The 576,716-nt window shown below is 43.4% G+C and overlaps 1 protein-coding gene, 2 non-coding genes and 1 pseudogene across 3 annotated transcripts; 2 read left to right on the forward strand and 2 right to left on the reverse strand.

Moving 5' to 3' along the window:
- Positions 1-129,193: 129,193 nt before the first annotated feature.
- Positions 129,194-430,476, reverse strand: LOC124545907 (somatomedin-B and thrombospondin type-1 domain-containing protein-like). Its single transcript, XM_047124868.1, has 4 exons — positions 430,254-430,476; positions 308,624-308,738; positions 157,134-157,210; positions 129,194-133,367 (listed from the first exon to the last, which is right to left on the reverse strand). The coding sequence occupies exons 1-4, from the start codon at positions 430,474-430,476 to the stop codon at positions 133,159-133,161; spliced, it is 624 nt and encodes a 207-aa protein (XP_046980824.1). The 3' UTR covers positions 129,194-133,158.
- Trnas-cga lies at positions 245,248-245,322 on the reverse strand. The gene has a single exon. It is a non-coding gene; the product is annotated as a tRNA-Ser (tRNA).
- Trnap-cgg lies at positions 322,284-322,358 on the forward strand. The gene has a single exon. It is a non-coding gene; the product is annotated as a tRNA-Pro (tRNA).
- Positions 430,477-438,776: 8,300 nt separating the features above from the next.
- Positions 438,777-438,894, forward strand: LOC124546411 (annotated as a pseudogene).
- Positions 438,895-576,716: the final 137,822 nt, after the last annotated feature.

The raw sequence follows: 576,716 nt of genomic DNA on the forward strand, positions 1-576,716 counted from the left end.
CTCCAGTAGTGCCAAGGGTACAGATCATTTTTAACCCTTGTTACCGAAAGTTTCACTGGATACGAGTTTCTTGAGATTTACGCCAAACCGAGCGAGATAGCGCAGTGGTTAGCACATGGTATACGCATTCGGAAGGATGACTGTTCAATCCCGCGTCACGCCATCCTGATGTAGGTCTTCTGTGATTGCCCTAAATCGTTTCAGGCAACCGCCGATATGGTTCCTTCCCTCCCCGTCCTTCCCTACTCCAATGAGACCGATGACCGCGCTGTTTGGTTCCCTCCCCCAAATAAACTAACAGATTTATTCTGTTCGTGAGCCGTGCGCTACTCGTGTTCGAGTCGTTTATTACTTGACATCTTGTCTTTGCAGTACCACCGTCCCGTTTCTTATTCGATTTACTAGCGTCACTAAATTGCTAGCCTGTCTGCCCGTGAGTGGCAGCAGCAGCAGCGCTATCGATAAGACCACTGTCGTACTATCTCTGGAGCGACCGCTAGAATTTCCGGGTCGTGGTGCGCGGTGAGTTCTGTCGGGACGCAGCGCCAGTGAGGTGCGGACAGCCAGTCCTCGCCGACCGCTGGCGACACACAGGCACAGTCCGACGGAAGGAGACTGGAGAGGGAACGACCGTTGGTTGGTCGATCGGTCGGTCGTCTCATCCGGCGACGTGTATTTCGTCTTTTGACCGTTTCTGGGCCTCGTCAGTTGGTCATCTTGCCGGACGCGTGTCGGTTCCTTCCTTTTGCATGCCAATGGGTAAGTGTTACCTCTGCATGGTTGGATCCCAGCCAGTGCGCCGGGGTCGCCGTGTCGCCGTGTCTTCGGGTTACGGACGTGGAGTTGAGTCGGGATGGAGCTGCAGTGAGGTCCGGACAGCCAAGACTCGCCCGACTGTTGCTGACACACATGACTTGGATGGGGACGACCTTGGTTGGTCGTTCGGTCGGTCGTCTCATGGGACGCCGACCGGTTCGGGTTCTCTGTGCGGTGACTTGTCATTCGTCCGAGTTGTTCCACAGTGATTGGTTTTACGATTGTTCGAGTTCTTGCGGAAGTGTTTTCGTGGAACCGTACGTAGCTTGTATAATTTCGATTGAGCAGTTATGTTAATGCTGTCTGCGTACTGGAGTAGGCAGTCGGTCGGTTGGGACAGAGCAGCGAGGAAGTCTCCGTGGCGAGGGGACATTAACGTGGTGTTCCGCAGTGTGCTTTTCCTCGCCAGTTTTTCCTATTCATTATTTCACCGGCGCTACTGTACTGTCTTTTAGGACCGTGTGTTTTTTACTCAGTTTTCAACCGTTGATGATAATTCACGTACTTGCTACGTTTGTTAAATCACTTGTCCACGTGAACCCTTTGTTTCGTCCTAGCGTATTAATATCTTCCGATCATTTCAATTGAATCAACTGAGGGTCCTTGGTGAAACACAGTAAATTAACTAAACCAATACTGTTTCTTGCCATGGTTCACAAATTTTATTATGGTTAGTTCAAAACGTAGGTTCCGGTTAAAAGCCCGTTTTTAAGTACATTAATGATTCAAAAGATCATATAGCAAAAATAAACGTGATTAGGCAAAGGCAAACATCTCAACTTCTTAATGTGTCGATCCTTGCCTTAATGTAAAATTACATGAGTGGCCATTTTTTGACAAATTACGTATGGACTTACACTATTCAGCAATTACACTAACGTTACTAAGCATACTAAGCAATGAAGTTGTGCATTAGCATAGAGCTTTTATCTACTCGTTGATTGAGGCCCAAACTTTTACTGCTATCTAGGAGTTGTATCATCTACAAGAGGTGAATCACTGGATTGGGTTTGCTCATTTAATAATAGGGGTGGGGATACAAACATCCGTTTTTTAATGTTTTAGGGTTTCTAACTCTGAGAGTTTTGTCCCCTTTTCCTCTGTTCAAATGGCTCGGAGCACTATGCGACTTAACTTCTGAGGTCATCAGTCGCATAGAACTTAGAACTAATTAAACCTAACTAACCTAAGGACATCACACACATCCATGCCCGAGGCAGGATTCGAACCTGCGACCGTAGCGGTCGCTCGGTTCCAGACTGTAGCGCCTAGAACCGCACGGCCACTCCGGCCGTCCCTTTTCCTCTGTGTGTAAGACGTCTACATCTACTATGTATCTGTGGTTTCTGTTAAGGCAATGGTCCGCAAAGGCTGAATTAGGATTCTTCTACCTCCAGCTTGTATGATGATCTTTAAACCTGGTGCAGTTTTACCTTCCAATCTCTCCAGCGTAGCAAGATTAACATTTCCGGCATATGTTCTTATAACCCCGCTTTTGTGATGGCTGGTTGTTTGTCTTCTGGATTGAACAAGCAACTACCTATTGTCTGAGGGACATAGAAAAGCACGAAGAAACTCTTTGCCTTCAAAATGCATAATTTATTTTCCAGTTTGTCTGTGTTGTTCCTTGGGGACACTAGGGACTTGTGTTTGCTTTTTTTTGGTTTAGATTTTGTCTATGATGTTCGGGTCAAATTCATTATTTGTGGCTACTGAAGACGCTATTTGTGGCTATACAGAAGCAAACAGTAATATTTCATTAAGTTTTTGCTACAGCCAGCCACACCAATCACAGTCCACGTCACAGCAGCTACGAGCCACATTACCAATCAGTTTCAACAGATTTTGTGAACTGATGACATGTTTCCGCTGACGCTGTACCTACATGTAATACCTTTATTTGCTACTGATCAGTTTCAAACTCATGGTCTTTTGTCAAACTGCTACACGTAAGTGATCATATGTGTACTCTCTCTAGACCATACACGAAGCCAAAAGATAAAATATTCGAAAGAATGGCGAAGCATATGCCAACCAGCGTCGTCGAAGCGTAGCATATTGGCAGCTATTATTGAACCTTTACAGAGTGCGTGTCGCTGTCAGCTTCCACGAGGGTTCTCAGAGAGTGAACCGGCCATAGTAAATAAAACTATTACATAAAGTTACGGTTTAAGCGGAAACGTGTCTTCATTTAACGAGTATTTGATGACTGTTGCCCAGTTACTGGGAGGAATACTATTTCACATATTGTTAGTACCGTCTCGATGTACCTCTACAGCCCGTCCTGTGCAAGCCATTACATCACTGCAAAACTGCTACAACCTATATCCATTTACATTTGATTCACGAAATGAAACCAACCAACGTCGTCGTAGTCCCGCTGTCAGTTGATAATGTAAATATAATGTGTATAGCGTGCAAGGACTGGGGATGAGAAAGGAATGAAGATTGTAGCAACAGCCTTTTGCATTATGAAATAACTTTTTTTGGAAGGAGGTTTAACCAAAGCACTCGAAAAAAAGCGAACGAAGTTCTACCACTTCAAACGGAGAGGCCTTGTATTCAGGAGCCTCAAACCTCCATCAGGCTTAGGTTTTCCCTCGTCTCCCCAAATGTTTTTTTCAGGAGAACGCCCGGATAATATCTGCTACAAAGCCATTCGAGACAAACTAGACCTGTAAGCATGCAAACGCCTGTACGTATGAATTACGTTTTTTTGTACTTGTACTGTGTAATGGTTCTTTATTTACGTGTCCATTACGGCACTCCAACCCCAGTTCTCGATACCAGTAATATCGTACTACTTTTCTGCGAAGTAACAGACATATTTTGGTGACAATATTCACATTTAGTTTTATTAATGTATAGGTACTCCGATGTATCGATATATTACAGTGATATGGTTCTTGTGTGTATTCATTTCTGTGAGACTGTCATAATCTTTGACTTACTTGTAACCGTTTTGGCGCGAATGCGCACAGAGTAGTCTTTGTTTCACTTTGCAGAAGTTAAGTTGTTATGTCGCTTTGTAAAAGAACAGTGAAGTCTTGTGTTTGGTTAAAGTGGAAATTAAATATATGAAGATTGACACAAAACTGTTTTCTTGATGATGGGACAATTAAGAAGAAGTATATGTGAATTTACAACAAGTTTAATATCAATGTGGATCGTGAACACCAAGTCAAAAATTATTTCTACCATACCACTGTTCTGATCTGGGATTGTTTGATCATTAATAATTACCTGAAAACGCATTTGTTAGGTCTTCAAATATTTCTAAAATACAGATCTGGACCATCTAGCAGTCAAAGTGGAATCACCCTAGAATCAACAAAATGATCCATAACAACTTCGACGAAATCTACGAGGGAATCCATTCAAGATAAATTCCAAAATTAATGACTTTTTTTACAGTGACCTCCGTATTTCCACAGTCAATAACTTTGTTGTTGTCCGATAAAGCAAACATATGCTGCGTGAGCAACATTATTAATTTGATTTCTAACCTACTTTGCAAGTGGTGGTATTGTTAGAACTGTAATACCACGACATGTTCAGCATCCGTCCAAAAATTATGCATGGGTGAATAAAACTGTTAGTTACACTGTAATCATTTAACTAACTTAATTTCTCCATTTTCTTGTTTAATTATTTGTATGAGATGTATCTCAGACATCTGTCGCCCCATAATGTTTCACACGTCTTTTTTCAGTTTTTTTGTTGTTGTTGTTGTAACAGTCACAGCTGCAAGACATTATTTGATCATGACATGTTATCGTCTTCAGAGGCCAACATCATACCACTATTGGTCTGTCACAATTGAACATCCCGCTGTTAGCCGGTTGAATAACTCCGTCCACGTTCAGGTGCTGTTTTTTGTTTTCATAGATTGACGGCATCTATTGTCGGCGAAAATGTGCCGGTTTACATAGCCTAAATCAGCCATGATCACTTTGTGCCTTTTGCAGCTGTGACGGAAATAAGTAAAAAAGTCATTCGTTTGGAACTTGTTGCATCTTTCGAAGGCCAAACGTTTTTCCTTACAGGAATGTGTTAGAAAAAGTTGGAACTCAGAAAAGGCGCTCTTACTTTCAAGCGTGCTACCAAACGTGTTTTGTATGTATGCGCGCGCGTTTGTGTGTGTGTGTGTGTGTGTGTGTGTGTTTGTGTGTGTGTGTGTGTGTGTGTGTGTGTGAGAGAGAGAGAGAGAGAGAGAGAGAGAGAGACGGTATGATAAGAAGGGGATGTCCGAGTAGGGTGGTGCTCCAGGTAAAGGATAGAGGAGGTTTAATTTAATGTGTGTTCTCGAGAAGTTTGGAAGCGAAATACGTGCCGCTGCATAAACTCTTACCTGTCTGATTTACCGCTGCAAAACACGCACATAATCGCTCTGCTCCTTTCTACAGATTGCAGTGCATCGATATATCGCTGCAAATATTATATTCCTTTATAATTAACAGACGTCCTAGTTTATCGATGCCTCCCTCAAATCATTTGACGCTATTTGACTCTGTTTCGACGTCATGCTAGATAGCGGTTCCCTTCTTTCTCTACCAGGTGCACTCCTTTATTACCCAAGAATATCTCGTGTGCCTTATGCTTATTTATTTATTAATTTTTTGCTTCTTACGAAAAACTTTAATCCACAATAATCTGCAATCTATACTTCAGTATAAGAGGGTTATCAAATATAGAGTAATAAAAACTTTGGTGTTTTAAAAGACTTGGTACCCGAAATAGAAATGTTATGTCTTAAGTACGTAATGGTATTGTTTCGACTTGAACTTTTCACAGCTATTTTTTTTAATGTGCTGGAAGTCACGAGAACAATTCAAAACACCAATGAAACGTTTCACATTGCTTTTCTTTAAGCAACTCCTTAATGCTTTCAAAGTAATTAAAGCTCATCATAGGTACCTCTCCACGTCCATGTGACTGCAGAGGCTAGCGTCTAGTATCCTGTCTCATATAGATGAGTAGATAAGAACTGTACGAGAACTTTCCAGGCTCTCTATGCCACTCCTCGATATACAGGAAGGAAACTGGCTCAAAATTCTTGCAACCTCATTTGTTGAAACTGTTCAAAACTCGAATCACTTTTTAATTCATTTGCGTCATTTTGCATTTCATCAGATAGTGCATACACATCAGCACTGCCAGTCTTCTGAAGACAAATGAGGAAAACAGTCTCAAGCCTCTTGAAGCCGTCCCAGATATTCTCTGATGACTTTCGCTTAATTGGCATTGCGCTGTTCCCTACGTAGAGGTTCATTGAATCAGGAGAATGACGAAAACGTAGTTGGAGCATGCAGGCGACGCTACCATAGTTGTGTCTTTCGTAACAAAGCTCTTATGGCACCATTGACATCCATTAGTGTGGTGTTTGGATATTGTAATTTCCAATTCAGATTTTCCATCTGCATGGATACTCTGCAAACCACACGTTAATGCCTGGCAGAGAGTGTCTAGGAGGTCTGAAAGGTATACTAGAGAAAATATAACGCTGTCATCAATGAATAAATGACGCTTAGCATTCCCGTGATTCAAAAGAAATAGCTCTCCCCCTGATTTTAATTTGTGCAGCCCGCTAAGCATGTTGCCCTCCGAAAACTACTGGACTTGGTTATGAGAGATTCAGCATTCGTGTTCAGCAGTGATGTCATTACATAAGGCTCGAAAAAAAAAAAACGAGTGTTCACGGCGCTTGATTTAATTTTACTAACTACACTGCTAGCCATTTTCAATGCAGTGTTCAGTTTTTCGGATAAAGTGTCAGAAATTAGGGCTTGACTGTGGATCATACAGTGAGAAACAATAAGATTAGGATTTTTTCTTCGTAAATACTTACAAATGTGAACATAACAGAACTTGTGACCCATCAGCACTTACTTCCATAAATCTGTCCGAAGACAAATAATTTTTAACAAAAAAATTCGGTTACGACAAAAATTAGGTCAGAACATTTCTGTCTTCTTTCCAAGTTTTTGAAAACATTATTTATTTTCTTCCCTACCACAAATCGGCAATATACTATTGCGTGTTTTATCAGCAGAATCGTTAGACTGCAAGGCCAAAAATGGAGACAATTTCAGACTTTTAAGTAGCTAATCTTTCACTTATTTCACATTCAGCGCTCTTTCTTCGATGCTACGTTGCACACTATTGTTTGAAAGAGGTATCTTGCCCATTCTTTGCTGACATTTTCTCCAAAAAACCATTCGGTTGGTTTAAGAATGGAAAGTATGGTTAAATTTTCACCATCGGTATAAGATTTCAGGTTTTTTTCTATTAAGAAACAAATTTCACGTGATACTTCAATAGCTCTCTCATTTCCCTGCTAAAAGATCCCGAGAGATCAGTTTCATGCGGGTTAAAAAATTTCTTTTTCTGACAAAAAAATCTTTTGGTTTATTTTTCAACGCCGCGTGAACCGTTGATAGATGACTTTCCAAACGCATAGGACGCAATGAGTCGTTACTGAGGACATATGACACACGACACACTGTGGCAGTTGGACATTGTCTTTTCCAATAAACGTCAATCACACTCAATATATTCTTCATTATACAATCTGCTTTTAGCAGACGTTCTCACTCATCGTACAAAACAAACGAAAGTATTATTTACATGAAAATACTATGTACCTCTACAGAGCACAAATGAGGTATTACTGAGTTAAAAATTCGGCGCAGACTGAAGAACGTGTTGTCAGTAATAATTTCGCTGATTCTGACAGCTCTCATTGTCATAAGAGTATAAAACATTTGAAAAGTCTGAATGCACGTTTCTGCTTTCTTCTGAACTACTGTACATGCACGCCCTTCCCCACTTAAATCTCTCACGCCCATTCCCAGGGACGGGGCGCGCCCTCTAGATTGGAAACCACTGTGCTACAGGGTAGCTCTTCCCCTGTAGTGCAGGTTTACGTGGATATTACTTGTTGTTGCTCATTCATCTGTACAATAGAGGTCTACATCCTAACGTTTTACTTTTCCAAAATCACGTTCAATAATCTCAGGTCCCTTCTAGTTTCATTGTAATGTTCACTTGATGTGATCATCTCTTTCTTTTCTGTCTGCAGCCTAGTAGCAAGCTGTCGACACCAAACAGTTTAACTTCAAAATTGTGTGGCCTCAGAGTGCACAGTTAATCATGTCATTTCTCCGGGGACCTAGTAAGAGAAGAGACGTTACATCCAAATCCTTCTCACTTCGATCGGTAAATCTTGCAATCTGTCGAGAAGCTAGAAATATACTAATAAGAAATTCATTTAGTATAGACGATATTCTAACTGAATAATTGTTTTCAGTGTTTGAAATAAAGCACTGAGAATGAGTTTTCGTATAGATAACAACACCAGTGTTGTTTCTGTGTGTAATGAAGGCCATGGAAGAACAGTGCTTGTTGGACACCGGTCTTCACAGAGATTGGACGCGCTCGAAGACTTGTGCGTCTGGTGATTGGACTCATTGGCCTGGAAATATGCAGTGTCCAGTCTGATTTGCCTGCAACAGTGTAACTGGTGATGTTCGCGAGGTTTGTTATTAGGGTATAACAATATACTTACGTGTCCCTCGGTTCACGACAGACGTCATACAATGAGAGGGAGCTGGCTGAAAATGGGTAAATTATATTAATATAAGGTAAACGGGTCTGCTGACGAGTGGACGCTTCAGTAAACATATCGGAGATTATTAAACGCAATTTTAGTGATGTAAAATGTAAAACCATACAGATAAATAAGCAACATCAAGTTAGTTGTAGCTACGTAAAAGTGCACCTTGGGAAGGGAGAACCCTCTAGAATAGCAAAACACCAGAAGAGTACCAACACTACCACTGTTGTCTATGAAGTCTCGAGGAGAGATGAACTCCATGGGGGGTGAGTACTAAGAAGCCTCCAAGGTAAGTAAGTAGAAGAAAGACCTGCTAGGTGACCAGTCTGCAAAAAGCAAAAGTCAGCGCTCCCAAGCTGTTTACGTTTGGTACTGCATTTCAACATTTACTGACGTTACCTTTCTATTTCCTTACATCAGTCACCCTTCCTTCCATCTTAAGCTTTTACTTAATGTGTGTATATATCTAAATACAGTAGCTTCCTTTTTTCTCCTTGATTTTTAATTCGAAGCGGAAGAATCTGCCTCTGGGATATAGCCGAAGGGAAAAAGCGCTGTGGTAAAAGAATGTGTCTGGCGTTCCTAGCTGGTAAAGAACATCTGAGCCGTCACCCAACAATGATTACCGAAGGCTGAGTACCCGGAAAACTTGTGGATGTGCTGATGGTAATGTTGGTTTTGCGTATGTTCATGGAGGCCATATTGAACAGCATTCCTTGCCCGCTGACTGCAGTGTATTCTCTGCAGAGCTTATGGCCATATCTCGTACGCTTCAGTACATCCGTTCCTGTTCTGGTGAGTCGTTTCTTCTCTGTTCTGACTCCATGAGCAGCTTACAAGCTATCAACCAGAGCTACCTTCGCCATCCCTGGAACGGTCCAGTCGTGGTATTTGTGTGGACCCTAGGATACGTCAGAATTTCAGGAAACGAACTTGCTGACAGGCTGGCCAAAGAGAGTATTCGGAAACCGCTCCTGGAGACGGGCACCTCTGAAACTGACCTGCGTTCTGTCTTACGCCGCAAGGTTTTTTGGCTTTGTTAGGCGGAGTGGCATAACAGTATGCACAACAAACTGCGTCTCATTAAGGAGACTACTTATGTGTGTGGAATCAGTTGTCCTTTGTCGGCTCCGTATTGGCCATACGTGGTTCTGTCGCGAGGACCCACCTCCGTGTCGCTGTGGCTCCTAAATTAGTCGTCCACCTCTTGCTGGACTGCCCACTTTTAGCCGCTCTGCGGCGGACTTTTAACTTTCCCATCTCCCTACCTCCGGTGTTGGGCGACAATGCCTCAACAGCAGCTTTAGTTTCACGTTTCATTCTTGAGGGTGGGTTTTATCATTTGACCTGAGTTTTAGCGTATGTCCTTTGTCCCTCTGTGTCCTCCACCCTAGGGCTTTTAGCGTGGAGATTTTAATGTGTTACAGAGTGGCTGGCTTCTCCTTTTTTATTCTCATGGTCAGCCAGCCATGGTAATCAGCTTTCTTATTTTTAATCTCCTCTGCCTGTTTCTTGCCTCTCTGTGTGGTTTTCTTGTCCTGTTCTGTCCATTGTAGTGTTGTCCTTATCTCCTGTTATTGTGCGCCGGCCGAGGTGGCCGAGCGGTTCTAGGCGCTACAGTCTGGAACCGAGCGACCGCTACGGTCGCAGGTTCGAATCCTGCCTCGGGCATAGATGTGTGTGATGTCCTTAGGTTAGTTAGGTTTAAGGGGACTGATGACCTCAGAAGTTCTCATAGTGCTCAGAGCCATTTGAGCCATTTTTGTTATTGTGCCGTACGTCTTCTTTGTTTTCTTCTTTCCCTTGGGTAACTGTTCTGCTGGGAAGAAGGGACCGATGTCCTAGCAGTTTGATCACTCCCCCCACCCCCTTTTAAAGCAACCAACCAACCAACCAACTTGTGGATGCGACGGAGGTGCTAAGTTACTTCTAGTATGCTTAACTGCCTATCATAAATTACAGATTCTCGAAATGCTCGGGCATTACAAGAGATAGGTAATTACTTTGTCACACATACGGTGTGTTCATGAAAATGTGTCATATATTCCTACAGGAGGGAGTATCGTTTTCAAAGGAAAGCTCTTGTATTGATGTGTACGGAAACCAGTACCTGTTGATAAAATGTTAGCCAATGTGGCGGTCTGTCACATAGAGGCAGACACTGTAGGCAGTGCCGTATGTGATTACCACTCATCCTGACACATTGCTCAGCCCTTCTTTTTGGGGAATCGTGGACTCTCTCAAATATTCCTTACTTCATTCGTGTTAGGTCATACCCATTGGTCACATGCCCCTTCAGCATGTGCATATTATCGATGGGGTGGACAGACACTAATGCCTTTAAATGACCCTGAAAGCCAAACATCCAGTTTATTCAGGTCTGGTGAAGTTGGAGGCCATGCTACCGGACCTCCTCGTCTAATCTGTAGTCCACGAAACGTTGCCGTTAGATACTCTCACACAAGCCGTAGAAAATACGATGGTGGCCAACTGTGCGTAAACGACAGTCGTTGCCTTTCTACAAAGTAACATTCTCCAATAGCGTTGTTACTTCATCGCGCGAAAACTGGTGATACATAGCATCTGTTAATCAAAATGTATTACCCTATAAGTTTGTCATCGGCAGTTCCTGCCCAATCGATGATACTGAAGCGATCGTGTAGCTATCTGTGCACACTTGCTTACTGTGGTGACTTTCCATCCCATCTCTTGTGAATTCTGGCTCACCTGTAAATAAAATTCAGTCCATATTATAACACCCTGCTTCCCGGGATTTTCGAAATTACAAGTTGACAATGACCGTGCATTATGAATTTTGATCCGCGTCGGGATAAGGCATCCGAATCCGAAGTAAATAATGATTATTCCGCGGGAAACAAGAGACGTTATAACTTGATCGTTATTGAATGAGTAATTTCATTCAATAACGATCGCTAAATTAAATAATGGAAATAATTTGGAAATAAATTTTGCCAGTGGAAATTTTGCCGAAAGAAATGATTAAGTTGTAAAAGCAATTAAAAAATCGGTCGCCAGCTCAACTGATGAGGGACAGTACTGTTAAGTACGTGAATAATTGTGTCAGAAATAAAGTTTACTTGTTTGTAGCGCAGCAGGTAGAACGGGAACTTTTACGTAAGTGCTGTATTAGGCTCAGTAGTCATATAAAACAATGTCATTACAATCTAACTACACTTATTTTGTTCATAATTTGTCAGCTAAGTGCAATGCTGACAACACAGATACTTATGTATCGATATTTTGAATAATGGACTGTCATTCTGTCTTTAAAATTAGGTACTTTGCACAGTTCAATCTACTGATAATGAAATATATTGCCAATAATTGATTAACTATGTTTTGAATGATAATTCATTAATTGGGCGATTGTCAGGTGGAATAAGCTTTATACACTCCTGGAAATGGAAAGAAGAACACATTGACACCGGTGTGTCAGACCCACCATACTTGCTCCGGACACTGCGAGAGGGCTGTACAAGCAATGATCACACGCACGGCACAGCGGACACACCAGGAACCGCGGTGTTGGCCGTCGAATGGCGCTAGCTGCGCAGCATTTGTGCACCGCCACCGTCAGTGTCAGCCAGTTTGCCGTGGCATACGGAGCTCCATCGCAGTCTTTAACACTGGTAGCATGCCGCGACAGCGTGGACGTGAACCGTATGTGCAGTTGACGGACTTTGAGCGAGGGCTTATAGTGGGCATGCGGGAGGCCGGGTGGACGTACCGCCGAATTGCTCAACACGTGGGGCGTGAGGTCTCCACAGTACATCGATGTTGTCGCCAGTGGTCGGCGGAAGGTGCACGTGCCCGTCGACCTGGGACCGGACCGCAGCGACGCATGGATGCACGCCAAGACCGTAGGATCCTACGCAGTGCCGTAGGGGACCGCACCGCCACTTCCCAGCAAATTAGGGACACTGTTGCTCCTGGGGTATCGGCGAGGACCATTCGCAACCGTCTCCATGAAGCTGGGCTACGGTCCCGCACACCGTTAGGCCGTCTTCCGCTCACGCCCCAACATCGTGCAGCCCGCCTCCAGTGGTGTCGCGACAGGCGTGAATGGAGGGACGAATGGAGACGTGTCGTCTTCAGCGACGAGAGTCGCTTCTGCCTTGGTGCCAATGATGGTCGTATGCGTGTTTGGCTCCGTGCAGGTGTGCGCCACAATCAGGACTGCATACGACCGAGGCACACAGGGCCAACACCCGGCATCATGGTGTGGGGAGCGATCTCCTACACTGGCCGTACACCACTGGTGATCGTCGAGGGGACACTGAATAGTGCACAGTACATCCAAACCGTCATCGAACCCATCGTTCTACCATTCCTAGACCGGCAAGGGAACTTGCTGTTCCAACAGGACAATGCACGTCCGCATGTATCCCGTGCCACCCAACGTGCTCGAGACGGTGTAAGTCAACTACCCTGGCCAGCAAGATCTCCGGATCTGTCCCCCATTGAGCATGTTTGGGACTGGATGAAGCGTCGTCTCACGCGGTCTGCACGTCCAGCACGAACGCTGGTCCAACTGAGGCGCCAGGTGGAAATGGCATGGCAAGCCGTTCCACAGGACTACATCCAGCATCTCTACGATCGTCTCCATGGGAGAATAGCAGCCTGCAATGCTGCGAAAGGTGGATATACACTGTACTAGTGCCGACATTGTGCATGCTCTGTTGCCTGTGTCTATGTGCCTGTGGTTCTGTCAGTGCGATCATGTGATGTATCTGACCCCAGGAATGTGTCAATAAAGTTTCCCCTTCCTGGGACATTGAATTCACGGTGTTCTTATTTCAATTTCCAGGAGTGTAGTTTCATGAAATATCTTTGAACTAACTTCAGCTGAATATGCATTGAAATAAATGTTAATAATCAAATATATTACTTCAGTCTATTATTAAGTTACTACAGTTGGCGTAAGATTATTAAGAGTAACAATTAACTACGATAACCAGTCTGAAAATTACTCTTCACCGTTTATGCAAATAATTTGATAATTAACATATTTTCTCTTGATAATGGCGTGACACACTCGGTTCAATAAGGTAAGGATTGGAAGGAACCTACTTGGTGTTATTGTCAGGTAGAATGTAACTGTAACACTTCGATTATAAAGTGCTTGTTATTAATTGTTCAACCGCGCGACTACTACGGTGGCAGGTTCGAATCCTGCCTCGGGCATGGATGTGTGTGATGTCCTTAGGTTAGTTAGGTTTAAGTAGTTCTAAGTTCTAGGGGACTGATGACCACAGCTGTTAAGTCTCATAGTGCTCAGAGCCATTAATTGTTCAACTTCAGAGAAAAGCACAGTCACTGGCAAGCCTTCTACAATTTTATCCTACGAAAATTACGTAGGTCTTACTTCCCTCGTTGTCGGTGGATCGACGGAAGTCCACGGCAGCGACACAGTGTGGCATCGGGCTTTTACTGTTGCGACTTGGGCCCACAGTGCGCTTCACATTTAAGTCCTCGTTTCTTCAGCACTATGCCCGTTAAAACATAATAACTTGCCCGGCCATGCTTCCAGATATGTCGACCATTACTTTCCCGTCGTACTTAGATCCACGCACTAGCCGTTAGATGTAACACAGCTAGGACTAGCAGCACTCGACTGTACTTCTTACTCCGAGCACGGCGTCACTGCTACTACTACCCGCTGGCGCGCTCCTGCGCCCAGAGGCGCGACAAAACAATCTCTCTGACTTCAACGTTAACTAAATATGCCCTGACTTGCCAGTGTTAAATACAACATAATTTAAACATAGTATTTACAATACATATCTACACTAGACGATACGTCGTATACAAACAGTTTCATGTGTTAAGTAAGCGAAAAAACTCATAGCAAGGACAGCGTTGTAGCGTCACAATATCTCAACAGTTACTTGTTACTGGACGTATCATTGTAAGGACTTTTCCTCTATTTTGACCTATACTATCGCCTGCCGGGATGTGAGACAGTTTTTCTTAAACACCTTGCATTTGAGTTCATCACAGTCGCCAGCTGTTTCGCCTACATCACCTCGGCTGCTTCCCGCCTCGCTGCGCGGTGTTTCGGTCTTGATGCACGGCGTGTGAGCTCTGCTAACAGTCGCCCCAGCCGCAGCCGCACACTTTGACCTACTTGAGGGACCACCCCACCCCCACCCCACCCCGGTACACTCGGGGCGACTCGCATGGCCCACTCCCTCATTCTCTCCACCGCAAATGCACCGTCGACGACGGCACTACAAGTTTGGTGTTTGCAGATTGCGCTACTCCTCATTTGTGCAACTACTGTTTAAATCAAATAGACAACTACATTAATTCTTCTCTGCCTGTTGTTTCAGCCTTAATAATTGTTTATGCGCATTTTAACAACCCTAAACTTCTTTAATTGATCGGCGTTGTATTTTTATGACTCGATGGCTCACCTAAAGAGACTCGTTAATTTGAAATCGATAATCAATCCTCGCTATCAGAGCTTGCTACTGTTGGCACAAGACTTATCTATGCTGATGCATATTTCGTAGAGATTAGCTACATAGGAGAAGATATACTGAAAAATTGACGTCCTACATTCATCATATAGTAGAGGAACATACCCAGCTTCTCAGTGTAGGCGCCTTACATATCCACCCAAGAGCTGCATGAAAATTTGGGATAAAGTTGTGCCTCCTCTACCGCTAACAAATTACATCTCATTGGTACAACGTTCCCAAGGACGTGGTAACAACGACAGAACATCGATACAAAATTTAAACTCACTTTGCTCGTACTCGGAACAATTGCTTCCTCCATAACTCACTGGCTTAACTCGTTTTGTCTGTTTTAAATAAGGCCAAATTTTGAACTGGCTAATGAGAATGTTGGCCCTACTGTCAAATGTATGCACCGCCCATATGGTGGACTTGCTCCAGCCAGATTGACGACTGTTTCTACCATCCAGGCTCATGTTTGGATCGCTGGACACTTTATACACTGGTGCCTTGTTAACTCAAGGATTTCGTTTAGCCATACGGTCAACATTGGGAAACAAAAACCAAACCTGAAACCTTCCCGTCTCCTCTATACCTCTTTTGTTAATGATAACCTTCCCTTTTACAATATGGGCGCTGACGACCACGCTGTTTAGCGCCCGTAAACCTCAAACACACACACCTTTTACAATAACCTATGTAACCTTCCCTTAGGATTTCTATCTTTTGCTTAATAATAACAAATTAAATCTTTCCTTTCAAATTTATTCTCCTTCTCAATCTTCGCATACAAATTTAATTGCTGCTTATTAAAAGTGATTTTATGATTATGTCGACGAAACATATAATGTGTCGTCGTCGTGGCCCTCAGTCGTTATCCGCAATAACCCAAAGCTGTTCCTTACCTTTTTTACTGTTACTGGATCGCCATCTGACTGCTACATCGAACTGCGACATGAATATACTTACTCTGGTTTACTATACTCTATTAAATGCTGGTGGGCTGTCATAAGTGGCTGTATCTATTACCAAAGCTGACGTTATTCTTTATTAGCAAAGCTGACGTTATTCTTTAATTAATTTGACTGAAGTTACGTTATTCATAGTTACACTTTTTCTTGACAACAATAACATTTTTGCAAAGTTTTATGTCGATGGTTTTTGGGATGGATTATAATTAGTAATGCAACATTGCTGGCAAAAATTAATTATATTCGGAAAACGCTTCAAATATTTACTGTTGTTAATGAAATGATTTTACAAACGTTCAAATGGGACTCACTTTTTACAATAATCTTACAACCAGCATTGCGCAAACATACCTTCAGCAGTTTTGAGTTTCTCAAAAAATTAATTCACTACTATTAGTTCCTCTTATTATAATACTATAGTTAGCTGATGTCTCTGTACATCCGTTTATAATTTCCTGTAAATCATAGGTAGTGGCTGGCATGCACACCGCTCCTCTCAACCTCTCGCTTCCGACCTGCTACCGACTCGCTTCACTTCTCGCTTACTACTGACTTCCTACGAACGCTAAAGTGCGGTCTCTCTTGCCAACAATGCTTTCTGGTGCAGACAATCCCTGCTACCATTACAAAATGTATCAATGCGCGGTCTTTCCCGCTCTTTTTCTTAAAATGTATCCATACGCGGTCTCTCCCGCCCTTTTTAAAATTATATCAATTTGCGGTCTCTCATCAACAATACTTTTGTGCAGACATTCCCTGCTACCACAATTATTTCCAATATGACAAATATTAATTATTCCTACTTAATCCTATTAATAAAATATAAACATCTTTCATAAATTGCGATTTGACAATAAACAATAGAAATATACACGTCTTACACAACCCTCCACTCGGTATCTTTAAAATTTTCCTACGTCGTTAAGTCATTTGGACTTGACGTAAGGAGAAAATTTGATTATAGAAATATGTGTAGTAATAAATAAGTTAATGATAGAATATTTCTTTCAACAAAGCACATACATATACTGTCATAAGAATTTGTTTTCCTAAGTCTAACAAAGAGAATATTCAAAATAGTATACATCAAAATATACAAATAATTTGAGTCAGTAAGTTGGAAGTGTTCATGAGGTAGTAAAAGTTATTTCTAATAGTGATGGATAACAAAAATTAGAACATAGTTTGTTTCATTATAAATTGACATCTATCAGTACCATATTCAAGGAAGGGAAAAAAAAGGAATTGGATAGCATGGTCAAAGCACTGGCAACTGTCTGTGAATGCACTCAAAAGTCCGTTTCTTTCCCTCACATAGCACAACACCAGGATTCGCCATGTGATTCCGTCGTCTCTTCGATCCATAATTTTAGTGTAACCATACACTAAGTTAACCAACGAATTGCCTGAGTTGCCGCAGCTACATCAGGTACAAGTTCCAACTCCACTTGTCCATTAGTAGTGATCGTGTGCATCTTGGTATGCAAGCGCCTATTGACGTACATCATGACTGGTGTGCATCTTGGTATGCCGACACCTCATAGAAAACATCGTAGATTGAAGTAACGTGGTTCACTATTCACTTTGTTTGTGCTCCGTAACCATGGGGATGCACAAGAATTAAGGTACAGGTATAATCATTTTGTCAAAAGGTTCACGGATGTGGTTGATACCGTTATTACCAAATTTTACATCATCTCTTTCCTCTGCGCTCATAAAATTATTTATTTTACGTTTAAAAGGACCAAATATTTCACCTTGTGTGACTGTAGATAAAATTTATAGTTTTAGACAATTACATAAAAAAACACATTTCCCATCTGTAGTGAATTCAGCCCGCAATACATAGTACATTACGTGACAGTCAATAACATAAACAAATATTTCTGTAAGTAGAATTTAGTAGTACATTTAGGCATCAACATTTTAAATAAAATAGACAAGTACCTTTATACAAACTATGTCACTTTCTGTGACTCTAAATAAATCATACTCTGGTGCTCTTATAAATAATTACGTAAAGACACTGTTATATTGCTTCACAGGTTGTGAATTCACAACTTTTGAAATATGAAAGTACATTTTGACAAAACATGTCACTTTCTGTGACTTCAGTATGTTCGGTATTGTGTTCGTCAGTTACGAGTCATATTGTCAATCTACTATATATTATGTTTGAGTTGTGTAACACACATCGTCATTGTTATTTAAGAGAAAACATATGTATTTTATGTAGAGTGCGAATCGGTATGCTGACATTTGGTGTGATCTGTTTTTCCTATGTATGTATCTGATGTAAAAGATATCATGTTCAATGCAGAAAAAAATTTTCGAATAACAATGTACATATAGTAAGCAATTTAATGTGGTTTCTCCATCCGTAGTGCTGCGCTGTGCTGTGTCACCTGTTATCAAAATAAACCATTACTAAATTATATTCCTTACATACTAACATCTTCATTCTTCTCTCTCCTTTTCACCTCGTGTCATCTCTCTGGATAGCCTGTAATAAAATATTCATTGTTAATAATCATCAGCGCACGGCATGACTTCAATATCTCTCTGCATCTGGAAAATCGCGTCAGCTCTCGGCATGACCCGTAAAGCATTTATCCACAATTCTCCGTATTCAATACTTACATCATAATTAAAACTAAGTTTATTTTGGTGAACTATGACAACAATGCTGCCTGCGCGAGTTAAAGAATAATCTAATTGCTACTACTGTATGAAAATTATTTGTACGTGTTATGCATTTACTTTTAAAGTAGCTCTGTTAATTGCTTCACCTACCTTACATAATGTGAAATAAATGTCCTGCGAGAACGCTTCTAAGACTGCTATTAATATTCAGTGTATTTATCTGCGGTCGAATCGAGGTGACCCGTTGTGCACGTAAATAACCCATTAGTAGCTCACTGTATTCGGGCTTGCTGGAAGTGTCAAAAAGCTCGTTGTTATACTCTTTCTATATGTATCCCTGTAAGAATTTCTTTATGTATGACATATGATGGTTTCCTCTCAATTTTTTTGTTCTGAGTGTCTCAATGTGTACTACATTAGCGTGCGGAATATTTCTAATTCTGTACGGTCCTGCGTATAGAAGTTCAAATTTTTTGCATCATTTCTTCACTTTGTGTGACAGATAATGGGTACGAACTAGTCGGCAATCTCGTACTTGCGTAATCTACTTACCTGCTTCTGCTGTCTCTTCCGACGATCAGCAGCTCGTTTAATGTTCGCTAGTGCCATGTCTATTATCTCACAATGACGAAGTCCACGCTTCTTTGGAAAAGTAATCATTTCAGTAAATTTATTCGGTGGGTCTTTATTCGTCAGTATTACAGTTGGTGAGGGCATCGTTGACTCATTAGATATTGCATTTACTACTTCCTGAAACTGTGAAATGTATTCGTCCCATGTTGTATGCTTTCTGTGGCAATAAATTCTACAAAGTTTCCCGATCTCTTTCATTATTCTTTCTGATAGGTTAGAAGAATCGTGATATCTTGATATGTAAATTGGTGCTATGTTCTTACTCTCTAACATTTGTTTCCATATGTCTGACCTAAACTGCGGTCCGTTATCTGAAATAACCTTCAGTACATGTCCTACTATTGATAGAAAATCTCTTACAAATGCTCTTGATACTGGTCTAGCTGTTGCTTTCCTTAGTGGAGAAAATGTTACAAATTTGGATGTCAGTTCTACGGCCATACTAGAATGTAACTATAACCTTTACTTGTTCTGGGGATTTGACCGAAAAGATCTACTGCTGCCATGTGTCTTAACTTACCCGGTATAATGGGATACAGTGGTGGAATATGTGATACTGTAGATGATTTAGCTTTCTGACATATCTTGCAGGATGCTATAAATTTGCGAATGTGTTTTTCTATATTGTTGAAGTGACAATTTTGTCGAAGAATTAGAAAGCATTTCCTAGCTCCGTAATGTACACAGCTTAGGTGCGTATACCATATCAATTGGTTTCTGATCCCTTCTGGAATTCATAAAAGCCAGTTGTTGCCGTCTGGGTACGAGCGAATAAACAGAATATTTTGATGTATAGTGTAATTATGTCTGATTTTTGCGTTTCTCTTGTCTCGACAAAGCGTTAAAATCTCTTTTAGTGTTTCATTTTTCTGCTGTTCTCTCTCTCTCTATGTTATGATGATATAAAGTTTTCGAAAGCTACTTGTTTGATATACAATATACTATGATTGTTGTGGCAGAAGGTAATTTCTTTCTCTAGTCGTTTATACTGAATAGATCACGATAGTGCGTCGGCAACAATATTCTGCGTGCCAGGAATGTGTACAATAGTAAAGTCGAACTCTTGTAGATATAATTTCCAACGGCTTAATCTATCATGCGTAAGTTTTGCTGATAATAAAAACTGGATAGCTCGGTGATCGGTATATACTGTGTTGTCTTCCATATAGATAATGACGGAATCTCTTAAATGCCCATACTACACATAGCGTCTCTAATTCTGTTACAGAGTAATTGCGCTCTGCTGGAGAAAGTATCCTGCTTGCAAACGCAATATGTTTAACGATTGTCTTACCGTCCTCCTCTACTTCCTGGAAAATATGTACTCCTAGTACTGTAGTTGAACTATCTGTTGCAATGGAAAAGTTTTGTGTTGGGTCAGGATGCGATAACAAAGGTGCCCTTAGTAACGCTTCTTTCAAATTCTCGAATTCAGCTTCAACGTGTTCATTCCATGACCAAATTATGTTTTTACTTGTGAGCTGGTATACCAAGGGTGTGTCTAATGCTTTATAATGAATGAATTTTCTAAAATAGTTAATATGGCCTGAAAAGCTCCGAAGTTCCTTCTTATTTGTTGACATCTTTCAGTGCTTGCAATTTGTCGGAGTCTGGTGTAGTACCTGTTTGTGAAATGATATGACCTAGAACTTTTATTGAGGTTTTTCCAAATTCAGATTTACGGAGGGTTATAGTTACACCGTTCTGCTCGAATGTATTCAGTAATTGTTGAAGGGTGTGGTTGTGCTGTTTCCAGTTTTCTGCTGCGATTAGAATGTCATCTATATATGTAGTAATTTTGTTTTTAAGATCCTGTGGGAAAATTGCATTCATGCCTCGTATAAAAGCTGCAGACGAAATCGTTAGTACAAACGGAAGTTTACAAAATTGGTAACATTCACCAAAGCAAAGGAAAGCCATATACTTTCGGCAATTTGGATTCCACTGGATTTTCCAAAATCCTGATATGAGATCGAGGGTGGTATATATAGAGGTGACATGAAACTTTTGCACTAACTCTTCTAACGTCTGTGGTCGGTCAGTTTCTGTAGTGATTATTTTATTAACCTCACGTGAATCCAAAACTAAACGGGGTGATCCATTCTTCTTTTCCACGATGTGTAATGGATTTATATATTGGCTTGCTGCTGGTTCAATTATACCCCGATCAGTCATTGCTCGTAACTCTTTCTTAACTGCTTCTGTGTATATATGCGGGATTGGATAGTGTTTTGCTTTGAGAGACTCGAGTGGTTTCACCTGAAATTCGTACATAAATCATGTCATCGTTCCTGGAGCATTGTTAAAAACTGTTTTATGTTGCACAAGAATATTTTCTAATTCTGTGCGTTCTGTGTCGACTTCTGCTATACTGCCTCCAGCCTTGCGTGTAATTGTCTCTAATACATTACACTCCTGTTCCTCTGCCATGTCATTATTATGTGTATTCGTGTATAGTGTGAGATAACAATCGTTACCTTTGGAATCTGCAATAATCTCGATCCAGTGCGCATTTTGTTCTTCTGAGGATACTGTGTTTTAAAATCTCACTACCACCTCACTGTCTTCCTTCTGTAATGTTAGGTGTGACGATTTAAAGTCAATCTTTCCGTCGTACTGTGCAAGAAAATTCATTCCTAATATTGTATCAGTTGTTAAATGTGGAACTATCCAACAATTGCTGTGGAAAATTTGTCCTGCAAAAACAAACGTTAATTGTGTATGGCTTTTGACTTCAATGATTTTTCCTGGAAATGCTCCCTTAACTTTAGTTTTGTGTAACGGGAATGCTGGATAATCATTATCGCTATTGCATCTGTTAAATGTGTCTTCGTTAATTACGCACGTTGGTGAGCCTGAATCAATTATTGCTAAAATATTTTGTGACTTTAAATTTATCTGGATTATTGGGTGGCATATAGTTTTTTGCATGATCGGTTTTTCTTGTAACAATGTGTCTCGCACGTCGTCGAATGTAATGGCATTCTCTATCGTTATCTTTTCTCTGTCCTTATCCATAGTGTCGTCATTTAGAGATTCATCACAGGCTATCTCTAGTCATAAATGTTCTGACATTTCATTTTCTGTTGGGGAGTGTTGTGTGTTTTCTACGAGCTGTACTGTTATACCGTTTTGATTATTAGCGGTAGGTGGCGGATGAAATCTTGTGTCTGGTACATTCATACGATAACTTGGTTGTGCACTGTTTGAATTTCTATGAAAATTATCATTGTAGAATGTCCTTTGCGGTCGGTGTTCGTTTTCTCTCCTTCTGTCGCCATAACTGTGGTTATACGGCGAGGCACGCGTGTTTCTCTGAAAAGGCTGTCTTTGTTCGTTTTGTGTATTTTGCAGCTGACCCATGTAATTGTTTGCACCTGTCGCCTTTTCTTGGCGATGAGTCATGTGAAAGTTTGACCGGATCGGCATTTCCTGTCGTATATGTGTCATGTTATTTGGATGGCTTTGCTGTTGTCTTGAATTGTAATGTACATTGTTATTATACTGCTGTTCATTGAATCCCTGTGTGTATTCTCAATTAAAGTTTTCATTTTCGCTGCGAAAGCGGTTATTATGATTGTTACTGCCAAATCGTGTTTGCTCAAAATTATTATTGTTTGTCTGGTTTGCGTTATGTTGTGAAAAGTCCTTATTAACAAACGCATAATCTGCCTGGTGTACCTCTAGCAATTGCAGGATGTCTCTAAATGCGTACACGCTGTCCTTTTGCTGGCCTGTTAATAATGACACTTTCAATGCTCTGGGGAGTTTTGAAATACACAGCTGTATTAATGCAGATTGACTGTATGGCTCATTGAGGTATCGGTTTTGTTCAACCATATACTCGAAAAATTGTGTGATTGTTGGGAAAGTAGAATTCTGGAAATTTGGTAAACTAATTAGCAAATCTTTAATGCTACTCTGTGTGGTATCTGACCAATATGCTGCTAGAAATGCTTCCTGGAATGCTTCTACTGAAAAACACTGTCTAGTAATTGGTCGCATTCTTCTCACTGGTTCCCTTTCAAGAAAACTAATAACAAATTCTAGCTTATGTTGAACTGGCCATGATGGTGGGAGTGCCGCATTGAATTGTTGGATCCAGTCCAGTGGATGTATTTGCGTCCTGACGTTTTTAAATGTTTTAAACTTTCTCACTGAAAGGAAATGCTTGTGGTCGAAACCGTCATGTCTTTGTGTAGTGTTGTGAATATGAATTTGTGTTTCTTTCTGCCTGGTTAAGATCCCTTACTCTCAGAAGTCTACCGACATTATATGTATTGTGCATCTGAGGCATGTCGTAATGGTGTGTGTTCTATTGGAATTGATTGTTTGCAGTTGTTTCTTGTGTGTCAGCTATCCTTTCCTGCAAAGAATTGATTTTCGGATGTAACTAATTATTACGTGATTCTAGGTCTGCGATTGTTTGTTGCACATTTGTAATTTGCGTATCTTTACTATTAGAAATCTGTTGAACTGAGACTGGTGTAGTGTCATCTGATTTACTCTCATTGGTAGTATCTAACAGGTCTATTCTTGTAATAAGTTCGTTGATCTTTTCTGTCAATTCGTTTCGTAATTTACGATTACTTTTGGTTACTTTCTTAAAATCTGCTTTCAAATTTTCTGAGGCTTGATTGATTTCTGTGTGTTCCATTTTGTCAGTTAGTGTCAGAACATCTTCTGTTAATTTATCCCTAATATTCTGGATTTCAGTGTGTGTAGAAATTTTCGCCTCAATTGCATGTGACTGGATTTCCGTGAGCCTCTCTTGTATTTGAATATTTGTCTCCTTAACCGTTTCGATTTCTTCCGAAATTTTTGATTGTCCACATAAGTTTTTCCCTGAGCAATCACTTTCTTTTCGTCGTCCTGTCGCTGTTTATTAATTGTTTGTGATAGTTCTTTTCGTTCTTTATTCTGCGATCGCACCAGTTTGCAGTGACGTATCAAACAGTTTTCTGTGTGATTCTTAAAACGTTCATCAATGTGAGCGTTTTGTTTACAAAAGTTCTCTGTCATTGTTTCTCGTATGCTTACCGCGAATTCGTGAAATTCTTCGTTTGATTTTTCAGCGACTGCTTGAATTTCTACTTTGATTCCGTGTTTTAGATTTTGGTACATTTTGTCTAATTTCTGATCTGTCTGTGTGCGTTCTGCCTTGATTTCGTTTTTTAGGTCTGCTGATTCTTTTGCCCCTCTGTTAAAGTTTTGATTCATGGCTTGTCTCATTTGTAGCAAAAATGCCAATATTGGATCCGTTTCGGATTGAATTCTGTGTGTATTTGTATTCGTTGTTAAAGCTTGTACATCTGTGTTCATTTGTACATCCTCAGACGATTGTGATCGTGTCACCTCTTGCGTGGTTTCGGAATTTTTGACAATAAAACTGTGGTACCTGTTATGCAGACTGTGTAGCTGTGTACCGTTTGAATCTGTTTCGGAACGTAATGGAGTCACACTGTTTGACTGCATTGTAGTGGTTTCGTTACTGAAAGTATTATGTCTGCTACGCGTAATTTGTGACTGTGTACCGTCTGTTGTATTTAAAAACAAATTATTTTGCGCTATTGTCTCATTATCAGTTGGCATTTCTGAAGTTGATTGTTCATCAAAAGAATCCATATTATTACTGCTCTCGAATGTCTGTTCACCTAACGTTTCACTACCGCTTTTTTCAAACGTATTATTTCTGTCTATTCCTGAAAAGAATTTCTCGTCACTATTTTCTACACTTTTATCGCTTTGAGAACGAGTAATTATTTTGCGGGAAATTGTCTGTAATTAACACACGCAACAAATTATATCACTGTTCAAAGTGGATTTAACACTGAACAAGCACTTTTCAACGCAGAATCAATAGAGCAAACAGAATTGCCGATTGGCTGTGAATTAAAGGTATACAGTTTAGTATAAGCGTTGCACCACTTAACACTAGCTTATTCATAGTTGTCAGAGTCAGTATATTCATTTTCACGGTAGGTTAACTAAATAGTCTTACCGATTGGATGTCTCCAAATGAAACATTCCCGTCTCCTCTATACCTCTCTTGTTAATGCAACCTTCCCTTTTACAATAACCTATGTAACTTTCCATTAGGATTTCTATCTCTTGCTTAATAATAACAAATGAAATCTTTCCTTTCAAATATATTCTCTTTCTCAATCTTCGCATACAAATTTAGTTGCTGCTTATTAAAAGTGATTTTCTGATTATTTCGACGAAACATATAATGTGTCGTCGTCGTGGCCCTCAGTCGTTATCTGCAATAACCCAAAACTGTTCCTTACCTTTTTTACTGTTACTGGATCGCCATCTGACTGCTACATCGAACTGCGACATGAATATACTTACTCTGGTTTACTATACGCTATTAACTGCTGGTGGGCTGTCATAATAAGTGGCTGTATCTATTACCAAAGCTGACGTTATTCTTTATTAGCAAAGCTGACATTCTTTAATTAATTTGACTGAAGTTACGTTATTCATAGTTACACTTTTTCTTGACAACAATAACATATTTGCAAAGTTTTATGTTGATGGTTTTTGGGATGGATTATAATCAGTAATGCAACATTGCTGGCAAAAATTAATTATATTCGGAAAACGCTTCAAATATTTACTGTTGTTAATGAAATGATTTTACAAACGTTCAAATGGGCTTTACTTTTTACAATAATCTTACAACCAGCATTGCGCAAACATACCTTCAGTAGTTTTGAGTTTCTCAAAAAATTAATTTAATAATATTAGTTCCTCTTATTATAATAGTATAGTTAGCTGATGTACATCCGTTTAAAATCTCTTGTAAATCATAGCTGGTGGCTGGCAGACACACCGCTCCTCTCAACCTCTCGCTTCAGACCTGCTACCGACTCGCTTCACTTCTCGCTTACTAATGACTTCCTACGAACGCTGAAGTGCGGTCTCTCCTGCCAACAATGCTTTCTGCTGCAGACAATCCCTGCTACCATTACAAAATTTATCAATGCGTGGTCTTTCCCGCTCCTTCTCTTAAAATGTATCCATGCGTGGTCTCTCCCGCCCTTTTTAAAATTATATCAATTAGCCCCCCCATGAACCATGGACCTTGCCGTTGGTGGGCAGGCTTGCGTGCCTCAGCGATACAGATAGCCGTACCGTAGGTACAACCACAACGGAGGGGTATCTGTTGAGAGGCCAGACAGACGTGTGGTTCCTGAAGAGGGGCAGCAGCCTTTTCAGTAGTTGCAAGGGCAACAGTCTGGATGATTGACTGATCTGGCCTTGTAACAATAACCAAAACAACCTTGCTGTGCTGGTACTGCGAACGGCTGAAAGCAAGGGGAAACTACGGCCGTAATTTTTCCCGAGGGCATGCAGCTTTACTGTATGATTAAATGATGATGGCGTCCTCTTGGGTAAAATATTCCGGAGGTAAAATAGTCCCCCATTCGGATCTCCGTGCGGGGACTAATCAAGAGGATGTCGTTATCAGGAGAAAGAAAACTGGCGTTCTACGGATCGGAGCGTGGAATGTCAGATCCCTTAATCGGGCAGGTAGGTTAGAAAATTTAAAAAGGGAAATGGATAGGTTGAAGTTACATATAGTGGGAATTAGTGAAGTTCGGTGGCAGGAGGAACAAGACTTCTGGTCAGGTGACTACAGGGTTATAAACACAAAATCAAATAGGGGTAATGCAGGAGTAGGTTTAATAATGAATAGGAAAATAGGAATGCGGGTAAGCTACTACAAACAGCATAGTGAACGCATTATTGTGGCCAAGATAGATACGAAGCCCACACCTACTACAGTGGTACAAGTTTATATGCCAACTAGCTCTGCAGATGACGAAGAAATTGAAGAAATGGATGATGAAATAAAAGAAATTATTCAGATTGTGAAGGGAGACGAAAATTTAATAGTCATGGGTGACTGGAATTCGAGTGTAGGAAAAGGGAGAGAAGGAAACGTAGTAGGTGAATATGGACTGGGGCTAAGAAATGAAAGAGGAAGCCGACTGGTAGAATTTTGCACAGAGCACAACTTAATCATAGCTAACACTTGGTTTAAGAATCATGATAGAAGGTTGTATACATGGGAGAACCCTGGAGATACTAAAAGGTATTAGATAGATTATATAATGGTAAGACAGAGATTTAGGAACCAGGTTTTAAATTGTAAGACATTTCCAGGGGCAGATGTGGACTCTGACCACAATCTATTGGTTATGACCTGTAGATTAAAAATGAAGAAACTGCAAAAAGGTGGGAATTTAAGGAGATGGGACCTGGATAAACTGAAAGAACCAGAGGTTGTTCAGAGTTTCAGGGAGAGCATAAGGGAACTATTGACAGGAATGGGGGAAAGAAACACAGTAGAAGAAGAATGGGTAGCTCTGAGGGATGAAGTAGTGAAGGCAGCAGAGGATCAAGTAGGTAAAAAGACAAGGGCTAGTAGAAATCCTTGGGTAACAGAAGAAATATTGAATTTAATTGATGAAAGGAGAAAATATAAAAATGCAGTAAATTAAGCAGGCAAAAAGAGATACAAACGTCTCAAAAATGAGATCGACAGGAAGTGCAAAATGGCTAAGCAGGGATGGATAGAGGACAAATGTAAGTATGTCGAGGCTTATCTCACTAGGGGTAAGATAGATACTGCCTACAGGAAAATTAAAGAGACCTTTGGAGATAAGAGAACCACTTGTATGAACATCAAGAGCTCAGATGGCAACCCAGTTCTAAGCAAAGAAGGGAAGGCAGAAAGGTGGAAGGAGTATATAGAGGGTCTATACAAGGGCGATGTACTTGAGGACAAAATTATGGAAATGGAAGAGGATGTAGATGAAGATGAAATGGGAGATACGATACTGCGTGAAGAGTTTGACAGAGCACTGAAAGACCTGAGTCGAAACAAGGCCCCCGGAGTAGACAACATTCCATTGGAACTACTGACGGCCTTGGGAGAGCCAGTCCTGACAAAACTCTACCATCTGGTGAGCAAGATGTATGAAACAGGCGAAATAACCTCAGACTTCAGGAAGCATATAATAATTCCAATTCCAAAGAAAGCAGGTGTTGACAGATGTGAGAATTACCGAACAATCAGTTTAATAAGCCACAGCTGCAAAATACTAACACGAATTCTTTACAGACGAATGGAAAAACTAGTAGAAGCCGACCTCGGGGAAGATCAGTTTGGATTCCGTAGAAACACTGGAACACGTGAGGCAATACTGACCTTACGACTTATCTTAGAAGAAAGATTAAGGAAAGGCAAACCTACGTTTCTAGCATTTGTAGACTTAGAGAAAGCTTTTGACAATGTTGACTGGAATACTCTCTTTCAAATTCTAAAGGTGGCAGGGGTAAAATACAGGGAGCGAAAGGCTATTTACAATTTGTACAGAAACCAGATGGTAGTTATAAGAGTCGAGGGACATGAAAGGGAAGCAGTGGTTGGAAAGGGAGTAAGACAGGGTTGTAGCCTCTCCCGTATGTTATTCAATCTGTATATTGAGCAAGCAGTAAAGGAAACAAAAGGAAAATTCGGAGTAGGTATTAAAATCCATGGAGAAGAAATAAAAACTTTGAGGTTCGCCGATGACATTGTAATTCTGTCAGAGACAGCAAAGGACTTGGAAGAGCAGTTGAACGGAATGGATTATGTCTTGAAGGGAGGATATAAGATGAACATCAACAAAAGCAAAACGAGGATAATGGAATGTAGTGGAATTAAGTCGGGTGATGTTGAGGGTATTAGATTAGGAAATGAGACACTTAAAGTAGTAAAGGAGTTTTGCTATTTGGGGAGCAAAATAACTGATGATGGTCGAAGTGCAGAGGATATAAAATGTAGACTGGCAATGGCAAGGAAAGCGTTTCTGAAGAAGAGAAATTTTTTAACATCGAGTATTGATTTAAGTGTCAGGAAGTCATTTCTGAAAGTATTCGTATGGAGTGTAGCCATGTATGGAAGTGAAACACGGACGATAAATAGTTTGGACAAGAAGAGAATAGAAGCTTTCGAAATGTGGTGCTACAGAAGAATGCAGAAGATTAGATGGGTAGATCACATAACTAATGAGGAGGTACTGAATAGGATTGGGGAGAAGAGGAGTTTGTGGCACAACTTGACCAGAAGAAGGGATCGGTTGGTAGGACATGATCTGAGGCATCAAGGGATCACCAATTTAGTATTGCAGGGCAGCGTGGAGGGTAAAAATCGTAGGGGCAGACCAAGAGATGAATACACTAAGCAGATTCAGAAGGATGTAGGTTGCAGTAGGTACTGGGAGATGAAGAAGCTTGCACATGATAGAGTAGCATGGAGAGCTGCATCAAACCAGTCTCAGTACTGAAGACCACAACAACAACAATATCAATTTGCGGCCTTTCTTGTCAACAATACTTTTGGTGCAGACATTCCGTGCTACCACAGTTATTTCCAACATGACAAATATTAATTATTCCTACTTAATCCTATTAATAAAATATAAACATCTTTCATAAATTGTGATTTGACAATAAACAAAAGAAATATACACGTCTTACAAACCCAATAATAAACATCAATGAAGTCTTCGAAAAGACGTATCCATAACTCACATTACTTGACGAGTACCATGTACAGGAAAATGATGTCCACTTAATATCAGCGATCAACGTAGTACCTTTCATCAAGTGTTCAGCAAGCCAAAATCAGTCAGAGAGTACTGCGTCTTGAAGCCATAAAAAACTTACACGCGACAAAGGAAAAACGACAAAGTTGGCAATAATAAAACCGCTCCCAATGGGAAACTTAAGCAAGCCTGTAACCTGTCACTAGCCTTATTTAATGTGTACATAATGATTTGATTAAGGATTGGAGCCAGGAAGTAAATCCAGCACACTGATTAATAGAAATATACGGGGCGACTCAGCTGCTCCAACTTTTTTTATGCATCCTGCAACATCTCCAACAAGCACTCACAAGATTTTCGTATTCTCTCGTTCGCTACGTGCAATCTATTAGCTCTACAGAAAAAAATTAACAAAAATTATTTTGAAAGAAATGTAACGCAGTTAAATTTTGTAATGGGATGCGTTTTCGCTGCAGGCCACAGTTCTCGAGTTTTTCAAGAAAACCCCATTTTAAGATCACTTTTGTAAATTTTTCTTGAATAATTCGAAAACAACGGTCTCTAGCAAAAAAATACGAAAATCCAGAAATTACCTAGATTAAATTTCCTGCAAGAAGGTCCTACTCATTTATGTGTAGGAATAGTAGTTTGCGAGCGAGAGAATATGAAAATTTGAGCGTGGTATTTGAAGGCGTTGCATAAAACCCATAGGCAAGGCCACCTGAATCAGCCTGTAGATGTCAAATATATGTTAGAGAGACAACTACACAATAAAAATCCGTGTAGTAAGGGCTATGGTCTATCCAGTTGTGATTTATGTATGTAAAATCTGGACTATAAGAAATGTTCGACGGCATAGAATAGACACCTTGGAGGGGGAACACCCTTTCCACTCAAAAACGGAAACAGATATCATTTTTGGCTATAATTTTATTCGTCATTTCTGTGTATTTCGAGGGAAAAAGGTACATGCCAAATAGACAGCAATGACGTTACACTGTAGAGGCATTGTACATAACTTTTGCTGGTCGCATGGCAGTGAATTCACAAAATGGTAACTTTCGCCAAGACGGCGTTCCAGTTGCAAGCGAGACCACTGTGCCAGGTTTGACGATCCTTCGCTCATTAATACACCAGAGTGCCACCAGAAAAGTGGTTCCGGTTAGGAGAAGTTAGTGTCTGCTTACCTAACAAGCAAGAAACTTCCCCAATACTGTGCATATGAGCACAGTCAGTTTGGTTATGAAAAACAGTGCGCTCTGAACACTCGGTTGTTTTCTCTGAAACCCAAGGTGTTAAATAACCCCCACAGCAAGAGCTTTGCTTCACTGGGGTCTGGTTTCATCTCCCGTCAAGATGTGTTTACTTGGATGGTACAGCCTGCAAGCCACAGGCTCTTACAGTTTGAGATCTATATGCACCAGAAGGGCCGATAACAGACTGCCAGTTTGTCGGAGAGACGTTTAACGACCCTGTTAGTTACTAGTGGTAACTTTCACATCAACCAGGTCTACGATAGCAACTCTTTATTACGATCGTACCCACACAACCGAAACTTTAATGTCACTTTTGAGTTGATCTGCCACGTAATACTGCTATTGGCACCATTAGATGGTATCACTGTCTTTCGTCCTCGCTAACGTGTTTTATTTCTTTAGCTGATGCCCTATGAATACCTGTGCGAGTAGTCTCTCTGTTGACCAAGAGCGAAGTATTGGTCCTGATATTAAGGCACTTTTGGCAGCAATTTCATTGATTTTTCACACTGCTGAATTTGTGAGCTTCTTGTTAATATGAAACTTGTTGCAAGATTAAAACTGTGTGCCGAACTGAGACACGAACTCGAAACCTTTGCCTTTCACTGGCAATTGCTCTATCGACTGACGCTGGTAACATGTTTGCACGTCTTTAAAGGAATACGTATATTCTAATGAGTCTGTCACGGACTCTTACTTAAGTAGAGTTTACCTACCCTTTTTGATCTTAATCTGTCCTTTGTAATTATGAAGATAAGTGGAATAATGCCTGTAGTAGAAGACGAATTCAATGCTTTAGGCGACGGTGTGCTAAATTTCCAATTTATTGGTGATGCCACCTCTGTATGAAAATCACTGGCTGTGCTGTGTGCAGTCTGTGGCTGCTTTGCATTGTTCTAATACTGCCATTGTAGTGTTGGGCAGCGGCAGCTGTATGTGAACAGCGCGTAGCGTTGCGCAGTTGGAGGTGAGCCGCCAGCAGTGATGGATGTGGGGAGAGAGATGGCGGAGTTTTGTAATTTGTCATGAACTGCTATATATATTATGACTATTAAGGTAAATACATTGTTTGTTCTCTATTAATATCTTTCATTTGCTAACTATCCCTATCAGTAGTTAGTGCCTTCCGTAGTTTGAATCTTTTATTTAGCTGGCAGTAGTGGCGCTCGCTGTATTGCAGTAGTTCGAGTAATGAAGATTTTTGTGAGGTAAGCGATTTGTGAAATGCATAGTTTAATGTTAGTCAGGGCTATTCTTTTGTAGGGATTTTTGAAAGTCAGATTGCGTTGCGCTAAAAATATTGTGTGTCAGTTTAAGCAAAGTCTTGTATAATTCTTCAAGGGGACGTTTCAGTGTGTGATGTCCTTAGGTTAGTTAGGTATAAGTAGTTCTAAGTTCTAGGGGACTGATGACCTCTGATGTTAAGTCCCATAGTGCTCAGAGCCATTTGAACCATTTGAACTACGGAAGAAGGCTGCGGGTTCTAGGTAACCACGCACACCACTAGTTATGACAAGCGTCAACTGCTGAGGAAACAACAACCCACAAATAACGAACAAATCGTAACAGTGGAGTTTTAAGAACAGGCAACTAATTACTCAGCCTTAGGATCCTGCTTCAGAGGAAATCGAGAAGTCACTCACATATCTAGCGCCTCCAAATGCAACAGCGCGTGCACGCCGCCAGAATCCCCGGCCTGACTTCGAGCTGTGGAGACTGCGTCGCTGCTCAGTTCCAACGAACCAACAAGGTCCAACCACATCACATCTCGGAAAATGGTGTTCGTCCTGAAGATCCAAGACGTCGTCGAGTGAGACGATCGGCCCAGCGAACGACCAACGATAGCGCACTTTCGACAACAGCGGTCCCGGTAAATACTAACACCATACCGACCCGACTGTTGCTGGCTGCCAACTCTTCCCGACTGATACTGGTCTCAGTGCTCAGCAGACCACATGTCGCCATCCGACGACCAGCCGACCGACCGACCAACGGCCTTCCGTCTGCGTCGACCACTATCACGGCGCGTACTTGCACCGTGCGCACCTGCCTGCTACTGACTGCCAACTCGTCCAACAGCCGAGTAACGACGAACCTGACTCAGTCCACGACCCAAAAGTGACTGAGACTCAGAGTCGACTGACTGACTAACATGGGACTGTCTGCCTTCCGAGTGACTCTGCCGACTCGCTGCACCGACTCACTCCACCGATACACTGCAGCGGCTCCCCCTTTTCTGTCAGAGCAGAGCCAGAAGACATTAACACAAAACTAAAAAGAAACAATATTCTCACCTCTTTAGAATTGTAGGAAGGACAGGTCAAAAACGTGAGCCACGTGCGGCTCAGATATAACGTTGAAAATTTTTGTGCGCGATCTACGTTGCTTGAAATATAAAATCAAGTTGTAGGCAGTGCGACTGCTCTCGCATTTCAATGCTGCATGTTTGCAGTTTCCCCCTCCTCGCGTTCAGCGTGCCGTGGTGATGGGGGCAATGTGGCGCGAAGCTGAGTGCTGTGGTACTTGTGCCAGGGCACCGCCTACAACAAGCCGATTTTTTTTTCTTCCCCCTCATTAGACACTGTCATGGCAGCGAATAGAGCAGTGAGTGTTCGTTTCCAAACCACATAGCTGGCAACGTAGTTTTACCTTGCTCGTCTCCCAGCATACTGCTATTTTACTCAGTTGCCACATGCCTACAGACAGCAACATCGTCCACTAATTGTCTGAGTCCCCTACGTTGTCCATTAGATCCTCTTCACTTCACGGATCAGGAATCGTTCTGGCTTCATAGTTGTCTTCAGCGTGTCCTGGGCCAACCTCGGGATCCCGAGCTCTTCTCCCCCTGGGGTACTTGAAATACTTCTGCAAGTGAAGAGCTGGGAATGGTAAGGTGGCGGGTCATCAAACAACATATTTTTACCAGAAAAAAATAAATTTATTTTAAAAGGTACGCCAAATTCTTATTATGTATTTCTTTAACATAAAAAGTCTGGTAAACTAAATTAATGCAAGCAAACAAACAATACAAATTTAGAGTTAGAAACTGAACAATTTCAGCTGATATTTCAAATTATAAAGTAGAGTTTTACCACCTTACAGTGGTTCTCGTTACCTGGCATTTTCAGTGAATGCTGATTTTTTGTGTAATCTTTATTACCTCAAATCATTTAGGCGAAAATGAATATTATCGACAGTGTCCTGTCATCTACAGATCAAAATATAAATAGCAGTGCATAAGGTAAGAGGACACATTGTTAATCAGCTGTTAACGAGCTCGAAACTGACATTCCCTTGCATCTCTAACAGCCAACTAACAAAGTATCGCCGGCCGCGGTGGTCTAGCGGTTCTAGGCGCTCAGTCCGGAACCGCGGGACTGCTACGGTCGCAGGTTTGAATCCTGCCTCGGGCATGGATGTGTATGATGTCCTTAGGTTAGTTAGGTTTAAGTAGTTCCAAGTTCTAGGGGACTGATGACCACAGATGTTAAGTCCCATAGTGCTCAGAGCCATTTGAACCATTTTCTTGAACAAAAAAAATGGCTCTGAGCACTATGGGATTTAACATCTATGGTCATCAGTCCCCTAGAACTTAGAACTACTTAAACCTAACTAACCTAAGGACAGCACACAACACCCAGCTATCACGAGGCAGAGAGAATCCCCGACGCCGCCGGGAATCGAACCCGGAAACCCGGGCGTGGGAAGCGAGAACGCTACCGCACGACCACGAGATGCGGGCTTTCTTGAACAAAATTATCATCTTACTCTATGTAATCGAAAGTACCCGGACACCCCCAAAAACATACGTTTTTCATATTAGGTGCATTGTGCTGCCACCTACTGCTAGATACTCGACATCAGCGACCTCAGTTACCATTAGGCATTGTAAGAGAGCAGAATGGGGCGCTCTGCGGAACTCACGCACTTCGAATGTGCTCAGGTGGCTGGGTGTCACTTGTGTCACACGTCTGTACGCGAGATTTCTACATTCCTAAAGATCGCTAGGCCCACTGTTTCCTATGTTATAGTGAAGTCGTAACGTGAAGGGACACGTACAGCACAGAAGCGTACAGCCCGAACTCGTCTGTTGACTGACAGGGACCGCCGACAGTTGAAGACGGTCGTAATGTGTAATACGCTGACATCTATCCAGACCATCATACGTGAATTCCAAACTGCATCAGGATCCACTGCAAGTAGTATGACAGTTAGGCGAGAGGTGAGAAAAGTTTGATTTCATGGTCGAGCAGCTACTAATAAGCCACACATCACGCCGATAAATGCTAAACGACGCCTCGCTTGGTGTAAGGAGCGTAAACAGTGGACGACTGAACAGTGGAAAAACGTTGTGTGCAGTGATGAATCACAGTACACAATGTGGCGATTCGATGGCAGGATGTGGGTATGGCGAATGCCAAGCGAACATCTGCTAGCGTGTGTAGTGCCACCAGTAAAATTCGGAGGGGTGGTGTTAAGGTATGTTCGTGTTCTTCATGTAGGGAGCTTGTACCCCTTCCTGTTATGCGTGGCACTATCACAGCACAGGCCTACACTGATGTTTTAAGCAGCTTCTTGCTTCCCACTGTTGAAGAGCAATTCGGGGAGATTGCGATTGCATCTTTCAACACGTTCATAATAACACCTTTGGGATGTTTTGGAACGCCGTCTTCGTGCCAGGCCTCACCGACCGACATCGATACCCCTCCTCAGTGCAGCACTCCGTGAAGAACGGGCTGACATTCCTCAAGAAACCTTCCAGCACCTGACTGAAGGTATGCCTGCGAGAGTGGAAGCTGTCATCAAGGATAAGGGTGGGCCAACACCGTACTGAATTCCACCATTACCGATGGAGGGCGGCACAAACTTGTAAGTCATTTTCAGCCAGATGTCCGGTTACTTTTGATCACATAGTGTATCTTACACTGATTTAATATTCTGATCTTAAAATGACCGGAATCGAGCGAAACTAGTTATGTTTTCCTATATGCGATGTTGGCCAGTAAAGGTTTTACAATAAACAAACATTCATTCAATTGTTTCTGTTTCAGCATAAACTGAATGAAGCATAGCATGAAATCAGATGTTAACACAATAGAGAGAAAATCGTTGCAATCAACAAATGCTCATTAATCATAAATCGCCTCATGACATGCAATGAGCCACCGTTAACACACTGTAAAATAAATGGAAAGGGTAAAACGTGCATAGACAAAATTTAAAGAACAACGTCTACCTAGCTTCAACAACAAACAATAAAATTAGCCCTGAGTACCAAAATAAAGTATCAAAGCCAGCACAAATAATACTGAAAAATAACAAACCAGGCTCAAACCTGATATACAGGAAAAACTGTAAAAGAGAGAGAGACAGAAACCTTTAGCGATATATACAGCTGCCGGCCGCGGTGGTCTCGCGGTTCTAGGCGCTCAGTCCGGATCCGCGCGATCGCTACGTTCGCAGGTTCGAATCCTGCCTCGGGCATGGATGTGTGTGAAGTCCTTAGGTTGGTTAGATTTAAGTAGTTCTAAGTTCTAGGGGACTGATGACACGGATGTTAAGTCCCATAGTGCTCAGAGCCATTTGATATATATAGCTTGATTTTGAGATGTATAACTAAAATTTGGACAGGAACATGCCCACGGCTTCATTTATAACAGGAGACAGTAAAACTGAACTTGGATTTATCTTGAGTCCACAGTAAATTACGGCAAGTATAAGGAATATGCAAATGTAAAGGAGACTACATTAATATGTAAAGACATTTTAATAACAATATGATGCTTACAGTTCACGTGGAACAGTACAGCTATACGTATTTTCCATTGATACACCGATCCCAGTACGTTGGAAGGGCATGGATAGCTTCAGCGTAGAAGCTCCTAGGTTGCTGCCGGACCACACTTTCCACAGTGTCCTGCCCTTCTGTGTGATCCTCTGACTTTTCAGAGATTGTTTTGAAAGGCCGAAGATAAGTGAGTCACCTGGAGAGACGTGGTATTCACTCCACGCCATTGTTGGCTAATTGATACAGTGACTGTTTTTCATGGTGGTTTAAAAATGGTTCAAATGGCTCTGAACGGTGGGGACTTAAGTTCTGAGGTCATCAGACCCCTAGAACTTAGAACTACTTAAACCTAACTAACCTACGGACATCACACACATCCATGCCCGAGGCTGGATTCGAATCTGCGACCGTAGCGGTTATGCGGTTCCAGACTGTAGCGCCTAGAACAGCTCGGCCTCCCCGGCCGGCTTTCATGGTGGTACTGAGAATAAAAGTTACGGTTGAAAAGTTATTTTTATTTAATAATAACGCATTTCGCCGTAGTTAGTGTTGCGTTGGCAGAAGAGCCAACACCGTGTTACTAGAGGAGGCCGAAATGCACGCGTTTAGCTCACGCAGCCTGGCGTGAAGAGGGAAGAACTACAGGGTGTTTCAAAAATGACCGGTATATTTGAAACGGCAATACAAACTAAACGAGCAGCGATAGAAATACACCGTTTGTTGCAATATGCTTGGGACAACAGTACATTTTCAGGCAGACAAACTTTCGAAATTACAGTAGTTACAATTTTCAACAACAGATGGCGCTGCGGTCTGGGAAACTCTATAGTACGATATTTTCCACATATCCACCATGCGTAGCAATAATATGGCGTAGTCTCTGAATGAAATTACCCGAAACCTTTGACAACGTGTCTGGCGGAATGGCTTCACATGCAGATGAGATGTACTGCTTCACCTGTTCAATTGTTTCTGGATTCTGGCGGTACACCTGGTCTTTCACGTGTCCCCACAGAAAGAAGTCACAGGGGTTCATGTCTGGCGAATAGGGAGGCCAATCCACGCCGCCTCCTGTATGTTTCGGATAGCCCAAAGCAATCACACGATCTTCGAAATATTCATTCAGGAAATTAAAGACGTCGGCCGTGCGATGTGGCCGGGCACCATCTTGCATAAACCACGAGGTGTTCGCAGTGTCGTCTACGGCAGTTTGTACCGCCACAAATTCACGAAGAATATCCAGATAGCGAGATGCAGTAATCGTTTCGGATCTGAAAAATGGGCGAATGATTCCTTTGGAAGAAATGGCGGCCCAGACCAGTACTTTTTGAGGATGCAGGGACGATGGGACTGCAACATGCGGCTTTTCGGTTCCCCATATGCGCCAGTTCTGTTTATTGACGAAGCCGTCCAGGTAAAAATAAGCTTCGTCAGTAAACCAAATGCTGCCCACATGCATATCGCCGTCATCAATCCTGTGCACTATATCGTTAGCGAATGTCTCTCGTGCAGCAATGGTAGCGGCGCTGAGGGGTTGCCGCGTTTGAATTTTGTATGGATAGAGGTGTAAACTCTGGCGCATGAGACGATACGTGGACGTTAGCGTCATTTGGACCACAGCTGCAACACGGCGAACGGAAACCCGAGGCCGCTGTTGGATCACCAGCTGCACTAGCTGCCCGTTGCCCTCTGTGGTTGCCGTACGCGGTCGCCCTACCTTTCCAGCACGTTCATCCGTCACGTTCCCAGTCCGTTGAAATTTTTCAAACAGATCCTTTATTGTATCGCTTTCCGGTCCTTTGGTTACATTAAACCTCCGTTGAAAACTTCGTCTTGTTGCAACAACACTGTGTTCTAGGCGGTGGAATTCCAACACCAGAAAAATCCTCTGTTCTAAGGAATAAACCATGTTGTCCACAGCACACTTGCACGTTGTGAACAGCACATGCTTACAGCAGAAAGACGACGTACAGAATGGCGCACCCACATACTGTGTTGTCTTCTATATCTTTCACATCGCTTGCAGCGCCATCTGTTGTTGAAAATTGTAACTACTGTAATTTCGAAAGTTTGTCCGCCTGAAAATGTACTGTTGTCCCAAGCATATTGCAACAAACGGTGTATTTCTATCGCTGCTCGTTTAGTTTTTATTGCCGTTTCAAATAGACCGGTCATTTTTGAAACACCCTGTATACTGACGTGAGGTCTGGAACATGACAAGGAATGAGGATTCAGAAAGCGGACGTAATTAGTTTCAGCCTTAACTTTAATCCATTAATGATGAACGTAGCTCTTGACGGTATATGATTCACAATATTAATCTCAATAGTAACAGAATATGGCGCCTTGCTAGGTCGTAGCAAATGACGTAGCTGAAGGCTATGCTATACTGTCGTCTCGGCAAATCAGAGCGTATTTAGTCAGTGAACCATCGCTAGCAAAGTCGGCTGTACAACTGGGGCGAGTGCTAAGGAGTCTCTCTAGACTAGACCTGCCGTGTGGCGGCGCTCGGTCTACAATCACTGATTGTGGCGACACGCGAGTCCGACGTATACTAACGGACCGCGGCCGATTTAAAGGCAACCACCTAGCAAGTGTGGTGTCTGGCGGTGACACCACAGTTAGGCATCGTCAGATTATGTAAAACTGTCAAATGAAGGTCACTGCGCCGGCTACCAAAGCTCTATGTTAATCACAGTTCCTTTTATCCGTTAACTCCGCTTGTACAGCTGGAAATTTCACCACACCATCTCGCGGTAAAAGTATTCACCCACTAGGATTATAAACACTACAGTGAAGGTCTCCTTTCCAACTGGGCGTACATTACAATTGAGCCGTGCGTGGCTCGTGTTCCCGCCAATTACGTATTTTACACCATGTTTTTAACGTACTTCCACGTCACTGCGTTAATTTAAATTGCTACTGTCAGCCGGCCGATGTGGCCGAGTGATTCTAGGCGCTTCAGTATGGAACCGCTACGGTCGCAGGTTTGAATCCTGCCTCGGGCATGGATGTGTGTGATGTCCTTAGGTTAGTTAGGTTTAAGTAGTTCTAAGTTGTAGGGGACTGATGACCTCAGATGTTAAGTCCCATAGTGCTCAGAGCCATTTGAACCGTCTACTACTGTCACTGAGTTGCTGCTTTGCCTGACCGTGAGCGGCGTTAGCAGCGCATATCGATATATCCCCTCTCGTAGTATCTTTGCTTCACTGCTGTTACTTCCCGGTCGTTGTCTGTCGTAAGAGAGTTAACGTCACGGGTTCGTGTTGCGAGTTCGGCCTGCCAGTCGGTTGGGGACACGTCAGGAGCGCAGTCCGGACCAGGGAGTTGCAATGCGGCACTGGTGCAGTAGGGTTAAAGCAGTGAGGTCTGCATCGATATGGCTCGCCCGACCATTGTCACCACCCATCACTTGATCCGGGCCACGGTCTTGCTGGATCGTCGTTCGGTCGTCCAACAGGACGACGTATTTAGGCTCGCCGATCATTCATGAGTCGGCTGTATGTGTGTGCATCGACTCCCGATTTGTCTTCGTGCATGCTTGTATACCTGGAAGAATCCTGGAGATACTAAAAGGTATCAGATAAATTATATAATGGTAAGACAGAGATTTAGGAACCAGGTTTTAAATTGTAAGACATTTCCAGGGGCAGATTTGGATTCTGACCACAATCTATTGGTTATGAACTGCACATTGAAACTGAAGGAACTTCAAAAAGGTGGGAATTCAAGGAGATGGGACCTGGATAAACTGAAAGAACCAGAGGTTGTAGAGAGTTTGAGGGAGAGCATAAGGGAACAATTGACAGGAATGGGAGAAAGAAATACAGTAGAAGAAGAATGGGTAGCTCTGAGGGATGAAGTAGTGAAGGCAGCAGACGATCAAGTAGGTAAAAAGACGAGGGCTAATAGAAATCCTAGGGTAACAGAAGAAATATTGAATTTAATTGATGAAAGGAGAAAATATAAAAATGCAGTAAATGAAGCAGGCAAAAAGAGATACAAACGTCTCAAAAATGAGATCGACAGGAAGTGCAAAATGGCTAAGCAGGGATGGCTAGAGGACAAATGTAAGGATGTAGAGGCTTGTCTCACTAGGGGTAAGATAGATACTGCCAACAGGAAAATTAAAGAGACCTTTGGAAAGAAGAGAACCACTTGTATGAATATCAAGAGCTCAGATGACAACCCAGTTCTAAGCAAAGAGCGGAAAGTAGAAAGGTGGAAGGAGTATATAGAGGGTTTATACAAGGGCGATGTACTTGAGGACAATATTATGGAAATGGAAGAGGATGTAGATGAAGACGAAATGGGAGATACGATACTGCGTGAAGAGTTTGACAGAGCACTGAAAGACCAGAGTCGAAACAAGGCCCCGGGAGTAGACAACATTCCATTAGAACTACTGATGGCCTTGGGAGAGCCAGTCATGACAAAACTCTACCACCTGGTGAGCAAGATGTATGAGACAGGCGAAATACCCTCAGACTTCAAGAAGAATATAATAATTCCAATCCCAAAGAAAGCAAGTGTTGACAGATGTGAAAATTACCGAACTATCAGTTTAATAAGTCACAGCTGCAAAATACTAACGCGAATTCTTTACAGACGAATGGAAAAACTTGTAGAAGCGGACCTCGGGGAAGATCAGTTTGGATTCCGTAGAAATGTTGGGACACCTGAGGCAATACTAACCTTACGACTTATCTTCGAAGAAAGATAAGAAAAGGCAAACCTACGTTTCTGGCATTTGTAGACTTAGAGAAAGCTTTTGACAATGTTAACTGGAATACTCTCTTTCAAATTCTGAAGGTGGCAGGGGTAAAATACAGGGAGCAGAAGGCTATTTACAATTTGTACAGAAACCAGAGGGCAGTTACAAGAGTCGAGGGGCATGAAAGGGAAGCAGCGGTTGGGAAAGGAGTGAGACAGGGTTGTAGCCTCTCCCCGATGTTATTCAATCTGTATATTGAGCAAGCAGTAAAGGAAACAAAAGAAAAATTCGGAGTATGTATTAAAATTCGTGGAGAAGAAGTAAAAACTTTGAGGTTCGCCGATGACATTGTAATTCTGTCAGAGACAGCAAAGGACTTGGAAGAGCAGTTGAACGGAATGAACAGTGTCTTGAAAGGAGGATATAAGATGAACATCAACAAAAGCAAAACAAGGATAATGGAATGTAGTCAAATTAAATCGGATGATGCTGAGGGAACTAGATTAGGAAATGAGACACTTAAAGTAGTAAAGGAGTTTTGCTATTTAGGGAGTAAAATAACTGATGATGGTCGAAGTAGAGAGGATATAAAATGTAGACTGGCAATGGAATGGAAATCGTTTCTGAAGAAGAGAAATTTGTTAACATCGAGTATAGATTTAAGTGTCAGGAAGTCGTTTCTGAAAGTATTTGTATGGAGTAGCCATGGATGGAAGTGAAACGTGGACGATAACTAGTTTGGACAAGAAGAGAATAGAAGCTTTCGAAATGTGGTGCTACAGAAGAATGCTGAAGATAAGGTGGGTAGATCACGTAACTAATGAGGAAGTATTGAATAGGATTGGTGAGAAGAGAAGTTTGTGGCACAACTTGACTAGAAGAAGGGATCGGTTGGTAGGACATGTTTTGAGGCATCAAGGGATCACAAATTTAGCATTGGAGGGCAGCGTGGAGGGTAAAAATCGTAGAGGGAGACCAAGAGACGAATACACCAAGCAGATTCAGAAGGATGTAGGTTGCAGTAGGTACTGGGAGATGAAGAAGCTTGCACAGGATAGAGTAGCATGGAGAGCTGCATCAAACCAGTCTCAGGACTGAAGACCACAACAACAACAACATGCTTAGTTACTGTTCTGTATCGTTCAGCTCTTCGTGCAAGTGTTTGTCAGGATGTGTGTGTAGTTGGCGTTATGTCTACTGGCGACGATGTTAGATGTTGTCGGCATTCTGATGCCAGTCGGTCGGTCGATGCGACGAGGTAGTTCTCCGCGCGGCGCAGTCGGATGGGGCCGCTGACAGCCCCTGCACAGTGTCGGAGCATGTGTTCAGCTGTCCGATCGCACGCCGGCACGGTAGCTCAGCGTGTTCGGTCAGAGGGTAGCTGCCTTCTGTAATAAAAAAACTGAGTTAATGGATGTACCACGAATTGAAACGGATGTCTTGCGACATCCGCCCCGAGCAGATGCAACGAAAGAAAACGAACATAATGAGATTTAAATATATATATATATCGCTACGAGCTTCGTGGTTCGACGACTCAGGATGTCAAAGTTGAGTAGTGGTTCCAACGACCCAAGCCACGTCTATTCATGTTGTGGTGGTTCGCTTCGGTGATTTGCTGTTGAGGAGGTTTTCCGATGAGCAACACCGAGTGGTTGTACTGCTGAGATTTAGCCGCCATGTGGTGCAATTAACTATTTTGGTTGACTACGATTTGAGTGCACCAGTGGAATTTTCTGTCTTGTGGCCGTTAGTGTTCTGCTTACCTGCCCTGGGAACTGACGTAAATTCGGGCAGTGTTCTTTTAAGCGAGTTAACTATCACTGTCTTTCAAATTCAAGTGTAGCAGCGAAATTTCTGCCTACTGGTGTAGTGTAACGACGTAAGTTTTGTATAAATGATTTTCATTTGACATATGACCACGAGCAGACTTCTCCACCTACGTCAGTTACAACACACTTCAAAATTATTTAAATTCTTTTTAAAGTGGTCGCTGAATGGTTCTTGAACGAAACTGTAATTAAAACATCATCATTTGAGTCGTATGCGCAGAATTACGTCACTCAGTCCTATTGGTTTGCGCAAACTTTTCCCAATTTAGATGTCGTTTGTTTCTTCTCAGAAATTATATTAATGCAATTTATCTGCTTTAATAAATATTATAACCACATTGAATAAACTTTCAAGACTCAAACTCGCGACGAACGTTGTCAAAATTAATAATTTTGTCAAATAAATTCGTAATTCATTAAGATAATTTTTCATAAATAAATTCTCGGAACACGTATTTAAACTTCAGTAGCATCCACTAGTTTATTATCTTCCTACATATAGACGTGAACCTGAGCCTTGACAAGATATGACTGAACATTTACAACATGATTAAACTTTCTATGACGTCATTGTTGTACAAACATTACAAATTCTTATTTTTTCAGTTTTTAGAAGCACGACGCAACAACTCGGTTTCAGCATCTTCTGTTGCTCTCTGGCTGTCGACCTGTGACGTATAGTGGCCAGCAATTTTCTCTCTGGCCCCGGCAGTGAAGATGCTGTCTCCGTTCGTTGCGCCGCCCTCTCCGTACATGAAACATAAAAAATAAATACTAAACTTTAGATAATTCACAACAATTACAAAGATTACAAAAATACATAAGCCAACCACTAAATTAAACTTATATTCACCTGCAAACTGGGCTGACACTAGTGGATGTGTGACGCTTCAATTTCGCGTCCCACTACAGTGGCCGTTAGTGTTCCGGTTAACTGCCCTGGGCACTAACTAATTTCAGGCAGCGCCCTTCCCTCAACTGTTGTCGCTGTTCAACATGGTGTGTAATTTTGACAGCTAATACGTACACCGTTGTGGATTATCACATTTGTAACATTACCGGTTGGGGTTCTCATGTACTGATTGACGGGAAGCAAGCAGTTGTGTTGGTCGGTCCCTGATTGGGTTCCGACCGATCAAGTATATTTGGGCTCACCACCTGTCTCACCTAAGTGAACGAGGGCAGACCGACCTCCCTGGAGGCCTTCTGAGTGCCACCGGTGTTTAATTATGTATTGTCAGCTATTTTAAATTTTAGGCTTATGGTTATTGTTGGTTTCCTAAAATTTTGCAAAATTAAATTTTAAATTTACCTTTCAAGCTTAAACACTGCGGCCTTCTGCCTTTAAAGATTATGGTAATATATTTTGAAGTTTTGAAATTTAATTGTGGCCCTCAGCCATTTCTGTTGCACATTGCATATGTTGCCTTTTGAGTTTTAAATTATTTTTTGCTATCTTAATTGAAATTTTGATTTTTTTTTTTAGATTTCTTGTTGGCCTTCTGCCTTTAAAGGTCTATGGAAATATATTCTAAAATTTTGGAAGTTAATTGTGGCCCTCAGCCATTTGTATTGCACCTTGCGTATGTTGTTTTTTGAATTATTTTATTGCCATCTCAATTGGATTTTTATCTTGTTAAGATTTCTTGTTGGAGGCCTTCAGCCGCGAAAGAATTGCTAAATTACAATAAATGACAATTAGAAGCAGAAACTGATCTCAACCCTTGGCCCTTTCCACAATCCTATTACCTGTTATGCCCAGCGGGTTCAGCGGGCGTATTAACAATACTCATGAATTATCGACATGACGCAAAGCTGACAGGGAGGGATAAGTTTGTCATTAAGAACTTTACCAATGTAAGTTAGATCAACCGGTAAACTGTTTAGATAATGTGCCCAACTTTGTTTGCTTGACTTGTATTTCTCCAAGCGAACGAACACTCGTTACAAATAATGCAGCTTGAAACAGAGACCAGCTCATCAATAGCAACTAGGAAAAGTCTTGCTGTACCAAGCATGAGCCACGACTAAGCGGCGTCTGCGTAGCGCCACGTGGCTAAGTGGCTTCAAGTGCAAGTGGAGCTTAGTAGCTGTTGGCGGCCGTCCTATGTCGCGGCGGCAGACTGCGCTCGCGGAATAGAGCCACTACAGGTGTAGAGCAATTGGCGCGCACCATTGGTCCGCCAGACGTCGCGTGACCGCTATCGAGTCTAACACACTTGTGGTTCCGTTGCTATGATTCCTGTAGGCTAGTATAAATTTGTGATACCAAGGGGTTCAGCCTAAAGCAGATAGTACGGTATAAATAACTCTGCAGCGCAGAAAATAGCTCCAAATAGCAGTTCATACAGTCTATACATTAAGACACTTATCAAAGAAGTGTATAAAATGCTGAGAAATTCCATTTTATCTTTCAGACGTGTAGGTACGAAATAACAGAGGAAATACTAGGGCCATCTTCCACCAAATCCAAATGATATGCTTCTCCGGCATGCAAATTGGCAGAATCCAGAAATCACAGGTCTCCTCAAACCTGTACTGAACCTAGGCAAAATCACAAGGTGTCCCTGTCCCATGTGACTCACAGCGCTTGTGCTTCATCGCGCTTTCGATTTCACATCGAAACAGTGCACAGTTTAGTACTCCGGAAGTTTCCTATATATTTATCAATTTTGTTCCACTATGAATAACATGTTGAGTTCTATCTCCCAAGCAGTTCTGTATCACACGCAGTTCTGATCCGGTACACGGTAACTTCATTTCTTTTTTCCTTTCACTAATCGACAGTGCAAAACAGTACCGAATACTTGTCAAATTAGGAAAACCCAATCAACCTGAACGCCCTTGTCTACTGAGTTCTGTAACTCGTGGATGAAGAGAGACAGAATGTTTCCGAAGATCTTTGATCACATTTTGATTGAGAAGATATTCGTGAGCGTAAAACATATTCTACTACTCCTACATCACTTGATGTCAGCGACATAGGCCTATATTTACCCCCCTTTGTCCGAGGACTCTTCTTGAAAACGGCAATGACCTCCGCGTGTTTCCAGTCGCTAGATGCTCTTCATTTCTCGAGCGACTTATGATTAACTACTGATAAAATGGGAGAAAGTTCTTCAGCACGTTGTCTCTAGACTTCCCACGTATCGTATTTAGTCCAGCTGCGTTTCCCCAATGCTGACAAATTTTAGTTGACTTCTTATTCCACTATAGTTTACCTCAACATCTGTCATTTCGAGATACATGCAACGGTTGCAAGGAGGAAGAGTATTAAGATACTATATTCATTACTTCGGCCTTCTCTGACTCATGTAACGTTTCGGTGACGTTACGATCACTGGACGACGTAATAAATGATTGAGATCCTCTTACTGATCTTACGTCAAACCATAATGACAGGACTTTCAGTCCGATCGTTTGGCAACGTTTTACCTGCAAAAATCGTTGAATGCTTCTCGCCTAGCTCTCTTCACGTTCGTTTTTGATGCTGTGTAGAGCTGCACTCTACCAAAACTAGATTCGCTAGTTGTGATACACTACACAAATGACGTAACAAATAGTAGAATTGTAGGTAGTACTGGCAGCATTGGTAGGGAAAGAAGCATAAACGAATGTGTAAGAGAAATTGGGACCCGACGATTTTTTTTTTTTTTTTTTTTTTTGTTTGCTCATAATTAGAACTCCACATCACCGAGTGTTAGTCCAGTGTGTATATAAATTACATATTATAAGTCATAAAAATTACATTGTGGAGTATTTTCTGCTCTTTATGTAACCAAACCAGTTGCTTTTGATGCATACACAGATCACATTTACAAATTATGTGCAACTGTTGTTATTTGAAATAAACCTGACTTAAACATCGACAAGTTGAGTTTTGCTACAAATGCGCTATGCCGCCCTTTGTGCATCTTCAAATGGTTCAAATGGCTCTGAGCACTATGCGACTTAACTTCTGAGGTCATCAGTCGCCTAGAGCTTAGTTCTAATTAAACCTAACTAACCTAAGGGCATCACAGACATCCATGCCCGAGGCAGGATTCGAACCTGCGACCGTAGCGGTCACGCGGTTCCAGACTGAAGCGCCTAGAACCGCACGGCCACACCGGCCGGCGCTGTGCATCTTCATTCAGTTTCTACACGGCATACCACTTCCGGTTTTTAGGAGACTCCAATAAGACCCCGAACGCATACGTAAAGCAAGCGGTTGTTATGTACCGACGCCCGAGAGGTATGCAACACACCTAACGTGAAGATAATGCAGGTACTCCATAACTGACCAAAACTACTAAGAAAACTACTGTAGTGTACGCTTGCTTACAGTAGCTACGGTATTTTCACAACTCTGAGTTTTCTTTCTCGTATATTGGGCCATGGCTTCACTGAAATCGGATGTTAAGCGTTCATAGTAAACTCATTCTTCTTCTTCCTGTTTCTACCAAATTGACCTTACCACGGTAGTAGAGATTGGGCAGAATAAAGACCAGGCAAATTCTTCAGCTGCTTTTGTCATTTCATTACTCAAGAGCAGTAGTTTCTATCATGAGGTAATTACCCTATGACGGGTAAAATTAAATGTTCTGAGGAAATTAGATTATTTTTAAACGATCATTATTGTTATCACTATTTGAAACCAATGTAATACTGTTTAAATATGTTACCAATTATTGAATCTTTTTTCTCAAATACTAGCTTTAACACATAACACTATGAGCGGATGTTACAGCTCCTGAAATAAATGTATAATCATCATCTTCCAAAATAGTCCACCACTATACGTATACTTTGTAATTTGTACCATGCATCTAAGACACCAAAACTGAGACATACAAATCGTAATAAAAAAACGCAGTAAATAATTTCATTAGAAACAAAGTAATAAACTTACGTGGTACTTGATTTAATCTTCTTCAAAGTACTGTCCGTGGTTATCACAACGCTGAATCCATGACTGGAAGGATTTCTGGAAGGCATATTTTGGAAGGGCGTTCAGCTGCTGTGTAGTGGCCCTCTCAGTGTCAGGAACGGTGGCAAAATGTTTTCCTTTAAGCACGGTTTCAATTTTTGGGAAAAACCAGAAGCCGCATGGTGCTAAATCTGGTAAGGCGGACGTTCACAGACAGGAATACGTATTCCGGCCAAAAACTCTTGATTCAAAAGCGAAGTGTGGCACGGCAAATTACCAAGGTGAAGAACGCATCCATTGCCCCATTATTCTGTTCTCTTTCTTCGTATGTCCTTCGCAATCGCTGCAGCACCCCCTTGCAAAAGCTGGCATTTACAGTTGTTCCTTTTGCAACGAACTCTGGTGCACTATCCCCTCGACATAAAAAGAAACTATGAACATGACTCTGATATTCGATTTTGACTGACATGCCTTTTTGGGCGAAGAGATTCACTGGTTTCCTAATGGGTACTCTGAATTTTCGTCACTGGTTCATACCCGTAGACTCGATCCCATCTTCAGTTACTATTTTGGACATGAAGTCCAGATCTGAATTAATTTGATCCCTCAAAGCTCCGTGCAAATTGACACGATTTTCCTTCTGATCATCACTCAAAAGGCTGGGAACAAATTGTGCACTCACTCGTTTCACTTTCAAATTATTGGTTGAAATACTTTACTCGGGGCGGTACGAGATGCTAAGTTTTGGAATAGCTCTTCTATTTGAATTAACAATGTTTGCAGCGTTTTTGCACGTTTCCTTGTGTTTTTGACATTAATTGATGTCCCGAACATATCACTTGTAAACAACCTTTAGTGTTACAGCATTATCGTTATAAACCAGTTTCAACATTTCTTAAGTTTCTTTAGCACTCTTTTGCAAAGTGAAACAGATATTAATGTTCACGCGTCGATCGAAAACCCCGTTGCGGAACAGGTAAGGTAAATACAATTCCACTCTGGAGTCTGTGGACGCTGACTGACGGTTCAGAACCTGTTCCAGCTTAACGCTGCCTGTCTTAAGATATCAAGTTATCGGAGAAATTATATGAAATGGTTGTATCGTTAGTAGCTGCTGCTAAAAAAATTCATTCACCGTATTTTTTGATCACACCTGGTATGCATCGCATAGGCTTAAATATCTCATGAAAATCCCTCCTCTGAGTTGTAGACAGTTTCCGCGGTTAACCAGAAATTGCCACGTTATTCCCTTCGCAAGAGATAAACAAACCAACTTCCAGCAGAATATAACAATAAATATGTAATGGCCACCGCATTGCTATTGCATCTACACGGTATAGCGATTATTATTATTCTTTCTTTCATTTCTCAGACGTTATGTCGGGTCAAAAATGAAAAGTGACGCGGACCTTGATCAAGCGTGACTTCCTTTTAACTGCATTTAGGAACTTTCGGGTAATTGAACATGTATCAATAATTACGGATTTCTGTAGTTGTATATATAAGTTTGGATGTAGCTGTATTGCGTTGATGTACTGGTGGATATTGTGTGGTATGACTCCTGTAGTTGATAGTATAATTGGTATAATGTCAACTTTATCCTGATGCCACATGTCCTTGACTTCCTCAGCCAGCTGGATGTATTTTTCAATTTTTTCTCCTGCTTTCTTTTGTATATTTGTTGTATTGGGTATGGATATTTCGATTAGTTATGTTAATTTCTTCTTTTTATTTGTGAGTATGATGTCAGGTTTGTTATGTGGTGTTGTTTTATCTGTTATAATGGTTCTGTTCCAGTATAATTTGTATTCATCATTCTCCAGCACATTTTGTGGTGCATACTTGTATGTAGGAACGTGTTGTTTTATAAGTTTATGTTGTAAGGCAAGCTGTTGATGTATTATTTTTGCTACATTGTCATGTCTTCTGGGGTATTCTGTATTTGCTAGTATTGTACATCCGCTTGTGATGTGATCTACTGTTTCTATTTGTTGTTTGCAAAGTCTGCATTTATCTGTTGTGGTATTGGGATCTTTAATAATATGCTTACTGTAATATCTGGTGTTTATTGTTTGATCCTGTATTGCAATCATGAATCATTCCGTCTCACTGTATATATTGCCTTTTCTTAGCCATGTGTTGGATGCGTCTTGATCGATGTGTGGCTGTGTTAGATGATACAGGTGCTTGCCATGTAGTGTTTTCTTTTTCCAATTTACTTTCTTCGTATCTGTTGATGTCATGTGATCTAAAGGGTTGTAGAAGTGGTTATGAAATTGCAGTGGTGTAGCCGATGTATTTATATGAGTGAGTGCTTTGTGAATTTTGCTAGTTTCTGCTCGTTCTATAAAGAATTTTCTTAAATTGTCTACCTGTCCGTAATGTAGGATTTTTATGTCGATAAATCCCCTTCCTCCTTCCTTTCTGCTTAATGTGAATCTTTCTGTTGCTGAATGTATGTGATGTATTCTATATTTGTGGCATTGTGATCGTGTAAGTGCATTGAGTGCTTCTAGGTCTGTGTTACTCCATTTCACTGATCAAAATGAGTAGGTCAATATTGGTATAGCATAAGTATTTATAGCTTTTGTCTAGTTTCTTGCTGTCAATTCTGTTTTCAGTATTTTTGTTAGTCTTTGTCTATATTTTTTTTTTAGTTCTTCTTTAATATTTGTATTATATATTCCTATTTTTTGTCTGTATCCTAGATATTTATAGGCATCTGTTTTTTCCATCGCTTCTATGCAGTCATCATGGAATGGAAACACACAGCAACAGAACGTACAAGCGTGACCTCAAACACTTTGTTACAGGAAATGTTCAAAATGTCCTCCGTTAGCGAGGATACATGCATCCACCCTCCGTCGCATGGAATCCCTGATGCGCTGATGCAGCCCTGGAGATTGGCGTATTGTATCACAGCCGTCCACAATACGAGCACGAAGAGTCTCTACATTTGGTACCGGGAATGCGTAGACAAGAGCTTTCAAATGCCCCCATAAATGAAAGTCAAGAGGGTTGAGGTCAAGAGAGCGTGGAGGCCATGGAATTGGTCCGCCTCTACCAATCCATCGTTCACCGAATCTGTTGTTGAGAAGCGTACAAACACTCTGACTGAAATGTGCAGGAGCTCCATCGTGCATGAACCACATGTTGTGTCGTACTTGTAAAGGCACAGGTTCTAGCAGCACAGGTAGAGTATCCCGTATGAAATCATGATAACGTGCTCCATTGAGCGTAGGTGGACGAAACTAAAATGAGCTCTAACATGGAAATTAAGCGTTTCCGGACACATGTCCACATAACATCTTTTCTTTATTTGTGTGTTAGGAATGTTTCGTGAAAGTTTGGCCGTACGTTTTTGTAACACCCTGTAGATCAGTTGGGCTACCCCCACTAATCTATCCTTCAGCCCCCCTTCAGGCCCCTCCCCATAAAATGATAGGAAGTTCCAATTCCAGCAGGACAGGCCTCATGGGGTAGCCGCATGGTCTGAGGCGTCTTGTCACGGTCCATGCGGCTCCCCCCCTTCGAAGGTTCGAGTCCTCTTTGGGCATGGGTGTGTGTATTGTCCGTAGCATCAGTTAGTTTAAGTTAGATTAAGTAGTGAGTAGGCTTCCAGCAGGACAATGCAAAACACCACAGCTTCCTCCACTAACCAAAGAAAATGGCTTGAAAATAGGTCACTTGGGCCACCTCCACTAAACTAAGTCATCCGACCGCCAACTCTTCTTAGGAATTGGAGGGAAAAGGACTCAGCCTCTGCTGGATAGGATGGACTTAAGTCTTTATTTAAATAGTCTTATTTAAACAATTTGAGGCAGTAGGTCCGTCCAGTGTGTCGACCATGAGGTACAGAGTCCAACTGACTTATCACACAGTAATGCCAGCAGTAAATATACAATTCGTTTCCTGCACGATACAGAATCGCCCCTTTTGCATAATGCTTACAGCTATCGACCACCAGACACTCGTACATATTCCATGAAGACTGTTGTACAAAGGCTGGGTCGCTTCTCCTCATCACAAAGGTGTCACCATTTCTGGTGCCAACCTGCTTGCTTGCTTGCAGAACCACTATTGAATGAAAAGGCACTCTGGTGGTAGTACTGTGTACTAGATCAGTTGGACTCTGGACTACATGGTGGACCCACTGGATGAAGCTACTACCTCAAATTGTTTAAATAAAGACTGCCTGCAAAATATAGGCTTACTTCCATCTTATCCAGCACAGGCCGAGTCCTTTTCCCACCAGTTCCTAGGAAGTGGTGGCAGTCAGATGACATAGGTTAGTGGAGGTAGTTCAAGTGACCTATTTTCCCGCTATTTTCTAAGGTTAGGGGTGGTAGATGTGGTATGAAGTAGCATTGCCCTGATGGAATTTTAATTTCCCGCCGTTTTCCGCCATCTTGAATAAATTTGGCAACAATGGAGAATTGGGTGACAGTTGGACGTCGTGGCTTTAAACAAATAGGTACATTAGCCTCAGCAGAAAGAGGAACATTGACGACCGCAGCATTTGCTGTAAACGCTGCAGGAAACGCCATCCCACTATTTCTGATTTTCCCCAGGGTGAAATTTTCATCAACACTTTCTACGTGATGGCCCTTCTGGATATGACGGTGATGCGAAGCCATCTGGTTGGATGATGGAACAGAATTATGTTAAGTTCGCCAAGCACTTTGTAAATTATGCACGTTGCTCTGTAAGACGATCAAATCTGCTTCTTCTGGATAATCATTATTCCCATCTGTCAGCAGAAGCACTGGACTATTTCAAAGATAACGGTGTCATATTGTTGTCTTTCCCACCTCACTGCAGCCATAAGCTGCAGCCCTTGGATCTCAGTGTGTTTGGGCCTCTCAAAAAGCAAATTAACACAGCTTGTGATGCACGGGTGTGCGCAAACAAAAGACCTATGACAGTTTATGATACCCCATCTATTTTGGCAACAGCTGCGCCGCAGGCGTTAAGACCAGTCAATATTACGGCAGGTTTTAAAGTTTCAGGAATTTTTCCACTTAATCCTGAAATTTTTAGACTCAGATTTTATGCCATCATACTTTACAGACAGACCAGCTGCTACTTTATCAAATTCTGAGTGTCCTTTCAGTCTTGGACTGGCTTCAGACTTGCCAGAAAAAACGACTGATCACGGCCTCCATTCGAACCTACTACACCAACACATACTAGCATTTCCGAAGAAGCTGTTCCCTTGAGTTCTACGAAGACCTTTCATCTTGCTTGTGAAGAAGGCGTTTCTTCTCCACACAAACTTGGCCAACACCAGAAGAAATTAGGCCTTTTGAGAAGACGGCACCTAGGAAGCAAACACGACCTGGAAGGTAAAAAAGGAAGTCAGCTATATTGACTGATACTCCAGTTAAAAATCAGCTGAAAATCGAAAACGATTTATCTAAAAAAAGGAAACTGCAAAAGGAAGCAAATAACAGACGAGAAAAAGCAAAAGCGAATCCCAGCCAGGAAACAGTTTGTATCATCCTCTTCAAACGTAAAAGGCAGTAAAACAAAATCTCACAAACGTATTGAAGGTCTAAATTCCACTGATGATGAAGATGAAGATTGCTTATGCATTTATTGCCTTGAGTCTTATGCCAAGTCTAGAGCAAATGAAAAGTGGGTACAGTGCACGAAATGCAAGAAATGGGCGCAAGAAGGCTGTACGAAAGGGAATATGGCACTTTTTGTTTGCTTACATTGTGATTCAGACAATGAGTATGAGTATTGTTAAAAAGATGTCTGTATCTGTAAAATATTTGACATATTATGTAAAACCTTTAAGTAGAATATGTTTTTATTTAATGTGGCTGCCTTTGCTATCCTTCTATTGTCATGTATTGTAAATTCATAATAAAATTACATATTCAGTGGAATCAAGATAATTATCTGTTTTAACATTTAAAGTATAGTTGGAAAATTTGCCCCTGTACATTTTAAGTTAGCTGGAAAACTTGCCCCGCATACTGGGCAAATTTTCCAAGGCAACATCAGACAAAATCATTTGCTGCCAAAAGAGATATTTACTATTTTCAACAATATTTGTACAAGACTGTAGACAAAGGTATAGGAAATACAATTATCCGCTGTTTACCTCAAAACTGATAAAAATAAAAAGTACAAAAGTAATAATGTAAAAAGGAGGAAGACGTGCCGCGATCTCCCTTATGCACGTGCGTGGTTTGATTTAGCAACGAAGCTCACGTTCATTTGGATTCGTCAACAAGCAAAACTCGAGCATTTGGTGGACTGAGAACCTACATTTCGCAGTCGAGAAATCTCTTCACACTCAACGGCTGACTGTGTCATGTGCAATGTCCAGTCACAGAATAATCAGTGCGATATTCTTCGATGGCACGGTCCCTGCCAAATGGGAAGTTAAGATTTTGGAAGACGATTGTCCAAAGTGACCCTGATTTCGACAAGATGTGGTTAATGCAAGACGGAGTTCGAGCCCATCGAGGCAGGAGCGTGTCTGATGTGCTGGAGGAGCACTTTGGGGACTGTATTCTGACTGTGGGGGTACCCAGAGGCCACTGGCGTGGGTGTCGATTGGCCACCGTATTCTCCGGATCTCAACTCAAGTAACTCCCTTTTTGTGGGGATTAATTAAAGATAAGGTGAAGAGAAGTAGCCTCAAAACCATTGCCAAGCTGAAAACAGCCATTCAGGAGGTCATCAAGAGCATCATTGTTCGGACACTTCAGCGGGTCATGAAGAATTTCGTTATTCGTCAGCCGCACATCATCGCAAATGAAGTCAGGCTTGTCCAACATGTACTAACCTAAATCCGAATATCTTTAGTTACGTTTACATGTTTAATAAAATGTGTGCTTCACATATTTTGCCAATAATAACTTTTTTTCATATATGTCAATAACTGTCAACCTGTAGGTAAATAATTTCATTTCATTTATGATTTTTTGTGTTGTTACCCATCTAAACTTCAGCATTCTTCTGTAGCACGACATTTCGAAAGCTTCTATTCCCTTCTTGTCCAAACTATTTGTCGTCCATGTTTCACTTCCATACGTGGCGACCTCCATACAAATACTTTCAGAAACGACTTCCTGACACTTAGATCTAAACTCGATGTCAACAAATTTCTCTTCTTCAGAAATGCTTTCCTTGCCATTGCCTGTCTACATTTTGTGTCCTCTCTACTTCGACCATCATCAGTTATTTTGCTCCTCAAATAGCAAAACTCCTTTACTACTTTAAGTGCCTCATTTCCTAATCTAATTCCCTCAGCATCACACGAATTAATTCGACTACATTCCATTATCCTCGTTTTGCTTTTGTTCTTGTTCATCTTATATCCTCCTTTCAGGACACTGTCCATTCCGTTCAACTGCTCTTCCAAGTCCTTTGCTGTCTCTGACAGAATTACAATGTCATCGGCGAACCTCAATGTTTTTATTTCTTCTCCATGGATTTTAATACATACTCCGAACTTTTCATTTGTTTCCTTTACTGCTTGCTCAATATACAGATTGAACAACATCGGGGAGAGGCTACAACCCTGTCTCACTCCTTTCCCAACCACTGCTTCCCTTTCATCCCTCTCGACTCTTATAACTGCCATCTGGTTTCTGTACAAATTGTAAATAGCCTTTCGCTCCCTGTATTTTACCCCTGCCACCTTTAGAATTTGAAAGAGAGTATTCCAGTCAACATTGTCAAAAGCTTTCTCTAAGTCTACAAATGCTAGAAACGTAGGTGTGCCTTTCCTTAATCTTTCTTCTAAGATAAGTCGTAGGGTCAGTATTGCCTCATATGTTCCAACATTTCTATGGACTCCAAACTGATCTTCCCCGAGGTCAGGTTCTACTAGTTTTTCCATTCGTCTGTAAAGAATTCGCGTTAGTATTTTACAGCTGTGACTTATTAAACTGATAGTTCGGTAATTTTCACATCTGACAACACCTGCTTTCTTCTTCTTCTTGACGTCTAAGGGTATTTCGCCTGTCTCATTCATCTAGCTCACCAGATGGTAGAGTTTTGTCAGGACTGGCTCTCCCGGGGTAATGGTCACAAAATCTTTGGGGCCTACTGCTCTAGAGATTGTAGGACTAGGGTTTATCCGAGTAAGAACAGAGTAGTATAATTTTCCCGTAAAAAGATTCCATCTGAGATTTCGAGCACCGCTGCCTCCAGTTTGTACCTCAGATCTGCCTAGATTTCACTTTAGAACGTCTCCGCTCGCTAAGGTCGGGGAGACACCCGAGTTGAAACAATACTCGCTGTTGGGGGGGAGTGATGCCGCGTGCCCGGCGTCCGTCTGGAGTTCATCAGGCCGGTGTGGGGAAAGCAGAAGGGCAAGGGCTTAGAGGGGAGGGGTCTAGGGTACTGTAGGGCCTCCCTCCCCCGAACATTCATAAATCTGGGACGGCTGAGGTGGCGCATTGTACGGCGGGCGACCGCGCCGCCTCCAGCTCATTCGGAGCCGGCGGACAAGTTTTAACCAAGTTGAGCCCAGCGGGGAGCCAAGTTAGGCGACCTCGCAGTTCCACCGTCGCGGGGGGGGGGGGGGGAGGGATGGGGGAGGGGGGGAGGGGAGATGGGGTCGGCGGCTGCAGACGCCGACAGGTTTAGGTGCGGCGAGAGCCCTGCCGTCCACGACCTGTCCCCCCTGAGTACTCCCTGCCCACTGTCACTGCGATTGTTCTTTACTGAGACCAGCGTGCAGATCTTAAGTCACTCCCTCAATGCTCTTGTGCCAATATAAAGGCACATTTGCATGCCGAGCGTGAGTTTCCTCGGAAACGCGAGATATTAATTAAATAAATAATCAGTGACAAATAAATAAAGCCTATGGCACACAACTGCAGCGCTGTGTCGCTGATAAAACAAAAGTACATTTACGTTACTCGTATGTTTGATTAAGAAGGGAGAGCCCTGGTTGAAGTGGTGCGAGAAGCACGTATTTTAGTTTATTGTCTGGCACACCGCCATATTTCATGATATAGAAAATTACTGCGAGTTGCAACCATACTAGGCACTCGATTCTGTAAAGAATTTATATTTATAAAAGTAAGTAGGATTATGAACTGTAGGCTTATTCATTGAATATATCTGATTTAACTAACTGTGTAATTTTTTGTTTAGTAGACAATCACCTCTGTACGACGTTTTGGCATGGCTGGCAAATTATTGTAATATTGAGATTTAGTTTATGAGTCCGCACCTACCGCAGCAGTCTTTGGAAACGATTTAATTACGAAGTCCGATTATTTCAGTTTTATTTCACGGTCAACTACGAGTAACATTGCCTTTACGAAAAAGCCATTGTCAAGCGTCTGATACCGAATAATCAAAACCTGACGACTCATAGGAGAGCCAATCATACAGATAAAAATAATTAATATTCTATTTTATTTTATTTTATTTTATTTATTTTATATTGGCGACTGCGTGTCGGACTTGTTATTTTGTCATTTGTTACATTGTTCTCTTTGTTTCATGTGAAAAATCAACCTTCTGGTCCTGGACTTGACTATATGAGAAATAAAAAAATCAGAAGATATTTGCCAATTATAAAATTTTGCGGGAAGACGCAAAGAAGCTTCCAGCAAAATAAGGTAAGACGCAGCATCTTTGCATTAGCAGGCTTGACCAGACGTATAATTCAGTGTATTAGCTTTTCAGTAAAATTCTGTAGTGTTTCTTTTCCGCATAACAGTTTCAGTGATAAATTCCATTCTCAGTATTTTTCCTTAAACAATAACGTATGCAACAATACCAATACACGAGTGTACAATATGGCCGACTTCTGTACGATATCATGTAACATGGCCAGCAGCCATTACCAATAATCTCAAATTCAGTTTATATTTTTAAATTAACAGACAGCCATTGTTGCTACGACCGATTCATACTCAACTGTATTTTATTTTAAAATCAGTGTCAAATATTTTCTTGAAACATATATCACGTGTGGCATGGTAATAACTAGAAAACAATACGCAAAAATGGAACAGCAAAGACGTACTATTCAGACGCAATCCGACTCGGACGAGAGACAAATGTTAGAAAATGACTTTACGACAGCAACCGGTAGTGACGATTCATCAAACATTGACGCGAGTGTTGACGAAAATTTTGACAATAGGCCTTCCACCACAAAAATTTCAAAGTCTCAATCAGAGCCCATGTTAATGCATGACGTCACGTCTAATGACGCGGCGGGGGCAGAGACCTTGCAAACGGTAAACATTGCCGACATGTTACAAATGCTAATGAAGCAAAACGCCGAAAACATGGCAACCTTACAGATGCAAAATGAACAGTTAAAGACACAAAATGACGGAATCAAATCTGATCTCATAGCACTCAAGACAGCTAATGACACTTTATGTAAGCGTGTGGAACTTATAGACGCCACACTGACCAAACAGATGACTGAACTCAGTACGAAATTTTCCAAGCTTAATACGAGACAAGAAAAGACTACAAATGACGTAGCACTTTTACAGACACAATTAAAAAACCTTAATGTCACGTGTGAAGCTCTTACTGAACAAATTCAAACATATCCTTCAGTACACGACAACCTTGAAAAACGAATTACTGACGTGCAGAATAAATTTGACGATGTTGAACAACACCTGACTGACATCTTACAATCTGATGCCACAGCTCATTTTCAAAATATTAATAAAGAATTTCATGATTGGGTAGAGAACAAAGACAAACATTTTGATAGATGCATACGTGAAAATTTACCAACAATTGTGCACGACTCCGTAGCGGAATACATCACTAATAACAAACAGCTGATTAGTGACGCAGTACAATCCGTCACTGCACCCATGAGACAATTCACCGATCAACCACAGTCTGAATGTAACGAAAATATCAGTCAAAATGTACAGTTCAGAAATCAATATACATTCAAGTATGACGCACACATACCGCACACAACATACACACAAGAACAAAACACACCACGACAACAACACATACCACAACGTGCAAACACAAACACAAGGTATTATCATGGTAAACCACAGCAACATTATCGTAATTACTCGCCAGCTGAGCATTGCAGTAATTACAGTGGTACAAATCCATATCATAATGCAAAGGAAGAAGAAAGCTTAATGAAACACAGGCAATTTCAGATTTTTATCCCAGAAAAACGAACCATTCATCCGGTGATTTTTCTCAAATCTTTTAGTAACGCATTTCCACGCACTTGGAGTGACCGGAAAAAGATTTCATATATTGTCGGTTACATCCAAGGCGATGCAGCTGTCTGGGCATACAGTCAAGCTGACGTATGTACCACGTACAGTGAGTTTGAGCGTGCTTTTCTGAACAAATTCTGGTCGCAATCCGTCCAGGAGCGACTCAGAAGACAAATCTTAGAACCTGAAACTTTTAACAGTAAAAATGGTAACTTACGCAGATATTTTGAAAAATACTTGAACGTGGGACATTTTTTAGACGAACCAGTCGCAACACGTGATATACTCCGAGCGTTGAAGGCCAAATTGCCTTTCAACATTAAGGAAAAACTTCTACATATCCCAGATGACGATTCAGATTATTTTTTAACAGCTTTAGATTCGGTTGACATGTTACTTGAAGATCAGCGCTTCGCGCGGCAAAACAGCAGCCACAATGTTTACACTAGTGGTATGCAAAACATGCAGGCTTGCCAACACAATTCTGGCGCGCCCACAGTTGGATACGCGGTACAACAAAAACAGCAAACTCACATGCCGTCTCAGTACGGAAATCAAAATCAACACGCGTATTCCAATACGAACAATAGTTACAACAGTAATAACATTTCATGCGGCAATCCATACAAAAGGCACCGCGGTAATAACTACAACGGTAACAACGGATACAAAGGTAATAACAAAAACACAAACAGAAATAGAAATAATAATAACTACGAGCCAAGACAGCATCAAGGTTGGACTCGTAACGATCAGTACTTTCATTCAAACTCTGCTTTACCACAGCAGCCACCAGGTCAAAATTGGAGCATACCTTACGACCGACAGGTAAGTTATAATGCGCAACAGCAACAACAACCGCAAAAGTTTGGAGATCATAATAGGCAATATCCGAATGTGAATATAATAGAAATGACACCTGATGCACAACCTCAATCTGTGTCAGTACCTAGTACAAATGCTAATCCAACAAACTAGAAACAGTCACTACTTTGCCCCAGGTCGTGGCTGAAGAATCCTTGGGGGGCGGCTTCAACGTTAATCAGTTATTTGACACCACACTTGAACAACAGAATAATGATATGCCGAGTAATTCTAAACAAAAACTACCTGTTTTATTTATAAGATACAACCACAATAACAATATATCAGATGAACTTTTACAAGACAGTACACAATGTCGTTTAAACACAAATGAAATTGTTTTAGCATCCACTACTGGTGTAGTAGGTGGGATTCCAACTACTATTATCCTAGATACAGGTGCAGCTGTGAGCGTTTTATCTTTTAATTTTTATAAAAAGATGTGTGAATTGGAACCTGTGCCTGAGTTTCCTGCCCAAAACTGTAAAATAACTACTGCACTAGGTAATAAGTCATGTAGGGTTACGAAGCAAGTTTTTGTAAACGTTAAAATAGGTAATGGAACCGTACAATGGCCATTCCTGGTTGTACAAAACCTTGTGACTAATTGCATATTAGGAATAGATATTATGAGCGAGAAGGACTGCATTATAGACTTCTCCAAAGGTAAATGTATTTTAAATGATAAAAGCAGGGTAATTATTATTGATTTGGACAGGAGAACTCTAAAGCATGACAAACACTGTACAGGGTACAAGGTTCAGTTAGTACTTGACAAAGACATTCAAGACATGCAAACACACTCATCTGACACAGAGCTAATGGACTTGAAAACATTGCTTGATCATAAGATAAGTGAAGCTACAGCTCTCAGTGTACATGAACGTATAAAACTACAGGAAGTGTTATCCAAATATTTACAAGTTTTTTACCAAACGATTAGGTGTTATCAACACGTATGTGTACAAGATTGAAGTTAAGCCTCACAAGATCTTCTACCATAAGACATATAACGTACCGTTATCTCAACGACCTGCTGTGTGGCAAGAACTAAAACAAATTACAACACAGATAATAAGTAGTATAGAAATTTTCATTTCAGCGGTTCCAGTGACGCAGTTGAAGACAGAAGAACTTTTCTTTCAACGCCGCGGCTCCACCGAGAAGACTGAATATTAAAGTAAAATTTATGATTACGTAGCAGTGAATGATATATAAATTTTTCACGGAACATTTGTGACTGTAGGTACCACTGACCTGGTATGACACCTGACGAACTGACAGACGTCATCTGTGAAGCGATCTTTTACTTTGAGAAATAGATTAGACGCACATCTCTCAACACGAAAAGCATCTATCAGTAGTCAAGGCCACACAGACACTCTACACACACGCACAAAACGCGAGGAATCGAAAATTTTCTCTCTCTTACTATTTTGAATATTTATTGAGTAGTGAAAACGCCTGGTCTTGCCTACTGATGTAATGAATGTTGTGTCTAACCTATCTTAATTTCAGATGACATCACAAAAAACATCGATAATATCCCAGCAAAACCGCTAAAGAGGATGCAATTCATGTAATCAAATGTGACACAATGTAATAACCTATAGCTATGTAATGATGATGTAAACATGTTTATGTGCAACTGTATTATGTTTATGCTAAGAAAATATGTGACGTGTGTATGTATAATTACTTATTTTTTTAACTGATGTATCATGTAAAAATTTGAACAAAACGAGTGCCAAAAAGACATTGCATAGTGAACCTCTGTTCACGGACATTAACGAACATTTAGGTGAGCTATATTCAGCAAAAAACTGAAAATGTGAAGTGAATAATTCGTGCATCGTCTAGTGACATTACTACAGTACCCAACTTCAAGATGTTAACTGGATTAAATGGACACAAAGTGCCTGTCCAGAAAACAACACGACGGGTGGAAGAGTTTTGGTTGGAACTTCAGGGAATGAAATGTTCTCGAAATGTGACGGACACTCTTACCTGGACTGTCCAAGGATCGACGCCAGCTATGTGCCGTCCGAGGTTCTGGAACCAAGCTTCCACGGAATGTAAAAAAAAAAAAAAAACGAACTGCACGTGGACCAATTACTCGACGGGTCACGTCTGATCTGTAATAAACAATGCTTTTTGTCACAACGAACTGCATCACAACGACTATAATGGAAATAGGAAATGGATACGCTTATGTATTAATCACGTTGTTATACAACGATGTTACTGTGATCAAAAAACTTTACCACGACGATACTAACCTGTAAAAAATTATTGTGCAGCAGATGAATATGAACTGTGATAACGACACCATGTGTATAGGTCAACGCACCTGAAACAACAGAACATTTTTCGTTGAAGCATTTCATTGCAATGCTATGTAACTAAGAACATTCAACAATCTAAAGTTGTATTGTATTATAACGAATATTGTAAATTTTAAAACTAAGTTACCTGTCATAGAATGTAGTCTTCATATGTAATCTTGGTGGAATATTTTCTTTGTGCAACGACTAAGAAATGCGCGCGCACACGAACAATATGAACTGCAATACTGTGCCGCGTGATCTAAATTTACGAAATAACGGCAGTGCCGTAGTTACACAGACGCTTCTGCGCATGCGCGCACTCTGTTTTGCCAACATAAGAACTTTTTCGGCGCACGCGCGTCATTCAAATTTTGTATATAATATACAGTATAATGTAAGTCATGTAAATAGTTGTAGATAACTTAGATTTTCTTGTGCCTTTAGGTGAATTGCTCGCCTGCAGGTGTGTCCTTTCGCCTCGCAATTCAGGGGGCAATATAAAGGCACATTTGCATGCCGAGCGTGAGTTTCCTCGGAAACGCGAGATATTAATTAAATAAATAATCAGTGACAAATAAATAAAGCCTATGGCACACAACTGCAGCGCTGTGTCGCTGATAAAACAAAAGTACATTTACGTTACTCGTATGTTTGATTAAGAAGGGAGAGCCCTGGTTGAAGTGGTGCGAGAAGCACGTATTTTAGTTTATTGTCTGGCACACCGCCATATTTCATGATATAGAAAATTACTGCGAGTTGCAACCATACTAGGCACTCGATTCTGTAAAGAATTTATATTTATAAAAGTAAGTAGGATTATGAACTGTAGGCTTATTCATTGAATATATCTGATTTAACTAACTGTGTAATTTTTTGTTTAGTAGACAATCACCTCTGTACGACGTTTTGGCATGGCTGGCAAATTATTGTAATATTGAGATTTAGTTTATGAGTCCGCACCTACCGCAGCAGTCTTTGGAAACGATTTAATTACGAAGTCCGATTATTTCAGTTTTATTTCACGGTCAACTACGAGTAACATTGCCTTTACGAAAAAGCCATTGTCAAGCGTCTGATACCGAATAATCAAAACCTGACGACTCATAGGAGAGCCAATCATACAGATAAAAATAATTAATATTTTATTTTATTTTATTTTATTTATTTTATACCCCTAGCAGCATTAAGAACTAATATTACAAAAGGACTGGCCCTTATTAATTTTTTTTTTTTTTTTTTGTACTTATAGCATTTCAGTGCCATTGCCTGGGCACGAGTTTCCCAAAGTAGTGAGATGTAGCAACTCAGAAAAAAACTCAAAAAAATCGATTTTGAATATAACAAACTAAAGGAACAAAAAAAATCATTTATGAAGATACCAGTAGCTGAGAGCGTAACGTGAAAGCGTGGAAACTGTAAAGACTATGTTTCACATATCGCAAGCAGCAGAACTTTTCAGCTCGTGTGTTCCGTCTTTGTAGCTAACTGAAAGGCAGTTTCTTTTTTACCATAATCGTTTCGCTTCCTTTATGTACGAAGCATGTTCTGTGTCCTGCAATACATCGCTGTACGTCGGAAAACGGAAAAATCGACAAGCAAAATTTTTGTTTTATTTAAGTTTCGTATTTATAAACAAATAGAAACGTTGATTAACAAAATACGAATAATGGTTTTTTAAATAGAAACAACACATTTTTATTTTTAGTTACGGGTATTATGAATGTGTATTAAAATTTGGTGTCCTTTCTATATGAAAAAACTTACATAAATCAATAACACTGTTCAACCTCTGCAGTCTCAAAAGAAAAGTCTAATTTTCTGCTTGATGTTTTACATTTTCGCACCAGATTTTTCATATTCGTAGATACTGCCATTTTCATGTACTCTATTAGTAGGTAAAAAAGATTTTAAAAATGTTTAAATTGGATAGATAGAAAAAAATCAACTAACGAGCTGCAAACAAAAATTAATTGGAGCTCGTGGCTCAGGTTTCGACAGTTTTAAAATTGTCTTCTTCAGAAGGTGTAATGAATTCCAAAATTACAGAAATGTTCACAAATCTATCTTAAACAAAACAAGGTAACTACCATAGCGAAAAGATGGTATGATAAGGGTATTTACTTGTCACATCAGATGCCGCCTAAGTACACTGAATAAAGTCAAACAGTTCTCGTCATACTAGAAATCCATCTTAAAAACACGAACAATCACATGCCATGGCAAAGGATTGGAGCACTATAGTATTACAGTTGTGATGATAAAATGTCAAGTGGGGCCTCACCGAAAACTTTGGAGTGGCCAGATGAACAAGTTTCTTGTCCTCTGGGTTTGATGCTCAAAAGAGTTTTCTCACACCGACCACCCACCTTTCCATAAAAAACTCATGAAGGAAAGTTTTGCATCACCCTGGTTCCCAGAACTCCTGAAAACAGACGTTGACTGTAGATATTGTATAACAGTCACAGTCTCTTCGACTGTTCATAGATGCCACTAAAAACACCCAAAGACGAGCGGTTCTAGGCGCTACAGTCTGGAACCGCGCGACCGCTACGGTCGCAGGTTCGAATCCTGCCTCGGGCATGGATGTGTGTGATGTCCTTAGGTTAGTTATATTTAAGTAGTTCTAAGTTCTAGGGGACTGATGACCTCAGACGTTAAGTCCCATAGTGCTCAGAGCCATTTTTTGAACGCCCAAAGATGTAAACAACCATGCCTGAGCAGCGCCTATTAGACGGAGGGGGTCATACAGTTCCAGTCATTCCACCTGGAAGGAGGTACACGGCTCGTGCTGTCTGTAGTTCAACCATGCCTAGACGATCAATACCGTGGTTCGATCGCGTCCGCATTGTTACTTTGCGCCAGGAAGCGCTCTCAACAAGGGAACTGTCCAGGCGTCTCGGAGTGAACGAAAGCGTTGTTGTTCGGACATAGAGGAGATACAGAGAGACAGGAACTGTCGATGACATGCCTCGCTCAGGCCGCCCAAGGGCTATTACTGCGGTGGATGACCGCTACCTACGGATTATGGCTCGGAGGAACCCTGACAGCAACGCCACCCTGTTGAATAATGCTTTCCGTGCAAGCACAGGACGTCGTGTTACTACCCAAACTCTGCGCAATAGGCTGCATGATGCGCAACTTCACTCCCGACATCCATCGCGAGGTCCGTCTGTGCAACCACGACACCACGCAGTGCGTTACAGATAGGCTCAACAACAAGCCGAATTGACCACTCATAATTGGTATCACGTTCTCTTCACCGATGAGTGTCACATATGCCTTCAACCAGACAGTCGTCGGAGACGTTTTTGGAGGCAACCTGGTCAGGCTGAACGCCTTAGACACACTGTCCAGCGAGTGCAGCAAGGTTTTGGAGTGGCATTATGTGGGACCGACGTACGCCGCTGGTAGTCATGGAAGACACCGTAACGGCTATACGATACGTGAATGCTATCCTCCGACCGATGGTGCAACCATATCGACATATTGTCGAGGCATCCGTCTTCATGGGAGACAATTCGCGTCCCCATCGTGCACATCTTGTGAATGACTTCCTTCAGGATAACGACATCGCTCGACTAGATTGGCCAGAAAGTTCCTCAGACATGAATCCTATCGAAAATGCCTGGAATAGATTGAAAAGGGCTGTTTATGGACGACTTGACCCACCAACCAATCTCAGAGATCTACGCCGAATTGCCGTTGAGGAGTGGGACAATTTGGACCCACGGTGACTTGATGAACTAGTGGATAGTATACCACGACGAATACAGGCATGCATCAATGTAAGAGGACGTGCTACTGAATATTAGCCACTTTATAAAAAGGGAGACAGGGATAATGTTGACAATTTTAGACCTATTTCTATGCCATCGGTGTTTGCTGAAGTTATCGAGAAGGTTGTATATACAAGGTTATTGGAGCATTTAAATTCACATAATATGCTGTCAAATGTACAGTTTGGTTTTAGAAACGGTTTAACAACTGAAAGTGCTATATTCTCTTTTCTCTGTGAGGTTTAGGATGGGTTAAATAAAAGGTTGCGAACGCTAGGTGTTTTCTTTGATTTAACGAAGGCTTTTGACTGTATTGACCACAAAATATTACTGCAGAAGTTGGGCCATTACGGAGTAAGGGGAGTAGCTTATAATTGGTTCGCCTCTTACTTTAAGAACAGAAAGCAGAAGGTAATTCTCCGTAATATTGAGAGTGGTAGTAATGTTCAGTCCCAATGGGGCACTGTTAAGTGGGGCGTTCCCCAAGGGTCGGTGCTGGGTCCACTGCTGTTTCTTATTTATATAAATGATACGCCTTCTAGTATCACAGGTGATTCAAAAATATTTCTGCCTGCTGATGACACCAGCTTGGTAGTGAAAGATCTTGTGTGTAACATTGAAACAGTATCAAACAATGTAGTGCATGAAATAAGCTCGTGGACTGTGGAAAATAATTTGATGCTAAATCACAGTAAGACTCAGTTTTTACAGTTTCTAACTCACAATTCAACAAGAAACGATATTTTGATCAGACAGAATTTGCATATCATAAGCGAGACGGAACAGTTCAAGTTCCTAGGCGTTCGGATAGATAGTAAGCTGTTGTGGAAAGCCCACGTCCAGGATCTTGTTCAGAAACTAAATGCTGCTTTATTTACCATTAGAACAGTATCTGAAATAAGTGACAGTTCAACACGAAATGTAGTCTACTTCGCATATTTTCATTCACTTATATCGTATGGTATTATTTTTTGGGGTAATTCTTCTGATTCAAAAATGGTATTTTTGGCTCAAAAACGGGCTGTTCGAGCTATATGTGGTGTAAGTTCGAGAACCTCTTGTCGGCCTTTATTCAATAGTCTGGGAATTTTGACATTGCCCTCAAAGTATATATTTTCTTTAATGTCGTTTGCTGTTAGCAATATTAGCCTATTCCCAAGAGTTAGCAGCTTTCACTCAGTTAATACCAGGCAGAAATCAAATCTGCATGTGGAATGCACTTCCTTGTCTCTTGTGCAGAAAGGAGTGCAGTATTCTGCTGCATACATTTTCAATAAGCTACCACAAGAACTCAAAAATCATAGCAGTAGCCCAAATTCTTTTAAGTCTAAACTGAAGAATTTCCTCATGGCTCACTCCTATTCTGTCGAGGAGCTCCTGGAAGAGCTAAAAAATTAAGCGGGTTCCAGTATTACATTGTTGATTTTCTTTATTTAAACTTAAGACTTATCGCCTGAATATGTTTCTCATATTTCATTTCATCTGTTTCTACTATCGTGTTATAATTACATGTATTGACTCGTTCCATGACCATGGAGACTTCTCCTTAATTTGGTCCCACGGAACAATAAATAAATTAGAGGTACCGATGTGTACAGCAGCCTTGACCACATCTGAAGGTCTCGCTGTATGGTGGTATGACATGCAATGTGTGGTTTTCATGTGAAATAAAGAGGGCGGAAATGATGTCTATGTTGATCCCTTTTCCAATTTTCTGTACAGGTTCCGGAACTCTCGGAACCAAGCTGATGCAAAACTTTTTTTGCTGTGTGTATTAAGACAGTAATGTTGAGCTTGGACTGAGAGTACGAGAATCTCATTTTGAAACAACAAAAGTCCTCAAGACAGTATCGATATCTGGTAAACAAACATGTGACCGGATCAACAGATATTGTAAAGTTTTCTTTCCCAGCGATGGAGAAAGATCGGCATTGTTGTTAGATTCTTGGGATAGTCAATACGAAGGAACTATTTAGAGAATCCAACCTGAGGACTAAGAACCTTTTCATCTGATGGTGTGAAAAAGTTTGATGGGACAGGTACATCCATTGCCCATATATGGCGTTTGATGTTGAAAGAACTTTGTGAAAGGATTTTCAACTTTGTGAAAAGATTTTCAGAGCAAGTTCTGCTGTAAGATTACGTTGTCAATCTCCACTTGGAAAACGATCTAATGAAGCTGCAGTCACTAGCACATAATCAATTCTCTTTGTCAAGGTTTTCCAATGTATTGAATATGACGGACAGGGATCAGGATATTTGGAGGACTACGTCACAAACTGAGAATACTGCTGAATTTTGTTTCTTTTTTTTTTCACTCGTCTTTGTTATGTGAAGAAATTTCATTTATTTTATGTACATGGTGTAAGAAAAAGTTATGCTTCAACAATTTCTTAACGGATAATCTTTATTGTAATGATTTTGTATCCTAGTGAAGACTTATTTATTATTTTCAAGTGACAAAATACACGTAAGGGGATTACTAAACTAAAAAACACAAAAAATCAATGTAAAATGTAAAATAATTTTAAACGTGGAACCAATACAAATAAAGTAAATAATTACAATAATAAGTAATGTTTAGATATTTATATAATTATGTTGTAAATAGGCAGCACATGCCATACAACTTCATTTCCAAACACTGTATTTCGTAAATCAACTTCATTACATGTGCATGTATGTAGTGCCATAGTTTATTTAATTTACGTTGTAACAAATGTTTCATTTTTTTAATTAACTAACAGTGATGGATTATTTTGCACAATTTCAACTTGTTACAAACGTTGATTATACAGTTTTCAAGAATATTATTTACGTATCAACTTTTATATGCAAATTATTTTCATATATCACAGTTTTGAATATATTCTCTATGAACCTTGTATGCCAAATTACTTTTTGGTTTGTATTTTATTCTTTAAATGCGAAATCGGGGCAAGTACGTATTTCATTAACTTACCCCCTCTACATAACTGCCAAGTTCCATTAAGCTCTTTTATCTACACTTGGTAATGTTCACTGCAGTCGAGCAAAAAAGTAAAGTGAACTAGGGAATGCTAGATAACGAATTCTTACAGTAAATGAGATCTCGTTGTAGAATATCGTTCCTGCCATATGCAAGTCTGTACAGTACATAATTTGAAAAAACTACAAACAGTACTTAAGTTCGCCCTTTATGAATGCAGCCTACTACTCTTTCAGTGCCTTCCTTAAGCCAAAAGCGTGTTACAGAAATGTTTACCAGGGATGTTCTTTTTGTAAACTGTCTTCCACGTTTTCGGCTGTCTTTATTTAAGACCTTACATCCCTGGAAAGCACTTTTTGTTTTGGATTGTTTCTAGGAAACAGAAAAAAAGCTTTAGGAGAGGGGATCAGTAGGATAGGACAGACCTAGGGAACCTGGTCGCTGTAGCAACGACATTATTTTATTTTTGGACGCAACGGACTGATATTCAGTGCTTCGTGTTTATAAGCGTCGTCGTGATAGGAGAGGTAATAGAGTACTTCGATAGACACAACGCAGACCCACAGTGTCTCTAGCAATAGGTTTAAGAGCTGAATGCAGTTGTACTACTTAACTGCGCTTTCCTGGAGACGAGTGCATCAAATGGTTCAAGTGGCTCTGAGCACTATGGGACTTAACTTCTGTGGTCATCAGTCCCCTAGAACTTAGAACTACTTAAACCTAACTAACCTAAGGACATCACACACATCCATGCCCGAAGCAGGATTCGAACCTGCGACTGTATCGGTCACGCGGTTCCAGACTGAAGCACCTTTAGCCGGCCGCGGTGGTCTAGCGGTTCAGGCGCTCAGTCCGGAACCGCGCGACTACTACGGTCGCAGGTTCGAATCCTGCGTCGGGCATGGTTGTGTGTGATGTCCTTAGGTTAGTTAGGTTTAAGTAGTTCTAAGTTCTAGGGGACTGATGACCACAGATGTTAAGTCCCATAGTGCTCAGAGCCATTTGAACCATTTTTGAAGCGCCTTTAACCGCACGGCCACACCGGCCGGCACGAGTGCATCTCCATGTGAAAGACTCAGAGAACTGTAGTCACCACGTTGGTTCCTATATATCTCACTTGAAGCAGTTGTGACGATGCAGAAGCCTTCCACTCGCTTGGTTTTTGTCAGATCTGTGGATTACACGGATACCACGTCGCCGATACAACAACAGCAGCGTATAACAGATCTCAAGATTTGTACAGGGAGATTTTTCCCACCGCGTACAAACTCTAGGGATTGATCGATGAGAGGGTACGGCACAAAAATGGTCTAATGAACTTATATCCGGAAATACATGGTTTCTATCCTAGAGACGATTATTCGGTCATACATGGTGACAGGGACTACTGTCTAATACGCGTTGTGCCATGCTACCACAGTTGAACTATGCGTTGAAAACGGTTTCCATGTGCCTCAACGCATGCATGTAAATTGCCGTAGGACGTTCTGTTTCGCACGTTCACCTTGGCCAGGTTGCATCCGAATGGTGTAAAAGGCAGCGTGAACACGCTGCTCCAGTGTCTCCACATCTGGAATGGATTGAGCATACACGGTACTTTTGAGGTGGCCCCATAACCAGAAGCAGCATGGGTTCAGATCCGGTGAACGAGCAAGCCATGCAACTGGAGCCCTGGTCGGATCCGTCAACCAGGGAAGACACGATTGAGATGCGTCCGGATACTAACGGCGAAGTGGGTTGGAGCACCATCATGTAGCAGCCACATAACCCTTCAAACATCAATGGTTCTTCTTCCAGCAGGGGAAGCAACGTCACCTTCAGGGAACGCCGACAGTTCTGGCCTGTTAGGCGACGAGGAAAGCAGACTGGTCCCAAAATACTGTGGCCAATTATCCCGACCCACACATCCCGGCTGCACCTATGCTGATGATTCTTTGTCACCATACCATGGGGGTTCTGTATACTGTCCCGCAGATGATTGTTATAAAAGCTGAAGATGCCACTCTGGGTAAAGGCGGCCTCATCTGTGAATAGGATGGATGACACACATCCCAGAATCGTGGACCCCGGTGAAGAAACCAGTGACAAAACTGCTCCCAATGTGGAATGTCTGTCATTAATAAGCCCCGCACAAGCTGTAAGTGATAAGGGTAGTAACAATTGTCGTAGAGAATAACCGCGCCTCTACTTTTGTAATTTAGTTTGCTTTTGCCTAAATAACAGATAAACCCTTGTCTATGCAGTCACGTATACTGTAGCCCAACAGAACAAATAGTCCTATTACGGGAAAAGCCACGTATAGCCCTCTTACTAAAATTGAGTTTAGTTCCCATACAAAGTACACTACGGAAGGATGGTCCTGTTAATAGGAAAAGCTAATCAATAGAGTTACCCTTTCTAAAGGATCTGACCATGCGTTGCGTCTAATGGATAAGTAAATCAGACTATTCAAGTCTTTTCCTAAGATTTTAACCAGCGGTTAAATAGAAACTCACTATAAATAATATTATAGTGAGGCTAAGACAACTCAGTTCCAAGTTCATTTAGTCGTTCAAAACACGTACTAATGGTCGCCAGCGTATCCAGGCAATGAGTGATGTAGTGGAAAAGCAGAAGTATGAATTTGGCTTACTGTCTTGCTACTGTTTAATTTGGTTCTTCAAATTAATATTACTCCACGTAAACAATGTTAGTGCAGAAACTAGACTTGGCTCTTGACTACTACACCTTCATACAATACGTTTTAATAGGAATAAAAGCCCAGTAGATAACTTCAAGGAAGCTAAAAAATTTGGCCAAGGAGTACCTTAAGAAAAGCATTTTCTATAATAAACAAACTTAAATACTAAAATACTTAGATACTAAAGCACACACTTTTTATACTGATCATTTCACTTCAAGAAAACCTTCAAGGAACGCCGACAGTTCTGGCCTGTTAGGCGACGAGGAAAGCAGACTGGTCCCAAGGGAATTTACTTTCAAAAGCTAGTATTCTTTGAACTAACTCTGTATAGTCATTTACGAGATACTAGGAACTTGGCTACACTATGACTAAATTTTACGTAAGCTAACTCTTTCTATAACACTTTGCAGTTATTAAGAAACAACAAAAACAATTTAAATGGTGCCTCTGTATATTAACTTGCCACTTCATAATCTGTAAAATAGGATACTCGGATTCATCAAACACCAGGACCTTATATAGGTCTATGTATAGCACGTAATAACAGGTTGAACCATTTTCTTTAAAGTTCAACAATGATTATTAAAATTAATGATTCACGCTCTAAAAAAAGTAAATTTGCTTTAAAAGTTTTATCTCGTGGCTGTAGACTTGGGTGTGGCGAATAATTATGGATGCTACAGTACCCACAGTAAGGCTCGCAAGTTTCTTGATGTATGTGCGCCGTTTCTCTACTTGGCGTCGGTAATTCTACACACAGTAGCCCAAAAACTCGCAGGTATGCCGTAAGCCATTTGCAGTCTCCATCCGAGGCATTTTGTGCGAATTTTCAGGTAAAGCTTCTCCTGCTCCACAAAGGTGTAGCCTCCATCGCTGCTGCCTGTAGACTGTGTATCTTACCTCCGCGTTTGCTCTAGGTAGCGCGCCAATTCGCCCTTACCAACTTTTCCACTCCCCAGAGACACTTTTACAGAAAAGCACACTGGTTTTTACATAACACCTATTTCTTATGTTGTTGCTAAGCGTGACCGATTCTTAAATTGTCAAATTTACATCAACATGAACAATTTATGCACACAAACATTTTTAAGTACGAAAGGTCTTCAGAAAATTATTTAACGTAATAAACAATTTACATAGCATTTTACATACATTATTCAGATACATTACTCAGATACACCTCCTCATGAACCATGGATCTGGCCGTTGGTGGGGAGGCTTGCTTGCCTCAGCGGTACAGATAGCCGTACCCTAGGTGCAACCCTAACGGAGGGGTATCTGTTGAGAGGCCAGACAAACGTGTGGTTCCTGAAGAGGGGCAGCAGCCTTTTCAGTAGATGCAGGGGCAACAGTCGGGATGGTTGTCTGTTCTGGCGTTGAATACTAACCAAAACGGCCTTGCTGTGCGGGTACTGCGAACGGCTGAAAGCAAGGGTAAACTACAGCCGTAATTTTTCCCGAGGGCATGCAGCTTTTCTGTATAATTAAATGATGATGGCGTCCTCTTGGATGAAATATTCCGGACGTAAAATTGTCCCCCATTCGGATTACCGGGCGGGGAATACTCAGGAGGACGTCGTTATCAGGAGAAAGAAAACTGGCGTTCTACGGATCGGAGCGTGGAATGTCAGATCCATTAAATGGGCAGCTAGGTTATAAAATTTAGAAAGGGAAATGGATAGGCTAAGGTTAGGTACTGAGGGAAGTAGTGAAGTTCGGTGGCAGGAGGAACAAGACTTATGGTTAGGTGAATACAGGGTTATAAATACAAAATCAAACAGGCGTAATGCAGGAGTAGGTTTAATAATGAATATAAAAATAGGAGTGTGGGTAAGCTACTACAGACAGTATAGTGAATGCATTATTGTGACTAAGATAGACACGAAGCCCACGCCTACCACGGTAGTACAAGTTTATATGCCAACTAGCTCCGCAGATGACGAAGAGATTAATGAAATGTACGATGAGATAAAAGAAATTATTCAGATAGTGAAGTGAGACGAAAATTTAATAGTCATGGGTGATAGGAGCTCGATAGTAGGAAAAGGAAGAGAAGGAAACGTAATACGTGAATATGGAATGGGGGTAAGAAATGAAAGAGGAAGTCGCCTGGTAGAATTTTGCACAGAGCATAACTTAATCATAGCTAAAACTTGGTTCAAGAATCATGAAAGAAGGTTGTATACATGGAAGAGGACTGGAGATACTGGAAGGTTTCAGATGGATTATGTAATGGTTGGACATTTAGGAACCAGGTTTCAAACAGTAAGACATTTCCATGGGCAGATGTGGATTCTGATCAGTCTGTTGGTAATGAACTGTAGACTAAAACTGAAGAAACTGCAAAAAGGTAAGAACTGAAGGAAATGCGATCTGGATAAACTGAAAGAACATGAGGTTGTAGAAGGTTTCAGGTAGAGCATTAGGGACCGATTGACAGGAATGGGGAAAAGAAATACAGTAGAAGAAGAATGGATAGCTTTGAGGGATGAAATAGTGAAGGCAGCAGACAATCAAGTAGATACAAAGACGAAGGTTAGTAGAAGTCCTTGGGTAACAAAAGAGATATTGAATTTAATTGATGAAATGAGAAAATATAAAAATGCAGTAAATGAAGCAGACAGAATGGAGTACAAACGTCTCAAAAATAAGATCGACAGGAAGTGCAAAATTGCTAAGCAGGGATGGCTAGAGGACAAATGTAAGGATGTAGAGGCATATCTCACTAGGGGTAAGACAGATACTGCCTACAGCAAGATTAAAGAGACCTCTGGAGAAAAGAGTACCACATGTATGAATATGGAGAGCTCAGAAGGAAACCTAGTTCTAAGCAAAGAAGGGAAAGCAAAAAGGTGGAAGGATTATATAGAGGGTCTATACAAGGGCGATGTATTTGACGACAATATTATGGAAATGGAAGAGGATGTAGATGAAGAAGAAATGGGAGATACGATACTGCGTGAAGAGTTTGACAGAGCACTTAAAGACCTAAGTCGAAACAAGACCCTGGGACTAGACATCATTCCATTAGAACTGCTGATAATTACTATCCCAAAGAAGGCAGGTGTTCACAGATGTGAAAATTACCGAACTATTACTTTAATAAGTCACGGCTGCAAAATACTAACGCGAATTCTTTACAAACGATTGGAAAAACTGGTAGAAGCCGACCTCGAGGAAGATCAGTTTGGATTTCGTAGAAATGTTGGACCACACGAGGCAGTACTGACCCTGTGACTTGTGAAGATAGATGAAGGAAAGGCAAACCTACGTTTCTAGCATTTGTATACTTAGAGAAAGCTTTTGACAATTTTGACTGTAATACCCACATTCAAATGCTGAAAGTGGCAGGGGTAAAATACAGGGAGCGAAAGGCTATTTACAATTTGTACAGGAACCAGATGGCAGTTATAAGTGTCGAGGGGCGTGAAAGGGAAGCAGTGGTTGGGAAGGGAGTGAGACGGGGTTGTTGCCTATCCTCAATGTTATTCAATCTGTATATTCAGCAAGCAGTAAATGAAACAAAAGAAAAATTTGGAGTAGGAATTAAAATCCATGGAGAAGAATGGAAACTTTGAGGTTCGCCGATGGCACTGTAATTCTGTCAGGAGCAGTTGAACGGAATGGATAGTGTCTTGAAAGGAGGGTATAAGATGAACATCAACAAATGCAAAACGAGGATAATGGAATGTAGTCGAATTACGTCGGGTGATGCAGAGGGGTTGGATTAGGAAATGAGACTCTTAAAGTCGTAGACGAGTTCTGCTATTTGGGGAGCAAAATAACTAATGATGGTCGAAGGAGAGATGATATAAAATGTAGACTGGCAATGGTAAGGAAAGCGTTTCTGAAGAAGAGAAATTTGTTATCATCGAGTATAGATTTAAGTGTCAGGAAGTCGTTTCTGAAAGTATTTGTATGGAGTGTACCCATGTATGGAAGTGAAACATGGACGATAAATAGTTTAGACAAGAAGAGAATAGAAGCTTTCGAAATGTGGTGCTATAGAAGAATGCAGAAGATTAGATGGGTAGATCGCGTAACTAATGAGGAGGTATTGAATAGAATTGGGGAGAAGAGGAGTTTGTGGCACAACTTGACTAGAAGAAGGGATCGGTTGGTAGGAGATGTTCTGAGGCATCAAGGGATCACCAATTTAGTAATGGAGGGCAGCGTGGAGGGTAAAAATCGTAGAGGGAGAATTGAATACCCTAAACAGATTCAGAAGGATGTAGCTTGCAGTAGGTACTGGAAGATGAAGAAACCTGCACAGGATAGAGTAGTATGGAGAGCTGCAACACACTAGTCTCTGGACTGAAGACCACAACAACAACAACAACAACAACAACAACAACTCAGATACAATTCAAAGAACTTCAATCCCCAGTTTAACATACTTTACTTCACATATACAGAAAATATAGTAGCAATATGCGAGAATTTTAAAGTAAAAAAGTATGAAAATTTAAATGAACCATAAACAAATACTGTTATACACGCGGTCGTCTTGCTTACCCTGTACGACTGTACCCTGGTACTGACATGGCGGTTACCTTCCACAGTATGAATCAATTTTTGCTCCAAGTCTGGTGTCCGAACATTTCTGGTACGTCATTCATGATTTCCTGTTTCCTGAGAAGACCCTGTCTCAGACAAACGGCAAAACGCCATGTCGGCAAGCTCTCGACTCAAATACGGGACCATTGTGTCCAACGCTGTGTCATATTCAGGAATCAGCGAGAGAAGTAAATCGGACACATTGCTAATAATGCTTCCGTTTCACTTATCTTGCTGACTCCTGGATATCATACAGCGTTGTACACAATGGTCCCGTATTCGAATCGAGAGCTTGCCGACATGGTGTTTACTTACAGAAAGGCAAATGGCAAATATCAATAGTCAGCAAACAACAAGCTTCTGTAAGGAGGCCTACCCCGCCGACAATAACCAAGCCTTCGATCTCAGCAACAGTGTCATTATTACGAATGACTAAGGCAGGAGAGATCGCTAGGGGATGACGTATGAGGAACAGTTCCACCCTCTAGGAGTAAGCCTTGCATACTGTAACTATGGCTACATCGTGCAACGCGTAGTAAAACAAGTATCTGTAACAAAGTATGATTACCTAAATGGTCTCTAACATGGAAACCATGCGTTTCCGGATATAAGTTCACTATATCCTTTCTTTTCAGTGTCCCCTCATCGATCAATCGATAAATCCCTAGAGTTCGTATATAGTGGAAGAAGATCACCCTGTATTTTCAGGCTGCAGCAAAACCATAAGAAGGCAATAGCAAGGCAAGAGAAACAGAATAACACATACGGAGACATCACATTCGATACTAATTTAAATAGTTGACAAAGCCGATGCATTCTTGAAATGCGTCTCGATACCCATGAAAAATCGTAACTGGTGTGAAACGCCTGGTTAAATCCGCAAGACCAGGTAGTTGGATTTGTGGAAAGGGGCTAAAAATGAGCGGCTGTCAGTTACACTCGAACACTTATAACTTTATTTACTTGCCCAAACATTACAGAGCAAATTTCCGAGCTCAACTATAGACTGAATATGTCACACAGCCTTATGGCTTAGGGGCAGAACCTCTTTAATTTTTAAAACGGTTGAATGCCCATGATTTAAAACACAACTACAATAAACTTTCAAAAGGCAGAAAGCGCAAGGTTTTTCAAATGAGGCTGAAGACCCAAACAACCTAAGACTTGACAAGTAAGGAATTTTAATTTTAAAACAGCTGAAGGCCAATGATTTAAAGAAACAACTACAACAAATTTTCAAAGGCAGAAGGCCCAAAGCTTATTCCTTAAATAATTTTAAAAAAGGAGACTGAAGGCCCAAACAACCTTAAACATAACAATAAGGAATTCCGCTGGTATAAAGTGGAAGCTGTGTGAAGGAAATGAAAAGTAAAATGTCAAGTGGGTACGGGAGATTTCGAAAAGAAGGAAGGGCAACGAATTCAGATATAACTACGAAACTGATTCATAAAGCGTCAGAGGATCATTGACAGCATTGAGTGAAAAACGGTTGGGTAGTTCAGAAATGTGGTTGAGGAAGAAAATGCTTAAAGCGAAACGTGCCGGCGGAATGAAGTATCAAGGAGTACTTCTACGAATAGGAAGGGAAGTAATAGAACACAAAATAATGAGGAACACTTCTCGACAGAGCCATACAGGACCTTTTCTAATTTTGGCCAGTATTCTGTCCTGTAAGAATAAGGTATACTTTTCTTAAATAGCCTCTATAATAAGCTAGATAGTAATGGTGCTTTCTGCCGTTTTTCTGTTACACGGCACACTTGTACCATCGGTTTTAGTAATTTGTCTGCCTGTTAATCGCGTACTCCATTTGACAGGAGATTTTTTTTTCCTTTTTACTGTAGAGGAAACTGAGCAAAAAAGTGTCCTGACGCACAGGTGATGTTAACTGTGTAAACGTCCGAAAACACGTCTCACACCGGTTACCCAATTACTCCCGAAGCGGGTCCTAGCCAGTCGTTGTCGGTCCCAAACAATAAAATGAATGAACCACGCAAATTCATTTATTTCAGAGGAGACATTACCGTTTGAAGTATTCTCTTATTTGGATAATCATGATCTAGCCCGGGAACAAATTTGTTTTATGGGCCGGCATTTAATAACTTCGTAATTAACTCGAACTGGGAGGGTGGGGGGGAATATTAGTGGCGGCCATAATAATAGAGTATTTAACTGGCGTGGCTGAAAGTTGAAAACGAGTGCGGCTGGAATAACTATGTCGTAAAATATTTACACTCCGCGGTAAACTGCCTGGAACAAGCCTTCGCTTGCATACAATGTGTCTGCATCGAACGACGATGCCGTGTTTGAATTTCCTTTGTTTCTAGTCTACCTTGTAGCAAGCTAAATGGTGCGAAGTCAATGTATTTTAACACTGAACCTCAATTAAGCGTGCTTAAGTGAAGGAAACAACACGATTCAATTGTGTGCATGCCACAGCCACGTCATTCAAATGTATAAAATTGATCTATGGACAACTGTTGTGAGGTTATGCATATTATTTTGATCGCTCTGTACACTCCGTTTCTTACGTAAATATCCGTATTCATAGCTCACACAGGGCAAAACTATGTAGCTGACTAATCTTTGACTGTTGCTACAGTATCTTTGTGTTCGTATTTTCAAGAATGATCAAGAAATTTTCTTTATATTTTATATAAGATTGATGGAATTGATGTATGAATATTTTTGACGCAATTACGGAGAGATAAGCGAATGAGATTATTTGTCAGTTTTTATGAAACGCTGAGAGATTGAGATAAGTACGCAAGCACGTAACATTGTTTTGTGTTACTGACATTATAGTAACGAAGCTCAGATGGTAGGAGTGTTACATGGATTGCTCTGAAAGGCAGATCAGATTCCCGTTCGTTAAAGTAAATTCTTAATGTCATGTTACGGATATACTATTTTGAACATTCAGTTGATTTTTAAGGCATTACGTTTGAATACACAGTTTCATTTGAATTTTGTCAGACGCTAAAATTCGAACCTTCATTAAGTTTATTATGTATGTACTCACACCGCACTTTGTGACACCGAATTTTCAATCGTAGTTTTTAAGGATGCTTTGCTGCTGTACGAAGTGCGGTGTTTTTCGAGAAATCTGCAAAAATGTTCATGAAGACACGAGGTGAGTGAAAATACAGTTTAGGTTCAGGAATTTCTTCGTAACTTCAGCTGCGCATTTATTTAAGAAGTCAGGTTACATTGAGGGTAGCACTGCATTCTTATACGAACAGTTAGCTTCAATTTGTAGACTGCTGAGCAAATCGTATTACATCTTTGCGTAGTTCAGTACAGTCAGACTTTTGCACAGTACTCGAGTCTAAGTTAGTAATCAAAGTTTTGGTAGACGTTTTAGGAAGACGTATTGGGATAGAGAGAACCAGACAAGCGATTAAGTTATACTTTTCCTCAATAAAAATCAAATGGATTCTCTTAAGGGGATTCATGGTCCGCAGAACAGCCTGAAAACAACCGAAGACAGCAGCGCTCCTGGGTTCCGTTAAAGGTGATTTGGTGCTTCGGGAGCCTGGGGTTTACAAGATCCTCTGTGAGTGCGGCCATTCATACATCGGACAGACGAGACGTACTATCCAGGAGAGATGCACAGAGCACCGCTGATATACTCGGCTCTTACAACCTAATAAATCTGCGGTGGCCGAGCACTGTATTGACACTGGGCACTCTATGGTGTACAATAACGCCGAAATTTTAGCCTCGACTTCAACCTACTGGGACTCAGTAATGAAGGAACCCACCAAAATTCACTTGGCGGCGAATTTAATTAATATAGATAGCGTCTTCAGCTTGGACAGACTTGGAATCCGACCATTTCTATAATAAAATCTCAAGGCGTCGCGACGATGCAGCTCGCAGTGATACATCGATATCACCGTGTGGATCGACTGCGCGGCCATAGATCTATTTCCATGCATATGCCATACGTATTTACCGCCGATTAACGTCTCTGGCGCCTTGTGTATCTATGCCACGGCTTTAAAAGGACGGAGCAAGTGCTTGGTTCAAATGGTTCAAATGGCTCTGAGCACTATGGGACTTAACATCTGAGGTCATCAGTCCCCTAGAACTTAGAACTACTTAAACCTAACTAACCTAAGTACATCACACACATCCTGTCCGAGGCAGGATTCGAACCTGCGACCGTAGCGGTCACGCGGTTCCAGAATGAAGTGCCTAGAACCGCACGGCCACACCGGCCGGCGGAGCAAGTGCTGGAGCGTCAGTCACCTCGGCTCACTCTGAAGATGGTGGACGGTATTCAGCCGAAATATTAGAAGAAGAAGTCAAATTTATGAGGCTGCACGCCCGAAATTTTATGGATCAAGATAATTACATGTTTGAGATATGGTATTATAAGGAGTTGGAAAACTCCTTGTGTTGTTAAGATAAGAAATAGGGATTTCCGCAGATTCTGTGTGCAGATACACATGTGAAAAACACTGACAAGAATAAACGGCAGCTTGTCTCCATCCCGCAGTACAGGTGTCAAGGCCAAGTTGCTCTAGAAGACGACGGATTCACGCTCTCCGATTGGCATTATGAAGAAGGAAGAAGGCATCGGGATTCATCAGACCATGCAACGCTCTGCCACTGCGCCAACGTCCAGTGCTGATGCTCACCTGTCCCTTGCAGTCGCATATGCCGATGTCATGGTGTTAACATTGGCACATGGATGGGTTGTCGGCCGTGGAGGTCCATCGTTAGGAGTGTTCGCACACTTGTGTATTGTGTGTATTGAAACAGGGACCTAGAAACGACGGAGAGGCTTCGTCCGCCATGGCCCCCAGTGGTTCACAACCCCACAACAGGCCACAGCTGTCCACCCACCCCACCGCCGCCCCACACCGAACCCAGGATTATTGTGCGGTTCTGCCCCCAGTGGACCGCACCCCGGGAACGTCTCATACCAGACGAGTGTAACCCCAAATGTTTTCATGGTAGAGTAACGATGGTGTACACGTATGTGGAGACAGCATTTGTGCAGCAATCGCTAACATAGTGTAACTGTGGTGGAATAAGGGGAACCAGCCTGCATTCGCCGAGGCAGATGGAAAACTGCCTTAAAAACCATCCACAGGCTGGCCGGTACACCGGACTTCGACACTAATCCGCCGGGCGGATTTGTGCCGGGGACCAGAACGCCTTTCTGCTCGGGAAGCAGTGCGTTAGACCACCCGGCTATCCGGGCAAACAAAAACCCACTTCTACTCTGCCCAGAATTAAAGTCTGGCATTTGTTCCATCACAGTTCGCCACCTGTCTTGTTTTCTAAGTGTGCCAGCCTATGAAGTCCGACATAGGTAATTAGGAGTGGCCACACAAACACATGGCGTCTGGCCGTGATTACACCATGTGTTCAAGACATGCGTCACTGTACTCTTCGAACACCCGACAAGTCGTACAGTTTCCCAAATGTTCATGCCACGTCTTTGGGGCATCACAATCTGCCCTCAGTGAAACTCAGATATATAGCACCTTTCCCATTTTAGACATAAACAGCATGCTCACTGATACGACATGCAGCGTGCGTGTGTCTGACTAGCAGTCATTCCTTACCAGTTGATATTGCTATCGCCCATAACCATTTATATCCATAGTAGGTCGACGGTCATAATGTTCTGGCTGATCAGTATGTAACAGTACCAACTTCCGCTACGATACTGTAATTTAGGAAAAAGGTACAGAAATCAGTAAGAAACGGTTCAGGGGCCACTATCCCCCCTCAGTTCCATTGAAACATTCGTCACGTTAAACTTTAAAAGTTATCAGGCTGAGAGTTTTGTACAACATAGACAAAGCGTAGATTTACTTAGAGAAAATTTATAATCGTTGTAGGCGTTCAAATAACAACGATATAAAAGATTTTGTGGTCGAGGGTGCTGGGTGAGCACTGCTGCTGGCATTGGAAGCAGTTGTCGAACGAGTGGTTCCTTCGCTGTCCACACCGAGAGTATACAGGGTATTACAAAAAGGTACGGCCAAACTTTCAGGAAACATTCCTCACACACAAATAAAGAAAAGATGTTATGTGGACATGTGTCCGGAAACACTTAATTTCCATGTTAGAGCTCATATTAGTTTCGTCAGTATGTACTGTACTTCCTCGATTCACCGCCAGTTGGCCCAATTGAATGAAGGTAATGTTGACTTCGGTGCTTGTGTTGACATGCGACTCATTGCTCTACAGTACTAGCATCAAGCACATCAGTACGTAGCATCAACAGGTTAGTGTTCATCACGAACGTGGTTTTGCAGTCAGTGCAATGTTTACAAATGCGGAGTTGGCAGATGCCCATTTGATGTACGGATTAGCACGGGGCAATAGCCGTGGCGCGGTACGTTTGTATCGAGACAGATTTCCAGAACGAAGGGGTCTCGACAGGGAGACGTTCGAATCAATTGAATGGCGTCTTAGAGAGCACGGAACATTCCAGCCTATGACTCGCGACTGGGGAAGACCTAGAACGACGAGGACACCTGCAATGGACGAGGCAATTCTTCGTGCAGTTGACGATAACCCTAATGTCAGCGTCAGAGAAGTTACTGCTGTACAAGGTAACGTTGACCACGTCACTGTATGGAGAGTGCTACGGGAGAACCAGTTGTTACTGTACCATGTACAGCGTGTGTAGGCACTATCAGCAGCCGATTAGCCTCCACAGGTACACTTCAGCGAATGTTTCATCCAACAATGTGTCAATCCTCATTTCAGTGCAAATGTTCTCTTTACGGATGAGGCTTCATTCCAACGTGATCAAATTGTAAATTTTCACAATCAACATCAGGGATTCCATGCGACGGAGGGTGGATGCATGTATCCTAGCTAACAGAGGACGTTTTGAACATTTCCTGTAGCAAAGTGTTTGAAGTCACGCTGGTACGTTCTGTTGCTGTGTGTTTCCATTCCATGATTAATGTGATTTGAAGAGAAGTAATAAAATGAGCTCTAACATGGAAAGGAAGCGTTTCCGGACACATGTCCACATAACATATTTTCTTTCTTTGTGTGTGAGGAATGTTTCCTGAAAGTTTGGCCGTACCTATTTGTAACACCCTGTATGAAGATGGAAGCGACTGCACTGAAGAAGTTATTCGATTGTCATCAGTCAAACGAAACGAGTTACTATAGAATGTTCTGTGATACCTTCCTCATTCGTGTGCACTAGCCTCAGAGGCGTTAATGGCGACTTATATAATTTTATTTGCGGATTCTTCCGTTACTTCTTGGTAGAAAAATTTCGTATTTAACTTAGAACAACAAGTAAACTGTTTCTGTTCTACTGTATACAGAATATACTGCTGAGTTACACAATGTAAGGTGGTGTGGTCTCCTGACCTCCATTTCTTACATATTCCGTCCTCACAATCGTATTCTGCCTATCAAGACGCTTCATTCGAACCCAAACTCGATAAGGTAGAGTCAATTTTGTATGAATTTATGTAAGCGATATGCCAATCTAATAAGTAAATCGCAAGTGCGCACCGAGGTTGAAAACGTCGAGGCTGGCGTACACAACATGACGGCCATAGTAATTTTCGTTCTGAAGAGGCAGCCAGCCCACTGGGAGGCCCGTCCCTTCAGAGGGCTGAGTCAACACACACCTACTTCGGCCAGAGCGGCCACCCAAAGCGAGGACAGATTTTGCCAGGGCGAAGGGATAACGACCCCCGTGTTCGATTTAAAAGCAAATTCCACTACATTGTGTGGGAGCACCCAGAAGACGCATTTTTGATGGACCGACTGCGTAGTTACGGAGTTCTCACATGAGGACAGTATACGCTTAATGGACATGCTACACGTTTCTTCAGTGGTCGCCTTAAACGAAACGTCATTCTCCTGTTTAAAAGAGCAACGCTGATTGGTGGAATATTTCTGACACAAACAGCCGGAGGAATGAGGGAAGACAGCGAATGATATACCCTTGCAATTTTTCCAGAAAAGGGAGCTGTTCCGTTGTCGCTCTTGGAGCAGTAACATGTAATGAGAGCGAGTGCGCTCGTACGTGTACGCAAAGAGCGAGGAACAAAGTGTCTCCTCAGTACTTCACTGGGAGAGCACCTCTGTCGTTAGCAAATCGGAGTGATACTCTATATCGAGTCACTTGCGATTAACCATTGTTCACTGTGTTGGCCGCCACACTTATTGTGCAGTGTGAACACGGACAGAGTACTAGTTAAACGCCTGTGAGCAAACTTTCAGTGGCATCGCGATGGACTGGTTATCTGACCAGTGTACCATGCCAATTGTTACACTGGGGCACACAGGAGTCCTTGACTTCATCAAGGCGTAGTGAGAGTTTGATTGGCAGAGGTCAATCCAGATAGAAAGAGATAGTTGTGTTATTTGTCAGCACTGAGCGACGCAGGCAGCAGTCGTCGCAGCTCACGGTATAGTGCGCTACAGCGTATGCAAGCTCCATCTGTCCTCCGTAATAGAACACTCCATTACGTTTTTCACTCGACAGCCTTGAGCGTACCTAGAAAAGTTATTCAAGTTGTGTAGGTGCGGCTCGCATCCATTCTGCTGAGTAAATGACATTCTTAAAGAAAAGGGAGAAAAGAACCTTTCCATACTTTGTAAATTAACAGCATTCCTATCCATAAGGGGCAATCTACTGTTTCGAAAAGAACCTGGAGATTTATTATTTTATAAGAAAAAGTTTCACTAGATTTCTCAGAATTTTTTGCAGTAAATAATGTTTTTTGTTCCTTTAATGTTTTTCTTACACTAACTAGCAATACTCCAGTACCCAAGTATTCCAATAGTTATGTAAGAATATAGAATATCTTTGTGTCTTTTCCTTACAGCGGACGACTCCAGACGACATTTGTTGCTGAATGTTTTTCAAGCAGTTCTTGTTGGTACATTAGTAGTGTCTGTCTGACTTCTGTAGTGGTGTGAGGTGGAAATTGTTTCTTGCAAGAGCCAAAGGGTACTTGTTGGATCAATCCATTGTGCAACTTGACAAAATAAAACCCACACATTCTCAATGACAGCAGATATTTATTTATCGTTATGGTACCTGACTCCTATGCCATATTCTTAGAAAGGTGGAACATTTTATTTCAGTTTCGGTGAACTGAATGGTGGACCTGTGGACTGCCACACGGCCAGCTTCCACATTGACCCTCCGCCTCGTGCGGCGCGAACGCCGCTGAACCCACCACTCCCCTTGGGGAGAGGGTGGCCCAACTGCGCCCGGTACCCGCGAAGACGTCTCGACAGCAGGGACAGTACATGCTTCACCCACTGTCCCTGCTGTCGAGACATCTTCGCGAGTACCGGGAGCGGTTGGGCCACCCTCTTCCCAAGGGGAGGCCGGCCGAAGTGGCCGTGCGGTTCTAGGCGCTGCAGTCTGGAACCGCGAGACCGTTACGGTCGCAGGTTCGAATCCTGCCTCGGGCATGGATGTGTGTGATGTCCTTAGGTTAGTTAGGTTTAACTAGTTCTAAGTTCTAGGGGACTAATGACCTCAGCAGTTGAGTCCCTTAGTGCTCAGAGCCATTTTGAACCCAAGGGGAGTGGCGGGTTCAGCGGAGTTCGCGCCGCACGAGGCGGAGGGTCAATGTGGAAGCTGGCCGTGTGGCATCGCCCGCTCTGCCTGTCGGAGGGCATGTGGCCGCTCCTTCAGCAAGGTCCGAGCAGGCACACAGGGGGAGGGGTTTATTAGTTATTGGTAGCTCCAACGTTAGGCGGGTGATGGAGCCCCTTGGGGATATAGCGGAAAGGTCGGGGAAGAAGGCCAGTGTTCACTCTGTCTGCTTGCCGGGGGGGTCTCATCCGGGATGTGGAAGAAGCCCTGCCGGTGGCGATAGAGAGCACTGGGTGCACCCGACTGCAAATTGTTTCTCATGTCGGCACCAATGGCTCCTGCCGTCCTCAGTTCGTACAGGCGGTTGGCGGAATTGGTGAAGGCGGAAAGCCTCGCTCGCGGGGTGGAATCTGAGCTAACTATTTGTAGTATCGTTCCCAGAACCGATCGCGGTCGTCTGGTTTGGAGCCGAGTAGAAGGCTTAAACAAGAGGCTCAGACGATTCTGTGGAGATCTGGGGTGCAAATTTCTCGACCTCCGCTATCGGGTGGAGAAATGTAGAGTCCTCCTGTATAGGTCAGGCGTGCACTACACACCGGAAGCGGCTACAAGGGTAGTGGAGTACGTGTGGAGTGCACATGTGGGTTTTTTAGGTTAGAGAATTCCCTCCCTAGGCCCGACAAGACGCCTCCTGAGACGCGGCAAGGTAGAAGCAGGCAAAATGCAACAGGGAATAACAATATTAATGTGCTATGAGTAAACTGCAGGAGCGTCTATAGAAAGGTCCCAGAACTGCTCTCATTAATAAACGGTCACAATGCCCATGTAGTACAAGGGACAGAAAGTTGGCTGAAATCAGACGTAAACAGTAATGAAATCCTAAACTCAGATTGGAATGTACACCGCAGAGACAGGCTGGGCAGTGAAGAGGGAGGCGTGTTTATAGCGATAAGAAGTGCTATAGTATCGAAGGAAATTGATGGAGATTCGAAATGTGAAATAATTTGGGTGAAGGTCACGGTTAAAGCAGGCTCAGACATGGTAATTGGATGTCTCTATAGGCCCCCTGGCTCAGCAGCTGTTGTGGCTGAGCACCTGAAGGATAATTTGGAAAATATTTCGAGTAGATTTCCCCACCATGTTATAGTTATTGGTGGAGATTTTAATTTGCCGGCTATAGACTGGGCGACTCAAACGTTCATAACGGGTGGCAGGGACAAAGAATCCAGTGAAATTTTTTTAAGTGCTTTATCTGAAAACTACCTTGAGCAGTTAAACAGAGAACCGACTCGTGGCGATAATATATTAGACCTTCTGGTGACAAACATACCCGAACTATTTGAAACAGTTAACGCAGAACAGGGAATCAGCGATCATAAAGCGGTTACTGCATCGATGGTCTTAGCCGTAAATAGAAATATTAAAAAAGGTAGGAAGATTTTTCTGTTTAGCAAAAGTGACAAAAAGCAGATTACAGAGTACCTGACGGCTCAACACAAAAGTTTTGTCTCAAGTACAGATAGTGTTGAAGATCAGTGGACAAAGTTCAGAACCATCGTACAATATGCGTTAGATGAGTATGTTCCAAGCAAGCTCGTAAGACATGGAAAAGAGCCACCGTGGTACAACAACAGAGTTAGAAAACTGCTGCGGAAGCAAAGGGAACTTCACAGCAAACATAAACATAGCCAAAGCCTTGCATACAAACAAAAATTACGCAAAGCGAAATGCAGTGTGAGGAGGGCTATGCGAGAGGCGTTCAATGAATTCGAAAGTAAAGTTCTATGTACTGACTTGGCAGAAAATCCTAAGAAATTTTGGTCTTATGTCAAAGCGGTAGGTGGATCGAAACAAAATGTCCAGACACTCTGTGACCAAAATGGTACTGAAACAGAGGATGACAGACTAAAGGCCGAAATACAAAATGTCTTTTTCCAAAGCTGTTTCACAGAGGAAGACTGCACTGTAGTTCCTTCTCTAGATTGTCGCACAAATGACAAAATGGTAGATATCGAAATAGACGACAGAGGGATAGAGAAACAATTAAAATCGCTCAAAAGAGGAAAGGCCGCTGGACCTGATGGGATACCAGTTCGATTTTACACAGAGTACGCGAAGGAACTTGCCCCACTTCTTGCAGCGGTGTACCGTAGGTCTCTAGAAGAGCGCAGCGTTCCAAAGGATTGGAAAAGGGCACAGGTCATCCCCGTTTTCAAGAAGGGACGTTGAACATATGTGCAGAACTATAGACCTATATCTCTAACGTCGATCAGTTGTAGAAGTTTGGATCACGTATTATGTTCGAGTTTAATGACTTTTCTGGAGACTAGAAATCTTCTCTGTAGGAATCAGCATAGGTTTCGAAAAAGACGATCGTGTGAAACCCAGCTCGCGCTATTCGTCCACGAGACTCAGAGAGCCATAGACACGGGTTCACAGGTAGGTGCCGTGTTCCTTGACTTCCGCAAGGCGTTCGTTACAGTTCCCCACAGTCGTTTAATGAACAAAGTAAGAGCATATGGACTATCAGACCAATTGTATGATTGGATTGAAGAGTTCCTAGATAACGGAACGCAGCATGTCATTCTCAATGGAGAGAAGTCTTCCGAAGTAAGAGTGATTTCAGGTCTGCCCCAGGGGAGTGTCGCAATATACATAAATGACCTTGTGGATGACATCGGAAGTTCACTGAGGCTTTTTGAGGATGATGCTGTGGTATATCGAGAGGTTGTAACAATGGAAAATTGTACTGAAATGCAGGAGGATCTGCAGCGAATTGACGCATGGTGCAGAGAATGGCAATTGAAATCTCAATGTAAACAAGTGTAATGTGCTACGAATACATAGAAAGATAGATCCCTTATCATTTAGCTACAAAATAGCAGGTCAGCAACTGGAAGCAATTAATTCCATAAATTATCTGGGAGTTCCCATTAGGAGTGATTTAAAATGGAATGATCACATAAAGTTGATCGTTGGTAAAGCAGATGCCAGACTGAGATTCATTGGAAGAATCCTAAGGAAATGCAATCCGAAAACAAAGGAAGTAGGTTACAGTACGCTTGTTCGCCCACTGCTTCAATACTGCTCAGCAGTGTGGGATCCGTACCAGATAGGGTTGATAGAAGAGATAGAGAAGATTCAACGGAAAGCTGCGCGCTTCGTTACAGGATCATTTAGTAATCGCGAAAGCGTCACGGAGATGATAGATAAACTGCAGTGGAAGAATCCGCAGGAGAGACGCTCAGTAGCTCGGTACAGGGTTTTGTTGAAGTTTTGAGAACATACGTTCACCGAGGAGTCAAGCAGTATATTGCTCCCTCCTACGTATATCTCGCGAAGAGACCATGAGGATAAAATCAGAGAGATTAGAGCCCACACAGAAGCATACCGACAATCCTTCTTTCCACGAACAATACGAGACTGGAATAGAAGGGAGAACCGATAGAGGTACTAAAGGTACCCTCCGCCACACACTGTCAGGTGGCTTGCGGAGTATGGATGTAAATGTAGATGTAGATGAAGCTGTGGTGGACCTGTGGACTGAAGATGATGAACAGTACGTTCACCATCGCTTTCTGGAGGACTGCCCAAATAGTTTTCAGGAAGTTGTAAAAGGCTGTGGTGTCCAAAAAATGCTAGATAACAGGGGTTTTCCACAGTTGGTCTTCACATCAGTTTGAGGTTCACTCTACTAGTCTAAACGTTCTAACCCCCCCCCCCCCCCCCCTCCATTTTATGTGAGAATTTCCCTGAAATTTACTCGTGTTCAGCTATGTATTTCATGGGCTCTCTTAAAGCTAATATATTGTTCCCGTGCCCTCTCTCCATGCATTAAAGCTTCTGTTTTCACTTTTAGTTACTGTGTATTCTTTTACCTATAGAATACAAACTTAGATGTTTCATTTCTTTCAGACCCTTGTCCCTTTCATTTGGTACTTCGCATCCATGTACTCGGGTACACTGAACATTAGTAAGCACTGGCGGCTAGCTAAGCCGTACAATTCATGGAATGAGTTAGCTTTATCTGTTGTGAATATCAGAATACCAGGCAGTGCACTTGCTCAGTGGGCGTGGCTAAGCTTAATGAAAAAGATAATAAAGGAAAATTTGATCTATACACTTCTCTTTAACTTGATGACCCTACCAGGATTTGAGTTTTGGGTTTACTTTGAAAACAGTCTATATAATTCATCAGCACGTGCAACTTAGCAGACTGCCATTTTAGTTCCTTTTGGAAACTGGCCATGGTGGCATGCAAGAAAGAGACTCAGTGACTCTTTGTTTTACCACATGCTTTGTCTAGAAATTGACATAACCAAGAAGTTTGCAATAATTTTGTGTGTTCAGTTTCTTGCATGTGTTCTTTTTGGGGATATACCTTATGTTGTGTGAGATTTAAATTCGTGGTTTTTTGTCCTTGCAATTTTTCTGTTTAAGATATTATTTACTGTGTTTTTTTTTTTTTTTTTTTTTTTTTTTTTTTTTTTTTTTTTTTTTGTGGAATTATCTGTTTGGTGTTTCTCTGAATTGTGGTTCAGGTGTTGCAGTACATTTACCTGGAATACTTACCAGTTATCTGTTATGGAATACATTATTCGCAATTATGATCTTGATGAGTTTGCAGGCTACGCGGGATTTCTTATTGGGGAATAGCAGCGAAACCTTGCAAATAGTAGGTAATCACAGTTTAGTATCACATTTTAGCATCAATAATCTTCCACTTAAAATTTTACAAACTTATAATGAAATCCCCACACTCACTAATGTCGAGGAAGAAGCAGGTAATAATGTGAAAGTGTCGTTCGAACTAATGTTCAGTGAGACAAGCCAACCGAAATGCGCTTTGCACTCAACCGTGGCCAGAGGTTTATTTTTAGATGGAGAAGAGAAACTGCCAGCTTGGGAGAATAGTTCGGATCTCATGCAGGCAGTTTAGAAACGTTTAGCGGCTTAAAGCGTCACAATGAAGAAATGTTCATTAGTTCAAGACAACACAATGAAAATGCACAGCATCAAAACGAGGAACTGAGTAGATCAGCACAAGAAACAGGGGAGAGTGTGAAAGGAATACGGAAACGGGAAGTACAAGTCACGGCTGTTCCAACAATTCTTAACGAGAGACAGGAGAACTAAACCAAGGAGTTAAACAAAAAGAGTTAGTCAGATTGAGAAAAATCAGCCACGGCAAAGTCGTGTACATGAAAAATTGCACCACAAACTGCAGGGATGGGTAGAGAATCTAAAGAAAAGATAAGATTGAACTGTTGCAAGAAGTCTAATCTGAAGCGCCAGACAGTGATTTGCGGAAAATTAAGGAACAGTTAGCCAATCTAGTTGTTTTTATAATAAACAACGGGAAGACCGGCTTTGTGAAGTACAAGAACGAGTACTGCAAAATCAGGAAGAGATTAATAAAACAGTAGATAAGTTTGAAGAGATCAAGAATATGGTAAACCGTATTGCACTCAATAAGGAGCGTACACAACCCGATGGGAATATCGGAGCCAGAAGAAAAGCATTTACGTTGACGTTTCAGGAATGGACAATCTGAAGTCAGTCACCATCATGAACAGGTGATAAGTGACTGGCAGGAGAAAATTAACCATCTCAGAAACATTGTGTGTAGCGTAAGTCTAGTTTCTTTTTCATTGGGGTACATGGAGGCGACCACTGTACCCAGTTCGTCTCTGACACATCGTCCTTTCAGGAAGATGTAAAGATGACATCGACGCATTCCAAGGTCTTTTACAAAATCTTAAATGTGATGAGGCAGAGAAACCTATACCCCCCCCCCCCCCTCCCTCACTAAAATGGTCCAAGTGACGCTGCAAGGGCAGAAGACCTTTGGCAGCTGTATAATCGCAATCGTTTCCGGCATCACAAAAATTGTCCCTGAGCAATCAAAGGATCTGATAATAGGGCCTGAAACCATGAAACATGGAACGCAAGTGATTCGAAGACCAAAATAAGTGTGCTCAAAACTGGCAGTGTGCTGAGTGATCGCCAGCATAAATTGTAGAAATCATATCAGTTGATCCAAGAACAAATGATATGGGTGAAGGACCTTCTCAACAATGACAGGTACTGACGTGGGAAGTGAAATGGTAGTGACGGCGACAGGTAACGTTTATTTTCTGCATTTTGAAGATATGAGGGAGGCACTACTACATGAAGAAGATAACGCCAACGCCTTAGTTGTTCCATCCGGTAAGAAATGTCAATATTGGCAGGTTTAAAATTTCTAGCAGCCTGGAAACTGAATGTCCAGTTTCGGTTTTGAGCGACGAACAGGAGGCAGCTTGGCCTGTGTTGCTGCTACAAGAATGAAAGTGAAGGGATGAGTTCGTGTGAAGAGTGCAGAAATCAAGAGGCAGTGTAGAACTGATTTTGTAAGAGCGTGTTCAACATGACTTTATTAATGGTAATGTTGTAAGCTACTTATGTAAACCGCTAGTTCGCTGGTCTACAGTGGGAACTTTTTCTATTTGTAGGTGTAAGCTACATGTCGTAACCTTATCGACGATAATATGAATCGAACAATATTAAGTACCGAATTGTATCCACAATTGACAAATATCTGCGGTCAAGCTACCATCAAAAGACAATTTTTTTTACAATAAAATTTACAGGGTCGCCACCAGCCCAAGCCCTTCCTAATATACAAGAATAACTGAACCGGAGTTAATTCAAATTTGGGATTCAATGGAAACAAATGAAGTAGCAGCACAACAGAATTATCCTTTACGGCATATTTATTCGTTAATAAAGGTTTTGAAATAGCGTGCACATCCTATGGGTATACTTAGCTGGTGCCTGAACATGAACTACATTAATCTACTTTCGATAAGTGAAATTATATTGTACAATTTAACTGTTGTGATTAATGGAAAAGGTGAGGAAGGGGAAACTGGAAACATCCTCTCAATCATTTAATCTAGATTCGCACGACAGAGAAAGATCACAGCAATAACCGACCACCTTTGGAAACATGCACTAATTTGCAAAGAGGTTTATTTCCGTTGCAAGATTCGGTCAGCGTGAGTACATGAAATGAGAAGCAGTGCGCCCACGTGCAAAGAACGCAGTTCACCACATGGTGCATCGGGTCACACATTTATGGTTTCAAAGCAGAATTTAAGTGGAAAGCACAAATATAAGAAGCGTTTCTTTCCTTAGGGAACGACTATAACATGAATTTGTCACTACAACGGAAAATTAAATCACCATGGCAGAAACCTTCCGATGATTCAAGGTACACGTGGTCAATTAAGAATTAAACCATTACAAAAGTTCGCCTTAATTCACGAAAATCCGATGTTTCAACGAATTTATCCCGCACAAAACAGATTAAATTAGCACTGGAAAAACCTATCGGTATGCAGTAGGAAGCGGAAACGTACATGGTTTTCCAAACCCTAGTACAATACGAACACAAGCATATACTACCACCAAGAAGCCAAAAAAAATTGAAAAAGAATAAAACCACTCACGCAAAACACACAATTAATCTCACATTGGCACGAGATATAAGTTCACTAGCTGTTCCTAGTCATGTTCAATAGTGGATGCTCCACTCGACGATGTCCCACAGGAACAAAGCCAATTTCCTTCACAACTATTTTTAAACACGATCATGACGTATTGTTAACCAATTGTACCACAGGCCGAGCGGAAATTCGTAAGGTTTCAGTTAGGCTGAACGACTTAAATATTCCATCGAATTTAACATAGGAAAATCGCGATTAACACTACCTCCTACTGTGTCATTAGTACTAGAAGCCTTACTTAGGAGCTGCGAACCGTACTCACCAACAGCCTGGAGAAGAGTGCCTGCTCTGCACAACGCTCCTAGCAACCCCCTGGCTGAGACGGAAGCGACCAGAGGGATCCTTTCCGCCACCAACCTGACAAACAAACAAATCTGAACCTCGGATGAACCTCTTTGCTCAGGTAAGCATTTCTAAGTTGGTGGGCCTGTGAACGCTGCCAAACGACAGGCACTCATCTTCTGCTCCCAGCAGACGACAACCAACTAGCTTCCACCACAAAATAAGCCCGAAAAGATACGTAAAACACCCATTCACTCACATTCAACCACACATAAGGTGACATAACGGAGGGGCATGATAATTATGTCTCATGATTTCACATAGAACATAAAATTAGAATACAATACATTGAAATATTAGTGCAAGGCACCATTTTCTTGCATCTTACGTTGGATATATAGTGAATTACTTTCAGTTTCACTGCTCAGTCTTTCTGGGAGACTTAATAAGCAAAATCGCAATTACGCAGTGGATCAAATGAGACGTAACTGAATCATATGAGGCAAACATGTATGAAAAGACTCGACAGAGACGTTTCAATGTTACTGAATACAGAAGCAGTTTTGGGTATAGATTTTATGAATACCTCTCATTGTGTACTAACTGTGAGTTGTGGCAAAGTGGATTTAATAGTACAAGGCAGTCTCCAGTTAGACTCGGTTCTTAAGCTGACACAGAAACTAGATTCCCATAGTCACCCGACGAAGAATTGGTACAGAGACCCCATTACCCACCCACTAGCGTCAGGACAGACATTGTTGCTAACTCAGATCACGAAGGGAAGGTACTTTTCGTTAAGTAATTCTACTAAATTCTTACCGATTATAGGTCAGGCTACTTGTGCATCCGTTTGCGGTAGGGCTCGAAACTCTGTGGGCCAGGATATTATGTGGAGTGCACCACGTCTCTAGTATTCAGAAGTTCTGGAATAGGACAGTCAGAATTCATATGTAGTAATGTAAAGTATGTTTTTGTTTTGTTTGCCACTTTCTGAAGAAGGGCTTGTTTATTTTGTTTCTTGTTTATTTTGTTCCTTGAAAATCATGGTAAGCTCTTGCGAAATGTTGGATTGTTTCTTATGAAATACCGTATTTCTTTGCTATTTGCGCTTTTTTGTGTGTTTCGGTTTGTTCATTCTAAAGAGATGTGCAAATGAATGCACGGACAGGATCTTGAGATAAGAATACTAGTTAAAGTCTTCTTTGATGTCATCTATAGAGAGGGAGCCTCCGTCCGCGGCTCGTGGTCTTGCGGTAGCGTTCTCGCTTCCCGCGCACGGGGTCCCGGGTTCGATTCCCGGTGGGGTCAGGGATTTTCTCTGCCTCGAGATGACTGGGCGTCTTTTACCATCATTTCATCCTCATTCACTCGCAAGTCGCCGTAGTGGCGTTAAAGAACTTGCGGAGCGGCGGCCGAACCGCCCCGCGAAGGGTCTCCCGGCCACCAGCCATACAGTGTCCAGTGCCCAATAGCCAAATAAAGCAGGCAAAAAGGAAATGATCAGCCATTAATTTAGTGCAAAGGATACAAAGAAGTGTTCCAAGATAACAACGAAATGTCAAACAGTGTATCTCATTTAATTAATGTGCTCTCTCACGTTCTCTCTCTCTCTCTCGCTCTCTCCATTCAAGGTACGTTTTTTTCCCTTCTTTTTGTTTCTTTTTTGTTGTGTGTTCTGTCGTGTATAGTCTTGTGATTATATATTCTTTGCCTCAAAATTCCGTAAAAACTGCTGCGTACACCCTTACGCAGTACATTAATAACCTTCTGTATTCATTAATTTATTCACATAGATGTTCTGGTCTATATTCCCCTTTCACCTTTGGCAAACATATAGGGAACATGCCAAAACAGGTGCATTTCTAATACCATACAGAAGAAAAATTCTTTTTTTAAAAATGAAAATACAAAAAAATCGACGTAACGCAAGTTCGAAATTTAAAAAAAAAAGACATAAACAAATGACAGGAAAAATTATCTAAAGGACACTCAGAGAACAAAAGTGTTGTAACTCAGCGAAAGACTACTAAAAGAATAATCAGAAGAGAAACGAGAAAATGCACACCACCGTTCAATAATCAAGCACACCATTTCATGTAAAAAATCTGCAATTGTTAAAATTTGCAAATAAAAGTTTATATACGTTACAAAAAAAATGCCATACGCTCATTATTAGTATTATTATTATTATTATTATTATTATAGGGACCCTCTTATTTTTATTGTATTAGGGAAAGTGTGCCTCTCTTTGTCAAATGGTGCTAATTTATTCTTGATAAATATCTATGATAGGGAATGAAATGGTTATGTAAGAGTACAATGACGAGCATTCGATTTAATAAAGCTTGGTTCCATGATAAAGCAGGCGTCCTGAGGGTATAAGAAGTACACACGAGTCGCTTATGTTTCGAGTAATAAAGTGATTTAGCCAAGTAACGAGACTACAGGAGTTAGTATAATTACATTTTAGAGACAAAAAAATCTCTTTAGAAAAGAGTAAAGAACTTCCAAGTGTTAGAGTGTTGCGATGCATCTGGTTTTTATGAGATATTTGTTTTTTGCTACTTAATGTAGCGTATAGGTAGTGTCGACTTTGTGAGTCGATGATTGTCACGGAGAGAACACTGTGCAAGGAATTCTGCACTGTTTCATAGTAACGGCTGTGGGACTAGGGGCGACAAAATAGAGATTGAGTGATTTTGTCAGTGGCCCACGGCGGCGCCGTATCCCATAATTAGGAAGACTAGAGTAAAACAATAAGTTTATTCTCCTCAGTTTCACTCACGCAACTATGAAATAAACTTAGGCTCTGATTAAAAATCCCGAATTTGCGGATTACACCTGAGTAAGCCACATACATCGGAGAAGGAAGACACCTGACATTGTGACGGGTATGGTGAAAGAGTGTTTGGTAACCACGCACTGTACCTTTGGTGACTAGACCATGGGTGCTGCTTGATTTCACGAAACAATGTACGGTCCCTCCGAGTAAGTTTACTGCAACCGTCTGATGTTCTACACAGAACTCTAATGAGGAATTCCACAGCCAAAGCCAAGAGTATGTTGAAGCACATCCATCGGGTGGGAGCAACTTAGTAGGTGTGCTGGATAAGTGTGTGTGTGTGTGTGTGTGTGTGTGTGTGTGTGTGTGTGTGTGTAGCAGGAAGTTACAAACATCCGGCAGTTCTCCCGAAATTTTGTGGAACATTAATTATCTCTTTTTTTAATTTTTTTATTTTGCATGGTCATTAACACAAGATTCATTTTATTTAAAATTGTCTGTTTATATAGTTTTTGGATGTTTAAAAGTGTTCACGTTTATGGTATTGTTTATTTAGTGAATGTTCAGTTTTATACACCTCAAACTCATTTTGTAGCTGTGTTTAGCTGATCAAGAAATTAACTTTTTTGTATGTTTCACTGCATTGTGTGTTCTTTAAATTGGTTGTTTTTTATCACAGCGCTTGAATATATGTTTGATTTTGAAGATATGACAAATATGTGCTGTACAATCATGTAATGGTTTTAATTGGCTTTTAATTCATTCATGCTGTATTTTGATTCAGTATAGGGTACACAAATCTGTTTAGTTTTCATTTCTCTGTGTTTGCATTACTTATTTATCTTATTTGTTTTATTTCCATTTGAATTTTTTACTTGCTTTTTCCTAAGAATTAACTCTGTTTATTAACTTCTGCATAACGATGCGTACAAAACGATGCTAAAAGTTGAATGATTACCACCTGTCTATGGAATTTTCTTGCTTTTGCGAATACATACAACGCAGCAAACTATGGATATATGTGTGACTGAATTGCGCAATTGCTGAATTACTCATTGTAGGGTATGAGTAATACCTTCACTGAATCTTTTCTTACATGTGTTTCCTGTTCTATCATTTCCTCTTTCCATCAAATGGTTTATTATGAAGAAAAATTCTTGGGGATGCGTTCCTATCGTTATAAGAAGACAACCTCTGCTCATATTAATTTTCAGAGGCTTAGGGTAATGAAAAGTACTCATGGAATATTCTGTAAATCATATGAATTTAGGTTCCCAGCAGCATTCATCTCGTGTAATTTGATGTGTGTGTGTGGTGGTATTCCGAGCATTTCATAACCTGGTGCACCCAGCCCATGACGTACACTGACAGAAAAGAAAATGACTGCACCAAGAAGGAGTTGTTCGACATGAACGACTGTTGGTAGGCGTATTTCTACATCTGAAAGATCAGGTCAATTCAAATTTTTGTCAGTCACATAAGTAGCGCCACTATGAGGATGTAAATCAGGTTTTCTTTAAATACACGCTGTAACCACCATGATCGTTAACTACTTGTGAGATTGAACATGGTGAGCTGAAGTTAGGCAAGAATGCCTCTAAGGCAACAAAGACGCCGTTATCAACAACTCATTGACTCTGAACGAGGTCGTGTAATAGGACTTGGAGAAGCTGGATATTAGTTCTGTGATACTGCAGAAAGACTGGGCAGGAATGTAGCCACTGTACATGATGGTTGCCTGCGGTGCTCACGAGATGGTGCGGTCGCAAGAAGACCTCGCTCTGGACGGCCACGAGGCACTACTGAGAGGAAAGACCATCATATTTGGCATGTAACATCCACGAGATAAATTTTAGCTACAGTGCGACGAGAGGAAATTATGCCTCTAACAATTATAAACATTATCTATTCAACATATGAAAAAAAACAGTGAAAACGATGATAAATATTAATTATTTACGTAATATTTTATGATGTAATTGGACATATTGATGTGTATCATGCAAAGACAATGATAATTGTAAATTCCTTTTATGATCTGCGTTTGTCTTCCTTTGTTTTTACCTTTTGTTGGTTGGCTTTTGTAGGGTACGGACGCGTATCAAACTGAGGTCTGTTAAGAAATTGTAATTATTTGTTAATTATTACTCGAGAATAGAGTTCATTATTATTATAAATATGAGTGAATAATTATTTGTAACTTTAATTCCTCTCTCAGTGAGCATTATCTGTGTTAATTGTTTCTTTCCGCTGCAAGGAGCGCTGCCATTGATGATAGCGATTTGTATCGCGTTTTTGTCTGTGTTTTCCTTACAAAAAAATCAAACGTTTGCTTGATGAAGTCTAAATAGTGCACAATACGAAAGTAAAGTTTAATAAGCGTTTCAAATAGTTACCTTATTTGCTCTAACAATAGAAAGTCTCTATCAATTGTCTGCCGCCATTTTAACAATTATCTCAGCGGCAAATTCAAATTACGCAACTCTGCAGGCATAAATGCAGAACGTAATAAAAATGTGTAAAAATAAATGTGCACCGGTGGTCCCGAACTCATTTTCATGAAAATAATTCCAATCAGATTCGTTCTTTAAAAACAGTGCTCATAGCACGATAGTTACAACAAACTTTTCTAGCTGATGTATGGAGCCGAAATTAATTAAGCACGAGTTACGAAGAATATTGTTTCAGGTAAGATACGTCAGTGTTGTACGCGGCTGATATTCGGTGGTTTTAATGATCATTTTGCTGAAAATAACTGTTTCATAATCAATAGTTGTATAGAATCTGTTGTATGAACTGTGATTTAATGACACTTACACAACTAACAGACAACACTTTAACACGACGTTAACTTGGAGTTCTTTAGCAACTTGACCAAATCTTTAGCCGGGAGAAAAATTATTTAGTGATTACTCAATGTAATAAAATTAGATAAATACCAAACAACTGAATAACACAGCGAACGCCACAGGCATATGGCTGTCACGCATCGTACTGCATCTGCAGCAGCAATTTGAGTAGCAGTTGGCATCACAGTGACACAACGTCTGTTACAAATCGATTAACTACGAACCAGACGGCCTATAGCGTGCTTTCCACTGACTGGTGCAACCAGCACCGGATGCGACTTCAGTGTTGTCAAGCGAGAGCTCATTGGAGAAGAGCGTTTTCAAATGAACTCTGGCTCTGCATCAGTGCCAGTGATGGATGTGTCTTGGTTATAAGGAGGCCAGGTTGAGGACCTGCAACAGATGTGTCTGGGTGCCAGACACACTGGACCCACACCTTGAGTTCTGGTCTGAGGTGCGATTTCGTATGACAGCAGGAACACTCTCCTGGTTATCCCACGCCCCTGCCTGGAAATTTGTACGTCTTGTTTCCTCGATTGTCTCACGAAATAGAGAAACAGCTTGCGAAATCCGTAGCAGACATAAAGATTGCCGACAATCCGCCGGTACAATCTGTGACAATGAGTGGTCCCACGGCTTCAGTAAAACTTCCGCTGATCAAGCTTGAGCCTTTTTCAGGCGATCTCGAGACATGGGCGCGATTCTGGGAGCAGTTTGAGCAGTCGGTTGACAACGATCCGACGGTATCTGCAATTAATAAACACATTTTTCTTCGCAGCTATCTCTCGGGAGAACCAAAGCATTTAGTGGACGGTATTGCGGTGACGGCCGAGACGTACGCAGAAACGAAGAGGATTCTTAAAGCGCGTTATGGCAACAAGGGTCGAATAATTCTAGCCCACTTACATTACCTCGAAGCCATGAACTCAATTAAGCTGTCCACCTCAGAGGAACTTAATTCAACATTCATTGAATGCCAGCGACGTATTCAAGCTCTCCGGGCACTTGGGGAAGACGTGAACGGATACGGCCGAGTCCTCGCGCCGAAAATTTTACGCGCTTTTCCGGATGACATATGCCGCCGCTGGATAATTCACGCCAAGCGTACAGGAATATCCGAAGGGGACATTTTGCAACTGATGGAGTTTCTGAACAAGGAAGTCGACGGGGCGCTTGCCATGCAGAAGTTACGCGATGAATTTTCCAGCACTTCTAGTAACCTTCCCCGGTTTCGGCACCAAAATTCTTATGTCGTGAAACACATTAGAGCAGCGATTAGCAGTCTAACAACACTTTATTACATAGTCACAGAACATACACTACAACATGTCAAAGATACACTGTCCTAAGAGTAAACAAACAGTCTCTCACTTGCCCGAAGTACATCACTCTGTGACACTTGTCATCTGACCTGTTCTGCTGCCATTCATGAAGAGCATTCCAAGTGGTGTTTTCAAACACATTAACGCTCGCCCACATACCGCTTTTGTAAACGTCGTCCTCGCCCGTTCGATCACCATATCTGTCTCCAACCGAACGCATATAGGACCTCATTGGACGACAGCTTCAGCATCGCCCACAAACAGCATTTACAGTCGCCCTGTTGATCTGCCAAGTGTAACAGGCACGGGACTCCATTCCGCAAACTTACCCCGCTCGGCACCTGTACAGCACAATGATGCACGTTTTCATGTTTGCACTCTACATATCTCTGACGTCGATCTGTTGTAGAATTTTAGAACATGTTTTTTGCTCGCATATCATGTCGTTTCTGGAAGCCCAGAATCTACTCTGTAGGAATCAACATGGATTCAGGAAACAGCGATCGTGTGACACCCACCTCGCTTTATTTGTTCATGAGACCCAGAAAATATTAGATGCAGGCTCCCAGGTAGACGCCGTTTTACTTGACTTCCGGGGGGCGTTCGACGCAGTTCCGCACTGTCGCCTGATAAACAAAGTAAGAGCCTACGGAATATCAGACCAGCTGTGTGGCTGGATTGAAGAGTTTTTAGCAAACAGAACGCAGCATGTTGTTCTCAATGGAAAGACGTCTACAGACGTTAAAGTAACCTCTGGCGTGCCACAGGGGAGTGTTATGGGACCATTGCTTTTCACAATATATATAAATGACCTAGTACATATTGTCGGAAGTTCCATCCGGCTTCTCGCGGATGATACTGTAGTATTCAGAGAAGTTGCAGCATTAGAAAATTGCAGCGAAATGCAGGAAGATCTGCAGCGGATAGACACTTGGTGCAGGGAGTGGCAACTGACCCTTAACATAGACAAATGTAATGTATTGCGAATACATAGAAAGAAGGATCCTTTATTTATAACTATATGATAGTGGAACAAACAGTGGTAGCAGTTGCTTCTGGAAAATATCTGGGAGTATGCGTGCGGAACGACTTGAAGTGGAATGATCATATACAGTTAATTGTTGGTAAGGCGGGTACCAGGTTGAGATTCACTGGGAGAGTCCTTAGAAAATGCAGTCTATCAACAAAGGAGGCGGCTTACAAAACAGTCGTTCGACCTATACTTGAGTATTGCTCATCAGTGTGGGATCCGTACCAGATCGGGTTGACGGATGAGATAGAGAAGATACAAAGAAGAGCGGCGCGTTTCGTCACAGGGTTATTTGGTAAGCGTGATAGCGTTACGGAGATGTTTAGCAAACTCAAGTGGTAGACTCTGCAAGAGAGGCGCTCTGCATCGCGGTGTAGCTTGCTGTCCAGGTTTCGAGCGGGTGCGTTTCTGGATGAGGTATCGAATATATTGCTTCCCCCTACTTATACCTTCCGAGGCGATCACGAATGTAAAATTAGAGAGATTCGAGCACGCACGGAGGCTTTCCGGTAGTCGTTCTTCCCGCGAACCATACGCGACTGCAACAGGAAAGGGAGGTAATGACAGTTGCACGAAAAGTGCCCTCCGCCACACACTGTTGGGTGGCTTGCGGAGTATAAATGTAGATGTAGATCCTGCGGTTAGAGTGGTTATTAATCTAGGAGCATTTCACATTCGCAGTGGCTTATCTCGCACATCACTTTAACGTGTCATCTTGCAATGTTAATCACCTAAGTATGTCACCTAGACAAATACGTCCTCGAAATTTCATTACTGAATGTTAATTATTATTGTGCTGCAGTTATTTTTCTTCAGCGAATTTTCACAAATGGGCAGCAAAACTGCTGTTTAGGGCTAGGTAGTGTGGACAAACAACTCTCGCCCCCATAACTTCTAAATTTCTGTTAGTGGCAATGGACGGGCTGTAGTGAGTGGAACACAAGCACTCTGCCACTGATTCTTAAAATGACCAGACGCCTTGAAGGAGCGTCACCTGTACAGTAAGACACTATGGACGCATTGCAATGTTTATTGTCGTTCTGGTGGTCTAGGGGAGCCGGCACGCTAACTCAGCGTGTTCGGTCAGAGGGTTAACTGTCCTCTGTAATAAAAAAAACTGAGTTAATCTATCAACAACGAACATAAATGGATGTCTTACGACGTTCGCCCCGAGAAGATGCAACGAATGAAAGCGAACAAAATGAGATTTTAAAAAAGGGTAGCGTCTTTAATTAATAATCAAAACGCTCTCTGTGCCGGATTAGAATCCCACACCTGATAAATTTTGATTAATAATCAGCGTTGGCAGCCGAAGACTTCCAGCAGAAAAAGTCACCCCTCCTTCTGCCAACGGCCTTGTCAAAGAGGGCGGAGGAGCAGACAGAGGTTCAGGACACTCTCTTGTCCGAGGGGTGGGAAATTGCCCCTAAAGGCGGAAGAATCAGCAATGATCGGCATGAGGATGCAAAGTGCAATGGAAATCACTACATTAAAGACACGTAACGTGTATCCACAGAACATGTGGCCTGTAAATGGAAAGTGTCATGATGACCTCTCCATTGGTGAAAGATTCCGGAATAGTTCCCCATTCGGATCTCTGGGAGGCTACTGCCAAGCGGGACGTGACCATGAGAAAAGGATTCAATAACCAACGAACGCATAACGTTCTACGAATCGGGGCGTGGAATGTCAGAAGCTTGAATGTCGTAGGGAAACTAGAAAATCTGAAAAGGGAAATGCAAAGGTTCAGTCTAGATATAGTAGAGGTCAGTGAAGTGAAATGCAAAGAAGACAAGGATTTCTGGTCAGATGAGTATAGGGTAATATCAACAGCAGCAGAAAATGGTAAAACGGGAAAAGGATTCGTTATGAATAGGAAGATATGGCAGACAGTGTGTTACTATGAACAGTTCAGTGATCGGGTTGTTCTTATCAGAATCGACAGCAAACCAACACCGACAACGATACTTCTGGTATATATGCCGACATCGCAAGCTGAAGATGAAGAGATAGAGAAAGTATATCAGGATAACGAAACGGTAAAAATGTGTGACTAGGGCCTCGCGTCGGGTAGACCGTTCGTCGGGTGCAAGTCTTTCGATTTGACGCCTCTTCGACGACTTGGGCGTTGATGCGGATGAAATGAGGATGATTAGGACAACACAACACCCAGTCCCTGAGCGGAGAAAATCTCCGACCCAGCCGGTAATCGAACCTAGGCCCTGAGAATTGACATTCTGTCGCGCTGACCAGCTATTGGGGGCGGACATTGAAACGGTAATACAGTACGTCAGGAGAGATGAAAATCTAGTAGTCATGGAAGACTGGAATGTAGTTGTAGGGGAAGGATTAGAAGAAAAGGTTACAGGAGAATATGGGTTTGGGACAAGGAATGAGAGAGAGGAGAAAGACTAATTGAGTTCTGTAACAAGTTTCAGCTAGCGAATACTCTGTTCAAGAATCACAATAGGAGGACGTATACTTGGAAAATGCCAACTAATACGGGAGATGTCACTTACATTACCTCATGGTCAGACAGAAATTCCGAAATCAGGTACTGGATAGTAGGGCGTATCCAGCAGCAGATATTCAGACCACAATGTAGTGGTGATGAAGAGTAGGCCGAAGTACAAGAGCCGGCCGCGGTGGCCGTGCGGTTCTAGGCGCTCCAGTCCGGAGCCGCGCTGCTGTTACGGTCGCAGGTTCGAATCCTGCCTCGGGCATGGGTGTGTGTGATGTCCTTAGGTTAGTTAAGTTTAAGTTGTTCTAAGTTCTAGGGGACTAATGACCACAGCAGTTGAGTCCCATAGTGCTCAGAGCCATTTGAACCATTTTTTCGAAGTACAAGACATTAATCAGTAAGAATCAATACGCAAAGAAGTGGGAAACAGAAGTACTAAGGAATGACGAGATACGCTTGAAGTTCTCTAAGGCTATAGATACAGAAATAAGGAATATCTCAGTAGGCAGTACAATTGAAGAGGAATTGACATCTCTAAAAAGGGTCATCACAGAAGTTGGAAAGAAAATCGTAGGTACAAAGAAGATAACCGCGAGGGAATCATGAGTAACAGAAGAAATACTTTAATTGATCGATGAAAGGAGGAAGTAAAAAAAAAATGTTCCGGGAAACGCAAGAATACGGAAATACAAGTCGCTGAGGAATGAAATAAATAGGAAATGCAGGGAAGCTAAGATGAAATGGCTGCATGAAAAATGTGAAGAAATCGAAAAAGAATTGATTGTCGGAAAGACAGACTCAGCATAGAGGAAAGTCAAAACAACCTTCGCTGGCATTAAGAGCAAGGCGCTACAGTCTAGAGCCGCGCAACCGCTACGGTCGCAGGTTCGAATCCTGCCTCGGGCATGGCTGTGTCTGGTGTCCTTAGGATAGTTAGGTTCAAGTAGTTCTAAGTTCTAGGGGACTGATATCCACAGCAGTTAAGTCTCATAGTGCTCAAAGCCATTTGAACATTCTACTGATAAATGCAGAGGAGAGAGCGGATAGGTGGAAAGAATACAAAAAATGTTCAAATGTGTGTGAAATCTTATGGGACTTAACTGCTAAGGTCATCAGTCCCTAAGCTTACACACTACTTAACCTAAATTATCCTAAGGACAAACACACAAACACCCATGCCCGAGGGAGGACTCGAACCTCCGCCGTGGCCAGCCGCACGGTCCATGACTGCAGCGCCCTAGACCGCTCGGCTAATCCCGCGCGGCGGAAAGAATACACTGAAAGCCTCTATCAGGGGGAAGATTTGTATGATGTGACAGAAGAGAAAACAGTAGTCGATTTAGAAGTGATAGGGGACCCAGTAGAAGAATGGGAGTTTAAAAGAGCTTTGGAGAACTTAAGATCAATTAAGTCATCATAACATTCCATCAGAATTTCTAAAATCATTGGAGGAAGTGGCAACAAAACGACTGTTCACGCTGGTGTATACAATGTATGAGTCTGGCGACATACCATCTGACTTTCAGAAAAAGCATCATCCACACATTTCTGTAGACGGCAAGAAATGCCAAGTGCGAGAATTGTCGCATGATCAGCTTAACAGCTCATGCATCCAAGTTGCTTACAAGAATGATAAACAGAAGAATGGAGAAGAAGACTGAGAAAGTGTTAGATGACGATCAGTTTGGCTTTAGGAAAAGTAAAGGCAGGAGAGAGGCAATTCTGACGTTGCGATTAATAAAGGAAGCAAAGCTAAAGAAAAATTAAGACACGTTCACACGATTTGTAAACCTGGAAAAAGCCTCCGACAATGTAAAATGGTGCAAGGTGTTCGAAATTCTGAGAAAAACAGAATTACCTCGAAGAAAACGGTCTATTGACACACAGTTAACAGGGGTTTAGAAAACATCGTTCCTGTGAAACACAACTAGCTCTTTATTCGCATGAAGTGTGGAGCGCTATTGAAAAGACATTTCAGATCGATTCCGTATTTCTGGATTTCCGGAAGGCTTTTGACACTATACCACACAAGTGGTTCGTAGTGAAATTGCGTGCTTATGTAATATCGTCTGAGTTATGTGACTGGATTTGTGATTTCCTGTCAGAGAGTTCACAGTTCGTAGCAACTGACGGAAAGTCATCGACTAAAACAGAAGTGATTTCTGGCGTTCCCCAAGGTAGTGTTATAGGCCCTTCGTTGTTCCTTATCTATATAAACTATTTGGGGACAATCTGAGCAGCGGTCTTAGGTTGTTTGCAGATGACGCTGTCGTTTACCGACTAATAAAGTCATCAGAAGTTCAAAACAAACTGCAAAACGATTTAGAGAATATATCTGAATGGTGCGAAAAGTGGTAGTTGACCCTAAATAACGAAAAGTGTAAGGTCATCCCCACGAGTGCTAAAAGGAACTCGTTAAACTTCGGTTACATGATAAATCAGTCTATTCTAAAAGCCGTAAATTCAACGAAATACCTAGGTATTACAATTACGAACAACTTAAATTGGAAGGAACACATGGAAATTGTTGCGGGGAAGGCTAACCAAATATTGCATTTTATTGGCAGGACACTTAGAAAATGTAACAGACCTGTTAAGGAGACTGCCTACACTACGCTTGTCCGTCCTCGTTTAGAATACTGCTGCGCGGTGTGGCATACTTACCAGATAGGACTGACGGAGTACATGGGAAAAATTCAAAGAAGGGCAGCACGTTTTGTATTATCGTGAAATGTGGGAAAGAGTGTCACTGAAATGATACAGGATTTGGGCTGGACATCATTAAAAGAAAGGCTACGGAATCTTCTCACGAAATCCCAATCACCAACTTTCTCCTTCGGATGCGAAAATATTTTGTTGACACCTACCTACATAGGGAGAAAAGATCACCACGATAAAATAAGGGAAATCAGAGCCCGTACGGAAAGATATAGGTGTTCGTTCTTTCCGCGCTCTATACGAGATTGGAATATTAGAGAATTGTTCGATGAACCCTCTACCAGGCACTTAAATGTGATTTGCAGAGTATCCATGTAGATGAGTGCTCGGCTTAAAGAGGGTGTAAATCACGTATATAGTCTTTCCCCACTACTGTTCAATCTGTACATCGAAGAGGCCATGATGGATATAAAAGAAAGTTTCAGGAGTGGAATCAAAAATGTGAAAGGGTATTGATACGATTCGCCAACGACAATGCTATCGTGAGTGAAATTGAAGAAGAATTACACGATCTGATGAACGGAATGAACAATCTAATGAGTACAGAATATGTACTGAGAGCAAATAGAAGAAAGACGAAAGTAATGAGAAGTAGCAGAAATGAGAACAGCGAGAAACTTATCAGGATTGATGGTCACGAAGTAGATGTAGTTAAAGAATTCTGCTACGTAGGCAGTAACATAACCAATGGCGGACGGAGCAAGGAGGACATGAAAAGGAGACCATCAACGGCGAAAAGGGCATTCCTGGCCATGAAAATTATTCTGGTATCAAACATAGGACTTAATATGAGAAAGAAATTTATACGAACATACGTCTGGAGTACAGCATTGTATAGTAGTGAAACATGGACTGTGGGAAAACCGGGACAGAAGAGAATCGAAGCATTTGAGATGTGGTGCTACCAGACGAATGTTCAAAGTTAGGTGGACTGGTAAGGTAAGGAATGAGGAGGTTCTGCGCAGAATCGGAGAAGAAAGGAATATGTGGAAAACACTAATAAGGAGAAGGGACTGGATGGTAGGACATCTGTTAAGATACGAAGGAATGACTTCCATGGTACTAGAGGGAACTGTAGAGGGTAAAAGGTGTAGTGGAAGACGGAGATTCGAATACATCGAGCAAATAATTCAGGACGTATGTTGCAAGCGCTACTCTGAGATGAAGAGATTGGCGCAGGAGAAGAATTCGTGGCGGGCCGCATCAAACCCGCCAGAGGAGTGATGACCCAAAAAAAAAGTGGTTTGCCTTGTGAATTGTGCCCCCACTCATGCTACCTCCCCCCCCCCCCCCAGTGATTGCTCATTTCTTGTTTTGTTCACTTTATGTATAACACGTTTTCCCCCAGAGTTAGTGCTCAGATTAGCCTGAGTTTAACTCTACTAGACGAAAAGCAAGGTTCTCCCCCCCCCCCCCCCCACAACTACCCCCCACACCCATTTTACTTGAGAATTTGTGCACGAATTTTATTCTGTCGAGAGGATAGAGCATATTCCAGGCTCCGAAAGACAGCTCTATGCTAGATGCATAGAGGGAGAAAGAGATGGAAAGAACCGCCTTCACACGGCTACCCTCGTTGGAGGTTTGAGTCCTCCCTCGGGCATGGGTGTGTGTGTTGTCCTTAGCGTAAGTTAGTTTAAGTTAGATTAAGTAGTGCGTAAGCCTAGGGACCGATGACCTCAGCAGTTTGGTCCCATAGTCCTTACCACAAATTTCCAAAGAAAGGCCAAGAAGGTTCAAATGGTTCAAATGGCTCTGAGCACTATGGGACTTAACTTCTCAGGTCATCAGTCCCCTAGAACTTAGAACTACTGAAACCTAACTAACCTAAGGACATCACACACAGCCAGTTTCGAGGCAGGATTCGAACCTGCGACCGCAGCGGTCCCGCGGTTCCAGGCTGTAGCGCCTAGAACCGCCAATATGGTGAAGCAGGCAGTGGCCTAAGAAGTGGAGGAGGAGGAGGAGGAGAAGGAAGAGGAAGAGGAAGAGGAGGAGAAGAAGAAAAGACGACTTAAGTACGAGTATAAGTCTAAGACTGTTTCAATAGCTATAAATATTTTCTTACGTTAACACGTCCCGAAGTAATTTTTACGTGAAATGATGTAAGCAACTAGCTGTTGTCTCTCATGGTGGTGTGTTGTGTGGACCGTCTCAAGGCTAATATGTCGTTCTCATGCCCTCCCTCCCTCCCTCCTCAATCCCCTCACCATACATAAAAGCTTCTGCTTCTACTTTAAGTTATTGCGTATTTATAAATGCTCTACGAAAATTTTTTAGCATCCCTTCCCCTTTTCATTTGCCACATCCCATCAGTGTGGTTGAGTACATTAGTAAATTGAAATATAGTAAGCATTGGTGGTTCACTAAGATGCACTCTTCGTGGAACATTAGCATTATCCGTTGCGATTATTTGGCAGTATGCTTGCCGAGTGAGAATGTTTAAGTTTCGTGAGAAGTACAATTGAACAAAATTTGTTATACACCCCTGTTTCTACTTTGTTACTTCCTTAGTATCAAATGAGCAAGTAAGGTAGTTCAATGGTCAGCTCATTAATCTCACATTTCGGAGGACGACAGTGAAAACCCTCGTCCAGCTACACAGATTTAGGTTTCCCATTGTTTCCCTAAATCGTTTAAAGCAAATGCCAGGATGGTTCCTTTTGAAGATCACGGCCGATTTCTTTCCCTAAACTGAGCTTGAGTTCGGTCTGAAATGACCTCATTGTCGACTGGATGTTAAACCCTAAGCACCCTTTTTCTTTTTGGTATCATGTAGGATCTTATTTTGAGATGATCTTCAGTATGTTTATTCTCTAATGGAATGTGTCAGAAGTATTGTATCTCTCTCCAACCAACAATTAGCGGAGGCAGTGAAAAGTATAAAACAATGTTCATTATGAGCTAAAGTCCGTTACTTTGCTAGATTAATGTTTCCAATATTCAGGAGAAACCATTTCCAATAACTTACCATTGACTCTGAAACATTTAGTGACTTAATAAGTACAGGTAAAGGCGCATACATAATTTATTGGAGGTCAACTCCATCTGATCCGTTGATGAATTTCTTAACAGAATGAACTGATGCATATTCTATTAACTATCACATAATAAAAACTCCGTGGTACCTGACATTGGCGCAGTTTCAGTGTGCTTCTGTGGGTGGTCTGCGTAATGTATGTCTCACACACGGCTTACGTTTTGATGATCCTTCACTTTAATACCTTACGCAATTTAAGTGCATAGTAGTAAGTTTTTTAAAGTGTGAAAGTTTTTTTTTTTTACTTTCTCCGCATCGTTAGTTAGCGTCTCACTTAGGGCTGTTGGAACGAACATAAGCTTATTACATTTTTCTTAGAAATAAGTATTACTTACCTTTTTTTCTGACGTGTTCCACATCATAGGGTATATGAGTATCCTCAGTGTATTTACATATCACAAAATAATGGTGTAGCACAGGGAACGAGTAAAAAGCAAAAGAAACTGTTCAACATAATTCGCTGGTCTCCTAGATAGCATCCTAGTTGTCACATGTGCCTTTAATGTAAGAAAATAGTGTCTCGTGGTCGATCCTTGACAATGACTGTCACGTAAAGAGTCAGTTACAAGTTTGGCCGATGAAGGATGCACTCTGTGGGAAACAGTGCATTAATGATGGGGAAGTTAATGATGCAGCAAGAGGCTGGCTGCGACGTTGACAGTGGAGTGGTACCACGTGGGCGTGTGATCTCTCGTGGAGTGCACGTCCTGATTGCAAACGCCATTCAGATGAATGATGGTGGTACTTTGTGCTCGGTTATAACAGGTAATTAGCTCTACATGGTTTGCGGATATGAACTATTGGCGATCCGTGCATGCGTTTTAACTGTGTTTATTCATTTCTCTTAGCATACCTTTAACACTCAATTAGAATCAGTAACTGAGCCGTGGTGCGGCTCGCGTTGGTGCTGTTTGTACTTTTCCACCCTCTGTAGGAGGCCAGACGCTATCGTTTAGTTGGCATGGTTGCGGTTGTTTGTCTACTTCTCGTGTTGACTGGCGCCACTCGGTTTTGCAAGCGTCGCCTGTCCGCTAGTGGCAGCAGCGGCGGTTATCGATATGTAGTAACTATTGCCCTTTCTTTGGAGCGACGTCGTTGTTTTTCCGAGTCGCGTGAGTGGGCCTTAAGATGAGTGCATTTCAATGCAAATAGAGAAACCTCCATCATTGTGATATGTCGCGATTCTCCAGTCACTAGGGTTCGTGTTGCTGCTCGTTGTGTCGCTGAAGCGAAGAGCAGCGAGTGGAGTGCTGTCTACTCTGGTGGTAATGGTTCCTTTCTTGTTCCGGGCGCTCTAAACACAGTGTTCTGGGGACGTAGTGCAGACCGCCGGTTCGGCTTTGGCGAATTGTTCCATCGTTGCATTTGGTTTATTGGACGTCAGGTAGCTTCAGCAAGATTATCATTAGTCATTCGTTTGACTGCCACTAGTATGAGTTACCATCTTGTGAAGTGAATGCAACTCTTGGGTGTCTATCTCATCACTCGCGAAGGTGGTTGTTACCGGACCTTCTCAGAGGTCGAGTCCCCCCGTGTTAAAAAGCTTACCATCATCTTATTTCACCCGTTTGGTGATCAGTTGCTTGTTTTTCTTTTTTTTTAAATTAAACTTTGCTACTGTATTTGCTATTTTACAGCAGGTTTTTAAATTAATTATGTATTTTGTACCTTTGTTATTGTATCCTCATGTTATAAAATTGTAATTGACACCAGTTCATCAAATTAAGTAACTTGTAAGCATTCATTTCACTGCACACATTTCTGTTGGTCATAGTATATGCACAATATGTGAAAAAAGAGGACTGTTAGTGCTCGCACGTGTGTTGATAATTCAGCAAGGGACTGGTTAACAGCACTGCTGGTTCTAAGGACAATTCGAAAAACTTTGTGAGTGCACAAGTGGTGGTTTATGGACTTGCTATATTGTCCGCAAGACTCTTCGATGGTGATTGTGCACCTGCACAGTCGCAACAGATGGCTGCTGGCCGTCTCTACAAGGACTACTGTGGGTCTGAATCTTTCATGGCCCACCAATACCATTATTTCTGCAAGGACTGCAGTGGGTCTGCACCTCTGATGGGCCACCAATACCATAATCTCTACCAGGACTACAGTGGGTCTGCTTTGTGATGACCTACCTACCAATATTCTTCAAAACTTCGACTCACTCTGCTGTGGGTTTGCTCTGTTGTGGCCCATTACCTGTCTGCATGTCAAGGGTCAGCACTGTCTTTCCGTTGGAAGGACAACACTACTTCTTCAAGACTGCCTGGAAATCCACTACTTTCGTGTGCATTTTCTTTTACTGCTCAGACTTTGTGCATAAAATTATAATTAATACTGTGATGAATGATTAGGACTGTCTTTATGGACTGTGATAAAATCTTTGCTTTTGACCAACATTGTATCAATAAGTGTGTGCATTTGATATCTTTGTTATTGTAATTATAAAAAAATTTGTAAAATTCTTCGTGGACAGCATGGGGGCTATGTAAGTAGGCTGTTTAGGTTTTTATACTGGTAACGCCACGTAGCGCTCTGTATGAAAATCACTGACTGTGCTGTGTGCAGTCTGTGGCTGGGTGGCATTGTTGTAATATTCGCTATTGTAGTGTTGGGCAGTTGGCTGTTAACAGTGCGTAGCGTTGCGCTGTTGGAGGTGAGCCGCCAGCAGTGGTGGATGTGGGGAGTGAGATGGCGGAGTTTTGAGAGCGGATGATCTGGACAGAGACAGTAAATTTTTAATATTGGATATCACGGACTGATATAGATATTATGACTTTTGAACACTATTAAGGTAAATACATTGTTTGTTCTCTATTAAAATCGTTCATTTGCTAACTATGCCTATCAGTAGTTAGTGCCTTCAGTAGTTTGAATCTTTTATTTAGCTGGCAGTATTGGCGCTCACAGTATTGCAGTAGTTAGAGTAACGAAGATTTTTGTGAGGTAAGTGATTTGTGAAAGGTATAGGTAATTGTTAATCAGGGCCATTCTTTTATAGGGATTATTAAAAGTCAGATTGCGTTGCGCTAAAAATATTGTGTGTCAGTTTAGTGTTGATCAGAATAGGGAAAGAGCGAAATGTCTGAATACGTTCAGTTCTGCTCAGCTGTTTGAAAATCAAATAATGTAAGAGGTTTATCAGCACAGTAATTCATTAATTTTTCTAAGGGGGCGTTTCAAAGGTAACCAATAGTAACTGATTACGGCCCCGTCCACAGTCGTAACCGAATCCTGCCTTCCCTTGACTACTAGGTTCCAACTGGTAGGAGAGCATGGTTAAGATTGTAATGTCGCCATTTCAGTTTTTGTTGGTTTGATTTGTGAAACTCTGTCAGTGTTGTACTACTTCAGCCTTTGGTATTGTGTTCTGTTTTAGATCATCAACTGTGTAATGGCGGTCAGGCAGTGACTCGGTATCGGCCTATTGAGGAGAGACCACCTCACTTACGAGCTGGCGATAAAACGCCAGCCTATTGAGGGCAGTGTTCCGGACTTAGCAGCCCACTTGCGTGCTACCGTTCTTCAGACGGTTGACGCCACGCCGGGCGTTGTGGGTGAGACAAAGGCTGCCATGAGTTTTTGTTTAAAGCTGTCAGGAGTCTAGAGGACCTCATCGGCTTTTTAGACAGCATTCAACCTTGTGGCAGTCAGTTAGACATGGTGCGGGCACAGTTGATACATTTAACCAACCAGATCTCTGGTTTAATGGCATTAAAGTTAGAAAATCGGGATAAGGAATCAACCCTTGAATTGGGGTTCTTGATTAATAAATTGCAGATTAAAGTCACATGTGTAGAGCTTGATGGGAAGAGTATGGGGGAGCTGGTTTTATTATCTTCCGGGTGATGTGCTATCGAGCCCTGGGATAACGCCCTTACGTCCTCCGAGGGGTTAGCCGGGGCGTTTGCTAAATTGCCTAATCCTTTGGTGCATGTGTTTCGAGACATAACCGACTCGAGCAGAATGAATGGTTGTTATGGTTGTTGGTTCGCTTTGAGCAAAATGCTGATGCGTTTGGTGCTTCGCATCAGATAATTTTGTCTCTATCGTATCCTTTAACTAGAGGCGAATTGATGACTCTGGTATCCAGGGCCATGGCAGAAGGGTTCTCATTGCAGCAGCTGAGCGTGCTTGTGGTCAGCGAAAGATTGACCACGGAAGTTCGTAAACAGCTCGAGTGTCGCTGTATTTGGCAGATGCAGCAACTTAAGGAGGAGTAGTATCAATACGTGGAAAGATTTAAGACGGCCTGTTTGGAATTGTTAGTCGACTTGCCAGAACAGGAGTTAGTTTCAGTTGTCCTGAGGGGAATGCGAGTGGCGGATAAGTCACATTTTGTTTTTCGTGGTCGTCCCTCCACTTGGGAAAAACTTCGTGCCGCCTTTGTAGCGATATCCGCGTTGACGCTCTCGGACGATAGACACCGTGAAGTTAAAATTCAGCCCGTGGCCGTCACCGAGGGGAACTCCGGCTTACCAACATCAGCTGAGTCTGCTAAAGGGGAATCGTGGAGTTTTTTCAGGTGTGGTCGAACAGGACATTTAGTCCGTACTTGTTTTCAGCCGTGGACACCCAGAGTCAATAAATGCCACCCGGCTGGGCAGCGACCCTGGGGTTGAGCCTTTAAACCCTGGAGTGTCTGTGTCGCTGCTCGATCATCGCCCCCACTGCCTTATATTTGTTCTCGAGTAGGTGGCCAACTATTTGTGCCATTTTGGATTCTGGTATCTCCTTTTCATTGTTGAGCTTGGAATGGTTTCTTGAATGTGGTCATCTTGCGAGACTTAGGCCAGTCCGTTCTTCGGTGCAGAGATGTCGGGTTGCCAACGGACAGGAGTTGCCTCTGCATGGCTGGGTCCGAGGGAGTACCTCGGTTGGGGATTTCTAGTGACCCATGTCTTTTGCCTCGGTTAAGGGGCTGCCGGTCGATTTCATTTTGGGATGTGATTTTATCGGTAAAACTGGTCTTGTCTTGGATTATACGGGGTACACCTTTTTCTTTAAGTTCGCTTCTGGTCAGAAAATTTGGTTCTGTGAGTGTACTAAACGTAAAGTGCATCTAGATGCGGGAATGCTGGCTGTTGATGCTAAGGTTAGTGAGTTTGGTCTCTCCCATCTATCTTCCCAGCAGGCCTCTGAACTAGGGGGTTTGTTGGTGAGGTTCCCAGAGTTTCTCTGTGTTAGACTGGGTGTTACTAATGTTACTACCATATTCGTCTGTCTGACCATATTCCCGTCAGGCAGTCCCCATATCGTATTTCACCGCCTAAGATGTAGATACTAAGGGGAAAGATATCCAAAATGCTTGAGCAGGTTGTTATTAGGCCATCTACTCCATAGAGGAACTTTTAGATATAAATTAAGAAAAAAAATATTAAAAAAATAGAAAAAGATAAAAAAACACAAAAAATAAAGTTGTTATATTAACTTAAGTATGTTGTTAAATTAACCTAATTATGTCATGTATTGGAAAATTTGACTCGTTCCACATCATTACGAAATATCGTATTCATGATCCATGGAACTAGTATTAATCTAATCTAATCTAATCTAATCTAATCTAATCTAATCTTACGCTTCCCCTATATTCCTCGCCCCTAAGGATCAGGGGCGGGCCTTTGGGCCTGTTGTTGGCTGCCGTCACCTAAATAAGAAGGTTGTCCTCGAATCGGTTCCTTTACCTGATCTTCATAACTCTTTTACTTGGTTTGCCGGGGCTAATTGGTTTACTCTACTCGACGTGAATCAAGCCTATTATCAGATTCCCTTAGCCGACGAATGTAAACACGTTACGATATTTTGTACTGATTGGAATCTGTTTGAGTTTAATAGGGTTTATCTACTGGCGCAGCCGTCCTTAATTGTTCGCCGGATAATATTCTTGGAGACTTGAAATTAGTCTGCGTTTACAGTTACCTGGACGATCTGGTAATTTATAGTCGTTCGTTTCAAGAGCATTTGGAACATATCCAGCAAGTTTTTGCTAGGTTGCAGGGGACCGGTTTGACTGATAAACCTAATAGGTGACATTAGCCAGGCAGCAGGTATCCTTCTTAGGCCACCTAGTATCAGGCGAGAGTATTCGCATCGATCAGGAGCGGACTAAGGCCTTGAGAGCCCTTCCACCGCCCACTGATAAGCGAGGGATTGCCAAGTTCGTAGGGATGGCGAATTATTTTAGGCGTTTTGTCCCTAATTTTGCTCAGTTTGCCGCTCCTTTACGTGAACTGCCCCGAAAAGGAGTGCGTTTTGATTGGGGTCTGGTCAAGAGGCCGCGTTTGAGCACATTAAGGCGGCTGTAGCCAGTCCTCCGGTTCTCGGAGTGCCTGACTTTAATAAGAAATTTATTGTACAAACCGACGCATCTAATGCGAGTATTTAGGCAGTCCTCCTCCAGGAGTTCGAGGGTCAAAGGCAGCCATTAGCATACACGTCTCGTCGGTCAACCAGCGCCGAACTTAAATATTCTGTTCACGAATGTAAGGCATTGGCAGTCTTGTTCGCGCTGGATAAGTACTCATTTTATCTCGAACATAGAGCATTTCAGTTAGAGACTGACAGTCAAGCCTTAAGCTGGGTGCTAGCCAGGCCGTGTAAAACGGGCCGTATCGCGAGATGGGCGGTACGCACTTCGGCGTTTCATTTCGAGGTTAAGCACATTAGAGGTACTGAGAATGTGCTGGCGGATGTCCTCAGCCATATTTGTACGTAACAACCATCTAGTGAGGGCACCCAAGAAGCTTCCGAAGGCAACCTTAGTTGTGTCGTGTTATGCGGTGTTACTCATTTGTTTAGTGACATTGCTGATCATCAGGATCAGGACCCCACTTGGGGACCCGTTAAGAAACGACTTTCGGCGGGGGAGCGTTTGGAGGAATACATGATCAGGAAAGGCATTTTGTGTAAAAGGGTGGGACGTACCAAGGAGATTAAGATCTGTCTACCAGGCACCCTAGTACACCGCGTTTTCCCTTATTTTCACAGCTCATTGATTGGTGGGCATTTAGGAACCTATAAGAAGATTAAGGAGCATCTACCTTGGCCCTCTACTGAGCGAGACATTAAAGAAATGGTTTCTCGGTGTCAGTTTTGTCGTGTGGCCAAACCGAATAACGCTCAACTTCTGAGCCTGAATCTTGCCCAATGGTCAAACTCTATATCGATTATGTCGGGCCTTACCTCGCACCAAAAGAGGCCATGGGTCTGCATTAGGTTTACCTGGCTTCTTCCGAGTCGTAATGTGACTGCTGCCATCACCATTGCGCATTTAACTAACGTATTTAGTGTTTTATGACCTCCTAAGCATATCGTTGGTGATAATCCGCCGGCCTTTCTTTCGGCTCCCTTCAAGGCCTTCTGTTTTCAAAGCGGTGTTAAGCATGTGACTAACACTACGTATTATCCGCAGGGGTCCTGTGCGGAAAGGGTCAGTCGTAACCTTAAATCCGCACTGATTATCTTTCATCAGAAGTCTCCCAGTAAGTGGGATTCTAGTCTGCCTTGGCTTAGCTTTCTCATCAATACCACCAGCCATGAGGCTTTGAGGGCTACTCGGGCTTCATTGATGTTTGCGTATCCTGTTAATTCCCCCCTTTCGAACTTAAGGGGAATTCAAGATCTAATTCCTGCGGAGATAACCCCTCAGGTCGTCAAAGAAAACAGTAATCTTGCGAGGCGCCATATTCTTAGGGCCCACAACAGACAAACTGGTCGTTATAACCGTAACCGACGAGCCTTCATGGCCGTAATTTTCCCAGGAGGGAAGTGCGTGTTGGCAACTTCGGTAAGTTTACTCCCCGTTTTCTGCGTCCGTGTACGATTATGCGGGTTTTAGGCCCAGTTAATCTTCTGGTTAAGAACAACCATACTGGTAAGCAATACCAGTTCCACCACAATCAAATTATGTTGGGTTTGGCCGCTACTTGGGTTTGTCCCCGGGATTGTCCTTGAGAGGGGGAGGTTGAGCTGTGCTGCGGCTCTCGTTGGTGCTGTTTGTAGATTTCCGCCCTCTGTTGGAGGCCAGACGGATTCGTTAAGTTGGCATGGTTGCGGTTGTTTGTCTTCTTCTCGTGTTGACTGGCGCCACTCGGTTTTGCACATTTTCTGTCCGCTAATGGCAGCAGCGGCGGTTATCGATACGTAGTAAATGTTGACCTATCTTTGGGGTGACGTCGTTGTTTTCTGGGTCGCGTGAGTGGATCTATTCGGTTGGGGACTCAGGAGGAGCCAGGTCCGCACAGTACCAGAACGCGCTGGGATCGCTGGCGGCACGCATGGACTCTCGGATGGAAGGACTATGGTCACGAAGGTCGTCGACAATCGGATCAAGAAAGCATTAAGATGAGCGCATTTCAATCCAAGTACAGAAACACCCACCATTGTGATATCTCGCGATTCTCCAGTCACTGGGGTTCGTGTTGCTGCTCGTAGTGTCGCCGAGGCGAAGAGCAGCGAGTGGAGTGCTTTCTACTCTGGTGGTAGTGGTTCCTTTCTCGTTACAGGCGCTGTAAACATAGTATTCTGGGAACGTAGTGCAGACCACCGGTTCCGGCTTTGGTGTATTGTTCCATCGTTCCATTTGGTTTATCAGACGTTAGGTAGCTTCACCAAGACTATCATTAGTCATTAGTTTGACTGCCACTAGTCTGAGTTACCATCATGTGAAGTGAATGCAACTCTTGGTTGCCTATCTCATAGCTCGCGAAAGTGTTTGTTGCCGGACCTTCTCAGAGGTCGATTCCTGGAGCACCGTTTGTTGCTCCTTGCGTTACAAAGTTTACTATCATCTTATTTCACCCATTTGGTGATCAGTTGCTTGTTGTTTTAATTACCCTTAGCTACTGTATTTGCTGTTTTACAGCAGGTTTCTAAATTTCTTTATATTATTGCCGTTCCTGGTGTGTAAGGCCTTCAGCCGTGATTGTGGTCATTTGCCTTAAAATTATAATTTGGTATTTGTATTTCAGCGGTAAGCTTTAAAACCTTATGTACTGCCATTCCTGGAGTCTGATGCCTTCTGCTGTGTTTGTGGTGACTTACCTTTAATATTTCAGTACTTGTAATTTGTAAGTTGCAGCGAGTTTCAAACAATTCTTCATTTATTACCATTCTTGGCGTGTAAGGCCTTCTGTCGAGATCACAGTTGCTTGTTTTCAAAACATTATGTGTTGCATCTGTATTTAATGGTGATTTGCTAAATTGTAGCTCACTGAAAACACTATTATTTCCACAGTTGTTTATTCCTTCACTAATAACGTCTGGTATTTTATTTATTGTTGAGTCTCGAATTACTAGTTTAAAATAAATTGTGTGTAACTGTAAAAGGTATCCAATAGTAACTTCTTACGGCCCCGTCCACAATCGTAACCGAATCCTGCCCTCCCTTGGCTACCAGGTTCCAGTAACGCCAGGGAACTGAAAACTGGTGTTAAGTGTAGAATGTCCTATAGAAACCCACCGAGCGAGGTGGCAGTGGTTAGCACACTGGACTCGCATTCGGGAGGACGACGGTTCAATCCCGTCTCCCGCCATCCTGATTTAGGTTTTCCGTGATTTCCCTAAATCGCTTCAAGCAAATGCCGGGATGGTTCCTTTGAAAGGTCACGGCCGATTTCCTTCCCCATCCTTCCCTCACCCGAGCTTGCGCTCCGTCTCTAATGACCTCGTTGTCGACGGGACGTTAAACACTAATCTCCTCCTCCTCCTATAGAAACCGAATGTATTGTATGTTGGGAGTAAACACTTACTACTTGACCTCGCTTAAATTTCTTAAATTTTTCAGTTCTCATTTAAATTCCTGTTTTGCACTGGTGATGATATATTGTTATATTTATTTGTGATACCGTCACTTTAACCTAATGAAAATGCACTGCAAAAAATTTCGAGTATCATGCTCTCATAATTTAGTAGTTTATTTTACCACCATTTAATAGATGCTCTGTAGCATGCAAAACAACAATCATTGAATAAAACTACATGGACGAGATGTTTTAATTGGTCAACTGAAAGGACAAGAAGTGGATGTACAAGGACGCATTCTTGAGGACTGGTGTGCACTCTGGAGGTCGAATGGCAGTGTGATGTACGTGAGAAGAAGCAGATTGATGAATGTAAATGTTAGGCGGGGACTTCTCATTTTAATTATTATCGTGACTACTGTGTGAAACGAGGACCATTATGTAATTGATTTTACTGAATGATTACTGTTTCGCATGTTTGGATGCATCTGATTGATTTAGAAATGGACAACCAGATTACGGAAGTGGAGCTCTTGAAACATATTGCTGTGTGTTTTCACTGTTTTAACGTGACGTATTCGAAGTCAGTGACTTAACAACCACTACTGCTGCTCCATGTGCTGGATGTTAAAAAGACGATATAGTGGTTTACATGTTCTCTAAAACCGTAATGCTCTATTATATATTGTTGTTATCAATTCAGAAGATAATTTGATAGAGCTACCCACGTTAGCCTCTGCTGTGAGAGCTTCTTCACTTCTGAATAATTACTGTCACGTAAATCCATCCAAACCTGCCTGTTGCCGTCATACCTCAGGCTCCCGCCACAATATTTTCCTTCTACACGTCTCTTTCATTAGAAAATTGACAATTCCTTGATACCTCAGGATGTGTTCTCTTAACCGATCCGTTTTTTTGTCAAGTTCTGTGTTAAGTGGCAGTTTATGCCCAAAAGTGTCACACAACCTATTCGATAATAATGTAATTCGCACATCCCAACAGTCAGTGTAGGCGACTCATTATCGCCGCCTGTAAACTGCAGACTACATCAATCACGAAAGGATAACGTTCTACGAGTCGGGGCGTGGAATGTCAGAAGCTTGAACGTGGTAGGGAAACTAGAAAATCTGAAAAGGGAAATGCAAAGGCTCAACCTAGATATAGTAGGGGTCAGTGAAGTGAAGTGGAAGGAAGACAAGGATTTCTGGTCAGATGAGTATCGGGTAATATCAACAGCAGCAGAAAATGGTATAACTGGTGTAGGATTCGTTATGCATAGGGAGGTAGGGCAGAGGGTGTGTTACTGTGAACATTTCACTGACCGGGTTGTTCTAATCAGAATCGACAGCCGACCAACACCGACAACGCTAGTTCAGGTATACATGCCGACGTCGCAAGCTGAAGAATAACAGATAAAGTGTATGAGGATATTGAAAGGGTAATGCAGTGTGTGAAGGGGGGCGAAAATCTAGTCATGGGCGACTGGAATGCAGTTGTAGGGGAAGGAGTAGAAGAAAAGGTTACAAGAGAATATGGGCTTGGGACAAGGAATGAAAGAGGAGAAAGACTAATTGAGTTCTGTAACAAGTTACAGCTAGTAATAGCGAATACCCTGTTCAAGAATCACAAGAGGAGGAGGTATACTTAGAAAAGGCCGGGAGATACGGGAAGATTTCAATTAGATTACATCATGGTTAGACAGAGATTCCGAAATCAGATACTCGATTGTAAGGCGTACCCAGGAGCAAATGTAGACTCAGATCACAATATAGTAGTGATGAAGAGTAGGCTGAAGTTCAAGACATTAGTCAGGAAGAATCAATATGCAAAGAAGTGTAATACGGAAGTACTAAGGAATGACGAGATACGTTTGAAGTTCTCTAACGCTATAGATACAGCAATAAGGAATAGCGCAGTAGGCAGTACAGTTGAAGAGGAATGGACATCTCTAAAAAGGGCCATCACAGAAGTTGGGAAGGAAAACATAGGTACAAGGAAGGTAGCTGCGAAGAAACCATGGGTAACAGAAGAAATATTTCAGTTGATTGATGAAAGGAGGAAATACAAACATGTTCCGGGAAAATCAGGAATACAGAAATACAAGTCGCTGAGGAATGACATAAATAGGAAGTGCAGGGAAGCTAAGACGAAATGGCTGCAGGAAAAATGTGAAGACATCGAAAAAGATATGATTGTCGGAAGGACAGACTCAGCATACAGGAAAGTCAAAAAAAACCTTTGGTGACATTAAAAGCAACGGTGGTAACATTAAGAGTGCAACGGGAATTCCACTGTTAAATGCAGAGGAGAGAGCAGATGGGTGGAAAGAATACATTGAAAGCCTCTATGAGGGTGAAGATTTGTCTGATGTGATACATGAAGAAACAAGAGTCGATTTAGAAGAGATAGGGGATCCAGTATTAGAATCGGAATTTAAAAGAGCTTTGGAGGACTTACCGTCAAATAAGGCAGAAGGGATAGATAACATTCCATTAGAATTTCTAAAATCATTGGGGGAAGTGGCAACAAATCGACTATTCACGTTGGTGTGTAGAACGTATGAGTCTGGCGATATACCATCTGACTTTCGGAAAAGCATCATCCACACAATTCCGAAGACGGCAAGAGCTGAAAAGTGCGAGAATTATCGCACAATCAGCTTAACAGCTCATGCATCGAAGCTGCTTACAAGAATAATATACACAAGAATGGAAAATAAAATTGAGAATGCGCTAGGTGAAGATCAGTTTGGCTTTAGGAAAAGTAAAGGGACGAGAGAAGCAATTCTAACGTTATGGCTAATAATGGAAGCAAGGCTAACGAAAAATCAAGACACATTCATAGGATTTGTCGACCTGGAAAAAGCGTTCGACAATATAAAATGGTGCAAGCTGTTCGAGATTCTGAAAAAAGTAGGGGTAAGCTATAGGGAGAGACGGGTCATATACAATATGTACAACAACCAAGAGGGAATAATAAGAGTGGACGATCAAGAACGAAGTGCTCGTATTAAGAAGGGTGTAAGACAAGGCTGTAGCCTTTCGCCCCTACTCTTCAATCTGTACATCGAGGAAGCAAAGATGCAAATAAAAGAAAGGTTCCGGAGTGGAATTAAAATACAAGGTGAAATGATATCAATGATACGATTCGCTGATGACATTGCTCTCCTGAGTGAAAGTGAAGAAGAATTAAATGATCTGCTGAACGGAATGAACAGTCTAATGAATACACAGTATGGTTTGAGAGTAAACCGGAGAAAGACGAAGGTAATGAGAAGTAGTAGAAATGAGAACAGCGAGAAACTTAACATCAGGATTGATGGTCACGAAGTCAATGAAGGCTCAAATGGCTCTGAGCACTATGGGACTCAACTGCTGTGGTCATAAGTCCCCTAGAACTTAAAACTACTTAAACCTAACTAACCTAAGGACAGCACACAACACCCAGCCATCACGAGGCAGAGAAAATCCCTGACCCTGCCGGGAGTCGAACCCGGGAACCCGGGCGTGGGAAGCGAGAACGCTACCGCACGACCACGAGATACGGGCGAAGTCAATGAAGTTAAGGAATTCTGCTACCTAGGCGGTAAAATAACCAATAACGGACGGAGCAAGGAGGACATCAAAGGCATACTCGCTATGGCAAAAAAGGCATTTCTGGCCAAGAGAAGTCTACTAATATCAAATACCGGCCTTAATTTGAGGAAGAAATTTCTGAGGATGTGCGTCTGGAGTACAGCATTGTATGGTAGTGAAACGGACTGTGGGGAAACCGGAACAGAAGAGAATCGAAGCATTTGAGATGTGGCGCTATAGACGAATGTTGAAAATTAGGTGGACTGATGAGGTAAGGAATGAGGAGGTTCTACGCAGAATCGGAGAGGAAAGGAATATGTGGAAAACACTGATAAGGAGAAGGGACAGGATGATAGGACATCTGCTAAGACATGAGGGAATGACTTCCATGGTACTAGAGGGAGCTGTAGAGGGCAAAAACTGTAGAGGAAGACAGAGATTGGAACACGTCAAGCAAATAATTGAGGACGTAGGTTGCAAGTGCTACTCTGAGATGAAGAGGTTAGCACAGGAAAGGAATTCGTGGCGGGCCGCATCAAACCAGTCAGTAGACTGACGAAAAAAAAAAAAAAAAAAAAAAAAAAAGGATGTAAAGATGTTATCCATTATGCGACGCTGTTTCTCTTAAACTAGCATGATCTGATAGGGAGCTTCCCTTACCTGTAGGTGACCAGTGATCAGACTTACTGCGTCTCAGGTGCTCCCTTAATAGCTCAACCAACACTTCACGTTAGCCATAAATTTCTTTTCCCCTGATTCAGCACCTCATTCGATCCACCCTTCTAATTTCAACATTCTTTGGTAGCGCATCATTACAAAAGCTTGTGTTCTCTTCATATTTGTGGTCTTTGTCCTCTGTTTCCTTATCCTCCCTGTTTCCCTTCTGTAAAAGGCTACACTCCCAATAATTATCTCCAAAAAAGTCTTACTAACACTTAAATTTATGTGAAGTGTGAACAAATTGAATTGCTCTTTCTCGTAAACGCTTTTCTTCCTACTTTCTAATTTCACCACTATCAGTATTTTTCCTCTCATAACAGTACAATTCTCAACTACCTTCAGTGTCTCAATTCCTCATCTAATTCCCTTAGGGTCACCCATTGCTCATTCTGTTCATCTGATCTTCCAAGCCCTTTGCCATGACTGACGGAACTACAGTGTCATTGGTAAATCTAACAGTTCTTATTTCTTCTCTCTAAACTATATCTCCATTTTCATATTTCACTTAGGTTTCCTACACTGCCTGCTCAATGTGCAGATTGAATAACAGTGGGATAAATACTAGGGCAGCCTCATGAGCAGCCTCATCATCTGCAAGCAATTCTGCACAGAAGGTGCTTCGCTGCTGTATGTTCTTCTGTTAGCCAGTGGGAAACCCAACGGGCACACTCTTTTGAGTACCCCAGATTGTGAAAAAGTGTGTCAGCAGTTGTGAAGCGAGGTGTTTGTTTGTGATCCATCGATCACCTCCAAGGAGAGTGTCCACACGTTCCAACACCGCAGGAGTCACTGTGTGCGGCGGCCGGCGCATGAGACATCGGACAGGTTTGTGCGATCTTGTTACGATGATGATGTACGCCTCGCCCAACGACTCATGGTGCTTTTGTTCACTGCCAGGTCTCCGTAGACATTCTACAAACGCCTACGAACATCTGTGAAGCTCTGGTTTTCCTTCTAAAGAATCTCAATAACGGCTCTGTGGTTGGAACGCACCCCCATTATAGACGCCATTTTGAAGGCTACGTATAGTGGCGCCATCTGTCAGGCCTTCATGAGACTACAGAAATAGATGCGGGAATATTTCACTATTCCCCAAAACAAATGCCACGTTTTTCAACCTAGGCTGTCTGAGAAAAAAATGTTTTGCATTTTTTATTGATTGGTCCTCGTAATTTGTGTCAGTATTTTGCCACATTCACACCTGTCAACAGTTTCCTTTTTAAGTCCGAGGGTATTTCGCCGGTCTCTTACATGCTGCGTACCAACTTAAATAGTATTGTAATGGGAAGTTATCCCAAGGATCTCAACAACTGAGGGGAATAGGATCCATTCTAGGTGTCTTGTTTCGAATACTGTCACATTTTTCTCGCAGTGTCGTTTGGCACACTCATCTGCATCTACTTGCTCCTCCCATTCAATAATACATTCAAGTCTATTTTCCTTCGTATAGTCGTATTTTTTCCTGCTATCTTCCAGCGTTCCCTTTTATGCTTGATCCTGACTTACCAATCGAGCTCGTGATATTAACACAACGTTCCGAAAATAACTTTATTCATATCTGTCAAAACCGTGACATGAAAGTATCTACTAGTAAAATGAAGGTAAAATAATATATGGGGAGAGTCAGCTAATGCGATCGTAGCCGTGAATAAAAAATTTTGAAGAAATACCCTCTTCCAAATATTTCGTGTGTGAATTACTATTGATGACGACAGAGGCAGTGATAAAATGCTGGTTATGCTCCAAGCAACATATGGAAAAATGGATAATGCGTTAAAAGAAAAAGTGAGACAGAAAAGAAAAATCACATTTTACAATACTGACGCAATCCTTACGTTATTCTTCGGATGCGAGAGATGGGTCAACACAGAAAAAGACTAATACGGAACTGTGAAATAAGCCAACTAAACAAAATGCAGTGTAAGATACGTTTAACAGTGAAAATATGCGATAGGAGTTAAAAGCAGAATGTAGGAATTCAACACGACGTATCGGGAGGATGGAGTACGGAGAAGAAGACTAACGTACGTGTATGTCTCTGTGATTGTTTCGGTAGCTATAAATATTTTTTATGTAATACTTTCCCAAAGTAAGTTTTACGTTAAATTATGTAAGTAGCTGTTGTCTTTCGTAGTTAATCATAGCAACACAATACTAGGCCCATGGGGCAGTGTCGTCGACTTTGAATAATGTCTGTCGTTGGTGTAGTTGTTAGCTACCATAAGCACCGCCATCCACTCAACCAAGGCCAGCGGAACACTTGCCAATAATTAGCAAACAGTCAAAATTTTTTATCTGTGATCTGTTCTCCAAGAGCTGATATCTCGGCAACTGCACTAAAACATAGTTCATTTTTCTATAAATCGGAGAGGTGTATGGCTGAAACTGGCTTCAGTGTGACTGACAAAGCAGAATTAAATAAAAAAGAACTCATACAGGGATAAGAGATATCACTGCCTCCAAACTTCCAAAACCCACAAAAGTCCTTTACAAACCTCATTTAACAGTTTCTTTTACGCAGAAAACGTTCAACAGAACCTTTCACCAGTATGAATTGAATAGGCTGTGATATTATCACAGAATTGAAAGTTATTGGCAGTTAAGTCCAGTAGAATTTTATTCTCTGTGAAGTGGAATATGCAAGGTTGAGGAAGGTTAGAGGCACCAGAGACCACATAGCAAGCATAAGATGGATCGTAGAAAATGGCAGACAGTATCAGTATGACTTCTTTGTGTGCTCTGTTTGCAGCAAAACATCTGACTATATAAGTGTAGCCACAGCTATGTGAGCCCAGCCAGGATTCTGTTTATCCATAGGATTAAGTTCAGTTTTCATTCTCACGTGATTCTACGAAGAAGTCAATTGTATCTGTGTATTTTACAGTATTGGCTAGTGTATACTAACTTATTCCTAGTTCTTGAATATATGATAGTGCAATTATATTTTGTAACCTTACTTTGAAGTGTAGTAAAAGTACGGAAGTAGTGTACCCTGCTTAGATTAGTGTTATATTCCTTTTGGTATAGATGAACATAGATTAAACATGAGTGGAGACATTAGGTCTTGTGTATGGATGCATGGAGAACTGAGCACTGTCCGTATGTCCGTAAGCAGCTGGAAGCTATGTTGGCCACAATGACAGGTTCCAGGTTGGGTCGTCAGAGAAGAGTGCTTTGGCACCTCTAGTGGGTGTGTTTCACGACAGCAGGGATTAGCTTCTATAGTATTAGTAGCTGCTCTGTTCCTTCTGCATTACAGAAGATAACTTCTGATGTCATACAGCAGTGTACAAAAACAGATGAGAAAGACTGAAAGAGGAATATATGCAAAAAATAATGAATACATTGAGTCCAGATATAACACTGAGGTGAAGACATTTCCATGAAGGCTGGAAACAGCCTTGTGCCCTGTAATGATGTAGAGGACTCATGCTGACAGAAAGGGTCAGTGGATATAGTTCGATGTCGACTTTGGTAGGTCAGGCTATCAAGTAATGGCTTAGTGATAGGCAAGTAGTTGCCATGTTCATGGTCTCGTTTCGTCCCAAATAATAAGAACTGTCTTCCTCTGAAGTTCATTGTATTAAGATAGTAATTACACCTTGCAGCTAACACGCATGTCCAACCTCTTTACAAACAAACTGCATTATCTGCAAATTATGTACGATTCATTGACAACGAGGCTTTTCACACCACTACTACCTTTGCTCTTCCAAGTCCATAATTTTAGGAATTAGAAGTTGCAGATTTCCCTGTATACTTTCAGTGTTTGTCCCTACGTTGAGACCCAACAAATTATAATCCACACCCGCAAATGTTCTACGCTGCGATGAGAAACACTGTAAACTGAATTTTATGCTCCTAAGTAACTTAGAGAGAAACTTAAATATCAAGTCTAGTTGTATTTTATGTAGTCAAATGTACATCACAGAGTGTCCTCACAGCATGTCTTTGTGCAGTTAATACATTGTTTCTAAGTATGGAATCACCTCAGGATATTATTGCGTGTCTAGAAGAAACACAAGAATGAATAATAATACTATAGAGTCTGTTAGCTGATTTGACGCAGGCTGAATAGAACAAAATTAAAAACTGAACAAACCCTATAGGGTAGAAGCTATGTCGTGTCATCCAGCTATGATTTTACTGACAAGTAACAATTTTATCTCAGTTCCAATGTCTATAGTTTTTATATGGTTTAGACATGATCTTATGAAGTTATTTGTTATGATGAGAGCACTTTGCTCGAAAATCTGTTCATCTATTACTACACGTAATTGTTTGGATTTTCTGATGAAGACACCCATAGCTGGCGTCAAAACCAGGTTAAAGTAAAGTCTTGTTACAACTGGTTGGCTGTATTGTACAAGTCATAAATGAAGACAGCTAAGTCTTGCAAAAGCTAGTAATTCTCATTTGCCATAAACACTTTCGTCTCCTGTCACTGCAAACACTTTCACATAATCTTTCTTAACGTTTCACAAATTAATGGTGACTACCTGTAAGAGACTGCTTCACATCATCACACACAAGTAATTTACCTTGTTCATTGAACTCAAAAAATTTGTTGCATTTTATGACAGAGAGCACCAAAAGAAATGCAAGGATATCTCGAGTGCAAAAGATATACAACCATATAAATTAAGTGCCATCTTACACTAAAATCTGCTTGCTGTTTTATGACATAAATTAACTTTTTGTCTTCACTCTCTAATGTATTCATTGTTGAAATTGTAAATGATACCTCATCCACTACGAGACTGGCTTTATAAAGCACTCTACTTCATCATCCACTTTTTTTATTATAAAATAATTATTCTTTGGTTCTGTTGTGCTCCAAAGCAGTGATGCTCCCAGAAATGATTATAGGAATTAATAAGTGAAATGTGCCGGTTCTGGGTAAGAAACAGAGTTATCTCAGTTTAATTGTATTTATTGCCTATTTCATTACATCGACCTTTGATTCATACGAAATAAAAAAGTTTTGTGATATGCTTTTAGGATGTGTTCTGGCTGATATTACTAAATGACATTCCTTATAAAATGATATGCTATACAAATATTTATCTTAAACAACAGCTCTAAAAACAAAGCAGTCATTGGCGCAAAAGTGCACTATGACTTCTTCTGAGATGCATTTAAAATTACTGTTTCACAAAAATTTTAATCAGCTCCTATCTGCAAAATGAAGATAAAGTACTATTCATAAAATATTGTGATTGTGAATTGTTTCCAGTTCACTGAAAATTATCAATGAAACAATTTCTAAAAATATATATATACCAAATATTAAACATTATTATCATTAACATTATTGTTATAGTATACTTATTAGTCGTTCTTAATTCAACCAAACAACAATGACAATGTCTCAGACACTCAAAAACGTTCACACTTCATTCAGTTCTCTATAGTAGTTTACCAACAGAACTAACATTCTGAAAAGAACATCTCTAATTGAATCTTACTTCAAGTTACTTTAAAGTCTTTACTTCTGTGAGTGTGAAGCCCTTATCCACTTCAAGTCACAATGAATGTACTGCTAAGAAAGACAGTAGTGTGTGTTTAATAATGAATACTTAATTAAAAGTTACTTAACAGCACCCAGCTAATAAACATGAATTACACAATAAACTGCAGATTACATGAATTAATCAATCAAGCAAAGAACTGTATAATCACACAAATTAAGATGTTTTTAAGTTATACAGGTGATACAACCAGTATTAAAGAAATATAAGTTATGTACCACACTAAAAGTAGGTCATTACGGGCTACAAAATTAGATGAAATTATGATTAATACTCTTTATGTTCATATATATTCATTCACCCAGCCATTTTCTGCATTAATGAATGATCTCCCACAATCCCATTCCTAAATAAATATATGAACATAGGACAGAAAAAACTGTTATTGTGGCTGATTGAGAATGTAGTTATGTAATTGTATTACTCTGGATTGCACCTGCAACACTTTTTCTGGATGAATGCCTCTACATGATGTTTGTTAAGAAAAAGATAAGAACAAGATGTCATTACATACTATACATCAGTACATATTACACAATCGTAATTCTCATTCAGGGGGTCCATTAATGGAGTGTCATAGTGTATCACCTAATGATGACATGATGGAGAACAATCTCGATTTCGCTCTAACATGTTTCTGTTACGAACACCTCATATTTTGTCAGACACAAGTAAAGATTAATAATCTCAGTTAAGGAAGCATTGTATGATTTGGAGATAGTGGTATCTGGAGAGTGCCATAAAATTTGGACTAGCTAAGAGATACAGAATCACATTTCAAAGAAACAGTGTGCTGAATGTGATATTGAATATGAGGCTATTAAGCAGCTGAAAAACTGAGAAATTAAACAGAATACTAACAAATTAAAATATGTTGTTCCTTGTACACCTCAAATTTCCTTCTGCATTTCGTAACTACCCAAATAATCTGGCCTATAGTAAACATTCTATTCAAATATTTCAATCTATTTCTTTTGTTTATCATCTAAAGTAAAAACGTAACAAAATAGCTGTGTTTGGATTACAAATTACATCATTCAAAAGTACAATCTTCATTATTCAACAAACTGTGATTGCATTAATAATTTTACAACATTAGTATTTCACTATTCAACATATTTCATATCACTGTTTGACTTATTCCATGTAAACCTTAATAAAGAAATATTTTAAGTATTATTATTGGATCTACATCTAAAGCATAGTTCTGTGTATTTCATAAATTATGAGTTCAGAAAACTGCACTTAATGCATATATATTCCATACTAACTTATTATAGTTACAGAAATTCAGTTACTAGAGACCCTGCACTGGAAAGGATGATTATACAATTGTTCTCGCTTTTTTTGCCTCATTATTTTCATGTTTAATTCACTAATAAAACCTGCTCTGTGAATGTCCTAAGGTCACACCAAAATTTCAGTATAAAGTGTTTCTAGACTTCATAACATACTAAAACTCTCCAGTTTGTTGAAGTTGGTAGCAGCACTTAAGTACGTTATAGACAACTAAAGATATGTCTTAAACAACAATGATTGGTGGCGCTGTCTAACTGAGTTCTTCAACTAGCCAAACTAAAATGTGTGTGCCTTTAGAATAAAACTGGAGCAGTACTTCTGTAATCATATCATGTACTGCAGCTATTCGTTACTGATAATTTACTGCTTGGTTTGTCTCAGAAAATCACTTTTGTACAAACTGTGAAGTAAACGCTGTTAGAACACTATGATTGTTCGTTCTTGGTAGTGTAACAGCAGCAATAAATATGATGCATTAAACAGACTTATCTTTGTGTGAGAAGTTAACAAATCGTGTAAATACTCTGACAAAACTTTCTAGAGAATTTCTCATATCTAAAAAACAAAATCTGAATCACTAGGCTAATTTATAAAAGAAATTTCATATACCAGAATCACTGGTGAAATACAGGATATTCTTAGTGATTTTGTATGATTCATTTATCATCATGTCCTGTTCAACACACATTTAAGACAGCGACAGAGTAACACATTCAGAATAAGTTTCCACCAACTGTAAAATCCAGCATTTTAAACACTTATTGGTTTGTAAATTACATTACGAAATTATTCAGCTCTATAAAGTCTCACCTTGAGCTGCGAAATTCGTCTATTCTTGTAAACATTATTGCTCTTTAAGAATGCGAGTTCTATAGCCTTTGCTGCTAATTTATAATGAGAAACAGCTCCCTGTACGAAAATGAGCAAATCCGTATACAGTCCTACAACTGCTTATTCTGTAACGTGTAACAGCAAAGGTAGAACTGTTCATCTCAACAATTGCAGCAGAATCACTTCACTGTAATCATCACAAATCCCCTGATTAAAAACCTTGTAAGAAAATTAATGCCCTTTATGAAGACTAGGCTGTTCCTGTTAACCCATAATCACATAGGTGCGTAAGGAAGGTGCTGCGTCGAGTAATACCGAGCATTTACACTTCCAAGTGTTGTGACAGGACTGTATAAATGAGACAGTGAATGACTCTGATTTCGAAAGTGTAGAAGTCAGTTCGATACATATATTTCTTTTTATTTGAGGCGCAGTCACAGAACAGGATTACAATCATTAAGCATTTGCAATGTGTGTTTGAGTTCGATCATGGATATAGCGTTTACTTTGCTCGCCAATACCGGCTGTGATACACAAAGTCTGTAGATGCCTGACCGAATCCGGTTAAGCGAAACAGTGACTTGGTTCAATTATCTCTGCACCACGGAAACGTCCCTTCCCGAAACATGGCATGTAACATTTATCTTTAACGTTTGCGGTGCTATGTCTAGAAGTATGTAATAGGTACTGTGGAACATCACATTCGCTATACATTTGGTCGTTTTATTTTTGTATCAACTGAACCACTGAAACAACAAGATTCTCGTACTGTCTACTATGATTCGTTGCTAATAGCACATCACATAATTCTGTGTGGCCGTCTCTACATGCCAGTCACGATTTACAGATTAAATTATAGTAACTGGCGTGCAGGGTCTCCTCTGTTTCCTTTCTTGTTTTTTTTTTCCTCCTTCCAAAATTGGTAAAGAACACAAAATAAAGAAAAGTGCAATATATGTATATTTGGCCATCTGCGAAATTTCGGCGCCGAATATTACATCAGGCCCTCATTTGTGGACACCCCTGAATGACGACACTGCAACCGAGCGCCGGAACTTCGCTGGCACGCAGCGCGCTGAAATCGTGTGTGACTCGCCGTCGCGCGTTGTTGGGAATGGGAATGTGTGTGCACGTGTGTGGGTGTGAGTGTCTGTCTGTGTTGTGTGTTTCTGTGTTTTTGTTTTGTGTGTTCGGGTGGCTAGCGGTCCGCAGCAGCGCCGCTCAGACGAAGATGAAGGAGGCGCCATTGGCGCACGCTGGGCAGCTTGGCTGGTCGTCGTGGTGCGAGAGGCGCAGCCACTTGCCGTGGCAGTGCGGTGCTGACAGGGCTGTCCAGCGCGTGCCGCGGTCCGCCACGCCTGGCCCCGCGCACCGGTAGCCCAGCGCCGGACGCAGCGCCTGCGACTCGCAACGCACGCACACGCGTTCTCCTGCAACCCGACACACGGCCACACTGTATTTCTATTTATTTACTTATTTATTCAACTTTACAAGATTAGCGTCATCAGGACACCTCTTAACATCTAACTAGGACAGTGGTTCCCAACCTGTCAGTAACTAGCCCCAAGGGGTAAAATGAAAAATTCTGAGGGGAAAAACAAAATGGGGCCAATGATGATATAGTGGCTACTAAATAGTAACTTCGTTAAAAATAACCGCCATTACCAAAATATCGGCAGACTATTATGTAGGATATAATGGGTATAAGTTAGGAATTTTTATACAGTATGTGCTACTTTAATATGTGCACACATCGGTATGTTGGTTAATTGTCTGCATAAACTGGTCTTCGCTCACGCATGTCACAGACTTTATGACGTGATGTTTTCTGCATGGCCGTAACTGCACCATTAAGGGGACTGCTCCTGTCAGTATAGACTAACCTCCACACTTCAACACTTGAGCTGCTGCCAAGGAGAAAATAAACATTAAGCACTAAACATTAAGTAGCTGGAGATCTAACAAACCTAAAAATATACAGCTTGTAACAGCCGTAATAATAATAATAATAATAATTATTATTATTATTATTATTATTGTTTTTGTGGGAATCCACAGCCTCCAATTGCTCTACAAAAGAAAATATGCTCTTTAATATAGATGACCTTCACTTAAACCTGCTATTAGCGAATTTCGACGAATTGTCATTTTGTAGCACACGTGTACTCTTACGTATTACATGTCGTAATTGTACACATGTAAAGTAGACGTCATATCCCATCCTTACGATGTGAATGAATCCACATTGATATGACAACTGTAAACATATTATTGTCAACTACCCTCTAAGTTGGTTCTCAAGCTGTATTACTTAGAGCAAAGTCCGCAATTAGATCTTCACAGTTGGCATATCAGTGTGGAACCATTCACAATTTAAGGATGGAACATAACTTCCACATTTTACGTGAAGTGAAAAATAATTTGACAATTAAGAAATTTAATACGTTACAGTACACATGTGCTTGAAAATGACAAGTCGAAATTATCTAACAACAAATAAAGATAATCTCCATTACAACCTAATACAGACTGTATTTTCTTTTATTATAATTATTAATCTGCTAATGAAGTAACCACTGATGTAACGTTGTTCAGTACGGCGTCCTCTGTGCCAAACAGAAATATCTGAACTCATACACAATGTTGTTGTTGTGGTCTTCAGTCCGGAGACTGGTTTGATGCAGCTGTCCATGCTATCCTGTACAAGCATCATCATCTCCGAATAATTACTACATCCTTCTCAAGCTCCTTAGTGTACTCATCTTTTGGTCTCTCTCTACGATTTTTACCCTGCATGCTCTCCCCAGCACTAAACTGGTGATCCCTTGATGCCTCAGAACTTGGCCTACCAACCGATCCCTTCTTCTACTCAAGTTGTGACAAATTTCTCTTCTCCCTAATTCTATTCGGTACCTCCTCATTAGTTACGTTATCTACCCATCTAATCTTTAGCATTCTTCTGTAGCACCACATTTCGAAAGCTTCTATCCTCTTCTTGTCTACACTGTATGTATGTATGTATGTATGTATGTATCACTTCCATACATGGCTACACTCTATACAAATACTTTCTCTATATTCGATGTTAACAAAATTCTCTTCTTCAGAAAAGCTTTCCTTGTCATTGCCAGTCTACATTTTATATCCTGTCTACTTCGACCATCATCAGTTATTTTGCTCCCCAAATAGCAAAACTCCATTACTACTTTAAGTGTCTCATTTCCTAATCTAATTTCCTCAGCTTCAGTTGATTTAATTAGACTACATTCCATTATCCTCGTTCTTCTTTTGTTGATGTTCATCTTACATCCTCCCTTCAAGACACTGTCCATTCCGTTCAACTGCTCTTCCAGGCCCTTTGCTGTCTCTGACAGAATTACAATGTCATCGGCAAACCTCAAAGTTTTTATTTCTTCTCCATGGATTTCAATTCCTACTTCGAATTTTTCTTTTGTTTCCTTTACTACTTGCTCAATATTCAGATTGAGTAACATCTGGGATAGGCTACAACCCTGTCTCACTCCCTTCCCAACCATTGCTTCCCTTTCATGTATCTGCACTCTTATAACTACCAATTGGTTTCTGTACAAATTGTAAATAGCCTTTCGCTCCCTGTATCTTACACCTGCCACCTTCAGAATTTCAAAGAGAGTATTCCAGTCAGCATTGTCAAAAGCTATTTGTATGTGTGCAAATGGTAGAAACGTAGGTTTGCTTTCCTTAACCTAAGATAAGTCGTAGGGTCGTTATTGCCATGCGTGTTCCAATATTTATACGGAATCCAAACTGGTTTTCCACGAGCTCGGCTTCTACTAGTTTTCCATGCGCTTGTAAAGAATTCGTATTAGTGTTTTGCAATCATGACTTATTAAACTGATAGTTCGGCAATTTTCACACCTGTCAATACCTTCTTTCTTTAGGATTATAAATATTATATTCTTCTTGAAGTCTGAAGTTATTTCACATGTCTCCTACATCTTGCTGACCAGATGGAAAAGTTTTGTCATGGCTGGGTCTCCCAAGGCTGTGAGTAGTTCTAATGGAATGTTATCTGCTCCCAGGCCCTTGTTTCGACTTAGATCTCTCAGAGCTCTGACAAATTCACGCAGTATCATATCTCCCATTTCATCTTCGTCAATGTCCTCTTTCATTCCAATAATATTGTTCTCAAGTACATCGCCCTTGTATAGAGCTTCTATAAACTCCTTCCATCTCTCTGCTTTCCCTCCCTTGCTTAGAACTGATTTTCCATCTGAGCTCTTGATATTCATACAAGTGACTCTCTTTTCTCCAAAAGTCTCTCTAATCTTGCTGTAGGCAGTAGTTATCTTACCTCTAATGATATGTTCTTCTACATCCTTACATTTGTCCTCTAGCCATCCCTGCTTAGCCATTTTGCGCTTCCTGTCGATCTCATTTTTGAGACGTTTGTATTCCTTTTCGCCTGCTTCACTTACTACTTTTTCATATTTCCTTCCTTCATCAATGAAATTCAATATTTATTCTGTTACCCAAGCATTTCTACTAGCCATCGTCATTTTACCTACCTGATCCTCTGTTGCCTTCACTATTTCGTCTCTCAAACCTACCCGTTCATCTTCTACTGTATTTCTTTCCCCCATTCCTGTCAATTGTTCCCTTATGCTCTCTCTGAAACTCTGTACAACCTCTGGTTCTTTCAGTTTATCCAGTTACCATCTCCTTATATTCCAACGTTTTAGCAGTTTCATAACCAATGAATTGTGGTCACAGTCCACATCTGTCCCTGGAAATGTCTTACAATTTAAAACCTGGTTCCTAAACCTCTGTCTTACCATTATATTATCTATCTGAAACCTTCCACTGTCTCCAGGCCTCTTCCACGAATACAACCTTCTGACATGATTCGTAAAACCAAGTGTTAGCTATGATTAAGTTACGCTCTGTGCAAAATTCTACCAGGCGGCTTCCTCTTTCATTCCTTGCCCCCAGTCCATATTGACCTACTACTTTTCCTTCTTTTCCTTTTCCTAGTATTGAATTCCAGTTCCCATGACTGTTAAATTTTCGTCTCCCTTAACTATCTGAGTACTTTCTCTTATTGCATCATACATTTCCTCAATCTCTTCATCATATGCGCAGCTTGTTGGCATACAAACTTGTACTAGTGTGGTAGGCGTTGGCTTCGTGCCTGTAGGCTACAATAAGGCGTTCACTATGCTGTTTGTAGTAGCTTACCCACATTCCTATTTTTTATTCATTATTGAACCCACTCCTGCATTTCCGTTATTTGATTTTGTATTTCTAACCCTGTATTCACCTGACCAGAAGTCTTGTTCCTCCTTCCATTAAACTTCAGTAAGTCTCCTTATATCTCACTCCACCCTACCCATTTTCCTTTTTAAATTTTCTAACCTACCTGCCCGATTAAGGCACCTGCCATTCCACGCACCGATCCACAGAAAGCCAATTTTGTTTCTCCTGATAACGACGTCCTCCTGAGTAGTCCCCGCCCGCACATCCGAAAGGGGACTGTTTTACCTGCGGAATATTTTGCCCAAGAGGACGCCATCATTATTTATCCATACAGTAAAGCTGCTTTCCCTCGGGAAAAGTAACTGCTGTAGTTTCCCCTTGCTTTCAGGTTGTATACGTCACACCCTGTATAATACATCATCAGCTATTTAACGTCTACTACTGGATAAAATACTCTTCTTAATATTTCCACCCACAGCTATCTTCATAAACATAAGTCAGTGTTGGTCCTGCATATCTTCTAAAGACATCTATCTACCTTTTACAAGTTTGTCTCCTTAGTCTTGTCTTATCTTCTTATTTCTTGGAATTCTGAGAAGAACTTTCTTTAGCCTCCTACCATCCATCTTATTGAGTACTGTCCAGCCCATTTCCCTTTCCTTTTGTTTTTCATCGCTGTCATTGTTACTTCTTCTATTCTAATCTGTTCCTTGATCCATTTATTTACTTTGCTGTCCCTCCCAGCAATTTTCTACATACATCTCTCCATTAGCCGATGAGCCAGCATAAGTTTTGGATGGTATTTCTGTTGAAATATCACTTTTCACTATAAATACGAACTGAATGTTAGAGTTCTCTTTCATACACATTGAAAACTTAATTTTGAAACTTTACTTAGTTTGCTAACAGTGCTCAATGTCAGCTTGACTCCTGCAATTATTGCTTTTCGTGCCCACCCCGTGGTAGTAATCACGTGCCACTGTAGTGAATTCTAAAAGTAACAGTTTTTCAGATTTGGTAAAATGACCTGAGCTGTAAGCCCGTTTTCAATGAATGAATATATCGAACTTCGATCCACAATACAATTTCATGGACTTGGCATAGGCAACAGATTAGAAACAGGTACTCGTATAACAGGGCAGGCATTGTTTTAGGTGTCGTTAGTAGCTGTTATTATTAGGAGAAATAAGATTACCGACTTAATTCGCCACAACTTAAAGCTGTTAAAGTAGTCTTTGGACTACAGTAGCAAGAAAGAAGTGAAGAAAAGTATGAACATGGTGCATATTTCGGATGTGTATGGGCGAACACCAAAACAAATGCAAAAATAAAATAAAATAAATGTTGTTAGAAATAAGCAGATACACACACCACTTTCGCTCATCAATTATACGTTTAGTGAAGACCATAGGATGCTTGAACATCAACTAAGTTTTATACAGAACTAGTCTCTATAAAAATAAGAGTAAAAATTTTGCAGTCTAGTGTTTAAATGGATCATAAACTTTATTTATCGTTTTACATGCTAGCTGATCTTGTGCAGGGGGTAGTGGTTTCCAAAAAGGGGGGGGGGGACCACTGAACTATGCTCTACACATGTTCTGCACTTATATTCATTGCTATAATCTGTACATACAGTACACTACAGCATAAAACAGTTAGATATTACTGTAGTGCACAGATAGAGAAAAATAAGCGCACTTTACATTCGTTCATGAGTACAACAACTGAGACAAGCCTCGGAAAAGCAGTTTCAAACTATGAATTCTAGCAACAATGGACATGAAAGAAAGGGACGGATGGGAGGTACAGTAGGGTTAAGAGAAGACAAATAAAATAGAAAGGAACGTGATAAAAGGAAATATTATGAAGCCAGGGGAAAAGAAAGTGACGTGACTGATTGAGAAACGTATCAGTGGACGAAGACTGATGCATTTTCTACATTTACTGTCTGACAAAGTGAAAACTGTCCATACGCATTAACTTGCGGAGAGCCGTTTCGACAGTGACAGGAAAAAAAAAATATTCAAGCTCCTCCTTAAAAGCAACAGAACATTGAACTGTACGCACAGGGCAATGTTTCGTGCACCAGAGACGGAGTTTTCTTTCTTTTTTTTTTTTAATGGGCACAGCTATTGTGCTATGTAAAAGGGACTCATGACGGACGGAGCAAGGAGGAGATAAAAAGCAGACTAGCACTGGAAGAAAGAGCATTCCTGGCCAAGAGAAGTCTACTAGTACCAAACACAGACCTTACTTTGAGAAGTTTGGCGCACAGCATTGTATGGTAGTGAAACATGCACTTTGGGAAAGCCGGAACAGAAGGGATTCGATGCATTTGAGATGAAGTGCTAACAGAAGATTGTTGAAAATTTGGTGGACTGATAAGGTAAGGAATAAGGAGGTCCTCTGCAGAATCGGTGAGGAAGGGGTTATGTGGAAAACACTGACAAGAAGAAGGGATAGAATGGTAGAACAGCAGTGATTTCCATGGTACCAGAGCGAGCTGTACGGGGTAAGAACTGTAGAGGAAGACAGAGATTGGAATACATCAAGCAAATAATTGAAGACGGAGGTTTCAAGTCCTATTCCGAGATTAAGAAGTTGGCACAGGAGAGGAATTCGTCGCGGGCCGCATCAAGCAAGTCAGAAGAATGATGATTTTAAAAAAAGGTACCCGGCGCACTGCACACGCTCTATCGTCTGGTCGCAACCAACCCAATTGAAAGCATTCGCGGTTAGCTCTAACCGTCTAGGGTTCTCCTCTGCTCATGCCGTATTACAATAATATGGAACAGACTACTGTGCACGAATTCAGCCATGTCAGCAGGAAAAAAAAGAAAAAAAATTGGCGTTGAAATTCTCGTTACCAACTAAAATGTTCCTTTATGGAAGTGATACGTTTAAGCTAGGTGAGCGAAAGCTAAATTTGTTCAGCTTAAGAAAACCAAACGAAGAACTCGTTTGGCGACACCACCCCTGGGAGGCTGCTTGAAATTGCTCGCACGACGACTTCCAGCGTTAATTAATTGGGAAACCGCTACCGTATAGAATTTTTCCTTTACGGTTATTTCTCAGCACAATCTCTCCTGGTCAAAATCCGCCTGAAAAGCTTGTAGGGGTGGACATGTGTCCGGAAACGCTTACTTTCCATGTTAGAGCTCATTTTATTACTTCTCTTCAAATCACATTAATCATGGAATGGAAACACACAGCACCAGAACGTACCAGCGTGACTTCAAACACTTTGTTACAGGAAATGTTCAAAACGTCCTCCGTTAGCGAGGATACATGCATCCATCCTCCGTCGCATGGAATCCCTGATGCGCTGATGCAGCCCTGGAGAATGGCGTAATGTATCACAGCAATCAACAATATGAGCACGAAGAGTCTCTACATTTGGTACCGGGGTTGCGTAGACAAGAGCTTTCAAATGCCCCCATAAATGAAAGTCAAGAGGGTTGAGGTCAGGAGAGCGTGGAGGCCATGAAATTGGTCCCCCTCTACCAATCCATTGGTCACCGAATCTGTTGTTGAGAAGCGTACGAGCGCTTCGACTGAAATGTGCAGGAGCTCCATCGTGCATGAACCACATGTCGTGTCGTACTTGTAAAGGCACATGTTCTAGCAGCACAGGTAGGGTATCCCGTATGAAATCATGATAACGTGTTCCATTGAGCGTAGGTGGAAGAACATGCTGACGAAAGTGAAATGAGCTCTAACATGGAAATTAAGCGTTTCCGGACACATGTCCACATATCATCTTTTCTTTATGTATGTGTGAGGAATGTTTCCTGCAAGTTTGGCCGTACCTTTTTGTAACACCCTGTATATGTGTGTGTGTATGGTGAACCTGAAATCGACCGACGAACTTGCAGAGGTGTTAGTGCGGACCTAAACAAGAAAAAAATTGCTCGCTATTATGGACTCTTAAATGTATATCTTAAGGGCTATGAGCACTTGTGCGTCTTCAGTGCTGTGAAAACATTTCGTCTGCTGCAAGCTCTTTGTTTTCCATATTTTGGGACGAGGTAGTATTAAAAAAATGTTCATTAAACGTGGGCTCTAAAATGTATTTTTTGAGAACTATGAGCCCTTGTACAGTAGAAAAGGCGTGTGTCGTACTTCTCAGTAGCGAAGATAAACAAGTGCTCATCAAAAATAGCAACGTCAACTTGACTGGAATCCCGAAAACACATCCACGAAACAGTCGACAGAAGTCAAGAGAATCCACATTAAGATAGTAAATCGGCATGTCAATTTTAGCTGTCTCGGGCGCGTTCTCCGGCATTTTTGCAGTTGCTACAGATCCTGACACAAAAACACAATCTTACAGCTATTTCTCATGATTTGCATCCTTACACAGAGAACAGCAGTTTTATCCTGCATTTGTTTAAGAAACGAGTTTTTGTGAGTCTTTATTACTCTGGAGCATGAAGTGCGATGCAACTTCAAAGGATGTGTTACGACTGGAATGTGCTTGCACCTGGCCAAGATCTTTCAGCGTTCAAAGTAACACGTTCGCAAGTCTTCTGATTTCTTTCTTTTTTTTTTGAGTTATTGAAAAGTCTCTATATGCAAAAAGCTTGTATGACAAGAACTTACCAATTCTCTTGTAACAAGTCGTATGACAGGTCACACCTATAATGGCTGTAGTTTCCTAGAAGCTTAAAAGTTTTGTTAAGTAATTTCGCATAAATGTGTACTCCGCGTTAGCTGCTATGTTCTTGCCCGATGTCACAAAGTAGGAATCACTAAATAATCCTTCATATGCTCGAAGAATTCCTTAACGAGTGCCTTTAGCGGTAATTATTCGAGCGAAAACTCGCGAGGAAGTTCTGCAACTGCTTTGGATTCATTTCTAAGGGATCAGCGCCTATTAGTTGGCTCTGTTCGGCTTAGATAAGTCTGCCCATTATAGCTAGGAGTTCGCAGAGTTCCAGAAACTCCCAAATTACGTCACACTTTTACGTTGAAGGACTTATTTCCCTTATATTTGCGTCATATTAGGCAAGGAACATCCGTGGTCCCAGTAGAGTGCTTACTGGGTCAGATAGCAAAAACAACTTCACATGCGTTTTCCCTTCGTGTCTCATTGAGCGAATCCTTTTGTATTAGTATTTCATACCAGCTGTTTAATTTAGCTTCATGGAGCAGACTGAAGGACCAGAATTGGCTCAGTGAAATATTACCAACACGGTCGTGTTAAACATGTTGCTGTAAGTAATTTCGTCTCTTTCCCCTTTCTGAATGTATTTTTAAAATGAAATCGGATTCCATATACATATAGCACGCATTTTAACCTTGTACTCTTTGTTTCTGTGACCGAAAGTTTACATATCTTCAGGTGTAAAATAACTACGAACAAAAATTTTTAGTGTTTGAGGAGACAAAAAGAAGCGCTTTCCTCGTGTGATAAAAATATCACAAGTACACCGTTTCCCCAATCGGGATCCATTACGATTTTTACGCTAGCTCAGAGACGGGGTTCAAACTGCCGTGCGATGAATACTTTTTTAGGAGTTGCGCTACAGCTATGGATTAATTTTTGGAGAGGTAGGTGAAACGTCTTTTTATTTCTTACTAGTACCAGACGGCTGGTAGTGCGCCAAAGAGTTTCCTCTTTGGAAACAGATGTTAGGGAGCTACCAGTTATGATATTTCCCTTAAAACGAAGGTAAACGTCTCAGAAACCTTGGTCGCAACTTTTATGGATTTAAAAATTGCAGTAGTTACGGAAAACCTCTTTTGTATCATGCACAATACTTTTTTTCAATTTTATTTATGCACCGAAGGACGCTTCATCTTTCTAGCAAGGCATCTTCATTGAACTCTTTTTTTTTTTTCGTTGTCAGATATTGGTTACAGATTTAAAAGCAGTCGATGGAAGCTTTTTATGCAAAATCGGGAAGGTACTTACACTGAAGCATCTAACTCATTATTTGAAGCCATGCAGTTTTCTCTCATGTGGAAAAGCACTTGGATGCTACACGTTTCCCGCAGACAGTGAGGTTATTGTAACACAACATTTCAGCTCTAATTTTCGGAGTTTTAAGTGTCACCAATGTTTTCTGAGTCTTGCCAACTTCCTGATTTTTTGCTTTCTCTTGTTTTGTGTCTGATTTTTTTGTGTGCTGATGTGTTAATATTCCTCTAAAACAACAGAGAAATTTACTTTCTTCCAAACTTCTAAACGCAGCTAATATCCCAGCCTCTGTCACAACAGCTATCTTGTCCACATCCCACTCTTGTCAACAGCCCCTCCGCCTCCATTTCTTCATCCCAATTCCCACACAATTCTCTATCGGAATTCAGATCTTTCTTAACAGTTATTGTTGCTGTCATTTGCAGCCCGCCAGAGTGGACGTGCGGTTCTAGGCGCTACAGTCTGGAACTGAGCGACCGCTACGGTCGCAGGTTCGAATGCTGCCTCGGGCATGGATGTGTGTGATGTCCATAGGTTAGTTAGGTTTAATTAGTTCTAAGTTCTAGGCAACTGATTACCACAGACATTAAGTCGCATAGTGCTCAGAGCCATTTGAACCTTTTTTTTTTTTTTTTTTTTGTCATTTGCAGTCCTTTTCTGTTTATTATCCCTTCTGCTTCTGATTGTACTAAACGTGGCTTCAAACGTACTAAACTAATAAGCCATTCTGTTATTCTTGATGCTCTTTATTATTCTTAATGTCTGTTATTATTATTATTATTATTATCTTACGAAATGTGTATTATTGTGTATTATTGTAACTTTTTGTGTAGGTAATGGTCCTGGTCCGATGTAACACAGGGTGTTAGGGCATGATCTTATCTCGCCAAAATAATAAATAAGACCCCCTCCTCGGCAAGAAATTAAACCTTAAACGTACAGGTACGTTACAAAATCTGTATCAGAAGAAATTTAAACAAGGTAATGGGTTGCGTTCACATCGGGTCTCTAGCCGTAACATCTCGTCATCTGGACACAATGTTTCGGCGGTCCACCTGGCCTCCATCCTCAGGTGAGTAGGTCGTCGCACTATCTCGGCGGAACTCTGCCGCACAAGAAGGATTTTTTAAAATGTTCTGTTAATCAATCCTTGAGACAGGTCAAGGAATATGGCACTAATTCCCACATACCATGTCATAATGATGATCTGGGCTTATTCTTCACGCATATCGTTGGTGAATGTGAGAGGACGGGAATCTTATGCTAATAGTATAGGAAATACACAGCGCCACAGACCGTGTAGTGGCTTACGGATGTAGATGTAGGTGTAGATGTGTGTGTGTGTGTATGTGTGTGATGTCTGAAGGGAAGCACAGGTAGCCTGTGCCGCAACTGTGCTGCGGTGTGCCGCCAACATGTGTCTGGGGATGGCCATTGTGTCGCCTCCAATGGCGTGGGTAATCGGTACAGGCACTCAGGTCTACACAGTATGGTCCAGCACGAGGAAGGGTCCATCCAGTCGATTTACTTCACAGCATCTGATTTCAAATCCCGAGTCAGAAGCAAAATGTGCGCAAATGCTTCAGCTGTCATAGTTAATGACTGTGACGAAACCGCGAAGCCGAAACAGAATGGGGCAGGAAAAACAGCGGTGTATCTAGAGCAAGGAGACGAAGATTAAAGTTCTTGGTTGAATATGATGAATAGAAAAGACGTCGAAACGGTGCTTTATAGCAGTGCTGCTAGTCAAATACATTGATGCGCCAAAGAAACATGTACAGGCATGTGTATTCAAATACAGAGATATGTAAACAGACAGAATACGGCGCTGCGGTCGGTAACGCCTATATGACACAACAAGTATCTGTCGCAGGTGTTAGATCGGTTACTGCTGCTATAATGACAGGTTGTAAAGATTTAAGTGAGTTTGAACGTGGTATTATAGTCGGCGCACGAGCGATGGGACACAGTATCACCGAGGTAGCGATGAAGTGGGGATTTTCCCGTATGACCAATTCAGGAGTGTACAGTGAATATCAGGAATCCGGTAAAACATCAAATCTCCGACATCGCTGCGGCCAGAAAAAACTCCTGCAACAACGGGACCAATGACGACTGAAGAGAACCGATCAACGTTACAGAATTGCAACCCTTCCGCAAATTGCTGCAGATTTCAATCCTGGACCATCAACAAGTTTCAGCGTACCACCCATTCAACGAAACATGATCGATATGGGCTTTCGGAGCCGCAGGCCCACTCGTGTACCCTTGATGAATGCACGACTCAAAGCTTTACCCCTTGTCTGGGCCCGTTAACGCATTGGACTGTTGATGACTGGAAACCTGTTGCCTAGTCGGACGAGTCTCGTTTCAAATTATACCGAGTGGATGGAAGTGTACGGGCATGGACCTCCATGTCACCTGGGGAGTGTTCAAGCTGGTGAAGGCTCTGTACTGTTGTGAGGCGCGGGCAGTTGGACAGATATGGGACCCCTGATATGTCTAGATACGACTGTGACAGGTGACACGTACGTAAGCATCCGGTCTGATCACCTGCATCCATTAGTGTCCATTGTGCATTCCGACGGACTTGGGAAATTCCAGCAGGACAATGCGATACCCCACATGTCCAGAATTGCTACAGAGTGGTTCCAGGAACGCTCTTCTGAGTTTAAACACTTCCACTGGCCACCAAACTTCCCAGATGTGAACATTATTGAGCATATGTGGGATGTCTTGCAACTTGCTCACCAGAAAAGATCTCCACCCCCTCGTACTGTTACGAATTTATGGACAGCGCGGTAGGATTCATGGTGTCAGTTCCCTCCAGCACTACTTCAGACATTAGTCGAGTCCACATCAGTAGAGTCCATGCCTCGTCGTGTTGCAGCACTTATGCGTGCTCGCGGGGGCCCTAAACGGTATTAGGCAGGTGCACCAGTTTCTTTGTCTCTTCAGTGTACTATTCTAGGCTTGTTTTTAAATAAAGAACCGTTTTGAAATTCAGCTGGTGCAGCGCTGTGGTCGGCATTTGGCGCATGCGCACTGTGCACCGAATTTGATTGTCAAGCCACAGACACCATTACAGAGTCATTCGGTGTGTTCTAGTTTGTTGATCAGTATTTGAAATGCCTCCTCTGACTGAGAATAAGCGTTGTGATTCGTTTTCTTGGTACTAAAAGTGTGAGAGCGGTGGAATTCATCGTCAGAACAATGAAGTGTATTGAGAAAACATTGTGACCAATAGGATGGTACGGAAATGGGTAAGCTTTTAAATATGACTGTACGAATGTGCACGATGAGCACCAAAGGGAGAGATCTTCAGTGATTGCTGACTATTTGGTGCAGAAAGTTGATGAAAAAGTGAGAGAGCACAGACAGTTTACGATTTCGACGTTACGTGATAAGTTTCCTCAAGTGTTAAGAAGTGTGCTTTATGCAGATGTTACAGAACGTTTAAATCATCGGATGTTATGCTAATCAAGCGGCATATTTGAATGAGGTAGTCTATGTATTGGAAAGCTGGTTCAAATGGCTCTAAGCACTGTGGGGCTTAACATCTTAGGTCATCAGTCCCCTATACTTCGAACTACTTTAACCTAACTAACCCAAGGACATCATACACATCCATGCCTGATGTAGGATTCGAACCTGCGACCGTAACAGCAGCGCGGTTCCGGACTGAAGCGCCTAGAACCGCTCGGCCACAGCGGCCGGACGGAAAGTTGGTTGTACGATACGATTAATATTGGTGGGAATTATGTAGAAAAATAGATTAAAGTACAGACTTTCATATAGAAATAAAACTGTTAAGAAAAGTGTACTTGTTCTATTTTATTTCAAAATGGTAAACGTAAAAAGACGCCTCGCTTCAGGTATAGTTCACTGTTTACGAAATTAAAATCCAATTTTCCTCTAAGGATGTTTTATTGCTCAAATATTGCAGAGCAACGAAATCAAGACTGCCTAGAATTTAGACAAAGGATTTTTTTACAATTCTCGTAGCAAAATTCAGAGTGAGAAAAGAAAGAGTGAAAAAATTAACGAAGAGAGGGAAAACATAGAGTGGGAAACAGACAAATGGGTTACCAAACTGTTGACCATAAGACCTAGTTTTGCAAAAATAAAGAAAAATTCACTTGCTTGAAAGTAATCATGGTGATGAACTTAATTTATGATTGGAGAGGATTTGAAATATTTCAGGAACAGCTGCTAATAGCTATGTAACAAAATTACCAAAAAGTTCATCTCCTCAAGGAATAGATGTTTTGTGTATGACCAGTTGTACTGACGCAGAAACTGTGGAATTTTTTCTTTCGTGATCAAAAAAAGGAAAATAAGTATCAAATAACAGCTCGAATTGAAACTTCTCTTCCTTCACCTTACCTATAAGCTATTAATAATAATAAAATATGGATCGATATTTTAATAGATTATGTATTCTGCATTCTGAACAAGACTAGATATTAAAAAATTTAAAAAAGCGAATGGTCGTATGTTTTGTGAAATTATTTGCCTAAAAGTAAGAAATAAAACATATTAGAGAAAGCTTTGACGTACCTCATTTTCTGTACGCGATTTAGAGTACAATTGCAAGGTGCATCAAAATTTTCTCTAATCTACTTTACCTCTTACTTTCACAGAAATCATTTCACAAAATTTTTGAACCTTTTTTTTTCATTTCATTTCTGTACATTCTTACACAGTAGCATTTCAGATGTTTCATTAAGTCTGTTCCGCAATGCATCTTCTCCATTCTACGTGAAACCGGGTAGTGAATGCCAACAAGCGGGAGCATCTAGTTCAACTCCATGTCAGAGTAGACCGCTACCAGAGTCTCCTTCGTGTGTCTTGGGTGTCTGTTTATACCAACGTTATAGAGTAGTTCCCGGCTAAACTGTTCAGAGTCCCCACAGCTCCTGTAGAATAACATAATTTTTGATGGCGGCGGAGGGGGGGAGAGAGAGAAAGGAAAGGAAGGAACTAATGATATCAGCTGCATCATTTCTGAATGTGGAACCAGCAGCTACGAGGGAAAATGTGTACCAGGCTGAGATCTCCTGCTCCGACAGCTGCGTTAACCACTGTGCCACCCGGGCACAGTATTTATCGCAAATGTGCGCACTATATCGGCACGCTCCCCAGCTGACCCACACTCCTAGCTAGTGCTGCCTATTTTAGATTCGCGCTGAAGGTCGAACGTAAATGTACAGTCGTGGACAAAACAAGCGAGACCCCTCGCCCTTGTCGTTATGCTGCTCCGCACAGCTTTAACGTCTGCTACACAGCGTAACAGGCAAGGCGACGAAGTGCTACCAACATACTATGTACAGGCGTGAAATTGAAAAACTATCCGAACTTTGTCAGACTGTTTTCAATCACGTGTAAGACTATATTAATGCTGATTAGTGTGTAAAACAACACACGTAAATACACTCCTGGAAATTGAAATAAGAACACCGTGAATTCATTGTCCCAGGAAGGGGAAACTTTATTGATACATTCCTGGGGTCAGATACATCACATGATCACACTGACAGAACCACAGGCACATAGACACAGGCAACAGAGCATGCACAATGTCGGCACTAGTACAGTGTATATCCACCTTTCGCAGCAATGCAGGCTGCTATTCTCCCATGGAGACGATCGTAGAGATGCTGGATGTAGTCCTGTGGAACGGCTTGCCATGCCATTTCCACCTGGCGCCTCAGTTGGACCAGCGTTCGTGCTGGACGTGAGACGACGATTCATCCAGTCCCAAACATGCTCAATGGGGGACAGATCCGGAGATCTTGCTGGCCAGGGTAGTTGACTTACACCTTCTAGAGCACGTTGGGTGGCACGGGATACATGCGGACGTGCATTGTCCTGTTGGAACAGCAAGTTCCCTTGCCGGTCTAGGAATGGTAGAAAAATGGGTTCGATGACGGTTTAGACGTACCGTGCACTATTCAGTGTCCTCTCGACGATCACCAGTGGTGTACGGCCAGTGTAGGAGATCGCTCCCCACACCATGATGCCGGGTGTTGGCCCTGTGTGCCTCGGTCGTATGCAGTCCTGATTGTGGCGCTCACCTGCACGACGCCAAACACGCATACGACCATCATTGGCACCAAGGCAGAAGCTGAAGACGACATGTCTCCATTAGTCCCTCCATTCACGCCTGTCGCGACACCACTGGAGGCGGGCTGCACGATGTTGGGGCGTGAGCGGAAGACGGCCTAACGGTGTGCGGGACCGTAGCCCAGCTTCATGGAGACGGTTGCGAATGGTCCTCGCCGATACCCCAGGAGCAACAGTGTCCCTAATTTGCTGGGAAGTGGCGGTGCGGTCCCCTACGGCACTGCGTAGGATCCTACGGTCTTGGCGTGCATCCGTGCGTCGCTGCGGTCCGGTCCCAGGTCGACGGGCACGTGCACCTTCCGCCGACCACTGGCGACAACATCGATGTACTGTGGAGACCTCACGCCCCACGTGTTGAGCAATTCGGCGGTACGTCCACCCGGCCTCCCGCATGCCCACTATACGCCCTCGCTCAAAGTCCGTCAACTGCACATACGGTTCACGTCCACGCTGTCGCGGCATGCTACCAGTGTTAAAGACTGCGATGGAGCTCCGTATGCCACGGCAAACTGGCTGACACTGACGGCGGCGGTGCACAAATGCTGCGCAGCTAGCGCCATTCGACGGCCAACATAGCGGTTCCTGGTGTGTCCGCTGTGCCGTGCGTGTGATCATTGCTTGTACAGCCTTCTCGCAGTGTCCGGAGCAAGTATGGTGGGTCTGACACACCGGTGTCAATGTGTTCTTTTTTCCATTTCCAGGAGTGTATAAGATATAAATGAAAGAAGAAACGTTAATTACTATGAACTGCACTAATAAAAATTAATTTCAGCTTATCGAGATAATATAAGTGTTTCAGTAAGACAAAGTACCCCAGATCGTTACGAATTAGCAAAATATTATGCGAATTTGGGTACCTTTATTCTGTACTGGCGCCCTGTGGATGTCAATATGAAACTCTTGTAGAATTTCATACTTGTTACTGCCTATTTTTTCCGCTTCAGTCAATAACTGAATTGACTTAACTGTGACACTGAATGATTTTTAGCTGAATTTCGTTATGAATCTTCACACATGGTAGTTCAGCAACGGTAATCCAGTATGACTGGTCTGAACGTTGACACAGACCGTTTCGCGGCCAAATTCGCATAATATTTTGCTAATTCGTAACGATATGGGGTATTTTGTCCTACTAAAACAGTTATGTTATCTCGATAAGCTGAAATTAATTTTTATTAGTACAGTTCACAGTAATTAGCGTTTCTTCTTTCATTTATATCTTATATTTACGTGTTGTGTTTTACACGCTAATCAGCGTTAATATGGTCTTACACGTGATTGAAAACAGTCTGACAAAGTTCGGATAGTTTTTCAATTTCACGCCTGTTACGCTGTGTAGCAGACTTTAAAGCTGTGCAGATCAGCATAACGAAAAGGCGAGGGGTCTCGCTCGTTTTGTCCACGACTGTACATCCGCACTGAAGGTTGTCGATTCATTGCCCATCAAGGTGAATCGGGTATACGATTTGTGACGTCTGTTGTTCCAGACATGTCCGAATGACATCATGTATTCACATAATCCTATACAACTGACGTATATGCAACAGAAAACTGTGGCGACCATATGGCGGCTGCCACTTTCCGGTATTCGGGTGTCCGCGAGCAGCTGGACGGGGCGTCTGGCGTGACCGGCCCTGGAGGTCGCAGCTTATTGGGCACGGCTTATTGGCCGCGCCGCGTCAATAGACTGCGTGACGGGACGCGATTATCGACTCGTGCGAGTCGACTAGAAGCGCGAGTCGACTGGGCCGTCGAGTGCGCTATCGGGTCCCGCGCGGGCACCTAATGGAGCGTGAGGGGAAAGATTGGCCGGGCCTGCAGAGGCGGTCGCGGACGGCGCCGAAAGAAAAAGTGGTCGCGACGGGGCGAAGGAACTCCGGCAAACTCGCAGTCCGACGCCGCCGGCGCTTTGATCAATGCCGCGGACGCGCCAGGGGAATCTCAATTATGGGCGGCAGCCCATTCCCCGAGCTCCGAAAGGCATTCACCCGCGCCAGCCAACGATAACTCTTACAACTGTCTGGCTTACTACCCAGTGGCAACATCTGAAACAATTGTCATACCGAGTTTGTGTGCAAAATGTTTGTAACCAGTTCTGACACTCAGATATAACAATAAAATAATGAAAAATCAGCAGTCCGGAAAAAGTTGTGGGTGAAACTTTGTAACTAGCAGGGTAATCTGCAGTGTACAGTCCTGATACTGGAAATGAGACATTTTATGTTTTCAAATGCATTTGTTACTGTGCTTTTACATCTGACTCATCACCTCTTGAGTAAAGAAGCCTCTTTGTGCCTTTAACGAGCCTGTCTGGTTCTTTAACGATCAGCAGTTTCCTTACTTCTAACGTAATCCCCATAACTGTTAATACATTAACACTGAGGTGACAAAAGTTATGGGATACCCCATAATAACCTGCCCTGTGTAGTTCAGCTGTTCGACTTGGGATGGAGTCAACAAGCCGTTGGAATTACCAGATACGCAGCAACCAGTCGAAAGATCATATTTTCTTAATTTAATTTTGAGTTTAGGGTCACTTCTGGTGGTGACTGCGGGAACTCTGACGGCTCAACGACATGTCAGGGACATCCTGCGTCTTCATGTGACAGACTTCCGGCGACTACTCAAAAAATTTAGAGAACCGTCATTTGAACATGACTGCCGAACGATTCTATGGCTGCCAACATACATTGCGCGTAAGTACCACGAAGATACGATACGAGAAATCAGGGCTCATATGGAAGTACACTACTGGCCATTAAAATTGCTACACCAAGAAGAAATGCAGATGATAAACGGGTATTCATTGGACAAATATATTATACTAGGACTGACATGTGATTACATTTTCACGCAATTTGGGTGCATAGATCCTGAGAAATCAGTAACCCGAACAAACACCTCTGGCCGTAATAACGGCCTTGATACGCCTGGGCATTGAGTCAAACAGAACTTGGATGGCGTGTACAGGTACAGCTGCACATGCAGCTTCAATACGATACCACAGTTCATCAAGAGTAGTGACTGGCGTATTGTGACGAGCCAGTTGCTCGGCCATCATTGACCAGACGTTTTCAATTGGTGACAGATCTGGAGAATATGCTTGCCAGGGCAGCAGTCGAACATTTTCTGTATCCAGAAAGGCCCGTACAGGACCTGCAACATGCGGTCGTGCATTATCCTGCTCAAATGTAGGGTTTCGCAGGGATCGAATGAAGGGTAGAGCCACGGGTCGTAACACATCTGAAATGTAACGTCCACTGTTCAAAGTGCCATCAATGCGAACAAGAGGTGACCGAGACGTGTGACCAATGGCACCCCATACCATCACGCCGGGTGATACGCCAGTATGGCGATGACGAATACACGCTTCCAATGTGCGTTCACCACGATGTCGTCAAACACGGATGCGACCATCATGATGCTGTAAACAGAACCTGGATTCATCCGAAAAAATGACGTTTTGCCATTCGTGCACCCAGGTTCGTCGTTGAGTACACCATCGCAGGCGCTCCTGTCTGTGATGCAGCGTCAGGGGTAGCCGCAGCCATGGTATCCTAGCTGATAGTCCATGCTGCTGCAAACGTCGTCGAACTGTTCGTGCAGTTGGTTGTTGTCTTGCAAACGTCCCCATCTGTTGACTCAGGGATCGAGACGTGGCTGCACGATCCGTAAGGTCTCCTAGCTGATAGTCCATGCTGCTGCAAACGTCGTCGAACTGTTCGTGAAGTTGGTTGTTGTCTTGCAAACGTCCCCATCTGTTGACTCAGGGATCGAGACGTGGCTGCACGATCCGTTACAGCCATGCGGATAAGATACCTGTCATCTCGACTGCTAGTGATACCTGGCCGTTGGGATCCAGCACAGCGTTCCGTATTACCCTCCTGAAACCTCCGATTCCATATTCTGCTAACAGTCATTGGATCTCGACCAACGCGAGCAGCAATGTCGCGATACGGTAACCCGCAATCGCGATAGGTTACAATCCGACCTTTATCAAAGTCGGAAACGTGATGGTACGCCTTACACGTGGCATCACAACAACGTTTCACCAGGCAACGTCGGTCAACTGCTGTTTGTGTATGGGAAATCGGTTGGAAACTTTCCTCATGTCAGTACGTTGTAGGTGTCGCCACCGGCGCCAACCTTGTGTGAATGGTCTGAAAAGCTAATCATTTGCATATCACAGCATCTTCTTCCTGTCGGTTAAATTTCGCGTCTATAGCACGTCATCTTCGTGGTGTAGCAATTGTAATGGCCAGTAGTGTATAGAGACAGTCGCTTTTCCCTCGCTGTATTTCCGAGTGGAACAGGAAAGGAAATGACTAGTAATGGAACATGGTACCCTCCGCTACGTATCATACAGTGGCTTGCGGAGTATCTACGATGCAATCATACAAAATGTCAATAGATGCCCATACAAACATTTTCTGCTCGGAAGATGGCATCCCTGTCAATGGACGACTACGCCAACGAAGACGCCAGAGCGCCTATCAAACGGAGCCGTCCCACATCCACCATCACTGTGTAGACAGCCACAGGCGGTGGAGCATGGCCTACCAGACATTTTGCAGTGGAGACCACAGGAAGAATGGAAGCAGGACATACATTATCCCTTGGCCCGTACTATCGGGTAGGAATCGTGAATCGACCAGCCGATCGTATATAGATGTAGACAGTATCGCGTTGCCATTTTTCAACAGGAAAATGCTCGTCCACGTCAGATACGCGTTTCAACAAAGCGTCTGCATACCGCTGAGTATTCCTGTGGCTTGCAACATCGACACATTTGTCCCCTACAGAACAAGTCTAGCGCTAGCTCAGACGTCACTTCGCCGGCCGACGTGGCCGTGCGGTTAAAGGCGCTGCAGTCTGGAACCGCAAGACCGCTACGGTCGCAGGTTCGAATCCTGCCTCGGGCATGGATGTTTGTGATGTCCTTAGGTTAGTTAGGTTTAACTAGTTCTAAGTTCTAGGGGACTAATGACCTCAGCAGTTGAGTCCCATAGTGCCCAGAGCCATTTGAACCATTTCAGACGTCACTTCGGTTTCGCTGCCACGGAGCAGGATATCAGCGAACTGATACAACAGTTGTAGGACTCAGTCAGTGCGTGCATCCGTACCGAGTACGATGTCGTGTCCTGCTGACAAGTGGGCTCATACTGCCAAGTTCTCTAAATCTGAATCAACGCTGTAATCATTGAAGTACCATCAAATGCCCTCTCAACCCGTGAAGTTTCGTTTCTTTTCCTCGTACTCTTCTGTGTGCTTCAAGTTTTTGCTTTACTGTGTTTGTCAGGCAGTGTAATTTAAGGATAAACAGAGAAACGACAATGGTGCCAGAGAATAGCACAACGACAAATAAAGACTTGCTCAACACCAAAGTTGGGAAAGACGCAATAATTCTATAATCGAGAGGATTTGCTTTATTTAATTCCGGTCTTGGTTCACAATTTTTATTTGTAATCAGATAATTAGTTTCGGTCGCTAATGACCATCTCCACTCTACATCTACATCACACTCTGCAAGCCACCTAATGATGTGTGGTGAAGGGTACTCTCCTTACCACTATAGTGGGTGGGAAGAATAGAGCGTGGGAAGAATGATTGTCGGTAAGCCTCTGTATTGGCTCTAATTTCTAGAATTTTCTCCTAGTGGTCAATACTCGAGATGTATGTGGGGGAAGCACTACGTTGTCCGACACCTCTAGAGAAATGCTGTCCCGAAATTTCAGTAGTAAATCTCTCCGTGATGCACAACGTCTCTCTTGTAACGTCTGCCAGTGGAGTTTGTTTAGCATCTCCGTAACGCTCTCTCGCCAGCTAAACGATATCGTGATGAAACGCACCGCTCTTCGTTGGATCTTCTGTATCTCCTCTATCTGTCCTACCTGCTAAGGATCCCAGACAGATGAAGCCACTTCTTTCATGGGTAAGTTACATTTCCTTAAGATTCTTCCGATAAATTCCCACTATCTGTTTTATATGGTCATTCCACTTAAGGTCTCTCTGGATAGTCACGCCTAGATATTTTACGGCAGACGCTGTCTCCAGCTGTTTGTCATCAATAGCGTAGCTGTACAGTAGTGGATTTCTTTTCCTATGTATGTGCAATACGTTACATTTATTTACGTTCAGGGTCAATTGCCAGAGGCTGCACCATTCATCAGTTCTCTTCAGGTCGTTCTGCAAATACTTACTGTCTCCTGGCGTCATCTGCGAATAGCCTTAACGAGCATCCGACGCTTTCTACTAGATCATTTATATATATCGTGAACAGCAACGTTCCTATCCACGTGGTGCATTTTGCGTATCAAGCCATTACACGTGATGGTGCAGCCATTTCGACTTCGTCAAACAAACAAAATTGTGGTATGCAACTTGAGGTGCAGTATGTACGCTTCAGTGGTGTTCTTTGCATGCTACAATTTTATTTGTCTGACGATGCCGAAATGGCTATTAATTGCACCATCTGATATGTATAATGAAACACGTTTCTACTCAGGTCTGAAGACGACCGCAATTAATCACCTGATGTCATAAACATTGTGATCCACGACTGCATTTATAATAAAGCAAATATTTTCCTGGATCGCTGAAAACCGTTTCGTGACGTCACAACTCGTACAATTGAGAGAAGTTTCCTGTCTAGCAAGTAGGATTAAGAAGCAAGAAACGTACCAAAATTAGACGAATACGTGAAGGAAATTTTCTTCAATTAAAGAGCTCCACTGACGTCGGATACTGATATGGAATTGAGGAAGGAGCTCCTGAACGTGCACACCGGGAACACACCGTCGTGTGGAAGTGAGTCTTGGATCATCGGAAATATTAAAATGAAGAAACTACAAACATGTGAAATGTGACACTGTCGAACAACATAAAAAATTAATTGCACCTACAAAATACGAAACGTTAAAGTGATACAAAGAATAGGTGACGAAAGAGTGTAGAAGAACCTTGTCATAAGGGGGAATTAGTGGCACACTGCCACGACATCAAGAAACAGTTAAGCTCGTTTACGGATTTCCAGCATACATAGTTAAGCTTGTTTCCGAAAGCAGCAGTAGAGAGGGGAAAATGATAGTGGCAGACAAGGAGAGACTGCAGTAAACAAAGTAGATCACAAAGGATGTTGGATGTAATAGTAACACTGAAGTGAAAAGATTGTCGCAAGATAGTAAAGTTGCCTGACAGAATCAAGCCAGGCTAAAGATAAATGACAAAGCAAAGAAAGAGAAAACACAACTGTAAACATTCACTTTTTTCGTATTAAAGACGTAGTATAGTTAAAGCTGTTTAGTGCGTCAACCATTATTTGTATTCTCACTACGCGTTTCGGTGGTTCACACTTTTTCCCACAGCAGCTCTTCGTTGTACATTATGTTTGGATTACTTCAGACAAAGATGTTTCACATCTCAGAGGCTACGTTTACACATGAGTGAGGAGTACATACAACAAATAGAAGTATGCATCATCTTTTCGATTCCACTCGTGTTGTAAATACACTTTACTCTTACAAATTCATTTTTTTAAACTTTAAATCAGTTTCATCATCAACAAAAACAGGAAACATAACCTGCTTAGCAGCATTTTGTGTGCTGCTGTGAAAAGGCGTCTGTGCTCTACACAAATACCAGGAATACAACAACGCAGTTCTCCACCTGAAGATGATAGTGTGAACCATCGAAACGCGTAGGCAAAAACAATCAGTAAGTAGCGCAGTAAACTGTTTTATTTATATTTAGGGACGAAATATTCAGAAAGACTTAAGCTATGGTCGGAGTTGGCGAACATCTAAATTACCTGAGGATGCGACATTGCCTCCCAAATGCATTGTAATTATTCAGAAAGAGTTAAAACCAATATAGTCACTGTTACTGTGTTCAGAGAACAACCGGAACTTACCTTCTCTCAGAGACGAGTAGCTGGTCTCCTTGCGGCATGCCTTGGAAGCCTTCAGAACTTCAAACTGCACACAGTACCTGCAACAAGACAACAGTGGCATCAAGGAACGACATCCTCGCGTACAAACAAACTTCTACTAATACGCATACTGTACGGAATTCTTAAACGTTCTTCAAAGTGGTGAGCGCTCATATTTACATTAGAGAGACTGGACTACGTAGCCATATAGTACATGTAGCTTGAAACAAAGGTATGCTATCCATTTCGTGTTAGGCTTCGTACTCCATCACATTCTCTGTGCTGGCCATATTTCAGATGCTTCAATGAATAGGCGAAAGCCTCCTCAACAGTTCAATATTCCGCAGAATATGTTTCAAAATTGTATATGTGTATGTCCTTTTCTTGTTTTGTATTTTCAGTGTGTCTTTATAGGTAGCCATGTGTACAGAAAAAAAAGATATTTGTGTAGTAATATTATTTTCAATTTATAAATGTAAGCTCTGTGTATTTCTAGACCCTTCTCCAACAGTGAATATTTTATCCGTGTAACAAAAATTTGTGAGCATAAGAGAAACAGTTGATGAGTAGAGTCAGTCTAACAACAGGAATCGAAAGTGTTAAGACGACTGGATGTGAACGATTAGTTGCCTTATGAAAAGTAATGTATTTGTGTAATGGGAAACTGTTTTAGTAGTGGCGGAAAGAGAAGTTTGGAAGATATCAGGGACAGCCATGAGACGGAGAACGTTGTCGTTTACAAGGAAGATGCGTGTAGATCTCGAAACATTTTGAATTATGTTTGCTATAATTTGCTAATACTTCAAGAAACAGATTTTATTTTCCAAGATCGACGCAGAAGAGGTAGTCACAAGTGTTGAAGGCATTGTACAAAAGGGAAGAAATCATAAGATGATTCATTTCTTGTTCAAAGGTTTGAAATGTGTGTGAATTCCTAGGGGACCAAACTGCTGAAGTCATAGGTCCCTAGACTTACACACTATTGAGACAAACTTAACCGACCTTACGGTAATAACAACACACACAGCCTTGCCCGAGGGAGGACTCGAACTTCCGGCGGGAGGGGCCACGCAATCCGTGACATGGCGCCTCAAACCACACAGCCACTCCGCGCTGCCTTCAAAGGTATTATTGACGTTAGCCATATCTGGGCACTGACATGTGTCATAGATAACGGGGAAAAATTTGCGCCAGGCCGGGAATCGAACCCGGATTTCCCGCTTAATGTAAGTAACCGTCACTCCTTCTGCCTTGAAACACTTCAAAATTTAGTACTTTACCATTTAAAAAAAAAAAAAAAAGTATTTCTGTTACGAGTCATGCATAGTACTAAATCGAATTTTACGCTTCGCTAACCCAACCTGGGACCCTCTTACGCTAGAGGGCTCCGAATTGTAGCGTGAAACATGGCGGTGCGTTACGTAGCTGCACCGGTGAGTGAGAAACAGCGGGTTGTAATCGAGTTTCTAACTACAGAAAAAGCGTCTCCAACTGATATCCGTAGAGGAATCAAAGCTATGTACGATGGTGATTGTATCGACATCAGTAATGTTCGAAGTTCGGTTGTCGTGCTCGTAATGAACGGGCGTTAAGCGTAACCAGTGTGACAGAGCACGGAGTAGACGATTACGAACGGCAACCGACTCATCGGAATCGGGCTCATGAACGCATCAGAGAAAATCGTCGGATAACACAGACACAGCTCTCAGGCAAGTGTAGCATATGACGAGAGCATTTACACGCCATCAATGCGGTACACAAAAATCTTTGCGCACGGTGGGTGCCTCGAATGCTCACTTCTGAAATGAAACAGGGGAGACTGGACATCCGTCACCCATTTCTCTTGCTTTTTGAGTGTGGAAGCGAGGTGATCCTTATCAACATGCGATGAAAGATGCGTTCACTATTTTGACCCCGAAAACAGGAGAGCATCAATCGATTTCCGTCAAAAAGGCTCACCGACGCCAATTAAGTGCAGGACCATGCCATCAGCAGGTAGTCATTCTCACAGTGTTCTGTGATGTTCAGGTTGTGGTGCATTTGGAATTCAAGTCAAAATGCAAGATACTGCGAGAGCCTCAGAAAACTAGAAGTACGAATTCGAAGAATTCGTCCACACATGGACAATTCCACAACACACACATATGCATCAATCCCACGCCTTGCGTTCACTGCCATCGATCGACCTTCGTACAGTCTCTACTTGGTGCCATCCGATTCTCATCTGTTTCCAAATCTTAAAGAACACTCTCGAGGACACCACTTTGATAATTATGCAGCTGGAGAAGCAGAGGTGAGGTTGTGGCTGAGTCAACAAAGTCAGACATTCTACAGTGACGGGATCAATAAACTGGTCTCTCGTTGGCAGAAATGTGTTCCTCACCAGGATGACGATGTCGAAATATACACTCCTGGAAATGGAAAAAAGAACACATTGACACCGGTGTGTCAGACCCACCATACTTTCTCCGGACACTGCGAGAGGGCTGTACAAGCAATGATCACACGCACGGCACAGCGGACACACCAGGAACCGCGGTGTTGGCCGTCGAATGGCGCTAGCTGCGCAGCATTTGTGCACCGCCGCCGTCAGTGTCAGCCAGTTTGCCGTGGCATACGGAGCTCCATCGCAGTCTTTAACACTGGTAGCATGCCGCGACAGCGTGGACGTGAACCGTATGTGCAGTTGACGGACTTTGAGCGAGGGCGTATAGTGGGCATGCGGGAGGCCGGGTGGACGTACCGCCGAATTGCTCAACACGTGGGGCGTGAGGTCTCCACAGTACATCGATGTTGTCGCCAGTGGTCGGCGGAAGGTGCACGTGCCCGTCGACCTGGGACCGGACCGCAGCGACGCACGGATGCACGCCAAGACCGTAGGATCCTACGCAGTGCCGTAGGGGACCGCACCGCCACTTCCCAGCAAATTAGGGACACTGTTGCTCCTGGGGTATCGGCGAGGACCATTCGCAACCGTCTCCATGAAGCTGGGCTACGGTCCCGCACACCGTTAGGCCGTCTTCCGCTCACGCCCCAACATCGTGCAGCCCGCCTCCAGTGGCGTCGCGACAGGCGTGAATGGAGGGACGAATGGAGACGTGTCGTCTTCAGCGATGAGAGTCGCTTCTGCCTTGGTGCCAATGATGGTCGTATGCGTGTTTGGCGCCGTGCAGGTGAGCGCCACAATCAGGACTGCATACGACCGAGGCACACAGGGCCAACACCCGGCATCATGGTGTAGGGAGCGATCTCCTACACTGGCCGTACACCACTGGTGATCGTCGAGGGGACACTGAATAGTGCACGGTACATCCAAACCGTCATCGAACCCATCGTTCTACCATTCCTAGACCGGCAAGGGAACTTGCTGTTCCAACAGGACAATGCACGTCCGCATGTATCCTGTGCCACCCAACGTGCTCTAGAAGGTGTAAGTCAACTACCCTGGCCAGCAAGATCTCCGGATCTGTCCCCCATTGAGCATGTTTGGGACTGGATGAAGCGTCGTCTCACGCGGTCTGCACGTCCAGCACGAACGCTGGTCCAACTGAGGCGCCAGGTGGAAATGGCATGGCAAGCCGTTCCACAGGACTACATCCAGCATCTCTACGATCGTCTCCATGGGAGAATAGCAGCCTGCATTGCTGCGAAAGGTGGATATACACTGTACTAGTGCCGACATTGTGCATGCTCTGTTGCCTGTGTCTATGTGCCTGTGGTTCTGTCAGTGTGATCATGTGATGTATCTGACCCCAGGAATGTGTCAATAAAGTTTCCCCTTCCTGGGACAATGAATTCACGGTGTTCTTATTTCAATTTCCAGGAGTGTAAGTATACTGACATGAAAAAGAAAGATGCAGAATGTTAAAAGTGTTTCTTTTATTTTAAAAAGTCTTAAGAGTTTTCACACACAAAAAATCGGAGGTGTTACTTTTCAGCACTTCCTTGTAGGCTATCATCGATTTATTTTTCTGAAATAAGAATATCTGCTTCGCTGGCCTGGTTTTTTACTCATTCGGTAGAGGCGTCCAATGACGATAAATCTACGCAGTGCTAGCGCTTCTAATGCTTTATATTTTCGTAGATCTCCTAGTTACTTCTGATTTTCCAAACATACGCAGTTTGTATTGCACCCAATACTTTTCTAGTAATCAATTTTTTCATTTGAATCCATCTAATGAAAATGTGAATAAAAATATCGGCTAAGGACTACAAAGGGCTAATACTATTGTTAGGGTTTGTAGTATTACTACTGCTGTTGCTACTGCTGCTAATTATTTAACAATAACCACAATAGTAATAACAATAATCACAATTAGTATTATTATTATTACCATCATCATTATTATTATTGGCGGTAGAAGCAGCAACACCAGCATTAGTAGCAAACCCTATTAACAATAGTATCTCTTATTAGTCGGTGTTGTTATTCACATTGTCGTGAGATTCATTCAGTTCCTGTTTCAAGTAATTTTTGATTCTATCACTATCATTTGATCACTGTTTATATTATTAGAATTACTGTCATTTTAAGTAACTCTGATGTAAAAACTACTAGTTCTATGATACAGTGATCCCAAGGCGCTAATCGGCTCAGGCTTATTTTAAGTTTTACGTTCAGTATTAAATTGTGAACATTTAAAAAAAAAAATAGATTTATATATAGAGGACCAATGTAAGGATGTAGAGGCTTATCTCACTAGGGGTAAGATAGATGGTTCAAATGGCTCTGAGCACTATGGGACTTAACATCTTAGGTCATCAGTCCCCTAGAACTTAGAACTACTTAAACCTAACTAACCTAAGGACATCACACACATCCATGCCCGAGCCAGGATACGAACCTGCGACCGTAGCGGTCGCGCGGTTCCAGACTGAAACGCCTAGAACCGCTCGGCCACTCCGGCCGGCCGGTAAGATAGATACTGCCTACAGGAAAATTAAAGAGACCTTTGGAGAAACGAGAACCACTTGCATGAATATCAAGAGCTCAGATGGAAACCCAGTTCTAAGCAAAGAAGGGAAAGCAGAAAGGTGGAAAGAGTATATAGAGTGTCTGTACAAGGGCGATTTACTTGAGGGCAGTATTATGGAAATTAAAGAGGATGTAGAGGAAGATGAAATGGGAGATATGATACTGCGTGAAGAGTTTGACAGAGCACTGAAAGACATAAGTCGAAATAAGGGCCCGGGTGTAGAAAACATTCCATTAGAACTACTGACAGCCTTGGGAGAGCCAATCCTGACAAAACTCTACCATCTGGTGAGCAAAATGTATGAGACAGGCGAAATAACCTCAGACTTCAAGAAGAATATAGTAATTCCAATCTCAAAGAAAACAGGTGTTGACAGGTGTGAAAATTACCGAACTATCAGTTTAATAAGTCACGGCTGCAAAATACTAACGCGAATTCTGTGCAGACGAATGGAAAAACTGGTAGAAGCCGACCTCGGGGAAGATCAGTTTGGATTTCGTAGAAATACTGGAACACGAGAGGTAATACTGACCCTACAACTTATCTTAGAAGCTAGAATGAGAAAAGGCAAACCTACGTTTATAGCATTTGTAGACTTAGAGAAAGCTTTTGACAATGTTTTCAAATTCTGAAGGTGGCAGGGGTAAAATACAGGGAGCGAAAGGCTATTTACAATTTGTACAGAAACCAGATTGCAGTTATAAGAGTCGAGGGGCACGAAAGGGAAGCAGTGGTTGGGAAGGGAGTGAGACAGGGTTGTAGCCTCTCCCCAATGTTTTCAATCTGTATATTGAGCAAGCGGTAAAGGAAACAAAAGAAAAATTCGGAGTAGGTACTAAAATCCATGGGGAAGAAATAAAAACTTTGAGGTTCGCCGATGACATTGTAATTCTGACAGAGACAGCAAAGGACTTGGAAGAGGAGTTGAGCGGAATGGACAGTGTCTTGAAAGGAGAGTATAAGATGAACGTCAACAAATGCAAAACGAGGATAAAGGAATGCAGTCGAATTGAGGATAATGGAATGTAGCCGAATTAAGTCGGGTGATGCTGAGGGAATTAGATCAGGAAATGAGACACTTAAAGTAGTAAAGGAGTTTTGCGATTTGGGGAGCAAAATAACTGATGATGGTCGAAGTAAAGCGGATATAAAATGTAGACTGGCAATGGGAAGGAAAGCGTTTCTGAAGAAGAGAAATTTGTTAACATCGAGTATAGATTTAAGGGTCACGAAGTCTTTTCTGAAAGTATTTGAATGGAGTGTAGCCATGTATGGAAGTGAAACGTGGACGATAAATAGTTTGGACAAGAAGAGAATAGAAGCTTTCGAAACATGGTGTTACAGAAGACTGCTGAAGATTAGATAAGTAGATCACATAACTAATGAGGAGGTATTGAATGGAATTGGGGATAATAGTAGTTTGTGGCACAACTTGACTAGAAGAAAGGATCGGTTGGTAGAGCATATTCTGAGGCATGAAGGGATCACCAGTTTAGTATTGGAGGGCAGCGTGGAGGGTAAAAATCGCAGAGGGAGACCAAGAGATGAATACACTGAGCAGATTCAGAAGGATGTAAGCTGCAGTACGTACTGGGAGATGAAGCAGCTTGCACAGGATAGAGTAGCATGGAGAGCTGCATCAAAGTAGTCTCAGGACTGATGACCACAACAACAACAGATTTATATCTCTAAATTTGAGTGAGTTACGAAAGGTTGCATATTTGTGTTGGAAAAGGGTTGTCCTGAGGTACCGAGTTTTAAATTTTCACTTTATTACCATTTTGCAATTGGACATATTTCACAAAAAAATTCTGCATATAAATTGCCCTTAAAATGTCCTTTCAAAAATGGTACAGAGATTTTTTTCAAATTAACATTACATATTTATTGGTTAACCCCTCCAGACCTATAGCACATTACAGTGCAGATAAATTTAAAACCAAGTAAACTGGCCCCAAACTGAGAGAAATTAGCGTCCCACGTGCTGCAGTTTTAGAAAGAATATTGACATTTTTATTGTATGTTATGGTCAACTGCAAATTGGCAATATGTGTAGGCACCACTGGTCTAGCATTATTCTAATCACAAATTGTTTTTCTTTCATGCAAAGCTACTGTGAGCCCCTCAAAACGCCTCTACAATATAGGTATTACTATTGTGTGATGCATTACATACACAGCTGCTATATTTTGAAAAGGGGCCTCTAGTCGGGCCAATGTTATTTCCCCTTAACGACAAGAGATCCGATTTCAGAAGACTGACATAGATTTCTTTTAAAGCTATTATGGACCCCTTTAGGATTCAGACAACTTTCAAATCGATAGGACCATGTACAGAATGAAGTAAATTATAATACGCAAAGAACTAAAATGGATACTTTAGACATTACCAACCATTTTTGTTTCTTTCTGAAAATATTACTTCTCTGACAAGAGGTCTCTTTTCATTGTCCTTTTTCACAAACACATAAAATATCTGTGGATTTTCAACTTTTCGCGGCGTAATGAATAGTCCATTAAATTTCGAGCATGCAGCCGCGCAATTAAAATTTCTTCCCCAGATATTTCGGCCGCGTATCGTCCGGCCATCCTCAGAGTAAGTCGCAAGACTCGCAATTAATCGAGTAACACAGCCCTGTCAAGAATGAAAGTAATTCTCCGACTAGCCCTTCAGAGGCCATGCGGACAGACTCCGTATTTACCGCCAATTAAGGCTATCACAGACGGGCAATAGAACCAGTGGTGAACGCGCTGGGAAACAATCGCCCTAATGCCTCGGCCGCAAATGGTCGCCCAGTGTTTACTGACAAAATGTTGCCTCGGAGGCGGCACAGTGATGCGTTTCCCGCATTGACAGTGCATTCAAAGCGGAAGCGAGTGGTGGCGGGCGTTAACTTGACTGACAGGCACGGTAAGCCCCTAAGCGGAGAGCTGTCTCCCGGAACTGCGACCGGCATTAGTTGCGCGGCTCCAGTAACATCGTTTAATGGTCTCTGCTAATCCGCACTCCCAGCAGAGGATGGGCAGTGTATCAAAATCGCCCCCACTGTCGACCAAACATTCATTAAAGCAGCTGCATGAAAACTTGAACACGCATCTGTGGGCACCGACCGGCGGGTTCTGAATAGAGGCAGTGTGCCGGCAGAGTTTCATTATGGGCAGCGCCGTCTCTCTGCCGGCGTGCACAACCCGCGGACATCGGATCGATCGATCGTTGTATGATAGGAAAAGTCACGCCACGTCCCACCGCTGGCCGCTGGAAACGGCGATAGCGCACGGACTGAATATAGCTGTGTCGACACTGTTTTCATGTTTCGCCATATTAAAAAACAAAGCAAGCCCCAGATAAAAGCGGCATCCACGTCTGTTGTACGCGCGCACATTCATTCACAGAAAAACATCATTTCACTTAAAAGCATAAAATACATTTGAAAATAACGACAGACATAGAAAGCGCTTGTCCTGCATCCCTATGCATTACTGTGTGTGAACGCTCATTCACACTTCACGCTATAGTGTTTTCACGTGAGTTTCCCACAGTTAGCGTAAACTTTTAGGCCTTTTTCCATCCACTTTTCTAACTAAATATCCTTACAAATGAAAATCACAAATAGACAAGTTCGGCGATCGAGGTGGCTACAAATCTTTGTTTATTGTCAATTCTTCTGCGAAGGCTTTCTTGAATCCGAAACAGTGACGTGTGGAACATAGCACCTTCCTTCCGGAAAAACCGGCACTGCGTTTCGAGTTTTTTACTATCTTTTGATTCAAAATATCGATTTTTATAAATTGCATTTTTGGATCCATAAAAGTGTTTACATTCCACTCCTGAAACGGTTTTTCCTAATACGGGACAGAAATGTTTGTTATTCGCGGTTAAACAAAAAAATGCAACTGCCTGAAATCGGCCTTTTTCACGCACCAATTTTTTTCTTTCGGAAGACGAGTTATTGTACCGCTGCTTGGGAGGAAACACAAAATTGAAATGAAGGTTTCAACTCGTGTGTTTGGAAGTTAGCCTCCAAGCATTTGCATTCTGGTGCGAAGACTGTGGAGATTGCGACTTTCTTAGCAGTGAGCAGCTTCAAGGAAGGGTATTCAGCATCTCTGAAGACCATGGCAACGATGGACGTCACCCTGGGACTCTATTCGACGCAGTTCGCCAAGCATTCGGACTACCACCGGATTCAAGCGGCCGAAAACCGCTTGTCACCGGCCGTACGAGCGGCTCTGGAGTAGCGCAAGATGGCCCAGATCGAGCAGAACGCCCTCTATGAGGAAGAGGAAGGAATAGTTTATGGACCCGGAATAGCAGATTGAACGTAAGTTGCGTAATATTGCACTTATATGTAGTCAAAACTTCAAACGCGTTTTTCTCGAAATGACTTTTTTTTATCGCGCGGTATGGTAACTTCAAATCTACTGAACGGATTGGCATGATTATTTGCTTCCGACGAAGCTAAGTTGTCTGGGAGTTGTACCACTTCTATTCCGGTTCATCAACTACAAATATTTTTACTTGGCCGACGAAGTAAAAAAATCGATGAAAAAAACCTATTTTTTTAAACGGCCGCTATTTTGTTTCCTATGGTCCAAATAACTTAAGCTAGGTACAACTCCTAAAGAATCATATACTTCGCTAACGTCAACTCAATTTTGATTTCAGGTGAGCCGGCTGACCTGTGACATACCGCGCGTGGAGGTCTACAGTGAAATTTTGTTTCGTTCCGACGGCCTTTCCGCCTTTGCTCTACGACATTTCCGGTCGAAAAAATTCCAGTTTGTACAGAAAATATCAATAAACACCTTGATCAAATTTGACATTGATATCTATAACATATTTCTTAACGAACATGCTTGTTTCTGGCCAAAGATAGTAAACTTCCCCTTAACTCTGTCCAAACAGAATGAGATTTTCACTCTGCAGCGGAGTGTGCGCTGATATGAAACTTCCTGGCAGATTAAAACTGTGTGCCCGACCGAGACTCGAACTCGGGACCTTTGCCTTTCGCGGGCAAGTGCTCTACCAACTGAGCTACCGAAGCACGACTCACGTCCGGTACTCACAGCTTTACTTCCGCCAGTACCTCGTCTCCTACCTTCCAAACTTTACAGAAGCTCTTCTGCGAACCTTGCAGAACTAGAACTCCTGAAAGAAAGGATATTGCGGAGACATGGCTTAGCCACAGCCTGGGGGATGTTTCCAGAATGAGATTTTCACTCTGCAGCGGAGTGTGCGCTGATATGAAACTTCCTGGCAGATTAAAACTGTGTGCCCGACCGAGACTCGAACTCGGGACCTTTGCCTTTCGCGGGCAAGTGCTCTACCAACTGAGCTACCGAAGCACGACTCACGTCCGGTACTCACAGCTTTACTTCCGCCAGTATTGTTACGCCGCATTGTTATCTGTAAAATTCCGACGTTTCGGCGACTGCTGCAAGGCGCCTTCATCAGGGTGTATTGCTGTTAGCAGTTAGCAATACACCCTGATGAAGGCACCTAGCAACAGTCGCCGAAACGTCGGAATTTCACAGATGATAATGCGGCCTCAAACCCAGAAGAATTTTATTGACTGTGACAACGGCCGCGGAAGCGTATTCTTACATCAATGCACCATTGTCTCACTTGGCTATCACTGATCATTCTTTTTCCATACACGTCATAACGGTCGCGATAAAATTCAACTGGCTTGCAGTTTCTTGCCAACAAAAACCACGAAGTGCACCTCACATGTGCCGGAATTTTCTAATGCAGAGCACATTTCAACACGTCACGAAAAACAATGTAGTAGAGAAACCGCTACCACGGCTGGATGCGTGCTAAGTTCAGGAACGTTATGGTACCAAGATGGAGGTTACAGCCCCACCCACCGCGGCGACCAAAACATCTGTTCCTTACTGGATAGCCTCTACAGAAACCTGAATCATGTAGTTATTGGCAGGAAGAACCTCCTAAGGTAACTACTGGCTTACTTTAAACGTATGGCAGTATTAAACAATAATACATTTTCTAAGAACAATTTTGGAAAGGGCAAAATTGAAAACATCGTTCGACTGAAAAATATACAGGGATACCCAACAACATGATATGCAAAAAGTTGTAGAAGCGATGTAAGGAACGATAAACGGCAGCAAGGAACCCATCGGGTATAGATCAGCCGCAAGCAAAGTATAAATGCATACCAACGTACTCAAATAGATGTTTGAGGTAGGTGAACTCTAAGGAACAAAAGCAACAACCTGACCTAAAGTGTTCGGTTAAAATAAAAGAGCGCGAACAACTATGAATGCGGGAACCCTAGCTGTCATGAGTACTATGTAATCTGTAAGTTATACACAATGGACTCGTAAATGGCAAGAAAAACTAAAAAATTATAAATGTCCAAAAGCCATGCTCTTTTATCTAATCCTCATTTAATAAAAATTATCCTACTTAAAACGTGCAGAAAGATGGCTGACAGGTTCAATGCATCATGTTGTGGGCCAATCAGAAATGGGAAGAAGTGATCGGTTAAAACCGATACCGGTATTTTAGATCTAAATAACCGGTATTTTTCGATAATTGTTTGGTTCCAGTTACAAAGGGCCTTTTTCCCAGTTTTGATAATAACCAGAAAAAAAACAGCATATCAAATTGCCATAGCACCAGTACTAAGATTCTTGATTTTTAAATAAAACTTTTTTTTAAAAAAACCAGTAATTTTTATTGGTAAAATTTCCATTGCTTTGAAATATTGGGCTGTTATAGAAATTGGGAAATGCGATAAGCAGTATTTTAACAACGATGCCTGCAGTTAGAATCTAGCAAAAACGCGTGACATAAGAATTAGTACAGCATTGCGGAGAGAATAATGTACCTGTTGTCCGGTAGCGTGGCCTAACAGACGGTACGTGCGTATGTGCAGCGTGCAACACTTGCCCCCACCTGATCAGTACGGTAGTTTCTCCCTGTCGTCTTTGGACATCAGTTGCATTGCAGAATGATAGCATCCTTCGTTTGGAAGAATTTTACGAAGAGCGGTAGCAATGACGTACAATTCTCCATTGTGCTAAAAGATTAAAAATTAAGGAAGGCACAACAAACCTGTCACATCACAGAAGGAGAAAATACGCTCAATTTTCCTTGGGAGAGAAGGTACATTTGACTGATGTAAAACTTTATTGACGCGCTATCAACTTGGGATATTAACTGAACACTTCATACTTTAGCCCTTGCCATCAGAATGTCTGTCTCCTTCACCATCGCAGTATCTGCTGGAGACGAAAAGGCCAATTTCTGCTGCAGCCTCTACCCCACATCGATCTCCTACTTCTTCATTTTCATTAGAATTTTCAATATCTGATTGAAGTCTACGTTTGTTACTGGAAGTAACAGCAATAAAAAACCGAAAATCAGTTATTTCGGCAACCGGTTATTTGATCGATTTTAACAGTCAGCTTAGAGACGAAAAAGAACCGGTGTAACTGAAAACCATTTTTTTCCCAGCTAATACTGGCATTATTGCCGCCAATTCCCCTCCCCCTGTCCCCCACCCAAAAAAAAAAAAAAACGCGTCGTGCCTCATGAAAACGATAAGCGCTACAAGCACGCGAAATGGTTAGTACGCTTGACTCGCATTCGCCAGGCAAATTCCGAGATGGTTCCTTTGAAAGGGTACGGTCGATTTCCTTCTCCATTCCATCTTTGACACAATCCAAGCTTGTGCTCCGCCTCTAACGACAGTTTATTATGAGAATCGAAGCTTTCGAAATGTGGTGCTACAGAAGAATGCTGAAGATTAGATGGGTAGATTACATAACTAATGAGGAGGTATTGAAAAGAATTGGGGAGAAGAGAAATCTGTGGCACAACTTGACCAGAAGAAGGGATCGCTTGGTAGGACATATTCTGGGGCATCAAGGGATCACCAATTTAGTACTGGAGGGCAGCGTGGAGGGTAAAAATCGTAGAGGGAGTCCAAGTCCCAGGTGCTGGGAGATGAAGTATGCTAAATGGTCTCTTTTGATTTTGTCTTATGACTATGTAGTAATTTTAATGAAATATTTTTAACTAATATCTTAAAGTCATTTTATTAATTTTTATGTGTATGAAAAATGAAATTTTAATTTCATTTTAAGACTGTGTAGTCATGTGGATGAAATATTTTTCCAACCAATGTGTTAAAGATGCATACCATGTTCCTCGACAAAAATTTTAGGCTCTATTTTGTCGTATGTATAAAATTAGGTTATATTTTGTCGCATGCATAAATTTTGCAGATGTTATGTATCCCCATGTTTTACATTCATTTGATATTTTCCTTCACCTCTAAAAATTGTGTCGTCTTCTTGTTATTTTTATTTACTGTGAATTTTCGTCCGATACGGCTTATTTTAATTTCATGAACCGCTCTGTAGCTTGTGTTTCACATACGTACGTCTTTTGAATGGACTGTAAATTATTTTACGCTCTAACATTCATCAGTCTTGCTTATCTGTTACTTTACATTTTATTTTATTGGTTTTTTATGTACTCTCAGTCAGGTGGAGAGCTGTTACTACCCCAGTTTAATAATTTGAATATCACATAATTATTAATCGCAACTTCTTTGGATTCAGAATAAGATTTTCACTCTCCAGTGGAGTGTGCGCTAATATGAAACTTCCTGGGTGATTAAAACTGTGTGCTGGCCCGAGACTCTAATTCGGGACCTTTGCCTTTCGCGAGCAAGTGCTCTACCAACTGAGCTACCCATGCACGACTCACGACCCGACCTCACAGCTTCAATTCTGCCAGTACCTCGTCTCCTACCTTCCAAACTTCACGGAAGCTCTTCTGCGAACATTGCCTTGGTAGAACAGTTGCCCGCGAAAGGCAAAGGTCCCGAGTACGAGCCTCGGTCCGGCACACAGTTTTAATCTGCCACTAAGTTTCTTTGGATTCGTTCACGACTGTCCTCTTTGACCTTGAAGTCCTTTGACTTATATTGCTGTACATCACTAGCTGAACCTGTGTCAATGTACCGTCATATTTTTATCTTGCTACAATTTTCGATTTATTATCTTGGCAATTATAGTTTTCTTCGATAATTTATTTTTAAAACATCTGTGGCATGTGATACATCTATGATAATTTTCGTGAGTATTATGATCGATTTTACATTTTTTCCTGTTTTCGCTATTTCGTTCGGCATTGTCACACTGCACACTTTCGTATGTTGTAAATCCGTCGTTGATGATGGTTCCGAAACGAAACCGGTAGCAAAATAAAGTAACACTATTACAGAGAGCACAGTGTTACGATTTTTTAAAGATTTTTACATGCTGTTGATCATCGCCTAAGCAAGGATTTCAGCAGTCTAGTGACCTCGAAATCGACGGGGCGTTAACCCGATCTTCCCCTGTTCCACGCGGCGTAGCGGAGCGGAACGTGTTCTAAGGGACTGCTAATTGTCGACGAACGTCCGACAGCTTACACAACCGTATATCTGTTTTAAGCTTTTCCTGCAACGGCCACTCACGCAAACCGGCGGCGTCGTCCATTATGCCAACTTTGTGGTCGCCGAGAAAAAGAAAAAGAGAGAAGGAAAAGGATAATTTCCGCGCCTCGCAATTAAGGTCCCTCCTGGCATTGCGCCCGCCTCCCGCTCGCGGGATATGAATGACCGCCGCACGCTCTTTTTGCTTTTGGCTTCCCTCCTCTCATTTCCGCCGCCTCAATGAAGCGTGTGCCGGCCATTTTCAAAGCTGACGTCGCCGCGTCCGCAATTCACGGATCGTGACCCAGCGTAACGAAGCTGCGCCTTATTCACGGGCTTTATGTTCCGCACGGCCAGACACACACACACACACACACACACACACACACACACCGTTGCACAGTTTATACCCAACAGTTCCATAACCGGTCGCCAGTGGCAGCACTGCAGCCACGGCTCCAGACGTTCCCCTGAAAATTAAGAGCCGCCCCATTCCGTTCCCCATTCTAATTTACACGCTGCACATATTTATCGTTCACCCAATCGCAGTCAAAGGTAATGCAAGACACTTCGCTTTTACTTACAACAGTCCACTTTTATACTCCGCTAGCTATCTTACGTTGTGAGTCAGGGGGTACTTCTGGTAGAGTCCGACAATCATACAGCGACCATTTTTTTTTTTTTCGTTCAGAGAGCTGGACGAGTTCTTTGATTTGTTCGGAAGGAAAGGCCAGCCTTGTTTGCCCACTTTCGGCAGGTCGGAGACACGCTGCGTTGGCAGAATCGAGGCGTGTCCTGCAATCCGCCTCAAACTATTTTAGAGAAACCATAAAGTAGAAAAAAATCATTTTTACGTTCGCTTCACGATGATGTGCCCAGTATCTAGTCAATAGTTGTAGTTGTTGTGGTACTTCCATTTAAGTAAGACACTGCGCGAAATTTGAAAAAGTTTGCAACAGAAAATAGGGATCACTATGATTTTCAGTTTGCTGCATATTACATAATATGTGCTACATACGAAACTTAGCTAACATATTGAATTTTTCAATATACTTGTGTGAAGGTGCCTGTCAGTCACCAATCACGAGAAAACTGAAATGAGGTAGCACACTCATTACGCGATTACGAACGCGAGCAATAAAGCCAGAATGAAATACCCACAACATTTCCCATATTTCATAAACAGTCTGAGATATCGAAATGAGATTTTCGCAAATGATAGCACCCAAATGCGTATTTTTCCATATGTTTATTATGCAAAACTTCATTATCCGCTGAGTTGTTTCACTAACTACAAACGTTTGATTAAATAATGGAATTTATATGGACCATCGATAGTTGATGAAACGGGAAATGCTCTGGGTTGTGGAACATAAATGAAGACATTACACTCTTATGTTTGTAGGGAGGATGTGCTTTTTCATAAGCTATTGATCATACTTTTCCTCAGTTCCTCACATAATAAACCACTCTTTCGGAGATCTGTAGCAGTTGCGTGTGCACAACATCTTATCGAGGTGACATAATGTAAACTCCGCTGTGTTTTGGCGAAAGAAGCACATTGGAACATGGCGACGATAGAAATGAAGGTTATACTCCAAACTCGACACTCGCGACACTTCTGGTATGGTTACAAATGTTTAAAAGCAAGGCTAATATAGACTGCTGCTTTTGTCACATTTACAACGGAATTTTTTGTACATACTAACAAAGTAGATGAGACAGTAGATCTTTTTAAATGGTCACCATGTAAGTATGGGCGTGGGTGGGGGGCGCTTAATATTTACAAACAATGTGAGCAGAGGATTCAGTTTAGAACGGCACTTCTCTTCCAACACTTGGCATTTCCCCCTCACCGCCTCTGAGGCAACAATAGCTCGTGGACACCAACTTCCCTGAAATGGACTGGCCCAGCCGCAGTCCAGACCTGAACGCTACGTAACACCTTTGGTATGTGTTAGAATGTCAAGCTTTGCTGCTCTCTCAGGTCGCTGCTGCTCTCTAGTGCTATGGTGGTAGAAAAGCTACGTGGCGTCGTTTTCACAATGGCGGGTTCAGATCATCATAATGTTTCAACGATATATATATATATGTTATCTGCTTTTACGGCTTCATTGGACCACTTTAGTCAATCATTTCCTGGCCCTCTTCTTCAGTAAGCGCATGTTTCGTTCTTTCTTAACTGCCCAGTACCTTTTCATTCGTTCTGATCTTTCCTGTCTTTCCCCATCTGTAAATATCCTTTTCATTGTGTGTCGTTCGTCTACTTTTGGTTTAAATCATAATTTCTGGTCTTTCGTTTTCTTGAAATTTTCTGTCTTGTTTTGCGGATCATCCAATGTTATATCTAGTTCTCCCAATCCTCTTTAATTTCCTTGATCCATCCTACTTGTTGCTTCAGATACCACAGTTTCTGCATAATTTTTATTGCTAATCTGGTTACTGGTGTTCTCATCATGTGGCCAAAGAAAGAAGTCCTCTTTTTACGTATAGCATCTTTGATGGGCTCAACGTCCCTGTACACTACTTCATTCGGCACTATACGCCATTCTCCTTCCTTCTGGTATTTTTTATTTATGCATGTTCTAGATATTCTTCTCTCTGCTTTCGTCGACTCTGTTTCTCTGAGTGACATTAAAAACAGTCTGGCTTGCATAAGATACCTCTGGCTGAACCTCCGTCTTGTTGTTGTTGTTGTTGTGGTCTTCAGTCCTGAGACTGGTTTGATGCAGCTCTCCATGCTACTCTATCCTGTGCAAGCTTTTTCATCTCCCAGTACCTACTGCAACCTACATCCTTCTGAATCTGCTTAGTGTAGTCATCTCTTGGTCTCCCCCTACGATTTTTACCCTCCACGCTGCCCTCCAATACTAAATTGGTGATCCCTTGATGCCTCAGAACATGTCCTACCAACCGATCCCTTCTTCTGGTCAAGTTGTGCCACAAACTTCTCTTCTCCCCAATCCTATTCAATACTTCCTCATTAGTTATGTGATCTACCCATCTAATCTTCAGCATTCTTCTGTAGCACCACATTTCGAAAGCTTCTATTCTCTTCTTGTCCAAACTATTTATCGTCCATGTTTCACTTCCATACATGGCTACACTCCATACAAATACTTTCAGAAATGACTTCCTGACACTTAAATCAATACTGGATGTTAACAAATTTCTCTTCTTCAGAAACGCTTTCCTTGCCATTGCCAGTCTACATTTTATATCCTCTCTACTTCGACCATCATCAGTTATTTTGCTCCCCAAATAGCAAAACTCCTTTACTACTTTAAGTGCCTCATTTCCTAATCTAATTCCCTCTGCATCACCCGACTTAATTAGACTACATTCCATTATCCTTGTTTTGCTTTTGTTGATGTTCATCTTATATCCTCCTTTCAAGACACTGTCCATTCCATTCAACTGCTCTTCCAAGTCCTTTGCTGTCTCTGACAGAATTACAATGTCATCGGCGAACCTCAAAGTTTTTATTTCTTCTCCATGAATTTTAATACCTACTCCGAATTTTTCTTTTGTTTCCTTTACTGCTTGCTCAATATACAGATTGAACAACATCGGGGACAGGCTACAACCCTGTCTTACTCCCTTCCCAACCACTGCTTCCCTTTCATGTCCCTCGACTCTTATAACTGCCATCTGGTTTCTGTACAAATTGTAAATAGCCTTTCGCTCCCTGTATTTTACCCCTGCCACCTTTAGAATTTGAAAGAGAGTATTCCAGTCAACATTGTCAAAAGCTTTCTCTAAGTCTACAAATGCTAGAAACGTAGGTTTGCCTTTCCTTAATCTTTCTTCTAAGATAAGTCGTAAGGTCAGTATTGCCTCACGTGTTCCAGTGTTTCTACGGAATCCAAACTGTCTTGTAGTGCTTCAATTTTGTTTGAATTGATAGACATTTCTTATTATTTGTAGACTACGTTAGTTTCTGAGCTCTTATCATTTTATTGGTTCTTTCTTGCCAAGCAGGTTTTTCATCCAAGGTGTGTGTTATAATCTCTCCAAGACTTTAATTTATCTGTTGTCTACTGTCACGTGGTCTATCACTACCGGGTCTGTTATCATCATCCCGATCTTTTCGAAAGATATAGGGAAGCCTACTTTTTGCGCTATATTTTACAGGACCGTTATTTGATTTCTAGCCTCTTGTACATTATTAGGTAGTAATGCCAAGTCATCAAAAGGTTCAAATGGCTCTGAGCACTATGGGACGTAACATCTGAGGTCGTCAGTCCCCTAGAACTTAGAACTACTTAAACCTAACTAACCTAAGGACATCACACACATCCATGCCCGAGGCAGGATTCGAACCTGCGACCGTAGCGGTCACGCGGTTCCAGACTGAAGCGCCAAGTCATCTGCGACTCTCAAACAATTACGGGTTATATCATCTTTCTTGGTTCCAATTGTTATGTTTTTAGGATTCTCTTTGTACCATCCTCTCATCAAGTATTCAAGAGCACAGTTGGAGAGCAGTGGTGATAGACCATCTCCTTAACATAACTCTGTTTTAATCGTAAATTGATCAGATAGTTCTCCTCTGAATTTTACTTTGGACTTCGTGTTTGTAAGAGTTTATTTCATCATTTGTATTTGGGATGAAGTCCAAAATTTCTTAATATGTTCAGCATGAAGATCTGTGGATGCAATCATAACCTATTTTGAAGTCTACAAAGGTTATGACTAGTTGCTTCTGTCTCCTTTTGTAGGCATCCATTATTAATTTTAATGCGATGATCTGTTCTGGGCAACTTCTCCAGGGTCTAAATCCTCCTTGATAATCTCTTAGCTCCTTTTCAAGTTGATCTTTACAGCGATTGTAAAGAATTCTTGACAATATTTTATATGTGCAATCCAATAATTGTCCGGATTTGATTTTTCTCCTTTTTGTGTAATGGCTGTACGATAGCTGTAGTCCAATGTTCTGGTAGCTCTTATTCGATCCAGATTTTAACTATACATCGATGTAATGATTTCTTGACGGGTTCTGCTGCGTATTTCCAGAGTTCTGCAGATGTTTGATCTTCTCCACTTGCTTTGTGGTTCTTGAGCTCGCTCGACGCTTCGTAGACTTCCTGAATTGTCGGTGGGCTCATATTTTTTGGTGGGGTTTTAATTGAAGTTTCTGTGTTTATTTCAAGAAGCTCAGGAGGATCCTCGCAATTTATTAGTTCGTTAAATGTTTCTGCTAAAATTTCTGAATTTCTTTTATCACTAGGGCCATCTTATTGCTTTTATCTTTTAGCATTAATGTTGGGGGATCATATCTTTGGAGCTGTCTGCTAAATGTTTTGTAGTAATCTCGTGAGTCTTTCTTACTATTTGTTTCTATCATAGGAAGTACATGTTTTTGATATTGACGTTTAACTCTCCTCAATGTTTTTTGAGTCATCTTCCTTTGTTTTGTGAGTTCCAACTAAGATTCTTTGGTTTTTTGACTCTGATACCTTAACCAGGCGTGGTGTTTTATCACATTCTTCATTCCACCACTGGTGTCCTTTTTCCTAGGATTTATTGGGGCTACTTGTTCAGCTATTTGTTTTAATTGGGGAATTATTTAATCCAGATAGTCTATTATTTTTATATTCCTAGTTTGTTCATCATATTCATTGTTATTTATCAATTTAAGAGGGTCATAGGTTCTCTTCTTTTTTGGGTGGGATTTTTTCTTTCTCAGTCAGATGAATTTAATTTTTATTTTTATCAAGTGATAATCTGATCCGGCGTCAGTTCCTCTCAGGCCTTTCACATTGCAGATTTCCTTGTGGTAGTTCTTATCCATGCAGACATGATCCAACGCCCTTCTCCTTTTGTCCAATCTGGGTATTTCTGGGTTTTAAGTTTATTTGTTCTTCTCTCGAATATCCTGGTTTTGAGATCATGTCATGGTTTCTACAGAATTCCACCAATCTCATGCAATTCTGGTTTGCTCTTCGTTGTTCTGGCCGTTTCCCTATTACATCTCTGAATCTCTTTTACCCTTCATAATTGGGCATTATAGTCTCCAATCAAAATTTTGGTGTGATTTCTGTTGATGTTTGTTTCTGTCTGAGCCAAAAGCTGCAGTATATATACTCAATCGCCAAAGAAACTGGTATAGGCAAGCGTATTCAAACACAGAGATATGTAAACAGGCAGGGTACGGCGCTGCGGTAGGTAATGCCCATATAAGACAACAAGTGTCTGGAGCAGTTTTGTTCGCTGCTGCTACAGTAACAGATCATCAAGATTTAAGTGAATTTGAACGTAGTGTTACAGTCGGCGCATGAGCGATGGGACACAGCATCTCCAAGGTAGCGATGAACTGGCGATTTGCCCATATGACCATTTCACGAGTGTACCGTTCATATGAGGAATCTGATAATACGTCAAATCTCTAACATCACTGACGTCGGAAAAAGGTACAGCAAGAACGGGACCAACGACGACTGAAGACAATCGTTCAACGCGACAGAAGTGCAACCATTCCGCACATTGCTGCAGATTTCAATCCTAGGCCATCGACAAGTGTCAGCGTACGAACCATTCAACGAAACATCATCGATATGGGCTTCCGAAGCAGAAGCCCACTCATGTACCCTTGATGACTGCACGACAAAAAGCTTTACGCCTTGCCTGAGTCGGTCAACACCGATACCGGACTGTTTATGACTGGAAATATGTTGCCTGGTCGGACGACTCTGGTTTCAAATTGTGTCGAGGGGATGGATGTGTACAGGTATGGACACAACCTCATGAATCCAAGGATCCTGCACCTCAGCAGGGGTCTGTTCAAGCTGGTGGAGGCTCTGTAATGATGTGGGGCGTGTGCAGTTGGAGTGATATGGGACCCCTGATACGTCTAGATACTACTCTGACAGGTGACCCGTACGTAAGCATCCTGTCTGATCACCTGCATGCATTGATGTCCACTGTGTATTCCGACGGACTTGAGCAATTCCAGCAGGACAAGACGCCACCGGACACGTCTAGAATTGCTACAGAGTGGTTTCAGGAACACTCATCTGAGTTTAAGTACTTCCACTGGCCACCAAAATCCCCAGAAATGAACATTATTGAGCATATCTGGGATGCCTTGCAACGTGCTGTTCATATACGAGGGGCGTTCAGAAAGTAAGCTCCGATCGGTCGCGAAATGGAAGCGACTATGAAAATCCGATAAAGCTTTGCACAGATGTGTTGGGTAGTGTCTCTAGTATAACTCCAGTTAGCATCACGTCGCTCTTCTCATTTCTGAGCTCGCAGTGAGTGCGTAAAGATGTCTAGAAAATAGTGTCTGCCGCCAAGTACGAGGGCCTGGTGAGAAATTTCGTCTGAAGCTATGCAGCTAACATTACATAACTGTCGTGCTGTTCCTTCTTCAAGACAATTCTCAGCCGCATTCTGCAGGGGCAATGAAGATGCTCCTGCATCGTTTTCAAATGGAAATGTGAGATTACCCACAATACAGTCCGCAATTGTCTCCCCCTGAGTTTCATCTCTGGTCACATGAACCGCTGTCTTTGAAGACAACATTTTGACACAGACAACGAGGTGTAGGCCAGCGTGGAGAATTGGCGGAAAGCACTGGCGGCTGCCTTCTATGATGAGGCTATTGAAAAGTTGGTACAACGCTATGACAAAAGTCTAAGTCAGAACGGCGACTACGTAGAGAAGTAGCTGAAAGGTGTAGCTAATTGTTAGAAGTAAAACATTTCTGATGTTTACTGTGGTTTCAATTTGGCAATCAATCGGAGCTTACTTTCTGAACAGGCCTCGTATATGTAAACAGCACGTTGCAAGGCATCCCAGTTATGTAGGTACGTAACAAGACGTAGAGAACGCTCCAGTGAGCAGTATGAGGTATGGAACCTGGGATCATCAAATGGGTCAAATGGCTCTAAGCACTATACGACTTAACATCTGAGGTCATCAGTCCCCTAGACTTAGAACTACTTAAACTTAACTAACCTAAGGACATCACACACATCCATGCCCGAGGCAGGATTCGAACCTGCGACCGTAGCAGCAGTGCGGTTCCAGACTGAAGCGCCTAGAACCGCTCGGCCACAACGGCCGCCCTGGGGTGAGAGAAGCCACCTTAAGAAGGTATGGAAGAAGTAAACCTGTCTACCACATTGACTGCCATTACTGTTTTCCAGCTTATTTACAGCTAACATACGTACAAGTTTACACGTACTGTGCTGTTTCTTTATATGTACATTCTTTATTTCCGGCAAGGAAGTGAGGAGAACGACCCTCATTACTAGGAAATGTTTCCTGGTCGCTACATTAGTAGGGTAGGTTCCCTGAATCCCCTTGATTATATGCCATGGGGATATCTAAAGTCACTTGTGCATGAGACCCTAGTGGATACAGAAGTGGAACTAGTTGTCAAAATTGTAGCTGGCTGTGACGTGATCCGAAACACACGAGGGATATGGAAACATGTCAGGGATATCGAAACATACCAGGGATATTTGTAAGGGCGCATCAGATTCTGGTTCGCCGATGTCATGCCTGCATTGAGGTTGATGGAGTACAGTTTCACCACACTTCTGTAGGATATAGTACAAATGGTACATTCATTGTGTCAGTGATGGCATTTGCAGTTAACTGTAACTACTGCAGATAAAAAAGTACACAGTACTGTGATTTTATTCCAGTTATGTCTTTAAGATGTCTTCTCCAGCCCCAGGTTCCCTACCTCAAATCGTTCAGTGTAGCACCTTCTACGTCCTGTTAAATTTTTGCAGGCTAAAAATCAGTTGGAACTTTGCACAGATGTGTACGTCAGAGTTTTTAGCGTGCTTATCGATCGCTTCACGTTGCTCTTTTCAGTTCACAGCGCAAAGTGGTCATGTATAAATGCCTAAAACGACACTGTCTCCATCCAAGTATGTTGATCTGGTGAGAGATTTCGCCTGATGTTATGCAGTCCAGCCGGCCGGGTTGGCCGAGCCGTTCTAGGCGCTACAGTCTGGAACCGCGCGACCGCTACGGTCGCAGGTTCGAATCCTGCCTCGGGCATAGATGTGTGTGATGTCCTTAGGTTAGTTAGGTTTAAGTAGTTCTAAGTTCTAGGGGACTGATGACCCAAGAAGTTAAGTCCCATAGTGCTCAGAGCCGTTTTATGCAGTCCTCATAAAATAAATGTCATGCGTTTCTTTCTTCGCCGCGCGTTCTCTGGCGTCTTGTCACGGTCCGCGAGGCTCCCCCCGTCGGGAATTCGAGTCCTCCCTCGGGCATGGGTGTGTGTGTTGTCCTTAGCGCAAGTTACATTAAGTAGGGCGTAAGCTTAGGGACCGATTGTAGTGTCACCGCCAGACACCACACTTGCTAGGTTAGTTAGGTTAGTATACGTCGGACCCGCGTGTCGCCACCATTAGTGATTGCAGACCGAGCGCCGCCACACGGCAGGTCTAGAGAGACTTCCTAGCAGTCGCCCCAGTTGTACAGCCGACTTTGCTAGCGATGGTTCACTGACAAAATACGCTCTCATTTGCCGAGACGATAGTTAGCATAGCCTTCAGCTACGTCATTTGCTACGACCTAGCAAGGCGCCATTACCAGTTACTATTGACGCTTTAAAACATGTACCGTCAAGAGCGATGTTCACCAATTATGGATTAAAGTTAAGTATTCCATCAGCTACGTACGTTTTTTGTTAGTCTCATTTCTTTGACCTGTTCCAGACCTCACGCCAGCCTGCGTGAGCTAAAACGCGTGCCTTTCGGCTTCCTCTCATAGTGGGTTGGCTGTCTTGCCAATCCACAACACCGATGACCTCCGCAGTTTGGTCCCATAAGCCCTTACCACCAAAATGTTTCTTTCTTCAAGACAATTTTCAGCCGGAGTCTGCAAGGACATGAAGACACTAAGACGTTCCTGCAGCGTTTTCGATGGAAAGTGTTTGATCACCCACAATACAGCCCTTATTTGGCTCCTTCCGTTGCTCATCTCTGCTCACATGAACCGCTGGCTACGAAGACGATGGCACAAACAACGGAAGGCAGACCAGCGTAGAGGATTGGCGAAAAGCAAAGGCGGCTGCTTACTGTGACGAGGGTACTGGAAATTTTGTACAGTGCCACAACAAATGTCTAAGTCGGAGCGGCGACTATTTAGAGAGGTAGCTGGAACGTGTGGCTAAACGTTGCGATTAACAATTTTTTTTATTTTTCACTGTTTTTTTCATTTCGCGACCGATCCGACCTTACTTTCCGAACAGCCCTTCCTCGTGAAGCAGTATATCGATCAGCTAAAACCTGATCAGAATCCTCATAGTAGTTCCTGGGATTAGCTCAAATATACAGACGGAAGTTTCAGTTTAACTACACGGAAAAGAGAAGAAAAGAGTTGTATAGCGTTAGTAAGAATTGTACTAATGATACACAATGAATTTATTCTACATGACTGTAGATACAAGGTGATTTCGTGATTGTCTAAAGTAAAAGAAGAAAAGTGGTTGTCTAAGTGAGGAAGTTACAACTAAGTAACAGCGATGCGACGAGTGATCCTGTTCGGTGAGAGAAGAGTGTGTGAAGGCTAGGCCGCCACCTTTCACGGAAGCCACATTTCCTTGTACGAGGCGTTAGTGGAGAGCACTCGAGACAGAAGAGAACCTGGCTTCGTTGGCGAGCCAAGTGGAGTGAAGCTGGATCGCGCGGCCCTGCGAGGTGCTGGATGTGGTGTGAGGCGTGGTGGACTGGGGAATCTGTGGACGCAGAGTGGCGCTTTGTTTGCCGAAACAATAGCGGCCGGCCGGTTGCCACGCAACGTCACACGCCGACAGCACGGCGACACTCCGGGCAGCGCGAGGGCGGAGCGTCAACACGGGGGCAGGTGGCTGTCGGGCGTGGGGAGGGTGAGGGGGGGGGGGGGGTTGTCTGCGCCAGGCCTGCCTATAGCGACGGGCGGGAACCTCTATGGACGAGGCGACAGATGTATCAGGTTACCCAATCAACATGGCGGCTGAAACGTTATATCCTTACGACGTTCTGAAACTCAAACGAAACAGGAAGTTTTCATTGTGCGAATTTTGTACATCGGAAAAAAGTAACACAAGTTACAACTATGATATCCAGTCATAGATCAGTAATGGAAACATTACTCGGAGGGAGAATGAATCGAGTACCGTAAAAAAACGTTCCGCTGATAAAGACCACGATACACAGTAAAGTTGTTTTTAAAAAAGTTCGCAAAGCTACATGGGAATGAATATACGTATATACCGGCTGATAAAAAAGTCAGTGGCCGTGCGGTTCTAGACGCGTCAGTTTGGAACCGCGTGACCGCTACGGTCGCAGGTTCGAATCCTGCCTCGGGCATGGATGTGTCTGATGACCTTAGGTTAGTTAGGTTTAAGTAGTTCTAAGTTCTAGGGGACTGATGACCTCAGTAGTTAAGTCCCATTGTGCTCAGAGCCAGCCAAAAAGTCAGTATAAATTTGAAAACTGAATAAACCACGGAATAATGTAGATAGAGAGGTACAAATTGACACACATGCTTGGAATGACATGGGCTTTTATTAGAACTAAAAAAATACAAAAGCTCAAAAAATGTCCGACAGATGGCGCTTCATCTGATCAAAATAGCAATAATTAGCATAACAAAGTAAGACAAAGCAAAGATGATGTTCTTTACAGGAAATGCTCAATATGTCCACCATCACTCCTCAACAATAGCTGTAGTCGAGGAATAATGTTGTGAACAGCACTGTAAAGCATGTCCGGAGTTATGGTGAGGCACTGGCATCGGATGTTGTCTTTCAGCATCCCTAGAGATGTCGGTCGATCACGAAACACTTGCGCCTTCAGGTAACCCCAAAGCCAATAATCGCACGGACTGAGGTCTGGGGACCTGGGTGGCCAAGCATCACGATTGTCATGCGCAGTCACTGACGTTTTGCTGTCCAGCGCCATCTGTCGGACATTTTGTGAACTTTGTTTTTTTTCGGTTCTAATAAAACCCCATGTCATTCCAAGCATGTGTGTCAATTTTTATCTCTCTATCTACATTATTCCGTGGTTTATTACGTTTTCAAATGTATACTGACTTTTTGATCACCAGGTATATCACCATAAAACAGAATCCTAAACAGACGACTGACTGGAAATGTTACATGACTGTAGATAAAAGGCGATTTCGTGATTATGTTACACGACTCGTACACGGTTAGTGAACATTCGCGCGCCGGAGATCTACGCCTCGTGTTCTGTGTGTGTCGTCGTTTTGTGCTTAAGTGGTTCAGTATTATTCGTTTTTGTGCACCTCTGTTCCCGTGTGACAATATTCGTCTCTGTCCAAGTGTCTGAACAAATTTTATCTTGGACTGTACGCCCGTGAACGGGTCCATGTATTTTAAAAAGTGATTGTCTCCGTTTCTATGTCCACCATGTTTTTTCTCTCGATGTCTTCATTTATCTCTTGCGTGTTTCTGTGAGGCCAAAGAGCGGCGTAGCATGCTGCTGCTGGCCTGCCTGTACCCAGGTTTGAAAATAACAATAAAGAAAAAAAATATGTTACACACATTCGTGGGTGATGGGATAAGGTAAAAGTATCAAGTTGAGGTAAGAGTCGAAAATTACAAGCGAAAGTCGTTCTGATACTTCTAACAGACGAATACATGTTGTTACTAGGACTTTAGGGTAGGAAACTTCCAACGGTGGTTCTATGAGCCAAAGTTAAAAGCGAATATAGTTCTGATACTACTAACAGTGGAATACGTGTACCGGTGCTGCTGTTGCTAGGATTCTAGGGCAGGCAACTTCCAGAGCTTGTAGCATGCGCCAAAAAAAGAAAAATGTGCCTAAAATGCATACCGTAAGGGTTATGACACTTGCTCATCCTCAATGCTACGAAACATTTCAAAGGCGAGCTGCTATTTTTGTTACCGGTAGGTTCGAACAACACGCAGGTATCGCGGAGATGGACTGGGAACTCAAATGGGAATCAGTGGAGGGAAGGGAAAGCGACGTTCTTTTCGAGGAGCAGTGTTGAGAAAATTTAGAGAAACGGCATCTGTGGCTGACTGCAGAACGATTCTACTGCCGCCACCGTACATTTCGAGTAAGAACCATGAAGATAACATTTGAGAGAATTGAGCTGGAGCCGGCCGGAGTGGCCGAGCGGTTCTAGGCGCTTTAGTCTGGAAGCGAGCGACCGCTACGGTCGCAGGTTCGAATCCTGTCTCGGGCATGGCTGTGTGTGATGTCCTTAGGTTAGATTGGTTTAAGTAGTTCTAAGTTCTAGGGGACTGATGAGCTCAGACGTTAAGTCACACAGCGCTCAAAGCCATTTGAACCATATTTGAGCTGGTACGGACGCATATTGATAGTCTTTTTCCCCTCGCTCAATTTTCGAGTGGAACAGTACAGAAAATGACTAGTAGTGGTAAAGGGTACCCTCCGTGACACACCATACGGTGGCTCGCAGAATATGTATGTAGATGTAGAAACACATCTCTTCTATTGCCAACTTCGGGTTCCATATTTTTGAAGAAGATGGTATTGGACAAAGCAAGAAAAAAGTCTGGTAATCGAACCTTGACAGCAATGGCCACTCGTTCAGCAGAAGAGATTTGTTTCACGGTAGCGAAGATGAACAAGCGCTCATAGCTCTTATTGTACACTCTTGAGGACTCATATGTCTATCAGATTTTTTCCTCGTTTTCGTCCATATACCAATTCTGAAAGTTGCCTGCTTCCGCTGCCAGAGATTTCTTTAACACCTTCACGGAGTCACCAACTGAAAAAAGCAGTTCTCGTCAGATGCATGAAATTTGAATTTTGCACTGGCCAACTTGTACGTAGTCAAAATTTTATCTGCTACGACTTTGTCTGTGCTCGTACTCTTAAGTAAGTCACTCTTAAGTAAATCATCATACAACAAAGTGTTGCCAATATACAACATCACTACCACATTGTCACCACTACAAACAATGTCAGCAATAAAAGTACCTTCATCTATAAAGCATATTCACCACAGCGTGGTCAGCTTGCTTACCACTGCGACTTGGTAGCTGGGCGGTCACCGCGGCGGATTACTAACCGAAGGGACCTTGTTTCGATTTCTGGTCAGGTCAGATATTTTCTCCACTCGAGGACTGCGTGTTTCGTATTCCTCACGTTTGTATCGTCGTAAGTGATATTAGGCTACTGAGGTGGCTGAGTGGGCACGTCCAGAAAGCCAGTAAAAAAAAAAAATTTTTTTTTTATTAGCACAATAAGCATGGCTACCACTGTACGCATCGTCATGACGATTACCAAACCGAGTAAGGCGACAGTTCAAATCCGCGTGAAGCAAACTGAAGAGTTAGGTTTTCTGTGATTTATCTAAATCACCCCAGGCAAATGCCAGAATATGTAAGTCTGCAGGCTTTCGTGGCCGTTGTCACAGAAGTTAAAATCTTCTGGGTTTATTAGGCCACGCCATGCTTCTTCTGAAATGTTCGACGTTTCGACCCCTCTGCTGGGATCTTCCTCGGGATCTTTTCGTGTCGACAACTGCTAGAACAGTAGTAGTGGACACCAAAAGATCCTGAGGAAGATCCCAGCAGAGGGGTCGAAACGTCGAACATTTCAGAAGAAACATGACGCGGCCTAATAACCCAGAAGATTTTAAATGCCAGAATAGTTCCTTTGCAAAGGGTTCAGCCTATTTTGTCCTCCACGGTTTCGTAATCCTTCGCTGCGCTCTAATGACATTGCTCTCAATTGGACAGTAAACCCTGCAGTCATTGATAGGCACTATAAGTACAACAACCACTACAAGAATTATCACAATGGTAAGCATTCTCGCCAGTTTGGGCTTTCGTACCACTACAGCTATGGTTACAACCTTAAAACTTGTCACACTGTAAGTATAATCAGTGTAATCATCATCAGCACTATAACCACCAGCGACACTATAATCACCAGCGGCACTGTAATCATCATCAGCCATCTAACCAACATTTGCACTGTAAAGAGTCATCATCACATTATACATCATCACCACTGTAAACATCATCACCATATTAAGTATCCTCACTGTGGTAACCATTGACACTACAGTAAATATTCACACCATGAAAACCCTTGTCACTACCATAGCCATCCTCCCCCCACTAAATATCCGCAGCAAGCATCGTCACCCTTCTGAACATCCACACTGTAGTAATCATCCACACCATGGTACACATCAGCACCACAGTAAGCATCTCCAGCATTCTAAACAGTCCCACAGTAGTAAATATCGACGCCATGGTAAGCTTCGTCAGTACTGTAAACATCCGTAACATGGTAACCATCCACACAGTGTTAAGCATTTCAACACTGCAACAATCACCACAACAATCGGTTATACGAGCACAATCATCTTCAGTGACATCAGTTTTCACTTCCTTTCACAGCGTTTGACAAATGCTGACAGTGTGATATAATTTCAGATTCCATCTGCATATCAAAGAGACCAGTAGCACACCTCAATTATTGGATAACGTTTCCCAACGATCGTGGCGAAATGGCTAGGAAAAAGTAAATGAATCTCGAAAGCAGGCAATACAACACTCGTGGAATGTGTGCTCATGGATTCTTTTAGAAATATGCACTAATCGCGAGCGAAAACGATTCAATATCTGTCCACAGAAGCACAGCCAAGCAACGACCTAATATTGGATGGAAATAGAAACGTTTAATTTATGGACGTTGTAATTTATCGATGTAGAAGTCGATGAGTACTGTCATTATTATGCAGCAGACACTTCTTTTAAAACTGGTGTGAGAGCCTCTAAGCGATCAACTCCCCCAGAAAGAGGGTCGTGTCTCACCAAACGCTTACATCTCACGCTCTAATGGAAAATTAAAAATGTACCCTCAGTCGGAAATTGAATCTGGAACTGTGGCTTTGGCCCGAGCACCGCGGCCGACACGAGGCGCAGAAAGCAGCCGGCTCCTGGCCCGGTCGCCAGTTTGCGCCGGCTGCCGCGTTCTCGGCTCACGCATTGATGAGAATGCCGGCGTCCGGCCGCGCGCTGTGATCCGGGTTTAATTCCCGGCTCGGCAGACAGTTTTAATCACAAGCCGCGTTCCGGGCTACAGTAGTGGCTGCCGCGGGCTGGACTGGCCCGCCTTTCCCAGCTGACTCTGTGCGCGCTTGCTGCGCCACGGTCGGAAGGCGTAGCTTTGCTGGATCATCGCTGAAATGTGCCTGGACGCCCCTGCAGGGTAGCTGTCTCCACCACAGAAGCAACTGATGCAGTCTTATCTCTGGGCATCCAGCGCTCGTGCAATGAGTAAACTCATTTCACTATATAACACTATACCACAACAGAGCAAAAAGTCCTGTCACAGGAAAAGCCATGTATGACACTATTATACGGGGAATTGCGCATAAAGCATACATCTGTCGTATAATGTTCACCCTTTTACAGGATTTGACGGTAATGTATGACTAATGCATAAGAGAATCAAATATTAATTCTTTTCCTACGAGTTTTCTAGCTGTTAGAAAGAAAAGCATTAAAATGGAGTAATACTGAATCTAGGACCTTTCTGTACCAATTTCATTAAGTGATTTGTCAAATGGATTTAACCGAGATATCGAGAGTTATCTGACGTTTCATGTTAAGTTTAATAAAGTGGATAAACGTTTGGTGAAAAACAACTGTGTGAAAGAAATCAGTACCTCATTCAGATATCTTTGCCATCGTATCGCATCGATGTCGTTTATTTTTAGACTAACTACAACGAACACGGAGCCATTCACGGAGACATTCTCCTAGTGGTCTATATTACAACGGAACTGGATGGTACCCTAAATGTGATCCAGTGGATAATAGCGTTTGCCGTGCATGTCACAGTCGTTGGAAGAGTATGGATGCTGATGTAGTTATGATACAATTCAGGGCAGGTTGTACACGGATTTAAGCGTCATTTACACTAGTGTTCATGTTACAATCTGATTATCGGATATGTTACTTCATGGCTGCGAAGATAGTGTATAGCTACAAATCCGGAAGTCCAGGTTTCGATCTCCGCATAGGCTCAGGCATTGTAGTGAATATTTGCGAGATTGGATTGATGGCCCTAAGCACTGTGGGACTTAACATCTGAGTTCATCAGTGCCCTAGACGTAGAACTACTTAAACCTAACTAATCTAAGGACATCACACACGTCCATGCCCGAAGCAGGATTTGAATCTGCGACCGTAGCAGCAGCGCGGTTCTGGACTGAAGCGCCCTGAACAGTTCGGCCACAGCGGCCGGCGAAAATGGGTTCATATTCCGCCTTTTGTGAGACAGATTTACTTTATCTGTGATTAATTTACACATCTGTGATGCATTTACACCTCCATCTACATGGATACTCCGCAAACACACATAAGTGCTGGCAGAGGATTCATGGAGTTATTCCACTCTCTAACAGCACGGAAAAAACGAACACCTACATGTTTCCATGCTAGCTCTGACTTCCCTTATTTTATTATGATGATCGTTTCTCCCTAAGTAGGTCGGCATCAACAAAATATTTTCGCATTCGGTTTGGTGTTTTTAATTTCGTGAGAAGATTCTGCCGCAACGATAAACGCCTTTGTTCTAATGATATCCAGTCCAAATCATGTATCTTGTCAGTGACTATTTCTCGATAACGCAAAACGTGCAGCTCTTCTTTGAACTTTCTCGATGTTCTCCGTTAATCCTACCTGGTAGTATCCCAGAGCGTGCAACAGTACTCAAAAAGAGGAAGGGCGAACGTAGTGCAGGCGATCCCTCTAGTAGATATGTGACATTTTCCAAATGATCTGCCAATGAATCGTGTTCCAAAATCCTGCTGCATATCGACATTGATGATATGGGCCTGTAATTTAGTGGATTATTCATACTACCTTCCTTGAATATCGGTGTGAGCCGTGCAACTTTCCAGTCTTTTGGTATGGGTCATTCGTGGTGCGAGCAATTGTATACGACTGTTAAGTATGGAGCTATTTTATCAGCATATTCTGAAAGGAACGTAATTGGTAAACAGTCTGACCTGGAAGACATGCTTTTATTTAGTGATTTAAGTTGCTTCACTACTTCGACGATTTGCACTTCTAAGTTACTCATGTTGGAAGCTGTTCTTGATTCGAATTCTAGTATATTTACGTCGTCTTCTTTGGTGAAGGAATTTCGGAAGACTGTGTTTAGTAACTCTGCTATGGCAGCACTGTCGTCGATCGTATTTCCAATGCTATCGCGCAGAGAAGGCACTGAGTGTGTATTACCGCTAGCGTACTTCACATACGAACAGAACCTGTCTGGATTTTCTGCCAGCTTTGGAGACAAAGTGGAAACTATTACAAGCATCTCGCGTTGAAGTCCGCGATAAATTTCGAGCTCCTGTCGAACATCGCCAATCCTGGGGATTTTGCGTTCTTTTAAATTTGGTACGCTTTTTTCGTTGTTTGTGCAACGATGTGATGACCCGTTTTGTGCACCAACGGGGATCAGCACCGTCATTTGTTAATTTATTTGGTGTAAATCTCTCAATTGCTGTCGATACTATTTCTTTGAATACAAGCCACTTCTGGTCTGCAGCTACATTGTTAATTTGGAAGGAGCGGAGATTGTCTCTCGTGAAGGCATCAAGTGAATTTCTCTTTGCTTTTTTTTTTGTTAATAGGTATATTTTTCGTTTATTTTTGGAGGATTTGAGGATCACAATATTCATTCTCGCTACTACAACCGTGTGTTCACTAACACCTGTATCCGTTTTGATGATCGTTAATAACTCAGGGTTATTTGTTGGTATCATCAGTGTGATTTTCATCTGTCTCTCTATCAGAAATGTGTTTCGAAAAGGTGAGCAGACTATGGATCGTAATCCCATATTTGAGTAAAGGTGGGACGAAGGACAAGGAAACCAGCTATCGCCTCATCTGCTTCGAGCAGTTAAAAAAAGGAAAAAAAAAACAAGTAAAACGCATATCTGGATTACCTGATGGTGATTTCAACTTCAGTCCTCCCAAATTAATACACTTGTGGCAACAGCTGTGCCACGTCGCTCGTCGATATTTTAAAGAAAGAAAATATCTTTTGGGAATAACATTTTACAAATTACTTCTTCGGTAGTTCGTATTTTAAGTTTTACCTAACGATATCCACGTTCAGTAGCGAAACACTTTTTGTAAATAGGAGATTTAAACATTTAAATTTACCTTACATAGAATTAATTATTGTCCAATGTCGACAGTGCTACAGAATTACATTTTGTCATCAGATAAAAGCAACAAAAATATGTTTCGTTGATACAGACGATGAGCCGTAAATTTGTATGGCAGTCTCCACAGTGCAGTAATACTATTGTATCTGGAATATCAAATAAACACTGATTCTCATTATTACCGCCATATCTAAGATTTATTCAGGTGTGGACAACTGAAGCGCAGAGGACCGGGAACACGAGTAATTGATGCATGAGAGGCGCCCCTGACTTAACCCACAGTTCATAATGCGGAGAGTTGAGCGAACAGCAAGCTCTCTCGCTGCGGACAATATATCGATGACCGCCACTCCGGGGGGCGTCGATAGCGTCGATATTTAATCACTAACCAACTAATAGCAGACGCATTACATCCGCTCCAGGTGTGCAGCCGGTCGTCATTATCTTGCATGATGATGGCTGCCCTTGTCGAACGCGGTAATAGGTCACAGGACTTTGACCACGCACTACCTCCTGTAATATCGTTGTCCTAGCTGTATAGTACAGAAGAAACCGCACTGCAGTTATAAGAGCTGCAAATGTTGTAACACCCCACCCGTCACTTATCTGGTTTTGGTGTGTGTTCACCCCAGTTAATTGACGAACAGATCAACAGAGAGAGCAACACTGCCGCAATATCGGATAACGCAAAGAAAGTAATAAGGCCCTGTGACTCCTGATTGAACTGCAGTGGCAGTGTTGACATTAATTGATTCAGAATTTATCACTTTTAATTAAAAAGGGGTGCACATTGATGTTATATTCAGCTATTGAACACCAGATGCAAATGTTGAATATAACATTAATTAAGAAAGTGACTTAGGATTTCAACTACTTGATTGAAAACAGATGCAGTCATTTGCATAAATTTATTTTAACTCCCGACCTTCAATCATCACATTACATGACTCTCCTATCAGTCAGTGGTAATAAATTGCGTTTACGTGGAGTAAACCGCGATAAATCAAAATTAATTCCTATCGACTGATCCAGGCGTAATGCGAAGTGCGAAAAGAATTCCCCAATATACGGCCCATGAAACCCTCGTGGAAACTTTACTGATGTGATCCAACAAATTAATCAGTGGCCTAATTCAAGCCGGAGCGGATGCAGTATCACCGAATTCAGCATGGCGGGTTGGCATCATGTTGAGGACGTCTGCCAGCCTTGTGGTGCTGCAAGGCTGCACTTGTCTATTCACTCCTAGCTATCTTGCTCAGTACATAGCTGAACCAAAACTTTCTATCTCCAAGCTCAATCGTTCCATTTGCTAAGTCCTAAATTGCAGAGATGCTCACTCTTTCTCAGGCAAGCTGAGTAAAGAAAGCCACGTCCACACTCTAGGCAAGCTGGGAACAGAAGACCACTATGGGGACTTCTCCCAGTCTGCTCTCCACCTCGGCTTCCCCTCCAGCAAAATCACTTACGCCAATGGCAGCGCAAGTCGCGTTAATTATGCACCGCTTCCCAGCGCTGACCAATGCCTGCTCTGGGAAGTGAACAAATTCCCACAAAATTTCCCTTCCTCTCAACTTCTGCTATTTAGCTCCTCCCAGGCCACCCATCAAGATTAGCGTCTGCACAAAACGCCAATATTTCGGAAATTCTGACTCCCAGGAGAGTACTTCAAATTCCTTGGTCCTACGTTCCCATCGGAGGCCAGCGTATTTCATTCTGTTGCTCTTCACCTGATTTACTTCAGACTCTGCGGACTGTGAATTCAGCGTGAAGTTGCTATAGTCACGAACACGCATATTTTGGCCTCTGTTGATGGCTCCACCATAGCTTTGCGTGGCTTTCTCGCATGTTTCACTGAAAACGAGACGACTGACATTTATCAACAGGCGAACAAGTTCTCCGTCTGCTTCCCGGTACACTAGCATGAGGTCAACCACCCACTCACTGTCCTTCATCTTAAGGCAGCTGGAGGCCGCACCCCGTTACCGCTTTCTCAGAGCTTCAGCTGCCCTAAGCTGCCTATTGTCGCTTCCTGTCGCCGCTCCCCAGCCAGCCATGGTTAACTCTGAATACCTCCCTGGGACAAAGTAGCCTCCAGTAAATTGATGCGTTTCCACAAACAATTTCATGTCGTGTGAATTACTTTAAAACCATCACCTGACATTAATTACTCCAATATGTCCATACTATACCCTCTACAAGATGCATTGTGCCTTGTCAGTCATTTTTGGTCAGCCCTACTGTTCGCTCAACGTGAGTTGATCTTTAATGACTTCATGTAAGGGGCATAGTTCTTGCCATCTTACAATGTAGACAGTAGGTTAGCAGCTAATGCATCGAAATTGCTGACGTGAATAATATGAACCAGAATGGAATAGAAAACTGAGACTCTTGTAGATGACGACCAGTTTGGCTTTAAGAAAGGTAACAGCACTACGAGGCTGTAGTGGCTTAGCTCTTGATACTGAAAGCAAGACAATATGAATCAAGGATGGTCACTGGATTTCTAGGCAATATACAGGACGTTCCCGTAAGAGTATGCAAAAATGTAGCGGGACATAAGAGAATTCTCCACTGAAAATTTAGAGGTAGGGAACCTGTTGTCGGAGAAGACAGCTTAAAGAGATGTGGAAGTACACTTGTCTACCGCTTTGTATAGTATTACTGTTTATTTACAACTAGTATGCGTACAAGTTTACATATGCTGTGCTGTTTGTTTACGTTCCTTATTTCTCAAAGGAAACAAGGAGGACGAGCCTAATTACTAGGAAGTCATGATTGTTTTGTTTACTTTACTTGTTCTAAATGTGGCTCTGTTGCATCGTATTTACATTGTTCCATGGCAGAACGTGCAATGAATCAACGACAGACCCATCCATTACTCAGTCCTATTCAGAGATGTACAGTACAACACGATGTGGCATTACTGGTACAGTATTTCCTGGTAGCCGGATTGGGAGAGAAGGTCCTATTCCATAGCCTGCGAGGTCACCTGACCTGAATGGCTGGCTCTGAACACTAAGACACTTAACTTCTGAGGTCATCAGTCCCCTAAAACTTAGAACTACTTAAACCTAACTAACCTAAGGACATCACACACATCCATGCCCGAGGCAGGATTCGAACCTGCGACCGTAGCAGTCGACCTGACCTGAATCCCCTTCATTATTTCTTATGGGGATATCTAAAGTCACTTGTGTATGAGACTCGAATGGATACGGAGATGGAATTAGTTGCCAAAATTGTAGCTGTCTATGATGTGGTTCGAAACACACCAGGGTATTTGTCATTGTGGTTCAGAAACTTGTTCCCTGATGTCATGCATGAATTGAGGTTGATGGCCGTCAATTTCAGCACTTTTTGTTCGATACAGTACAAATTGTACTCTTATTGTGTCAATGGTGGTATTTGCAGTTAACTAATGTAAATAAAAGAGTACAGAGTAATGTGATTTTATTCCTATTATTTATTAAGGTGCTTCTCCGACTCCAAGTTCCCTAACTCAAACTCTTCAGTGGAGGATCGTCTATGTCCTGCTAAATTTTTGCATGCTCTTACGGAAACACCCTGTATAACATGCATAAGAAGCAAGAAGAACAGTAAGGGTGCAATAAATGCTACCGAATTCTGGTAATATTGAAATAAGTGCTCGGATGGAAAAGGGTGTAATGGATGCACCATTTCTGCACTGCTGTTCATTCTGTACATTCAAGAAGCAATGACGGAACTAAAATTCAGGAGTGATAATTCCGTGTGATTGAGAGGAAGCGAGAAAGAATTACAGGACATACCGGACGAAATGAACAATCTACCGAGTACGAATACTGACTGACAGTAAATCGAAGGAACACCTAAGCGATGAGGAGTAGCGCAAACGGGATTACTGTAGTGATAAAATTGACATCAAGCTGAGAATCAGGATATAGACGAATGGAAAGAATTAGGAAGCAAAGTAAAGAATTACGGACGAACCAAGCGAACCAAGCACGACACAAAAAGCAGCGTAGCGCACGCAAAGAAAACATTCCTAGGCAAAAGAATTTCACTACTGTCACACATCGGCCGTAATTTGAGGAAGACTGCTTTTGAGAACGTACGAATGTTTGGAGCACAGCATTGTGTGACATGGAATCATATACCGTGGGCAAATTCGAAAAGTAGAGAATCGAAGCGTATGAGATGTGGCGTTAAAAAAATAATGTTGAAAAGTAGGTGGACCGATAAGGTAGGGAATGAGGCAGTTCTCCGCAGAATCGGCGAGGAAAGGAGTATGTAGAAAACACTGGCAAGAAGAAGAGAGAATGGAACATGGGAACCACCCCGGTTTACACGTCGTGGGAGCTGGGGAACCGCCTAAAAACCACATCCAGCCTGGTCGGTGTTAATCCGGAGCATGGAATCAATCCGGAGCGGGCGTGCGTCCCCGAACCAAAAACGGTCGCGCTAACCGGCTAACCAGGCGGGTGTATACTAAACCATCAGGGAATAACTTGCATGGTACTAGAGGGAGCTGTAGAGGATAAAAACTGTAGAGGGAGACAGTGATTGGAATACATCCATCAAATAATTGAGGGCATTGAGCGTAACTCCTACTCTGAGATGAAAAGGTTAACAGAGAAGAGGAATTCGTGGCGCACCGCATGTAACATGTCAGATGGCCGATGGTTCTCCCTCGCCTCCCCCCTCCCCACCATAAAAAAATCGAAGTTAATTCCCTGAATGCTAATACACTGGCATTAGCCACGTTAGGTGTAAATATACCACCTGTTAGTGAAATACCAAAATTTATGCCCGGTCAGGACTCGAGCCCGGATTTCCGCTCACCGCATTAACCACTTCTTTTGTGGACAAGTGATTCACCGACATTTTGTTTTTTCTCATAGACCCGCCTTGTGCTCGTTAAGTGTGCCATCTCAGCCCACTTCACCGCCTTTGAACACAACATTTTCCAAACACAAAACAAAAATACGTCTTCTGCATCAAATTATAAAATATCTCCCGACAGAAAACTAATACGGACGCACACCCCCTTACCACCCAAAGCAAAGGCCGAAACCGACTAAAACTACTAACAGGCTGCATCCTCGAATTTTCTGCTTTCCACTTCATCCACCTCGCTGACTTCTAGTCGCTACTTGCAGCTCTACAGGCCCGAATGGTCATACTTCTCATCGCACTTCCATTCTGACAATTTTTTCGTGCATCACCTAGCATCACCATTGCACCATGACATAATTCACGCATTCACGTTTAGGACTCACTGTATTTTAACTGTAATATAATATCGTCAAACGAGTTTTAAAAACCACCAGTAATTTCATCCATATGTACTTTCCAAATGCTCGTTTGCTGTCACTAGTTTTTATGTAAAAATTGTCACTATCGTCCACCAATGTATTTTTTTTAGAAAATCGTCTGTTATTTTCACCTTTTATATGTTTTTAACTATTTTTAAATACAGTTTTTGTAGCCTTTATCTTAAGAGTGGTTTTTGTCCGCTGCCAGAATTGAAATGATAATAAAAAAAAGAAGAACAAGTCACGACAGTCAGTTTTAGTCCCTGACGAAGATGATGGTGGATATCATCGGAAGTTCGGAATTTTATTCGAATTTGACGCGACAAGCGAACCGAGAAATTGTAATGCTACTTCGCAGTTTGCTAACATCGTATCACTATATATAACTGTGTAGGCTACATGTTTACAAACGTTTATCACAGTAACGTGTAAAAATTTTAAGTAAATCAGAAAGGTACATCTTGGAATTTTTACTAACGATTTTTTTACCTTTATATAAGCCTTAGAAACTTAAAATTCAGCGTTGTGTCAAAATTTCAAAGTAGTCGTTCAAGAACATCCGGAGATTAACGATTCTGAGCAAACCAACATTTACATTTTTATAACGTTTCCCCTTTTATTACATATACAGCGGATGGCGTTCCAGTACGTACATAAAACACTTGAGTATTCGAATGTGACGTGGTGTCACAATTCCAAAGCAATCCATGATGAGCTTTCCGAGATTTGATAGTTTGAAGAAACGAACATCTACATTTGCAGTTTCATATAAAACGAAGATATTCATAATCGCAAATCTCCGAAAGATTTTGAACGATTGCTCTGAAATTCTGACGCAGCGTTCCTCTGGTACACTCCCCTGTTTTTATTTAGCTGCTTTTAAATATATGTAATACATAAATTTATACAAATTTAGTAAATAGCGAAATGTTGTTACAAAAAGTTACACACATGTATAAGAAATATGTACCTGCATCCACTTCTGTATTATAACGTTGACAAAATTTCAAAGTACTTGGTCAAGAACTTTCCGAGGTAGGCGATTTTGAACAAACTAACGCTTACATTTTTATGTGTATAGATTAATAACAGACGGCTGTCAGTCGTCATTAATGTGTGTTCATCGAGACACAGTGTAACAATTAAAATGACGTGTGGTGACTCCAATGGAAGTATAATGCCGTAAACAACCGGCGCAGAGTGTTCAAAAAATGGCTCTGAGCACTACGGGACTTAACTTCTGAGGTCATCAGTCCTCTATAACTTAGAATTAGTTAAACCTAACTAACCTACGGACAACACACACATCCATGCCCGAGGCAGGATTCGAACCTGCAACCGTAGCGGTCTCGCGGTTCCAGACTGTAGCTCCTAGAACCGCTCGGCCACCCCGGCCGGCGGCACAGTGTTCATTGTTACCGAAATCACAGCCAGGAGCTGGTACCTCGTTATTACGAGAACTGTGAACTCTTGAACAACGCCGCTCACAGCTACCACAGACACCTTGGGCCAGGTTCGCTGAGCCAGCTTACGATACAGAAACAACACACAGACAGACGGACAAACCCGCCAGACGGCGGCCGTCTACTGTCGCGCGCTTCCTTTGTTGTCGAGGAGGCGGATGGAGCGCCTTTGTGGCGGCCGCCGCTCATAACCCAAACATTATTTCTTTCCTCTCCCCCCACGTTATTGTTTCGGGCCCGCGCCATTGTGCTCTGGCGGGCTCGCACTCACACGCGCTGTGGCGTCCCGTTTATCACGGCTCTGCCAGCCAGCCCCGCCACTGGCCCGTCGAGTTCTTCATTTTCGGCGCCATCCGCCCCCCGCCGCCCCCCGCAGGCCCCATAGCCGCCGCCCTCTCTCTGAGGATTGTTTGACGCGTGTGCCCGGCCTCGTTAGCCTACAAAGGAACGCTCCGGAGCGGCGGCGGCAGGAAGTCATCGGCAGCGACTTTTAATGAGGCCCCGACGCGCCGATGGCAACAGCCAGTGATTTACGAGCCCCGATCCGGATACTTGCTGCGCGCTCCCGAATGCCGGGCCCCGGGGTATCACCGAGAAAGATTCCTATCTGCCAGCGAAGGATATTGCCGGGGCGGCCGCCGCGCCCATTGTGCGTGCTTCGTAAGAAGGCCGCCATGTTGCTGCTGCTGGCTCTGTAACGGCACTGAAATACCTCCGTCGTTAAAAACATTTCTGTGTGCGCAGTTCCCGTCCTCGCAGCAGACATTTCTTGAAAATGTCGAGATGAAATCATAACAAGTGTTTCGTATTAAAATGTGATTTAACTGTCAATCTCTTTCATACACCTCAAAACAAAGAGCTCCAAAATCCGTTAAAACTTACTCCGTAATAATAATGTTACGATGTATTTTCTTCGTACTTCATGATAATGTTTCTCTTTTGCTACATGATCCTCGCATCTAATAGTTTCCAGACGACATCTTTGTTTACAAAATTTGACGGCATACATGTGATGTGTCACTACAGTCAAAGGAACCTGTGCCCAATGGAGGTATTGTGTTTTATTTCAAATGGTTCAAATGGCTATGAGCACTATGGGTCTTAACATCTCAGGTCATCAGTCCCCTAGAACTTAGAACTACTTAAACCTAACTAACCTAAGGACATCACACACATCCATGCCCGAAGCAGGATTCGAACCTGCGACTGCAGCGGTCGCGCGGTTCCAGACTGAAGCGCCTTGAACCGCTCGGCCACCAGAGGCCGGCTGTGTTTTATTTGTTTTATTTTTTCTGTTAGATACATATTAAGTTTTTGTCGAACAAATCGAACCATACTACGGTATACTGATAATTATATGATAACCTGCCACTGATGATGCCTTGCAGAAAATAAAGGCGAAACGCGTATGGCACTAAAATTGTGTTTTATTCAGTTGCTGTCAGACGGTCCATAAGTAAAAATTATCAATATACCGTAGTATTACGCGCAACTGAGGAGGACAGGACCACAAAAGTTGAAGAAATCAAACGATGATCTGAATTAGTGTTTTGATTCTACGCTAGACAGTGCCCCGAGTTCCTCCAAAAATCGTAACACAACACACACATGTATGTCATACCAACAAACGTAAATCCGCCCGATAGTGGAGGTTTAAACAGTTGAAACGCGTCCCGGAGATAAATAAACAGTTACTGGTAGCAGTTGCATTCGATATCAATAACAGTCACGAAAAGCATGATGTAAAATGATGGCATTTAAAACTCTTTCATACTACTGTTGCAGAGAGTAGTATAATGCTTACAGAATAGATAAAGCACAATTCTGAACTGTCACTGGCTGCTGGGCAAGCTAGTTAATCGCTTTGTGCCATTTATTCAGTTCCTTTTGGACTCCGACATAGCTCTCCTATTTCGCACGGCAAAGGATTTCGCCTTATTGAAATCGTTTTTACGCGAGCTTTCCTCCGACTCGCTTTTTCTGTAATTCTGAGCACATTTACGAGTGATATGAAACGACATCTTTCATTACTTCGTAATTTTCACTTTTATGCCTATTTTCTCTTATATTCCGGAGTACATTTTTATCGTCTCACTTTGCATCCGAATCAAGGTCCTACATAAACGCGTTCCCAGGCTACAGCAGGTTGTCTTTTATCATACACTCCTGGAAATGGAAAAAAGAACACATTGACACTGGTGTGTCAGACCCACCATACTTGCTCCGGACACTGCGAGAGGGCTGTACAAGCAATGATCACACGCACGGCACAGCGGACACACCAGGAACCGCGGTGTTGGCCGTCGAATGGCGCTAGCTGCGCAGCATTTGTGCACCGCCGCCGTCAGTGTCAGCCAGTTTGCCGTGGCATACGGAGCTCCATCGCAGTCTTTAACACTGGTAGCATGCCGCGACAGCATGGACGTGAACCGTATGTGCAGTTGACGGACTTTGAGCGAGGGCGTATAGTGGGCATGCGGGAGGCCGGGTGGACGTACCGCCGAATTGCTCAACACGTGGGGCGTGAGGTCTCCACAGTACATCGATGTTGTCGCCAGTGGTCGGCGGAAGGTGCACGTGCTCGTCGACCTGGGACCGGACCGCAGCGACGCACGGATGCACGCCAAGACCGTAGGATCCTACGCAGTGCCGTAGGGGACCGCACCGCCACTTCCCAGCAAATTAGGGACACTGTTGCTCCTGGGGTATCGGCGAGGACCATTCGCAACCGTCTCCATGAAGCTGGGCTACGGTCCCGCACACCGTTAGGCCGTCTTCCGCTCACGCCCCAACATCGTGCAGCCCGCCTCCAGTGGTGTCGCGACAGGCGTGAATGCAGGGACGAATGGAGACGTGTCGTCTTCAGCGATGAGAGTCGCTTCTGCCTTGGTGCCAATGATGGTCGCATGCGTGTTTGGCGCCGTGCAGGTGAGCGCCACAATCAGGACTGCATACGACCGAGGCACACAGGGCCAACACCCGGCATCATGGTGTGGGGAGCGATCTCCTACACTGGCCGTACACCACTGGTGATCGTCGAGGGGACACTGAATAGTGCACGGTACATCCAAACCGTCATCGAACCCATCGTTCTACCATTCCTAGACCGGCAAGGGAACTTGCTGTTCCAACAGGACAATGCACGTCCGCATGTATCCCGTGCCACCCAACGTGCTCTAGAAGGTGTAAGTCAACTACCCTGGCCAGCAAGATCTCCGGATCTGTCCCCCATTGAGCATGTTTGGGACTGGATGAAGCGTCGTCTCACGCGGTCTGCACGTCCAGCACGAACGCTGGTCCAACTGAGGCGCCAGGTGGAAATGGCATGGCAAGCCGTTCCACAGGACTACATCCAGCATCTCTACGATCGTCTCCATGGGAGAATAGCAGCCTGCATTGCTGCGAAAGGTGGATATAGACTGTACTAGTGCCGACATTGTGCATGCTCTGTTGCCTGTGTCTATGTGCCTGTGGTTCTGTCAGTGTGATCATGTGATGTATCTGACCCCAGGAATGTGTCAATAAAGTTTCCCCTTCCTGGGACAATGAATTCACGGTGTTCTTATTTCAATTTCCAGGAGTGTATTTTAACCTAAGTTACGCATCATTTCTAGGCTTATTTTAATATGCACCTGAACTTGGTACTCATGTCCTGAAACCGGCTAGTGCTTTTCTGTTTCGAAATTAATAAATTTGTACAACTGTAGCGGATTTTACAATTGACTACATCAATTTGTATCTTTGCGCAAAGCTAATTCATAACATTTACCCACATGTGCCTACACTACCATGACGTCACAGGCAAAACAAATACTGTACGAAAAACGCTTACAGACACAATCTATCCGTTGTGCTCTGAGTCATTGTTTACGCTTATTATTCTCGTAGTTATGAGCAAATTTGTGGTAAGGCCTTACCGGACCAGACCGCTGAGGTCATCGGTCCTTAAGCCTACACACTACTTAATGTAACTTTAACTAACTTGCTATTGACAACATACACACCCATGACCGAGGGAGGACTCGAACCTCCGACGTGAAGAGCTGCACGACCCGTGACAAGGCGCCTAAGACCGTGCGGCTACCCGTCACGGCTAGTTATTAGGAATCCAAACCTAACGGCATATTGTCACACAAGAAACTACGACGGACGAGCGAATGGACTTTACCACGTCGAAAGAGTAGTCGTAAATACAGAGGAGGCACGTCTAAGAGCTGTAGGACTGCAAGAGAAAATAACCAGAAGTATAAGAAACGATCAAAAAGTTTCCGTTCGAGCGCGTTGCTGTAGTGTATATGCCTTCGATGTGGCTATATAGGCACCGAGGTGTAGGAAAGGGATGAGTGTGGCGTTCGTGGCGTTGCGAAGTGCGTGCAGTAGATGCAGAAACGTGATGTAAGGCGACGTCATAACCAAATGCGTCCAAACATACACAAAGTGTAATTTTTTTCTCGGCTGCCGAAGCACAAATCGATCGGAGAATGAAGAACATGTATAAGACTGCATGTCTATCGAAAATCACCGTTGTGGAATGGTGAGCCAAAGAATTTTGCTGTTTCCTGATAATGCACGTCCCCACATCGCAGCTGCCGTCACGCAGAAGTTAGAAGTTGAAGCTTTTTTTTTATTTTTTTTTTTTCATCAGTCTACTGACTGGTTTGATGCGACCCGCCACGAATTCCCTTCCTGTGCTAACCTCTTCATCTCAGAGTAGCATTTGCAACCTACGTCATCACTTATTTGCTTGACGTATTCCAATCTCTGTCTTCCTCTACAGTTTTTGCCCTCTACAGCTCCCTCTAGTACCATGGAAGTCATTCCCTCATGTCTTAGCAGATGTCCTATCATCCTGTCCCTTCTCCTTATCAGTGTTTGCCACATATGCCTTTCCTCTCCGATTCTGCGTAGAACCTCCTCATTCCTTACCTTATCAGTCCACCTAATTTTCAACATTCGTCTATAGCACCACATCTCAAATGCTTCGATTCTCTTCTGTTCCGGTTTTCCCACAGCCCATGTTTCACTACCATACAATGCTGTACTCCAGACGTACATCCTCAGAAGTTTCTTCCTCAAATTAAGGCCGGTATTTGATATTAGTAGACTTCTCTTGGCCAGAAATGCCTTTTTTGCCATAGCGAGTCTGCTTTTGATGTCCTCCTTGCTCCGTCCGTCATTGGTTATTTTACTGCCTAGGTAGCAGAATTCCCTAACTTCATTGACTTCGTGACCATCAATCCCGATGTTAAGTTTCTCGCTGTTCTCATTTCTACTACTTCTCATTACCTTCGTCTTTCTCCGATTTACTCTCAAACCATACTGTGTACTCGTTAGACTGTTCATTCCGTTCAGCAGATCATTTAATTCTTCTTCACTTTCACTCAGGATAGCAATGTCATCAGCGAATCGTAACATTGATATCCTTTCACCTTGCATTTTAATTTCACTCCTGAACCTTTCTTTTATTTCCATCATTGCTGCTTCGATGTACAGATTGAAGAATAGGGGCGAAAGGCTACAGCCTTGTCTTACACCCTTCTTAATACGAGCACTTCGTTCTTGATCGTCCACTCTTATTATTCCCTCTTGGTTGTTGTACATATTGTATATGACCCGTCTCTCCCTATAGCTTACCCCTACTTTTTTCAGAATCTCGAACAACTTGCACCATTTTATATTGTCGAACGCTTTTTCCAGGTCGACAAATCCTATGAAAGTGTCTTGATTTTTCTTTAGCCTTGCTTCCATTATTAGCCGTAACGTCAGAATTGCCTCTCTCGTCACTTTACTTTTGCTAAAGCCAAACTGTTCGTCACCTAGCGCATTCTCAATTTCCTTTTCCATTCTTCTGTATATTATTCTTGTAAGCAGCTTCGATGCATGAGCTGTTAAGCTGATTGTGCGATAATTCTCGCACTTGTCAGCTCTTGCCGTCTTCGGAATTGTGTGGATGATGCTTTTCCGAAAGTCAGATGGTATATCGCCACACTCATATATTCTACACACCAACGTGAATAGTCGTTTTGTTGCCACTTCCCCCGATGATTTTAGAAGTTCTGATGGAATGTTATCTATCCCTTCTGCCTTATTTGACCTAAGACCTCCGAAGCTCTTTTAAATTCTGATTCTAATACTGGATCCCCTATCTCTTCTAAATCGACTCCTGTTTCTTCTTCTATCACATCAGACAAATCTTCACCCTCATAGAGGCTTTCAATGTATTCTTTCCACATATCTGCTCTCTCCTCTGCATTGAACAGTGAAATTCCCGTTGCACTCTTAATGTTACCACCGTTGCTTTTAATGTCACCAAAGGTTGTTTTGACTTTCCTGTATTCTGAGTCTGCGCTTCCGACAATCATATCTTTTTCGATGTCTTCACAATTTTCCTGCAGCCATTTCGTCTTAGCTTCCCTGCACTTTCTATTTATTTCATTCCTCAGTGACTTGTATTTCTGTATTCCTGATTTTCCCGGAAAATATTTGTACTTCCTCCTTTCATCAATCAACTGAAGTATTCCCAACTTCTGTGATGGCCCTTTTTAGAGATGTCCATTCCTCTTCAACTGTTCTGCCTACTGCGCTATTCCTTATTGCTGTATCTATAGCGTTAGAGAACTTCAAACGTATCTCGTCATTCCTTAGTACCTCCGTATCCCACTTCTTTGCGTATTGATTCTTTCTGACTAATGTCTTGAACTTCAGCCTACTCTTCATCACTACTATATTGTGATCTGAGTCTATATCTGCTCCTGGGTACGCCTTACAACCCATTATCTGATTTCGGAATCTCTGTCTGACCATGATGTAAACTAATTGAAATCTTCCCGTATCTCCCGGCCTTTTCCAAGTATACCTCCTCCTCTTGTGATTCTTGAACAGGGTATTCGCTATTACTAGCTGTAACTTGTTACAGAACTCAATTAGTCTTTCACCTCTTTCATTCCTTGTCCCAAGCCCATATTCTCCTGTAACCTTTTCTTCTACTCCTTCCCCTACAACTGCATTCCAGTCGCCCATGACTATTAGTTTTTCGTCCCCCTTTACATACTGCATTACCCTTTCAATATCCTCATCACTTTCTCTATCTGTTCATCTTCAGCTTGCGACGTCAGCATGTATACCTGAACTACCGTTGTCGGAGTTGGTCTGCTGTCGATTCTGTTTGGTACAACCCGGTCACTGAACTGTTCACAGTAACACACCCTCTGCCCTACCTTCCTAATCATAACGAATCCTACACCTGTTATACCATTTTCTGCTGCTGTTGATATTACCCGATACTCATCTGAACAGAAATCCTTGTCTTCCTTCCACTTCACTTCACTGACCCCCTACTATATCTAGATTGAGCCTTTTACATTTCCCTTTTCAGATTTTCTAGTTTCCCAACCACGTTCAAGCTTCTGACATTCCACGCCGCGACTCGTAGAACGTTATCCTTTCGTTGATTATTCAATCTTTTTCTCATGGTAACCTCCCCCTTGGCAGTCCCCTCCCGGAGATCCGAATGGGGGACTATTGCGGAATCTTTTGCCAACGGAGGGATCATAATGACACTTCTTCAATTACAGGCCACATGTCCTGTGGATACACTTTACGTGTTTTTAATGCAGGGGTTTCCATTGCCTTCTGCATCCTCATGTCGGTGATCATTGCTGATTCTTCCGCCTTTAGGGGCAATTTCCCACCCCTAGGACAAGAGAGTGCCCTGAATCTCTATCCGCTCCTCCGCCCTCTTTGACAAGGCCGTTGGCAGAATGAGGCTGACTTCTGATGCCGGAAGTCTTTGGCCGCCAATGCTGATTATTTATCAAAATTTAGGCAGTGGCGGGGATCGAACCCAGGACCGAAGACGTTTTGATTATGAATTAAAGACGCTACCCCTAGACCACGGGTACCCCCCTTACCCGAGGTTGAAGCTTAGATTATGGAATTGAACCTCTGCCTATTATGCAAACAAGTTCCACTTTTCTTATATGCTCATCATTGGGTATTATTACTACGATTTGTGAAATTAGAGCACGTTTTAAGTGATATACAACGTTATATTGCCGGCCGCTGTGACAGAGCGGTTCTAGGCGCTTCAGTCCGGAACCGCGCTGCTGCTACGGTCGCCGTTCCGAATCCTGCCTGGAGCATGGATGTGTGTGATGTCCTTAGGTTAGTTAGGTTTAAATAGTTCTAAGTTGACCTCAGCAGTTAAGTTCCTTAGTGCTCAGAGCCATTTGAACCATTTGGACGTGACATTAATTGGGTCTTGAAACGTTTTAGGAGGAGGAGGAGGAGATTAGTGTTTAACGTCCCGTCGACAACGAGGTCATTAGAGACGGAGCGCAAGCTCGGGTGAGGGAAGGATGGGGAAGGAAATCGGCCGTGCCCTTTCAAAGGAACCATCCCGGCATTTGCCTTAAGCGATTTAGGGAAATCGCGGAAAACCTAAATCAGGATGGCCAGACGGGATTGAACCGTCGTCCTCCCGAATGCGAGTCCAGTGTGCTAACCACTGCGCCACCTCAAACGTTTTAGGTTTATCTTACTTCCGTCTTACTCTTATATTGTTGGGTACTACAAGACCATCTTTTCAATATACTATAGCTTGCCACCTGGAAGGTAGCGTTAGTATTGACGGGTTATTATCTCTGTAAATATTCTACGACCTAGTTTTTTCGGCTGTTTACTTACTTTTTAAGTTACAGCATAAAACAGCAGCGATGTATTTCCGCGGAAAAAAATTACGTTTATACACTACTGGCCATTAAAATTGGACGTGCTACAGACGCGAAATTTAACCGACGGGAAGAAAATGCTGTGATATGCAAATGATTAGCTTTTCAGAGCATTCACTCAAGGTTGGCCCCGGTGGCGACACCTACAACATAATAATGCCCATCTTCAGATCTGTTTTATAAAAACATGCCACTACGGCTCCAGTATATTAGGACATGTTTTAAAGAAAGAAACAGGTCTGCAGACGGTCATTATAGACCGAAACCGATAATCTGATGACAAAAAATTTGTGACCATAGACGTAAAGTAAAGAAAATTTATTCTATATTCGGGTCACTGTTCAATTCGCCACTACGTAGGAGCTTGTGATACGGCTTTATGACGGATGGGTCTCACATCCAGCTACTTATCCCAGATGCCCAGAAAGAGTGATATGCTTCTTTGACATTAAATACACCACTGGCTATTAAAATTGCTACACCACGAAGAAGAAGTGCTACAGACGCGAAATTTAACCGACAGGAAGAAGGTGCTGTGATATGCAAATGATTAGCTTTTCAGAGCATTCACACAAGGTGCTGACATGAGGAAAGTTTCCAACCGATTTCTCATACACAAACAGCAGTTGACCGGCGTTGCCTGGTGAAACGTAGTTGTGATACCTCCTGTAAGGAGGAGAAATGCGTACTATGTTTCCGACTTTGATAAAGGTCGGATTGTAGCCTACCGCCGTGGTTTATCGCATCGCGACATTGCTGCTCGCGTTGGTCGAGATCAAATGACTGTTAGCAGAATATGGAATCGGTGGGTTCAGGAGGGTAATACGGAACGCCATGCTGGATCCCAGCGACCTCGTATCACTAGCAGTCGAGATGACAGGCATCTTATCCACATGGCTGTAACGGATCGTGCAGCTACGTCTCGATCCCTCAGTCAACAGATGGGGACGTTTGCAAGACAACAACCATCTGCACGAACAGTTCGACGACGTTTGCAGCAGCATGGACTATCAGCTAGGAGACCATGGCTGCGGTTACCCCTGACGCTGCATCATAGACAGGAGCGCCTGCGATGGTGAACTCAACGACGAACCTGGGTGCACGAATGGCAAAACGTCATTTTTTCGGATGAATCCAGGTTCTGTTTACAGCATCATGATGGTCGCATCCGTGTTTGGCGACATCGCCGTGAACGCACATTGGAAGCGTATATTCGTCATAGCCATACTGGCGTATCACCCGGCTTGATGGTATGGGGTGCCATTGGTTACACGTCTCGGTCACCTCTTGTTAGCATTGACGGCACTTTGAACAGTGGACGCTACATTTCAGATGTGTTACGACACGTGGCACTACCCTTCATTCGATCCCTGCGAAACCCTACATTTCAGCAGGATAATGCACGACTGCGCGTTGCAGGTCCTGTACGGGCTTTTCTGGATACAGAAAATGTTCGAGTGCTGCCCTGGCCAGCACATTCTCCAGATCTCCCACCAATTGAAAACGTCTGGTCAATGGTGGACGAGCAACTGGCTAGTCACAATACGTCAGTCACTGCTCTTGATGAACTGTGGCATCGTGTAGAAGCTGCATGGGCAGTTGTACCTGTACACGCCATCCAAGCTCTGTTTGACTCAATGCCCAGGAGTACCAAGGCCGTTATTTCGGCCAGAGGTGGTTGTTCCTGGTACTGATTTCTCAGGATCTATGCACCCAAATTGCGTGAAAATGTAATCACATGTCAGATCTAGTATAATATATTTGTTCAATGAACACCCGTTTATCATCTGCATTTCTTCTTGGTGTAGCAATTTTAATGGCGAGTAGTGTAAGTAAATTGATCATTATGCGTGATTAATCATTACGCAGGAAACACTAATATGTGTCGAATAAGTTATTTTAATTATATTTATCATGTAGATGAGAATAAGTATTATCTGACTGCAGCAACTGAATGTCCATTTTGTGGCCGTATGCTCTAGATAAACCTAATATCCGTTTCTAATCAACTGCATGGGAGAATTAGGCGTTTCATAGAACGTAACGCAGCTCGTTGCACTTCACCTTACTGCGTCGTTCGTGTCAAGTGTACAGGAAACTAGGTAATGTCCAGTGAAGTGCCCAATTGTAAGAAAATGTCTTTGAGCAATTGTCCGTGTTGAAAATGGTCTTTATGAATGTTCAGAACAGTTACAGGATAGCCGGCCGAAGTGGCCGTGCGGCTAAAGGCGCTGCAGTCTGGAACCGCAAGACCGCCACGGTCGCAGGTTCGAATCCTGCCTCGGGCATGGATGTTTGTGATGTCCTTAGGTTAGTTAGGTTTAACTAGTTCTGAGTTCTAGGGGACTAATGACCTCAGCTGTTGAGTCCCATAGTGCTCAGAGCCATTTGCACCATTTGAACTTACAGGATACTCCTCAGTCAGTTTTTCCAATAGTTTGTGTCTTGATTGTTTTCCGTCTAGCTAATTCTGAGGTACCTATGGGTTTCAAGAGGTTTGTATGTTTTTATCTTCAAATTCCAGATCCTTACAATTTTCTACGAAATTATTACAGTATTACACCACGCCGTTCACAACTTCAATCTCGCATCTTAAGTACAATAGTACCAATTGCAGCGAAAAATAAATGCACATTCAACTTCCCTCAATGACAGGATATTCTATTCCTCTCGCTCTAAGTTCAAATATTGCGAATTCTTACTCCGTGGCGGAACTCTAAATTGTGTCTCTGCATGCACTTGTAAGCGAACGACTCACGGTGAGGTGTGAATTAGCGAGCCGTTCAGACTATGTGTAGTACACACAAAGCCACTTTTCCATGTTCGCCTCATTTTGACAGCCCAACTTTCACATACTAGTGGCACGTGAGGTTGGAACACTAGGGACTTCTTGTACACCTGATAAATGAGCGCAATCGTATTTGATAATCTACAAGATGCAGTCTCCGGACACGCGTCCATATACATAAAAGCGAAGCACAAGCCATCTCGTTAGCATGTCCGTGATTGCACGAGTGTGTCTTCTCTGTGGAAGTAATTTCCATCCTACCCACTCACTGTTCGTGACATGGCTTGTGTGAAAAATGAACTCAGCATTTCTTGCTTCGAACTGCATAATGAATTTGGTGATGCACGACAGCAATAAGCTGATAGCGATTTCTCTGCCGGCGTCGGGGTAAACTCTCTATGTCCAGGTCTGTTTTCATTCCATATCTTGAATACCATCACATGACGGCAGAAGGCCACAAGAGGCATCTCACTTTCACTTCTGTTATTGGAAAAATAAGACTCTACGAATACCTCCTTCGACTGAACAACAGAAGTCAATGAGCGAAGTTAGGAATCTTACAGTTTGTGTTGTGAAATAAATTGCTACAATTAAGAACAAAATTAAATTTCTTTCAAATCCTTGTCAATAACGAAAGCACCATTTAACCACAACAGCTATCAGAAAAACGCATTTGTAGTAAAGAATTTGGTCTTTTATTCGCCTTTAACAAGATTATTTCTGGTTTGACGAAGCTCACCTATGCAGTTTTCTGCAGTGCTATCAGACCTTCAAAACATTAAAAAAGCGATTGCAACATTGCACCGAACATCATCCGTTCGACTTCTTTTTTAAAAAAACAGGGCAAACAATTTCTACTCTGAAAATCCCTTCGACATTCCTTTCAAAATATAGCTGATAATTTCTACAGCTGCTACGTACAAATAAAGCCTCCATCAATTTTACCTGTTTAAAGAGTTGAAGTATCCAATTTTACCTGCCACATGCGGCTAATTCACAGTGTAAGAGATTCCACAGTTGTTCAAATGGTTCAAATGGCTCTGAGCACTATGGGTTCAAATGGCTCTGAGCAATATGGGACTTAACATCTGTGGTCATCAGTCCCCTAGAACTTAGAACTACTTAAAACTAACTAACCTAAGGACGTCACACACATCCATGCCCGAGGCAGGATTCGAACCTGCGACCGTAGCGGCCGCGCGGTTCCAGACTGAAGCCCCTAGAACCGCTCGGCCACACCGGCCGGCTCCACAGTTGTTGAAACACTTCAGTGCCACTTGACAGGAGTGGAAATCAAATCTCCATCTACCCAACCAGGCTTAGGATTTCCGTTGCTTCCGTAAACAGCTTAAAGCGAATGCCGGAATGGTTCGTTTTAAAACATCTTCCTCTATCCTATCCAGTTCTCCGTCTCTAATGATATCGCCGCAGACGTAACAGTAGTTTCTAATTCATTCTTCCTTCCATAAATCTACAAACTTTAAGGAAATAGAAATTATATTTACGAATGGCTATAGTTCAGAAATCAAAGAGTGCTTTATTTTGTGGATAACTGTCATGAAATTTGTGCTGGTTCTAGTGATATAGGCATCAAGCTTCAGTGTTTTTAGGCACTTACACTACAGCTTCCAACATTTCTCCCTATTACTCATCATGTTTAGCCTAGCTCGTTATTTTATAATGACCTAGGAGCAGCATTGCCCTAAGGCTCGTTATGCTGTGTTTACGTTCCACTAGAGGTGAAACTACGGAACGAACGCACTGTACTGGGTACTTTCTTTCTTCCTTATCGTAGTGTAAGTGTGGTTAGGAACCAATTCAAAACGAAATTACAAATGAATGTGACATCTGATTACATCTTCAGTACTGAATTGACAAGAGTCTTACATTAGACTGCAGCTGTTCTTTATATACAAGTGTTTTTCATTGCTTTCAACGTTGTTAAACTCACAAGAAGTATAAATCCAAGCAATTTTGTTCGCTGGGCTGACAGTAAGTTCCAAGTCGAAGAAAACTGAAACCGTTGCTGAAGAAGAATCAGTGTCTCGTGACGGAGGTACTTAATGTTAGATTCAAGAACTGATAATGGAGGTTTGTCCTGACCGTCACATGAAGTCTTAAGTCAAAGAAGAGCGTTGCTTCTCGAATCCGAGTAGGAATTTCCGTTCGATGCCAATGGGCAGCTTCTGCCTCGAGTAAACAAAGCCGCCCATAGGGCCAGTGAGAGAAGCTGGAAAGAGGACTGCAGAATGTCAACAGAGAACACGACCGCGGGGAAGAGCGACCACCTGAAAAGCCTGACACTGCTGATAGAGAGAACAAGGGGCCTATAAGGATAGCAGGAGGCGCCGTTATATGATGCTGCTACGGAGCAAGCCAAATAGGCAAGTATATTTTGCAAATCCTGTAGGTTTTAGGTACTGGCTTTCGAGGATATATCTGCCAGTTTCCTTTCTGGGTAATGCAATAAAAACAAAACAAATGACGTATGGTTCCCAAAGCGGTGGAACATGTATCTGCACACACGTATATACTACAAGTCACCTTATGGTAAGTAGTGGAGGGTACTTCGTGTCACTTTTCCCTTTCCTTTTCTACTCAAGTATGGCGCGCGGGAAGAACGATAGCTTATAAGTCTCCATGTGCTGTTAGATCTCTTTCATTACACCTTCACGGTCTTTTAGAGAGATGTACTCAAAAGCACGATACAGGGTGGTCCACTGATCGTGACCGGGCAAAATATCTCACGAAATAAGCGTCAAACGAAAAAACTACAAAGAACGAGACTTGTCTAGCTTGAAGGGGGAAACGAGATGGCACTATGGTTGGCCCCCTAGATGGCGCTGCCATAGGTCAAACGGATATCAACGGTTTTTTTTTAAATAGGAACCCCGATTTTTTATTACATATTCGTGTAGTACGTAAAGAAATATGAATGTCTTAGTTGGACCTCTTTTTTCGCTTTTTGAGAGATGGCGCTGTAATACTCACTTCTTCTACTCCGACTGCCAGCGAATGTCCACTACCTATAGGTCTGATGGACACAGAAGAGATCAACTTGTGGGATAATGCGATGTCTGATAAATACTTCAGCAAAGATTCAGTAAGGGATGTTGGGTGATAGGGATTTCTGAAAGCTGCACGAAAAACACGGAGTAATTAAACGATCTCATTTATCATTTACTGTGGAAAAAATTATTTTCTGTAATTTGTCTACAGTCAGTCTCGCAGGCGTTTTTGGATCTCCTCCTTCCAGCGCCTCCCCCTCAAGGAACCGATGTGACGAACATTGAGGCGAGGCATGAGGCTCACAGAGAATTTCATCAAAGACGGAACAGAAGTTTTCTTTGGGAAAGGAAACCAGCCGCACCCTTTCAAAGGAACCATCCTGGCATTCGTCTTATGAGATTTAGGAAAATCGCAGAAGACACGGTTGGCCAGAAATGGATATGATCGATTTTTCTCGACGTTCCGAATCCCGTTGGATTGATATATTCCCTTAGACAGCATCGGCATTGAAGTTTTCCCCGAAACAGAGCGTTCTGCGGCATTCGAGAAGCGTTTCCCAGCGCAAAGTGTTCCACATGGCGTCAAAGAGACCTTCGTAGTTGTTGTTCGCCACATTCAGATGACCCTGCCAGGTTGAAACAAAAGCTGTAAGGGTACAGGGGACGAAATCAATGAGAATGGCTGAGGGCGAGAAACAGGCCAATTATTCTGCAGCCACGGTTCATTGGCTGAGAGGCCTAAATGTTTAACTAGTTCGGCGAGTTTCCCGGAACTCCTGCGGTGACTGGATCAGGACTGTTATCGGCAGTTCCGGCTTGTCTACTTCTGTAACAGCGGTGAAAGCTTTTAGCACGAACTGTTCGCTCCAGTAACAGCCGACCTGGAGCTGTGGCTGACAAATTCCATTGATGTGAAAAAATTCTTTGTTGGTTTTCGTTGGGAGCTACTTAGATCTTGAAAGAGGTCTACTGATGTGCAAGTAAACTATCGTTTCCGTAGAAGCTTAAGTGTTTGATTTTGATATAACCTTCCGGCCATCAAATCTTCCAGCTAATATTCGGAGACGACAACTTTTTTGATGTTATGAAGTATGTTACAAAGATCCAGCGGAGGTTAGTTGAAGTTTAATCACGTTGTGCGATTACAGAAAAACGGAATATACTCGTGTACATTAAAGAAAACTGCCAAATTCTTAAAAACTATTTTGATAAACTCCTCAACCGTGAGAACCCTACAGAAAAATTATACTACACGAAAACAGTACCAAACCCAAATTCGAAAGACCTACAGTAACAAAGCTAAAGAAGATTAAGAAACAGCTAAAAACAACAGAGCCCCAGGAGAAGACGGTGTTATATCCGACATCTGGAAATTCAAAGGCCAAAACATGACATAGAAAATTCATAAAATTCTCACAGGAAATAAGGAGTGCAGAGAAAATTCCACAGAAATGGAAATGTGCGTTGATTCACCAGTTCCACAAAAAAGGGCGACAAGACACACCGTAGTAACTACAGAGCTATCTCACTATTACCAGTCACCTACAAAATTCTCTACAAGGCGTTACTCAGCAGACTAGAACCACAAGCTGATACAAAGATGGGTGAATACCAAGCAGGTTTCATGAAAGATAGGTGGTGTACTGGAGAGATTTGGAACGTGCGAACCCTCCTGAAGGCCAAACAGACGATCAACACTGTGGTCACTTTAAGAAGGCCTACAACACCATAGACAAGCAGACTGTCTTTGAATCACTAGAAGAATATGCAATCGACAGGAAACCTAGGACACTCACACAACAGACGCTCCCAGACACGACATCTCCCCATGAATTTGCTGTGTCTTTTCTTAGGATCCTCTCCCCAATGTTTTCCAGTGATTTTTTAAACTCTCTCAGAAAATTAGCGATTTGCGACCATGAGTCCAAAGACTTTTCGTTCTCTAACGGTATCTTCTGTAACATTCATTTCTCCTAAGTTCTGATTAACCTCTTCTAACCAAGCGATTATTACCTTTTTTTGAACTTACTGTGTTAATTAGTATTTTTATTAATCTTATGTTGTTCATTCTCCAAAGTAATTTTTTTTTCTTCATCTTTTCGTTGGGCCTACTTACTACTATGTGGCTCATTTGTAATCAGTTACATCATCTGACAACTTCGACAGAAATGATAAAAACACAACCTATTATACCGGGTGTCATGGGTGTAAGTGCAGATATCAGCGTGTTTCTTGTCTTTTCTCTGTGTCAAACAGTCTTCCCAGAATCACGATCACGTCACGTAATTTACCCCTTGACGTTTCCTAAACGGCTGTAACTGCATCACTAACAAGGAAAAATTCTCACCGCACCCCCCCCCCCCCCCTCTGATTTAGGGGTGAGAGGGCCAAGTGGACAGCCCGGCAAAAACTGAACACAGATCAAGCACGAAAACAGGACAAAATTGAACTGAACTGTGAAAAAAACAGACACAATGAACGACCCAAGGACAAGATGAGCAATATAGATCAACCAAAAACAGCAACGGCATCGTGGCAAGGCGGTCCCGGTGTTGGATTGCCAAGCAGACGAGCTGTGTTCAACCCTCCATCGTGCCAATTGTTTTGTCTTTTTTTGTGGTTTTTTTCCCACTGTATTCAAATTTGTGGCTGTGTCGCGGTTTAACGTCCGTTTGCAACAGCGAGGTGCAAAGTACGGACCTATAATGACAGCAGCCGAAAGGTAGTGGCTTTGGAGTGGGTACCGCAAACGTTTGGTGACAAGGCGACAACTCAACCGAATCCTCCAGCGGAAAACACATCTGGTGTCTCACACAGGCCATTAGCGTCAGTACGTGTGTCATGTGATAGGAATCTCTTATAGACGCACCTATCTTGCACGCCTGGTGAGTGAATGAGATATGCCTCCTTGCTCGATATAGGTATTCGTATGAATGTGAATGTGACCACTCCCAAGGAAACGATGAAAACATAACAGTTTGTCACATATGCTGCAACATTTGGACGCAGCAGTTTCACAATCACACAATTTTCCCTGTGCTCTGTCAAAACATGTGGGTTTAACGTTTTTAAAGCTGTGTTCCGCTTTGCAAGTTTTGTCCCCTGAATTCCTTTGTTGTAGCGTAGTTCACACACGTATATTTGTTGTTTTTATTTCTGTGAGACGTCTATGTGGTATCTCGTCTCCTCTCACTATTAATCACCTTTACTTGCGACGGTAATGTACTCTTACCACATGACTCATTTTCTATAACCATTTTATACTGTGACAACAGCCAGGACTACAGAAAGAGAATAAACATCTCAATGACCGGAAGCACAGTTCATAATATTGTGAAAAAAAATTTTAAAAAGTGACTGTCACGAGGAAGCTTTGAATACAGCAGCTGAACACCTCGACCATCTACCCATGACGCCGTGGCTCTGCCACGTCACTCTATGTTGCACTTGTTAAGCTAGAACCGTTCAGTGCTTCTATTTCGCTTTTTTTCAGCAGTTCAGTACATCTTTCTCCTCTTTTCATGCTTGACCTGAGTTCTGTTTTCAACGTGCTCTCCACTGGGCCATACTACCACTAAATCTGAGGGGGCTATGATGGGGAGTAGAACTGAGCCGTAGCGAGCTGGCGCCAGTGTTATTTTGTTCATGTATCGTTGAGATCGATTGTGGTTGAGCTAAGCTATCGTTGCTTTTCGCATGTCTTATCTTCCGGGTTGGCGGGCGAAGCAAGTTGGTTGTTAGCCTTCGACGGGTAACCCTCGAGATCTCGTGGCATTCGCTGGTAGACGAGTGTCAATGGCTGCAGAAGGAGCGTGATGACCGTTATATGTTGTGGTCTGAAGTTGGCCGGGCGTTTTGGCGACGTGGGCAGCTTGGAGATACAAGTTCTGAGACTTCGCTGGGAACAAAATTTGAAGGGAAGCGGTGAAGCTGTGGAACCCGCTCCCTCGTATTGCGTACGTGATATGAGTAAGTGGTCGTAATTGTGTTTTGTTGACCGACGCACTCAGAGGCATTTAAATTTTATTATTATGGTGAGACTTTCATAGTCGAACTTTTTTAAGATAGTGTGGAAGAGTTCAGTAGGCCTAGTTAAATGGTGGCCGTTATTGGAATGCTTTCTCAGAAACTCTGTGTTTCTTGTAATCAAATGATTTTACATTGGGGCTTTCAAAGCCTGCACTCTATTAATACAGTTGCCCATGTGTAAAATGCTTAAGGTCACAGTTGCGAATTTGTCAGCAGTGTAACGGGTTCCTTTACACGCTTACCCATACAGCGAATCAAAGATTCTGCCGAGTGATTCTATGTTTCAGGATTATTGGAATGTGTTTGTGATTCGCGAAAAAACCTTTGATTGTGCCGACGCCTTGGCGGGTAGTGAAATGTCGTCCGAGGTCTAGGCCTGGCAGTGTTTAAGAACCTGGCCACTACCGGGAGTTGTTCACATACCGCCTTCCAAAGTTTAGTATTTATCTGCCTTCCGCCAAGCTGATATATATATATATATATATATATATATATATATATATATATATATATATATATATATATATATATTGTATGTAACCTGTTCTTATACGAACTTGTTTCCTTAAATATTAGCAACTGGCTAAACTTTAAATTGCATAGCGTCTGTTGAGTTCCTTGCGCAGCTCTTTCTAGTAGTCTTTTATTAACACGTATCAGCACGTGAACATTCATTTTTAAAGATCAGTGTTTCTGTTGCCGTTTTTTATGTAAGTGGTTCTATCATGTTACGTAATTGGATCTTAGCTTGGCACTAGAGTTGAAGTGCCATTAAGTCACGCTTTATTGGTAACTGTTTTCATTATATGCATTTTGAGGTAAATCCTACATAGGAGCTTGAATTTTTTAAGTTTGTCAGTAAGTTTTCCTAATAATGGAAAATAAAGTGAGGGGTATTAGTGCCCGGCAACGTTAAGTTTGTAACTGACCTTTTAACAAGTGCTTCTTTAACGGACTGAAATAGTAAGCTTATAACGGTATTTTAGTGAAGAATGTTTTAAGTGTAGCATCTTAATGTAATAACTGGTTTAACGAGTTTGATGAAGTGGCTATGTGAAGTAATTGATAACTGCTATGCTTAAGGTTTCTATTAATGCCTGGCACAATAAATTTTTTTACAACTTTCTCTTAAGGGACTGTTTATTTGAGTACTGAGTACGTTGGGTTTCTAATTGTATTTGCAAAGCTTTATCTAGTGGCTCGTCCACAATTTTTAATTGTCAAATTCCTTATAAGCCGTAATGTCACTAAACTGTCTTAATTATAAATTGTGACTACCAACCATGATTCCATCCAGCTTCCTCTTTTATGGTGTCTAAGATATGGTGGGCAAGTGTGGTACGAATAGGGGAACCCACGTACCAAGAACTATGCCTGTCAGTATAGGCTAACTAATTTGAGTCCATGCATCTACACTTCAACACCTGACCTGTTGCACAGGGTAAAATAGTCAGTGTTGGCTTGCTCTTACCACATGTTCTTGGGGCTACTAACAAACGTAACAATACAGGTGATTCGCGAAGATATGAAAATAATTTAGTATGTTATTCTACAAGTAAAACTAAAGAAAAAAAATCGTAGAAACATAGGTCCGCAAAAGTTTGGTTACAGAGTTACGGATAATAAAAGATTTTGCCAGAAATTTAGCAACATCTACATCTACATCTGCATGGATACTCTGCAAATCACATTTAAGTTCCTGGCAGAGGGTTCATCGAACCACCTTCACAATCCTCTTTTATTCCAATCTACTATAGCGCGTGCAAGGAACGAACACACATATCTTTCCGAACGAACTCTGATTCCCCTTATTTTATCATGGTGATAGTTTCTCCTTATGCAGGTCGGTGTCAACTAAATATTTTTGCATTCGAAGGGGAAAGTTGGTGATTGGAATTTCGTGAGAAGATTCCGTCGCAACGAAAAACGCCCTTGTTTTACTGATGCCCAGCCCAAATCCTGTATCATTTCAGTTTTTTACTGATGCCCAGCCCAAATCCTGTATCATTTCAGTGACACTCTCTCCCATATTTCGTGATAATACAAAACGTGCTGCCCTTCTTTGAGCTTTTTCGATGTACTCGGTCAGTCCTATCTGGTAAGCATCCCACACCGAGCAGCAGTATTTTAAAAGAGGACGGACAAGCGTAGTGTAGGCAGTTTCCTTAATAGATCTGTTACAATTTCTAAGTGCCCTGCCAATAAAGCGCACTCTTTGGTTAGCCTTACCCACAACATCTTCTACGTGCTCCTTCCAATTTAAGTTGTTCGTAATTGTAATTCCTACGTATTTAGTTGAATTTACGTCCTTTAGAATTGACTGATTTATCGTGCAACCGAAGTTTAGCGAAGTCATTTTAGCACTCATGTGGATGACCTAACACTTTTCTTTGTTTAGGGTGAAAACTGCCAATTATCGCAACATTTAGATCTCTTTTCTAAATCGTTCTGTAATTTGTTTTGATATTCTGATGACTTTATTAGTCGATAAACGACAGCGTCATCTGCAAACACCCTAAGAGTATGCTCAGATTGTTTCCCAAAAGTGATCAAAAGTATCCAGACACCCCCAAAACATACGTTTTTCATATTAGGTGCATTGTGCTGCCACCTACTGCCAGGAACTCCACATCAGCAACCGCATTAAGTCATTATACATCGTGAGAGAACAGAATGGGGCGCTCCGCGGAACTCACGGACTTCGAACGTGGTCAAGCGATTGGGTGTCACTTGTGTTAGACGTCTGTAAGCGAGATTTCCACACTCCTAAACATCCATAGGTACACTGCTTCCGATGTGATAGTGAAGTGGAAACGTGAAGGGACACGTACAGCACAAAGGCGTACAGGCCGACCTCGTCTGTTGCCTGACAGACCGCCGATAGTTGGAGAGCGTCGTAATGTGTAATAGGCAGACATTTATCCAGACCCTCACACAGGAATTCCAAACTGCATCACGTTGCACTGCAAGTACTACGACAGTTAGGCAGGAGGTGAGAGAACTTGGATTTCATGGTCGAGCGGCTGCCCATAAGCCACACATCACGCCGGTAAATGCCAAACGACGCCTCGCTTGGTGTAAGCAGCGTAAACGATTGAACAATGGCAAAACGTCGTGTAGAGTGACGAATCACGGTATACAATGCAGCGATCCGATGGCAGGGTATGGCGAATGCTCCGTGGATGTCAGTGTATGTTATGCCAACAGTAAAATTCTGAGGTGGTGATGTTACGCAATGATCGTGTTTTTCATGGAGCCTGCTTACCCGTTGTTGTTTTGCATGGCACTATCACAACACAGGCCTACATTGATATTTTAAGCACCTTCTTGCTTCCCGCTGTTGAAGAGAAATTCGAGGATGGCGATTGCATCTTTCAGCACGATCGAATACCTGTTCATGACGCACGGCCAGTGGCGGGGTTATTAAACGACAATAACAAACCCATAATGGACTGGACTGCACAGAGGTCCTGACCCGAATCCTGTAGAACACCTATGGGATGTTTTGGAACTCCGTGCCAGGCCTCACCGACCGACATTAATACCTCCGTGAAGAATGGGCTGCCATTCCCCAAGAAACCTTCCAGCACCTGGTTGATCGTATGCCTGCGAGAGGGGAAGCTGTCATCAAGGCTAAGGGTGGGCCAACACCATACTGAATTCCAGCACTACCAATGGAGGCGCCACGAACTTGTAATTCATTTTCAGCCAGGTGTCCGGATACTTTTGATCACATAGTGTAGATAAGGAACAGCAAAGGGCCTATAACACTATCTTGGGGAACGCCAGAAATCACTTCTGTTTTACTCGATGACTTTCCATCAGTTACTACGAACTGTGACCTCTCTGACAGGAAATCACAAATCCAGTCACATAAATGATACGATATTCCATAAGCACGTAATTTCACTGCAAGCCGCTTGTGTGGTGAAGTGTCGAAAGCCTTCCGTAAAGCCAGAAATACGGAATCGATCTGAAATCAGCTGTCAATAGCACTCAATACTTCATGTGAATAAAAAGCTAGTTGTGTTTCACAAGAACGATGATGTTTTCTAAACCCATTCTGACTGCGTGTTACACCGTTTACGTCGAGGTGATTCATAATGTTCGAGCACCATATATGTTACAAAACCCTGCTGCATATCGACTACCTTTTGTTGAGTATTGGTGTGACCTGTGCAACTTTCCAGTCTTTTGGTACGGATCTTTCGACGAGCGAACGGTTTTATGTGATTGTTAAGTATGGAACTAATGCATTAGCATCCTCTGAAAGGAATCTAACTGGTATACAGTCTGGACCAGAAGACTTGCTTTTATTAAGTGATTTAAGTTGCTTCACTACTGCGAGGGTATTTATTTCTATGTTACTCACGTTGGCATCTGTTCTTGAGTCAAGTGGTTCAAATGGCTCTGAGCACTATGGGACTTAACATCGGTCCCCTAGACTTATAACTACTTAAACCTAAGGACATTACACACATCCTTGCTCAAGGCAGGATTCGAACCTGCGACCCTAGCAGCAGCGCGGTTCCGCACTGAAGCGCCTAGAACCGCTCGGCCACAGCGAACGGCATTCTTACGTCGAATTCTGGAATATTTACTTCGCTTTCTTTAGTGAATGCACTTCGGGACGCAGTGTTAATAACTCTGCTTTGGTAGCACTGTCTTCGGTAGTATCTCCATTGCTATCACGCAGAGAAGGCATTGATTGTTTCTTGCCGCTAATATACTTAACATACGACCAGAATCTCTTTGAATTTTCTGTCAGGTTTCGAGACAAAGTTTCGTTGTGGAAACTGTTATAAGCATCCCGCATTGAAGTCGCGCTAAATTTCGAGCTTCTGTAAGAGATCGCCAGTCTTGGGGATTTTGCGTCTGTTTATATTTGGGATGTTTGTTTCGCTGTTTCTGCATCGGTGTTCTGAGCCGTTTTGTGTACTGGTATAAATTTCTCTATTGCTGCAGATAATATTTCTTTGAACTCAAGCCACATCTGGTCTTCACTTATATTATTAATTTAGAAGGAGTGGGGATTGTCTCTCAGGAAGGCGTAAAGTGAATTTCTATCTGCTTTTTTTGAATAGGTACGTTTTTCGTTTATTTTTGGAGAATTTGGGTGTTACAATATTCAGTCTCGCTACGACAACTCTGTAGTCACTAATCTCTTATCCGTTTTGATGCTCGTTATTAACTCAGGATTATATGTTGCTAAGAGGTCAAGCGTGTTTTCACAGCTGTTAACTATTGACATGGGCTCATGAACTAACTGCTCAAAATAATTTTCAGAGAATGCGTTTAGCACAATTTCGGAATTAAAAATGTATTTTCGCCAACATATCGATGGTAAATTAAAGTCACCTCCAGCTTCGCTAATATGAAGCCTTCTCAAAACTGTTCCAGGTTAAAGTAAAGCACGATTCCCATTTATTTCGTTATTATTGATCTGGTGAATCGGATAAAACATGTCCCAGAAGTGTATCTGTAGTAGTTTTCCAGAACATCCAGAGAAGCAAAGACGTAATTTTGGAAAATTTTTAATTTGTTTACTACTTGGCCCTATTTGGTTTTTAAATGCCAGATAATCGCACAAAGTTTTCATCAGAAGTTGTAGAAAATTTAATTTTGGAAAAATGATGGTAATAACGATAAGTGAAGCTACATGAATCTGTCAGGTAATCTGCTTTTATTAACACCATAGCACACGTGAATTCATGTTAAACCGGAAAAAATAGAGCTCAGTGTTAAGGAAGTTTTATAGTGTACATACAGTTTAACAATAATTTCACAACAAATGTTCAAAAATGTCTGCACCGAGTTCAATGGATTCAGCCGCACGTTTATGAACAAATTTTGTTGCTCGTTTCAGTTTCATAGGGTTCTTCTTAATTTCGTCTATTGCATTCGGAATCCTCCGAGTTGGATAACTTACAAGATATTCGTTAATTGCAGCCATAGATTACCACCTCATTTGCTATTAATAAACACCACATGGGCGTGTTCCTCTGCCGTAAATTTGAAAGGCATCTCCATTTCATAAATAATCTACAAACTACAACAGTTACTATGTGGTTTCATCTAAATACACTGCTGTTATTACGTTCTTTCACTGAACAATACAGATAACTAGCTCGTTTGAAGGTTAGGAAACGAGTGGAACAACACTAACGGTTGCCAACAACGACATAAACGTTTTTACATTCTTAATGGAAAGTTAAAAAATTTACTAGCATAATAATATTTGCTTCTCTGGATGTTCTGTGAAACTACTGCAGATACACGCCTGGGACATATTTTATTAGATTCAGCAGACCAGTATCAATAAAATAAATGGAAATCGTGCTTTAACATCGTACAGTTTTGCGATGCCTTCATATTAGCGAAGTTGCTAAATTTCAGGCAAAATCTTTTACTAGCCGTAACTGTGTAACTAAACATTTGCGAACCTGTGCTTATCTGAACTTTTTAATTTAGTTTTACTTGTAGGATAACACATTAAAATACTTGCATATCTTCGTGAATCAGCCTATATACTACTCCTAACAGCTGTAATCATTGGGTCCGCAGCTCGTGGTCTCGCGGTCGCGTTATCGCTTCCCGAGCACGGGGTCCCGGGTTCGATTCCCGGCGGGGTCAGGGATTTTCACCTGCCTCGAGATGACTGGGTGTTTGTGTTGTCCTCATCATTTCATCATCATTCATGCACGTGGCAAGACTGGACTGAGGAAAGGTTGGGAATTTGTACGGGCGCTGATAACCGCGCAGTTGAGGGCCCCACAAACCAAACATCATTATCATCATCACAACTGTCATCATTAGTCCGCAAATGAAGTACTGATGTAATGTTATTCAGTACTGTGTTCTAACTTGCCGATTAAAATCTGGGCACTTATACCCGATATGTTGTTGTTATGGTCTTCAGTCCTGAGACTGGTTTGATGCAGCTCTCCATGCTACCCTATCCTGTGCAAGTTTCTTCATCTCTCAGTACCTACTGCAACCTACATCCTTCTGAATCTGCTTAGTGTATTCATCTCTTCGTCTCCCTCTACGATTTTTACCCTCCACGCTGCCCTCCAATGCTAAATTTGTGATCCCTTGATACCTCAGAACATGTCCTACCAACCGGTCCCTTCTTCTGATCAAGTTGTGCCACAAACCCCTCTTCTCCCCAATTCTATTCAATACCTCCTCATTAGTTATGTGATCTACCCATCTAATCTTCAGCATTCTTCTGTAGCACCACATTTCGAAAGCTTCTATTCTCCTCTTGTCCGAACTATTTATCGTCCATGTTTCACTTCCATACATGGTTACACTCCCTACAAATACTTTCAGAAACGACTTCCTGACACTTAAATCTACACCCAATAACCCTGTATAAATATAGCTAGCAGGCCTAAAGTCATCAACAAATAAATAACATCTAATTCTTTCGTGCATGTCTTTCAGTGACAATAGCTTCAACGCTTTAGATACCATTGCACATGGTTTTTATGTTACATTTTTTCTTATGTTACTCTAGATTTATACATCCAGGGACTGATATGCTACGTCAGGTCGATGATAGAAGGGAACAACTTTTCTTTAGTTTCAAATTGGTGACATTTGTGCACCCATTTAGGCAGCAGTCCGTTACGACGACTTTTAAACTGACGTTTCAAAATAGTACTGGACTCATCTGTCTTGTGCATGACTTACTTCCTGTGTTCATGTGATGCTGACAGGATTTTGCAAGTGAAAGAACTTCCACTCGTTGTATGTCGTCTGTTATAAACAGATGAAAGCCCAGATTCAGTATATGTTTATACCCAGGCAGTAAGTGTTCCTGCCACGAATGTGAAGTTATAAGACACACTGACACCGTTAAAATGGCCACCATCGTGGCTGAGCGGACAGCGCCCCGGCTTGTCATGCCGGGGGACCCGGGTTTGATTCCCGGCTGGGTTGGAAATTTTCTTCGCTGAGGGACTGGGTGCTTGTGTCTTCTTCATTATCCTCATTTCTTCCTCATCGACGCGCAAGTCGCCGAAGTGGCGTCGCCTCAAAACACTTGCACCAAGCGACCAGGCCTTCGCCGCACGACATTTCATTTTCACCGTTAAAATCTTTGCTCAATCACTGTCACGAACAGAATGGTATTTGCCCCTTACGGACAAACACCCAAAGGATATTATAAACTGTGGTAGACAGGCTGCATAGCAAAGTGTCGTAATAACTCCTCGTAACTGCGCACTGAGGAACAAAATATTGTTTCTTAAGTACCTTAAGTTGCCATTGCTATAAGTCTACCTGCCGGTTCATTTTTCCATCAACGCTTGTGAGGCGTCTCAAGTGATCTCATTGTAGGAGATAAGATTTTTCCTTAAACTTGTTTGATATCAACCATTTACCTGTCAGGTGAAATGCCACCCATCTCCCTTCCCATTTTCTGAGGTAAGAGTATGGATTCAGTAACGATATTCACACAGCGCTCGCATGAAGAAATCCCCACCTAAGGGAGGTAGGGCGTCAAACGGGCCGACTTGGAGCAGGAGAGGCACCACAGAACATTTTAGTTTCCACTGTCTATACTTTTACAAATAAATTCATAAAATTTTGTCAGCATGGCCAGAAAGGATTCAGAATTCACCCCCATAGCAGTGGAAATTCTAAAACATAACGAAATAATTTTTTTACATGTGAAATTTCAAAATTTTTTTTTTCACTTACTAATGGCTGCATTAGTTGCTAGAGGTACACTTTTCTTCATAAGTAAGAGAGATTCATCGATGAATTTTGCACAGCATACAAACCATACTTAAAGGTGCATGAAACTCTAGAATTTTCCAAATCTATTAAAACCTGTGGTAAAAATTGAGGTAATTTTCTAAACAATTGTGTTTTTTTCTAAACATGAAATTTAAAATTTTTTCATAAATTAAATAAATTCTAGAGTTTCATACACCTGTGTGTATGGTATGTATGCTGTGCAACATTCATCGAAGAATCTCTTTAACTTATGAAGAAAAGTGTACCTATGGCAACAAATGCAGCCAGTAAGTGAAAAAAATGATGAAATTTCGCACGTAAAAAAAATTATTTTTTTATGTTTTCGAACTTCCACTGCAATGAGGGTGAATCCTGAATCCTTCCTGAAGATGCTGACAAAGTTTTATGAATTTATTAGTAAAAGTATAGACACTGGAAATTAAAATGTCCTGTGATGCCTCTCCTGCTCCAAGTCGACCCGTTTGACATCCTACCCCCCGTAACTTATCGGCGCAAGGCGTTGCAAAGTAGACAACAAAAACTTTTAGTTTTCTTTTCTGCGCTTCGCAATAAGAAAATTTTTGAGAAAGTATTTGTGTAATACCTCCATCAGTGCAGCAAGGCAGCTCGCTAATGGAGCTAATAGAAAGACGAGCAATATTACTCTCTGCGAAAACTTTCGACAAGACAGAGATTTCATGGCTAGTTTCCTTTCGAGCAACTTCATAACAGGACGCAAAGCACTGAAAAACAGAGGAAAGCCTGTAAAGTCTCTTTACTTGAGAAGTTAACATTACTTGGTGTACACCCATCTAACATTATTTCACGTCCATTCTCACTCCTCTGTTGGACACTGTTTCCAAAGCAAGTGCCAATTCGACGCTAAACAGTACTGTAACTGATACAGCATCGAGGCAACATTAGTTTGCGGAAGACCTTAGTATGTGACCTACAGCGGAAGTGGGTGGCAATAGGTAAAAAACTCTTGCTATACAGAGAGTAGCGCCAGTAATTTAATATGCACGGCCCAGTCACATCAACGTGACCACAGCCTATGTGCGGTGTCAAAGTGTAATAACCACTCACAGAGGGCAGGTGGCAGCACAAGCAGTGGAGTTTATACACTCCTGGAAATGGAAAAAAGAACACATTGACACCGGTGTGTCAGACCCACCATACTTGCTCCGGACACTGCGAGAGGGCTGTACAAGCAATGATCACACGCACGGCACACCAGGAACCGCGGTGTTGGCCGTCGAATGGCGCTAGCTGCGCAGCATTTGTGCACCGCCGCCGTCAGTGTCAGCCAGTTTGCCGTGGCATACGGAGCTCCATCGCAGTCTTTAACACTGGTAGCATGCCGCGACAGCGTGGACGTGAACCGTATGTGCAGTTGACGGACTTTGAGCGAGGGCGTATAGTGGGCATGCGGGAGGCCGGGTGGACGTACCGCCGAATTGCTCAACACGTGGGGCGTGAGGTCTCCACAGTACATCGATGTTGTCGCCAGTGGTCGGCGGAAGGTGCACGTGCCCGTCGACCTGGGACCGGACCGCAGCGACGCAAGGATGCACGCCAAGACCGTAGGATCCTACGCAGTACCGTAGGGGACCGCACCGTCACTTCCCAGCAAATTAGGGACACTGTTGCTCCTGGGGTATCGGCGAGGACCATTCGCAACCGTCTCCATGAAGCTGGGCTACGGTGCCGCACACCGTTATGCCGTCTTCCGCTCACGCCCCAACATCGTGCAGCCCGCCTCCAGTGGTGTTGCGACAGGCGTGAATGGAGGAACGAATGGAGACGTGTCGTCTTCAGCGATGAGAGTCGCTTCTGCCTTGGTGCCAATGACGGTCGTATGCGTGTTTGGCGCCGTGCAGGTGAGCGCCACAATCAGGACTGCATACGACCGAGGCACACAGGGCCAACACCCGGCATCATGGTGTGGGGAGCGATCTCCTACACTGGCCGTACACCACTGGTGATCGTCGCGGGGACACTGAACAGTGCACGGTACATCCAAACCGTCATCGAACCCATCGTTCTACCATTCCTAGACCGGCAAGGGAACTTGCTGTTCCAACAGGACAATGCGCGTCCGCATGTATCCCGTGCCACCCAACGTGCTCTAGAAGGTGTAAGTCAACTACCCCGGCCAGCAAGATCTCCGGATCTGTCCCCTATTGAGCATGTTTGGGACTGGATGAAGCGTCGTCTCACGCGGTCTGCACGTCCAGCACGAACGCTGGTCCAACTGAGGCGCCAGGTGGAAATGGCATGGCAAGCCGTTCCACAGGACTACATCCAGCATCTCTACGATCGTCTCCATGGGAGAATAGCAGCCTGCATTGCTGCGAAAGGTGGATATACACTGTACTAGTGCCGACATTGTGCATGCTCTGTTGCCTGTGTCTATGTGCCTGTGGTTCTGTCAGTGTGATCATGTGATGTATCTGACCCCAGGAATGTGTCAATAAAGTTTCCCCTTCCTGGGACAATGAATTCACGGTGTTCTTATTTCAATTTCCAGGAGTGTATAAGGCGTGTGCGGGGGACGCGAAAACAGTGCAGCTGCTGGCATAATGCGTAAGCAGAGCGATTTATCTGATGTCCAACAGGGCTGTTCATTGGCTTTCAGGTCAAGGGTGGAAGCATTTCCGAGACGGAGAAATTTCCACAACTATTCACGCGCCGCCGGCCGGAGTGGCCGAGAGGTTCTAGGCGCTTCAGTCTGGAACCGCGCGATCGCTACGGTCGCAGGTTCGAATCCTGTCTCGGGCATGGGTGTGTGTAATGTCCTTAGGTTGTTTAGGTTTAAGGGGCTCCGGAAAGGCTCAAAATCATGAAAAGTTCAATTTTTACTTTTTTGCGTTTTCTGAATCTGCAGACTATTACCTTTTAATAGATATATAATTTATTCAATTCCGAAGACTACAACTATTTTTAAATTTTTTTTTAAATGTGTTCTACATGGGCGTGACCCACTGTGGCGCTGTTAAACTGCTGTGAAATGGTGTTATTATTAACGTCCGTGTTCATCAGGTACATTTTAGTGATGTGAGATAAAGTATGTGTTGTGGCTAACCTGTGATGGTTCAATATATATCGCTGGTGTGATTGTCGATTGTTTCATGTTTATTTACTCTGTCGTTATCTCGAAAATATTCGTAATTAATTCTGTTTCTTGAGTCTCTGTTTTGTTGAAGTATAGTAATGAGTAAAAGTAAAGTTATTAGAAATCCTCTGAAGGCTTTTAAGAAAAGGAGAAATGTTGGAAAGCCAAAGGTATGTGCTATTACTGTAAACAATAAAGACGATAACCAAGTGAGTGAACCTAACCTCTCAAGTACACCTGCCCATAGCAGTCAAAGTGGGAAAGAAAATACTTCACAGAAGAAGCTTGGTTCAATGAGTGAAAACTATGAATGTTTTATGGGCGAATCGGATGTGAATGGAATATTTGATATGTCGGTTCTCAAAGGAATTTTTTCAAACTGTGTAAGATGTATTTACTGTAGTGAAGTTGGTCTGGAATTCTCCATAATAAAGCACGTAGGACTTGCTAGTGAAATACAACTGAAATGTGATAAGTGTTCATACATGACCACCTTTTGGAACAGTGTTGCAGTAACTGCAACTGAAGAAAATGGTAGCAAAATCTACGAACACAACAACGAGCGATGCTTGCTTTAGACAAGGAACGCCTTCGAGCTGCAGACAGGGCTGTAAAGAGTCTAGAAATACAAGCAAGAGTAAACAGGAGGAGGAACAAAAGGAAGCTGGAGGAGGAGTTTGCAGAGGATGAAGATAATCCATCCTATGGACCTGGAATGCACTAAAAAGTTAATCCAATCTTTGTCGCTCGATTCCCAAAACTTTTATTTTCTCATACTAATTACATGTTTTCTAAGGATCTTCCAAACATATTTGCTTCAAACTTTCAGTAAATGTTGCACAGTACCTTCTACATATTTTAACACAGCCTTTTTCCAAAAAACTGTATATTTTTGAATATATAAATAAAAAATTGCAAAAAAATGTTGTGAATTTTCATTACAATTGAAAAAAAATCATCTTTAATAACTGAACTAAAATTCTGTAAAATCCCTGTGTTAAGTTGAAGCCCATATTCCAATAAATAATCTGTAAAAAGTTCAACTTCCTACCTCAAATACTTTGTGAGGAAAGATGTAATTTATAAGCGCTATTTTAACATTGCAAGTATAGGGCGTTCCGGAGCCCCTTAAGTAGTTCTAAGTTCTAGGGGACTGATGAACTCAGCAGTTAAGTCCCATAGTGCTCAGAGCCATTTGAATTTATATTCACGCGCCGCGGTGGTTTAAATATACCGTACATGGCCAAATGGCGCTAACCGAAACCGGCGCCGAGGCAACCGTGGTGCACCAAGGGCAGTAGGTGGCTGAAAGACGTTTATGGGTGGATGGGCGGGGGTTGCAACACTTGTGAGGAGCGACATTTGTGAGGAGACCCGGCCGAAGAGGCAGCGGGCGGTCTACAGGGACACCAAACAGGTGGCACACCGCAGTGCAGTACTGCATCGTCACATCACTGCCGTCACACGGGAGTACGAAACGATCGCTGCAACGCATCAGGCAAAAAACATGGGATCTGCACAAGATCCGACCGATGCTGCCGGAATATTTCTGCAAGATCATCATATGCTAATGAATGATGGGAGCAGATGACGACAGAGGACCAAATGATGGGATACTGGTGTTCGCCAGCGAAAGGGGAAAATCCTGTTTAACAGACTGCAATTCGTTCTTTGTCGATGAAACTTTCGAAAGCTACAGCAAGCTGTTTGGACAGTTATTTATTGTTGATGCCGATATTTCAAGTTCTGAGGAGGAAACAAGCACAGTTCCAACCGTGTACGCCTTGCTACCCAATAAAAAGCGAGAAACATACGATCGATTTTTCACGGCTGTTAAGAGCAACGTACCTGGATGGAATCCTATAGCTATCATGATGGATTTTGAAGCTGCAATCTTCCAATCAGTAACACATTTGTTTCCTGATGCAAAGATTAATGGCTGCAACTACCATTTCAATCAGTGCTTGTAGAGGCAGAATTGTGGCCTTGTTGCTGCCTACAAGGAAAACGAAGAAATTCGTTTTCGGACATGTTAGATGATGGGTGGCTATGCGTTCAGGAGAGCAAGCCAGATAATGAAAAAGTGCAGGATTTTTACGACTACTTTGTTGAACAATGGCTGGATAATCAAGACATGCCAAGAGATATATGGAACTGTGCAGGAAGGCGTCACCGCACCGACAATGCATCAGAAGGATGGAATCGGAGGATAAATACATTCATTTAGAAGGTTCGTCCAAATTTTTACTCCTTAGTAAAAATTCTCAGAGAAGATGCAGAATATCGTGGGCACCAATTTGACCGACTAGTTTTAAATCTAGGTGGGAAAAGAAGAATGAAGTCCGCAATTAAGACAGATGAGATGGTTTCTAAGACTCTTACAACACTCCAAGTTGACGGCAATATAAAATCATTTCTTAATTGCGTGGCCTACGCACAGAAATTACAATGAAAAGGAAATGGCTGAAGCTACAGCAACACTTCTAGATATTGAAAAGGGGTTCAGTTCACGCCGATAGCCCTATTGTAAAAATTGTAAATAAATAATCATCCTGTAAATATTGTAAATAAATATAATACGGGACGAAGAGACACTATCTCCTCGTGGTGTTCCCTGGAAACGACACAAAGTCGGCTTAATGTCTCTTGCAAATTGTAAAAGATTCACTAATGAAGTCTGAAAAGTCATAGCTTTTCTAACAATCACAATCAGCATTTTCGTGTAGAGAATTTTAGAATCAATGTCTGTTTGAGTGGACGATGAATACATCTCGTTTCAATACATAAATTGCATTCCTTAACGCTAATTGCTAGCAGGACTCACATTAGACCTCAGTACACTTCTCTGCGTGGCACGGGAAAATTGAGGTTTATTTCGAAATAATTCAAGAAAAGGTTCCTGCCGAGAACCAAATTCTTTAGTTGGCTCCTCTTAATATATGGTAAAAGGTTGCCACTCCTATCTTATCAAATTTTGAGTGAGAGGTTGAAAGATGGAAAACATTTTCGGTTTCTATAGTTTATGTAAAATACATCGTTAAGTATGAGGTTGAGCGAAAATTGTGTCCTATGTAAGATTAGTCAGAACAAAAATTCCAATGAACAAGGCCTTACGCATAACTGTGCTGCGACTAATGGTTGACATGATATCGTGGGGGCAAAATCAGCTCCGATTTATAATTTGACTAAGGCTACTATTACTTGCCCAAAAAAAATCTGAAATAATGTAACCTGGCTGCACTGGAGGAGTGTGAATGTCCCTCGGCAGCTGCCCGGGCCGGCACAAGCCGAGTGCTCAGTCACCCAAGCGGGAGCAAGTGGTGGCGTAGCATTGGCAACACACCCTGTGCCGGCCCCTCAACATCCCGGATTTCTCACAAGTTTCGCCACGTTCCAGTTTCTCACTAGTATCGATTCTCACAAGTGTCTACAAGTCGGATGGGCGGATAGCCGAGCAACTGTTGAGCAGCTGACCGCTCGGATGCACCAAGTGGCTGCCATCAGTTTCTTCTCAAAAACCGCCCAGTGAGCGTTGCTGAGTACGGACCCTGTTCGTGCATCCATGCTGACTGCCGCAACTGACGTTCACTGACCGGCGACAAGTGCCCTTTTCAGATGAATCTCATTTTACGCTCCACAGGCGTGAAACGTCTGAAAGCATACACTCTGGAACAACTGTGGGAAGGGTCCAGGCCGGAAGAGGAGGGAGTGTTATGGTCTGGGTAATGTTTTCGTCATTCTCGAAGGCCATAATTTTTAACATTTTTATGCAGCGACAGCAACTGATGTTTTTTATATAAGAATATACAGCCTACACGGTCAAGACCTCCTTACACATGGCTCTAACAAAAATTTGGGTAACAGAACAATTTCCCGAACATTGGACCACACCTATCATCCACCCACTACACAAAAAGGGAGATAATAGCAACCCAGACAACTACAGAGGAATCTCTCTCCTAGACTGCACATATAAAATTCTATCCAAGATCCTATATGAAAGAATCAAGGAGCAATTAGAACAGGAGTTAGGGGAATATCAGGGAGGTTTCAGACCATTGAGAAGCTGTGCAGAGCAGATAATTAGTTTAAAATCGATTATGGCATACTACAAGAAACGGAACAAACCTCTGGCAATAACAGTTGTAGATTTTAAGAAGGCATATGACTGTTTCCACAGACCTTCAGTACTAAAAATTTTAAGAAATCTAGGACTCCATCCAAAACTAATAAAAGTAATACAACTCACTCTAACCAACACCAAATCAAAAGTGAAGTTTAGAGGAGAAATTTCGGAACCATTCTTCATAAAAACAGGCTTAAGACAAGGTGACTGCCTATCACCATCACTTTTCAACTGTGCACTGGAATACATAATGAGAGAATGGTACAAGGACAATCCAAAGAGGATAAGAATTGGAAGTGCAAAAGATATTAGCTTAAACTGCTTGGGATTCGCTGATGATCCTGCTCTCCTAGCCAACACCGTTCAAGAAGCCAGGCAACAAGTGAAATCACTACAAGAAATAGCAGAGAAAGTAGGCCTTAGAATATCACTTGAAAAAACGGAGATTATGCTAACTGATCCACCACTTGCAAACAAAATTACAATAGGAGAACAGTAAATCAAAATTGTTGATAAATTTAAATATTTAGGCGAAATAATAACATACAATCTAAATGAGAAGCCATCATGGCAAAATAGAATAAAAAAACTGAACTATGCAAATTACATTACCAAAACTACATACAACAAAGAAGCCTATCTATAGATGCAAAATTAAAACACTATAAAACAGTTACACAACCAGAAATAAGTATGCAGCTGAAACTATCTTCAAAACAACTAATACAGCAGAAATTGACAGAATACTAAAAATAGAAAGAAGAATAATTAGGACATGTATAAATAAACAGTATAAAATAAATGGACATTGGAGAATAGCATCAAATGAAACAGTATATAAGAAAATAGAACCAGTCATGAGCACAATCAGGAAGAAACGCATCTCATTCTTTGGACATCTGATGAGAACTCCAGAAAACAGAATTAGTAAAAAAATAATACAAAAATTGTGGAATGGCAAGAGCGACATTAAATGGATCACAGAAATTAAGGAAGATATAAAAGAACTTCAAATTACAGTAGATGACCTAAAAAACAAGACAGAGAAAACCAGAATACTGCAAGACCCGCAAACCAGACTACGAATGAAAATCAATAAAAGGAGTACAGGAAGCGTTGTTTCAGATGAAGAAAAAAAGAAAATATCTGAAAGAATGAAGAAATATTGGGCAGACAGAAGAGCAAAACACCTTTCATATAAGAATAGCCGCTAATAATTATATTATCTAAATATATTAAGTTATTGTCGAACCAAATTGTATCCATGTGTAACAACATGTTTAGAACTTTGTATTTTTGACTACAGTGGTCCAATGAAGGCCATAAAATAAATAATAATAAAAAACAGCCTACAGTTGCAGGTTAACTTTATCGTTTACCTAGGTTTAAAGCAAAATTTGGTTCATTCCCTTGAGAAAGACGGTGACAAGTCAGCGAAATCAGGCGTATATAAGATTATGTGTGATGATTGCCCATGTTATTACATAAGTCAAACAGGCAGAGCTATATCAGTAAGGTTTAAAGAACATCTTCCAATACAGGGCGTAGGAACACGGGGGTCAGCCTTTGCGGAACATCTGGTGGAAATGGCTCATACACCTAAACCTTTACGTGACATAGAGCTACTACATCATGAAGTCAAGGGATATAGACTCGACACGCTTGAGGAACTACAAGTTTATGTACACCTAATTATAGATAGAGGCATTTATTGAACGATCAACTGTATCTAAAAAATAGGGCATACCTCGAAGGCTTCCAGCCTATACTAGGTTTACAGTAATTCATAACGCACGTGACCTCACAGTTTCTGTAATAATAGATCCTTTCCTAGAGATGTTCATACGAGACTTCTTGGTCGGTTTATAAGGCTCCGTAGTAGAATGTAAAACGTAGTCATGCTGTATACTGTAATTAACGTACAATAGTAAAATATAAAATTAATTCATAGCAAGAAGTTTATCTGACGCGTGCGTAATGGGAGTTTGATTCTATACGTCTCGCGCATGCGCGCCGCTCTCTGTGAGGCAGACCGCGAAGCCCTCGGGTTCTGCAGTCTCTAGTCACACGACGAGGCCCATACGACGGGCTTAAAGTGAACTGTTACAGCGTGTTTAATACACTCGCACACGCTAAGTGGACATTCGCGCGCCGGAGATCATCGCCTTCAGTGTCTCGTGTGTGCCGTCGTGTTTAGCGTTCAGTGTTCACCGTCACACTCCATCGTTCACCAGTGCCATCGTCATCTTCAGTGTTTGTGCTTCGTGTCAACAGTTCGTAGTGTGGATTGTCATCGAGTGTGAACGGCTTCATGTTTTTTTTTATGTTCATGTGTCTACTGTTTTTTTCCCGCCGTTTTTCCAAGTCATGTATCTTCTCTGTTTATATCATTGTGCTATCTTTGGCTGACGAGCGGCGTATTGTGCTGCTGCCAGCCTACTTGTTCTACAGGTTTTAAAATCACAATAAAGAAAAAAAAACGTATTTAATAGAAGTGACAAAACCTTATGGTTATGCATAAATTTTTATAAAGTTGACTTAGGACATGGCCTGTTTTAGGCAAACATTTAAATAATATTTTATGTAAGTACTATACGTCGCATCCTGTAGGATGACCGTATCTAATATAATTTACTAGTTCATTATAATATTAACTTGTTCCAGGTTCTGAAGAAGACGTTATTACTAACGTTGAAACCTAGGTAAACGATAAAGTTAACCTGCAACTGTAGGCTGTATACTCTTATATATTCTCGAAGGCGCAATGGATGAACGCAAGAATGCTTTGTGGACGAATTACACCCCACACGCAGTTTGTTTTTGCCTGGCACGGCGACATCTACCAGCTGAACAATGCAATGTGTCTCACAGCTCGCAGTGTACGTGCGTATTTCGACAAGCATCGTAGTTTTCGGATTGAAACCCAATCTAAAATCTGTGGGACCATCTCGATTGGACTGTACGGGCCACGGACCCTCGACCGAGAAACTTAACGCCAACGGCTACGGCACTGGAGTCGGCATGGCGCCAAATTCCAGTCGGTACCTTCCAGAACTTTACTCTCTTCCAGCGCGTCTCGCAGCGCTCCTCGCTCCAAAGGGTGGTCATCCAGGCCTGTGACAGGTGGTCACATCAACGTGAGTGGACGGGTAGAGCAGTTTCAGCAGTTGAGGAGAGGCACTGTGCAGTTTCGTGGACGCCAGTTGTAAATTTTACCCTGTCTGGATGCGCTTACGGAATGCCTTTACAATCAGTAATGTCGCTCTTGATCAAACTTTTCAGGGCGAGCCAGCCGATTCTGCTGCACAAGTCAAAATGAAACCTATCGATACCAGAGTCGTTCCGATCAATCATGAGGCTGATAGTTGGAACAACGTTTTTCGACAAAGTTGCAAATCACATTAGGCAAACAAGTGCAACCTTTTGACAACTGTGGAGATGCTAGCTCTCCAAATGACTAGCAAGCACCAACAGAAGTATGGAACATGTCAACTGAGAAACTGCTATTTTAATGCTGTTACTTCGGTATTTTCCAGTCACTAAACGGAGTGGCGATTTTTCCATACGAATAGGAAAATGTAATTAAACAAATACCTCACCGCCTTCTAATATTAACATATAATAATACAATCTGATTACAAAGTAACGCAGTCATAGTGATATCACCGCCAATACTCCAACATCGAGAATAAATTGCGAGCTGATGTATTTAAGTTGAAAAGGAAATGACTGTGAGTATACAAGAGCGCTTGAAAAGTGCTTTGTGATGAAATGATGATTAAATCGACACCCTAGCTGCAAACGGGCGTTGATACACATCATTGGGGACATGTTGAAAATATGTGCCTTGACCGGGACTCGAACCCGGCATCTCCTGCTTACATGGCAGACGCTCTATCCATCCAGACTGATAGAGCTTCGACCATGTAAGCAGGAGATCCAGCGTTCGAGTCCCAGTCGAGGCACACATTTTAAACATGTCCCCAATGATGTATATCAACGCCCGTTTGCAGCTGGGCTGTCGATTTAATTACCATTTCATTCTAGAGAAGCTGGACGGTCATTAATGGTATCTGTTCTTTCGGGAACAGGTACTACTTTCATACATGCTTTGTGATGCTTTGCTCCGCCTGTAACTGGTTCCGACACTTTCCTCACCGATTTCAGATTCCTTTTAATACATTCACAACAAGCACGATTCCTACATTCTTGAAAATTAGCTGCTATTTATTTTTATAAAAGAGCTTTTGGCCTTGTCATTGCGTCTTTGCCTTGTGTGGACCTATCGGAAAGAAATCGACTGTCATTTTACGAATCTGAGGAACTTAGATAATAAACCATTCCTTCCTGGCATTCGTCATCATCTATTTACTGGAAATCTATGAGTGGCTGTAAGGGGAACCGGACCGCGATTCTCCGGAATAAGGGTCCAGTGAATAGGTCACAGCGTCATCTCTCGGTGTGCCCCTTTTTAATGAGTCATTTTCAGTAAACCGAATTCCGAGTCACATCTACATCACTTGGACCACATGCACGAGTGACTGCTTGCCTGTGTCGTATGTGTCTCTTTCATTTTATGTCATAATTTCATCGTCCTATTGTGATCAGTTAAATTTAACGACAGGAGAGGCAATTTCAGCCGTTCGTTATACCATCAAAACCACTATTAAACAATACGTCCCCACTGGTCCAGTAGATTACTGATCAGCTTTCATCGCTCGCTTAATGAAATTACAGTATAACTAGCAGTTTCAAATTTTCACCAGCATTCGTTTATCTATCGCCATTACATGATTCGACGCTCAATTTCGGTTAAAAACTTCTCATTCCATTTTAATTTTGCAGTCACACTGTAATTGTGACGCAACTCTTTCATTGCATGGACGTACGTTTTTGCAGTAGTAAGGTGATTCCGTTAACGGTGTAGCAATTTAAAACTGGGTCAACGCCACCCACTATTACCAACCAGTGTTGTTAAACTGCACGTTACAAAGTCGTTTTTCTCTCCATATTTAAACGGTGTGTGGAACACAATTATAGGGGTACCGACGATAAAATAATGTACTCATACTCCACAGATTCGATGTAAACAGCACGCTGGCGATAAAAAGAAAATATTTTTCTGGAAAATTAAAAAAAGTGTTAACATCTGGTACAAATTGAAAATCAGGCTGTCTTTTCGAATCATGTTTGCCAGGAATGCCGCCGTTCATGCAAGTGAAACTTGGACGTTAAACAACACAGAAAGAAGGAGATTTTGAGATGTGGTGCTACAGAACAACGCTGAATGTTACATACAGTGGTGCGCAGAACTTAAGTTTTCACAGGCTGTGTCTCTGTCAAGTAACATAGGCCGATGAAACTTGGGCCCTACATAGAAAGAGCTGCTGCATAGTACATAATATACCCGAAAGAAATATGCAATTAGACAAACAGAAGTGACACTTCGAATCAGTCGTTACACTTAAGTCACCGTGAGGCATAGCGCCTCTACATTGTCCCAATTGAGATGGGAGACCTGCGAACAGGCGCACAGTGTGTGTCGCGCCAAACAGGTAGCGTCAGGGATGCCTTGAGTGTATGTAGTTTCTATGCAATATGATGGAGCCCGCCAGCTGACGGACAATGTTGGAGGTGCAGTCAAAATAATGTTAATTTTATTTCCGATTTTGATTGTTTGATTTTCTAATTGTTTATTAATTATTACTCTTATTGTGTTCGCTTAAGGGAGTGAATGAAGATGTGAATGTGAAACACAGTTTTAAGTAAAGGTTTTGTACTATACATTGAAGTAACAGGTCACATGAGGAATGTTCGAGAATGACGTGTGTGTTACGCATGCACCCCAGGGAATTTATTACCAATTATTTCGACAGTTTATGGTACTGGGGAAATGAGACTATGATTTCGGAAAAATAGTTTTGTTAAAATGGAATTAATTTTATATTTGTGACTTTGCAAAATTTATTTTTGGTAATTTACTGTTCTGATTTCAGTGACAAATTTCGACTGGTTCTGTACATATGCGCGGAATTGAGCGGGTTGGATGCTGCTTTCAAATTGGCTGTGATGCATCTCTGCCAATCAGAAATTAGCATATTCGCGAGTTTTATGGGAACTAGAAGGCTCTATTGTGTAGAGAGATAGAAGTATAGTCGGGGCTTGGATCTGATAGTGATCAGACGTATTGATATGTGCTCCGCTGAAAATTATTAATGTGTGATATTTCGTTACTAAAATGTTTAAGAAGTGCCGTAGAGTGTAGAAGAGAGTTAGATTTAACGCACAGTGTGAAACTCCGAGTTTACATATAAATCATTAATTACTCCGTCATCGCTGTGGCCGGAAAAGATCCTGCAAGAACGGGACCAACGACAACTGAAGAGAATCCTTCAACGTAACGGAAGTGCTAACCTTCTGAAAATTGCTGCAGATTTCAATCCAGGGTCATCAAAAAGTGTCAGCGTGCGAACCATTCAACGAAGCGTCATCGATAGGGGCCTTCGGGTCCGAAGGCCCACTAGTAAACCCTTGACTATTGCACGACACAAAGCTTTACACTTCTCCTGGGCCCATCAACACCGACATTGGACTGTTGATGACTGGAAACATGTTGCCTGGTCGGACTAATCTCGTTTAAAATTGTATCGAGTGGATGGACGTGGACGTGTACGGGTGTGGAGACAACCTCATGAATCCATGAACTCTGCTTGTCAGCAAGGGACTGTTCAAGCTGGTGGAGGCTCCGTAATGGTGTGGGGCGTGTGCTGTTTGAGTGATATAGAACCGCTGATATCTCCAGATACGACTGACAGGTGGCACGTACATAAGCATCCTGTCGGATCACCTGCATCCATTCATGTCCATTGTGCATTTCGACGGACTTTGGCATTTCCAGCAGGACACGTTACCCCACACGTCCAGAATTGCTTTATAGTGGCTCCAGGAGCTCTCTTCTGAGTCTTACACTTTCGCTGGCCACCAAACGCCCCAGATATGAACATTATTGAGCATATCTGGGATGCCTTGCAACGTGCTGTTCATAAGAGATCTCCATGCCCTCGAACACTTGCGGATTTATGGACAGCCCTGCAGGATTCATAGAGTCAATTCCCTCCAAAGCTACTTTAGAAATTTGTCGAGTGCATGCCACGTCGTGTTGCGGCACTTCTGCGCGCTCGCATGGGCCCTACACGATATTAGGCAGGTGTACTACTTTCTTTGGCTCTTCAGCGTACAACGAGAGGATAATCGGCGAATGGACTCGCCACTCAAATGCCATGGAGCACATGTGGGATGGGTTGGGGAGACGTACCGAACGACCATCCAACAGTTGTCAACTACACTGATGGAGTAATGGAACATCCTTCCACAAGATCTTACTAAGCTTGTGGCCAGCACTGGAGAACCCTACAGAGTTTGCATTGCAGTACGTAATAACATACAGACTATTATTAACCCTCTGTTATAATTTATCCCAAGCCATTGTCCGTATCCGAAGTCCATCCCAAAATATAAGTTATGATTTTTACTAATTCAGATTTTTTATGAACTAAGTACGCTTTGTCCTTTTTATAGAAGAGAGCGCATTGTACCAGACTCATCTGAATAGTTAGTTGTTGTCCAGCAAATGCGACACGCTTTCAAAACAGCAGTGTCATCTGATGAATAATTGGTAAGACAAAATTAAATTAAAAAATGGCAGCATTGACTTTCCCCAGGGCCAGTTTATGAGATTAAATGTTTAATGATCCACGGTGTTGTATTCAGACAGTCTTCTTGCCTTTAAAAGGATTTGCAACACATTCTCACAATCGAATTCTTACGTGCAAAGTTTACGAATTCCAATGCTGAAAGTTTATGTAAGCTTACAGACAGCTTACATGGCCAACAAGGAGAACAGTTGAAACTTACTGGCAGATTACAACTGTTTGTCGGACCGAGACTCGAACTCGGGAACTTTGCCTTTCGTGGGCAAATGCTATACCATCTGAACTACCCAAGCACGACTCATGCCTCGTCCTCACAGCTTTACTTCTACCGGTACCTCGTCTCCTATCTTCCAAACTTTACAAAAGCTCTCCTGCGAACCTTGCAGAACTATCACTCCTGATAGAAAGGATAGTACGGAGACAAGGTTCGAAGGAGAGCTTCCGTAAAGTTTGGAAGGTAGGAGACGAGGTACTGGCAGAAATAATGCTGTGAGGATGGGGCGTGAGTCGTGCTTCGGTAGCTCAGGTGGTAGGGCACTTGCCCGCGAAAGGCAAAGGTACCGAGTTCGAGTCTCGGTCCTGCACACAGTTTTAATCTGCCAGGAAGTTTCATATCAGCGCACACTGCGCTGCAGAGTGAAAATCTCATTCTGGAAACATCCCCTAGGCTGTGGCTAAGCCACGTCTCTGCAATATCCTTTCTTTCAGGAGTACTAGTTCTGCAAGGAGAGCTTCTGTAAAGTTTGGAAGGTAGGAGACGAGGTACTGGCAGAAGTAAAGCTGTGAGGACGGGTAGCTCTGATGGTAGAGCACTTGCCCGCGAAAGGCAAAGGTCCCGAGTTCGAGTCTTGGTCCGGCACACAGTTTTAATCTGCCAGTAAGTTTCATATCAGCGCATACTGCACTGCAGAGTGAAAAATCTCATTGAAGGAGAACAGTTAATAAATAACAATAATCTAAATAATTTTTATTAAGATAACTTGCTTGCTAACTTTCTACATGTACATGGATACTCCGCAAATCACATTTAAGTTTCTGGCAGAGGATTCATCGAACCACCTTCGAAATCCTCAATTATTCCAATCTAGTATAGGGCGTGGAAAAAAACGAACACACACATCTTTCCGTACGAGCTCTGATTCACCTTATTTTATCATGGTGATCGCTTCTCCTTATGTAGGTCGGCGTCAACAAAATATTTTCGCATTCGGACGAGAAAGTTGGTGATTGGAATTTCGTGAGAAGATTCTTCCGTAATGAAAAAGCCTTTGTTTTAATGATATCTATCCCAATTCCTGTATCATTTCAGTGACACTCTCACCCCTATTTCGCGATAATACATAAAGTGCTGCGCTGTCCTTCTTTGAACTTTTTCGATGCACTCCGTCAATCCAATCTGGTACGGATCCCACACGGCGCAGCAGTATTCTAAACCAGGACGGACAAGCATAGTGCAGGCAGTCTCCTTTCAGATGTGTTACACTTTCTAAGTGTCCTGCCAGTAAAACACAGCAAATGGTTAGCCTTCCCCACAACATTTTCTATGTGTTCCTTCCAATTTGGTAAAAACAGTAAATTTCAAAGCCAGGAACAGAACCAATTCTTGTCAATCTGGGTTTAGTATGGGGAAGTGGAAGAAACGTGAGATTTGTGTATTTCGTAGGCGGCCGGTTGCTACACGTCGTCAGGTGGCTTTAAAAGTGAGAGAGGCTCCCAAGGGAACAGCGGGGTCGCTCCCAACACAGGCAAGCAAAAGCGGTCTGTTACTCTTACAAAACGGATCCAACCTTTTAACGGGCGGCCGCTGTGCACTTATCGGACGGATGCATGTGGTGGCGTGACAGGCACAGCTACACGAATAATGAGTGCATATGGGAAACACCAACGAAGAAGGGCAGAAACCTTTTTAGGGCAATACTGCCAGTAGTGGTGCGATCTAAAACAAAAAAAAAACTAAAAAAATACGAGGAAAACGCCACGTCCTACTGTGTTTTTTTAATCTAATGTGAACTTCAGTTGCACAGGGGGCGTGTGACCACGATGTGTAACTGACAGCACTATTTCAACCACTGCTAAATGGATCGCTTGCGGTGAACTAATAACTTGTTCTTCCCTAAATTATTCAATAAATATCAGACACTGCTCTCATACAAAGTATGGCGTCTTGTGAGTAAGTCCTCGCCATCAGCACACAACTGTTTAGCAGTGATGGTAAGGGCGCTACCTCCTCTTATTTCAGCTTTTTGAGACACAGCGAACTGTCACTGCACCACAGACATTCAGATATCTTATTGAAAGTGTCGTTCGCAGTGGTCAGACTGTAATAAAGGCGAAGTAGTGTGGACAAATCGTTTATTAACGTTCTCTAACAGGTGTCCTGTCAATTTTGATCAGATGGTGTATGCTAATAGTAATCTGTACTTGTAATGAAAAATAAAAAATTCACATAGATTACAAAAACTGTATACATCTATATGCCAAAGCTCCTAAATGACTGGACCAATTTCAACGAAACTTGGTACACATATTACTTGGTCTAGTGGCAATAACTGTGGGGTAAGAACCATGCAGCAATCAAAGGGACGGGAAGGTGGATGGAAAAGTAGCGTAGCTCAGTACGCAGACTTTATTCATCCAGTGTTTCAGAATAAAAGCACTTAGCGGCTTGCAACTATCTTAACATATAATTTCAAACCAATACAAAATTTTTTTCTCGCTGGTAACACCCACATAATGACGAAAGCGAATAAATTGTTGCTTAATATAGTTTCATTGTTCATGCAGCAAAACCGGCGCATCAGACCTGACGAATTAATTTATTACTTGTCTGCTACTAACTTCGTTCAATAATCTTCGTACACACGATCCACGTATGCTCCTGAATGTACTTACAAAATTGCGCCATTGTACGACGTACAGTCCAGGAGGTATAATGCCATAAACACAGAGATGCGTGAAAAACTGCCGCATCACACATGACGCTTTAATTTGTTACGAATTTACAACTAACTCTATTCGCAACACCTTTTGCAATGTAGCACTGAATGTACCTGCAAATTTATGTCACTATACGGCACAGGAGATGTCACAAACACTGAGCTGCGTGAAAACGGATCCACAGGGCGAAACTCGCTAGAGGCACTACATACAAATATGTGTGAAGTATATTAAACATTCTTGAAATGTAAGTAATATGTGTGCACTCTCACAAACCCGTAAGTAAAAAGCTCGTCCTCTAACCTCTGGATCCACTTCAGCCAAATCTGGAACTGGAAAGAAATACTATCAACCAGTATTGGGGTGGGTGTGATAACTTGGATTCGGAAGTGGGGAGAAAGAGATGGACAGACAGAGAGGGAGAAGGAAGACATTGATACAGACATAAGGGATCAGGACATGGGCACATTGAGGGGAAGGTGAAAATGGACTGAGAGGGGCCGGCCGAAGCGGCCGAGCGGTTCTAGGCGCTACAGTCTGGAACCGCGCGACCACTACGGTCGCAGGTTCGAATCATGCCTCGGACATGGATGTGTGTGATGTCTTTAGGTTAGTTAGGTTTAAGTAGTTCTACGTTCTACGGGACTGATGACCTCAGAAGTTAAGTCCCATCATGCTCAGAGCCATTTGACTGAAAGGGAAGGGGAGGAGATGGGCAGAGAGGGGAGGAGGAGCTGAAGAGAGGGGAAAGAGGAGGAAATGGACAGACAGTGGGAGGAGGAGGGGATGGTGGACAGAGAGGATGGAGCAGGCGAAGGACTGGTATATGAATAAAGAAGAGATGTGTAGGTTAATGGGGAGGAGTAGTCTGACAGAGAGAGTGGGAGAACAGACTGAGAGGGGAAAAGAAGATACATGAACTGATGAGGAGATAGAGGACAAAAGGACATGGAGTCAGAGGGGAGTGAAGGACATTGACAAAATTAGCAGATGGACAGAAGGAACAGGAGAAAATGGACGGAGACAGGAAGGGAGGAGCAGATGGAGAGAAAGAGAGGCTAAGGGGCCTAGGAGGTGGACAGAGAGGGAGGAAGAAGAACAGAAGCTGGAGGAGAAGGACAAAGAGGGAGGGCAGGAATAGATGGATAATGGAAAAGATGCATACCCGGGCAATGCCGGATACCAAGCAGCAAATAAATAAAAAGGCTAGGCGTGTTCAAATGCATCATCGAACCTGTATACGTTATGTGATCAAAAGAATCCGGATACCAGAATGAAAAGGACTTGTAAGTTCGTGGCGCCCTCCATCGGTAATGCTGGAATTCATTATGGTGTTGGCCCACCCTTAGTCTTGATGACAGCTTCCACTCTCGCAGGCACACGTTCAATCTGGTGCTGGAACGGTTCTTGGGGAATGGCAGCCCATTCTTCACGGAGTGGTGCATTGAGGAAAAGTATCGATGTCCGTCGGCGAGGCCTGGCACGAAGTTGGGAGTTCCAAAACATCACAAAAGTGTTCAATAGGATTCAGGTCAGAACTCTGTGCAGGCCAGTCCACTACAGGAATGTTATTGTCGTCCAGCCACTCGGCCACAGACCGTGCTTTATGAATAGGTGCTCGATCTTGTTGGAAGATGCAATCGCCATCCCCGAATTGCTCATCAGTGGGAAGCAAGGAGGTGCTGAAAACATCAGTGTAGGCCTGTGCTGTGCTAGTGCCACGCAAAACAACAAGGGGTGCAAGCCCCCTCCGTGAGAAACACGACCACACCTCCGCCTCCGAATTTTATTGTTGGCACTACACACGCTGGCAGATAACGTTCACCGGGTATTCGCCATATTCACTCCCTGCCATCGGGTCGACACATTGAGTACCATTATTCGTCACTCCACACGACTTTTTCCATTGTTAAATTGTTCAATGTTTACGCTCCTTGCCCCAAGCGGGACGTTGTTTGGTATTTACCGGCGTGATGTTTGGCTTATGAGCAGCCGCTCGTGCCTAACTGTCATGGTACTTGCAGTGGATCCTGATGCAGTTGGGCAGTTTGGAATTCCTGTGCGACGGTCTGGCTAGATGTCTGCCTATTACACATTACGACCCTCTTCAACTGTCGGCGGTCTCCGTCAGTCAACAGACGAGGTCGGCCTGTACGCTTTTGTGCTGCACGTGTCCCTTCACGTTTCCACTTCACTATCACATCGTAAGCAGTGGACCTAGAGATGTTTAGGAGTGCGGAAATCTCGCGTACAGGCGTATGACACAAGTGACACCCAATCACTTGACTACGTTCGAAGTCCGTGAGTTCCGCGGAGCGCCCCATTCTGCTCTCTCACAATGCGTAATAACTGCTGAGGTGGCTAATATGAAGTACCTGGCAGTAGGTGGCAGCACGATGCACCTACTAGGAGAAATGTATGTGTTTTGGGGTGTCCGGGTACTTTTTGATCACATAGTGTATAAACTACAGTTCTGTATGAACAAACCTTATCCACTGAGTTACCCATTACAATGAAACTTCCTGGCAGATTAACTGTGTGCCGGACCGAGACTCGAACTCGGGACCTTTGCCTTTCGCGGGCAATTGCTCTACCAACTGAGCTACCCCAGCACGACTCACGCCCCGCCCTCACAGCTTTACTTCGGCCAGTACCTCGTCTCCTACCTTTCAAACTTTACAGAAGCTCTACTGCGAACCATGCAGGACTAGCACTCCTGAAAGAAAGCATATTGCGGAGACATGGCTTAGCCACCGCGTATGGGATGTTTCCAAATGGTTCTGAGCACTATGGCACTCAACATCTGAGGTCATCAGTCCCCTAGAACTTAGAACTACTAAAACCTAAGAACATCACACACGTCCATGCACGAGGCAGGATTCGAACCTGCGACCGTAGTGGTCTCGCGGTTCCAAACTGAAACGCCTAGAACCGCTCGTCCACATTGGGCGGCGGATGTTTCGGGATGAGATTTTTGACTCTGCAGCTGAGTGTGCGCTGAAATGAAATTTCCTGGCAGATTAAAACTGTGTGCCGGACCGAGACTCGAACTCAGGACCTTCGCCTTTCGCGGGCAAGTGCTCTACCAGGAAGTTTCATATCAGCGCACACTCCGCTGCAGAGTGAAAATCTCATTCTGGTACCCATTACAATGTTTCGCAATGCGACCTGTATGAACCGATAATGTTCGATATTTTCGTACTGAACTGGAAACTTTCTGTCCCCCAGCGTTGGATCGATAACTACGTCAACATGCAACAGGGCCCTCGTCATTTTCCCTCGCCCAGATGTAACGTTGCGTTTGACAAGTAACACTCAGTCGAGATACTGAGACATTGCATGGAGACCACCCGATGCATCACCAGAGGTCCTCACTTTGCGGTGCACTGGTGGCGACACGCAGGTTCCCGCCGCGGCCGCTGGGGCAGCACCTGGCACCGGACGCTCAGTGGTCGGAAGTGACTGGCCCTAGAGCCTCGTTAGAGCTATCCGGCCTGGCGCGCCGCCTTGTTATGGTAATGCGCTTACCGCAGCGCAGCGCGATGTGGGGGCGACGGGAAGGGGAGGCCGAGGCGGCGCCGTAACGAGCGGCAGACGGCCTGCGACCTGTGGAGGGGCGTGGTCCGCCTGGCGCGCTCACACAAAGGACGGCCGGACCAGACGCGCCGAGCTGAGCCGCTTGGAATGCGACCCCGTCTGGTCTTCTCTGGCCGTGCACCGCGGCAGCCACAACAGGGCGCACCACCTGCACGGCCGCACTTCCAGACTCGGAGAACTACACTCAACCGCACACACGGAGTTTCACTGTTTCTCGCTGCAAACGGTCTACGAAGCAGACTGGATACAAAAGAGTGGGCGACCCAGTCTAGAACTTAGCTCAAGGCTGTAGCACCCTTGCAGATTTGATTGGATGCGGCTCGGTGTCTCATAGTCAAATGCCACATTGTAGCTCTAAATGTCTCGAGTTCGATGTTTCGTGAGGCCTAGGAGAATTTTGGTCTCTTGTCACTTATTTCATTTCTAGAAACTGTGACGATATAGAAACCGCAAGACCTATTCCCTGCGGCAGCAGTTCATGGGGAAAAGTATTAAGGTAGTGAATGACAAATACTGATGGTTTAATAAGATAGATGAAAGAGTTTGTTTTGTGATTTTTCTGTTTCATGCTGTTGTCGTTGTTGTGGTCTTCAGTCCTGAGACTGGTTTGATGCAGCTCTCCGTGCTACTCTATCCTGTGCAAGCTTCTTCTCCCAGTACGTACTGCAGCCTACATCCTTCTGAATCCGCTTAGTGTATTCATCTCTTGGTCTCCCTCTACGATTTTTACCCTCCACGCTGCCCTCCAATGCTAAATTTGTGATCCCTTGATGCCTCAGAACATGTCCTACCAACCGGTCTCTTCTTCTTGTCAAGTTGTGCCACAAACTCCTCTTCTCCCCAATTCTATTCAATACTTCCTCATTAGTTATGTGATCTACCCATTTAATCTTCAGCATTCTTCTGTAGCACCACATTTCGAAAGCTTCTATTCTATTCTTGTCCAAACTATTTATCGTTAATGTTTCACCTCCATACATGGCTACACTCCATACAAATACTTTCAGAAACGACTTCCTGACACTTAAATCTATACTCGATGTTAACAAATTTCTCTTCTTCAGAAACGCTTTCTTTGCCATTGCCAGTCTACATTATATGTCCTCTCTACTTCGACCATCATCAGTTATTTGGCTCCCAAATAGCAAAACTCCTTTACTGCATTAAGTGTCTCATTTCCTAATCTAATTCCCTCAGCATCACCCGATTTAATTCGACTACATTATATTATCCTAGTTTTGCTTTTGTTGATGTTCATCTTATATCCTCCTTTCAAGACAGTGTCCATTCCGTTCAATTGGCCTTCCAAGTCCTTTGCTGTCTGTGACAGAATTACAATGTCATCGGCGAACCTTAAAGTTTTTATTTCTTCTCCATGGATTTTAATACCTACTCAGAATTTTTCTTTTCTTTCCTTTACTGCTTGCTCAATATACAGATTGAACAAAATCGGGGAGAGGCTACAACCCTGTCCCACTCCCTTCCCAACCACTGCTTCCCTTTCATGTCCCGCGACTTATAACTGCCATCTGGTTTCTGTGCAAATTGTAAATAGCCTTTCTCTCCCTGTATTTTACCCCTGCCACCTTCAGAATTTGAAAGAGAGTATTCCAGTCAACTTGTCAAAAGCTTTGTCTAAGTCTACAAGTGCTAGAAACGTAGGTTTACCTTTTCTTAGTCTAGTCGTAGGGTCAGTATTGCCTCACGTGTTCCCATATTCCTACGGAATCCAAACTGATCTTCCCCGAAGTCGGCTTCTACCAGTTTTTCCAATCGTCTGTAAAGAATTCGCGTTAGTATTTTGCAGCCGTGACTTATTAAACCGATAGTTCGGTAATTTTCACATCTGTCAACATCTGCTTTCTTTGGGATTGGAATTATTATATTCTTCTTGAAGTCTGAGGGTATTTCGCCTGTCTCATACATCTTGCTCATCAGATGGTAGAGTTTTGTCAGGACTGGCTCTCCCAAGGCTGTCAGTAGTCCTAATGGAATGTAGTCTACTCCCGGGGCTTTGTTTCGACTTACGTCTTTCACTGCACTATCAATCTCTTCACGCAGTATCATATCTATTTCATGTATGGCGTGGCAACTAACGTACAGAGGACGTCAGTCTTCGCCCGTTGCGGCAGTAAAGCAAGTACAGTGCGTACGCAAGGACTCCCCGCTGCAGCGAGCTCCCCATGTCTCGCCCGGCGTGATGCGCAAGGCAGGCAGCAGGCAGCACGATCATGTCGCTCTATACCAGTGGTTCCCAACCTTTCTAAGATCATTACCCCTGAGTGCGTTCAGACATTAGCTAGTACCCCAGCCGCCCGCTCCCCCCACCCCCCCCCCCCCCCACACCCCACAATGCCCTGCCGTCTGTTGTCCCACTTCCTGACATTATTACTAACTTCAGCACCTAACTAAACTGTAAGATGAAAGACTTTACTTGGAACAGTTTTGTTTTTAAAAAGATGGAAGTTGAATGATATTTACTTTGTGTGTATGTGTGAGCGTGTGTGTGTGTGTGTGTGTGTGTGTGTGTGTGTGTGTAAGAACAAATAACGAAGGTGCAGGTTCGAATCCTGCCTCGGGCATGGTTGTGTGCGATGTCCTTATGTTAGTTGGGTTTAAATAGTTCTAAGTTCTAGGGGACCGATGACCTCAGATGTTAAGTCCCATAGTGCTCAGGGCACCATTTTTCTGCACCGACGAATAACGGAGCTCGGGGAACAGGGCGCATTATTGGCGTGAAAGAATGTGATGCATCTACCCGGGAAATTGCTGCTCGCGTGCGATGATGTGTTCCGGCAGTGCAGTAGATCTGTGCAGAATGGTTCACGGAAGGCCACTGAACAAGACGAGAGGGGTCTAGTCGCACCGCCCAGACCATCCCCCGAGAAGATCGACACCTCATGCGAAAGGCATTACACGACAGATCAGCGTCCTCCTGGGCTGTCGCGCAACAGTGGAACACATCGTACACTATTAGGGCTGACAGTCCGTCGCCCGTTTATTACAGCATGGATTAAGTGCACATCGTCCACTTCTCCGCCTACTTTTTACGAATGTGTGGAGACATGCATGTCGCATAGAACGACGTCATTGGTAACAGGAATGGCATCAGATAGTGTTTGACGAATCCAGGTTCTGTTTGTATGGAAATGATGGCCGCATTTTGGTTCGCCGCAGACAGGGTGAGCGGCATCACAGTGACTGCATTCGCACAAGACATACAGCCCCCACGCAAGGTTCAAATGGCTCTGAGCACTATGCGACTTAACTTCTAAGGTCATCAGTCGCCTAGAACTTAGAACTATTTAAACCTACCTAACCTAAGGACATCAAACACATCCATGCCCGAGGCAGGATTCGAACCTGCGACCGTAGCGGTCGCTCGGTTCCAGACTAGCGCCCACGCAAGGCTTTATGGTGTGGGGTGCTACTGGGTGCAACCACACTTCACAGTTGGCTCATGACCAGCGGACTGTGACCAGTGTGACCTACGTGAATGACATCCTACGACCCACAGTCGTATCCTTTCTGCACAACACACCACACGCAATTTTTCAGCAAGAAAGTGAACGACCACGTGTTGCTGCACGAACAGGGGCCTCCTTGGCATCACACGATCTCAGCCTATTGCTCTGGTGCGCCAAATCACCAGACTTGTGGCCAATCGAAAATGTGTGGGATTTTGTGAAACAACAGGTGCTGTGCTGTGAACCAATGCCAACCACCGCAGATAGACTTTAGAACGAAATGAATGCAGCGTGGATCGCTATAACACAGGATGCCATTCCCGCCTTATACGTGTCGATGGCATCACGCATGGAACAGGTTATCAGGGCCGATGGCGGACCCAGTGCCTGCTAGGCAACAGGGCAGATGCTGAACCGAGGTGACTGAAAGGCTACTCACTTCTGCAGAACATACTAATGTACATGTCCTGCGATACTGAACGTCCTATCTCTAGTCATTCAAGGTGGTTTTTGAACGTGATTACAGCTATTCACTGGGGCATCAGTCGCGAGACGAGCGCAAGACTAGCGTAAAGCAGGCTGCCTAACTGACAGGCAAGGACCTTATAAGCGGTGTGGCTGGTATGTCCCTCGGAATATACGAATTTTACATACAGACACTCATACAGATGCGTAGATCGTAATACTTAACGACCCTGTGCAGTGAGGACCTGTCTTTCCCTCGGCGTTTTTCATCTCCATTTCTTCCCCTTGTTTTATCGGCCTCAGTAATTGTTTAATTTATTGCAGGGTTGGGAAGCCCATAGGCAGAGATAGAAATTAAGTTGCGCGTCACGTCTTAGCACGCTAAACAAGGGCTCTTTGCAGAAGGGAGCACACGTTTTCTGCAGAAACAATTTTGCTCTGATATGGATAGCAGGTCCATCACAGTGTACGAATGAAATGGAGTAGCAACTTTAAACGTTCTTGAAATTTGAAGTAGGTGGTGCACTACGATTCTTGCGGGCAAAACGTCTAAACTGCACAGAGAGTCGTTGTGAAATTCCGGCTGTATAGAGACCTAAATGCAGTGTCGCGTCCAGCCAAAGTGAAATGGTGCCAACTATACGAACAACACCAAACAGACGTGAGTGATGATGATGGGGAAGTCCAGACCTGGCGCTAAGCGATGTCCATCTATTCGGCGAGCGAAGAGAAAGAGGTATTCCAGATATGAAAATGTTCACAGAGCGTTTCTCGAATGGCTCCATGACCGGGGAGGGAGCTGTTTTCTGTACGACTGGTTGAACGTCCCAACCGCTGTTTACAGGGATTTGGTGTCTATGTTGAAAAATACTGTCCTTCACCTGTGTCACTTTGAAGCGTAGCGGAGCATTCAATAAAAGTTAATTCGCCGGTCATATTAAAGCGTAATTTACTTTTAGAAATCCCCTCGAGAGTCATTCCGGGCTACACCAGCACTGAAGAAAGTGCACTGTGTTTGCGATACGTATATGAGTGCATCGATAAGTAAACAGTCATTACATCACGATTCCTCATTATTATAATGAAAACTAAATATGTACTTATCGCACTGATGTTGTGTCAGCCTATACCAGCACTGAATTATGTCCACTTTATTTATGATGTGCGCTTCAGTGCATGGTTAAACAATTTGTTTCATTACGATTCCTCATTATACCTTGATTCTTAGCTCGCTAAAAACGTTTCACGACGAGTATTATTATTTATTATTATTGTTATTATTATCCTCTATTCGATTTCGGCATTTACGGACACCGGGAGGGAACTTCCTCATAATGTCATCTTCTTTCCCGATTTTCGACCTTCCCATTGCTAAAAATCAAATGAAAACAGTCTCGATAGGGTTTGTCGATTTTTATTCATTAGCAACCCGTTTCGGCCCTTTCCTCACATCACGTTCAGTCTTTTCCCCGCCATTATGGCTGCTGGTGGAGGCAGGCGGTGCGAGATCCATAGAAGTGAGGATGTCACTCCTCACTGCTGACTTCTATAGATCTCGATCCGTCTGCCTCCACCAGCAGCCGTAATGGCGGGGAAAAGACTGAAGATAGTCTGAGGAAAGGGTCGAAGCCGATTGATAACGAATAAAAATCTGAAAATGCGATCGAGACAGTTTTTATACGATTTTTAGCATTTTATACCGATCGCTGCTTTCCTCCAATTACGAAATGCTTTCCAAAATTTACTTTCCATTGTTTCTGCATTCTCTCACTATGTTCTTTTTTTTTATTTTCATCTATACGTGGGCTGACGCGCTTTCTGGTGTTTCCTTGGAACCACTAACTCGCTAACATTTTTTTCGAGAAGTTGGCCTTTCAAGAATTTTTACTGTCGTAACGTTCATTTCTGCTAAGTCCTTTGTTACTTTCCTGAACCAACTGATTTGCGAATAGGGATTTCTGTATAAATGATCAAATTTTTTTCTAATGTCTTTCCTGGTTCATTCGAACCAGGTGGCCATAAAACTAAATTCTCAATTTCCTGAGAACATCTTCCTTTCCTTTTACTCAAATCTTCAGTTTTTGTTGAGGTCTAAACATTCAGATGTGTAAAGGCACTCCAGTTTTATGACAATGTTGCAGTGTTTCATTCTTTGTATCATAAAGGATTTCTGGTCAGATGAGTATCGGGTAATATCAACAGCAGCAGAAAATGGTATAACAGGTGTAGGATTCGTTATGAATAGGAAGGTAGGGCAGAGGGTGTCTTACTGTGAACAGTTCAGTGACCGGGTTGTTCTAATCAGAATCGACAGCAGACCAACACCGACAACGATAGTTCAGGCATACATGCCGACGTCGCAAGCTGAAGATGAACAGATAGAGAAAGTGTATGAGGATATTGAAAGGGTAATGCAGTATGTAAAGGGGGACGAAAATCTAATAGTCATGGGCGACTGGAATGCAGTTGTAGGGGAAGGAGTAGAAGAAAAGGTTACAGGAGAATATGGGCATGGGACAAGGAATGAAAGAGGAGAAAGACTAATTGAGTTCTGAAACAAGTTTCAGCTAGTAATAGCGAATACCCTGTTCAAGAATCACAAGAGGAGGAGGTATACTTGGAAAAGGCCGGGAGATACGGGAAGATTTCAATTAGATTACATCATGGTCAGACAAAGATTCCGAAATCAGATACTGGATTGTAAGGCGTACCCAGGAGGAGATATAGACTCAGATCACAATATAGTAGTGATGAAGAGTAGGCTGAAGTTCAAGACATTAGTCAGAAAGTATCAATACGCAAAGAAGTGGGATACGGAAGTACTAAGGAATGACGAGATGCGTTTGAAGTTCTCTAACGCTATAGATGCAGCAATAAGGAATAGCGCAGTAGGCAGTACAGTTGAAGAGGAATGGACATCTCTAAAAAGGGCCATCACAGAAGTTGGGAAGGAAAACATAGGTACAAAGAAGGTAGCTGCGAAGAAACCATGGGTAACACAAGAAATACTTCAGTTGATTGATGAAAGGAGGAAGTACAAACATGTTCCGGGAAAATCAGGAATACAGAAATACAAGTCGCTGATGAATGAAATAAATAGGAAGTGCAGGGAACCTAAGACGAAATGGCTGCAGGAAAAATGTGAAGACATCGAAAAAGATATGATTGTCGGAAGGACAGACTCAGCACACAGGAAAGTCAAAACAACCTTTGGTGACATTAAAAGCAACGGTGGTAACATTAAGAGTGAACGGGAATTCCACTGTTAAATGCAGAGGAGAGAGCAGATAGGTGGAAAGAATACATTGAAAGCCTCTATGAGGGTGAAGATTTGTCTGATGTGATAGAAGAAGAAACAGCAGTCGATTTAGAAGAGATAGGGGATCCAGTATTAGAATCGGAATTTAAAAGAGCTTTGGAGGACTTACGGTCAAATAAGGCATAAGGGATAGTTAACATTCCATCAGAATTTCTAAAATCATTGGGGGAAGTGGCAACAAAACGACTATTCACGTTGGTGTGTAGAATATATGAGTCTGGCGATGTACCATCTGACTTTCGGAAAAGCATCATCCACACAATTCCGAAGACGGCAAGAGCTGACAAGTGCGAGAATTATCGCACAATCAGCTTAACAGCTCATGCATCGAAGCTGCTTACAAAAATAATATACAGAAGAATGGAAAAGAAAATTGAGAATGCGCTAGATGACGATCAGTTTGTCTTTAGGAAAAGTAAAGGGACGAGAGAGGCAATTCTGACGTTACGGCTAATAATGGAAGCAAGGCTAAAGAAAAATCAAGACTCTTTCATAGGATTTGTCGACCTGGAAAAAGCGTTCGACAATATAAAATGGTGCAAGCTGTTCGAGATTCTGAAAAAAGTAGGGGTAGGCTATAGGAAGAGACGGGTCATATACAATATGTACAACAACCAAGAGTGAATAACAAGAGTGGACGATCAAGAACGAAGTGCTCGTATTAAGAAGGGTGTAAGACAAGGCTGTAGCCTTTCGCCCTTACTCTTCAATCTGTACATCGAGGAAGCAATGATGGAAATAAAAGAAAGGTTCAGGAGTGGAATTAAAATACAAGGTGAAAGGATATCAATGATACGATTCGCTGATGACATTGCTATCCTGAGTGAAAGTGAAGAAGAATTAAATGATCTGCTGAACGGAATGAATAGTCTAATGAGTACACAGTATGGTTTGAGAGTAAATCGGAGAAAGACGAAGGTAATGAGAAGTAGAAGAAATGAGAACAGCGAGAAACTTAACATCAGGATTGATGGTCACAAAGTCAATGAAGTTAAGGAATTCTGCTACCTAGGCAGTAAACTAACCAATGACGGACAGAGCAAGGAGGACATCAAAAGCAGACTCGCTATGGCAAAAAAGACATTTCTGGCCAAGAGAAGTCTACTAATATCAAATACCGGCCTTAATTTGAGGAAGAAATTTCTGAGGATGTACGTCTGGAGTACAGCATTGTATGGTAGTGAAACATGGACTGTGGGAAAACCGGATCAGAAGAGAATCGAAGCATTTGAGATGTGGTGCTATAGACGAATGTTCTACGCAGAATCGGAGAGGAAAGGAATATGTGGAAAACACTGATAAGGAGAAGGGACAGGATGATAGGACATCTGCTAAGACATGAGGGAATGACTTCCATGGTACTAGAGGGAGCTGTAGAGGGCAAAAACTGTAGAGGAAGACAGAGATTGGAATACGTCAAGCAAATCATTGAGGACGTAGGTTGCAAGTGCTACTCTGAGATGAAGAGGTTAGCACAGGAAACGAATTCGTGGCGGGCCGCATCAAACCAGTCAGTAGACTCAAGACCAAAAAAAAATAAAAAATAATCATAAAGCTCCTTCATTAACTGATAAGCCATTTCCATTTTCAGAGCTCTACCTTTGTTTTCCTCTTTATCTGCACCTCTTGGCTGTATCATTCTCCCTATGTACTTAAATTTATTCGCAGTGTTGTTTCTTCCGCATTTTGGGGTTAGGAATTTCGGAGCATTTTTAATGCACGTTGTGAATTCTGTCCCCTCGAAAGAAATTTCTAATGTGGCTTGGTTGATCTGCTCAGTCGCTGTATCGCTGTTTTCGGAAAATATTGCTAAGGCATTTGCAAAGGCAAGGGAGTTGAGTGTGACGTTGGTATTTTTATGACTCATACTGATTTCTTGGGTTTCTTTCTTTTGAACTCAATGATTCAATTCTCTAATTACCTTTCGCATCCATTTATATAAACTGACTGGAAGTTTATCCTAGACGGGCTTGCACCCCGATTCGCTGAAAGTTCGTCTGGACCCAAAAAGCAGCTCGTTCCCACGATGTGTACGGTAATATGGTGGTGGCTTTTACTTTGAGTACGTTTCTAGGAAAGGCTGAGTGCGTTTATAGCTCCTCTCCCAGGGACCACTCGCATTTCGCACAGGAGAAGAAGGTATTCTATCCTGGGCCTCGCGGTCTTGGGGAAATTCAGGGAAACATACCAAAAATCCACTGCTCGGCCACCCGATCTCCTAAGCTTGCAGCTGGCCTTTCTCACCATGTTACAATAAAGGGAAACTTAGTGAGCTCAATACTCCAAACTTCACAATAACTACATTTCTGGTCGCCCAGCAACATACGACTAACTAGTATTGTGTCCATCGCTGGAGGAGACGGGGGGCAATGAATTTGTCTGGAAAGAGAGGGCTTACCTCACATTTATGACAGGTATTTTTCAAGAGACCGCAGTGTTTGGGGTGGAGTCAAGGATGGGGGTGAGCTGTATTTTTTATAGTTTTTGGTTAATGACTACGCTATGCAAGCCAATTATTCCAGCGCCCCGTAGAGAATCCATAACAGTAAAGGAAAACTCCAGCGGCAGTAACATGCTTAATTTTCAGTAGTTTTTCTATGTCCATCCTTGTGACTGGAGGTTTAAGGGACCGGTCGTTCAGATATCTACTAAAATTTAACACCTACAACCTTTCTTGCGACGATATTTATTTTATGGCTGCCACTTTTGGTGCTTCAGTATACCCTCAGCGTTAATTAAGACCTGAAGGTAGCGTACTGAAGCACCGAAACTGATAGCCATATAGTAAATAATATCGTAAGGACGGCTGTAGGTGTTCCATTTTATTACATTAATGTCAGTAGCCTGCAAGCGATTTCATCGTGTCAACGTAAACACCGATGCCTTAAATCGTTCGAGGACGTGTTTTAATAACTGCACACTTCCACGCAGCATGTCTTTGCAATGTCTCTTTTAGCAAAATGTCCTAGGAAAGGAAAGCTTATAACGGGCGCGTTGCTACTCGGATGCTTTCAGAGTCCCCTGCTTGGGAGAGAACGCGGAAAACATGCGATGATACCCCGAAGAAGCGAACGCCGAGTCACAAAAACGCAGGCGGAGCAGGAGTAGGAATTTCCGGCGGATATGAGGAAAGACTCAGCAGAGAACGTGGATATGAATTCATTCGGCGGAGCGTGTAAAATCTTACGCCACCTAGCACGGCAGGCTTGCAGCTTATCCACGTTAAACCGAATAATAATCTACGGAAGTAAAATATGGAGGAAGAGATTAAATTCGTAAAAAGTATGGGGAGGCTGACTACTGCAGCTCATCGCCTTTTAAAGGCAACGGTAGGGAAATCGTGAATCAAATAAGTAATGAAATACATCCCACCTATTCGCCACATATAGAGGGAGTATGGATTTTTACTCTGTATACACATAAACAAATACATCTACATACACTATAGTTGAATTCTTTTATCTTGGCGGCTCGCGCATGCCCGCCCAGACGCGGGAGATTGCTGCGTTGCCAGTTGCACACGACGCACGCGCCAAGAGAAGCAGCGCCATAGTATAGTATAGTTCGCAAGCTTACGTTTAGGGGGGAGCGCGCAGTTTATGAAGTAAAGCCACCACGACCGCATTAACCCTTTCGCTGCTACAGATACGTGCTCCCCGCATTCCGCGCTCTGCGCGATTTTGTCACTGCACTGCTCGCCTGTGCTGACACATGGTGTTTCCAACTGCTTTGACACACTTATCATTCGATTCCACAAAAACTATTTGCCCCAAAAATTAGATTTTTTCACATCTTCTTGTCTGATACCTTCCCCCCACTTCCTTTGACTGATTGAAGTGCTTTAAAATAAAGCCAAACGCGCCCGGTGTAAATAAAACTTTTATTACAGTCGCGAAAGACGGAATATTTCTCAATATTACATACGACACCTATGTGGTACTTAAATTAAATGAGATATTGTTATACAGTAAATTTTATATGAAATGTAGGTACCTTGTCCACATTTCATTCTCAACATTGTGGCAACTAAAATCGACCATACGGAAAGTATACGCTATGGACTTTTACCTCTGCAAACTCTTTCAAAATTTCGTGCAATGGTTTACTACATTTAATGCTGCACAATAACTGGGTTGAACATCGAAACAAAATTAAGTCATTTATGGGGGGAAGGTATCAGTCAAGAAGATGTGTAAAAATCAAATTTTTGGGCCAAATAGTTTTTGTGAAATCGAATGATAAGTGTGTCAAAGCAGTTGGAAACACCATGTGTCAGCACAGGCGAGCAGTGCAGTGATGACAAAATCGCGCACAGCGCGGAATGTGGGGAGCACGTGACTGCAGCAGCGAAAGGGTTCATGAAGAGACAAAGCACTAGAAATTTCAAAAAATTGCATTCAAACGAATAAAATTCGTGAAGTAAGACACTTCGATATTGTTTTTAAATAAAGAAAATATTTAGCATCGCACAATTGTTTTTAAATAAAGAAAATATTTAGCACCGCAGAAGGTTTGAACTCTTTATCTTTCGCTTACTAACCCAACGCCTTAACCGTTACGCTAGCGCAGCTCCTAGTACAATGTCACTCCATAAGGACTATAACAGGTGACGCAAAATTCTGACAAACACTGTTGGTATGCCTATGAATTACTCGCACTTCGTCGAAGTACAATAGGAAATAAACAATTACCGCTGTTCTTTATTGCGAAAAAGCGGTTCGTGAAATTGATACAAACACCTTCCCTTGCTATCGCCTGAATTAAGAGTCTTATTGCTTGTTTGATTTAACTAATTAATAGAAAATGAAGCAATTGGTATAAAGAATGGTTTTTCCAAACTTTCAAAAAACGAAGTCTGCTATCAAGACATTGCTTTTGTTCTATTACTTTATTTATGACTGAACGTTTCTAAAACTGAAGACACTCGTCCGTGCTCTGCTCTGCAGTCGAGATCTGGCAACGACGTTCTCTGTTCATTGGCTGACTGTATTTTTTGACGTCAGATGCGCAGAACGAACCTATACTCGGCCGCCAACATAAATGACGCGCACTTTAATGAGCCAATACATTATGAGCAGCTGCTCAATAGTTTGCTGGGCCATCTTTGTAACGCAATGTATCACCGATTCTGCACATCATCGATTCTACAGTTCGTTGGTAGATTTGTGGAACTACGTGGCACTAGGGGTCTACACACAAGTTACGCAATTCCTGTAAATGACTGGCCACTGAATTTTGTGCACGGTGATGGCGCTCGGTAGCAACCCAGATGGGAACCATAGGATTCAAGTCAGGTGAATTTGGTGGCCAAGACGTTAACGTGATTTCGCTATCATGTTCCTCGAACCCCTGTATCACGATCCTGGCTCCGAGATACGAACAATTATACTGCTGGAAGATGACATTGTCGTCAGGGAGGACATCAAGCATGAAGGGATGCAGGATATTCGCAAGTGACATGGTGTCTTCGATTAATGCCACAGGTCTCATGCAAGCGCAGGACAATAACTACCATAGCGAAATACTGCTCCCACGAGCGTGCGTCCGTGCCGTTCGCCTGGATAAGAGCGTTTATGGAGACGACCATCGACTTGGTGTAGCAAAAACGTGATTCATCCGACGAGCCGGCAGGTTTCCAGTGATACATGATCCAATCTTGATGGTCCCGACCCTACTACAACCGTAACTGACGAAGTCGTTGGGCCAATAAGTGAACACGCAGGGGTCGTCGGCTTCTGAGCCCGTTGTTCAACATTGTCCGCTAAGTAGTGTGCACCGAAACACACGTGCGTCCACCGGCATTGTGCTCTTTCGCTAGAGGTGCCAAAGATCACAATCTGTCCTACTCTACAGAGAGATAAGCCTCCAAACTCCACGTTGTGTGAAGAGTCGTCGACGTCCATCCACTTAGTGCCTAGTGGTAGTTTCATTGTCCTACCACTTTTCGTAGATGCTCCCGAGAGTAGCACTTGAACATTCAACCAGCTTCGCCAATTTCGAGATACCCCTTCATAGGCTCTGCGCTTATCTCAGTGGATTTCTCCATTTGCAGCGCATATCGCCGCTAGGGTGACCACCTAACTGTCTCTGCTCGGCTTACATACTTTTCTTACTGCGTCACGAGTCCGCAACACCACTATGAGCCATCAAGCCTTGCAATGGGCAGTGGTAATAATGTTTTGGCCGGTCAGTGCATATGAGTGGTATTCATATTTTGTACTCTTGAACATAGTGTTCCGGAATTATACTAAAAATAGTTCTCGTCCCCCGGTTCTGACGAAGGTTTTCCGTAGTTGCCCCTTGGTATCAAGGCTACAGTTGAGTCTGGAAATCACCCTCCAGATACTGGCAATTTAGGCTCCCTCACCACCCCTACATTTACATCTACGAACGATCTTTGAAAGTCACCACACGGTGCGTGGTGGAGTCATTCCGTTTCCTGCTCCATTCGCCAATGGAGCGAAGGAGAAACGATTACCTATATGTTTCCACAAGAGCCCTGATTTCTCTTCTCTCCACGGTAGTTATGAGAGATTTACTTTGATAAGAGTAGGACAGTCAGCGAAAGGCTATTTACAACTTCTGCAGAAACTATACGGCACTTATAAAAGAGTTCAGGGGCATGAAAGGGAAACAGCCGTTGAGGACTGACACAGGTTTCGAACCTATCCAAGATGTTATTCAAGTCGTACATTGTGCAAGCGGTAAAGGAAACTTAAGAAAAATTTGGAGTAGGAATTAAAGTTCAGGGAAAAGAAATAAAAATTTTGAGGTTTGCTGATGACATTGTAATTCTGTCAGAGACAGCTAAGGACTCGGAAGAGCAGTTGAACGGAGGGGACAGTGCCTAGAAAGGAAGTTATAAGATGTACAACAGAAGCAAAACAAGGCTAATGTAATGTAGTCGAATTAAATCAGGTGATGCTCAGGAAATTAGATAAGGAAACGAGACTAAAATTAGTAGATGGGTTTTACCATTTGGGCAGCAAAATAACTGATGATGGTCGACGTAGAGAGGATATGAAACGTAAACTGGAAATAACAAGAAATGCGTTTGTGAAGAAGAGAATTTTGTTAACATCGAATATAGATTTGAATGCTAGGAAGTCTTTCCTGAAGGTATTTGTCTGGAGTGTAGTCATGTATCGAACTGAAACCGGGACAATAAACAGTTGAGACAGTAAATGAACAGAGGATTTAAATGTGGTGCTACAGAGAAATTCTGAAGACTGGATAGGCAAACTATGTAACTAATGACCAGGTTATGAACAGAATTGGGGGGAGGGGGGGGGGGAGAGGGGGGGGGGAAGAAAATTTATGGGACAACCTGACTAGAAGAAGGGATCATTTGACACATTCTGAGACATCAAGTGATCACTAATGTGGCCCTGGAAGGAAGTGTTGGGGGAAAAAAATCGTAGAGAGAGACCAAGATATGAATTACAGTAAGCATATTCAAAAGGATGTAGTTTGCAATAGTCATTCGGAGATGAAGAGGCTTCAACAGGATAGAGGAGCATGGAAAGCTCTAGCAATCCGTCTTTGGGCTGAAGACCTCAACAACAACAACAACAACAGCAACGACAACGTGATCGTTTTGTAGGCCATCATCAATGTCAGATCTCTAGACTTTCTCAGTAGCTAAAACTTAAATCCCAGATGGCCTACAAATCCGAAAGCCGATCCATTACGAACTATTAAATAAATATTACTGTGGAACACCAGTATGGTATATTTAAGTTTTTAATACTTCTATGTTCCTTCAAGTACCGACAGAATACTCCAAAACTTTCTCAATAGTGTTTTGCCAACAGAATTTTTCACTGCAGGAATTATTATTTAAGTTCCAGTAGCATATCAGCAGCACTCAGGTTTTTACAGAACATACAGGCAACAAATTTATCATCACGCCTCTGAAATGATTCGTTAGTTTACTTTAAACCGGCCTGAGCAGTGCTCTAGAATGGGTTCTTCATGCAACCTCCTTCATATTTGCGTTACACTTTCCTCGAATTATTCCAATAAACCAAAGTCGAACAATCGACTTCCGTAAAACCGAGCGTAGGTGACTGTTACATGTCTGCCGGTTCGCCTGTGATTTTGCTGAAAAGTCTCTGACCGTTATTATTCGAAGAATCTTCTTAACCTGGAAAAAGAAAGTGCAGTAGGCTGTAAGCTAGAAGTAACAAACACAGGCCTGAGAAACTCAAGTATAGTTATGTGTCAGAATATCACATCCCAGTAGAGGGGTAAACGCTATGAGGGAAAACAGGTATTGGAATACACTCAACAAATAACTGAGGATGTAGGATATATGTGCTACTGTGGGATGACGAGGTTGGCGCATGAGCCGAGTTCGTGGCGATTCGCAGCAAAATCCCGACGACCTGTCAAACTGAACAACGATTCAAATTTTCTGCCACTTCTTGTAGCTTCCTACACACCAGTTTGAGACACTGGTTGAATTCTTCTTCCACCACATCAGCTACATCTACACTTTGTGACTCAGTCTCTAGCGCATTGCAAAGGGTACTTTTGGTCATATAGTGAGTTTAAATTTCTTCATAGTCCATTGACATATGGAGTGTCGCAGAAATGAAAAGTTATAAGCTACATTGTAGATTTTATTAGCTAATTTTGTGTTGAGTTTCTACCAGATGATGCACAGGGAGAGACGAGAGGGAAACTTCTGCGTTTTTTTTTTTAAATAGAAGAAATTTCTAAGTTCCTCCCTCTTCTGATAAGTTGACCTTTTTTTCTATTGCTTCGTGGCGAGACCGTCAAGGCTGTTCTGTTTCCGCTCTTTGTCCCCTGCTGCTACGGCGCGCTACTGATTTTGAACACTTCATCAACAGTCCCGTAAGGGTCCCAAAACTGTTTTGCAAGCAGCATCATTCGCAGACGTATTGCGGTTTCCCAGACATCAACGAATCGAAGCCTAGCATTTGCTATGCCTAGTTTCTCAACTCTTTCCTAGTATTCGCCAAAGTCAGCTATACAATCGAACAGCTACACGTCCAGAGAAACGAGGAGCACATCTGCGGTCAAGACCGTTACTTTTCGCACGGATATAATTCCAGTTTCGATAGCAAAAATATGTGTTCCTTTTTTCACAAGTTCCCTCTTCTCGTTAGAGATAAATTGTTATTCAGCCCCGAGACATTTGTCTCTTCCCCTTCACTGGATAGGGAAGTTTCGGCGCTACAATCGGATTAAAAGCGAAAGTTCGTGTCAAGCCCTGGCCACACACAGCGCTTTAAAAACTTTTCCTGCGAGGGCTTAATCTGACTGGATATTTCAACATCGGAGGTTCCGTTTTGCCCGAGAAACTGCGCGTGGCCATAAATATTTCCCCACCAGTTCCTCCGGCAGACATTTTGCACCAACCCTTCTCCATAGCGATTTAAAAGTTACAAGCTGTGTAGGTGTCGGCCGTAAGCTCCGGAGTGCCAGATGCGAGTGGGGTGGGGGAACGAGAGAGAGAGCGGACAGGGCTCTACATCGCTCGGAAAATAGAGGGTGAGAAATGGCGGATCCCAACTTTAACAGAAATTGTACCACCACAGTAGGTACCGTCGGTGGTACCTCGGCGAAATACATTTTTGTGATTTTATGGGTCGGGAGGGTGACATGCAGATACGAACTACTCTTACTAGTTTCTTTGATTAATGCTTCGAGTGTATTTCGATATTTTTCAAAGTACAACCGTTCTTTTACGCTACTGAACAGGATGTCAACAGAGATAACGTAAGCAGTGTTGGGCTAAACTGTGACTTTCCAATGTCAGAGATTTCTATGAACGCTGTTTTTTCGGTAAGTACGATTTTTAACTGCGACTTGTCACGGTTTAAAATGACATTTGACAAATTCACAACATTTGTACCGTCGCAATCTACCGACATTGAAATGCCATTCCTGCGATTTATCAAGGTATACGTTACGCTCTGATTAGTCACTAACAGACACTGGAAAGTTTATCTGCTGACTGGTATATCCGGTCATGTGAACAGTGCCACTCCAACGGAAGTTGCAAAGTGGGCAAACTACTTCAACATGGCCTCATTGAAATTATTATTCCATTTGAGAAGTATGATAATAATGAGAAATACACTGTGGGTTGACGTGGAAAACTCCATTCTACCTTGTAAAAACCGTACCATATCCATAAATTTTCTGTCGTATAGTTATTCATCTACGTCTACATGACTGCTCCGCAGTTCACAATTACTAGCTGAAACAGGGCTCAACCAACCACGTTCAAGCTATTTCCTTACCGTTCCAATCGTGAACAGCGCGTGGGGAAAACGAACACTAACAAATTTCCGTGAGAGCTCTGACTTCTCGTAGTTTAATATTATAATCTTTTCTCTATATGTAGGTGGGCTCCACCAAATATTTTCGCGTTCGGAGGAGATAGATGCTGACTGAAATCTCGTGGAAAGGTCCTGCCACAAAGAAAAATGCCGTCATTTTAGTGATTGCCAGCCGAACTCGCGTATTATGTCAGTGGCACTTTGTCCCCTATTTCGCTATGATAAGAGACGAGCTGCCTTCCTTGAACTTTTTCGACGTGTTCCGTCAATGCAATTTGATGTGCATCCCACACCGCGCAGCAGTTTTCCAGAAGAGAACGGACAAGCGTAGTGTTGACCTGTTGCATCTTCTAAGCGTCCTACCAATAAAATTGTGGTATTTCGTTAGTCTTTCCCACATAATTATCTCTGTGTATTTAGTTCAAATCAGCGTGGGAAATTTAGCGCATTCCTTTTAGTACTTACACAGATGACTTCACACTATTCTCTATTTAGAGTTGACTGAAATTTTCTGTTGTGTACATAGTTCCGCGTAGTCAGCGCGTACACAATTTTCCCACTAGAGCGCGCCCCGCTAAGCACAACAGCGCAGGCGCAGCGCTCGTCCGTCTCCGCACTACGAGATGGCGCTGTCATAGAGACGGACCAAATTCTGCTTTCGCCGATCCGCGTATTAATATGTAACGCAGCCAATGAGATTGCTGCTAACGTAGAACCATTTCTTCTCGCGGATCACACTCGCGCAGTGATACCTGAACGCGTGAGGTATTATAACGAGTGTACAGACCTCCGATTAGTCAGTCTGTATTTGTCTGCACCAGTCGGTACCAGTCTGCATTTGTCTGTACCAGTCTATAGTCAAGTTTCAGTCTGCGCCTAATAAGATTATCATATTCCTGTACATAACCATGAAGAGAAATGTATTGACACTTTGTTAAGTATCAGAGACATGTGAGAATAAGATTAACGTACCAAGACCAAAGGAACTTCAGATTGTCAATTGTAAACAGCATCCCGAATCAAGTTACGTAATGTTTATCCTTTTTATTATTTTAATAAATATGTGTGAAAGTTAATCAAGTTCTGTTTAAAGTTGGTCACCGTCAATCTGCTACTCTAAGCGTGCAAGTGGCATTTCTATCGTCTGACCTAATGGCAGAAGATAAACACGCCACGATAAGGCCACGAGACATATTGCTGACTCTCGCCTACTTCGTTAGAGCGACAAGTCAAATAATCTGATGGTGTGTGTCCCGAGGGTCTTACAGTGCGCACACCACATTTTCACACCATTCAGATACGTTGTCTACGTAATTCTGCAATTTGTGTTGATCATCTGATAATTTTAAGAGAAGGTAAATTACAGCATCATCATCTGCAAACAATCGTTTGTACAGATTACGAACAGCAGACAGCCTGTATATCTTCCTTATTGATAAAGTCTTGATTATGTGTTTTAAGCTTAATGATATGCATGTGAAAAAAATGGGAAATACGTATATTCCAGTTAAAAATTCACGTTGGGGAATAGTTTACGCTGTAGAGCTCTTCCTCCTATCCGTTTCGTGAATATACTTTTATAAAAAAATTTGATAAAAGTTACGTTGTGGAACGCCCCACCCCCACCTTTCTAAACCATTCATTACGTCGATACTCTGCTGTTAAACATTTGGTGTAAGTTGCATTGCGGACACTCCCCCTTGCATTTTTTGTAGTCTATGTACGATAGGTGTGTGTAGCATGCACCAAAATACTCGTCGGAACCTTGTCCTCTAGTTTAGTTTTCATGAAGAAAAGTGTGTTAAGGGTGTTTAAATATGGTGCGAGCGTAGACATTAGGCTACGCTGTAGGTTCATAGGTTAGCACTCCAACTCTCAACTGAGTTATCGCCCTTGAACCTAACTCAGACCTCGGGCTACGCTACATAACCAGTATTTCATGGGGTTGGAGATCTCTAGCCAAACGTACCAGCGTTGCTATCGGGTAAAACAGTACGTGTAAAATTTTTCTTCGGGCGCGAGAAGAACGAAGTATGAACGACGGTCAACAGATGGCATACGAAGTCGACAGATACAATGCATAGATGCCACTTTTAGTTGCTACTAATAACTTCTAAGCCGGCCGGTGTGGCTGAGCGGTTCTAGGCGCTTCAGTCTGGAACCGCGGGACCGCTACGGTCGCAGGTTCGAATCCTGCCTCGGGCATGGATGTGTGTGATGTCCTTAGGTTAGTTACGTTTAAGTAGTTCTAACTTCTAGGGGACTGATGACCTGAGATGTTAAGTCCCACAGTGCTCAGAGCCATTTGAACCAACCTGACTTCTAACTTTGACTAAAATCGTAGCCAGATACCGTTCTTGCGAAAAATGAGGCTTCTCAGTCACTGTGATTTGTAATAGACACGTGATTTCTTGCCCATACCTAAGGTTGTCAGCAGAGAAGCAGTAACAAGATAATGCGTCGGTTATATTCAATGACTTCGCACCTGGGTCAGTTCCGAACTGTATCGAATTCTCTCCGGATGTCAAGAGTCATGGCATCAGCGTGGACGCTGCCACTTTACCATCCTCTGGTTGTTGTGGGCTGTGCGTTACGAATCGCAGTAAACACTCGGGTGTGTGATTCGGAAGCGTCCGTCTTCCTACACGGATATGAAACTTCCGCCTAAAATGTAATACGCTGGAACGCAAAATGAGCCACCCACTTTACCCCTGTCGCCTCGGATATTATGTCGCGTCCCAAACTGTTGGGACCCGTGGCCGTTTACGAGTGTTTTACGGCAAAATGTAAATATCCCCCGGCAGTCGAGTGCTGCGCTTTCCCTGCACAGCATCTAATCTGTTCAGTCTGTGTACTCTGTCTGGACGGGGGCGTTGAAGAGGGCCTCGTAAAAGCCAAGTGGTTGGCTGGCTCTTCTCTCTGGCCTCGCTTTAACGACAGGCCAGCGAGCCCGCCCACTACCTGACGCCAGATCGACACCACAAGCGCCGTCATAAAGCCCCGTGGCTCCCGCAACAACTCTGTCTCCGCAGGGGACATATTCAAAGTGTTGCAGACGATTAGCAGAGTGTCATGTCGAAGGTGGACACTACAAACTGGTAAAACAAACTTAGTTGCTTTATATGAATGAGTCTCTAAAGGCCGTGCGGTTCTAGGCGCTTCAGCTTGGAATCGCGTGACCGCTACGGTCGCAGGTTTGAATCCTGCCTCGGGCATGCATGTGTGTGATGTCCTTAGGTTTAAGTTAGGTTTAAGTAGTTCAAGTTCTAGGGGACTGATGACCTCAAAAGTTAAGTCCTATCGTGCTCAGAGCCATTTGAAGTCTCTAAAGGTGTTATGGAGTGCGCGCTGTGTTGTGACTTCCGGTGCCGCACTGTGACTCGAAATCGGAGTCTTGCTTTCCGTGGGCTATTCTCTTATCACATTTTGACCTTCTTTCCAACATCAGTGAATCGCTGCTCAAAGCTATCAATGCCACAGGGTATGCAATGAATTACGAGGGGCGTTCCGTAAGTAAAGCTACACATTTTTTCTCGGCTATTTCGGTTGGCAAAATGCAGAATTTGTTGCGGAGCGTAGTAAAATATTCCTGCTTGTGCACCTATAGTTTCATGAAGTTCTGATTGGTGGCGGCACTATACGTAGGATTCAAAATGGGGTCTGTAACGCAGATATGTTCCAAGCAGAGAGCTGTCACTGAGTTTCTTTTGGTGGAAAACCAGAGCATCGCAGATATTTACAGGAGCTTGCAGGATGCCTATGGAGACCTGGCAGTGGACAAAAGCACGGAGAGTCGTTGGGTGAGGCATTACTGCAACAAGGCCTCGCAAATCTGTCCAGTGCATCGCGTGCCGACTGGCCGCACACAATTGTGACCCCAGCAGTGCTAGAACGTGCGCACATTCTTATCGGAGGTGATCATAACTTTATTTGCTCTATTTAGGCCTCCAAAGGTATATTTGGATTTATTTTTTCGGGGCTACTTTATTTTTTGACTCTTTAAGTCCGTAAAATCACCGGAAACCTTTTTCAAACTCACATTTCAAATCGAGCGATTTTCTTGCGGTCCACAGTTTTATTGTCCCTTCACATCCATGCAGAACTTTGGGAAATAGCAATAGTTAAGGCATTTTTATTTTGGTCACTAGTGAAGACTTTTTTCCGTTTAGCACATTGCTTAATTTAATTGTAATTTGGAAATTTGTGGTAACTTCCTACGGGACGAAATTGCTGAGGTCATCGGTCCCTAGGCTTACACACCACTTAAAACCTAAAGTAACTTACGCTAAGAACAATACACACACACACACACACACACACACACACACTCACACACACACACAGGTCCGACGAAGAACTCGAACCACCGAAGGGCGGAGCTGCACGAATCGTGGGAAGGCGCCTCACACATCGCGGGTAGCTTTTTCATGTGGTATCGACCTCCTTATTTAATGTTCCAAATCATGTACCGGATGGTTGTACTCGAAGTGCATCTAAGCGCCGGCCGGAGTGGCCGAGCGGTTCTAGGCGCTACAGTGTGGAAGCGTGCGACCGCTACAATCGCAGGATCGAATCCTGCCTCGGGCATGGATGTGTGAGATGTCCTTAGGTTGGTTAGGTTTAAGTAGTTCTAAGTTCTAGGGGACTGATGACCTCACACGTTACGTTCCATAGCGCCCAGAGCCATTATTTTGCATCTAAGTACAGAGCTACAGTGTAGGCTATAATTATACTATGGTACCAAAACTTGGCAGATATTCTTAAGGGTTAAGGTGACCCCATTTACGCTGGAACAAAAAAATAGCTCCAATTTTGGCCAACAGGTGCAGATCTCGCACTGTGAATGTAGGAAAGACGTATAAATATTTTTCCATGCGTAGTGCTTTAGGACCGGCACATGGGCAGAAAAAGTCGAACGAGTGAGCAGGCGTAATGTTGACGTTGTTGCGAACCGCCGCTTGCACAATTTGTTCAACATGACCACCGGAGACGTACAGGAAATGATGTACAGCGTCATACTTGCACATGATGGCCAAGATTGGAACTAATTTTTTTCCAGTGTAAATCGGTTCCGCTTTAGCACATTAGAATACCTACCAAGTTTCGCTGCCATACGACAATTACAGCCCACACTGGACCTTTGTGAGTGCCTTGACTTCAATTATAACCACTTGATATATACCGGTTGATCAAAAAGTCAGTATATATTTGAAATCTGAATAAATCACGGAATATTGTAGATAGAGAGGTACAAATTGACACACATGCTTGGAATGACATGGGGTTTTATTAGAACCAAAAAAATACAAAAGTTCAAAAAATGTCCAACAGATGGCGCTTCATCTGATCAGAACAGCAATAATTAGCATAACAAAATAAGACAAAGGAAAGGTGATGTTCTTTACAGGAAATGCTCAATATGTCCACCATCATTCCTCAACAATAGCAGTAGTCGAGGAGTAATGTTGTGAACAGCACTGTAAAGCATGTCCGGAGTTATGGTGAGGCATTGGCGTCGGATGTTGTCTTTCAGCATCCCTAGAGATGTCGGTCGATCACGATACACTTGCGACTTCATGTAACCCCAAAACCAACAATCTCACGGACTGAGGTCTGGGGACCTGGGAGGCCAAGCATGACGAAAGTGGCGGCTGAGCACACGATCATCACCAAACGACGCGCGCAAGAGATCTTTCACGCGTCTAGCAATATGGGGTGGAGCTCCATCCTGCATAAACATCGTACGTTCCAGCAGGTGTTTATCAGACAGGCTGGGGATGATGCGATTCTGTAACATATGCGCGTACCTCTCACCCGTCGCGGTAGCAGTTACAAAACCAGAATCGCGCATTTCCTCGAAGAAAAAAGGCCCGATAATGGTAGATGTGGTAAATCCAACCCATACCGTGACTTTCTCGTCGTGCAATGGAGTTTCCACGATAGTTTTAGAACTTTCGGTAGCCTCGCAGCGTGAAATGAGCTTCGTCGGTCCACAACACGGTACTCAACCAATCGTCATCTTCCGCCATCTTTTGAAACGCCCACACCGCAAATGCCCGCTTCACTAAATCGCCAGGTAACAGTTCATGATGCCGATGGATTTTGTAAGGATAGCATCGGAGGGTACGCCTAACTGCCAACCAAACAGTAGTGTATGGAATGCTGGTGCGACGTGCGATTGCACGAGCGCTGACTTCCCCGTGCATAGACGAACCCGCTACAGTCTCCATTTCTTCCTGAACTGTCTCACCAGCATTACGCCTTGTGCCCGGTCGGCCACTACGGGGTCTATCGTCTAAAGAACCCGTGGCTTCGAACTTCGTAATCATTCTCGCCATAGCTGCATTTGGCAACGGACCTTTATCCGTTCGAATCCCCTTCCTATGGCGATAGGATCGTAACGCTGAACTAGCACATTCCCCATTCTGGTAATACAGCTTCACTAAAAGCGCCTTTTCAGGTAACGTCAACATGCTGCGACTGCTGGCGCATCTGATTCTTTCTCTCATTCCAGCTACTTTTACACACGATTGTCATGCGCAGTCACTGACGTTTTGCCGTCCAGCACCATCTGTCGGACATTTTGTGAACTTTTTTTTTTTTGTTTTACAAAACCCCATGTCATTCCAAGCATGTGTGTCAACTTTTACCTCTCTATCTACATTATTCCATGGTTTATTAAGTTTTCAAATTTATACTGACTTTTTGATCAGCTGGTATTTATCGACTTCGTTAATGACTTGTCTGTCTATCCCCAAGTTCCTTAGTTTTTATTTATGTTGCCAAAATTTTGCCGGCAGCGGTGGCCGTGCGGTTCTAGGCGCTGCAGTCCGGAACCGCGGGACTGCTACGGTCGCAGGTTCGAATCCTGCCTCGGACATGTATGTATGTGATGTCCTTAGATTAGTTAGGTTTAAGTAGTTCTAAGTTCTACGGGACTGATGACCTAAGATGTTAAGTCCCATAGTGCTCAGAGCCATTTTTTTTTGCCAAAATTTCTGTATTTTTCTTCAATTTACCAACAGGCCAGCTTTTTTCACTTTCTTATCCCATTTTTTTCCAGCAAACTTTTAGTGTCTTCATCAGTGTCTGCTATAGGTAAGTGTTGTGTAATCTGAATATCTTAAATTTGTTGCGCAGACATGATGCATATATGATACAACACTCACAGCAGGCAGTGATGCAGACATTAAAAACATTCTGGACGTTTTACAAGCGGAGTGAAATCATCCCTTACTTCATTCACGCATGTATATATTCGCAAAAGGAATAGGCTAGCTACTTCGGCGTATTTACACTTACTTTCATTAGAATAATGCAGCATGACTCTTACACCAAATTTTTAAAACTTAAAGAATTTAAACAGCTTCCAAAGACCACAGTTTTTAAAATGGGGAGGGGGGGGGGGGGGGGAACCAACAGAGTTATTTTGTTTCTATTTCTTAGGCAACCAGTTTCGACGTTACATTACACCATCTTCAGGCCTGCGTATATCGAGTACCTCACGTGTTGGAAACCAATACAGCACTGTCAACTGGTATCGTGAAGATTTATTTCCCACGGGGCAATATCAAACTTAATCTCAAACTGCTTTTAAGAGATTTTTAGTGCGCATTCAGATTGGTACATCTAGTGCTAATTTCTCTGCCACTGTAATAAATAACGCCGGCCGCGGTGGCCGAGCGGTTCTAAGCGCTTCAGTCCGGAACCGCGCGAGTGCTACGGTCGCAGGTTCGAATCCTGCCTCGGGCATGGATGTGTGTGATGTCCTTAGGTTAGTTAGGTTTAAGTAGTTCTAAGTTCTAGGGGACTGATGACCTCAGATGTTAAGTCTCATAGTGCTCAGAGCCATTTTTGTAATAAATAACGATTATAATTACATACCTCAACAGTTTTCTTACACTTAGCATTTCGCTTTAAAGGTGACCAAAAAAACTGGAGCGCCAATTTTGGCAAATGTAATCATGTTCTGATGTTTCTAGTACAGGTATCTTGAACAGAAAAGCAGGGTGGCTTGTTTGTTATATTAAATGATCGTGTTTATCTGTGTAAAATGGACCAGAATGTATTACGCACACGTCCATTTTTTAGTATGAAAAAACTTTTGAAGAATTTAACTAACACAGCTCTGTAGAACATACGAAATTATGTTTTGCTCCAGCTGAATAAATATGTTTCAAACAGTCCCCCTCTTGATAATCACATTCCTCAACTGAGAAAAAAGATGTGCTCGTTTAGTATTTCAAAATAAGGCTGGGTCATGAAGTGAGACTCCACACTGAGAAGCCACATCATGCTCTGAGAGAAGTTTCCACATGAAAATAATTTATTTAGTAACCAATGATTTTGTGTTAACTTTGATAATAGAATTACATACATTCGTGGTGGCACCTACTCGTACAACTGCAGAAGTCAAGTCACCAACAGCTGGACTGTAGTTTTTGTGTTTCTCTGAGAGAAATAAATTAATGAAGTTGGGTGCCATTCTCCACACTTTCTCTGTACCTTTCTTAAACTTTGATGCTGACAAGTGAGAAATTGGTGCCTTATATTTGTTTCATTGTGTAGCTCATAATATCAGTTTCCAAATTTCGATGCTTTAGAGCTATGTTATCAACAGAATTTTTAAGATGACTGAATTATTTTTCCTTCTTCGCTCTCATACAGTGTTTCTACAGCAGCAAACAACTGGACTAAATAAAACTGATTCTAAAAGATTTGTGTTAAGAGATACAGTTATAAGTTTCCACCGTACAAGGACATAAGTTTAGCATAAATGCTGTTTTTCTATGCCGCCAATACTCATAAATTAACTGTTTGTATTATTATCATCAGTTCTTACATATATCTATTAGGTTCATTGCTGAATTAAGAAATCTGTTAAACTTTTTGACACAAGGCAAAGGAGAATAAAATTTCATTCACCGGAAAGCATTTTCCCCTGAAAACTTAGCAGAAAAGACAGCAGCCTTGATTCTCTTACACATATCATACAGTCTACTTCAGGTCCTAAAGAAGTTGAATGCACCTCTGTAAAACTAGTAATAATCCTGATAAGCAGAGGCTGTTTACCTAATAACCTATTGTCCTGTGAGACAAGGCACTTAAAATGAATCTAGTGGTTTTTTTTTTCCAACAGAAGTGAACAGCAAGATTATGGTGTAAAGCAGATAACGGTAAACTGTGCAGAATGCTTTTTAAGACGCTTGGAGTTCGTCACGCCCTTTCCAACACATGTAGTCCTCAACGGTTTTTCTTGCAGACAACAGAAACAAGCTTCAGGTGAAATATGATGTTCACAGTCACAACACAATACATACAAAGTAATCTTCATGTTCACTTTGGCTTTTTGCCATGTGTCCGGAGTGGAGTTATGGATGTTCCTACAAAGGTATGGTAATGAACAAGCTCTCATCTAATATAAAGGAAGAAATGAGAAATTCCTACCGATTTAAACGAAAAATTGACTTAATTAACCACTCGTTCTGGAAATTATCTGAAGACATAAATTAAAGGATTAAAAAGTTTTTCCAGTTACATGGCAGGTAAAAGTGTTCGTTGCGAAGCTATATGTGAAATAGTAATTTGATAAAATAAGCTGTAATGAAGTAAATATCAAGTTACCACCAGGAGATAACAAGCAACTGTTTAGTATAACTGTAGAGGCAAAACCTTCTTTCGAAATTGTAACTCCTGTCTTTTTTTTTGAAATTTTCTTCGTTAAATTCAGCGAATGTAGACATGAATAGTACTAATCAATACAATGGTAGGTAGTTTGATGTTAACACAAATACAGATTAAGGTCCACAATTTGCTTGTCTTTTGTTAACGTAAATCTAGACTCATTCTTCGTCCCTGAAGGTTCTTGATGGGATTTTGTCTCAGATGAGATTTTGCGCTCTGTGCTAGAAACAGAAGTAATGACTTCCATATATATCCTTTCCAAGTAATTGCACAGATGTTTCCATGAGTTGAAAGTTAGGACGTATGTTGCTCCCTGTAAAAGTCGATGAAAGACTAAAGATTTTAAGAGTACAGAACGTTAACATCTAACTATCTACAGCAGTTTCCTCCATAATCAACATTTTCTAATATATTATGATTGTTTCTATATTTGCTTTCGGTTCAGAAAAAGGCATAATATATAGGTGATTACTTTGTGTAAAAATCAGACTTTATGGACGTAAACTGATTTAATTTCTTGTACAAGCATAAGAAAGCATGTCAAACGGATTGCTGAGAAATCGCCTAAGAAATATACCTTCTATGTTGTCTTTTATTTCCGTGGAAGCGGTGGAGTAAAAGATTCAATGTGCAACAGAAACAGGTATTGCCTGAAGAGCTATTAATTCTGTTGCTTGTAAACAGAACTGTGAGTACGTCTCACCCGGGCACGCGTCGACACGATAACCATCGCAATTATATTAGGAATTTCGGAGAAATTGGGATAAGTGCACTATTCCATTCGTTTCTCATTTACATATATACTCTCCCTTTGGCGTCAAGTGTGTGCATCGTGATATGGCAGTAATAGTAATGCTTTTGCTCAACGGTGTATCTCCATTATTTTTCCTGTAGTTACTGATAATCACGAAAAATTGTCTGTTCCTACACGGTTGGCATCATAAATTCTTCGCAGTCACTCGTGCCACACGTGTTATCCAGGAAATCAGTTCGTTTTACCAGTTGTTTACGAGTTGTTTCGAAGCGGCAAGGCATCGCCACTTCGATACTGACACTGCAGAGCAAGGGGACTACGCTAACGAACGTTTTCCGATAAATATTATATTAAAGCAACGTTCGTTTGCGGAAAATGACGGCTATTTAATGCGAGCCGCAAATAGGAACTAATGGCCCCGTAACGTCATTACGTATTCGGCGCGAGCTCTCAACGATTACGGTGGGGCTGTTAGCAGCTGTTACTGGCGGTCCGGCCAGTGCAGAGAACCGCTTTACACGGAATTACGCTCTGCACTCGGTTCCGCCATCGCAGAGAACTGTTACAAACCAGAGCGGCGTACCCCGAACGCAGACACGTCGCCCTACTGAAATCACTTTTACTTGCCCTGGTTGCAAGGGTCGGACAATAATATTGAAATGAAGTGACGCAGTTTGGGAGACTCTACTGGTCTCATACAGATATGATTTTATCTACATTACTGGCCATTAAAATTGCTACGCCACGAAGGTGACGTGTTACAGACGCGAAATTTAACCGACAGGAAGGAGATGCTGTGTTATGCAAATGATTAGCTTTTCAGAGCATTCACACTAGGTTGGCGCAGGTGGCGACACCTACAACGTGCTGACTTGAGGAAAGTTACCAACCGATTTCTCACACACAAACAGCAGTTGACCGGCGTTTCCTGGTGAAACGTTGTTGTGATGCCTCGTGTAAGGAGGAGAAATACGTACCATCACCTTTCCGACTTTGATAAAGGTCGGATTGTAGCCTATCGCGTATCGCGACATTGCTGCTCGCGTTGGTCGAGATCCAATGACTGTTAGCAGAATATGGAATCGGTGGGTTGAGGAGGGTAATACGGAACGCCGCGCTGGATCCCAACGGTCTCGTATCACTAGCAGTCGAGATGACAGGCATCTTGTCCGCATGGCTGTAACGGATCTTGCAGCCACGTCTCGGTCCCTGAGTCAACAGATGGGCACGTTTGCAAGACAACAACCGTCTGCACGAACACTTCGACGACGTCTGCAGCAGCATGGACTATCAGCTCGGAGACCATGGCTGTGGTTAACCTTGACGGTGCATCACAGACAGGAGCGCCTGCGATGGTGTACTCAACGACGAACCTGGGTGCACGAATGGCAAAACTCATATTTTCAGACGAATCCAGGTTCTGTTTACAGCATCGTAATGGGCGCATACGTGTTTGGCGACATCGCGGTGAACGCACATAGGAAGCGTGTATTCGTCATCGTCATACTGGCGTATCACGCAGCGTGATGGTATGAGGTGCCATTGGTTACACGTCCCTGTCACCTCTTGTTCGCATTGAGGGCACTTTGAACAGTGGACGTTACATTTCAAATGTGTTACGACCCGTGACTCTACCCTTCATTCGATCCCTGTGAAACCCTACATTTCAGCAGGATAATGCACGACCGCATATTGCAGGTCCTGTACGGGCCTTTCTGGATACAGAAAATGTTCGACTGCTGCCCTGGCCAGTACATTCTCCAGATCTCTCACCAATTGAAAATGTCTGGTCAATGGTGGCCGAGCAACTGGCTCGTCACAATTTGCCAGTCACTACTCTTGATGAACTGTGGTATCGTGTTGAAGCTGCATGGGCAGCTGTACCTGTACACGCCATCTCAGCTCTGTTTGACTCAATTCCCAGGCGTATCAAGGCCGTTATTACGGCCAGAGGTGGTTGTTGTGGGTACTGATTTCTCAGGAACGCCATATGTCGTTATTCCCACAAAATAGTGACAAGTTCAGGGAACGAAGCTGAAGCTGGATAACGATCATGCACCCTTCTCTCCAACATACACCACAAAGGCTGGATAGTACTGAGACCTAGTGACAGTGGGGGTCAGGATAGATGCGACAGTTCAACCTCGTCTCCCACAAAGCCAATGATGCGAGAGGTGCGAACAGGGACAATGTAGTCTTGAAACACAGCTTCGCCACTGTAGAAGAAACATTGCACCATGTGATACACCTAATCTGCGAAGCCTTAGCAGAGTACCTTGCAGAGTAACCATGGGGCCCATTGGATACCACGACATGGGTACCCAAATCAAAACCGAACCCAAATCTCCAGATGTAAGACACTCAGATCGAAACCAAACGTTCTGTGTAGATAGAGAATCAACCAAAACACCTATTTAGTTCATGCAATGTGCTGTCGTACAGTAGAACATGCTTAAACAATAAATAAATAATAGGTACAGAGCTTAGGAAAGGCGCTTCTGTGAGTAACTAGTTCCGTAGATCTCGTGTGGGTGAGTAGGTAGCGGGTGAAGTCGTCGCGCCCGAGTTCTCGCATTCAGACCCCGCCGATGAAAATTCGTCTTGTCCGGTTACACGTTAATCTGTTATGTGGGACAACATTTTCCTCACATGCAAAAGGACTTTTCGGAATTCGTAGCAATGTTCTTCTGACAGTCTGTTTTCGCTTCCTTAGTTGAAAGCAGCAAACCTATAGAGTACATTTTATGGATAGGCGTAGTGTTCTGTCGGACATGTGCGACAGAACAGACACTACTCGTGATGAAGCAGCTAGTGCATTTGTAGTTTCACATGGTAACCAGAAACTATCTGAACACTAGAGTGAAGAAACACTTATATCACATGTGAGGAAGTATTAATAGATCCAAATAACACTTTATTGCATAATAAAGAAAAAAAATTGTTATTTAGATGGGGACCCAGGACCCTTAGTCCGACGATCAATTGCTCTACTAACTTCCCCACGGAAGCTACATGTATTACTTACATTTATGCTATTCCTGTGCTCCGTAGTTCTGGAAAGCCAAACGCACTGACAGATATTTACACGAAAACTCCAACCACAACCAACAACACGAACGGGTGTCGTTAAAAGTATTGTCGTTAGAACCGAAACAATTTTCACGCTGCAACTCCTACGCGCTGAATTAAAATATGAGTAGTAAAAATGTTCAAATGAGTGTGAATTCCTAAGGGACCAAACTGCAGAGGTCATCGGTCTCTAGACTTACACACTACTTAAACCAATTTAAACTAACTTATGCTAAGAACAACACACACCTATGCCCGAGGGAGGACTCGAACCTCCGGCGGGAGGGGCCGCGCAAATCTGTGACATGGAGCCTCAAACCACGCAGCCACTCCGCGCGGCTATCTGGAGTAGGTTTATTAGAAAAAAGGATCTGAAGATGATTCAGGGACATCGAAACCACTTGTACTACAAATAAACCTATTACCTGTTTGGTTAAATAAGTATACAGAGTTCTCCAACCAAGTAAGAGTAGGCCGAAAGGCAAGGATAAAAAACAACGATGAGAGAACACTGTTGCTGGTCGTTTACTAAAAACGTAACTGATCAGATTTTACAGAAACATAATATAATATATTCCACGGTCTGAAATTTTTAAAGGATAAGCGCCCTCCTCTGTCAGCATGCAGGGGCGTGGTGTGTATTACTGAATGCAGGTGTAGCGAAGTCTACAGTGAAAATACAAAAAAAATGCTTGAGTTCACAACTGAAGGAGAACAAGAATGTAGTCGATTGAGGAACATAGAAAAATCAGCTCAAGCCGAGCATGCTTTTCAGTCAGGAAACAATGAACTTTTCCGAATCCAAAATTTTGAGTAAAATGACTGTGTTGTCGTTTATTTTTCAGTAGCAATTGCACATTTTTTATAGTGAAAGTAGTTTCGCTGTCCCTGGATCATCTTCAGATCTCTCGAGTTGCATCGCAGCCAGTCGCGTCTGTATCAGAACCATAGACGCGGCGAGTTTCTGAAGCAAGTATAAGGGGCGTTCAAAAAGTTTCCGTCCGAAGGCCGGACGGTCCATAATCGATTGGCTGATCGGGAAAAATCGCCGTGAACGCTGAGGCAATCGTCCCGCCGACGCACAAGTTGGAAGATACCCGTTTGGTACAACACCTTGTCCTGCTGTGGGAGTAGGTCCTACCTGCCTGCTGCTCGTTCTCGTCCGACAGGAATCATCGATCCTTCACCGCCTTTTTTTAAGGGACCCATGTTGTGATTAACCGTATGGGGAGAGATCGTAACCACAGCTCGTGTCTTACACTCTAGTTGGTGCAACTTCTGCATTACGACATTTGCGATATGGGGACGTGCGTCACCATGAAGCAGGAGCACTCCTCTCAGTTTTAGATGGACATGCAGCCACATACATATTTTTCATTCCCCGATGGATGTCTCCCGGTGTTTTTCCTTCGACAGGCAAGAAAAGAATAACAGCATGTTGGTCGTGTTTCGATGGGTCTGATAATAACACCGCCATAGTTCACGTTTCCGCACGTTGGAAATACGCAAATGCCACATTAACCGTTTGCCTACTTGTCGGTGATTGTACACCCGCATCGGAATCGCGCAAAGTTACATATGAGCCGCAACAATACCCTAAAACACGCTGGAATAACACCTTCAAATGGAAACTTTTAGATTCCCCTTATTTGTCGTACTATCATATAATGTACAACAACGAATACAAAATAAACGGCGTATTAAGATTGTTTTAAATATCAATCCGATTACTGATTGCTCGTGACGAATACAGTGCGGTCACAAAACTCATGGGATACCTCCTAATATGGCGTCGGGTCTCCTCTTGCCCGGCGTGGTGTAGCAACTCGACGTAGCGTGGACTCAACAAGTTGTTGGAAGTCCCTTCCAGAAAAATTGAGCCATGCTGCCTCTATAGCCGTCCATGATCGTGAAAGTGTTGCTGGTGTAGGATTCTGCGCACGAACTGACCCCTCGAATATTTCCTATAAATGGTCGGGCGATATCGGTGGCTAACTCATTTGCTCGAATTGTATAGAACGCTCTTCGAACCAATCGCGGACCATTGTGGCGCGGTGACGTGGTGCGTCGTCATCCATAAGATTTCCATCGTTGTTCAGGCTGCAAATGGTGTCCAAAACCCAGGACACAGTCCATTCCAAGTAAATACAGCTCACACCATTAAGGAACCACCACCAACACGCTCAGAGTCTTGTTGGCAACTGCGGTCAAGGGTTTTCCCGGGCCTGCGCCAGACTCGAACCCTGCCATCAGCTCTTACCAACTAGAATCGAGACTCAACAGACCGAACCATAATTTCCACTCGTCTAGGGTCCGATCGATACGTTCACGAGTCCAGAAGAAGCGATGCCGTGCTGTTAGCAAAGACATTTGCAGCAGTCTTCTGCTGACATAGCCCGTTAAAGCCAAATTTCCCCACACTGTCCTAACGGATACGTTCTTTGTAAGCCCCACATTGATTTCTGCGGTTATTTCACGCAGTATTTCTTGTCTGTTAGCACCGACGTCTCAAACGGTGCTGTTCTCGGTCGTTAAGTGGAGGTCATCGGCCACTCTGTCGTCCATTATGAGAGATAATGCCTGAAAAGTGGTATTGGCGGCACGCTCTTGACACTGTGGAGCATGAAATACTGAATTCCTTAATGATTTCCAAAATGGAATGTCCCACGCATCTCGCTTCCAACTTACATTCCGCGTTCAAAGCCTGTTATTTCCGGTTGCGTGGCCATAATGATGTCTGAAGCCTTTCCACATAAATCACCTGCGTACAAATTACAGTTCCGCCAGTGCACTGCCCTTTTATACCTCGTGTGCGTGATATTACCGCAATCTGTAGGAGTGCAGATCGCTACCCCATGAGTTTTATCTGCGGTGATGACATCATATCTTTGACAGATGACACTTCTAAAGTTAATCTTATCTTTGGCGAGGATTATCTCTGGCGACCATATTCCACAGTATGTTTGTCGTTCTCTGACATAACCCACCAGGGTAGCCGAGAGCGCTAACGCGCTGCTTCCTAGACTCGGGTAGACGCGCCGGCCTCAGATCGAATCCGCCCGGCGGATTAACGACGAGGGTCGGTGTGCTGGCCATCCTGGATGTGGTTTTTAGGCGGTTTTCCACATCCCGCTAGGTGAATACCGGTCTGGTTCCCACGTTCCGTCTCGCTTACAAGCGTCGCAGACATTTGAAACACGTCCGCACTATTTCACGATTTATTCTAGACGCATACAGTTGGGGTACACTGATTCCATCCTGGGGGAGGTATGGGTTGGCGGCAGGAAGGGCATCCGGCCATCCCTATAATAAACCATTGCCAAATCCGTTGTAACCACGCCGACCCTGCGGGACTATGGCGTAAGCGAAAGAAGAAGAAGTTTGTTGTTCTCTGACATCGGACGCGTCACTGAAAAATACTCAAAGAGCTCAGGAGCACCTCTGAAGAAATGTTAGGAGCGAAATGGATTCATGGACCACAACCATACGTCTGTTTTTTTTTTTTTTTTTTTTTTTTTGTTTTTTTTTTTTTTTTTTTGCGGCTCACCATGCTACTCTATCCTGTGCAAGCTTCTTCATATCCCAGTACCTACTGCGACCTACAAATGTTTGAATCTGCTTAGTGTATTCATCTCTTGGTCTCCCTCTACGATTTTTACCCTCCACGCTGCCCTCCAATACTAAATTGGTGATCCCTTGATGCCTCAGAACATGTCCTACCAACCGATCCCTTCGTCTTGACAAGTTGTGCCACAGACTTCTCTTTTCCCCAATTCCATTCAATACCTCCTCATTAGTTATGTGATCTACCCATGTAATCCTCAGCATTCTTCTGTAGCACCACATTTCGAAAGCTTCTATTCTCTTCCTGTCCAAACTATTTACCGTTCATGTTTCACTTCCATACATGGCTACACTCCATACAAATACTTTCAGAAATGACTTCCTGACACTTAAATCTATATTCGATGTTAACAAATTTCACTTCTTCAGAAACGCTTTCCTTGCCATTGCCAGTCTACATTTTATATCCTCTCTAGTTCGACCATCATCAGTTACTTTGCTCCCCACATAGCAAAACTCATTTACTACTTTAAGTGTCTCATTTCCTAATCTAATTCCCTCAGCATCACCAGACTTGACTACATTCCATTATCCTCGTTTTGCTTTTGTTGATGTTCATCTTACATCCTCCTTTCAAGACAGTGTTCATTCCGTTCAACTGGCCTTCCAAGTCCTTTGCTGTCTGTGACAGAATTACAATGTCATCGGCGAACGTTAAAGTTTTTATTTCTTCTCCACGGATTTTAATACCTACTCAGAATTTTTCTTTTCTTTCCTTTACTGCTTGCTCAATACACAGATTGAACAACATCGGGGAGAGGCTACAACTCTGTCTCACTCCCTTCCCAACCACTGCTTCTCTTTCATGTCCCTCGACTCTTATAACTGCCATCTGGTTTCTGTACAAATTGTAAATAGCCTTTCGCTCCTTGTATTTTACCCCTGCCACCTTCAGAATTTGAAAGAGAGTATTCCGGTCAACACAGTCAAACGCTTTCTCTAAGTCTACAGATGCTAGAAACGTAGGTTTTCTTTTCCTTAATCTAGCTTCTAAGATGAGTCGTAGGGTCAGTATTGCCTCACGTGTTCCAATATTTCTACGGAATCCAAACTGATTTTCCCCGAGGTCGGCTTCTACTAGTTTTTCCATTCGTCTGTAAAGACGCGTTAGTATTTTGCAGCTGTGGCTTATTAAACTGATTGTTCGGTAATTTTCACATCTGCCAACACCTGGTTTTTTTGGGATTAAGAACAACAACAAAAAAAAGGAACATTTCAAGGGTCATATTATGAAACCGTGTGAACAATGTCGAACAAGGTAGGAACATTTTTATCGTGTAAAAACTTGAGAGAGCAAGTTTCGGACACCCCCCCCCCTCCCTCCCCCGCGGTTCCAGACTAGCGCCGCCGCACGATATCGGCGGAAGTGCTGAAGGGGAACGTGGGTTGACGCCAAGTTTAGATTAGGGGTTCGCGGCGGGTGAGACGCCTGGCGCAGCGCCCTAAATCAGCTGCGACTGACGCGCCCTTTTAATTGGCCCCTAAATCAACTGGCCGCCCTCCGCCCTAAATCAGGATCGCACGGCGACCGCACAGAAGCCGCGACCCGGCCGCCGTGCGGCAGGAGACAGCGGCAGTGATGCGCGGCGCGCCGACGGCCCCGGACAAATCCGCAAATCACTGTGACACGCGCAAAGCCCAGGCCACCGGCAAAAATGTATCTGCGGTCGTGAATCGTCCACCTGACGATGAATCTTCCTCCATTCGTCACCTCGAGGGCCGTAAATCTTACTCGATGTTGCAAATGGTTAATAAAAATGCCATAACAGCCAGCGTCGTTTGTTTACGTCCCAGACCACCTGTCGGAGAAACAGAAGTGGAGTGGTCTTCTGTTCTTGGCCCTCTCTAACCCCCGAGCTTGCAACAGCTTTTAAAAAAAATGGTTCAAATGGCTCTAAGCACTATGGGACTGAACGTCTGAGGTCATCAGTCCGCTAGACTTAGAACTACTTAAACCTAAGGACAGCACACACATCCATGCCCGAGGCAGGATTCGAACCTGCGACCGTAGCAGCAGCGCGGTTTCGGACAGAAGCGTCTAGAACCGCTCGGCCACGCCGGCCGGCAACTTCTTTAAAGCTGTATCGATAATGCTGTAAGGTGTATGCTTCGCCGGCGATGGGCGAGGCATGACAGAATCTCTGACCAGAGAGTAGTTTATCGTTAGTTCTTGCTTGAAGCTAGTCTGCGCTTGTCTGCGCGAGTCTGCAGTAGTAGTCAGTCGGATACAGTAGTCTGCGGGTGTCGGCATGCGTCGGCTGTGTGCTCTGCTCGCGACTCTGGTCAGGACTCTGGAGGATGAGTATTGTTGTAGAAGGTAAAGAAGCAGCCTTGCGCATATTTAATAATGTATGTTAATTGTAATTTAATTTGTTCAGAAAAAATGTCCCAATAATAATTTTTTATAAAGTAACTCTTTTAAAGAAAAGTATTCATTTCAATTTAAAGAATTTTTCCACTCTTTTGAAGAAAAAGCATTCATTTCAATTTAAAGAATATTTCCTATGCATTCCTTCTAAGAATAAAAAAAATATATACGCCAGCATTGCACGAAGCTGTGTCGATAAATAAGAGCAGATATAGTTGCAGTTTTTATTGAGGTAAGAATTTTTGCTTTTTTTATTCAGAATACAGAGCCGAAGGTCAGCGCTGCTGTCCTTACAAAATTTACCAGATATTATTATTTCTGTTAGGAGGTTACATTTGGTTCATGGTTCATTATGTAATTAATATTATTGTGTGGGTTTATGGTCAATTTTCATTCCTTAATTTTTGTGGGGAGTTTACGCATGGTTCCATTTCACATTATTCATTTAACAAAATTTCGTGTGGAGAGGTTACACTTGGCTCCATTTTCATTATTTTCATTTATCAAAATTTCTGCGGAGAGGTTACAATGCTTATCTTGTCACGTTGGACATGATCAGAGAATTATACAAATGTAAACAGTTCTGACTTACTTACATTTTAGGGTGCACATCTTTGCTAGAATGCTTCCGTGACTGGTAGTTTAAAACGTAAATAAAAAGTGTACGATGCAGCCTACTACATTTTAAGACTTCTTTAAATTGTTATTTTTATTTTTTTATTACACGCTTTGGGTGCATTGTTCCGGCATCATGAGGCAGTTCCGGTATTCAGCTGATGTACATTGTTCACGGGAACCCCACTATACGAATTTTATCCAAGATTCTATATGAAAGAACCAAGGAGCAATTAGAACAGGAGTTAGGGGAATATCAGGGAGGTTTCAGACCATGGAGAAGCTGTGCAGAGCAGATAATTAGTTTAAAATTGATTATGGCATACTACAAGAAACGGAACAAACCTCTGGCAATAACATTTGTAGATTTTAAGAAGGCATATGACTGTTTCCACAGACCTTCAGTATTAAAAATTTTAAGAAATCTAGGACTCCATCCAAAACTGATAAAAGTAATACAACTCACTCTAACCATCACCAAATCAAAAGTGAAGTTTAGAGGAGAAATTTCGGAACCATTCCTCATAAAAACAGGCTTAAGACAAGGTGACTGCCTATCACCATTACTGATCAACTGTGCACTGGAATACATAATGAGAAAATGGTACAAGGACAATCCAAAGATGATAAGAATTGGAAGTGCAAAAGATGATATTAGCTTAAACTGCTTGGGATTCGCTGATGATCTTGCTCTCCTAGCAAACACCGTTCAAGAAGCCAGGCAACAAGTGAAATCACTACAAGAAATAGCAGAGAAAGTAGGTCTTAGAATATCATTTGAAAAATCGGAGATTATGCTAACTGATCCACCACTTGCAAACAAAATTACAATAGGAGAACAGGAAATCAAAATTGTTGATCAATTTAAATATTTAGGCGAAATAATAACATACAATCTAAATGAGAAGCCATCATGGCAGAATAGAACAAAAAAACTGAACTACGCAAATTACATTACCAAAACTACATACAACAAAAAAAGCCTATCTATAGATGGAAAATTAAAACACTATAAAACAGTCACACAACCAGAAATAACGTATGCAGCTGAAACTATCTTCAAAACAACTAATACAACAGAAATTGACAGAATACTAAAAATAGAAAGAAGAATAATTAGGACATGTGTAAATAAACAGTATAAAATAAATGGATATTGGAGAATAGCATCAAATGAAACAGTATATAAGAAAATAGAACCAGTCATGAGCACGATCAGGATGAAACGCATCTCATTCTTTGGACATCTGATGAGAACTCCAGAAACAGAATTAGTAAAAAAATTATACAAAAATTGTGGAATAGTGAGAGCGACATTATCACAGTAATTAAGGAAGATATAAAAGAACTCCAAATTACTGTAGATGACCTAAAAAACAAGACAAAGAAAACCAGAAACCCGCAAACCAGACTACAAATGAAAATCAATGAAAGCAGTACACGAAGAGTGGTCTCTGATGAAGAAAGAAAGATAATATCTGAAAGAATGAAGAAATATTGGGCAGACAGAAGAGCGAAACACCTTTCATATAAGACTAGACTCTAATAATTATATTACCTGAATATCATATTAAGTTATTGTTGAGCCAAATTGTATCCCTGTGTAACAACTTGTTTACAACTTTGTATTTTTGATTAGAGTGGTCCAATGAAGGCCATAAAATAAATAATAATAATAATAATAATAATAATATCACTGTGATTGCAGAATGCTTTTGTGGATTAAGAACACGATATACTTAGGAACGCATGAAATGTATTCGCAGTTGAGAATTTGGACGACCGTCAGCTGTAGAATGGAATGACGGCAGTGAAAATCTGTGCCGAATCGGGACACGAACCCGGATTTCCCACATATCACTACCACTCGCAACAAGCGGGAAATCCGTATGTCTGGCACGGGTTCTCACTGCCATCATTACATTCTACAGCTGACGGTTGTTCGTATTCGCAACTGCAAATACATTTCGTGCATTTCATAACGGCTGTAGTCACCGCAGTGCCTGCTCCTTCGGACATGCATGGATGTCCCAAGGAACATTGCATTATGCTTTGGAACAACACAGCCACTGTCATATAAAATATATTCGCCGACACTGGGCAAGTGACTTTAAGTTAAAATGTCTCCCGTGGATGGGATACATAATGACTGTACGAATGCAAGTTGCACACACATGGCTGAAAAGATACGGAAGCTTGGGTCTGGCCTTGGACCCGATAGCTTAATGGGGGAGAGCCTAACGGTCGCGGTATGGTAGCTCAGCGCGTTCGGTCAGAGGGCTGACTGCTCTCTGAAATAAAAATAAATAATAAATTAAAAAAAACTGAGTAAAGGAATCAGCTATGAATTTGAACAGGTGTCATGTGACGTCCGCCCAGACCAAATTCAACGAACAGTAACGAACAAATGGTTCAAATGGCTCTGAGCACTATGGGACTTAACTTCTGAGGTCATCAGTCCCCTACAACTTACAACTACTTAAACTTAACTAACCCAAGGACATCACACACATCCATGCCCGAGGGAGGATTAGAACCCGCGACCGTATAAGTCGCGCGGTTCCGGACTGAAGCCCCTAGAACCGCTCGGCCACCGCGGGCGACAATAACGAACAACATGGAGGGAAAAATGGTAAGGCTATAAGCGAGAAATCTGAGTTCCGGACCCAGTCGGGCACACATTTTCACTGTCGTCATTCCATTCTATAGCTGGTAGTTGTCCACATTAGCAACTGCGAACACATTTCAGACATTTGTTCTGCCAAATGCATTCTGCCTCGGTTTATTAGGACATCATGAGTGTCATGGAATACGAGGTGCATTCAAGTTCTAAGGCCACTGACTTTTTTTTCTAATTAACTACTCACCCGAAATCGATGAAACTGGCGTTACTTCTCGACGTAATCGCCCTGCAGACGTACACATTTTTCACAACGCTGACGCCATGATTCCATGGCAGCGGCGAAGGCTTCTTTAGGAGTCTGTTTTGACCACTGGAAAATCGCCAGGCAATAGCAGCACGGCTGGTGAATGTGCGGCCACGGAGAGGGTCTTTCATTGTTGGAAAAAGCCAAAAGTCACTAGGAGCCAGGTCAGGTGAGTAGGGAGCATGAGGAATCACTTCAAAGTTGTTATCACGAAGAAACTGTTGCGTAACGTTAGCTCGATGTGCGGGTACGTTGTCTTGGTGAAACAGCACACGCGCAGCCCTTCCCGGACGTTTTTGTTGCAGTGCAGGAAGGAATTTGTTCTCCAAAACATTTTCGTAGGGTGCACCTGTTACCGTAGTGAAATTTTTTTGGTGGCGGTCAATCTGTGTGCTTCCATTCAGCTGACTAGCGCTTTGTTTCTGGATTGAAAAATGGCATCCACGTCTCATCCATTGTCACAACCGACGAAAAGAAAGTCCCATTCATGCTGTCGTTGCGCGTCAACATTGCTTGGCAACATGCCACACGGGCAGTCATGTGGTCGCCCGTCAGCATTGAAAAAGACTTGGAGAAGACGGCTGAGTAATGGAATGGGAGAGAAAAGATTTTATATTGTTGTATTGTTCAAGTGATGGTATTGTAGAGAGGTATCAGGGACTGTACAGATCAGTTACGCGGTAAAGGAGACAGAGTGTGTGGAAATACGAGAGTCACTCCACAAGAAATGCACACAATTTTTTTAAAAGTTTTTTTGATAGTTTTACAGTGTGTAGATACATCCATTATGAACAATATTTTCATTTCTCCATATAATTTCCATCCCTCTCAACTGCCTTACGCCATCTTGGAACCAGCGCCTGTACAACCGCACGGTAAAATTCTGGACCAACCTGTTGGAGCCACTGTTTGGCAGCGTGCACAAGGGAGTCATCATCTTCAAACCCTGTTCGCTGTATACCGTTTTTCTTGTCCCTTTGTGAGCCACTGTCAACATCCTGGGAACCCACCTGGCCCAAACCTTTTTTAACGCCATCACTTTCAGTATTCTGCAAACATTTCCTTCCCCTATCCCAACGTAGCGTGACAATTCGTTCACTGCGATGCGTCTGTCAGCAGTCACCAATTCGTTAACTCTCTGCACATTGTGTGGAGTGTGTGCTGTACGTGGCCTGCCGCTGCGAGGACAATGCTCAATATTGCCGTGCCCACTTTCATCACGTATCCTGCTTGCCCACCGACTAAATGTACTGCGATCGACAGCAACATCTCCATACACATTTTTCATTCTCTTGTGGATGCTTCCCACTGTCTCGTTTTCACAGCACAGAAATTCTACGACAGCACGTTGTTTCTGACGATCGTCACGTGCAGCAACCATTTGGAGACATGCTGTGACGGCGCCACTCACGGGAACAAGTTGAACTAAGTTTGAAAAGAAGCGGGAAGGATGTGTCTACACACTGTAAAACTTTCACACTGAAAACTGTATTTTTACAAAAATTGTGTGCATTTCTTTTGGAGTGACCATCTTATCTGCGCTTGTGTGCACATAGCAATCACAACTGGACATATGATGTAATCATTACAAGATCTAACGTCATAGACCTAACGTACGCAAGCATTCATCACCAACTCCGAGCTCCGTGAGTTTTTCTGACAGTGATTGAGGTGAAGTCACCGTCTTACCTTTCATTCTTTCCACAAAAAACCAATGGCTGTTTTATACTCTTAACTGCTTTGCACCTTGTTCTCTTGAAACTGGCTACTCAGCACAGGACTGTGGGGTTCACCCCAAGTCAAATTTGGGAAGGAAGTGCTATTTTTTTGTGGCCAGAGTTCACTATCGCATCACAAGGACGTTTTCTTATGGTCATATGGATTAAAATGAGCAAAAGACACGAAACGGATACCTAGCAGGAACAGGGATTTGCGGGCAGAAAGAAAATGAGCCGCGCGGCGTTAGCAGAGCGGTCTAATTATTCCGATACTTAATTTACAAGTAACATACTGCATAAAATTTGAATTGTGTACAGTGAAAAATGTGGTCGCTGGCTACTTTGCGTATGGTTCACGTTAGGTCATACATTGTTGCCGATGAAAAGAAGCCAACACATCGAAATTATTTTTAAAGTTGATTTCAGAATGATATCGATCTGCGTTTCCGAGATTTGGGCTCATATATCACCGGGAGCGTCGCGACTAGCCGCCAGTTCTGTCGACGCGCAACGTGAATCATGTGGTCACCACACGATAGAGAATGCATTTGTTTCGTTTCGCTGACACATTTGGACCTAATGAAACTATTTTATGTCATATATTTCTCCGGTATGAGTTACTAATATTTCTCCATATGCTCTTGACAATTTCATTTAAAATGCCACGAAATGTAGGTTTCTTAAAAGTAAAGACATGCTGCCTTCAATATATTTTCTTCTCATTCTTGGGAAGAGGATAAATTACTCTAGTATTTTCTTCTGAACCTGGACGAGGATACCCAAGTAGAAGTAGATGTCCTAACAAAACCAACAAATGTCAAAAATTTACGCTTTTCAACAGAGCGAAAAAACGTTCAAATTAGTTTAATATTCCCTTGCCATCAATTATATTTTTTATATGATGTGGTAGGTAAATCATAGCGACACGACTGAAAAATTTGCATTAATGGGAAAATAATATATATTTCATTCACCTGCCAGTTTCAACTGTGCACCAATTTCTTCCCAAATTCTGTCTCTGAACAAAGTGTCCCTATATTTAGGGTTCTTCAAATCGTAAAGGCAAGGATGTTGCGAGACCAGCTCACAGAGCATCACATCCTGTGAGTGGCTCACTTCAGTTTTCCTTGACTGGCTCGACATCTTTCTGGCATCCGTACGTCTTTGTGTCGTCCGACTTCCGTCGCAACACTGCTCACTGGTCCAGTGCTGCGGCAGCTGCCGCAACAGTCGCGCGTCGCATGCCAAACTCGAACTGCGCATGCGCCAGCAGCCAATTTCTGACGTCACTCAGCGACCCGTCGCAGTCGCTAGTGTGCGTCGCGTCTTGGACAATGTACCTTTGTAAGGCGCTGCAGTCATGGACTGTGCGGCCGGTCCCGGCGGAGGTTCGAGTCCTCTCTCGGGCATGGGTGTGTGTGTTTGTCCTTAGGATAATTTAGGTTAAGTAGTGTGTAAGCGTAGGGACTGATGACCTTAGCAGTTAAGTCCCATAAGATTTCATACACATTTGAACATTTTTTTTTTGAAAGAAAATGGACTTGATATTCCGCCAACGTGTAGATGAAAATCCAAGACCGGGCATACATGTGCGGCAACTCACACAGTCGACAAAGCGAGAGATGAGCTGCAGATATCCCTGGGCCCTGCTTGTACCTGATTCCGCTGCGGCTCACAGCTCGGCGCCTTCCGCTGCACCGCCGCCTCGAGCGCAGCCGACACCGACTCAAAGGAAGGCCTCGGCGCTTGCTCGTGACGTCACGTCAGCTAGGCACGGCGAACGCCAGGTCTGTTGCAGGCATACTCATAATGGTGGTGTCTCCCTCTCTGACACAGGAAAATGTGAAACTATTGGAGGTAGTTGACCACCACACATTGTTCTGAGAGATTTCCGCAATCAATTAATTGTGAAATTCATTACACATCTTAACAAATAGTGTACTCCTGAACTTAAATTTCCACCTGTTTTAAGGACTGACATACAAAAACAACTTCATGGTCCAGCAGCAACAGAATTCGTGCTTCTTTACCTTATTTGTAAATCTGAGGAAGTTATGTTTGTACTGCGTTGCGTTTACAAGAAACTGTGAACATATTGGTGCTCTTCTTTAGGTATCTTGGTTGATTATGGGGTGAGGAGCACTGAATGTTAATGAAATATCTTGCGATTGTACACGTTGGAGGAGAGGGGGGGGGGGGACAGAAGAAGAGGCAAAAGGGAGATGTTTTATCAAATAAAATTTTTTAGCTTATAAAGTTTCTCCTTTCAGTTGCAAGAGGGGAATATTTATCTTTTCTAATGTGCATGTTTAAAAAACTTTAAGCTCAGCAGTATTTTCCATCTATGAAGCTATTTTGTTTCCTGTTTAGAATTCCTTTCGTTGAAAACGACTGTAATCTAATGACTGGCAACAGTTGGACATTTACACATGTAAATTAATCAAAATATCCACGGGTGTGCTGCCGGTCTATAGTGTCCAACGGGCACAATATTTCGGCGATCATACATGTCGCCATCATCAGGTGAACTGATGGACTGAGCTCCTGTGAATGTGCCGGCACGGAGATCCGTACGCTATGGCTGCTCAGAGGGAACTGGGTTCGGTCGCGGCGGCGGCCGATTTAAATACCCTCCGCCCGCGGCGCGCTCCCTCCGCCGTCCACGCCCCGCGCCACGGTCGCGCGGTGGAACAGATTGCGACGGCGTCTGAGATGACGTCGGTGTGATGGCTCTGTCCGCCGTGATCGTCACAACTATACGTTTGCTCGATTTACTCTTGATTAACCCGATCGCTGGTTCCCAAGCCTTGCTAAGATTATAGCCACAGTCCCGGTTTATGAGGTCGTCATTGGTGCGAATTTCGATGGCCTCTCTAACAACGCTGTCCCAGTATCTCGACGTCTGTACCAGAATCCTCGTGCGGTTATACTCCATGGCGTGATTTTCCGACAAACAACGTTCAGCGACCGCCGACTTGCTCGGATACATCAGTCGAGTGTGCCTCTGGTGTTCGCGGCATCGATCCCCGACGGTACGCATCGTCTGACCAATATACGACTTGCCACATTGACATGGAATCTGGTACACGCCGGCCTTCCTCCACTGTAGACCGGCAGCACACCCGTATATATTTTGATTATCAAGAATCACAACATGTAAATTAGTTCACATTTCCAGTGACAATGTCAAACTAAAATAAAAGAAACGAGTTGATTGTAAGGGGGTTGGGGTAAGTTTCGATAACAGAATGGATCAAGTAAATATAGTTACTTGAATGTAAAATTTCCGAAGCTGGCAATGGGGCAAAGCATCTTCTCATATTGATCTAAGTTTGTTTCGACAGGATTCAGTAATACAGAACTATGATCTTCATTTGTAGCTTTACGATAGTAAGAAAATCTTTCATCTAAATAAAACTGCAGAATCCAAAACAATACCAAACATTTCGTCGAAAAATAAGAGATTTATAGTGATAAGCACGCCCAGGCGTTTCTGCCTGCAACAGACCTGGCGTTCGCCGTGCCTAGCTGACGTGACGTCACCAACAAGCGCCGAGGCCTTCCTTTCAGTCGGTATTGGTTCAGCCCACACGCCGCTGGGCGAATCAATCGACATTCCGAGGGCACAAATGCCGTCCACGAATGCGCCAAATCCAGTCCGCGATGTGCAAACCTAAAGCCGCAAGCTGAACGACGCCCAGTCGAAGCATCTGATCCCTGTTAAGGGACCCGTACCTGTCTATGGCATTGGATCACGCGAAGCGTAAATTGAGTAAATATAGGTCGATGTTTAGGTACGTCGCTGTTACTGTTCTACTGACTATCTTGAAGCGTTCATCGTTTAGCACTACCCAGGAACCACGAAAAGGATATTTTAAGCTTACGTTCACACTAATTGATGATCTCTACTGATTTCGTAAACATATGGAGACTCACACTCAATCATTCTAAAAACACTTGAAAAAAAAGAAACACTAGAACAACATTCCATAAACTGGAGGCCCATATGAACGACTCACCCAAATTATCTAGGAATGATTCACGATAGGGCACATCTCTAAAATTGGTTTGGATAAATATACACACAAAAAAAGTTATCCACAAGATTTTAACTTCAGTTATCCAGAAACTCTGCTATACTAACTGGGGAGCATAAGTGGATACGCCATCGAACTTCTGCGAACAGGTGTGGAGCCTCACGTAAATGACATAGATGATTTCACCCAGCTTCAGCAACTGAAGTAGTAGTTGTTGTAAGTAGGCTGTTTAGGTTTTTATGTTGGTAATGCCATGTAGCGCTCTGTATGAAAATCACTGGCTGTGCTGTGTGCAGTCTGTGGCTGGTTGGCATTGTTCGAATGTTCGCCATTGTAGTGTTGGGCAGTTGGATGTTAACAGCGCGTAGCGTTGCGCAGTTGGAGGTGAGCCGCCAGCAGTGGTGGATGTGGGGAGAGACATGGCGGAGTTTTGAGAGCGGATGGTCTGGACGTGTGTCCATCAGAGACAGTAAATTTGTGACACTGGATGTCATGAATTGATATATACAGGGTGTCCCAGCTATCTTGTCCACCCAAAATACCTCTGGAACAATAACAGCTATTGGAAAACGACTTTCACCGGTATCAATGTAGGGCTGGGGCCCATGAATGTACATATTTGGAAACATTCTAAAACGAAAGCATATGTGTTTTTAAACACAAACTTATGTTTTTTTTTAAATGGACCTCCTATATTTTTTCTTCAGAAATCCATAGCAAAGCTTTGTCCATTTAAAAAAAACATAAGTTTGTGTTAAAAAACACATATGCTTTCGTTTTAGAATGTTTCTAAATATGTACATTCATGGGCCCCAGCCATACATTGATACCGGTGAAAGTCGTTTTCCAATAGCTGTTATTGTTTCAGAGATATTTTAGGTGAACAAGATAGCTGGGACACCCTGTATATTATGACTTTTGAATACTATTAAGGTAAATACATTGTTTGTTCTGTATCAAAATATTTCATTTGCTAACTATGCCTATCAGTAGTTAGTGCCTTCAGTAGTTAGAATCTTTTATTTAGCTGGCTGTATTGGCGCTCGCTGTATTGCAGTAGTTTAACGAAAATTTTTGTGAGGTAAGTGATTCATAAAAGGTATAGGTGATTGTCAGTCAGGTTCATTCTTTTGTAGGGATTTTTGAAAGTCAGATTGCGTTGCGCAAAAAATATTCTGTGTCAGTTTAGTGTTGATCAGAATAGGTAAAGAGCGAAATGTCTGAGTACGTTCAGTTCTGTTCAGCTGTTTGAAAATCAAATAATGTAAGAGGTTTAGCAGCATAGTAATTCATAAGGCGAACTTCTGCGAACAGATGTGGAGCCTCACGTAAATGACATAGATGATTTTACCCAGCCTCAGCAACTGTCGTTGTTGTTGTTGTGGTTTTCAGTCCAGAGACTGCTTTGATGCAGCTTTCCATGCTACTCTATCCTGTGCAAGCTTCTTCATGTCCCAGCACCTACTGCAACCAACATCCTTCTGAACCTGGTTAGTGTATTCATCTCCTCGTCTCCCTCTACAGTTTTTACCCTCCACGTTGCCCTCCAATACTAAATTGGTGATCCCTTGATGCCTCAGAACATGTCCTAACAACCGATCACTTCTTCTAGTCAACTTGTGCCACAAATTTCTCCTCTCCCCAATTCTATTCAATACCTCCTCATTAGTTATGTGATCTACCCATCTAATCTTCAGCATTCTTCTGTAGCCCCACATTTCGACAGCTTCTATTCCCTTCTTGTCCAAACTATGAAACGTATATAACGAAATAATAAGCAACGAGTTGCATAAAAGGAGTTTAATCTTCTTACCGGCGCCCTTCTTCAGAAGGTTATAACTATCGCATTATTTGCGTCAACAATAAGATGCATACAGCAAAATGCCTTGGTCATGTAGTTCATAGTGCGTGTAGGTCCAGACATCATTCCAAAACAGGAGCTCCTGCATGAAGTCTGCACTCGCTGTTTCTCTTCTTTATACTCATTTTGTACAGACTACGAACCACATCACCATGGCATTTTGCTGTATGCATCTTATTGTTGACACTCGCAAATAATGCGATAGGTACAATCTTCTGCCGGCTGGGGTGACCGCGCGGTTCTAGGCGCTACAGTCTGGAACTGCGCGACCGTTACGGTCGCAGGTTCGAATCCTGCCTCGGGCATGGATGTGTGTGATGTCCTTAGGTTAATTAGGTTTAAGTAGTTCTAAGTTCTAGGGGACTGATGACCTCAGAAGTTAAGTCCCATAGTACTCAGAGCCATTTGAACCATACAATCTTCTGAAGAAGAGCACTAAGTGATCGAAACTTTTTTCTTTTATGCAAGTGGTTCCTTATTATTTCGTTGTATAAGACAGACTGAGCTCAATCCAATCAGACAATAATCGCTATGGGCATAATAACTACTCCACTATACTGACTTCGAATACTGCGACATTATTCCCTCCACTGTTAAGCAGCCCCGTTGAAAGAACTCCCCAAATTAATGAAAATCAACTTCCTATCCAGGAAGATGTTCTCAGGTTGACCACAAACCAATCCAGAAATCAGCCCTTGCGACTGGACCATTAGCTTGCTGATAACAAATTCGCTATTATAATTGCGTAGGCTTCCGTGGCCAGAGTCAGTCGACATAAAATTTTCTGGGCATGGTACCGCGCGTCATAATGTAAAAAACTACTGCTGCTGGAGAAAAACCAACGTTTCGGCCACGATAGTAGCGGTCTTCTTCTGGGTCTGACCCAGAAGAAGGCCGCTGGAATCGTGGTCGAAACGTTGGTATTTCTCCAGCAGCAGTGGTTTTTTACATTATGACGCGGTACCATACCCAGTAAACTTTTGTGTCGAAATTCGCTATTGATAGCAAATGGCCTGAAACCTGGACTATGAATTCTCCATATGAAGTGTGACGTTTATAGAGAACTACGGGCTTTGCACTCCCACGGTGCGTGTGGAAGTATATTACAGTGTCGCTACACAGTTTTTAGTGAGATTAGTAAGAAGTTGTAGGAAAGCCGCCACGAAGTATTGCAGTAGCAACCGTCGGACGGTAAGTGCAGTGTTTCGACATGTGGTTGACAATAACGTATACGCAAATGGATTGCGAGATGGGCTGGCCATGCTCAGTGGAAGCATGCACCGCGATGCAGTAATAGCCGATGTGGACAGGGTGATGTCACCACACCAGCGGAATAGTCTCACTGTGAGTTCTGTGACTGGGGACTGGACAGTAACGCAACAAATGTGACTCTGAGCTTTATGACCAGGTATGCATTTTGAGGCATTTCAGAATAGAAAGTCTGAGTTGCGAAATTATTTAATGTCATTGATGCGTTTCACCCCTATGGGGCATCATCAGATTGCGTAAAAATAGCTGGATATTAAACCCATCCTTCATACAGCCATATAAAATGGAAACCGATGGCAACAGTAACTGGATATGTAATCCATCCGTGATAAACATACAAAATGCAAGGTGGACCTTGAACACACCAGCTGGCATCGCCACAGCAGTACAAAATAGGGCCATGCTTGCAAAGTATACGCGGTATAAGACGCACACATCACTATCTCTGGTTGCAGTGCACACAAATATGTTTTTATGACGGATGAATTACACATCCAGTTACTGTTGCATCCATTTACAACGTTATATGGCTGAATAAATTTATTTTACTTTACTTCTATGGTCACAATTTTTTTGTCGTCAGACTACCGGTTTCGGTCTATAGTGACCATCTTCAGATCTGTTTTATAAGAACATGCCACTACGGCTTCAGTATATTCGGACATGTTTTTAAAAAACAGGTCTGAAGACGGTCATTATAGGCCGAAATCGGTAGTCTGATGACAAAAAACTTGTGACCATAGACGTAAAGAAAATTTATTCTATATTCGGGTCGCTGTTCAATTCGCGACTATATAGCAGCTTGTGATCGGTCTTTACGACGGATTGATCTCGCATCCAGCTACTTATCCCATGAGGCCCAGAAAGAGTAAAATGCTTCTTTGGCATTAAATAGTTTCGCATCCAAGACTGTTCCTATTCTGAAATATTTCGAAACTGGTTGCTGTAGCACCCTGCCACAATGGCCTGGAGAAGTCTCGAGGCAGATTCCTTTTGGCGTCCAGCAGCACCACCACGACGCCAGATCCCCGACAGACGACAAATCGACCGGGCACCGCCAGCTGCAGCCATGAGTACGAGAGTGCGATGGGTCAGCCTCCGCCTGCAATGAGTCTCCTTCAGGGACTGGGTCCCACAGCGCAGCAGAGCCACCGTCAGCGCCTGTCGTTGCAGGACTCCTGCCAGGGGGTGTCATTCCTTGTATGACGGTCTGCACTCGCCTCCGTGGCGAATCAGTGCTTGTCCTGAGTTGCCGAGAGGACTCCATGGGCCTCCGTAGTGAATGAGTGTCCTGACCTGAGCAAGCATTCCACAGAGGAACGCCGTCACAGGAGAAGCAGGGGAACGCTGCTGACGTCAAGGACGCTGGTTACTGCAGGGCCGCCGGCCACCACTCGGCCTGAGATCAGCATCGCAGGCTGCCTACGCGACCATCTCCCCACCAGCTACGTCAGCCGCCGCTGCCCAGGGTCGCCGGAGTGGGGCGCGTCTGCCTCGCATAACTCACGACATGATATCTACTTCTAGCTGAATTAAACATTTCTCTCGTGTAGCAGTGCGTCTCTGGGCCTATCGACCCGAACGTCGTCTGCACTGTACAATATGCACTCGAGAGCCAAAACATTATGATCACCTACTTAATAGTTTGTTTGTCCGTCTTTGGAACGAAATACATGACTGATTCTGCATATCACGGTTCCGACAGTTTGTTGGCAGGTTTGTTGATGTATGTGTCATTATATGTCTACACACAGGTCGTGTAATTCGAGTAAATAACGGGACGTTGATTTGCGTACACTGTGATGGCGCCTGATACCGACCCAGATGGGATCCATAGGATTTACATTAGACGAATTTGGTCGCCGAGACATCAACATGAATTCACTATAATGCTTCAGAAACCACTGTTCTGATTCCGAGACAAGGTCAGTTATACTGCTTAAAGATGACATCGCCGTCGGGGAAGACATCAAGCACGAAGGGATGCAGGAGGTTCGCAGCTGTCAGCGTGTCTTTTGATTACTACCAGACGTCCCATTCACGAGCAGGGGAATGTCTCCCATGACATAATACTGCTCCCACCAGTCTGCGTCCGTAGCACTCTGCGCGTTTCGAGACGTCGTTGCCCTCGATGACGGCGTTTTTGGAGACGACCATCGACCTAGTGTAGCAAAAATGCCATTCACCTGAAGAGCCGACACGTTTCCACTGATCGACGGTCAAATCCCAATGGCTTCGTGCCCACTGCAATCGTAAATGACGATGTAGTTTCGTCAAAATGTGAGCCACTAGGGATGGGATGCTGTGAAGCTCCCTGTTCAACAATGTACAATGAACGGCGTGCTGCGAAACACTTGCGCGTGTAGCAACACTGTGCTCCTTAGGCAGAGATCCTACAGATCATCATCTATATTACTTTACAGACCACACAAACCTCCGAACCCCAAGGTTCTGTGAAGAGCCGTGGACGTCCAACCATTTAGCGTCTAGTGACAGTTTCTCTGTTCTTCTGTCTCTTTCCGTAGATGCTCGAGACAGTAGCTCCTGAACATTCGACCAACTTCGCCCTTTTCGAGATACTCGTTCACAGGCTCTGCGTATTAATTAGCTGCTCTTTGTGAAAGTCGGCTATCTCAATGGACTTTCCCATTTGCTGCCCGTGGCTTCGCTAGTGTGACCCCCCGTCCGTGTGTGCTCTGCTTTCACACTTTTGCTACCACGTACGTCCCCGCAACGCCACCAGGCAGTAGTCATAATGTTGTGGCTGATCAGTGTAAATCACATCTGAACAAGACATGAAGTACGAGATATGTAGGAAAAGTAATGAGGCTGACAACACTGCGAGCGATCTGGGAACGCTGTGTAGTTCTACTTGTCTACACCGCTGTGTTCATCCCTTGCAGATGCTCCGTCTGAGTTTCAATTCCAAACAGCCATCACGGATTTTCGTAAACGCCATCTGTGAAGTTGCATTTTTGTTGTGTATTACGAAAATGGAATTTAGAGCAACATTATGCAACCAAGTTTTGTGTTAAAGTCGGAGAATCCGCGAGTGTCACCTTTTTAAAGTTAAAAAGGCTTATGGAATACATTCGTTATGAAGAGCACAATTTTCACTGACACAAATCCTTGAATGAGGCCAACATCAAAAACCGACGAGGATGTCGAACTGGTGCATGCCCTTCTGAGAGCAGACCGACATTTAACAATAAGAATGATGGGTGACCTGTTAAACTGAAACAGTCTCATCGTACATCAAACTTTGGCCGAATATTTCCACATTTGAAAGGTCTGTGCCAAAACGGTGGCGAAAACCCTCACAGCTGAAGTGAGGGACAATCGAAGAAACGTGTCCGTCGATCTTTATGACAGGATTGCCGATGACCACGAATGGTTCAGTCGTGTTATCACAGGTGATTATGAGTCCTAGGTTTCTGAGTACAATCCCGAGACATGGCAGCAAAGATAGGAGTGGTACGCTGAGACATTTCCTCGACCGAAAAAATCTCGAAGCAACAAAACAAAGAAACACCGATTTGGTTTTTGGCAGGAGGACTATCGTGCATAAGGAATTTATGCATTCTGGCCAAACTGTCAACCAAGTGTTTTACTAAGATGTTCATGAAAGGCTCGGGAAAAGGATTAATCAAGTGAGACCGGATATTACAGACAAGTGGATGCTGCAACTTGACAACGCCCAATGTCGCACGGCCACTTCCATTCAGAAATTTTTGACCTCAAAAGACATTTCTATTGTTCCACAGCTCTATTCGCATAAATTGAGTCCTTGTGACTTTTTCTTTTTCCAGCAATTGAATAATGTCACAAGGACGTCATTTTAGGACTCTGGAGAACATACATAAGAATGATCGAAGAAGAAGAAATTAATTAAAATTTGTGCTGAGGCCAGGACTCGAACCCGGGTCTTCTTACTTGCTAGGCAGAAATGCTAACCATCACACGACCACAGCACGATGGTCAACACTGCTGCACAGACTACTCAAGTTGCGTGCCCTCCCCAACAAAAACTTCAATTCATATCTTCTGCTTATTTTCCTTTACATTGTCACTACTGCCAGGGCTCTCCGACACTGGAATAACACCCTGGCGTTGGATGTAAAGGGAAAGTCCTGTACCATAGGTGATCTTATAGATCTTACAATTAAATGTTTCCCTGAGATATTTAAGTCTCTTCAAAAGAATGTCACCGACATGTTAAAGGCCATATCACTTGAAGATTTTCAGCGCTGCTACCAAGACTGGGAACAGGCCCGCCCGGCTAGCCGCGCGGTCTAACGCGCTGCTTCCCGAGCGGGAAGGCGTGCCGGTTCAAATGGTTCAAATGGCTCTGAGCACTATGGGACTTCTGTGGTCATCAGTCCCCTAGAACTTAGAACTACTTAAACCTAACTAACCTAAGGACATCACATGCATCCATGCCCGAGGCAGGATCCGAACCTGCGACCGTAGCAGTCGCGCGGTTCCGGACTGAGCGCCTTAACCGCGAGACCACCGCGGGCGTGCCGGTCCCTGGCACGAATCAGCCTGGCGGATTAGTGTCAAGGTCCGGTGTGATGGCCAGCATGTAGATGGTTTTGCAGGCGGTTTTCCATCTACCTCGGCGAATGCGGGCTGGTTCCCCTTATTCCCCCTCAGATACATTGTGTCGGCGACTGCTGCCAAACACCGTTTCCACGTACACGTACGCCATAATTATTCTACCACGCAAATATTAGGGTTACACTCTTGTGATATGAGACATTCCCAGGGGGCCACTGAGGGCCGAACCGCACAGTAACCCTGGGTTTGGTGTGGCGCAGCGATGGGCTGGGTAGCCTGTTGTGGGGTTGTGAACCACTGAGGGCTACGGCGGGAACCTCTCCGTCGTTTCTAGGTCCCCAGTTTAATACATAAATACGAGACTGGGAACAACAATTCCGCCAGTGTACAGCTAGCGAAGGAAACTACTTTGAAGGTGAAAATACGCTGTTTGAAAAAAAAAACTGTTAAATAAAAATGAGTCACACTATTTTTCTTACACACCCCGTATTTGCATACATTATGCACATCAGGGACAACCAATGCAGCCCAAGCTGTGATTGTGGAGCACGGCACCAGACCATCCGACACATTGTTGACAAGTGTAAACTGATAGCGTACCGGGGTGATCGGAACGACTTTCTTATGGCTGCACCATCACGCCTTAACTAGATAAGAAGACTGGATGGTTATTATTAGACTTCCTATATTTAACACTTTATAAGACGGAAACTAATTACCATACGAGGACACAATGCCAAGGACATGTGGAAGAGAAATAATGCAGAATCAATTCAACTGAAATACGGTGCATCATACCATTATCATATCAGTACCATTACTGCTAAAAAAAAGGGCCTCAATATGGCGCCCGTCAGTGTCCAGAAGGGTCTGAAGGCGCAGGATTGCATTCTGCAAAGCAGAACGAAGCTTTCCATAGGTATGATGGCTACCTCTCTTCATATTCTACGCTTCAGATCAGAACACGTGTGAATGCTCATCTGGTAAACCCTGTCCTTCAGGTAGTCCCAACCCAGTAATGACAGGGAGTGCGCTCAGGTTATCTTGCTGGGCAAATATTTGGAAACTATCGGCTGATAATTCGATCATTTCCAAATGCATATCGGAGAAGTAGGTGAACTTCACGAGCGATGTGCGGTGGGGCCCCATCTTGCATGAAAACTCTCTCCTGTAGGGCGGGTATGACGTGCTGGTGAGGCACATCGCAGTAACACACTGCACGTCTTTGGCCCTTGGGCGCCAACCTGTTAAAAAAAGAATGGGCCAATGATGAACGTGGCAGTGAAGCCACACCACGCGATGACACGTTCACCATACACAGGAAGTTCTTGCACAGTGACTGGAGGCGAAGATCCCCACACCCTCCGTACATTGGACCACGGGACGTTCAACTGTCGTGACACAGCACGCGCACTGCCTGACGATCGGGAATTCCGAGCAGCGTTCTCTGCCATAGCAAAAGCGATTCCATCAACCACGTGTGGTGCATCGGTCGTCGGCCTCTTCCCGCAGCGACACCCAGTTCTCCAATTGAATCGAACTTCCATCATCATGCTCCGCATAGCAGATGGAGAAAGAGCCGGAGATATTCTAGAAGCTAGCTGCAGCATTACTGTTGTTTTGATAACAGAGCTTCACCAATAATGCCCTGCTCCTTTTATCGAAGCTCATGCTGACACGTGAACAAGTGCACTGCGATGGTCAGATGTGTGAGACTATGAATCACGATGACTGATCAAGAAGCTAGTAGCCATAGAACTGGACGGCGGCGCTATGAGGCATTAAAATCATGCACCGCATACTCTGGACATTAATGCTACCTAGTTTAGTATTCGTACGGTAAATGATAGTTAATTGAAACCATCAGCTGCGTACAGGTGTTGTTGACATACCTCGATGGGGACAGCTGAAAATGTGTGCCCCGACCGGGACTCGAACCCGGGATCTCCTGCTTGCATCGCAGACGCTCTATCCATTTTTTTTTTTTTTTTTTTTACAGCCGTAACAACAACAGAACAAGAGTTCCTTCTAAACTATGAAAAAGAATTTGAAACTAATAGTGTGATGATAGATAAGAAAGAAAGAAAAATGTAACCAAATCCCGCACATGGCATGGCCCCTCTGCGTACAGATTCCATGTTCCAAATTGGTACAACATTTCGCGGCGTGTGGAGCCCCATGTCGGCGGTCATCCTCTGCCCGGTACTCCCCAACTGTGAGGTGGATTGTCGAAGACACTGCCCAAATAGTTCGCAAATAGTTGTCGGTATCGGGGTGTACACTCAAGTGTGCTATGACTGTCCTGGAGAAATTGCCAGTAATCAAGTACCATCTTCTCATCATCTCGAAAGAGGTAGTATATGGACATGCCTTTAAACCATGTGAGAACGTGAGTCTTCGCAGGCGGGAAATAAGTATCCTCTGGACAAAGGAGGAGCCGTGGCTCAATTGTGCGAGGCGCGACACGTAGGTAGCAGGCGAGGATCTTCTGCACTAGCAGCCATACATCTAACGCCGATCCACATGTTAAGCGGTGTTCGTCAGTATCCACGAGGTGGCAACGTGGGCAAAGGGGGGAATCCGTCATCCCAATAGCGTGCAGCCTTTGTCGTGTCACAACCTTCCCGTTCACCACCTGGTACCACGCGGCTCGTACCCGCGTGAGGAGGAACGGCTTCTGGACCGCTCTCCACACTGCCGGCCATAGGGTCGTAGGGCTCTTCCTCTCAATCACATTCCGAGGTATGGACCTTAGCAGCAGTCTGTAAACGTCTCTCGCCTTGGGAGTGCGAGTGTTGGGAAGGTCTGTGTGCACGTAACTATACTCAAGAATAAATGCCGAGAGGTGCGAGAGTGAAGGTGTAATGTGCGCAACCGTGACAGGTTGCAGAAGAGACGCCGGCAGCAATTCCTCTAATAGACGTCCCGTAAGGGAAACATCTTGGTGGGTCCACAATTTCATCATTGTGCACAAGTATAGCGCTGTAACTCTTGCTCGTACATTTATAAGTCCCAGTCCGCCATCACGCGGAGGGATGGTGAGTGTTTCGTAGCGGACTTTGAATAGGTGTCCGGCGGTAAGGTAATATCCAAACGCTGCTTGGAACGGCTGTCGATATCGGTAGGACCTGGGCCATGTGGATCATCTTAGACGCCACGTGAAGGTTGAGGTATTCCACACGCTGTAGGAGGTCCATCCGTCGAAGTAAGTTCCGGCGAACTTCTGTGCGTATGGCCTGTAGTAATCGTGCATAGTTCATGGCAGCCGTGCGGCGCACATCCTGTGTAAATGTTATGCCCAAGAACCGGATCTTGTTAACTAGTGGGAGTGGGGCTAAAGCGTCCTCCTGTAGACCTCTCCCAATCGGCATCGCTGCCGACTTGGCCACATTCATGAGGCTGCCCGCTGCCAATCCATAGCGATTGATCCATTGTATCACCGATCGTACCTCGTCACCAGATCGGACAAGTAATAGAAGGTCATCAGCATATATATCCTGCAGTGAAAGGTGTGATCCCTCAATGAAATTCCCGAGAGCCTGTTTTTCAACCCTCCGACAAGTGGTTCGAGTGCGATCGCGTAAAGGATCATGGAGAGTGGGCATCCTTGGCGAACTGACCGTCGGATCGGAAAGGGACCCGCAATCCGTCCATTCACCAGTACACGGGATGCAGCTCCACGGAAAATGCGCTGAAATATGTCGAGAAAGTCAGGCGGGAAGCCCATGCGGGCCATAACGGACAGAAGGAACTTGTGGTGAACTCTGTCAAAGGCGTGGTCGAAATCAATGGAGATCAGAGCAGCTCGAAGGCGACAGCATGTGGCGATGGCTATTAAATCCCTGCATTCGCTGGTTGCCGTTTGCATGTTGGTCACTCCGCCCTGTGTCGTTTGCAGAACCTTCTTTATGCGGCTGGCGAGTAGTCGGGCGAAGATTTTATAGTCCGAGTTGAGCATTGTAATGGGCCTGTAGTCCTCGACCGTCCGACCTCTGGAAGGCTTGTGTATCGGTATAAGGAGACCTTCCACGAATGCAGGTGGCACGTGGGAACCGGGGGTCATCAGTTCTTGGTACATGCTGATCTGATCCATCGGGGCATCATTAGATTGCGGAAAGTCCGATAAAACTCGAGCGGCAGTCCGTCTGGCCCGGGAGATTTGTTGAGTGCTCCCTTGTTAAGCGCGTCCTCGATGTCGTCCCGTGTAATTCCACCTAACAGCGTCGCCGCTGCTGCATTGTCGAGGGTGTGCGACACGTGCTGCAGTATGTCATGATCGTCCGCTTTCTCTTCCTCTGTATTCACCTCGTCGTAAAACCGGCGATAGTGATCGGCAAAGGCTTCTGTAACCGCGGCCTGAGTCAGTACGACCCTACCGCCTGGCAGTACGAGGTCCGTGATCAGCTGCTGTCGGCGTCGGCGGCTGTCGAGCATGATGTGATGCATAGACGGGTTTTCTCCTTCCGCTCGGTCTTGATGTCGTGATCGCACGACGACCCCCTCCAAACGTTTCCTCGTAAGAGACAATATTTGACCTTTAATTCGGCGGCATTCCATTTGTCGGTTAGGAGATGGTGGTTGGCTGTCGAGTTCGCGAAGCATCGTGTAATGAAAGTCCAATGTGTGACGATGCCAAGCAGCGATATCTTTACCGAATTGAGTTAGCACACGCCGAAACGCTGGTTTTGCACAGTCCACCCACCATGCTAGAGTCGAAGGATATCGGGGAAGACGACGTTCGCAATCCAGCCATGTGTCGGCGATAATCCGACGGCATTCCGGGTCTTGAAGATGTGCCACATTCAGCTTCCAGGGTCCTCGGCTGCGCCATATCCGCTGCTGTTGTAGAATGAGTGTGCATATGAAAGCGCTATGATCGGAGAAGGCAAGCGGCCAACGTTCGGCGTCCAATACTCCCGGCGCTAGAGCTCGTGAAACATAAATGCGGTCTAGGCGACTGGCTGAGTGACTAGTAAGGTATGTCGGCCCGGGACGGTCACCGTGCACTGTCTCCCACGTGTCGGTGACAAGCACATCTCGAACCAGGAGCCGAAGTTCTTGACAAGTCGAGAAGTGTGGGACTTGGTCTTTGGGGTGGAGCACACAGTTAAAGTCGCCGCCGAAGATATATTGATCGTAGCGGCTGATAAAGAGGGGGGCGATATCCTCCGAGTAGAACAGCGATCGTTCGCGGCGTTGGTCAGTTCCTGATGGAGCGTAAATGTTAATGATGCGTGTGCCCAGTGCTGTGATCGCCAGCCCCCTTCCTGACGGAAGGTAAGTCACTTCTTCGATGGCAATTCCGTCGCGCACTAGTATTGCCGTACCGCTGCCATTCACATATGTCACATAACCGTAGAAAACGGGGAGGGCCGCTATATACACTTCTTGCAACAGGGCAATGTCAAAATCCGAAGAACGAAGCATCTCACGCAGCAACTGGATCTTCACTGCCGTTCGTATCGTGTTGAGGTTAAGCGTGGCGATACGATAAGCTTGTTGCCGAACCGCAGGTGTTAAGTTATCCATTAAGCCTGGAATTGCCTATGGCGCTTCTGACTCTATTGACACCTCCGCATCCCCACAAACCTCACCTGCCGTCCTTGCTAGAGAGCCGGCGCCAATGGCGTGGGCCCTGTTGGCGTAACTTGCATGGTTCCGTCGTCGCCGTTGTCATCCGCCCACGTCGGGGAACTCAAAGCAAGATCGGCATCCCTAGCATCCTCAGGACTCGGCATGGGTGCTCGCACTCCAGAAGGTGGTGGGCAGCATCTGTCCTGCATATCGGCATCCGATGTTGTCACTGTAGGTATATGTGGTTTGTCCTCAGTTCCGTTCGGTGGTGCCACACTGCAGCAAATGGCGGCTGCCTCTGTGGTAGCGTCGTCATTGAAGGTGGAGTCTTCGACCTCTGGAGGCTGCGTCGCATCTCGTTCGGAAGTTGCTCTACGCCTCCGCTTCCGTCGCTTCGGGGAGCGTTGCTTCCTGGTGTGTCCTTCTGTATCAGACGACGGCAAAGATTCCCGACGTTCCGGCACAAAGGCAGTTGTAGGCACAATAAGCGAGTCGACGGCCATGCTATCGTCATGTATGTTGTTATCCGTCGACGGGGGCGGCGGCATCGGAATTGAATCCGTAGCTTGTGGAACGGGTGTGTCGTCATCGCCCTGTATTGGAGGATGGAGGCGCGACCCAACAGTGGATGTCGGCTGTCGTGGTGAAGTGGTAGCTGTCGTGAGGGCTGCTGCATAAGTCACGGGAAGCAGCGTCGGCTGCGATGGCGGGTCTGCGTCAGCCGGCGGCAGTTGCATGATTCGACGTTGGAGACATTCTGATCTAAGGTGTCCCTCCTTCCCACAACCAGAGCAGGTCTTTGGTTGCCCATCGTAGATGACGATGGCACGGCAGCCACCGATAGTCAGATATGAAGGTAAATGTCTTTTAAGTTCTATTCGGACCTGGCGGACTCCATTCAGCACAGGATATGTCTGGAATTGCGTCCATTTTTCCGCAATATGATCATGGACCGTGCCGTAGGGGCGCAGCGCTGTCACGACGTCCTCCGCCGGTAATTCGAAAGGAAGTTCGAAAATTCTGATCGTGCGAAGTCCCATGCCAGAATAATCAACGTGTACAGACCCCACATTGCCATCAGCATGGCAGAAACGGAGGCCCTGTTTCGTGTCCCGAAGGATCCGTTCACATGTTGCGTCGTTGATGATCTTGACATATACGATACTACTCACAATGGACAAGTGAATGCCGAGAATGTCGGTCGCCGGGATTTTAACGTCTTCTCGTAGAAATCGTTCGACTTCGAGTGCTTTGGACCGTGCAAATTCGTTGCGGAACGTAAATTTGAGCGTTGATTTTCTGTATTGGTGCGCCATGGTGATCTATATGCTGAGTACGGCACGCGCGAAACGGCCGAGTACGATGTAAACAACACAAGCGCTCGCTCCGCGGCAGGAACACAAACAGCGCGTTCTCACCGCAGCACAGCCAAAGGCCAACTTGCTCATGCTGACACGTGAACAAGTGCACTGCGATGGTCAGATGTGTGAGACTATGAATCACGATGACTGATCAAGAAGCTAGTAGCCATAGAACTGGACGGCGGCGCTATGAGGCATTAAAATCATGCACCGCATACTCTGGACATTAATGCTACCTAGTTTAGTATTCGTACGGTAAATGATAGTTAATTGAAACCATCAGCTGCGTACAGGTGTTGTTGACATACCTCGATGGGGACAGCTGAAAATGTGTGCCCCGACCGGGACTCGAACCCGGGATCTCCTGCTTACATGGCAGTCGCTCTATCCATCTGAGCCACCGAGAACAAACATGAATAGCGCGACTGCAAGGACTTCTCCCTTGCACGCTTCCCGAGAGACCCACATTCCAAGTTGTCCACAATCTACATACGTAATGTACCTAATAGATATTTGCCCATCCACTCATTACTCATTCGGGCAACCTGTGCGCATTCGCACAGACCAAGGTCAATGGCTGGGTAGCCCTTAACTATATATATGAAGATAGTAACTGTTCTCGAAAGAACAGATACCACTGATTACCGCGCAGCTTCTCTAGAATAAATGATAATTAATTCAAACCCTCAGCTGCCGACAGGTGTTGTTGATAAACCTCGATCGGGACAGCTGAAAATGGGTATACCACCTGTCGGCAGCTGAGGGTTTCTATTAATGGTATCTGTTCTTTCGAGAACAGTTACTATTTTCGTATATACTCGTACGATAGTTAGTTTCCGTGTTGTAACGTGTTAAACAGGGAAAGTCTTATTATGACCACTCGGTATAACAGTTGTTTCTTCGATGTATTTCTGGCATTTTTCCTTCTATTTTCTTATTTCATGTGTAGAGTTATAAATAAGTCCTCTAGATACCGCGTGCTACATTTAATTAAACTCACATGTTCCTCGTACTAAGGAGGCAACATAAAATTTATGATGAAAGAAATGATAGCTGCGGTGGATAGTTATTGCTAGAGCTGACATATTACGCGTGTCAGTGCCGCAGTTCCTAAACTATGCATTTCCGGCCCGACAGTGTAATCCTTCCTTCTCGATTTCTCTAATGAACAATCTGATTCCCAAGTACGGCTTTTCTTATTTGGCAACGAGTTTGTGGTAAGCCTGTGGCAAATCGAGTCGCCTCGTACGCGGCTTGCGCATGGCGACGAGCGACGGGGTGCAGTCTAAGGGGAGAATCGGCTGGCAAGTAGACGGGTAGGCAGGTACTCACTCGTTGTTCTCGTGCGGCTGCTTGGGGTAGCGGAGCCGCAGGTTCCGACGGATGTCGGTCGTCTCGTTGGCTCGCCGGCTGTTACCCAGCTTGGCGGGCAGCAGCATCGCCGTCTCTGCAACGATAAACAAAACACGACGAGTTAAGCGCTCTACGACGTTAAAAAGAACTTGCAATCAGAAAAAAACGCCTCTGAATTTACTCTCGTGCAAAAGTAAGAGATAATAAGCCGTATTAATCATAGTCTGACTTTTGCATCAAGACTTGCATTTTACTATTCAATCCTTTCTATTAGGAAGCTTTTGCATTGGGTCGAGTCGCATTCATTGCAACAGAGAGAGTCACTGAGTTGCGTGAATACAAAAAGAGATGTGCCTTAAGCGTTACACGATTTTAAGATTTATCTAACTTCTATGTTAATGAACATTGTAAACATTGAATCAAACAACATGTTTACGTTGCCAGTCACTGTTTATTTACCTCCTCGATGCATTTCGAAGGTTTAAACCTCCATCAGGTGAATTTACATTTGAAACTTCCTGGCAGATCAAAACTGTATGCCGGACCGAGACTCGAACTCGGGACCTTTGCCTTTCGTGGGCAAGTCCTCTACCAACTGAGCTACCCAAGCACGACTCACGCCCCGTCCTCACAGCCTTACTTCTGCCAGTACCTCGTCTCCTACCTTCCAAACTTTGCAGAAGCTCTCCTGCGAACCTTGCAGAACTAGCACTCCTGAAAGAAAGGATATTGCACTTGCCCGCGAAAGACAAACGTCCCGAGTTCGAGTCTCGGTCTGGCACACAGTCTTAATCTGCCAGGAAGTGCAAAATGGTTCCAATGGCTCTGAGCAATATGGGACTTAACAACTGAGGTCATCATCTTAGAACTACTTAAACGTAACTAACCTAAGGATATCACATGCGTCCATGCCCGAGGCAGGATTCGAACCTGCGACCGTAGCGGTTGCGCGGTTCCAGACTGAAGCGCCTAGAACCGCTCGGCCACCACGTACAACGCCAGGAAGTTTCATATCAGCGCACACTTCGCTGCAGAGTGAAAATCTCATTCTGTAGATTTACATTTGTTTGTATGACAAACTTACGTTTTGTGTAACGATTTTGGAGGAACTTGTGGCACTGTCTTGTGGAGAAACAAAACATGTTTCAGAACACAGTTTTGTGTTTGTTTTACTAAAAACTGAACGTATATTTAACAGTGAAAATAAAACAAGTACAATAGGATATCTCCAGTGGTCACAGGATCCTTTCACTGTGCGGTCATCACGGAAACTGTGCGTGGTAGGACGTAGACACAGGAACTTATGGAGGTTTCGATCGGTTCGGGAGGTGCGCACGGATAGCGGAAGTGATTATGGCGACTGCTCGCATGGGTTCCAGTACTGGTCCGGGACAAATTTTCGTGTGTCACTAATAAACTGCAGAGCCGATGTCTAATAGTATTCACAATTAGCGAATACGCCTCTTTTATTTGATCAGTGAGCTAAAGAGTATCAAAATATGTGACACATACTTTCGGACCTTTATATTGCACTGGCCAAGAAGTTTAAATTATTTACACCGCTAAGGGACCGTGACATAAACATGAACTTGACGCCTCAACCCGTTCCCGAGGAAAATTGGTCTCAGCAGTCGGAAAGACAGAGAGAGAGATGGACGTACAACAAAGTGACCCAAGAAGGGTTCACTTCCTATAGATTGAGGTATGGAATCTTAAAGAAAGAAGGAACATAAGGATTAAGCTGTCAAATTTGTACGAAGTTGTTTTTCCGTCTCCAAAAAGGGAGCGAGTATGATATGTGGTATGTGACTGTTTTCCTGGACAGCAAATCTAAGTGTTGCGCTCTACCAAATCCATGTTTCGGTACACTACATCAATGACGTAGTAAATAGTAGGATTATGGGTAGTATTGGTAGCATTTGTAGGGAGAGAATTATAAATTAATGTCGAAGAGAGAAACTGGCAGCCGACGACTTGTCTTTGTTTTTTTGTTTCTTCGGTTATTTGTTTTTAATATAATTAGAACTGCACTTCATTCAGTGTTAGTCAATTGTGCACTTTATTTCCTTATCGATTCTAAATTTCATTTCGTAAGTAATAAAAATTACTTGATCGTGTAACTTCAGTGCTTTTATGTGACGAAAGCAGTTTAAAAGAACAAACATAAAAATATAAATAATTATTGTTGTTATTTCGTACTTAATAGAACGTTCTTCATCGTGGTCAATGTTATTATTGATAAATGCAAAAAATTGTTTATCAATAACAGGAACATTCTTTATGTAAGATCGACAAAGCATTGAAACGATGTTTGATATATACTTTTCTTTATTTTTATTTTTTTTACGAAATTGCGTTTTTTAGCGCTGTATGATAAACCTGTACCGTTTTCTTCATTTTTACTGCAACATCCTTCTATTTCACGCAACAAATCAAAAATTTTCGAATAAAACCTCAAATAAAAGTTAACAATTTCAGTATGGCTGCCAACTCTGTTTACTTTTAAGCAACAGTGAGGAGGATAACTGTGTAGAACAAAAATGTTCGCCGGCCGGGGTGGCCGAGCGGTTCTAGGCGCTACATTCTGGAACCGCGCGACCGCTACGGTCGCAGGTTCGAATCCTGCCTCGGGCATGGATGTGTGTGACGTCCTTAGGTTAGTTAGGTTTAAGTAGTTCTAAGTTCTAGGGGACTGATGACGTCAGAAGTTAAATTCCATAGTGCTCAGAGCCATTTGAACCAAAAATGTTTCGTACGTTTCCCGGAACTTTATACGGGGTGGATAAAAATTGTGTCACGAAATTTTAACCCTGGATAGCTGATGCTAGTAGGAACCAAAATTAATAATGTTGAGTAGGTCTACAACGCACTCCGATTGGCTGTGGGATTGCCCTGTTGCCGGATGCTCTGGACAACGCATGGCCGCAAATGCTTTGCCTAGCGGAGATATCGCTGTTCTTCAAACCAATACTGGGCCGCCTTGCTTACTAAATCGCAGGTGACGTGTGTGTGCTCTGAAGCGAAGCTTACACGTGAATGCCTCTGGCGTCAGGCAGAGACAAAGAGCAAGACCTATTCGTATCACGTAGTGGCCGTTACGGGCGAGGGACTTTTGTATGTGTGAACCGACAACCAGAGCGTTGCCCATCAACCGACGAAAGGTGCGTTGTCGACCTACATAACACTAGTAATTTTGGTTCCTACTGGCATCAGCTATCCAAGGTTAAGGTTTCGTGACACAATTTTTCTCCACCCTGAATATTCCCAATCAGTTTGTAAATGGTTCACCGCTTCCGGTTTTTATGGGAATCTTGTAAGACACTGAACGCATAGGCCTACGTAAAGAAAGCGATCGTTCTGAGGTAATTTCCGATAGGTATGCAACACACAAAATTGTTTTCAGTCGTCAGTCTTTTGACGAAGTTGATGCGGCCCATCACGAATTCCTCTCTCGTGCCAACCGTTTCATCTCAGAGTAGCACTTGCAACCTTCATCCTTAATTATTTGCTAGATGTATTCCAGTCACTGTCTTCTTTTACAGTTTTTATCCTCCTGTACCCTGGAAGTTATTCGCTGATATCTTAACAGATATCCTAGCATTCAGTACTGTATTCCTATCCTTGCCGATTCTGCGGATCACGTCCTCATTCCTTACCTTATCAATCTATCTAATTTTCAACATTCTTCTGTGCACCATATCTCAAATGCTTCTATTCTTTCTTGCTTTTCACACGTTCCCTGTCTCACTACCATATATTGCTGTGATCTAAAAGTACATTCCCAGAAATTTGTTCCTCAAAATGAGTCCTATGTTTGACACTTGTAGACTTCTCTTGGCGAGGAATACCCTCATTGCTAGGGCTAGTGTGCATTTTATGTCCTCCTTGCTCCGGTTGTTTTGCTGCTTAGATAGTAGAATTCCTTAACTTCTTCTACTTCCTGATCACCGATTCTGATGTCAGGTTTCTCGCTTTTCCCATTCTGCTACTTCTCATTACTTTCGGCTTCCTTCGATTTACTCTCAATCCATATTCTGTACTTATTGAACTGTTCATTCCATTCAGCAGATTTGGTAATTCTTCTTCACCTTCACTGAAGCATAGCAGTGTCTTAACACTGGTATCATTTCACTTTGAATTTTAATCCTACTCTTGAACCTTTCTTTTATTGCCATCATTGCTTCTTCGATGTACAGATTGAAAAGTAGGGCCTACTGACCACATCCCTGTCTTCCATTCCTTTTAATCAGAGCACGTCGTTCTTGGTCGTTATTGTTCCCTCTTGGTTCATGTACATATTGTATATTACTCGTTTTCCTACAGCTTACCCCTATTTTTCTCATAATTTCTCATAATTTCGCAAAGTCCAACGCTTTTTGCATGTCGACAAATCCTATGAACGTGTCTGGATTTTTCTTTAGTCTTGCTTCCATCGTCAACCGCAGCGTCAGAATTGCCTCTATGGTGACTTTAGCTGTCTTAAAGCGAAAGTGATCGTCAGCTAACGTACAGTTAACACGGGTACGACCTTAAGCGACCGAAACTACTACAGAAACTATTGTAGTATTCGTTTGCTTGCGATAATCTACGGAAACCTATGGCACTTTTACAACTCTGCTTATCAGTCGGTGGCGTAGAATCTGATGCGCAGCCTGATACAAGTGTTTGGTAGTGGTCGAGGAGGAGGGCATTAGTGTTTAATGTCCCGTCGGCAACGAGGTTATTAGAGACGGAGCGCAAGCTCGATTTACAGAAGGATGGGGAAGGAAATCGGCCGTGCCCTGTCAAAGGAACCATCCCGGCATTTGACAGAAATGATTTCGGTAAATCACGGAGAACCTGAATCTGGATGGCTGGAATGCTAGTGCAGTGTGCTAACCATTGCGCCACCTAGCTCGGTTTGGTAGTGGTGTGTTAATGCATTAACAGCGTTTGCTCGTGTAGCTGCTGGGAGGAATTGCACAGTACTCCCAGGTTGCAGTCTGCTTTGTTGATATGAGCTCTCGAAAACAGGCTGTTATCCCTCGTGGTCGCGGCGTCAGTTCGTCTGAAAGCGCGGGCTTGCCGGCCGCTTTGTTAGGACTCTGCGTGGGCGGCAGGGTACGGCAGAGTGGGGCGTGGGTATGTGTTCTGGACTCACGGCCGGCGCTCTCAGAGACCGCCGCCAGCCGGCTGCGCTAATGGCGGGAGCGGCACAGAAAACTGACGCCAGCGAAGAGGTTACAGTCATCGCCCGCCCGGGTGTAGATTCAAATGGCTCTGAGCACTATGGGACTTCATCTATGGTCATCAGTCCCCTAGAACTTAGAACTACTTAAACCTAACTAACCTAAGGACAGCACACAACACCCAGTCATCACGAGGCAGAGAAAATCCCTGACCCCGCCGGGAATCGTACCCGGGAACCCGGGCGCGGGAAGCGAGAACGCTACCGCACGACCACGAGCTGCGGACCCGGGTGTAGCTCCGGCAGCTCTGCGGCACAGCACACATTGTATAACAGCAGCTGACAGCGCGAAGAGAACACCTCGCGTTCCAGGCAGGCCGTTGTCAAAGTATTCGTAGCGCGGAACTGGATGATGGTTCAACGCCAGACTCAGTTAGTGATATAACTTTCAATTACTGCGGAACTTCTGCGTAATGGCCATTAACCCTTCCGGACGCAACCGCGGCGGCCATACAGTCGCGCCGGCCTACGAGCGTACGGACCGTCTTTGCTTGTCTGTCATGTGTATCTGCCGCCGTATCGGTAACGATTCCTCCCTTCTGTCACTGAGTATTGCTGAAACCTGTTACGAACACTTCCTGCATCTGTTTGCGTTCTCAGAGGTCTTGTATACATTCTATCTAAGGGAACTAAATTCGATACTTGCACTTGTGTTTTCGTGTTTGGTGAGCATAACGCGTTTGAAAGGTTTGAGTGACGATAAAATCAGAGAAATACTGTTAAATGAAAACTCAGCTGCGGCAATTGATAGTGATCTCGAAGGCCACGAAGTCTACAAGATATTAGCATGACAAAGTGAGGATTCATCGATTGACGTTGAAATTATTCACGAACTGGAATTCTCACAGGCGAAAAAGAAGCAAGAAGTCGGAAACAGTGCGTACAGATAGGTGACAGACGCCGTGTTTCCACTTCAGGATTATACTTTTTCTAGGGATAATTCTGGAATGAATCCTCATTGTGGACTAAGTGAGGAACCTAATGGTTCAAGTGGCTCTGAGCACTATGGGACTTAATATCTGAGATCATCAGTCCCCTAGAACTTACAACTACTTAAACCTAACTAACCTAAGGACATCACACACATACATCCCCGAGGCGACCGTAGCGGTCGCTCAGTTCCAGACTGAAGCGCTTAGAACCGCTCGGCCACGCCGGCCGGCGAGGAACCTAATGAAAGCGAAATTTTTGAGCTTATATTTGATATTTAACTGATGGAATACATTGCCAGGAAACCAACAGATTTTACAAAATAGTCAATAAACGATGTAAAGGATCATACAGGAGAATACAGTTAAAGGTACAAGTACAGACGAGATGTATAAGTTTTCAGAAGCCTGCATGCTGATAACTTACGTATAAAAGAATAAAATGAAGGGCTACTGGTCTACAGACTATTGGTCTACAGACCCATCGACTCAGGCACTTTTCTTGTCGAAAGTAGTACCTAGGCAGGGATTTATGGCTGGTCTTCGAATGTTACATTTCAACAACGCAGGCGTTTTGGGAGACGCAGAGAGGCCGAATAGGCTTCATAAAAAGGATCTAGTGAATATTTCATCAATGATATTCAAGTCTATTCTAAACCCATTCAGCTATGTATGCACTGATGTGTCTCTAATGCTGTAGAAAGGTAGACTAGTTTTCAAACAGTACATACCAACCACAAAGCACAGATTTCGAATAAAACGGTTTATATAGTGCGTTGTCGAAACAAGATTTATTTTAGATATTGTACTGTACACAGAAACGAAACAAAACAAAACACCATCTGAATAGGCCTTGAAGACCCAACGGCACTGACCGACCGCCGTGACATGCTCAGCCCTTAGGCGCCACCGGATGTGGATGCGGAGTGGCGTGTGGTCAGCACACCGCTCTCCCGGCCGTATGTCAGTTTTCGCGAACCGTACCGCTATTTCTCAGTTAAGTGCTCGCCGAGCCTGAAGCTCTGACCTTCGGTGATCTGACGAGAACCGGTGCTACCACTGCAGCAAGGCCGTCGGCAGTGTAGACAGGAAGATGAACATAAATTAAGGATACTTCTGGCCTTGATGTTTCCGGTGCTGTTATAACTACTTTGCTGAAATGTTAGCTCAATAAAAAATTTTAAACGTCCTTTTAGTACTTATCAAGTAATAAAATACAAGCAAACAGCTTGTTTTATTTTAAAAATTATGTATTTCAACAATCCCAAAATAAATCACTCCAGAAAAGCAGCCTAGTGTTTAAAAATTTACTCTTCAAAGGGTTAAAGTAGCAAGACTGTGAACGCTATGTGTAACAAACGTCACATTTTGTTCTGTGGTTGGTTAATTTCGTGCCTTCAGCAATTTTCCAGCATCTCCAAAAAATAAATAAATAAAGGGACGGGTACTACAATAAAATACACTCCTGGAAATTGAAATAAGAACACAGTGAATTCATTGTCCCAGGAAGGGGAAACTTTATTGACACATTCCTGGGGTCAGATACATCACATGATCACACTGACAGAACCACAGGCACATAGACACAGGCAACAGAGCATGCACAATGTCGGCACTAGTACAGTGTATATCCACCTTTCGCAGCAATGCAGGCTGCTATTCTCCCATGGAGACGATCGTAGAGATGCTGGATGTAGTCCTGTGGAACGGCTTGCCATGCCATTTCCACCTGGCGCCTCAGTTGGACCAGCGTTCGTGCTGGACGTGCAGACCGCGTGAGACGACGCTTCATCCAGTCCCAAACATGCTCAATGGGGGACAGATCCGGAGATCTTGCTGGCCAGGGTAGTTGACTTACACCTTCTAGAGCACGTTGGGTGGCACGGGATACATGCGGACGTGCATTGTCCTGTTGGAACAGCAAGTTCCCTTGCCGGTCTAGGAATGGTAGAACGATGGGTTCGATGACGGTTTGGATGTGCCGTGCACTATTCAGTGTCCCCTCGACGATCACCAGTGGTGTACGGCCAGTGTAGGAGATCGCTCCCCACACCATGATGCCGGGTGTTGGCCCTGTGTGCCTCGGTCGTATGCAGTCCTGATTGTGGCGCTCACCTGCACGGCGCCAAACACGCATACGACCATCATTGGCACCAAGGCAGAAGCGACTCTCATCGCTGAAGACGACACGTCTCCATTCGTAACTCCATTCACGCCTGTCGCGACACCACTGGAGGCGGGCTGCACGATGTTGGGGCGTGAGCGGAAGACGGCCTAACGGTGTGCGGGACCGTAGCCCAGCTTCATGGAGACGGTTGCGAATGGTCCTCGCCGATACCCCAGGAGCAACAGTGTCCCTAATTTGCTGGGAAGTGGCGGTGCGGTCCCCTACGGCACTGCGTAGGATCCTACGGTCTTGGCGTGCATCCGCGCGTCGCTGCGGTCCGGTCCCAGGTCGACGGGCACGTGCACCTTCCGCCGACCACTGGCGACAACATCGATGTACTGTGGAGACCTCACGCCCCACGTGTTGAGCAATTCAGCGGTACGTCCACCCGGCCTCCCGCATGCCCACTATACGCCCTCGCTCAAAGTCCGTCAACTGCACATACGGTTCACGTCCACGCTGTCGCGGCATGCTACCAGTGTTAAAGACTGTGATGGAGCCCCGTATGCCACGGCAAACTGGCTGACACTGACGGCGGCGGTGCACAAATGCTGCGCAGCTAGCGCCATTCGACGGCCAACACCGCGCTTCCTGGTGTGTCCGCTGCGCCGTGCGTGTGATCATTGCTTGCACAGCCCTCTCGCAGTGTCCGGAGCAAGTATGGTGGGTCTCACACACCGGTGTCAATGTGTTCTTTTTTCCATTTCCAGGAGTGTATATACACTGTGGAATATCAATAACCATAACTGTAATTGCGCTTATATTCCACAGAGGCAGTGTTACTTGCTTATTCATAACCAGTACGCTGTATGCCCTTCGTGTTGTGGTATACAATCGAAAAACTCATTCCATATGTTCATCCACACGTGGAATTATACATCTACATTGCAATCTGATCTTGAAAACATCGTAGAAGAAGGAAATAACCACTTCACATAAAGTAAGTACGTATATCTTTGGAGTGAGCGCAGTGTACTGTGCGTGTTCTCAATGTCAAACCAGGCTAGTCACGTAATTTTCGGGATTGACCCTGCTTGTCTAAAATTTCAGCTTTAGTAATAGCTATCATGCAGTATTGTCACTGCTACGGATGTAAAGAGAAGTATGTGGAAGGAGCGCCAGTTACGTTTCATAAGTACAAGGATTGGAACTTAAATAGTGGCAACTATTTATTCACAACCGATACAAAGGAATTACAGGTTTGCACTGTTACTGTCCTTCAAAGTAGTCACCAGTGTTGTGTAGAACCCGATGCCAGCGATGTGGAAGGCGTAGTACACCGTTAGCAGAGCCTGCTCTGTTGATGGTACGAATGGAGCGGTCTACTGCCTATCGAATCTCTGGTACCAAAAAACAAGTTTTTAGGGTGTTTCTCGATAATGGACAAATATTTTTAAGAACGGGGAAATGTCTGTGCTAAATAAAGGCCTAGAGAATATACTGTGAAACTTTGGGCAATTTTCTGCGGTTATTTATCATTAAATTAAAATATATTTAAAATAAAATTATTACTTTAAAAAATAAATACGTAAACTGCAGAAGCCATTAACGATACAAAACGACATGAAATGGAACTAGCATGTAAGGTAGGTTGTAGGGCCTGCATCTCGTGGTCGTGCGGTAGCGTTCTCGCTTCCCACGCCCGGGTTCCCGGGTTCGATTCCCGGTGGGGTCAGGGATTTTCTCTGCCTCGTGATGGCTGGGTGTTGTGTGCTGTCCTTAGGTTAGTTAGGTTTAATTAGTTCTAAGTTCTAGGCGACTGATAACCTCAGCAGTTGAGTCGCACAGTGCTGAGAGCCATTTGAACCATTTTTTTAGGTTGTAGGGACGGAAAATGGTCGACTTAGGTTTATTGGAAGAATACTAGGAAAGTGTAGTTCATCTATAAAGGCGACCGCGTGCAGAACTCTTGTATAGCCTATTCCTGGATACTGCTTAAATGTTTGGTATCCCCACCAGTTCAGATTAAAGTAAGACATCGAAGCAATTCAAAGGCGTGCTGCAAGAGTCGTTACTGGTAGGATGGATAACCACATAATATTTACGAAGGTATGCCAAGTGCAACTTTTATGACACTTCCAGAAGACTCAAATTGTAAACCTTACATACTGCACGGTCCGGCTGTGTTAAACTGTTGGCTTCTACATGTGCTGGCTGGGAACGAAGTCCGACTCCCTGAGTTCAGAATATCGGTACTCTGAAGCTTCAAACATAATTCTTCCCGTGCCTCGCGGTGTAGCCGCGCGGTCTTCGGCGCCTTGTAACGATTCGCGCGGCTCCCCCTGTCGGGGGTTCGAGTCCGCCCTCGGGCATGGGCATGTGTTGTCCTTAGTGTAAGTTAGTTTAAGTTAGATTAAGCAGTGTGTAAGCCTAGGGACTGATGACCTCAGCAGTTTGGTCCCATAAGCACTTACCACAAATTTCCTGTGTGAGGACGGCTTAAGTGAAATGGTCCTGAAGGAAGTAGAATAACTGAAAACTGAAAAATCTAAAACATTTGCATGAGAAGTTTACGTCAAACTTGTCACAAATACCGAAGTATGTCGCATTACTACTATGGAGGAGCAAATTTTATGTGATACCTTAGTTACTGGATACCATTAACAACATTCGTCAAGGGAGTTGATGGAGAACGTATAAATCCTTTAAAGTTACCTTCACTTTTTATAGCTCCTGGCAAGTTATTTGAAAACGGTTGTTACTCAGAAACGGTCGTTCAAATGGTTCAAATGGCTCTGAGCACTATGGGACTCAACTGCTGTGGTCACAAGTCCCCTAGAACTTAGAACTACTTAAACCTAACTAACCTAAGGACATCACACACATCCATGCCCGAGGCAGGATTCGAACCTGCGACCGGAGCGGTCGTGCGGTTCCAGACTGTAGCGCCTTTAACCGCTCGGCCACTTCGGCCGGCAAAAACGGTCGTCTTTCTGGAGCAAACCAGGAGACTTTAAGTCTTTATTAAAGGATTCTTGATTGTAATATTATATTCTGCGATATTATTATTATTATTATTATTATTATTACTCTCGATTATTACCATGAACTTGAGCCAATCAGAGCTTCACTTCCTTTTCTTCTTTCCTTTTTCCCCCCCCAAAACCTCTACGTTATTTCACTGCGTGTTTTCTTCTTTTCGTCTGTACATTTCTTCCTCTGTTGCTTTTTTGTTTCATACTTGTTATAATTTCTTGTTTTTGATTTTACTTCTGAACTGCTTTCTGTCCTCAATGTCTTCTTCTGAAATTTTCAATTGTTGTAGGTCTTCTTGTGTTTCTTTTGTCTAATTGGTCTTTTAATTTTATTGTATTAACGATGTTAAAAATTCTGTTTGTGATTCTGTTTTCATCCATACTACGTAGGTGTCCGTAGAACCTTAAGCGTCTTTTCCTAAATTTATCTGTGATGTCTGCGTGTTCGTAGAGTTCCTTTGTAGGTCATCTGGCCCAGGAAAGAATTCGGGTAAGACAACCGTGTTATTATTTTCTTCTAAAAACATTTTGACGTACCTCAGCCGCAACATGTAATCCAGTTATCTATTTCACCTTCTGAACAAGAAGTTTCTATAAACGTTGAAACCATGGGAAAGGGGTTTTAATAAACCTTCCAATTTGCAATTGACTTTTTAATATTCCTGCAAGAAGATTTCATTCTGCGGTCGTTGCTCCAGTCATGTACAATATTTCAAAACGTGTTATTACCATTATTTCGTCCGCGGCTCGTGGTCTTGCGGTAGCGTTCTCGCTTCCCGCGCACGGGGTCCCGGATTCGATTGCCGACGGGGTCAGGGATTTTCTCTCCCTCGAGATTACTGGAAGTTGTGTGTCTTTCATCATCATTTCATCCTCATTCACTCGCAAGTCGCCCTAGTGGCGTTAAAGAACTTGCGGAGTGGCGGCAGAACCGCCCCGCGAGGGGTCTCCCGGCCACCAATGCCATACGCTCATTATTATTATTGCTGTTGTTTATGTTGTTGTACCCTGTATATGTCATCTATAGTTTTCATCGGCGGAAGTCGTCGTAAAATTTGCAAATATATTTCCGTGCGCTGTTTCATTCTATAACTCACGTTTATTGCTTTTTCACAGTGCACTAGACATGCGGTAGTTTGATGCAATTGGGATATCAGCACAATAGCTGCGCTACTGAACGCGTACTGAAAAAAAGGACAAGTGAACGCCAGAGTCATCAGTTGTTTCGGCGTGGCCAGCGCTGTTGTTCCCCAAGTTGGCCGTCGGCCACAAACGGCCAGAGACAATGGCGCGCCGTTTCTGGGAATTAGCTGTCACGCTGCCGCAGCCGCCGCCTCCATTTGCAACCGGAAATGAAGCGCTCCGCCGTGCTCCCCCCCCTCTCCCCCCCCCCCCTTCTGTTGTTATCAACCACCGGTCGCCCGCCGTTTCTTTGGCGAGGCACAGTCGCAACCGCCAGCGAAACCCGCGCCGCCAAATCACATCTGGCGGCGGCGATCCGATTTATTGCTTATCTGTCGCAGCGCGTTTGTACACTGGCGCAATAAATCAGCAGTCATCCAGCCGGCCGGTGCGTTTTGTCGCCCATTACAAGCGGCGATCTTAATCTGTGTCCGCACGCCCACCATATTTCACCAGCAGCCGCGTTCGCTGCCGCCGCAGTTGTTGCTGTTTTTGTTGTTGTTGTTTTTGCGGCCATTGTGTCCGGCCCGTGTTAGGCAGCCGACCGATCGGGCGAAGCTTTTTAAACGTTTCCGCAACCGGTTTTGACGCAATCATTCGCGCATCGGCAGCGCGGCGCGCTGTCATCGCCACGGCTCTGACGGATGATACTGCCGCGATGATTCTGCAAGAATGGCTGTACAACGGCTGTCGATGACATCAGCATCTGATACACCGTCCGGTAGTCTCTTCTCGTTTGGACTGTTACCTGCGATGAGGGAGATGCGAAGCCGGTGTTCCAAGTTTGCCGCTTCCCAGTTCTGTCATGGGCGTGAACCCACGTTTGTTTCTCCCTTATACAGGGTGTGACAAATAAAAATTTCCCAGACGGGTGGATACGATTAGGCCGGTATTACACTATCAAATTTCTTTGTCAATGATTTGATCAAAGACGTGATCAAATATCCCGTCAAATATATTTGACAAAGATCTTTGACGTAGCACTACAAGGGGTATTACACTGTCACCATATTTTTCGTCCAAGTTCAAGATGGCTGATAAAAACAACTTGTTCCTAGAATGAAATTTTCACTCTACAGCGGAGTGTGCGCTGATATGAAACTTCCTGGCAGATTAAAATTGTGTGCCGGATCGAGACTCGAACTCGGGGCGTGAGTCGTGCTTGGGTAGCTCAGTTGGTAGAGCACTTGCCCGCGGAAGGCAAAGGTCCCGAGTTCGAGTCTCGGTCCGGCACACAGTTTTAATCTGCCAGAAAGTTTCATATCAGCGCACACTCCGCTGTAGAGTGAAAATTTCATCCTAGAAACATCCCCCAGGCTGTGGCTAAGCCATGTCTCCGCAATATCCTTTCTTTCAGGAGTGTTAGTTCTGCAAGGTTCGCAGGAGAGCTTCTGTAAAGTTTGGAAGGTAGGAGACGAGGTACTGGCAGAAGTAAAGCTGTGAGGACGGGGCGTAAGTCGTGCTTGGGTAGCTCAGTTGGTAGAGCACTTGCCCGCGAAAGGCAAAGGTCCCGAGTTCGAGTCTCGGTCCGGCACACAGTTTTAATCTGCCAGGAAGTTTCAAAACAACTTGTTATTAACCGCAGCAGTTGCATGTACCATAATTGCACTGTGTGCGGAAGAGAAGCAGGGGAAGAAAAGGAAACATATCTGGGTGAAGCCGTGGGTTTTACGACGACACGATAAAAGCACTCAACAAAACTTGTTATGTGAGATTATAGTGGAGGACGTCAATTCGTACATCAAGTACTTAAGAATGGATGAGCACACATTTCTGTATGTGCTCAGTGAAGTGTATCCTCATATCACAAAGCACAATATTCCCTTAAGAACTGCTACATCTGCAGAAGACAGGCTCACTGTAACACTCCGATTCCTTGCTACAGGAGAGGGTTAGGTTAGGTTAATCCTAGGACGCCCAAGCCTTTTTTTCTAACTTGGATGCCTGAGAGGGGGGTTCGCCAAGCCCACAGGTATTAAATAAGTTTACTGACAAAAAATTACAACTTTCAAAATGGTTTATGTATTTTAACTAAGGCATCGGATTATAAATGTTGCTAATTGTTATAAATATTGGATTGAGTGAATAAAAAATTGGCATATTGCAATACAAAATACAGATGTATTCATATACAATAGACTACTCTGAGTACTCAACTTCAAGGCAAGAGACACATTTCACATTTTTTTCTGAATGTGTGTTACACACATGTTTATGACACTGTCCACAATGCTTTTTTGGTTTACTTAAGATTGTTGTACTTCTGCTTCTTTGTTTTAGCTTTTCTTACACAAATATGGTACCGACCTTTCCCTGCAGGAGGCTGACGTGCTTCTGTTGCCACTTCTTTGATTTTCTTTTGTAGAATAGTCTCCATTGATTGAACAATTTGGTTAAATAACCCTCTTGCATTGGCACTTCTTTCTTCTACCTGCAATTTCACTAGTTCCATTCCTGCTTGCAGAAGATAAAGTTCCCGTTTGTTGTGTTTCTTTTCATTCCATCTTGGATGTTGCTGGATGAATATGGTGGTTCCATTGATAGCACAAATGTCGATGAGAGAGTAAAATACAGATAGAGGCCATTTCTTTGTTCCCCTCTTGCAGGTGTACATACGAGCCATTTGATAAATGGTATCAATTCCACCTTTAGTGGAATTATAATATGCATTTATCTCGGTTCTATTCTTCTCTCCTCCAACAGTGTCTTTATCTTGGTGCATTGTTGACAACATCAGTGAGTTTTTACTTGGTTTCGTTTTTGCTGTGTAGGACACCAAAGTTACTGGAGGCCTACGTGTTGGGAACTGCACTAACTCACTGCAAGTTTACAAGATAAATAACAGCTGACTGACATCAACAATCACTTCCTCTGAAAGTAAACCGATTGTTGTGAATATCAAGAATACCAACCAACAAGAAACTAACTTGCATTGTTGTAGAGATGGGAAATACGAAATCCTATTAAGGGAAATTTTCTATAGCATGGAAGTCTAAGGGGTGGGTTTGTTGGACCCATAATAAGTTTATTTATTTTTTCTTTCAAAGAAAAATTTTTCTATAAAATGTATTGACACTAACGTTTCATAAAATAGCTAACAAACAATAACTCAAAGGGAAAAATCAGGGGGCATACAAAAATTGTGGGTTCAACTAACCCCCCCCCCTTAGGCGTCATAGGGTTAAGTTAGGTTAGGTTAGGTTAGGTCAGGTCTCCAATCTTCTTAATCTATTTTTGTATTCAGCGTGCCTCACGTTGTAAAGCGCCTCATCGGCTTCATACACCTCTATTAATTTTGTGGTTGTCGGCACACACCAATTGTATTTACCGGCGATGTTTATAAAAACACTACAGACGACAGAACGCTGCAGCGATGCTAGGGCTCTGTGTGGTAACATGTTACATTGCAGTGAACAGAAGACAAGCGACTTCTTTGATCAAATCTACAGCGAGGCCCTAGATTTGATCAAATATTGGACGACATTTGACAAAGTTCCCTATTACACCATCAAATATCTTTGACAAAGATTTTTGACAATGATATTTCACAAAGAAATTTGATAGTGTAATACCAGCCTTAGATGTGAATGTATGCTTGTAACCACACCCCGTGACATGCAGTCCACATATTCGCCCGCCATGTGATTCACACCTGTTCAGAGCGTAGTGCGAGCTGTGTCACTGTGAGTGAAGCCAGTAGAAAGGGGACGATGGAGCAGCGGGTGCCAGTTACAGAACGTTAAGTGACAACAAAGTCGTGGAAACGTATTCATTTGTTTGCTAAGAAGTATAATGGAGTCAAAAGTGCCAGCAAAGGGTGCCACGCAACGCTTACAATCCAGAAATGGCGTCAGACAAGAGCCACGCAACGCTTACAATCCAGAAATGGCGTCAGACAAGATCTGTTTCGAACAAGTCAAAAACCATTCAGAACCGGGGTCCAAAATTGCCAAGAGATGAATACTGGTCACTTTCAACATCTGCTATAGATTAGTACTGCATTTCCTTTCCTCTGATGTACTGGGTGATAAAAAAGTCAGTATAAATTTGAAACCTGAATAAATCACGGAATAATGTAGATAGAGAGGGGTACAAGTTGACACACATGCTTGGAATGACATGGGTTTTACTAGAACCAAAAAAAAAAAAAAGGAATACAAAGTTCAAAAAATGTCCGACAGATGGCGCATCATCTGATCAGAATAGCAATAATTAGCATAACAAAGTAAGACAAAGCAAAGATGATGTTCTTTACAGGAAATGCTCAATATTTCCACCATCATTCCTCAACGATAACTGTAATTGAGGAATAATGTTGTGAACAGCACTGTAAAGCATGTCCGGAGTTATGGTGAGGCATTGGCGTCGGATGTTGTCTTTCAGCATCCCTAGAGATGTCGGTCGATCACGATACACTTGCGACTTCAGGTAACCCCAAAGCCAATAATCGCACGGACTGAGGTCTGAAGACCTGGGAAGCCAAGCATGACGAAAGGGGCGCTGAGCACACGATCTTCTCCAAACGACGCATGTAAGATATCTTTAATGCGTCTAGCAATACTTTTTTTGTTCCAATAAAACCCCATGTCATTCCAAGCATGTGTGTCAATTTTTACCTCTCTATCTACATTATTACGTGGTTTATTAAGTTTTCGAATTTATACTGCCTTTTTGATCACCCGATACTTTTTTGTACACAGGTACTCCGTTCTCTGGGCCACTTTTATTTTCCTCACCCTGTACGATGTTTTTGATGATGATGCTGATCTCAGTTCCACATTGCCCCAGCGCGTGTGATTTGATCCAAAGAACAACACGTGATGCTATACAATGGTGTAAAATAATCGTTAATTTTCACGCGTAAATTGGAATTCGTGAGGAACATTAATGAAATTAGCGAAGCTCGGATACTCATGTGGCAATCGATTTAAAGGACAGCAATAACCACAAAGACTGGATTATAATTTCTCCTGCTAAGACCGTGACATCATAATTGGTGATCACGAAGTATATTAAATTAAGGAATTCGGCTACCTAGACAGCAAGGACATAAAAAGCCAACTAACACTGTCAAAAACGACATTCCTGTGCAGGAGAAGCCTACTAGTATGTAACACACGTCTTAACTTGAGTAAGAAATTTCTGAGAATGTACGTCAGGAGCACAAGATTTTATGGCAGTGAAACATGGACTGTAAGGAAAATCGAAACAGAAGAAAATCTAAGAATTTGAGATTTGGTGCTACAGACGACTGTTGAAAATTAGGCAGACTGAGAAGGTAAGGAATGAGGAGGTTCACCTCAGAATCCGCGAGGAAAGGAATACATGGAAAACACTGATCAGAAGAAGGGACATTATGATAGGGCGTTTGTTAAGACATCACCGAATGACTCCCATACTACTAGGGGGAGCTGTAGAGGGTAAAAACTGTAAACGAAGACAGAGACCGGGATACATCCAGCGTATAACAGAGGACGCATGTTGCAAGTGCTACTGTGAGATGAAAATGCCGCCACAGGAGAGCATCAAACCAGGCAGATGACCGATGACTCAAGAAATATCCAATGTCAATTTCACGGGCAAAATAAGTTACATCTGGAGATAACGAAGACCAATAAGGAGACAAGTTCATTCAAATGCTGCTCATCTTAAGTGTCGTAATTCTACTGAGTTACCAGAATGTACAACATTTTAAGGCGCCTTTAGTTTGTGACGCTGAAATACGTGTTTGCAGTTCGAATTAACCAAACAAATGTAATGGAGAATAGTCGCCGTAGTTCAGTAGTTTGTAGTTTAGTACCGACTGAGTAAAAGACAAGTAGAGAGCCAGCGATGAAAATTCCACACGCGGAACGTCTCTAGCATAATATCACCGCCACAGCAGGGAATATAATTACAGAATGGTATTCAAAACATCTGAGATTTTAATTTAGTTGGTTCTACAGTCTCCACCACGTCCTCTAAAACATGAATCCCGAGACAGGGGATACCGTTCCGTGTATCCTAGGTAATATCATCCTCGATCCAACTTACGGGCGTAAATTAAGCAATTAATTTCTAAATTACCTAGTCAAAGTAAATTACGTAAGTGAGTAGCAAGTTGAAATAAATTACTTCAAAGCCACACACACACACACACACACACACACACACACACACACACACAAACAAACACACAAACGTCCCCTCCCACACATACAGACAGGGAGAGAGAGGGAGGGAAAGAGAGGATCCAACAAACAAATGATAAACTGAATTGCATACAGCGGTCCCAACTCAAATAATTTGAGACAGAACAATGCAGCGCAGTAGTAACCAACGCTACAGTTAATAAATGCACTGAATAAATACAATAGAGGTATAATAAGTAGAGATTGCGCTACAAACATACGCTGTACGTTGCGTTGAAGCTGTTGGTACCATGTTAGGTCACACGAAATATTGAAGGTCTACTGTTTCCGATTGCTCCTTGCTATTAATTTCTGTCGTGTACACGAAACAGTTGTTGAAATAGAAAATGATGTAACGCTTTCGCGAACAACACAGTGTGAGGAAGGAAATGTAAGCAGTTTCTCGAGTCCTAAATGCATATTTGATACAGTAAAACGATGGATTTCGCCTCGTTAATGTAAATTTATTTTTTATATGTTTTAAGTAATCCTTGAAGAGATAGAATAGTAAGAGTCAGCAGTCAGTGTGGGCTTGACAAACACCACAAAGACAAAACCTCAAGGTAATAAGTAAGAGAAATACTACAGGAGTAAACTTAGTCATAAACCAAAGAACAATAGAAGGGGTGAAACATTATACATACTTTGGAACCACAATATATGAAAATTGGGTTAGCTCGCAAGAAATCAAGATTCGCAGTAGGAGAGCAAGAAGTGTGTTTCAGGAAATGAATGCCGTCTTCAAAAGCCATAATCTAACTTTAAGAAGACAAATCAGACTCTTTCACTGCTATGTATACTCTGTGCTCCTATATGGTGTAGAGACATGGACTTTAAATAAAAACACAGAGGAGAAGCTGGTATTTCGCCTGCCACATACATCTTGCTTACCAGATGGAAGAGTTTTGCCATGACTGGCTCTCCCAAGGATATCAGTAGCTCTAACAGAATGTCGTCTACTCCCAGGACCCTGAACCAGTTAGGTCTTTCTGTGCTCTGTCACATTCTTCACGCAGTATCTTATCTCCTAACTCATCTTCATCTACGTCGTTTCTATAATATTGTCTTTAAATTCGTCTCCCTGTTATAGAACTTCTGTATACTCCTTTGACCTTTAAACTTTCTGTTCTTTCCATCGCATCTGCTTTCCATCTGAGCTTTGATCTTCATAAAGCTTCTTCTCTTTTCCTCAAAGGCCTCTTTAACTTCCCATCTGAACTCTTGATTTTCATACAGCTTTTTGTCTTTTCTTCAGAAGCCTCTTTAATTTTCCTATAGGACGTATCTATCTTCCCCATTTCCGCTATAAGTTTATCTTGCAAAAAAATGCTAAAACTGTTACAAAGCTGCCCAGTTTCACGGTTGTATACGAATTATTTATCAGCAGCTCTTCGCGATTGGAACGTACTGTTTTAATGGTTCAAATGGTTCTGAGCACCATGGGACTTAACTACTGTGGCCCTAGAACTTAGAACTACTTAAACCTAACTAACCTAAGGACATCGCACACATCCATGCCCGAGGCAGGATTCGAACCTGCGACCGTAACGGCCACGCGGTTCCAGACAGTAGCGCCTATAACCGCACGGCCACTCCGGCCGGCCGTACTGTTTTACAAACATTTTTTGATATCATAATGCAGTGGCTTACTTTTCCCACCACAGGTTTCGAGAAAGGATTCATGGGAAGACATCCCATTTGCTGTATGTTGACATAGATTAGAAACAGTTGCTCGTCATGACGACACTGCTCAGCAGCATAGTAACGATTATGAACAGAATTTATCGAGGTTGCGAGCGTATTCAGACATACACCCAGCAACGAGGCTTTAACCGCGCAGTTCGGATGCACTGTTTAATGTCCTGCAGTCCGCTGGACATACAGCAGAAGCTGGTTGTGGTCGTTAGAGTGACAAAGGGGTTCCAGCAGAGAGAGAGAGAGAGAGAGAGAGAGAGAGAGAGACAGACGGGGAAGTGAAAGCAGACTAGCGGGAGAAGTTGAGTATCGCGCGGCGGCGCAGAGTTGAGGATAAACAGCGGCGCTTTGCCGCGACATGTTTTATTCAGGGCGGCCGGAATGTTGGTACGCGTGGCGCGGCAGTGCTGCAGAGTTATTGTGCGGCCCGCCAGACGGACAGGGGCGGGGGTTCCCCCGCATTGCGAAGCGCTGCTGTTCGCGCGACCTGGCGCCGAACATGCGTTATGTATGCCGGCGCCGCGGGGTGGGGGTGTGGGCCATTGTTGTAGCCGGACAGTGCGCCACGGGGGTGAATGACAGCCCAGGGCACGGTATACACGGCGGGGACCGCCTGGCAAGTGGCTCAGCGGCGTGCCACTCCCGCTGTGACCTGGACGGTGCGTGGCGGAGGGTACCTTATACCACTAGTAGTCAATTTCCTTCCTGCTCCTCTCGCAGACAGAGAGAGGAGAAAATGACTTTCAATATGCGTCCCCACGAGCCGCAATTTCTCCTGCCTTACCTTCGTGGTTCTTGCGCGAAATGCTGGTTGGCGGCAGTGAATAGTTCTGCATTCAGCTTTTCTGCGAAACGAATAAAACTCGCTTGTTGATCGAAACTACCGGTAACGAATCTAGCAGCTTGCCTCTGAATTGCTTCGATGTCTTCCACTGATCTGACCTGACAGGGATCTCAAACACTAGAGTACTACTACAGAACGGGTCGCACTAGTGTTCTAAGTGTGGTCCCTTTCACACATGTACCACACTTTCCTCCAATTCTCCCAACAAACCGAAATCGACCATTCACATTCCCTACTACCTTCATCGCATGCTCGTTCCATTTCATATCGCTCTGAAATGTTCACGCCCAGATTTTTAATCGACCTGACTGCGTCAAGTGGCATACTACTAATGCTTATTTCGAACATTACCGAATTGTTTTCCCTCCTCATACGCTTTAACTTCCATTTTGCTACATTTACAGCAGGCTTCGTGTCTGGCAGGTTTATTACGAGGAATGATGTAAAATCTCCCCAACATCACCTGAACAAGCTCGGGTTAGGCAATTAGTCTGTATGCTAACCAAAATTTCCGAGAATATCCACCGAAAAGTAGCGAAACACGTCTTAATTCCCGACGTTACCTTCAAAGCATGCAACCGTAGCAACTATTTTCTCGTTACCAATAGCCGTGTTGGAAGTCTTCTGGGTGAATTGTGTTCAAAAGTAGTGATTCCGCTTGAATCTCTTGTATGGAATCATAACGCTACCATTTCAACTTCAGTTTTGTTTTTCGGAAGAGCAACGATACGCAAGAGGCTACATCAGGCCATTAGGGTGCGCAGGATGGAGTTGTCATATTGATGTTGTTGTTCTTTTTTCTTTTTTGCGATGAACTGTCGCACAGTGAGCGACGTGTGTGTAGATGCATTGGAATGACGCAACAGTCAGTGTTCGCTTTCCCATCCCTCAGACCTTTTGGGTCTATTATCTTCCCTCAGCGTCCTCAAAACATCATAATAGAACTTCTCGGTGGCTGTCTGACCACATGCGATAAATTCCTTACGAAAAATTCCATCAATCTCGGACAGAAAGAAGGTCAGCATGAGTCATAATATCATCTGTATTTTATTGGAAATCTTGATTTCAGCTGATAGCGCAGCTATCATCAGTACTATAAATACAACCCAGCAGTCGCTTGAGCAGTTGACGTCCGTGGAGTCGCAGCACCTGCTCCGTTCACCATCGCCGCCTACCAACATGAGATAAATGGTCTGAAGATGGTCACATTGTGATCGAAACCGGTAACCGTTGCAAAGGAATATTTTATTGAGACCAAGACAGTTTTTCACTCATCTCTAAATTATCATAGCCAAACCGCCACTTTTCTCCATGTAAAATATTTTCAGAAATTCCTTATATCGACTGATTTCATAAGCTCAGTAGTGTAGAGGATTAATGTGAGGGTTGCCTTTCATCCGTGTAAAATGGGCTTGCGGAAGCCCTGTATCAGTACAATGAAAGCACCCACCGCTTCTCGCTTGACAAAGGAGTGTATAGAGGGGCTCCACCGTAGGCGTATTTTAGACGGAAAGCCGGCAGAGGCTGACCCGTGGCCCGGCGGCTACCTGCAGGGACAGTGAAGACAAGTGGAGCGGATTCGCGCTATGAGGCGACGGGCGTTTAGCGCCGTTACGGCACCAGCTTACGTCCACTGCCCGGCCGGTTATTAGGTCGAGACGCCACCCAAAAGCTTTGCCGGGGATCAGACCAGGCGCTGAATTACCGGGGCAAGGGGTGTGCGATCCTCTTACCGATCGCCCTTCTGCTCTGGGAAGCCAGGCGCGCAGGTAGGTAGGTAGGTAAGAGCGGCCGCTTCTCGTCTCCTTGCGGTCCGCAGGAAGCCCGCCCACAGCTTAGCGAGTTGACTACACACTGCTACAACAAGCGAGGAAACACCAATAAAGCTCAATTTGCTGGACACAGGGTCGACACACAGGCAATTTCCTTGCCACGCGTGTTAAATTTGTTGTTATGTGGCTACATATTCGGCGGACCCGGCCAAGATATATCAACGAACTGAAGCACAAAGGCACCCTCACACTGGACGAGGCAGCCGTGGTATTTTCGGCTTTGCGCGCCATCATACTCAGGTACAAGAAACTCTTCTTAGAGCAGTTGAGAAGGCAGCTGTGGCAAGATGACGTAATGTGGTGTGAGGTACCGACGACAGATGGTTTGTTCGGTACGGGTATCGTGAAAAAGGACGCCTAAATTGTGGTCCTCCTCCGCTATTGCCTACTGCGTTCGGAAGTTGCGCTCCAAAATGCTAACGTTCTGTTACAGATATTAGAAATGAGAGGTGGCATGCCTTTACGATACACACAGTAACTTGCCCCCCTCTAATATTTATATCTTACTCTGAGTAATTCGATTTGGGGAAGTATAGCCGAGTATGGTCATTACAAGGCTAATATTGAGAACTCAGAAGATACGAATATTTTCCTCTCTAATTGCATGCTGTCAAAAGTTGCTATTCCTTCACACGCGGACTTCCCACGCAGCGGTGGTCCGGTGACAGGCGAGTTCTGCTGACCTTGAAACGGTTTTGCCGAAGGGTGTGAGGGAGCCGAGTGGATGCTGTCCAGACGCCGAAATTGTCATAAGAGCGGGGGCGACACGCCCACAGGCGCCTGAAGGAGAGACTGGGGTTAGAGATTCCGTTACTTCGCAGAAACTTGGTGAAAACACTTTCTGACGTGCTTTGAGCGAGGCCTGGGAATGACTTGTCTTCTCAGGCAGTCTTAATGGGCAAATTCCCGCGTTTTCTGCAAAATCATAACTGTGATTGCCTTGCTCAGTGGATAGCTCCGTGACGTAGCAAAATCGGCTCAGAAATCGGCGCCAAGTATCTCCATTGGTGGAATAGTAGTACTACGCCAATAGAGTGTAATTTTCTGCCGGTTTTCGAGTTGCTGATTGGCACGTTTAACCTCGGCCACTGTCGTGGTGGCGGTAATGTTTTGTGTAAGGCTTGCACGGGTGCTCTTGGCAGAGTCAACTCTCGCCTTTCGGTGGGGTAGGTTACAAGACTGAGCTCTCGCTGCTCTGGACACCCTGCCTTCCGTTGGCTGTCTAATATACTTTCATTTAATTGTAACTGTCTGACGAAGTTGCTGAAATTTCAACTTCAACGTAACTTTCCGAGTACAGTTGGCAATTGAGCGTTCTGCGTACAAGCGGGCTATGTTGTCCGTCTTGAGCAGTTTTGGCTAAAGTTGACTATATCGGAGTTACTGTGTGACTTCCCTTGTTAAAATCAATCACTGTACCGTCAGTGATTTTGTGGCGAGCCTTCTTCGTCTCCTTCAGAGGCGCATTTGTGTTGCTAGGAAGTCTTTAGTCTGGAACAAACAGACCAGGATAATTTGTTTCGGGCTATACTCGCGACATTATCATCACCACGACGGCACGTCGAAGCAACCAGCCATCGCCTCCTGTACACCAGATCGTGTCCTTGCAGTTAAGAAGACAGCTTGGTGATACATGTCCGCAGCACAGGAAGATTAGGTAATTTATCTATGTGACAATCAGAGCTCAGCAGAGCGCGCCTGTTCCCGTCTTTTCTAACGTGGTTCTGTCTTGGGTGTTCATTGTCTGAGTTCTCATCACTGTAGCAGCAATTAATGTTGGATTGGCTAGGTGTTTCTCTTAAGATCTGAGTTGCAAGGAATTGGCTCCACATACCACTTGGTCATAAAAGTCACAAGCTAGTTTACGGACAACTTTACCTTCACAGCATTTATTTTAGTATCCAATGTTTCATGTGTTCTGTTTATTACTTTGAGTTTAGACATAATAAATCAAATTGTTGTTTTGGAGAGGACTTTCATTCTGTAGATCGGTAGAGCAACTCTTTCATTTCTCACTACGTTAATGAAACTTTCCATTATCAAATTAATTTCTATCAAATTAAATTATTGTAGGTGCCAAACTCTTTTCTACTCCACTTGCAGGGTCGATTACAGTCAGTTCACGTTTCTTCTTAATCCTTGTGCAACAGCAAAAGTCAGAGCTAGAAAAGGGGGTGGGGCTTAGAGCATCATTTCCATATGAAGATTCTAGAAGAATTTAATGTTAAATACACTGCTAGCCCCGGCACCTCGCAGAAAAACTAAACAGCGTATTTATTTGCATTTTATATTAAAGCATCTCTCAATAGAATGCTATCATTCCATTACTTGACAAGTATTACTAACCAGCAGAAAAACAAACGAAAAGGCAGACGCAACACTTCGGTGATCTTCGGATTGCTCCTAGCCTGGATGGCGGGCGAAGTGGTTCGGCTGTAAGATCAGAGCTCGTTCGGCAGTCTCCGAAGACAGACATGTTGTCTGCCTTATGGCTCTGAGCACTATGGGACTTAACATCTGAGGTCATCAGTCGCCTAGAACTTAGAACTACTTAAACCTAACTAACATAAGGACAACACCCAGCCATCACGAGGCAGAGAAAATCCCTGCCCCGCCGGGAATCGAACCCGGGAACCCGGGCGTGGGAAGCGAGAACGCTACCGCACGACCACGAGTTGCGGGCGTTGTCTGCCTTAGTCGATATCAGTTCAGGATTTCATCAGCAATCTGGTTATCTGGGCAGGTAGTTGAGAACAGTGTGATAGTCATTACCGAAATGTGCAGTACATTAATTTGTTGGAGAATGGAAATCATTTGCGACTCTAAAGTGAAATGTAATTGTGCAGTTTCTCGTGTTCTGCCAATAAAAATCGAGTGGCATCCCGTGTAAACAAAATAATTTAAAATTTAATTATTTCTAAAATAACAGTTCCTCGGCAAGAGTTTCTTACAGCCTGAAGATAACAGATTCACGACCTACGTGCTGTTTTCTGAGCAGGGGACAACAACTACAGAAGATTGCAGATTGGTCAACGTTAATTAGAACTCATGCATTCCACTCAGGGTGGTGAAAGCAGATAGGCACCTCGTGTACTCTGCAATCTCAGTACAAATGAGATCAGTGACACGTCATCTGTGGTAACCCCAAGGTGGTATGAAGGAGAGAAATTGTCGAGGGAGGAGATTCATCATCGTACGTGTGTATATATCCCTCTCTTTTGCAACTTGCAGTGCTGCTAACGTTGCCGTGGACGCGAACGGGACATCCGATTGAGAGAGAGAGAGAGAGAGAGAGAGAGAGAGAGAGAGAGCGCCGCCGCCACACGGGACGAGCTACGTAACGTGATTTGCGTTCTCAGCGCTGTCCAGTGGCTGTTGTCGGCTTTATTTGGCTCGCAAACCACACGGTTTCCTTATGGAAATACAAGCGCGTAAAATAGCTGCGTTAACTCTTAGCGACTGTCGAAAAAGGGCGGAGAAGATTCTGGACTGTTCGATGGCTTAAACAGCGCATTTCGGCCACAGAAGCATTGCGTAATGCTGTATAACGAACTAAGATAGATGCTAGTAGAAGTTATTTGTTAGCTCGGTCGAATTTTCACCCCATCTGCAGGTTTAAATAGAATCTAATTAATGTATAGTGTCTAATGTCACTGCCTGCATAATACCCACATTCTCGGTGTTACCTTGACTACCAACACCTTTCGTCACATAATTCTTAAGATCGAGATTCGTTTCGTAATTTCATTCGAATGGAAGGAGAGATTTTTTCAAAGATACTCACCGTCACAGAAAAAAATATTTACCGGCAAGATACAAACATCAGCCAGTCCATAAACCCGGCAGCAAAAACTTCCAGTGTGTAACTTGCATTCACTTTCAGACGTAGACCGTATAACCACTCTTTTAATTGATAACAGTATTATTAGGCTTATTCTCATATAGTGGATACGTTATCGATAATATCGGAAGTAATTAATAGCATTGAAAAATTTTTAATTAAAATTATCGATATATAATCTCTCATCAGAATAACGCCCGCAGCAAAGTAGCGCCTCAGGGAAATCAAAGAGGGTTCAACGCCGCTGCTTTTGTTTCTAAATTCTACTATATTCACCACATGCGGATACTGTTAGTTCTCTCTGCGCTCTGAGTAAGGCTTCGTAGCTGCGGCTTGAGACATTTCCGTGAGGTACGCTGCGGAAGGGATCAGGGCGCTTCCGTTAAACTGCAGGAAAAGTGACTATAGTTAATTTATACGGGACAGACTCAAGTTGTAACTTATACTGAGATCTAGGCAAAACTTCGCCGTTACGTCACACAGTAAGAATATCTGAGGAATTGTGTTCGCGAGAAAAAGTAGCGCTCAGTATTAAACTCCATTACATGCCGAATAACCGATAATAGGATCTGTGGCTTATACGAAGGGACATTAAACTGACAGTAATAACGGATTTGGACACTTTGTGAAAGGGACGGCGTACGAAGTCTGAATGACTGTATCGAAGTAGACTAATGGACCATAGTCCTTGCTGTAACATCTTTGAGTGACGAACTATAAAAATCACGGATATTTTAGCTGCCGTAATTGCTGATAGTAATTGTAGGATCAACCCTCCTTTTCTCTACATACAAAACGCTATCTTTCATGATCGTTTAATTATTATTAAATATTTTTAATAAAAAGCTAAAGTGATTTCCAGAATAGCGTGTGTATTAGTCAACGATAATCATAGGCAAGCGACAAACTGTATCTCTGGATGGCAAATGGATCGATTATATCACGAAATGTAAAGTGTGACTTAAAGCTGTTTAACATTCCAGTTGGACAGAAACAATACAAAATCAGAAACAGTGCGGATAAGTAATAACGTCGGAAATAGGAAGTTGAAATAACTAACATCCAAAGACGCTATTAACTTTCTTGTCTTCGGTAACGCAGCAACAAATGAAGGGCGATCGACTGTGCAAAAAGTCAACATTAATAATTATTTTGAAAACCAGAAATTGAGTCGCTGTTGCAGTGAAGATGTTTGTGGCTGCTCCGTCTGACGTGTAATACAACGAAAGGTCGGGCATATACAGTAGATAACAACATCAATATCTTACGTTAGAGGAGTCGACGACACCAAATCGACGGAGGGCGGCTACAACTGGCAGTCACGTTAAGATTTCTGGCTACTAGGGAAACTTTCCAGTCCTATCAGAAACGATGTTTGACGCCATACATATGGAGGCTCCCATTTTCTGCATGTAACGTAAAACGATGTCGCATCTCATCGTTCCTCTCCAAGGGGTAAAAATCTGACTTGCCAGATTACTTATTTCACGACCTGCAGAGTAGCGGTACGTGGAGTTGCAGCCTGTGAAGTCACCAGCTTTTCGTCCACGCACGTTTCCACGTACAGAGAACAGCATAACGTAGAGCCTACGTAAGAGAATTAACATCCTGAAAGCTTTTACTTGCACTGAATTTGGAGCCGATCCCAGTACCCTCTTACGTCTGTACAAACAATTAATTAGCAGCACAAGTAAGATGAAATATGCCTACATATTGTATGACTGCTCCCTCATCACTGAAGGTTCTAGACCGTAGAAGAACAGTAGCTCTGAACGTGATACTAGAAATGAAACGAGTTACACATTGCAGGAATTTTCCAAAAAGATCATCATCTTTATCCATAACAGGTGCCTTCAGATGAAAGTCAACAGAAATTGACTTGGCATGGAAGAAGTCGAACTAAACAAGTATCTGATTATATATTTTTTCAAGCGATATGTAAGTTATAGAGCATGTGACGGAAGTACTTTAGTTTAAAATTTCAGACAGTACTAGAATCAAATCATACAGAGTAAAAACTGATTCAAAGCTAGAACGAAACAATCTCAACAGACTGTGGATATCTGAAATACATACGGCATTTATTTAAAAATGGGGAGGTAATTCAAATTAAATTAAGCAACCAGCAGAAAATGAAAGATTGTACAGAAATTGGCAGAAGAGAAAATCATGTAATAAGAGACGAACGCAAATAGCGAAAAGTGTTGCAGGTATAAAGCAGAAAAGTAAATCTCAAGTACAGCAAGACAAGAATGTTTGCGAACCAATAAGAAACGACGTTCTCAGTATACCGTGTGCCAAGGGATGTAGTTTCTTAGCTCGTAAGAGACCTCAGTGCACTCAGAGAGTCAGTGCATATTAGCGTTTTCTCGAGTTGTAAGTCAACTATGTAAAGAATAGCTAAATGAGAGGCGTTGAATTTGGCGATTAATATCTACGCTTCTGTTGGCATCTGGGTAGATGTTCACCACGTTGGTTATTCATAAAAAAATGCAGCTCTCGCAGAAACATACTTTTCGGAATCATCGTTTCATGGTTTGTACCGGTCATGCCAGTTACTATCCAATTTTGACATTGCAGAGGTTCTCAGTTCACTACTGGTATGGGCCCTTTACTTGCATGACCATCACATACAGCACTATGAATTTTTGAACGTTTGATTGGCATTATATATCTTTTGTGAAAATTACGTTAACATTGTGCGTTTCACCATAATAACTCGTAGTAAGGCTATGGGTTCAATCGACCAGTATCACTTCGTCTGTACCAAATTTAGTCTGTTTACCGTAGACTGAGCTTCAACAAGAGCATGAAGAAATCAAAACAGAAACTTATAATGGATAAACATCATTTTTCTTCAGTTATTAGCTTAAGTCCTACAATCTAACAACAAACGGAGAAGTATTGAAAGATTCCTTTAAATATACGCATAGTTGTTAGTTATAAGGTGATCTGCAGTTTAATGTGGATTAAGCACCGTAGTGAAAATCAGCGTTTTTCTCATCAACAAACACTGTCAAAGGTGAAGTTCTGCTGGCTACATTAAGGGGCTCCGGAACGCCCTATACTTGCAATGTTAAAATAACGCTTATAAATTACATCTTTCCTCACAAAGTATTTGAGGTGGGAAGTTGAACTTTTTACAGATTATTTATTGGAATATGGGCTACAACTTAACATAGGGATTTTACAAAATTTTAGTTCAGTTATTAAAGATGATTTTTTTTCAATTGTAATGAAAATTCACTACATTTTTTTGCAATTTTTTATTTATATATTGAAAAATATACAGTTTTTTGGAAAAAAGGCTGTGTTAAATTATGCAGAAGGTACTGTGTAACATTTACTGAAAGTTTGAAACAAATATGTTTGGAAGATCCCTAGAAAACATGTAATTAGTATGATAAAATAAAAGTTTTGGGAATCGAGCGACAAAGATTGGATTAACTTTTTAGTGCATTCCAGGTCCATAGGATGGATTATCTTCATCCTCTGCAAACTCCTCCTCCAGCTTCCTCTTGTTCCTCCTGTTTACTCTTGCTTATATTTCTAGACTCTTTACAGCCCTGTCTGCAGCCCGAAGGCGTTCCTTGTCTAAAGCAAGCATCGCTCGTTGTTGTGCTCGTAGATTTTGCTACCATTTTCTTCAGTTGCAGTTACTGCAACACTGTTCCAAAAGGTGGTCATGTATGAACACTTATCACATTTCAGTTGTATTTCACTAGCAAGTCCTACGTGCTTTATTATGGAGAGTTCCAGACCAACTTCACTATAATGAATACATCTTACACAGTTTGAAAAAATTCCTTTGAGAACCGACATATCAAATATTTCATTCACATCCGATTCACCCATAAAACATTCATAGTTTTCACTCATTGAACTAAGCTTCTTCTGTGAAGTATTTTCTTTCCCACTTTGACTGCTATGGGCAGGTGTACTTGAGAGGTTAGGTTCACTCACTTGGTTATCGTCTTTATTGTTTACAGTAATAACACATACCTTTGGCTTTCCAACATTTCTCCTTTTCTTAAAAGCCTTCAGGGGATTTCTAATAACTTTACTTTTACTCATTATTATACTTCAACAAAACAGAGTCTCAAGAAACAGAATTAATTACGAATATTTTCGAGATAACGACAGAGTAAATGAACATGAATTAATCGACAATCACACCAGCGATATACATTGAACCATCACATGTTAGCCACAGCACATACTTTATCTCACATCACTAAAATGTACCTGATGAACACGGACATTAATAATAAAACCATTTGACAGCAGTTTAACAGCGCCACAGTGGGTCACGCCCATGTAGAACACATTTCAAAAAAAATTTATAAATAGTTGTAGTCTTCGGAATGGAATAAATTATATATCTATTAAAAGGTAATAGTCTGCAGATTCAGAAAACGCAAAAAAGTAAAAATTGAACTTTTCATGATTTTGAGCCTTTCCGGAGCCCCTTAAAAGGACATCGGTACCTGTCATGCAGGCAGAATTGGCAGTCGTTACACTCGCTACGATATTGAAGCTCTGATGTGACTGGTATGTATGGAGACAATCTTCGTCGGATGTTGTTATGGGACATAACCTCTGGTAGGCCTGAATCATTTGAAGGAAAAACAATAACTGCAAATTAGTACAATCGCTTAAATTCTTCCAGTGCATAAAACGATGCATTATCATCGTTCTTTCTAAATTGCTGCTTGAGAACATTTTAGTTGTGAAAATATTTAATTTGACAGTGTATTGTGACATATACCGTGATAATTAATTACGTTACTCCGTAATTCCGGCACCCATTTCTTTTTTTTTTTTTTTTTTGTGTATGCTATTTTCTCTAACACACGCCTGCTGCAGTGATAATCTTGCTCACGTCAGGTGTACGACATCGGTCCTTTAGGCCTAACTTGTAACGTCAGCTCTTAGTTTAAAATATTATTTGTAAATATTTAGGAGCGTAAATAGCATTGGGGTAGACATTCATGTTTTAGACATCAGTTTCACGATATGTGTGTACGTGTAAGATAATATTGAGAAGCTAGACGTAAACTTCGCTCTTTTTCTGTGTCAATGACGTATTTTTGCAGACGTTTTAGAGATGGATAGACCATTGTGACACTTGACAAGCATCACAGCTGTGGGGAATAATTGATTTGTGTCTTAAACCAAGTGTGGTACACAGATCAAAGTATGAATGTCACAACCTGTTTGTGATAATACTCGTTCTCATATTCTGTAAGAAGTATACTTGCCTGTTTAGCACGTCACATGTGTTTACACATGAAAACAGTATACCTTTAGAGTTACTTTAACGTTTGCAATCATGTTTTAGACGACAGTTTGATGTAAAAATTGCTCTTCTTTGGATGGCTGACGTATTTTGGCAGATACTATTTAACACTAACAAGCATCACTGAAATGGAAAATAATTAATTTATGAGTGTCTATAATGTTTGACTGACTTTGATATCAGACGAGTTTTTGAAGAGGTAATACGACTAATATTGCTAACTCTCGTCGACGAAAACACTCTAGGTTCTATTTTATTACCATTACTGGTTTCTGGTTTGTTGCCACATTACTATAAACCTTCACAATATAACCCTTCGTCTGTCTATCTGTAATGGTTATTGCTAATAATCTTGTACATGGCCAAATGTCTTTCTTCTTTTAAGTACAAATTGCTACCATCGGCACTGTTCCATTTTTTAGCAATTCTTTCCCATTCTTCGCTCGGTGTAATTTTATGCATTTTATTCCACTTTTCATGAGATGATTATTTACCCATAGTTCGGTACATGTTAAACTTTATACTATGGGAGGTAGTATACTCTTCAGCTAACAACCGTCCCCTCTCCTCCCAAACGCAGTTTAGCACTTGTATCTGTTATGTTGCACGGATAAAGAATTCTTACGTAACTTCGTTGTCTTACAATTTTTCTATATGGCCATTATATTTATACGAGGTTGTGTAATTTTTCTATATTATCTGAAGATGTCTTACAATAAAGACGAAATGCGCGGAAATGTAGAACTAATAAATCCATCTTTATTCCAACCACAACTGAATTCTATCTACAGTTTGGATACGGAAAATAGTCAATTTGAGGCTTCGTCGCATGTATGCAAATGCTGCTTTAGTAAGTTTCTACTTAAATGTAGCGCAAAAAAAGTTCACAGCGTTCGGATACTTTTGAGTACCCTGGAAAGTATTATGAAATACTGCAAACTACACTCCTTACGTAATTTTTGGAGCAATACTAGTGTGTGTGTGTGTGTGTGTGTGTGTGTGTGTGTGTGTGTGTGTGTTGTGTACATATTTCAAAGGCAAATATCTGTCTTACATAAATATCTTTGACCTTTTTACATGTGAAGGTTACATAATATCTTTGAACTTGTCATTTTTATGCGTCACTATAATACTATACTGTGACTGGCTGGAGAAGGTGAGGGGGAAAGGCAGAATTTTTTTTTTTTTTTTTAATTTCTCAGTTAGCACAACTGAGCTAGTTAAATCGTTGATTTTAATTGGTTGCCTCATTTTAGTACTAAAAACATTTGCCCGTAAAGTGAAAGGTGGAGGAAAGAAGGGCAGCATTGCTTGTTTCTTTTCAGTTTTCCCAGTAGGACATTTGGGTTAGTTCCATCGTCTTGGTTTTTGATTGGCTGTCTCAATGGCTGGAGAGGGAGAGGTGGAGGGGAAGATGGGACGGGCGGGGGGGGGGGGGGAGCTACCTCTTTCTTTTAATGGCTATTTCTCATCATATCTAAATAAATGTAAAAATCATAAATATAAGTTTTTTTTACAAATTTCCGACACTTGGTTTCACTCTGGTATGTATGAGAAATGGCTCTATTAGCTGCCTGTGTAGTAGGCTTGTTGGCGAATTTTAACTGCTTTTACTTCCTTTATCTACAACCGTATCCTCTTCTGGGTGGTACCTCAGCGCATTGTCCCACCTACGCTCACAGACTACAGAAACCAAGAAGGCGTACCAGTTGCTAGTCAGAAGACTGTATGATGCTAAAGAAATTTTACACGTGTGGGTGATTTTTCAGTAATTATTCTAGAAATTAAAACAAGGTTTTCGGTGAAGGGTTGCAGCTGGCCGGAGTGGCTGAGTGGTTCTAGGCGCTTCAGTCTGGAACCGCGCGACTGCTATGGGTGCAGGTTCGAATCCTGCCTCGGGCATGGATGGTAAGTTAGGTTTAATTAGTTCTAAGTTCTAGAGGACTGATGACCTCAGATGTTAAGTCCCATAGTGCTCAGAGCCACTTGAGCCATTTGAAGGGTTGCGTTCAAAATTGTTCAGTCAAATTCTCGTAACTTTATGAGTCGAGACATTATGAACAACAAGCATTAACCGAAATGGAATGATTATCTTCTTAACAGATCTCAATGACTTGAATTAAGTAGTAATTCATGTTTCCTTGAAACTTTGCACAATAACACTTTATTGTGCAAAGTTGTTCTATTCCATCGCCATTGAGACGTAAATGTTGTTACCTATACATTTCTTTTAACAATGAACGAACGGCCACTTTCATACATGAATTGCAGCTCTAGAACGAACGAAACCGTGTTTAAATCCGGTAATACATTTTGTGGCGCCGCCAAAAATATTAAAACCGCAGAGTCGAGTTGCTATATAGTAGTGCTGCTTTATTTTTCATATTGTTTGCATTTTGGAAAAGTAGTTGAATAAAAGCGAGTGTTATAATTCAGGAAATATGAGGAGAGTTGTGCGTACGTATTACCATTTTTATTTCGCGTTAGAGAGTAGACTGCGGTGGTGTTACGGTTGGAATGCCACTCCTTGATTAAATTTCCGCTAGACACAATGCGCATTTTTTACGCCGAAACTGTGTATTCGTGTATACTGCGAGAAGGTGGTCTAGTCCCAGCGCCATTGCCGACTTGAAAACAGTTATTTACTGTATTTCGCTGAGGGGAATACGACGAAGTTAGTTCCATATTTACACGGCGCTAAAGAACCACTGCTTTCTAAAAAAAAAAATTAAAAACTCTTCTTATGCGGTAAAAACTGCGTAGAGGACCCCCTTGCATGTTCCGTAGTTTTTGTATGTAGAACCATGGACATTGTACAGATGGGGTTGTTTGCGTGCCCGTGTTGTATATAATTGTACTGTAGGTGCAACCACAAGGCAAACGTGGTTTCTGCAGACTTTTCAGTGGTTGCAGGGGCTGATTTACTGGTATGGACTTATAACACCAGCCAGCACAGCTTTCAGTTTAAAAACGAAATTCCTTTTGCTTTGAAATGTTCGATATAACAGTGGCACAGGATTGTCAGATTTTGAAAAAAAACTCTCAATGTTATTTGAAAATTAAAAAAATAAAATAAAAGGAGAACGCTGCACATCGAGCTTTTATGAAATAAAAATGTGGAAAACATTTCTAGCAGGGATAACGAATAAATGCATATGAGAGCCGGCCGAAGTGGCCGTGCGGTTAAAGGCGCTGCAGTCTGGAACCGCAAGACCGCTACGGTCGCAGGTTCGAATCCTGCCTCGGGCATGGATGTTTGTGATGTCCTTAGGTTAGTTAGGTTTAACTAGTTCTAAGTTCTAGGGGACTAATGACCTCAGCAGTTGAGTCCCATAGTGCTCAGAGCCAAATGCATATGAGGACTGTGAGAGAAAGTGGTACAGACCACATTAGGCTCTACTTACGAGGCCGGCTAAGAGACAATAGAAAGCAAAGTCGGCTCAAAAAGTCACGAACTGGACAGTGGTTGTCCTGTGGCTGAAAACAAACGGGTTTCTACAGAACAAAGTTAGAGCGTTGCAGCCAAGTGGAGGGACGTCGTCTGTTGGGATGAAGTGCCCTTTCACGCCCTTAGCTCCGTCCCACTGTCGCTTTGTCCGTCTGCGGAGAAGTGCTTACTGTTTTGTTCAACTAAGCGCCCCCCCCCCCCCTCTCTCTCTCTCTCTCTCTCTCTCTCTCTCTCTCACACACACACACACACACACACACACAGCATGACTCACAGCACGCGTAGAAATTATTAGCACTACCTCCAGCCCCAGGATGCAGTTGCACTAGAGATGATGCTGAATCACATACAAGCTTAAGAGGATAAGTGCTGTGCAGGTGGACAGGAATACATAACTCTACACGCATTTTCTGTTTCATTTTTAGTAACAAAAATAGTTCGTCACGACGCATTTCGTGAGCACGCTGCCATATCCATAGGACCATATGTTTCTGACACACGTTACTGTGCGTCGAACCAGTTCTTTGAGATGGTTACGTTTTCCTTGGGTGTGCCAGTTCAAGTTTGGTAGCGTTGTATTGGCGTCCCTGTTGGGACGAAAGAACTGAAGTTAGCGTATGCCGACGAATGATTCTTCGTACACTCCATTGTAACGATCAGAGCAAGAATATTATGCCATCGGAACCTGCCTGATTAGAACATAAACATGGCTCTACAGAAAAGTCAGGGGCTGCCAAAACGTGTTGTGCCAACCTAGTTATGTAATGAATGCTGGTGAGAGAAAATATATGTAGTTTATTATACTTATTACGCAAATTACAGATTTGCAATGTGGATAAGTTTAAGCTATTGGAGATGCATGGGAGCTGCTTGTGGTACGGCGTATGCTGAGTCTCTAAGCGAATAAATGACTACAATTTTTCGTGTTAAGTTAGAACGTTGTGAGCACTATGCCTCAGGGAAGTGTGCTGGGACCGTTGCTGTTCACATTCACAACAGAGGTAGTTACCTAATACTTTTCCAGGATGATGCAGTTATCTACAATGAAGTACCGTCAGAAAAAAGTTGCACAAAAATCAGACCTTAATAAGACTTAAAGTGGTGCAATGATTGACAACTTCCTCTACATCAGAAATGTAAAACTGTTCACTTCCCAAAACGAAAGGACGTAGTGCCCCGTGACTGCATACCAGTGAGTCAAATTTGGAATCAGTCATCTCATACGAGTACCTCTGTGGAAAGATTTGCAAGAATATGTGAAATGGGATGGCCACACAGGCTCAGTAAAGCTGATAGTAGTCTTTGGTTCATTGATAGGACACTGCGAAAATGCTATCAGTCTCCACAAGATATTACTTGCAAAACGCTCGTGTGACATGTTCCAAGTATTCTTTAACTTTTCCCGGCGTATTGAATGTTCGATGAGATTTCGGGATTACAGCCGGATCATGTTGACTTCATGCCACGATATTTCGTCTGGCAATCGTCCAGCCATCTTCAGGTGAGTGTCCGTCACTGGAGACTGCAAGTTCCCGGAGTCAACTTTATAGCAAAAAATTGGCGCGAAAGTGCATGCGCATTGGCCTCCTCTGAGCGTCCTCTATCGAAATCCGCGCCCTCTGGAGCTACTGTTCTATCTGTGGCGCGCCGGCGCATGCGTAAAGGTGAAAACTATATGTCCGCCCTCTGTCGGAATGCGCGCCCGCGTCGCTAAAAACAGACGTCAGATGTCGCCAGACGCCTCATTATGATTCAACTGTCTTCTCTCAGAGGAAATTAGAGAGATCACCGAGTCCCAAGCCTTGTCAAGTTGAAAACCGCCATCACGATTTATAAGATTTTGCGCTAGGCCTATCTCCACAGATTCTTTAATTACTGAATCCCAGAAAGTTTTCGCTGGGGCCTAGATTTTCGTGGCAGAAAAATCCATAGCGTATCCTACGGTAATACAGTGCTCAGTTACGGCCGACTTACTGGGCTGCGAAAGGCGAGTGTGGCGTTCGTGTTCAACGCACCTTTCATGTACTGTGCGTGTCGTCTGACCGATGTAAGCTCTACCACACTGGCAAGGAATTTTATAGATTCCGGCCTTCCGGGGACCCAGATCTTCCTTTACTGAACCGAGGAGGGCACTAATCTTCGCCGGTGGCCGGAAGATTACTTTAACTTGATGTTTCTTTAGAATCCTGCCTATTTTAGACGAAAGATTGCCGACGTATGGAAGGAAGGCCCTGGACTTGAATAGCTCCTTATCTTCTTGATCTTGTAGGTGGTCACGTTTCTTCCTTCTTAGCGCTGTTCTAACCTGATGTGGAGAGTAACCATCACCTCTGAACACCGACTCTAGATGTTCCAGCTCCTTTGTAAGGCTGCCTCCATCAGAAAGAACATGAGCCCGGTGCGCCAACGTTCTAAGGACGCCGGTAGTTTGTGCGGGATGATGACAACTCGACGCTTGCAGGTAAAGGTCCGTATGTGTTGGTTTACGGTAGACAGAATGCCCTAATGACCCATCCACTCTCTTAGTAACCAAGACGTCCAAAAACGCCAACCAACCATCCTTCTATATTTCCACCGTAAACTGGATGTTCTTGTGGATTGCATTCAGATGTTACAAGAACCGTGAAGGAGCTCATTCCCTTCTAGATACCCAATTATGTTTGAGCTCTAAATACTTTCTAGGAAATTTCTTAACAGGTGAATGTCAATGAGAATGGTTTGCAGTTTTTCGGACTACTTCTGCTACCCGTCTTGTAGATGGATATGTCCTTATCAATCGTTATTTTTTGTTTACGGGCTTCTACGGCGTATTATGGTTACAACTGGAGCTAACTCAGTTGAAACTCGATACAAACCCAGACAGGAACCCAGTAGTTTCCTGGAGCACTTTTTTTTTTGTAATTTTAGCGATTCTGCGTGTTTCTCAACGCCACTGACATAATATCTACATGAAACATTTTCAATGGTACAAGAAGTAATCTTGACAATACATCTCAGTGTTTATTAGTAAAAGAACATTTGAAAGCGGAGCTCTTTACTCTTCTATCCTCGACTTCAGTTCCTGTGTCATCCATGAGTGTCTGGACATTTAACACCGTCGCCATTAACAGCCTTTACATGTGCCTAGAATTCCTGTGAGTTTTGTGAGAGATCATTTGACAAGATTCTGTTAAGGTAGTCATCAGGAGTTTCACGTATTGCCCTCTTGACGTCAAACGAGTTTCGTTCAGCATCTCCCTATCTATGGCCCTATGTTTTGTTGTTACACCCATTATGCAACAGACGCTGTTCCTCTGTACATTTCTTTACTGTTATTCTAAACTGTGGACAGTCTTTCCCAGCATGAGCTGCTCTCCTGGATAAATACGAGTGTCTACCCAGTGTATGGTCAACTATTTTTTTTATACTCGAGCCACAGTTCTTCTACACGCTCCAGCCCAGAGAAAAAGGTTTTGGAGTTCCTCTTTGACACGCAACGAGCTGCTCTTTTCTTTAAATTACTAAACACTTAATCCAACCTACATGTTTTAACTGTCCACTGTACGTTAATAACCATTGTTGGTAAGACTGCATCATTGATACCGGGTTCAGCACCGACATCTTCAAAGAGGTCGGGTCCCTTTTTGTCATTTCCATGTGCAGCTGTGGTCAAGGGTTAGCGTCTTTGACTGGTAATGAGTACTTCCACGGTACCGGAAACGACCCTAGCCACTGCTTTAAATGTGAATAAAAATCAGCACCAATTGTGGCCAAGGCTTGTGGTATAAGGAGTCACCCTCGCTCTACCGGCATTTTGAAAGATGGTGGAGGAGCGGACAGAATTTCAGGGTACCGTCATGCCTTTAGAGTGGGAAACTATCCATAAACGGAGCTTTTTTTTTTTTTTTTTGACTGATTTGCCGTGAATTCCTCATCGTGCCATCCTCTGCATGTCACAGTAGCATTTGCAACCCACATTCTCTATTATTGTTTTTGCTTTCCTCTACAGTTTTTAAAATCTACAGCTTCCTCCAGTATCATGGAAGTCATTCCCTGATGTCTCAACGGACGTCCTATCATCCTGTCCTCTTTCCACATATTCCTTTCCTCTCTAACTCTGCCCAGAACTTTCTCATTCCGTACCTTATCAGTCCCATTCGTCTGTAGCACCACACCTCAAATGCTTCGATTATTTTCTGTTCCAGTTTTCCCACAGCCTATGTTTCACTACCACACAGTGCTTTCGCACAAATTTCTTCCTCAAATTTAGACTTATTTTCGATACTAATAGACTTCTCTTGGCTACTGCTAGTCTGCATTTGATCTCCTTGTTCCGTCCATCATTGGTTATTTGCTGTCTAGGTAGCGGAATACCTTAACTTTATTTGCTTCATGAGCATCAATCCTGATGTTAAGTGTATCGCTGTATCATTTCCGCTATTTGTCATTACTTTCGTCCGTCTTCGATTTACTGTCAATCCATATGCTGTACTCACTAGACTGTTCATTCCACTCAGCAGATCATGTAATTCTTCTTCACTTTCACTCAGGATACTAATGTCGCCACCGAATCGTATCATTCACCTTGAATTTTAATTTCACTCCTGAACCTTTATTTTATTCCCAACGCCGCTTCTTCGATGTACAGATTGATCAGTAGGGGCGAAATTCTACATCTCTGTCTTACATAATTTTTAGTCCGAGCATTTCGATCTTGGTCGTCCACTCTTATTAATCCCGCTTCGCTCTTGTACATATTGTATATTAACTGTCTGTCCCTCCATCGGCCGGCCGCGGTGGCCGTGTGGTTCTGGCGCTGCAGTCCGGAACCGCGAGGCTGCTACGGTCGCAGGTTCGAATCCTGCCTCGGGCATGGGTGTGTGTGGTGTCCTTAGGTTAGTTAGGTTTAAGTAGTTCTAAGTTCTAGGGGACTTATGACCTAAGATGTTGAGTCCCATAGTGCTCAGAGCCATTTGAACCATTTTTTGTTCCTCTAGCTTACCCATATTTTTCTCAGAATTTCGAACAACTTACACCATTTTACATTGTCGAACGCTTGTTCCAGGTCGACAAAGACTATGAACTTGTCTTGATTTTTGTTTAGTCTTGCTTTCATTATCCACCCCAAGTCTTCGACCGCTAATGCTGATTATTTATCAGAATGTAAGCATTTGCTGGTTTCGAACAGGGGACCAAGAACATAATCAAACACGCTGCCTCTAGACCACGGTTGCAAACGCGTAATACTGAACAATTAATAACGGCGCGGGGAAGCAGAAGGCAATGGGAACCACAATATTAAACGTATATCTCATCTCTTCACAGGACATGTGACCCGTAGTTGAAAACGATTCCGGATCAGTGCCCCATTCAGATATCTGGGATGGAACTGCCAAGGGGCACGTAACCATAACAAAGACTGATTACTCAACGAAAGTGTAACATTCTATGAGTTCGGAGCGTGAAATGTTGCCCATTCGAACGTGGTAGGGAAGCTAGAAAATCTGAAACAGGATATGTAAAGGCTGGATCTAGTTGGGTTGAAATGAAAGGAAGGCAAGGTATCTGGTCAGACGAACTGGCAAGAACGAGTTGATCTTACTTTTGAACAACTTCACGGCAGTCGAACGAAGTGGCGCAGTGGTTAGCACACTGGTCTTACTTTCGGGGGGACGACGGTTCAAACCCCCGGCCGGCCACCCTCATTTACGTTTTCCATGAATTCCCTAGATCGCTTCAGGCGTATGGCGCGATCGTTCATTTGAACAGACATGGCTGCTTCACTTCCTCGTCGTTCTGAAATGCGAGCCTGCGCTTTGTCGCTAATGATCCTGTTGTTGACAGGCTGTTAAACACTAATGTAAAATCTAGATTTCTGTTTTATGTTGCGTGACTATGTATGCTCCTCACAATATATTACTTGTACAAGTTTCGTGACAAGTGTGTTATTACCGCTTAAATTAAGATATATTTTTAAATTACTTGACTTATTATACATCGATGAGCATCATTTCAGTAGGATCTTGTGCGGAACACTGGTTTCTGTCCTTTTCTGTGAAAGTGTTTTACGTAATCTTGTATTATGAAATGTTCTACATCCTTAACGGTCTCCTGACCTTGGGTCTTTGGAACAAAAAGTATACCTAAGACGACCTGAAAAATTACAACAGCTTTATTTGCATATAATAAATGATATTTCAGACAGGCAGGAAAATAACTTAATAAAGGGAACCGACACATGAGTTTGTAACATTATCGATGCTATAGCACTCGCAAGTCAGCTCGTCGAAAACCGTTTACATGTGTGCCCATATTACATACGCTTCCTCACACACTAAGCATATTGCGATCCACTCGATAGCCAGCCTTGACACACACTCACAGTAACATTTGCCCGCGGGGACAGTAATTGCGCTCTTGTGCTATTAACGCGTCCCCACATCCCTAGTGGTCGACCAACGAGGCCATCTGCATCTCCATCACCGGAATGAATGTGGTTATCCTCTAATGTGCCACGTGTGGCTACACACATGCTAATGTTGTCTTACCGCAACATAAACTCGTGAAGCGGAGCAAATATGGACAACCGTCTGGTTCTCCAACGACGGCGCTATAATGGACGTCCGCTGTAGCACTCTGGAAGTCCTCTGGCGATAATTTAGTAGTCCCACGTCCGGCGACAAGCGGTAATGCTTCTCGCAAATATAGACACTGTTCAACTTGTGTCCGAACAGAAGAGGTGGCTATAACTTCGTTACTGGGACCAACCAGAAGGGAATGCCTTTCTCCGCGAGACCGCTGCGGTCGCAGGTTCGAATCCTGCCTCGGGCATGGATGTGTGTGATGTCCATAGGTTAGTTAGGTTTAACTTGTTCTACGTTCTAGGGGACTAATGACCTCAGAAGTTGAGTCCCATAGCGCTCAGAGCCATTTGAACCATTTTGAATGCCTTTCTCTGCACAAATGTGAAAAGCCAAAAACAGCTAACAACAGCGGCAATGACTACCATTCACACGCAGTGAGCAGCCATTACTGTAATGGCTCGTGGTCTTGCGGTAGCGTTCTCGCTTCCCGCGCACGGGGTCCCGGGTTCGATTCCCGGCGGGGTCAACGATTTTCTCTGCCTCGAAATGACTGGGTGTTGTGTGTCTTTCATCATCATTTCATCCTCATTCACTCGCAACTCGCCGCAGTGGCGTTAAAGAACTTGTGGAGCGGCGGCAGAACCGCTCCGCGAGGGGTCTCCCGGCCACCAATGCCAAACGCTCCTTACTATTATTGCTGTAATAGATGGTGCAGCAGTGGCATACCAAGGGTGATCGTACATTTTTAATTATCACGTCAGATCGAGGTGCGATGATGAAATTTGATAATTCAAAGTTTAATGAGGCAGATTTTTCCAAAAAATGGATGACTTGGAGGACATAATAGCTGTACAAGTATTCAGCTTCGCTGTGTGTGTGTGTGTGTGTGTGTGTGTGTGTGTGTGTGTGTGTGTGTGTGTGTGTGTAAGTGTGTGTGTTTTGCTTTTATCGTAAGTAAGTTTGAGTAGTGTGGAAGTGTAGGAACCGATGACCACTACAGTTTGGTCCCTTAGGAATTCACAGACATTTGAACATTTTCTTCATCCCAGGGGAGACTAAAAAGTTTTGGAGTTCCACACCGGCAGAGTACCCGGTGGCGAGGCAAAACCTGTTTGCCCAAGAACGTATCATATTGTACAATTCTCTTACTCTTGGTCTGGGCCAAGGAATATGCTAGCACAGAAGCTCAGAGCACTCGGTCGAAGGGTTAACTGCCCCGTATCATATTGTACAATTCTCTTAGTCTTGGTCTGGGTCTGGGTCAAGGAATATGCCAGCACAGTAGCTCAGAGTACTCGGTCTAAGGGTTAACTGCCCTCTGTAGTACCAAAAACTGAGTGAACGAAGAAGTTGAATGGGTGTCATGGGACGTCCGCCTCGAACAAATGCAACTACCAATACCGAACAAAATGAGAGTAAAAATAAAAAGGGGGGTAGCGTCCTTGATTAGTAATCAAAACGTCCCCGGTCCCGGGTTCGAAACACGTCACCGCTTACATTTTTATTTATAATCAGCATTGGTGGCCGAAGACTTCCGGCGTGAGAAGTCAGCCTCATTCTGCCAACGGCCTTGTCAAGAAGGGTGGAGGGGCCGACAGAGGTTCAGGGCACTTACTTGTCCTGAGGTGGAACACTGTCCCCAAAGGCGAAAGAATCAGCAATGATCAACACCATGAGAATGCAGAAAGGAATGGAAACCACTGCATTAACAACACATAACATGTAGCCACACGAAATGTCGCCTGTAATTGAGGAAGTGTCATAATGATCTCTCGGTTGGCAAAAGTTTCCGGAATAGTCACCCATTCGGATCTCCAGGCGGGGCTTGCCAAGGGGGAGGTGACCCTGCGAAAAAGCATGAATAACCAAAGAAAGGATAACGTCCTACGAGTCGGGGATTGGAATGCCAGAAGCTTGGACGTGCTAGGGAAACTAGAAAAACTGAAAATGGAAATGCAAAGGCTCAATCTAGATATAGTGGGGACCAGTGAATTGAAATGGAAAGACGACAAGGCTTCCTGGTCAGATGAGAATTGGGTAATATTAACAGTAGCAGAAAGTGGTATAACGGGAGTAGGAATCGTTGTGAATACGAAGATAGGGCACACAGAGTATTACTGTGAACCGTTCAGTGACTGGCTTGGTTCTACCAGAAAAAACAGCACACCAGTATCGGTATCGATAGTTCAGGTATACATGCCGACGTCGCAAGCTGAAGACAAAGAGATAGAGAAAGTATATGAGGATATTTAAAAGTTTATACAGTGCGTAAAGGGAGATGTAAACCTATTAGTCATGGGGTACTGGAAACCAGTTGTAGGGGAAGCAGTAGGTTACAGGAGAATATGGGCTTGCGACAAGGAATGCGAGAGAAGAACGACTAGTTGAGTTGCGTAATAAATCTGAACTAGTAGTGACAAATAGTCTGTTAAAGAACCACAAGAGGAGAATGTCTACTTGGGAAAGGCCGGGTGATACGGCAAGATTTCAGTTACATTACATCATGGTCAGATGCAGATTCCGAAATCAGATACTGGATAGTAAGGTGGACGCAGGAGCAGATTTAGGTTCATATCACAATGTGATAGTGACGAAGAGAAGGCTGAATGCCGCGCGGGGTAGCCACGCGGTCTCGGGCGCCTTGCCACAGTTCGCGCGGCTCCCCCATCGGAGGTTCTGGTCCTTCCTCGGCCATGGGAGCGTGTGTTGTCCTTAGCGCAAGTTAGGTTAAGTTAGATTAAGTAGTGTGTAAGCCTAGAGATCGAAGACCTCAGCAGTTTGGTACCATAGGAATTTACCACAGAATAAACCGTGAAAAAAAAAGGCTGAAGTTTAAGAATTAATCGGGAAAAATCAATACGCAAAGAAGTGGGATACGGAAGTACTAAGAAATGACGAGATACGCTTGAAGCTTTCTATGGCTATAGATAAAGCAATAAGGTATGGCTCAGCAGGCAGTACAGTTAAAGAGGATTGGACATCTCCATAAAGGGTAATAACAGAGGTTGCAAAGAAAAACATAGGTACAAAGGAGGTAGCTGCGAAGAAACCATGAGTACTTCAATTGATTGACGAAAGGAGGAAGTACAATAACGTTCAGGGAAATTCAGGAACACAGAAATCCAAGTCACTGAGGAATTAAATCGATAGGAAGTGCAGGGAAACTAAGAAAAATGGCTGCATGAAAAATGTGGAGAAACCGAAAAAGAAATGATTGTCGGTCTGACTCACCTTACAGGAACGTCAAAGTTACCTTCGGCAAAATTAAAAGCAAGGGTGGTAACCTTAAGAGTGAACGGGTATTCCACTGTAAAATGCAGAGGAGATAGCGGATAGAGTAAATTGAAGGCCTTTATGAGGGGGAAGATTTGTCTGATATGTTAGAAGAAAAAACAGGAGACAATTTAGGAGAGATAGGGAATACAGTATTCTAATCAGAATATAAGAGCGCTTTGGAGGACTTAAGATCAAATAAGGCTGAAGGGATGGATAACGTTCCATCAGAACTTCTAAAATCATTGGGGGAAGTGGGGACAAAACGATTATCCACGTTGGTGTGTAGAATGTATGAGTCTGGCAGTATACCGTCTGATTTTCGGAAAAATATCGTCCACACAATTCCGAAGACCGCAAGAACTGACAAGTGCGACAATTATCACGCAATCAGCTTAAAAGCTCACGTTGATAATGAGAGAGAGACTAAAGAAAAATCAAGCAACGTTAGTAGGATTTGTCGACCGGAAAAAAGCGTTCGACAAAGTAAAATGCTGCAAGATGTTAGAAAATCTGAGAAAAATATGGGTAAGCTATAGGGGGAGTCGGGCAGCATACAGTATGTACAAGAGCCAAGAGGGAATAATAAGAGTAGACGACCAAGAATGAAGTGCTCGGATTAAAAATCATGCGAGCCAGGGATGTAGTCTTTCGACCCTACTGTTCAATCTGTGCATCGAGGAAGCAAAAAGTTTCTGGAACGGAACTGAAATTCAAGGTGTAAGGTATCAACGATAGGATTCGCTTATGACATTGTTATCCTGAGTGAATGTGAAGAAGAATTACATGATCTGCTCAATAAAATGGACAGTGTAATGAGTGCAGAATATGGACAGAGAGCCAATCGAAAAAAAAAGACGGCAGTAATGAGACGAAGCAGAAATGAGAACAGCGAGAAACTTAACATCAGGATTGATGATCATGAAGTAGATGAAGTTAAGGAATTATTCTACCTTGGCAACAAATCAATCAGTGACGGTCCGAGCAAGGATGACATCAAAAGCAGACTAGCACTGCCGAAAAGGGCTAAGAGAAGTCTACTCGTGTCAAACAATGGTCTTAATTTGAGGAAGAAATTTATGTGAATGCACTTTGAAGCATGTCATTGTATGGTAGTGAAACATACTGTGGGGAAAACTGGAACAGAAGAGAAATGAAGGAGGTGGACTGATACGGTAAAGTTCTGCACAGGATCGGAGAGGAAAAGAATATGTGGAAAACACTGTCAAGAAGCTGGGACAGGATGATAGGACATCTGTTAAGATATGAGGGAATGACTTCCATGGTACTAGAGAGAGCTACAGAGGGAAAACAGAGATTGGAATACATCCAGCAAATAATTGAGGACGTAGGTTGCAAGTGCAATTCTGAGAAGAATTCGTGGCGAGCCGCATCATGCCGGTCAGAAGACTGATGACTCAAAAAATATATTCACATTCACCTCGTGTTCTTTGTGCCACTCGCATAATCGAAAAAAAGCAATGTACACAAAGTACCGAATACCTGTGTACAGAGAAAATGCAAGGAAGCAATGTAGGGACCAAGAAACTGACCACTGAAGAAATGAAGAGGGAAGCGTTTGGTCCAGATAACACTTCATGCTGACACCAAAGATGGCACAACCCCCTTATTATTTGTAAATGTGCGAGTGGACTTGACAGACCAGAAAAGACTAAAAGACAATGGTGTCATCCTTTCACTGGAAGTCCATAGGATGACGGGTGTACAGGTCTCCAGCGGTAATCACCAGTGGTAATACCCTGTTGAGACATAGTGGAAGAGATAGTTGCGACCAGCATACTGCACGCTGATGTCTGAACTCTGGAGTGGAGCTAATAATGAACAGGCGGACCGCACGCCCCTCAGACCGCAGAGTCCCGCGTGCAGCTGGCGGATGCCCTACATCACCGGGCAGAGCGGGCTCTCCTGTCGGTCGCGCGTGAGGGCCATTTGTCGGCCACTGTTTGCCGGAACAATTACTCGGCCATCAGGCGAGGCAGCCAATTAGGCCGCGTGTGATTAATGGCGCGTGCCGTCGGGACGCGGCGCCTCAAATATTTGCTTCTGGCGCCCCGACGCCCGGCGACGCTTTTAGAACGGCACCGGGAAATTGCCTCCTCCCACTCGGCCGTCACACCGCGGTTCTGACGGCTGGAGTTTCCTGACGCTCCGCCTGCTTGCGTGTTCTCGGAACTGCTGCACACGCCCCACCACTGCGCTCATCTACATCTACATCTGTACTCAGCCAGCCGCTGTGAAGTATACATACAGCAGAAGGTACGTCCCACTGTACCACTCATTAGGGCTTTTTGCCATTCCATTCATGTTTGGTGCGCTGGAAAAACGATTGTTTAAATGCCTCTATGTCACGATCCCTGTGGAGAGATATGCAGGGGGTAGTACTACATTCCTAGAGTCATCGTCCAAAGCTGGTTCTAGAAACTTTGTCAGTAGACTTACATCTTCAAGAGTCTCCCAGTTCAGTTCTTTCAACACCTCAATGAAAATCTGCCGCACGTCAAACAAACCTGTGATCATTCGTGCTGCTCTTCTCTGTACTCGTTCAAGTCCCATGCTAGTCCTATTTCGTAGCCTCGCTGAGTGGCTGCGCGGTTTTGAGGCGCCATGTGACGGATTGCGCGGCCCCTTCCGCCGGAGGTTCGAGTCCTCCCTCGGGCATGGATGTGTGTGTTGTTCTTAGAATAAGTTAGTTTAAGTAGTGTCCAAGTCTAAGGACTGATGACCTCAGCACTTTGGTCCCTTATGAATTCACACACATTTGAAAATTTTCCTATTTCGTATGGGTCCTCCGCATGTGAGCAATATTCTAGGATGGGTCGCACGAGTGGTTGGTAAGCTGTCTGCTTTGTATACGGACTGCATTTCCCCAGTATTTTACCGACGACTAAGCCTATGCGATCGTTCCACTTTGTGTCCCTACAAAGTGCTACAAGCAAGTATTTGGGTGAGTTTACAGGTTCCAACTGCGACTCACTAATATTGTATTCATAGGATACTACGAGGATGTAGTCTTTCACCCTGGTGTACAATGACTACGCCGAAGAAGCAATGACGGAAATTACTACTTAATCTAACTTAAACTATTTAATTACTATTAAAAACAGTCTTGATCACGATTTATTTAACAAGGTGACCGGTTTCGACCACTACTGTGGTCATCTTCAGACCATTGAGTAGGAACCTCTTTCTCCAACAGAAAGAGGTTCCTACTCAATGGTCTGAAGATGACCACAGTAGTGGTCGAAACCGGTCACCTTGTTAAATAAATCGTGATCAAGACTGTTTTTAATAGTTATTATTTATAAGACATTGATCACTGCTGTTCCCATAATGCATTCAAAAGTAATTAACTTAAACTAACTTGTGCTAAGGACAACACACACACACACACACACACACACACACACACACACACACACCGACGGAGTAGGCGAAGCTCCGGTGTAGCAGCCGTGCGAACCGTGGCAAGTCGCAATAGACTGTGCGGCTACGCCGCGCGGCAACAATGACGGAAACAAAAATTGTAAGGTAGCTATAATTTCGCACCTTACAAGCACTCATCTACATACTTCGCCATGCTTTACAGCCGGAGTTAGGTATCATTTGATAAGTTGCACATCGTATATATGAATATTTAAAGAAGACTGACATTGTCACATACACCTTGTAAATAGTTATTAAGGCTTATTGCATGAAAAGTGATGGAGTCTCTTTATCATCAAAACGGCATAATGAATCATGGCCTATACTAGTAAGGGTTGGAACGCCAGTGGAAATGAAACGGCAGGCTTAACTCAAGCCCTGGGTGGTAAAGCCCGCTTAGTGTGTTGGTCCTGCTTAACACAGTAAGCAGCCAAGTGAGACGGTCGGGGCACCTGAGCGCTGAAACACAATACAGCGGCGGCCGGACGGTTTTGTACACTACTGGCCATTAAAATTGCTAAACCAAGAAGAAATGCAGATGATAAACGGGTATTCATTAGACAAATATATTATACTAGAACTAATATGTGATTACATTTTCACGCAATTTGGGTGCATAGATCCTGAGAAATCAGTACCCAGAACAACCACCTCTGGCCGTAATACCGAGCTTGATACGCCTGGGCTTTGAGTCAGACAGAGCTTGGATGGCGTGTACAGGTACAGCTGCCGATGCAGCTTCAATACGATACCACAGTTCATCAAGAGTAGTGACTGGTATTGTGACGAGCCAGTTGCTCAGCCACCATTGACCAGACGTTTTCAGTTGGTGAGACATCTGGAGAATACGCTGGCCAGGGCAGCAGTCGAACATTTTCTGTATCCAGAAAGGCCCGCAGAGGACTTGCAACATGCGGTCGTGCATTATCCTGCTGAAATGTAGGGTTTCGCAGGGAACGAAAGAAGGGTAGGGCCACGGGTCGTAACACATCTGAAATGTAACGTCCACTCTTCAAAGTGCCGTCAATGCGAACAAGAGGTGACCAAGACGTGTAACCAAATGCACCCCATACGATCAAGCCGGGTGATACGCCAGTATGGCGCTGACGAATACACGCTTCCAATGTGCGTTCACCGCGATGTCGCCAAACACGGATGCGACCATCATGATGCTGTAAACAGAACCTGGATTCATCCGAAAAAATTACGTTTTTCCCATTCGAGCACCCAGGTTCGTCGTTGAGTACACCATCGCAGGCGCTCCTGTCTGTGATGCAGCGTCAAGGGTAACCGCAGCCATGGTTACCGAGCTTATAGTCCATGCTGCTGCAAACGTCGTCGAACTGTTCGTGCAGATGGTTGTTGTCTTGCAAACATCCCCATCTGTTGACTCAGGGATCGAGACAAGGCTGCACGATCCGTTACAGCCATGAGGATAAGATGCCTGTCATCTCGACTGCTAGTGATACGAGGCCGTCGGGATCCAGCACGGCGTTTCGTATTACCCTCTTGAACCAACCGATTCCATATTCTGCTAACAGTTGTTGGATCTCAACCAACGAGAGCAGCAATGTCGTGATACGATAAACCGCAATCGCGATAGGCTACAATCCGACTTTATCAAAGTCGGAAACGTGATGGTATGCATTTCTCCTCCTTACACGAGGCATCACAACAACGTTTCATCAGGCAACGCCGGTCAACTGCTGTTCGTGTATGAGAAATGGGTTGGAAACTTTCCTCATGTCAGCACGTTGTAGGTGTTGCCACCGGCGCCAACCTTGTGTGAATGCTGTGAAAAGATAATCATATGCATATTACAGCATCTTCTTCCTGTCGGTTAAATTTCGCGTCTGTAGCACGTCATCTGCGTGGTGTAGCAATTGTAATGGCCAGGAGTGTAGTAGTAGAGATTATACAGTATTCCTGCTGATATTTTCAGAACTCTGAGAGGCACCTTGGAGTTGCTCACTTCCATCTGCACTGTCAGATTGCTCCTGATCTTGATGGACTTTCACCACACAGCGTACTATCACCAAGCACATACAGAGCTAATAGGAGAACAAGACAAAAATCTGCCTATCCCCATTTCTATAAAACTGTAAGAGCAGGAAAAAAGTAGGTGCATCAACAAACCGACCGGTGTAGAATTTCACTGTCAGCCTTTTGCAGGTGACACAGCAGTAATTGATAAAACATCAGAAATGCACATAAATAACTTCAGGTATTGCAAGAGCAAGCTGGGAAAACTGCACTAAAAATTTCATATGAAGGAAACTATACTTTTAACTAATATTAAAGCCACACCGAATGAACTTAAAATTGGGGAGAACAAAGTATTCTGCGTCAAAGAACTTAAATGCTTAGGTAAGTGTAATAGAAAAGACACTGAATAGGGACTCTAAATAACAGAAGCCGTATTACTGTTAACAAAAAATATTTGTGAGAAAATATGCCGGTGTGGTAAAATCTGCCGTTGTAAGACCAGAAGCATTTTGCGCATCACTCGCACTTAATCTCCTTCATAAACAGTAATCAGAAGAGAAACATCGTAAAATGAAGAGAATAATCTTAAGATCAAAAACGACAAGAAACAGAGTACATCAATCAAAATGTAATGCATACATCTACAGATAAATCACTAAAATTACGGTTAGAATGGGTATACGAAGAATCCAAATCGTGGGTAACCTTTACAAGAGTGGAGCCAAGAGAATAACCAGTCAGATTCAAACTTCCTTGGAAAATGAGATTACTGGACGCAACTGATTCAAACAACCAGGAAAATATCTTAATTGGTATCGTCAAGAAGCGATAAGCAATTAGGAAAATCAAACAAACGTTTTTTGAAAGAGTAAACCGCCATTTAATTGTGTATTACTTATATTTACCTGCTGCACTATCCAGATAGTCTTTAATGCCAGTATCAAGTACATTCCAAAAATTTCTCAGACAATTAACTTTTCATATCTGTTAAGGCAGCCGGCCGCGGTGGCCTAGCGGTTCTAGGCGCGCAGTCCGGAACCGCGCGACTGCTACGATTGCAGGTTCGAATCCTGCCTCGGGCATGGATGTGTGTGCTGTCCTTAGGTTAGTTAGGTTTAAGTAGTTCTAAGTTCTAGGGGACTGATGACCACAGATGTTAAGTCCCGTAGTGCTCAGAGCCATTTGAACCATTTTTTTGTTAAGGCTGTCCAAAGCACTGGACTGTCTTAACAGATTGGCATGTTAATGGTATAAGAACGTTTAGGATTGTACTTGATAGTGGCAAAAAAGCTGAAATCAAGATGTACAGAAGATAAATATAGTAATACACAGTCAAATGGCGGTTTAGTCTTTCACAAAAAAAAAAAAAAAATAAATAAATAAATAAATAAATAAATTTCCTGACTGCGATTCAACACCATCGAAAACGTTTTTTCACATACAATGGGTTTCGAAGAAGAAGAAGAGAGAAAGACAAAACACTACAACGCAAACACACACTTCTTGCGCGCTCAAGAATATTTAGAATTTGGTTAACCACAACATCTGAATAGTTTCTATTCACATCTTATCTGAACTGTTAATCGTCCAAGTACTCCTGACAAGTCAGTTACTTTGCTACCAAAATAATAGCTTATCTACTATTGTTAGTGTTTCATTTCCTAATGTAAATACATCAGAATTGCCTGGTTTAATTCGACACTTCATTTCCCTTTCTTCCTCGTATAACCCTTTTCAATCAAGGTTTCAGAAATTACTGCAACCAGGCGCCTTTGTTTTGTTCTTGAGTATCTATTTTCCATTGTCGGTTTTCGAATCGCCTAGCGATTCGTAAGAAGATGGTCATATTTATTCCATGTCTGCAGCACAGTAGGGGTCGTATAGCTGTGGCAAGATATGAAACTTGTAACACTGAATGTGGCGAGAAATACGTCGGTTTAGATACGTTACTTACAGTTCTAAATATCTGTTGGTTTGTTCTTTGGTGCGCACACCACTGACGTTAATTTAACAGCACTTTACCAGCTACACCACAGGTAACAACTTTCACGTGCTTTACTAAAAGTAAGTAAATCAAAGGACGTAACTAAAGTTGTGGTCAAAGAGCTTGTGTTAGGGCACAAAGTCTCTTTGTTCAGCACGCGTGCGTATTGGCGACAGTAAATGGATGCCTATTTATATGATATACATTGCTGTAAAAATAACCTGTATTTACACTGACAATTTGACATGAGCTATTTACGGACTCTATCAAACAACGACGATATTTCGTACGCAATTGTAGTACTGAAATTGCGTTTGACATTTATCTTTCGCTTAATTAACATTGGTCGTTACTTATGAAACAAACATTCGAGCTCTGCATGAGCGTGTTTCAAATGAAACGTTGTGTGGGCATTTCGGAGGCTGGTATATGGGGAGATGTGTGTGTGTGTGTGGGGGGGGGGGGGGGGGGGGGTGAGTGACTTTTGTGTGTGTGTGTGTGTGTGTGTGTGTGTGTGTGTGTCGCTGAGTTTTTTATTCTCGCTTGTTTAGTATTTCAAGTTTAAAGATTCTACGAAATTTGTTATCTGCTAAGTCAGTTTATACATTTAAAATGGTGTGGTGTGATTTCAAACAATTCTTTTCAGCCCTCTCCTCCAGTCTTCATTCCTCTACTATATTTCTTTCTCCCACTTCTCCTACTATCGGATTTCAATACCCATTAACAACTACATTTTCGACTCCCTATCTAAGCAGGCCAACCTACCTACACTGAAGAGCCAAAGAAACTGGTACATCTGCGTAATATTGCGTAGGGCCACCGCGAGCACGCAGAAGTGCCGCAGCACGACGTGGCTTGGCCTCGACTAATGTCTGAAGTAGTGCTGAAGGGAACTGACACAGTGAATCCTGCAGGGCTGTCCATAAATCCGTAAGAGTAAGAGGGGGTGGAGATCTCTTCTGATCAGCACATTGCAAGGCATCCCAGATATGCTCAAGATCGTTTATGTCTGGGGAGTTTGGTGGCCAGTGGAAGTGTTTAAACTAAGAAAACTGTTCCTGAAGCCACTCTGTAGCAATTCTGGACGTGTAGCATGTCGCATTGTCGTGCTGGAATTGCCCAAGTCCGTCGGAATGCATAATGGACATGAATGCATGCAGGTGATCAGACAGGATGCTTACGTACGTGTCACTTGTGAGAGTCGAATCTGGACGTATGAGGGGTCCCAAATCACTCCAACTGCACACGCTCTGCATCATTACAGAGCCTACATCGGCTTGAACAGCCCCTTCTGGCATGTAGGGTCCATGTATTCATGAGGTTGTCTAAATACCCGTACACGTCCATTCGCTCGACACAATTTGAAACGAGACTCGACCGACCAGGCAACATTTTTCTAGTCATCAACAAGTCCACTGTCTGAACTTACAGGCTCAGGCGAAGCGAAAAGCTTTGTGTTGTGCAGTCATCAAGGGTACACAAGTGGCGTTCGGCGCCGGAAGCCCATCGATGTTGTTTCGTTGAATGGTTTTCACGCTGATACTTGCTATAATGGCTCCTCACTGAAATCTGCAGCAGTTTATGGAAGTTATATTTTGACTAAAGTTCAGTCTTGACCACACCATTTATGTTTCAATGATATAGGTAACCGGTTTCGGTTATTTTTACATAACCATCATCAGACCCATGGCTCCCTTAGAATGGTATGCGGAGCTCTCCTCAGCTGCTACGAAGTTATCATTGAAACATAAATGGGGGGTGATCAAGACCGAACTTTAGTCAAAATATAAGAATCTATTGATGACTGTATTCCAAAAATGTTTACCAAAGTCTATGGAAGTGTTGCATTTCCGTCACGTTGAACGATTCTCTTCAGTCGTCGTCGGTTCCGTTCTTGCAGCATCTTTTCGGCCCCAGCAATGTCGGAGATTTAACGTTTGACCTGATTCCTGATATTCACGGTACTCACATGAAATGGTCGTGCGGAAAAACTCTACTTCACCGCTACATCGGAGATGCTGTGTAACATCGTTCGTGCGCCGACTATGACACCACGTTCAAAGTCACCTAAATCTTGGTAACGCGCCACTGTAGCAGCAGTAACCGATCCAACAACTGCGCCAGACACTTGTTGTTGTATATAGACGTTGCCGACCGCAGCGCCGTGTTCTGCCTGTTCACATATCTCTGTATTTCAATATGCATACCTACACCTGTTCCTTTGACGCTTCAGTGTATTTTTCTTTTATGTCATCACACATGCTTTGAATCTCTTCTTCGTCTTAGGAGGTCGTTACTGAATATACTGGCACTGATGCTAGAGCTGTTGCTTTTGTATCTATCCTTGCTCCAGTAATGTTTTCAATGTGACGTTCACAATATATTAATTGCATTACTCTGTTATTCTTTATTAGACCTACTCCTTCATTATCCCTGTTTAATACCACGTTAACTCTGTTAACGAGAGGTCCTTTTCCAGCCAGAAGCGGCTCTAAATATTAGAAATGAACACGAGAGGTAACAGAAGAGAGGAGAAGATTGGAGCACGGGAACACCAGGACCAGCTGGGAAGCATTACCGTGTCAGGTACAAGCTCCCGTAAGTCTGCCACTTAGCACGGGGCTCGTAATCCACTTGTCCCACATCAGCAGCCATCCGTTTGCTGACTCGTGGCGGGGAAAGTTCTGCCCTCTCCGCTAGGGCGTCGGAACAGCGAGCCCTTTTGTTTTGTTCCGCCCGGCCCGACGAGTTCTCGCAGCGGGTGTAATTTTTATTTTTTTTCCGGGCCACCGCGCCCGCCAGAAGTCTGAAGTACTTCTGGTACTGCTGCTCCTGCTGCTGCTGCTCATTTTTTCCGCCGTCTGGCACAAAGATAAAAACTTGTGAAGCGAGCCCGCATTCTTCAGCCCTTCGGGCGAGAGTGTTTCCGACGCTGTTCGCAGGCGAGTACAAAACGCTCGCTGCTCTGTGCAGGGCACAAGGCCTTTGAGACCCGCGTAGGTCAGGGCGCTTGTTACCGTCGGACGCCATGTTGCAGGACCAACGAGAGTCGTAGTGCGAGATTTCCGGAAAGCGTCTGACACGGTGCCCCACTGCAGACGCAACGAAGATCAGAGTACTCGAAATAAGTTCCCAGATAAGTGAGTGGCTAGAAGACTTCTGAAGTAGTAGAACCCAGTGCGTTCTCTTCGACGACGAGTGTTGGTCAGAGACAAGGATACCGTCAGGAGCGCAGCGCGGAAGTGTGGTAGTCACAATATACATAAATGACCTTGTGGATGACATCGGAAGTTCACTGAGGCTTTTTCCGGATGATGCTGTGGTATATCGAAAGTTTGTAACAATGGAAAATTGTTCTGAAATGCAGGAGGATCTGCAGCGAATTGACGCATGGTGCAGGGAATGCAAATTGAATCTCAATGTAGACAAGTGTAATGTGCTGCGAATACATAGCAAGAAAGATCCCTTATCATTTAGCTACGATGTAGCAGGTCAGCAACTGGAAGCAGTTAATTCCATAAATGATCTGGGAGTACGCATTAGGAGTGATTTAAAATGGAATGATGATATAAAGTTGATCGTCGTTGATCGTCGGTAAAGCAGATGCCAGACTGAGATTCATTGGAAGAATCCTAAGGAAATGCAATCCGAAAACAAAGGAAGTAGTTTACAGTACGCTTGTTCGCCCACTGCTTGAATACTGCTCAGCAGTGTGGGATCAGTACCAGATAGGGTTGATAGAAGAGATAGAGAAGATCCAACGGAGAGCAGCGGTTTCGTTACAGGATCATTTAGTAATCGCGAAAGCGTTACCAAGTTGATAGATAAACTCCAGTGGAAGATCTGCGGGAGAGACGCTAAGTACCTCGGTACGGGCTTTTGTTGAAGTTTCGAGAACATACCTTCACCGAAGAGTCAAGCAGTATATTGCTCCCTCCTACGTATGTCTCGCGAAGAGACCATGAGGATGAAATCAGAGAGATTAGAGCCCACACAGAGGCATACCGACAATCCTTCTTTCCACGAACAACACGAGACTGGAATAGAAGGGAGAACCGATAGAGGTACTCAAGGTACCCTCCGCCACACACCGTCAGGTGGCTTGCGGAGTATGGATGTGGATGTAGATGTAGATGTAGACCACTCTTGTCCTCTGTATCCACAAATGATCTGACGGACAGGGTGAGCAGCAATCTGTGGCTGTCTTTTGATGACACTGGTCCGCAGCTCGTGGTCGTGCGGTAGTGTTCTCGCTTCCCACGTCCGGGTTCCCGGGTTCGATTCCCGGCGGGGTCAGGGATTTTCTCTGCCTCGTGGTGACTGGGTGTTGTGTGCTGTCCTTAGGTTACTTAGGTTTAAGTAGTTCTAAGTTCTAGGGGACTGATGACCATAGATGTTAAAATGGTTCAAATGGCTCTGAGCACTATGGGACTTAACATCTGAGGTCATCAGTCCCCTAGAACTTAGAACTACTTAAACCTAACTAACCTAAGGACATCACACACATCCATGCCCGAGGCAGGATTCGAACCTGCGACCGTAGCAGCCGCGCGGTTCCGGACTGAAGCGCCTAGAACCGCTCGGCCACCGAGGCCGGCCATAGATGTTAAGTCCCATAGTGCTCAGAGCTATTTGAACCACTTGATGACGCTGTGCTCTGTGTGAAGATGGCGTCCTTGAGTGATAGTTGGAGTATATAAGATAACTTGAATAAAATTTCCAGTCGATGTCATGAATGGGAGCTTGCTGTACATGTATAAAACTGTAAGTTAATGGAGTCGGATAGGAAAAACAATGCAAATCGACATGAAATTTAACGAGCACGTAACGACGGCAATGGGGAAGGCGTATGGTCGATTTCTGTTTATGGGGACTATTTTAGGGAAGTGTACCTCATCTATTAGAGAGACCACCGCTTATGGAACTCTAGTGTCACTCATTCTGGGATCTCCACCGGGTTGAATTAAGGAAGAGCTAGAAAAATTCGAAGGCGTGCTGCTAGATATTTTACCCTTAGGTTCGAACAATACGGAAGTAAATCACCGGGCCGGATGGAATCCCGGTTCGATTTTACAAAGAGTACTCTCCGGCATTAGCCCCTTACCTAGTTTGCATTTATCGTAAGTCTCTCACCCAGCATAATATTCCAGGCGCAGTTGACTCCTGTAAATAAGAAAGGTAAAAGAACGGACCCGCAAAATTACATACCAATATCCCCAACTTCCGTTTGCTGCAGAATCCTTGAACATAAAATCAGTTCCAATATAATAAACTTTATTGAGACTAAGAAGCTTATGTCCACGAATCAGCTTGGTTTTAGACAGCATCGCTCGTGCGAATCTCAGCTTCTCCATTTCTCACATAATATGCTGAGAACTATGGATGATTGGTTCAAATGGCTCTGAGCACTATGGGACATCGAAGGTCATCAGTCCTCTAGAACTTAGAACCACTTAAACCTAACTAACCTAAGGACATCACACATACCCATGCCCGAGGCAGGATTCGAACCTGCGTCCGTAGCGGTCGCGCGGTTCCAGACTGAAGCGCCTAGAACCGCTCGGCCACACAAGCCGGCAAGTATGGATGAAGGTAACTGGAAGATTCCACATTTCGAGATTTCATGAAAGCATCTGACACTGTGCCTCTGTTAACGTAGATACGAGCGTATGAAATAAGTTCGCAGATACGCTGAGTGGCTCGAAGACTTCTTAAATAATAGAACCCAGTATGTTCTCCTCGACGGCGAGTGTACATCAGAGACAAGGGTATCGTCAGGTGTGCCCCAGGGAAGTGTGATAGGACTACTGTTGCTCTCTATTTACATAAATGATTTGGCGGACAGGGTAGGCAGTAATCTGCGATTTTTACTGATGATGCTGTGGTATAATGTAAGGTGTTGAAGGTGAGTGATTGTAGGGTCATACAAGATGACTTAGACAAAATTTCCAGTTGGTGCGATGAACGGCAGCCAGCCCTAAATGTGGGAAATGTAAGTTAATGCGGTTAAGTAAGAAGAAAGAACCCGTAATGTTTACGGGTTACAGTATTGCTCGTGTCCTGCTCGACACAATCAAGCTGGATGCAAGGTTGCAAAGCGACATGAGTTGAAACGAGAGTCGGAGAACTTCTAACAACCCTACCACAACAAAGGTCAAAAATTAATTATGATTGTAATGTTATTCACGCTGCTAAATATTGCATTTTCAGGTAACAACAAAGTTATATTATGTGGCAGGTATCATTAGAGCACAGTTAATAAAGTCATTTCTTGAAATAATGGATAAACTAGGCACTCATCTTTTCGTGTTTCCCACGCTGGTCTCGTTTTGAACTCATGGCTCAATCGTCGAAAATCTAGGTAGGGATGATTCCAAGCTCGGATGCAAAGAGGCCTAGGTGTTATTCTGCGATATTCAAAAGCTTAGTAGATGTGTTTCATAAACCATTCTTGAAGATTAAACTTTTGCAAGTTAAGACAATGGTGATGAAAAAAAAAATCAGCTCTCCGAACTCAAGTTACACTTCTTTTTTATTACCTTCGTTGCACCATCACTTCACAATATAAAACATACTTGAAAATATCTTCCTCACCGTTAAAGTTCACATTTCATAAACTGACTACAATTTGCGTCTTTTCAAAATGACGACCAAGACTTGACTCCCTAATAACCGCTTACGCGCCCAAAAATCTGAGTTACAAGTACGTCAAAGACCATTGTGACAAAAGAAAGAATGCACATACGAATAATATCATTGCAATATAAACATATCGATGCATCAAAGTACCTCTACATTAATGAAATCAAATCTGGATGTTGTCTCAGACATATGTTAACTACTTTACAGAAACACAGTAGAATACTGCTGGTATCGAGAGGTTGAGGTGAGGTGCCGCAACGGTTACGTAATTCATGTACCATTACAAACTGTGGTAGGGAAGGCGAATGTTCGACGTAGGTTTATTGGGAGAATTTTAGGAAAGAGTGCTTCACCTGTAAAGGAGACAGTATATAGGGTGCCGGTCCGCATAGAGGTGCTCGAGTGCTTGGGATCCGTACCAGGTCGGACTGAAGGAAGACATGGAAGCAATGCAGAGGCGGGCTGCTAGATTTGTTACTGGCAGTTTCGAACAATACGTGTTACGGAGGTGCTTCGGGAACTCAAGGGAATCCCTGGAGGGAAGGCAACGTTCTTTTCGTGAAACATTATTAAGAGAGTTTAGAGAACCGGCATTTGAAACTGAATTCCGAACGATTCTACTGCCGCCAACATACATCGCGAGTAAGGGCCACGAAGGTAAGATACGAGAAATTAGGGCTAATACGGAGGCGTATAGACAGGCCTCTTTCCGTCACTCTATTTGCGATAGGAACGGGAGGGAAAATGACAAGTAGTGGTACAGGGTAGCCTCCGCCACGCACAGTACGGTGGTTTGAGAAGTATCTACGTAGATGTATATGGGAATCCCTGGAGGGAAGTCAACGTTTTTGGGAAATACTATTGAGATAATTTAGAATACCGGCATGTGAAGCTGACCGCAGAACGATTCTACTGTCCTCCTATGTACGTGTCGCATAAGGACCAAGAAGATAAGAGAAATTAGGGATCTATACGGATGCGTAAAGGCACTTATTTTCCTCTCGCCCTATTTTCGACAGTATCAGGAAAGGAAATCACTATTATCGGTGCAGTGAACCCCGGCTACACAACACACGGTGGCTTGCCGAGTCTGTATGTGGATTTACAACGGACAGTCAAATGAAGGCGAGACAGATGGAAAAAAAAAATTAAATGAACTGTTCATGGTTTCATAGTGAGACAAGACGGTCAATGCATTCATGGAAAAACGTTTGCGGTTTTCTAAGCAGCCATGAGGAGCCCACATGTCAACATGGTTTTTTCGACTACGCTGCAAATGTTTCGCTGCGAAGTATTTACACATACTCCATATAGTCTCAGTCTCTCCCCGTGCCAGTTCTGTATTTTTAGAGTCCTGCAGAAAGACATTCGTTGCCGTCGATTTTCTTCGGACGAAGAGGTGGACGCCTGGGTACCCTCATGGTTCCGTAGACAAACGTAAACATTTTCCCGTGAATTCTTCACCCGTTTTCGCTCGCAGTTGGGTAGGCAAAAGACAGTTTCGTCACTTTTCCCCTACACGTCACATTTTTATTTGAATGAAAATTAAAACACCTGCGGCCGTCTCTTTTGCATTTAATTTATTTATGCAACAAGTTTCAGTGTTCCATTATATCATCTTGAGGCCCCTTGACCAAAGTAAACGGAGAGGAATCCAACTTCCAGTATTAAATAACCGGTCTCCATAGATCTCTGGTTTACACGACAGTATCCCTCGTTTCATCAACCGATGACTCAGCCAATCACAAGTTTCATCATGTACACCCCTACAACAGAGTAGACAGACACTGAGTAAAATATCAATATTGTTCCCAGAATGAGATTTTCACTCTGCAGCGGAGTGTGCGCTGATATGAAACTTCCTGGAAGATTGAAACTGTGTGCCGGGCCGAGACTCGAACTCGGGACCTTTGCCTTTCGCGGGCAAGTGCTCTCAATATTGTTACCATTCCTAGCGTTTAACCTGCAGTTTATAATGGATGTGGCTCTGTGATATTTTGGTGGTGATTTCATTCCACGACTTGTGTCTACTCATTCTGATTACAGGGATATTTATTTCAATGTTTATTTCAGTTCTCTGAGACCAAGTATTCAACTGCTGCCTCTTCTGTCACATTTCATGGCATTCTTCCATGAGACTTATTTTACTTTTCGTGTCCAGCCGAGAACATGTAAAGGCTCTTTCTTTCGAAACTCAGCAGCTTTACTGGCCTTATCACTGCATAAAAAGAGGTCTTCCCTTGTCAAGCCAACTTCATCCTTAGGTACACCAGATGTTCAATCGTCTGTTCTCCTCCACATTCACATTGTTCACTTTCAGAGTAGACCCACTTAACCATATTCACTTTGCACTCTGCGACTTCCTTTGTTAATCTATCACTGCTCTTCATGTACCATACTGTGATTGCTGCCATTGTGCGATTTTCTCATTGGAGTGGTCTTTCGTGTTTTGCAGAAGACAGATACACGGCGAGTCTCCGGTCGGTCTTCTAGCGGTACTGTCCGTTAAAGCCGGCCGGTGTGGCCGAGCGGTTCTAGGCGCTACGGTCTGGAACCACGCGACCGCTACGGTCGCAGGTTCGAATCTTGCCTCGGGCATGGATGTGTGTGATGTCCTTAGGATAGTTGGTTTGAGTAGTTCTTTCTAGGGGACTGATGACCTCAGCAGTTAAGTCCGATAATGCTCAGAGCCACTGAACCATTTGTCCGTTAGATAAAGTTCTTCCTTGACTTAAAACGATTTGGAACTGTTTGGTGATTATACGTTAAGTGCCGTATGTCGAATTTCTCCTTTTTCCTCTCTATGTCACTGGCTGTTTTGCGTCTAATATTTGATGGTGCTATTGTCGCAAGTGGGTAAATTTTGTGGACAGCTGTAGGCCTGAGCTACCTCATAACGATGCTGACCCCTTGACTTAAAGCGACGTCTTCTGCAAAACAAGACTCCTACTGCTAATAACCGAAGAAATGCCGGCTCCCCATTTTGAGCTCGTCAGTTTACGTGTAGTACGGTCTCTTCTCGTATTTTTCCTTTTAGATCAAATGGTTCAAATGGCTCTGAGCACTATGGGACTTAGATGTGGTCATCAGTCCCCTAGAACTTAGAACTACTTAAACCTAACTAACCTAAGGGCATCACACACATCCATGCCCGAGGCAGGATTCGAACCTGCGACCGTAGCAGTCGCGCGGTTCCGGTCTGCGCGCCTAGAACCGCGAGACCACCGCGGCCGGCCCTTTTAGATCCGGGTACACGGAAGGAGACTTTGGGACCCATTGTTGTAGAGAGAACACAGTCTGGAGTACACTGGAAACGCTGAGCTAGTATCCATGGCTAATCCTTCTACAACCAGTAAACATTAGAGAAACATGGCAAAGGCACAAAACTGATCCTCCCAAGACAAAAAATTGTCACGAGTTCATTCTTCCAAGATGACAACCGTCAAGTTGATAAGGCTAAACGCAACCACTCCTTGTTTGACGAACACTTAGGCACCATGTGGCACACCATCTGTGCCCTTTGGGCCTTACTTAAGTTGAAAAAGGGGCAAAATCGTGAAATACGTGTCCTCAGGTAATTCTGTGGATCTTTTTAAGAGTACTGTTCTTACACTGTATTTCATGGCTGCAAGTGCAACACCATTCCCTGTACATACTTCTGTGAGACCTCGCTGACACACAAACAAATTGGGCAGAATCCTACTGAGTGATCACTTTCTGTACGATTGCCGCCCTTGGAGGTCACGCCACGAACTAATATGGGTTTATCAGCGTGGGTCGATACCCGGTACCTTAGATCCACTTGTGCTATTGATCTGTAAATGTATTACGTACTACAATAAATCTTGATTGAATTGGAAACCTCTGAAAGTGTACGCTAATTTTTCCGACAGTGTTTTTATTTCTCAACAGAGTCACCCTGTCGACGAACACATTTTTCCCAATCAGAGGGAAGTTTGTTGGTAACGTCACTGTATAATGTTTGACTCTGTTGGCGGAGCCACAACCTCACCATCTGCTTGCACCACTCCATCACTGTGAATTCGTCAAAGATTTAAGTTTTAGAAACAGATGAAAATCGGACGTGGCCAAATCGGGACTGTATGCAGGATGATCGATTACAGTGAACCCAAGACGGCCGATTATTGCAGATGTCCAGCGCTCGCGTGTGGTGTGGGATTGTCATGCTGAAAGAGACAGTACTCCACTTGTGGATGAACACTTCGAATTCGAAACTCGATTACACCACGCTGATACTCACGCACCTACATACTCATGTCAGACACCGCCATACAAACACGCTACAATCCGGAGCCCTCTTGCAGCAGATTGTTATCTTGCGTCAGCGGAGCGGGAAAGTCGACCGAGTTATATGCATGACATTCAATACCTCAACGTACATTGAGAACAGAATAAAAAATTCGGAGACATTACTTTTCAACGTATACGCTGATGGCCATTAAAATCGAAACATCAGGAATAAACAGTAAGTAAGGAAATATTTTTGTATTTTCACCGCAGCATGAGTATTCTGATGGCTTTAACAACCATGCGTGGACCAACATTTTATTATTGGCGTGTTACACATACAGAATAGATACATGTAGATTCCTTAGTAAACATGATTCTGAGCTGCACGTAGTAACGAAGTTGTTATGACCAACACTATATTAGTTGTTACACTTAACAATGAAGATGTTGTGGCATGTATTGTACACAGACACTGAAAGAATACGTGACACTGTTGAGCTAATCTCAAATTCACTACTACCTAATACTTTGTTAACGGTGAAGAAAGTGTGCTCGTATTCATATGGAGTGAGAGCACTTGAAAACGGCCACGTTACGTAATGAGTCGATATTGCACAAGTGAATCATGAACTAAGGGAATATTCATTTAAAGTTACGGATTTTAACAGTCAAAGATGGCGAAATTGTTTTAACATTTGAAACTTGTACTGTTGTTGTAAACTTACACGTAAGGAAACTAATGAGAAGCATCAGACTATCCTTCGTTGTATAGTTTAGATTTGGCGCATTTCGAGGAACAATTTTTAAATCAGCCGCTCCTACCCTACAATTGCAGTTGATTTTGTCAGATCATCTAGTGATGATGGAGAAAAGAGTCAATCTTGTGATGCACTCACACCGGCAGTAGTTTAAAATTGACCTATTAGTTAGAACTGTGGTCTGTACAAGCAGGAGATCTTAAAGTGCCTGGCACCCATTTCCGTAAAGTATAGAGAACTGTCTGACTTGTCCAAACATCTGTTAACGGTTACTGTGTACAAGTACTTTATTCAGAACGTTCTTACTGCCTTGTTGCAGAACGTGCCCTTACAAATAAGAGGTAGATTGTAGCATAGGCACGATGGAGCTCCATCACACGTCGGTCACATTGTTAGGGAAGCACTAGACGACCAGAAAAGGTAGGGGAGGAGCAGGTCCATGGTCTGAATGTTCGCCTGATCTCACCTTTAGGTTTACAGTCTTCAGGTCTACCTAAACCAACTGCGTTAAGCAGCACAACGCTTCATGCCTGTCTCACTGAAGGCAGCGAAACTGTTCATCACCTTCTGGGGGTGTTTCAGACAGTGCAACATTTCTTGATCATACGAATCCATTCCTTTCTAGCAGAAAGAGTTGGGAATTTCAGAATTTATTTACTTATTTATTTATTTAGCTTATGATTCATAACTTGATACGAAGGTTCAGCCGCAAGTAGCTAGGAAAACAAACTGTGGAGTAGTTTCAAATGAAACAACTGTTACCAGTCACTGTTTGTTTATCTCCACGACGTGTTTCAAAGGTTTAAACTTCCATCATAAGGAGGATTTACATTTATTAGTATGACGTGTGTGCGCGTGTGTGTATTGTGTTACGATTTCTTGGACGTATTTGATGGCACCCTATAGTGGAGAAACAAGACACTATTTCAGAGCATGCTTTCGGGTTTTTTCACAAAAAACCAAACGTATATATAACAGTAAAAACAAAGTAAGCAAGAGAGAGTACCTCCAGTGGTCACAGGTTCCTTTCACTGTCTTAACACATCACATGAATACAGTAATATTTTGTAACCAAATATGGCGTCTGGAAACTATTAGGTGCAAGGATTATACAGGGTGTTGCAAAAAGGTACGGCCAAACTTTCAGGAAACATTCCTCACACAAAAAGAAAGAACGTATGTTATGTAGACATGTGTCCGGAAACGCTTACTTTCCATGTTAGAGCTCATTTTATTACTTCTCTTCAAATCACATTAATCATGGAATGGAAACACACAGCAACAGAGCGTACCAGCGTGACTTCAAACACTTTGTTACAGGAAGTGTTCAAAATGCCCTCCGTTAGCGAGGATACATGCATCCACCCTCCGTCGCATGGAATCCCTGATGCGCTGATGCAGCCCTGGAGAATGGCGTATTGTATCACAGCCGTCCACAATACGAGCACGAAGAGTCTCTACATTTGGTACCGGGGTTGCGTAGACAAGAGCTTTCAAACGCCCCGATAAAAGAAAGTCAAGAGGGTTGAGGTCAGGAGAGCGTGGAGGCCATGGAATTGGTCCGCATCTACCAGTCCATCGGTCACCGAATCTATTGTTGAGAAGCGTACGAACACTTCGGCAGAAATGTGCAGGAGCTCCATCGTGCATGAACCACATGTTGTGTCGTACTTGTAAAGGCACATGTTCTAGCAGCACAGGTAGAGTATCCCGCATGAAATCATGGCGGTGAATCGAGGAAGTACAGTACATACTGACGAAACTAAAATGAGCTCCAACATGGGAATTAAGCGTTTCCGGACACATGTCCACATAACATCTTTTCTTAATTTGTGTGTGAGGAACGTTTCCTGAAAGTTTGGCTGTACCTTTTTGTAACACCCTGTATAGCAGCCGGCCGAAGTGGCCGTGCGGTTAAAGGCGCTGCAGTCTGGAACCGCAAGACCGCTACGGTCGCAGGTTCGAATCCTGCCTCGGGCATGGATGTTTGTGATGTCCTTAGGTTAGTTAGGTTTAACTAGTTCTAAGTTCTAGGAGACTAATGACCTCAGCAGTTGAGTCCCATAGTGCTCAGAGCCATTTGAACCATTTTTGAACCCTGTATAGCAGAAGGGAAACATTATCACCAAGTACAAAGAATATATATCATAATAAAATTATGACAGAAGTTTTAAAGGATTTTCGAGGTCTTTGTTTTGAGGCGTTGAATACTGTCTATTTTTTAAACAAATATGACATTCAGTTCATGTGTTGGAATATATCGTACCACAACACACACACACACTTGTCGCACTAACATATGTAAATCCATCTGATGTGAAGGTTTAAACCTTTGAAAGGCGTCTTGGAGATAAATAAACAGCGACTGGTAACAGCAAACGTGTTGTTTCATTTGATATTTTCTTCTTGTCTTGCTGTAATACGCCTACACATTTACCTGCTCCACCTTGTATAAAGTGTGTAAATGAGCTGACAGTGGTTCAGACCTTCGCACTTCACTGTGTAGTGCTTCTTTGAAGCTGGGACTGGGATTCGAGTGTACAGGAAAGACCACCTGCTCGTTCCCGGGCTGCTCTACCGGTATCCTAGCAACGCATTCTCGAGCTGCAGGCGGGTTCTTCGCGACGTCGGAGATTGGAAAATTTGCCGGCTCGCCGCGCGCGAATGGTGGGAGCTGAGCGCAGCTCCGGCGCTACGAAGACATCGCCAAAGTGGTGAGGCACTCCGACCCAGGAGGAAACGCCAGGCGCAGGCGCAGCAATCGCGGCGCGACAGGTGCCGAAGGAGGGCGCGCGCTGAGTGTTTAGAGGTTATTTACCGCCACAGCTCAGCCGGGATCCAGGATAACCTACGAGCAGCTAACAGACTCGAGGTAACCGAAGGGAAGGAAAAAAGGCTCCAGGAAATCGGGCATTTATCCTGTGCTACGCTACATTCCGATTCCTACGAACTTCCGATGTTTGCAGTTATAAGTAAGTGTATCTCTTTTCTTCCAACCACTTCCATTTTAATCATTACTGCCCATATGAACTGCGATGCCATACAAGAACACTACATACCGGGATAATACATGCGAGTAGCATTCCAATATAACCGTAAAATATAGGTAGTACATCTACATTGTGTATGCAAGGTGAAACACCTAAAACATGCACCACAAATCTTGCGAAAATGGAAAGTGCTACTGATGTGCAGTTTTCACAGAATAGATTTGTAGTCGGGGGACCATATTGTTAACCAATAAACGGATTTTAATAATACTTAGAAAGTATACTTTTGGTCCAGACATAGACATTCTAAAATGGAAAAATGCCTGTTGATATTAACAAACTGAAAGTAGGGTAAACTAGAATGACAGTTGTGTTCGTTGCACGATTCTGGTGCCAGTCATTTATGAGATATCGTATCTTGAGAAATTCGCATACCAACACTTGTACACTAGTTCTATGGATTCTGACAAGTAACGAGATAACTGATCATCACAAGTTGTGTTCAGAATGGCCACCGGCAGCGGCAGTACACGCTTGCAGTCTGGTATTTTGACAAGTGAGAGTGTGGAAACTTTTCAAAATACGATATCTCGTTAACGATTCGCACTAGAATCCTGCAATAAACACTACAGACATTCAAATTAACCCTAGTTTTAGTCTGTTAATGCCAACAGGCAGCGTTTCTTTTAAAAAGTTATGTTTGTACAGAAATGTTCTTCTGGATTATTTTGTTTGTCAAATATTATTTGTGAGCCTTTAATCAGACGAAGGTTATTAATTAGTAAGTATTAGTACAGTCTATTTATTGCCTAACAGTATGAGCCCCTGACTACCAATCCGTAAGTGAAAACCGAACATCAATAGCACTTTTCTTTTCTGCTATATTTACGGTGCAAGTTTTATGTGATTGACCCCGTATAAGGAGAGATCACGGGGTAATCGCAGTTGAATGTTGACTTTTTGGTAAAAACGTCGTTCTGTGTCTCGTGTAAGAAGGCGAAACGATTACCAACAAGTCCCGTGAGTCGAAAGCGGCCGGACAACGGCCTCTCGAGGCAGCGGTTTACAGTTCAGTGATATTTCTGATCACATTGGTCGGAATCCCACAGTTGTTATGCGAATATGGAACGAATGAATTCAGGACGGGCATACTGAACGTCACGCAAGAGTTGCGCACGAATAGCGCCGAGAGGACGGAGATATTGTTCTCCCTGCCGAACTTAACCGTACAGCCATAATGACGTACCAGGGACCGGGAAATGGATTTGTTTGCCACAAGACGAGGATCCACATGGATAGTGCGATGGACAGTGCACCACAATCAGCAGTGGTACAACTGCTGTTGTTTCTGTCGACGCTGCAGCCGAGAAGGCGTGCCTACAGCGATGTGTCCAACGACGATTATAGCCTCAAAGATACCAACACGTCGTTCTTCCAGACGAGCCCTCGTTCTGCGTTCAGCATCATGATGCACGTATTAGTGTATGAGATCTCTGGTGCGAACGTACGTTATCAGACTGCATTTGTAATCGTCACGTTAAGGACCCCAGTGACATGCTGTGTGGGGTTTACAGGGTACAGAACATAGTAACAGGGTACCAACTACCTCTTCTTCTTTGACAGCAGTCGTTACTTGTCCCGACGTGCTGAGATCAACGGGTGTGTCCTTGACGTTGTTTTTGAATAAGGAAGGCAAGACCACTAAAATTCACATATTGCAAATGTAGTATATTCTTCCTACGATGTAGGGTGATTCAGCTGCCCCTAAAGATTTCATTTTTATGCAACTTGCACTACGTCTGTATCAGGAATGGTATCCAGACAGGCGACAGCCCCGTAATAGATACATGATGGGTTCAAAAATGGCTTTGAGCACTATGGGACTCAACATCTTAGGTCATAAGTCCCCTAGAACTTAGAACTACTTAAACCTAGCTAACCTAACGACATCACACACACCCATGCCCGAGGCAGGATTCGAACCTGCGACCGTAGCAGTCCCGCGGTCCCGGACTGCAGCGCCAGAACAGCACGGCCACCGCGGCCGGCTACACGATGGGTGTTCAATAAGAAATGCAACACATTTGTTTTCTGGAGGCAGGTTAGTTTTATTCAGGAATTCAGTTCTCTACATTATTCCTCAATGTTTTGGCTACAATACCCCTTTTTCCAACATAATCTCCATTCAGTGTGACAGTCTTAAACTACCTTATTGGGAGGGCCTGTATGCCTGCATGGTACCACTCAACTGGTCGACGTCGGGACCAAAATTTTGCTCCCCATCGTCCAAGTACTACCTCCTGCATCCTTCATTGGGCCAAACAGGTGGAAGCTGCTCTTTATGTTCCGTTAGGCGGCGAGGAACCCAGCAGGCGCACACTTTTGGAGGACGAGTGTGTCGGCACTACCAACTGAGACGTCCAGCTGTGCAGCGAGGTGCTTGACTGTGATCCGTCGATCACCTCGAATGAGAGTGTCCACACGTACCAGCATTGCAGGAGTCACAGATACGTACAGCCATCCAGCACGAAGGAGACCCGACAGCTTTGCACTACTCTGTTGAGATGATGACAGACGTTTCGCCCGACGACTCGCCGTGCTTTTGTTCGCTGCCAGGTCTCCGTAGACAATCTACAAGTGCTTATGAATATCTGCGATGCTCCGCTATTCTTCCTAAAGAAACTCAATGACGCAAATCCGTTGGAGACGCCATTTTGAAGTGACCAATCAGAACTTCATAAAATTATAGGGACTGAAGTGGGAATATGTCCCACAAGAAATTCCGAATTTTTTCAACCGATATTTCCCGAAACAAAGTGTTGCATTTCTTATCGAACGCCACTCGTAAGTTCCTTCTCAGAGTTTTTGGTGACTGTTAGTAACAGGAACCATAGCGTAAAAAATACAAATGAGGACTGACAATGAGTTACATGGTACTTTTAGATCAAGACATGCCTTACTTCAGCCACACTGACTTGTAGTCAGTTTTTCTTTGTCGAATTAACGGTGTAGTCATACAGGTGTTTGATGTCTCTCTGTAATTGTATCCCGTTTATAGTACTTAACCTTTCGAAAATGTTTCACAAACATTGTCTTAGGCAGTGTGTTTCACCGTCGGAAACAAAGAATTTAACGTAGATATTAAAATGGAAAACTTGGAAGTAACAGCTTTTCGGTGTATAACAAAATGAAAAGATTAATATGTGACTCCGCGCGTTAATTTGCTAAAGTAGTTTCATAAACAACATTTGTGCAATAAGTCTTCGTGTACATTACCAGTTTTTCTGGAACATTGGAACATTTTGACAATGTCCTTCACATTTGCAGAGCGAGCTTATCAACAACGCTGTTGTGTCATGTGGAGTTGCATAAAAGGCGTCGGTAGCGGCAGTTGACTCACCTTGTGCATCAATCTTGTGATTGGTTATGTAATGGAACGTATTTAATTCCACACTTCTTATTTTGGTATCTTCTGTTAATTTCGTTGTTTCCCTTGGTCAACCACACTTTAAAAGGCAATGTTTCTGCATCATGTAGGAACGATTAAGTTCTATAAATGGAATAAACTTTTTTTTTTTTTCAGAATTGTTCCGTTCGCTAGCAGTTGCCCAAAGTTCTGAGAGTTGTTGGTTCACGAGTCACACAAGTCGCTTCTCGTCCCATCATATCCCACACGTGCTCGACTGGAGACAAGCCTGCAGATCGTGCTGGACAGGGAAACTCCTGCACGTCTCGCACAGCACGCTGATTTTTACGGGCATCGAATGGGGGAGCATTATACCGCTGGAAAAACACGTCAAATTTCTGTTAAAAGTACGGGTTTAATAACATTCTTCACGTACCGAGCGCTAGTTAGCGTCCCCTGCAGAAAAACCAAAGATGAACGAGAGCTGTAGCTTATCGCACTCTGGTGAGTGGCCAGTGTGTCTTGAACGAATGCGCTCTAGGAATCACTGCTCGCCAGGTCTACGTCGTACGTGCAAATGACGATCACTTGCGTGCAGGCGGAATCTGCTTTCGTCGCTGAAGACCACGGCGCGCCCTTCCATGTTCCAAGTGAGGCGCTGACGGCACCAGTCAAGCCGTGCAAGGCGATATTGTGTCGTGACTGGAACACGGGCTAGAGTTCAAGAATCTAAAAATCTTAGCAGTAATCCACGAGCTTTCAAATCGAACCTGAAGAGTTTCCTCATGCGCCACTCCTTCTATTCTCCTGAGTAGTTCCCTGAAAACTTAAGCTCATTCTTAAACTTAAGGCTTGGCTATTTTTGGGCTCATAAACATTTTATTTTTATCTGTTCCATGACCTTGGAGATTTGCTACTCAATTTGGTCCTACGTGTAAATCAAGTAAATAAATCAATTGTGCGTGCCGGCAGTCCTACTGCTAATAACCGGTTCGCAACACTTCGTGTTGACACGTCTGGGCTCACGAGCCCTCTTATCTCTGCTGTGGTAGCTGTACCATCTGCCACGGCTGCCGTTACAATATGCGTGGACGTCCAGAACTTCGTCTACAGGTGAGAGAACGTTAACGTGATCTCTTATATCAGCGTCATTGAGCAACTGACGCAGCACGTCAATCGTGTGTGTCAATTCACCGAGAGGACCATTCCGCCACTGGGAGGACACAATTTGACGGCTTCCAAACTTGCTCAGTTGACTGCGTTTCTGTGGCATGGTTGCCTGCTTTCTTCAAACGTTTGCACCATGCTGAGCCTTCTTGCTATCAACATTCCCTATTAAGAAGAAGCCTGGAGATACTGACAGGTTTCAGATAGATTATATAATGGTAAGAAAGAGATTTAGGAACCAGGTTTTAAATTGTAAGACATTTCCAGGGGCAGATGTGGATTCTGACCACAATCTATTGGTTATGAACTGTAGATTAAAACTGAAGAAACTGCAAAAAGGTGGGAATTTAAGGAGATGGGACCTGGATAAATTGAAACAACCAGAGGTTGTAGAGAGTTTGAGGGAGAGCATAAGGGAACAATTGACAGGAATGGGGGGGAAAAATACAGTAGAAGAGGAATGGGTAGCTTTGAGGGATGAAGTAGTGAAAGCAGCAGAGGATCAAGTAGGTAAAAAGACGAGGGCTAGTAGAAATCCTTGGGTAACAGAAGAAATATTGAATTTAATTGATGAAAGGAGAAAATATAAAAATGCAGTAAGTGAAACAGGCAAAAAGGAATACAAACGTCTCAAAAACGAGATCGACAGGAAGTGCAAAATGGCTAAGCAGGGATGGCTAGAGGACATATGTAAGGATGTAGAGGCCTATCTCACTAGGAGTAAGATAGATACCGCCTACAGGAAAATTAAAGAGACCTTTGGAGATAAGAGAACGACTGGTATGAATATCAAGAGCTCAGATGGAAACCCAGTTCTAAGCAAAGAAGGAAAAGCAGAAAGGTGGAAGGAGAATATAGAGAGTCTATACGAGGGCGATATACTTGAGGACAATATTATGGAAATGGAAGAGGATGTAGATGAAGATGAAATGGGAGATATGGTACTGCGTGAAGAGTTTGACAGAGCACTGAAAGACCTGACTCGAAACAAGGCCCCGGGAGTAGACAACACTCCATTAGAACTACTGACGGCCTTTGGGAGAGCCAGTCCTGACAAAACTCTACCGTCTGGTGAGCAAGATGTATGAGACAGGCGAAATACCCTCAGACTTCAAGAAGAATATAGTAATTCCAATCCCAAAGACATCAGGTGTTGACAGATGTGAAAATTACCGAACTATCAGTTTAATAAGTCACAGCTGCAAAATACTCACGCGAATTCTTTACAGGCGAATGGAAAAACTGGTAGAAGCCGACCTCGGCGAAGATCAGTTTGGATTCTGCAGAAATGTTGGAACACGTGAGGCAATACTGACCCTACGACTTATCTTATAAAATAGATTAAGGAAAGGCAAACCTACATTTCTAGCATTTGTAGACTTAGAGAAAGCTTTTGACAATGTTGACTGAAATACTCTCTTTCACATTCTAAACGTGGCAGGCGTAAAATACAGGGAGCGAAAGGCTATTTACAATTTGTACAGGAACCAGATGGCAGTTCTAAGAGCCGAGGGGCATGAAAGGGAAACAGCGGTTGGGAAGCGAGTGAGACAGGGTTGTAGCCTGTCCCCGATGTTATTCAATCTGTATATTGAGCAAGCAGTAAAGGAAACAAAAGAAAAGTTCGGAGTAGGTATTAAAATTCATGGAGAAGAAATAAAAACTTTAAGGTTCGCCGATGACATTGTAATTCTGTCAGAGACAGCAAAGGATATGGAAGAGTAGTTGAACGGAATGGATAGTGTCTTGAAAGGAGGATATAAGATGAACATCAACAAAATCAAAACAAGGATCATGGAATGTAGTCGAATTAAGTCGGGTGATGCTGAGGGAATTAGATTAGGAAATGAGACACTTAAAGTAGTAAAGGAGTTTTGCTATTTAGGGAGCAAAAGAACTGATGATGGTCGGAGTAGAGAGGACATAAAATGTAGACTGGCAATGGCAAGGAGAGTGTTTCTGAAGAAGAGAAATTTGTTAACATCGAGTATAGATTTATGTGTCAGGAAGTCGTTTCTCAGAATATTTGTATGGAGTGTAGCCATGTATGGAAGTGAAACATGGACGATAAATAGTTTGGACAAGAAGAGAATAGAAGCATCTGAAATGTGATACTACACAAGAATGCTGAAGATTAGATTGGTAGATCACATAACTAATGAGGAGGTATTGAATAGGATTGGAGAGAAGAGAAAGTTGTGGCACAACTTGACTAGAAGAAGGGATCGGTTGGTATGATATGTTCTGAGGCATCAAGGGATCACCAATTTAGTATTGGAGGACAGCTTGGAGGGTAAAAATCGTAGAGGGAGACCAAGAGATGAATACACTAAGTAGATTCAGAAGGATGTAGGTTGCAGTAGGTACTGGGAGATGAAGAAGCTTGCACAGGATAGAGTAGCACGGAGAGCTGCATCAAACCAGTCTCAGGACTGAAGACCACAACAACAACATTAAAGGGTAGACTCAGACGTCGCTCAAAAATGGCTCTGAGCACTATGGGACTTAACTTCTAAGGTCATCAGTCCCCTAGAACTTAGAACTACTTAAACCTAACCAACCTAAGGACATCACACACATCCATGCCCGAGGCAGGATTCGAACGTGCGACCGTAGCGGCCGCGCTGTTCCAGACTGTAGCGCCTTTAACCGCTTGGCCACCACGGCCGGCTCAGACGTCGCACTTGTAGCTATGCCACTACACTATCTATTGGCGGACGACGTTGAATTCGTTATCAGTTCATTATCAGTGCATCTATTATACCTCAGTCCGTCCCTGGTAGCTCAGAAGATAACGCGACAAAATGTCAATCCTAAGAGCCTGGGTTCGATTCGCGGCTGGGTCGGAGATTTTCTCCGCTCAGGGGCTCGGTGTTGTGTTGTCCTAATCATCATCATTTCATCCCCGTCGACGCGCAAGTCGCCGACGTGGCGTCAAATCGAAAGACTTGCACCCTGCGAACGCTCTACCCGACTGGAGGCCCTAGTCACACGACATTTACATTTATTATACCTCAGATGGCATACGCCGTCATGGGATCAAAATCGACGTTGTTTCTCCAGGTGCACTGGTTTTTTTCCGACAGTGTATGTAGACATGAGGAATGAAGAAGTTAATACTGTTCGTTTCATCTAAAAAGCTTTACTGTTTTCATGTAAAAATCAGTCATTACTTTTCGGCACGACCTCGTACACTCTGCTTTTGGCGTTACTGCATTCTCAAGAGAATTGTGGATGTTTAGCCGATTAATTGTATATCTCTGGATTAAACCACAATATGCTGAAAAATCATTAAGACATTTGACAGACTTTATCTCGTCGTACTTTCTTACATGGGTTTAGACCACGTGATAAAATTGCTCAAGTAAATACAGTTCTGCTCAGTAATAATGAGTCAGAAAGGTGGGCGACCCACGAAAGTCGCGGGGAGGACACATCGAGTGAAGTTGGCAAGAGACGTTGTGCTCAAAAGTCTCTGGGGTACATAATCGGATACTTAGGTTGGCGCATATTCGCCTGCGCGTCTTCCACATTGGCTTCGGGGCGACACGCAAGTGTCGCTGGCGGCTGAGGTACGGACCTCCGCAGAGGGGTTTCGTTCCGGACTAACGACCCCTATCCTCGCGAGCCACTCGCTTATTTATGAGAGAGCACTCGGGGTCTTCCTCCAACTGCCCCCCTTTCCAACTACCCTCCCCCTCCCCCCTTCACGCTACTTATGCAAATTTAATTCATTCCCCGCGGCTCGCCTGGAACCTAACCGCGGTCCGAAGTCATGCCTCGAGATCGTTGCAGACAACGGGAGCCCCCCCCCCCCCCCTCCCTACCGTATCCGTCCTTAACAATCTTTTGGCCCCGAATTATATGCCGTAATCCCGCCGCTTTCCGGAATTATTTTCTTTCCAATTAAATCCGCCGTCCCTTTCCCCAAAGGCTCTCCGCCCTCTGAATAGCTGCTAAAAGGGCAAGACGTCTCCGCGATGTCTGGAAACGGGGCGAACGTACCGCGCGCTCTTCTCAAAGACCACTATTCACCTTCTTTAGACCCTACAAAAAGGCCGAGTCGTTCCCCTCCTAACCCCTGTTACAAAGTTTAATTTCTTTGCCATAAAAGTGTTTTCGCCATGACGACATTTCCAGACGGAGCTCGTCATGTAGTATAATAACAGCTTTCAGTAATTCTGCTGCTAAACCGATGAAGGACACGCTATAAGGCTCCACGAGTGGAAAAAAGTAAGATACAATTTCAGGAGGACAAAACCCGAATTTTGCAAATCATTTTTCGCTGTCGTGTTTACATCTTAAGGCCTTGAGGCGTAGCGCCGTATAACTATCCTGCCTTGGAGACGGTTAAGTGGGAGATGTGTCTCAGAGCTGGATAGTGACAGATGGTGACGCGAGACTGGAGGCGCACGTAGTTTATGTATCAGCCGATAGAGGACAGTATTGGATAGGGCAACTGCGATTTTAGTTTCGATTGTGCCCACTAGAGTGCACTAAAGTAATAGAATGATTGTCATAAACTGTTCTAGTATTTCCATAAAGTGTTATTATGTCTTTTTGTGTGTGTAAAATGTCATAAATGTATTTTAGCAGTATGAATGATGCGTGAGTGTGGTTTAAGGTCAATATGAAGTTAATTGTATAACGATTTATGTAGTAGGATTTAGTGTGGGAACATTTCGAAAAAGTATGGATGTGGACAAAGGGGATTTTTGTAAAATAGATTTGTAACGTAAGTTTATGGTAAAGGGAAAGTTAATTCAAGTATAAATAACAATAGTAAATAAATTTATGCATAAGCAAAACTTCAACATATTAGATAATTACGTCGGTAAAGAGTGCAGTCGTTAGGTTTACTATTTTGCGATTGGTTATTGATAAAAAGCGCGAACTGACGCGGGAGAATGTTGGTTTGCTATTGGCTGTTGAGTAAACTGACCAATGGTAAAGCAATATTCTTCGCGCGCGTTTCTCTGCTGGTAGAGAAGACTTGGAGTATTCTAGAGAAGAGTGGGAGCCTAGCCATGAAACAGTTCGGACGTGTGTAGTAATAGTTCCGATGGAAATGATAAGTTGCCGGATGTAGCAGTGTTTCTTACATCAAAAGTGTGGTAAAGTGACGGCATAATTATTCCGATAGACGTGTAGAAATTTCGGAATTTTTAAGTGAATTTTGTGACGAGAAAAGACATATATTCCGCGTGGCGGATTGAACCGGTGGCTAAAAACTGTGACTGCATTAGGTACCGACAGACTTGATATTTGGCGAGCATTATCAATCAAAAACAATCAGTATTTTTGTAGCTATTACGTTTTCGGGAAATGCAACACCATAAACATGCTAACGTGAGTGAAAGGGATTATGAGTGACTGTGTGAAGACTAGCACGGGCTTGGCAGTGATACTTGTTCACCTAAGTTTCAGAATATATTAATTGAGGACAAAATTTCCAACCTTTCATGTGTGTGAAAACTTCCTCCCGAAACGTAGATTAGTGACTTAAATTGCAACCTGGTTCATGTCGAAGTGCAGTAGGTTTCACTCGGCTTTCCTACTGATGATCTGCTGAGACAATGTTCAGAGGCAGGTGCAGGTCTGTCGTAACAGGGACGGAAAGAACCGCGCCGCCGCAGCCATATCGGTTTTTCAATCGTCATATGTTTTACGCAAAATTTTCTCTGGAAATTATCTGTTTAGCTTTCTAATTCAGTCAGCACAATGGATGTTCCTCTTCAGTTAAATCGGAGGAACACAACTTCGTACCCAATGTAACATCGGTGTTACAATGAGCCTACCGACAACGAACGTCCAGAGGGAAACACCGTCTGTTGATGACCAACATTGTAGAACGCCAGTCCTTGAATGGTGTTAGTACTGGATTGACGTAGTGATTTATGTTGTGTCAGCCCAGATTACTTTATGAACTAAATGTTATTACTGATTGACTTACTTAAAAGGATAGGCAGGTTTACACAAGACCCAGTGCTTGTAATACCCATTTTCAAGAAAGCTGAAGTTGTGCTTTCCGGATATATCGTCATTCTCATTTGTAGGTCGGGAAAAATGTTAGTAATCGTGTGGATATCCAGTTTGTTACAAGCAGTGCAAGACTTTTAGCGACCTTAGGAATAACTGGGTAGGGGTCATTCATTGTATGGAAAAGCTAGAAATTCTATGAGTCCTTTTTTGAGGGAAAAGCTAAGAGCTTCATAAAACACGCAGATATCTACCTAGGGGCACAAACAGACATATGGAATTCCGGAACAGGTCTTACCACGAATCCGGGGCAAGATGCGGCCTGCGTAACGCAATCAAGACGTTGACGACAACATTTTTTTCGTGAGCTAACGTCTACAAAATCGCTTTTAACACACACACACACAACACACACACACAGAGAGAGAGAGAGAGAGAGAGAGAGAGAGAGAGAGAGTCTCCTAGGTTGTTTAGCACAGTTGATTCTGAAACGGAGGGGAGAAGTAAGTTTTCGGAACTGAATAACGTTTCCCCATTTAGGATTACAGTTTAAGAACAATTTACTTTTCCAGTAGCTTAAACTTTATTCAGAGAGGTTTCTTGCAATGGCTGTGTAAGATTTGCAAATTACCGGGTACACCGTACCACTCTCTATGTTGGGCCTTTCCAGCAACTCCCTTTCCTGAGTTCTGTCTTTCGCTGTTAGAAACGAGTGCTACTGATTCCGACAATATGCAGTCAAATACCGGGTGATCAAAACGTCAGTATAAATTTGAAAACTTAATAAACCACGGAATAATGTAGATAGAGAGGTAAAAATTGACACACATGCTTGGAATGACATGGGGTTTTATTAGAACAAAAAAAAAGTTCACAAAATGTCCGACAGATGGCGCTGGACGGCAAAACGTCAGTGACTGCGCATGACAATCGTGTATAAAAGGAGCTGTAATGAGAGAGAGAATCAGATGCGCCAGCATTCGCAGCATGTTGACGTTACCTGAAAAGACGCTTTTAGTGTAGCTGTATTATCAGAATGGGGAATGTGCTAGCTCAGCGTTACGATCCTATCGCCATGGGAAGGGGACTCGAACGGGTAAAGGTCCGTTGACAAATACAGCTGTGGCGAGAATGATTTCGAAGTTCGAAGCCACGCGTAGTTTATACGATAGACCCCATAGTGGCCGACCGAGCACAAGGCGTAACGCTGCTGAGACAGTTCAGGAAGAAATGGAGACTAGCGGTTTCGTCTATGCACGGGAAAGTCAGCGCTCGTGCACTCGCACGTCGCACCGGCATTCCATACACTACTGTTTGGTTGGCAGTTAGGCGTACCCTCCGATGCTATCCGTACAAAATCCATCGGCATCATTAAGTGTTACCTGGCGATATAGTGAAGCGGAGGGCATTTGCGGTGTGGGCGTTTCAAAAGATGGCAGAAGATGACGATTGGTTGAGTACCGTGTTGTGGACCGACGAAGCTCATTTCACGCTCCGAGGGTCTGTCAACGCCCACAACTGCAGAATTTGGGCTACCGAAAATCCTAGAACTGTCATGAAAACTCCATTGCACGACGAGAAAGTCCCGGTATGGATTAAATGTACCACATATACCGTCATCGTGCCTTTTTTCTTCGAGGAAATGCGTGATTCTCGTTTTGTAACCGCTACCGTGACGGGTGAGAGGTACGCCGATATGTTACAGAATCGCATCATCCCCAGCCTGGCTGATAAACACCTGCTGGAACGTACCATGTTTATGCAGGATGGCGCTCCACCCCATATTGTTAGACGCGTGAAAGATCTCTTGCGCGCGTCGTTTGGTGATGATCGTGTGCTCAGCCGCCACTTTTGTCACGCTTGGCCTCCGAGGTTCCCAGACCTTGGCTTTGTGGTGAGCCTCATTTTATTGGCTTTGGGGTTACCTGAAGTCGCAAGTGTATCGTGATCGACCGACATCTCTAGGGATGCTGAAAGACAACATCCGACGCCAATGCCTCACCATAACTCCGGACATGCTTTGCAGTGCTGTTCACAACATTATTCCTCGACTACAGCTATTGTTGAGGAATGATGGTGGACATATTGAGCCTTTCCTGTAAAGAACATCATCTTTGCTTTGTCTTACCTTGTTACGCTAATTATTGCTATTCTGATCAGATGAAGCGCCATCTGTCGGACATTTTTTGAACTTTTGTATTTGTTTGGTTCTAATAAAAACCCATGTCATTCCAAGCATGTGTGTCAATTTGTACCTCTCTGTCTACATTATTCCGTGATTTATTCAGTTTTCAAATTTATACTGACTTTTTGATCACCCGGTATATTAACCACAACAGAAGTGTGAAGCAACGGTTGTTCTTCTTTGTATTCTGTTAGAAAGAAAGTATCAAATGTACTAGCTGCTACTAAGAAACAAAGTATGTCTTGGTTTTTCATCTCTTAATACACTCGATACACTCTCAAATAAAAATAAAATGAGGCTCACCACAAAGGATTTGTCCAACAGAGACGAAAATCGTTTGGTGTGATGTACGTGTACAGACAAACAAATTATTACAATTTCAGAAAAATCACCTGATTTGTTCAAAAGAACGAGCTTCGCAAATTAAGCAAGTTAAAAGTCCGCTGATTCATCTGTGGCCTTTATGCAAGCAATTATTTGGTTTGGCATTCATTAATAGGTTAGAGGTCCTCCTGAGCGATATCGCGACAGATTCTGTCCAATTGGACCATTAGATCATCAAAAGCCAATCTGGCCACAGTGCCCTGCCCACACTGCTCCGAAACGTTCTCAACTGGGGGAAGATGTGGCGCCTTGCTGGTCATGGTTGGGTCTGGGAAGCACGAAGATAACCACTAGAAACTCTCGAATTGTGCGAGCGGGCACTAACTTGCTGAAATGTAACCTCAGGATGGCTCGCCATGAACGGCAACAAAGTGGAGCGACCAGATTCATTGCTGTGCTGGTGTAGCACCCGTGGTCTATGGGCAGCGTCATAATCAAAACGTTTTCGGTCCCGGGTTCGAATCCTGCCACTGCTTAAATTTTGATTAATAATCAGCGTTGGCGGCGGGAGACTTCCTGCATAAGAAGTCACCTCTGATTCTGCCAACAGCAGGAGGATGCAGAATGCAATGGAAACCACTGCATTAAAGACACGTGACGCGTATCCACAGGACAAGTGGCCCGAAATTAAAGAAGTGTCATGATGATGTCTCCATTGGCAGATTCCGGAACAGTCCCCCCACTCGGTTTTTTGGGAGGGGACTGCCAAGGAGGAGGTTACCATGAGAAAAATACTGAATAATCAGCGGAAGGATAACGTTCTACGAGTCGGGGCGTGGATTGTCAGTGGCTTGAACGTGATAGGGAAACTAGAAATTCGAAAATGACAGGTAATGGCAGACGGACTAAGTTTTCTTTTATTTGCCTATTTAATTTAATATTCCGATTATGTGTATCTTGAAACTGAAGGAGTCAAAATTTAGCAACCCCTGTTCGATTTCTACGTTTACTACAGGAAATAATAGGAATAAAAAACTGAAAATTTGGTTACTTCAGAAACCGATTAATTTGAGCGGTTTTAACTCTCAAGTTTAAATGGCATTGAATAAAAAAGGTATATAACCGAAAACCGGTTGTTTCGGCGAGAACCGCCATGTCTGCTTTCTGGCGCCAGCCTGACGCACTGCCAGCGCGCTGTTTTCACATTAGATTTAAATAAAGGTGCTTTCTTTTTCTAATAGCCATGACACCTCTTACGGCAGTAAAATTTGAGAGTCGTGACACGTCTTACACAAATGAAGTTTGACAGCCACGACAATTTTCACAGTACCCGTTGTGGGTACTCCGGGTTTTAGAATGTTAGTCTCCTACTGTTGGACGTTCCACCTGGGCCAGACCTTTATCTTATTGTTGTTAAAAAGCTCAGGAACCAGATGCTGGAACAGATAGCAGCTAGAGGCTAGTTTTACCTATTACCCCACCAAATAAGACAAACGCCACAAGCTAGAAGCGCAGTACCAGAATAGGAACCTAATAATCCAAAACCTGGAATATGCATCCATGTTCGAAGAAACATTGCATCGCACTTCTGAACAACGCAGGCACTGTGATATCGTAGTTATTCGCCGACACCGAGACTTTCAATTAAAACGTCTTCGATGTACGCGAGTACACATAATGGAAGTACGAGTGTAGACGGTGGGCGCATGACTGACGATATGTGGAACTTTAAGTCTCGTCGTGGCACGTGCTCGGCTAGCCTAATAGTGAGGTGACCGCTCGTGATATGCTGGAAATCCAGGTTAGAGATCCAGTCCGGTACAAATTTTAGTTTATCTTTCGCATCATTTGCGAGTGTCAATAACAAGTGCACACAGCAAAATGACATGGTCCTAAAAATATGCACAAGCAGTAAAAAAAAAAACAATACTGAATCCATTAAGAGCTCTTAATTGCACACATGTAGTTCACAGTATCTGCACAAAACTTGTCGTCTTTCCATTATACGGTTGATGTTTGCTCATATTCGCAACTGCGAATACATTTCATGTAGTCATTTACTGTCTGCCTATAAAGATATTTCACTGCTGCGACTCTGGAAACTCTTGGCAAAAAATCGAAAATTTGTATCATGTAGCGCTATGATTGAAAAAAAAAGGAAACATGTCGACAGCGTTTATAAATTGAGTGTACAAGAGTCACTGGAATACCTGTCCCAACTGAAGATGTGCCATTAGTCTGAGTTACCATCTTGTGAAGTGAATGCAACTCTTGGCTGCCTATCTCACCGCTCGCGAAACTGTTTGTGCCGACCATCTCAGAGGTCGATTCCTGGAGCACCGTCTGGATTAGTTGCCTGTTTCTTTAAATTAACTTTTGCTATTGTATTTGCTTATTTACAGAAGGTTTCAAATTTTTTTAAATATTACTGCCGTTTCTGGCGTGTAAGGCCTTCAGCCGTGATCACAGTGGGTTATTTTTCTTTTTTTTTAACATTGTCTGTATTTTATGGTGACTTTTCTAATCATTTACACAGTTGTTTATTCCTTCATTAGTAACGCGTGGTATTTTTTATTTATTGTTGAGTCTGGAATTACTGTTTCAAAAAAAAAATGTGTGTAACTGCAAAAGGCAATCAATAGTAACTGACTACGGCCCCGTCCTCAATCGTAACCGAATCCTGCCTTCCCTTGACTACAAGGATCCAGTGTATATACGATAAGTGAGCTGTTTGTTAACAGGGGGTGTGTAGTGGATGCGGCAACACATGGCGGGTTAAGCGACTTTGAATGGCGGATAATCTACATCTACATCCGTACACAGCAAGCCAACTTATCCTCCCATTCGCATTTTCTGAATGAAAAGAGAGATTATCGTAATCCTCTACATGACCTCTAATTTATCTGGTATCCTCACCGTTGTCACTTCGAAAGATAGAGGTGGGACGAAATAATGTACAGGCCGACTTTTCTTTCAACATGTTGTTGTGGTCTTCAGTCCTGACACTGGTTTGATGCAGCTCTCCATGCTACTCTATCCGGTGCAAGCTTCTTCATCTCCCAGAACCTACTGCAGCCTACATCCTTCTGAATCTGCTTAGTGTATTCATCTCTTGGTCTCCCTCTACGATTTTTACCCTCCACGCTGCCCTCCAGTACTAAATTGGTGATCCCTTGATGCCTCAGAACACGTCCTACCAACCGATCCCTTCTTCTAGTCAAATTGTGCCACAAACTCCTCCCCAATTCTAATCAATACCACCTCATTAGTTATGTGATCTACCCATCTAATCTTCAGCATTCTTCTGTAGCACCACATTTCGAAAGCTTCTATTCTCTTCTTGTCTAAACTATTTATCGTCCACGTTTCACTTCCATACATGGCTACATTTCATACAAATACTTTCAGAAACGACTTTCTGACATTTAAATCTATACTCGATGTTAACAAATTTTCCTTCTTCAGAAACGCTTTCCTTGCCATTGCCAGTCTACATTTTATGTCCTCTCTACTTCGACCATCATCATTTATTTTGCTCCCCAAATAGCAAAACTCTTTCACTACTTTTTTATTTTGCTCCCCAAATAGCAAAACTCCTTTACTACTTTAAGTGTCTCATTTCCTAATCTAATTCCCTCAGCATCACCCGACTTAATTCGACTACATTTTGATGCATTAGCCAAACAAGCGGCATCCTTAGGTACCGTCCTGGATCTGCACCTTCCTTATACAGACTACTTACGTGAAGTCAAGGATCACGCAAGACAACAATGGCAGGTAATGTGGAACGTTTCTCAACAGACAAAAGGCGGTTATTACGCAGTGCTCCAACCTCGGATTCCTTCACAGACGTGGTTCATGAGGACACATCTGAACCGATCCACGATTTCTACCATCATAAGACTCCGTTTCAATCATGCCTCTTTCCCACAACATCTACATCGGATCAACGTTTACAGTTCACCAGCATGTGAGTGTGATCCTGAGTCGGAAGCTGATGTCAACCACATCTTATTTATGTGCCCCAAATTTGACCGTGAAAGGTTGGTCTTTCTGAAGACATTGCTGAGTATGGGCTACCATCCTCCTCAATCAGCTTCTTCTCTTTTGTGTACTACAGACATTCGTCTACATAAAGTGATAGTTAACTGCATCAAGAGTACTGGTTACAATCTGTAGGTTCTAATGGTGTATGTAAATTATAAATATGTCTTTCTGATGAAGATATTTCAGAATTGGTGTGAATTGTAAGCCAAGACACTTTTAATTACTTTCCAATTCAATTCAATTCAATTTTTAAAACATTATGTACAAAACTGTAACAGTTAAGCTTTTTATTCTTATAAATATGCATTTCTGTATTTGTTTATTCAATTATGTGTACATTGTCACTATGTGTTGCCGATGGCTAAATTGAGTACACACTTAAACGCCAAATAAAAAAAAAAAGTCGACTACATTCCATTATCCTCGTTTTGCTTTTGCTTTCAACATAGGCTTTCGAAAGTTAAAAAACAGTAAACCTCTCCGCGATGCACAACGCCTCTCTCGTAACGTTTGCCACTGGAGTTTGTCGAACATTTCCGGAACGGTCTCGCGACAAAACGCCCCGCCCTTCGTTTGCTGCTAACTGGTGCAACACGAGCGTGTCTTAGGACATTGGAGATTACTCAAAATGCGAGCCATCGATGTCAACGGTGTGTAGGATACAACGTCACTACAGCAGACTCAACGTTTGCAGGCGAGTAAAGCGGCGCGAACATAACCACAAGTGTTTGATGAACAGATATCAAGACGGTCCTGAAGTGCCATACGGGGCGATCGACGGTCTTCTGAGAATTTGCATTGCCGGTGTCAGGAGCCCGTTTCTATGAGGACCGTACAGAGATTCAGGGGGTGGACTAAAATGTGGAAACACCAAAAACACAACACATTCCATGCCCGACACGGCGTAGGAAAACCGTTGGCGTTTGAAATAGCTTCCAGTCGTCGCGCAATGGGTAATTACATGTCCTCTAAGATTTTCATGGGAATCGTACGCCATTCTTGCGGCAAAATACTGGCAAGTTTGAGTAATGGTGAGGGAGATGCACGGCGACCACTCACCCTTCTCTCCAAAGTTGTCGAGAGAGGGTCAATAATACTGAGATCTCGTGACTGTGATCGCCAGGTCACATGAGACATTTCATTGTCGTGCTCAAAAGTCATTCTTGGATGACGCGAGCTGTGTGAACAGAGCGCTGTCGTCTTCGAAAAGTATCACCGCTGGGGTACAAACATTGTACCATGGGATGGATCTGATCAGCCAAAATAGTCGCACAATCCTCGTTAGTAACTCCAACTTGCAAAGTAATCGTGGAGCCCCGGAATTCCACGATAAGGCTTCCAAATCACCATTGAAACCCCGTCATGTTTCAGTCTAGCAACATGGAGTAGGCCAGAAGTCGGAAACAGTGTGGAACAACAATCGTTCGACAGATTGTCATTCTTCCCTTGCTCCATAGTTTTATGGCGCCGGCAACACATTTTCCGGCTACGTGCATTTGCATCACTGATGAGTAGCTCTGGAATTACAGCTCGCCCTGCAGTTCCTTGATTATGGATAATGATGATGATGATGATGATGATGATTGGTTCGTCGGGCGCTCGACTGCACAGTCATCAGCGACCATACAAATTTCCGATCTGTACACAGTCCAGTCCTGCCACTTTCACGAATGATGATGGAATGATGAGGAAAACTAAAAGGCCCAGTCTACCTGCAGAGAAAATCCCCAACCCGACTGGGAATCGAGCCCGGGATCCCGTGATCCAGAGGCAGCAACGCTAGCCACTAGACCACGAGCTGCGGACCTCTGATTATGGAGCTCCCTTCATGTTGGTTTGGCTCTTACAGGGTTGGCGAGGGCGACATTCGGTTCTGCAGTGACTTCTGTAGCTGTCGTCCTCTTACTTTTCGACACAATCCTCTTCAGCTACCGTCTGTCACATTCACTCAACACACACTATCGTCCGCGTTGAGACTTAACAGATGATGTGAATTGGGCCTAAGTCTTTGATACTGTGCTTGGCTCTGGTTCAGATGGCTCTGAGCACTATGGGACTTAACATATGATGGTATTAGTCCCCTAGAACTACTTAGACGTAACTAACCTAAGTACATCACACACATCCATGCACGAGACAGGATTCGAACCTGCGACCGTAGCAGTCACGCGGTTCTGGTGATACGGTGCTTGTTAAAACACTATACAATTAGGCTCCTTTGGCTACGGAAGCGCCCATCACACGAATTCTGACAATTTTTGCACGTTCGAATTCATTTTCCTCCGACATAACGCACTCAAAACTAAACAGAACGCTGTTTTGACCAAGAGTGACGCTTGCAACGTATTTTGGGCACTGCGCAAACCTAACTAACCTAAGAACACGACACACATCATGCCCGAGGCAGGATTCGAACCTGCGACCACAACAGCAGCGCGGTTCCGCACTGAATCGTCTAGAACCGCTCGGTCACAGGGGCCGGCTTGCATTTACACTCAGGCATACATTTCTCGCTGTCTTTCAGTCTCTTTGTCCATCCCCTGTAGTTGCACCGCTGGCATTTTAGGAGCCAGGCTTATTTATTCGTAGATACTTTGTGGATTTCAATACACTTGAGTCTTTTGTATAGATATACTGTTGCTAAAGCTCAACTATCTTCGGTTCAAATGGCTCTGAGCGCTATGGGACTTAAGATCTGAGGTCATCAGTCCCCTTAGAACTTAGAACTACTTAAACCTAACCAACCTAAGCACATCACACACACATCCATGCCCTTGGCAGGATTCAAACCTGAAACCGTAGCAGTCGCGCAGTTCCGGATTGAAGCGACTAGAACCGCTCGGTCACAGCGGCCGGCTTCATATCTTGGGAAAAATCAGTCTTTGCACAGGTGTGACTTCTTGCTGATGTTGTGTGTACTATCTGTTTAGTCTTAAGTTGTCTCGGGATGGCCTAAAAAGCCGGATCACAAAGAATTATAAAATAATTGTTATTGTGGAACATCAGCACTCTGCATTTCAGTTTTTAATATATCGGCGTTCCTCCAGGTGATGAAGTAGTATTTTCCAAAAAACATTGTTATGTATGTAATGAATCACTAGTCGTATCATGGTTTCGAATGAATCGGTCATGCTAAACCAATTAAAAATGGTTAAATGAACACAGTGTTTCGCTTTTGTGTGAATCACACTTCCCGTGCCTCATTTATAAAATGCTAATTTCTCCCCTCCGGCAAATGGCGCTATTAACAAGCAGATCACAGACAACGGATTTGTTCACCCGTGATTGCTCCCTTTCAGAACGCGCCAGACTCGTTGTCGCGTTATAATACACAGTGGCCCGCCAGATTTCCGTGTGGGCAGTGGGCTGATACGCGGTGGCGTCAGTGTACAACATGTATATCCAAGACCTCTGTGCGTTTTCTGGATACATTAGCTACACACCCCAATCTGTCAGTACTTCCGAAGGATTTGTATTAGTACTCATGTATCCCTTTATTTTTAACGACACCACGGTTCGAATTATGCTAGTTTCTTCAGTTCGAATGTTTCTGATATCCCTATTCAAGGACGCTTTCACGATTTCTTTTGTTTGCGAGCCGGTTTTTACGGAATTTTATTAGTTTGAACGGATACACTTCTATGAGGTCTTCTTTTATTCTCAATTTAGTATTTTATGTCCTATGTTCTTTGATTAACTACCCTTGCTCCCTATGCTTGCTGCATTTAATAATCCATCTAAATATTTCAACCCACATTGATTAAACCATCTTCATCAAATCAGTATAATTAACCATATCATAACTTCATGTGCTCATCTTCTTGTTACTATTGAGACGTAAAGCACATCGTATCAACACAAATTACATTTTGAAGAACCACATTTCATCCTGCCTTCTAGTATCCTAGTCTGTTAAAGAGAAATAATAAATCTAGTATAAAGTTTTAAGTTCTTAGGTACTCATCTTGATGAAATTTTGAACAGGAAGAACCATGACGTAGGCCTGCTAAAAAGTTTATGTTCGGTTTTTTGCTATAAGAATAATTGCCAAGAGTAGGCTATAAAAATCAGTAAGTTACCATATTTTGCATATTTTCATTCACTGATATCTTACGGGATAATATTCTGGGATAAGAATTCAACGCACAAAGGACAGTAACTGTAATTATGTTTGGGGTTGCACACGCACATCCTGCAGGCATTTCTTTAAGCAACTGGGAATACCAACCACAGCGTCCCATTACATGTAATGTTATCAACAAATCCATCCACGAAAATAAAAAATCTGATAGGTAGTAGAAATAATGTCAAATGTATATTAAAGATGTTTCTCCTTAACAACTGCTCCTGTACCACGCACGAATTTCTGAATTATAATAATCAGCCATTTATTCAGAAAAGAACATGCAAATGGCCAATATGCACGCACATAGTTATTTTTAAATATGAGCGTGATTCAAATAAATACTATGAAGCACAATAAAGTTCCTAAAAGCTGTACTACCGATTTGGTTCAAAAATGGTTCAAATGGCTCTGAGCGCTATGGGACTCAACTGCTGTGGTCATCAGTCCCCTAGAACTTAGAACTACTTAAACCTAACTAACCTAAGGACATCACACACACCCATGCCCGAAGCAGGATTCGAACCTGCGACCGCAGCAGCAGCGCGGCTCCGGACTGGAGCGCCTAGAACCGCACAGCCACCGCGGCCGGCTACCGATTTGGTGGTTGATAGAAGTTATCCTTGTGATTCGACAAATGACCAAAATTCGGCAGTTTCTTCTTACATCACAAGAAGAAAGTTGGTTCTTTGCAAATATGGCCGCTCGCTGTCGTACTGCACCGCGTTGGCGCAGCGATCTGTGATACGTTTTGGGACTAGTGGAGGTGTTAAATCTGTGGAAATGCGTCACAGGGTGTAAGCACGGTACAGTAATCTCTCTCTCTCTCTGTGTGTGTGTGTGTGTGTGTGTGTGTGTGTGTGTGTGTGTGCATCCCTGCAGAAAGAATACGACTGCAGCGTAATGTTTAAAAGAGCCGTAAATTCCGTAGAACACACTCGGCGATCGGGCAAAACCTCCCAGTGGAAGGTGTATATAGAGGGTCTATGCAAGGTTGATGTACTTCGGGGCAATATTATGGGGATGGAAGAGGACGTAGATGAAGATCAAATGGGAGATATGATACTGCGTGAAGATTTTGACAGAGCACTGAAAGATCTAAGTCGAAACAAGGCCCCGGCAGTAGACATCATTCCATTAGAACTACTGATAGCCTTGGGAGAGTCTGCCCTCACAAAACTCTTCCATCTGGTAAGCAAGATGTATGAGACAGGCGAATAACAATTCCAATCCCAAAGAAATCAGGTGCTGACAGGCGTGAAAATTACCTAACCATAAGTTTAATAAGCCACTGCGGCAAGATACTAACACGAATTCTTTACAGACGAATGGAAAAACTGGCAGAAGTCGACCTTGGGGAAGATCAGTTTGGATTCTATAGAAATGTTGGAACATGTGAGACAATACCGACCCTACGACTTATCTTAGAACATAGGTTAAGGAAAGGCAAACCTATGTTTCTAACATTTGTAGACTTAGAGAAAGCTTTTGACAATGTTGAGTGGAATACTCTCTTTCAAATTCTGAAGTGGCAGGGGTAAAATACAGGGAGCGGAAGGCTATTTACAATTTGTACAGAAAACTGTTGGCAGTTATAGAGTCGAGGGGCACGAAAGGGAAACAGTGGTTGAGAAGGGAGTTAGACAGGGTTGTAGCCTATCTTCGATGTTATTCAATCTGAATATTGAGCACTAATTATAGGAAACAAAAAAGTTTGGAGTAGTAATTAAAATCCACGGAGAAGAAATAAAAACTTTGAGGTTTGCCGAAGACATTGTAATTCTGTCAGAGACAGCAAAGGACGTAGAAGAGCAGCTGAGCGGAATGGACAGTGTCTAGAAAGGGGAAAATAATATGAACAACAACAAATGTAAAACGAGGATAATGGAATGTAGTCGAATTAAATCAGGTAATGCTGAGGGAATTAGATTAGGAACTGAGACACAAAGTAGAAGATGAGTTTTGCTATTTAGGGAGCAAAGTAGAGAGGATATAAAATGTATACTGGCAATGGCAAGGAAAGCTTTTCTGAAATTTTTTGAATCGAGTATAAATTTAAGTGTTAGGAAGTCATTTCTGAAAGTTTTTGTACGGAGTGTTGCCATGTATGGAAGTGAAACACGGACGATAAGTAGTTTTGACAAGAAGAGAATAGAAGCTCTCGAAATGTGGTGCTACAGAAGAATGCTGAAGATTAGATATGGGTAGATCGCGTAACAAATGAGGAAATGCTGAACAGAATTGGAGGATAGTGGAATTTGCGGCACAACTTGACTAGAAGAAGGGATCGGTTGGTAGGACATGTTCTGAGGCATCAAGGGATCACCAATTTAGTACTGGAGGGCAGCGTGGAGCGTAAAAATCGTAGAGGGAGACGAAGAGATGAATACTAAGCAGATTCAGAAGGATGTAGGCTGCACTAGGTACTGGGAGATGAAGAAGCTTGCACAGGATAGAGTAACGTAGAGAGCTGCATCAAACCAGTCTGTGGACTGAAGACCACAACAACAACAACATCCTCACAAGAATAGGACCATTCGTGTCTCTCATACATCGAAACAGATATTCTACATATTACCACAAGTATCTTTTAAGAGATCCTCTGTCTAATATAGTATCCAACATTTACAAATGACTATGATACAAAAAGAGTAAACATTAGTAGCAATAGGAGGAAATCTCATACTGTATAGTTCACACGAGCTCCTCGTCCACGCTTTGAAGTCCCAACGGATGTCGTCCGCGACCATGTCATCCTCAGCTTTGGGGCGTCCTGCGGATGCGGTATAGAGGTTTCAAGTGAGGCACAGACCCCATGAAGCCGTGGACCCATATTGTCAACAAGGCACCGTGCGAGCTGCTGATGGCTCCATAGTGGTGTGAACTGTGTTTTGATGTAATGGACTGGGCCCTCTGGTCCTTCTGAATCGATCACTGAATGGAAATAGTTATGTTCGGCTACTTGAAGGCCATTTGCTGCGATTCATCATGTTCCCAAAAAATCGATGAAATTTTTATGGATGACAATGCGCCATGTTACCGGGCCACAGTTGTTCGCGACTGGTTTGATGAACATTCAGCACGGTTCGACTGAATGATTTTGTCACCGAGATCGGCCGACATGAATCCCATCGAACATTTATGGGGTATAATCGAGAGGTCATTCCTTACACAAAATCCTGCACCGGCAACACTTTCGGAATGATAGACGGCTACAGGGGCAGCGTGACTCAATATTTCTGCAGAGGACTTCAACGACTTGTTTAGTCCTTGCCATGTCGAGTCGCTGCACTACGCCGCGCAAAAGGAGGTCCGTCACGATACTAGGAGGTACCAGAAGACTCTTATATAGTTCAGTGCATAGCGCAGCTGAAGTGCAAACCACGCACTGTCTTCAGAGGAACGACCGTGTGTCCACCGTAGCCTTAAACTCAAGGCGTAGAAGTGGAAGTGGACAGTGGTTCTTCAAAAATAGGTGAAAAGCGGCATTATGCCGGTCAGTAACTTCAAAGTGTAGGTCACACACACCAGTATCAATTTATAACACGTCAGGGCGGGATGCCTAGCTACAGTTAGAACTTACAGATCTGCAGTGTGTCAAGATGTTCTGTGATAGGTTTCATAACAATTTTAGATATATAAACTCGTTTACAAATTTTCTTCTTTACAAATGTTCACCACTTCACAAGTTTGCAACTACGATTATTTCAGTGTCTGGATCTACATATTTGTGCGAGCAACTTTTTTCCCCAGTTACGAGAAAGAAATCTACCGATATCTCACTGACAGACTTCAACATGGAATTAGTAGTGCTGAGAACGTGGTACCGTATTGATGTTTTGGTGAAAAGCAAAATAATTAGTATTCATTGACAACCAGTGTTTCTATCTTTAACTTGTTAATAAAATAGTCACAAAATACAAGCTGATGTCAATTTATACTTCGTCCGAAAGCGCCATCTGTCATAAGGCTGAATCAATCGTAAGTAGTATCATGTTAAATGCACGGTGTTTCACAATGTTTTGACGATTTCAAATTTGAGTAATGCGCGTTAAAAAGAAGATGCAAGGCCAGTGGTGGCGCCGTCTATTAGTGCTGCAAAGTGTCAAGTTTCATGCCATACACAGGTCGGTAATCATGTCGCACTGGTCGCAGCAACATGGTGGGTTAGCGGAGGAGTGCTGTTTTCAGTACGGCGAATTTCTCGTGCGCGTGAAAAGTGACTTGCGTATTTCAAGATTCAGCCGCGATATGCAATTCCTGCGCGTGGAGCAATATTTAATTGGGGTTGAAACTTCCGTGCAACTGCCAGTACATCGAATCGTAAGTCAACTGGCACTCGGAAAACCGTCCGAACTTCCGAGAACGTCAAACGCATGTGCGTACCAGTTTACAGACGAGCCCTCGGCATTCGTTACGAAAACGTGCCGAAACGCTGAACATGTTACTCACTCAACAAGACCTTACAACTTTTTCATGAAGCGCTAGGTAAACGCGTAATTTCCAAAGACGCTTGTGTCGAATGACCGCCTCGTTCAACTAATTTAGCTGTGCCAGACTTTTACCTATGAGACTATTCGATGGCGAGAGTGTACTCCGACCAGCCGAGTACTTCAACAGGAAAAGATCAATTCGCCATGAAATTTCCAACATTTTTCCAGCAGCTACGACGGATGTGTTCAAAAAATGAGTGAAACGCCTAGAGCATTGTGCAGCCGCGAAAGGTCATCATTAGTCCAATGCAGTAATTTATGAATGGTAATGAAATGATTGTATGGCATTGATGGCTGGGAGTCAAGTAAACTTGAAGAAATGTTGTATCTTATCTAAAATTTTCAACTTTGTTTCGCGATTAGTATGGGTGTCATTCAAATTTGAAATCGTCAAAACACTGTGAATCACCCTGTCCTTAGCTGCACCATGTTCTTGCACAAGGTGTCAGGTGGATAACATTCAGCATATTATACACGTTTCTTATCACTAAAATATTTAAAAACATACAGCACCTTGTCGAAAAGGCATTTCCATACACATTTTTCTCACAGATGCTTTTTGCATGATTCAAATACGGTAGCCAATAGCATATCCGTTTACATATGCTGGACCTTCAGCGTATGTAAACAAATTTTCTATTCTGCGGTTAAGCGTAAAATGGACAAATTTTGCTACATAAAAATGTTTAAGACTTGAAGGCGACAGCTAAGACTGTTGAAACCGGTTGTCTTGAATAAAAAATATTTCGTGCCATCTTGCCTTTTGAATAGTTTTTTACAATTAAAAGAGATCGGCCTTCAATACTCTCTTAATGAGGAAATTCGAGAAAATAAATGTACTCGTAGTGTACTGGCCATGGTGCGGGATTGATGTCATTATTAACACGTATAACCTGATAATGGGCGTTCCAGGTTACGAAACCGGTCGTTAAATACACTACTGGCCATTAAAATTGCTACACCAAGAAGAAATGCAGATGATAAACGGGTATTAATTGGAAAAATATATTATACTAGAATTGACATGTGATTACATTTTCACGCCATTTGGGTGCATAGATCCTGAGAAATCAGTACCCAGAACAACCACTTCTGTCCGTAATAACGGCCTTGATACGCCTGGGCATTGAGTCAAACAGAGCTTACATGGCGTGTACAGGTACAGTTGCCCATGCAGCTTCAACACAATACCACAGTTCATCCAGAGTAGTGACTGGCATATTGTGACGAGCCATTTGCTTGGCCACCATTGACCAGACGTTTTCAACTGGGGAGAGACCTGGAGAATGAGCTGGCCAGAAAGGCCCTTACAGGACCTGGAACATGCGGTCGTGCATTATCCTGCTGAAATGTAGGGTTTCGCTGGGACCGAATGAAAGGCAGAGCCACGGGTCGTAACACATCTGAAATGTAACGTCTACTGTTCAAAGTGCCGTCAATGCGAACAAGATGTGACCGAGACGTGTAACCAATGGCACGCCATATCAATATGCGGGGTGATACGCCGGTATGGCGATGACGAATACACGCTTCCAATGTGCGTTCACCGCGATGTCGCCAAACACGGATGCGACCATCATGATGCTGTAAACAGAACCTGGATTCATCCGAAAAACTGACGTTTTGCCATTCGTGCACCCAGGTTCGTCGTTGAGTACTCCATCGCAGGTGCTCCTGTCTGTGATGCAGCGTCAAGGGTAACCGCAGCCACGGTCTCCGAGTTAACGTTGCCATCTGTTGACTCAGGGATCGAGACGTTGCTGCACGATTCGTTACATCCATGCGGATAAGATGCCTCTCATCTCGACTGCTAGTGATACGAGGCCGTTGGAGTCCTGCGCGGCGTTCCGTATTACCCTCCTGAACCCACCGAGTCCTTATTCTGCTAACAGTCATAGGATCTCGACCAACACGAGCAGCAATGTCGCGATACGATAAACCACAATCGCGATAGGCTACAATCTGACCTTTATGAAAATCGGAAACGTGATGGTACGCATTTCTCCTCCTTACACGAGGCATCAAAAACAACGTTTCACCAGGCAACGCCTGTCAACTGCTGTTTGTGTATGAGAAATCGGTTGGAAACTTTCCTCATGTCAGCACGTTGTAGGTGTCGCCATTGGCGCCAACCTTGTGTGATTGCTCTGAAAAGCTAATCATTTGCATATCACAGCATCTTCTTCCTGTCGGTTAAATTTCGCGTCTGTAGCACGTCGTCTTCGTGGTGTGGCAATTTTAATGGTCAGTAGAGTAAATTACTTGCAAAAGCAGCGAAGCTGTAATTGTTTGGACTGTAAGATTCATTTCCCTGCCAATTCTAATCAGTGCAACAGTCTTAGGAAGTAAACTTGCCTCGAAAGGTATTACTTGCCCACCGTGAAGCGCAGACTTGGGTTTCTGGTGTCCAGCGGCTTTGTTTCCATTCCTCCTCCCCACAAATCCCCCCCCCCCCCCCCCCAGCATTACTCGTCGTGTGTCGCCGTTATACTGAGGCCTTGGCGCGAGCCAGCCCTCACGAGCAGCTCGGTGAATGGGCCCCGCTTTAGAACACGGTCGACGTCCATCCAGCAGCGCGGACCGTGTGCGCTGCGGCCGGTTTAATTTCCTTTTGTCTCGCCTCTGGCGCGCACGCGCCGCCTACGCAGGGCCGCGGCTCGGTACTTTGATCTCGTGCGGTTTCCCTACCTGCCGAAGGCGGGATCGCTATCCGCCATTGGCTCCAGGCCAGACACCTTCAAGCGAATACCCTGCGCGCCACGCTCCAATCCAGACCTTCTCCAACCCGCCTGTTGTTTTGGGAAACACGTCCATAAGAACAATTATATCTGATTCGTATCGTAATGAATGGACTAACAGGAGTTTTCAGAAGCAAGTAATCTACCCACTGTTTATTGTTTTCGAGGCCTCTTTTGCGCAATCGTAGTTTTACAAGTAATGTGGGAGTTATTCCGCCTTCTGTGAGTGAATAGTCTAATTTGGACCAAACGCGTTTCGCTTCCTTTAAAGTCTCTTGAGTAGATACTGTAACAAATTAAGTTTCGGAATGCGCAGAAACTAAAAGAGTCTTTGATCGCACTTGCGATGAAGGAGGGTTGTCGTCTACAGTATTTGTCGTCTTCAGTCCAAAGAGTGGTTTGTGCAGCTCTATACTGTGCAGGCCTCCTCGTCTCCGAGTAACTACTGCAACCTACATTCTTCTGAATTTGCTTCAGCTGACAAGAAGTCTTGTTCACCTGCCACCGAACTTCACTAATTCCCACTATACCTAACCTTAACCTATACATTTCCCTTTTTAAATTTTCTAACCCACTTGCGCGATTAAGGGATCTGACATTCCACCCTCCGATCCGTAGAACGCCAGCTTTGTTACTCAATCAGTGATCCAAACTGTTGCTCTCCAACTACTTTAGGAACCTCATGTTTGTCTGTCCTCTCAACAGATACCCCTTCGTTGTGTTTGCACCTACTTAGAGCTAGCTATATACAAGTGAGGTGCACGGCAACGTCCTTGGTTCGTGGAGGGACGGGGTGGGGGAATACGCTACCGGAAAACAATTAATACTCCGTTTTAGAGGTTTCCAATTCTCTCAAGATCAATTGTTGCAACAGTGCATATGGAGTACATGAAAGAATTATTTTAAAAAATGTTTGAAATGGCTCTGAGCACTAGGGGACTTAATATCTGAGGTCATCAGTTCCCTAGAACTTAGAACTACTTAAACCTAACTAACCTAAGGACATCACACACATCCATGCCCGAGGCAGGATTCGAAACTGCGACCGTAGCGGTCGCGCGGTTCCAGACTGAAACGCCTAGAACCGCTCGGCCACACCGGCCGGCAAATAATTACATTTACAGATCAATAGCACAAATGATTCTGAGGAACAAGGTTTCGACCCACGCCCAAACGCCGATATTATTACGTTGTGTAGCCTCCACAGGGGACGATGCAGGCGCTGACTCTGGCACCAAGTCCATCGTACAGATGGCGAGCACCGCCCTGGTATACGTAGCTCCACGCCTAACTCAGCCTGTTCATGTATTTCTGTAAGGATTGTTCCTTGACGAGTCACATACTTGCTCAACTGGAGACAAATCCGGGAAGTTGCTGCATCTCTTGCAGAGCACATTGAGTTTCACGAGCATTGTAAAAAAGGCAAAGGAACGGGTCTAATAACATTCTGCTCATACCGAGCTCCAGAAACACCAAAGTTGGGCAAGAGTTGTAGTTTACGGCGCGTCAGACCATAATGCCTTGTGTGGAGCCAGTGTGATTTGGACAAAAGTACTCTCCGAGACAGAGCTCACAAGATGTACATCGTACGTGCAGACGACCATAACTTGCGTGCGGGGCAGAGTCTGATTTCAGCTCTGAAGCCCAGGACGCGCCATTCCACCTCCCAAGTGATCCACTGACGGCACCGGTCGAGCCGTGAAAGTCGATGTTGTGGACGGACTAGAAGTGTGTATGCCTGTAATCCCGTTTCATAGGACGTGGTGAACGCATAAATTGGCCAGCTCGTTCTCCTGATCTTACACCTCTGGACTTGTTTCTGTGGGGTACGTTAAATGAGAATGTGTACCGTGATTTGCCTACAACCCCAGAGGATATGAAACAACGTATTGTGGCACCCTGCGGCGACATTACACCAGATGAACTGCGGCGTGTACGACATTCATTACGCCAGAGATTGCAATTGTGTGCAGCAAATGATGGCCACCACATTGAATATCTATTTGCCAGACATGACGGGACACACTCTATTCCACTCCGTAATTGAAAACGGAAACCACGTGTGTACGTGTACCTCGCCCCTCATGGTAATGTACATGTGCGTCAGTGAAAAAGACCAATAAAAAGATGTTAGCATGTAGACATAATGTGCTGTTCCAGTCTCTTCTGTACCTAAGGTCCATCACCGTTCCCTTTGGATCCCTACGTAATTCGGTGCTGTCCGATACAGACGATCGAACAGCGGAGGAGTGGTACTCAAGCGTCAACTTTAGGTTACAATATCTCCGGATGTAATTAACATTTTACAATGCAACAAACGGCACTGATTACGTATTTGTTTATATGTTCAGATGTGCTAACAAAACTAACGGGGTTCCATTTAAAAAAACGTAGCTTGGTGTTAAAAAACATACTTCCGTGCATTTTTTATGGCTTGTATTAACCAATTACACTAGCTCCTCTCCTCACGTTCGGTCTGTGGAATCGATTCGTCAGTATTTGATGTGGTTTACGAAATATATCCAGCGGTAATGTTAGGTGACTCACCCTGTATACTGATTTCACCATCGACCTATTATCGATATAAACCCGTCCAGGCGATAGCATCGTCACCTGGCGAGGAATGACTGCTAGTCAGACACACGCACGGTGCTTGCAGTTTCACCGAGCGTGCTGTCCGTGTGTGGGATAGGAAAGGCGCGCGATCTGTTTGAGTTTGACCGAGGCCAGACTGTGATGGCCCGGAGGCCGGACACGAGCATTTCGGAAACTGCACGACTTGGCGGGTGTTCGAGGAGTGGTGCGGTGAGTGTCTCCAACGTGTGGACCGAGCGAGGTGGCGCAGTGGTTAGCACACCGGACTCGCATTCGGGAGGACGATGGTTCAATCCGGCCTCCGGCCATCCTGATTTAGGTTTCCCATGATTTCCCTAAATAGCTCCGGGAAAATGCCGGGATGGTTCCTTCGAAAGGGCACGGCCGACTTCCTACCATAATCCGATGAGACCGATGACCTCGCTGTTTGGTCTCCTCCCCCAAACTACCCAACCGCAACATGTGGCGAAACCAAAGTGAATCCACGTCCAGACGTCGTGGGCTTGGGTGGTCATCCCCTATTACAGTTGTCGGACGTCGTAGGCTGGGCAGACTGGTAAAACAGGACAAGCGGCGAACTATGGCGGAACTGACATCAGGCTTTAATGGTGTGCAGAGTACAAGTGTATCTAAACGCACAGTGCACCCAACACTCCTAACGATGGTCCTCCGCGTGTGCCAATGTTAGCACCACGACTTCAACAACTACTACTGAGATTGGCATGTGACTATCGGCACTTACTGAAGGCGCAGTGACAGAACGTTACACGGTCTGATGAATCCCGATACCTCCTTCATCATACCGACGAAAGGTCGCGAATCCGTCACGTTCCAGGAGAACAACTTCCTGACAATTGTAGAGCGGGAAGGAAACAAGCTGTCGGCGGCTCCATTATGCTCTCGTGAACATTCATGGGTCCAGTGGAGCTCGTCTATGACGGCCAAGGAGTATCGTACGTTGCTCACAGACCACGAACACGCCTCTACGACGATAATGTTTTCCGATGACAGTCGCAATTTTCAACAAGATAATGCACCATATCACAGGGCCAAGAATGTTACGGAGTGGTTCGAGGAAAACAGTGGCGTGTTATCAGAATGAGATTTTCACTCTGCAGCGGAGTGTGCGCTGATATGAAACTTCTTGGCAGATTAAAACTGTGTGCCGGACCGAGACTCGAACTCGGGACCTTTGCCTTTCGCGGGCAAGTGTTGGTAGAGCACTTGCCCGCGAAAGGCAAAGGTCCCGAGTTTGAGTCTCGGTCCGGCACACAGTTTTAATCTGCCAGGATGTTTCAGTGGCGTGTTATGATTGATGTACTGGCCCTCCAACTTGCCAGATCTGAACCCGATCGTATATATCTGGAATGCGATTGAACGTGGCGGCACAGTTCATCGCCCCCTCCTCTCTGTGTGACCTGTGTGTGCAGATGTGGTGCCAACTCGTTCCAGTGACCTACCAGGGCCTCACTGCTTCCATAACACGACGCGTCACCGCCATTATCCGCGTCAAAGGTAGACATACCGTGTATTAGGCAGGTGGTCATAGTGTTCTGACCGGTCTGTGTATGCTTGACATTGTCAAGCTAGGGTGCGATCTAGGTTCTTTGTTTTATAATATCTTACAGGCACTTATCGTGTATTTTACTTTTAGACATTGATTTATTAATGTGAAAAAAGACGAGTAGCAAAATGGTTTGGAGCTCACGTTAAACTGCCGGTTCGCCTGCGACTGGAAGAGTACGTAAATTCAAACGTCGGAGGAAAGCATCGAGTAGGAGCATACCTGGTAAAGCACTGTAGTGTTCAAACCAACCTTCGGGTTGAGAACATTTGTATCTTTAAGAGAAGTGAAGTTCATAAGGAAACATGGTTTCATGTACAGGTCTCCCTCGAGTGAACTGAAAGTTGAGCCTTGTTTGTAGTATAGAGTTGCGTTAGGGACATGAACTCACTAAGAAAATAGTAGCATACTTTCTCGCATGGTGATGCTCACGGAGTTGCCGCAGTGGTAACCTCGCTAACAACAGCCCGTCGGATATTGATTAACGCTACTAGTAATTTCCGGATTTAAAGTGCTGTATTAATTAGAAATATGCAGTCCATTATAATTTAACTACCGATAACGTCACAAATGCAGTACTAGTAATTTATACAAGCACCCGAAACAGTGAGTATACGTACACACGCAATATGGATTTGACTGGAGAGACAAGAGACTCTACTGAGTTGAACTGTAAATGCGCGGCAGGTGGCGGTACGTAGAGATTTACTGTTGTCTTAACAGTAATCAGAGAGAGGTGTTCGAAAAAGATACCACATAATACGTAAGTGGTGCTAGACCATTTTTGAGCAGTTTGATATAGTGTTACTAAGATTAAACTATATGGTGTACGTATTCTAGTGGCTGTGAGCTGGGGTTCGAAATTCATTGTGGAACAATTTACTTAATTAAATTACAATAAAGTTTTGACGCATAAAGCTTCTTCATCTCCAAGTAACTACTGAAACCCACATCCTTCTGAATCTGCTTAATGAATTCATTTCTTGCTCTCCCTCTACGATTTTTACCCTCCACGCTGGCCTCCAATACTAAATTGGTGATCCCTTGATGCCTTAGAACATGTCCTGCCAACAGATCCATTCTTCTAGTCAAGTTGTGCTACAAATTACTCTTCTCCCCAATTATACTCCGTATCTCCTCTTTAGTTACTTGATCTACCCATCTAATCTTCAGCATTCTTCTGTAGCACCACATATCCGAAGCTTCTATTCTCTTCTTGTCTAAATTGTTTATTGTGTATGTTCACTTCCATCCATAGCTACATTCCACACAAATACTTTCAGAAAGGACTTCTTGACTCTTAAATCTAAACTCGATGTTAACAAATTCCTCTTCTTCAGAAACGCTTTCCCTAACATTGCTAGTCTACATTTTATATCCTCTCTACTTCGACTATCATCAGTTATATTGTTCGCCAAATAGCAAAATTCATCTACTATTCTGATTGTCTCATTTGCTAATCTAATTCCCTCAGCATCACCTGATTTAATTCGACTACATTCCATTATCCACGTTTTGTTTTTGTTAATGTTCATCTTATATCCTCCTTTCAAGACACTGTCCATTCAGTTCAGCTGCTCTTCAAGGTCCTTTGCTGTCTCTGCCAGAATTACAATGTCATCGGCGAACCTCAAAGTTTTTATTTCTTCTCCAAGGATTTAATCATCTACTCCGAATTTTTCTTTTGTTTCCTTTACTGCTTGTTCAATATACAGATTGAATAACATCGGTGTTAGGCTGTCTCACTCCCTTCCCAACAACTGCTTCCCTTTCATGCCCCTCGACTCTTATAACTGCCATCTGGTTTCTGTACAACTTGTAAATAGCCTTTAGCTCCCTGTATTTGACCCCTGACACCTTCGTAATTTGAAAGAGAGTAATCCAGTCAAATACATGATGTACACTAAGCTGCCGGTAGCACGTAGCGACAAGTTTCGTAGATGCACTGCTTGAAGTCATCAGGGGTTGTTGGTTTTTGTGACATAAACATCATAAACTTGATTTAAATCAAGCAACCTTGCTGCCCATTCCTGAGGACCATGGCGGCATAACCCGTCTTCTGCGTTATTTGTTGTTCAGTTCTTGTGCAACATTGCGCTGGGAATGGGCTATTTGACCATCGTGCTCCATCTACAAACAGTGTCTAACATCTAGTCTGTTTCCAAGGTGAGCACCTACAACGTCAATGATACAAGCTCGATGCATCTCACCTGTCACTGTACCACCGATGTTGTGTGGACCGATGATTTTATTCCCAAGAATACCACTCCACACATTAATGTGCCATCTCTGACGATCGACCTGACGTACCCACCTAGGACTTTCTGTCGTCTAATAATCTGTATTAAGAGGTTCACTGGACAATAACTTGTGAACTTGGATTCATCAGAGTACAGAACATATTGTAAGGCGTTCAGAGTGAAATGATTCACGGTCCATTCACAGAAAGCTACTCTCCAATTAAAATCTTGCCTGTGTAGCTGCTATCTCGGTGACAGATGGTACGCCTGAAACTTGTCATCGTGTACTATTCACGAGACAGATTTAAATTCACTTCTTCCAACCTTACTAGGAGAAACTATAGGACGACAGCCGCTATAGATGCAACCAGCAGTAAATAAACCAACAGCTATATGCTCATCTCTGACTTATTCCAGAGGCAACAATGCGAGTGTCCAGCCGTTTTACATACGCTGCTGCGGATACTGATTCTCTTTTGGATGTTATTTTGTCTGGCGAAATAAGCTCATACCCTATGCCTCATGATGGCATAATGGAACGCAGAAAGCGGCTGCCTCTCGAATCAAATGGAGATGAAAACACAGAGGTTAGTTTATTTATTGCTAGTTATAGACAGATTTGAGGTTAATGCTAGTGACTGCAGCAACTTCTTGTAAGTTGACCTACTAGCCTACTGGAGTTGAAACAAACACTTCAATTACTTCACTTCTTCCTGGCCTTCGTATATCACCCCCGTGTCTTCTCAGTCAGCTTTTTCCCCGAAGTCGTTCAACGCGTAAGAATCCAACGCCATGGTCGAACGAGCTCTCCGGCCACGATATCTCACGGCTTAAGTTATGGTTGCTCCACATGACTTCGAACACCGCATCGAAAAAGTTTGTCGCTCCGTGATACGGCAACTGTGCATCTCATCGGAATGTCATTTAGAAGGCGCCTTGAGCTGTGCTTTCAGGACAATGGGTAGGCGTCGGAACACTTCGCTTAAACAAACCTTCAACGACCAGAACATCCACCTGAACACAGCCTAATACAGGGCGAGTCGGCCGCCCCTACCGATGTCGTTTTATGCAACCCGTACTGTTATACCTGGGCTTCAAAAACCCATGCGCGAGATTTTCGTAGTCTCTCGCTCGCTACGCACAGACTATTAGTCCCACAGAAAAAAAGAACAGGACCTTTGTGTAGGAAATTTAATTTAGTTACATTTTGCACTGGGGTACGTTTTCGCTGGAGGCCGCGCAGTTTTCGAGCTATTCAAGTGAGCGACAGAATATGAAAATCTCGGGCATGGTTTTCGAAGGCCAGATATAACATTGTACGTTGCATAAAATGACATCGGTTGGGGGAGCTGAATCACCCTATATAAGCTGCATTTTATATCCACACCCTGAAACTAAGACGTTTCTAGCTTCCTAAATTGGACCGATAGAGATTCTAATTAAATTGTTTTGTACACAATTTGATTAAATATATCAGCTACAAGAAAGAAAAAAAAGTTTAGTTTTAAAAAATTATGACTCGTTTCTGTAACTTTATTGGAAAATAACCAAATAGTATTCCTGACACGGCTGAGACAGTTAAGTTTCTTACTTTTAACTATCTAAATAAAAATTCCTTTCAAGAGATGGAGACCCAATCTAAAACACCTGAGGACATTTCTGCGTCAAAAATATTTGGTTTGCGGTATGCCACCCAGTTACACGAACATCAACATAGTCCAAACTGAGGACGTTTCCATTTGAAGTCAATTTGTTGGTACAAATATTCGCTCGGCACAGAGAAGAGTTGGAGACTTCTTCTCGCCTTAGGAACTTAGTGTCAGATAGCCGGGAACAGCAGGAAATAGGGCCATGGAACTTGTCTGTGAACTGTTCGCAAGAATCCGATCTCAAAGTTTTAATGAACATTGTGCCAAGATTACGCTTCTCTCAACTTTGGAAGTCGCTGCGACATGAAGGATAAAGGTACTAGAATACATTCCCGCGCTATTTATTGAACCGTCCCATTCTTCGCAATGAAGGGACTAGCGTCTTTCTTGCTGGGTAGTTTCACAACAATGGGTAACGACTTGTGAATGTTACCTTTAGCAATAAGGCACTCTGAAGGCAAGAAGAAACTTTAAAATGCCTGAAGTTAGTTAATACTTCGACTACCACTGATTCTGTACGCGTCGGGTCGAGTAACGGAAAAATAAAATTGTAGGTAATAAATACTTCTTGCTTTCGTTGTCATCCATTTGTTCCCACCAGTGATTATGTGCTCTGCAGTCGTATTTTATTCTTACAATGACAGTTTTACAAATGATGCAGAGAATCATTACACAGTTATTTCTACGAGTATTTTATACCTACCTACTGACGTGTATTTCAACTTCCTTTGAACACCAAACGTAATAAAGCAAATTTAATGAAATTAAGTCAAATGAGACTAACAAAATTAGATTATTAAATGAGAAATTTAAAGCAGTATACGTGTTTTTCTCGTGGGGCAGTAAGATAATTGACGATGGCCAAAGTAGAGATGGTACAAAATGAGAAAGAGAAGTTATTAACATTGCAATTAATTGAAATTTCTTTCGAGAAGATATCTGAGGTGTAGCTTTGTCTGCGAGTGCAACTTGGAAGATAAGCAGCAGATACTAGATAAGAATAGCTCTTGAAATGTAGTGGCACAGAACGACGGCAGAGATTACACGGGTAGATCTCATAACTAATTAAAAGGTACGTAATTAACTTCAGGAGAAATGAAATTTATGGCAGAACCTGACTAAGTGAAGGAATCGGTCATGTGACGCTCTTGGGAGCAGGAGCACAATTGTACAATGTTTGTCATTATTCAGAACTGGAACTTCTCGTAAAATTAGCCATTCCATTATAAGCAGCCACAGTCTTTTAACTGCCACAATGTCGAACGTGTGCCTTGCTACATGATGTGTGTGTCGTGTGACGAGGGCCTCCCGTCGGGTAGACCGTTCGTCTAGTGCAAGTGTTTCGATGTGACGCCACTTCGGCGACTTGCGCGTCGATTGGGATGAAATGATGATGATTAGGACAACACAACACGCAGTCCCTGAGCGGAGAAAATCTCCGACCTATATGAAGTGTAAGCTACTTAACTCAGTTACATTCGCGACTGATCATACCCGTAGCCAGATGGTTACTATCACTGCCTTCAGTGAAGAAGGAGCCGGGTTCGAATTCTGGTACCTCCTCAGATGTTTTATGAGGTAGGCAGCTCTGTAATAGGGTCCACTCAGCCTCGTGAGGCAAAATGAGGAGCCGCTTGATAAAGACCGTCTGGATTCTTCTATTGGCAGTAACTGCAGGAGGAATTGGCAACATGCTTATCACATGAAGCACGAACATAGATCATCCATCGTGCTGTCCTTTGACAGCAGTTGGCCACTCAGGACAGATCAAGGCCTAATCTGTGAGTGCTGTTTGCATTTATTTACTTTTGCGATCACCATGATGTTACCCTTATGTGCAATGGTTCAAATGGCTCTCAGCACTATGGGGCTTAACATCTGAGGTCATCAGTCCCCTAGAACTTAGAACTACTTAAACCTAACTAACCTAAGGACATCACAAACATCCATGCCCGAGGCAGGATTCGAATCTGCGAACGTAGCAGTCACGTGGTTCCGGACTGAAGTTCCTAGAACCGCTCGGTCACCGCGGCCGTCCATCTGCATTGGTAACTACACTGCGTTTCATTTTCTAGTTATAGTATTTGCTATTTACAACCATATATTTGTTCTTTAAGTCCTAGTACGGTGTGAAGTACTTGGTTACTTTAGATAACAGTATAATGCGATACGAAAATGAACAGAATGAGAAAAATAAAATAACTGAACACTATTTTCGTCTTTCAAAATGATGGAGAGCACCAATCGGTCTTTTCCTTTCTGGCTTTATTAATGAGCCGTGGCGGCTCATATCGATAGTGCCACTCTGGTGGTTTATCTTTCCTGCCACGGCCAGGGCGGTAAGCAGTGCCCTCTGGGGCCTACGCAAGGAGTAACGAGGCGTGGTCCTGTGGTGGGGTGGGGGGGGGGGGGGGATCCGGGACGTGGTGGAAGACGGTTGTCGGGTTGACGCAGCGAGTGTGGGACCGGACCTATCGTATGGAGATATACAAGTCGGCTCTGAACGGAAGGCGCCGTAGCAAGCAGCGGGAAGCGGGCGTCCTGTAATTTGTGTTAAGGAGTAACGAATTTTGTATTGGATGTCGCAGTGGTTCCCGAGAGTTGCGTGGCTGCTTTCGGACAAGAGAATTGGTAAGAGCTTGTGTCTACGTACGACGTTGCTGCCTGCCGTTATAAACGGGAGAAAATCAGGCGCTTGTATTGACTATAAGGGAACTGGTGATGTAAAATTACATTTGTGATTGAGTCTCACTTGTACTTTGACAATTTAGAGGCGAAAACTGTGGTGGTTTCATTAGGTCTGGTTCTTTGCTGTGCAACTAAGAGCGGCAGTTATTTGGGGTAACTGAGGGAGCACCATTATGTTGGTCTAAGTGATACGTTCTCCACGGCTTTGCGAATCGAAATAGTAGGGGAGTACAAGTGTGAGTAATTTTCTACTGTATTGATGGTTATGTTGTAAAGACTGTTCTCTGGTGTTAAATCACGCGCTGATTTGTAGCCAATCTAAGCAGAAGTTGCCATTTTTACTTGCTTATGTGCTACTGTCCTTATGATTGGCATTGTTTGTCTTTTGATAGAGGGTGTGCTCATGTTAAAAAAAATACGGCTACTATTCATAAGGGCTGTCTAGTAAGGAAATTGCTTAAGCTTTTATCATATGCTGGTTTGTTTGCCTATCACATTGGCTTTCTATGCAGTAACAAGGGATGTGTATGGTGGTTCAAGATTGTAGGCTGACTAGTATTTGAAATAGTGGTGAGGTGAAGGGCGAGATCAGCATCCCGCAAACCCGCACGCTGCGCGTGTTTAGATGTTCTGCTACTGGGGAGCCGGCTCTCTGTTCTTGGATTTTGTAAGGATACGGGATGAGTGCATCGCTGTTGTTTTTCGCGTGCTAAATTGCGGGGTGTCGGTGCCGTCCTAGGGCTAGACTTGTGATGTATGTTATGTTGAAAGGGAATTAACTGTACCAAACTTATGAGAGCTTTTAGTTTCTTTTAGGTCTGTACATGGAATGATGTTGATATTTTGTCGATTGCGGCAATAACTTCCTGTGTGGGGAGATCCTCTGAGGGACTTGTATTGTACTGTTGAAGTGCAGTCCATCTGAAACGTGCTGCTTAAAACTTGGGACTGCAGCTCTCAGATGTTATATATTACTGTTTAATCTTAAATATCTCGGGTGTAATATGGTTGTTGATGATTATGCAATTAATTTTGATCGCTGGTTCCTTAAAGGAAGTATTTCGTTTTAAAATATGTGCTCGGTCAGAGCCTATTTAAATATGATTTTAACTCATCATTCAAATTTTCTAGTCTTGCTTTCTTAAAAGGCTTTCAGTTAAATGATTGCTATTTGCCTGTTTAAATGTTTGAGTGACTTAAAGGAAAAGAATATTATTTTGTAATTTGTTCTGACTGTTCCTTTTGGGTAATACCTGACTTATGTGTTCAATAAATGAGTGTCTAGTCAATGGTGATGCACTGTTCTATTGCTAGCCTACCCGTTCCACTCCACAGCCTATTGAGCTGCTTTGTGTCGAATTTGTGTTCAGAACACCCCTCTGACCTGACGCCTCAATTAAGTCAAATCCAGATTTCGGCTAAAAAAATGTAAATGTCGTGTGCCTAGGGCCTCCCGGTGGGTAGACCGGTCGCCAGGTGCCAGTCTTTTGATATGACGCCACTTCGGCGACTTGAGCGTCGATGGGGACGAAATGATGATGATTGGGACAACACTACACCCAGTCCCTGAGCGGAGAAAATCTCCGACCCAGCCGGGAATCGAACCCGGGCCCTTTGGATGGACATTCTGTCGCGCTGACCACTCAGCTACCGGGTGCAGACAGATTTCGGCTAGTAACTAGTTATTGTCAGTGCAGTATTTCGGAGTTTTACTGCGTGCCATAGTACGTCAACCCCTGTTATTCGGTCTCCTGTCGCAGTTCAGTCTTGAATGAACTGTGGCAGGAGCCCAAAAAAGAGTAATTTACGTACCAGGGGACGTGTTAATGCTCTGAAATACTCCATTGATAATGGCTAGTTACTAGCCGAATCTGAATTTTCGTTAATAAAGTCAAAAAGGAAACGACTGATTGCTGCTCTCCATCATTTTGAAAGCCATATAACAGTCGCTAAGTGCATTCCACATTCCTAATGGAAGCTAATTTGACTACTTACACCTTTTATTCATGGCAAACACTTTTCATTTAAAATATGGTGTCATGAGTTATTATACAATTATTAAACGCTGCCTGGTTGCAGTAAATGGTTCCTACTTACCATACGTCAGTAGTGGAGCCTCTTTTTGAATTGAACAGTGAGTAGGGTTAGGACCTGTAATTCCGATGCCCTTCTGCCCCTCAATACCACATGTATCAAGCGTAACTAACGACGCTGCTAGAGATTCTCTTCCGCAAGCAACTATATAAACAAAGTTTTGAGCGAGGGTAGGGCCATGGATAACACCATTCTGCTCAGCAATTTTCACTCTTGTAATCAGAGATCATTAGCCTGTGAGACGGAATATCAGAATGGTCAGATCGTTGCAGCCTACTGATACCGCACTTTGGCTTTGACATGGGATCTCATACGTGAGCGAACAGAAGTAGAGCATCAGACAGGCAATATTTATGTCGTTATAATGCCGTGAGTCACAAATACGTTTGCAATGCTTTATTTCAAACCCATGAACAGTTTCGAGATACCATGTCCATCTTGAGTTGATAAACATTTCCAGGTACACTGATGTTTTGCTCGGCAGAGTGTCGTCCTCTCCTGTAGTATGTTCCAGTGGAAGGCGATTTTTTTTAATGTTCCTTATGGTTTCCACGACGATATACGCAGTCCTGTCAAATTAATGTGACCATCGGGTATTTTCGCCGTCAATGTGCTATAACCACTCACAGACTGCAGTTGGCAGTACTAGCAGAGGAGGGTACATAAAACTTGTCGGGGAGATGCGGACAACAGTACAGTCGTTGTCGTAATGTGGAAATGGAGACATTTTTCTGATGTGGCCAAGGGTGGAAGCATTTCCGAAACGGCTTCGTTTTTTACTGTTTGCATCCGCCGTTGATAAAATATGCCCTGCCTGGAAAAATGGCGCTATCCAAAACCGGCGCCGAGACCACTGTGGCACACAATGGGCCACAAATGACAGGCGGAACGACGGCTGCGGAACGTTGCTTTTTACGGACTTCCGCAGCAGGCACCTGGTTTATGCTGACTACTGGTCATCGGGGATGATGGCTGAAATATGCACGCCGATATCTTAAGGGGGGTAGGACGTCAAACGGGCTGACCTGGAGCAGGAGAGGCACCAGAGGACATTTTAATTTCCACTGTCTATACTTTTACAAGTAAATTCATAAAACTTTGTCAGCATGACCAGGAAGTATTCAGGATTCACACTCGTAGCAGCGGATGTTCAAAAACATAACAAAATAATTTTTTTTACATGTGAAATTTCATCATTTTTTCTCTTAGTATTGACTGCATTTGTTGCTATAGGTACTCTTTTCTTCATAAGTAAGAGAGACTGTTCGATGAATTTTGCACAGCATACAAACCATACTTACAGGTGTCTGAAACTCTAGAATCTATTTAATTTATGAAAAAATGAATTAGCTGTTACTTTTTAAACTTTATGTTTAGAAAGAAAATATAATTTTGTAGTTAATTATCTCAATTTTTACCACAGTTTTTAATAGATTTGGAAAATTCTAGAGTCTCATACACTTGTAAGTATGGTTTGTATGCTGTGCAAAATTCATCAAAGAATCTCTCTTACTTGTGAAGAAAAATGTAGCTTTAGCAACGAATGCAACCAACAGTAAGTGAAAACATGATGAAAATTCATATCTAGAAAAAAATTATTTTGTTATGTTTTTGCACTTCCACTGCTATTAGTGTGAATCGTGAATCCTTCCTGGTTATGCTGACAAAGTTTTATGAATTTATTTGTAAAAGTATAGACAGTAGAAAATAAAATGTCCTGTGGTGCCTCTCCTGCTCCAAGTCGGCCCGTTTCACGTCCTACCCCCCTTAACTGGACGTCCACTGAGTGGCCTTTTTGAGATGAATCACTTTTTATGCTCCATCAGACAGATGGCCATTGGTGTGTACAGTAATGACACACTGAAAGGGAAAATCCAGGCCGGAGGAGGGAATATTGTGTCTGACGAATGTTTTCATGGTATGCCCTGGATGATGACGTCATTATGGAAGGCACAATGGATCAACATAAAGTAAAACCGAAACTAAACCAAACTCCGTCCGAACAGGCCTTGGAAGGCTCAACGGTACCGACCGGCCGCCGAGTCATCCTCACCCCACAGGCGTCACTGGCTGCGGATACGGAGGAGCATGTGGTCAGCACACCGCTCTCCCGGCCGTATGTCAGTTTACGAGACCGGAGCCGCTCCTCAGCTTGCCTCACAAGGGCTGAGTGCACCCCGCTTGCCAACAGCGTTCGGCAGATCGGACGGTCACCCATACCAGTGCTAGCCCGACCCGACAGCGCTTTACTTCGGTGATCTGACAGGAACCGGTGTTACCACTGCGGCAAGGCCGGGATTAACATAAGTATGCTTCTGTCCTTAGGGTCCATGTCTATCCCTACGTGCAGTTCGTTTTTTCTCGGCACAGTGACATCTACCAGAAGGACAATGCAACTTGTCAAACAGCTCGCAGTAAATGTGCGTGGTTCGAAGAAAATCAGGATGAGTACACCATACTTCCCTGGCCAACAGCCCCCCCCCCCCCCCTCCTCGCGGTATTTAAACAAAATCGGGAATCTGTAATACCACTTCCATCGAACTATTCGTGCCATGGATCCTTAACTGAGACATCTGGTACAGATTGTTGTGGACTGGCAAGACAGCCAATGCACTAGGACGGGAGGCCGAAAGGCACGCGTTTAAGCTCACGCAGGCTGGCGTGAGGTCTGCAACAGTTAAAGGAGTTGAGTCTAGTAAAAAAGTACGTAGCTTCTGGAATTCTTAACTTTAATCCATAATTGGTAAACATCGGTCTGACGGTACATGCTTCACAAGATCAATAGCAAATGATAATGGCGCCTTGCTAGGTCGTAGCAAATGACGTAGCTGAAGGCTATGCTAACTATCGTCTCGGCAAATAAGAGCGTAATTTGTCAGTGAACCATCGCTAGCAAAGTCGGCTGTACAACTGCGGCGAGTGCTAGGAAGTCTCTCTAGACCAGCCGTGTGGCGGCGCTCGGTCTGCAATCACTGATAGTGGCGACACGCGGGTCCGACGTTTACTAGCAGACCGCGGCCGATTTAAAGGCTACCACCTAGCAAGTGTGGTGTCTGGCGGTGACACCACACAGATCCCTGTCGGTACCTTTCAGAACTTCACTGACTCTCTTGCGACGAGCCTCACAGCAGCCCACGCTGCAAAATGTTGCAATTCGGGCTTTTCATGGGTGGTCATATTAATGTGACCGGATTGTTTATATGCTATTGCTTTGCAAACAACAGGTGTGTTGCAAATAAATCACTGTGGCATACTTCATAAAATTCTTAACGTCAGTTTGGGCTCGACACACGTGCTTTACACTGATCGTCATTCAATAGATTTCTATCTTGTTTCATTTACGGAGATAAATGGCGTGGATTGTGGAGACTGTTTAGTGAATTTTGGTGGCGTCGTTTTCTAGTTCAGTGGTTGGATCCGAGAATGCAATGGAAGTAAACGGAATGCAACTGGAAAGTAATTAGTCTCATAGGAGTAGTGAGATTCTTAAAGCCGTACCACTGGTCGAAATGAGGCTGGCGACCTATACTTACATTTTATTAGTAACCCAGAATGGAGCAATAATCCAGGTTATCTGACAAATGTTTCTGAGTAAGGCTGCAGAGCAGTACACTACGCAAGTCTTGTGCACTACTGACGCCATAACGAAGGCTGCGTGGACTCCGAGGACGGCCACGAGGCTGATATTGCGCGGCTTAGCGGCAGCTCCGCCGATGATCTCACTAAAAAACCTAAGACATTTTGGTCGTATCCAGTAAGTGGTTCGAAATCATCTATTCAGTCGCTCAGTGATCACGCAGGTACCGAAACTGAATGTAACAGAGAGAAGGCCGAAACACCGAATTCGGTCTTCTCAAACTCTTTACGGCCCCCTTTTTTCATTCATTGTACGAGCGTCGAAAGGGTAGATATTGAGATAACCGATTGTGGAATGCAAAAGCAACTATAATAGCTTAGTAATGGAGACGCATGGGGATCAGGTCAGATACCTGTAAGTCTCTAGAAAGATTACGTGAAAGAACCTTGCTCCCTTCCAGCAGCAGTTTGTCGTAGTATCCGCTGGAGTAACGAGGGGTACATAGCGACTGGAAAAAAAGGTCAAGTCCTTCCTGTTTTCAAAGAACGTCGTAGGACAGATACTGATAATTACACTATGCAAAAAAACAAAACTTTTGCTTGTTTAAGTGAATTTTATGCTTGTTTTGCATTGATGAGGTCACAACTATACACTGAATAATCCTAGTGTTGTATGATCGTTTCTTTGCTTCTTATGCCCAATTGTATGAAACTGATTGGTTAAAATTATATTTGCTAAGAACGCTTAATACATGAGATGAATAAACTGTTCAGTCGTATGTTATCTGTTTCGGATTCACGTTACTGATGAGTAATCGCATCTTCCCGTCATTGTAAGAATCATACAAACTGTTTTTGCTACGTGTGTCCTCCTTCCTGCGACTGAAAACAGTAAAGCATAGCATGAAGGATGGTAACAATTTCCGCTCAGTATGCAGGTCTTATTTTGGTATCCCTGTGGGATACAAGAATTGGGTACCACTTGTTGTGTGTGGTTGTTGTAGATCTACTCTCGAGGCCAGTTACAGAGGAGAAAACACCTAAATTTTTGCGAGGACCAACAAATCACTTTTTCAGCTGCTTCCTATTCCTCTTCCTCTAGTGGTGAAGAAATGTGAGCCCGCATCTCGTGGTCGTGCGGTAGCGTTCTCGCTTCCCACGCCCGGGTTCCCGGGTTCGATTTCTGGCGGGGTCAGGGATTTTCTCTGCCTCGTGATGGCTGGGTGTTGTGTGCTGTTCTTAGGTTAGTTAGGTTTAAGTTTTTCCAAGTTCTAGGGGACTGATGACCATAGATGTTAAGTCCCATAGTCCTCAGAGCCATTTGAACCATTTTTTTGAAGAAATGTGAACTAGCAGTAATGAGATCCGTAGCGCTGTGGACAACGGCGCCCGGCTTTCACTTCAGCAACGCGTTTGTGGGAAAAAAAAAGAAAGAAACACAAACTTAACCGAGTATCAGACTAGATTTACGACTAGGCTCAAGACTTCCTTGCCTCTCAACGGAACAAAACCAACAGATGTGAAGGTAATTTCGGCAGTACTCAAAGGAATTGTGATAGGACCGTTACTGATTATAATGTATATAAATGACCAAGTTGAAAGCGACGGAATCCCTTTAAGACTATTATCAGATCATGTGGTCGTCTATAAGAAGGCAGCAGTGCCAGAAGACAGTGTCTGTCTCCAGAATGACCTACAGATCAGTAATTAATGATGTAGCCACTGGCAGTTGACCCCCAATGTAAATAAATTCGACATACAAGAAAAGGAATTCGCAAGTGTACAGAAACACTACTGACGACAAATTACTGGAGACAGTACCTACCGTAAAATGTGTAGGAGTAACAATGTAGAGCGACCGTAAGTGGAATCACCACACAACGCAAATAGTGACAAAAGCTGACGCCAGATTGAAACTAACAGGAAAATAGTAAAGAAGGGCTTACAAGGCGCTTATGGGGCCGATTCGTGAGTTACGTTGATCAATTTGGCACCGTTAGCAGGTAGTACTGGCAGAAGAGATAGAGAAGATCCAAAGAAGAGCGGTGCGTTTAGTCACGGAATCGTTCAGTCTGCACGAGATCGTCCCAGAGAAGCTCAACGAACTCCAGTGGCAGACGTTACAAGAGAGCCGTTGTCCATCACGGAGAGGTTTACCATTGAAATTTCGAGAGAGTGCTGTCAGGGAAAGTCGGACAACATATATTACTTCCACCCACATAGATCTCGCGCCAATTCGAGCCAGTACAGAGGATTACCGATAGTCGTCTTCCCATACGCCATTCGCGAGTGGTAGAGGGAACGGGAGACTAATTACTTGTATCATAAGTACCCTCCGTCACACACCATCAGTTGACTTGCGGAGTATTGATGTAGACGTAGATGTACATGTCCATGCAGTCGGAAGAAACGTTTAGAAATCGGACGGGTTGTGTCGGTGTACTGAACACTTCCAAACGAGCGAAGCCCGTGCTGATGACCTGCCAGCGGAGCCACTGTGGGCGCAGAGGTCACCGTCCGTGCAGAGTAATGCCGGAGAAGCACCTGCGAATTTATTGGCCGTGCCTCAGGCTGACCCCCGAGTGATGCGTCGGCCGGCTGCCCCTGTGTGACGTATCGACGCCCTGTCGCCATACTTCTCACTAGAGCAGGTACGGCCTCGTTACTTTTCCTGATGCCCGGCGCTATGAATCGTACATTCAATACGCGCATCTGTTTTTCACTTTATGGTTTGACTGTCCAGCTGCCGGCCTTCGTTGCTACTGATCACATTTTGCGTCAGTAGGCCAGACACAAATAAAGTATTCAGGTAACAAATAATGTCTCAGCGTTTTCCATATTGTTCCTTTTTTTTTTACTGTTCCTGCAAAGACTTGTCTACATTATAATTAAATCGCGTGTTTCCTCAAAAAACTATCATTACGAACGTTCCAAAAATCAGAATTACAATCACTGTGCTAAAGAGGTTATATAAAAATATGGAAACATCAAGAAATACATGTTGTTGTTGTTGTTGTTGTTGTTGTTGAGGTCTGCAGTCCAGAGACTGGTTTGATGCAGCTCTCCATGCTACTCTATCCTGTGCAAGCTTCTTCATCTCGCGATATTTACTGCAACCTACATCCTTCTGAATCTGTTTGGTGTATTCATCTCTTTGTCTACCTCTTCGATTTTTACCCTCCACGCTGCCCTCCAATACTAAATTGGTGATCCCTTGATGCCTCAGAATATGTCCGACCAAACGATCGCTTCTTCTGGTCAAGTTGTGCAACGAATTTCTCTTCTCCCCAATTCTATTCAATACCTCCTCACTAGTTATGTGATCTATCCATCTACTCTTCAGCATTCTGCTGTAGCACCATATTTCGAAAGCTTCTATTCTCTTCTTGTCTTAACTATTTATCGTCCATGTTTTACTTCCATACAAACACTTTCAGAAAGTGACTTCCTGACACTTACATCTATACTCGATGTTAACAAATTTCTCTTCTTCAGAAACGCTTTACTTGCCATTGCCAGTCTACATTTTATATCCTCTCTACTTCGACCATCATTAGTTATTCATCTCCCCAAATAGCAAAACTCATGTACTACTTTAAGCGTCTCATTTTCTAATCTAATTCCGTCAGCATCACCCGATTTAATTCGACTACATTCCATTATCCTCGTTTTGCTTTTGTTCATGTTCATCTTATATTCTCCTTTCAAGACACTGTCCATTCCGTTCAGCTGCTAAGAAATACATAGTTGAACGTAAATGTAGATGGTAGCCAAGTCTGCGGCTTGTGCTGTTGTACCGGGTGATTATAATTAAACTTTTCCTATTTGACACTTTATAACATAGAAACTAATTACCGTACGAGTACCAAACTTGGTTGCATTAAAGTCCAGAGTATGGGGCCCACGATTTCCATGCGCCACGGCGCCACCGTCCAGTTCCAACTATGGCCAGCAGGTGCCGTGATCAGTCATCGTCATTCAGAGTCACACACACCTGACCAGTCGCAGTGCACTTGTTGATGTGTCAACATGAGCTTGGACAAAACGAGCAGGGCATTATCGGTGAGACTCTACTATCAAATGGCTCTGAGCACTATGGGACTCAACTGCTGAGGTCATTAGTTCAAAATGGTTCAAATGGCTCTGAGCACTATGGGACTCAACTGCTGAGGTCATTAGTCCCCTAGAACTTAGAACTAGTTAAACCTAACTAACCTAAGGACATCACAAACATCCATGCCCGAGGCAGGATTCGAACCTGCGACCGTAGCGGTCTTGCGGTTGGTCATTAGTCCCCTAGAACTTAGAACTACTTAAACCTAACTAACCTAAGGACATCACAAACATCCATGCCCGAGGCAGGATTCGAACCTGCGACCGTAGCGGTCTTGCGGTTCCAGACTGCAGCGCCTTTAACCGCACGGCCACTTCGGCCGGCTAGACTCTACTATCAAAACGAAAGTAATGCTGCAACTGCACTTCGAGAATGCCGCTGTCTGAAAGGATTACGGAAGGGTCCTCTTTCTCCTCCTGCTGTGCAGAGAATGATGAAGAGCTTGGCGTTGCTCCGGGAAGAGGCCGGCGACCCGTTGCATCACAGGTGGTTGACGAAATCGCTGTTTTTATAGCAGACAATGCTGCGCCCAATTCCCGAACGTCAGGCAGGGCGCGTGCTGTGTCACAACAATTGAGCATTCCATAGTCCACTGTAGGGAAGGTGCTTCGAGCCATTCTCAGAAGGTATCTGTGCAAGATCCATATCGTACAGCAGCTTGCACCGTAGGACGCACAAGGACGTGTTGACTTCGCTCTCCACTTTCTCGCAAGGATTGAAGTTGACGAGGGCTGGCCCTGGACCATCCTATGGACAGACAGTACTCGATTTTCTCTGACGGATGAGGTAAACACGCCGAATTGTTGAGTGTGGGGATCTTCACCTCCAGTCACTGTGCATAAAGTTCCTCTGTACGGGGAAGGTGTCACCGTATGGTGTAGCTTCGCGGCTGTCTTCATCATTGGACCATTATTTTTTGAACAGGTTGGCGCTCAAGGACCAAAGACGTAGAGTGTGATCAGCCAGCGTTAGTGCAATATGCTTCGTCAGCATGTCACACCCGCCCTACAGGAGAGAGGGACGCATTGAACTCAATAGCTTTCATGCAAGATGGGGCATCACCGCAAATCGCTCGTGAAGTTCGCCTGCTTGCCCGAAACACATTTGTAAACTCCGCGACTGCTTCAGCCCATTTCATCAGGTGCAGCCAGCCAGGACACTTCCCTTCAACTTCGCACCACCTTGCAAGTTATGTAATATGTTTGCATATGTTTATCCACTAGCAAAGGTGCTTAAACCGTATTTGCAGTACCGAGAGATTAGTACCTTTTCCTGGTCCTGTTCCTTACCCACGCGCCGTCTCCCAGGCGGGATACAAAAGTAGCCAGCATACCTACGGAAATTCTTCGTTCTGCTGTGTAGAGTGCAATCCTGTGCTTTCAGACTCTTCTGGACACTTATGGGTGCCATATTGAGCCCTTTTTGTAGTAGTAATGGTGCCGATATGTAATGGTGTGATGTACCGTTGCAGCACATTAAAATTGTTCCAATTGAAATGATTCTGAATCATTTCTCTTCCCCACGTCCTTGTTTGGTCCTCGTACGGAGTTAAAAATGGGAAGTTTAATTATAACCACCCGGTATTTGACCACGAGCGACACCTGTGCAATGTCCTCAATGCATTGCAAGCGTCAGTCGTGCTCAGACAAGTATTCTGTGTAGCTGTTGAATGCATTGTGTCGGAGCTAAGTCAGTTCTACTGCAGGCAAATTGTTGCTCCCCGTATGTCGTGTGCTTCCATAACCATAGTAGCCGAAGAGTTGGCGTTTCAAGAAACACAGTATCTAATACGTACACGGCATACACAGATGGAGGAAAAACATCATCAACTAAGTCACAACGAGGACGAAAATAAGTGTTGAGTGATCGTGACGGACAGTCATTGAAGAGGATCATGGCGAAAGATATGAGAACGACAGCTGCAAAAGTCGCTGCAGAACTGAATGTCGCTCTCGCGCATCCTGTCAGCACCAAAACGACATGAAGAGAGCTCTCCATAAGATGGGAGATGCTGGACCAGCTGGAATTCGAAATCCGGACTCTAAAGAAGCACATGCCCATAACAGGATAACGTGATGCCGAAGCCATAAAACTTGGACTATAAAGCAATACAAAAACGTCATTTGGTGGGATGAGTCTCGTTTCACACTTTTTCCAACTTTTTCACACTGTTTCCAATTTTTTCACACTGTTTCCAAGTTCTGGTCGAGTCTGCGTCCCAATACTGAAACATGGTGATGGTCCAGTGATGATTTGCACAGCCATATCGTGGTATTCCAAGAGCCCTATGGTTACTCTGCAGGTGGCATTACTGTCAAGTTCAGTGAAGAAATTTCAGAACATTTTGAAATTAAAACAGGAGTGATACAAGATGGCGTATTAATTTTCAGTTGTGTCTCAGAAAAATTAATGCACGATGGCGAAAATTGAAATCGGAGCCTAAAATAGACGAACCAATAAAATCAGGAATAACCAGTATTAGAATAAACTTTCAGCTTTCGCAAACGACCGGGTAGTTGGATACTAGGACATTCAGACAGCACAAAGAAACAGTAATTCTTAAAGAAGCAGCAAAAACACTGGTCTAGCAACAACGTAGCACCGAAAATTTCACAAATTAAATACAGAAAAATCGAGAGCGTTTATCAGCACAAGTATTGAGGCGAAGCCATTTAGGAAACCGGTTTCGAAAAAGCCTGTTTACGAAATCCGTTGTCACAAAATGCAAAAACCTTTCTGGTCTACAAAAAAAAACATCTATAACAAAGATGCATTGAAAAAGACACAAAACTGGAACAGTACAACATTATCATCAAATCATTAACTTTATGTGGGTTCTTTCAGCAGCAAACCCGCGTGACACCAGTGCCTCCTTTTGTAGCCTCTAGTGTTTGTTGAGCAACTTCATAGCGATCGCTCCTCTGTTTGCTAAACGATCGCGTGACGGAAGGCGCCGATCTCCATCGCTCCTTCTCTGTCTACACCACAAATTACACTTGATATGTGTCCAAGGCTGATGAGCAGCAAATTGGAAACTTGTGGTAAGATTTTATGGGACCAAACTGCTGAGGTCATCGGTCCCTAGCTTACAGACTACTTAATCTAAATTAAACTAACTTACGCTAAGAACAATACACACACCCATTTCCAAGGGAGGACTCGAACCTCCGACGGGAGGACCCACGCGAACTGTGCCAGGACGCCTTGGTCCGGGGGGCCTGTGAGTAGCACTCAAGAACTGATCGACAGAGGGAAGGCACTTCTTTCGTGAATAAATTACATTTCCTTAGGATTCTCCCAATGAATCTCTGTTTGGAATCTCCTTTGTCCGCAATTACTTTTACGTGGTCATTCCACGTTAGGTTACTTATTGTACTTAGGCAGTAATGAATCACTTCTCCTATTGATAAACATTTTGCTATATTTATTTATATTCTGGTTGAACTTCCATTCCCAGCAGAAATCCTCCCGCATTTTACTTCAGTCTTGTGCTGCAACTTCTTCTAACATTGACCATGAACAAGCTAACAGAGCTTTCGAAACTGTCCACCACATCATATACATGCATACTTACTATAAATTAAAGTCCCCCGCCACCTTTCCTGTCTGTGTATGAAGGCTCATCTCAGGAACCGCTGGATGGATTTTATATGGTGTTCAATAATAGACAGGAATGTTTATGTAACTTATTAACACTTCGCCAAACAAGTCATCCCGCAGCACATCCTTAATGCTAGCCATGAGAATCCAGTGCAGGTCGCTAATTAATTGTACGTCTGTTGACATATCTCAATCCATTTTCCATTTCCCGCTCACTCATCTCTCTCTCTCTCTCTCTCTCTCTCTCTCTCTCTCTCTCTCTCTCTCTCTCCCCTTTTCTCTTGTTCTCATACTCCTTTCCTACTCTACTCTCTCTCCCTTGCTCTTGTTCTCATACTCCTTTTCTACTCTTTCTCTTCTTCACACTCTCTTCTGCCTCCCTGTCGTCTCTGTTCCCATTTCGGTTAATCTATCCCTCTGCATCTCTATTACTTTCTCTCTCTCATACTGTCGGACTGAGTCTGTCTCGTTCTCGTTCTCTGAATGGTTCAAATGGCTCTGAGCACTATGCGACTTAACTTCTGAGGTCATCAGTCGCCTAGAACTTAGAACTAATTAAACCTAACTAACCTAAGGACATCACACACACCCATGCCCGAGGCAGGATTCGAACCTGCGACCGTAGCGGTCGCTCGGTTCCAGACTGTAGCACCTAGAACCGCACGGCCACTCCGGCCGGCTCTCGATCTCTGTCCCTCTCTCTGTTTCTCTACTTCTGTCACTTTCATTCTATCCCACTTTCACTCTCTCACACTATAACCGCTTCTTACAGTGTACCCTCCTACCCTACATTCTTTCCCTACCTTATCATACTTTGGTGTTCTCTTTCGCCCTTTTATTCTATCACTGTCTGTCTCACTCCCACTATCCCTGTGTCTCTCTGTCTCACACACGTTCTCTATGCCTGCGTCTTTCTGTACGTTCTCTCCTACTTTCTCTCATTATCCTTCTCTCTCTAACCCTTTATCTCTTATTCTAATCCTTTACTCTCACTACCCTTGTTCCCATTCTCCCTCCTTTCTGTCTCTCTCTACCGCTCACTGTCGACAACTTTCACACACTCTCTCTCTCTCTCACCCTCTCTCTCTCTCTCTCTCTCTCTCTCTCTCTCTATTTTATCCCCCTTCCATTCTCTAACCCTCTCTCAAAATATAATACCGCTCTCACGCTCCATCCCACAATACCACAAACTTCATCTCATTCTTTTAACCTTCCACATTCTCATTTCCTCTCTCTAATTCTGCCGTTGTCTCTCTGTATCACTCCCATTCTCTATCCCGGTGTCTTTATATTTGTTCTTGTCCTATCATTCCCTCTCTCCATGTCGCTCTCGTACTTATATCTGTTATTCTACCCCTTTCCCTCAATGCCTCTCTTTATATCTCTACACGTCTTTACCCTCTCTCATTCTCTGTCTACTACGAACTCCTATATCTCACTCTCACGATATTAGTAAATCCTACAAGGCACAAACAGTAACAGAACGAACGACGATGTTTTACCGACAAGCAAAGCGCAGGTGCTCACCCTTGAGCGCGGACTTGTTGCTGTGCGGGCAGCGCGTGCCCTGGCAGCCGCGCTTCTGCAGCAGCGAGGGGCAGTGCTTGCCGCCGTTCTCGGGCTGGCGCTGCACGGAGCGCGACCGGCGCATCATGCCGGTGCCGCAGTCCGCGTCGCACTCCGACCACGGGCCCCACGCCGTCACCGCGCAGTCCACCACTGCAACACCAAGCACCGAGCACACGCTCATCACAAACGTCGTCGAACTGTTCAAAATGGCTCTGAGCACTATGGGACTTAACAGCTGTGGTCATCAGTCCCCTAGAACTTAGAACTACTTAAACCTAACTAACCTAAGGACTTTAATGAAATTTGCCAATTTAAATGGAATTTCATTAAAGAATAAAAGTAAATAATCAGTTACGTTTTTTAAATTTTTTGCTTTTAGTTAATTTGCCTTTCTTTCTTTCTGTACGTACGAACGAACTTTGTTGTAGAACCTCTCATTTACGTGTGGTAATAAAAAATTCATTTACACGGAACTGAGTACATTTAAAATTACGTGAACTCATATTAACTGATTAAGAATATTTAGTTGAGAATTAAATCCTTTACATAATTCGGCCTTGGCACACATTTTCTAAATGCAGTGGTTTTTTTTTTTTTTTAATATTTACTCAATTCTTTCCCGGCATTAGCTATGGAACACAAGACTGTCTCTATTAGCAGAAAACGGTTAAATATTGCCAAGCCGACGTTTAATTATCACTGATAAAACACACATCCCTATACATTTAAGTTATTTGAAAGAACCAAAATTGTTAAATTTCAACATTAACCATCCGCCTATGAATGCACAAATGTGAACTAATTTAAAATTCGTAAGTCTCAGGATCGCTGTAAAAGAAGAACATTTTCTTAATTCACTGCTAATTTTTATCTGTTCCCGATTTACGGGTTTGGTTAATTTTTCTTAGTGGAACAATTTTTTAAATGTGCCGCCGCTGCAAATCGTTCGGTCGCGGCACAGCCCAGCAACACCGCTAAAAATGCTGGAAATTCTTTAAAGAAATATTATAGATGACATGGGCAAGCTAATTTACATTAATAATACACACTTTTGATAAATTATAATATATTTAAACCACAACAAATATTCAACTCACATTAGTTTGTAATTTCTCCTCTAATGGCGGCTAAATCTAGCTACAGACAAAAGACGTCTACCCATTCATAAAATGCTTCGTCACAGCTTGCTCTCGCTTTCAGCTCTACAGGGAGACGACCAAAGAATACTCGTACGTGGTGCTTTTATACTACTGCTGACTATTAACATCTCTCTGTAATCATATAACATTATTTTCGTCTGTGGCTGAATTTTACATTTTTGTTCTCGCAGATATTGACACACTTCGCAATTATATTATGAATATAGAAATATTACCATCCTAAATACAGAAAGAATGTTACTACAGAAAATATTACAATAATAATGAATGTCCTTTACACAAAATTCAATAATATTTTTTGTTAAATAATTACAGTATTTACAAATTGCTTTATAACGGCGTATATGATACAATTAAATTTTAGTTTATTAATAGTGTGAGTTTGCCAGGGAACGTTACAGGACATCACACACATCCATGCCCGAGGCAGGATTCGAACCTGCGACCGTAGCAGTCGCACGGTTCCGGACTGCGCGCCTAGAGTCAGGAGACCACCGCGGCCGGCGTCGCTGCACAGGGCGTGGGGGCTAACAAAGTAACGTACAAATTCAGATGTCAATCTGTAAAACCCAGTAGTAGAATCACTGGTGACGTTGGAAGTAGAGGAGAAGGAGAGGCGTATTACTCATCACCAAGAGGAACACACCGGTTGCAACTGATGTTAAAGAGGTTCAAGATGCGGACTGCACTCATCTGCTTCAAATTCTAGGCTAGAGAATTTCGTAACGTGTTGGTGAGAAAACCACAATGAATTTTTTTAAATTTATCTATAGAACTAAAATTAGCAACATCTGGTATAAAATCTGAAGTGTCAATACGTACCAACCACTTGTGAATCAGCAACTCAAAAGACAGGCAGTGACAGAACGACTCTTTTTAAAATAAGCGTAATAAAGTGACGGTCGCAATATCAACAGAAAGCATATGTTGTACTGTCTGAGATTTCTCAAAAATAAATAGAAATTTATAAAACTCGATGTACGGAAGGACTTGTCAAGAAGCCACTGGGTCATGCGCCCACACTTCTAGAAATCATTCACGTTCCTAAACACGTATATAAAATAACGTGCGTCGATACACCGAGATTTTTCTCTTTAGCGTGTGGCACTGCTTCACGGCAGAAGAGTAACAGGTCAGTCCAGGGTCGTCAACTAGTAACAATAAAAAGTGTAAGTTTTACTAATCTTTGAGCACCACTGACTCTCGTACTTGAACGTTTCGTTCTGTTCCTCAGCAGTAATAAGACAACGACGGCGTGAAAGAGCATCGAGTATTCTTTTTGTAGGAGGAACTGTTGATAGCATTCGCTAGTTTCTGTATTTAGCAGGAACAAATTGGTTCCATCTCCTCCACCTGAGAGATAACTCTTATTAGTCAAGTCCGGCGCTGCGACAGCACGAACAATACCGGCGAGAGGCGTCACCCCTAAGGATCTCGCGGAGATAAAAGGCAGCCATTGTTCGGGAACGCAAAGAACGCCGGTCAGAGACAAACAGTCACAACACGATTAATTTTCGACTCAGGTGCTGCCATCTTTTGTTAGAGATAAAGTGGATGAGCAAATACAGGGTGAGTTCTGAAGTGAGAAGAAAGGGAAAAAAAGCGAAGAGCTAATAAGGAGTCGGATGTTTGTTCGAAATTAAAATGGCACCCATATCTCATTTAAATGGAGGATCTTTCCAACTGGCAACGTCCGGCAATTTTGAGAGGGAAAAAATACTGAGGTTTGCAGGACGAAGCACTGTGGTCTAGATTAACTAAGCTGCTACCTTGCGAGTCGAAGTAAAGTTGTTAACAACGGCAGGCTTCAAATGATTGTCCGTTTCGTCTAATCACCGTTTCAGTGCAAAGGAAAACCAGGCAAAGTTGCAAATTTCGTTTTTTTTTTTATTTACCTCATGACTAATTTTGGGCCGGGACCCATTTTCAAATCATCCAAATAGTCAAATTGGTACTTCCAAAAACCCAAAAACCATGTCAAATATATATACGTTTCATGAAGTGCAAATTAACGCGCTGTAACCCTTCGTTTACACTTTATAAAACGCACAGACTTTTGACATGGTTTTCATATTTTTTGCAACACGATTTTGACTACCTCGATGTTTTGAAAAAGGGTACCGAAACTAGTCATCAAGTAAATAAAAAAAGTGAAATCTGCAACTTTGGCTGGTTTTCCGTCCAAATGACTAGAAGTTGCTCGCCTGCAATTATTCCAGCATGTTGGAAGTTCGTAAATCAGTGGCTGTATTAGTTAAACTGTTATTTTGATAGACATCTGGTGTCGACTAGGTGTTATGATCAGTGTAAGAGAGTTAATGTGCCATTTCTTCCATTATTCATATCAAAGTATTGATTTATGTAGGGCAGTGTCAAGTAAACATTACGAAATTAGTAGAAGCAGCTTCGTACAGGACAGTTGTAGCCCTAGCGAGTATTCAGACATAACCCGAGGCACACCGACGAAATTTCGGAGATTGCTCAGGGATTTATTCTGAGTATATTTGAAATAAGGCAGCCGTCCTCTCTAGCGGATCGTTACAGCATAATAATGCAAATACGATTTCCGGTACTTCGTTTGTTATCTCATTTATCACTGTTTCCATGAAAATAACATCACAACACCGAAAAATTCTGTAATGCGTAATCACCAAAACGCACAACACACAGAAGAGAATGACGCAACACTCTTCAGACAAAACATGCGCACTGTGGCTATATATCCAGAACTTGGTCTACGGGTGTGCGAATGTTCCCCAGACCACTGTTGAAAGCGGTCACATACCACCGATACACTGTGCCCATAATTTGCATCAATCCTTAGGTACGTTCTTCCAGCTTCCCATAGGTCGACAGTCGCGTTCAGCGGCAGCACGTACTCGCCGGTGGATCACGGTAGATCCCGGGAATGAATGTGGCAAGCTCAGTTCAGCTCTATATTCAGCACAGTTTCTGCCAGTAGAGTCAAAACAGAGCACGCACATACAGGCATCCCGAGCGCTAACTGATCGCCGACGTCTACGACAAATGAATCACGAACACCGCAATCCCTCAGTATACATTTATTATACCCTGGTGCAACTGCATGAAGTCCTTGAAGATGTAGCATTTTAATTCTTCCGACGATGTACAATACTGCCGTGCATCCAGTCGGTATTAATACAGGCTTTACCGGCACTGTGCCGTTGACGCAACCGCATTAACAAGATGAGCGGCAGACAGGACTATTCAGTGTGTCAATTAGGCTGCCGTAATTTCAGAGACAATGCGGGTAATCTCTGAGACACAACGGGCCTGGCTGCCCCGTCGTAGGAAACAAGAGCTCCCCGAAATTAGGCGACTGTAGTTAGCAAGAAGGGACAGAGAAAAATTGTGAACAACCCGGAGCCCCTATCACGAAGACATGGTACCTACAAACGGACTTAAATCAAGGTCATGTTTATGGAAAAACTTCAAGGCTTCGACTCAGACAGCTTGGTTGTTGTTGTCTTCAGTCCTGAGACTGGTTTGATGCAGCTCTCCATGCTACTCTATCCTGTGCAAGCTTCTTCATCTCCCAGTACTTACTGCAACCAACATCCTTCTGAATCTGCTTATTGTATTCAGCTCTTGGTCTCCCTCTACGATTTTTACCCTCCACGCTGCCCTCCAATGCTAAATTTGTGATCCCTTGATAACCGGTCCCTTCTTCTTGTCAAGTTGTGCCACAAACTCCTCTTCTCCCCATTTCTGTTCAATACCTCCTCATTACTTATGTGATCTACCCATCTAATCTTCAGCATTCTTCTGTAGCACCACATTTCGAAAGCTTCTATTCTCTTCTTGTCCAAACTATTTATCGTCCTGTAACGCCGGAAATGCATATCCTATTTCCATCTATTGCACTGCAAATTTTTTTCCTTATTTGGTTACCTGAAGATATAACATTTCTGTGTCTTTGTATATTGTAATTGTTTTACTATTTGTATATACATGCATTTATGTCGATGTATAATTGTTTTGTTTTGTGAATATTATTTGTATTTATACGCTGGGTCTGGCCTAGGGAAAACTATGCTATCGAACGAATACATCGATAGGTGTGTGGAGAACCAAAGTGTTTAGGATCTTTGGTAGTGTTAACTCTGTCGCGTGGAGCGAGAGCAGAGAGGGTCTGGCTGGGGTAGGTCGGTGGAGCAGGTGTGTTGTGTGACGCTCCCGCGAGTTGCCGCGCTTTCGGGGTTTGGCAGCATGTAATTGCGCTCGACTTGCCATGATAGTTTCTGACACGGTGTCGCGGACGGGAAGCATTAGCTGGCGCACATCAAGAGCCCGTTTCGCCTGGTGACCGTGTCGAGAAGGAGGGGCGCCAACATCCAGCTTCTGCAACAGCGACGGCCGACAATGAGTGACTGTCGCCACCTCCTCGACCGGCGGCTTCAAACCTTCAATCAACCAACAAGGAAGACTGGAAGCACGTAAAGTTTTAGAACTGTATGGCAGACCTCAGCTTTTAAAATTGTTGCATCACAAAATTACAGCAACTTGTAAGTAGGCTGTTTAGGTTTTTTTATTGGTAACGCCACCTCTGTATGAAAATCACTGGCTGTGCTGTGTGCAGTCTGTGGCTGCTTTGCATTGTTGTAATACTCGCCATTGTAGTGTTGGGCAGCGGCAGCTGGATGTGAACAGCGCGTAGCGTTGCGCAGTTGGAGGTGAGCCGCCAGCAATGGTGGATGTGGGGAGAGAGATGGCGGAGTTTTGAAATTTGTCATGAACTGCTATATTTATATATGATGATATCAAGGTAAATACATTGTTTGTTCTCTATTAATATCTTTCAGTTGCTAACTATCCCTATCAGTAGTTAGTGCCTTCCATAGTTTGAATCTTTTATTTAGCTGGCAGTAGTGGCGCTCGCTGTATTGCAGTAGCTTGAGCAGCGAAGATTTTTGTGAGGTAAGTGATTTGTGAAAGGTATAGTTTAATGTTAGTCAGGGCCATTCTTTTGTAGGGATTTTTGAAAGTCAGATTGCGTTGCGCTAAAAAAAATATTGTGTATCAGTTTAAGGACAGTCGTGTATACTTGTTCAAAGGGGACGTTTCAAACTTAGCGTGAACCTTTGTTGCTCATTGTCTCAATTGCATTACCAAGCAGGGTCCCTTCCCTTTCCGAAATGAACCCGAGTGTCGTTGACATTCAGACGCCAGCATTAAAGTAATATCATTCCATTTCACTGCTTTAATTTCTAAGTTCAGTTAAGGTATTCATAGCTGACTACAATATTTAGATTACACAAGCACAAATTAAGAGTGCGAGTTTTGTTAGCATATTTTAGCTTACCTGTGACTGCAGCTCAGCTTGGTACGTACTAAATGTTACTATTGTTAGCTGTCCAGAATCATTTAATTCAAGTTCAAAGTTAAATCTCTTATTTCTAAATTGCGTAGATTCAAGTAGCTTTTCAAATGATTGTTGAGGTAGCCCAAGACTAACCTTATATTATTGAATTTCGTAGTGCTTCAGATACAAAATTCACTATTAATTTCAGTCACTAAATTAACTTTCAGTTTTCCGATTTTGTTAATTCTTTTGCTAAATTAAGTCAGAGTGTAGCGAAATTTATTACTTCTGACAAACTTTCAGTTTTCACACAACACGTGTCAAACTTCAGTTGCCACGCTTTCAGTGCTAATTATATGTGCAATAACTTTTCTTTTTCAGTTATTATAGTAGTTGTCCATAGGACTGGCGACCGTAATTTTCCCCAAATCTCAAATATCTAATTAACGCCAATTAATTGTTAACGTGACGACCGCACATTTACTTTCTTTATTAACTTTACCCCATTTCAAAATTAATTTCCACCAGTTTCATTTGCATTTTTCCTTTCATTTAGATGTAACCCTTTCCTCCCTCTTTACCGACAGATTAACTTCGGTGACGATTACTTTTCCCAAATTTCCAGGCGCGCAGTCCGGAACCGCGGGACTGCTACGGTCGCAGGTTCGGATCCTGCCTCGGGCATGGATGTGTGTGATGTCCTTAGGTTAGTTAGGTTTAAGTAGTTCTAAGTTCTAGGGGACTGATGACCACAGAAGTTAAGTCCCATAGTGCTCAGAGCCATTTGAACCATTTGAACCAAATTTCCATTAGGTACACGCGGTTTAACTTTTCACTGTCATTAAGGTCGATAAGTGAGGGGGAGGTTACAGTCCATTTTTCACTTCCATACATGGCTACACTCCATACAAATACTTGCAAAAACGACTTCCTGACACTTACATCTATACTCGATGTTCACAAATTTCTCTTCTTCAGAAACGCTTTCCTTGCCATTGCCAGTCTACATTTTATATCCTCTCTACTTCGATCATCATCAGTTATTTTGCTCCCCAAATAGCAAAACTCTTTTACTACTTTAAGTGTCTCATTTCCTAATCTAAACCGAGCGAGGTGGCGCAGTGGTTAAACACTGGACTCGCCTTCGGGAAAACGACGGATCAATCCCGCGTCCGGCCGTCCTGATTTAGGTTTTCCGTGATTTCCCTAAATCGCTCCAGGCAAATGCCGGGATGGTTCCTTTCAAAGGGCACGGCCGACTTCCTTCCCCGTCCTTCCCTAATCGGATGAGACCGATGACCTCGCTGTCTGGTCTCCTTCCCGAAAACAACCCAACCCAACCCCCCTCCTAATCTAATTCCCTCAGCATCACCCCACTTTATTCGACTACATTCTACAGTATTATCCTCGTTTTGCTTTTGTTGACAACTTGGAGATTACCGAATTTGGTGGCTAACTCCATCAAGAAGATTGAAGGATTCAACCTCCCGAGGAAACAGTGGAAAGCTCTGCATCGTGGCAGAATGAGTGCCAGTAGACGCAAGCAACTGTTGAGGACGTGCGGCGTATCGGACAGTCCTCAATGTGAGTGCGATGAAACTCAGTAAATTGACCATTTCGAGAATGAACTTTCACGTCACAGTGGAGTGTGCACTGATTAGAAACTTCCTGTCACACTGAAACGGTGCTGGACAAGAACTAGGGGCCTTCGGCTGTCGCGGACAGTTGCTCTCCCAACTGAGATATCCTAGCCCGACTCACCAAGTGCCACTGCAGGTCGTGCTTGAACAACTCCGTTGACAGCAATTGCTAGCGAAAGGCAAATGATCCCGTGTTGTAGTCCCTGTCCAGCATACTGTTTGAATCTGCCAGGAAGTTTCAATGGGCCATTAATTTTTATGTGAAACGCGTAACTACACGTGTGAAATAAAGGGCATATACATCGAGTCGCTCAGACATAGAGCAGCTAAAAAAATTGTAATATGCTACAGAGTTATAGGCAACGGCCTTGCCGCAGTGAATGCACCAGTTCCCGTGAGATCACCGAAGTTAAGCGATGTCGGGCGTGGTCGGCACTTGGATGGGTGACCATCCGGGCGGCCATGCGCTGTTGCCATTTTTCGGGGTACACGCAGCCTTGTGATGCCAATTGAGGAGCTACTCGACCAAAAAGTAGCGGCTCCGGTCAAAGAAAACCATCGTAATGACCGGGAGAGTGGTGTGCTGACCACGTGCCCCTCCTATCCGCATCCTTAGGAGAGGATGACACGGCGGTCGGATGGTCCCGATGGGCCACTTGTGACCTGAAGACTGAGTGCTACAGAGTTATAACGTTTGTTACGAATATTGTTAATACGCTGTGCTCACAAATTTATATCATAATTCCAGTTGTAAATGCCGAACTAGTGACTAAATTACAAGGATGTAATATTTGGCTCCTTTTGTTGAGTTAGTTAAGAGTGTCACCGTTTCTCTAGGGGCAATCAAATGAAACGAGACAGATGAAAAAAAAGTAAAAGTACTTACTATTTCAAATGTAATCTTCGTAACTGTTAATACATTCATCCCACGGTCAGTGTCTTCGTGAAAATATGATTCGACGAAGAAGAGCTCGTTCTCGTCCGGAATACATCGACGGCCACGTACGTCTTTCTTCAGAGCTCCAAAAATCTGGAAATCGCACAGGGAGGGATCGGTATTATTTGGCGCATATGTAAGGGATTTGTAGCCAAACTTCTGCAGCGTAGTCGAAACAAACTTGGCAATATGTGATAGGGAATTATCCTGCAACAGAGCGATGCTGTCCGTCAATATTCCTGAGCGTTTGGACATGAGGGTGCGCTTCAGTCTTTCCAGTGTGTCCACGTATCGTTGTGAGGTAATTGTGGCGCCATGTTCCAGAAATTCATTCAGCAACGGGTTGACGGACGGCATCACTCTGTTGCGAGATAATGCCTGGGTTGCAGGATTATGACCGGTCACATGCTGCCGAGGTGGTTTTGACTACGCTGCAGAACTTTTCGCTGAGAAACCCTTACACATTCTCCAAACAATCCCCATCTCTTCCCACGCGATTTCCATATTTTTGGCACTCTGAAGAAATACATTAGTGTCTTTGTTTCGGACGAAGAGGTAAGGCAACAGCAAATATTTTTCCCCGACGGCATTGACAATCTGACAGTGTGGTAAATGTATTGACAGTTCTGGCGATTACTATCGAAATAAGAAGCACCTCACCCACTTTTCTTCCAACTGCCTCGTTTTCATCTGACTGCCCATTATAGTATACCCCGATCAGTTCGAGCAAAGTATAAAAAATAAAAAATGCTACTCATCAGTCTACTGACTGGTTTGATGCAGCCCGCCACGAATTCCTTTCCTGTGCTAACCACTTCATCCCAGAGTAGCACTTACAACCTACGTCCTCAATTATTTGCTTGACGTATTCCAATCTCTGTCTTCCTCTACAGTTTTTGCCCTCTACAGCTCCCTCTAGTACCATGGAAGTCATTCCCTCATGTCTTAGCAGATGTCCTACCATCCTGTCCCTTCTCCTTATCAGTGTTTTCCACATATTCCTTTCCTCTCCGATTCTGCGTAGAACCTCCTCATTCCTTACCTTATGAGTCCACCTAATTTTCAACATTCGTCTATAGCACCACATCTCAAATGCTTCGATTCTCTTCTGTTCCGGTTTTCCCACAGTCCATGTTTCACTACCATACAATGCTGTACTCCAGACGTACATCCTCAGAAATTTCTTCCTCAAATTAAGGCCGGTATTTGATATTAGTAGACTTCTCTTGGTCAGAAATGCCTTTTTTGCCATAGCGAGTCTGCTTTTGATGTCCTCCTTGCTCCGTCCGTCATTGGTTTTTTTACTGCCTAGGTAGCAGAATTCCTTAAATTCATTGACTTCGTGACCATCAATCCTGATGTTAAGTTTCTCGCTGTTCTCATTTCTACTACTTCTCATTACCTTCGTCTTTCTCCGATTTACTCTCAAACCATACTGTGTACTCATTAGACTGTTCATTCCGTTCAGCAGATCATTTAATTCTTCTTCACTTTCACTCAGCATAGCAATGTCATCAGCGAATCTTATCATTGATATCCTTTCGCCTTGTATTTTTATTCCACTCCTGAACCTTTCTTTTATTTCCATCATTGCTTCCTCGATGCACAGATTGAAGAGTAGGGGCGAAAGGCTACAGCCTAGTCTTACACCCTTCTTAATACTAGCACTTCGTTCTTGATCGTCCACTCTTATTATTCCCTCTTGGTTGTTGTACATATTGTATATGACCCGTCTCTCCCTATAGATTACTCCTACTTTTCTCAGAATCTCGAACAGCTTGCACCATTTTATATTGTCGAACGCTTTTTCCAGGTCGACAAATCCTATGAAAGTGTCTTGATTTTTCTTTAGCCTTGCTTCCATTATTAGCCGTAACGTCAGAATTGCCTCTCTCGTCCCTTTACTTTTCCTAAAGACAAACTGATCGTCACCTACCGCATTCTCAATTTTCTTTTCCATTCTTCTGTATATTATTCTTGTAAGCAGCTTCGATGCATGAGCTGTTAAGCTGATTGTGCGATAATTATCGCACTTGTCAGCTCTTGCCGTCTTCGTAATTGTGTGGATGATGCTTTTCCGAAAGTCAGATGGTATGTCGCCAGACTCATATATTCTACACACCAACGTGAATAGTCGTTTTGTTGCCACTTCCCCCAATGATTTTAGAAATTCTGATGGAATGTTATCTATCCCTTCTGCCTTATTTGCCCGTAAGTCCTCCAAAGCTCTTTTAAATTCCGATTCTAATACTGGATCCCCTATCTCTTCTAAATCGACTCTTGTTTCTTCTTCTATCACATCAGACAAATCTTCACCCTCATAGAGGCTTTCAATGTATTCTTTCCACCTATCTGCTCTCTCCTCTGCATTTAGCAGTGGAATTCCCGTTCACTCTTAATGTTACCACCGTTGCTTTTAATGTCACCAAAGGTTGTTTTGACTTTCCTGGATGCTGAGTCTGTCCTTCCGACAATCATATCTTTTCCGATGTCTTCACATCTCTCCTGCAGCCATTTCGTCTTAGCTTCCCTGCACTTCCTATTTATTTGATTCCTGAGCGACTTGTATTTCTGTATTCCCGATTTTCCCGGAACATGTTTGTACTTCCTCCATTCATCAATCAACTGAAGTATTTCTTCTGTTACCCATGGTTTCTTCGCAGCTACCTTCTTTGTACCTCTGTTTTCCTTCCCAACTTCTGTGATGGCCCTTTTTAGAGATGTCCATTCCTCTTCAACTGTACTGCCTACTGCGCTATTCCTTATTGCTGTATGTATACAGTTAGAGAACTTCAAACGTATCTCGTCATTCCTTAGTACTTCCGTATCCCACTTCTTTGCGTATTGATTCTTCCTGACTAATGTCTTGAACTTTAGCCTACTCTTCATCACTACTACACTCCTGGAAATTGAAATAAGAACACCGTGAATTCATTGTCCCAGGAAGGGGAAACTTTATTGACACATTCCTGGGGTCAGATACATCACATGATCACACTGACAGAACCACAGGCACATAGACACAGGCAACAGAGCATGCACAATGTCGGCACTAGTACAGTGTATATCCACCTTTCGCAGCAATGCAGGCTGCTATTCTCCCATGGAGACGATCGTAGAGATGCTGGATGTAGTCCTGTGGAACGGCTTGCCATGCCATTTCCACCTGGCGCCTCAGCTGGACCAGCATTCGTGCTGGACGTGCAGACCGCGTGACACGACGCTTCATCCAGTCCCAAACATGCTCAATGGGGGACAGATCCGGAGATCTTGCTGGCCAGGGTAGTTGACTTACACCTTCTAGAGCACGTTGGGTGGCACGGGATACATGCGGACGTGCATTGTCCTGTTGGAACAGCAAGTTCCCTTGCCGGTCTAGGAATGGTAGAACGATGGGTTCGATGACGGTTTGGATGTACCGTGCACTATTCAGTGTCCCCTCGACGATCACCAGTGGTGTACGGCCAGTGTAGGAGATCGCTCCCCACACCATGATGCCGGGTGTTGGCCCTGTGTGCCTCGGTCGTATGCAGTCCTGATTGTGGCGCTCACCTGCACGGCGCCAAACACGCATACGACCATCATTGGCACCAAGGCAGAAGCGACTCTCATCGCTGAAGACGACACGTCTCCATTCGTCCCTCCATTCACGCCTGTCGCGACACCACTGGAGGCAGGCTGCACGATGTTGGGGCGTGAGCGGAAGATGGCCTAACGGTGTGCGGGACCGTAGCCCAGCTTCATGGAGACGGTTGCGAATGGTCCTCGCCGATACCCCAGGAGCAACAGTGTCCCTAATTTGCTGGGAAGTGGCGGTGCGGTCCCCAACGGCACTGCGTAGGGTCCTACGGTCTTGGCGTGCATCCGTGCGTCGCTGCGGTCCGGTCCCAGGTCGACGGGCACGTGCACCTTCCGCCGACCACTGGCAACAACATCGATGTACTGTGGAGACCTCACGCCCCACGTGTTGAGCAATTCGGCGGTACGTCCACCCGGCCTCCCGCATGCCCGCTATACGCCCTCGCTCAAAGTCCGTCAACTGCACATACGGTTCACGTCCACGCTGTCGCGGCATGCTACCAGTGTTAAAGATTGCGATGGAGCTCCGTATGCCACGGCAAACTGGCTGACACTGACGGCGGCGGTGCACAAATGCTGCGCAGCTAGCGCCATTCGACGGCCAACACCGCGGTTCCTGGTGTGTCCGCTGTGCCGTGCGTGTGATCATTGCTTGTACAGCCCTCTCGCAGTGTCCGGAGCAAGTATGGTGGGTCTGACACACCGGTGTCAATGTGTTCTTTTTTTCCATTTCCAGGAGTGTATATTGTGATTTGAGTCTATATCTGCTCCTGGGTACGCCTTATAATCCGGTATCTGATTTCGTAATCTCTATCTGACCATGATGTAATCTAATTGAAATCTTCCCGTATCTCCCGGCCTTTTCCAAGTATACCTCCTCCTATTGTGATTCTTGAACAGCGTATTCGCTATTACTAGCTGAAACTTGTTACAGAACTCAGTTGGTCTTTCTCCTCTTTCATTCCTTTTCCCAAGCCCATATTCTCCTGTAACCTTTTCTTCTACTCCTTCCCCTACAACTGCATTCCAGTCGCCAATGACTATTAGATTTTCGTCCCCCTTTACATACTGCATTACCCTTTCAATATCCTCATACACTTTCTCTGTCTGTTCATCTTCAGCTTGCGACGTCGGCATGAATACCTGAACTATCGTTGTCGGTGTTGGTCTGCTGTCGATTCCGATTAGAACAACCCGGTCATTGAACTGTTCACAGTAACACACCCTCTGCCCTACCTTCCTATTCATAACGAATCCTACACCTGTTATACCATTTTCTGCTGTTGTTGATATTACCCGATACTCATCTGACCAGAAATCCTTGTCTTCCCTCCACTTCACTTCACTGACCCCCTACTATATCTAGATAGAGCCTTTGCATTTTCCTACCACGTTCAAGCTTCTGACATTCCACGCCCCGACTCGTAGAACGTTATCCTTTCGCTGATTATTCAATCTTTTTCTCATGGTAACCTCCCCCTTGGCAGTCCCCTCCCGGAGATCCGAATGGGGGACTATTCCGGAATCTTTTGCCAATGGAGAGATCATCATGACACTTCTTCAATTACAGGCCACATGTCCTGTGGATACACTCACATATCTACGTACATACTGTGCAACCACCCTACGGAAGATGACGGTGATTATCCTGCACCATTCCAGTCGTTTATTTTCCTGTTTCACTCGCAATCAGAGCAAGAGAAAAAGCCTTAAAAGCCTTACTTCCTCTTATCTTCATGGTCCTTAAGCGAAATGCACTTTGGTGGCTGTAGAATCGTTCTGTTGTTTTTGTTGTTGTGTTCTTCAGTCCAGAGACTGGTTTCATGCTGTTCCATCCTGTGAAAACTTCTTCATTTCTAAGTAACTACTGCACCCTACATCCTTCTGAATCTGCTTAGCGCAAAGGTCTCCCTCTACGATTTTTGCCCTCCACGCAGCCTTCGAATACTAAATTGGTGATCCCTTGATGCCTCAGAACATGTCCTACCAACCAATCCCTTCATCTAGGCAAGTTGTGCCACAAATTCCTCTTCTCCCCAATTCTGTTCAGTACCCCCTCAATAGTTACATGATCTACCCATCTAATTTTCAACATTCTTTTGTAGCACCACATTTCGAAAGCTTCTGTTCTCTTCTTGTCTGAACTATTTATCGACCACGTTTCACATCTATATGTGGCTACACTCCATACAGGTACTCTGAGAAAAGACTTCCTGACACTTAAATCTATACTCGATGTTAACAAACTTAGATAGAAAAAAACATTTTGTGTTTCGTCGTGCAGTTACCGAAATGTATTTTTCATCTGTCAGCTCATAATTTTTCGTTTATTAAATGGTTTATGTTGGCTGCATTTCATGTTATATCGTTTTTCGCAGGCTGTGTCATTCAGCCCTCTTTGTATTTTCTATAATGGTGTTTTCATCCTTTAAACTGTACTTCTAAGCTCTGATGTAGACAAAATGTTAACCTTATCTGCTGCTGTCAAACAAAATATTGCCTTTTACGTCATGTACTGAATGATGTTCATCAGAATATTCATCTGTCTATATTTTAAATATTAAGTAGCCTACTTATATTTACGGCTACTAGATGGCACTCTTGGTGTTATGTTCACCTGCCCGCAATTGCTAACGCGGACGCCTCAGTCTGTTGTTACCTGTGGCTTTATATGTATGAAAAGCCCATAGTGGCTCGCCTTCCATGTATTCTATTTTTAAATTTTTGTGACTAGAGATATATCGCTTGATATTTATCTTATACGTGACATGTAAGTACTGTTTCTTTCTTGTGCTGTTAGTCAGTACTTACACTTTTATATAACAAATTGTCCCTTAATTTTGTACTTACATTATGGACCAATTTGAAAATTTGATTTCTGATGAAGGCAGTCGTAGAAGTGCCGAAACCTGGTCAAAAGGCTTAAATTTTGTGACCGAGGGCAGCAATTGCTTTAACTTCACAGCGGTTTCCATTTCGCGACCGATCCTCGTATTTACCCATTTTTAGATATAATATTCGCTTTAAAGATAAATGTGTCACTGGTCGCTACTGCCTTCTGCTCAAGTAAAGGCAGTACGCACTCAGTTGAGCACGTGTCCCGATGGCTGCGATATCTGTAAAGACTTAACGAATCATCTGTGCGTGAGCACTGAAGTGTACAATTTTTTGTAGCGTGATCTTAAGACGCCAAACACTCCTTCTGCTGTTAACGGCCGCGTCGCACTCATTTCTCGTTTACGTTACAGCTTCTCATGTACCGTTACTGGCTGTTTATTGCTCCGTAACTTGACAGGACTGTTCTCGGGACTCCCGTGAACACCTTTTACAACAGCAGGGTCCGGGCAGCCCTTTATGGCGACCATTCGGAGCGGCCTCCGGGCAAGCCTGAGCCCTTCCCGACGGCGCCGCCCAGTTACCCACAGCCTCCACAGTGCGTGGGCGGCGCTGCCGTGCCGTTAAAACGCGTGATGGCCACACACACACACACACACACACACACACACACTCACACACACTATGTACCCTGTACTCCCATCGAGCCCTCGTTACCTTTTCACAGCGTCGTTACGTTGCATCCTCACACTGCACATTAAACACCGCAAAAAGCAATAACTTCTCCCCAGCGCTATCCATGAAAGCAGGATTAGGTAACATATTTTACGATGTGCGCTATAAGCAATATCTAATTAGCCTGACCGTGTCTTCCTCAGACAGTTGGATAGAAACCACTCCAAATGAGTAATTACCAAAAAGACAGAATAAATAAGAGGTGCACACCGTGACGACAAATATGAGGCTAGCAGCACAACCTTCCGACGTCCTCTTATGTCGTCAAAACAAAGGGGTGTGTTGTAGGATGGTAACATGTAGCGCGTAAAGTAACGACGAAGTAGCACCCAGTCTTTACGTGTAACAATTACACTGTGCAACAAAATTTCATTGATAATTTGTGAATTACTTACATTTAGGATTTCTGCATTGATTGAGACACAATATAAAAAAATAGCCGTTACAAGCGATACTTAGCTACAGCCTTAGAACTACTTGTCATGTCAATATACGTACTTATTAAGTAGAACTACAGTATATCATAGATATGTTGTTCGCCCCGATAGCGGAGTGGTCAGCGTGACGGATTACCGTCTGTAACGTCTAGTAAGAAACAAAAACAACATATTATGTAGTAACGAGAAAATTATATGTATCATATTGTGTTATTGTATAAAATTATGTATTTTTTTTATTATTTATTTTTGAGAATATCTGCGTCGGCGAGTAATGAAACCGCCACAGACGATAAATGTCGAACAAAGATTAAAATAAGTAACTAGTATATAATACGTGACGAATAGCAATTTCTTTGTCTTCTTCATCTGGGAGTCGAACGAGTAAGATATCCTGTGTCGTAGTAGCGAACGCTAGTGTAGCATTCTTTTGTCGAGACTAAGAGATGTACGCCATTACGTGTGAATTCATAAAGGTGTGTAAAAATTGAAATATTTAAATGTTTTAATAGAGTTATGTAAATGAAAACTTGCATTATTAATTGTTAAAGCTTGCTTGCCTATTATCCCATCTTGTTGAGACATTTTTCAGTTATATAAATATTATCTGTGGTGCTGAGCTGCGTGGCGAACGAAAGAGCCGCTGCCGCGGCGTATTCAAACGACTTCCAATACAGTCTATCATACCGCAAGGAAGCGGTAAAGTAACAGTAAAATAATATTATTTCTTTTAGCTTCCAGACTTGCAGTGCAGATCAACAGATTTTATGATGTGTTGCAGGTTGACGCGGGCTGCTGATAGTATATAACTCACAGTACAAAGAAGTTAATGTACCGTCAAAATCTAATAGGAATCTTGCTGTGCTCCGTTCTGGTCTGGCAAACTTTATAGTGAAAACGTATTTTTTTTAATAAGAGTCTCATGTTCTTGTGCTAGTCGTGGTATTGAATGGTGTTTTACCGAGAAACAAAATCCACTGCAAAATTTTGTTGTTGAACGATCATACGAACTGTAACATCAGTGTTAATAACCAAGTAATTTCAATTTTCAATAACTATAAAGTAGGGAAGATATGTTGATTTTTAGAATGAGTTACAGTCACGAAAAAACGTTCCTTTAATTGTAGGCCAGATACAGAACAATAAGATCTCAATATATATATTTTGCTTTGTTAAAAGGTAATGATGATAAAGAAATTCAAAGCACGGCATTATTAACAGATATTTCGCGGCTCTTTTCGTATATGCGATATCAAAAACGCGAAACGTCCTACGGGCCCGGGTTCGATTACCGGCTTGGTCGGAGATTTTCTCCGCTCAGGCAGTGAGTGTTGTGTTGCCTTCATCATCATTTCATCCGCAGGCCGCCCAATGTGGCGTCGAATGTAATAAGACCTGCACCAAGGCGGCCGGACCTGCCCCGCAAGGGGTCTCCCGGCCAATGACGCCAAACGCTTATTTCCATAGATACGTTAAGTATAGAAAACTTGTTAATAATTGTGAATTCCTGAGGTGAAGAATCACTCTAATAATATGAAATAATAGCGCCGACCAAATTCAGCGAATATCAGCTCACAAAATTACTAAAAGAAACTGAAGAATTTTCATGGGTTTTTTTGTAGTTTTTTTATAGAAATTATCAAACTTGCGTAAACAACAGATCAAATTATAATGAATAAATAAAATAACAGTAGGTACGGCTGTAGTGCGTAACATACAGCTCTACAACCACTTACCATAATTAGTGTTTTGACATGATATTTTGAGAAAAAAAGAAAAAAAAAGTCAATCCAACTATTAACCGGCTGTACGTTTCCGCTTGACTTATCGCTTATAAATTACATCTGGAGCATTCCTTGCAGTGGTCCATCAGTGCCCTTGGAAAACAGAATAGCTGCTACCTTTTTGGCTGTGTACTTTCTCTCTACGACGACGATATGCCGACGAAATCGTTCGCCATTTTCGTCGAAAATTTTTCCGCAATCTTCAAGAAAGAAGTTGACACTGGCAAACAGCAAATATGTTTCAGAGACGTGTCACAGCCGAGCTTTACATAAGATGACAACAGGTCATCCATATGTTCCTTAGAATTTCGTACTCTCTTATTTCCTAAGTAAATGAACCTAACGTTCTAAGAACTGTCCCAAGTTGACTTCTCATCGCAGAGTAACATTTCATCAAATTTTTTGGCCCTGAATAGCTCTGGAAACTGCAGAACAAAGAAGAAACCCGCTTTCAATTTTGACATACCCATTCCTGGGAACTTTTTCCTCAAGTGCTTATAGGCCTCGCCTTTGCGTTTCACTTTTTCACAAATTTTTCCTGAATCATTTAAAAATCACTTTAGAACAAAACATAAAGACAAATTACAACCAGTACTACCTACAATACTAACTGAAGTAAGGTAATAAACTGGTGCGACCAGTGCTGGGATAATATTATTCTTCTATTGTTTTATTCTTTACATATGCAATAATTGCACGTAAGTTGGCAATGAATTTCTTCTGCTTTCCGCTATGGAGTAAGCCCTTACCAAAACGCAAACAAAAGAAAGGTTTCAGGTTTCTTTGTGATATTTGTTATCAGCACGATGGAACTGATGAGAATTAGGTAGTTTTATGCAGTTTACATTTCCATTGTTGCGCCATGTTATACACAGAAACTGTCTGTGCTCGGCAAGTGTTACAATGCCTCTTTCCTTTCTAAGTAACATAAAAGCAAACACATTTACAAGTACAAAATAAATGAAACATCATGACATTTTGTACGTTATGTTAGATTTGAAAATTTTTATTCAATTGATTTGTGGTATACGATATTTGTGCTCTCTCCGTCTTCTGCGAAAACAAAGTTTCCCGGCAGTCCTACTCATGAGAATGCAACATATATGTGACGTGGTGAAAAGCGTAGATTTGCCCGCGTACGCATGCGTCACACACATATACATATATTTCACATTCATTTAGAGAAATTTTGCAGTTCTGCCAGTAACTGATTGTACTTTCGAGGCTGACCGTTATGATTTATTGTGCTGTGTGTGGTGCGATCTTTGGAGCCGAAACGCTGTGCCAAAATTTTTGTCTCGATGCAGTGTTTATTCTTACGATGTGTTTAACGCACTGAACAACGCGAATAGGCGGTTGTGCTTCATAGTTTAAAAGTATTCGAAGTCAACGAATTACAGGAAAGAAATAGCAGCTTCACGTGGTTTATAGACTTTTCGCCATGCCCCGTTCCCGTCGTCACCCTAACCCCTATCGGTAGTAATGGTATCTTAGTTCCACGGTATTTTACAGAAATAATGAATCACATGTAGACTGGGTGGTTGTAATTACAGTGTAGCTAGTCATGTAGGTCCAGTGTGGGCTGCAATTATCATATGGCAGCTATTATAATGCGTTAATGTGGAATCGAATTACGCTGGGAAAGAAGGTTAGTTTCAATTTCAGCCGCCAGGTGTCAATCGCACTGTGAATGTAAGAAAGACGTATAGAAATGTTTACATATGTAATTAAAACCACCTGGTACCAAATCCAGTTGAAATTTCACCATGTGTCTGTGAATTACACTTCTGTATCACCCCTTTTCACCCCAACCTGAGCCATAGAGGTGATAGGCGCATGTTAGTGTCACAGTAAATTTTTCCAGATGGCAAGTGATGTGCGTGTCAGTTTTGGTAGAAATTCTTTCAGGCAACACAAAGATGCTGTGTTGTATTTCTGCACCCCCTCCTCCCCCCCCCCAAACTCTAACTATGATGGCTCATCGTTACTGTCACCAATAAGACTAGCGATCCCCAAAACTAGGGACTCGATATCGGTCGTTATCGAATATTTTTACATGCACGATTCCTAACTTTCACCATCACGCCTAGCTGCGGTGTGGATATATTACACTTACAACTTTATTGTAATAATAATTATACGAATAGTGACTCAAGTACATACAAATTTTGACTGATATTGCTCCAGATGTTCTTGAGTTAAACTTCTGTGTCACCCCCTTTTCACCCTCACTCCTATGGGTCGTAGGTGATTATTACTCTAAGAGAAACCTCCGTGGACGTACGCACAAAATTTCAACACACTGAACAGTACAAGAACACACAGAAGACGAACAAACGAAAACGCATTTTTATATATTAGATGATATTCCCCTTCATTACGGAGGTCGAACCACCCACAGTCAGATGGGACGCATAAATTGATTGTAAACTTTTTCAGTCATATATTGCATTTTTCCAGTATCCTGCCCAGGAACCGACGTCTGTAGTACGTCATTAGCCGTACCAACTATATTTATACCACCACCCAAACATTTCCAGTACGGTTTCCTTCTTCCCAACTCTCATCTAGGTATGTTGTTGTTGCGGTATTCAGTCCTGAGACTGGTTTGATGCAGCTGTGCATGCTACTCTATCCTGTGCAAGCTGCTTCATATCCCAGTACGTACTGCAGCCTACATCCTTCTGAATCTGCTTAGTGTATTTATCTATTGGTCTCCCTCTACGATTTTTACCCTCCACACTGCCCTCCAACACTAAATTGGTGATCCCTTGATGCCTTAGAACATGTCCTACCAACCGATCCCATTTTCTAGTCGAGTTCTGCCACAAACTCCTCTTCTCACCAATTCTACTCAATACCTCATCATTAGTTATGTCATATACCCATCTAATCTTCAGCATTATTCTGTAGCACCACATTTCGAAAGCTTCTATTCTCTTCTTGTCTAAATTATTTGTCGTCCATGTTTCACTTCCATACATGGCTACACTCCATACAAATACTTTCAGAGAAGAACTCCTGACACTCAAATCTGTACTCGATGTTAACAAATTTCTCTTCTTCAGAAACGCTTTCCTTGCTATTGCCAGTCTATATTTTATATCGTCTCCACTTCGACCATCATCAGTTATTTTGCTCCCCAAATAGCAAAACTTCTTTGGTTCAAAATGGTTCAAATGACTCTGAGCACTATGGGACTTAACATCTGTGGTCATCAGTCCCCTAGAACTTAGAACTACTTAAACCTAACTAACCTAAGGAGATGACGCACATCCATTGCCCGAGGCAGGATTCGAACCTGCGACCGTAGCAGTCGCGCGGTTCCGGACTGAGCTACTAGAACCGCTAGACCACCGCGGCCGGCAAACTCCTTTACTACTTTAAGTGCCTCATTTCCTAATCTAATGCCCTCAGCATCACCCGAGTTAAGTCGACTACATTCCATTATCCTCGTTTTGCTTTTGCTGATGTTCATCTTATATTCTTCTTTCACGACACTGTCCATTCCGTTCAACTGATCTTCCAAGTCCTTTGCTGTCTCTGACAGAATAACAATGTCATCGGCGAACCTTAAAGTTTTTATTTCTTCTCCATGGATTTTAATACGTACTCCGAATTTTTCTTTTGTTTCCTTTATTGCTTCATCAATATACAGATTGAATACCAGGGAGAGGCTACAACACTGTCTCACTCCCTTCTCAACCACTGCTTCCCTTTCATGTCCCTCGATTCTTGTAACTGCCAACTGGTTTCTATACAAATTGTAAATATCCTTTCGCTCCCTGTCGGCTTCTACCAGTTTTTCCATTCGTCTGTAAAGAATTCGCGTTAGTATTTTGCAGCCGTGACTTATTAAACTGATAGTTTGATAATTTTCACATCTGTCAACACCTACTATCTTTGGGATTGGAATTATTATATTCTCCTTGAAGTCTGAGGGTAAGTCGCCTGTCTCATGCATTTTGCTCACCAGATGGTAGAGTTTTGTCAGGACAGGCTCTCCCAAGGCTGTCAGTACTTCTAATGGAATGTTGTCAACTCCCGGTGCCTTGTTTCGACTTAGGTCTTTCAGTGCTCTGTCAAACTCTTCACGCAGTATCATATCTCCCATTTCATCTTCATCTACATCCTCTTCCATTTCTATAATATTGCCCTCAAGTACCTCGCCCTTGTATAGACCCTTTATATACTCCTTCCACCTTTCTGCTTTCCCTTCTCTACTTAGAACTGGGTTTCCATCTGAGCTCTTAATATTCATCCAAGTGGTTCTCTTTTCTCCAAAGGTCTCTTTAATTTTCCTGTAGGCAGTATCTAGGTGTACGTAGGATAAATTTTTCTGGTTGTGATACAGCAACGAAACAGTTGTCTGCTATATTGAAGCGCGTTAACAGGAAAGCGACGTAAAACAGAGGGAGATGTTACGAGATTAGGGGCGCTGGACAGAGTTGAGGGTTAAAGTAGTGGGATTAGGCAGCGGACAGGGGCGTCAGCTGACGGCCAGCGCGGCCGCGTCCCACGTTAAGCCGCCCGCCCGGCTGGCTGGCTGGCTGGATTGCACTGACCGGCCTGGGAGCGGACTCGGCGAGTGCTTTCCCCTGTTAATGGCCGCCTTTCATTACGACACTGCAGTGTTAAAGCGCTCCGTGTTGCCCGGTGTAAAAGAGATAGAAGTCAGCGCGGATTCATTCGACTGAGTACTCGGCAACTCTCCCCTCAAGTCACAGGAAATCCCCGCCGTTCTTTGCATCACATTGTCCGACCTAAAGAAACGAGGACTCGAATTAAAAAGATTCTTCTTTTTCTCCATTCTCAGCAAGAAACTCGGGCAACGTAGGGTACAAAAAAGTGTCCGAAATACAGGGAGACGAAAGACGACGAAGTTCAAAGGCCGGCGGGACACCTAGAACAACTGCAAAAATCAGGGTAAGTGCAAGAAGGAAAAAAAAATGGTTCAAATGGCTCTGAGCACTATGGGACTCAACTGCTGAGGTCATTAGTCCCCTAGAACTTAGAACTAGTTAAACCTAACCAACCTAAGGACATCACAAACATCCATGCCCGAGGCAGGATTCGAACCTGCGACCGTAGCGGTCTTGCGGTTCCAGACTGCAGCGCCTTTAACCGCACGGCCACTTCGGCGGCTGTGCAAGAAGGACTCGAGCACCAAGGATTCCCTACAAAATTACGTTTCTAGAAAGTTCATCCATCACGGGAACTGAGAATTACGACGATTTTTGCCCGCTATCTGCCTAGATATATGTCCAGGGAATCTAAAGACTTTCTGCAAACAAACAAAAATATTTTTTCGTGTAATACAATTACAAATTAACAGTCTTCGCAATTTTTTCTTTGCTTGTACTGCGAAACATGATTCTTCCCAAATTTCATCGTGCTAAGTCAACGAGAAGTACCCTAAAGCTTTTCATGAGTGAGTTTTAAAGTATCAAAATACACAGCGATCCAAAAAAATGTACCCACTGTTTAAAAGTCTATAACCTGCAAACTAATTGACGGAGTTGTCTCATTTTAGGTGAAAGTGTAGCTTAAAGTCCAACTTAAAGATATCACTGTAGGTGTTCGAAATGGTCACCTTTAACATCCAGACACAAACGATGCCGCCAAACTGCAGCACGAAGTACTGACTGCAACGTGTTCAGTTGGATATTTGCACATGAATGTACGACGGATTCTCGAAGTTCATCCAATGTGCGAGGCTTTTGTCGATAAACGACGACCTTTAGTGTTCCCCACAGGCAAAAGTCCAGAGGAGTTAGGTCTGGGGAACGTGGTGGATACTCCACAGCACCTCTACGGCCTATCCTTCTTCCTGGTAGATTTTCGTCGAGATACGCCCTAACACGATTTTGGTAGTGGGCTGGGGCACCATCTCGTTGAAAGTAAACTCTTCCGTCTCCATACAAGTCTCGGGTGGCAGGTAAAATGGAGGTCTGAAGCTTCTTAAGGTACACCTCACCGGTAACTGTGCAGTCAAAGAAGAATGGCCCAATCAAGCCCCGATAAGATAACCCACACGACACATTTACTCCTAGCAAATTCATGGACGTTCGGATTTTCGGCGGCCCAGTAAATGCAATTGTGGAGGTTTACTGTGCCATTGAGTTTGAACTACGATCTGGGTCGTCCTCGTTCACTGCGTGTAGCAATCGTGGGATGTAGTACTTGCACTTTGCTGTCTTCAAAATTCGCCGATCACTTGAGCGACTCACTCCAGTTACACTGGCACGCTGTCTCACAGACTTCTGTGGTGAGCGAGTGAATTGTTGTAACACACGACGGGAGTTAGCTGGACTTGTTACTGTTACAGGTCGTCCATTTCGTTGTTTGTGTACATCATTAACACGGCCTTCGGCTTCAAATTTGTCTCGAATGCGACGAATCGTTAAACGTGTCGGTGACTCTGTTTGAAACTCATTTCGCCATTGCCGTTGAACCTCATCAATGTTTTCGTCCTTAAAATACCACTTCAAAACTGACTTCCTTTCATCGAATGTAAGCCTTGCGCTAGCCATGTTTACTCGAGTAACTAGGTGCAACTAAGAACAAAACACTGACCATCTGGCGACTGTCATCTGACAAAACAAAACGACGCAATACAACGCTTGTGTAGCGATTGCCGGAAGTACAAACTATTACACTACCAAAGATGAGACAATTCCGTCAATTAGTTTGCCAGTTATGGACTTTTAAACAGTTGATACATTTTTTGGACTCCTCTGTATATTATACAGGGTGTTACAAAAAGGTACGGCCAAACTTTCAGGAAACATTCCTCACACACAAAGAAAGAAAATACGTTATGTGGACATGTGTCCGGAAACGCTTACTTTCCATGTTAGAGCTCATTTTATTACTGCTCTTCAAATCACATTAATCATGGAATGGAAACACACAGCAACAGAACGTACCAGCGTGACTTCAAACACTTTGTTACAGGAAATGTTCAAAATGTCCTCCGTTAGCGAGGATACATGCATCCACCCCCCGTCGCATGGAATCCCTGATGCGCTGATGCAGTCCTGTAGAATGGCGTATTGTACAACAGCCGTCCACAATACGAGCACGAAGAGTCTCTACAATTTGGTAACGGGGTTGTGTAGACAAGAGCTTTCAAATGCCCCCATAAATGAAAGTCAAGAGGGTTGAGGTCAGGAGAGCGTGGAGGCCATGGAATTGGTCTGCCTCTACCAATCCATCGGTCACCGAATCTGTTGTTGAGAAGCGTACGAACACTTCGACTGAAATGTGCAGGAGCTCCATCGTGCATGAACCACATGTTGTGTCGTACTTGTAAAGGCACATGTTCTAGCAGCACAGGTAGAGTATCCCGTATGAAATCATGATAACGTGTTCCACTGAGCGTAGGTGGAAGAAGAAACTAAAGTGAGCTCTAACATGGAAATTAAGCATTTCCGGACACATGTCCACATAACATCTTTTCTTTATTTGTGTGTGAGGAATGTTTCCTGAAAGTTTGGCCGTACCTTTTTGTAACACTCTGTATAAATGGCTGTATATTCAGATTCCATTGAGGTAGCTTCAAATTTTTTACCTCCAAGAGACCGTATGTGACATAAATTTCAACTTGATACGTCTACCTGTTCCTGAGGGAAAGGGTTTTTGACAATCGAACAGAAAGACAGATGGACAACAAAGTGATCCTATAAAGGTTACGTTTTTATCGAATGATATACGGAACCCTAAAAAATCGGGTGCGAAGAACAAAACCTGGAAGGTCATCCATCGCCACTGCTGCTTAACTACAGAACTGATCGTTAAAATTACACTGCAGCTCCTAAGAAACTTGTATGGGAATGTGTATTCAAGTACAGAGGTGTAAGTGTGTGGGTGTGTATGTGTGTGTGTGTGAATTCCTAAGAGACTAAACTGTTGAGGTAATCGGTCCCTAAACGTACACACTACTTAAACTAACTGAAACTAACCTATGCTAACAGCGGCGGCCGAAGTGGCCGTGCGGTTAAAGGCGCTGCAGTCTGGAACCGCAAGACCGCTACGGTCGCAGGTTCGAACCCTGCCTCGGGCATGGATGTTTGTGATGTCCTTAGGTTAGTTAGGTTTAACTAGTTCTAAGTTCTAGGGGACTAATGACCTCAGCAGTTGAGTCCCATAGTGCTCAGAGCCATTTGACCCATTTTTATGCTAACAGCAACACACACACACACACCCACGCCCGAGGGAGGATTCGAACCTCCGGCGGAAGGGTCCGCTCAGTAGGTGACATGGCGCCTAGAACCGCGCGGTCGGCAACGCCTATGTGAGACAAGTGTCTAGCGCAGTTGTCAGATCGGTTACTGCTGCTGCAATAGTGGGTTATAAAGATTTAAGTGAGTTTGACCGTGTTGTCACAGTGGGCGCATTGAGTGATGAAACACAGCATATCAGAGGTAGCAACGAGGTGGGGATTTTCCCGTACGACCATTTCACGAGGGTACCGTGAGTATGAGGAATCCGCTTATACATCATATCTCTGACATCGCTGCGGCCGGAAAAACATCCTGCAAGAACGGTACCAATGACGGCTGAAGAGACTCGTTCAACGTGACAGAAGTGCAACCCTTTCACAAATTGCGGCAGATTTCAATGCTGGGCCATCAACAAGGGTCAGTGTGCGAACCACTTAACGAAACATCAGCGATATGGGCTTTCGGAGCTGAAGGCCTACTCGTGTACCCTTGATGTCAATGTACAAACATGTGTATCCAATTTACAGAATACCACAGAAGGTGCTTTGTAAATAACAGCGAAACGCGTCTGGTGTAATTCTTTCGAATTAGACTGCAGTCAGCTCAAGACATATAAACTTTAATAACAGGTGTTAACAGCTGCTGCGGAAGATGGCCACACAAACAAAAATATTTCCTTAACGAAGGTTAGTCCCTGTGCGCGGCCTACCGTGTTTCGCTGCAAATCGGCGATATAGTGAAATGCGACGGGTCATCATCCACCGGTTATAACATAGCACTAGTTCCGAGCCGCTGCACTTTATCCCAACTTGCTCTACGTTCGCTGACGTACAGATGACTATACAGGGTGAAAAGTATTTAAACCGACAAACTCTGGGAGGTATTAGGGGACATCAAAACAAATGTTTTTCCCTAACGTCATTTTTTCCTATGAGGAGTATTTAAACCGGTAGAGGAAGATGCTCTGGCGACAAATTAATTAAACCAACAAAAACTTTTCCATTTTTTTATGACCAAGAGACAACACATATACGCAACCCAATTTCAATTACAGTAGATTTTCAAAAATACCTCCATTGACACGAAAACAAAGGCTACTCCGTCGGATCGTGTTCTGTCTGACATGGGCAAAAACCCCAGGAGTATCCGCAACTGTTCCTGTTGCAGCTACTATCCGGGCAACCAGATTCTCTTCTGATGCAACAGGGGTTGTGTAAACAAGGTTGCGCATCTCTCCCCACACAAAAAAGTCCAGAGGGCACATATCTGGGGATCGAGCAGGCCACGGTACAGGGCCACCTCTGCCAATCCACGTTTCTGGGAACCGTCGGTCCAGGGATCGACGCACACGAGGACTGAAATGTGCCGGTGCTCCGTCGTGTTGGAAGCACATGCGTTGTCTTCTAGGGAGCGGGACATCTTCCAGCAATTTTGGCAGTGCTCTGGCGAGAAAATTGTAATAGTGCCTGCCATTTAATGGCCTAGGTAACAGATACGGCCCAATTAAACAGTCCCCAACAACACCGACCCACACATTAACGAAGAACCACACCTGATGATTCAAATGGCTCTGAGCACTATGGGACTCAACGTCTTAGGTCATAAGTCCCCTAGAACTTAGAACTACTTAAACCTAACTAACCTAAGGACATCACACACACCCATGCCCGAGGCAGAATTCGAACCTGCGACCGTAGCAGTCCCGCGGTTCCAGACTGCAGCGCCAGAACCGCACGGCCACCGCGGCCGGCCCACACCTGATGAGCGCTAGTAACTATGGCATGTGAGTTATCCTCACTCCAAACATGCGAATTGTGGATGTTGAAGATTCCATCGCGCCCGAACGTTGCTTCATGGGTAAACAACACAGAGGATGGAAATGTAGGATGCATTTCACACTGTTCCAGGTACCACTGCGAAAACAGTGCTCTGGGTGGATAATAAACTGGTTCCAAGTTGTGGACACACTGCAAGTGAAATGGACGTAACAACTGCTCTCGAAGCACTGTTCTTACATTCGTCTGATTCATCCCCATGTTACGTGCAATTGCACGAGTGTTGATTGAAGGATCCCGCTCCACTTGCTGCAAGACAACTTCCTCAAATTAAAGAGTTCTCACCGTGCGACGGCGTCCCTTTACAGGTAATCTGGCACATGATCCGGTCTCACGCAGACGTTGGATGTTGTTGTTGATAAACCTGCTGTGCAGCTTGTCCGTTGTGGTGCGCTACGTAGTACGCACCACCCATATCAGTGTACTCACTCCAGGTGTATCGCTCCATTAGTAAACAGAGACAATGCACTACTACACTGGTGGACAGCAGCTGCCTCCAACTGAAGAGCGTAATACGGCCTCTAACAACTGAAGAGCGTAATACGGCCTCCACCGGTTTAAATATTCCTCACAGGAAAAAATGACATTAGGGAAAAACATTTGTTTTGATGTCTCCTAAAACCTCCCAGAGTTTGTCGGTTTAAATACTTTTTACCCTCTAGTGACGGCCGGAAGGAGGTTATGACAGAGTTGGGTTACGCAAGCAGCGTCTGCTAGCACCTTGTCGGCGGCGTCAGGGCGGTACTAATTCAGCACCGCAGCCGTAAATTGGTTACGTGGCGGCAAATTACTATAAAACAAGCGGGGAAGAGGTCGAAGGCCGTGGAGGCCCGGCCGCTAATGGCCGTTAATGAAATTCTTGGCTTAATTCGGGGCCGTGATTCGCATTCCGGCGGCCGAGCCAGCCACCTGTCCGGCCGGGCGCCAGGCGAGAAGCAATTACCGCGCAGGCGTAGGCCTGGGGGGCGCCAAGCTGCTACACAGTACAATAGGGGGTCGCACCGTGTGCCGGGACAGCCAACTGCACCTCCAGCTAAGCACTGGCGCGGGACATAAACACCCACGAGCACTCTATACAACTGGCAGCCAGAGAGATATCAAGCGTCCATCTCGTGGTTTTTGTTGAGCTCGAGAAAGCTTACGACCGACTGCCCAGTAAGTCTGTTGTGGCACTGTATTCGGACGTAATGTGTCCCACAGTACGGAATCTACAGGGCATGTATGACGACTTCAAGACAACAGTTTTATACATCTTTTGGATCTGCAGCTCTGGTTTTTCTTCCCATGTTAGTAGTTGAATTATAAGATATAGGTTCCGACTTTTATGCAAAAACAGTTTCTTATTTCTTTTTACCCATCATGTTTCGGCACCTCTGTGTCATCATCAGTGGGCTTTTCTTATTGAAAACTGTAAAAAGTGAACATATCGTATATTGAAACTGATCTAACAACGTGAGGCCTGAAGAACGTTTTTGTTCGTTTTTCTTCTTTCCGTGCTTTTACATTACGTACATGGTTTTGCAGGACCATCTTTATGGTGTCCTTCACTGAAACTTGTCATCTGCAAGCCAAACGATGAAATGTGAATTTCATCCGCGAGTTAACACATGCCTTCATTTTTTTTAAAAAAAATGTGATTTTGGACTGGCAAAATCTTCTGCCTATATATTTGTTATTATTCACATTGTGTTTATTCATTTATTTATTGATTGATTTAACCTGGCAAGATTAGGGCCATCAGGCCCTCTCTTACATCTAACCAGGCGTTCTACTTATTTCACATTCATATGTTTTAGCAGGCATGTTAAACTACATCTAGTACAAGTAAAAGTGAAATAAACAATTACAAAGGCACACTTGGAAAAATACATACATATAGAATTTGTATTCGTAGATGATAAGTTCAAAATGGCTCTGAGCACTATGGGACTCAACTGCTATGGTTACCAGTCCCCTAGAACTTAGAACTACTTAAACCTAACGAACCTAAGAACATCACACACATCCATGCCCGAAGCAGGATCCGAACCTGCGACCGTAGCAGTCGCACGGTTCCGGACTGCGCGTCTAGAACCACGAGAGATGATAAGTACTGTTATAATTAGACATTATGAAAGAGACAGATTTTAGATAGGAGTGCTAGCAGTAGGGAGTATGAGGTATACTGATGGTAACGGGAGGAGAAGAATAGAGACATGACGAAACATAATTAAGGAAATATAAAGGAAAAGAAGATTGCGTGGCTAGCAGAGATAGACGAAGAGGAAGAAGAGAAAGGAGCAAGATGGGAGACACCAGCTTTGCTATTTGACAGAGGTGAGAATTGGCCTTGTACATTAATTTTGTGGAAAACATTATGAGGATGATAGCAGGAAATGCTTCAACTTCTTCTTAAAAACAGCAGTGAATTGAATTTTGCGCAAGGTAAGGGGCAGTTTGTTCAGAGGCGGACAGCGGCAAATGAGAAGGAGTTGGCAAAAGTTTTTGTTTTCTGAGTGGGCACAGTTAGGATACCAAATAAGAGTGACCTCGTGTTACGATTATGATGGCATGAAAGGTATTTAATCTCTGAAGCAAGATACTGGGGTGCTTGCGCGACGAGGAGTCGGTGAAGTAGACATAGTGTGGTAGTCAGGCAATCTGTCCGGCCTCAGCCACCCTAGCTGGGAGTATGAGGCACTAACATGATCATATCGGCGAATGTTGCAGGTGTAACGCACACAGGCATTCGTGGTTAGTTCTAGCCGTCTTTTGTTTTCACTACTCATGCCTTGTTGAATTACATCACAATAGTGGAGGTTCGGTAGAACGAGTGCTTGCACGAGCTGGCGTTTCAAGTCCTGTGGAAATATGTTCTGAAACTTTTTGAGAGCATAGAGGCAAGCGGACGTCTTCCGGCTCACTGCGACTGTATTCTCCGCCCAGGTGAGATGCTCGTGCAAAGTTACTCCCAGGTTCTTCACTGTTTTCTGATATGGTATTGGAATACCGTCGAGCAGAATAGGAGGCAGCCTTCCGCGGAACTCTGAACTTACTAATTTCTGATGGGCTATTAAGATTACTTGTGTCTTTTTTTCATTTAGTTAAGGCCCCAGGTTTTTCGCCCATGTCACTACTGAAGACAGATCATTATTCATTTGAACGATTGCAGTGCTTATATCTGCTCCTTCAGCTGCTTGTGTCGCCTTTTCTCTAAAGTTACTTTGACGTGTTCGATTATGTGGCTTTACAGATTGTAGTGTTTCATTTAAAACTTGTTTGCCTCTTTCCTTCTGTAGATGAAAGTTCTATTGTTAGCTTGTGGTATAGGCTGTGACTAGATTTCAGTAGTTTTAAATCTGTTGCTATTATATCTGGGTGCTGGTTATGGGCTATTAGGGGGTCAGAAAATGCGCTATGGGTGCTGTTAACTTTTAGGGCTCTGAGGTGTTCTGAGTATCTTGTTTTAAAGTTCCTGGATGTCTGGCAAACGTACAATGATTGGCAATGTTGCATTTGAGTTCGTTTATTCCTGATCTGTTGAATTTATCGTGGAAGTCTCCCGTGTTCTGCGTCGTGTTGTCTGTCCTGTATCCTATTTGCAGTCCATGGTTTTTCAATGTTGCCTATTTTGTGGCTAATTTCGGCGCCAAACTGTATAAAAGGTGAACGTACATGCTATAAACAACAGTTTTAAGATCACTTATATACCAAAACGAATCCAGCGGTTAACATTTAAGATAGCAGAATGCGACTGCCTACTGTAGAAAAATCGTTGCTGAATAAGATCACATGACATACACGCCAGTAATTGGTGTGACCACAGGGCGGTATATGCAAAACATCCGTAATATGTGCAACATAAATAAAACAAAACACAGTCATTTCTGAAAAGAATTTGCACAGAATACTCAGCTTTGAGTCATGAATTATGCGTGGCTCTGCAGCTGAATGTCCTACACGCTAATTGAACCTAAACCGGCTCTACACGAACGTTTTGTGATCAGTCTTGTACGATCGTGCAAGACTGACGACAAATTGCGCAGGTAAACTACTCAAAGTTTCGCTCAGTATTTCTGAAATTTTCATGGAGGAAATACTGTTAGTGACGACGGTTGCACTATGTCCTCATAAACGGAAGAAGAAAACCAAGACTAAAATGTTTTCGGTGGTGTTGAGCCGCAGTGATGGAACAGTTTTTGAAAGAATAAATCTGTATTACTGTATTTATCTTCTGTACTATAAAGATCTCGGCTTTTATGCCATTGTCGAGTGCAATCCGAAAGTTTTTAGATTGTTAACACGCCATATCTGTTAAGGCAGTCAAAAGCAGGTAAAGACAACTAACACGCCGTTCACGACTGTTCGGGGATTGGCTAGTGAATAGAGGGAGATCCCCCCACGCGAATTTTTTCCGACAACTACAGCAGGAACAACGAGACTGGAGTAACAACTTAGGTATAGACACAGAAACGTACTGTAAACTGTCAACACCTGTAACCTCAGAAACTTAAAGGAAGGTAGGGTCATGACTGTGATCTTCGACACTCGAGTAGATCAAAGTACCACAAGGAATGTTTATGACTTTCTTACGTTCCTGCTGCAGATGTCATAGACGCTTCTGTTTTCACGCTGTCTGTACTGTAAGCTGTTCGAAATGATTCTTTTGTTGCTTAACGATCCTCCTACTTGTATTTATTAACTAATGTGGCGTATGCCTGGTTTTTCTTGTCACGGTCGCTGTAATTCTTCCATTTTACTACCCAGAGGTAAAGAAGACGTTGGTACAGCTCCATGAAAGTCGTGAAAAGTTCGTGAGTCCAGTGTCGCAGGACTACCACTTTCTGTCGCCGCTACACGCACTTCAATCACTGTTGGAACCTCTAGCGTCACCGAGAGTAGACTGTGAGCACAACTAAGTTCGGACGATAAGGCGGACGTGCATCTACGTGACCAGTGCGACATACGTGACTGACATCCTGCGACCAGTAGCCATAGTCTTTCTGCTCAACACCCCAGACGCCATTTTTCAGCAAGACAATCCACGACCACATGCTGCTGCACGAACACGTGCTTCCTTGGTGCCACAGGATGTCAGCCATTTGCCCTAACCCACCAACCATATCACCAGACTTATTGCCAATCGAAAATGTGTGTGGCGTATGGCGAAACGACGGTTGCAGCACAGTGCCCAGTGCCAACCACCAAAGATGACCTTTGGGATCATGCGAATGCAGCATGGATGGCTATACCACAGGACGCTATTCGCGTGTTAAACGCGTCTATGCCATCACGCATAGAACAAGTTATCAGGGTCCATGTAGGAGCCTGTGGCTAGAAGCTACATGGCACATTCTGAACCGAGGTGACTGAACTGCTAATAAATTCTAGAGAAGATACTAATGTACATGCCCCGTGAATACGAACGTGCTGTGTCTAATCGCACAAGGTGTTCCGTTTTTTTTTCTGAACGCGAGTGTATTAATTCGTTAGACAATAAGTTACTCGTTACAGATATATTCTGTGATCTGTCAGTAGGGCAAAATCCTGTATTAAGCCACCAGTCCTCATACAATTAGGAACTTGAGTACATGTGGTGTCCCTCGAGTTTCCATCTTACGTCCCTTACTCTTCTGATCTGTATTAATGACTTCCCTAGTATCATTACCAGATGCCAAGTTCGCCTTGTTTGCAGCTAATACAAGTATTGCCTTATAGTTTTGGAAAGAAGTGCCAATGAATTTTTCATGGATACTAGAAAAAGTTTCGTGGCTAATTTGTAATTAAACTGTTGTCAGTAAATCAATGTAAATTGTTGCTAATCTATGTTGCTATCTATTCTTACCATAGCTGTTGTCTAACCCTAGTTCGGCCCTGTGACGACACTGTTGTTGCGTGCAAGCATGCAACCAACCTCACAGGGGCAACTACTATGGTGACACAGTGACATTTAAATCTTTACAATGAAATGAATACCCTTAGCTGCATACAGGCGTTGATATAACTCAACGGAGACCGTTGAAAATGTGTGCCCCGCCCGGGATCTCCTGCTTACATGGCAGACGCTCTATCCATCTGAGCCACCGAGGACACAGAGGATAGTGCGACTGTAGAGATTTATCTCTAGTACGTTTCCCGTGACACTCACATTCGCAACTTGTTGTCCCACACTATATTCATGGAGCTCCACCTGCCCATTATACTCATTACTCGCGGCTTTATCGCCGATTCCCGTAAGAGTTCGGGCACTGTTTGCGCATCCGCACAGAAGAAGATGGTCAAATGGACGGTGAGCCTTTATATATATATATATATATATATATATATATATATATATATATATATATATATATATGAAGATAGTATCTGTTCTTTCTGACATGTCCGAAAGAACAGACACCATCTCCATATATATATTTAAATCTTCGACACCAAGTGCATTCGGTGAGCACAACAATCTTTGTTATAGCATGTAAGAGACCAAACTACGAGAGGACAATTACTATGAGTGCACTACTTGATACCGAAATGAGCTGCGCGCCACGTAGTTGCACAGGCTTCAGTCACAGACAAAGGTATGTTACTCTGTCCTCCATTCCAGGCACCGGAAATGTGTTCCAGTGGACAGGAATTCCTCCCAGTGTATAGCGGCCGCGGGAATCCCATTCGGCCCTCGAGTCGTCACGTAGGCCACTTTACGAGCGGTCAGCTCGACACGTCGCAGCGGCGCCCTGCTGTTTGGGACACTCGACAGGTAGAAACAAGGTAAGTGGACCCCGGGAGGCCCGCAGCCGTCGCTACACGAATTCCACAAAGACCAGGGTGAGGCTGACCTACCTGACTCGACACCTCACAAGAGTTCTTCCCCGTTCCTTGAGCAACGAATGAAATCCAGAACAAACCCGTTAGAGCATAAAATGATTCACTGTCACACTTTACCAATAGATGTCACCAGTAAGTAGATGTTGTTGTTGGTGTTGTGGTCTTCTGTCCAAAGACTGGTTTATGCAACTGTGTGCCCTAATCTAGTCTTTTCATCTCTGAATAACTTCTGCAACCTACGTCATTTGAACCTGCTTAGTGTTCGAGCCCTTGGCTCCCTCCAAACTTACCTCCTCCCCTCTCCCCCCCCCCCCTACCCACTATTTCTATTTCCCTTCGCTAAGAAATTTGTTCTCTCAATTGATCCCTTCTTCTTAGTCAGGAAGGTACCGAACGCGTGCGAAAACGTTTACTGTTTGCCCACCTGCGCGAGGGCAAGTTCAGCGTTTCCTCAACAAGAAGAAATTGGTAGGACAGAGCGAGCCACGTTTTCTAAAACTGCAACTGTTGAAACTGAAGGTAATTTATAATGAATTTTCAATAGGAAAAAAAGATAGCAGAATCCTTATACACACATGGGGTTGAAATTCAAGAGACAAATGGCACAGAAATGAATTTTCAATAGGGAAAAGCGGTGCAGGTTGCAAAGACAGCAGAAATTTAATGCACACAAGTACTTGTGGATGAAATTCGAGAGACAAATGGCTCAGAATTTCTGTTAGGTTTCTGAGGAAATTGAAAAATAAAACTGTGTGGTCAGAGGCGTTGGATGGAAGCTTAATATCGCCTTAGGAAATAGCTTTTGTTCTTACAAAACCAAATGTTTTGCAGAGTTGTTTACGTTTCTCAGTAAAATAACTTGAAGCCTTTTCTCCAAATTAACCGATTTAGGGAGGCTACTGCTAGCTGGGACTGCATTAAGATCGAATTTAGTTCAGTATCTAGCGTCTTCTGTCTTCGCAATCTAGACCGTTTTTTGATAGTGAAAATACATCATAGCTGCTGGCTGCACCATGGTCATAGAGTGGGACTATTCATAATGAATTAGCATTAACCGGTTGCTTCAATAGGCTTTTGATTAGCCATGATGATATTTTCAAGATGCCTAGCAACCCAACCTCAGATGTTTGCGTTTATTTACGTGTGCTGAACGTTGTTTCTTTGCTAACGGATTGTAGAATTTTACAACCTATGTTTTCAAAATAGCTATTGTAAAACGTCGTAAATAAGCATACAACGTTTACGTTGTGTAAATAAATGTACACATCTGAAGATGGGGACAATGAACTTTCAGAAACGCGTGCTTTAAGGCGTAATTTATTGGCGTGGCGTGCAGGAAACGAGGTGTGATCCATTCCGGTGCGTTACCACTTTAACATTAACGTCACAGACGCTATAGTTTTTACTTTAAAGCGCCAGCAGAGCTGCTGTCGAGTCACGTGACGATGTGGTCCGCGAGCTTAAGTAAATATACGAACCAGTTAGTGGAGCATATGAAAAGTGAGAGAAGTCATGAGTCCATAGTTGTCACAAGAAACTAATTTCAGGAGGATATAGAAACACGAAGTAGTGTAGCGTGGAAGTGCAGAGTAAAAACATACGAGTCACGCATTTACTTAAATGATTCTATTTACAATTTGTACCGATACAAGATGGCAGTTATAACAGTCAAGGGGCACGAAAGGGGAGCAGTGGTTGGGAAGGAAGTGACATAAGGTTGTAGCCTATCCCCAATCTTATTCAGTCTGTATACAGAGCAGGCAGTCAAGGAAAGAATAGAAAAATTCGGAGAAGGAATAAAAATCCATGGAGAAGAAATAAAAACTTTGAGGTTTGCCGGTGACATTGTAATTCTATCAGAGACAGCAAGGACCTGGAAGAGCAGTCGCAAGGAATGGACAATGTCTTAAAAGGACGATACAAGATGAACATCAACAAAAACAAAACACGGATAGTCAAATTAAATTAGGTGACGCTCAGGGAATTAGATTAGCAAATGAGACACTTAAAGGAGTAGATGAGTTTTGGTATTTGGGGAACAATGTAACTGATGTGGTCGAAGTAGAGAGGATATAAAATGTAGACTAGCAGTGGTAAGGAAAACGTTTCTGAAGAAGAGAAATGTGTTAACATCGATTATAGATGTTAATGTCAAGAAGTCCTTTCTGCAAGTATTTGTATGGAATGTAGCTGTGGATGGAAGTGAAACATATACAATAAACAATTTAGTCAAGAAGAGAATAGAAGCTTTGGAAATGTGGTGCTACAGAAGAATGCTGAAGATTAGATGGGTAGATCACGTAACTAATAAGGAGGTACTGAATAGAATTGGGGAGAAGAGGAATTTGTGGCACAACTTGATTAGAGGAAGGGATCGGTTTGTAGGATACGATCTGAGACATCAAGGGATCGCCAATTTAGTATTGGAGGGGAGCGTGGAGCGTAAAAATCGTAGAGGGAAACCGAGAGATGAATACACTAAGCAGATTCAGAAGGATGTAGGTTGCAGTTATTCAGAGATGAAGAACCTTGCACAAGGTAGGGTACCACGGACAGCTGATTCAAACCAGTCTCTGGACTGAAGACCATAACAACAACAACAACAACAACGATATAGCTAGATGGCTACACTGTTTAATATTTTTTTTTTGTATTCAAAAAATTTAAAAACCTCTCTCACACCGGCCTGATTTAGCTTCACTGATCAGGATAGTAAAAAACATGCGTATATTAAGGGAATTTTCATTCACAAAGCAGGCTTATCACATTCACACAGTTCAATTCTGTTCTATCCTGATTACATTGAGCTAAAATTAAATTCCATAAGGCAGTGAAGCAAATTCGAAGTCTCGGTGCGACGAAAATTGTCAGTCGATCTCCTGAAAACATTTGTAATAATTGTTAACTTTCGGTGATCACATGGCGAAGACCGGAGATCTGCTGGTAAGACCGTGTTAGCCTATTTATTTGAAGTAACTGGATATCTTGAGCATACAAAACGGCAGGTTCGTCCAGTGTAAATCAGACGTTCCCCACTGATCCCGTTGCGTCGTGTTGTCGCAAGAGGTAGAAGTTCTCTCTTGATAGGCTTCATTGAAATGCAGCAGTTCATCCTATACGAGGAATGTTCAAAAAATGACGGAGTTTGTAACTTCGCGTGTTGGTCTGCATAATTGTTTTGTCATTATGAACGTAAACAACTCTGAAAAGTACCGGTAAACTGTTATCCATGTAAAATATTTAGTCTATTACCATACAGTATGCGTTATCCATCACTTGTAAGCAATTAAGTATTTCGCCAAATATACAAACTGAACTGATTTACGGTCGTAAGTAAAATCGCACGAACAGAATCGCCGCAAACTACCGAACACTACAGCAAGTAATTTGGTGAGCTACGGGCAAAGGACTTGGTTCCTGTAGCACAGTAATAGGATTATTCGGAAATGTCCATTTCCTGCACTAAAAGCGCTGCTCTCTCGTGAGTTTACCGACAGACTTTACCCAAACTTCAGCACCAGGAATGTACTGCATGGAAATCCAGAAGTTTTCCTGAATCTGGTGATATCTCTGGAAAACTATGTTACACTTATTTTTCTTGAAAACTACAGACTTTTTTCATGCTTAACGACTACAGTCAATGACCCATGAATATGTGCTGCTATCGACAGCCTTTAATACCAATCCTCACAATGCAGTTAACTCTTTGGATCATGAGGTTCAGTATAAAAGGTTCACCTCGTGGGGCGAAACAGAAATCATTCGCCCATCTGACAATCGCCTCAGCGTCCATTCGTAAGTACCGTCGAACCATAGGGAAACCAATGTAGCAACAAACAACTTCATAGATACACTTAGCCTTTCATCACACAACGATTACGGCGGACGCTGAAAATTTTAATGACGGAAGACAGGACGTAAAACATCTACAGGTGAAGCTACTAATCGTGGAACGTCCCAGTGTAAATTAACAGTGAAAAGGGTTTAATTCACATCATTTAATAAGCGTTTCCACGCCTTTCACACTTTGACATTTATGGTTTCATCTAGTCTTGGTATTCATATTACCTAATAAACGCTCCTTGTGTACACTATGACAAGCAAGGGTTAATCTACACCGTTGGACCCGTCCTGTCCTTTCTGACAGCTAGTAAAACCCACAAACTGCGTGTCTTCCAATCTACCACCGATCATAATTATTTGCTCCCCCCCTGTAAATGAAGCTATAGAAAGTATGCTACGACGCTTTACCTTTGACAGTGAGCTGTGCGCCTCTCCGTTCTCCACCGCTACTTGACGAATTACCACTCGTTTCCTCCGCTTTCAGCTCTTCATGCCGCTGTCACCACTTCACATTTACACCAGTTGTCCTGACACTTTACCATCATCCACTGTTCTCACAGCTTTTTCCGCTCCTGTATTTCGATATACAAATCTGAGCCTCTGACCTCTTTTGATTGGCTGTCCCATGAACAACCACAGCGACGAGCTGTTAATGGTCATTTAGTTCCCTGACGCTTCGCTGGCTGTCTTGCTAACCCCACATCCGAATTTCCTTGCATAATTGTTACCTGGGTACCACAGCTATTACTGTCAACCTAAAAGCAAAACTTGGCAGCCGCCGTCACACCTATATGCTGGGTTTGAAGGTAGCCTTTTCCATTCTCACAGTGGTTATGGTTTTGTAACTTTTGTAGTGGTCCCAAGGGATCTCCACAAACTCTTCTGATAACGGGTTGAATTCGCTGTGTCGAGCTTTCCCACAGCCCTCGTCACTAAGCATGTGGGCACCCACCCTTCCCATCGCCACAAACCGTTATACAGCAAGCTGTTTCCCTCATGGTCGAAGTAACAAGTTTCTGCTTTTACCTGAAGCGTGACCAGCATAGAGCTTAACAACATCTCTAAAGTCTCACTAAATGACCCGTCGCAGCGTCTATTTCTGAACATGCAGCACTGTAGAGGTGTATGGAAGCAAGCACTTGTCCATCAACAACGTTGGTGTGCGTTTGCGTTTATGTGTGTGTGTGTGTGGTGGGGGTGGGGGGGGGGGTGGTGGGGGGGGGGGGTGGCCATTAGTTGTCAAAATTAATTTTTCCTTTTTTTTTAGTAAGGACTGGCAAGCATTTTCATTTGGTAAGTAGTCCACCCTATTCTAGATTAAAAACAGTGATGTTTAATACTTTACTGGGGATTTTCACTAAGTGGTCCTGCTGTTAGTATCAGTGTCAACCTTTCCCCTTCTTATTTTCAAACGACCACAATAGAAACTGTTCTCGTTAACTTAACAAGTACTATCTGGGGTAATGTGGCTTAATACTTGGAAGACTAAGTTTTTGTACTCTCGCCTGCTATTCTGGACTGACCTATTGGATCAGTACTTTCTCATCAACTCATTTTACTGTCAAGAATTTACCAATGTACTTTATTTTACAAAGGTTATTCGGACTGTCAGCGTCTCCCAAAACGAGTGCATCACTAAAACGTGGCATTCGGAGAGCTGTTACAAAGCTATACCTAGACGCCAGCCGCTGTGGCCGAGCGGTTCTAGGCGCTTCAGTCCGGAACTGCGCTGCTGCTACGGTCGCAGGTTCCAAACCTTCCTCGGGTATGGATGTGTGTGATGTCCTTAGGTTAGTTAGGTTTAAGTAGTTCTAAGTCTAGGGAACTGACGACCTCAGATGTTAAGTTCCATAGTTCTTAGAGCCATTTGAACCATCTGTACCTAGGCATTACTTTCGAAAAGTGTTTCAATCAATGGGTCTGTCGACCGATAGTTATTCATTTTTCGTGAGCCATCAGCATGAAGACTGCTAAAAACTGGTACATTTCTTCACTTGTATTCCCTGGGAGAATTGTCACTACATTGTAAAAGCTGCCGATTTCACTGGTAATATATCCCATCAACTGTCTGTCCAATACAAGCTCAAGACGTTCACTTTGAGTAGGTTCCCCGTAATGAGGATTCATTCCAGATCATTAGATAAAGCCTGATTCTAGGGTGTAAACACGCCGCCTGGCAGCCATCTGTGCTCACTATTTCCGACTTTTTTCTTTCTTTCTCGCCTGCGAAGGGAACCGTTCGTAACTAATTAACTCGATGAATTTTCACTTTCTCGTGGTAATACCTTTCAGTCTTCGTAGTCTTCAAAATCGCTACCAGATTCCGCAGCTGAGTCTACATTTAGCAGAATTCCTCTAATTTCATCGTCACTCTAACCCAACACGTCATTCTCACCAAACACAAAAACACAAGTGGAGGTATCAAATTTAATTCCCATAGATCAAACGTATACAAGGCCTCCTCGAAACGGCAGTTGATGCGGATATTAGCGACGTATTTCAACACCCTTAGTCACAGAAGGGAGCAATCGTACCGATACGGCGGCAGATGCACATGACAGAAGGGCGACAATATGGCCCTACCAGAACGGTTGCCGTCCGGAAAGGCTTAGAGTCAGATACAGGATGACAACTATTGGACTATCTGAAAAAAAGCGTAAATTATTTACAAAGTACGGCGTGCATAGACTTTATTTAACATGTAAACGTCACTACAGATATTCGGATTTAGGTTGTGACATGTTCGATATGCCTGTCATCATTGGCGAAAATGTGGCGCAGACGAATAGCGAAATTCTGCATGATCCGCTGAAGTCTCGGAACATCAATGCTGTCCACGATCTGCAGAATGGCTGTTTTCAGCTCAGCAGTAGTTTTGGGGTTATTGCTGTACACCTTATCTATACTATAGCCCCACAAAAGTAGTCGCATGTGTTCAGATCCGGAGAATATGGCTTCCAATCGAGGACCATACCAGTGGCCTCCGAGTACCTCAGGGCGAGAATGCGGTCTCCAAAGTGCTCCTCCAGGACATTACTCTTCTGCTTCGATGGAGTCGAGCTCCGTCTTGCGTGAACCACATCTTGTCGAAATCAGGATCACTTTGGATAATGGGGATGAAATCACCTTCCAAAAGCTTAACATACCGTTCGGTAGTCACCGTGCCATCAAGGAATATCGCACAGATCACTCTGTGACTGGACATTGCACATCATACGGTCATCTGTTGAGGGTGAAGAGACTTCTCGATCGCGAAATGCGGTTTCTCAGTCCCCGAAATGCGCCAGTATTGCTTACTGACGAACCCATACAAACGAAAGTGGGCTCGTCGCTAAACCAAACCATGCATGCGTATACTGATTCCCATCATGCCCCGCGGCCAACCGTGCAGTTAGAACTTCCTAACGCAAACAGTTCAGTAGTTATGACGATCTTGTTTCAATTACACACATCGAAAAAGCTTTGCATCGTCTCGGTTACGAGAGTTCCAGAATCTGTACAGAAAATTGGAATGGATATCAACGTAAACATCATTTCCGCCCTTTTTGTTGCTCATGAAAAACACACATTGAATGTTGTACCACCATACAGCGAGACGTTCAGAGGTGGTGGTTCACATTGCTGTACACACCGGTACTTCTAATACTAGGTAACACGTCCTCTTGCATTGATGCATGCCTGTATTCGTCGTAGCATACTATCCGCAAGTTCATCAAGGCACTGTTGGTCCAGATTGTCGCACTTCTAAACAGCGATTCGGCATAGATCCTATGAGTGTGGGTGGGTCAAGTCATCCGTAAACATCCCTTTTCAATCTATCCCACGCATGTTCGCTAGGATTCATGTCTGGAGAACATACTAACCACTCTAGTCGAGCGATGCCGTTATCCTGAAAGAAGTCATTCACAATATGTGCACGATGGGGGCCCGAAATGTCGTCCATGACGACGAATGCCTCGCCAATATGCTGCCGATTTGGTTGCAACATCGGTCGGAGGATGGCATTCACATACCGTACAGCCGTTAGGGCGACTTTCATGACCACCAGCGGCGTACATCGGCCCCACATAATGCCACACCAAAACTATACGGAACTTCCACCTTGCTGCACTCGCTGGACAGTGTGTCTAAGGCGTTCATCCTGACCGGGTTGCCTCCAAACACGTCTCCAACGACTGTCTGGTTGAAGGGATATGCGACACTCAGCGGTGAAGAGCACGTGATGCCAAACCTTTGCGGTCCATTCGGCATGTTGTTAGGGCCATGATTACCGCGCTGCATGGTGTCGTGGTTGTAAAATGGATCTCATCAAGGACGTCGGGAGTGAAGTTGCACATCATGCAGCCTATTGCGCACAGTTTGAGACGTAACACGCCATCTTGTTGCTGCACGAAAAGCATTATTCAACTTGGTGGCGCTGCTGTCAGTGTTCCTCCGAGCCATAATCCGTAGCTAGTGGTCATCCACTGAAGCAGCAGCCCTTGGGCGACCTGAGCGAGACATGTAATCGACAGTTCCTCTCTCTCTGTATCTCCTCCATGTCCGAACAGCATTGCTCTGGTTCATTCCGAGACGCCTGGACACCCCTTGTTGAGAGACGTTCCTCGCACAAAGTAACAAAAAATGGTTCAAATGGCTCTGACCTCTATGGGATTTAACTTCTGAGGTCATCAGTCCCCTAGAACTTAGAACTACTTAAACCTAACTAACCTAAGGACACCACACACATCCATGCTCGAGGCACGATTCGAACCGTAGTGGTCGGGCGGTTCCAGACTGTAGCGCCTAGAACCACTCGGCCACCGTGGCCGGCACAAAGTAACAATGGGGACGCGATCGAACCGCGGTATTGACCGTCTAGGCATGGTTGAACTACAGACAACACTAGCCGTATACCTCCTTCCTGGTGGAATGACTGGAAATGATCGGCTGTCGGACCCCTTCGTCAAATAGGCGCTGTTCATGCATGGTTGTTTACATATTTGGGCCGGCCGTTGTGGCCGAGCGGTGGTAGGTGATTCATTCCGGAACCGCGCTGCTGCTGCGGTCGCAGGTTCGAATCCTGCCTCGAGTATGGATGTGTGTGATGTCCTTAGGTTAGTTAGGTTTAAGTAGTTCTAAGTTTTGGGGTCTGATGACCTCAGATATTAAGTCCCATAGTGCTCAGAGCCATTTGAACATCTTTGGGCGGGTTTAGTGACTGCTCTGAACAGTCAATGGGACTGTATCTGTGATGCAATATCCACAGTCAACGTCTCCCTCAAGAGTTCTGGGAGCCGGGATGATGGAAAACATTTTTTGATGCGTGTAGTTCAATACTTGTCACCCAGCACTATGACACGCCCGTTGCTGATTTGACCGTCATTTTATGGCCTGTTAACAACTGTGCATTTCTGGACTGTAGTTACCTTGCTCAGAAATCACTATCGGGTTGTATTTCTCAGCAGCTTATATGCAGACGCAGTTGCACTGTAGGTACACCATGCACGCCCAAGTACGGCAGTTGCGGTTGGGCGTCTTCCTCACAGCGGCGCCGGGTTGACGGTGGTGCGAATCGGCTGTACAATGGACGCCCACCACCACCCCGCAGTCACTGGCAGAGAGACGCGGGGCTGCCGCCGGAGCGGCAATGTCCGCCGCCGAGGTGGTCCTCAGCTCTGGCTGGCTGGCCGGCTGGTACCACCACCCCCACCTCCGCTGCCTCTGCCTTTGAGGAATTCGAGCCGGCAGTCTGCAAACACTGCCAGCGCCAGCGTGGCCGGCCTCCGCTTTCAAAGGCCCCGCGGCTGCTTCGCGCTGGCTATAGCGGACCAGTTCGCCTCGTCTATCGTGCGAGCGCAGCCAGCGATGTGACGTCACACAACAGCGCAGTGCGATTTCCACAAGAGACGCTGGCATTGTCTCCGGGAAAACGAGAGGTAGCAATAAAATCGTGATTATCATATCGAAAAAAAAAAGCAAGCTGCAACCATGAAACTTTGTTCTGGCGCCTATTCTCTGAATTTTCACGGGGATACAGCCTTTTCGCCCACTGTCTAATTTGTACATCGAAGAAGCAATGTCAACGGCCGTGCAGAGGCAATTTGTACATCGAAGACGCAGTGCCAGCGGCTGTGTGGAGGTGGATAACATAGCATCCACTGTTACGGATTTCTCCCTTTCTTGGGGCCAAACGTCTTATATTTTGTGTGGTTTAGGTCGTGTGGTGCGCGTACTGTAAGACCTTCAGAACACACACCATCAGATTATTTGACTTGTCGCTCTAACGAAGTAGGCGAGTGTCAGCAATATGTCTCGTGGTCTTATCGTGGCGTGTTTATCTTCTGCCATTAGGTCAGACGATAGAAATGCCACTTGCACGCTTAGAGTAGCAGATTGACGGTGACCAACTTTAAACAGAACTTGATTAATTTTCACACATTTATTAAAATAATAACAAGCATAAAAATTACTTAACTTGGTTCTGGATGCTACTTACAATTGACAATCTGAAGTTCCTTTGGGTACTGGTACGTTAATCTTATTCTCACATATATCTCTGATACTTGACAAAAGTGTCTATACATTTATCTTCCTGCTATGTTCAGGAATATGGTAACCTTATTGGGCGCAGACTGAAACTTGACTATAGACTGGTACAGACAAATGTAGAACTCGTACAGACTGGTACAGACTAATGCAGACGGGTACAGACAAATCCAGACTGACTAACAATACATCGCGCGTTCATTTATCACTGTGCGACTGTAATCCGCGAGGAGAACAGGTTCTACGTTAGCAGCAATCTCATTGGCTGCGTTATATATTAATACGCGGATCGGCGGAAGCAGAATTTGGTCGGTCACTATGGCAGCGCCATCTCGTAGTGCGGAGACGGACGAGCGCTGCGCCTGCGCTGTTGTGCTTAGCGGGGCGCGCTCTAGTGGGAAAGTTGTGTACGTGCTGACTACGCGGAACTATGTACACAACAGGTCGATTTAAATTTGACAGTGATTTAGGGAAATTTGTGGTCAAAATGAACTCAAGGTCGTAACCCAGTTATTTATAGTAGATAGCACCGATTTGTAAAGAGGATTCCGTCAAACTCTAATTGAACGTAATACGTCTAACATCAGCTTACTATTAACTGTGCTGTTACCAATGTTAAGGGCGTCATCAGAACTAAGTCGTATTATACCTACAGCAATCACACGAAAAGCTGACCGATTACACCGGGGATGAGTCAACTATGGAGGGAAAGCAGATACGCCGCTCCGTAGTGTCGGGACGCCAGGACGGAAATGTTTTCGTGTTTGTCTTCCGGCAGACCCCAAGTAGCACTAATTCCGGAGCAAGTCTGCGAGATATGTCTATAGCTATTGTTTTTTGGTGACAAAAATCGACAGGCAAAAAGCAGACAATAAATGGAGACATCAAACTCGCATCGAAGTCAAGAATTTTTTGGGTGCAGGCGAAGAACAAACAAAAAAGTGCGAGTTGAAATGTATAGGAATAATTTAGCAAGCTTGAAAGATAACCATGGCTGTTTTACTTACGAAAACCGCGAAACGGTCACTTTACTTTTACTAGCAGTTCCATCGTCAAATACTGCGCTAGAAAGATTATTCAGTGTTCTCAAATGGTTCAAATGGCTCTGAGCACTATGGGACTCAACTGCTGAGGTCATTAGTCCCCTAGAACTTAGAACTAGTTAAACCTAACTAACCTAAGGACATCACAAACATCCATGCCCGAGGCAGGATTTCTAACCTGCGACCGTAGCGGTCTTGCGGTTCCAGACTGCAGCGCCTTTAACCGCACGGCCACTTCGGCCGGCCTCAGTGTTCTCAAAAATGTAAAAACACTCTAATGAAATAGTCTTAACAACAAAACCGTTAACAGGTTGCTTCATACAAACCTGGGAATTTCTAGCAAACAATTGCTCTGTTTCAGACTCCAGCAGGACATGATCACTGCAGCGAAAAGTCTAAAAGTTATGATACATATTCTGACCCTCTGAATCTATGAATGTTTCGGGGCTCTATCCTGTGCAAGCTTCTTCATCTCCCAGTGCCTACTGCAACCTACATCCTTTTGAATCTGCTTAGTGTAATCATCTCTTGGTCTCCCTCTACGATTTTACCCTCCACGCTGCCCCCCAATACCAAATTGATGATCCCTTGATGCCTCAGAACATGTCCTACCAACCGATCCCTTCTTCTAGTCAAGTTGTGCCACAAACTTCTCTTCTCCTCAATCCTATTCAGTACCTCCTCATTAGTTATGTGTTCTATCCGTCTAATCGTCAGCATTCTTCTGTAGCACCACATTTCGAAAACTTCTATTCTCTTCTTGTCCAAACTATTTATCGTCCATGTTTCACTTCCACACATGGCTACACTCCATACAAATACTTTCAGAAACGACTTCCTGAGACTTAAATCTATACTTGATGTTAACAAATTTCTCTTCTTCAGAAACGATTTCCTTGCCATTGTCAGTCTACATTTTATATCCTCTCTACTTCGACCATCATCAGTTATTTTGCTCCCCAAATAGCAAAACTCCTTTACTACTTTAAGTGTCTCATTTCCTAATCTAATTCCCTCAGCATCACCCGACTTAATTCGAGTACATTTCATTATCCTCGTTTTGCTTTTGTTGATATTCATCTTATATCCTCCTTTAAAGACACTATCCATTCCGTTCAACTGCTCTTCCAAGTCCTTTGTTGTCTCTGACAGAATTACAATGTCGTCGTCAAACCTCAAAGTTTTTATTTCTTCTCCATGTATTTTCATACCTACTCCGAATTTTTACTTTGTTTCCTTCACTGCTTGCTCAATGTACAGATTGAATAACATCGGGGATAGGCTACAACCCTGTCTCACTCCCTTTCCAACCACTGCTTCCCTTTCATGTCCCTCGACTCTTATAACTGCCATCTGGTTTCTGTACAAATTGTAAATAGCCTTTCGCTTCCTCTATTTTACCCCTGCCACCTTCAGAATTTGAAAGAGAGTATTCCACGCTATATATCCAGGGATTTTTAAAAAGATTTTGCAGCATTTTAGGTATAATTCTGAAAGAAACTAAGGTAAAACAAAAATCGAAAGTGGAACCGCTGGTGGATACAGCGGTAGATCAACGAAGTTGAGCACCGTCAAGCGTGAATAGTACTTGGGTGGGTTACCGCCCAGCTACGCCGCATGCTGTTGACAGGAGGGGTGGTGGCGCAAATCCACTGATCACCAGAGTTAATCCAGGACCTTGGTCGTAATTTGAGGAAGAAATTTTCAAGAAATTACATTTAGAGCACAGGATTGTAAGAAGTGAATCATCGATTGTGGAGGAAGCTAACAAGAAGGGAACTCAATCGTTTCAGGTGTGCTACAGAAGAGTATGGAAAATTAGGTGGACTGATAAGGTAAGGAACGGGAAGGTTCTCCGCTGAATCGGCTAGGATAGAAGCATGTGGAAAACATCGACTAGAGGAAGGAACAGGATGATAAGACAGCAGCCAATACAGCTGATAAAGACTTCAGCTACGAGAAGACGGTGATAGACTCTGGTGGACTCTCAGGAACTGCAGGTCAAGTAGGATTTTTAGAGTTTCATTGGAATAGTGTTGAACAGAGGCTGTCAGTCTTTGTCTCAATTACTTAGAGAGATTTCAGTGCTAACCAAGAACAAGTAATTGCTTTGTACTTGTTTCTTATATGTACTGGCAATTAGCTTTGAAGTAGCAAGTCCGAATAAATAGACTACATCTTACTAAGGGGTTTATGGTCCAACACCTCACATAAGTATATGTGAGAATAAACTTGATAGAAACTAACCAATCTTTTCTGCCTACTGCAATTCTGTAAACTATTTTCAGGAAACTTATTTGCTTCAAACCAAGGATATTCTCTCCCTCTCATCTCCGATATAAAGGTTGACAGCAATTTATAACTAACCCAATTTCGTTAACGTCCCGATTGCGCTATGCAGTTCGCACTTACTTCATTCTGGTATAGTGAGGCTGTGCCGGAACGCGACAGTGGGACTAAAATTCAGTGTGTAAGAATATCAACGACAAGATTCGCTGATGACATTTCTGTCCTCACTGCAAGCGAGAAAGAAATGAACAGTCTACTGAGCACAAAATATGATCAGAGAGTAAACCGAGGAAAGATTAACGTGATGAGCAGTAGCAGAAATGAGATTACTCATAAAACTCACATCAAAACTGGCGACCACGAAGTAAATGAAATCTGCAGTTCTGCTACCCTGGAGACAAAGTAACGTTTTACAGATGAAGCGGACATAAAAAGCAGTCTAGCACAACCACAACAGGCATTCCTGGACGACCTTGGTCGTAATTTGAGGAAGAAATTTTCAAGAAACTACATTTAGAGCACAGGATTGTAAGAAGTGAATCATCGATTGTGGAGGAAGCTAACAAGAAGGGAACTCAATCGTTTCAGGTGTGCTACAGAAGAGTATGGAAAATTAGGTGGACTGATAAGGTAAGGAACGGGAAGGTTCTCCGCTGAATCGGCTAGGATAGAAGCATGTGGAAAACATGGACTAGAGGAAGGAACAAGATGATAAGACAGCAGCCAATACAGCTGATAAAGACTTCAGCTACGAGAAGACGGTGATAGACTCTGGTGGACTCTCAGGAACTGCAGGTCAAGTAGGATTTTTAGAGTTTCATTGGAATAGTGTTGAACAGAGGCTGTCAGTCTTTGTCTCAATTACTTAGAGAGATTTCAGTGCTAACCAAGAACAAGTAATTGCTTTGTACTTGTTTCTTATATGTACTGGCAATTAGCTTTGAAGTAGCAAGTCCGAATAAATAGACTACATCTTACTAAGGGGTTTATGGTCCAACACCTCACATAAGTATATGTGAGAATAAACTTGATAGAAACTAACCAATCTTTTCTGCCTACTGCAATTCTGTAAACTATTTTCAGGAAACTTATTTGCTTCAAACTAAGGAGATTCTCTCCCTCTCATCTCCGATATAAAGGTTGACAGCGATTTACAACCAACCCATTGTCGTTAACGTCCCGATGGCGCTACGCAGTTCGCACTTACTTCATTCTGGTATAGTGAGGCTGTGCCGGGACACGACAGTGGGATTAAAATTCAGTGTGTAAGAATATCAACGACAAGATTCGCTGATGACATTTCTGTCCTCACTGCAAGCGAGAAAGAAATGAACAGTCTACTGAGCACAAAATATAATCAGAGAGCAAACCGAGGAAAGATTAACGTGATGAGCAGTAGCAGAAATGAGATTACTGATAAAACTGACATCAAAACTGGCGACCACGAAGTAGATGAAATCTGCAGTTCTGCTACCCTGCCCGCATCTCGTGGTCGTGCGGTAGCGTTCTCGCTTCCCACGCCCGGGTTCCCGGGTTCGATTCCCGGCGGGGTCAGGGATTTTCTCTGCCTCGTGATGGCTGGGTGTTGTGTGCTGTCCTTAGGTTAGTTAGGTTTAATTAGTTCTAAGTTCTAGGCGACTGATGACCTCAGCAGTTGAGTCGCATAGTGCTCAGAGCCACTTGAACCATTTCTGCTACCCTGGACACAAAGTAACGTTTTACAGATGAAGCGGACATAAAAAGCAGTCTAGCACAGCCACAACAGGCATTCCTGGACGACCTTGGTCGTAATTTGAGGAAGAAATTTTCAAGAAACTACGTTTAGAGCACAGGATTGTAAAAAGTGAATCATCGATTGTGGAGGAAGCTAACAAGAAGGGAACTCAACCGTTTCAGGTGTGCTACAGAAGAGTATGGAAAATTAGGTGGACTGATAAGGTAAGGAACGGGAAGGTTCTCCGCTGAATCGGCGAGGATAGAAGCATGTGGAAAACATCGACTAGAGGAATGAACAGGATGATAAGACATATGTTAAGACTTCAGGCAATAACTTAAATGATACTAGAGGGACCAGCAATAGGTGAAAACTGCAGGGCAAAATGAGAGATTGGGAGACATCCAAAAAATGATTGAGGTTGCAAGTGCTACTGTGAGATGAAGAGGTTGGCACAGAGAGCAAGTCGTTGCAGGTGGCATTAAACCAGTCGGAATACAAACGACCGAAAAATATTCACCCTTAAATGCAAACATTTCTGTCAACGATCTGTGACTTGGCAGAGACCTTAGCTATAGGAGGCTGTAGTTTGGGTGTTTAGGAAACGTTCGTACTCGAAAATCAATTCGCTCTCTTGTTGCGAACGCCTGTAATGTGGTGGCGTAAATTCACTGATCAACAGAGTCTGCGCCAGTGTCCTGGATTAAATTCCAAACGTTTCCGCAGTGTAGCATGAAGTGAGGGCATCAGGGGAAATAAGAAGAAGCCAGCGGTCGCCATGTCGTCAGAATGAGGTAGGGCGTTATCGTGGAGCAAACAGACACTCCTGGAAAACTTCCCGTGACCTTTCGACCTCCGCTAACTTTGTAAGACAGTGACTTTGTCAACCACAAAATGCACGTGACAAGGTCACAGCATCTATCCAAATCAGTCCTCACCACAAAGGGATAAAGAATAATAAAATTAATCATTCCTGAGCGCATATCCGAACTCCAAGTAAAATTCCGAGTAAAGTGATAACCTACTCAAACCAGTCGATTAATTAATTAGCACTTGAACAAACATAGAATTACTGAATCGATTTACCCAAGGCAGACACAGTTATCCCGCGTTCTCAAAATTGTCGCCAGTTCAGGTCACCCAACTAGAGAGCGAAGGTGCACCCTAGTTCATCAACAGAGTCCTTAAATAACCTGGGCAGCAAGTCGTGCCTATTTCGTAGCAGTATCTAGAGATGTAAACATAGCGAGGTTCGTTATACGGCAGTTACCTGTTTATTAGCTAGTGCCTTGGGAATAGCCTAGGTTAGTCATCCGCGAACCAATCGTGATGTATAGAGTTACTAAGCACATCCCAATTACAAGGTAAGCGACTTTACTCCAGCTACGACTAGGCCGCAACATACTCGCACTACAGATCAACATGTAGCGTGATAAGCTGTATTGGCCGAGCCCTGTTACTGTTAACGTAAGCGTGACCCATGGCTAGTTTCTCTGACCCCTGGTACAGTGGTACCCGTTACTTCATTTCCGCGCCCTCCGTACGGACTGGTCTCTATTCGGAATACGGTTTTGCTGTGTGAACTTGCCTACTTTCAACTTGTCCTGCAACATAGGCGCTGTGGCATGTCTGAACCAACGAGTGGCGACACAGTGGGTTGGGTTGTTTGGGGGAAGAGACCAAACTGCGAGGTCATCGGTCTCATCGGATTAGGGAAGGAGGGGGAAGGAAGTCTGCCGTGCCCTTTCAAAGGTACCATCCCGGCATTTGCCTGGAGCGATTTAGGGAAATCACGGAAAACCTAAATCAGGATGGCCGGACGCGGGATTGGACCGTTGTCCTCCCGAATGCGAGTCCAGTGGCGACACAGTGGTTACATCCTGTGAATGATGTTTTATGGAAACTTACGACAGGGCTACTATTTATGTGCTCATTTTTGAATATATGTTCCTCCAGATTATCCCGACTTTCATTGTGTGTAGCTTCCCTACTTCTCCTTTTGTAAATCACCTCCTTATAAGGCGATGAAGCACGTGCTATAATGAACGAAGTCGACGCCTGACGTACAAGATATGCAGACGAGTGATCTACTAGGGATGCTGCTACAGTTACATTCACCAACTCTCAAAGACGACAACTCATTCAGGAGATTTCGTTAATAAGCGCCCGTGACTTCGTCCTTTACGACAGCACCATGGCGCTCGAAAGAAACAATCAGTTTCACCCCGCCCGATTACGGTTGACGGTGGTGAAGCCACTGTTTGCTTTGCTCCTTTGCATCGAGTTCATAATGGTACATCCCGCACTCACCCACGGTCATCGGCCATCTAAAGAAGTCATCTGGATTAGCGTGACACAGCTGGAACTTACTGACTCAGTAAGGCTTGCTTTTGGAATGTGTATGGTCAGTCGCGGAACGCAGCAGACGCCCGACCTTGTGACAATCGATCCATTCCACATTTTCGGTTTTTTTACTATCGTCTAGATTGTGATACGCCGGCCTTCGAGCACCAGGGCATCGACTCCTCATGTCATTCCTGGTTTTTCACAGAGAAATGACCTGCCTATCAGCGCAATATTTTTGGGATGATCAATACTAACGAATGCTACTGTGACAGAACTGTCACATGTCACTTTGCCATAATAAGTAAATATGGCAGCTTAATGATCTGTGCTGGAGGGAAATTCATGGCTTGTGACTTCTGGAGTATGATCTATGAATTTATCTTCCCTGATGTGCCTGACAAGACGTGTCGAGAAACCAGTGTAGTCTCGGCTAGGGCTGTTAATAAAATATCGATATATCGGCATATTCTCTACAAAATATTGACGCTTTTTAACGATATATCGATATTGAAAGGGCAACATCGAGTACCAATAATTTTATTTTACATTATATTATTTTCACAATTTTCGGTAAATTTTTAAAATTGTCCTTTTGAAATTGTAGTAAAACGTATTTTCCTTTCACTGTGTGAAGGAGTCTTACTAGTATTTGAGCTTTCATCGCATCCAGTCTTTCCCCTTGACTGTATGAAGCTAACACACTTGGCACAAAGAAGGAATGCAGAGGGTGGGGGGATGGGGGGTGGCAGTGTGAATAGAATAACTACTTTTCCGATGCGAAGAAGTGGCACACTGAGACACCCTACGAGACCCGCAGGACGGGACAGGTACTTTAAGTTGTGGAAAGGGGCCAAAATAAGCGGCTGTCAGTTGCACTCGAACATACAACCTTTTATTTGATCAAACATTACAAAAGCCAAGAATTTTTTTTTTTTAAAAAAAAAGAACACAGCTTTAGTTTTGGAACTTAATTAGCAGCTGAATGCGCCATAATATCTCACGCCTTAAGGGCAAGACCACTTCAGTTTAAAAACGGCTGAAAGCCAATAACTTAAAGCTCAACCAAAATCAGAAATTTAAAAGGCAAAGCCTTATCTTAAAACAGTTCCTTAATTAGGCTGAAGGCTCAAGGAACCTGACACTTTAAGAGCAAACAACTTAAATTCAAAATCGGCTGTAGGCCCAATACTTCAGGCTCAGTAACTTTATTTTTAAAAGCGCCACAGGCTTTACATAAAACAACAAACCATCTGACAGCTTAAGAGCAGAACAACCTTAATTCAAAATCGGCTGAAGTACCAAAGAATCTGACACTTTAAGAGTAAAACAACTTAAATTCAAAATCAGCTGAAGGCCCAACACTTAAGACTTAATAACATTAATTTTTAAAAAATGCCACAGGCTGTACGTAAAACAGTTCCTAAATTAGGCTCAAGGCCCAAACCATCTGATGCCTTAAGAGCAAAACAACCTTAATCTAAAAATCGGCTAGAAGCCACACAAGTACAAACAAGAAGAAGAAACAAGGAAAGGCAGTACACCCAAGGTCACTCAAAAGTTCCGAGGGTTGGCCTGGAATTCAAACACTAACGCTCGCTTAGGTGAGACAGGCAGTCGGCCCAACCATTGTCGATCCGACAACAAACCAACCGACAGACAGTTAACGGACCACCGACAAGATAACCTCCACTTCATCCGACCCGCACACAACAGGGATTTCAGTGGAACAACGTAGAAGGTATTGGCTCCCACAAGCAATTATACATTGAGCTGTCAAACCACACACCGTGCTGGACAGCGACAGCGCAATGTGGAAAATACACTGCCTGAGTTTACGTCAACGGCCAGGGCAGGTAACCGAAACGTTAACGGCCACAAGGCAGAAGATTCCGCTGGTGCACTTCAGTTCAAATAACCAAGTACAGTTAAACTCCACTACAGGGTGGCTAAAATTTGCCAACTTGAAAACATACGTTGTTGCTCATGGGAATATGAAAACACTCGTTGTTGTTGGTCGAGGGTATATCCCAACAGTCGACAACGAACTCCAAACGACACAATGCGAACAGTCGTGACTTGCTGGTGGATTAAGTCAAAACTCAACTTTCATGTCCAGGATCGGTGAGCCATGAACCTTGTAGCATTGGGAACAGCACCACACACTCCGACACCGCATAGAGGCTGCCAGCAGGCTCGGCCAAAATACACGCCGAGGAGATTTCCTCGCTGCTCCACCCCAACCGACCAACTGCCCACACGCAGCCCAGCCAGAAACTATAAGCGCCAGGCCAAAGATAGTCCAAGGTGCGAATATCGATACACACCGCTGCTGCCACCCGCCGAAAGAGAGGATAACAGCATAATTGCGATAACCGCGAGAGATTAAACACAGAACAGCAACCATGGTTTAATCCAACGCTTAGCATGAGCCAGCCATAGCTAACACACCATTCTCGTTAGAAAACCAATTTTAACGCAACTAGTGTGGTATTTCTTCACATCGGCACTCTTCAAAAACGGTTGCTGAAAATGATGAACAAAAATCTAAATGACAAAGTAGGCCTTTGAGGTGGGTAGAGACGTATGAGGGGAAATGCTGATGTGATCAGCGCTCGGCGCTACCAGCGGAAACTACAATGTTTAACTTCACCACGCAATTTTGCTAGTTCGCTGGCGTTTGCTGAAAAAAAAAAAAAAAAAAAAAAACCGAACTCGAAATGAAGTGTATGTGACCAAACCGAACAATGGACCCATCGGACACCTTTTATTGTGCTGCCTACAAGCAGCTGCCATTGTCAGAAACTTGGTCATCGCCAAACGTGAACGTCCAGCGTTTTCCTTTCAATTCTCACTCTAAGAGGCATAAGCAGGCTGCTACCTTGCTGAGATACAAATATCTAATAATAAATCATATACAGCTCTAAAATCAGCATTATATTTACAACATGAAGTCGATATTTTTATAGTCGGTAAGTCGGCTTTTTCAGTAGACACGTCGATATAACAATACTTCTTTCGATGTATCGAGGGCCGCTAATGGTAATTTCTAAAACTCGATGTCTCGGATTCCAGATTTTTGAAAAATATCAACAGTCCGAGTCTCGGAACTTTGAATACGGGACCCCTTACGACTGCCGGTTCACAGAAGTGTTGGACTTCAGTTTTCCGCAAGGCGGCACGGGCCTCAGAGGCTGGGGCAGAGTGAGCGCAGGTCTCCTGAATGTTGATGGCGTGACGAATCTGCATTTTCTGTCGGCAGTGACAAACACGCGACACCGACTGTTCGCCGAGTGCAGTGTGGGAAAATTCCAGAATCTAACCGCCTGGACGATGTCAACCAGTGAGGCGGGTCTTTAGCGTAGGTGCTGTGACGTGAATATCTGAATCAATGACTGGCGAGGCAGTGTACACGGTGTACCAACGTCTGACCTGTTACTGGGCACACAGAAGGCGATAGTGGCGGAGTTTCGGCGAGCTCCCCCTGTGTTTTACTGTGTTGTTGTTGTGTTGTTGTTGTTGTGTTGTTATTGTTGTTGTGGTGGTCTTCAGTCCTGAGACTGGTTTGATGCAAATCCTGTGCAAGCTTCTTCATCTCCCAGTACCTACTGCAGCCTACATCCTTCTGAATCTGCTTAGTGTTTCATCTCTTGGTCTCCCTCTACGATTTTTACCCTCCACGCTGCCCTCCAATACTAAATTGGTGATCCCTTGATGCCTCAGAACATGTCCTACCAACCGATTCCTTCTTCTAGTCAAGTTGTGCCACAAATTCCTCAAACTCCTCTTCTCAACAATTCTATTCAATACCTCCTCATTAGTTACGTGATCTACCCATCTAATCTTCAGCATTCTTCTGTAGCACCACATTCCGAAAGCTTCTATTCTCTTCTTGTCCAAACTATTTATCGTTCATGTTTCACTTCCATACATGGCTACACTCCATACAAATACTTTCAGAAATGACTTCCTGACACTTAAATCAATACTCGATGTTAACACATTTCTCTTCTTCAGAAACGCTTTCCTTTCCATTGCCAGTCTACATTTTATATCCTCTCTACTTCGACCATCATCAATTATTTTGCTCCCCAAATAGCAAAACTCCTTTACTACTTTAAGCGTCTCATTTCCTTATCTAATTCCCGCAGTATCACCCGATTTAATTCGATTACATTCCATTATCCTCGTTTTCCTTTTGTTGATGTTCATCTTATTCCCTCTTTTCAAGACACTGTACATTCCGTTCAGCTGCTCTTCCAGGTCCATTGCTGTCTCTGACAGAATTACAATGTCATCGGCGAACCTCAAAGTTTTTATTTCTTCTCCATGGATTTTAATACCTACTCCGAACTTTTCTTTTGTTTCCTTTACTGCTTGCTCAATATACAGATTGAATAGCATCGGGGATAGGCTACAACCGTGTCTCACTCCCTTCCCAACCACTGCTTCCCTTTCATGCCCCTCGACTCTTATAACTGCCATCTGGTTTCTGTACAAATTGTAAATAGCCTTTCGCTCCCTGTATTTTACCCTTGCCACCTTCAGAATTTGAAAAAAGAGTATTCCAGTCAACATTGTCAAAAGCTTTCTCTAAGTCTACAAATGCTCGCAACGTAGGTTTGCCTTTCCTTAATCTTTCTTTTTGCGTCTCCGGGGTAATTCTTGGTCATCACTGTGGCGAAAGTTGTAAATCGTCCCCTCCAAGACGTGAGTCTCTGGCAGGTGAGTCGAAAGTGAGTGAGACGGATCGAGGGTGTGGAGACGAGGTGTTGTGAGGTCACATCGAGTGACAGAGGCACCTGGGGACAGCCTGGCGCTGCTTTTACTGAATCGTTCGGGTGAGTGTTGCTTTTTAGCGCCAGCCCTGCCTTTGCCCTAAGCAGCTCTCAGTTTCCGACTTCAGTTCCGTAACTTTGAAAGTAATATGCATGACCTTAAACTCGTGTTTTTAAGTGTCTGGTTGGTATCTGATTAGTAGTATGGTATTCTGCCTTACTGCAGGTCTTGTCATAGGATAAACCTCTTCCACTTTTGTCTGTCCGTAGCCAGTCTTTTCATTTCTGAATATTTGTCTCCTTTTATATTGTCCAGCATTTGATATCTTCTTTTTCCTCCTCCCCTTTTTCCCTCCACAATTCCTTCTATTCCTTACTTCAATAAACAGTCCCTCCTCAAACAATGTCCAATCCAGTTCCGTTTTCTCTTTCTGATAACTTTCAGCATGTTTCTTTCTTCTCCAACTCTTCTCAATACTTCTTCATTCCTTACTCAGTCTTCCCATTTCCCTTTTTCCATTAATCTCACACTGGACTCGCATTCGGGAGGACGACGGTTCAATCCCGTGTCCGGCCATCCTGATTTAGGTTTTCCGTGATTTCCCTAAATCACTCCAGGCAAATACTGGGATGGTTTCTTTGAAAGGGCACGGCTGATTTCCTTCCCCTTCCTTTCCTTATCCGATGAGACCGATGACCTCGCTGTTTGGTCTCTTTCCCCAAACAACTCAACACATTCTTCTCAATATCCACATCTCTAGTGCCTCCAATCTTCTTTCGACTTCCTTCCTCAATGTCCAGGTCTACGCACTATGTAGTGCAACGCTCCAGATGTAACATTTGGCAAGTCTTTTTCTCAAATCTTTGTTTAGTGGTCCACAAAGTAATTTCTGTTTCCTCTTGAATCCTTCTTTTGCGATTGCAATTCTTTTCCTAATTTCTGTTGAGCAATACATATCATCCATTATTACACTTCCCAAGTTACTGAAGTTATTCACTTGCTCTATTTCCTCTCCCTCTATTTTCATACGGCATTTTCTCCCCTTTCCTCCAGTTACCACGCTTTCCATTTTCTTTTTGTTAATCTTCATTCCATATTCTTCTAATTTTGTGTTTAGATCATCTAACATTTGTTCCATCTCTCTTGCACTCTCTGCCATCACAACCATGTCATCTGCCAATCTTATACACTCCACCCTCCGACCCCCTATACAAGCTCTTCTCCTTCCATCAAAATCTGAGAAATGTGTAAAACTTATTTTGAAATCGAAATACGTATATCTGAGTGAAGGGCAACAGAACTGTGTCAAAATTTAACCTTGAACGGACTCATGTGAAGCTCACACTACACGATACGAAATCCAGTCTGGCCGGAACGTCAAACAATTCGTCTGCGAGGGAGCAGTCCGATTTCAATGAAATTTGCATATGTTATCTGACTGCAAAACAAAATGATTCAGATTAAAATGTTTGCTCTGACTATACCTAATCTTTATCTTTAGTCTTGCAAACGACCACTCTATTATAACTGTTATTGTAATTATGCTTCAAATGAACGTAAAAATGGACGTTTCTGATCAAATTGAAAGAAAACTCACAATAAAGCACTTTGCTGAAATGCTGAACTGATACTGCTATTTTCACAAAAACACTCTGACAAACACTACGCCTTACAATGCACATGACTTTGGATGGTACTTAATTTTATTGACCTACTTGTGCGCACGGAAAACTTGTCTGTTCTACAACAAGCTAGTATTAAAATAATGATGAGACTGTCAAAAATCAAATTCCATTTACCGTATTTGCGATTTGCAGTGCAAGACGGTATCTTACCAATTTTCGCAAAATGCTTCTCAGCACACAACTCACGATGTGCAATGAGATTATGCAAACACCGTCATGAAAGTAAAGAGTAAAAAATGAGGAACTAAATTTAACGACTGATAAATGAGAACAAAGACTACAAGTATAATTATGCCTCATTAATCCGTAACGGTAATACTTTTTTTATAAAATTCACACACCTAGAAAAGTTTGCAACATATGTCTTAGGAACTTTCCTGCGTGCAATTACTTTCCCTGACACTTGTTTCAACTATAAAACAAAATCATATAGTGCATTATATAATTTCTATTGCAAACTTCAGCCATACGCAGTTTTCTAACAATAAGATGCTACACAGTTACAAAAGTAAAACAACTGAAATACCTCAAAAATTACCGTTTTGACATTCTTCTATTCCTCAAAACATATTAGCACATAATCCTTCTTAAATTATGCTGCCTCTACTACACGACAGGCCAGCTTCCGCTCTTTTCAAACCAACTACAATGCCAGACTGTTCAACACCACTCCGCTGCCCTCTTCAAAGAAGTAATCTCCCTGAGCAACATCTGTAGTCTCAAGAACAGACTTCCAAAGAATATGGCTCTACCGATACTACAGAGATTGAATACATTTATTAAATTCACAACTTCATTCATATTTACGGCAAAAACTGCCTGAAAATTGTCATGGCAAATAAAACAGCTGCCTTTCAATTTGTACTGCTTTTTCAGTGTTTTTACTCATTTTGGATCTTTGATCCGGTTTTAACTTGCGTTTGCGACCTGCACAGATTTTCGAAAGCCAGACGCGGTTCCTTAGCAATTTTCTGTTTTATTGGAGGCATCTGGCACCTGTCAGCAGAACAGTGTGTTCCAAGTGTGTTTCGCCAATGTAATCATCTGTTATACTTTTGAGCACACCAACATGCATTCCATTGTGGAATATAATTTCTTAGATTCTTTCACAGGTAATTTGTCTTTTACTGAGCTTCAAGTAAGCAATCATATTCATCTCAATTATTTCATGTCAGATGTCCCTCAAAAATAATAAATACGGCCGAAATTGGTTCCACTCCATGCTGGGCACCTGGTACAGCAACCAGTTATGAATTTCTTGCTATCAGACAGTCTTGTTTGCAAATTGTTTTATCTATTTACTGGCAATCAAGCGTTTCGCCCTTGTGTGGCATCCTCAGACTAAAGTAAGATGTAATGTGGTGAGCCAACGTCCGTCCTTTACTACCAGCGTTTGGCTTTAGGATAAAGATTATAAGGAAACATCGTCCCATCGTCATTAAGCAAATAAAAGTATTGCCAATAAATAGATAAAACAATTTGCAAACAAGACTGTCTTATATCGAGAAAAGCATAAGGAAGGCCAAACGTGACTAGCTGCATGTTGTGTCTCTTATGTTTTTACTTGTCTAATAACAGTAAGACGATGTTTCCTTATAATTTTTTTCATCATTCCATATGCTGGGATTAAAGGATGAATGCTGGTGCACCACATTACTTCTTACGTTTATCTGAGGGCGCCTCACAGGTGCAAAACACGTCATTGCATATGAAGAGACAAAGCAATTTACAATAAATACGATTTTATTTAAAGAAGTATGACCGATTTCTTCTTTGTAACTGAATTGGCTTACACCGGATCGCATAGTGTTGTACTCTTCACTGTTGAGCCCCACCACTTCACGCTCACAGTAAAGACTATTTAAAAAGGACAATATTTTCTGGACAGTCAGTACTGAAGACCACTGGCAGCCGCAGGCTGGAAGAGAGAGAGAGAGGGGTAGGGCTGTTTCCCACCATCCCGTTCCACCTCTCGCAGTCGTTTATCAGCTGCTGAGTGTAGATAACGTTATAAATCACGCAATGTAAGACACATCCCACCCCTGCCCTAGCATACGGGACTACAAGCCTCACCGCCACACCCTCACCTGCCCATGATGGGCAAAATTTTTCTGCCCGACTCATGCAGTACTATCACCGTCAGAGGATGGTACGGGACCACAAGCCCCACCACCACACCTCCAAAGCGAATTGCAGTGACGGAGTCACTGCCCTGTGGAAATTTACTGCCTCACCAACAGTTAGACCGCAATAGACCGGTGACGCTGCATTGTAACATATCACCCCGGACCACAAGCCCATTTCAATACAATGGGAGGGTTACTGCAGTACAACTGATACTGCTCCAATGCAGTCGGAGGGTTATTGCAGTGCTGATGTAGATTAGGGGAGTACGAGGTAGGCTGGAATGTGAATGGGAATCTCGACTGAGTGCAAAGTCGTCCCAGGGTGATCTGTGTGGCTGTGCAAGACCACGGCACCAACGTGGCCCAGTGGCTCGCAAATCTTCCCAGTAAGCAGGCAGCCTCTGGTAGAATACCGGCACTGGTACGAATTTCCATTCGTCGCTTCAGACTGCAAATGCTATATGCGTCATAGATGTTTGAGACCTTCTCAATGACCACCGCCCACTGCGACGCTGGATGCCGCCTGGTGGAATTGTGGCCACGCTACGCGATAAGCAGAGCAGATACGGATCGTGCTTGACAAAATATGGGCAAATCATTGGGATAAGCCACTTTGACAAAGGGTAGATGATTATTACGCAAAGCTTATGAACGAGTAAGTAGGAAACGATGAAGCTCGTCAAATGTTCACGTGCTACTGCCGTGAGCAGCTGCGAAAAGAGGTAAAAGGACAGTGAAACTACCACTAGGCGCTAAATGGTCGGAAGCCCACGACTCTTTACAGAACGTGGAGTTCGGAGACTTGTCTGCTCTGTAAAGTACAATGGGTGGTGATATGTGGCATCTCTACCGAAAGAGCACAATATTGGTGCACGCACAAGTGTTTCGGAGCTCACCATTCATCATATATTGTTAAACATGGAGCTCCGCAGCAGGTCATTCTCACATGTTGACCCTGCGACATCGTCAATTACGATTGCAGGCACGGGACCATCGGGATTCGCCCGTAGATCAATAGAAACGTGCCGGCTCTTCGGTTGAATCACGGTTCAGCTACACTTGGGCGACGATAGTCTCTAAAAACCCTGTCATCGAGGCGAAAGACGGTTGGAATTGGGCTGTGCGCCACGGACGCAGGCTGGTGGGAACCATATTCTGCTATGGGAGACTCTCTTGTGCTTGTATGGGATCTGTGGTAGTAATCGAAGACACGCTGACAGCTGCGAATCACCTGCGTCCTTTCATGCTTGATGTCTTCTCCGATGGCGATGTCATCTTTCAGCAGTATGACTGTCCGAGTCTCAGAGCCAGAACCGTGCTTCAGTGGTTTGAGGAACAGCATAGTGAACATTCGGCGACCAAATTCGCCTGATGTAAATCCTATGGGACCCATCTGGGTCGTTATCGGACGCCATCACCTAGTACACAAATCTGAAGCTCGTTGTTTACGCCAATCATATGACCTGTGAGTAGACATCTGATGCCACATTCCTCCACGAACGTACCAACAAAATGTCGGATCCCTGATACGCAACATCAGTGGCGTATTTCGTCCCGAAGAGGGAAGAACAAGCTGTTAAGCAGGTGGTCATCGTCTCTGCTCATCAGCGTAGTTTCGTTTGATGGATGAATATAGCTAATTACAGCATGGGGCACTGTACAGAAGGTCTTTAACCAGCAGGGGATGCCAAATGGCCGGTGATGAGGGCTGGTGAACGTGACGTTGACCAGCAGTTGCCACTGGGGATCTCGGAGCTCATTTAACTTGCTCGCACGAGTGACGGTCGCGTAGCGGTGGAGCACTGGAGTCGGTGGGGCGCGGCGCGGCCCCCTGGACTTGCAGACCGCCGGAACGAGCCTCGAACTCAGCTCGCCGCGCCGGAGCGGCCGTCCTGAGAGGCCGCGTTTGATTACCGCGCACGGCAAAGCCGGCTATCGCTCCTCTCGGCCGTCATTAGTGGCGGCTCGCTGATTGCAGCTGCCATGGCGGCCCGCAATCTAATTACCGCCTGATTCAATAACCACCGCCCCTGCACACGCGCGGGCGGCCGACCCGCCACACAGCCGGCGCCGCTATTGCCACTCCGCTCTTCCGAACGCTCCACCTACACCTGACTGTACTGGTTCCAGTACACTCCTCTCTGAGAGCTGAAATCCTGGCGACAGATTTCGCATGACACTCACAGAGAGGCCCTCGCTCACCTATCCATTGTTTCGTAACAGTTTGCGTTTAAATGGGGGCACAGGCCAATGTAGGTTCTTGGTGGAACATTTTCGTCTTGTTTGGAAACTATGTACACCAATAACCTCTCCCATGCCTCATCCTCCGGATTCTATGAAGACTCGAACTCCCATGTGTCGTGCAATGATACGATTTTGCATTTTACAGCTACATTCAGTGGTATTTGTGGATACAACCTGAAAAATGTGTTGCGAATGTAGTAATAAAGAAGTCATGTCTGATACTGAAGTTTTCATGAACAGTGAAAGTGTTGCACGCGCTATTATTTTTTTCCCTTTCATTACTTTGTGAGGAGGGTCAAAGAGAAGACATTTTAAAAATATTTCAATCTGTTGGCAGTCTTGCAGGGTAATTTCTGCTAAGTAATAACTGTTAAGGAAAAAAATCGACACGTTGCGCCATTTACGAGTTAATTAGCGCTGAAGTTAATCAGCCAGGCCACAGCCAGCGCAGATTCAAGCGGTCCGACAGACACAGTTAGTGTTAGTTGTTGTTACAGCGTAGACGACAGCGCATGACACTGCTCAGGCTTTGCCATTGGTTCGACCCTCACTATCGTCTCATTTCCAATCGCTCTCTATTTCGGTTTCAGGAAACCAAACGAAGAACACGTTGGCGACAACGTCTCCGATGGATCTGTTGAATTTGCTTTCGCAACGGCCCGGTTGGCTACCTTCTGTGCTGATAACTTAGAAATAGTGCAACGTATCGATTTTTTTTCTTAACAGATATTTTTTGGAACGACCTACCCTGCGACATCCTTACAAGCTTTTGAGACTATTTTTGACCAACCTGTACACAATTTCAAACTTAAGTACTTCACTTCTTGTTAAATCTTTAACGCAAAGTTATACATTACTGGCCATTAAAATTGCTACAGCAAGAAGAAATGCAGATGATAAACGGGTATTCATGAGACAAATATATTGTACTACAACTGACATGTGATTACATTCTTACGCAATTTGGGTGCATAGATCCTGAGAAATTAGTACCCAGAACAACCGCCTCTGGCTGTAATAACGGTCTTGATGCGCCTGGGCATTGATTCAAACAGAGCTTGGATGGCGTATACAGGTACAGCTGCCGATGCAGATTCAACACGATACCACAGTTCATCAAGAGTAGTGACTGAAGTGTTGTGGCAAGACAGTTGCTCGGCCACCATTGACCAGACGTTTTCAATTGGTGAGAGATCTGGAGAATGTGCTGGCCAGGGCAGCACTCGAACATTTTCTGTATCCAGAAAGGCCCATACAGGACCTGCAACATATAGTCGTGCATTATCCTGCTGAAATGTAGGGTTTCGCATGGATCGAATGAACGGTGAGGGGTAGAGCCACGGGTCGTAACACATCTGAAATGTAACGCACACTGTTCAAAGTGTCGTCAACGCGAACAAGAGGTAACCGAGACGTGTAACCAATGGCACCCCATACCATCACGCCGGGTGGTACGCCAGTATGGCGATGACGAATACACGCTTCCAATGTGCGTTCACCGCGATGTTGCCAAATACGGATGCGACCATCATGATGCTGTAAACAGAAGCTGGATTCATTCAACAAAATGACGTACACCCAGGTTCGTCGTTCAGTACACCATCGCAGGCGCTCCTGTCTGTGATGCAGCGTCATGGGTAACCGCAGTCATGGTCTCCGAGCTGGTAGTCCAGGTTGCTGCTAACGTCGTCGAACTGTTCGTGCAGATGGTTGTTGTCTTGCAAACGTCCACATCTGTTGAATCAGGGATCGAGACGTGGCTGCACGATCCGTTACAGTCATGCGGATGTCTGTCATCTCGACGGCTAGTGATACGAGGCCGCTGGGGTCCAGCACGGCGTTCCGTATTATCCTCCCGAACCCACCGCTTCCATATTCTGCTAACAGTCATTGGATGTCGACCAACGCGAGGAGCAATTTCGCGATACGATAAAATGGTTCAAATGGCTCTGAGCACTATGGGACTTAACTTCTGAGGTCATCAGTCCCCTAGAACTTACAACTACTTAAACCTAACTAACCTAAGGAATCACACACATCCATGCGCAAGACAGGATTCGAACCCGCGTCCGTAGCGGTCGCGCGGTTCCAGACTGTAGATACGGTAAACCGCAATCGCGATAGGCTACAATCCGACCTTTATGAAAGTCGGGAACGTGATGGTACGCATTTCTTCTCCTTACACGAGGCATCACAACAACGTTTCACCAGGCAACGTCGGTCAACTGCTGTTTGTGTATGAGAAATCGGTTGGAAACTTTCCTCATGTCAGCACGTTGTAGGTGTCGCCACCGGCGCCAACCTTGTGTGAATGCTATGAAAAGCTAATCATCTGCCTATCACAGCATGTTGTTCCTGTCGGTTAAATTTTGCGTCTGTAGCAATTTTAATGGCCAGTAGTGTACCTCTTGACGAGCAGATAATGACTGCATTTTAAATTCTTAAATTAGGCCATTACTTATATGAAATACTGAAATTGAAACTTTTTTTTACCGCTGGAAGACGCTGGATAGGCAAATGCAACTGCACTTGTGTAATCGTTTTAGCTATTTAACGATATACATACCTCAACAGAAGTTTTCCTGTTTAATGATAAACACACTTCAACAAATTTTGGAATATCATAAAATTTACTACCATGACTTCATACAGTACACCCACTGAGGTTTGTACAATACCTTATTAACGTGAAAAACTTAATTTCTTCTGAGAAGATGAAAGATTTTAGGTACTTACAAAAAATCATTACAAAACAAAGCACTCTCTCTGCTACGTGTACGTCTTGAAAAGAAAATCAGTGAAAATCTTTATCTCATGATGATGATTATCAGCTCTTCCCCTCTGCGAGGCATACTCTGGATGAGACCAAGTTTATCTTGGGGTATGAAGCCCCACTCCTCAACACTTTCAGGTGGATTCGGACGCCGTGCAATGGCCACCTTCAACAGGTCCCATGCAAGCTCACTTGCATTCATGTCTGGGGACCGTGGTAGCCAATGCATTCGACTGATGTTGCATCTTTGAAGATGCCGAGACACTGCTAGTGTTCGGTGCGGTCTTGCATTGTCGTCGACTAGGATGGAGTTGTCACCGGCTTCAAGTCTGTAGGGCCTTACAATCGTTCGAAGGATCTCTTGGAGGTATCGGGGACCAGTCAAATTACCACAGTATCGGGGACCGGTCAAATTGGCATATATCAGCTGAGTAGCTACTCAGATCACAGCCCTGTCGAATTCAGTGATGACAGAGAATTTTGTTTCTCACATTATCAAACTGAAAATAATTCTGGGTTCTGGATTCGAATGGTATGGTCACGAATAAGAAAGGCTGGAGTCAGAAGTGCTCCTCTTAATTTTTGGCTTGTGGAAAGCTGTGTATTACGAATCTGTGAGATAATCAACGATACTATAATGTGGATCGCTGGGATTTTCCACTTTCCACATCAGAAATTTTCCGAAGATTTGTGTTACTATGTGTCATCAGACTGTGCACTGTCTGTCGCAACTTGATGTTATTGTTGTCTGCTACTGCACTTAACGATGATCGGAAAGTATGGGACGTACCTAATCACAAGTAATTAGGCAGAATTTTCACAACTTCTTGTATATTCAGTAAGCCACTGCACCCACTAATTAGCAGACAGTACCTTTTGTTATCTTTTCTGTTGCATTCGCACAATCAACGTACGAAATATGATTGTACTCTTTCCTATGCGTACCAATCTTTGTCTTGTACGCAAGGATCCCACACAGGATATACGCTACCGGAGAAAAGTGCAAGGTCCTCAAGGACTATGCTCAGTGACACTGGAGTGTAATATGTACATACTGAGTGGCTGTAGTGTCATCGGCGATCAGATGACTGTCAGGCGGCCTATCTGTAGACCCTCTGTTTTGACACTCCAGGCAATAACTGCACTGATTTCAGGGCGGAACAATGTTGGCAACATTCTATGGTAGCCTCGCGGTCTAAGGCGCCTTGTCACGGTCCGTGCGGCTCCCCCCGTCGGAGGTTCGAGTCCTCCCTCGTGAACGGGTGTTTGTGTTGGCCATAGCGTAAGTTAGTTATAGATTAAGTAGTGTGTAGGCTTAGGGACCGATGACCTCAGCAGTTTGGTCCCATAAGACCTTACCAAAAAAAAAAAAAAAAATTCTTTGGTATATCCGTGCCTCACCGGTGAGTATGTACTCTTGTTGAACAGCTTCAACAGCTTCAGTCATGTGAACTGTGTCGTATTTTGGCGTGCGGGGGTGCTGGATGGACGTATCAGTAGACTGCTACACATTGTATCCATGATGCGTAGCTGCCTCACAGTGGTCTATGGGACATTCCCACACCTGTAGAAGAGGTTCTGGACGATCGCGCGGTATAGGCGCACGTCGAGATCGACGTGCTTTAAGCGCTGCGGTGGACGACCTAACATCATCCAGGGGCGAAATCTGGTCATACGTGGCACGTGGAAACCATCTGCTTGCAGCTGGGTTAAGATCATGTGTGCCTCTCTCTACTACCACTTATACCGCGACACCGCCAAGCATGGCTAAGCTGGTCTCGTGAAACAATTCACAGGACAGTGCAGTGGCGCTCTGTCGTCTTCAGCGATGAGGGTAAGTTCCGTCTGTTTGCGAGTGACGGACGTGCACGTCTATAGCATGTGTGGGGAGCCAACAGCTACAACATGCGAGCTAGGGTAACCAGTGCCCGCTACAATGCACAGCCTGTTATCGTCGTGCTAATGCCATTTTCTTGACAGAGAGGTGACGTGCCTTTTTCAGCAGGACAATGCACGTCCACATAAGGCTGCTACGACGCAACTCGTTTTTCATGGTAGGCAATTGGCCTGGTCAGCAAGATCATCACACTTCTCAAAACTTGAACGCGTATAAGAGATGATGAAGTAGGAACTTATTCCTTCTCCAGAGCCTGCAAGAACCATTTCCGAATTGCACCAAAGGGTACAAGATACTTAGAACAGTGTATCGCAGGATGTCGTTCGGCACCTTTATGGCGGTTCGCTTGCGAGAATAAACTCTGCGTTGCCACCAGATGGCGATGTACTGTGCACTGATGCGACTGTATCTGTCAGATCCCCTGTGAATAAAATGACCGTGTCCTTGAGGGCCTTGCATTTTTTTTTTCTGGCAGTGTATGACGGAGATACCAAAGTTTCTGCACAGTCTACCTCACACAAAGGGTCTTTGGTACAGGCAAGAACATGTCGAAAGAACAACGTCACATTTTTTTTCCAATAATGATTTGAGTTTTTCTAAGAAACTTGTGTTACATACCGTATGGCCATTACCAATTTATTACGAAGGCGACTCTGTATTCCATGCCAGTTCAAAGACTAGCTGTTTCATCCCTTTAAGGGTTGAATTTCCAAATGTAGTGAAACGCATGTTTTTTGTTGTTTCTAACAGAGACGTCAAATAAAAATATTGAAAATGTTTTGTTACTGAAATAATTCATATTGTTTTTCATCCCTATTTCACTCCCTTAGGGTGCTGAATTTCCAAAAGCATTGAGACACGTATTTTTTAATTTCTAACCGGGAAGTCAAATACCAGTTTTGATAGATGTAGCTTTAAAAATGCTTTAGTAGTTCTTTAACAGCGATTTATTTCAAAAAAAATTTCATCCATAATTTTACATCCTTAGTGGTTAAATTTCCAAAAAAATGCTGAAATACGTATTATTTATTTATGACTGAGAAACCAAATACCAGTTTCCGTAGCTCTAGCTTCAAAGTTGTCTTAAGAGCGACATATTTTCAAAACCTTTCAGCCCCTAGCTCATCCCTTAAGGAGTGGAATCTTGAACAATCCTTTCTTAAATGATGTCTACATTATTAGGTCCAAAGTCTCTCCAAACGTTAGGTTTCTATCCTTGGCGGTTTGGGCATGGTGATAACGAGTCAGTGAATCAGTCGGACCCTATTTCACTCCCTAATGGACTGAATTTTGAAACACGTATTTTTACATTTCTACCCATGACGCCAAATGCCAATTTCCAATGATTTTGCTTTAAAAATACTTAAGCAATGAAATTTTTTCGTAAAACATTTCACCCAATAGTACATACCCACAGGAGCAAAATTTCCAAAAAATGCTGAAACACATATTTCTTTGTTTCTCACGGGGAAACCAAATACCACTTTTCGTTGGTCTAGCTTCAAAATTTTCCTTAAAAGCGCCATTTTTCAAAATATCTCTTATCTCCTATTTCACCGTCCGTCCCCGGTAGCTGAGTGGTCAGCGCGACGAAATGTCATACCTAACGGCCCGGGTTCGATTGCCGGCTGGGTTGGAGATTTACTCCGCTCGGGGACTGGGTGTTGTGTTGTCCTTATCATCATCATTTCATCCCCATCGACACGCAAGTGGACGAAGTGGCGTCAACCCGAAAGACTTGCACCAGGCGAACGGTCTACCCGACGGGAGGCCCTAGCCACACGGCATTTCCATTTCTCCTATTTCTCCCCCTTAGAAATTAACATCGAAAGATTCCTTCTTAATCGACATCTACTGTACAAGGTAAACACCCTCTGCAGTTCTGTTCTTTGTGGTTTGGGTTGGCTGATAATGAGTCAGTGAGTGAGTCATTCAGTGCCCTCTATAAACAGAGATTGGCTCTTGTCAGGTTCATTCTTTTTAAAGGTATTACACGAATTGTATACAGAAGAAAGGAAATACTAGCAGAAGCCAAAATGGAAGTTATTGACTTGCCCTACGTTATTCCCTTATTCATCACACTGAAGTGATTGAAACACGTAAAAGAGTGCGAACGCCTGACAAGTGAAACAAGTGATCGTGATACATCACTTCCGGTATATCTGCACTGCCGTAGACCAGTATCAAATGGCGCAGCGACCACTTTATCGAATTATTTGTCACGAGTAGTTCCGTTCCGCTGTGCTTTAATCTCCCCACTGAAACGCCACATTTGCACTTCAGTGTCGATTAAGGGAACAGCGTACAGCACGGCAGCCACTGATTGTTTGGAAATATGACTCTTTATTTACAGCACATGTTAACATACATTGTTTCAAACTGTGTAGCTTTTGTCAAGTAATACCTCATTGACGACTCTTGTAAATTTGTCGGGCGTAATTATCCGCTACACGGTATTGTGTTATTCACAAGCTTGTATTCCTGTGGTCTTTTGGTTCGTTAACCTTCCAAGAGCGATGGTACTCAAACGCAGAGTTTCACAGATGTGTAGTAGAACCATTTGCGTGTTGTCGAATAATTTCTATTCGATTAAATGTAAGTATACACTTCCAAAGACCTTTCCAAATCTCGAACATCTATGATGTATATATGCAGACTGCAGCGACGAATGAAAATTTCTACTAGATCTCGGCCTTGGTAGACATTTTCATTTGTCGCTTCAGTCTGCGTACGTACATCATTTCTATTCGGTTTATGAATTTCGAGCTGGGTTGCTTGCCTTGTAAGAGCTGACGCGACCGCAGACTGTCTTTAAACGAAGTGAAAAGAGGGGCAAGAGAAGAGAGAATAGCTTCATCAAGAGAGACTCCAGATGTGAAAGACGACAGCGCAGTGGAAGCCATAGGCCGTGTCACAGAGACAGAACGGCGAGTTCCCCAGTACGCGGACTAATGGACAATTTCACACGACTGTGTTCCCGCACCTCTTTTTGCTCTCTTAGTACAATGGCGCACTTGGGAAATGGGAGTAAAGAGAGAAAATCCATTTAGAGCTCTAACGGGCCATTATTACAAGGAAACGTGTGCGCAGGAAAGAGGTGCTATTCGCGGATGGTGGCATTCTGGGTTAAAGTCGTGCACTTAAGCACCGTTCCGCTTTGCGCTGTATCTGCGTGAGCCAGTAAGACCTAAGAGCTGGCGTAAGCTCGTCCGGCTCCACTGAGACAACTGCACTTAAGAGCATACGATGAATTCGTACGACAGTCAAAGGTGTAATGGGAGCCTAATATTTCACAAATGGTTTTAGGTACAGAAATAAAGTATTTGACGTGTTCCAGATTACAGGGGACATTTTCCCTGTGTCACATCAAATGATTTCGCAATTGCAAATAAGCACCACAGTCGTGTGTAGAAAGGAATGCTGACGATGAAAATTTGTGTCAGACCGGGACTCGAACGTAGCTTTCCCGCTTGTCGCGAGTGGTCTTCGTACCATTAGGCTATCCGTGCACGACTCGCCGCCGGACACAAACTTCCATACGTCGTCAACTATTTTTTCCTGTGTGGTTACTACTCGGAGAATTTTTAAGTACAAAGATATTAAGCTTCTAAAAGGTTCATTTATTCAAGTTTTTCATTCCAGTGATGTAAGACATTAGCAATCCATTGACAGGATACCTCCATGTGTCCAGATTAAAGGAATGTTACGTGTAGCAAATCCGCATACGCAGCGACTTTCGACTTGGAAGTGCCCGGTTCGAGTCCCAGTGATGAAACTAACTTTTAGCCACAGTAACTGTTAAAGAACCGATTGAAGTTATGTAGGAAGTTTTATTCATTCACCGATGAGTAGTTTCGGACAGCTCATCCATTATCAAATCATGCATGCGTACAAATCTTGCGTTACAACCAGACGTGCATTACAAGTCACAAAGCATATGAGCGTGACACTGTACAATGTAGCGACAACATTTGAGCATTGCTGTAAGTGAAAACAGAGTTTCCTTCGCAGCGTCAACACACCAACATTTCTTATTGTCAAAACGGAGCTCGCTTTGTAGCGTCAACACATTAACATTGTAGAGTGCCATGTCGATATGTTGTGTGGCCTGTAATGCACGCCTGGTTGTAACGCAAGACTTGCACTGTATGTACAGTCGTGGACAAAACGAGCGAGACCCCTCGCCTTTTCGTTATGCTGATCCGCACAGCTTTAAAGTCTGCTACACAGCATAACAGGCAAGGCGACGAAGTGCTACCAACATAGGCCTACTATGCACAGGAGTGAAATTATAAAACTATCCGAAATTTGTCAGACTGTTTTCAATCATGAAACTTCCTGGCAGATTAAAATGGTGTGCCGGACCAAGACTCAAACTCGGGACCTTTGCCTTTCGCGGGCAAGTCGGGAGCAATCTCTGTTGCTGACCGACATCGAGGTTAACGCCGATCTTCTTTTTGTCTCTCTGGTCATCATTAACAATACTATGATCCTCATTGGCAATAAACAATGCCAGCATTACACTGCACGCCATCCTCATAGTCGCCAACACGTTCCTGTTGCACTTGAGATGCAACACTTTTACTCCATGAATTTATGACTTTGAATGTGAGGAGGGAAAGCCGTACTCATTTGTCGGCTAACTAACCTCTCTCATCACACAATTGCTTTATTTACGTCTTTTTTATTCATACTTATTACGTTGATCGCATTCAAAGGATTTACTAAAGTTTACGGGTTTCTAATGAATCGCCGTCAGAACCGGTATCTTGTTACAAATGGTAACACATGAAATAAAGATCGAATATATAACGTACGATACAGTATAGCTACTGTAACCAGTAACTTTTACTGTACTTTCGATTGCGCTACAATATTTCATCATCGGGCCTTTCACTTAATGAAGTATATATGATTTCTATGAACGAATTTTTTGTGAGAACGAGGTCACAGCCTAAATTTTCTGTCATAATTGTGTTTCACAAACTGCCTGTAAATAACATTCACTTCAATAGAATGTGTGTGCATGAGATCTTATGGGACTTAACTGCTAAGGTCATCAGTCCCTAAGATTACACACTACTTAACCTAAGCACAAACACACACACCCATGCGCGAGGGAGGACTCGAACCTCCGCCAAGACTAGCCGCACAGTCCATGACTGCAGCGCCTTACCGCTGGGCTAATACCACGCGGCTCACTTCAATAGAAATAGCATAATAAATATCGTTATTCCAAATTATGTCACGACTGTTGGCAAAACTAACACAGTAAAAGCCATAAAAACAATGAATACGCACCGAAAATTTAAGTGAAAAGTTAATTTAAAAATAATCTACACACGGCTTTTTATGGGAACGTTCCTTCATCGATTACAACATCAATTCGTTATTCCATTGTAATGGGAATGGAAACAATAATTCCAGGACGTGAAGGAAAGCCGAGAAAAATGTCTACTGTCCTTCAGTCACACAAACTGCTGCAGAAGAAGAAGAAGAAGAAGGAGAAAAGGAAAAAGGGGAAGAAGCACAACTTCACAAAGGTTTGAAACACGGCATTCAAGTTTACTGAGATTCTATAGAATGCAGTTTCGACTGCAAAAGGAAACACTGATCACTGAAAATGCCAAACATCGCACATACAAGGTCGTGTATGCCTTATTAATTGACGCATACTCACCTGATAAATGACCTACTCTGTGACAAACGTCGAGGATTCGAAAAACATCGCTCACGAGAAAAGCAGCTTGCGCTTTCCTCACATGACATCCCGTAAACCATCGATTAAGGCAGTCGGGTAGGTGCAACATTTGTTCACTTCAGGAAGGTATGCGACTCAGTACTTACTCAAATTATAGAAAGGCGATTTTCCCGCTAGAGTAAACGCATCATGTTACCTTGGCTGGAGGGCCACTGGTAGACGTACAAGTAACTTCGGGCGTGCCCCTTGCTGTTCATCCTCTATATAAATGACCTGTCACGTAATATTAATAGGAACCTCAAACTTTTCACAAAGTATGCAGTTATTGCAATAAAGTGCTATGTGAAAAAAAGCTCCGCAAGTATTCAGTTACGTACTGGCAAGAATTCTAAGTGGTGCAAATATTGGAAACTTGCTTTAAATGCTCAAGAGTGTAAATCTGTGCGCTTCACACAATGAAAAACGTAGGCTGCTGTGACACCAATGTTAACGATACACAAGTGGAACCAGTCGGTTCATACAAATACCACGCTGTCACAATTTGTAACGATAGGAAACGGACCGATCACACAGACTCAACTCACAGGTAATAAACACCGTAGATTTCGGTTCGTTGGTAGGATAGTGGCGAAATAAATTCAGTCTACAAAGGAGATTACTTACAAAACACTCTGTCGACGCGTCCTAGAACATTGCTGGAGTGGGTAGGACTAAATGGTGAGACTGACTGCAAACATAGTTGGCAGCGCAATCGTCAAAGGTTAGACTGATCCACGTGAAAGCGTAACGGAGATGCTGGAACACCTGAACTATCGATGGTTTGCAGATGGATGCCAGCAATCCAGTGGAAGACAATAGTTTCAAAAACCGGAATTGAGTGAAGAGTCTAGGAATCCCGAAGCAATCATGAAAGAAAATATATTAATTACAGCGCGCACGGAGGTGTTCAAGCAATCGTTCCTCCTGCGCTTCATACTTAAATTGAACGGGAAGAAGCCCCAATAAATGATATAATGGGAAATACCCTCTGGCATGCACTTCTCAATCATTTACAGTCTACAGGTGTAGATGTAGAATATGTTGGGTGTATAATCCTTCTAAACGCGTAGTGGGAATAACAGTACATCCGATTGGTGCCTAAGTTTTGCATGTTGATATTCCAGTTGCTATAGGTTTATTTATCGATTGTCATCTTTTATTTCTAGTTCACTATTTGAGTTTACATATTGTCATTTTGTCATTTGGAGATAGTGAGGGGAGCTGCGGACGCTAGGATACGGAGTGCCAAATCGAGGAATCAGAACATGTACGACATACTCTTCTGTTTAAGTTCAACAGAGGGGTAACAGCAGCGGAGGCAGCCAGAAATATTTGCACCGTGTATGAGGATAATACCATTGGACAGAGCACGACAAGAAAATGGTTTTCTCGTTTCAGGGAGGATCGTTTTGACATTAGTGACACTTCACGTTCAGGAAAACATTCGGGGTTTGATAAAGATCGTTTCAACACATTAATCCACAATGATACATTTCAGTGTACGCGAGAACTGGCAAATGTGATGAGCTGTCATCATTCCACCATCGTGCGACATTATCCATCCAATGTCTTGAAAGGAGGATATAGGATGAACATCAACAAAAGCAAAACGAGGATAATAGAATGTAGTCGAATTAAATCGGGTGATTAGGAAAAGAGACACTTAAAGTAGTAAATGAGTTTTGCTGTTTGCGGAGCAAAATAACTGATGATGGTCGAAGTAGAGAAGATATAAAATGTAGACTGGCAATGGCAAGGAAAGCGTTTCTGAAGAAGAGAAATTTGTTAACATCAAGTATAGATTTAAGTGTCAGGAAGTCGTTTCTGAAAGTATTTCTATGGAGTGCAGCCATGTATGGAAGTGAGACGTGGACGATAAATAGTTTGGACAAGAAGAGAATAGAAGCTTTCGAAATGTGGTGCTACAGAAGAATGCTGAAGATTAGATGGGTAGATCAGATAACTAATGAGGAGGTACTGAACAGAATTGGGGAGAAGAGAAATTTGTGGCACAATTTGAATAGAATATGGGATCGGTTGGTAGGACATGTTCTGAGGCATCAAGAGATCACCTATTTAGTACTGGAAGGCAGCGTAGAGGGTAATAATCGTAGAGGGAGACCAAGAGATGAATACACTAACCAGATTCACAAGGATGTAGGTTGCAGTAGGTACTGGGAGATGAAGAAGCTTGCACAGGATAGAGTATCATGGAGAGCTGCATCAAGCCAGTCTCTGGACTGAAGACCACAACAACAACGGGGAATGTTCAAAAATCGTGTGCATGGTTCAGCCCAGAAAAAGCAGCAACTCCCAGTACAAAGACACGCACGCATACACAAAAAATAAAGCTATGCATGTGATGGGACAGCGATGGTGTGGCGCGCCACGAATTCCTTCCCCGAGGTGTAAAAACCACTGCTGACATTTATTGTCAACAAATGAGACGTCTCATAGACGCAGTCCAAGAACAACGACCTGGAAGACTGTGCGTAGTCATGCTATCCCCTGACAATGATCGCCCGCATTCTGCAAAGATGACTAGAAAACGCTATACAAGAGTTTGGTTGAGAAGTCATTCGCCTGATCTTGCTCCCTCAGATGTTCACCTTTTCCGCTATCTATCGAGCAACCTTCAAGAAATTTCCTTTCCGGATGAAAATGTGCCCCGAACATGGCACGACGAGCTTGTCGCCCCAAAACCACGTGATTTGTACAGTCGCGGAATCGAAAAGTTACCAATGTTGACGGACTGTTGTAAATAGTGAAGGAGTACGTAATACTGGTGGCCTATTGAACTTACGGAGAAACGCTAAGAACTTATGCATCAGTCCAATAGTTACAGTACTCTCTGCATTCGAGTAATAAACAAAAGCGTTACAGAAGTTCCATATCGCTGAGTGTGCATTTACATGAGCTTTGTGTCTGTTGCTGTTTCACAAAAGCGGAGGAAAACAGTGGGTAACTTTATTTTTAGAACGTGTCAGATCGAAAAGAAGTTTCGGAGCCGTAGGTAATTTCGGAGCCTGCTCGTACGGAAATTCAAACGACAGTACAGGCGCTGGATGCATCATTTATTGAAGAGAGCTGGGTGGCCAGGCGGAGATCGATAGCTGGACGAATTCCAGGCCTTTGTGGGGCTTCCTAATTCATAGCCGCCAAACCGACGCTGCTAATGCGAAGGGGTGGCAGGAGGAGAGGGGGGGGGGCGGGAACGGAGGTAGGAGGTGAAAGGGGGAAATTAGGGAACGACTGAATCGGCGCGTGAGAAAGAGGGACCAAATGCGGGCAGCAAATCGAAATTAAAAAACCACAGCAGTTCGCTTTTCACATCGGCGAGGCTTCATAGGAGAAATCGGATGCGAGTAACGCCTTTGGCGTCGTGCTGGACGTTCTGTACAGACAACAGCCAGTGTCCAGCAGCAGCGGTCGCCTTGCCCAGGGGCTGTTCACCATGAGACGGGCACTCATTTTCCTAGCGTCAGTAAGAAGGACGGTTATGTGATGGCTTGGATTCGTTTGCACCTGCTAGACAGAGTCCACGTCAGCCACCTGCGCACACTGTGTAGAGAGCAACGACCCAACAGTAAGGCCACAGCAGAGTAGAGGACGTGGAATACAGCGAAGAGACACAGGTTGCAAATACGCAGTGGTGGAGCTATGGTCATAAACAGACAGACACTCACCGGACGTTCGAGCAGTAACCTAAGTTTTACTGGTTAAAATTCATGAGGAAAACTTAACCTACCATTCATTTTGCATAACTCGCTACTTGTCTCGGTCAATGACCATTATCAAACTTAGCTGGCATAAACGGCAGGAAAATTATACCACAATTTGAACAAAAGTAATTTATCGTATAACCTTCCTGCCGTTTATGCCAGCTAAGCTTGATAATGGTCACTGACCGAAACTAGTAGTGAATTGTGCGAAACAAACTACAGCTGAAGATTTCACCATGAATTTTAATAATTACTTGGCGGCTGAATATCCCCACCTGCAAACATTCATAAAAGTAGCCTAAGAGTTGGATATTCAAGAAGCGTCATTTTGTCCATGCACGTGAAGACTTCTTCGACGATGTCATATCTGCAGCTATGTTGGAATGGGGCAGCTTTAACAAAAGTTCATTTGTTAAAAAAAAAAAAAAAAAAAGCACCACGTCGTCAGGCCACAATTGGCCCATCCGACCGCCGTGTCATCCTCAGTTGAGGAAGTGGACAGGAGGGGCGTGTGGTCAGCACACAGCTCTCCCTGTCGTTACGATGGTTTTCTTTGACCGGAGCCGCTACTGATCGGTCGAGTAGCTCCTCAGTTGGCATCACGAGGCTGAGTGCACCCCGAAAAATGGCAACAGATCATGGCGGCCCGGATGGTCACTCATCCAAGTGCCGGCCAAACCCGACAACGCTTAACTACGGTGATCCGACGGGAACCGGTGTATCCACTGCGGCAAGGCCGTTGCCTTCATTTGTTAACAAAAGTTATATTTTTACGAGTTTTGGTAACAGTCCATCATCAGAATATCTGACAAAAAGATCATAATTGTCGTGAAAATGCAAGCACAACGTGTAGGTAACATTAAGAGAAAACATACTCAGACTGACAATTTTGTATTCCACATAAAAGAATTTCACATACACGAGGGGCACACAATAAGTAATGCAAAACATTTTTTTCCCGAAAGCAGGTTGCTTTTATTCACGATTCCGATACATAATATCATTCCCCAATCTTTGGCTGCAAAACCCCATTTTTCACCATAATCGCCGTTCTATGGGTAGGCCTTACGCCATTTTACTAGGAGAGCCTATGCCCACATGGTACCACTCTACTAGTCGACGTCAGAGCCGACGTCTTGCTCCTGCTCGGGGTAGCCGCGTGGTCTTAGACGTCTTGCCACGGTTCGCGCGGCTACCCCCTTCGGAGGTTGGAGTCCTCCCTCGGGCATGGGTGTGTGTTTTTTCTCCTTAGTGTAAGTTAGTTTAAGTTAGACTAAGTAGTGTGTAAGGCTAGGTTCAAAAATGGTTCAAATGGCTCTGAGTACTGTAAGGCTAGGGACCGATGACCTCAGCACGCCGGCCTGAGTGGCCGTGCGGTTCTAGGCGCTGCAGTCTGGAGCCGAGCGACCGCTACATTCGCAGGTTCGAATCCTGCCTCGGGCATGGATGTGTGTGATGTCCTTAGGTTAGTTAGGTTTAATTAGTTCTAAGTTCTAGGCGACTGATGATCTCAGAAGTTAAGTCGCATAGTGCTCAGAGCCATTTGAACCATTTTTTTTTAACCTCAGCACTTTGGTCCCATAGGAACGTACCACAAATTTCGAATTTTTCCAGCGTCTTGCTGCATCAGTAATTGCTCCATAAACCACCTACTGTTTCCTGCGAAGTGCATCCTTCATTGGGCCAAATAGATGGAAGTTGGAAGATCCGAGATCCAGGCTGTAGGGCGTATGGGGAAGAACAGCTATGTGTGTTCTTGTCGGGAGCGCAAACTTGTATGATGTTTGTATTGTAATGGAGAAGTAGGAGTTCGACAGAACTTTTATGGCGACGAACACAGCTGCGTGCGCCCGATCCCTACGCGGGATTTGGGACAGGTTTGCGCGACCTTGCTGCTACGATAACACATGCCTCGTCTAACGACTCACCGTGCTTTTGTTCACTGCCGGGTCTCCACTGACGTTCTACAATGCTGTATTTTTCCAGCAAAAGAAACTTAATGAGAGCCCTGTGCTTGGAACTCACCTCCTTTGCAGACGGCAATTCGAAGGTTACTTATAGCTCTGCCAACTATCTGGACTTTCTGAAACTATACGGGATGAAGCGGGAGTATTCCACGATGTCCCACAACAAAGTTCGCATTTTCTCAACCGAAACTGGACGAGTAAAAAATACTTCCCATTACTTATTGAATGCTCCGCGTAGTACTGTGCCACACAAATGATCCACTCGTGTTAATGCGCCGTCTCCGGGACGGGAACGTGCACCTGCTCCGTATCAAATCCGCCTGGCGGATTAATGGCGAGGGCCTGTATGCCAGCCAGCCTCGATGTGGTTTTTAGGTGGTTATCCGAATCCCAAGAGGAGAATACCGGTATGGTACCCAAGTCCTGCCTCAGTTACACGATTCACGAAGTTTTAAAAAACGTTCACACACACTTCCACATGGATAACATTACACTCAGACAGTTGGAATAGGCAAAAGTTTCAACAAGTGAACTCTTATTATCACCGAGCAGATATAGCGTTGAAAAATCTGTCTGCTCAGAATTCACTTAGCGATTGTAGTCCTCCTGCGAGACTTATTGACACAACGTCACAACTTAAGATAATTACTGTTTTCTCGTTCATCTCTGTCTCAGTTCACACTTAACTACTGTACTAGTTACAATGGAAGTTCACTAGTAAAAGTTAAAACACATGGTCATTGTATTTCTTCATTAACAAATTTGCATCTGACAGTAACACATGTCGACTATCTCACTTCCGGCCGCGGTGGCCGTGCGGTTCTAGGCGCTTCAGTCCGGAACCGCGTGACTGCTACGGTCACAGGTTCGAATCCTGCCTCGGGCATGGATGTGTGTGATGTTCTTAGGTTAGTTAGGTTTAAGTAGTTCTAAGATCTAGGGGACTGATGACCTCAGATGTTAAGTCCCATAGTCCTCAGAGCCATTTGTACCATTTTTTACGATCTCACTACAGGGCTGTGCTACAGTGCAAGGTATTACCTTCATAAATTAATGGTATTATCAAGTTTTATCACAGTTGATTTAATAATCTGGAAAGCACTACAGAAACACGACCACATATAGATAGGAATTTCAAGTTTGCCAGCTGCGACTGTTTAGCTGACCTGATTATCTTCGGCTGATTTAATTAATAACTGCACTCTTTATTAGATCAGGTGTTAGCACGGGTAAGTTAGCTGAAGGCACACATTGCCGCGTGCATGCCGCCGGTTGGTAGTTGTTTTATGGAATTAGCCTCACAACGCTGCATTTTCGATCTACGGTTATTTTGAGAAAAAATGAAAAAACGTCGATTCGATGCCCTGTACCGTATTGTGACCTTCTTATAATGTCGTTTTTCTGCGCCTTTAATATCACCGTACAATAAATTTGTCACTCCAGTGCGCGCACAGATCAATCGTTAAGCCTTTACAGATGGCGTAGTGATCGAGTCACATGCTCAACGGTGCGCGCACAGCCTCCACACGAACATACGGCAGTAGCGATCAGTGAGACATTTATATTTCAAGTGGACATTGTACGTACATGTAGGTAAATGTAAGGTCGTGAGAGAATGGCAGAAAGGGGCAAACTTATTTGGCCGTGCTTGCGGTCACATGATGTAAGAAGCTGCTGGATTTGTTGGTGTTTCGCGGCGGACAGTATAACGCATGTACAGGCAGTGCTGTAACACACGTGGTCATGAAACACGACGTTAGAATTGTGGTCGGGAGAAGATCCTGACCGCGAGGGACCGGAGAAGCGTTACGCGGCTTGTGGATGAAATGCGCTTCAAAAGTTGGCAGAAACCACTGCAGGCAGTGAATGAGAGTCCATCCCCACGCGTTGTAGCGAGAGATCATTGCGACGGGAACTGCATGCAGTGAACATCTCGAGTCGGTCACCTCGCAAGAGGCCATTGCTCACATAGACACACACAGGTGCTCCTCGTCAATGGGCTGGAATCATCGAACGTAGGGAAACGCTGATTGGTGGAACGTAATACGATCTCACGAATGACGTTTGTAACAATACGCAAGTGCTCGTCGTTGAGTGCCTCGAAGGCCAAATCAAGCATTTCATCCTGAATATACGCAGAGAAGATTCAGGTACGCCTGCGATGTTCTGGAAGGTGTTTTTCCTATCATGAACTGGGGCCACTCACTAAGGTGACAACTAACACGAACCACCATGTTTATTTAAACACAGTGAGTGATCTGGTGTAGCCTTTCAGTCAACATATGCGAGATGAGTAAGCTATTGCTACCTCTGTTTTCCAAGACTACAACAGAGTTCGTCGGACTGGAAGAAAAACCGCGCGGTTCAAATGGCTCTGAGCACTATGGGACTTAACTGCTGAGGTCATCGGTCCCCTAGAACTCAGAACTACTGAAACCTAACTAACCTAAGGACATCACACACATCCATGCCCGAGGCAGGATTCGAACCTGCGACCGAAGCGGTCGCGCGGTTCCAGACTGTAGCGCCTAGAATCGCTCGGCCACTCTGGACCTCTGACCGCGCAGTCTGAGGCACCTAGCCACGGTTCGCGACGCTACCCCCGTCGGAGGTTAGAATCCTCCCTCGGGCATGGGTGTGTGTTGTCCTTAGCGTAAATTAGTTTAAGTCAGATTAAGTAGTGTGGAAACCAAGGGACCGATGAACTCAGTAGTTTGGTCCCTTAGGAACTTACCACCACCACCACTGGAAGAAAATGTGAATGTTTTCTGAACACTCCCCCACCCTGTTAGATCTCGATTGGCCTGCAGATCCACCATACTTAAACTCCATAGAAGACCTGTGGGGCATGGTGGACAGCAGGTAAAACTCCCGACATAAGCATCTCCGCAATTTGGTGAAACTGCGGAATCAGTTCCTCAGCGTGTGGCTTAACATGGACGCGATGTACCTGCAAAACTTTGTCGACTCACTTCCTAACTGAGTTCAGGAGCGGAGTTACGCGCTACTAAATGATGCTTATAATGAATTGTCTGGGACTGACTAAATTCTTGTCCGGCGAGCTTATGAAAGAATGAACAGAAAACTATGTGCCTTTCTAAAATTAAGTAAATAAATATTAACAAATTATTTTCATATACCTCTATGTTCCAAGTGATGAAGATTAACAACTGATGGATTTCAAGATTTGGGCTCGTTGCACGCGGTTGGAGGGGGGGCGGGGTGAAGAAGACTCTAAATACCTTGTTAGTTGCAAATTCCATAGTTCATTTTAACAGTTCCTTTATCGAAACAATGTGTGGCGAGTCTGTTTACATTATATATATGCATTATTAGTCTTAACATTAATGTACACTCTATTTTTTACTCCTAGTCAAGCAACTGCATTTAAAAAGTAAGGATTTTTTTACGGGCTACCACTTTTTAAATAAGAATTCGTCAGTGCAATAGAAGGAGCTGTCCACGAGAAAGACTTAGATTTAAAACTTGCTTTTCTGCTACTTAGCATACATTTTATGTTGTTAGGCTGAGCCGGCCGAAGTGACCGAGCGGTTCTAGGTGCTACAGTCTGGAACTGCGCGACCGCTACGGTCGCAGGTTCGAATCCTGCCTCGGGCATGGATGTGTGTGATGTCCTTAGGTTGGTTAGGTTTGAGTAGTTCTAAGTTCTAGGGGACTGATGACCTCAGAAGGTAAGTCGTATAGTGCTCAGAGCCATCTGAAGCATTTGTTAGGCTGCTTCATGAAACATTTGTTGCTGCGTGTTTAACTCCTTTCTGGGCCACTGACAACTTTGATAATTGGTAATAAAGACGAGTTATGAGTGCGATGTTCACGTTCTTCTTACTGAGTCAAATTAATAGTAAATAACTCGAGCTTCTGCATCTATCTGTCCAAAGAGGATTTTTTCGTTCTTATAGGAATGTGTCAATACGACTGCGAAACTCTTAGAGACTGGTTCGTAGCGAGTAATTTCATTCCCGTCATCGTCAGCCATTTGACGATGATTACGATGACGATGATGATGATGATGATGAGCCACCCGAGTAACTCCGACTCAAAATAATAACATAAAAGACTGATAACCTGCTTAAAATGTTTTGAAATGTAAACTTGTGGTAGACTCCTATTCATTGGTGGGATACTATGAAAATCCAACCAGTAGACAAAAGAGACCTTACAAGAAACTCATGTCATACATCCTAGAATACCGCTCACGTGAGTTTGACGCATATAAAACACGACTAACAGGGGGATACGAAACGTATAGAAAGAAAAGCAGCATGTTTGTTAAGTCTACTGGAGAATCTCACTGAAAGTGCTGAAAAACCTTAGATAGATAGCAACCATATTGCAAAATCCTGCTTACAAAATTTCGAAGAAACACACTTCTGTTCAGCCACCGACATATCGCCCCGGTAGCGACCGCGGAGTCAAGGTTAGGCCCTCTGACGTTGAGCCTCGTTTATTGATGTTACAATCGAAGCGTTGATTTGGGAAATGAAGTCTCTCAAAATAAATGGGTAAATCATTTAGGATCATTGGTGCACGGCATATGAGACGCTACTAACTTCACTGACAGTATTTTTCCATAGCTTTATCTGTGAATGGGTGGTTAAGAATGTTCCAATCATAAGTGGATAATCCATAAACACAACTTTCCTGTTTTCTATAAAAGTGACAATGAGGAAGAAAACAAAAATGGCTCTGAGCACTATGGGACTCAACTGCTGAGGTCATTGGTCCCCTAGAACTTAGAACTAGTTAAACCTAACTAACCTAAGGACATCACACACATCCATGCCCGAGGCAGGATTCGAACCTGTGACCGTAGCGGTCTCGCGGTTCCAGACTGCAGCGCCAGAACCACGCGGCCACTTCGGCCGGCGGAAGAAAACAAAACATCACAATGTTGTGTGTACAATTTTTATTTTAATGTATACATAAGGAAGAAGAGTCTGTGCGGGAAAAACAATTTTTCTAACGCTTTACGTATCCTCCTATCGTAGTTGAAACTGTCTGCGGAGAGGAAATCCAAATTTTCAGAACAAAGCATTTTGTACATTTTGTATCTGCAATCATTTTTAACAGAAAACCTGCACATTACCGCTTAAAAAAGTTGTGGCCTACGAGAGTCGGAATGTTTATTAGCGTATCAGAGAAAAATTTGAAGTAAATCGCTCAAATACTACTCAGATCTTCGGTACAACATTTCTTCTTTCTACACTACTATCAATTAAAATTGCTACACCACGATGATGTTTTGCTACAGACGCGAAATTTAACCGACAGGAAGAAGATGCTGTGATGCAAATGATTAGCTTTTCGGAGCATTCACACAAGGTTAGCGACGGTGGCGACACCTACAACATGCTGACACGAGGAAAGTTTCCAGCCGATTTCTCATATACAAACAGCAGTTGACCGGCGTTGCCTGGTGAAACGTACCATCACGTTTCGACTTTGATAAAGGCCTGATTGTAGCCTGTCGCGATTGCGGTTTATCGTATCGCGACATTGCTGCTCCCGTTGGTCGAGACCCAATGACTGTTAGCAGAATATGGATTTGATGGCTTCAGAAGGGTAATACAGAACGCCGTGCTGGATCCCAACGGCCTCGTATCACTAGCAGTCGAGACGACAGGCATCTTATCCGCATGGCTGTATCGGATCGTGCAGCCACGTCTCGATCCCTGAGTCAACAGCCGGGAACGTTTGCAAGACAACAACCATCTGCACGAACAGTTCGACGACGTTCGCAGCAGCATGGACAATCAGCTCGGAGGCCATGGCTGCGGTTACCCTTGACGCTGCATCACAGACAGGAGCGCGTGCGATGGTGTACTCAACGACGAACCTGGGTGCACGAATGCCAAAACGTCATTTTTTCGGTTGAATCCTGGTTCTGTTTACAGCATCATGATGGTCGCATCCGTGTTTGGCGACATCGCGGTGAACGCACATAGGAAGCGTGTATTCGTCATCGCCATACTGGCGTATCACCCGGCGTGATGGTATGAGGTGCCATTGGTTACACGTCTCGGTCACCTCTTGTTCGCAATGACGGCACTTTGAACAGTGTACGTTACATTTCAGATGTGTTACGACCCGTGGCTCTACCCTTCATTCTATCCCTGCGAAACCTTACATTTCAGCAGGATAATGCACGACCGCATGTTGCAGGTCCTTTACGGGCCTTTCTGGATACAGAATATGTTCGACTGTTGCCCTGGCCAGCACATTCTCCAGATCTCTCACCAATTCAAAACGTCTGGTCAATGGTGGCCGAGCAACTGGCTCGTCACAATACGCCAGCCACTACTCTTGATGAACTGTGGTATCGTGTTGAAGCTGCATGGGCAACTGTACCTGTACACGCCATCCAAGCTCTGTTTGACTCAATGCCCAGGCGTATCAAGGCCGTTATTACGGCCAGAGGTGGTTGTTCTGGGTACTGATTTCTCAGGATGTATGCACCCAAATTGCGTTGAACTGTAATTACATGTCAGTTCTAGTATAATATATTTGTGCAATGAATACCCGTATATCATCTGCATTTCTTCTTGGTACAGCAATTTTAATGGCCAGTAGTGTATATTAAATATATATTTATATATTATATATATATTAAAATAATTTAGCAGATGTCCATCCGAATGTTAGAGAACAGTGTAAAAATTTGCAGGAAATTGGACAAGAACTTTCCGAGATTTTCGGTAACAACGTTAAACAACGACTTGTCTTTGTATAGTAATATTGCTTATTGTGCCTAGTTAAAAAAAAAAAAAGAATTTTTACTTTATCTGAATTTGGGCCGAATACTGTTTACTTATGGTATTATTAGTTTGAAGATTTTTTATGGTCAAACGTATTCATGTTATGACAGGTGATTGTTGATGAGAATATATTTAAAAACAAGCCCACGCTCAGAACCCCAACCAAACCACATTCTGTCTATTACTGCAGGCTACTACTAAATGCTTGTTCTTATTTTGTGTTTTTTATATTTGACAGTGCCATTTTTTTTCTTTATTGAATTTCGACTCCACCCGAAGGGGCTGGGCTGGCAGCAGCTTAGTACGCTGCTCTGCAGCCTACAGACTTTTTAAAACGTAAGAAGAAGAAAATAAAAAATAAAAGCAGGCGATAAAACGGTGACTTAAATTGTAAAACGGCGGAAAATTGTGGAAAGTTAAAACAGAAAGCAAAGGGTTGGCAATGCTAAAAAATACATAGGAAGCAGACAAGTAACATAGTAGACAGACAATTAAAAAAAACATGTTGACAGACTGGTTTCTGTTCGCAAGATATATAAAAATCACACCCAGCGACATTATGGTGTCCGTTCGCAAGACTTCCGAAAAAACACACAACACTGAACACTCTCTGTAAAACACTGCACGAAAATGTCTGCACAAAGATGACATACCCTAGCCAAGGGCTGATGGGGAGGGGGGGGGGACCTGGACAGATGAGGGGAAAAACAAGGAGGGAGGAGAGGAAAAACGAAAGGGGGGGGAACCAGAGGAGGTAGAGGACTCATAAGGGGGGGGGGGGGAGGGTAGGGCAGACGCGAGAGGGAATGGAAAAGGGCAGCTAAGGGAAAAGCAAAAGGACTCGGGGGAGAGAAGGGGGGCAGAGAGAGGTGGGGAAGAGAGAGGATGGAAGGGGGGGGGGGGAGAGGGAGCCCAGGAAAAGGGCAGAGGAAAGGAGGGGGAGTGAGGGTCAGAGTTGATAGGAGGGATAAATGGAGGGAGAGAGGGCATCATCTGGGAGGGGGGACAGTGCCACTATGGCTCCTGTATATTAGGACATGTTTTTATAAAACAGATCTGAAGATGGTCATTATAGACCGAAACCGGTAGTCTGCTGACACAAAAGTTTGTGACCATAGACGTGAAGTAAAGGAAATTTACAATCCAGAACAGCAGAGAGAGGGAGGGAGGGAGGAAGGGAGAAAGAGACACACAGCTTCGCGAGTGCTCTCGCAGCTCTCTATCTGCGGGCCCAGTAATTGTCGAACCGATGTCGGCTGGAGCCAGTATTAGCTCGCGGGACTGCAGCAATCGCAGGCGGCTGAGCTGTTTGCTCGCGCATTACAGGCCTTGCACGGCTGGCTGCGCCCGCTTCCTGCCAGCAAAGTGCCCAGCGGGCGTATCGCACAGCCACCGCTAACTCGGCCGCAGCAGCAGAAGAGCTCGCAACTCCCCCCGGCAGGCGGCCGGCTCATTAATTAGAACAGGCTGCTTACTGCGTGCACGGCGGCCGGGACGGGTCAGCACAGCGTCGCGCCCTCCGTCAAGTTCCGCGGCCTAGTTTTATGTCCAGTTGCCGCCTCTACTTATCGCGCAGCGTTTAATTATCCCACAGTGGACCGCACAAAGCAGCGGCCGGCTCACTGCCCGCAACAAAACTCCTCCCCCCTTGCACAGTGGCCGCGCTCGAGACAACAGGGGGTGCCCCATATGGTCACTCAACGCTGGGCGTCCTAGCTGCAACAACTGTACTCTGTAGTTCCACAGAGAGTCGTAATGTGCTTCTGTTTCCTTCCCTACAATTAAACTTTGTCTACTGATACTCCGTATAATTTCAGTGCAGATATAGCAACGAAGTCACTCGCAGAAAACAGCCTCTCCAATTGAAGACTTCCCTCAAAAAGGTGTATTTCACCGTTTCGTAATTTTCCAGGGAGTAAAAATAACTTTGTTTTCCTTTGGTGCTATTTACTAATAGAGTGTCGTATTAGAACTCCTTTCATCCGTCTAAATTTCCAGTTGTTGCAACCTGTTTCAGCGATATATTACGCCATCTTCAGGACCCCTGACTGACGTGTAGGTTGATTTCCACTTCTGGTCCACTCAGAATTTGCTGAATGCTATCCGTACATTTTTACCTGCCGCGGCGATCCCTAGGCCGAGCCGGCCGGAGTGGCCGAGCGGTTCTAGGCGCTACAGTCTGGAACCGCACGACCGCTACGGTCGCACGTTCGAATCCTGCCTCGGGCATGGATGTGTGTGATGTCCTTAGGTTAGTTAGGTTTAAGTAGTTCTAAGTTCTAGGGGACTGATGACCACAGCAGTTAAGTCCCATGGTGCTCAGAGCCATTTTTTGAGCCTTGGCCGACTACTACACAAACACTGAAACCAAAACCAAACCGATCAAAGATGAAAATCAGTGACGATATATATAGATAGGGTGAGTCACTAACTATTGCCATCAAGAATAGCTCCGAAAGTATTACAGTATTGTAGGACAAAAGTTGCATGGGACAACGGGGCCATAATATGACGTTTGTTTTGGTGCTAGGTGGAGTCGCTTCAGAGGTATGAAGGACAACTTTGTTTTTTTAAACGGAATGCTACAGTTTGGCACTTATTTTCTGATAGTGGCTGTCGAGACGAATCCAATGGTGTGTAACAGTAATGTCTTCGAAGGTCAACGAAGGTCACAAAGGTGGGATGAACGTCCATTTACAGAAGGTGTTCGAAGTGATGACCATTAACCCGCCAGGGTAACCGAGAGCGCTAACGCGCTGCTTCTTGGACTCGGGTAGATGCACCGGCCCCGGATCGAATCCGCCCGGCGGATTAACGACGAGGGCCGCTGTGCTGGCCAGCCTGTATGTGGTTTTTAGGCGGTTTTTCACATCCCACTAGGTGAATGCCAGGCTGGTCCTCACGTTCAGCCTCAGTTACAATCGCCACAGACATCTGAAACACGTTCGCACTACTTCACGATTGACACTAGACGCAGACAGCTGGGGTACACTGATTCCGTCCCAGGGGGTTCGGGGTGGCGGCAGGAAGGGCATCCGGCCATCCCTAACACTAACCTTCCCACATCCGTTGTAACCACGCCGACCCTGCGATCGCTGCGGGACTACGGCGTAAGCGAAAGAAGACGAAGAAGAAAGAAGAAGTTCGAAGTGATGACCATTGGTGTCAATACAGTGCTGCAATCTTTTTATCATGGATTTAGTGTTATTGCTTATCACGTCGGCACTTATCGAAACACATGCTCTGTCAATTCTCCCTCGTATACAGTGCAAGTAGTAAATATTTGCCGAATACGGCATATCCATCTAACGTGCCATTCACACGTAAACACCATTCGACGGCTTCGCAATACAACTCTAATAGGTACGGCAAGACTAGTATAATATAATATACCTATAATATAATATACATTAAAGCTTCTTTGCGATTAGGCACCATCAAAAATAAAATCCAGCAGCAAACATGTATTGCCAAACATAAAAGTCTTCCACCAGCATCTCGTTTTGGATTATTATACTCTCATATTCTCAACGCACAGTTATAAACTAAAGGCAGCCGCTTCCACCTACCAGAGGTAGTTTCTTGCACAGGGGGGAACAAAAAAATGGTTCAAATGGCTCTGAGCACTATGGGACTTAACTACTGAGGTCATCAGTCCCCTAGAACTTAGAACTACTTAAACCTAACTAACCTAAGGACATCACACACATCCATGCCCGAGGCAGGATTCGAACCTGCGACCGTAGCGGTCACGCGGTTCCAAACTGACGCGCTTAGAACCGCACGGCCACACCGGCCGGCTCAGGGGGGAACAGTACAGTGAAAGCGAACGTTTATGAAATATAGGGGCAGGCTTGTGAAATGAAGTACGTGGGGAAAACGGGGAGAAACTTTAAAGTAAGGCTTAAAGAGCATAATAATTGAAACCGATAATAGTGGCTAACGGGCAAAAATTCTAACAATCTAGGAAGTAAGAAGCCACTAGGATCGGGCGAGGAAGCAGGGCCAAGTGCTGGTAGAAGTAACACAACGCCTTACTTCTAATGCATTTATTAAAACTAGCTAAAATACAATATATACTCTGTCAAGATAATGAATATAGGGAGAATCAAACCTTAAGAAACTAGTTCATCAAATATTTAACATTGTACCAAGCAACATAGTACTGCGTATGCCTTAGGGGCTGCAATCGCAAAGAAAGCCTGAAGGGCCAATTTAGCAAGAATACATACAACGAGTTCAGCCTGAAGGACTACTAAATTTGCAAACCAAAATTCAATTCACTTCAAAATTTAAGATATAAAAGGCCAATACCACAGACAAAGAAAATATTCAAATATAAACGCATGAACAGGTTTGAGCCTGAAGGGCCACCAAACTAGTGAACTAGACTTTAGTTAAAGAGCAGATTTTCCAACAGTTTAAGCAAGGCGGTGTGAAACAATAAAAAGGCCTGAAGGGCCGTGCAGCTTCCAAGTAAGAGCCTGAAGGGCCAAACTAACAAGATAAGAAAATGTTAAAAATATCAACTGGAAAATAACAAGTGCTTATTAACAACTCGACCTTAAGGACCAGGTAATAAATGAAATTAGCCAAACAAATTCTGCAATAAGTAAGTAATGGCCAGGAATTTATCAGTAAGCCAGCCTTCAGGGCTCCAGTACACTAACAAGGGAGGTTAAGTATTAAAACTGGATTTCAAAGCCTTAAGGGCTGTAGAGCTTCCAAAAGGGGGGCCAGAAGGACCAATTCATCAAGGTACTTAATAAACAGCTCAGCATGAAGGGCTGGCCGATGGTTAAGGTTAGGCAAGTTCTCAAAAATAGAAGGCAAATCAACAAATATGTCAGTAATCGAGCCTTAAGGGCCACAGTATATTTAGAATCCACATTAAGCATTAAGAACTATCATACAGCGAAGCAATTTCCTAAAACTTAGCAACCTTAAATAAATCAATTTATACTATCCAGCTTAAAACCTAGGGACAAAAATACATGCATATACTTCTAAAAGGTAAACTTGTATAAAATCTGCATTTAAAATGTAAACAATCGCACACCAACAAGGCCCGCAAAATTACAAAAGTTTAACCACAATTGCTGAGTATGAAATACAAGCAGCTGCAATGCTACCAATCAGTCGTCGTGCCCCAATATCATGATTTACAATCTTCAGGTAGTACGAAACAGGAGAAATGCAAGGCGAGCCCCAAAGAGGAATTAAATGATATCCTTCAATTACAAATCATTAAACCGCAGCGTAAAGCTGCCACATTTCACAAATTGGGGTAAAAACAAAAGCTCAATCGACACTGTTCATATAGGTTTAATTAGTTCTAAGTTCTAGACGACTGATGACCTCAGAAGTTAAGTCGCATAGTGCTCAGAGCCAATTAGATAACAGCCATGTCTGCAGGTATATAAGATATTTTTCTCAGTCAGCAGTAAAGAAAAACACCCTGAAGAGGGTCGTTTGCAACTGGGACCGAATCGTCGGTAGTTTTATATATATTGACAATGCAACAGCGCTGCCAGCTATCAGTATTCTTTTGCGGAATCTACCGCTGGACCCTTCCAGACACCAGATGCCTTGGCAGCCACTGTCAGCAGGCTCCGCCAGTCAGACACCGGCGGCGAGGGTTCGTTTCCCGGATGCCACCTTTCCCGTAACCTACTGCTACTGCTGCTGCTGGGCCAGGACGCCAGAACGCGCTACCTGAGGCGTAGCCGCGGCAGCCTGCGTCACCAGCGACTGACGCAGCTGCGCCGGCAGCAGGAAATGCCTACCTTGCAAGATCACTCTCCTCACAGACGGTGCTGATCGTGCCTGCCGCAGGCGAGAATACATCTCACTTGCTGCAGAGGACCGCGGATTCTACGTCTGTTCCCCTGCCTCTTGAACGTGGTCCTTGAATCACCACTGCACACCACATTATGATCACCGACCTACTATCCACATACTGGTCTAGGCGATTGTAGCGTCATCTAGCGACGACTGCTAGTCAGAAACATGCATAGTGTAGTACTAGCTAGCGTGCTGTCCGCGTGTAGAATGAGAAAGGAGCGCAATCTGAGGGCAGACTGTTACGGCCCGGAGGCTCGGAACGAGCATTTCGGAAACTGGTCTACTTGTCGGGTGTTCGAGGAGTGCTATAACTTCAACATGTGGCGAAATCAAGGTAAAACCACGTCCTGATGTCTTCCTGGGCGACCACTGGTCATTACAGATGCCAGACGTCGTAGGCTGAGCAAACTGGTAAAACAGGACAGGCGGCGAAATGGGGAGGATCTAACATCAGACTACAATGAGGTGCAGATTACAAGTGTGAACACTCCTAACTCCATGCATGTGCTCATGTTACCACCACGACATCGGCATCTACGACTGAAATGGCCATATGACCATCGACACTGGATATTGGTGCATTGGCAGAGCGTTGGATAGTCTGATGATTCCCGATATCTTGTTCATCATAGTGATAGGAGGGGGCGAATCCTGTCTTCCACAGGGACAGCTCCCTGACATCCAGACGACAAGACGGAGACAAGCCGGCGGCGGTTCCCGTATATTCTGGGAAACATGGTCGCAGTGGAGCTCGTGCAAGGCACCATGACGGCCAATGAGTATCGTACACTGGTTGCAGACCACCTACACCCGTTCATGACGACCATGTTTCCCGAGGGCAGCGGCATTTTTCAGCAAGATAATGCGCCATGTCACAAGGCTAGAAGTGTGATGGAGTGGTTGGAGGAACACGGTGGCGAGGTCCAGTTGTACTGCTGGTCCCCAATCTGCCAGCTCTGAACCCGTTCTAAGACATCGGGAAGGTGATTGAACGCGGCATGATAGGTCATCGGACTCCTCCCCGGAATTTAGGGGAATAAAGTGATTTGTGCGTGCAGATGTGGTGCCACCTCCGTACAGGGACCTACCAACACCTTGCTGCTTTCATGCTATGACACGTCGCCGCTGTTATTCGTGCCAGAGATGGACATACCGGCTCCTAGTTAGGTGGTCATAATGTTGTGGCTGATCAGTGTATACGTAGAACAGAAGCACAGTAGTTCCAATCTGAGTGTTGCTAGATTTGTTACTGCTTTCTACTAGACAACACCGACCCTACAGTGTAGTTGACACTACCGAACACTAACGAGACGGTTATTCGTCCTACGCTTGCGAGATCTGCCGGCTGGCTTCTCGATTTCTCGACCTCCTCCCGAATTCACAAAACTGTTTTTACGTTCGGCATTAGAGAAAATATATATATTTCCAAAAAGGTGCTCGTAAACAACCACCTTCACGGGAAACTCAGAAGCCCTTAAGCGAGCCTGGTAGCTTCCGACCACATACTACATCCGGTGAACTACAGAAAACCCAACACATAAGTTGCAGGCTGGTAAAACCACGTTCCAAAGGAGAATCAGAAACTGGTTCTTGTGTCCAGAACATCCAAGAGGTCGCCCCGTCCTCGTGTATAAGGCATATTACGTTACATATTTGCGGGAATTATACATACAGGCCAAAAACGCCAACATGTTGGACAGTTTGGAATATGTCAAAGCTAAGCCTGTGACAGTTTTAGAAAGTTCCGTGCTTTAATCAATATACTAAAACGTGCCTGTTCTGTGACAAGTGCAGATCACAAGTGTGTGTGTGTGTGTGTGTGTGTGTGTGTGTGTGTGTGTGTGTAGCCGGCCGGTGTGGCGGAGCGGTTCTAGGCGCTTCAGTCCGGAACCGCGAGACCGCTACGGTCGCAGGTTCGAATCCTGCCTCGGGCATGGATGTGTGTGATGTCCTTAGGCTAGTTATGTTTAAGTAGTTCTAAGTTCTAGGGGACTGATGACCTCAGATGTTAAGTCCCATAGTGCTCATAGTCATTTGAACCATTTTGTGTCTGTGTCTGTGTTTGTGTTTGCGTGATTATTCGAACTCTTTGCTCAGATTTTTTTAATGTAGTTACTGCTGCTTTTCCCACTCTGAGAAATTAATGTCATTAGGGTTTAGACCTACTTATTAGTTCTGAACTTATTACGAGTGAACTTCGTTACCAGTCAAGAAATCACTGGAGTCACCGAAGCAAACTGCAGCTACCTCGCTGAGCTCATAAAGTCTACAGCATAAAATTCTCTCTTTCTTTTCTAAATGTTCTGGAACAGATGAAAGAGGCCGAGTTCAAACGGCAGCAGAAAAATCAACAGTAGCGACGACCAACAAAAATTCTTGATATCTAATTCCCTGTATTCCAGTCCTGAAAGATACGAAAACCGTCAAAGGAGCCAGCTTCGATAAAACAAAAACGAAATGGAGGTGAGTATTTCGGCAAGCATCTTTACCTTATTAAGTCTTCTGTTTTTTAAATGAAAATTTTTGCAACTCTGCTAGCGTCTGACCTGATTCCTGTATACAATAATTTGTTCACTTTTTCGCAGTAAGGACATGCAGCCGATAATTTCAGTAGTCGCCTAATTATTACAAACAGTTTTCCCATAGTTGATAATTACAATAAGACGTACTACGTGGCCATCTGTAAAATATAACGTTTTCACTGCGAACCAAAAGTAATTCGTTAAAAACTCATGCTTCAAAATGTTAACCCCCTCTTTGTAGCCATTGCGATAGGTAAACTCGTCTCGCTGGTTTCATTACAATGTCAACAGATCGCCCTTCTATCGGCTAGTAGTATAATTTGGCGAATCTCGTCAGTATATATTATTATAAGAAAGAAACAAACGAAAGGAATACAATCTGAATAGGTTACAACTGTAATGAAGGTCTTATTAAGAACAGAAGCGTTTCGCTTTATTCTAAAAATTCTACGGTGGTCACAAGAATTGTATGGTTTTTTTTATTTTACAATTCTGTTTGTTTGGATCATGACCAGTTCGTATGCTCTATTTACTACTGTAAACAGTTCCAATTCTTATCATTACTCACCGTTTTGTTTTCTTTTTTTTTTTTTTTTTACTTCGTTTTTCCTGTTCTTCCACGTGTATGTTTTTAGATTGTAGCACATACCACTTTTACTGTACAAAATATATTCCCGCTTCTGTGTTGAGAAGAACCAGTGTCATCTCGATATTTCGTGTCTTTTGCTTTGGTATCGCGGGATGTTTGTTTTGGTAATGGTGGCAGCGTCTTCTGTCGCTCTGTGACAGTGATTTTTTGTATGTCAGCAAATTACGATTTGGATTACATTTCATCACATCATTCTGCCAATTTATTTCTTGGTGCTTATATTGCTGTATTTGCATTCTTTGTTGATATTGGATATACAATGACATTTACATCTGCGGTTTTCCCACGCCTACTGGATTTTCATTCTTATCAGAGATAAGTGAACTAAAAAGACTAAATTTTTCCCGAACAGGCCATGAAAGCCCAACAGTACCGACCGGCCGTCGTGCCATTCTCAGCCAACAGACGTCACTGGATGCGGATATGGAGGGGCATGTGGTCAGCACACCGCTTTCACGGGCGTATGTCAGTTTACGAGACGGATCAGTGAGCTACTGTAAGTATTATTTTTTAAGTGTCGAATTGAACATATCTTCTTGTTTCTTGCTCCATTTCGTTAGCACTGTATCCCTGTCTTTCATGTAGATCATGCTCTATACCGTTAATACGTTCATCCGAAGTTGCTAATTTATTTTTCCGTACTTCTCTCGACTCTCTTTGCAGACGATCGAGTGTTAAGTTACGACGGAAGATGAAATATAACGCGGGACGTAGTTGCTTGTGAAAGTAGCAAATGAGTGTACTTTAGATATGTGCCCATCAACAACTAAAGTTAGAAGATATTATTCGTTGAGCAATTTATCAAATTTATGTATCTCGAATGTGATATTACTTACATAATCTTTGATTATGTGAATAGGGAGTTACAAAAAGATCCAGTTTCCAAGTTACATAATCAAAAAAAATTTGAGAACAACAGAAGAGATACATTGTTTAAACTACGTAAATAACTGCAGTACCACACTGGTTGTACGGATGTGAATATCGGATACTTGCTTTGCCATACATCAAATGGACAAACATTGCAGAGATAAGATTGCTGAGAATAGTAGCTAGCTGTACTTTATTTGGCATTAACCTGAATGCAATTCAGGGACATCTGTATCTACGTCAACACTTCGAAACCTACATGACAGTGGAGTGTACTCCTGGTACCACTAACTGAGCTCCCTCGCCTATTCCACTCGCGAATGGCGCCCAGGAGTAATGATTGCCGGTAAGCCTCTTCAATTATTTCCAATCTCTCGAATTTTCCCGTCGTAGTAAGAGCATGAAACAGGAACGGATGAAATCAGAACGCCAAAGTCACAGGTGAAGTATGAAACAAAACAAGGAAACAGGTCAAAGAAAAGACGAAAAGAGCCAAATACAGTACTGGCCATTAAAACTGATACACCAAGAAGAAATGGAGATGATAAACGGATATTCATTGGACAAATATACTGGAACTGACATGTGACTACAGTTCCACGCAATTGGGGTGCATAGATCAAGAGAAATCAATACCCAGAACAAGCACCTCTGGCCATAATAACGGCCTTAATACGCCTCGGCATTGAGTCAAATAGAAATTGGATGGCGTGTACAGGTACAGCTGCCCATGCAGCTTCAACGCGACACCACAGTTCATCACGAGTAGTGACTGACGTATTGTGACGAGCCAGTTGCTCGGCCACCATTCACCAGATGTTTTCAGTTGGTGAGAGATCTGGAGACTGTGCTGGCCAGGGCAGCAGTCGAACATTTTCTGTATCCAGAAAGGCCCGTACAGGACCTGCAACATGCGGACGTGCATTATCCTGGTAAAATGTAGGGTTTCGCAGGCATCGAATGAAGGGTAGAGCCACGGGTCGTAACACATCTGAAATGTAGCGTCCACTGTTCAATGTGCAGTCAATGCGAACAAGAGGTGACAGAGACGTGTAACCAATGGCACCCCATACGATCATGCCGGGTGATACGCAAGTATGGCCATGACGAATACACGCTTCCAATGTGCATTCACCTCTATGTCGCCAAACACGGATGCGACCATCATAATGCTGTAAACGGAACCTGGATTCAACCGAAAAAATGACGTTTTGGCATTCGTGCACCCAGGTTCATCGTTGAGTACACCATCGCACGCGCTCCTGTCTGTGATGCAGCGTCAAGGGTAACCGCGGCCACGGTCTCCGAGCTGATAGTCCGTGCTGCTGCAACCGCCGTCGAACTGTTCGTGCAGATGGTTGTTGTCTTGCAAACGTCCCCAACTGTTGACTCGGGAATCGAGACGTAGCTGCACGATCCGTTACAGCTATGCGGTTAAGATGTCTGTCATCTCAACTGCTAGTGATACGGGGCCGTTGGGATCCAGAACGGCGTTCCTTATATCCCTCCTGAACCTACCGATTCCATATTCTGGTAATAGTCATTGGATCTCGAGCAATGCGAGCAGCAATGTCGCGATACGATAAACGACAATCGCCATAGGCTACAATCTGACCTTTACCAAAGTCGGATACGTGATGGTACGCATTTCCCCTCCTTACACGAGGCATCACAACAACGTTTCACCAGGCAACGCCGGTCAACTGCTGTTTTTGTATGAGAAATCGGTTGGAAACTTTTCTCATGTCAACACGTTGTAGGTGTCGCCACCGGCGCCAACGTTGTGTGAATGCTCTGAAAAGCTAATCATTTGCATGTCACAGCATCTTCTTCCTCTCGTTTAAATTTAGCGTCTGTAGCACGTGATCTTCGTGCTGTAGCAATTTTAATGGCCAGTGGTGTATTTTGTTGACACCGACCTACACAGGGAAGGAGAATCACCGCGATAAAATATGGGAAATCAGAGCTTGTACGGAAAGTATACGTGTTCATTCTTTCCGCGTGCTATACGAGTTTGGAATAGTACAGAATTGTGAAGGTGGTTCGATGTAGATGTAGACGTAGCCCACAGTGTTACTGGGCTTTATTGCCTGTGAGGTTTCGGTCTCTAGTTTCTCGGAAGCCTGTGCTGCTTAGGGGCTGCGATTTAGATACTTCCCGCAGCGTCACACCTGGTCGGTCAGCGAGCAGCGCCATCGAGCATGAAGCGTCGCCGGTCGTTAATTAAGCGACCGCTCTGTCCAGAGGGCGCAACGTGGCGGCCGGCGGACGCTTCTCCAGGACAAGTCGCCGGCGTCCAGGCGCGGCGCACCGCCGACTCGCCTCGCTTTTGTTTTCGCGGTCCTCCGCGCCGGGACAGACTTCGTTAATTCTCTGCAGGCCGCAAAACGAGGAAGCTGTGCACACTCCAGGGCACGCAGTGAAAGAGTAAGCGGGCGAGGGGGGGGGGGGGGGGGGGGGAGAGGCAAGAACAGACGGAGAGAGACTCAGCGAAGCAACAGCTCGCTGTAGCTGTTAGAGCCTGCAAAAACACCCCGCGCGGGGCGAAGCGAAGCTGTCTTCCACAGAGGGGAATCTAAATCCCGCAAAAGGTGCAGTACGGACGGCCATTCCCACAGCTTGCTGTCTCCCGTATTAAATCGCCTTTCCTGTTTTCGTAATATCTGTCGTCTTGTCACGACAGAAGTTATGGGCCTTTTTTTGAACTGTTGTTGACATTTCTAAATGGATAGGATATACGTGATAACCGTGCACACACCGTGTGTTACCTTCTGATTGAATCCTTTACAGCTATTCGAAAAATTATGCGTTACGAAATTTGGGCGTCTGAAAATTTGCACTGACACACATCTTACATCCTCATGATCATCATCATCATGATCAACAACAACAACAGCAACAACAAAAACTGTTCAAATGGTTCTGAGCACTATGGGACTCAACATCTGTGGTCACCAGTCCCCTAGAACTTAGAACCACTTAAACCTAACTAACCTAAGGACATCACACACATCCAAGCCCGAGGCAGGATTCGAACCTGCGACCGTAGCAGTCGCGCGGCTCCGGACTGAGCGCCTAGAACCGCTAGACCACCGCGGCCGGCAACAACAACAACAACAAGGAATACACCATCTGTGGTATCTTCTGCTCTCATATACACTACTGGCCATTAAATTGCTACACCACGTAGATGACGTGCTACAGACGCGAAATTTAACCGACAGGAAGAAGATGCTGTGGTATCCAAATGATTAGCTTTTCAGAGCATTCACACAACGTTGCCGCCGGTGGCGACACCTACAAGGTGCTGACACGAGAAAAGTTTCCAACCGATTTCTCATACACAAACAGCAGTTGACCGGCGTTGCCTGGTGAAACGTTGTTGTGCTGCCTCGTGTAAGGAGGAGAAATGCGTACCATCACGTTTCCGACTTTGATAAAGGTATGATTGTAGCCTGTCGCGATTGCAGTTTATCATATCGCGACACTGCTGCTCGCGTTGGTCGAGATCCAATGATATTAGCAGTGATATCGGTGGGTTCAGGAGGGTAATACGGAACGCCGTGCTGGATCCCAACGGCCTCGTATCACTAGCAGTCGAGATGACAAGCATCTTATCCTCATGGCTGTAACACATCGTGCAGCCACGCCTCGATCCCTGAGTCAACAGATGGTGACATCTGCAAGACAACAACCATCTGCACCAACAGTTCGACGACGGTTGCAGCAGCATGGAGTATCAGCTCGGATACGATGCCTGCGGTTACCCTTGACGCAGTATCACAGACAGGAGCGCATTTGATGCGTGTTCCCAACGACGAACATGGGTGCACGAATGGCGAAACGTCATTTTTTCGGATGAATCCAGGTTCTGTTTACAGTATCATGATGGTCGCATCCGTGTTTGGAGACATCGCGGTGAACGCACATTGGAAGCGTGTATTCGTCATCGCCATACTGGCGTATCACCCGGCGTGATGGTATGGGGTGCCATTGGTTACACATCTCGGTCACTTCTTGTTCGCATTGACGGCACTTCGAACAGCAGACGTCACATTTCAGATGTGTTACGACCCGTGGCTCTACCCTTAATTCGATCCCTGCGAAACCCTACATTTCAACAAGATAATGCACGTCCGCATGTTGCAGGTCCCATACGGGCCTTTCTGGATACAGTAAATGTTCGACTGCTGCCCTGGCCAGCACATTCTCCAGATCCCTCACCAACTCAAAACGTCTGGTGAATGGTGGCCGAGCAACTGGTTCGTCACAATACGCCAGTCACTACTCTGGATGAACTGTGGTATCGTGTTGAAGGTGCATGGGCAGCTGTACCTGTACACGCCATCCAAGCTCTGTTTGACTCAATGCCCAGGCTTATCAGGGCCGATATTACGGCCAGAGGGCCGGCCGGAGTGCTGCGGACTGGCAGTTTCCCTGAATGGACTGTAGAGTAATATTTGTTAAATGCTACACACGTCTAAATATTTAATATTTTTTTCAGTTTTAGAAGTTGTTTTATTGGCATCTGACACTTAATAACATGTGTTCGAAACCAAGCCTTCGGAGGTTTAAAAATACATTTCAATGACTATCAAAACACATGCAAATATTAGGAAACACGTAATGAAAACCATTACCTAAATTCTGTTCGTAGTGGCCTACTTGGGCCTAAGATTAGATAAAATGCGAGGCGGCTCATTCAAGGCAGATCGCAATGCATCGCTTACCAAAATGTTGTGTATGAAATCTTATGGGACTTAACTGCTAAGGTCATCAGTCCCTAAGCTTACACACTACTTAGCCCAAATTATCGCCGGTCGAAGTGGCTGTGCGGTTAAAGGCGCTAGAGTCTGGAACCGCACGACCGCTACGGTCGCAGGTTCGAATCCTGCCTCGGGCATGGTTGTGTGTGATGTCCTTAGGTTAGTTAGGTTTAAGTAGGTCTAAGTTCTAGGGGACTGATAACCACAGCAGTTGAGTCCCATAGTGCTCAGAGCCATTTGAACAATTTTTTTGAACGGCCAGAAGTGGTTGTTGTGGGTACTGATTTCTCAGGATCTATGTACTCAAATAGCGTGAAAATGTAATCACATGTCAGTTCTAGTATAATATATTTGTCCAACGAATACCCATTTATCGTCTGTATTTCTTCTTGGAGTAGCAATTTTAATGGCCAGTAGTGTATTTTCGCAATCGTAGGAAAAAGTTGGTGATTGTAATTTCGTGAGTAGATTCCGTCGCAATAAAAAACGCCTTTCTTTGAATGAGGTCCAGCCCAAATCCTGTATCATTTCTGTGACACTCTCTCCCATATTTCGCCATTATACAAAACGTGCTGCCTTTCTTTGAACTTTTTCGATGTATTCCGTCAGTCCTGTCTGGTAAGGATCCCACACCGCGCAGCAGTATTCTAAAAGAGGACGGACAAGCGTAGTGTAGGTAGCCTCCTTAGTAGGTCTGTTACATTTTCAACGTATCGTGCCAATAAAACGCAGTCTTTGGTTAGCCGTTCCTACAACATTTTCCATGTGTTCCTTCCAATTTAAGTTTTTCCTAATTGTAATACCTAGGTATTTAGTTGAATTTACGGCTTTTACATTAGACTGATTTATCGTGTAACCGAAGCTTAACGAGTTCCTTTAAGCACTCATGTGGATTACCTCACACTTTTCGTTATTTACAGTCAACTGCCCCTTTTCGCACCATTTAGATATTTTTTCTAAGTCGTTTTGCAGATTGTTTTGATCTTCTGATGACTTTATTAGTCGATAAACGACAGCGTCATCTGCAAACAACCAAAGACGGCTGCTCAGATTGTCTCCCAAATCGTTTATATAGATAAGGAACAGCAAAGGGCCAATAACACTACCTTGAAGAACACCAGAAATCACTTCTGTTTTACTCCGTGACTTTCCGTCAATTACTACGAACTGTGATCTCTCTGGCAGGAAATCAGAAATCCAGTCTCGTAACTGAGACGATATTCCGTAAGCATGCAATTTCACTACGAGCCGCTTGTGTGGTACAGTGTCAAAATCCTTCCGGAAATCCAGAAATACTGAATCGATCTGAAATCTCTTGTCAATAGCACTCAACACTTCATGTGAATAAAGAGCTAGTAGTGTTTCACAGGAACGATGTTTTCTAAACCCAAGTTGATTGTGTGCCAATAGATCGTTATCTTCGAGGAAATTCATAATGTTCGAACACAACATATGTTCCAAAATCCTGTTGCCTATCGACGACAACGATATGGGCCCGTAATTTAGTGGATTACTCCTACTACCTTTCTTGAGTATTGGTGTGACCTATGCTACTTTCGAGTCTTTGGATACTGATCTTTCGTTGAGATGATTATTAAGTATGGAGCTAATGAATCAGCACACTCCCAAAAGAGCCTAATTGGTATACAGTCTGGACCAGAAGACTTGCTTTTATTAAGTCATTTAATTTGCTTCACTACTCCGAGGATATTTACTTCTACGTTACTCATGTCGGCAGCTGTTCTCGATCCGTATTCTGGAATATTTGCTTCGACTTCTTTTGCGAACGCATTTCGGAAGGCTATTCGAAACATGTCTGCTGTGGTGGGAATGTTCTGACCTCCCCCCCCCCTCTCTCTCTCTCTCTCTCTCTCTCTCTCTCTATTTCTGGCCGATCGTTTCTAGGCGCTTCAGTCTGTAACCGCGCTGCTGCTACGGTCGGAGGTTCGAATCCTGCCTCGGGGAGGATGTGTGTGATGTCCTTAGGTTAGTTAGGTTTAAGTAGTTCTAAGTGTAGGTGACTGGTGACATCAGATGTTAAGTCCCATAATGCTTAGAGCCATTTCTCTCTCTCCCTCTCTCTCCTCTTTCCCCCTTTCAGTCTGTCTTTTCAATAATACATTGTCTGGTGAAAGATATATGCGGAAGTACGTATGTGATGAGGAACTGACCAATAGAAGTCACGAGAGAAGACGCAGTCAGTACAGGGGAAGGCCGGGAGTATTGTGTTGTCAATAGAGAGACAGAAACAGCATATTGGATCACTCAGGATGGATCAGTGACTTAGAATATGCATTAGCCATTAGGTGTCATTTGAGTAACAGATCCATCAGGGACATTTCAGCCCTCGTAAAACTGCCCGAGTCGACTTCTCGTGACGCGTCTGCAAAGCGTAAACTCTACAGAGCAACTACAGCTAAACCAAGACGAGGAAGAGCTCTTATCCTGACGAACAAGCACCGTGGGGCAGTGCGCACGGAACTTGTAAACGCATGAAATTAGCGGAAGGAAAGTCTCGTGAGCTCGAAAGTACTGCCAACTGCCGAGGCAACACCATCGCTATGCGTAGCGTAAGGCAGCTATCAATAGGTCGCCTCTATCGACGGGCCTGCTAGATTTGTCTACGAATATTGACACTAGGCGCATTATAGTGGTCTTTAAATGTACCCTGTACCCCAGTTGTCAAAGACTTATCATCTTAGTGGCGAATTGTTCCACGAAGAACCAGAGAACTGTTGAGTGCTTGTAACTGACTAGTACTGACGTCTGAAACGTCTTAGTGGTATGGTAATAATGATAAAACTTCTTCCATTACATCATCTCGGCAACCAGTGTTAAATTTGAGATAGTAATACACTCTTGGTTGCGGAGATATTTGTTTTCAAATTTCAATGACGGTTTCGCCCGTGGCAGGCATCTTCAGTTTATAGAAATGGACGTGCGGCGTGAGCAGTTTCTATAATCTGAAGATGCCTACCACAGGCAAAAAGCGTCACTGAAATGTGAAAATGAACCTCAGTAACCAAGACAGTATTTCTATCTCATCGTAATAGTCATTAAATTTCTGCACCCGTCATTGTAAAGTTAGTTCAATTCACACCATTTTGTCCTATTCAGAATGTAAAGTTATGAGCTATGGACGGAGACTAGGTGTTCGTAAGCGGTCTCAGGCTCTGCAGTCATGGACTGTGCGGCTGGTCCCGGCGGAGGTTCGATTCCTCCCTCGGGCATGGCTGTGTGTATGTTTGTCCTTGGGATAATTTAGCTTAAGTAGTGTGTAAGCTTAGGGATTGATGACCTTAGCAGTTAAGTCCCATAAGATTTCATACACATTTGAACATTTTGGTAAGCGATGCAGTGCGATCTGCCTCGAATGAGCCGCCTAGCATTTTATCTAATCTTAGGCCCAAGTAGGCCACTACGAACAGAATTTAGGTAATGGTTTTCATTACGTGTTTCCTAATATTTGCATGTGTCTTGATATTTAGACGTGTGTAGCATTTAACAAATATTACTCTACAGTCCATTCAGGGAAACTGCCAGGCACAATGAAGGAAACCAGTCCCCTTCATTGATCCGATTGCAACTGTTCTTGTATTTCAAATATTTCATTGACTTCTATGTCAGTTATAGTGAAATGCAAAAGCTAATGTTCAGGTTAAACTGAATATGAAATATTTATTAGACATTTTCTAAAAATTATTCCATTTCATTGTGGTAGGGTGGTACAGCAAACAGTTTCGAATGTGTATCAGAATAAAAACAGTCATGGTTGCGAAATTATTTAATGTCAATGACGGGTTTCACCCTTATAGCTTATCATCAGAATGTGTATAACACACGCCAAAAGGACGTCGTTGTGTTGCGTGCGGCTCATGCCGTCTTTACTTTTGTAGGCGTAGCCCTATTTTGTACTATAATGGAGGTGTCAGCTGGTGTGTGGATTTTATGAGTTCATATTACGGAAGGATTATACAACCACTTACTGTTACATCCATTTTCCATTTCATATGGCAATATGACGGATGGGTTTCATGTCCGGCTACTTTCACACCATTTGATGATGCTCCAAAAAGGGTGAAACGCATCATTGACATTAAATAATTTGTGATTCCGTAGATTTTTCCCGGCGTCTTACATGTTTATGCTCTTCACGAGTATGCTGCCGGATATGATCTTTTACACGATATTTCTGCGCTCCATCTGGCCGCCATCTTCAGGTGCGATCGCTAAGTACACAATCACGCCGTAACTATATGAACATCTTTGTTCTTTATTGGATTTCGATTCCCCCTTCCCCCAGAGAAAGGGTGGGCTAGCACAGCATAACACGTCGCTCTGCATCCTACAGAAAAGTTAAAAAACAGAATTAGGAGATATCATAACAATTAAAGCAGGCGATAAAACGGCGACTGTTAAAAACTGAAATATGGCGAAAAAGCTGCGAAGAAAATATAAATCAAAGAATGTAACTCCATTTTCTGGTGGAGTATGGGATAACGGCTGTTCAGTGTTCAATAAAAACAAAACCAATCGCCGTTGTATAGGTATCTTTTTAGGCAACCAGTTTCGACGTTACACTACGTTTGGGCCTAAGGATGACGTAGTGTAGCGTCGAAACTGGTTGCCTAAAAATATACCTATACAACGGCGATTGGTTTTGTTTTTATTGAACATAAAAACAAAGGGTCGGTGGTACTCATTAAAACACATAGTAAATAGAGAGGCACAATTAAGAAAACACGGTGACAGTCTGTTGTCTGTTCGCAACAGTTAAAAAACACACCTAGCGACACTTTGGTCGCTGTTCGCAACACTGAAAAAGGAGGAGACGCACAACACTGAACACTCACGGAAAGACTGTACCATAGAGTACGAAAGCATATGAGGGAGTGGGAGGGGGAGGGGGAGGAAATTAACGTCAGAACGGCGGCTCCTTTATATCCGTAGTCCAGGCCACTGCGCCTGCACGAGATGCGGAAGAGTTCACCCTGCGAAGCGAAGAACTGGAGCGCCGCCGACGGTAGAAACTAGCGAAAGTGATAAATCGCAAATTAAGATGTAGTGGGTAGAAAACCAGACCTTTGTTGTTTTATATCAGACAAAATATTGTGTGATATCTTGCTTAAGGGGGGGTAGGACGTCAAACGGGCAGACTTGGAGCAGGAGAGGCACCACAGGACATTTTAATTTCCACTGTCTACACTTTTACAAATAAATTCATAAAACTTCGTCAGCATGACCAGGAAGGATTCGGGATTCACACTCATAGCACCTCAGTAGGAGGCGAGGTACTGGCGGAAGTAAAGCTGTGAGGACGGGGCGTGAGTCGTGCTGGGGTAGCTCAGTTGGAGCCGGCACGGTAGCTCAGCGTATTCGGTCAGAGAGCCGGTTGGCCTCTGTAATAAAAATACTGAGTGGAAGGATCAACCACCGAACTTGAACAGGATGTCTTGCGACGTCCGCAACGACCAAACACAACGATCAATAACGAACAAAGTGAAAAAAAAAAAGTTGGTAGAGTTCGAGTCTCGGTCCGGCACAGAGTTTTAATCTGCCAGGAAGTTTCATACCTGTAACTATGGTTTTATGCTGTGCAAAATTCATCGAACAGTCTCTCTTACTTATGAAGAAAAGCAACCTACTCCCCCCCCCCCCCCCTTACAGTGAAATACATTTACAAACAAACCCATAGGTTTTACAGACGCAGGTTTTCACCGCCGTTTCCAATGGATACACTAAAATTATGATTCTTATTAAGGTTAAGGCAATGACATTTTCCTAAAGAGGAGCAGCCGGGATCTTCTTCTCTGGAGAGTGGGAGCTGAAAGCCTAGGCGCACTGGCGAATCAATAAACTGTGATGAGGTTGTGAACACCACTCAGGCCGGAGCGAAAATCTCGCAGTGGGGGGAGGAGGAAGCGGAGAGCTTCGTATCGTGTCGTGTCGTGTGGCTCGGGCTTTCCAGCCGAGAAAACTGGGCGTGCCTCCAGCCAGCGGGGCCTGAAATATTCATCGTCGTCGCAGCGGGCTCGTCTCTTATTCATCGCTCGCGGAGGCGCTGGCCCGAAGAAGACACGGCGCCACGCACGCTTCCCATCTGCCACACGCAGGCCGTCCGCAGACACGCGGGTCAGCAACGAAAGCCAGCCGGCTGGTGACCTCTGCCACCGGTGGGTAACACGATGCCGTGGCGCTACTGGCTTACAGCTGGGACAAGACCAGCTCAACTCACTTGCACGTGGGAGCCCGAAGGGATCCTTTCCAAGTTACATACACATATTTTCAATCAATTGGCTCCACTCTTTACCATAATTTACTATAGATCATACGGTAAGTAGCTGTCACCGAGAAAAAAATTTATACAGGGTGATTCAGCTGTCCCTACCGATAAATTTTATGCAACCCGTAACACCTTCAAACACCACACAAGGTTTTCATATTCTCTCGCTCGCTACGTGCAAACAACTAGTCCTACAGAAAAATGAATGGGGCATTTTTGTAGGATATTTATTGTAGTTGAATTTTATACTGAGATACATTTTCGCTAGAGGTCGTAGTTTCCTAATTATGTAATTAATTAAAACATATGAGGTTAGTCATTGCTGACTGAAACCTGTATTCTAAGGACCTAACAAATTGATAATCACAGACAGAAATAAATAAATTTATTCTACACTTCCTGGGCCACTTCTATTCGTGACCATGTTGTAGTTCGTGAAATTTAAGAAAAATATACAAAAGTGAGCTCCAAACAGCGTTTTTCTTTAATAACTCGAAAACAGTGGTCACCAGCAAAAACATATCCCAGTGCAAAATTTAAAATTTGTTAACCCATTACTTCCGAGAGTCGCGAATTCGCGTCATACCAATGCTGTGATAATAACTGTAAGGTTAACTGTTTTTCAACGCCAGTTCCGTTAGATACTGATTCTTCGTGGAGCTACCAACGCTTCTGACAAAATACTGCATTCTCCTGAATTTTGGGGTATCTCTAAAGTATTACGATTTTTTATTTTTATCGTTCATCTAGAAATTTATTCAGGCAATGAGGGGTTAAATTTCTTACAACAAGGTCCTGTTCATTTTTTTCTGTAGGATTAATAATTTGTTCAAAGTGAGCGAAATAACACGAAAAATTACACGTGTGGATGTTGAATACATTGTAGATTTCCTAAAACCTATAGGTAGGGGCAGCTCAATCATCCAGTGTACCGATATTTTACAGTATCAGTATCACATTATTTTTACAGTCTGACTAGATTCGACATCCATGGATTAATTTCAGAACAATGTACAAACAGAGGCAGTCAAACGGGAACATTTAAAAAATTGGGACAAACGAGATACTTAAACAAATTTTCTTTCTGTTTTTGACGTGAATCTATTGTGCATGAATGAAAATTAATAGTTTAACTTACCGCTCTCTCAATCCAGTATCAATCTGATGGTGTCTTTCATTTCACATACATTCTCAAAATCTGAGGGTGAATCTGGCCATGACGTTACATAATATCTCCAATGTAGTGGTGTTCATTTCCTCGTGAAATCGCTCTTTCAGTTCAAAGCATCTCTGGTTCTCAGGTGGTTTCCCAGGAATAATTTGGACTTGAGGTAATCCCAAAGAAAAAAGTTTGGAGCCGATAAAGCTAGTGTGCAATGAGGCCACGGAATACGGCCATTTCTGCTGATACGACCAGGAGAAGCTAATCTAGGCAAATCCACAGGTACTGCAGCAGCACGGCCTGTTGCACTATCCTGCTGAAAAAGTGTCTCTTCATCCAGATCGTAGGTACCAAGTTCAGGCAGAGAAAGTATTACCGATTGATGTTCTCTTGCATCCGCCTTATTTTTACAGTACAAGTTACTTTCTTTGTAGCGCTACCAGTGGCTTCAGAGTGTCTCACACACAGATTGAAAACATGGCAGGTGGCATGGGGGTCTACGGAGGCAAATGAAACTCTCAACAGAAAGCGCAGCGAAATGGAAGAGAATTATCTAATATTTTTTAATACGCCTTTACAGTATACATACAGTGGCGGTCAAAATAATAGAGCCACCTGGCAAAGGTTTGGAATAAAGTGCACATTTATTACTTGACATGTTTGAACTATGATGGAAACCATTACAACCGAGTCACATTGTACTATAGTCAGTTATATCGATAACACAACACAAAATAATCAGTAATAATCGATAATATTCAAAAGAATACCAGACCACAGGGTCAAAAAAATAGAGCCAATTGAAACAAATATATTGTACTTGATCTCAGTCTTATGAAACGTACAGGAACAGTCTTTTTTGCATAGGACTGCATTAGTACTTCGTGGGGTAACCCTTATTTTTGAGGATTGCCCTGCACCTCTTACCCATAGAGTCTACTAAACGCCCGCATTCGTCACTACTGATCGCATACCAGGCTCTCTGGATTTCTTCCCACAGTTTTTCTGACGATGTAGCTTTTGAGCGGTCAATTCTCTTGTCTAAGATCTCCCATAAGTTCTCAATGGGTGATGCGTCAGGGGACTGAGGTGGCCACTCTAATACTTCGATATTGTGCTCTTGAACAAACTGCCTTATGATCCTTGCAGTATGCTTTGGATCGTTATCGTGCTGAAATTTCCATTTCAGCGGCATTTCCTCTTCAGCATGAGGCAGCATCACATTTGCCAAGATGTCTTTGTACATTTCTGCGTTCATAATGCCGTTGATACGGTGTATTGGACCAATGCCGTACCACGAAAAACATCCCCATACCATAACACTTCCGCCACCGTATTTCACAGTTTTTAAAGTGTACTTGGGATTAAATTCCTGGTTTGGTGGGCGGCGCACATAGACTTTTCCGTCTGAGGCAAACCTATTAAACTTGGATTCATCGGACCAAAGGATGTTCCTCCACCAAGTATTAGGTTTTTGTTCATTTCTCCGGGCAAAGGCTAACCTTTTCCGAACATTAGCTTGTGAAACATGTGGCTTCTTTCTTGCAATGCGCCCATTCAATTTTGCAGATCTCAGTCGTCTTTGAATCGTTGAGGTTGATGGTTGAACATCATGTTCGTCGCTAAACAAAATGGCTTTCAGTCGTGGTGTTGACAAAAATGGGTCTTTCTTCACTTCCCTAGTGATGAGTCTGTCTACGCGAGGAGTAGTTACACGAGGTCGCCCCCTGTTCTCCACCTGCGGCTTTGTTTGTTTTGACCGTCTCATGGCGTTCTGGACTCGTTTTCACGAAACGTGCAAGACATTGGCTATTTTATTCATGGACATCCCACTTTTGAACATCCGGAACATTACTATACGCTCATCTTCACTGGTATGCTTTGCTCTGCCCATCTAGACGAATGTAAACAAAACCACACGTCAATTTACATACAAAACAACTGCATAAAAATCAATTTAAAGGCACATGTGTAAAGCGGCTCTATTATTTTGACCCATAAGATTCTTACCTTTATGCCTCTTTTCACACGTCTAGCTCAAACGCTTCCTTTCGGACGACTAAAGATAGCAGCAACGTCTTCCCTGATGTTGTCTACAAGGGACTGACAACACGGCACTCGTGGCGATTTCGCGAACTAATAGATATCCTAGTTCTTAATCTCGTCAATAGAGGTGGCTCTATTATTTCGACCGCCACTGTATGTTGTGCACTTAACCAACTCCGAACGGCTGCTAAAACGTCTACCCGACTCCACGCCCAAGGTAAGTTCCTCCACTCCCGTAACCCCCACCACGACAACCAGCAAGTCTTCAAAGCTTTCTGTTGTCTACCTCATACCGTGTTTGCGTAAGGAACTGTACCGTCTGTATCGGAACTACATAGCAGAATACTGTGTTCCGAATACAGTATTCTGACTGGTTACCAGGCCACAAAACCAAAGGTCTCGGGTTCGATGTTTGACCAACCCTAAGATTTTATGGGTTATTTCTTTCATCTCTGCCATTGATCGTTTGTGTGAAAAGTGCCGAGTTACACCGTGGTTGGGAATCCACGTTGAACTATTGGTCCCCCATATAACTCGGTAGGTATGACAGTTCTAAGGCCCGAAGAAGGTAAAGCCATACCATTTCCAACAGGACCATCACTAATAAAGCTCTGTGTTGTTCGGTCTTCGGATTTGAATATCTATTCACTGCTGAAAAGGTTGCTTCTGAACACCTAAGTGAATAATTATTTAGCGACCTATTCAGCCCAGCAGTAGACAAATATTCAACTCTACATAACGGTCGCATGCCTCTTGCGACGCGTGATGTCGCACCTTAAATCTTCGGATTGCTGACAGCTTTACTTTACTTCCTATACAGATATGACAAGTTGCTTACGCAGCTGAAGCTGCTCCAGGGAGATCTAAACTAGTGATACTATAAAAAAATGTGCACCTGACACTGAAAAATAAATTATTAAAATATCAGTGAACTTGCTGAATTCTCTAGCGAGAAATTTGGGGGATACAGTGAATAATAAGAGAGCTCACACAAAATTAATTAGGAGCTGGATTGAACAGAGGTATTTACTCAGATGGATCAATAGTTCAACGGAAAGTAGATTAGAAAATAACGAAATTTTACTCGCTTCAATTTTTTTCGTTTTGAGAGAACAAAAGGGCGATCTGTTTAATTGTTAAAAAGCATCTAACACCGAAGATTGCTTAAAATACTTCTTGTTTAAGACAAGCGGTTTCTACAAACTATGCTGTCATCTTCATGTATTAAAATCTTTTGTCGTAAAACATGTTCATTTTACTCTCACCACACGCTGAAGATGTCAAATGGGTAAAAATAGCACAATATGAAAGGTTTGTCGTCGATAAAATATTTAAAAACATGATGCATCTTATGCAGCAGGCCATTCCCTTATACATATTGCTCACAGTTGCTTGTTGCATCGTACAAACACGGTACACAATAGCACAACTGTTTACATACGCTGGACATATTTCAAACAGTGCGAATCCACTTTAGAAATTTTACTCCTTCTGCAATAGAGAACAGTAGGAAGATCACTCAAATTTTTTGGTGACGTGAGGCTGTAGATGGCGCAAAATTTGTATGAAAGAGTTGCCAACTTTGACAGCAACAAAATCCCTGACCAACTAGGTATCGAGTCAAACTGACTTCGGGCGACAGACACGGTTGCGTTATTCCATTTTGCTTCTAGTCAGTTCATTAATTGTATTGAATGACGAATGGTGGCGTACCAGAGAAGTCAACCTCTCTTTAAAGTATTTTACGAATAAAATCAGCTATCTCGCTAAATAAAATATATTTATTACGATGTTTCGCCATCTGCTATCATCAGATATATAAAAACTTGCGAAACTAGATTCAGCATCAGTATGAGAGTCTGCACCTAGTCGGAGCGCAGTAATTCTTTTTACAGTATTTTCGGTTAGCTGTGGTCTCGTCTGCCAGTAACAACAGGAGCAGTCGTACTTAATAGAATTCAGCAACGCGTTTCGAGACGCAGTGCTCTATTCATCAGGTTGTCTCAAATATATCTAAAGCGATAAAAGTTCAGAAACACATTTGCGTCATACATAAAATACAACAACACAGACTAGACTGTGGGTCTTCACCTCACACTAAAATCGTCCGCTAGTGTAAGGCGAGGATGCGGTTTGGTGTGTTTTATACAGGGAAGGAAAAATAATTTTGGACCGCCAAGTATTTGGTTCGCGTCAATATAGGCTACCCAACCTACCTCGTACAGAACCTGGGCAAAGGACGTAAGTCGGTTGGCCTGTCTTGAGGTGCATAAAATATTTTCTGGGTCAGTGTCTTTGGCCTATATAGTGACTTTCAATTCGAACACTTTATTATGGACTATAACGAAATGTGCATACATTGAGACACATCTTGACAAATATTTAGTTCGTCTAAATGTGGTGACCTTGCACATGGATTATAGAAAACATGAGCATGCATTAAGACATTTCTTGATATAAATTAAGTTCATTTCAATGAAGTGACCAAGCAAATGTAACCGCAAGTCCCGTCTTTTCTGCGTATCCCGAAACACCGTTGCTAACAACTGGCGTTGTTTGTCGCACACTTGCAAAAGTGCATTTTTCTATTGATGAATGTCTTCAATTTTCGCTTGATAGATCTCAGGCTTGATGAGGAAGTCCACTGGGGTAATACTAGGTGAGCAGAGAGCACAAAGTCTTGGCGATGCACGGACAGCCAATCGCCCAGGGAATACGGTATTCAGGTAGTCTTCTAATGACAACATTCTTTTATGTTAAATGCAAGGAAGGAAAATTTTTAACGTTGCAACAAACTTTATAAACACCACATATTATAAACGCCCCAAATGTGTTGCTAGAGTTTTTTAGTATTTTAACCATACGTGATGAGTTTTGACAACATGATGATAACATTATCTGTGCTCTGAGTCTTTACTGGTGGTGTGCTTCAGTAAGATCTTCTCTTTTTACTATCCGCGTCACTTCAAATGCGTTCGATAGCCGTTTCCACCAACGTCATCAAAAGTTAAAAATCCTGACGACCCACACTGGGCTCGCATTCGGGAGGACGACGGTTCAATCCCGTCTCCGGCCATCCTGATTTAGGTTTTCCGTGATTTCCCTAAATCGTTTCAGGCAAATGCCGGGATGGTTCCTTTGAAAGGGCACGGCCGATTTCCTTCCCCATCCTTCCCTAACCCGAGCTTGCGCTCCGTCTCTCATGACCTCGTTGTCGACGGGACGTTAAAACAACACTAACCTAACCTCCTGACGACCGATGCTAAAATTGCTAAGGAAGTCAGTAGATGTGATTTCTCCTTCCACAGTTTTTCTAACTGTCTTTCGTCTACAGCGACGACATACACGGCAGCGTCCGACTTAAAGAAAAATTGCGAAAGAAGGAATCACATATGCTGAGTTCTTCAGCATTTTCAGGCCCCGCGATCAGCGATTTCTTGCTCCTGGTGCAGTCGACGGGAACAGCTATCTAAAGCTCGAGGGTTTTATTGGAAGCGACGCGACTTGTGACGAGAGAAGATTTTATTAGATCTACCGAAATGCGTCGCTGAATTGTACTACGTACGACTGCACGGTTGAAGTGGCTGAATACTAGCAATTTTTAACGATAAAATAGGACAACGTCCACCTCACACCCGGAAAACCGGATAACCTCAGTTTTTAATTTAATAACAGCCACCCAGTTCAAAAAGACGCATCGTGCGTAAAATAACGTTGGAACTACCTAAAGCAGACGAATTTCATTTGTTTTTCGATGCCACGCACAGGCTACTTTCCATTAATTTGAAATATGCCAAATACACTGAGCGGAGCGGACGAGAGAGAGAGAGAGAGAGAGAGAGAGAGAGAGAGAGAGAGAGAAGGGAGGGAGGGAATGAGTGAGTTATCACGGCCTGTGTATTTCGATACGGGTAAAACTTAGCATAGTGTACCTGCCTCTTCCGGACGTCGGTAAATTTGCTCGAAACACAATCTGCTTATCTCGGTAAAATGATTAACTGGCTTTGTCGGAGTAATGAACATGGAACGGGATCACGAATTACGGCGCAGTGCCACAGCACAATTAGAGTGGATTAACGCGCCTGCGATTGGTCGTTAGTTGCGGAATCCCCGATGCTCTCCCGTGGATTAACGGCATCGGCGTGAGGATAGCACAGAACGATCCCCCTCCCCCCTTCCCCCACTACCTACGTATACAGTACGACGCCGTACTAGCCACCTGCTGTGCGACCACAATTCCACGTAGCCTACACTGCTTTCCTACGTTACTTCCTCACAAGATTCGTGACAGGTGTTGGCCCAGAGCTACGTGATGGTTTTTCAGTTCAATATCCCACCTGACGTATCTAGTTGAAATTTACGTCACACATTAAGGTCTGCGGTCTCTGGGCTTTGTAGAACTGTGAAGCATCTAAGGTGATGGAGTCAAAAGATACGACCATTTACGTCATTTGTTTCGATACTTGCAAACTCACTCATCAAAGCTATAGGTTATTTTCCGCTCTCTAGTATCATGAAACTTGGCAAGAACTAAGGTTCCACTGTACAAATAAAGGGAAAAAACGAAAATTGTGAGAATTTTTTGGTCACTTGTTATGTGACTATCTCTTTGTCGGTCTGTCAAGTCCCCTTTTCTTCTCAGGAACGGATACACGTAGTAAGTCGAAATTTATGTGACATACTAAGATGTGTAGTCCCCTCTTTTCTCTGGCACATCTACACGTATATACTTACAATTTAAGCCGCATACTTAGGTCTACAGTCATTTTGCGGTCTAATAAATGTAAGCTTCTAAGTCAATGGAACCAAAAGATACAGCCATTTACGTCACATTATGATACTCGCAAACTCACTCGTTAAAACTTACAGGGTATTTGCACTTGACGTACAATCATGAAACTCCGCAAGAAGATTTTCACAGTACAAGTAAGTAGAAAAAAAAATCAGAAAATTGTTAATTTACAATCATATCACATGAAAAAAACATTTATTTTGCCGTTTGTCATCCGACTTCAGACCTGAACATAAAACATTCTTGAAAGTTTTGGAAAGTTTTGGAAACCATGGGACCGATGTCTTTGTCAGTATCAGTATTGACAACAGGCAAAACTCGTCGAGATAGATTAACTGTCTAAACAGTTCGTACAGAGTCGTGTGACACCTGGCCAATTTTTCTTTTTCTTCTGTGTCCTCCTCTTCTCATTCTCTTAAGTTGTCCATTAATCACACTCTTTTGAAACAAGCCATAATGTTTAAAGAAAGTCACGTTGAAAACACCGATATCTGCTAAGACGAGTGACTTTATCTTGGTATCGGTTTCGATTATCAGGAACGAAGCAAAGTCTCGCGACTGATCGGTGTCTGGCGGTTAGCATTAAAATGCCAGAAGGATGGCCTCCAGCGATTAGTGTCATCACTATTTAAAAAGGAGCATAGCAGAAATATTTCAAATTACACAAGTATCACTATGTTAAACACTACATACAAGATATACACAGTTGGGAATGTCTTTAGCAGTATTTAATGCGCGACTAATAATACAGAATAGCAGGTAATTTAATTTTCCAACCTAATGTGGCGTTCCCCCGTCTCACACTTTCACCCGAAAGTTCCTCAAAGGGGCGACATAAATTAGCAGTTCATGAGGTAAGTGATCACTACCTAACTTAATTGTCGCGACATGCAAACATCCCACACTGAAGATGAACAATCAACTCTCTAATGGCGCGATTCACAAGAATTTCTATTACATTGTCTTAAACAATACCTACATCTGTCCACCTTCATACTGCTGCTCTCACAATAGGGGCTGCATCAGGTCCTCAGGTAGACTGCCAAGCGTCATATTTCGAGGGCGGAGACCGTCACACGATTCTCACGATAAGACGTTGCCTACAGCAAGGGAAATGATCGGATAAAGTATCTCAGGAGGGTGCTAGTTTCCGACAGAGAAGCAGTTAACAAAAGAACACGAATAGTGTTCCGTTGTTGACCTCCTAACAACCGACCTTCAACCTCTCCTACTTGGACGCTCAAAAACTGCTAAAATACAATAAATTAAGGGCATTATAAGGAGAAAGGGTGGTTGCTCTCTTTAAATAATGAACTCCACAAATTACCGTGACATTACTTTAAAATTTTCAACAAATTTGGAAAGCCTCGATGTACCTAGAACAATTACGAAAGGATTCGTTGGTTCATTGAGAAGTATCAACTTTCATTTCACAATTTTTTATGAATAAATTGCCCTCTTATAAAATATCGTTACGAACGTAAATTAAATGAGAAGAAACTAAAGAACAATTCAATACCTGGCTTTCATAGATTTTGAAAATTCATTTGACAGGATGGACAAATACAAACTCCATCCGAAAAGATCTTCGAAGGTCCGATGGCATCGACCGACCACCGTGTCATACTCAGCCCACAGGCGTCATCAGATGCGGTTAAGGAGAGGGGGTTGTGTCAGCAGGCCCCTCTCGCGGCCGTTGTCAGTTTTCATTAGTTGGAGCCGTTTCTACACAGTCAAGTAGCTCCTCAATGAGCCCTTTTTTCTACATGCTAATGTCAGCAGCATCGATATACTCGCAGAACAGCATGATACACAAAGCAGGTTCAAATGGCTCTGAGCACTACGGGACTTAACTTCTGAGGTCATCAGCCCCCTAGAACTTAGAACTACTTAAACCTAACTAACCTAAGGACATCACACACATCCATGCCCGAGGCAGGATTCGAACCTGCGACCGTAGCAGTCGCGCGGCTCCGGACTAAAGGGCCTAGAACCGCTCGGCCACCGAGGCCGGCAACGAAGATGCAGATGTAGATGTTATGTTACAGGGATATCAGGGTGTATGTGATACTATAAGCAGAACTTTAAAAAACGCCGAAGATACATAAAAATGAAATTCTATAAGGTGATAGCGCTTCCCGTCTGCGTTATGGAGGGAAAAGTTTCTAGTGACGTTCAGGCAATTGAAATGAAATTTTTGCGATCAGTCAAAGATTGCACTAAGTTGAACGACATTCCTAATGATTAGACGAGGATTGAATCATATGACAAGAAACAGAAGCATTAGTAGAGAAGAGGATGAGAGAACGTTGTAGATTATACCGGTGTCATTTAATCTGTGTTGCCCATACAAAATTCATATTATGACAATACATAGAGTACTGTAAGTGCATAAGAAACACTTGTATGTAGTTCCAGCTTGGTGTACAACGTGATTATTGTTGTACTTTTATCGTAACTCTCACATATCTGCTTATTTGTAGACTCAGAAAAAATTATATATAACTTCTGTACTTATATATGTCAAGGAATGTTGTGAAATTAAATGCATGAAGTATCAAGAGTTACATCTCTGCTTCGTTGATTTGTTGGTATCAAACATGTTTGATACTTACTCTGCAACATGTACTATACGACTGTCAGTTGTTCTGATGGGCCACAGCCCCGTCTGTGTTAAAACACTTATTGCCTCTCTGTATGTGTCCGCAGCTTGTGGTCGCGCGGTAGCGTTCTCGCTTTCCGAGCACGGGGTCCCGGGTTCGGTACCCGGCGAGGTCAAGGATTTGCACCTGACTCGAGAAGACTGGGTGTTGTTGTGTCGTCTTCATCATCATTATTGGTGCCCATTACGGTCGGAGGCCTGCAATGGCAAACCACCTCCACTAGGACCTTGCCTAGTACGGCGGCGCGGGTCTCCCGCATCGTCCCCTACGCTCTATTACGGAGTATGGGACTTCATCATCCATCTCCGTATGTGTGGAATTGTGAAGATTTTATACGCAGTATGTTGTTCTCCATTTCAGAAATTGCTATGAAGTGTGAGTAAAATGATCTTCTCGTAAATATTAGTTCATAATTTGCGTAAATGCAAATGATTTATTTTTCTGTAATTGCTTTTGTTTTTATTTGGTTGATGCAGATACCGAGAGATGGTACTTCACGGAAACCGGATGCAGTAAAAGATTATTAAAATGCTTTTTTATTCCAGTCTCTAATCACAAATGAATTCTTTAGACGATGACCGGTTTCAGTCTGTAATGACCATCTTCAGATCTTTTTTACACCTTGTCCTAAAGTGATATGGCCACTGAAGATTTATGATCAGAGACTGGACTAAAAAAGCACTTTACAGTATTGGATCACTGTTTGTACACGCGATTATGTCGCAGTTGCTGAAAGATTATTAACACAGCTCTGTGTAACCCATTTTAAAAAAATGCGTTGTGCTCAACTGGCAACGCTGTATTTTCAGGCAATTTTAAATGATTAATTGCGCTTAGCATACCGTATATATTTTTGTGGACATTTTATCGATATAATTCACCGTAGCATCTGCCACTGGGGAATCCGGACTTCAGCTGCGGCATCCCATTAATAGAGATCTGAATGCCATGCGTCACGTCCCATAATGCGTTACATCGATCATCCGTAATCCGAACAGCATACTACGGCGTATTGACGGAACGGATCGCAAAGCGCCTAGGCTGTGTGAGATACGGGCAGGCTAATGTGGCCAGAACCTACCCACGCTGAAGGCTCAGCAATCTGTTCATAAAGCAGCCCCCCACCGCCTCATGGCTTCCCAAGTATTTCCGTGGAACATTCCGCAGTTCGTTATTGAAAGTATGAGACATCAAATAGAGCTCTCAACGCTGGAAACATTGATTCCTGTGTAATCTCCGTCTCTTCATTTTCATAGGTACTTGAAGATTCGTCTTGCCTACAGCATGCTGTACTACATAGACAAACTCACGTCATATATAGATATATAGCCATATATTAACGTGTGTCGATGACATGAAAGGTATCCATTCCAACATTAAATTTACAGTCGAGATGGTGAGGATGAGAGAAAAAGGTGGAGAAGCAGAAGAAATGGACTAGGGGAAGTACATGAAAGGGGGAGGCATTGGTGGTATTTTGCACGAAGCACAATTTAATTTCACTTGCTTTAAGAAACATGAAACATTTCAACCAAGAGACATTGGGAGGGTTCAGAAAGGTTATAATATAATGGGACAGATTTCGAAACCAGATTTTAAACTGCAAAGCATTTCCGGGACCAGATGCGGAGTCTGATCAAAATTTGTTGGTTATGAACTACAGATTAAAACTAAAGAAATTTCCAAACGGCAGTAAATTAAGCAGATAGGACCTGCTTAAACAGAAATAATGAGAGATCGATGTTTCAAAGATATCATTGACTAAAACAGGAGAAACGAATAAAACAGAGGACGGATAGGTAGTCTACATCTACAACTACATCTGAATAATTACTGTGTAATTCGTAATTACGTGCCTGGCAGAGGGTTCATCAAACACTTCCAAGCGCTTTCTCCACAGTCCCACTCTCTAACAGCGCACGAAAAAAGTGAACACTTAAATCTTCCTGTGCGAGCTCTGATTTCTCTTATTTTATTACGATGATCATTCCTCCCTGTGCAGGTGGGTGCCAATCATATGTTTTTAAACTCTGAAGACAAAATTGGTGATCGAAATTTCATGGGAAGATCGTGCCGCAACGGAAAACGACTTTGTTGCCACCCCAATTCACGTATCATATCCGTGGTGCTCTCTCTCCTACTTTGCGATAACACAAAACGAGCTACACTTTTTCCACGTCCTCCTTCGATACTCTCTGATGCGGATCGCAACACCGCACAAAAAACTCCAGAATAGGGCGTACAAGCATAGTGTAAGCAGTCTCTTTAGTAAACCTGTTGCATTTTCTCCGTTTTCTACGAATAAATTGCAGTCTTTGGTTTCCTTTCCACATAAAACTATCTGGGTAATCCTTCCAATTTATGTTATTCGTAATTGTAATCCCTAAGTATTTAGTTGAATTTACAGCCACTAGATTTGTGTGATTTATCGCGTAACCTAAATTTAGCGGATTCCTTTTGATACTCATGTGGATGACTTCACATTTTTCATTATTTATGGTCAACTGGCACTTTTCGTACCATAAGACTCCCCCAATACTTAAATTTATATTCTATATTAACAGACTTCAGTAATACTTTTTCAGTAATACTTGTCTCTCATAATCTTCCCTTATTCACATCTCATCTTCATCTAGTTCCTCTTCCCTTTCTGTGACATTATCTTCATGCTCGCTTTCCTTGTACAGCTCTTCTAAATATTCCTTCCACCTTTCAGTTCTTCCTTCTTTCCTTAGAACCGCCTTCTACATCTATGTGATTACTCTGCTATTCACAATAAAGTGCCTGACGTAGGATTCAATGAACCATCTTCAAGCTGTCTCTACCGTTCCACTCTCAAACGGCGCGCCCGAAAAACGAGCACTTAAATTTTTCTGTGCGAGCTTGATTTCTTTTATTTTATCTTGTTGATCAATTCTCCCTATGTAGCTGGGTGCCAACAGAATATTTTCGCAATCGGAGGAGAAAATCGATGACTGAAATTTCATGAGAAGATCCCGCCGCAACGAAAAGCGCCTTTGTTTTTTTTGATTGCCACTCAATTCACGTATCATGTCTGTGGCACTGTCTCCCCTATTTCGCGATAATACAAAACGAGCTGTCCTTCTTTGAACTTATTAAAGTGTGGTGTGTAAAAGATACATATTCAGTAGGGCAAGTAAGTTAATTGTGGTTCCCACATGATAGGAGGTGGTCCTGCAGCGAAAAGACGAAATCTTCATCCTCGGGTTATAATGTACATGGAACGCTAACACAGCAGTAAAAAAAAAATTTCGATGCACCACGATGGAATTACCCGAACGGTGCGTTGCCCCTTCCAAACTCATCCTTCTCAGATATAATACACTTGTGCCAGCGTGTTTTTTTAGTAATAGAAGCACTTCTGGAACTCACTTTTTGTTATGATCTTCACTTCCATCAGTGATTCCGTTTTATCTCTTCAGTGATGGCAAAACGAAGTCTTTTCGTGGTTCTCTTCAACCTCGGGAATAGAAAGAATCTGAGGGGGCCATGTCCAGTGAATACGGTGGCCGAGGCAACATAACGGTTTTATTTTCCTTGCCAAAAAATCGAGAACAAGGACTGAGGTGTGAGCGGGAGCATTGTCGTGATGCAATTTTCACGAATAGTTGTCCCACAGTTCTGGTCGTTTTCTGTGGTTTGCTTCACGCAAACGGCCTAGAACTTCCATGTAGAATTCCGTGTTGACCGTAAGGCAGGAACTCATGATCCACTCTCCCATTGTAATCGAAGAGAACAGCGAGAAGAACCTTCACATCGAACTTGTCGATATTTTTCGGTCTTGGGTCCTGAGGCAGTTTCCGTTGGAACCACCAGGCCTTGCTTTCGACGTCATACCCGTATACCCATATTCCGTCACCTGTTACAACGTTCTTTAGAATGTGTGGGTCATTGTCGACTTGTGGGATGTCTACGCGACGTCGTTTCTAGTCGAAATTCAAGAATTTCGGAACATACTTTGCCAGTACACGCTTCATGTTCAAAACATTCCAGAAGATTGCTTGACGTAATGATACGCCGACATCATCAAGAACCTCCCTGATGGTGATCCGCCGATTTTCCAGAACTATTTTCTATACTGCTTCTACATTGCCGTTGGTAACTGAAGTGCTATGGCGTCCATGGCAGTCGTCGCCTTCAACGTCTTGTCGCCCCTCTCTGAAACGTTTACATCATTCGTAAAGTCTTGCGTTACTCATAGCAGATTCGCCAAAAGCTACAGTCAACATCTCGAATGTGGTGTTGTACTTTATTCCATTTTTCAAGCAAAATTTCATGCAAATTCTTTGATCCATCTTTTTCGAAAGTAAAAATTCGCGGAGCACTCTAAAACACGTGTAACCTTTTTAACTGTTAACAATAACATAAATATTCAACGTAACTGAAAATGCAACCACACATCACGAACATGTGTACCCAAAGAATAAAAAAAAGTTTCAAAATCGGATGTATAAAGCCTACGAAATTAAAAAAAATCCGTTACTTTTCGATCACACCCTGCTATAAATATACAGCCTACAACAGACAGTGTTTTATTTTAACAATAGTTCATGTTTTACGATGTCATTGGTTGAGACGTAACTGAGACACAGGATGAGAGTCAGGTCGAAACATCTGTGGCAGCGTAACAAGCGGGCGGGGCTGGCTGTCGCCGCAGCGCTGAGTGCTGGGATTACGGCGGGTCGCAGCCGCTCTGGCTGAGGAGGCGCCGGCCGCAATTAGCACAATGCCGGCCGCCATTGTGCCGTCTGAATCCCCGCTGTACGCTGGCGCCCATCAGCACCTGTGGACGTCCACAGCCAGAGACTCTGCCGGCGGCTCGCCACAGCGCGCCAACAAGTGGCAATACTCTCATCTGCAAATTACTCAGTCTGGTTGGTTTGAAGAGCGTCTAGCATATATGAGGAGTGTTTTTTTATGTAAGTACCGTTTTGAAATTTAAAAAAAAGACGTGCTAAGGTACGTCAATAATTTTATTTTTACATGAAAGCCTGTACCTTAATCTAATTTTCTACATAATTTCCGACAATATTGAGGCATTTGTCATAACGTTGTACCAGTTTTTGAATACCCTCCTGATAGAAGTCTACCGCCTGACTTGTTAACCACTGCATCGCCACTGTTTTGACTTCGTCATCGTCTCGAAGACGCTGACCGCCCAGGTGTTCCTTGAAGTGCAGGAACAGATGGTAGTCACTGGACGCAAGATCGGGGCTGTGCGTAGGCTGATCTAGAGTCTCCCATCGAAAAGATGTGATGAGATCTTTGGTATGATTCGCCACATACGGACGGGCACTGCCTTGCAGCAAAACGATGTCCTTGCTCAACTTATATGGACTGTTGCTTTGATTCTGGTGTGACGTAGGCCACCCATGTTTCATCGCCCGTAACAATCTGGCTTAAGAAATCATCACCGTCTTTGTGGTACCGCTCGAAGAAAGTCAATGCACTGTCTAAACGTTTGGTTTTGTGCACACCCGTCAACATTTTCGGCACCCAACGTGCGCACAATTTTCGGTAATTCAAGTGCTCGGTCACAATGCCAAACAAAACACTACGAGAAACATTAGGAAAGTCATCCAGCAAGCAGGAATTCGTAAAGCGTAGGATTTCTCTCACCTTATTGACCACTTCACCGGCCGGGGTGGCCGAGCGGTTCTAGGCGCTACAGTCTGGAACCGTGCGACCGCTACGGTCGCAGGTTCGAATCCTGGCTCCGGCATGGGTGTGTGAGACGTCCTTAGGTTAGTTAGGTTTAAGTACTAGGTTCTAGGGGACTGACGACCTCAGAAGTTAAGTCCCATAGTGCTCAGAGCCATTTTTTGTCCACTTCCTGCAGCAAACTTCCATTAACGACCGAAGGACGCCCACTCCGTTGTTCATCATGCACATTTGTGCGGCCATCTTTAAATGGTCTCACTCATTTTCTTACCATTACATCACTCATAATGTTTTCTCCGTAAACTGCACAGATCTCACGATGAATATCGATCGCTTTTAGGCCATTAGCAATAAGAAATCTTATACAGGCCGTACTTCACAGTCGGCGGAACTCACGATTATCGGAGACATCTGAAACACTCAGTACACAACGTAAACAAGGAAGAATCACACTGTAATGGCGTCAGTGCGTAGATTAAGGTAAGGGCTTTCATATAAAAATAAAATTATTGAGATATCTTAGCACGTCTTTTTTTTAGATTTCAGAACGGTACTTACTTAAAAAACACGCCTCGTCGTAAACGGCCGGTCACTCTTGTCCACCTCTTTAACTGACATATCTCCGTACTATACTGCGAAGTTTGTGAGAAAAGTAACGAACTGGCAACATTGCAAGCGATCTGGCAACGCTGTGTTGTTCTGCTAGTGTATCCCGGTCCGTCCAGCCCTTCCGGATACTCAGTCCGTGTTTCAGCTTCGCAAAGCCACCACGTAATTTTTCATAGAGCAGTCAGTGAAGCTGTGTTTTTTGTTGCGTGTTATGAAAAAGGAACAGAGAAATTTAGAGTAGCGTTATACTGTCAAGTTTTGTGTCAAACTCGTGGAATCGGGAGTGTGACCTTCGAAATGTTGTTACACTTCTTCTCTATCTAGAGCACAAGTTTTTCGCTGGCACAATAATTTCTGGAAGGCCGAGAATACGTTAAAGATGGACCTCGCTCAGTGAGACGCTCAACTTCAAAAATCGACGAAAACGTCGAACGTGTGGATGCTCTTGCGAGATCAGACCGACGTTTAACAACACTGATTATTAGTAACTTGTTAAGCTCTTTCACCGTACGTCACGTTTTGGCTGAAGTTTTGCACAGGGGAAAGGTTTGTACCAAAATGGTGTCTAAGAACGCCAAAAATGAGCAGAAGAACAGTCGAAAAAACGTGTGCAATGATCTTCTCGAGAGGACTGCCAGTTACCACGAATGGGTCAGTCGCGTGATAACAAGTGATGAATCCTGGATTCTTGAGAACGATCCTGAGACAGCGGCAAAGTGAGGAGTGGCACACTGAGACATCTCGACACAAACACGAATGAGCAAATTAAAGATCAAAACAGTGCTGATCTGCTTTTTTTTTTGCAGCAGCGGTACCCTGCATAAAGAACTTGTGTCCCTCTACGACGTACTGTCACCAAGTATTTTATAAAGATGTCTTTGAAAGGCTCGGGAAAAAGAGTGAACCGATTCGACCGCACACTGTAGACAAGTGTACGTTCCATCATGACCACGTCCCTTGTCTCACGGCCGCTTCCATCACAGAATTTTTGACCTCAAAAGGCACTCCTGTTGATCCACAGCCTCCTTATTTATCTAATCTGAGTGCTTGTGACATTTTTCTTTTCCCGAAAATCAAAAATGTGTTAATAGGACGTCATTTTGGGACTCTGGAGAACAATGAAGAGAATGTGACCGACATGTTATAGGCCCTACTAGTTGAAGCCCTTTAGCGCTGCTCCCAAGACTGGGAACAAGGTCACTGCTTTTAAGCGAACAATATTGTTGTTGAAAGCGATAAAATTGTAGATACAAAATCAGTCTCATTACTTTTCTCACACATCTCGTACGTCCCGCAGTACGTTCAAATTCCAAAAATACAAGGCAGCTGTATAATGTGACTATATAGCAGAGGTACTTGGAAAGGAAACATTTTCAAGCTGCTATATGACACGCTACCCAAGCCCTGGGCTGCAACTTGTTCACATCGACAGAAAAGCAACGGCGTGGTTACTCCAGAGAATAACATCACTGCTAAACCAACATCCAGGTGATATCACTACAAACCTTTTCCAGATCCTCTGACAAGCAAGTAAGCGTCGAACGATCGACGTAAGAGAAATTAACTACAGGTTAAACCTATTAAGAAATTCCTAGCTTCATGCCGATTACGTAGACGCTAGTCTTTTAAAGAGGAGCCATTGACAATAAGTAGCTTAACTGTGAATGCAAACAGGCGTAAAAACACAATACAAGCAACCAGCCACCGACTGGGAAACTGCATGGATATACACTCCTGGAAATGGAAAAAAGAACACATTGACACCGGTGTGTCAGACCCACCATACTTGCTCCGGACACTGCGAGAGGGCTGTACAAGCAATGATCACATGCACGGCACAGCGGACACACCAGGAACCGCGGTGTTGGCCGTCGAATGGCGCTAGCTGCGCAGCATTTGTGCACCGCCGCCGTCAGTGTCAGCCAGTTTGCCGTGGCATACGGAGCTCCATCGCAGTCTTTAACACTGGTAGCATGCCGCGACAGCGTGGACGTGAACCGTATGTGCAGTTGACGGACTTTGAGCGAGGCCGTATAGTGGGCATGCGGGAGGCCGGGTGGACGTACCGCCGAATTGCTCAACACGTGGGGCGTGAGGTCTCCACAGTACATCGATGTTGTCGCCAGTGGTCGGCGAAAGGTGCACGTGCCCGTCGACCTGGGACCGGACCGCAGCGACGCACGGATGCACGCCAAGACCGTAGGATCCTACGCAGTGCCGTAGGGGACCGCACCGCCACTTCCCAGCAAATTAGGGACACTGTTGCTCCTGGGGTATCGGCGAGGACCATTCGCAACCGTCTCCATGAAGCTGGGCTACGGTCCGGCACACCGTTAGGCCGTCTTCCGCTCACGCCCCAACATCGCGCAGCCCGCCTCCAGCGGTGTCGCGACAGGCGTGAATGGAGGGACGAATGGAGACGTGTCGTCTTCAGCGATGAGAGTCGCTTTCGCCTTGGTGCCAATGATGGTCGTATGCGTGTTTGGCGCCGTGCAGGTGAGCGCCACAATCAGGACCGCATACGACCGAGGCACACAGGGCCAACACCCGGCATCATGGTGTGGGGAGCAATCTCCTACACTGGCCGTACACCACTGGTGATCGTCGAGGGGACACTGAATAGTGCACGGTACATCCAAACCGTCATCGAACCCATCGTTCTACCATTCCTAGACCGGCAAGGGAACTTGCTGTTCCAACAGGACAATGCACGTCCGCATGTATCCCGTGCCACCCAACGTGCTCTAGAAGGTGTAAGTCAACTACCCTGGCCAGCAAGATCTCCGGATCTGTCCCCCATTGAGCATGTTTGGGACTGGATGAAGCGCCGTCTGACGCGGTCTGCACGTCCAGCACGAACGCTGGTCCAACTGAGGCGCCAGGTGGAAATGGCATGGCAAGCCGTTCCACAGGACTACATCCAGCATCTCTACGATCGTCTCCATGGGAGAATAGCAGCCTGCATTACTGCGAAAGGTGGATATACACTGTACTAGTGCCGACATTGTGCATGCTCTGTTGCCTGTGTCTGTGTGCCTGTGGTTCTGTCGGTGTGATCATGTGATGTATCTGACCCCAGGAATGTGTCAATAAAGTTTCCCCTTCCTGGGACAATGAATTCACGGTGTTCTTATTTCAATTTCCAGGAGTGTATATCACCCTCATAACATCCTACATCTGGCTTACCAGCCACATGGTACGCGGTTGTCGACAATATCGTTGTAACAAACGTACCAATGCAACAAACGAAAAGCTCCACAGAATTGGCCTTAGTGACTCGGATAAATGCCCCTCTGGTGGATTAATCGATGCGCTTCTACTCCTTTTCACTAACAGTGTTCATTTACGCAACTGATGTTCCACTGACAAGGAACTCCGAAACCAACTACACATAGACATCCTACTTCAGCCTGCATATGAACTATATAAAAAAAACTGTAGTGTGTTTACTGAGAAATCATACGAGTAATTAACATGTATGATAACTTTACCAACTTCATTACTTACCTGGAAATGGTCCACCAGGAAACCAAATGGGTCGCTAACACAAAAGATTTCAATAAGGTCTGTTCCGTCATTAAAACTAAATGATAAACAATTGTTTTTTTTCCATACGCGTTTCGCTTCTTTTATTCATGAAGGATCTTCAGTGGCTTCTCATGTAGGTGTGTTTTTTATATATACTGTATAATAAATATGTTACGTAATAGTTATAAAGACGTTACTATGTTACGTTTTCTTATAATTTTTCTCTTATTTTTCAGATTAGAAATAACTTTTGTGCCGGCTGGTGTGGCCGAGTGGTTCTAGGCGCTACAGTCTGGAACCGCGCGACCTCGGGCATGGATGAATGTGATGTTCTTAGGTTAATTAGGTTTAAGTAGTTCTAAGTTCTAGGGGACTGATGACCTCAGATATTAAGTCCCATAGTGCTCAGAGCCATTTGAAACATTTGAACAACTTTTGTGGCACAAGGTTCGTGAGGTTAAATTATCGTTTGGAGCTACGTAAGATTTTCAGTGCTGCTAGTCCATGTCTGTAGTTCTGGAGCCCCTCACTTTCCAGCTGGCTGAATTCCGGCGGTTTTTCACGCAAATCACTTGCAATTTTCATTGTGGGATAAACGTGTGTGTGTTTACAGTGTGTAGCGTCGCCAACTGTCGCTGTGTGATTATATTTCGTTCTTCGTTTATGTTGTGTGTGTGATTACATATTTTTTATTTGTTCCGTGCGTGCATATTTTTGTAAGTATGAATGTGTCGTTCCTTGTTATGGCGCTTTTTTGTATGTGTTATTCTTTACGCGAGTGTGGATGTGTGTGTGTGTGTGTGTGTGTGTGAGAGAGAGAGAGAGAGAGAGAGAGAGAGAGAGAGAGAGAGAGAGAGAGAGAGAGAACGAGAGAGAGAAGATTCTTAAATTTATTGTTCTGGTTATGTTTCACATTTATGTTTGTTATTGTTTTAGAGGTTAACACATGATCAGTAAGTTACTGCTTATAATAACGTGGTCATTAATTGCTTTCTTTTTTCATTACAAGAGCTCATAGTACATGAACTGTAGAGTCAAGAGTTTTTTGTTGTGATTGTTCACTCTAATAACTTTCATGGCTTGTTCTGTGTTGGATGGTTCACGTCCTTGTTTTATCAGGTGTTCAGCAAATGTTGAATGGCTATTTTCATACTTACATCTTCTTATATATGTTCTTCATACCCCGTTTTGAAATTCCTGCCTGTAATCCCTTGATATCCCGGTGCACATTCTTGGCATTCTAACTGTTGGTGTTTATGTGGTTTGTCTGTTGACCTCATTTTGTGCATTGGAGTGAATGCTTACACAGTACTTAATGACAGATTAACGAAAATAGCTACCCAAACACGTATACTAGCAACCTTAAGTGTTTCAATGAAATAGCAACCTTAAGTGTTTCAATTTCTCGTACCCTTGTGAAAATCTCCTACACAGCAGCACTGCTCGAGAAAGGAGTTAAGAATGATTAGTGTTTGACGTCTGGTGGACGCCGGCGTTATAGTAGGAGACCAGGTACCTCCGAGAAAAAGATGTAAAGGTTTACCTACGACCTCCAAAAGTCAAGATGCGAGTTTTTTATGCTTATTATATCAAGGTCTGAGTATTTTCAGTGCGAAAAGATTGTGTTTTTGGGGCTGTTTTTAGACATGTTTATACTTTTTCATTATTACAGTTGATGTTGACTTTTAAATTGGATAAGGACTAGAGTAGCCATGTGACATATATTGCAATTCATTCACACGGTGTTTTCCATATTAAATTTCGTTAGCTACGAGTGATTTCATTCTCTTTTCATTCTCAAAGTTATGGATGTCGGTGTATGGGAAAGCAACGCAATTAATTTCGTAACACAGTTCTGGTTGTCACTTGTTACGTTAACACAGGGACGCTATCTCCTTGTGTTCCACCTGTTGAGAGACTATAAGAGTCTTGAGGGGGAACGAAGGTTGCTGACGAAACTTCGTGGAGCACCACCGAGTAGAAAGGAATGGCCACAAGTTGTGTGTGTGTGTGTGTGTGTGTGTGTGTGTGTGTGTGTGTGTGTTTCTACCTGGTTTGGTCTCCTGTGAGATCGCGGCTTGCCGGAGCCTAATGAAGATTTATAAGCCTAGGGTGGGAGCCTTCACAGAGCCGGGGGCCGGCAATGGAACCTGTGGAGCGGCTGTATCGGACACGGACTCCACACTATCTACCCATCGCCAGTGCCACCGTGAGCACGAAAGCTGTATCGCCTCCAGAGCGCTATTCATTAACCGTTAGTGATCGGTGGGCAGCATCGTCCCGTAATTAATCTTCACGGAACAAGGGCAATAGCGATTACTCGTCGTGAATTCTCTTAGATAAGAAGGGGAAAATAAAATGGCGTTCTCTCGACCGTATGTGGCGGGAAACGCTAACATTTAACACTTTGACGCAGACATGTAGGAGATATCAATGAAATTCATTCTCGACTACATATTGTCCATAACTTACATCAGTTGTCGGTTTGCAGAATAGTTCTGCTTTACGGCTGTATAAAGGATTGCGAGTAAACTGAACACTACAGCATTCTACGCGGTGTGACATTTGGCTTTGGCTCCACATCACCCGGTGATCACTTGTTCTGCAAGCATCGCACGACAGCGGTATAATGTTCCCATGTAACTCGTGTCAAGGATTCGATCTTTGTCAAAGTACGGAGGTAGCAACACGCGCACGTTTTCTGTACTGTAATGTTGCGGCCACCGCCTGTAAAGTTCCAGTAAAGTTAGACGATGCAGTCTTCTTCTGTAAGTACGATATTTTTCAGGACAGAAACTAAGCTCGTGTAATCGACATATCATATAGGCATGAAAATACCGACGTATCACTTTGGTGATTTTCGTTGCCGTATGGGATCATTATGATGATAATGACAGCGATGATGACGACGTGTTCTGCCTGTCATACAGGTCGATCATTGTAAGTTCAGCATTCTGCATTTCTCCTGGTTTTCCGCCAGAGTTTTCGTAGCTGCATATAATGCATTTATCTTGATCGTCAGTTGTTGCTGTCGTGAATAAGATTCTCACTCTGCAGCGGAGTGTGCGCTGATATGAAACTTCCTGGCAGATTAAAACTGTGTGCCGGACCGAGACTCGAACTGTCAGGAAGTTTCATACTAGTATCGTAAACTACATTTGGTCCTATTGCCAATCGTCATCCCTTCTAGTTCATCTTTTACATGCAATCTCATTAATCCAGTGTCCTACCCAGTTGTTTACAATAATTTCATCTCTCGTTAACAGTTTGGAACAGCCCGATTCCTTATGTTCACTTCACAACTTCCAACAATCTCTAGATCCACATATCGATAGCCTCTAAACATTTGCCCTCCCCCTCTGTGGTAGTGTCCATGTTTCGGCGCCAAACAGAAGGACTCTCCTTAAAAACCACTTCACTAATCTCTTCCTTAATTTATTTAGAGAACCACAGAAAGTACTCTTCCTTTTGTAAAACATTTATCACGCAGTAGAAATCTTTGTTTTTATTTCTTGATTACCTGTCATGTTACTGGTTCACTTGCAGCCTAGCGTCCAAAGTTATCAACTTGGTCCACTAACTGAACGCAAATTTTCATTTGTATGTTCCTTGGTAGCCTTGTAAAGATCAGTACTTTAGTCCTCATTTAAAAGTATATGAAATTCCTGTATAGCTCCCATGATTCGTCAATCCACTAAACAGAAAGTGAGGAAGATTATGTGCTGTGTGCAACAGGGAAGGTTGTAGATAGTGAAATGTAAAACACTGTCAATTGAAAATCTGTATTGTATGCATCTAATGCCTACTGAAACACCAATGGAAACGTGAAAAGAACAGAAAAATGAAAATAAGTGTTAAATCACGATCATATAATTGTAAATGCTAAGGTAAAATAAACTCACTGGTAGGATGCACTAGAGATTTCATAACATGGGTTAGTAAATAATTTTATGTACGTTATAGACGAATAATTATGCCTAGCATAATCACGCGAAACATACAGGGTGTTTCAGTAAGAGCGCGCAAAAGTTTAACAGAACGTAGAGGATGCTCCACTGAACCGTTTGAGGTAGGGAACCTGGGGTCGGAGAAGCCAGCTTAAGGAGGTAATAGGAATAAAATCCCATTACTGTGTACAATTTTATGTACATTAGTTACAACTAACTGCAAATGCCACCACTGACACAATGAACGTCCCATTGTTCCGTATCTTACAAAATGTGCTGAAACTGACGGCCATCAACCTCAACGCAAGCATGACTCAGCAAACAAGATTCTGACGCACTCTGACAAATATCCATGGCGTGTTTCGAATCACATCGCAGGCAGCTACAATTCTGGCAACTAATTCCATTTCCGTATCCACTGGGCCGGCCGCGGTGGTCTAGCGGTTCTAGGCGCTCAGTCCGGAACCGCACGACTGCTGCGGTCGCAGGTTCGAATCCTGCCTCGGGCATGGATGTGTGTGATGTCCTTAAGTTAGTTAGGTTTAATTAGTTCTAAGTTCTAGGGGACTGATGACCACAGATGTTTAGTATCATAGTGCTCAGAGCCATTTGAACCATTTGAACCGTATCCACTGGGGTCTCAGTAATACACAAGTGACCTTAGATATCCCCAAAAGAAATAAGCAACTGGATGCAGGTCAGGTGGCCTCGCAGGCCGTGGAATAGGAGCTCCCCTTCCAATACAGCGACCACTGAATACTTCCTAGTAACCAGGCTCGTCCTCCTGGTTTCCTTGCAGGAAATAAAGAATGTACATATAAATAAACAGCACAGTACGTGTAGACTTGTACGCACGTTAGTTGCAAATAAGCTTAAAAACAGTAATGCTAGACATAGCGGTAGACAAGCTTACTTCCATATCTCTTTAAGCTGGCTTCTCCGATTCCAGATTGTCTATTTCAGATTGTTCAGTGAAGCGTTCTCCATATTATGTTACATTTTTTCACGTTTTCATGGGAACACCCAGTATACTGATCAGAAATACCCAGGCACCTGAACTGACCACTAGATGTCACGAGAGGCTAGCCGCCAGCACAAAATGTGGCGGTGAGTACTTTGTTTTCAGAAAACAGAATCAGTAGCTTTGGAGAGTTCTGTGGCCCCGGGTGTGGTCTAGTCATTGGCTGTCACCTCGGTAACAAACACATGAGGAACACTATAACGCTGCCAAAACCACTCGACTATTTGTGCTGAACTTTGAAGCGGAATCGGAACAACCATAGCTAAGTTTGGTTTCTGGTGGTCGAAGGAACCAGACTACAATGGTCATCGGTCCCTTGTTCCACTACCATAAAAACTCACAAGGCGTAAAAACAAGTAAAAGAGGTAACACGGGACGACACAGAACAAGAAAGACGCAAAGATCCAGCCACAGCTAAACAAAGAACAGGCAGACCTCATGTAGTGAATGACAGCGACCCTGGAACACTGTGGAGGGTTGTTGTAAAAAAAAAATTGCACGAAATCGTCTGATGAAACCACTCGCTAGCTCCGAAGTGCTGCCAGCTATGCGGCTGGCACAATGATCGTGCACAGACAGATACAGAGAATGGGGTAGAGTGATCAAGCAGCTCCATATAAGCTACGCACTTTTGAAGTCAGTGTCAGGCTACGCTTGAGGTGGCGCATAGAGCGACACCGCTGGGCAGTGAATCACTGGGCTCGAGTGAATTCGAGTCATAAATCACATTATGCCTTGTGGCAGTCCTATGGAGACGTTTGTTTGGCAGACACCTGGAGAACATTACCTGCCAACATGTGCAGCAGGAACATTGAAGTTCAAATGGCTCTGAGCACTATGGGACTCAACTACTGTGGTCATAAGTTCCCTAGAACTTAGAACTACTTAAACCTAACGAACCTAAGGACATCACACACATCCATGCCCGAGGCAGGATTCGAACCTGCGACCGTAGCGGTCGTGCGGTTCCAGACTGTAGTGCCTTTAACCGCTCGGCCACTCCGGCCGGCCAACATTGAAGAAAGCAGAAGGTGATTATCGCGCTTAGTAATTGGTCCTCTTGTTGTGCTTAAGAAAATGCTAAATGCGGAAGGATATTAAGACATTTTACAGCGTTATGTACCGGGTATTGTACAGGAATAGTTCGGAGTCGGCGAATGTATCAGCACGAAACGCACCCTGACATAAACCACCGTCTGTGGGGCAATGGTTTGTGGGCAATGACACATTTGAAATAGACTGATTTGTCCACAGCCCGACCTCAATTCAAAGGAAGGTCTTTGGGATTAGCTAGAACGTCGACGTCGCTCTTGACCCCAGCATCCATCAGCTCTTAAGGAAGACTGGTCCGGGATTCACCACAGACATTCAGACACCAGTTTGAACGGGTCTACTGCAGAATTCAAGCCGTCATGAAGGCGACGGTGGACACATCTCATATTAATGTTCCCTAAAAGATGTCCGTACACTTTTAATCAGATAGTATATCTGATTGAAAGGAACATAAACATTCAGTTTCAAAGACGAAATTGTTTCTATCTACAAGATAAATACCAGGGCTATTCGGAAAGTAAGTTCCTCTCCGTCGCGAAATGGAAACCACTGAGAAAAACAAAAGTGCTTTATATGCAACAGTTAGTTACATAGTCACCGATCCGACTTAGACATTTGTAGGAGCACTGTACCAACTTTCCAATACCCTTATCGTAGAAGGCAGCCGTCTATGATTTCTACTACTTCTGAACCCTGAACTACATCTCGTTGTCTGTGTCAAAATGTTGTCTTCATAGACAGCGGTTCATGTGGGCAGAGATGAAACTCGGCAGGAGACAATTGTATTGTATTGTATGGAACGGGGACCTAGAAACGACGGAGAGGCTTTGTCCCCGCTGTAGGCCTCAGTGGTATACAACCCCACAACAGGCGACAGCAGTCCACTCACCCCACCACCGCCCACACTGAACCCAGGTTTATTGTGCGGTTCAGCCCCCAGTGGACGCCCCCGGGAACGTCTCACACCAGGCGGGTGTAACCCCAATGTTTGCGTGAACAGTAATTATGGTGTATGTGTACGTGGAGAAAGACTTTGCGCAGCAATCGCCGACATAGTGAGATGGAATAAGGCCAACTAGTCCACATTCGCCGAGGCAGATGTAAAACCACCTTAAAAACCATCCCCAGACTGGCCGGCATACCGGACCTCAACACTAATCCGCCGGGTGGGTTCGTGCTGGGAACCGGCATGCCTTTCTGTCCAGAAAGCAGTGCGTAAGACCGCACGGCTAACCGGGTGAGCATGAGACATTTCCGAACTGTATTATGGGTGGTCAAACTCTTGCCATAGAGAACGCTACAGCAGCATCTTCATTGCCCCTGCAGAGTGCGGCCGAGAATTGTCGCGAAGAAGGCACCGTACGACAGTTATGTTATGTGGGATGCATCACATCAGGCGAATTCTCTCACCAGGCTCTCATACATAGGGGGAGACACTCATTATCTAGGCACCTATACGTGCTGACCGTTCACTCAGAACTGCAGAGAGCGACGTGATGCGATCGACGGGCATAATAGAAACACTGCCCCACACATCTGTGCAAAGCTTCATCGGATTTTTAAAGCACTTTCCATTTCGTAAGTGATCAGAACTTGCTTTCCGAATACTCCTCCTGTCTCCGTTTGATGTTGTTCATGCAGCACAGAGTTTTCGCCTATACTCGTTATTTGGGAATTCCTTTCCTTTCACACACTAGTTTTTGTCCGGTGCTCGCGCCGCCTGTTGTTCCAAACCCGCTGGTTTGTGTGCGCCATTTTGCAACTGTGGCCAACGCGACCGCAGGCGCGCGGTTTGCGCCGCTGCAACAAAGGGTTACGAGAGCGGCGGCAGGGTCGGCCGCACAGCACTCCTCTCAGGTGCGCCAAACAGCAGCGCAGCGCCACTTGTTGGGCAGAGTTACGGCGGGCCGGCATTTGCATAACGGCGACAAACAGCACGGGGCCGTATGTGCGGCCAGCGCCGCCGACACCCTGCCTCCCTCACAGGTCAGCAGCGCCGCCGCAGCCACCTCCCTGTACCGCTTTTCTCGGCGTTGTTAACTCATCACTCTCTGCACGGTGAACTTCGTGAGAGACACCTCCAAGCGGCCACTGGCCCGAGGATATGTTTGCTGTTATGATATTCACTCAGAAGGCTAATCTGACGCACGTCTCCGCGCTACTGTATCCCGTGCAAGCCCTTTCATCTCCACACAAATACTACAGCCTATGTCTCTTTAGTATGCTTTTTACATTGAATAAATAAGGGCGAAGTTTCAGTACAAGGTTTAAAGAACACACGAGAGATTGCGAAAGTAACCAATCGAGTTTTTTTCTTGAAAGACACCATAGTCGCCGTTGTCTGTTTAAAATATTTATTGTTACTATTGCAATTTCGGCCTCATGGCCAGTTTCAAGTTACACTGCAAAGTCACATTCTGTCAGAATATAAAACTATTCGACATGAGTACATGTCGTCGCCAAAATATATTCTGACAGAATGTGACTTTGCAGTGTTACTTGAAAATGGCCATAAGGCCGAAATTGCAATAGTAACAATAAATATTTTAAACAGTCAACGGCGACTATGATGTCTTTTAAGAAATATTATATGACTGTTAATTCCAACCATGAGAAGTTAATCAATCGAGTTTTTATCTACGCTTAAGAAATAAAACGCTTTGAAAATTCTATTTAAGATACCAAAAGCCAAACCAAGAACATTTTCGAACTACTAGAAATTTATACACACACGGACATATATACGAATGACATCCTAAACGAAGGAGACGTCAAACATAAAAGATATCGTGAAAATATTATTAACCTAATAGAAGAAGGGGATTGAACAAAGCACGATAAACAAACAAACAAAACACGATAGACACCTTTTGGGTCGCGCTGTACATAATGAAAAATGTCTCTGACAGCCTAAGATATAATTTGCTTATAAAATTAATGCAATAATCGAAAATTCTGTACTCAGGCAACTGTGAAAAAATAACACGAAATTTCTGTGAATGTAAGTGTGGTGTCACCGCTAGACACCACACTTGCTAGGTGGTAGCCTTTAAATCGGCCGCGGTCCATTAGTATACGCCGGACCCGCGTGTCGCCACTGTCAGTGATAGCAGACCGAGCGCCACCACACGGCAGGTCTAGAGAGACGTACTGGCACTCGCCCCAGTTGTACAGCCGACGTTCATAGCAATGGTTCACTGACAACTACGCTCTCATTTGCCGAGACGATAGTTAGCATAGCCTTCAGCTAAGTCAGTTGCTACGACCTAGCAAGGCGCCATCACCAAGTTATATTGCGATGATAATACTGTATCAACAAGACCAATGTTCACCAATTGTGGATTAAATTTAAGTATTCCAGCAGCTACGTACTTTTCTTTATAGCATTCATTACGTATCCTGTTTCAGACCTCACGCCAGCCTGCGTGAGTTTAAGCGCGTGCCTTTCGGCTTCCTCTCATTGTGTCTAGGCTGTCTTGTCTAGACACAACAGTAAGTATATGACCCATATTAACAAATCAGTAAATAAAAGAAATTACGTTCCATGATGTTTTATGGACGTAACTTAGTTTACAAGTAAGTGTAATACTGGATAAAAAATCTCATTGCACTGTTATATAGATTTACAGTAAAACACTCTATAAATGTAATGTCAGCAGGAACACTTGAAAACGGCACAAATGCCGAATTAAGTTTGTCGTGAACCCACGTATGAAAAACCAAGAAATAAGCAATTGACAGCTAATTTTTAAAACTATGGAGTATATATCCAATTCTGTAAATGTCAGCAGGCTCTTCTGCGCCGGCTGGAGTGGCCATGCGGTTCTAGGCGCTACAGTCTGGAGCCGAGCGACCGCTACGGTCGCAGGTTCGAATCCTGCCTCGGGTATGGATCTGTGTGATGTCCTTAGGTTAGTTAGGTTTAATTAGTTCTAAGTTATAGGCGGCTGATGACCTCAGAGGTTAAGTCGCATAGTGGTCAGAGCCATTTGAACCATTTTTTAATTCTGCTGTGTATCTCGGAAATGTGAGGTGACAAAGAAAAACTGATTTGACCAATGAATTTGACACCCAAAAATTAGGTACATTCACGCATTTACAAACCAGATTCAGAAAAAAAGCTTATATTTGTTAACTAATGTAATTGTAGCAGGACTTGAGCCCCTGCCATGGCAGGAGACGTGTGGAAGGAGTGAACGCCGGGCCGGTGGCTGGTGCTGGTGAATGCCGTGGTTGCTCGTTGTCCAGGAGAGCTTCAGTTCGTCTCTCGGCCCATAAGGCTGAGGCTCGACCCCCTTGGCGGATAATGACACAGCGGCGGCGACCTTATGGCGGTTGACGCTTGACTAATGACTCGCCGCATCCACAAGTGTGCAGTCTGGCTGGACGGCCAATAGTTATTCGTGCCAAAACGGGTTTGTTGTGATGTTGTGGCTGCAGAGGTCATGTACGCCGCGTATCGGAATTCTTGGTTACGGTCCGGGCACGGATCAGCAGGTGGATGGCGGAGCCTGAAGAGCCCCATGGCACAATGGTGGCCCAGCGTATTGCTGTAAGAGACCTGCTTTACGGCTGCGAGACCATCAGATTGAGGTCGCGTTGTTTACACTGCGAATGGGCATCTTTAATGGAATGCAATTGTAGTATCACGTATCGATATCACCCCACAGGCGTCAAAGTTGGCAATGGAGATCACACACATCGATGCCCGAGGCAGGATTCGAACCTGCGACCGCAGCGGTCGCGCGGTTCCAATCTGTAGCGCCTAGAACCGCTCGTCCACTCGGGCCCCGTGGGAAAGCAACTGAAAAGTGCCCTCTGATGCGCCATTGTTCCAACGACTTAAGATTAACAGATGAAACTTTTAAAGAACGACAACTAAAGCTGACGAAGCGACCAGCCTCACGTCGCGAATACTGTCACAACAGCTTAAACGACGGTTCTTCAGCGTCTAGTACATGATTATAAGCTGCTGTGTCTATCACTCATAAATGATGTAATTTGATGTATTCGTATAAGTGACTTGAAGATGGTCGCCTGACCGATACTAGAATCGACGAATAAAGACCGATTATAGTACTTCTAGCTTTTGGTTGTTTCGTGATTACGTTCTTTGAATACAGTGTGTCCATAAAAGAATGTTCCATATTCAGTGATTTATTGCAAGAGATTAATTTAGACTATTTACAACAAATCGTGCATCAAACTGAAGGTAAATTAACCTGGTTTTTGTTTCAAATGTTCAGTGTGTGCCTTGGATGGGTAACCATCCGATCTGCCGAGTGCTGTTGGCAAGTGGGGTCCACTCAGCCCTTGTGAGGCAAACTGAGGAGCTACTTCACTGAGAAGTAGCGGCTCCGGTCTCGTAAGTTGACATACGGCCGGGAGCGCGGTCTGCTGGCCACGTGCCCCTCCATATCCGCAACCAGTGACGCCTGCGGGCTGAGGATGACACGGCGGCCGGTCGGTACCGTTGGGCCTTCCAAGGCCTGTTCGGACGGAGAGGAGGAGGAGTGTGTGTATGCCTTCACTTATAAGAACACACACGGCCTAAAATCCAGTGCTACACACCCTTTGGGTATCGACTCTGGAGTGATGGATCAAATAGCCTCTTTAGTTCTATGTCTCAACTCTGGCAAATCACAGAGTTGTGGCGGAACGTGGACTCGATGTTATATAAAGCCCCAAAGGAACAAATCGCTTGGCGTGAGGTCAGGTGAACTGTGAACGTTAACGCCAGCGGAAAAACGCTCTCTCGTATTGAGTATTAAGACCAATCCAAAAGTCAGGGGCTTAGATGTTCAACCACTCTCGTACAAAGAGATGCCATGCAAGTGGGGAGAGGGTTCCTTAGTCGTTTTTAGGTTCACCTAATTGGCGAAAGAGACATTCTTACATCATATACAGTTAATACAGAGAGGAAAAAAAGAAAGAAAGAAAAACAGAAATAGTCTTTACATTTGACGTCGTGACACAAAGCAGAAAACATTTGATTCTGGGGAAACTCTTTGATGTTGTACAAGTTCATTAGGACGTTCTGGGTCGCAATTATGAAGCTTATGGTGTACAAGTTCATTAGGACGTTCTGGGTCGCAATTATGAAGCTTATGGGTATTTACCTTCCCACTTGTGTGAAAAATTGCCTCATCATGAACACCACATGATCAAGTAACCTTCCCGCTGCAACACTTCTCCTGCAAAGCTATAATGCACACCAGAGTGATCTAGCTTTAAAGTACGTATCAAATGTGACCGGTATGGATACATGTGCAAACATTTCCTCAAAACCTTCTACACTGTCGCCTTTCGCAAATGAAGTTCAAGTCTTGCTTTCCGTACAGGCGTCTTAGGACTACGCAGGTAATACGCTCTGACACCGTCAACACCCAGTTCAGACACTTTTGGTCGTCCCGTGGTTTTTTCTCTGCAGACACATTTGATCGTTTCGAATTGACTACAACATCGGCGGATGTTTTTGCCACATGGAGGATCACCGTTAATGCTCGTTCAACTGCAACTACAGAATTCACTCTTCGCAAACGGCACAACACAATATATTTCAAGCTCGGGAGTCACTATTTTGCGTATGTGGCGCTTCAAGTAGGAAAACAACAAAGCTTGGTCGTTGTCAAATGACGACTGTCGTGTCGTTGCAGGGCGTAAAACAAAAACGTAAAGCAAATTTTCGAGCGTTTAGAGAAGATGAAAAGAACAGGTCATCCAGTGATCCAAAACAATCGATAATGTAGTTAGAAGAATAATGCAAGACCAATTATAATTATCGCCTATGACAGCAAACGTATGATACATAGTGTACCTTAAAATATAACGGTAAAATGTAAGCTTAAGTCACGCCCGGGTTCCCGGGTTCGATTCCCGGCGGGGTCAGGGATTTTCTCTGCCTCGTGATGGCTGGGTGTTGTGTGTTGTCCTTAGGTTAGTTAGGTTTAAGTAGTTCTAAGTTCTAGGGGACTGATGACCGTAGATGTTAAGTCCCATAGTGCTCAGAGCCATTTTTTGTAAGCTTAAGTACACAGATTTCATATTTTCCTTATAAAATTTGTATCGCCTACGTGAAATTTTTAAGAACAGAAAAGGGTGCTGTAATTATGTGGCACTCGTATCACCGCTGGCCGCAACTGATTTCTATTTAAAGATCAACATTGATCTTTTCTTTTAGTATTTGGGACAGTAGTGCCAGGGCTGAAAGGTTACCTGTACGTTTGAAGGTGCGCTATATGCCAAACGTTAGCTGTCATAGAGTGCAATATTTTGTAAATTGTTCTTCCTTTATTGTACTTTCTGGTCTTAGGCAAAATAAATAAACTATGCCAATAAACTAAAACAAAATTTTTCAGTATTGCATTGGTCGCTGTTCCACTGACAGTACGTTGGGAATGTGTAACTCTTGTTAGCACACTAAACTGTCCTTTGCCTACCTGCAAGTAGTTTCCGAAAATGTTATATTGATTATCTGCAAGTAAATGAGTGCACTGAATGTCACAGGGACAGAAATCTATATCCGGAAGAGGACCACTGTTTTTGGACAATGAACATCAAAGTCCTGGTGCTAGAGATCCCTGAGGCCTAAATGCAGCGTTGCTTCACGATAGACAGCTGGCGCCTGGAGTTGGGATCCGCGGAGCAGCTGTCTCCATGTTGGTGTGTTGGTTTCGACTGCCAGAAATTGACTGTGGGGCATCTTAAATGCCGTGCCAGCGGCAGAACATGCAATGGTCTATTTGAAAATACATCAAACAGAATCAAACCGATCCAGACTGTCAGCGGAGATCTGGCTGCCACTAGATGGTAAAGTGAGCGCTGCTTGACCTCGTGTGGAGCTACACTGATGGAAAACAAAATCTCAGCACCAATAAACTATTACCGTAGAGTAATGAAACTTCGGGACTACATTTGTCTATGTAACGTATTTACGCGATTAACATTGCTAGGTCACAGGTCAATGTAAGCGTGAGACAAGCCATTGCAAGTGTGAAATGCTGGCACATTAATGTTTAATGCAACAACCAGACTGTTGAATGCACGCATGCAGACGTGCATGCATTATTCCTTTCCCCCATCTGCTCCTATTCCTCGAACATATCCGCATACTCTACACCTCGATCCTCCTCTCCTCTCCCTTCCCTGCCCTCTGCCACACCTTCGCTGTTGTGTCCCCCCTACCCTCCATCTCTACACCCTACATCTCCTTTCCCAAGGTGGCTTCCATCAACTCCCCTCCTGGATGATGCCCTCTCTCCCTCCATTTATCCCTCCTATCAACTCTGATCCTTAACCCCCCCTCTTCCATCCTGTGTTTTCTCCCTGCCTAACCTCTCCCTCCCTCCCTTCTCCTCCCCCCCCCCCGAGTCGTTTTGTATTCCCCTCCTCTGCCTTCTCCACTCCCTGTCGCGTATGCTCAGCACCCCTCACCCCTCTTATGGGTCCTCATCCTCCATTGGCTACTTTCCCCCCTCCAACCCTTCGCTTTTCCTCTCCTTCCCCCCTTTTTTGTTTTCCCATCATCTGTCCAGTTTCCCCCCACCTGCTCTCGGCTGTGGTATGTCATATTTGCCAACCTTTTAGTGCAGTGTTCCAGTGAATGTTCAGTGTTGTTTCGTATTTCCAAGTGTAGCGAACAGAAACCAGACTGTCGCCGTGTTTTTTAATTGTCTGTCTATTATTTTACCTGTCTGCTTCATATGTATTTTATTCGCATCATCATCGCTTTGTTCTATGTTTTAAGTTCCACGACTTTTTCGCCATGTTCCCATTTAAGTCTCCGATTTTATCGCCTGTTTTTATTATATATTATCTTCACCTTTTTCAAACAAAGTCTGTAGGCTGAAGAGCGGCGTACTACGCTGCTGCCAGCCTACCCCCTTCAGGGGGAATCGAAATTCAATAAAGAAAAAAAAAAGTGTATGCATTGTGTTGTACAGGTGCCGCATGTCACTTTTTTTTTTTTTAAATCTTTATTCAATTCATTACATTATTCATATAACCCACTACCTAACTACATTAGTGGGTCTTAATGCTGATACAGTACAATGCAGCTTTATTATTCTACACTACAGGTAATTCTATTATTATTATTATTATTATTATTCTAGTCTTACCGCTATGGGGTTCTAAGCTACTTAATCTAAGGAACTACATGCTACCTGCAGCGCTACAGGTGTGCCAGTGCTACTATAAACCTACTAGGTGTTGGCCCGGCCCACTGAGCTAATCCCAGTGGACATGCCCCTGGCACTGGGCTGGCCTTAACTTTGTGTCGCTGCAGTCTATTCTAGATGTTATCCTATCTTCTACATCTAATCTAACTACATATGTCATAGTCGGTGTGCGTTCCATTCCGGTGTTTGTGTGGCCCCCTCCCTCCTAGTCCAGGGTAAGGCGGATTCCAGCCGTGAGGCGGCTGGCCAAGTCCCTGCCCAGCGGTACAGGAAGGGTGCACAAGGTCTAAATCGGTGAAGGTATTTGCCCGTTACTGATGATTGTCCCTTAAAAAGTTCTTGAGTACTTTCTTTGATATTTCATCAGTAAGTGTATTTAGGGTATTGAAGGTGTTTTCGTGCCTTAATATGTGGTACGTGTCATTGTTCGGTAGCTGTTGTCGTAGATCATGGGCTACATCGTCGAAGAGGCGGCACTCAAACACATGTTCTGGGGTATCTTGCGCAGCACCACAGTCACACGCTGGTGTAGCCTGCTTCCCAAACCGACATAGATATGTCGGGTATGGTCCATGTCCAGTAAGAAAGTGCAGCATTCCTCTCGTGGGTGTGAAAAATGTGAATTTTAACCTTTGTTAAAATGTTACTTTGTGGGATGAAGTTCCATGTCTGTTGCACTTGGTCAGTCAATACAGAGACGGTTAATCCTGTTTGTGTCCGACGAGCCCGCCATGTGCGGCCGAGCGGTTCTAGGCGCTTCAGTCTGGAACCGCGTGACCCCTACAGTCGCAGGTTTGAATAATGCCTCGGGCATGGATGTGTGTGATGTCCTTAGGTTAGTTAGGTTTAAGTAGTTCTAAGTTGTAGGGGACTGATGATCTCAGATGTTAAGTCCCATAGTGCTCAGAGCCACTTTGTGGCCGACGCTGGAGCTGTCGTTCGATGATGCCCCATATGTGCTCGACTGGAGCCAGATATGGTGATCGAGTAGGAGAAGGCAACGTGTTGGGTTACAACAGTGACGTGTGGTCGAGCGTTGTGCTTTTGGAAAACACCCTCTGAAATGCTGATCATGATTTGCAACACGACAGGCGGAATCACCAGGTTGACGTACAAGTTTGCGATCACGGTGCGTGGGATAGCCACGAAAGTGTTCCCGCCGTCATACGAAATCGCACCCCAGACCATAACTCTCGATGTAGATCCAGTGTGTCCAGCACACAGGCAAATTGGTTGCAGGCCCTCAACTGGGCTCCTCGTAACCGACCCACGGCCATCACTGGCACTGAACCAGCTTTCATTAGAAAACACAGGAGATTCCACCCTACATTCTAGTGATCTCTCGATCGACACCACTGAAATCGCCAATGACGGTGGTTTGAGGTCACTGGGATAGACGGTACAGGGCGTCTGGGTTGGAGCTTTTGTTGAAATAACCGATTTGCTACACTGTTGTTCAAATTTCTGCTGCAGATGCGGTACGAAGTGCCAGAGCCATACGCCGAACACGACTGTCTTCCGTCTCAGTAGTGCCACGCCCCCGTCGGGAGACCGATCTTCTTGCGATCGTTCATTCCCGAGACCTCCGCTGCCAGCAGTCATGTACAACGGCTACATTCCTGCCTAACCTTTCTTCAATATTACAGGAGGAACATCCAGATTTTCGTAGGCCTATTACATGATAATGGCGCCTCTGTTGCCTTAAAGGTATTCCTTGACTATCATCAACTCACTAAGTCCAATCTCAAAGGTAAACAACGCTCACGACTGTTACAGTATGTCTTAAAAGAAAATCGCTACTAGCGCCACTGTTTCAGATGTAAAAACACGCCCACCAGCTTTCTTTTATGTCACAAAACACTTTCTTCACGATGAGTTTTTTTCCGGCAGTGTAATTTGTTTCTCACTGTCGTGGCCCCTACATGTTCGTATTTCGGCTACCTGTGGGGCTGTCCTGTCATCCTGGTGCGCTATGTGCGGCAACATAGTGGTGACTATTTCCTACTGTACAGGTTACTAGGGCGTTTTGCTAGTGTTGCAGTATATTCTTTGAGTCATCATTTGAAGCCAGTTGATCACGAAAGTCGGTCGTCTTCCGTTTCTCAACCCACCCACGCATCTTTCTCTCTCTCTCTCTCTCTCTCTCTCTCTCTCTCTCTCTTACACGCACACACACACACACACACACACACACACACACACACACACACACATGAAACTTTGACACTCGGCCCCAATTCTTTCTTCAGTGGTAAAAAACACCATAAGCGCGAACACAACTCAAACAAAGTGCCGGTGTGCCGCTGTGAGAACCTCCGCCAAAGCGTGTACGTCCTTAGGAAAATTATATGCAATAGACCATCACGCCAGGAAGCATACTCCGAGAGAAGACACTTGCTAATACGTCATCAGACGCCGCCCCGACCGCCGTTAACGCAACACAACCAGACGGTGTTGCGCTCGGGCACGCCTGCACAGCACTCATTAATATGGAAATCTGGCAAACTCGGCGGGCGCAGCGGAAGCCGGCATTCAGCTGCTCAGAAAATAATTTCGGCGCTCCGTTCCGGCGCCAAGCGCGCAACCGAGTTATGTCGGACACAACGAGCAGAAAATTAAAAATTACCCGTCGGTGAGTTCGCGCTGCGTTCCCATTGTGGCCTGTTGAGTGACCGTTCGCGGATACAGGCTGCGAAAGAGGCCCGAGTGGTACACTTGTGTCCGACAAGCCATTTCTAGTTGGCCATTTTGCACTCACTGTCATCTCACTTTTTAGCTGTCTGTACTCCGCTTCGCCTGCTTCATTTACTGCGCGGTTATACTTTCTCATTTTGTTCAAATACAATATGCGCTGCGTTTCCCGAGAATTTCTACTAGCTTGGTATCTTTTCCTGTTTCTTCTTGTACTGATTTCAGTATTTCACCTCCCAAAACTATCCGTCCGTTCTCTGTTGTCACCGTTTCCTCTGTTTTAGCCAATCTTTTCCTAATGCTCTCTTTAAAACTGTAACAACTTTTAGGTTCGTTTGCTTTACCCAGGTCCCA

This window comes from Schistocerca americana, chromosome 8 (assembly GCF_021461395.2).
Source record: "Schistocerca americana isolate TAMUIC-IGC-003095 chromosome 8, iqSchAmer2.1, whole genome shotgun sequence".
Lineage (NCBI taxonomy): Eukaryota > Metazoa > Arthropoda > Insecta > Orthoptera > Acrididae > Schistocerca > Schistocerca americana.

Bases quoted from the DNA above. Each gene is read 5' to 3' on its own strand.
- LOC124545907 (XM_047124868.1), bottom strand. From the start codon at position 430,476: ATGAGCGTGTGCTCGGTGCTTGGTGTTGCAGTGGTGGACTGCGCGGTG. The intron at 308,739-430,253 runs GTGAGCACCTGC...TTATCGTTGCAG, and splicing joins CAACAAGTCCGCGCTCAAGG to AGACGGCGATGCTGCTGCCC. The intron at 133,368-157,133 runs GTAAGTTCCGGT...GTCGGGTTGCAG, and splicing joins CTACTCGTCTCTGAGAGAAG to GAGAACGCGTGTGCGTGCGT.